Source organism: Aaosphaeria arxii, assembly GCF_010015735.1.
Source record: "Aaosphaeria arxii CBS 175.79 unplaced genomic scaffold BU24scaffold_3, whole genome shotgun sequence".
Classification (NCBI taxonomy): domain Eukaryota; kingdom Fungi; phylum Ascomycota; class Dothideomycetes; order Pleosporales; genus Aaosphaeria; species Aaosphaeria arxii.
In genome coordinates, this window is record NW_022983476.1 from 2,235,515 (window position 1) to 2,748,730 (window position 513,216).

Consider the following 513,216-nt stretch of genomic DNA (forward strand, 5'->3'; position numbering starts at 1 on the left):
AGCTTCCGTGCTGCCATCACGAATAAAATGAACGGATTAAATAACGCTCCTATCAAGAGGAGTGAAGTCCTAGAGTTTCTAGAGTTCTCAGACGACTCGGAATTCTTCGATGCATTCACCATTCCGGAAGAAAATGGTGAGATGACCAAAGTAGGGAAGGGTGGCAAACGTATTGATCGTTTGTATCTCCTTGAACGATGGTTAGATGGAAAAGGTGCTGGGATTTTCCGAGAACAAGCTGAGATTGATTTTCCTACAGTATGGAATGTTGACCGTCGAGAACGGCCTGCTCTCTGGGACAAGTGGGTGACAGACCTTGTACAGGACCAAGCATCGGACCTTGGTCATCTCATGGCACGATACAATAAGTGCTGCGAGAGAATTGACCAGTTGTATAACTCGAAAGACGGTGATATTTTGAGCACCAAGCGCATCATTGCCGCCACCACCACTGGGGCAGCAAAATACGCAGAAGCAATCCAAAAAGCATCACCGGGTGTCATACTGGTTGAAGAGGCTGGAGAGATCCTTGAGAGTCACATCCTAACGGCCATGACGATCAAGACCAAACAGCTCATCTTGATCGGCGACCACCAACAGCTACGACCGAAAGTCAACAATTATGCCTTGACGATAGAGAAAGGAGATGGGTTCAATCTGAATGTGTCCCTTTTCGAGCGGTTAGTTGTTGCGGGTTTTCCTCACACCACGCTCAAACAGCAACACAGAATGCGCCCAGAGATATCAACACTGATCAGAAAATTGACATATCCAGACTTGAAAGATGCATCAACAACACTTGGCAGACCTGATTTGAGGGGGTTTCAGGACAATATAATGTTTCTTTCTCACGATCATCTCGAGCTCAATGCTGAGCGCATTGCCGACCGTCGGGATGAAGGAGCAAAGACCAGCAAAGAAAATCAATATGAGGCCGAAATGGTCTTGAAGTGCGTTCGCTATATTGCTCAGCAAGGATACGGCACGGATGATATCGTGGTTCTTACCCCTTACTTGGGTCAACTTTACCTGCTTATGAAACTACTCTCCACGGATAACGATCCTGTATTGAACGATTTGGATTCATTTGAGCTTACCCGTGCTGGTCTACTCACTTCAGCCGCCGCTGGCGTACAGAAGAGGCGGCTTAAGATATCCACAATAGGTAAGAACGCTTATCTAGCTGGGTTCCACCAGCCCAATTATTAACAAGCACCAGACAACTATCAAGGCGAGGAAAGCGACATTGTTATAGTCTCTTTGACCAGGAGCAATAAAAATGGCGGCATTGGATTCATGTACTCACCTCAAAGAGTCAATGTTCTTCTATCCCGGGCGAGGAATGCATTGATTATGATTGGAAATGCAGAGACGTTTGTGAAGAGCCGTAAAGGCCAAGAAGTATGGGTGCCATTGCTCGACCAACTGCGGAAGAACGGGCATGTGTATGATGGTTTTCCGGTGAGATGCGAGCAGCATCCACAAAAAGAAGCGATGATAACCACAAAAGATGAATTCGATTCATTATGCCCGGATGGTGGATGCGCAGAACCTTGGTAGGTCACTCACAGACATATCATTGTGTTTTGCTAATAGTAGCCAGCGGAGTGCAATTGAATTGTAAAATGCACACGTGTCCACAGCGCTGCCATCAACTTCAAGATCATAGCAAAATGGCTTGTCGAGCTGTTGTTGTATCGCATTGTCCTCAGAAGCACAAGATAAAGCGACGATGTCATGACATAGCAGCTTTATCATGCAAAACTTGCGACGAGGAGGCCAAGGAGAAGCAGCGGAAGATTCAGCGTGACTTTCAGCTCGACGAAGAAAGAAAAACGAAGCAACTGGATTATGCCATCAAGCTCAAAAAAATCAAAGACGAGATGGAGCATCAGAAGCGCATTCTCCAGGACGAAGCAGATGAGCAAGATATGCAGAGAACACTCGCCCAAGAGGAAAAGGACCTGGAAGAATTCAAGAAGAGAGTTTCAACAAGAAAAGCACAGAATAAGGCTAAAGCAACAGAGGAAGGCACATCCCATGGCAAACAACACACAACACAGACTACTAACAGTCAGCCAAATCCGACCAAGTCCACGGATTCTACAACAGCATCTTCATCAACCTCGAACAAAGGGTCACAGAAGATAGATCAGAAGAGTCCAGCCCAAGACGATTGGGACCATCAGAAGAAGTTTGAAGGAGCCCAGAGTGAGGCATTGGATGCGCTGATGGCTATGATTGGTAACTGACTACTTTATGATTACATGATCGAAAGTCCTAATGTTCAACAGGCCTCGAATCCGTGAAACAGGAATTTCTCGCTATCAAAGCGAAAGTCGACACTGTCGTTCGTCAACAAATTTCTTTGAAGGATGAGCGCTTTGGCGCCTCCTTACTTGGCAACCCTGGAACAGGAAAGACGACAGTGGCGCGCCTGTATGTGAAGTTTCTCTTCGAAGTTGGTGCACTCCCGGGATGCCATTTCTTGGAGACCTCAGGATCATCATTAGCAAATGACGGCGTCTCAGCGTGTAAATCTCATATTGATACGATCTTGAAAGAGGGAGGCGGTGCCTTCTTCATCGACGAAGCGTATCAGCTCGTGGCTGGTCACAATCCTGGCGGGAAATCAGTTCTGGACTACCTCCTTGCCGAGATTGAGAACCTCACGGGTAAAATTGTTTTCGTCTTAGCCGGGTATCACAAAAACATGGAAGCATTCTTCGGCCACAATCCTGGAATTCCAAGTCGCATCCCAAAAACTTTTGTGTTCGACGATTACGATGACAAGGAATTGCAGCACATTCTAAGCCACTACTTGCACAAGAAGTACAATGGCTGCATGGAAGTTGAAGACGGGATGAGCGGCTTATATATACGTATTGCGGCACGTCGAATAGGACAAGGACGCGGTCGTGATGGATTTGGCAATGCTCGTGAGGTTCAGAATAAGATTTCTCAAATTACAGACCGCCAGGCAAGACGGCTGCACAAAGAAAGAAGGGAGGGCTTACGGCCAAACGACAATTTCCTCAGCAAGGTTGATCTGATTGGGCCGGAACCATCCTCTGTACTTCAGAATAACAAAGCATGGAACAGACTGAAGGAGATGATTGGGTTGAAGGCAGTCAAGGAAGCTATTCAAGTACTGCTGGATGGACTGCAGACCAACTACCATCGCGAACTAGAAGAAAAGCCTCTGGTTCAATATTCATTGAACAAATGTTTCATCGGTTCACCTGGAACAGGGAAAACGACGGTTGCCAAACTCTACGGACAAATACTGAAAGATATTGGCTTTCTATCGAATGGAGAAGGTAAGCTGCTTGTTGTAGAAATTTCCAACATTCTTTACTTGGCTAAACTCCTATAGTGGTAGTCAAGAACCCAGCGGATTTTGTCGGAAACGTTCTTGGGCAATCAGAAAGTAACACCAAAGGCATCCTGGCATCTACCATTGGTAAAGTCTTGATCATTGACGAGGCATACATGCTTGCCGGAGGAGGTACTGCTGATATATACAAGACGGCCGTAATTGACACTTTGGTGGCCGAGGTCCAAAGCACACCTGGCGAGGATCGATGCGTGCTCTTACTCGGATATAAAGATCAGATGGAAGAAATGTTGCGAGATGTGAACCCAGGGCTCGCTAGGCGATTTCCTCTTGATTCTGCGTTCGTGTTTGAGGATTTCACTGACTCCGAGCTTCGACGAGTTCTCGACCTTAAATTGAAAGACACTGGTTTCGAAGCAACTGATCAAGCTAAGTCAACAGCTATGGAAGTCCTCAAGCGAGCTCGAAATCAACCCAACTTTGGTAACGTAGGCGAGGTAGATATCATCCTCGACCGAGCCAAGGCATTGCATCAAAAACATCTCACCGGAGGCATGGTGTCGAGCAAAGACACATTTGATGCCATTGATTTTGATCCAAACTTTGATAGGACAGCACGGGCAGCTATCGATCTGCCATTGCTCTTCCGCGATGTGGTGGGATGTGAAGACCTCATCAAACAGCTTCAGGGCTATCAAACAACAGTTGCAAACATGAAAGCCCTTGGCTTGGATGCACGTGAGCAAATTCCATTCAACTTTTTGTTCAAAGGGCCGCCAGGTATGTTCTGTTACCCGAAATTTCCTACCATTGCTCATCTAATATGATGCAAAGGCACTGGCAAAACAACTACTGCCCAGAAGATGGGCAAAGTATTCTACGACATGGGCTTCCTAGCACAGGCAAAAGTGATCGAATGCTCTGCTACCGATATGATCGGCCAGTACGTCGGCCATACAGGACCTAAAGTTCAGAAACTACTTGAAAAGGCGATGGGTAAGGTACTCTTCATTGACGAGGCCTACCGCCTAGCAGAAGGCGGTTTCGCGAATGAGGCTATGGATGAGCTTGTCGACTGCTTAACAAAGCCGCGGTTTGCACAGAAGCTTGTCACTATACTGGCTGGATATGATGAAGACATGAACAGGCTCATGAGTATCAACCCTGGGCTCACGAGCAGATTCCCAGAATCAGTCATATTCCGGGCTTTAGAGCCGCCTACATGCCTGAAGCTTCTGATAAATGTCCTATCTGACTTACGCAAGCGAAAGCAGGTACCTTTGGATCTTGGAGTACTTTCGCCTCCTTCAGCGCAACTTTCCAAGAAAGTTATTGAGCACTTTCGACTTCTTGCGACTTCGAAATCATGGGGAAATGCTCGAGATGTCAAATCCTTGGCGAAGTCAATGTTTGGTAGCTTGATTTCTGCACCTGGTGAACTTCCTACCAAGCTTGTCCTGACAGAAGATATCATCCTCACGGTCATGGAGACTATGTTGAAAGAACGTTCCCATCGCAATGAAGCTGCGGGTACATCGCGCTTTCCGCTCATGCAGCGAGCCCAGCAACCGCAACAAAGCAATAGCCAGGACCGAGGCAATAACCAGCCTGATATCAAACTTGACACTTCTGTTTCCCCGGGCGAGCCGCCGACCAAGAAATCTGAAGTCGTAAAGGAGCTTGCCGAGGAGCAAGCGCGGCCGCAGCCTCAGAGTAACGATGGTCGCGATCCGAATGTATCGGATGAGGTGTGGCATCAATTGGAAGACGATAAACGCCTAGCACTTGAGCGTGAGAAAGAGCTCCAACACCTGCTCCATGAGAAGATCTTGGAGGAGAAAAAGATCGCTGAGCTCGGACGGACGGAGCAGGCTGCACTTGAAGCAGAAGAAAGACGCAAACTAGAGGAAGAGAAAATCCGACGTGAGGTAGAACGACAAAGGAGAGAGGAGGAGCAAAAGATTGCTGAGCTCAAACGGGAAGAGCAGGCTGCACTTGAAGCCGAAGAAAAACGTAAATTGGAGGAAGAAATCATTCGGCGAGAGATGGAGCGACGCAGGCGAGAAGAGGAGCAAAGGATTGCTGAGCTCAAGCGGGCAGAGCAAGCTGCACTTGAAGCAGAACAAAGACGCAAAATGGAGGGAGAAATGATGCGACGAGAGATGGAGCGGCGAAGAAGAGAGAAAGAGTTATTGGAAAGGGAGCGCGAAAGGAAAAGGGAGATGGAAGTACAGGAAAAGCTGAGGATGATGGGCGTGTGCTGTCAAGGCTTCATGTGGATTAAACAGTCTGGTGGATATCGATGTGCGGGTGGATCTCATTTTATGAGCAATTGGGCTCTGGGCCTCTGAGCTCTTTACTTTGCGAATTTAAGAACGTGTACAAACAATCATGATACACGTTTATATAGTTGAAGTGTATTTGTTGAGATCTCTTGTCGTTGGAACGATAATGGTCCCAGGCATGAGCTTTTGGTTTACGCGATTGAAGGCCAGAAACGACCCAGTATTCGAGTTCTTCAATTTCTAGGTTACGCCAATCAAAGCAAATAGATGAATTAAGCAGTTCTTCTGCTCAGGTAGATGCAGATCGAAGTCAATCGCAAAACTCATATTATTTCATGTGTGGAATGATTTTGCTTACTTGAAAACAGCTGCGAACATGCATTTTAGTGTCGAAGATTCATGTTTTATTATTCTATCGTATACGATAAATGAGCAACAAACCCGACAACAAACCAAACCAGCAGCGCAATGGAACTTCAGTACATTCATATTTTTGCATTTTTGTGAAATTTAGCGACACAATAATGTGAAATTAAATAAACATCAATGCCTAACTCTATTCATTCAAATTCCGACTTTTTGTTCGATGTATTGATCAATGGATAAATCGCTAATAATCAACCTAGTCGCAATGCCCACCCTTTAGGTGTCAATTTCAAGATGATATCACAAATAGCAGCAGAAATCGCGAAAAAGAAAATTACGAATAGAAACCAAGGACCTTATTCGCCCGATCCAAGACCTCTCGCTGGCCCGGCGTCAGACCCTCAGCATCACTATCCCACTCATGCAACCCCATCGCCCTGCACCCCTCCACGCCAACTAGACCCTCCATCTCCTCCACATTAACCCTACCAATGTGCTCGCTCTCGCCGATTCCGCCTCCGAAATCAGGACTCGGGGTGCCGTCGATGAAGGCGCGGCGCTGCTCGGCGAGGTTGATTGCGCTTTCCTCGGTGAGCGGACACGCGGGGATATACAAGACGCTTGAGTCCGAAGTTCCGGAGTGCACTTTGTCGACCGCGTGGATGGTGTCGCAGTGCCAGGCTACATAGTCTCCCGGGCGGACGGTGGGCACGTGGATCATGGACTGTTGGAGGTTGAGGTGCGGGTGGAGGAGGTGCGAGAGTTCCTGGCCGTGTCCTGGGGTGGCACCCTGGATCCAACTCGATGGCTTCGTGTCCATAGACCAGTTGTCCGACTGCAGGAACTCTTGTGAGTTGGTGAGGGCTTCCGAAGTTGTCTGGGCACAGGCTTCGACGCCGCGGCGCGGGGAAAAGAATGGTCGGAGGAGGTAGTAGGCTGTTGCTTTTGCCAGGAGGGGGTTCACGAGGAGTGTCCCTTGGAATGGTCCGGTATGCGAGAGCGAGAGCCAGCCCTGGAACATTCGGAACATAGAGCATGCGCCCACGCCCTGGTGGAGATCTGACTTCACGGGGAGCCTGCAGCTCGCCTCCCAGGGATCAAAGTTCTCCCATTGTCCTTTCCAGATATCGTCATATACTCCACCCAAGCCATATCCCCGTTCATCCCAGCGTTCGACACTGCCTCCGTCTACGTGTGGTCCGAGGGCGAATTTGGCGTCTCCAGGAAGCCTCATGCGCAAGCGGTCGGCGTAGCTGATCGGGTGTTGCGTTGAGACGGGGGCGTGCGAGTCTTTCGAGTGCCAATACGACATAAGCAGGCGTTGTGTCTTCAGCATATTGGGGTGCCCGCGCGCGAGCATTTGCGTCCGCGACCAGTACAGTTCGTAGACTTGGGGATTATCTTGAGGAAACGCTGGAAGCTATTAGAACCCATGTTGGACTATTCGAATTTACTAATGCTGTTCCATACCTTTTGTTTGGGGATTTTGTCTGATGTACTCCCGCAAATCCGCCTTCCATTGCAGAGCATCCTGTTCTGGCACCACGCCTCGCACAACAGCCACTCCCCTCTTCTTCAATTCCTGATTGAATCTCTCGGGCGCATTCTCGAAATCCTCGAAGTTGATCTCAGGTATGACCTTGGAGCCCAGCTCGACGATGAGCGGAATCTCTTCCCGCAGATCCCGCAAGAGGCGCTCCCATGATTCTCGAACCTCGGCTTCCCGACCTCTGATCAGGCGACTTTTGAGGTCTGCGTACTCCGGGGTGAGGGGCTTGAAGTCTTGCCCAGACAGTGAAGCGAAGGCATCAGAGATGTCGCCGGCCCGCTTCTGCGCATGCGCTTGGGTGGCGGCTGTGCGGAGCTGTAGGGATGCAATGACGCGCCTTGAGGCGGACATGCGGGCGCGCAACGACGACGATAGCATGCTGAAAATGTGTATAGAATGAGCTGGTGGGAAATAGTGTTTAGCTCGGGGTTGAATCGAATTTGTAAAATTCCACTGCCTCTTCCATTATATACCCTTTATGCTTCCGACAACAGCTGATGACATAGAGGCCGCTCCGACGACGAAATATCTGGAGAGAAATAATGTGGAGAGGCAGAATGATGTCGGAAATACTTGATATAGATTAGTTTCATACCCTGATCTAGTTAGTTGTAGCGGTGATTCCTAGTCGGGAATAACCCCGCATTCCTCTCTGACGTCTCCTCAAGCTCCTCCGCTTATCGAATTGGAATCGAGGAAAATCATGATGAACAATCTTCCTCGTCTTCGACCTCCTTTCTTGGTCTTCTTGAATGAGGACGCGGAAGAGCTAGCTATAAACAAAAGTCGGATCTAGCGCTAGCATCGACAAAGCCACCGGCAAGCTGTCAAAACGAAAGTGAACCCGTCAACCCGTCAACCCGTCAAGCTGCCCAAGCTCGCCTGATCTTGGTTGCAGCAATTGGACCCCGCGATCCCCCATTCCGCCTTTTTATATATTATCAGACTACTGAAAAGAATCCAATCACTCCACAGAGCGAAGGTCTCAGCCGTGCTTGTCCTTACTGTTTCCCTCGCGTCTGCCCCGCAGGATAAAGGGCAGAAAGAATCGACGGCCCGCCTCTCCACTGACCGCTTTCGTCACACATGATGGCGGGGCTGGCAGAATGCCGCTAACACTCCAGCTTCATCAGGTGCTCATAAGAATATCTCCATCGCTACCATGTTTACAGCGGGGCAGCTCTATAGCGGCTTCTTGGATGCGCGGAAAAACGGCCTTCGTGTCCTATGAGACCAATTGATGCTACTCCTACCGTTCATCCCTCAATACTACACGTGCATTAATCTCTTGTTGTACCGTGAGGTGAGATGGCTCCGGCGGGACGTCCTCCGGATCTTTCTGAGAAAGTTCGCGTATATGAATCTCTGTGAGCCCGCAATGTGCATCTTGTTTGCATCTCCTCAGACTCAGACAACTTCTTGTCTGCCTCTTAAAACACCTGTGTATTGCGTCCAACTCCTTTCAATCTCCGAGCCGCAATGCCCGACTCATACTTGCCCAAGGGCTTCCTATGGGGCTTTGCGACAGCAAGGTATGCTCAATGTTCCCTTTCCTGTCCCTGCGGACCTTATCTCCGGCACGGCACGCCCAATTGCCCGCTTGTGACGTCTTGCCCGCCCGCACGGTAACGTGTACTAAATGTGCCATCTCCAGCTACCAGATCGAGGGTGCTCCCCAGGAGGATGGAAGAGCTGACTCCATCTGGGACACTTTCTGCCGCATCCCCGGAAAGATCGCAGACGGATCGTCTGGTGACGTGGCATGCGATTCCTACCACCGCACCGCCGAGGACATTGAACTGCTGAAGCAGGTTGGAGCAAAATCATACCGCTTCTCGCTCTCATGGTCCAGGATCATCCCTCTCGGTGGTCGCAATGACCCCGTCAACGAGAAGGGTCTACAGCATTACGTGAAATTCGTAGATGACTTGCTTGCTGCTGGCATTGAGCCAATGATCACACTCTACCATTGGGATCTGCCAGAGGCTCTGCAACAGCGTTACAACGGCAAGCTCAACAAGGAAGAGTTCGTCGCCGACTACACAAACTACGCCAGGGTCTGCTTCAAGGCGTTCGGCTCGAAGGTGAAGTTCTGGATCACATTCAACGAGCCATGGTGCAGTTCCATCCTCGGATACAGCACTGGTCTCATGGCACCGGGCCGCTGCAGCGACCGGACCAAGAGCCCAGTCGGTGACAGCAGCACCGAGCCATGGATCGTTGGTCACAACACCTTGATTGCGCATGCTTCCGCCGTTAAGGTTTACAGAGAGGAGTTCAAGGAGAAGGATGGTGGCCAGATTGGTATCACCTTGAATGGTACGTACCCCACGAACTCATCGCTCGGGCGAAACTTTGTCCCTCTTGCCGCCTGTCAGGCGTTCATGCAGCCAGGCGGCACAGCAACATCGCTTCAGTCGAAACTGACCGAATAAACAGGCGATTGGGCCGAGCCTTGGGATCCCGAAGATCCTCGTGACGTCGAAGCCTGCGACCGTAAGATTGAGTTTGCCATCTCATGGTTCGGTGACCCCGTGTACTTCGGAAAGTACCCTGATTCCATGCGCAAGCAGTTGGGCAACAGACTGCCCGAGTTCACAGAGGAGGAGGCTGCTCTCGTCAAGGGCAGCAATGACTTCTATGGCATGAACCACTACTGCGCGAACTACATCAAGCACAAGGACACCGAGCCAGAACTCGACGACTTCTCAGGTAACCTCGAGATCGGCTTCCAGAACAAGGCCGGCGAATGGATCGGCCCAGAGACACAGTCGTTCTGGCTCAGGCCCATGCCGCTAGGCTTCAGGAAGCTCATCAAGTGGCTCAGTGATCGTTACGGTGGTCCGACGTTCTACATCACGGAGAACGGAACCAGTCTCAAGGGCGAGAACGACCTACCTCTCGAGGAGCTGTTGAACGACGACTTCCGCGTCGAGTACTTCAAGGGATACGTGGGGGCTTTGGCAGATGCCCATGCCATCGACGGTGTCGATGTTCGTGGATACTCAGCCTGGTCATTACTAGAGTACGTAAACTTCCATTTCCTTTTCCCTATCTTTTCCAAATTCTTCCTTTCCCCTTAGCCGATCGATACGATGCGGTGGCCGTCAAAACGTGTGAAGGCATGAATCCGGCACAGCTATTGCCGACGGCGCTCTGGCCGTATCGAGATTCGATTCCTAGCTTAGCCGATGGGTGCGGGTCGACCTCGTAATGGGCTGGTGTATTTTGTTTAGTTATCGCGTGGCAATTGAAGCAAACTAACGAATTGTTCCTGCAGTAACTTCGAATGGGCTGAGGGTTACGAAACACGCTTCGGTGTCACCTATGTGGACTACAACGGAGGCCAGAAGCGATATCCCAAGAAGAGCGCCAAAGAGCTCCGAGGCATCTTCGAGAACCTCATCAAAAAGGAGTAAATGGGACCGGGCTGTCGACGGTTGTGGCGTGTGGTTTTTGTAAGCTAAAGAGTCATTTGAACCGAGGTGGGAGTCGGAGTCTGCAGAGAACCTTCGACGCGACTTCTCCTTCTAGCATTCTTCTAGCGTGCAAGGCGGCACAGCAGGCGAGGAATTATGGGCTGCCTGTCTTCCTTTCGGAGGAATGTCACCGATTAGACAATACGGAATATGAAGAAAGAAAGAAAAATATCCACAATGTTCTCCTTCCAGAAATTTCAAATTGCACTTGCTCAGTCACCACTAGAAGGGGCGCGACAGTACTCGTTACGTAGAATTGGCCGCGAGAGCGGGTGCGCGCGTGGTTTGATAGACACGCTTCGGGTCGCTGCCGCTGGGCCGCATTGAATGCCATCCACTCGTTCCATCATCACCTCCCAAGGTGCTCCCGTCGTTGCTGCCGCCTAACGAACCTTGCCGTGTGATGTTTGATGACATCGATCCACCCTGTTGACCATGTGCGGTAGCATGGCCGATTGCTTGCAGGCTGTGAGCGGCAGGTATCTACAACGTATGACCGTATGCCGCACTGGAGGTCGTAAACAGGAATACTTGTAGGCTGCTCGGCACTTGCACTGATCAACGGCGAGACAATCCTGGAGAGGGCCAAGATGATCCTATCTTCTAGGCCACAAGCTAGAAGGATGGGGCGAATATTCGTGCCTTCCAACCTCCTTTCGAAAGCAGGGGGTCAAGTGAGTGTGCGTGTGAGAAAGGAAATACTTCTAGGTGCGAGGAGCGAGCCAGCGAGGGACGTCAGCGACACCCTTGTGGAGCGATGTGGGGATCATTTAAACTTTAATCGTTACGCAAGCGTGGCGCAATGGTCCAGGGCCCTGTGTGCATCAATAACGCTCATGTTTCAGGACTCTTGTCCTCGTGGTTGACTCTTGAGGAGCGTGGAGGCGGGGGGTTAGGAGATAGGTGGTGCTGTACTGTGCATGGCACGCTGTAAACATATGGATTGTCCCATTCTCTCGCTTAATACCGCCCAAAGTCGACGCCTAACCTTGATAACGAAGAACTGGAAGCGGAACGGACTGCGGTTTGGGTTAACTTTGCACGCCGGCTAAGTATACCATTGTCTAGTTGCTACACAACGGGACTGGTGCGGTACCCTAAGTGTGTATCTTTGAAGAAGAGGGTTAAACATCGGAGCGAGAAGCAAAGAGACACCGGATAGATGCTTACCCTCGTTTCGCATTACCTAGCTCTTTTGTGAGGAAGGCTGCATGCCTTTCTCTCGAGGAAGGTTGCTGAACAGAGGTGCAGAGATCATCCAGCGTGGCGCATTACTGCCTGGGTAGCGATGGCCGTTCAGGTAAGGAAGACCCATGTTTGTATCCGAGGTCACAGCGCTGCGAGGCTGCGAGGCATGAACAGTTGGGTTTCTTCGATCTGGCTGGCAGCGTGGGTGGAGTAAAGAAGTAGTGGAGTGGTTGGCCTCAAAAGCTGCAAGTGACTTCAGGGTCCCGCTTTGCGCAATAATTAGACAGACAACTGGGTTTTGACGAACGGATAACCGTGCTCTGGTTTTGCCCCCATAGTCCTACTATAAAATTGTGTTATACTTCGCTTTCTCGTATCCAGGAACTCAATCGAACATTGATGTCCAAAACGGTTCCACGTTGTCCAAATGTGGTCTCCGCATGAAATTGCAGCAAATTATGCAGCTAGCCGGGCCAGCGAAGGTAACACGAGCTCGGCAGTTCCTGGATCCTTCCTGCATCTGGTTTTCAGAGTACATTGCGGGCTGCCTTCTGGAAAAAGCTTGTTGCGTTACACAACACAGCGAACCTCCACGCTTGGGTAATGTAATAACTTAAGTTTGTTCCAACATGTTGGCTGGTTTCTATGAATAAACGCTTGGCAAGATCGATGCAACCGCAATCGTAGCAGCATTTGCGATCTTTGTATGAAGTCGACTTCGTGTATAATAGACTCTACAGAGCGCGCAGGAGCGTGTGCACATTGGATACTTGGATGGCAACTGATGACCACCAACGTCCGAAAATCATTCCCTATGCCTATGGCACCATGTGGAGTTCCGCAGTAAAATCCACTGTGGAAAAACCTGTGGTCAAGAAAGGACGGGGCCATTGGCGGATCTGATAACTTGCAATAATAGTGGGTGGTTGGTTCGCTTTCATTTCATTGTTGATGCGACCAACATGTGTACATACACATATGTCAGAAGGTACGCAGTACAGCGCGCAGTGCGGCTACCGTGGGGGCACCAAAACATGTCGATGCACCGACTAGACCCAAAGTTAGAGCGAAAATCCGTAGGTATGCGAAAATGGTCGAAGAATAGGCAGTAGTTATGAGCATGGACGGCGGAAGATGCGACCTAAACGTAAATACCGAACCATAAGTTCAAGGGGTTGTCTGAGCAGCGACGCTAGAAGGAGCTGAAAAGATTCCAAACCGTGGTCAATTGTTCTTCCCATGCTTCACTACTGCCCCGCGTGTACATAGGTACAGTCGCTTCTTTTGGTGCACAGCAACTCAGGCTTGAGGCAGGATTAAACTTTCGTGAGCACTGAGATCGACAAGTAGACGAAGTATTGGCGGTTTCAACCCTGCAGCAGCTCATGACGTCCATTGAGTGACTGGGAAGGTTTGGAGAAATTGTCACGCAACTTGAAGAGCACTCCACCACCTCCACCCATCATCGCGCCAACCTTGGTTGTTAATAGTTGTTATCAACCACCAGAGCAAGATCAAACCTTCCGCTGTATGTAGGTACAGCGGAGAAGCAATGGCGCGGCAGACGGGCAACATCCCTAGTGCATCTGACCCTTGTGCGCGAGCCATTCCCTGTCGCAGGCTCAGGATTCCAGGAACTCCCAATTTTTCCTCTCTGTTTCTCTATCGGGAGCCGACAGCCGATGGCCATGTCTCGCCAGGGCTACTTCAATCCAATGGCTCTGCCAAGAATTATTCCAATGGTCGCAGATTCGCAAGTGGCTGCACTGGTGAGAACCTCCGCCCAAGGCCAACGATACTTGTCTGCACTCTACAATAGAGCGGTGGATGCGGTGCCTACCGGCAGGTTATGGCTTCTTCCCATAGTCTTGCCTGTGCTGCATACTTACCAGTCTTGGGTGTCTGCCAAACTGTGGTGACTATGTAAAGAGTAGCTGCATGATCGACTGTGCCACCAGTGCCGACACCCTAGCCTACACGGTGCAGGGGGTAGGCGGTGTATATCATGTCTTGCGGTCACGACCATTTCGATGACAAGCTGATTGCAGGTAAAGCGAGTGTTTCCCAGACTTGAGAACAAGACCCATATTTCGCTAATTATAACCTGTATTTTGACTTCTCCAGTTGAAGTATGGATGTACGAGTATATAGTTGCTGATTGTATGCCCAAAGGCCTACTACTCGTATTCTTGAAGATGGGGCTGGTCACCGTGGGGAAGTGGCGCACACCCGAAGGCCGGAGAAACCCAGGTTGGATAGAGAAGACAGAGTCGCTAACAGGGCGTGGCGTTCTTCTACTAGAATAGGTACGAGAAGGTCGTAGCCCCTGTTCTAGAGTTGCGAACAAGCAGAACCCTGGAGACACACTAGAACTTCAGCGAGCGCATCACGGACGTTGACGGGGCACTGGCGTCCGAGAAACCAGGTTCCTTGCTTCAAACCCAAGCTGGGACGCTGGACACGCCGCGTTGCTCAGACAGCAGGTCTACCTGTGCAATGAGGTTTTACAGGGTTGGTCCAAGGCCTGTCATACCAGCTTGGGAATGGAAGCACAGCTGCGCATCTCACACGTACTTCGTATGTGCACTTGACCAATAGTGAGCTCAGGCTGCAAGCGTTCGTTGAAGGCCTGCAGGCTTCTGCAGCTCGTGCAGAGCAAGCACACGGTTGAAACAGCTGATTAGAACAAGCATGAACGACTATTGGCCTTGCACCTCTCGCATTTTGTGACTATCGATGAGGATCGGATAACTGTTGACGTCGGTTGCAAACCATCAATCTTTGCGGCCAGAGATAACCCTCACAACGGCTTTGGTACTGGGAGGCTGGCCAGCAGATACATAGTGGAAACGAGAACGGACAGGCGACCTCCCGCGGCGGATGCTCGGGAGATGGCATAATGATCATTTTAAACACATGGAATTCGAAATCATCGGGCGGTCAACCCACCACTCGGAGCGTCTCCCCGGTGGCAGGGCCATCAGAGGAGAGATGAGCCAAGCGGGCGACTGTACGTTTCGGGCACGCGTTTATGGAAGCCCCGCTGTAGCAACCCAATGATCTACGGACGGGTCCCTGGACTGGCCAGCCAGGATTGTAGCGATGCTAGGCAGGGCAGGAAGGGAGAAGTGGAGGGGGTACGAGTACGATGACAAAGATGACGAGATGCGGAGAGCCAGTGATTCTTGTGTGACTCCAATTGCTTATCTGTTGCCATAACCACATACCTATAGTATACGAGGTATATCACGTACGAGAAAGAGGCGTGCGTGAGTTTTGGGCTTGTTGTGGGACGCACAACCGTTTGTGGACTATCTCTGTACTGGAACGGGTTGAGCCATGGCCCATAAGTAGTGTCTATGAGTGATGTGCATACTCTAGAGTCTGGACACGCTCATAGTAATAAAGATGAGACGACTAGAAGGAGAAAGACAGGCGAGTCCCACAAATGATGATTCCCGATGGCCCTGTAGTATGTGTAGAAAAGTGACAGTAGGGAGGGTATGAGAGGTGAAGAACTGTCGGAATAACGCTTCCCAAGGTATGGGAGAAGGATTTCAGTGTAGAGGAGATGGGCGTGGCGTACACGAGCAACGCCGCAGGGAGGGTTTGACGTCTGCAATTGCTTGGCAATTTCACAGATATGGAGACACTAAGCGTATTGGGTATAGCATGGATTCAACTCCAGCTCCCTCCCTGTCCACCACGTGCGAAGTACTTTTAGCTCCCAGCGAGTTTTTTCTCCTCTTTTCCCGCTTATCCTCTTCCAATCCTGTAACCTGGACCTTGTTCACACTACACTCTTACTCCTCTCCTCCTAACTCCTTACTCATCCCATCCCATACTGGCCTATTACCTGCTGCCCACTGCCTACATTCACCCCTAGGTACACTCGTTGTATGCTACTATTCGTATGATATCCAGGTATCAATGTATCTACACAGTACCATACCTGACGTTTCTTCACATAGTCATGTCATTGCTAATTCGATTAATATATATCTCCTAACTGCCACTGCCTGGAAACAGCACAGCGTACCGAGTACACAGTATAGAAACAAATTTGACTCTTCTTAACCCCTTCTCAGTCCCTGGTCCTCTTCCGGCCCACCCCCGTGTGGTTATCAGAGACCGTTGTCGTCGCTGTCATTGTACAATAGCTGTCGTCATCAGCATCGTCGTACCTCCCTGTCACCCTCCCCCCTTCCCTTCTTTTTTCTTCTGCTCAAGCCGCGACATCCCGCGACAAAAATATGACAGATACGATACACATCCACTACACTTGCGCTGAGTCCTGACTCCTCAGGCATCCATTACGCTCTCTCCCGTGTCATCTTCGGCCATTTCTCTGGCGTCCCACTGCCCGCCGCCTCGTTCATAGTATGCCAAGCAATGTCTTCGCCAAAAGCAGGACAAGCGAAAGAGCGGCGCGATAAGCGTCGCCCTGATCTTCCTTCTCCTGTAGCCCGTCGTGCCCGTCTTGGAGGAGCACCGCACCGCGCCTCCGTGGTCGGCCATTTCGCATTCAGATAAAAGGCCCCGTTCCTGCCATCGACAGAATAGGAAGTGGGCCGAGCCATCGTCGCCCGTCTTCGACCACCACGAGGCACACGCTTCTGGCTCTTGCTAGGTGTAATCTAGGTAGTGCTGCCTGTGGCGGCCTGCCAAATGCTATGTGAACAAGCTCTTAATCCTCTAGCTGCTATACTTGTACCTAATTGTTGCCTCTCGGAATGCCCAAAAGCCATGAGGCACGGAGGGCTTCGGAGACACACCACCGGCACCACCACCACGATGGGCGTGGGAGGGTCACGTCAATAACGTAGGTATGGTGCTGCTATTGATGCCGCCACTGGCTCTACGAAACTACAACTATCATGCCCGATTCCAGTAAGGTGTCTGCCGAAGCTCGCACGCGGGGAGGCGAGGATGAGGTCGCCTATGCCGTCGCCCACATAGCCATGATCCTGCAGACTTCTAATCAACGGTTCCTCCAACCTGTTTCCAAGCCTCATGGCTCGCCTCCAAGGTTTGAACGTGAAACCTCTTCCCCGCAGACAGCCACACGTGTGCTTACCACCATCTTGGGATCAACTCGCAGCAGCATTAGCGCATGGTCCAGTGCCGGCCAGGGTCAGGGATGGGCACCCACTGCACCCACTGCATCCTGGTTTGGATAGACACAGACCCGTCTAGGGGTGTCCTGGATGCTAGAGGCGCTATCCTCACCTGATAGTACGTTATGGCCTCGTCCCTGCCATGACTTGGGAGGCCCAGTCCCCTGGCGAAAGCTCAAAGCGTCGACCACCTGCGCTGTGCTTTTCCATGCCGTGCTGGATCCTGTCTTGTGGTAATTTCTCTAGTCTCTATTTACACCATAAACCCTCCCAGGCCCATGGGCAAGCCATCCGTGCACATTTCATATTTACATTAAACCCACGAGCACTCCACCATCCAATAAATCTGTATTCCAGGGAAGCCGTCGTCATCGTTCACTGACCAGCATCTTGAGCAAAGCGTCTGTTTGGGCCCGCCGCTTACATAGCAATTCGACAACACCTTTTCTATTCACCGCTTCTCCCGTCGCGGATCCTCCATGACTTCCGTACTACACTATCGCGACCCCATTGCCTGCCGGAGCTACGAGCCTATGAGTACGGCCAACTACGTTCCTAACAAGATGGCTACTCTGAAGCAGAGTTCGCCCTACGATGGCCATTCCTCTGGCTCCGAATCAAAGAAACAGCACACTCCTGGAGCCAAACGACGACCATCGAGAGCTGGCACCCGAAGCGTATCGACCCTCACAGCCGCACAACTAGAGCGCAAGAGAGCAAACGATCGCGAGGCACAGAGAGCCATCCGCCAGCGGACCAAAGACCACATCGAAGGCCTAGAGCGACAAGTCCGCGACCTCACTGCGAGACTTGACAGCAACCCTTCGACCAAAATGGTTGAGCTTACGAGGAGGAACGAAGAGCTTGAACAGGAGAATGCAGTGCTCCGAAGGCGGCTGTCTCACGCACTCGCAGCTTTGGGGGTCTCTGAACAAAACGCAGGTATGTATTGTAACGACGTCTGTTCTGCCATCAGAGCACAGATCAGATGTTTCTCGCTTCAGCCATGCGTATGCTTTCTTTTCTTTTGTTGTACGGGCCGCCGCCGTTTTGGTGCAGCCGAGGTTTGCTTTTTTATCCACAGCATCTCTCTTTGAGCAGATGTTTCTTTTTCCTGGGCGGTTCTTTTTCTTCTTACTCCTTGTCTTTTGTCCCAATCCGGCGCGTTGCAGGCTATGAGACAAGCGATCGTACGCTCTTTGGAGGCAATATGAAACAGCTCGCTGACAGCTATCAATCAGACACTGTAGTCCCGGGTGCAGGAAATACTGGTCTCCTTTCAGCAACAGGAGGTGCCCCTTCACCCAGTGATCGCATCCAAATGCTCAGCCAGCCCCGACGATCATCCACTGGCACTTCCAGAAGTGTCCATTCAGTGCCCGAGATGGCAACGCCCGCTTCCCAACCTGGACACTGGCAACCGCCGCACGCGTATCCCCCGAACATTTCCTCTCCGCACATTGAAACTTCATCAGGTATTGGCGAAGTCTCTGGCCAGCAAGACGGCGTGCGATACGGCGCCCACCAGAATTCCCACCCGCAGCATCACGCAGGATCATTGCCTGTCCAAGACCCAGCCCTCCATGCCGTTGATAACAGCGGCATGCCATACCCTGGCCCTTACGGAATGGACAGCAACTCTCGATCCATGTCGTACCCATTGGAAAATGCACAACTTGTCACTTCACAGCCCATGCAGATGTCTGGCTATGGAACCCCAACCTCAAACCCTTCTCCCCATCCCTCAGACTACCAGCGCCACATGAGCGTTCCTATGAACGCTCCTCAGGCGCCACACGCCCAGCACCCTCATCCTCATTCGCATTCACACTTGCAGCCTCAGCAACAGGCCCACTATACCTCTTACCCCAACCCAGGCCCTCAGGGGTACGCGCCCCAAGTGACCCATCCTGGCGAGATGCACATGATGGCCCCAGCCCCTCAATCGCAGCCTCAGATGATGGGTGAACAGGGCAACATGATGTATCATATGCCTCCCAATATGAAGGTTGAGCAACATTGACAGCGATGAGCATGTTTCGTCAACTGGCCGAGCTTGTTGCGGCGAGGCGTACAGTAGTGGGCGAGCAACAGGCGGTGTGATGACAAGCGTAGCATGCGATCCCTTCCGACATCTCAATCGGCAATCTGGACGGCCCTGACGAATTGTGTCTACAAGACCTTGACTTGCAGTTTCACTGTAACCCGCAAACACAGCACCTGCTGATTCATCCTTGGGATCAGTAACGCGGCTCGTGGAAATGCATCCCCCCGATCCAACTCGCTCTAACTATAGAGTTCGCATGGCCCAGTCATTACTGTACCAGATTCCTCCCAGTAACTGAAACAGCTCGCCCAAAGCCATCCCGCGCGTGGTGACTGTTTTGGAGGCTATGGCACCCATGTCGAGGCTATAGGTTTAGGTTGGTACAAATAATGCGACCAGTGTCGTAGCCGGCAGTCGTCCGTCTGTGGTCAGGGGGTCCTAGGATCGTACCCTGGTTCTGCTCTAAGCTCCGACCAGCGAGCCGAGACCCGGCATATTCTGACGAGGACCAGGATCCATTGGGCATCCCTACCCAGCAACCATCACACTTATCGTTTGCAATAATACCATTACTGTTTCCACCATCTCTAATGGCGATATGCAAAAAGAAAAGGCAATGGTTGTCGCAACTGGATCTGCCCGGGCAACACGGAGCACTCTCAACCACAACACCATTTGGATGGAACACGCAAAAGCTCTTCCCTTGGATGGATTGCTTATCACGGAAGCATACAGCCAGCCAGACGCGAACAATCTGCATCGGATAGTACACCAGCGCAAGCGCGGAGATGGCACAATTGGGCCAAGCGATACGTAGGTCCACTCGTCCATGGATTGACAGCAGCGACACGGCCAAACGGGTAGAGAGAAAGGCCGAACGGCGGATGGCAAGCCTGACGGTTGCCTGTGCATCCTCGTGCACCCTCACCCTCGTGCACATACCTCCAGGGCACACTACAGCACCGCATTAATTGCAATTTTTGTTCATGGTTCATTCAAAAAGTATCCACTTGATGATTATCATCATTGTCAAATTATCTGCTTTTGACCTTCAATTATTGTCGACTACTGCTGGCGACTTGTCTTAGGGGGTCGGGTCGTTCATCCCGGTAGTGCCGCAACCAATGGCCGTCCAGCCACACCGCATATCCCTCACACTTTTTTGTCGCCTCACCCAATCCACCAGTCACCCACCACGATGCTGCTGCAGGGCAATTCTTCACCATCTCCTCTGTGCAGCATCCACTGCCAGCCTCTGTCGTTCAGAGAAGGTGTCGCGCGACTGGGTGTACATCATGCCTTAGCGGCTGCAGCTTGCTGTGCGCGGATCTGAGCGAGTAACTCCGGGTACTGCAGGAGTCGAGTCAATTATTAGAGCTCAACAAAACGTCAATAGCAGAGACTTACCCATCTCTCACCGACATCCGGATGGCTCTTGACCCTGTTCATCAAAGTTGCCTCCCCGAGGTGTCCCCATCGGCCTTTGACGAAGGTGAATTCGACCTCATCTCGCCTTGCTTTCCTCGCCTCGTCCCTGAGTTTCAGCACATCTGCAGGCACATCCATGGCCTCGAACTTGGCGTCGTAACTGACTCCCTGAAAGAATGGCACTGAGAATCGAGGGCCATCCCCCTTCCTCGGACTGAGCACACGATGCGTCGTCGATGCGCAAACGCCATCAGTCAAGGCCTCCATTCCCTGGCCAATTGCCACAACGAGGGTACCGTCAATGGGTTTGCAATCGACCCATTCGCCTCTGGCATTCTGGGCCTGCAGACCAGGCTGATCGCTCGCCTGCAGCAGATAGCTCGTCAACATGCTGTCTTTGTGCGGGCCAACGCCCTGTCTCTTGATCTCCCACTTCTTCCTATCGATCTCGCTTGCTCCTTCAGGCAGATCTGGAATGTCGACTTCGGGGTACTTGACAATCTTGAGCTTGTGCTGCTGATGCTCGTCGAAGAATTTGCTGAAAGCATCGGGGGCGAGGCCGATGGCTTCTGCGATGAGAGAAGTGAATAGCTCGGAGATGTCTGACATGCGACGCATGTATTCCTCATAGACCGGACGGAATCTTGGGAGATGCTGTGGCGAAGGCCATTGGTTGGGGGCTAGTAGATTATGGTAAAGTGGTGCCTCTGGACCTGGAACAGGGTGAGGCGTGGAGAGATCGAGTTGTTCGCGGTGGTCGGTGTTCAGAGCTGTGGTTTCATTATCGAGCTGCGGCAAGATACTTGTCAGTAACGGCCTTCATTATCAGACGAAACTAAGAGACGAAAACATTAAGACGAGACGAAAAGAGAAAAGAAAAGACCAGGAAGCACGACAGAAGTAATGGAACGGTGGAGGATAATAACGGTACGATATGGTATTTGGGAGAGGAGGATCGATCATGTGTCGCGATTCATCGAAAGCATTGTAATTTTTGGCCTGCCGCCGCTGCTGCTGTTGCTCCCGAGAGATACCCGATTTCCCTTCATCTTTTTGGTTTTTTTATTGGAGTTTTATCGAGCATCATCGTTTCGCTTTTTCTTGAAAGTTATGGCTCTTGCATCCGTGGTTGTTTTTTTGCTTTCCTTTTCCTTTGGTGGTTCATGTGTGCCATTTAATGTCGACTACGCGCTTTCTTGTATATCATTTGCCCCTCCTCTTTAGCATCGCATGATTCCCAACTTGCTCTTCACCATCTTGCATTAATACTCCTCTTTTTTTCCCTAATATCTCCTTTCCCTAATGAACGAAATACCAGTCTTATTGCATATCCAGAACGCCACCGTCCATCTCTTTAGCCCTTTGCACAGTGTAGTGTAGACACACGTACATATAAGATATACCCTTTTGTCTTTTCTTCAGATATGAGTCTTCCTCGTGCTTACCTTGTAGTGATCCCGTGTTTCCTTTTGGGCAGTACCGGCTTTCATACCATACCTTTTCCCCGCCGACATTCCCTGCGGTTTGCATGTCCCGTATCTCGAGCCTCACACGCTAACTCCACGCCACGACTATCAAACCTCCAAGTTCCCCAAAAGAAAAGGAAGAAAGAACATTCGAACCAACAAAACAAGAAACAAGAAAAGAAAAAAACATCACACTCACCCTACTCCACCCGAGAAAGCTCTTCTGATTCTTCATCTCGATCCTCTCCTTCTCTTCGTCCGGGAGGTTCTCGAAGAACCCCTTGCACTCCGCGATCACGTCCGCGATCAGCGTGTCCGGCAGCCCCGTGTCGGAGATGTAGAGGAAACCGACGTTGAGGAGCGCAGCGCGCAGGTCGTGCAGGAACTGGGGTTTTGTTGTTGGGGAGAGGGCGGCGGAGAGGGGGAGGTTGGGGAGGGTTGTGAATGTTGGGGGTGGGGTTTGGGGGGCCATTGTTGTTGAGGGGAGGGGAGGGGGAGGGTGTTGGAGGGGATGGATGGATGTGTGATGTGAGGTGTTTGAGGTGCTGAGGTGGTGGTGGTGATGTGTATGGGGATTCCCGATGTCGGGTGAGGTGAGGCAGGTCAAGATGTATACAAGTTGAGGTATGTATAGTAGAGTATAAGTATAGTAAGAGAAGAAAGGCAAAGTCAGGGTAGAGATGGAAGGTTTAGTATTGATATGAAATCGGCATGATCTTTTTTTATTCCTATTCCGAACGCCGTCAGGTAGATTGATGTAGATATACGAGTAGCAAGTGGTGGTGAGTTGGCGAGCGATGACGTGCTCGGCGCCGGTGCAATGGGAGTACCTCGTAGTTGTAGTGGTGGTGGAGGGACGAGTATGACTTTGGGGATGGCATGACCACACGGGTATAACCGCATGTACAAGTAGTGTGTAGTCAAGTAATAAGCATACATCCTCGGATCTCGTAAGAACCCAATACCCAACACTTGTAATTCGTCAAAGTCAACCTCCTAGCGATCCTTTCCCCGCCTCACTCAGTCGCTCGCTCGCTCGCTCGCTCGCTCGGGTCCCGTGACCCACAACTCGGTACTTGTTCATGTTCAACATCAAGATACTTTGTGTTGCTCGGGTGTGAACCTTAGTATCGAGCCATCCACTTGACGGTCAGAGCAAGCGCGGTCAGCTTGAGACCGCTGATGAGGAATACGGCGCAGGCTTCGAAGAACATGGTGGCGCTTGGTGGATATATGTCCCTTTTCGTACACGGTCGATCGATGTGACGGATCTTTCGTATGCAGCGGTGGATAAATCACCCCTTCGGACTCGAAGAACCTGTTAAGTCAAGTTCGGAGAGGATTAGGATGGCTATCCGCAAGCGGTAATCAGGATAGTATAAGAATGGTAAGGTAAAGTTTGTTAAGGCGGCTCTCGAATAGTGTAAACAGGCAGCTTTTCGTGATCCACAAAGATCGAAGACATGAACCTCTTGAATGCTTGATTGCCTGGTCGGTGGAAGAAAGAAGGGAGCAAACGATCAAATGGGCTTCACTTTCTGAATCCAGAAAAAACTTGGAATTCGAAGAACTGGGGCCCAACGCTCTTTATGAAAGAACGCCGAAAGGGTCCCGCTTCAAGCCGACAGGGACAAACCCACTCACCACGACCATTAGTTACCTGTACAATAATGACTGACCACACAAGCGAGCAGGAGTGGAACACGCGCAGCCCTCGTAGTGGCTCCTCTCAACTCGACAAGATCCACAAGGCATTAAGCTGAATGAGAGAACTCAGTCATTCATTAGCTGAGACAGGCCGTGAGGAAGGATGATGGCTGATGGCTGTGTGGATCACGCCTCACGCATCACGCTCAACATTCAAACATCGTCGACGTCCCCCCGAGTAACTATGAACTCCCATCCGGGTGGTGCCTGCTTCTGGGGCGTCATCTGACCAAGACCCTTTCTCCACGTTTCCCGCTTCCCCCACAAAGATTAGATCAATCAATCATTGTTAAAGTCCATCTTGTCCACTGGACAGTCACCACGATTCAATCAATCATCAATGCATTCGTTGATTCGCTTGCAAATGTCGCGTCCCGATTCCTGGGTGCTCCTCCGTGCGTGGGATGAGAAGAATAATATTGGATATGGGCCCTGAGTACCTACATACGCGAGTACGTACGTACGCAGGTGGTGACCATTCAGTTCGGTCCACGAGGGCGCGGCTAATGCGCCTCCCGCCCAAAGGAGCAAGCACTGAGCATAAAACAACCATCAGCATCAGCAACGAGCATAAATAGGTGCAACCTCATTATTCGCTGACGCCGCATCACAGTCTCGCAGCTAACTGCCGCTTCATGAAAATAACATTCTATGCAGGACTCTATTTATTCTGTTCCTCTTCATAAGTAGTCGTATAAATACTTTGAAGGTAGTGTATTATTAGCATAACAACCCTCTCTTTACACCCGCCCCGCGCGCACACCCCCATCCCCACCCCCCGGAGCCGAAATACAAACCCATAAGCATCGGCATCCAACACCGTTGCCGCTCGCTGTACGACATGCACTCCCCCTCGCCGCATCGGAGAATTAACAAAATCAAGCCACACAATATCACCCTCCCGCTTGGAAAAAAAAGAGAAACGATAAAACACAGGGTCCATGAATAATGCAAGGACCCGACGGGTTGGGTGAGTGGGAATCAGCATGACGGGAACGCTTAAACTCGGTGTATTCAGCCTGAGGTCTTGAGAGCTTCACTGGGTATACCGGGAGGTTGTATAGTCAGGGGCCCGGGTGTATGTGTATGTATGACAGTTGAGGAAGTGGGGTTATGTAAACTGTGCATAAATGTATCTGAGATTTCGTTGTGCTTGGTCGGCGGATGTCTTGTGTTTCGATTACGATAAGTGTGAAGGCGGTTTGTCTTTATGCGAGCTCGCTGGATGGGTACTGTATCGGTAATTTTTGTAGGTAGAACACTTGCTTTACGTCATTTGCACATTTTCATGTTGTGATACTTGATTCTATTCTTTTTGCTGTTGTGATAAGGCTTATGCCTCCCATGATACTTTTACCATAGCCATCGCTACCATTGTCGTGGTGGCATTCACCTCGTCACGTCGAAGGGGAGAGTATTTAAGAGCAGGAATTTTTAGGGGTTGTCATTGCTAACTAATGGTTACTTGATCTAGATTCCGACCTCACAGGATTAGAACACAGCAAAAGTATGATGATGCAAAGAAGAGACACATCATCCCACGTTACCTGGGGGTGCCTGCCTGCCTGCCTGCCCCGCTGTGATGCAAGAAATCCGAATCGAAAAGCAGAATACAAAACCACCGTAGAGGAAAGGGAAACATTGGAACTTAGACATTAAAATCCAATCCGATAAGAAAATGTAGAGGGGTTCGGAGTCGTCCTGCATACAAGCCCTTTTCCTACGACGACCACTCTCTCTGACACACCGTTGTCCTCCTTCGTTATTAAAAGGGTATCAAAACAAATCATTTCTCGTTAAATGAGTCCAACCATCGCAACCCTCCGGGAGCCACAATCATATCGTTTATCGCTTCTCTGGCGGGTAGTAGGCGGGCTGGCCTTGGATTGACTCTCCAACACCAGACTTATAGCTTGGGGGTGCGGCATTGCCATACCCAATCTGACCAGCAACGCCGGGAGTTTGATTCGACGGGACACCAGTGTTCGACTCGCCGTTCTTCTTGAACTCGGCGGGAATCTCGCCACCATCCCCTCCGCCAACGACGACTTGGCCTCCACCCTTGACTCTTCCGACGACCATGCCCTTAGCGACTGATTTGATGACAGCCCGCCTGGATACGCCGGTAACATCAATATAGACGAGTCCGACGTTCTTGACACCCCCTGCGAGGTCGCCAGCGATGCTACCAGCTTCGGATCCGTATCTGTGTCCAACAGCGGCAGACGCCGCGGCGCCGCCGTGCGTCAGTAGCGTCTTTCCCGAATGCGCGATGCCGTCCGCGACAGTCGAGAACGCTATCATCGACTTGTTCAGGAGACCAGGCTTGTACGTGGTATTGGGAGTGCCGTCCGGGTTCATACTCTTGGAATGCTTCGCTTTCTTCCCCGCCATGCCTGCGCCGATGTTTTGTGCGTACTTGGTCACCTGTCCGACCGTTTTGGCGGAGAACCCAGCGACGCCATAGGTGAAGTTGTTGATCTTGCGGACGCGCTCGTGGGTGGTCGCCTGGAACACCATGGGCTTCTCGTTCGGCTTGGTCTTATTCATGAAACCCTCTGCTCCAGAGACCATCAGGTTGCTGAGGTAGCTGGACCCGGTCACGATGAGTCGGGAGGCGGCCGCGGCATTCTGAACCAGGCCTGACTCCTTGTATGCAGGGTGGCGGGCCATTGACAGGTAGTCCTCGTCCATGGGCTTGATATCGATCCGCTTGCCGTCGGGGGATACGACAATCTCCACGGGATCTTGGCCTGCGTTAGTAAGAAAAGAAATCACACCAGAGAGCAAGTTTAACCAACCTTTCGAGCCGTGTTTGATCTTGGGGTCCTCGACAATCAAAGCTCCTTCTGCCAGTTCACCCACGACACTCCCGTTGTCCTCGTCGATCAATACAATCTCGCCTCCTCTGTCATTGCCAATGTAGCCCTCTCCTGGGGCATAATCGGCGGGGTTATATGCTTTGGGTGCGCCCTTGGACGGTACAGGTGCCTGTGCGCGTTCCAAGAACGCCGTGCACTGTGCGAGAATAGTCTCGAATGTGTCAACGTCCTCTTGGGTGACGGAACCAGAACCTTTGCCCAGCGGTGGGAACTCGATCCTTGTGAACGCTCCGCTCTCAGGACCGAGGTCCCATCTTGGAATTAAATAGCTTCGCGGAGGCTGGTGGTAGATCTGGGTGGTCGCGGGGAGAGGGAGGTCAAGCTCAGGAGGAAGATTCAAGTGTAGATAGAAGTCCTCTTCCGGAGCTTCATTCTGACCCTGTGCGTTGCTCAGGCCAGCGAAAGGCGAATTGGTAGGGACCATCAACAACGACAGTGTTTGTCCGCCAGATGGCGTGAGGGAGGATTCCTCGCCCTGCTGAATATGGTAGGCTCTGATGCCTCCGATCGAGTAGAGGAGACGGGGGTCGCTTTGGCTGCTCATGATGCAGACGGTTGCGTACTCAACAAGGGGTTGAAGTGCTGCGGGGCCGAGAGTCTCGTGTGTTTGGAGGTGTTGAGGACGGTGAAACAGAACTATCACGTAGGTAAGGTGATATAAGGAGGAGAGAAGAGGAGGGGACAGGAGAAGAGTAGGAAGAAAAGGGAATGGGAATGAAAATAGAACGGATATGAGGGGTGAAGATTTGGCTATTTTTGTATGCCCAGTGCTGCATGAGGACGGTTTTATGGGCACGCACTGCACGCAAAGCAGCAGCAGCCAAGCGTCTCGTCCTGATGTTTGAATCGCGGGCGCTTAATTGATACGTCATGCATGCCTTCCCAATCAGGTATAGCTGCACTCGCCACAATCTCATGTGTGGCGGTGCAGAAGGGTCTTCCACCTTCGAAAAACGTCTAGACTTGCTTCGATCTTTCGGCTTCTCTCCTCTGTGCTCTGCTTATTGACCGCACAAACTGATCAGCGGCGATCCCGACACAAGACCTGAGGTTTGAAAATTCCAAATGCCGTTCGTGTTTCCCTTGTTGACTTCCAGTAGCATAGCCACAGCCACAAACCGACCGTCACGAAGGCCAGCGAACCCAGTTCTTCCAAGGGAGACAGACCTTGGTTTAGTGTCGGAGATCTGCATGCACAAACGTCACCATCGAACTACGTTCTAAGAGGCCTACATCATTGCACGTGAAACTGGTATATACGTACCTACATAGTAGAGAAAAATATTTGCGGATACAACAAGTGAATGTACTTCAAAATCGCCTGCAGGGTGGTATCATCTACCCGTAGCATTGCGCCGTAATAAATCATAGCAGAGAAAATGCTCAGAATCGCGTCCCAAATGTGTTTTACCATGGTCAAAACTCCTCGAACCCCTTCAACGCCGTCATGATAAGGCAGGTAAAGCTATGCGGTCACAAAGCCTCGAATCTAGTGGTGCATGAGGAAGTCGACATATGCAGAACAGAAAGTAACAAACGATCCTCCCAAGTATGTTCGAGTCGCACTCTTCCGTCTGAAATTGCGCCAGGCGACCGCTAGGTCCTCCTCGTAGCGATGACGGAACTTTAGCTTGTTCTATTGTTACAAACATAAGTCCGAGTGAATGCATCTTCAGCTACTGTTCGTGCTGGTATGCATTGGCATTCCAGGGGTGTGATGGGTTCCACCACCACTGGAGTTAGTCTGCTTTTTCTTCTCCTTCTTCGCCCAGCGTACTATCATAGTCAGTATGATACAGTCGGAGATGTAGGGGAATACTCACATCCGCAAGCGTTGCATAATGTTTTAGGTCCGTTCGGACCCTTCCTCCACTCTGGTGAATCCAGGGTACCGCAATCTGTGCAGACATATTCATCGGCGATTTTCAGCTTCTTCTTCTTATCCGACGAACTTCTGCCGTCCCGGTCAAGAGATATCTGAATGCCAGCATCTCCGCGAATGAGCAATGGGCTGGCGTCGCCGGTACTGATACCCTGCGATCGCTCCCCATCCCGATATCGCAGACCAGTGAGCATTTCAATCGTCTCCAGATGTGTCGCCCCTTCGTAACGTGCCATCTTATCGTTAATACTATCTGGCTTGCTGGCCGCAAGTGCTTCGTCGAGATTTTGCCGGGTGAGAGCAGTATTGGAAATGACCGGCTTCGCTGGTGGCGGCATAGCAATGTATGCCGCAGACTGGTTATCGCTCTCTGTTTGGCCGTGCGATTCTGAAACTGTAATGGATGTTCCATCCGGCTTCCGCACCCACGAGCTGTCCTGTCCTTCTGTCTCCTCTTGTTCCTCACGTTTCAGCTCTGCTATCCGCTTCATGAGCCTCTCATTCTCGATCTTGTGTTCCAGGAAGGAATCCAACAGCGCGGCATTTTTTGTAGGATACGGTCGAGACATCATGAAAAATCCGCGACAGTTGTGACCGGGAGGAAGAAAGGGTTGCGTCGGTTCGTTATGGCTCAAGTGGGGATGTCCGTGAGATTCGAAAATGATCCAAGACTCGTCCATCTTACGGAAGCGGTAGAAAAAGCGTAGTGGGTGACCGGTCGCGATGGACTCGTTGAATTCCTTCACGAATATGCCGCTATCGTCAGGGTGTATGAATTCGCCAATGAAGCGGTTGATTAACTGTGACGGTTCGTATCCGGTCAGGGCCTTGCACGACGGCGAAACGTAGATAATCCTGCCATCCGGTGTCAATATGTGCAAGAAGTCCCGTAGTTCTTCCAGCACTCGCTGGGACCAATTCCTTCTCTTTGTGAACTCCGTGAGAGTGCTTCCTGAGGGGTTCAAGCTTGGTGCACCAAAGCCTGTGGGTAGCGGTCCTGCACCTGCTCCAGTCCCACTTGCGTCCTGTGTAAGAGCGAAGGCATCCCCGGACCCGTCCGCAGGAAGACCTTGTTGCATCGACTGTTGTTGAGATGCGAACTGGGCGAAGGAGGCTTGGGAGGCGGGGTTCTGAACGTCTGGATCCATTTGAGCGAGGTCTATCCCCATCATATCGACATCGAGACTAGGCACCAGTCCAGTGCCTTGGTCGGTAGTCAGGTTCGGAATAGGAGGAGGCGCAAGGCTTGCCATCTATGAGAAAGCCCTGGATCAGCATGGTTCGAATTTGAGGCACCCACAGAGGGACATGGAAGACGACTCACTTCAGCGGGGAGTGAACCGCCATTTTGGTACATGGCTAACTGCGACCATGGGAACACAGAATAGTGTTGTTTGGACGAAGTTTACTTAAGTGAGGTCGTGAAAATGAGGGTCTACTATCTGGCGTGGGAAGCGTGAGCGACGGGTGCATCGTTTCACTATGGCCAGTCTATCTTCGTCGACATCTCTAGTCGGTAGAGCCCTGGCGATCGGTGATCCTATGGCAATTCGTTACATCAGACATGCTTGGCGTCACGTGAGTCCGCGTAGTGGTATCGACTGGGGTTCTTTAGGTGGCGCGTCAAGGCAGCGACAGGACTTGGAACTTTAAAAGTCACGACCTACAACTACCTCTTCATGTACAACTCTCATCTTCGATTCAACCACAACTTCTGAGAGGGTTGCCATTGTGCGTAGTGATACTGTTCGTAGGCCTGCGCGAAGCAGTGCATAGCCGGCAGAATGTCTAAGATCGACAAAATGAGTATCCTGGGCATCCGCTCATTCAGCGACAAGAAGTCCCAGTCGATACACTTCACTGGGCCTCTTACTCTGATCGTAGGGTGGAACGGTTCTGGAAAGACAGTAAGATAGAGCAGAAAAGTTTCGTGCAATGTTTTATGGCCTAACTTCCCTTTACAGACTATCATTGAATGCCTCAAATATGCTACGACTGGCGAGCTGCCTCCCAACAGCAAAACCGGCGGAGCATTCATTCACGACCCGAAGGTAGGTATATCGAGATCGAGCTCAAGGCTCTAGCCCCACTAAACTATTTTACTAACTACGTGTCAGCTTGCCGGCGAGAAGGAGGTCATGGCAGAAGTCAAGATGTCATTTCGATCCACGTCAGGAGCTCGTATGGTGGTGTCCCGCCGTTTGCTACTAACGATGAAGAAGACCACACGAAGCCAAAAGGCGCTAGAAGGCTCCCTTATGATCCACAAGGACGGCGAAAAGACATCTGTCTCAACACGAGTAGCCGAGCTTGATCAGATGATTCCACAGTACCTTGGTGTTTCTAAAGCTGTTCTAGAGAATGTCATCTTCTGTCACCAAGACGAGAGCTTATGGCCTATGAGCGAACCTTCGGTGCTCAAGAAGAAGTTTGACGAGATCTTCGAAGCCCAGAAATACACCAAAGCGATTGAAAACATCAAGGTACTGCGGAAGAAGCAAAATGAAGAGCTGGGGAAAATGAAGATCATCGAGCAACACGCCAAAGAAGACAAGGACAAGGGCGATCGCTCAGAGAAGCGACAGGCTGATCTGTACGACCAGATCACCGAATTACATGACAAAGCAGAGACTGTAGAGCGACAGGCTGAAGAAGCCGAGATCCAAACCAAAGACTCATTCGCGCATGCCGCCAAGTTCGAGCAAGTAGTAGCACAGCTCAACGGCAAACGGATAACCCTGGAAGCCAATTTACAGAGCGTTAAATCGCTGGAACATAATCTGAAGCAAATGGCAGAAAGCGAAGAAGAACTTGAATCAATGCTTGAGAAGTACGAAGAGCGCGTGGGAGTATATGAGAAGCAACAGGAGACTCTGCGTGCGCAATATGCTAAAGTCAAGCATGACCAGGAAGATATTCGCAGATCATTGGGCCTGAAACAATCAGAAATCGGAAAATATGAGGCGCAGAAGGAAGAACATGAGCGGCAGATTGAGAAGAGGGAAACGCTCGTTCAACAAGGGTCAAAACGTCATGGCATTCGCGGATACGATTATGAAGTAACGGGAAAGCAGGCCCAGGAGTTCATTGAGATCCTGGATAAACTATCAAGAGATCAGAGTCGAGCACTTGAACGAGCTCGAACGGAGGCTCAGGAGGAATTGCGAAATGCCCAAAAGGCAGTCAACCAACTCAATGAACGCAAATCGGCCCTCGTTCAGAGTAAAGAAATTTCGCGTGCCCAAACCACGTCCAACGATGCCAAAATCTCGGGCTTTCAGCGGTCGCTAGATCAGATAAAGATCGATGAAGGTGGCGAGGCTACCCTGAACGAGAGAAAACAAGAGACCGAGAAGCGACTGAAAACCGCAATTGACGAGGCAGAGTCTAGCAGGTTCGATGCTCGTATTCAAGAAGCTGACGACATCGTGCGGAATCTCGACATCACAAAAGAACGTCTAGATGCCGAGCTCGTCGATGCTACTCGACTGGCACGAGATTCGGCGCAAATTGACTACGCGCAAGATGAGTTGAAAGGAGCAAAACACGGTCTAGCGACCATGACGAAAGTACATGGAGCAAAATTGTCGGAGCTTATCGATTCCAACTGGGATGAAGCCACTTTGCAAACGTCCTTCGACCAGGTGGTTGATGGAAAGGGCGAGAAGGTCAGGGAAGCCGAACAGCGACGCGATGTAGCCCAGACCAAGCTTGACAAGATTAACTTCAGAATGTCATCGTTAGAATCCGACCAGAAGAAGAAACGTTCAGATCTTCAAAAATACGAGAAAAGCGTTCGCGATGCCATTGGCCAGGACGAAATTTCTGAGTTCGACGAATATCTGGAGAACCTTGAAAGAGATTACGAAATGTCAACCACAGATCAGGCCAAATTCCAGGCACAGGTTGATTATATGCGGTCTTGCCTGAAGACAGCTCAGGATGACGATGTCTGTCGCCTTTGCAGAAGGTCATTACAAGACAACAAAGCCCAACATTTCTCGAGAGCAGGCTTCATTGCGAGTATCGAGGGCATCATTGACAAAGCCCAGAAGAACGCGCAGACCATAGATAATGTTGACGAATTGTTCGCTCAACTGGAAACGGTACGCAGTGCAAAACCGAGCTACGATCTGGCCGTCCGCTTGCGAGACCTCGAGCTTCCAGCTATTCAATCGGAATTAGGAGAGGTGACCTCGGAACGCAATTCTATCAATAGACAACTAGAAGAGCACGACGGAATTATCCACGAATTGCAGTCGGAGAAGCAGAACATTGAATCCTTGTCTAAAGATGTACGGTCAATCACGAGCTATTGGCAGCAGGAGCAGGAGCTCGTTAAAAAGATCCAGACTCTCACGGAAAAGCAAAAGGCAGCTGGCTTGTCACGGGGCATCGATGCGATTCAAGCAGAATTGAAGAAAATCAGTGAAGAAGCCAGGGCAGCAAAAACAACATTGAGCCAACACACGACGGAGCGGGAAAAGTCGCGGAACCTCATTCACAACCTCGAGGTCAAGATCAGGGATGTCAACGCAGAGTTGAGCAGCGCCCAAACTAAACTCAAGGAAAAGCGTGCTCTTGCAGATCGCATAGAGGAATTAAGAACGCACAACAACGATCAATGGGAGATAATTCGTAAGAATGACCAGGAAATCCAAAGTCTGACTCCTCAAATAGAGCAGGCGGAGATTGCATATGAGAGCGTCGAGCGCCGTACTTCAGAGCGGAACAACCGCTTGCAGGAGGAAGCCTCACGGTTATCGGACACTGTGCGTTTGTTGCGCGAAACTGACCAGATCATCAATGCATATATCGACCGGAAGGGGCCGCAACAACTTGCCAGAACGCAAGCGGAGATCCAGAGTCTCAATGATGATCTTGAGCGGATGGATGAGGAAATTCTTAGCGTTACTCGGCAAGTGAAAAAGATCGAAGACACCCTCCGCGATACTGATAATACCAAACGCTCTATCAGCGACAATCTTCATTATCGCAAGGCAAAAGCATCTCTGCAAGGACTCCGCAGTGAGATTCGAGAATTAGAATCTCAGAACGCTGAGAACGATAAGGAGCGATATGAGCGGGACGGAGAGCGATGGCGAAACGAATGGAACCGTCTGAGCACCGAGAAAGCAGCCATATACGCAACGCTCAAGACTAAAGACGATCAATTAGCCGAGCTAATTGAGGAGTGGAAGACTGAATACCAAGATGCTGCTCTCAAGTATCGCGAAGCTCATATCAAGGTTGAGACGACAAGGGCGGCAGTGGAGGATCTTGGACGGTATGGCGGCGCTTTGGACAAAGCGATCATGAAATATCACACGCTGAAAATGGAGGAGATCAACCGCATTGCGGAGGAGCTATGGAAGAATGCATACCAAGGAACCGATGTCGATACAATCAGAATTCGATCCGACAACGAAACTGCAAAAGGCAATCGTTCCTATAACTACCGCGTCGTCATGGTCAAACAGGAGACTGAAATGGATATGCGAGGCCGTTGCAGTGCGGGACAGAAGGTTCTTGCAAGTATCGTCATTAGACTTGCTTTGGCCGAATGTTTCGGCACCAATTGTGGTCTCATCGCCCTGGACGAACCAACCACAAACCTTGATCAGCAAAACATCCAAGGCCTTGCTCGTTCTTTATCTGAGATCATCAAGGTTCGCCGAAGACAAGCCAACTTCCAATTGATCGTTATTACCCACGACGAACAGTTCCTGAGGGAGATGAATTGTGGAGATTTTGCGGATATCTATTGGCGGGTGGATCGAAATGAGAACCAGACCTCCAAGATTGAGCAACAAAGCATTTCAGAGGTTGTATAAACGCGCTCTTCCTTCGTCAATATCACCCGGAGTATCGGCTATTTATTCTTCATGTTTTCCATGTGTCTTCAGCGGCATTCGGGGCGTTCCAGGTAGTCAGACGGAGGTTTGCTTTGTTTGCAGATCTGATTTTTCAGACACAGGCTTCTAGTATCAATTGCATCGTAGGGTGAAATATAACAGAGCTATACTATGAACGTAAGAGAGATCATGCGTGAAGCTTCATGACCGAGGCTATAGTTCGATCGCTATGTCTAGCAATATGACTCAATTACATCTTTGTCTTCTATAGGGCAGATGTTGTATATTGGCCCCTTTCGAGGCTTAAGATTCTGCAGCGTATGAACGTTCATGTACATCAATCCGTTTCTAGGGAATCATATCCATGATCGAATTGTGCTTATCTTTTTTGTTTTAACAAGAACGGTGAATTTTCGATGTCACACTATTGAAGACTTTGAAGAAAAGCAACGATTGGTTGTTGTTCCCCTCCACTGGCCAAGTTTGGACTGTGCTACAGGCACGGTTTGCAGAGTGATTTCGACCAACGCATCCACCCACATAGACACATCATAACACGTCTCGGGTGTTTGCAATTGAACAAGCACTTCACTCCCGTCTTCGAGGATGAGCAACATGGGTGACTGAGGTTCTCACATGTTCGTCTGGTGCTTAATTTGCTCTCACCTCTAAGAAGTGATAATATATCAAGTGCCAGTGCAACCCCAGCCGGAACAACCATCCGAAATCCCACATTCGTGGACCTCTCAGTCTGCCAAATCCAGACCATCTCGAGCAAATCCGCGAGTCAAAACACAATATTGGCCTTTTCCAGACGTAAGGGTAAGTTCAACCACCCAGCTACGTGGTTGACATCCGAAGCAAGGGAAAGCACGACCGAGCCAGAACGTTCACTTCATCCCTGCCTAACGTGTTCACCAGTGAACGTGGTCTATTTGTTTGTTTACTTCCACTAGCTATTTCACCTCACTCTTCATTCCTCTGGCCCCTTCACACACTTCATCATCACATCTTACTTTACTGTTCATCTTTGCTTTTTCCAATATACATACGACAGGGGAAATATGATACTACAAAAGGTTTTGTCGATCTTACTAGTTGTCGGTACAGGCCTGGCCGCACCTGCTGTGTAAGTTGATGATATTCGTGAAATGCTGTTGAGCTTGACTTGGGGATGATTGGTTCCTGTTAGCCTTATCGACATGTTCACTTCACGTTCAGTGATTGCCAGCAAGCACAGGCAACGGCGCAGCGTGGAAGACACAAGTGATAACTGATGGATTATACAGAAATACACGCGGTGTCGCGTTTAATTGGGGATCTGAGAAAATCAGAGGTGTAAATATTGGCGGATGGCTTGTTCTCGAACCGTAAGTCAAACTACGCACTGAATGAAGACGAACTCAATTGACCAAATATCGCAGCTGGATAACACCTTCACTATTCGAAGCTACCGGCCACGATGATATCGTTGACGAGTACACTATGGGCGAGAAATTAGGACCCGAACGCGCTCTTCAGCTTCTTCGACCTCATTGGGATTCATTCGCAACATGGCATGACTTCAACAAGATCGCGCAATCTGGGTTCAATCTAGTCCGCATACCGATTGGATTCTGGGCGTACGACACATTCGGTACACCATACGTTTCTGGCGCCGCACCATATCTGGATGCTGCTATCGACTGGTCAAGAAGCTTAGGTCTGAAGGTTCTGATCGATCTACATGGTGCACCTGGTTCTCAGAACGGATTTGACAATTCTGGTCAACGTACACCAGGACCCAGCTGGACGACGGCGAATACTGTACAGCAAACGCTTCAGGTGCTCAAGGCCATTACCGACAAGTACGCACAACCTGGATATCACGATGTGGTGGTTGGCATACAAGTGCTGAACGAGCCCATGGTCCCTAGATTGGACAAAGGCGTCGTTCAGCAGTTCTACAGGGATGCGTTCAACCAAGTCCGCACAGTCTCAAAGACACCTGTCATTATTCACGATGGATTCATACCTCCCAACAACTGGAATGGGTTCCTTACTCCCTCGGACAACGATGCACAGAATGTCGCGGTCGACCATCACGAGTACCAGGTGTTCAGACCGGACCTGGTAGCCATGCCACCATGGCAGCATCGTCAACTCGTCTGTAACAACGCCGAGTCTTACAATGGTGCTGACAAGTGGACGTTCGTCGGTGAGTGGAGTGGGGCAATGACAGACTGTGCTAAGTATCTCAACGGTCGAGGCGTAGGAGCCAGGTACGATGGGTCATTCGGCGGAGATAGTTTCTGGGTCGGAGACTGTGGCTGGGTCAACGATGTCAACCTCTGGCCCGAGAGTTACAAAGAAGACACCAGGGCCTTCATTGAGGCGCAAATGGCGGCGTTTGAGACAAAGACACAGGGCTGGATTTGGTGGAACTTCAAGACGGAGGGTGCGAGTGAATGGGACGCATTCCGACTCATCGATGCCGGAATATTCCCCCAGCCCCTGACAGATAGAAAGTTTGGCGCGATATGTACAAACTTTTGAGTGGTCCTGCCTGTCCCTTGATCCCCGGATATATCTCACAACAAATATCTCTTCGAAGTGGAGTGTTCATATTGCGGCTACAATCACTGTCATGGTATGCGAATCATGTCTCTGCGGGTGAGGCTTTTCTTCGGATTTTTTCCCTCCACGATGGGATATTTTGCGAGCCTATATCTATTTCGGGGGTATATAATTTCTTTCCAATCTTCTCCGTTTATGCGAACCTGCCATTTTCACATGTGATCAAGGGGTTTCCCCAATGAACGTGGGAAGAGTCTACAGTTTGTTGGACTTGTGTCATGACTTGGACATAATAGTTCGCTTTTAACGTTCCCTTATTCTTTGATGTGCGATCGATTGATCTCTTGAAACCCAGAAAGCCATTACACGATCAAGATGGAACACCCATACTACATGCCGTGCTCATCTCCAGACTCGATCGATATCAGGATACCCATAAATCTGAGGGCGCCACATGTCACTTCCGTGGCTTCTGGGCGAGACTTCTCTTCCCGCTCTGGCGTAGTTACCCGGCAAAATGCCTCTAACGCCGGCATGATACTATCTGACGTTCTCGCGTGCGATGTGCTCATAGACGGAGCTTTTGTTGGCCTACAGTGATTTCCCCGATTGCTGGGGCGATGTGGTGTGAAGCTATCGTTGATCGATCCGACGGAGTATTAGAATAATCCGCGCGCATTGAGTGTATGGGCGACGCTTTCTTCTACGAGTCTAATCTCGAGCGGGCGAGCCGTTGACGTTGTCGGTAGGGACGATCGTGATCTTCTCGGAGAGAATGTAGGGAGAAAGTATATGATACTGTGGCGGGGAGATTGCAGATACACGGCACATCATTGCTTTCCAAGTCTCCGAAAACGCCGTTTCCGCTTCACTTCTTCTCCCTCATCTCCCTGCCGCCCTCCTCGTACATCTGCCTGAGGCTCGGCATGACGTGCTCGACGTAGTGGGACATCATCTTGAGGACGTGGTTTGGGGTGCGGTGGTGGTGCAGCGGGCGCTTGGAGACGTCGCTGAGGCCCGGGTGGGGCACGACCTTTGCGAGGTCCTCCTGCGCCGTCGACTTGGTCGGCTCGAACTGCTTCCAGAACGGCTGCCGCTCCACGAAGTCCTGGTGGATCACGCGCGACCGGTCCACCGTCACTTGGAACCACTTCTTCGCTGTGGGCGGGCGCGTGGCGGGGGTTTCGAACGGGAGAGGGAGGGGTGACGACGACGAGGGCGATGGTGAGGCGGAGTTGTGGTTGTTTTGTTCCGATGCGGCGGCGGACGAGGAGGAGGAGGAGGAGGGGGATGACGATGCGTCTGTTTGGTTTCGCAGCGACGACTGGGTGAGTAATTGGCTCGGCCGCATCAATGTATCCATATCGTCTTCACTGTTTCCACTGCTGCTGTTGAGGCCGCTGCTGCCGCCGGGGGTGTACGGAGTCGGCGGTGCGATGGCCGTTTCATCGTCCAGATCCCCTCCGCTCGATTTGTGGCCGGAAAGTCCGACATCATCGACGACGACGCGCTCGAGTGCGAAACGGATGGGCGAGGCGTTCAAGGCCTGCTGCGCGCCGTGATCATCTTGGTAGATGGCGAGGGCGATGTTATCCGCCGGATTGTGGTACTCGTACTGTGCGTATTGCGACAACTGTCAGCAATTGTTTCCTGTTCACGGAGGTGTGTTTTGGGATGGGTGGATCTAGGGCAAATCTCGGAGAGAGCGAGAAGTTGGGAGCCCCATGCGCTTTTTTGTGACTGGTGGTCTTAACGTACCCGGAGATACTTGTAGGTGCTGATCTCTCCGAAGCGCTGTAGGACGCGCAAGATCTCGCGGCTTTCAGAGAGGTTGGCGGGCCGTGGTTGGATTCGCAGGTGGACGGATCGAGAGGCGAGTAGCTGGGTGGAGGCTCTCCGGGCGAGGACCGACATGACAGGGCAGTACTGAACTGCAGTATAGACAGGAGGATGAGGAGGGGGAGATAATAGGAGATAGGAGAGGGACGGGAGATGTTCAGGGGAGATTGATTGCTCGAAATGCTTGGGGTTGCTTGGGTTTGTTCGTCAGATCAGATCAGAGGGAAAAAGTTCCCCTTTGGTGGGTCATCGTCTTTCGTTAATCGATCCCGAGAGCCAGGATCTGGGGACCCAACATCACGTGGTTAGATACATGCAATACTCAAAACACTCAGAGCATTAATAGCACCACCTGCATTTTGATTATTTTTGGGTTGAATGGGATAAGCAATCTTGAGAAGGCTAGGTTGGGGGGAAAATGGTCATTTTCACGAGCGTACTTTACGGACAGAAACTTGTAGAGGGATAGTTGAAGACTTTGTATATATATTCGCGACTATGAAAGCTCGCGGAGCTGTATTTGCGACGGCGCAAAAGGCCTGTCGTTTTGCAATAACGCCAGACTCGACCGTGGAGGGAGCACTTCCTTTCCAAACGGTGTACGAGCCACTCAGCCAGAGTTATGTGATCCAATGTTCCGAGGACATCCAAAATGAAGCCTCCTATTTTCCCTTAACTGAATGTGCCCTGTTCCCTCCTTGTTTTGCGCGCTGTTATCCCTGCGGCATTCCCTTGGTATCAATGGTAAAAGAATAGACGCCGTAAACCCGATAAAAACCAAAACACCTTGACGATGCCCTTGTAAAGTTAAGTAAATAGAAATGCAACCAGCTATTTCGATGATCGCTTAGAGATGCGCGACTTCTTGCGCATGCGGATGTTCTTTGTGATGGAGGTGGTCCCAGGGAGACGATCGCTGGACCTTCGAAAGTGGAGCGCGTGGAGAGGAATGTGATCTTGCGAGTAATCCATGCCGATGGCCTCGTCCTCGGAACTCGATGTTGATGAGCTCCGGGAGGAGACTGGAGATAGCGACAACGACGACCTGGACGCGTCATAAACGCTGCATTGCTCTTCGTCTGCAACCATCTTTTCCACAAGCTTCGAGATGTCCTTGACATGGGAGGAGGAGCACTGTAGACGCATGTTGGACTGGCGCTGCATGCGTAGAACGGCAGTCGAGATGCGCGAGTACGGCTGGCAAGGTGGTGATGGCTGGAACGATTCGTTCGACATGGTGAGGTCGTCTGATGAGCCTGCGAGCAAGACCTCCGTTGGGGGCCAGGCACAGGACGGATCCTCCTCGACTTCGACGTGTAGGTTTTGGCTGAGCTTGGTAGTCAAATCCCCAATGGAACATGGCGGTGGTATTGTTGGTGACTGTAGTGGGTGTTGAGCGAGTATTGATGTGGGAGAGACGTTCATGGCAGCGCGGTCGGCTTCGTGGGAGAGCTGAGAGGCGGGTGTGCCGAAGGAGAAGTCTCGAAAGAGAGGCAAAGCCATGGTGGAGGAAGTTGAGGCGAGCACAAAGGCAATCCTCGATGGAGGGGATTCAGGTCGACTTGGTCGTGTACGGAGTAGAAGTAATCAGTCGAGATTGGGATTGATGAATGGGTTGAGATGGATATGATGTGGTGATATGTATGGGTATGGTGTGTGCACTTGTGGGAATGTGCTTGAGTCGGTGGATGTGCAGAAAGTGGGACTTTCTCCAGGTAATAAGGGCGAGGGTAGGGTTATTAGTGTATTGTAATGTTACGAGTAGCGTAGGCGTGGGAGTGTGAGTGGGCGTGGGCGTGGTGGGCGTAAGGTGTAATAGTTGTAGTCGTAAGTGTAGAGTGCAGTGCAGTGTAGTGTAGTGTATGGGTAGTGGAGGATCAAAGTGGAGAGAGTCGGACGGACTGATGGACTTGGACTTGCTAGGACTTGTTAGGGCAAAGTGACTAGGTAGACCAGCAGTGACCAGGTAGACCAGGTAGACCAGGTATTCGGCTGGTAACTTGGTAAAGCCATATGAGTGGAGGTTACACTCACTAGTTACACATTGGGCTTAGCCCGCCTCAATGCAAAATGAATCCTTACACTTCCATACGCACATACCATCCCATCATCACCATCTCTTCTTCATCCTTGCCCTTAGCTACGTCCACATATCCAAGTGGCAAAGACATGTCCATTCACATCCCATCGCTTCCCATCCTTCTTACCAGGAGAAAGGGTCACCTTGGGGGCGCATGAGCACGCCCCAGAACGGCGTGGCGGCGTTCTGGTCGTCGCGTCCAACCCATTCCTCACCATCGAACCCTTTTCCATCTCTCTCTTACTCTCTCCTGTCCTATCCTTTTCGTATCATATCTTACGGCTGTCTTATTCCCACAGCGCTAACTCGCAATCCCATCGCTCACTGGAGGAAGCCTGCTCCCTCACCACCTGGACCTGAACCTGAACCTGACTACTGGCGGATCCATAGAGGCTATAGTGCTGATCCTTTCTAGAATCAGCTTCTAGATCATGACCCGACCAAAACGACGGCCTACCGGAACCCAAGGTCTCCAGGGCCATGTTCAGGAACTGCTCCCAATCCAAAACCCCGATTCCCACTTCCCACTTTCCCACCTCACAGCCTGACTCAGCCCTCCGTTCTCCCAGGCTGGGGCCGCTGTCACACAACATGAAGCTCCCGGCAGCACAGGTCAGTCTGCGACTGCGTGCTGCGTGCCACTTTAAGCTTGTGCGATACAGCGCGCTGGCACCGTGCAATCTAATCTATCCTATTACAGTGGGTTATCCGTCTCTGAGGTCTGGGACGGGGGCTTGTGCTCTGTGCACATGGGAAATGCTACAAAGTATATCTCTCCCCCAACTTGTGCGAGTATTTGCCGGCAATAACCCGCTTCGATACGATGCCCAGCCGCTAGAAATAGGGACAGAAGGGCCGAAGAACGAAGCAATCACCATCGCTCTGTTGAATTGACACTTGGATCTGGGTTTTAGAAGCGGACCCTCTTCGTTCCATTCGCTTCAAGCACCGTTGTCTTGGCGTCGAGCGTTGCGTCGTCACTTTCAACCCACCTTTCCTCAGCGATCATCCACTTAGACAACACCTTTTCCTGTCCATCCAGCTCCCATTTCCACGATCGACACCCTCATCTCCATAATTACTATCGGCAGGGTCCACCATTGCTACCCATCTGCTTGCCTGTCCAATGCCTCCCCATATTTCACAAGGCAACTCGTGTCCCACACTGCCCCTATGGCCTACTGGAGTCTGAAGCCCTCAGCCCAGTTCAGCCTGGTCACAGCCAGACTTCACTGCCCCTCATGACCTAGCCGCGAGGTGGATGCTCTGCCAGCCAACCGCTTCATCTCGTTCTTTTCCACGAGGCAAATACACCGCATGATGGCCTCAGACACTTCGGTCCTGCCGGCAAACCTCAGCCATGCCCATACAATCCCAGAGCGGTGGAAATAACGATTGGTTCTGCACCCAAGCTCAACCAATCAGAACACACCTTCCATCCCTTACTATCATTCCTGGTATCCAGACTCTTCTGAACCATATGCTAATAACACCTGGACCTACGCGGTCCAGTTTATTTTCTCAAGTGTCAACAGGAAGAAGAGAATCTGCCCTTGTCGAATGATCGGTTGGTTCCACCTCTGTGATCATCAATGTGCATCAAACCATACCTCAGGAACTTGTCGCACCACGTTGGATCTATGCTGTGGCAATCAAGCCACCAGAACTTGCATATCGACAGTTCCCTGTACGGAATCTGCACAAACCCGTGATAGTTGCCTGATTGGCAGGTTGTCGTTTCAACTATCGACAGAGTTTAATCTGCCACTCTATCTAGTTGCCTAAGCCGTACTACTTGCAAGAGTTATCCTACGAGTGGAATGATTAAACCTTTTATCCAACACCTTCTTATGGCCAACATATGATATCACAACACATATAGGCGCCAAACAATACCTGCTGCACGTCGTTTCGTATGTACCGGCAAAATTATATGAGAACTCATGGAACACGATCTAATCTCGATTAGGGATTTGAACTGGTCGCCACGAACGCTGAAAGGCACTTGAGTGAGCCAGTCATCAAGATGACCACTGGATAACTCCGCCGGAGCAATATATTCTGACAATGATGTAGTATCTGGTGAAGTTCGGGCCCACCGAAGTGTGCACCGGAAATGGGGCCTTTTGTTCAGCTCAATGAAGCTTATGCACAACAACAGTTTGCTAGGCGTAGAATGGTACCCTATCAGTCCAGCCTGACGCTTTGTCTCCACCTAGAAGTAATACTGGATCTACAATTCCAGTTGCTTGCCTACTAAATCATTCTTACTACAGCTGAGCATTACTTCCGTCTGCATTGATGTCAGTTGGGTACAATTCACCAGGGTTCACGCATCATCATCACCCAACAGTATCATTACAAGGAGACGATTCAAGATTGCAATGTGACCCATCACCTCTGTACAGGCATGGCCTTTCTCAGCCAGTGCCAAAGAATAGTTCATGTGTTTGCTACATACACAATCAAACAACTCAAACTAATCGATAATCACAAGCTTATGGCTCCTCCTAGGTCCTTTTTGATAGTTGGCTTCACAGGCCTAGTTTTCTTTATGTCGATTGCGGTGCTCTGCAACTCTACGCCTTTGTTTGTCTTCTCTGGCGGATTCGTGCACTTCACTTCCAATCTGTTAAGGGAGAACAAAGACAAGCTCAAGCCACATTTATTAACAAAGATGATCCAGCTCCCCGTAAAATCTCTTCACTTCCACTTTCTTCTCTTGAAGTTCTATGCGAAAGCGATTGTATCAGATCGACACATCGACCACCGTCTCTCCACTTGAAGCAACCAAAGTACCACAAACATGCCGTTCAACTTTATCAAGTCAATTTTCCCCGCTCAACCCTCTCCTGGCAATGGACGATCCGTTCCTGAACAGCCACCCCAGAGAACCCGCAGATCTCCCAAAGAGTACGAGGCACGAGTGACGAAATCGAGACGAGCATCGGGTACTTCACAGAGCTCGCCATCAAGTTTAAGTGAAGAAGAGTCGCCAGAAGAGCCCCATTCCCTCCGCCGTCGACTATCTTCCTACAACCCCGACGAAGAGGAAGGCTGGGGTGTGGGCACCACAGTAGCAACAGTACTGGAGGAGCCTGCTCCACCTCGCGTGCGTGCTCCGAAAACTCCTCCCCGTACCGTGATAATGCAACCAAGTACTGTACCAACCGGAGGGAAGGGTGGGCAAACAGTCTCTCCAGAGGGACGACGGAAGATCAGAGAGCGTTGGGCGAAAAAGGTGGACGAAATAAAAGAGAACGCCGTGCGCAACGCCATTGTAGAGGCCGATAATCTGGGCGTATCTGCAGAGGATCGCGAGCAGGGTGTCCGCGAAATCAAGAGCTCTATTGAAGCGGCCAGTGGACAGAGTCAATACCAAAAGGGGCAACAACCTAAACCAATCACAAACCAAAGCAAGATGCCCCTTGGTAATCGCAAGCCCCGGCCCGCCCCGAGGCCACCAAAGGTCAAGAAGCGAGTCGTGAAGCCTGATGAAGAGAAGTCGGAATGGGAACTCCGCCCCCACGAGCTCGCCCAGAAGATGTTCAAAGAACATGCGGGCGATGCTAAACGTGTCGCGGAGGCAATCAAAGCAAGCCTAGCCGCAGACGGTATTGCTCATCCAGAATATGCCCTTCGAGACGTCGAGTTGCGCAATGCTCACTGGCAGCTTATCAATCTTGTCGAAGCATTCTCAGAGGAGTATTTCGACTTCCAGTTCGACGATACTGAATCTCTCACTGAGCGTCTGGCTGAATTCGCTCCCGAGACTGTAAGGATCATCGGATGTGTTGCTTCTGGCGGACCTGGAGGGCCGGGTGGATGGCACCAGATGTTTACCTACGCACCGAAGAGACGCGCACTCGTCTGTGCCATCATCGGAAATGTAATCTTCGAGCAAGTGTATCAACATCTCTTCTTCGGTGGCCATAGGAGTCAACTGGAAGAACTAGGTCGCGTTCAAAAGCAAATGGCAAACGCGGACGGTAAGTATTCAACGAACAACCCCCCTCACCTTCAAACCGTTCCCCAGACTGACCACCACAGGCTTCGATCGCAACCGCAAATACGCAGAAATCATATTCGGGGCACTTGAAGGCCGTGCCAACGGCGAAATCACGCTCCCGTACTATTTCCATGACCACGTCAACGAAATATTAATCGCGCTGCTAACCCACCTCGAGCCCATCATGACCCTCAGCCCGAAAGTCAAGTCCAACTCCACCAGACACTATAAAGCCATAGGCCGAGACCTCTACAACATCATAGTGAAAGCCGGCATCATCAGCCTCATCATGCGCTGCGACCCCCACACCATCTACCACTTCCCGCACAGCTTCAAAGAAACCGTCTTCGACGGCAGGACGATGGAGGTCGTCAACTTCGAGGACATGCAGGCCGAGGACCCGCGAAGCCGTAAGTCGTGGCCACAGGGCTACACTAAGGACGACAAGGACACCGCGCGGAACTACAGCCCCCTGACCCAGATCATCCTCATGGACGGCATCGAGGCGTACCGCCGCGGCGGGTGGGAGACCGCTGATTCAACCCGCTGGTCGCCCGAGTATGCCCAGGGAACGGAGAATGAGGGCTTCAGGGTCCGCAGGATCGTGCCTGCGTGGACGTATCTCAGGTGGGGAAAGCCTAGGAGGTTCGAGAGGGGAGTGGAGATTGCGAATGAGAAGATCCATGGGAAGGATTGGAACGGGGGGTTTGTGGAGTTCCAGGATGTGGAGGGAGTGCCGAAACCGAGACCAGTCGTTGAGAATGACGGAGACTCCTCCTAAGGGTTGTATGGCTTCACCAATGGTTTGATATAGATTTCCTTGTTCTTTCTCTACACTCTTGGATGGAAACTATACTTATTGTCTGAACTTTTACTCTGCTCTTAAGTGGTCATTTAGTATAGTATTCCCAAATGATACAATATTTCCTAAATGTAGATTGTCAGGACTTATTTCATGTAAAACCATGCCCTTTCTTCATGAAGTGCTGTCCTTTGTTATGCCATCACGATGTTACTGTGAGGTTAGAGAATACCGGCGCTAATGCTTAAAAGGGCAATTGGTCTTGGCATAACCGTTATCGATAACACCAAAATTTCTAGACTGTGCATCAACATGTTACACTTTTCACCCCAACCCCAACCTCTACTATCAAACCGCCCAACGAGCTCTCCGAATTGAGGGTTGCGGACCGCTTTCGCTACATATTAGCTATTTCATCACTTTCACGACAAGCGATCTAAACTTTCAAGATGTCTGGAAACCTGCGAAAGGTAAGAAACAAGCCAGTCCCAGACACCCCCAATTAAAACGACACAGCCAATTCAATGAAAACCCGAAGTCTAACAGAAACAACAGGACTTCCAACGCCGCAACCACCGCGAGCGCGCGCAGCCGGAAGAGCGACAAAAATGGGGACTCCTCGAGAAGCGCAAGGACTACAAGCTGCGGGCCGCGGACCACAAGACCAAGGTCAAGAAGCTCAAGCAGCTCAAGCAGAAGGCGCTGGAGAAGAACCCGGACGAGTTCAGCTTCAAGATGCTGAGCAGCTCGGTCGACTCGGCGGGCCGCAAGGTCGCGTCGAGGGGCAACACGGCGCTGTCGATGGACGTGGTGAAGCTGCTCAAGACGCAGGACGCAAATTACATCCGGACGATGCTGCAGATGGTGAAGAAGGAGAGGAGGGAGTTGGAGGAGAGGATTTTGCTGGGTGAGGAGGGCGTTGAGGCGGTTAGGGATGGGGAGGAGGGGGGGAGGAGCGGGAAGCATATGGTTTTTGTGGGGGAGAAGGAGGATCAGGATGCGTTTAGGGCGGATGAGTGGTTCGGGACTGAGGAGGAGTTTGTGGATAGGGCGTGGAATCGGCCGAGGAAGGCGAAGGATCTCGTCGTTGCGGATGCGGAGGACGATGAGGAAGAAGGACTTCAATCGAAGAAATTGTCGAAGAAGCAGCAGGAGGCCGAGGCACTGGCTGTGAAAGAGCAGAGGAGTCTGGCGAACAAGCGTGCGAAGACACATGAGAGGGCGCTTGCGCGGCTGGAGGCTGTCAAGGCGAAAGAGAGGGATTTGAGAATCGCAGAAGAGGAGCTAGAGAAGCAACGAGCGAAAATGAACAACACCATTGGCGGGACGAATAAGAACGGTGTCAAGTTCAAGGTCCGGGAACGAAAGCGATAATTGTCCAAGTCTCGAACGGAATGAATTGGTCGTTCTGATGACGCAAAAAAGCTATAGTACAATGATACCCCATGTCTCTCTCATACTACTATCTGTTCTCATATCGTTTTGAAAAGTGATTGGTATATGCTGCCAAACAAGACCAAACGCAATCATAGCCTCGCCGGCATCCTCATAGCACCATCCAACCGTATCACCGTACCATTCAACATGCCATTCTCGATGCTATCCCTAACCGTCCTCGCGAACTCCTCCGGCTGACCCGCCCTCTTGGGAAACTCCATCGCATTCTCCAAGCTCTGCTTAACCTTCTTACTCATCATCTTCGTCATATTCGAATCGAACAGCGCAGGCGCAATCGTAACAGCCCTGATACCATACTTCGACAGATCCCTGGCAAGCGGGAGCGTCAACGCCGCAACCGCGCCCTTCGACGCCGCATACGAAACCTGGCCCATCTGGCCATCAAACGCCGCCGACGAAGCAATCATGATGATGACGCCGCGCTCGCCGTCCGGGCCCTCGGGCGCCGCGGTCGTCATGTACGGCACTGCCTGGCGGATCAGGTCCAGCGTGCCGCGCAGGTTGATGTTCAGCACGAAGTCGATGCTCTCGATGGACAGCGGCTCGTTCTTCTTGTCGACGATGAGGCCGGGGAGGCCGACGCCTGCGCCTGCGACAACGCCGCCGATCGGCTTGCCGGTCGATTCGACCCATTCGAATGTGCCTTTGATTGCGGCAGCTATGGAGTCGGTGCTCGAGACGTCGGTTTCGAAGAACTTGGCCCGCGAGCCGAGTGAGGTTGCGATGGAGGCGCCTGAGTCGGCGTTCAGGTCGAGAAGGGAGACGTAGGCGCCGCGGGAGTGGAGGTCGCGAGCTGTCGCGAGGCCGAGGCCTGAGGCGCCGCCTGAGATGATGTATGTGCGGTCTGCGATCTTCATGGTGGATTTGTTGCTTGTGGGATGGCTGATGGATGCTTGCTGGTAGCAGGGAAGGTAAGCTACGGGGAATGCTGATATATGGCTTGTATTTCGATGTGGAGATAAACGGAGGATAAGATTGACAGTATATAGGTTGTCAAAAAGTTTAAATCAGTTTGAAGAGTGTAAGAAGCTAAAGTCAAGCTATCCCATGGAATTGTATAACATGTGCTCACCCTCAACTCTAGTGGGGACCAGCACATCCAAGTCCAACCTCGGCTCATCCAAAATCGAGGTCCCTCCATCAAGTCGGATCGGCATACACTCCAACCTCCGACATCCCGCTCCGTATCCTCATCATCGCCCGCTCCCGAATAATATCAATCTCGAACCACCGCAATCGAAAGTGGTGCTCTCCAGCTCCGCAAAGAAGCTATCTCATCGTACGCAAAGCAATCAATCAAACCCCCTCCTCACGACCCCTCCCCCCCTCTCAACTGGGGCCCTTCTCACACGCCCATTCCAAATACCTACCTCGCAGAGCCAATTGGTGCTCAGTTTTTCCTACCCATGGCAATGGCGCCTCCCGAAATCGACGACAGATCAGAGACCGGCATCGCTGGGAAGAAAATCCCATTTAACCCCACGCCGCTGTCCGCGCCCCAGGAACAACAGGTCCGAGACATATACTACGCAAACGTGCGTCTGAAGTGCGCGCCGGAGATTGAAGGTATTTATATATCCTTACCCTGCCTGTTCTACCCTTGAAGAAGTCATGGCATGATTGTGCTACGAGACTTCTCCAAATTGCACAATTCCTTTCTCCTCTTTTTAATTTTCACGATTCTGTTTAGACCTACATGCTAACGTGAATCCCCTCCAACAGCATTCGCGGCCTGCGCCCGTGGACGAACATTAACGATGGTGTGGGCGTGCCGGGACCAGAAGATTGCCATGAACAGCTGCATGCTGCAGTACCAAGGGCAGGAGGAGATGGACCGGGCGCGCAACGAGTGGTTTCGAAAGGCCGGCGAGCGGAAGCGGGCGAAGCAGGAGATGGAGAGGAAGGCCGACGAGGGGAGGAGAAAACACAGGGAGTGGTGGAACTTGGACGAGCAGGGGAAGCTGCAGGGGAAGAAGGCGGAGGTCAGTGATGCTGTGGTGGAGGGGAAGAGGTAGTGTGAAGGATTGCGGTTTGTGGGCTTCTTTTGCATTGGGGAATGAAATCCATCGCGATGGGGTGGTGGTGAGGGGATGATCGCATTGCATGGCGTTGTTGTCCTTTCTTTTCTCTTTTCGATCTTGGGGGATTCGTGGATGTCTGCCCACGAATGTCACGCATGTATAACACGGGACGCAAATGTATCATTAAGAATTTCTGAGAAGGTGCTAGACTATTGTATCATGTAGCACACCAAGCGGTCTGATACCCGGACAGACCTTGTGAATGTAATTGAAAAATTCAGCTCTGGTATACCCCCGTTACCTCCCAAAAAGAAAGACGCCTCTTTTCGTACCAATTGAGTGACTGGATCACTCTTGAACGCCGTAAAAATGCTGAGATTAAAAATGAACTGATTCGGTCCGTCAAAGCCCATCACCCGCTCCATCTGCGAGAAGATCGAAGCTTCCGAAGACAAAGGCGCCTCCTAAGGAAGAACCCTATCCATCCGTCATGTTGGTGTCGCCTTTGATGCCCATCACTTCTTCAAACTCGTCCTCTTCAACCTCCTCTTCCTCCATTCCTCCCATCACGGTATCTGTAGCAGCCGCACCTGCCCCCGAGCTGGCACCGATCCCGCCGACCGGCCCTCCAGAACCAGTCATATCCTCATCCACCTCGACCTCCTCCTCCCAGCTCTCCTTCACGTCCCATCCAACCCCCGTGAAGCAGTACCTCTCTGGCGGCAGCCTGACTCCAAACTCCCTATCCACCCTCGGCAGAGCGATCCTGTTCCTCTCGCTCGCGATATCCGTCATGAACTCCTTGGGCAGCGCAGGTGACAATTGGTACGCCGCGCGCGCGCTGATGGCCGTCTTCAGCGCATTGCTCGAGATGGTCTCCTCGTCTTTCGCGGCGGCCTTCTTGGAGGCAGCCGAGGCGTGTGCGGGCGGCTCGTACGAAATCGCATCGCTCAGGATGCCGGACGTGTAGCGGTAGGTGTAGTCGAGGAGCTGTAGGGGCACGCGTTCCGTGTACGCGTGCACGCCCATCTTCATGAGGAGGATGTGGATGAGGCGCGCGTCGCGCGGCCGCTTTCCCGCGCCGCTGTCTTGCAGCGATGTGAGTGGGTGCGATGGATTGATCGGTATCGAGGCTGGGCCGGTGCTTGAGGCCGGTGCTTGTGAGTTTTGGGAGGCTTGCGGTTGCGACTGGGTGTTCGGCTGCGTCGAGGATGCGGTTTGTGGACTGGGGTTTGGGGCGCCGTTGGCAGTGGTCGGAGGCGTCGAGATTCCATTTTGGAGCTCTGCGGGAGCTGGAGACGCCATGATGTGTGCGTACGTTGTAGATGGAGGTATGTATTGGGAGTCTTATGGGTCTGCGATCCCCAGGTTGAGAGTTGGGACAATGGTCTTGGCAAAGGTCATAGCGCAGGGCTGTTGAGGACTCCGTACGCTTGGGTAACTCACAAACTATATTTACGAGACAGCTAGCATGGGCATGGAATTCAATGTGAAAATGTCCGTTTAGCAAAGATGAAAAGATGGTAGACTGTAGTCAACGCAAAGTAAACATGTCATTTTAATCATATGTAATTAAATTATTTACTACTCTTGCAACATCCAATACGAGCGAAGCCAACTAAGCTTTGACAATGGTTTCTGGATCCTCATCATCCTCATCGCCAGTCGTCTCACTGGCAATGCTTTCGTGCAAGCTTGGTGTTTTCTCCCCTCTCTTGCTCATGCGCTTGAAAGAGCTCCAACCAAGAGAACTGCTCTTGTCCTTCGGGGTTCCGATAGCAGGGCTATGGGCCGGGCTGTCTACACTCCTTCCCATATACCCTGATCCATCTTCATCCATCTCGTCGGGTGTGATTGCATCGGTGGGTTTCTTTGAGAATAACGAGGTTTTGCCTTTTCCAAGTGAGAGGAATTGACTTGTGCTGCCCTTTCGTGACAACTTCTGGAGGAACGATTCTTTACTAATGCTGCCTTGAAGGGATTCCGAAGGGGTATGAGAAAGAGATCGGTCCAATGACTCCCGCGGAGAGGCTTCGGAAACATCCGCTGTAGAGATGGAACGATTGTCCTTCGAATATCGAATATCAAGAGGCGGGGTCCCGTCTTTGCCGTGGTCAGCCCCTGTGTTCTCAGCCGACAGCATCTTCTCTTTGCCTTTCGTCTTATCGGATTTATCGGCCTTGGCGGCTTTTCGCTCTTCCTTCTCGGCTTTCTTTGCCTCCTTCTCGGCTGCTTTCTCGGCTGCCTTCTTAGCCTTTTCAGCCTGGATCTCTGCCTTTTCTTCTTCAGATCTCTTTTCACGTGTAAAGATTCCTTTGAAGACAGGTGCAGCTGGATTCAATTGCTTGGGGGGCGTGGGAGGAACACCGATAGGCTGTGCCATGTGTGATGCTGATGACTGTGGCCGGGTACCAATAGGCGCTTGTGTTGGGGAGCGCGTATTTGCGAGTAATATATCGTCTTGTAGCATATCATCATTCACCAGAGAAACTGTCGAGCCATGCTGTAAAGAGGGTCGCCGGGAGGGCATTCTTGACCACGAACTGCCGTTATTCATGTTGCTCACACTCCAATCTACACCGAGCGGACTGCTGCGCGACCCAAAAGCATCTACTGACCAACCAAAACGCATCTGGCTTTCAGTGGAAGGTCGAGGTAGGACGTTGGCCTCACCGGACTTGGTCGAACCTTGACGGGGCGAAGACGGTCGCTCGCTTCCTAGTATTGAGGTTAGCCAGGGGTCACCCTTAGTACCAAACATGTTGAATCCCCGTTTCCGGGTTGCTACATGCTTGGGGCTAGTTGACGATTCATCGGGTTGGGGCTGGGGTTGGGGCTTGGATCCAAATTTTAGTGAATCATACCAAGCACCTCCAGAATGACTCCCTCGTCGTCGTTGGCTTCCAATGGGATCCAGGCTTCCATGTTCTTGTCGAGGCAGCGACTGACTTTGCGACGGTTTTAAAGAGCCCAGAGGTGGTCCGTCGGATAGTGTCTTTCCCCGCTGTCGATGTAGCCCAAAGAGACCACCAAAGCGAGTGGTCTGAGGATTGTTCATGAATGAGCTAGACGTGGACCGGATAGAACGTCTGTCGCTATCGAGGAGACTGTCATTCGGCGGGAAGTGCCCCAGATACCCAGCACTCTCTCGAGGACTTGCAAACAAGCTTGGAGAGCGGCTCTGCGGAGAGACGGGTGAGCTTGGACTCTGGATATCTTCAATGGTACCTGGAGCACCCAAGCCAGGTAGTACATTGCGCAAATTGGGCGAGGGATCCAAGATTGGCATTGGGGCGCCATGGCCGTCGTCGTCCGTATCTTCAACATCGGTGAGCCCGGTATCGTCAAGGAACAATCCAGATGGTAATAATGCACCAGCTGTAGGGCTCATGGGTGCGCCCCCCGTCAAGCTTTCAATCTCGGCAGCAGAGAAAGATGAGGCGTTGTTGCTCGGTGGAGGCAACGCCATACCGTTGTTAAAGTTGAAGTAAGGAGTTGCATTCTGGAAAGGTGGCGACACATTGTTTATGCTGGTGTTGAACGGGGCTGCGGAGCTTGGGATAAATCCTCCTGGGACAGACGGTAGCAACGGCTCACGCATACTCACGGGTCGCGATCGCTGGCTGTTCCTCCTCCGTGGGACCGGTTCCTGTGGGGCTATACCGGCAAAGAGGTGAGGCTGGCTCAAACGGCGCTGCTGGAGGAAATGCAGTCTGCTCATCGCTTCCTGACCAGCTCGCTCGGCTTCCGTGAATAGGGACCAGGCATGCGCATACCGCTGTTGCAACGACGTCAGTGTTGCAAACCATCTTCTATCCTCTTCCGCATCGGCTGTCTCTGAACCATCCTGTGCATCTCCAACCTCTTCGCCTTCTTCCAAATTCTTTCTCTCCTCTTCCAAGGCCTTGATTTGCGTACCCTTCTCTCGGATGACTTCTTCGAGGCTCTTGTTGACCTGTAGCCCCTCCGCGTAGCGATCTTTAAGCTCTTGAATACGTTCTTCTGCGGTGGATTCATATTCGGCACGTTCCTGTTCAATAGCTTCGGCAGCAGCCCGCAGCTCGCCAGTCTCCAATTCCCAGCGAGCGACATCCTCCTTGAGCTTCTTTCTTTCGTTTTCCTTCTGTTGCAATAGCTTCTCTTGTTGGGTACGGCGTGTCTGAGCCGACGCATTCGCACGCTCTAGTGTCGCAACCTCCTTCCTCAGATCACGGCTAGCATCTTCCTTCTCTTTCAAAGCGGTCTTCTTTTCGTTCCTTGTCTCCATCAAACATGCCTTGCTCGTTTGAAATTCTTCGTCTTCCTCTTGCATCTGTTTTTCGACATCGTCAATCTCGCGACGCAGGGCATCCAGCTTTTCAGTCAACTGTTTGATCGAATCCATGGAATCGGCTGATTCTTGAGCAGCACGGGCTTGCTCGGTAGTTTGGGAGGCCGGGGAGTTGCGTCGGCCGGGTTCCGATCGGCGAGCCCTGGAGATGCTGTTGCTGTGCTCGCGTGTCATGGCTGGTGCGACCAAGGGAGGAATGATTTCGGCCAGGTTCTTGTTCGGGCGGATTATTGGAGTTTGATTCCATTCATCATCTTCATTCCCATCCCCGGCTTCCTTGTGCGGGCCTGCATTGAAAAATTCTTGAGAGGAACTCGGAAGGGTCTTGAGACGGATGGGATCACTCGGGGCTTGAAAATTGGCGGAATTCAATGTCACAATACGAATAGTGTAATGGCTTTCGGGTTTGAGGTTCTCGATCGTCACCGAAGTCTCTTGAGGGGAGACATCGCCAACTGTGGGACGCGTAAATATGTGTCGCATGCAGCCATGGAGGTAAACTTACTATCGATACCGTTGATGCGAATGACATATTTTAAAACGGAGGCGCGCGAGTCTGGAGGTTTCCAATGGAGTAAAACACCATCGGCCTTTATACCGGCGAGGGAAAAAATGGGTGCGACGGGTACCTCGAGGCCGAGCAACAGAACCAAGTCTTCGATGGGTTTTGACAGGACCTGGTAACCACGGTAGGCGACCCTGTGCGGTGGTTAGCCAATATTTCATCCCAAGCATGGACATTGTTTCCATATGTGGTATTGAATGGGTGAGGTATACCAGAACAGCGCGGAGAGCACGCATGCCGTCCTTAACCAGCCGGAGGATAGAAAGACAAGGCTTTCCATACTGTAAGGGGCGACATCCGGTGGCCAGTAGAGGGCATTCTGTGGTTCGGAGAGCATAGCGACAGTGTGGACTTCAGGCGTCGCCACGGCCTGAACACTGGTAGCTGGATGGGAGGTGGGAGATTTGGTAGAAAAGTCCCGGTGGTTGCGGTGAACGTGGGTTGAAGTTGGGATGTCTTAAAGTTGTGTCGGGTAAGTAGTGGTCTGGAGGGTTGAGTAGTGAGTAGTAATGTTAGTTACAAGTGTGCCCGCCCGCCCACTTTCCTAGTCTTGGGGGGTCTTGGGGCTCTTGTGAGGCAAGCTTGTACTGTACCGTACATGTACTTGTCCGTATACGGATAGGCTTGTTATCTAATTAGTCCGTCCCGAGAGAAAGAGAGCTAAGCCTCAATAAGTAAAGACCGAACAGACATGTATCATTACTTAGGTAATACGTTAGTTATCATGTGTGCTAGCTAGGTACCTAGTATCTATGCCAGGCCAGTTTTCATGCTCGTGATGCTGCCGTTGCCGATTTTTCCTTCTTAACTCGAAAGCTTTTCTGCCTCGGAGCTACGAGGTGTACACCTTAGTGACTTGACTTGCTCGCCCTGCCCACATGCTAAAAACTCATTTGTTTCGTTCCTTTCGCCGAAACAAATGTCCCGCGTCGTGCCGCCCTCAACGTCCCATGACTGCGTCCGTGAGCTCTGAGCTACTTCCGCTGTGACGACCGCATTAATCGGCATACGTCTTACAGACCGCATTCCTACCACAATACTGTGTACATACATACAGTCCAGCTTCCTCCGTCCCCCTACATCCCATACCTGTTCGCTCTCTCCGCCTCGTCCGTCACGGTCAGGCAAGGTCTTTTCATTTCGTGATTGCTGATACCTAGTCGTCTTCTTCCATACCTTGTCTTGCTAAACATTCGTCTTTCAGCCGGTGTCCGACCTCACAAGCAAACCTTACAACCTGTCGCATTAAATTGCCCTTCAAGCTATCCCCTGTCCATACCCATACCAGACCTCCAGTCTCCCCTACAAAGCGCCTGGGAAGCGCATGAGCTACAACACCTAGGCGGAAATGCAGTACGTGCGGTCACTTACCGGCACTGTCTCGAAAGGCTGGAACTCTATAAACCCCGCCACGTTAAGCGGCGCAATCGATGTCATCGTAGTCGAACAGGAAGATGGTTTGGTCTGCCCCAAAACAGCAATTCGTGTTCTTAAGCTCACCCAACTATAGGATCCCTCGCTTGCTCGCCGTTCCACGTTCGCTTTGGCAAATTCCAGCTGTTGAGACCCTCTGACAAGAAGGCGAGTTTGCTCAACTCAGTTCACAACTGCAGAAACGGATAGTCTAACAATGGTGTAGGTCCAATTCACCGTGAACGATGTCAAACAAGACTACTCTATGAAGCTCGGCGAAGGGGGCGAGGCCTTCTTCGTCTTCGAAACCTCCGCCGCGATCCCCGAAGAGATGCAAACCTCGCCGCTCACATCGCCCGCGGCGAGTCCTGAACAAAGACCATTGGAGGGGCCAGCAAGTGACAACCTGCCCGACCCCGAGCCTCTAGAGCTAGACGGTAGCATGGACAGAAGGAGGGGCAGGCTGTCCATGTCTGTCCCGCCCAGCGACATGATGCCATCCAACTTTGGGCATAGCAGGCCAATGTCTGGGGATTGGTCCGGATATCAGATACCGCGATCGAACACAGATGACTTGGTACCAACGACGAAAAGTACATTGGTAGACTTGGACTCAAAGGAGAGCGGCCCTCTGTCGGTCAGCAAGGAACAGGCGACAGCTTGGAATTCCTCTTCCCGTCGATCTGCCAGCCCACCTCCATTAAGCCCCGAAGAAGCCATGGCTCGTGCGGTCAAGCTGTCAAAGCAGCTCCTAGTCTCGAACATACCCAACAAAGTCACCGAGCGCGGAGATCTGATGCTGGACATGACGGGCTACAAGAGCAGCGAGGAGGAGGCACTACGGGCCGAAGTCTTTGCACGTAAGCTTCTTGCCGATGAATTAGAGGGCAATTATGATATTGGCACTTTGATTGGCGCAGATGAACATGGAAATCTCTGGATCTACAGCAGCGAAGAAGCCAAGGCAGAAGCCAGTCGTAAACTTGGTTTTAGTCTATTAGGCGACGAGGGGCTACGCTCCACCGATGCTATCTCCGACCCGGGATATCACAGCGATGATGCGCAGAGCGATACCACAGCTGGATACTCCCCTCACATGCGAAGGGATTCTGATAGTGCTGTCGGACTACTAAGCCCTCCGCAAAGCCCGGATGCCACCACGGGTGGAACTAAAAGCTACGCGAAGACTCTAAGACTCACAAGTGAGCAACTCAAGGCCCTGGACCTCCGACCAGGTTCGAATACAATGAGCTTCACTGTCAACCGTTCCACGTGTCAAGCGTATATGTTTTATTGGAAACACGACACACCCATTGTTATCTCAGATATCGATGGCACAATCACCAAGTCCGATGCTCTTGGTCATGTGTTGAACATGATCGGCCGCGACTGGACTCATTTGGGAGTTGCAAAACTTTATACTGATATCGTGAATAATGGGTACAATATCTTCTACCTGACCAGTCGATCGGTAGGGCAGGCCGACACAACGAGAGCGTATTTGAATGGCGTCGTGCAAGATGAGGGGTATAGGCTACCCAAGGGCCCAGTTATCATGAGCCCGGACCGGACCATGGCCGCTCTTCGCCGAGAGATATACCTTCGAAAACCCGAGGTGTTCAAGATGGCCTGTTTGAGAGATATCATGAATCTTTTCAACAAGCCAGCGGGGCAGACTCCTTTCTACGCCGGTTTTGGAAATCGACTGACTGATGCATTGAGTTACCGTTCCGTCAACATTCCTTCTACTAGGATCTTTACCATCAATTCTAATGCCGAAGTCAGCTTAGATGTGCTTTCCTTGAACAGCTACAAGACCGGCTACGCCAGTATGCGCGAGATCGTGGATCATTTCTTCCCACCAGTTGGTCTGTTAGTACCAGCCGGGGGTGAACAATTCACTGATTTCAGTTACTGGCGCGAGAAACCGATGGATCTTGAAGACTTCACGGACAGCGAGGAGGATGAAGAAGATGATGATATCACAGAAGCAGCCAGTCTCCGTAGTGAGGATGAAGGCTCCGAGATTGGCGAGGATCTTGAGGCGAGCTACATGACGAATGAGTCTGTGGAGGATGCTGGACTTGAAGATTCCATTCTTGAAAGCGTGGAGGGTGACGACTATGCAGAAGATGAGGAAGAGGAATATCTCGAGGGCCAGGACGAGAATGGCTTGGAAGAGTACGATGCATCGGATGCAGAAGATGAAGAACTGGAAGAGGAAACGGGCACGCCTACGGACGAGGTGAAGCCTGGCGTTGAAGGGCTCACAGAAGAGGTCGATTCCTTGAGCCTCAGAGATGCTACACCGACGCCTCAGGCGAGCCCTCAGAAGGGACGAAAAAGCCCCCCGCCGATAGCTTCCTCTCCAAGAAGAGTAGGGAAGTAGCAATCATAGATTTTGCATGGACTATCTTCTCGGTGATCCGGCATAGCATGGCGTTCATGAGCGACGATTTTATTTTCCCGTTAAAGCATACAAGTCCTTTGATACGTCGTCTTTCTCTTTTCGGGCATGGAGCGGGTACCATAGATAGTAAGATAATCGCGGGTAATATCTGTTTCATATCTTCAAGTAGCATATTTTGGCGGCATCCGTCGATTGGTGCACGAAGGCCTTCTCAAACGCCTCCGCTACACAGACGCGAGGGGGGGTCCTGACAAGTTAAGGCCCCCGGATGATATGTATACACAGTACATTGATCGTAATCCTGTAGCACGCGCGCACAAATTGAGTGGTTCGGTGGCGCACCTAGATGGCGCTGAATACAATTGAATTGAGACCATTTACAGAGTAAGGCTGGCACATGCAGTAAGCTGTAGGGATGCATGCGCGTGTTGTGTGCATCCACCTCATGGCACTAGGGCCAATGGGAATGAGGAAAATAAATACTTACAATAGATGCTGAGAGACCGGGATTTACTGGCGAATGCTGAAAGCCCGAGTGTTTTGACATTGCAACGTGGGTTGATAATTGCGTAGTGTAGGCGACGAGCATAAGCAATTGCTGCATGGCTGGCATGCAGTTGAAGGGTACGAGGCTACGAGGTGACGAGGTATTATAGTGCCTGAGTTGGCCTGGCCTTTTTCTTTTTCGTTCTTTGGGCACAACAACTTGTCTGACTCTCTCTGGTTCCGCCCCTCCCATCGTCTACTCTACCTCATACATTTACCTAGTCACCTAGGTAGTTATTCTTACACACTACAGAGTCACACTACTCGTACTACTTCCACCCCTCGTCACTATTATTTTCTTTCTCCCCCAAAATAACCCAAACCCCAGATTCGCAAAAGCCCCCAAAAATCCTGCAATCCCCTTCCCCCAAACGTGACTCCCAGAGCACACACATACAGGCAGCTTTCTGGTCCTCTCGCAGTCTAGCGAGTGACACATCAAACAAGCTTCCTCGACAAGCAATCAAGCAACAGTCGTGACTCCGCGAATAGGCATGCCCCTAGATACAGAGCACTTCCTAGAGCGGTAACCACAAGAGGAGGCTAGACCATCATCATGGCCAATTCAAAGTAAGATATCCACACAAAGACTCGCAGCTTGCGAGACTCGAGCAGATGTTTGTCGAGGTGAAAAATAGCTATCGACTAACGTCTTCACAACGTTAGATATGAATATGTTCGGGACTTTGAGGAGACGGACAGACTACTGCCAGGGACATGGATAGTGGTGCGCATCGATGGTAGAGGGTTCACAAAGTACGTCTCAGCATCGCCCTTTCGTATCGTCTGCCTTTCCTATTCTTGTCTCCTGTCTTCCCAGCCTGGTCGCACGTCGATGTTTGCCTCCTATTTTTGAGGGACTGGGACGATCGCATGGCTGCATATAGGGTCTCGGTCTTGGGAATTTATCCATGCCACACCCCATGTTTCGAGAAGCGAACATGCGTTCTTTCCAAACTTTGCAGCATGTACTGATGCAAATGGCTCGTTGCACAGGTTCACCACCCGGTACCAATTCGAGAAGCCCAACGACCGAAGGGCGCTCGATCTCATGAATGCAGCCGCCGAGGCTGTCATGAAGGACTTGCCCGATATTGTCCTTGCTTATGGAGATAGCGATGAATTCAGGTATGTCTTAGCTCCTTCACATGCACAGCTGTTGCTGCATATCCAATACTGCCCTCTCCGACAATGCACCATGTATCATTTGATAAATGGCCATCATAATGCGGCAGATATAGGATGGAGCAGCTGTGAGCACGTGAAATTAAACAATGATTGGTATCGAGGAAACTGATCTGCGTTACACAGTTTTGTCTTTCATAAGAATTGTACCCTGTTCGAGCGGAGGGCGAGGTAAGCACACCTTTATTTCCATTTCCACGCCCCATTTGCCTGCTCGTTTGCCTCAGCTTTTGTCCGCCTTGTACGACTGTCCTCGAACACCTCGGGGTTGCGGGACCATGCTGACTCTACTTTTAGCAAGCTGATGACCACCATTGTGTCAACCTTCACAGCTAATTATACCTTCCTCTGGTCTACCTGTTTTCCAGATTCCCCACTCGCGCCGCCTCTACCATCGTTTGATGGACGCTGTGTATGCTATCCAAGTGACCAGTATTTGAGAGACTATATGAGTTGGCGTCAGGTGGATTGTAAGACAATTTTATAACCTTAGCAAACACCACGTCCGTGAGTATCGTGCTGACTAGAACTAGGTCACATCAACAACCTTTATAATACCACTTTCTGGGCTCTTGTGAATAAAGGTAATATGCAAGCAAGAGAAGCAGAAGAATTGCTCAAAGGCACCGTGTCATCGGATAAAAACGAGATTCTCTTCTCTCGCTTCGGTATCAATTACAACAACGAACCTGAGATATTCAGGAAAGGGAGCGTATTATATCGAGACGTAAGCTCGCCCAGATGTTTAATCGTATACGCCTGCTCACAAAGCTTAGTTCTTCGAAGCTCCAGCACAAGTACCTGCCCCGAGCGTAGCTGAAGAGAGTACTACATCACCACCACTTTCACATCCGCGTCCACAGAGAACTATAAGACGACCTATGTCCCAGCCAATTGAGCGTCCAGTCCCGGATCTTCGAGCATCACCATTGTCAGACTCTACCATACGAGGACCAACCTTCTTGTCGACATCAACAACACCGTCTCCTCCACCATCTCCACAGTCACTGTCTATTCCTGCATTCTCCAATCCTTTCGCGCCACCCACCACGGAGACAGCAACTATGCCTACCAACGGCGGTCATTCGCACTCAAACTCGACAGTGAAGTCACCACTCCCTCAATTGACACCTCTACCACTACCTCCTCCAACATTGAAGCCCAGCACCAAACCACCCCCTTTTCTGAACCCTCCCAACTCCGTGGCGCACACAAACACCAGCCCACAGCCCTCCCCACAGATACAAATCCCAGATGTCCTCTCAGAACGCTCGATATCCAACTCCTCCAAACCAATCGCAACCTCCTCGCGGCCAGTCCCATCTGCAGATCCTCCCAGGCTCAAACACCGCTCCCCAAGCCTCAGCATGATCGACTACACCGCCAAACCCCCCATCATCCCCCTCCGCATCTCCTCGATACCAATCGACAACCGAACCCGCAAGCTCTCCCTACCATCCTCCCAGAAATCTGCCCTCTTCAACCACCACCACCACGCACCATCATCCGAAAAGGACAAAAACCTCTCCACCATGAAAGAGCTTCCCATCCCCCCAAGCGGAGGAGACGACATAATCGACCTGCGCAACAAAGTCATGGCCGGCGAACTCCGCCTCGACAGCCTCACCCCTGCCAACCCAGCCAGCCGCCCGGGATCAAGACTCGGAGTGCAAGATACACCACCACCACCACCACCACCACCACCACCAGAGCAGACATCGACGGGCGCGAGACCAGACCTCCAGCAGCGCGCGAGGTCGCACCCGCGACTACGTTCGGCACCGCCCACAGCGACGACAACAACAGCCTCGACGTCAAGACTACCATCCCCTCCCGCATTATCGAACATCAAAACCAAGAAGTCCTTCAGCGCATCCCCTCCACCCCCCTCGCAGCCGCAACAACAGCCACCCCCATCCTCTTCATCACCCGCTGGGGCGAGCAAACCCAACAGCGGGAAAGCGAAAGCCAAGGCGAAAGCCAAGGCGAAAGTGCCGGAGGAAGAAGGCGGGTGGGCGGCCGCGACGAAAGAACCCAGCCGCACGCAGCGGGAGAAGGAGAGGAAGAAGAGGACGAAGGCGAGGATCGTGATTGAGCATGTTGATGTTATCAAGGATGAATTTTGGATTAGGAGGCCTTGGATATTGACGGGGAAGGCGGGGCTGTGAGAAGTAGGTTAAGGGGATAGGGTTGCATTGGAAGGGGTGATGGCGTTTTGTTTTCACATTTCTGGGTTCTTTCTTTTTTGAAGGGGATGAGACGTGATTAATGATAGATGATGGCGCGCTCTCCGGGATTGCAGTTTGGAAAATGTTGTGTTGTATTTCTAGGATGGGTATTGCAGAGACGATACCTCGTGGATCTAGCTATCTACCATGTGACGCTATGCTTGACAAAGAAAGAACGGAAATGCTTGAATGTGTCTCGTAGATTTGTGCAAACATGATGAGGAGAAATGTCTAGATAGCTGTCTCGCCGCTCAATGCTAGCTCCTGCAGCCACTTCTTGCGCTCGACATCCTTCCCCTTCGACTTCTTCTCTTTCGCCTCCGACGTGTCGCCGCGCTTGGACACTCGCTTCTCTACTGTGCTCTGTCGTTTCTCCTTGAACGATTGGTGCTTTGAATTTCCTGGTTGGAGTTTAGACAGGATGTTGGCGTCGCCCTCGAGGTCGGTGAAGAATAGAGCGCCGGTTTCGGGCTTTGCGGCGGGTTGGTCGGTACCTGAGCCTGCGCTTGAGGTCGAGCCTGAACGCTGCTCCTCTTTCTTCTGGATCCGACGGAGGACGTATTGCTCGAGTGTTTGGCCCTTCTTCGCAGCACGCTCTTCGTATTGCGCTCTTTCCTTCTCAGACAATTTGGCGATCTTGGCCGAGGCGGCGGTGTCGTCGCTTTTCTCCAACGTCTGGGTTTGCTTAGGACCGCTAGCTTTCTTGTCCTTGTTCTTCTTCCCCTTGTCCTTTAGTTTCCCAGCCTTCAGGATCAACTTGAGGTCCCGTTCGCAGCTTTTCAAGGCGTCCTCTCGCGATCTATACTTCTTGAGTGTCGGCAGGTCGCCCCTGAGCATAGCGTCCGCGATCATTTCTTTCTTCAGCAACTTCTGCGCTTCGCGCTTTCGTGTCTGCTGTTCCATCTTGACCTTCTTCGGCCTGCCTGATTTGGCGGACGGGACGTCCTCGAACTCGCCTGCTTTCGCCCGGGCCTTTATCTTCGCCTTCATCTCACGGTTGATGCGCTTGACTACGGCATGGATTTTTGTTCGTTGTCCTCCACTAGCGAAGCGTTCTACACCCGTCGCCTCCGTCGCCTCTACGTCGCCGCCATCCTTTGGCTTTTCTAATCTCTGCCTCTTCTCCACATCGTCGGACTCTTCCTTCTGCGCTCGCTTGCGCTTTTTGGAGCTCTTTACGGGGGGTTCCGGAGCGACGTCGCTCTCGCTGTCGGAGGATGACTCGGAGTCGGAGGAGCTGTCGCTGGCTGCTGCTGCTGCTGCTGCGGACTCGGAGGCGGAGGTAGCTGGTGTGCTTGCTCCGGACTGCGACGCAGATGAAGCAGATTGGGAGGATTCGGCAGCGGAATTCGGGTCCTCGATGGTGCCTGTCAAGCCTTCTCCCTTCACGAAGAAACTGTATAGTCCGCCTCGACTGATGCCCACTTTGCGCACTTGGTTTAGGGTGCTCTGGTAGTGATGTTAGATCCTGCTCAAGGGATCGAAGTAGAGGAATCCCATTGGAATAGAGGGCGATTGCATACCTCTTTGCCGGTGCCAATGTTCTGCAGACTCTCGTCAAATGCTCGCATCCACCACTGATCAGATACGCTGTGAGCGGCCTTCTGCTTCCCCAGACCCAACTGGTCCTGCTTGTGGGAGATCAATAAGGGTTTTGTGATGCCACGATCCGTGCGATCCAGAGAGTGCCCAGTGCCTCTCCAGCCGTATTTCTTCAGGTATGCGTCGGCGTTCATCGAAAATTGAGACTGATTCGGCAGCGAAGGTTTTCTTGTCAGAGAAACACTACACGGGCGGGACCTAGAAATTTTGGTGGGTATTTCACACTAATGTCCGAAATCTTGGCATCCTTCCCTGGTCTAGCCCAAATGAGAACGATATGGTCCAGTCTCTCAGTCTACTATTGTTACAATCACCACCTAAACACCTCTGTATCTAGTACAAAATAATATTATATTATTTAGTATACAAATATTATAGAAATCTTGCGAAGACTTAAGAAATATTTTTAATGTTTTGTTATTCTGCCCTCTATCATGTCCCTGTAGTCAGTCAAATAACCTTATGAGCCCTCCCCGGGCTATTTCCGGCTCCCCCTAGGCTGAGAGCCAGTAAGACAACAACACCATTGCATTCTGTTGAGCATCTCTCATACATCGCCAAACATCAACGCCATCCTCTGTACTCTAAGGTCCCATGTATGCGTAACACCCTGCTCGTCAGCGGCCTAATGGCTGCGATGAACCCTGATTGTCAATTGATGTACTCTATCGTATCTTGTAACAACCTACCTTACTTTAATTACTGCGCCTACAATAATCGTGTTCGTTCCTCCTAAACAAAAATGGCGTATGACCATCTGGCCAGTCGTCGTTTCCTTACGCCCTCTTCCACGTCGCTATATCATTCTGAACATGGCTCCATGTTTACTTTCGTTTTTCAATCTTTTCAAAAACTCTCTCTTCGCCGGCGCAGTTTTTTGATACTGTCTTTCCTACTCGGCACGTTTTTCACCATGGTAATGAAGCGAGAAAAACTGATATGGCTGTTGACGACAGCAGCTGGAGCATCCCCCATATTGGAATGGGGACAGGGGTCTCTGTTCGATTCACCAGGGCTCCGGTTCGGTCCGAACCAAAAGTTCAAAATCACGATATTTGAAGACCTGCATTTTGGAGAAGGTAAGTTATCCGTGATAGCGATTAGGATTCCTGTTTCCTTGAAAATGATTTATGCGTCTCGAGTCTGATCTGTTGATTCATGACCATTTCTCACATCACATGTTTACGAATAGGCCTATGTTTTCGAATGTGAAGGCGTTGTCACTAACTGATCACCAGAGGCATGGGGTGATCCTGCCCTGATGGAGAACGACCAGAAAACACTCACTGTCATGAACAATGTGCTTGACAAAGAACAGACCAATCTTGTCGTACTAAATGGTGATCTTCTCAGCGGCGAGGCTCTTACCAACAATAATTATACAGCCTACGTTGTGAGTAATCGCCCATCCAAATGGTCTTTCGCGAATTCTAATACTTAGTTCAACTTGAAGAATCGTATTGTGGAACCGTTCGTGAAGCGGAAGTTGCCGTGGGCATCAACATATGGCAATCATGACAGGACGAGGAACACATCGCCCCCTGAATTACTCAAGCAAGAAAAGATAGCAGGCAACATCGGCGAAGGGAAACAGCTTTCCTGGACGAGCGCCATGGTCCAGGGTCCTGACGAAGCGGTCGGCACATCCAACTATTTCATTCCCATCTATGCATCTTCTGGTGGAGGCAATCCCCAAATCTCTATGCTACTTTGGTTTTTCGACAGCCGGTCTGGAAACAAATTTCAGCAAGCCGGTCCAGACGGCAAAGACATAGGGATTGAAGACTTTGTTGACAGGAAGGTGGTGGATTGGTTTCGACTGGAGAAGGAGGCCTTCAGGAGGTTCAATCGAGTCATCCCCAGTCTCGCCTTCGTCCACATCCCCATTCAAACTGCGCGAAAATTGCAAGAACAGGGTGCAGGCGCTGGATCCACGCGCCCAGGACTTGACGAGGAAGCAATCGGACACCAGGCCAATGACTGCAAGCCCACTGGCGAGTGTACTTACAACGGCAAAGATTCGGCTTTCGTGGCAGAATTGGCGAAGACGGAGGGGCTGATGGCTGTGTTCTCGGGCCACGATCACGGCGTGGACTGGTGAGTACTATTTTGGAACAGATCATTCCTCGTCTAGACAGCGCTGACATCAAACATAGGTGCATGAAATGGAGACCTGAAGAAAGCGTCAACAAAGACGGCATCGATCTATGCTTCGGCCGCCACACAGGTTATGGAGGCTACGGCAAGCAGTGGGCCCGTGGCGCTCGCCAGATCGTCATCGACGAAACGCACCTTGCACAGAAGGCGTACGACGTAGATACCTGGATCCGGCTAGAAGACGGAAGCATCTCAGGGCACGTAATGCTCAATTCATCGTACGGTCAAGACGCGTATCCTCCAGCTGTCGCGAATAGCTTAGGAAATGAACCTCAACTCCCAGCGCCTGCCAACGTCTAGCAGACGTGTGGCATCAAACCATGGAACACCGTCACTGAATACGTAACAACCACAACCACTATGTCAGAGACTAAAACCCTGACTTCTTCCGTATCGCTACATGCAGAGATTTCCACTCACGGGTATTGACTGCGAGTAAGCTTCTCTTTTGGCAGTCCGTTGTAAGCATAGTTTTTCTTTCTAAATACCATTAGAGCAGAGACCTCTATTCGACGCATTGTAGGAATATTTAGCATCCATGAACGATAGAAAATCGAATTATAATCTGTCGAGCTTCGTTTTTACTCTTGTCAATTATACTTCCGCAAGAATACGAGAGAATGAAGAAGGACAACTGATTGGCACGTTTTGAAGTCTTCCAAAATCAATTAGGAATGTCGGGTTCTCACTGTATGGAGCTCTGATCTAGGATAACAATTCCGTATTCCTGGATGGTGTCAACACTCAACCAACCCACCTCCTCTTCTCCTCCTTCGGCCTGATCAGATAATTTAACCGTCGAATCTCAGTCCACCGAGAGAGTGCCCCCATTTCCAGAATATTCATCCTCCGTATTCGTCGAGGGGGGCTGCCGCTCATCACGTCCTCCCAACCATTGTGAGCCATAGTCGTGGTCTGCGAAAACGTAGTCTCGCTCTTCGCTTTGGACGTATGGCTCGAAATGACCCGGACATCTCTGAAGCGCCAGAGCACAGCTATGAGGAAGATAGTGAGGAGAAGGAGGATTCCTGCCATTATACCAGTGCAGAGTTGTGTACTAATACGTCGCGAAAGGATTCCACCGACTGCTGTCGCGACGGCGGCACCCACGAAGGCGAACGTTTGTGAGACAAATATCCCAGCCGTCACTCGAGGGAATGAGGAGTAGGCTGATTGCCGGTTGCCGTCTTGCGTAGTCGATGAGTGTGACTTCATCAGATGTGGTATTTGCATTCCTAGTGGAAGATCGCAAACGTCAAAGGTCTCCATGATAAGCCCATAACATTCTGCGACGGCCAGAACACTTGCGAAACCGATTGCTCCAGCAAACAAGATTGGAATCACAAATGGCGTTGTTGGTCCTCCGCAAGAAACACTGAATCCAAGACCCAAGATCGGAAGTAATGCAATGAAAAAAGCGCGGCGGACAGAATGTGAAGTCCACGTAACTTGGTTCCCTAGCAGTTTTCGACTGGTTAGGAGTAGACTTGCCCGCTTTCCGTTGAAGACGTTGGCTTTGGTAAGAGGTATCGCAAGCAATGCTCCAATAGCAACTGACATGACCCCGAATCCGATTTGGTGAGGTTTCCATTTATATTCGCGCGACAACAGCGCCCCAAGGAGCATAATGACAAGGATGATCTGGCCATATATCCAACCGAGGTAGATGGCGAGGATAAAGAACCCCTTCTGACAGCACATCATGAAGCTGAGTCTCATACCCGCATACAATTCGTCAATAAAATGCCTGGGACCTCGTGTACTTAGGTGAAGTCTAACCTCGCCACGTACCACGCACCGAGTCAAGATATTGTAACGTCTGTCGTACACTTCAACCACTGATCTTCGATTCTTCGAACGACGAGTTTCAGAGGCAAGGATATTCAGCACTAGAGCCAGGGCGTTTATGATTATAGTGACGTAGAAGCCCCGATCTGGTGTATGATTTTGGATTATACTGGCGCCGATTTGGAAACCAATGGCAAGTGTCCCGATCCAACACCATGACCAGATACCAAGCCAAAGGCCTAACCCACCACCGTGTTTTCGAAGATCGGCTGCATTCGGAACTTCCTGGTGAGGATGTTTAGATTGTAATGACGCCCCAAATAGGTCCAATAGCACAGTCACGAAGTTTGCATTTGCAAAGCCTAAGACAAGACCAGAAATCCCTCGGCTGAGGAGTAGGCTCGCGCGAAAGCCAGCGTACTTTGGTGAACGTTTCGTGCTGAGAACCATTGCTTGGGGAAATTGCAATGGCAATGCTAGAGCCATTGCTGTTAGAACATATGGTTTTCGCCCATGAAGGAGTGGCAATGGCCAAAATGTGAACGTAGATAAAGCCAAGCCTAGATACAGCCTGTAGAGATAAGTGATTGTTCGAGTCAATTAGAAAATCTGTCTTACGCGACGTTTCCAATAAGCGCATGATGAGCCTCATCAGCAAGAACGTACTGAATTCGTGGCACTTCGCCTGCCTAAACTTACGTCAACCTTGGGAGAAAAGTCAAATGCAAAATGCTTACATATATCCCAACTAGAATGCCAATTAGAGAAGTATTCATACATGCGATAGTAGCAGTAATTCTCTTCCGGCTAGGTTTCCAGTTCCTTGCAACCTGCTGAGGTACTCCATGAAGGCATATTCCTTTGTGACCTTGCACATGCTGTTCATACGGGACTTTTACGTAGCAATGATGAGCCGGAGTTAAAGTATCGGAGTTCCTACTAGCCCAAGCTCTGAAACACTTGCAATGACATTCGCAGAAGAGTGGTCCAGTCTTGTCTGGCCAGTGAAGATGCTTGCGCATTGTTGGACGTTCATTGGATCTCAGACGGTGAAGTATCCAACCACTAGGACGAATGCTTTTTTCATGATGAACAGAGTGCATATTAGGAGGTTTCGGTAGCAGCTCACTGTCCGTGCTGTGTGCAGATCCTCCACTGATGGACGAAGTCGAGGAAGAACAGAGGTAAGGCATCTCACCCTCTTTTATGTACGCCCAATCTATAGCTTGCGGCGGTGTTCCAATTGGATGAGGTTTTAATCCCGTGCCCTGAACATTGATTTCTTGCCGCTTATGCTTAATTTCAGCAATGCATTGCGGCGGGGTGGCATAAGTTGGAGATGTGCAAGAAGAGCAGTCGGAGCACTCGGGTGAGGTGGAGACCTCAAGAGGCGAACACGGCCGTACTGGTACAGCAGATGTACGACGAATGGCATCCAGGGCATCTTCTATGATGCAGTACATCCCCCCAATGTGTTCTTGATCCATTGTAGAGTCTGCGATGTTGACTGCATCCTGCCCATTCTTTTCCATTTGCTCAATTATAGTGCTCAGCTTCCTCCCTTTCCTTGTGTCTTGGATCTGATCACGTCGTGTACTCTCCTGGACCGACGAGCTGTGTTCGGACCGGACGACGGTGACATTCGTGGAAGTGGTGGTTGGCGGTCTCTTTTCTAGCCAAGGGAGCTTCTTGATGGGTCTTTCAGGTGATGCCTTAGCGGTCGCACCAGGCCCGACTCCTCCATTCTTCGGGCTACTGTCGACATGTCCGAATGATCTTTCCATTGATACGTCGGTACACTATTGGAGAAGACCAGTTCGAGAGTCTCATCGATACAGTACCCGTTACAGTTTTGGGGCGGCTATTACCCTTGCAGTTAATCGCTCGGTATCCTCTCGAGCGACGCGATTTGGCTACTGAGTAGAGTGGAGAAGCATCTAGGACATCCGACCGACTTTTGAAGGCTACGGAATTGCGACAGTAGTAAAGATCAGAGCCTATGGTAACCGTAAGAATAGGAGTAGGAACAAGAAGAAAAGACCAAAGTTAAGAGCAGCGCAAAGGTTCGAGGTCAGAGTGTGTTGCCCAAGACTAGGATGAGTGAATACAAGATCTATATAAGCGGTAGGGAAAAAGAGAGTTAAGAGCGATGCGGTTGCTTCATCTACCTCACGTCGCATAAACCTAGGCAACCATTGAAAACTGCGGAAGTTGCGACTCCAATGTCCATTGCGAATTATCTATATGAGCCCAGTAAGCTCAACAAACTATGGAATCCACCAATATTCAACAGGTATGCAATGACTGAATCTATGCCTACAATGCTGATTTGACAGTTGCAGAGTCGTTCCCATGTATCGCTTGCAGCACTGTTTTGGTCATTGCAAGAAGCTTTTCTTCTTCGAGTCGTCTAGCCACTAGCTGTAGGCTGACAGGCATGCCATGCACAAGGGCGGGTTGATCTAGAAAAAACCTCAGTTGCTTTCTCAACACATAAGTAGTATAATTCTTACAGTCTTGTCGTGTCTCTTTGTCCAAGTCGCTCAGTGGCTGATCTTGGACAGCGGATTGGTCCTTCTCTTGGTCGGCTGTTACATTGCAAGGGAAAGACACAGCGGAATAATCAACGACATTATAAACGCCAGTGTATCCCACGTACTTGAAGTCACCATGCTTCACAGTTGCATATGGCGTAGTAGGGCCTATGAAATGTAAGCACAAATGATTCATTAACTTTAGATTGGTACTTACATAGAATTGCGTCTAAAGCATCATATGACGTCCACTGCTCGAGATACTGCCTCTGCAAATCAGACCCTTTTTATGTTAGCAGAGGCCCCAAAGATAAGGCAATGCAACGTACGTTCTAGATGAAGCTTCCACATCCCGAAGGTGCCCAGCTCTTCTGCTGTTTCATACATAGCCATTTCGGGTCGGATTGGCTCACCAGTTGGAGCAAGCAGCGCCTTCACGCTCTTGCCACCGTCCGCAATGAACATACGTTTCTACAGCACTCATTAGAAAAACCAGTTGATGGCGCGGGTGGACATACTAAAAGATCCAATGCCTTGGGATGAAGATTAGGTTGCCACTCCACGATCTCATGACCTGCTTGTTTTAATTTGTCTACCGTTTCCCGAAGCGCACGGGCTACAGGAGGAGTAGGCGCGACGATTCCATCGTGCCATAATACAGCAATCTTGAGTTTTGGTTTCGGTTCAACGGTTCGCCATGGGATAGGCAGGCATTTTGGATCCACGAGCCAGGGTTGGGCGTCAACTACAGTCTTAGCGAAGAGAATCATGTCGTCCAATGTTCTTGCCATAGGTCCATTAACACTATTGACAGCCTCTTGTCCAGCAAGGCCAGATGTGCAGCGTTGTGTTGTGAATCGGCCAAAGCTAGGACGTAGAGTAAAGATTCCGGTGCATGCCGCGGGGATTCTCAAGCTTCCTCCAATATCGGTACCCACTCCTAGGGGGCTGCCCTTGAACGCGATCAATGCAGATTCACCGCCAGAGGAGCCACCAGAGGTAAGGTTTCGATTTTGAGGGTTCACTGTTCTGCCAAAAGTATTGTTCACGGATTCGGCGATCATCATGGCAGTTGGTACGTTTGTCTTGCAGTACCTCACAGCACCAGCCTTTTCTAACAAATCCACCAATGTGGAATTGTAAGGTAATGGTTTGTTGACCAAGGAGGTAAATCCGACCGTACTATCATGTCCGGCGACGTTGAAGTTGTCTTTGAGAGATATCGGGAGGCCGTGAAGAGGCCCCGTAACCTGACCCGTCTTTGAATAGTGTTCATCGAGGGACTTTGCTGCCCTGATGGCATCAGTGAAGAATATTTCGGTCAAACAGTTGGTCTATTATCTCATTGATCAGTAAACTCAGTCCATTTCGCATACACTTGAGAGCATTGTAAGGGTATAACTAGACTCGACGTACCAATTGATGCGCAGCAGCAGCACGCTTGCAAAAGGCCCGAGTGACAGCTTCGGCCGACCATGACTTGCTCTTAATGTTGGCAAGAATAGACGTGGCATCAGATTCTGTAATATCCAATTCTTCCTGTGTGAACCAGCCCGACTCACGGGGGAATGAAGTGACGTCGAGATGTGAGTCTTGTGGTTTGAGATTGTTGGGGATGATCCATTCCGAAGGGATTGCGGAAATGGTCCGCTCTTGTTTCGATTGGGCAATTTCCTGCCAGGTCATGTTGAGTGATGTTATGATAATTATACGGTGCGATACTATACTATCCGAAAACGATATTATAGGTACGTGTTTGTGAATAAATGTGTACAGATGATAGTGAACAGATAAAGAGGATCACAGCAAAGGAATTGGTGGTCATATGTCATTTGATGTTCGGCTTACTGCCTCCCCGACACCGCACACGCGGTACTCCGACACTACCACCACATTGATACGGTATCTACTGGTAAACAACTATAGAAACATGTATTTATATAGCTCCTGTATAGGTATATAGTATATCCACAGGTTCAGCCGACTGATTTGTGAATCCACCACACTATTGACATGTTCCATTCTTACGAATGCGCATACAATGCTGTTGCCGTTGACTGTTTGGGCAAAATGTTTCCCCTCCAGCTCCTCGGCTCGACACTCAACTGACCCCACTTCAAGGAGGCCTAATACGGTAATCATACACGCAATTCGCCATAATCCGTTTCGTCCCTGCTCGTATCACCAGCGAGTCATGTTCATCGTCATGTTTGTATCCTTACATCGATATGGCAAGAGATCATCCGCTCGCCTGTTTTCTCTTCGTATGAGACACTGGGCACCTGAACAGCGCATAGCGACTCAGACAACATGATATATTTTTCATAGGTATTAGTCGACACTAATACGGTTCAGAAGCTGTCGAACTTGCTTCTCGCAGAGTGTTTCAGTCTGCTTGTTACTCATGCAAACGACTGATGCACAATTATACCTCATGGCTGGTTGAGAAAAAGCAAATGCAAATATTGACGAACTGTAGAAATTTCGATGCTGTATCCAATTTCCCACTCATGTGGCCAATACTAAACTGCCGCGCAATCACAACTCGACTATCACCTAGATTCGGTGGTTTCAGAGGCTAAAGGGACCCAACGGTCTTGTGAAGCTGTCAACAACGGCGTCTAAAGAATGGAACCAGGAACACGGGTTTTTCCTCTCCCATGCTTGCCCAAAAAGGACCATCCCCATTGTAATGAAAAGAGACCCTTACTAGGAGAGTGTCTTCTCCAATAATGACATCACTAGCCTATTTTTAAGGGCCAGATCCAGATGTTTGACTTTTCTTTTTGGTGTTATCATCAGTCGAAACCCCTAAAATGGTTCGACGTGGTCTCCACTTTTGAGCGCCTCGTCTATCTCAGCAGGGGAGATGCCTTTTACACGACCGGGATATTCACTCTTCGTGGCGAGCCATCCACCAATACTTACCCTGACTAAGCGACCCTCAGACCATCTTCATCTTCTAGTAACGATATATCTACATGGCTCCACCTTGTAGATCTGGAGAACAACTTCCAAGGCCGCAAGATTCTTACATTGGGGGCGTTCAATCCGTAATGCATGCCCCCTCCCACCGACCTGTCTCCAGCAGTGACAACTTGGATCTCCATGACAGCCGTCCAGGCATCTCCATGCTACAACGTGAATTCTTTCCCAATTCCCTGGCCCAACCTCCCCCTTCAACGTCATTCTGAATCTCGGATTCGTGCTCGATCGCCAGCACCTTGGTCGAGACTCCACTTGAGGCCTCGATCAACGAATTGACGAGGTTGGAGGTTACGAACGTGCCGTACGTTGTAGGAAAAGATGCATTGTGAAGGCTGAAGTCAATCCAGGGGGCTGGCCGACTACCATGGTCATTCAGGGCTGTATAGACATACCATTGCTTTTGCTCATGTTCTATAAAATCGGTCTATCCACAAACCTGGTTGACCAAGAAATCAACTTCTCCAGTTCACTATATCTGTGTGACTTCGACTCGAAAAGTACTATACTATTCGTTACTTGTGCATAACGATATTCTTTCTAATATCTTCATCCCTGACATTACACAATATCACGACTACATTTCTACCTTCACTCAGTCCATAGTTTCTATGGCCACCGCCTCACAAGACCCAGCCGATGGCTCCCTACCCGTCTTCTACGGCCAACAAATGCAAAATGATACGGTAGTCAAACGCCCGTCCAACCAGAGTAGCCGCGATGCACTCCTCCGTCTCCCTATCCAGCAACCCAGCGACGCACGCACTCCCACCCGCAGTCAGATGAACGCGGAAGGTGGATCAAGTCCAACGATGCCAGGTGATGCATTAGGTATAAACTCTGGCACCCCAAATCGTGCTATTCACGGGGTACATTCGAATAACACCGGTCGTTCATCCAACGCCAACCGCATCAGCAATGATACAGTTCGCTACATGAACTACCCCCACGATGGTGAGAGGGATATCGAAGAGCCAACCCAAATCTATGCTAGTCCTAGCCAACACCGAAGCCGTAGCAAGTACTCTCCTGGACACTACGGTGGCTTTGCTGAAGACTATGTTGAAGAAGAAGACGAACCCCGTCCATATCGTCGACCAAGCCGTCGCTACACAGCAAGACCGCCACCCGCTCATCAGAACTATCACAACAGAGACCCCTGGACCCGTGGACAACCCCGACTCAGTCATGATGGTGCCACTCTCTACGATAACGACTACGAGCCGGACACACCTTCCAAGCCGCGTGTGCACTACCACTATGGCAGTGAGGAGGAGGAAATGCGACGAACTGGCTATTATCCTTCCACTCGAGGTGCAGGACGTGGTCCACCTACAAGACCTTCCTCTGACGAGGTGCTTCGACTCCCTTGGCTGATGTGGATGAACTCTAATGCAAAGAATCACTTTGTGGCTTTCGTGGGTGAGTTTGTTGGAACCACCATGTTCTTGTTCTTTGCCTTCAGTGGCACCCAGGTCGCCAACATCGGCTCTGGGGCCTCTGACAGCAAGACGACAACTGGTGCCGACACGGGTTTCTCGCCTCAGGTACTATTGTACATCGCTCTGGTCTTCGCCTTTTCCCTCATGGTCAACGTATGGATATTCTTTAGGATATCTGGTGGTCTTTTCAACCCGGCTGTGACCCTCGCTATGCTTCTCACGCGTGTTCTAAGCCCTGTTCGATGCTCAATGCTCCTAGTCGCCCAGGTTGCCGGCGGCATCTTTAGTAGTTTCCTGGTTTCCGTCCTCTTTCCCACTTCCTTCAACGTCAGGACTACCTTGAGTGCGGATACTAGTCTAGTCAGGGGAGTGTTTATCGAGGCTGTCCTGACCGCCGAGCTCGTCTTCACGATCTTCATGTTAGCTAAGGAGAAACACAAAGGTACGCGACTGATTTCAAACAGACCCCCCGAGAGAAAGTCAACTGACAATTGGTAGCAACATTCATTGCGCCCGTGGGTATTGGTCTTGCACTTTTCATCGCAGAATTGGTCGGCGTCTACTACACTGGCGGAAGCTTGAACCCTGCCCGTTCCTTCGGACCATGCGTCATCACCGGAGTCTTCGATCAAGAACACTGGATCTACTGTAAGTATCTCGCATGCACCTCCTCGCTTTTGACCAGTATGCTAATGTTTCTAAAATAGGGGTTGGACCAGGCTTTGGCGCTGTGCTCGCCGTCGTCTTCTACAAGTTCATTAAGATCCTCGAATACGAAGTAGCAAATCCTGGCCAGGACGCCGAAGTCGACGAGTCGGAGCGGGAGAAGGGACAAGTGTGAGAAGGGTCTGGATATATATGCATGCATCACGAATTTCCTTGGTGTGACGAGATTGCCTTCAGGGATGATGGCTTCGTGCCCCTAATGTGCAGAGACGAAACGAACATGATGAAGCCAAGTTCGGAAAGACTTAATGAACTAGAAAGAACCATCTTACAGGTGGGAGCGACGATTCTCTGCTCTAATTTACTTATGTGTGTAACTACTACTGGCGCTTATCGTTTGGTTTTGCAATTACACTGTTCAGAGCGTCGGAAATTATAAGAGGGAAGGCAGACTAATTCGACGCATAAGATTGGGCGCTAGGTTTGATCTCTTTCAAATGCTTTTATGATTATGGTATCTTTACAATATACATTTGTGATGCTATGCTTGATCGTCGCCGAATCCGTCAAACTCGCTTTCACTGCCAGCCGCGGCGGGCTCAATCTGCTGAAGCTGTTCTCGCCGTTTACTTGCTTCTTTTGCACCCCTAAGGTTGTTGATTGCGCGTCTTTCGTAGCCGCTCTTGGTACTGATCCTCATCGACCCTCTGCCCTTGCTGTCTTTGACCGCACGTCTTGCCTCGATACCGCGTTTCTTCAACTGCTGCTTGTCCCGTTTGCTAGGCGTGGGCAGCGCATCCAGAAGCCACTGCTGAATAGTCGCTTCACCTTCGCCCTTTCCTCGCAGCGCCTCGCTCGCTCGGATGACATTCGCAACATTTTTCACGTAGGGAATGTCTTCCTGGGTGTAGTATGTAACAGCGATGCCGCCTTCACGGCCAGCACGGCCAGTTCGTCCTACACGGTGAACGTACGCGGCGGCGGAGTTGGGCACATCGTAGTTCACGACGCCGTTGAGGCCACGGAAGTCGACACCTCGGGCAAGAAGATCCGTCGTGATGAGTACCCAGACTTCACCACGTCGAAAGCGCGTCATGATGCTCTCGCGCGCCGAAGAGGATAAATCTGCATGCAGTACGGCAATCCGAGAGCTACCGCCTGCTTCTGGGGGAATATCGTAGCGTAATTCGGAGTGTAGGGCGATTGCTCTGGGGATAGTCTGCGTGAAGACAAGGAAAGGCGGACGAAGAGATGATCCGGCTTCTGTAGAGGGTGTCGCGGTAGGATGCAGTAGCTGCCGTAGACCAAGAAGTTTACCTTGCTCGGTCGCAGCATATACAAGTTTGTGGGTGATGTTCGGTATAGCTGTGTCTTTGAGGCCGACGACAAGTCGAATTAGTGGACTCCGAGGGTGTTGGGGGTGCTTGGTGATGATGTTCTTCCAACGTTTGTTGAGGGTCTCAACAACAAGTGACTCGATGTTAGAGCCCATGGTCGCAGACCAAAGGCCTACCCTCAAGGATGGGTGGCTACACGCGTTCCAGATGGCTAGAACTTGTTCACGGAACAAGGGATCAAGAAGTACATCAGCCTCATCGAGGACCAAGGTGCGGACATTGAGCAACTCCGCGGTACTGCCATCTTGCTGTTTCAGAGCATTGAGTAGGGCCAGGGGCGTCGCGACGAGAATGGCAGCCTTTACTCTTTCTGCTCGCCTCGTCTTGGCTTTCGGTTGCGTTACAACGGCCTCTGCTTTCTCAACATCGGATTCGCTCTCCGCCCCTTCCTCATCGGACCCTTCTGACAAATCTGCAGTCTCTTTCGGATTATTAATGGGCCTTTCCACCACCTCAACACCCTTCTTCATCAGCGTAGCCTTGACGCGGGTTCCCTTCGATAGCTTGCGTGCTTCGTTGACGATTTGAGATGCGAGTTCCTTCGTCGGCGCAAGCACCAAGGCGCGGGGCCCATCGCTTGGTTCATGTTCCGTCTCTCCCTGAGACAACAGAGAGTTGATAATGGGTATCAGGAACGCAATTGTCTTCCCACTGCCTGTTGGAGCGACTGTCAAAAGATCTATTCCCTTGGTGACATCCAACGGCCGTGTCCGGCCTTGCTCGCTTTCTTGTTCTGTGCTGGTATTTTTGTCATTTAACAGCAGTGGTAAAGCCCCCAATTGCACCTCAGTAGGTAGCTTGTATCCTTGCTCAGCGATGTTCTCTGCCAGCCGTCTTGCTATCGTATATCGACTCCTCAACTGAGAGAAAGAGGTCAAAGGTTGCGGATAAAATTGTGTTTTACCAGTCTTCTGGGGCTTCTGTGGCTTCTCTTTATTCTTTTTCCGCTTCTTGGATTTCGAGCTTTCTTTGCCATGCTCTTCCTCAATTGGAGGCGCAAAATCCTCTAGGACCGCGATCTTCAATTTGTGAGATCGAAGAATACGCTTGGATTCATCCTCATTGTATATGTCCTCCTCTTGCTGCCCCAAGTTCTCCTTAGAGGGCTCATCCACCGACCTGCTGTCGCTCAGCTTTTGCAAAGTTGCCGTATCCTCACTCGGTTTGCCGGCCCCACCACTGAATGCGCCGCCGAAGAAGTCCACATCTGCCGTGAGAGAGATATCGACGGGGGTCTCGCTGTTATGTAGGCGCTTGCGTTTTCGGCTTTTCTTCGATTGTTGCTGAGTTGTGCGTGGTTCAGTGTGCCCAAAAAGTTGTGGATTTGCGACAGCGCCAGAGGACGGAAGCTTCTGCGTTGCGCTAGGTTGCGTGGCCTTAGACGATCGTGAAAGGATTTTGAAGATGTCCATGGCGCGAAATGGTCATCACAAGTGATCCTCACTCTGTCGAAACTCAGTGTGTTGCAACAAGCAGTTGGCGAAAATGTTCAGTAGGTAGGAAAGATTATCTTGAAGCTCCAAAAAAATTATGGGAACATCTCGGAGAAACTAGCTCCGATCCACCGACCGGTACCTGAGAAAGTACCAACCCAATATCACGAATAGGTATTCATAAGTTAAAACCATTCAGAATGCGTGAGAATGCAATGCATTTGACAATAGTGGCACAGGCAAAATAAGAAATCTAAGTCAAAGTATGTGCAATAGTACAGTGTCGGGTCCATTCGACGGCACGCATATCCGGCCCTTCCCCTATCGTCTTCCCTCCTCTATCCTAAGACGCTTTGGCACATGCTGTCCTCATTTCAGTCAGTACTCTTAAGCCGATAGCTTCCATTTGCCTGTTTCCCATTATCATCCGGCCAAGAACTCCAATAGAAGTGTTTAGTGATGAGCGGGAGCGCTCGATCGGTATCCGACAATCTTAAAACGTCCAATCATCTCACCAACAGAAAAGAAACCGATGACCTCTGCGGCTACAACACCGACGGAGGCCCATTGTGCCGTGCTCATGTTCCTTGCTTGGTTAAGGAGGTTGGCGGGCTGGCTGGCGATGTTGGATGGGTTGCGAAGGCTGGTAAGGACCGACTGGAAAGACTTTTGGAAGGTTTCAACGCTTCTGAGACGAGTATAAGCTTGAGTTTTTGCTAGAACACTCGGGATGTGCAGTCTGAACTTACGGTGGGCTCATGTTCCTCTCCTTTGCGACAAGTTTGCCTACTTCAAGAGCGAGTCTCGAGTAGTGAGTGGCAGTAGGGATGAGAGCTTTTGAGAAATCGAGTTAGCAAATCTTTCTAGCTGTATAGGTTACGAAGATACGGTTGAAGCCGATGGAATTGGAAGCCAATTGACCAGAATAGAGCATGTGGAACATCACGCGATTGCTTGTTTCACATCAAAAGATGGAAAAACACGGCAACAGTGATGTCCATAACCCTTACTACGCCCAATTGTAATTCCAGTCTTCCGTATGATGCCAATTGACCCCGTGTCGGGTGTGAAAGAGGATAGTACTGACATTGGATGCGTCCAATCAATCGTCCAGTTCGGCCACCAACGCCTCCCAGTGCGGTGCCAGCTTGAGAGAGGGCAGCTCCCGCACCTGAAGCCACTCGGGAAAGACCCTCGGATGCCTTTGATGCCTGTTCCCTCGCAATGTTGGCGGCTTTGGACGCATGCTCCTTTGCTGCGTTGGCGGCCGACTCGGTGCTTGAGGAGGCATTGCGGATGCCAGCGCGTCGGACAGCGAAGGTTGAGCGGCGCAGCACAGCGCGCGATGCTGCGAAAGACATGGTGACGCGAATTGGTGAGTTGTTGGGGAGATGGATGTCGATGGCTACTCCTCGGTCATGTTGGGAGGTTGGAGCTGTCAGATAGATTTTCGATTTTCATACTAGCTTCAATAGGATTAGCTCGGCATTTGTCCGAAGCACCATGAATGCATTTCTTTGATAAATACAACTTTCTACCATTCCTATACACAAGCAATAAACCTTCAGAGTGTATATCAGTAGCTCGCGAGGTCCTTCATTTGAACAGCAAGAAGCCTAGGCATTCAGATGTAAGCCGGCTGGTTCAATTACCTCAGTGACGATGGCTAAGACGTTGCAGATATGAAGCGTCACGGATAGAATTAACATTTTATGTACAACCATGTTAGAAGAACTCATGATTGAGTCCATAACCAATGTACATTCGAGAGCTCGACCTTGCGGTTTTGCCTCGTTGTGGATGCAAAATATTAAATCTCGCCTTTTAGTCTACTTGAAACTGAGTTCAATCGAAACCATATAACATGGAGAAGTTGGTATAGGCATGGTAATGACATTGTGCTTCTAACTCTACAAATCAGACTATTGATCGGCTTACTTATGCTGAGTACTGCCTGCTCTTGCAATTGTACCTACATAGGAAGGTATCAGTGAATATTCACAGATTTTCATGGAAAACAAAGATCCCACATACGACAATTCATCCGTACCAATGAATAGCAGCAGGCGACAAATACCTTCCATGCTTTTGTTGAAACAACATCATCTTTCATTCGCTTCTAAAATACCGCACATATGCACTTCAGTGTCTATGTAGGATAGCTGCGAGTTTGTGTCTTATGTTTTATCCCTACAGCCACTTCCATTAGCAATCCATATTCCATGTAACAGTGTCCCTGCAGCAGGGTTTACACCCAATGATGGGGTTTGCCTCATGCATTGAGGCATTCTTGGCCATTTTGAACTTGGCCTAGGCTCACATGTGCGTTGATAGTGCCACTCTGTTCAGACAATTTCAAGCATTTTCCTGATTATGAAATCGCATGATTCCTTCCCGACACCCCACGATCCCACATGTAATTGTGGGGGCTCATCCACAAGTCTATAAAAGCTCACCTTGGGGAATTTACCATACCACATCCGGCCTTTCATGTCGCCCATGCACCCTTGCCGGCGGGGGGCAATGGGTGTGGAGGATTGTTGGAGATTTAATGGAAGGTTGACCAAATGGTGTGAACAGGGGAGAGGGAGGGCTGTGGTAGAACCACATAGTCGGGAGAGCGACATGCCACAGGCGTGGAGCCTTCAAGCAAAAAATGATATATCACTTTTAGGACGCCATATCCAGAGCGCAGTAGGAGCATAGCTGAAAAATAAGTCCTAGCAACCCTGTACCTGTATGTCATGATCTCGTGGATTCAGCAGCCTCGAGCATTTCACATCAGAAGATACAGCACTGAGCCATATTTGGTGAGCATGTGGCTTCGAATATTCCCGGAAGCAGTCATATCAGCTCACTAGTCATCCGATTATCGTGAAATCATAAGAAGGTATCTGAAGATGCTCGGTGGTACAATGGGCGAGGCCGCGAGTGGCAATAGATCACAAGAACGTCGAGACGGTTTGCTACTCACGACCCATGGATGACCCAGTATCCTCGCAATGACGGATGGGAATAATCGACGATGCTCGGTGTAAGCATAGTTATAGAGCATACCCTTTGAGAAGTGGCTTTTGTCAATACCTGGTCGAGCTGCAGTTGCATCACATTTGGCCATGAGGGCTTGCTGCATACTTGCAATTGTTTCTTAGGGGTCCGATCCCGGTGGATGTAGTACAGATCCAATCGATTCAGAGTTACAACCGTTCAGCATACGCTCCGAGTTGTCAGGCTAATTCAGCCCGCTTATACAATAAGAATACTGTCGTTCGACGGTAACGCAAGATGAACTTATCATACCACCGATGGTGCGGACATGGTCATAGCCGATTGTAAAACTGCTCTTTGTAGGACAAATTTCTTGGACACATTGTCTTTGGATATTACTGCTGGCTATTGGTTTGATGCGGATAAATCGTGGAATGGAAACGAGGGAGGGGGGCTAGAGCGCTAGTCATGCTACTCCATACAAGGGGAAACATTAATGGCATGCATGAGATGACGCACTCGGATCGGTAGATTCGGTGAGAAGCCAAATAGAGCCTTCGTAGATTTTTTGTGCAGTCCTTGTCATCAATCACTACTGTAATTGTTAATTGGAGCCGAGGACCGTATACCGTTCTTGCGCGATTGCCCTGGGCTTAACCAAAGCCACCAAAATTTATGTCCTGTGTGTCAAGGTTAGTTGAACAGATATTAATTGCAATGGATTACTGCACACTTTCTTGTCGAAAGGGATTGGAGGAGTACAACTATGACGAAACGCAGTGTTTGGGACAGACTAGAAAGCCAATAGACTTCATTTGCGCGAACAGGAGGCTTAAATTGCTTCTCTTAAACAATGAATAACAGACTGTCGTTCCTTCTCTTACCGAAAAATCAAAGGTCAATCTTCAATATGCTGCAGCTGAATCCTAGAACGTATCTAGCATTTATTTCACGGTAGCAGTCGGTTTGTTGCTGGAGAAGGAGATGTAGACCTTCAACAAGGGACTGGAGAGTCGAACAGTCGAACCCTGGTCCCTGATTTCCTCAACAAGACGCAGCCACTTTAAGGCAAGAGGAGACGGAATGCTCGCCAACAAGACCTCACATAAAGCCGGGATCAAATATATACTTTTCCAACAGACAAATCTGGACCAAAACCGGTAAGCGATAGGCGAGATTTGGCAACGAAGTTAGCTAGGCCGACGAAAGCACCACGTCATAAGAGCCTGTCGACATCACTACCATCACCCGAAAGGCACTTTCTTGTAGTCATATAATCGCCCAATTACACAAAGTGATCACGGTAGTCACAGAAATTTCTGTGCGATGACTGTTGCGTGCTGCTCGACTTGTGGAGGGGCGCTCGCATCCTGAATGAGTGCTGGTTCGCTCGAGCAATTCCCCAAGCCGGATTACAGTGCAACATCGACTGCATATCATGCAAAACCCTGAGCTTGCATGACCGATCACAAGCATGGAATCCTCAGCAGTCACCTGCAGCAATGGGATTGAAGGATGACCAGACTTCCCGTCTGCTCGACCGCATACAAGCCTCACCGTTCAGTTGGAGAAGACATGGATTTGGGTGGGCCTAGCGGTAGGCATGAGAAAGAGCTTTCTCATTTAGAGCTCGAATGCCCGTGTATGCAGGCTGTGCGAAATGGCAGCGACTATGGCCGGATTCAAACGCGGGATTTCGGGAGTTTACCCCCCTTCTCCGTCTAAGTGGCTTGTCCAGGTAGGGATCGCTATGTTGTGAGGCATGACAAATGCACGAGAGACCAATTCGATGAGATCCTGCAGTCGGCACCATCATATCAGTGCAACAGGAACTTCTCTAACTGGCGAGAGAAGTCGAGAGCAGCTTTCGGGATGAAAATGCTTCAGCTCGATGTGGGCCATCGCCGAATCGGTATGTCACACAATCGTAGTGTAAAGCTGTCATATATGGCACATGCCACGGCTGGACACCCCAGAGAGCTTGGCAGATGATGCTTTTGCGCTTGCGGGGGAGGCCCTGACCAGGCGTTCGTTTTCCCATTTTCCCCCGAATCAAGCCATCCATCCATGTGCAGGACCAAGATGTGTTCTTCGACCCAGAAGATCGGGACTACGACACTACGACCCCCGGCCCTCGCGAGCTTAGGGCGGTTCGGATGAGAGTGCGATTGAGTCAAAGGTGGGCGAATGCAAGCCCTCGTGTTAGCCAGCCCGCCTGGACTTATGGAGTTGGAATAATGCTGGTGACATCGAGACCGTGGCCGTGGCTGTGGCTAGCGTGTGTAGGTGAGTGAGCTCATCATGGCCATGTCGGTGCCATCTTCTCCCGATCCCTAGATAGGCCTCGTACCTACTCGTATCTAGGTACTTCCTTTGAATCCCCCCTGGACCGGCGTATGAAAGTTTCCTCATTCAGTACGCTCAAGCATATTGCTTCCTTCAAATGACGGAAGACCGAAGTGTACAGTAGGAACCTCTCCATACGCTAGACTTGTTAGGTGGTAGGAGGTTGTTAAGCGTTGGCGGCGTCGGCCGAAGAGGAAGGAATCTAACGTGGGGCTCTAGTCACCCTCCATCTTGTCAACAACACAACCTCTCCATCCATTCCATTCTCAACCAACTTTGCCGCACTATTCGAAAGGACAGGTCAATGCCACAACTAGCACCTGATATCGCCCTGGGGTTCAGGTTGGTTGGTGATATGTGCGTAGTAGGACACTAAGTCATAGGTTCTGACGCGATGTACCCTCTGGGCCATGTCTTTCTGGGGCCAAAATGACTACGGCCAGTCCTATATGCTTCTGTCGGCACAGTGAAGATTCTGAGCAGGTTCCACAGAGCCAGCAGACTCTGTATAGCTTTCTCTGAGCGCTCTTGGTAGGACAACAGCGAGGCTCTCGTTGACAGTCACAGCGCAGCGCAGCGCAGCGGGCGGCATCCGTTCTACTGTTACGCAGAAAAACGCTGAGCTCACACCTGACAGGACATCAGACGAATTGTTCTTTGTATCGATGAAGACCATCCGATGTGATTCCACTTTCAAACCTCCTTGGGTCCAAATTGCGTTGGAAGCCGTATGTCATCTATTTATTGCCATGGATTCTCACGATGTTTCGACAGATCGTCTTGCGTGTCTCGCGGCAACCCTCGTCATCCGTCGAGCCCTAGATGAAGGTCATCAGTCATAAGCATTCTCATCAGTTGCTCTGAAACGAAGCCTACTCAACTCCCTCGCGAATATAGGTCAAGATCAGAACAATGCACCCTACCTCCGTGAACATTCACCGGGGCTTTCGAGTTGGCGGCATCAGACCTGGTACAGAGTTAGTACTACAGCAGACAGAGGCGTCTTCCTTTACAGAGACGTTGTGTTAAACCCCCGACACTTGTGTTCCCAGAGCTGCATGCTTTCAGCCTCACGTGTGGTGTGTCTCCCCGGTTAGCCTGGCCAAGGCGATGACGCCTTGAAAGCATACATAGCACATGAAACCACATGCTATGAACGACTATGCTCGCCGAACATGAGCGATGTATTGCTGGGGTGGGAGACCGAGAGTATCCCTTTCTGCTCGATGTTCTGTAGTATGTCACTCGTGCCATTGACGGACGACTGCGTCACGCGTGTGGAGTTAGCCATCACCTCTTCTCCCGTCGACTGGGCTACAGATAACGACGTGCTCTTTGTCGAAACGCTTCTGTGTTCAACCTGACCAATGTCGGACCGGTTAATCAGGGTGGCATCATCATAGCGGCGACTTGCTTCAAGTTCACAGGCATATGGTCGAAAATCTCCCGGTCCGGTTCAACAACGGTCTTACGATGGGTATTCTCCTGTGTAGTTCTTAACTGTGCGACCCCTGTGCCTTGCGTGTACGCCACCGAGTTCCCAACTGGTACGATCGGCTGGAGCCGAGCGCACTGTTACATTTATCGTCCGTTCAGGAGACCAACAATATTGATTGATGATGTTCATTAGGCCACGGGTCACTTTGTGCAAAACCCTTGATATGTATGTACAGGCCATGTAGACGGTGAAGATGGTGGCGAACATGGCGAGAGCATGTTTAATTTATTCCACATCGTCACCACGCATCATTGAAAGAAGCAAGAAGGCACGCACGTTCACCGTCGTAGAGACCTCGCAGCTGCAGATAGATACATGGAGTAATTGTCATATAACTGTACCCCTGTATGAGAGGCTCAACCACCAGGTCAGTATTCCCGAACGACAGAAGATCCTACGAGAATGTGGGGGTATGTCATTACAACAAGCGTGTCTCGTCGACGCCGCCGTCGTCGTTCTCGGTACGGGGAAGCGGTTAGAATCTTGAGGCGAGACGCAAAACGGACATTGCGCATGGCCTCCTGCATATTCATCTTGGATAATGACGCATCTCTACATGTTTTCGTTCCAGGCGGACCGTCTGCACAAAAACTTTGCAAACCTTAATGCGGATAGCACGTCTTCTTGGAGCATGTGCTCTCTAGGGAGTCCAAAAATCTACTGTAATACCTCGTAGCTTGTACCCGTCGTCTATCCCAAACGGGTATAGGGTTTTAAGCGCGGGGTTTGTTATCAAACACGACAACAATGTCTCTGATAGATGCAACGTGATCCTGCAGATCCACCACCATATTGCATGTAAGAACAGACAAAAAAGGACAGAAGAACTCGGAGCGGCAGAGTTATTCCTGCTCAATCACGACATCATTGCATATCAGAAAAGAAAAAAATTCCAAAGATGTAGACAGAAGGCAGAAAAGGCAGAGAAAAAAACAACCATGCCGTGCAGCTAGCACCCTGATGCAAGAAAGATACATTGCGGGTTGGCAGCACCCATCTGCACAACCCACAATGCAACTTTCTTTTTTCTTCTCCTTCCCACGCACAAGCCAAACGAACAAGCATCCCGACCAGGTTGCATCCTGAGCGATTGGCTGCGCGGAAGTGGAAGACGGGCCGGTGCCTTCTGATCTGCAAGAGCAAGGTATCCCCACCCCCCAGCAGGTGCAGACAACAGTACATACATACATATTGCTAGCAGACGCAGACCGATGTCCTTCTTCAGCCGAACGACGCCAGGTACTGTACTGGCATGTACTGTGTATGTAACTACTGTACGGAGCATGTATGTACGTATGTACATCGCCAGCCAGAGAAAGTCCGTCCGTTCTTCTCCTTGTTGGATCCCCCATCCAGTCGTCGGCTCCATAGCATATTGATTATTACCGTCAATCTTTGAAAAAAAAAAAGAGAGGTCGGATGGCTCAAGAAGGGTAGGGGGACACGCCGGAGCATGCTTTTGCCGCTGCAAGTGGCAATGCCGCCGAGAGCGAACGGAGCAGGCTGTCGTTTGTTGGACCAGAGGATGCCCAGAGCCCGGAGGTCGGACACATGAGGTTTCGCCTGCGTTATGTACGGAGCATACTGCAGCAATTGTACCGGCACTGTATGTACGGAGTACTGTGTCTATGGGCTGGTTGGTTCTGTGCTTTTCTGCAGTATGGGAAAAAACATTCACTTTGTGGAGTGGGTTGGTGGTGGTGGTGAGGGTGATGGGTGGTGGGTGGCATGGCATGGCATGCCCGATCCGAAGTCCCACCCACCATGGCCTGGGTCGCAGGCCCGCAGCAAGCACACATGGCATTATCTCATGGTGGTTGCGCAACCAAACGGACATGTTGGTCATCTACATAGGCGCACCGGATCGTGGAAAAAGATCCCGTTGGCCAGTGGGTCGGACATAAAGAAGATGTATAGAAGAGGAAAGGGTAAGAAATAATAACAAGACCCCCAGGGAGAATTTAAGACGGAAGAGGGATAAATCAATGGAAAGAATATTGCATGTGAGTGGGAATTAGGGGATTGGATATGATGAAGGAAACAATTATTTTGGAATTAGCCGACGGGACGGCAGTGCGCCAGGTGCAAGGTGGATGATAGCAACAGTCCAGTAGCAGAGACTGTAGAGGCCAGCACAAAAAATGAATAGATAGCGAACATGAACAAGCCCAGCAACGAGTGGAAAAAGTCGACTGAGCGATAGATGGATGGGGTATGCCGTAGATGGATGTATCGATAGATAGGATAGACAGATAATAGATAAATTAGATGGATCATGGATGGATGATGGGGGAAGACGGAGTCGCCAGCCCTGCCGCCGCGGGTGTACGGTGAGCGGGCGCATGAGGGTGCGCACGAGCGCCAGAGCGCCTATCGGCCTCGGCCACCAGGACTCGAGAAGATGCTCGAGCACGCCTGCAGCGGCTAGTACGAGTACGCAATTCTAGAGCCATGATCTCAGATGCAGATTGACGCGCCATCCATGCCAAGGGAGGATGGGAGGGGGTGGGAACCGGGGGTGGATGAGTGGATTGGATGAGTATGTACAAGACAGGAGTGGTTTAGATGGGTTGGACGGGGTGTGGATGGATCATGGATGGATGAATGAAGCAATGAATCAATGAATCAATTGAATCGAATATGAACGAAAGGGAGGGATTGTATGTAGGGAGCGTAGAGGGGCAGCAGCAATAGTGGATGGATGGATGGATGGATGGATGGAATGCTTAGGGGTACTGTACGAGGTAGGGGAGGGGAGGGTAGGGTTGTACATATTGGAACTGCGATCATCAGCCGCATTATTGCGAGGCCGGCCGGTGGCAGCTCGTACCCCCCCAGTCAATCCAACAGACGTCCAATTTTGAATCTCTGCCGTAGGTCGGGCAAGGACTAGGCTGGGCTAGGTCTTGAGAGAGAAGGACAAGTCTTGCAGTAATCTACTCATAGGCAGGAAGAAGATGGATAAGATGTACACTGTACGGAGTAGAGTAGAGTGAGTAGATGGAGTCTTGATAATTAGTTACTGCACGAATGAAAGATCAAAGTACAAGACAGAAAAGGCAGGGCAGGCCGAAGAGAGCCGCTGGATAATGGTACTAGCCATTGTGAGCAAAGTACGAAGCAGTGGATCCATAAGATGTACACACGATCTGGATGATGTGATACGGCTGTAAGTACGGTAGCTTGCTTGTTTTCGTGTGTGGGTGGGTGGGTTGAGGGCAAAAAAGGTGGAGGTGGGATGAGAGAAGCCGAGAGGATGAGCAAGACCATGAGCATCGGCATCAGCACGAGCACCAGCATCAGCACCAGCATGAGCATGAGCATGAGCATGAGCATGCAACATGGTGGGTTGTGTTGTGTTAGTTGAATGCTTGAACCTGCTTTCGTTCTTTTGCATAACCAGCACCCACCCGGTGCCACCCCGAAGTAGAACCCAAGGGACGCTGGTGGACATGCTGGATAAGAAGAGTCCAGCAATTAGCATTCGAGAGAGCAGAAGAAGAAGATAGTAAAAGTACAGTAGTGGAGAATGGATAATGATGCTAGTGTGGAATTGGATAGAATGGATCATGGTGGGCGGCAGTAATTATCTTTAGTGGGCAATATGGGAAGACTATGCCCATGCCACCACCAAAGGCGAGGCGAGGCGAGGCAAGGTTAAGGTAAGGTAAGGCAAGGCAAGGCAAGGTAAGGCAAGGCAAAGCAGAAGTAGGTTAGGGCAAGGTATATATCTTTCTCTCTTTTGTTTTTTTCGTAGCCGGAGGAGGCGTAAAATAAAGAAGAACAAGAAAAGAAGGAGAAAAAAAGAGTTCAATTAAAACCATGATGATAATTTATAGAATGGAGGAAGATGGAGGGGGGGTTGATGGGATGGGATGGGTAGCGAGAGACGAGGTGGGTGTGGGTGTGTCTGATGCGGATTATTGGGGTGCGCGGGTGGGAATAACAGCTGCTGCTGCACACTAACTACCTACCTAAGTAACTAACGACTACACCACTGCTTCAATTCACAGTAGAGAAAGAGATACAGACATAGACACAGACAGACACACACACACGCAGAAGCAAGTAAAGGGTTCCTGGATATGTTTAGTTCAATCTCTCCATCCACCTGCAACTTCGTCCATTCCTCTGTGTCTCTCCACGGAGCACACGACGTTGTATTACTATCCGGATGTCTGTCTGGTGGCCCTTTTTCTGTCTTCGTCTCTGTCTCGTGCCTAGGTAGAGACGCCCACAAAACGGCTGGGCGACTAACCAGACCAACTATTATTGCACTTCGCGCTGCGCCCTCCTCGATGCAGACTGGCTGGCACAGAATTGCATTCTGGCATGGAGGCTTCTGTCTCCCCACTGGCTTACGCCTGGCCCATGGCTTGCCAGGCCTGTCAAGCTTGACAGACCTGCAGCGACCTAGTGGACGACGAACCTACAAGGGCCTTTTTGCAAGGACTCGAACAAGAAGACCTCGCAAGGACTCTCGCAAGGACTCGCAAGGACTCGCAGGACGACCGACCACCTCCACTACCACCTCCACCATCCACTACTAACTACTCTAACCACCACACACTACCCTCACACACCCTCGCACCCTCGACAGGCTTGCAGACGATCCCTGAGCGCTAAATATGCGAGTAACGGCCTGCCGGGATCCAAAGCAATGACGCCTGTCCTTCCCATCTAGCCAAAATCGGATTTTTCTACCATGTACCTCACGCTCCCGCCATCGTTAACACTAATACCCCAAACTCCTGCAGCTTAAACAGCGCCGGGAAGCGAAACATCATCTCGCCGGGGCCCGCAAACATGTGGCTTGGTTGAATATTTAGTCCCTCCCGCGCCCGCCGGGGAACGCGGATTCTTCTGCCCATCAATGTGATCTTCGTCTTCGTTTCTAACGTAGTTCCCATTTCCTATCACGTTCGTTGCTCGTCGTCCGTCGTCCGTTGCCTCTTGCCATGTTTCCCTTTTCCTTGTGGATGCTTCCCAATTGGAGTTGGTTCTGGGTCTTTGTCGGTCTATTGTGGGTTTCCTTCCATTCCCTCTGTCTCTGAACCCATCTGGCCTCGTCGTCCTCTCTGCAATCCCATCTCAAATGGTTTCACCCTCCAGCCTTACCCGTGCAATGTGTGTCATGTTCTTTGTGTCCAATATCATGTGGAACATGGAACATGGGAAACATACAGCGGAGCGTCGAGGTTGGGGACGCCAAAGATGGTGGACGGTTGATCTGGGAACATGTCCCTTTCCGTATCATATGCTTTTGAATACAAGACTAATACCAGCCATAGTTTGTTCCGAAATGTCAGATTATGGGTCAACCTGGCTGCGAATTGGCTGTACACACCCATACAGCCAGTCGAGGAACCTACCGTCACAGCCCAAGATATGACTGTCATAATCCCGACTGTTGCCGAGGATATCCAGCAATTGAAGGAGACTGTTCAGACTGCATACCGACTGGAGCCGTACGAGCTGCTTTTGGTCACGCCCGACTCTCGTGTCAAACGTCTATATCAGATGGTGGAAGAGATGGGTAGTCCTAAGCGGATCCAGATCCTTTCCATAAGCCAGGCCAACAAGCGCCGTCAGCTGTCACGCGCCATCCCCGAGGTGCAAACGAAGATCACGCTCCTACTTGACGATGATGTCTGGTTGCCCGAGAAGTTCACCAAATGGATCTTGGCTCCCTTCGAGGATCCCCGAGTGGGTGGTGTTGGCACTAACCAGCAGCTCCGCCGCAACGACCGATCCAACCTTTGGGAGTTTCTCGGCGCATTGTACCTTGTCCGCAGGAACTTCGACTGCACCGCATGCAACTGGATGGATGGAGGTCTGCCTTGCCTGTCCGGACGAGCGGTGGCATACCGCTCTGAAATCCTCCAAGACCCCAACTTTACATATGGCTTCACCCACGAAACCTGGGGAAGCGACCACTTCCTCAATGCCGATGACGATAACTTCATCACCCGTTGGCTCTTTTCCCACGACTGGAAGATTCAGATCCAAAACCACCGCGAGTGTGAGGTGGAGACCACCCTGGAGAACGACTCCAAGTACCTTCGACAGTGCCTTAGATGGGTGCGTAGCAATTGGCGCAGCAATTTGACGAGCCTGAGTGAATTGCACATGTGGGTGTAAGTTGCCGAGTCCCTCCATTCTCTCATTCTACTATTTTTGGTTTATTGGACCATCTCCCTATCCTCCAAGTCCCTCTTTCGCCTCCTTCAGTTGAGGAACCTGTTTTGTTTGAATTTGGATGGTCCACTGTATTTGGTCTCCCTGGCCATGTTCTCGTGTCGTCGTCGCCTGCCAAGGCCAATGACTTCCCCTCCCTATACTCTTCCCCCCCCCTGTCCTGGTCTGTCCTCATCCCACCACCACTGTGCCACCCACTACCCGACCTCGACTGCCACCACCATCTACTACCTGAATCATCATCACCTGCCCTCCCAATCGGAATAATAATTTTGATTGGAGCATCTTTGAACCTCATGCTGACCATAACTCTCTCCGCAATAGTAACTATCCATGGTCTCTCTACGCAGTGTTCCAAACCACCATCACCCAATGGGCCTTCCTGTACGACTGTGCACTATTTGCGACATTCTACCTTGCCCTTTTAGAGGCGGGCTACTATCAGGACTCCCACTCAGAGAGCAATAGCCATCTGCCGCTGCTCTGGACCTTCTTCCTTGGACACTACGCCTTCACCAAGACGATCAAGCTTATTCCTCATTTGTTAAGAAACCCGGGCGACGTACGCTTCGTTCCCGTGTCTGTCCTATTTGGTTATTTCCACAATGCCATTAAGCTCTACGGCTGCATCACTGTCACAGAGGTATGTTAGCCCCGCACGCGCTCTAGCGCTCTCTATTTAGCTATTGCTCGCTTTCGACATGTTTGACTGGTCAATCCGCTAACCGCTCCGACTATCAGACGACATGGGGTACCCGTGAGGGCGCTGACGCCGACGATAACATTCGAATGATTCCAATTCCACCCATGGCAACCATCACGCCGCCCTTGACTCCCTCACCCCAGGTGCAGGGACGCATGCTCCGCGAACGCGGAGGGATTGTGTCAGATGTCGTCAGCTGAATTGCGCAACGGCAGATCTGTAAACAAGCAACAGTAAGAGCAGTTAACGGCGCGGGCTGAAAGCAAGAGAAAGAGAGGGAAACGGAAGCGAAAGCGGAGGTGGAGACTGAGAGGGGAGCGCGGACAAGGACGAGCACAAAGCACAAAGCACGAGCGCGAGCACGAGCACAAGCACAAGCACGAACGAACGCGAGAACGAAGTCGAGAATGGATATTCCCGCTTCGTTGAGCGACCCTGGTCGATTGCGGCGCCACTTGGCGCGCCCTAAAGAGGGCAGTAATTTAGACGTTCGACGATCCGCACAAACTCGGCCCATCCATTTCTAAAGAGGATCGATAGAGTCTGAGGGCCGCGGTGATTTTCCTTTACGTTACTTCTTGTCACAGTAAATAGGGATTCCCGAAGAGACTGTGCTCTCTCTGGGGGGGTTGGGGCGCTAAAAATGGACGGGTCGGATATACGGCGTTCAAAGGTTGATGGGCATTGTATTTTTTTTCTCTTTCACTTTCTCTCTCTTTCTTCAAAATTGCAGCGTTCCAAGGTTCGCAAGGGGAGCTCGGTAAGCTCAAAGGTCTCATCCATGTAGTCTATGCAAAAGTCATCATTGCTACTGTGCACAGCACAAATAATCAGAATCTGGCATCTTCGGCATGGCCGTCAATCAATCAACCGTCCTCCGCTGCTCTTGATGATCATCCCCGTTAGACTACCCCAAGGGCGTGTGCACCAATGTGAATCCTGATGTTCAAACAGACCAGGGTTCTCTCGGTTGCATTCAATGGCATTGCCTGATATCACGCCTGTTCCGTTTGGAGATACTGATACATGGCAGGTATATTCGTCTACGAGCACTTAACAGACATGTGATGATGTATATGCAGGGAGGCAAACTGTCCGTTACCATTCGGATTGACCTGACGATGTACCGGCGCATGTATGTAAATGTACGTACAGGCGCCGGCACAGGATGCGGCATGCCTGGCGTGTTCAGCGTCTGTCTAACGGTTCCACGATAGGGTAGGTCTTGGATTCGAGGTGGCACAAAGTGAACCCTGAGTTCCTGCCCTGCACGTAAGATGGGATGGCACACGGGAAGAAACTCAAAATCGACCTCAGCCGGCACGTCAGCCTCCATTGCGTCCCGTTATTGCGTGCATCTTGTACACAGGTACATGCACCAGCTCCCCTCTCCCAATGTCACTCCATGAAGCAACACGATCTATGTATCAACAACAGAACTCGTCGTCATTCCAGTTGCCCTACCTCTTACTAGCTTTTGAATGAGTCGTCCAATCTGTCTGACCGGCCCGCGAAGGGTCTGATCGTGAAGCGCCCGCAAAGCTCCCGAAGTGGTGCTTGCCGTCCCCTACCGTGGGTAGTACCATTCAAGTAGCGTATCACGTACGGGTCAAGTCGTACTACCGCTCAAACAGTAAAGTTTGGCCAGTCCGTGTCAATTGCATTCCCCTCCAGAGCGTCTAGTGGAAAAGTCTAGTTGGGGTATAAATCCCTCCACTGTCCGAGGGGCGCCATGGCTCCTTAGTGTTGACCTCAGCAGGGAGTGCACGTGCCTCCTCATGTACAAGTACATGTAGTCAATATGATAGTGCGAACCATTCACGCCATCTTCCGCGCGAGGGACCATCCGGGCCCTTCGCTCACTTTGTGGCCTGAGTGTGCGGAGTAGCCAATTTAGTTTGCCAAAGCCACCTAACCCTTACAAGAAAACACAAGGGACATGGAGGAAAAACGATAAACGAGGAAAACAGGAAAACAAGAAAACAGATGATGGGGTGGAGTTTTGGCAAGCCAACCTGCCCAGTCAGTAAAATAAACGATATTTGTTGGCTTGGACTCGCCTAGACCTGCACTGGGAAACCTATCAGCACTTCTCCACTTTATCATATAAATCGTCAACTGGTCCGGCCAGGGCGGCGGCGGCTATCTGACTGTCGTGCTACTTGTAACGTACGGAGTACTCGCCAGTACATTCACTAGTAGCCAACTATTATGCATTCGAGTTGGGGGCTGCGTTTTCCTCTCAGGCAGGGTGCAGAGAGTATGGACATACATACATGTACAGTACAGTACTACTGTAGCAATATCACACTTCCAGATCCGTGCACGTAAAATGTGCGGGTATCTGTAGAGAAAGGGAATAAGTAAACTAACTAATAAACTACCTCGTCCAGGTTACAGTACATACATACATGTACAAGTAGTTCGATCGGCGCTCAACAGTCTCAAATATGTACCTTATGCACGTACGCAAACGCACGGAAGATCTTCTCTCCAGCTTTTCGAACAGGAACAGTCCACCTCATGTCCCCCTCCGAATGAGTCCCTGCTGTATTGTCACAAGTATACAAGTGCCCAATCGCGTAGGGGCGATATAAGCACGTCCCCAGCTTAGGTCACGGATTTTGTTCTACAAACAGGTACATACCTAGGTGCTTACATGGTACGCGGTACATATTTCCGAAGCCTCTTTCATCTGTACACAGTACTCCGTACGAGTGTCTTCTTATCTTCTAAGGATGATAATGGAGGGAATTGAGTTTGAAGCTATATCAATTCCGTGCCATTGTTTGTCATCATGTACTCCGTATCTAAGTAGGTATGTTATAATGTACTCCGTACACTGCAAAAGGTCTACGGTATAGGTGGACAATACAACTTACTCCGTATTCGCAGTGTCTACGCCGCATGGGCGCATATACGTTATTGCGCGTTTCTGCACGGATTCAAACGTGCGGTTCACTCCCGAGCTCGCCGAGCGACCGCCACCATCCCATCCCATCCCATCCCCAATCCCAATCCCATCTCCCACCCCATCTCCATACCCCCACTGTGTTATTATTTACCCCCGTACTGTGTTCAGTCTTGCTGCTTGCACCCTGCCAAATTGCCTACTCCATCCACAGTACGCGTACTGCTCTCCCCTACACGGTAGGTACTTAACGAATAGTGTGTAATTAGCTAACTTTTGCGTGCCCGCAGTGACAGGACAGGACAGGTATGTGCTGTGATATCGGACTAGCATCCCCCAGCCAAATATTCGACACCTTCCCTTGATAGTGGCCCCGGTCAGGACTCAGGACTGCAACAGAGCGAGAAAGGGACAGAAGTCGGTTCCTCTCCATATTGGCTCCCATCTCGGGTCTGGCTCGCGTTCGTTTGCTGAAGCGTCGTCCCTCTAGCGGGTCAAGCGTCCTGGTATCCCAGCCGTGCGAACGCTACAATAGGCCAGGCCGTCTAGCCTCTCGATGGCGTACTATCATCGTACTACGGCTGTAGTGGTCATATGTAGTCCTGAGCGGGAACCAAATATGGTAAACTATGGCAACCCATGCGGGCGATGGGTGGACGATAGCGTTAAACTTGTCGTCGAGGGGCGGCCAAAGGCTTGAAGCTAATTGCCATGGAGTTTGCTTGCTCCCTCGACATGCATCCATGCAACCCTCTTCTGTTCTCCAACAAACAATTCTCTCACAATTGCAAGGTGCGCACGCGCGATTGGCAAGCGCTGCAGCTTGCATGCGGGTTTGCGAATTTCGTGTCTCGGCGCTCTCTCTAGTGGGGCTGATGTACACAGCCAAACATGCCGCCCCAGCATCGAGCGTCTGCTCTCGCATCGCCATTCATCATTGCGCATCAGGTTCTGCACCAGAATACCGATCAGTGTCGTCATTCCAACAGTCCCGCATCGCCACGGCCAGCGACCATTTTCTCAATGCGAACATAACGTAGTTGCAAGGGAACCAACTACTCGTACTCCCCTCTAGTCATCCGGTCGGAGTGCGAAAGAAGCGTGCAAGGTGCCCCAAGTGCTCCAGCCACCGCAAGCTCAGAGCAGTAGCACAAAGGGTCTACCTGTGTCCAAAGTTTATGCTCGTCATCTCCCGCTCCCGCATTCTGCCAGTGACGACTTACGCCCACATTGCTCGTGCGCCGGCCTGGAGGCGGAGCGCCGCACACCTCAACCCTCAGGTCACAGCAAATCCCTTCTGCAAGTGAAGAACTTCAGTCATTGATGCCTGTCTATAGTCGGAGGCAAACGACGATGCTTTTCTCGCATCATGTCTCCACATTGACAGCGTCATGCACTGTCACTTCAGGTGGAGCATACGTGTCGAAAATGCGCAAAATCATACCTTTCGGCTTGCGTTCGATGCGTCCGACCACGAGCAGCTCTCGGGACAGCATCAAGAAACAAAGTATTCTATTACTACTGCTACTGCGTGATGCTCTGAGCAGCATTCCTAGATTTGCACTAGCCATAGTTCTTCGTGGTGAGTAGACAAACATGCATTCGCTCTTTACCAACGATGCACGCCATGCTCGTGCTATTCACTCGCTTTGCCATAAGTTCGGTAGACGAGCGAATGACTTTCTAGAAGTTAGACAAGAACCATCATGCTGGCGATCACTTTCATTACACAAGAACTATCGAAGTTCTCACCCAATACACCCAGCGAACATTCATTAACGGAATATATTTCCATCGACTTCCGTCTTAAGCTCCAGGGTGAGACATGCCGTCCATAGCCGCCTACATCTCGTTGCTGTACGATGATAACCGCCCAGGTGTGGCACGTAGCCACCGGACAACAACTTTGTGTTACTATAAAAAGGCCATGTGAGTGATGTTACCTCACTTCCGAGATGTGGAGTAACAAACACCCATGAACTACACTGACTTCATTGCCACTGGTGATACAACGTCTTACCACAATTCCAATGAACTTGGAACCTTGCACTAACGGTCGACATATTATCAAGCACTAGAATCTTGTCAGAAGACTCCTTCTGTTGCCCAGTGTTGGCTGAGACATCGCACTAGTTCGTAAAGATGATGTGTATCGTATCTTCATCAGGAACTCTGCCTGTTGCCATTGCGTTGCGGCACCGACCCACGCCCCATAAACTCCATCTCCGACTCGTACGTAACTTTCCGACTCTCTTAATGCAAACGAGTGGTTCGGCTCTGTTTTCCGATTTGTTGTTGCAAAAAATGTGCCTAGGACAAGTCTGCTGAAGAGACTTCAACGAGCAAAGTTGGGATTCCTTGACAATGATCCGGAAGTGTGCGCTACCTAATGCATCGCATCTTGACGTTTTGTGCGCGTATCTCAGCTTCACGATGAACTATGCTCGAAATAGCTACTTGGAAAGATAGCGCCCCGCATAAAATCAGGCAACGTACACATCAAGTGGGCTCCGATCGGTTTGTCGCTATACTTCGTGCAAGGCCGGCTCCAACATTGGCACAGTGCCACAAACGCCTCGACCACACCTCTATCCTATAACAGAAGTCACGGTGGAATAGCGTGGGATCACTATGGGTCTTTGGCGTATGCCGAACTTGATCGGATATGCTTAACTCGAAGAATCATCAACAAACAATCTTGAAAGATAAGCGTAGCCGGATGGTACAATTGCTACAATATCTTTGCTTCACGATGCGAGGCACCTCTACCTAGATAATGAGAAGACCTCCTGCTCAAAATGGGTCGTGCTGAAGACTCGTATTGCAAATGGGCAAAGTCGCCAATACACATAGCGATTCCTTGCTTGCCGATGATTTGAGGTTAGTGCCGCTCCCCATATGTCTCAGTTGGTTCGACGCGCATCGTGAACCCGTCAGCAGATCTTGCGAGCATGATCAACTATCCAGCCAAGACAATATCAGCCTCAACAATGACAGCTGATGTGTGGCAAGTGGTAAAGTTTAGTTCGTCTAAAAGCACCAGATCAATGGCAAAAAAAGCTGTTCAAACCTGGTTGAGAATTCAGCACGGCTGGAAGTGGTTGTTACACGCCCACTACGCGCGGACGGGCATCCGATCCTCTCCGATGCTCATGCAACGGACCATCAGTACGAACAACATTTTCAGCCTTCCCATGCAGGATAAGGGATCAGATCTCGAGAGCCATTTAACTACAGATGTTAGTTAGTTACTTTGTCTTCGCACAGTGTCGTCAGCCTATGGATGCTTGATGACCCGAACGAAGTAGTTCGGGGGTTTGAAGAAGATGCGGGCGAATCATCCAATCTGGCAGCTGTCATAGCAACCTCGTCACCCCAGACTACATTGGGTGGTCTGACATGCACCTCTGGACCTCTTTCCCATGCCCGTAAGTTTGCAACCATTCATGCCTCTTTTCAAGGAAAGCCATTAGCAAATGCACCATCCGTTAGGCACATCTCGGCGTCCGATAACTGCATAGCGCATGAACATTTGGTCCCTCAAGGGTCAAGGGTCCCTCAAACGGGATCCACCGTGCATCGACACCTACACCTATTGTCGATTCTTGTTTTCTCCACATGGTCGCTAGCCTGGAGGTCCGGATATATACTGGCAATGACTTGCATAGTCCTAGCACGGCGGAGATTATCGAAGTCACACGATCGTGCAGTCTGACGACGAGCTGCGAACTACTGCCTCTGCGTATTCTTGCCGTGTCCTTGATACGCCCAACTAGGAGATCGGAAGGGAGGGTGCATCCAACTGTGGGTGGTGGGTGGACTTTTTTGATTTGGCTCATACGCGGGCAAGTGGGTTCTCATGCAGAACAGATTTTTTAGTTGATATGGGATGCGAAGTTTCAACAGGCACCGCCAGCTGCAGTCTCTCACTTAGTCATAGTCTGTCGTTCCTCAAGTACGACTGCGCATCCATCGCACGCGCTAAAAGTCAAGCAAGTCGAGAAGAAGCCGAATCCGGATCCGAGCTTGCCTCCAAGCCGTTTGTTCATTCGTTTGTCTCTCGTTTTCCCCTTCCCAACTCTCTCTGTCTCTCGTCTCTCACTCCGTTCTCCACGGCTTACTTGCAACAATAACAACGGGGTAGGGGAAGGGGTCGCTCCTTGCAGACAAGAAAGTGCTCCACCGGGGCGTAGATAGTACATGCACATACGAGCATCTTGCGTGTTCTGCCTGTTGCAGACTTTTCTCTCTCTCTCAACGAGAGCAATGCCCGGCACTCGGCTGACGATCCAACTTCGAAGTCGCGTGCACAGCGTGGTCGTCCTTCACCATCACAGTGTAATACGGTATCTTGCCAAGCGATACGGCATGTCCCAAACTTTGTATTCGTGATTTCGTGTGATTCATCATATTTTCCCTTTTCGGCCGTCCGACCATGGATGATCACGTGAAGGACCCCTCGGTGTGAAATAACCCGGCCTGCCCCTCATTCCCCCAACTCATACTGCCTTCTTCCAGACAACGAAGAGCATATTTATGCAAAACGCAGTCGAGTTACCCCGCCTATTACAGTAATGTGTTGGACATGTATGGTGCTGTGGTGGATCAACACCTAACCACAGCTATTCAGACTTTGTTCCCAGCTGGAATACAAACAATCGAACTAAACTTGTATCATCAAAGGAACTACAATTATATCTAATCTTTTACAATTCTGTTTACCTCTGGTTCCCTTGACGTCACTTGCGACCTTTCTGTCCTGTAATCTCACAATAACCTCCAGAATTCCATAATCAAGCTCCGCCGCACGACTTGCAAGAGCTCACAAGAACGAAGTCTCGCAGAACGATCAGTTAAACATCACATTCACGACGACGCCCGTCATTGATACATACGCTCATTCAATCTTAAACCCTCAACTCCAATCTACCACCCTCCACCCCTAGGTCCTAGGAAGACAACCATCACTCAAACGACCTACTCCACAATGTCCAAAATCCTCGACACACACATCCACCTCTGGCCCTCGACCGCCACAACCTCCAAGAACCACGGCTGGATGCAACCAGGCCACTTCCTCTCCAAACGCCACGGCATATCAGACTACCTCTCCACCACACACTCCACCTCTCCCCCCGAACTCCAACCCTCTGGTTTCATATACGTAGAAACAGACCGCTACCTCCCGAGCTCCGCCCCAGACGTGCCCACCGAAGCCCCGGAGTCCGAGCTGAGAAACGCGCTGGTCGCTTGGGCGAAGGAACCCCTGGCTGAGCTCGAGTTCCTGAGACGGATAGTCGAGGGTTCTCCAGACGAGGGCGATGGCTTCGAAGCCGCGGATGCGGAACGCATGAAGGGTTGCGTCATTTGGGCGCCTTTCCACCTCGAATCGCGGCTGTTCGATTTGTATATCCGGGTTGCGGAGGAGGTAGCGGGCCCGAGGTTGTGGGCGAAGGTTGTGGGGTTCCGATACCTGCTGCAGGGCATCAACGACGAGGGGGAGATGAGGGCGTTGGTGGGGAGTCAGCGGTGGGTTACGAATTTGCTCTCGCTACGGCGAGGGAGAGGAGGAAGGGGGTGGGCGTTTGACGTTGGGGTTGATACGCATGGAGGGGGAATATGGCAACTTGATGTGGCAGCGGGTATGATTGATAAAATTCGAGGGATCGAGGCAAATGATGGGGCGGGGAATGTTGCTTTTGTTTTGAGTGAGTTGTTTCTTCATCTCTGCTGCCAGTTTCGAAAAAGAGAACAGTTGATAACTAATTGGATGGAATATCAACAGATCATCTCTGCAAACCAGATCTATCCTCCACCCCCAGCTCCGCATGGCCAGACTTCCGACTGTGGAAATCCCTACTCACCCACTCCGCTACACAGCCCGCGGTGTACATGAAATTCTCAGGGGCTTTCAACGAGTTCGCGCCGTCACCTACACCGTCGTCTGTCTCCGCTCTAAAAGAAAGTCTCGGGCCGTTCATAGCACATATCGTCGATCAGTTCGGCACCGGAAAGGTCATGTTCGGATCCGATTGGCCAGTGTGCAATGTAGGAGGGCCGAACGGGGAAGAGAATTGGGGGTTGTGGAGGGAGCTTGTGGCTGCGTTCGTGGAGGAGGCAGGCGATGATATTTGGTGGCGGGCGGGTTGTGAGGCGTACGGTATTATGATATGATTTCCAGTATCAATTCGAAAAAAACAATTCGAGTCGTGTACGAAGACATGTTGAAGCATAAGAAGCATTCCATGACTTTAAGCGCAAGATTTGCTTCCAGGCCGAAATATTATGAACATATTTTTATTATAAAATTCGCTTGCAAAACTTTAGATTTCTCATTTTTTTTGTTTACTTATTGCAGATTGACGAACAATCCACCATCAACCAACAGCTGTGCACCAGTGACGTATTCACTCAACTCGCTCCCCAAGAACACCGCCGGCCCCGCCAAATCCTTCGTCACGCCCGTCCTCCCCAACGGTATCCTTCCCTCCATGTATTTCCTCTTCTCATCGTCGTCCAGATCCTTCTCGTTCAACTGCGTCTTGATCGTTCCGGGGAGGAGCGCGTTACACCTGATGTTGTACTGTCCCAACGCACACGCGCACGACTGGATGAGCGACAAGACTCCCGCTTTCGTGGGCGTGTAGTGGGCTTGCTGCGAGCCGCCGACGAGCGCGGAGATGGAGGATATGCCGATGATGGAGCCGCCCGGGGGGCTCTGGGCGGACATCTGCGTGGCGGCGGCGTGGATCGTGTTAAATGCTCCTGTGAGGTTGGTGTTTACGGTTGAGGACCAGAGCTGAGGAGTGATACTATAGCACGAGTCGAACTGTTAGCAAAAATGCGGTTTCGTGTCCAGGTGGAATGAATGTATCAAGGCGTACTCTAAGAAATCCTTAAACTCGCAGATCCCCGCATTGCTAACGAAAACATCCAGCTTCCCCCATCGCGATACCGCGCCCTGGACGAGCTTCTTGCCGGTCTCTGGGTCGGAAACGTCTCCTGGGACCTCGAGAAGTCTCGCCGCAGCTTCGTCCTTGCTTCCGATGTCTTTTCCGGCCTCTGCAAGTAGGGCCTGATATTGCTCGCTTGACCTTGGGTCTCCCAGGTGATTCACGGCGACGTTGGCTCCGTGGGAAATGTATCCCAGTACGATCGCTTTGCCAATGCCAGTGACGCCGCCTGTTATGGCCATGATCTTGCCTTGTAGGAGCTTTGGGGAAGCCATGGTGCGGAATGGGTCCGTTGGTGTGGAGGGAGAACAAAGGAACGTAGGACAGATAGATTCAGACGGGCAAGGGATGGAGCCCGCGTTTAGGCAGACGGTCACTTATATGATGAAATTTTTGTAGCGACACGGGGCCACTCTGTCAACGGCATATTGTCTATATACGCGTCTGCCGGCGGGGCATTCGGAGGTGCAATGGAGCGATGAAAGACGGACCCTGACGTGGGTTAGGGTCTAGGCCTCGGGTCAACACACACCGACAGGCTATCCCACATGTCGGACCGTATCCGCCGTATTAATATTGCTGTTCTCGAAGGACTTCACATAATTCTGCGATTGCAGTTCGAGCTACAATCATTCATTTGGGATACAGGATGGTATAGGATTCTTTAAGTTGCGTTCCCTATCATACAGGTACCAGGAGGTACTGGATATTTCTACATCTCACACGTAACCCGTCTGTCCCATCCCAAGGAGTACCACAAATGTAGCTTTACCACCAGCGACGTGTTGCAGATACGCAATCAGCTCATCATCGTCATCTATCGTGATCAAGGTCTCTCTATCAGCTTGCCCAGGTGCTTTGTGCACGATCAGTCCTTCGATCTTCATCACAACGGTGCCTGGATGCTCTCGCATGGCGAGCGTCCGAATCTCCGGCACAGTTGCAGCCTGCAAGATTCCTAGCCAGATCATCTTCCCAGGCATGCTAGTAGTCGAATGCGGATGTAGTCGAAAGTAGATTGGCAAAGGTACACCGCCATAGAACTGTGAGGAGAGCAAGTACTGATTTTGATTTGGAGGAGCATTGGTCGGGTTTGATGCATCGGCGTTGGCCATTAGCGAGGGATTGCTAGCAGCAAGTAAGAGGGAGGGATCGATCTGAAGTGCAGATGCATCGGACAATGTAGACAATCCAGCATCGGCTTGATCATTATTGTCGGCGGTTTCAGTCGGACGGAAACGTCTTGAGGATAAGGGTGGGACCATCGAAGGTTTTGCAGGACCAGGGCCGGGGCCTGAGGGTAACTGGCTCTTCAGTGAAGGATCTTTCCTTTGTTTGAAATCACGGAAGCGCTTCATCACATCCCTTGCTAAGACCTCCACTGCTTTGACCTTTTCGGCATGCTTTGCGTCGGCTGGTCCTGGACTGAGTGTATCTCTTAAAATGGGAGAGTCTTGGACCCAAGCTTGCTTCAGGTCTTCCCAGTGCTGCTCACCAGCTTCGAACTTGTTGGTGAAGTGGTCATTTCTCAACTTGTCTTGGAATGCTTTCCTGATCTGTCGAGTCTCCTCGGGATTGAGGCCGAGGATGGTTTTGGCCTCTGGAATCCCCATTCTAGAGTCGAACGTCCGCATACGTTTTGTAACATCCATGCAGATAACATCGAGAGACAAGGCCTTGAAGTTGCTCGTACCCTGAATCGAGACATCTTGCTGTCTGCTTCCGGCGTCGTTGTGAAAGGTGCTGGCCAAATGAGCATTCTCTCGAATCAAGCGATCCTTAACACGACCCCATTTCTCAGGCCCGGCGACGGTTTTCTTATAGATGCCCTCTTCCATACACAATGCCTGGAACTGGTCTCTAATCTGGCGATACAAATCATTAGTCAGCCCAAGGTAGGCTTTGCTTTCATCGATGGTCGTTTCTGAGGGGAACCTCGGAGGTTCGCCTGGAGCATCTGCTGGTAGATTGGCCCATCCTCTCGTTCGCCGGCGTCGTTTGCGATTCGACCATTTCTCGGCGCTTTCGATTTGAAGCTGCTGTCGTCTTGCTTGCCTGCGCAGGGCTTCTTCAGGATCCAGTGGTGCGGGTTCTGATTCAGCGATGGTGCTTTGCAATGCGCCTTCTGTTGGTACTTCATTAGAATCCTGACCATGAACAGGATCCTCCTGTCCCGCTTTAGGGGTTGAATCTGCATCAGAATGCCTCGCATCGTCGCCATTTTCGGCGCTTCCGATCCCAGCATTCGCATGGTTCTGGTCGGCCGATGCACCCTTCTGTTTGCTTTTGAGAATCCGCGAGGTGTTGTCTCGAAGCATCCAACCGTATTTTAGCCTCAGCCTGGTAAGCTCACGGTCATTGATGGTAAACCCCTCATTCTGCATCGTGCTCAGCATTTCTTTCTGCGTGGTGTTGGCCTCCCATAGATCCTTGACTCGGTCGATCAGGGCCGAGTTCTTCAGCGCAAGGTTCTGTTTGCTTGGGAAGTTCCATCGCTGTAATGCATGTTTAGTTTAACGATTCTTTCGTCGTGGACGACCAGGCCGGTGGACTCACTTTGAACTGAGTCTGAAAGGCTCGTTTGCTTTGGTTACGGTGTTAGCATTGATCGTACCATACTATGCAATCCATTCTGGAGAGCATCTGGGGGCTACACATGCGATAGGCTGGAGCGCGCATAATTTCTACGGTGCTCCGTACACCCCGCTTGTGCAGAAGCAACTCACCTTGGCGTGAAATTCCGTTGTTCCCAGAACTCAATCACCTCGTCCATGCTCTTCTTCTCCTCGACGTACAACCTAAAGCAGTCGGCTTCTTTGCCATCCCAATTATACACCATGTTCGGGCCCAGTTGTGCGGTGCAATGAGAGCTGCGACGTGATGCTTTCGTGAAAGTGCGCAAGTGGCGCGTCTGGGAAGCTCAGGACGCCTTCCGAAGTCATTTTTCGTCTAGCCTGTTTGGGAATAGTGATTTGTTCCCAGAGGTAGGTGAACATACGGAATTTCGTTGGATTGTTCGACTGTGATGTGACATAGAAAACTTGTTGTTTCTGTGCCAATGGTTTAATTTTTCCAGGGCGTTAAATGAATGCGGAATCAGTGTCTATACACTGCAATGCCATATAAATTCAACCATCGGTTCTGATTTCTCCCCAACCTTCTATACCCATATTGTCTTTAAAGAAAGTATGAGCATGCTGCTTCATCGATTTGATGAGGTACCATCGTTTTATATGGACTCAATTCCAATATTTGGGGGCGCAAAAAAAACAATAGAATGTCGGTTTCTGAGATATGCCACAATGAAGCCTGGAAGCAGCTTCAAAGCCTTTTTTTTGTGATATTGATATTTACAACTTCTGTCTGGAATCCTTGCAAGAAACCATGAGAAACCAACTAAACCACGAAATCGCAACCAGTGATCTATCTACTTCGCACTTCCATAGCTTCTCGGCTTGGGCGCCGCCGTCGCAGCGGCAGTGTACGTCCCATCGATACCCTGAGTGGGCGTCTGTCCGTTCCTGATGCACCTGCTCTTGTCGGTGAGCTGCTTGGGGCAGGTAACCTCCTCGAAGCTGACGTCCGGGTTGTCGGAGTTTGCGAAGAAATCGAAGCGCCAGTAGCAGCCGGCCTTGAGCTTCTGGGGGAATGCGTCGCACTCGGAGCGCGAGGAGATGCCGCCGTACTGCTTGCCCCAGCCGTTGGGGGGAGCGCCGTACTGGTTCGTGCAGGCGTTGAAGAGGCCGACGCCGCCGCCTGGCATCGCGAGGTCGAAGTGGTTGTTGCCGAGGTCGCCACCGGTGTTCGTGGCTTGCACGATGTGCGTCTTGCCCTTTGCGGGTCCGGATGTGAAGGTCAATCTGGGAGGCGTTAGAACTGGTTCTTGGGTGATTTATAGTTGGATGAGGAGGGGAATTTACTTGTAACAGGCACAGCACCAGGTGCCCTCGTTGCCGCCAGCCAACTTCACTGCTGCAAAACCATACGACGTATCTGCCGATACGGCCCATGGGCTCTGGTTCGAGCACATGTACGCAGTGCCACCGTTCTCACAGCCGTTCCTGGCGGCCATGTCGGCCAATGGGTTGTCCGACTTGTCGCAGCTCTGGATGGGCTGGTTGACTGAAGCTTTGCCACTCCATCCGCACGAACCCTTGCAGCAGTCCCAGTATCGAGTCGTCTTTCCGGTCTTCTGAGCTTCGACTGAAGCGTAGCCAGTAACCAAGGCCAGAAGAGCAATCTGCTTGAGTGACACGAGCATGTTTGCGACTATGTGATAATACCGTAATTACAATGTTGTGAGATAGCGACAACAGACAGGTAGTTGAGGAGAAAACACTTCATGTTATATCGTTCTTTGGGCATCGATGCAAATACTAACTTCATTTCCCCACAAAATTTCATATAGGGTGGTGCGACATCGTACGCCAGTCGCAATTTATTCGATTTTCCAAGAGACCTGGATACCCGGTACATGGCAACTCACTAGCCCCTGCGTGAGAACCTCGCCATCTCCAACGGTATACAGTAATACTCGTCACGCAGTTCTATTGGTGGGCGTATCATTGTCATGAGGCCTCCGTGGAACCAAAACACTTGTCTCGGCATTAGTGTAGTGAAATATGGCGCAGTGTATCAATGCTTGTTACTTTAGGAGATGATGAGAGGGGTTTTCAAATTTCGTTTCATATGAAGTTATAGGAAAGTCGGCTCGCGAGTCCCGTAAATTGCCGGTCACTTGTCATAACAGACGTTGATATAGCAAAACAATATGGATGAGGCTGTTAATGACGAAACGTACGCGAGGTCAGGCTAGCGGCAGCGGGGTGCATGTACCAGGGTAGGACTTTGAGATTGGATCCAGGTTGTATGGCTCCGGGAAAAGTCACTCGCCGTCAATAATTCAAAGTGTGGGGTTCTCATTTTCGGAACTCTACAGCGATCTTCAAAAGAACGCAATAGAAGAAACATTCTTCAATGTACCTAAATGTGCTATGCCAATTCGGTGTCTACATCTATGAAAAAGTGTCCCGGTGTTGTACGTGACATGTAGTTGTAGAGTGCGTGTACGCCAACGGTGGAGGCTTAGCTGATAAAGCTCTAGGTTGTTCATCGTGAGTTTCTGAAAGTTTCCGTAAAGACGTTGTCTGAAGAAGCTGAAAGAAGTCGACGCTGCGCAAGCATCAATCCACTTTTATAGCCCTGGGTGCTGCTGTGTCAGCTGCTTCTATACGAAGGCGAATGTTTGGAAATCATGTTCGAACACTTACGCGTACATGTTCTGTACAAATACATATGCAGCCAGAAAGCCCACAGTTCCAGTGAGCAATCCATAGACAGCGCAGGCGAGAAATCCGTAACAAAAGAAGAGAAGACTGGACACAAAGCCTGTGATGTGTAATTTCGCGAAGTAGTACCATGCCAGGTACGTAAATATCCATAGAGAGCTACTGCCGCCAACCATGAATGAATGCCACCACCATTGATGATTCTAGAAATATAGTAAGTGGTGATGTACATACACGAGTTCGGATGCAGTCTTACCTCGGAGCAAAGCCGCACATAAGTTGCGACAATTGCTACCTCGATGACCGTAACAAGTAGGATGATTGATATGAGGCTAAGAAAGCCGAAAACATAGTAGTAGCCGCTCTTGTCCTGCCATAAATTCTTGAATACGAACATCAGTTCGATGAATATCACCGCGAATGGTATGAATCCTCCGAGAAGAATAGCCTGCATGTTCCTAATAAACCAAGGCTGGGGAGGGATCTGTCGGGGAATCGAATTGGTTTTGATGGGGTGAGTCCATGTACCGGCGACCGTGTACCCGTACCAGCCTCCTACATACACAAGTGGAACCTGTATGAAAAGCCATAAACAGACGAGCAAAATAAGGGTGGTAAACGGTATGGCGTTACTTGAGGCTTGGACCCACACAAAGAGGTTCAAGCAGAATGTGGTTGCAAAGAGTAATCCCGGAACAAGAGAGGCAGTCACAAAAACGTTTTTCTGCCATATTTGTCCCCCAAAAGTCTTGTAAACTCTAGCAGAGACGTAACCAGAAACGAGACCAGCAGCAACGAAGAGGCCTATGCCTACGCTCCCATATCCACCGCGGAAGCTGGGATTGAGCAAGCCAAGAGCGCTGAGTATGAGAAGACCGAGAGCCACGAGGACGAGTTGGATTCCTGAACCCACCAAGGGAGCGAGCAGGCCGCCATGGGGTGGAGGGCGAAACACATCGCCGTGAAGCAGCTTCCAACCAGAGGCGTCATCAACTACTACATCGTCGGATGATGCATCTCCGATGATTTCAGCATCGCTGAGTTGCTCGAGAAGCCCACCCTTTTCAAGACCGGGCGATTTGACCCTTTGATCAACGTTGCTTCTCGGTTTATCGCCATCTGCTCCAGCCTTGATATTTTTATGCAGAGTTTGGGCCACGATAACTGCAACCACTGTAGTCAAAAGTCCGGCGATGACGAGCGAGTTGATAATTGCAAGCCAATGGATGTTGGAACTGTCATCCTGGGCGACAAAGTACATACTCCACCTATTTTGCCATTCTAACCTATCCTCTTCTCGAAAGTAGACCGAATAAGTGAAGGGGATATTCAGCGTCACATTATCGGAACCCTCGTCGTGAAATTGACTGCTAAGACTCATTCCTTGGGCGACATTTGAGATGTCTTCAGGAAGTCCATTAGCTTTTCGGTGGCCTGCCTCAATGCTCTTCGGAAACACCTCGAACCCCACGATGACTTTCTTCCCATGTCGACCGTCCCGGCCAGGTGCGCGATGAAAGCGAATGACGAGCGTGACGTGATTATTCAGGAAGTACTGAGGATCCTGACCCTCCTTCGAAGCCACCTCCTCGCCGAGCTTGAATCCTGCAGCGTAGTATTTACGAGTCTTATCTGTTGTTTGATAACTGGTAGCACCGGGTAGGTTGTCCACAATCCACTCTGCCAAGTAGCCATCCCGGATCAATTCTTTGGTTTTCCTGATGCCCGCAGCATCCATAGTATGGCTGCAAAGGAAAAGTGCCTCCTCGTCGTTGCCCATGACTAGCTCATAATCTGATACCGTTATCCGATCACCACGGAGGACCTCTCCCAAGTTTAACGATATACTGGCACCGCTAGTAAAACGTCCGGTGTGAACTCGACCGGTGGGGGGACAAACGAAAGGTAGATCAGCATATCTATACTGGAGTTCGCTACGATCGGAGTACACTTTGTTGACAAATAGTGGTATTGTCTCGCCATCGTGGTAGCTTTTAATTGAGAACCCTTCAAGGTTGATGAGTATTTCTAACTGGAGAAAAGTCAAGATAATGCAGGCTTCGTACCAGGTATGTAGAAAGCGTGCGTGAGCACCAATAGAAAGTTGATAGCGAAGAACCTGCGCATGTGTGTATACATTCTGTATGAGAGGACTGCTGAAAGGTAATGTGACAGACAAAGTCAATTGTCCCAAAGATGCCAGGTTATGACAGCGAAATGAAGATGGTGTGCTATCCGAAAGTTTGCTTCAGGTTGGGGTTGAATAGTAAATGCCGGCTGAGAGGAAGAGGCAGAACTACGACGTGTTGCGTGTCGCGTGCGACCGGAAGAGGTCGCGACTGCATTCAGAGGGCAGATGGGCAAGAGCGTAGAGATCAATCAACAATGCGAGGGCAAGAGGATGCAGAAGTTGATGTTGATGATCTCAGTGAGGGAATTTTGCAATTCGAGCTGGACCATTAGTGGCCTTCAATATTGACGAATAGAGTGATTAAAGGTGAATTACGAGTTTCTCAGTTCGGAGGAGACGGAAAAGTTGTGTGGACAGATTTACATGTTGGAATGTGAAGTGAACGAGTAGGGGACGCGCCAAGAGAGATGTATAATAACTATTGGGTCACACGTGGAGAAACGCGCGTTACGGTGGAATTGTTATTGGGGTGAGCCGGCATACAACCAAAATGCTCATGATGGCAAATACATGACGTCTTCAAAGGTAATGATACGTGCCTATCTAGGTAGACTGTGACGGGACGAGATGAGGCGGAAGGGGACGGGTCGCCCTCGCTAGGAACAACCTGTGTTGATGGTGGCTAATTGACAATCCCGATCCACCCCTTGCAGTGACCAACACGGCTGATAATAGACAAATTAGATAGTAAGAACAACATCATGAGTATTCAATTAGGTTGTACAGTTTCAAACACTTGTTTGTGCAATACGAGCTGGTTGTGTTTTGCGCTCCTCCCTGCAGCCTTCAAGAGGTCTTATTCTACTTTCCCAATCCCCAGGCAGCCTCAAGAATCACAAATGCCTTTGAGTATGGCATGTGACAGAAGCCAGATAAAGAAAGAGCGAAATAAAGAAAAGAAAAGATGAAGAGGGAACAGAAAAATGACTTGCTATGGCAATGCCGCGCCGACCTATGAATATGCCTTCGGCCTGGTCTCCCGTCGGACTTTTTTTCCCAAACAAACGCCAGGACTAGCAGCGAGCCCTTGTCCTGAAAAAGTACAGAAATAGGAAAAGATATTGTTTTTCAACCCCGCCCAGCGCCATGCTTTGAGTACGTACATGTGACAAATGAAACATCAAATAAGACAGGAGAATGAACCATAGTACCAAGAATGAGAAGTTCCGTTCCAATCGGAGGCCATTATAAGATCGTAAGCGGTGCCGACCACCATGTACAGGTCAGCTTCAATTAGGGGGTGACGAGAGTGAAAATTAACGAGGAATATATCGGGTATCGAAAGCAGGTGGAAAGGAAGAACTGCAACCGGGTGGCGTGGTGCAGTGGCTGAGCTGGCGAGAGAGGGAGAGATGCTTCTTATGACTCTGGTCGTGTGAGTGGAGACACAGCAGGTGTCTCATCGCCATCCCTGGTTGCAGTAACTATGGTGACTGGTGCTGTAGTGGCGTTAGTCACCCCTGAAGGCGAAGACTGTGCGATGCTGCCGTTCGGTCGCGATGTAGGGTTTTCAAGAGGTGGTGTTGTCTCTCCGTCTTCTTCGGGTATTGGTGGACAATACGTTTTCAAAACATGTTTCAGAGCCGGGCGTCTGATAGGCTTTGATAGGAAGAAGTCCATTCCGGAGTCAAGGCATTCCTGCGACATGTGAGAAAATGTAAACGAACAGCAAAGAGAATGGAGCACTCGTACCTTTACATTGCTTTCTTCCGCATACTACAGAAGACATGTTAGCATAACCCATTCGTGATGTCAATGTGTATGTTATCTAGAAGATGATACTTACGGCAGTTAGGGCAACAATTGGCGCGGAGAATCCGGATTGTCGGATGAGTCGAGTAGACTGCAAGCCATCGAGATTTGGCATCTGAACATCCATGAAGATGAGGTTGTAGGGTGTCTGGCGCTCCATGCTTTCCTTGACTTTATCTAACGCCTCTTGTCCATCTTTTGCCACTGTGACATCGTAAACGTCCTCTAGCTTTAGCATGCGGAGAACAACTTCTTGATTTGTCTTTGTCTTGTCAGTGATACTCTACACGTATCGGAACATGCATTGCTTACCTTGTTGTCTTCCGCAACGAGAACTCTCACTTTGTCTCCTCGTTTCGTCGCCTCGGCCTCTACTCGTTGCATTGCTGCAGTTTGAGAATTGGGAGATTCCAAGGGGGGATTTGAGGCAAAGAATGGGGTGCTGAGACCCACAAGTCGCGGCTTCGAGTCGTTCTCGAATGCAACGGGACCAGAGGAAGAGCCAGCGATGGGGTCGCTGCGAGCAGATTGCACTGACCTCCCCGAAAGAGCATCATCGTTGGCTGGTCGATAGCCTGGTTCATCCATCGACGTAGTCTGTCTAGCACCTGGGTCACGGTCACCCAGATTGATGTTACTGGAGCTGGCTGTGCTGTCAGCACGGCTGGCTAAGTGTTTCAGGGGGATGGCCATGGTGAAGACACTGCCATGGCCAACTTCGCTCTTCAACTGGATTGTGCCCTTCATTAAACCGGCCAATTGCGAGCAGATACTCAGGCCAAGACCGGTTCCACCATATTTCTTGCTTAAGCCAAGGTCGCCTTGTACAAAGGGTTCGAAGATCTTATCATGTAGATTTTCGGGTATACCTGGCCCAGTGTCCTCGACTTCGAACTCATAAGCTAACCAGCGACCGGGTGGTGGCGTAGTAGGCCTTTCCTGGGCCATGATGTGCGAGTACGGGTTCTTTTGATCGAAAGCGTTGATTACGTTCGCAGTCTCGTATTGGTTGGGGGTCGAAATTGACACAGATCCAACTTCAGAGCTCGAGGCACGGACACGGTTCTTTGAGTTCCTCATCGAGCTCTGTCTGGATTGTACAGATGTCTTCCTGCTACCGGACGTCGTTGCTTCTCCCAAACAGCGGATGGTGATGACCACTGCCCCTCCTTGCGGGGTGAATTTCAAGCTGTTCGATACCAAGTTGATGACAACCTGTAGTATGCGGTGCTGATCGCCATAAAGAATCATATCTTTCAGTCGACCGAGTCCAAAGGGTCCTAAATCGCCATGTTCATTTGCCCGTCCGTTTTCGTCGACGTTGGCATCATAAGGTCCTTCAAATTTTACCCGTAAATCGATCTTGCCCTCCTTCGCCTGACGCTCAAAGATGGCCAGAACTTGAGAGCTGATGTCTCGTAAACGGAATTCCTTTTCATCTAGACTCAAAGATTGGCCGACCTGATTTTTGCTGAACGTTAATAGATCTGTGAGAAGGTTGAGCAGAAGATCTCCGCTTTTGTAGATAATGCCGAGGGACCGTCGCAACTTAACGGGATCATCTTCTGACATGCAAACTGCGCACATGCCTAATATTCCGTTGAGAGGGGTTTTGAGCTCGTGAGAGATGTTGGCGATGAAGAGTGTCTTGCTCTCGTTTGCGGCTTCTGCAGCCTTTTTGCTCAGCTCCAATTCAGCTGTCCTCTGTTGAACTCGTTCTTCCAGTCTTTCATACTGCATCATCAACTCATCCGTCATCTCATTGAACGTCTTTGTGAGGTCTGTAAGTTCGTCGTGAATGAAATGTTTTCGATCCTTGACCTTGCTAGGGATGCGGAACTGTCGTCGTCTTTCCGCCTCCTTCCTCTCTGCTTTGCTAGCTTTCTGGTTACGACGGAAATGCTTGACCTTGCCCATCCAACCTTCCTTCCGGGCGAGGGCATCCTGGTGGTCGTCACCGTTGGCACCGTCGCGCTGGGAGCTCAAGCTGTCTTCATCGATGACCTGGGGGGAAACGGATTTCTTAGTGGCATCCCGTAATCGTCGGATCGGCCGGCTCGAATAATGGGCAACTGGAAAAGTCAATACCAGCATAGCTCCCATCGTGCCGAAGACGCAGGCGAGAATGATATTCCGAAGTCGGTTGATGGGAGCCCAAACTTCACCATGCGATTGCTCAACGATTACCATCCAATCCACCATTGCCGAGTTTGCAACCGCATATCCCACAGCTACATCTTGTCCTTCTTCATTTCTTGTCGAAACTTTGCTTCCAGCATTGTTCGCGATTTTACTTAGTTGGGTGAAGCCTTTCTTAATGACGGGGAAGTCGGCCCAATCGAAGGAAGAGTTGCTCGTGGCCGAGCCCTTCGAAACGTGTCGATTCACAAGGTCGGTCCTGGCCGTAGGAGGTAATAGGAATCGGACTTGCTCGTTGTCGGGGACAACTTGGTTGGGGGAGTTATATAGCACATTGGCTGGAAACTTGTTGGTCACATTGTTCGGTCCGACAAGTAAGACCAAACCAGTTCTGTCCAATCCTTCCAACCCCTCTACAACATCCATTATCAAATGCGCATCTAGTACTGCAGTCAACCACCCTAATGTCTCGATGTGTGATGTGTTGTTGATGATCGGCATGGTGATGGAAACAAGATTAAGGTTGTCATCCACACGGTAAGGTCCACTGAGGAGGTAGCTGGTCTGGTTGATCTCTCTTCCTTCGTAGAAGGCAACAGTTCGATTGAACGTCGAATTATAAGGGATAGGGGTGGGCTCGAATTTGGGGTATAGCTCCGGGATGTAGCCATATACTGGGTCTCCTAATGTCGCGTTTGATCCATCCGGTTTTTTGTATGGCAACGACAGACCTACCATGGTATCAGCCGTACCATTGAGGACAGAGTATGCAGAGTTGTTGGCAGCATAGAGCTGTGCCTGTATGGCGAGACGGCTATCGCCATCAGCCTGGAAAATGGCTTGTAGATCCTCTCGAGCTCTTGCCCAGCTTGCCTCAGTGTTATTTCCTCGGTTGTAACGTTGGAGGGCCAATTGAATGATGATACGCGTAGCAGATTGTTTGACTGTGGTCTGCATGATGAGAAGATTCGAAGCCAACTGAGCGGACTTGAGTGAGGCAGTCAACGACAACCGAGTAGAGCGAATGTCCAACACAAAGTTATGGTTGGTAATCTGCTAAGAATTAGTGTTGTGTGCCTTCAAGAAGGGTTTGGGGCAATGTTACCCATGTTGCAATCGCGATGACCGCCAATCCGATCAGAGAAGCCAGCAAAACCAGGCAGCCCAGCTGTTCCCGTATGGGAATGCGCATCTTGACCATTGCAGTAGTGCCCAGCAGATGTGTGATCCGACTAAAGATTGGGGTCTGCCCAGGTCGCTGCGCGAGGGTCCACGGAAAGGGCGAGGGGAAAAGGTACCGGCGAGACGGCTGAAGAAGGGCTCGGTCGCCCACGTCCCATTCCTATAACGCGACGGTAGAATTCTGTCTTAACGGAGGAGAGCGCGATGAGGGATTGTCGGGTAGTGAGTCGAAATGCGAAGGTTGATGTGGTAGTCGAGTTAGCTCGTGAGCTGGGGCAGTAGGGCCAGTCACGGCACGGCAGACAACGGGCGGGCGGGTTGGAGATGCGCGCTCTCACGTTCAGAGGTGGATAGGAGGAGAGGAAACGGCGAGTGACAGGCTCTACAACATCGAGGAAGATATCCTAGGATGGAGATGGCCTTGAGGGAGGGACTGAGGGTTCGGGATCGAGCGAGGGCGCGGTCGCGAGTGGTAGAAGCGTGAAAGAAACAGCCGAGAAAGGTAGGAAACGAATAATACGGGATGGGCGAATCGGGCGATGGACAGACCCAAGACAAGCACCAAAATGGGGTACAGCGGACAGACATGCAGCCAACACAGGCGCACTACCTATTCTACTTCTCGTACAGGGGGAGACACAGAGAAGTTGAGCCGAGGGAAGTCCCAGTTACAGGAGAGGGATTATTATTATAATTATCGTCAATATCATTACCATTCTTATCCTTGATTATTCTTAATGTTCCTTGAGAGAAGAAAATATGTACATACAAAACCCCTAGCGATCGTGGTGACCGAACTCAGAAAGGAAAAGAGAGTAGAAAGAGCCCGTGATGCCGCGGCCTTCCGCGCAAGGGCCTAGCTGCCAATGATGCTGGGGATCGTACGGCGCGCAGAAGACGATTACTCGCCCTGGACTTTGGCATTTCACAACTAGTACTCGTACCAGAGTACGGTGCAAGATGTCTACATAAGCACTTGTCTGCACCGTATCAATTATTCGGGTTGGTAGGGGAGCTACAAGTAATAGTAGTGGTCATCAGTGAGGGAGACTTTCCTTGCCAACCGGTCAGATCTCTGCGACATAATGAGCGATTGAAACAGTCTCTTTGCTAAGGGCATTTCAAAGTGCCATGCAACCGCCAACCGCCAACCACAGACGCCCCCCGGGGACCACGGGTGGGACAATGCCATTCCAAAGAATGGCATCTGCATGGCCTGGTTCGTTTCGCAATCCAACGGCACACCCGGCCGCCATCCAATCTGACTGAGGCACAGGATAGTATTTTCGAATGATGGATTGACGGATGAATGCACATCAGTCGTATGCTTGCCATCAAACAGTACGAGTACTGGTAGAAAGTCGAAAACCAAAGGGACGATAAAGTACTCCGTAGTGAGTAGGTTTCGATGCATACCTATGTACTTGTAGGCCCCGGCCGCTGTTCATTTCCGCATCTTCTCGATGGTGGCAGCGATTCCCAGCACATCAGCAGATGGGGCGTTCCTCTGAGGGCGGATCGGCAGATGGGTTGTTTTTGTTGGAGGGCACGGAGGGTAAGCTGAGGTTCTCGACCGGCCTGTACCTCTACTTGGCCCGAGTACGTATTCGCTTCGCTTAAGAAGTCAGTTGGGGTTGGGGCCACGACAAATACGTCCCTAGCAAGGTGCTAGGGAGTGGGGATGGTGCGAGGGAAATTTGGGGGGGCAATTATGGTAGGCTTGTGAATCGTGATTTGCAAAGGCCAACCGTGAGAGAGAAGAGTGTGCGTGGGTAACCCCAGATCAACAACAGATTATGGAGTGGTGCATGAGTGTGAAGAGAGAGAAAAAGCAAGGTATGATAAGTGGTTATTCGTGAATTATGTATGCCTTGTCCTGGTCATGGTCGTCGTGTCATCATCGTTGCTCGTAGGTTTCTGTTTACTGTGTGTGTTTGTTTTTCTGGAAGGGGGAAAGGAGATGGTGGTGGTTGGACCTGGTGGTGGTGGTGATGGATCATGGATGATTGCTCATATTTGCTGGTGTTACTGTCACATCCCCGCCAAGCCAGGCTAGATCACGGACTAATCTCAATACGGATCGGCCTAGAATACGTTAGGTAAGCCATCAGAGCAATCTTAATTTGTCCCACTATACTCTTTATAGGTCTTCGCTAGCTACTTACGTACACAGTAATTATTGTTATGTACATGTACATGTACAGAGTGCACACTACCAAAACCACCACAACTATGTAATACATTCAAAGTGTTCTCAACATTGATAACTACCTATCTGGGTAACTGACTACAATCACCGCAATTATTCCAACCTGTACCAAACTTCATATATCTGGTGGTTTTCATCTGGTCATTATCATGGCCACAAGCCCAACTACTATCCACCTATATTGTTTCCCTTTCTTGTCAACAACTACAAATCTCTAACCACCACAATCCGTACTATATACGGATACATAACTATGTCACAAACTTGTTCCACCGCATTCTCCAAGTGTCAGACGTCTCCCTTTCGCATTGCGGGCCGTCGTCCCAGCTTCGACACAAACTAATAATGAGCTCAGATGCGTCCCAAAAGGCTGAAAACACCCGAGACACATGCCAGGCGTGGTTGACACAGCTGCAACAGAACTAATCACACCTTCTCTTCGTTCCTACTTCCGCGGTAGAAAAAGAGAAGCTCTGGCTCCACTTTCGTCCAAGTCCGTCTGGGTGTAACATGGAGTCGTTCGCAAGAATGACTTTTCGAATCCGCGTGGAATACAACCCTAGTCGCCTCTTCACTGTCCATAACCGGCAATCCTTGGTACTATCGGAGGCAGACGCGCTATCGTCCAGGAGTTCCTTCTCGTCGCTTCGTCGTTACGATAGTGCTTTCCCATTTTCCTGAAATGCGCTATCGGTACCAGCAGGCTACATATGATCCTCTCGACCCCTTCGAGATTCACCGAGAGCCCGTCTGGGAATATTGTGAGGTCTCCGATTTCTGCACCACACGCCGCGTCGATTCCGCACGCCGAGTAAGTAAAACGTGCAATGATAAGTGCAGCAGAGATCTCTTTCAAGACCAGAGACATCGGCCGAGACTCAAGTTGCCATAAGAAGGTAAGTCCTTCTATGCAAACAGTCCAATCAGAAAAATTGAGGGATTCCATCGGGAATGTAGTCGTGCCAACTGAGCTCATGTGTGAGAAACGGGCCCGTGGCCGCCAGGGATATGGTCCACTGTTCACGAAGGCGATCGAGCAAATGCTGGCCTGCGAAGTGCCCGTAACTTCAATCTCTGGCTTCTTGTTAAAGAGAGATTGTAGGTTACTGCGCGTTGAAACTTGATACGCCGGCCCTGACCCCAACCCGCATGGCTCGAACACTTGGGTGCGGCGATCCAGTTGGCGTAGGAAGTACGTATAGAGAGGGCTCTCGTAGTCCGCCCCATCGTACTCTGGTGCCGTCGCAGGTTCGTAGTCGGGTAGTTGCTCATCATAGGGCTCCGCATCTTCCAGTTGCAACGGGTCGAAGCGGGCTGAGAGAGACATGGTTGCTAGATTCGTGGTATTTTCGTCCTGCAGAGGTAGCGTGGCAGATGCCTTTTATAGTCAACCCACATCTCGCGCAGAAAAAATTGAGAAAGCTGCAGATTTGAGATGGTGTAATCAGGCGTTGAGAAAGTGTCAGGCTTTCCTTTGCTCAAGATACGAGTACTCGACGTGACATCACATGATAGTCCATTATACTCGTGTAATGGACGAAAGAGGCAAACGATCGGCCACTTCTACTACAACTTCTCCGCACGAAAGTCTAGTTCCTAGTTTTGATCTCTTACTCTCTCGTGTAGTAGCTTCCTATCACTGGTAGACATCTAGAGCTCACTAGACGGACACTAACAGTACCCAGACGTGCCAGATACATAGTCCCTACTGCATCACGATACCCGCCTTCTACTCTCTCGTGACATTTTTCAGCAGATAAACACAACACATCGCCTGAAAAATCCACACCAATTTTACTGCATTGCACTTAATATCTTTGTCACTGCGTAAAAGCCATCCACAGTGCACATAGATTGCGTAGTCACTAGCAGCAGGCTTTTGCCTGACTGCCAAGCCCTGAATCCAACGGGCCGTGCGAACCTGATGCATCTCGTCCATATCGCGATCATTCTCTAATAATAACCTCGTTATCCCCACTTCCATCTCCAACTTTGGGCAATGCCTGGCATCCAACGCTCGAAAGCTTCGTAATAAATTATCGCTCTACCCAGCGCATAGTGTCGACACATGCGGCTTCGCAGCATCCTCAACCATGTCAATGTCTCCGGAAACTTACGTTTTCTATTAGGCAAAGGCCGTTACAGATATACAGTTTTACCTAGTCCGACATCAATTCGGCTGCTAGAGCTTCTCCCAGCCTCGAAGAATGATGCTGACGATCTCACGTGCCGCTTGAAGTCCTTCGAACTTCATGATGCGCCACCCTTTCATGCTCTGTCTTACACATGGGGTAGTCCTCTGGTCCAAGTTTCGAAGTCGCTGGTGGGCACGAAGACCCAACGATACTCTACAGTTCTACTAGAGGCAAAGAGCGGTGATTCCTACAGTACATCTTGTGGACCCCAGGTAACCCGCAGTTTCCGTCGACATCCAATTATATGCGATGGGCAGATCATCAAAGTAACGTCCAATTTGCGCGACGCCTTGAACATGCTTGCCAGTAGGGTCGCTACACCAGACCCACTGAACGGACCAATGTATTATTGGATAGATGCTTTGTGTATCAATCAGTCAAATGTAGAGGAAAGAAATGCTCAAGTCACCATGATGGGGAAAATATTCGCAGCTGCCGAAAGCGTTATCGTATGGCTAGGGAAGAAGGATGATTTTACGTTAGATGCAGTCACAACAGTAAAGAGGGTGGCCGCCATCCCAGAGGAAGAGTGGGGGGATATATCGTACACATCCTTTTACGATTCTACAACAGATTTTGGTCAACGTCGTCCCGATCTATCCTACTACAACTGGTTGGGTTTCGTTGCTTTCATAAACAGAGCATGGTTCAAAAGAGCATGGGTGCGTGTGTTCTACGCACGAATAGTTCAATCCTGACCGAAGCATGCAGATTGTGCAGGAGATTGCCCTGGCGAAGAAAGCAACTATCGTTTGCGGCAACAAGGTATTGTCGTGGGACGAGTTGTCACACACAATGTCATTTCTCAGAGCGACCAAATGGTATCATCACCTGCGTACAGAAAAGCTGAAACACGTGAAGGTTTTGCAGAAGAGCCCTGGAATCTACAAACGTATCTTGCAGGCAAAGTTGGAAATTGGCGTTGGTCCTATCTATGTCAATGCAGTGCGGCTGAGAGTTGCTGCTGCCATGATATCTGGCCACCTAGAAAGCAACAAACTGCTTTCACTCAGGATATTACTCGAGATACACCGATTCTCTCAGTCCACTGACCCACGGGATAAGATCTATGCATTCCTCGGCCTGGCGGACAAATCCATTGAGCCTTTTCAGACACAATCCAAATCACTTATTCCGAACTACAACCGATCCGTACAACAGGTATATTCAGATGTAGCGCGAGCTTTACTGATCTCGAACGGAACTCTATCAACCTTAGAGCAGGTCCAGGATCCATCGCGCACTAAGATTCCTGATCTCCCTAGCTGGGTTCCAGATTACTCGATACAACTCAAGCCATACCCGCTACGTCTCCGCGGACCTACCGTCTGGACAGCGAGCGACAAGCGGACGTGGCGGCCAAATATACTCACCTTGGAGAATGGCCTACTGGACGTCCAGGGTTTCAGGCTCGACTGTGTTCATCGGACGGCGCTTGTACTTGATGAGTCAAAGGACCCTTCTGCTATGTGGGCGAGCTATGTCAAGCTCGCACTTTCCCTGACTTTGCCCTATCCCAATCCTACTAGAAAGAGCCACGAGCCCTCACGCGTGGAGCTATTGTGGCGGACATTATGCACCGACACCTACAATAAGGTATCGCCAGCACCTCCAGATACAGGGACTCTCTTCATCGACTACGTTCTCAATCTCCAAATTCGTCACCGATTAATGCCGTGGTCTCGCAACGAAGAATTCCAACCACATTTCTCACCATTGTCAGAATCCATCTACCCCGAGTGGGGTAGCCTGTTCGCCCTCGAGCCCGACAGTACCAAGTATAGCCTCAAGTCCTACAAAGATCGCCTAATGACAGTTATCGAAAACACGTTCAATGGCACCTATAGTCCAGTTGAGCTGTCACAGCTGCAACACGATTTCGACCAAGGCGGTGGCAAACAGCGACGCCTATTTTCCACTCAGTCAAACTTCTTAGGCACTGGTCCTCGTTCCTTGAAAGTCGGTGATGAAGTTTGGATCTTGAATGGCGGTCCAGTGCCATATATCTTACGACCACAGTCTAATGGCAACTATCGCCTGATCGGAGAAGCATTCGTCTATGGCGTGATGCATGGGGAAGCTCTCACCATGCGTCTTCAAGAGCAACAGATCTCAATTGAATAGTACCCCTTTATGCATTTATCAGGCTATGGGTACTAACTTTGGCTTCGGCAATACATCACTGATAGACCTTAATTTTCTCACCGTCCGGATCTGGTGTACCGGATCTTCAGTCTTACGGTACATGTACATACTAAGATGTCCATATTGATGTACTCTGGGCATACATTGAGCATAATTCCAACCTGACACTGATTGTGCTCTTGTACTTCTTCGCAACCTAAAGCCCAAACCATGCTTCTGATTGATCCAGATGAGACGGAACGCTGTGCCCGACTCCTTGTGCCCAGATGCCTTGTAGGTTTGGCCCGAAGTCATCTGTGCGATAATTCTTCTCCGGCGTGTCCGGCTTGGAGCTCGTCGGTGTTTCGCTGACACCAAACACATTCGTCCACTGTTTGATAGTCTCTTGATAGTTGTTAGGTGAGAGCGTGCTGTCGGTCGACCCGTGCCACACTTGCATCCTCGGGCGAGTGCCGTTGTAGTTGGGGTACATGCCTCGCACTACGTTGCCCCATTGCTGGCCGCTCGCGCGAGACTGGCCTCCCGAGCAAGTGTTGTTCCAGGCAGCGGCTTGCCCGCTGGAAGAGACAAAGCATCCAGCCGGAACACCAGAGTACAGAGAGACGGCCGTGATGATCTCAGGATAGGTCGCGGCAAGTACATTGGACATCATAGCTGCCGTTTGTTAGCTGGATGCCACCAACTTTTACATTTACCCAATCGCTCACCTCCGGACGATCCACCTGTAACGAAAACCTTCGCGGGATCAATCTTGTACGTCTCGATAGCATACTTAATCATGTTGGCAATTGCGTTCGAATCACCACCTCCATCGTGGGTCAAAGATGCCTTGCTCGACACGTCCCAGCACTCTGTAGTCGAGCTAGGCCATACTGTAACGTAACCCTTCCTGTCTGAGCCCTGCTTCCATGGTATCTTGTTGTTCTGGAAGTACTTTTGTGCCGACGACTGACAAGAATGAATTGCGACCACGAGTGCATCAGTCTTCACACTATCGGGCTTGTACACCCACCTAGATCTAGGTCAGTTCCATTGAGTACAAAAATGCGGAAATTGGTCGAGTCAAAGTACATCTGAGGTTTGGCTTTGGCACTGCCCCCGTAATTGGAAACCTGCGTCAATTGCGCTGCCCACACCGCAGAAACACTGCTTAGCGCCGTAACAAGAACGTTCAACTTCATTTTTGCCTTACAAAGAAATACCCTTCTTGTTGGTCAGAAGCAAAGGAAATCCTCACTCTTTATTTCCCTCCACATACCCATCAATCGCGCCGCCGATCGTCCCATACAAGAATCTCCAACGCCATTCGTGGGATTCTGAATCTCCATAGCTCCTCCCATGGATAGCACTCTAAAGAGTCCGAACCAATGTTCGAGTGCTTTTGTCAATTGCTACGACATATTTTGGTTCAGGCTAAAAGACAAGGGTTGTCGAAATCAAGCTTTCTATCAAGCATTTCGTGGCAATTTAGCCAAACTACCGAGCCAGATTAACCTCATATTCGTCTGTCTATCCGCTCGGATCGATAGGCACAGCCCATCACATGGCAGGAGGCCCCACAAGACGATTCTTCTAGACGATCCGTAAACGACGGTGCCACCTTTTGATTCATTTGCGTTGTTGTGCTCGAGGTAGGAAGTAGATCGGAATCCTAGCAGATCGACGCCTCATGCGGACGTATACGCGTGATTGCTTCATTAAGGATTGCCTGCGTGTGGCGCGCAACCAGCAATCTATCCCCGGATTGGTGTTAATGAGTGTGTTTCCAGAAATTCTTGTATTCGGTCAAAAGGTTCAGGGTTTTAGAGTAGTGACACGTGGAGACGAGCTTGAGGGGGGAAAGTGCATCAGTACAAGATGTTCCCACTCATATCGTGAGCGTTTGGTGCAGCGATGTTGTAAAGTCCTTGGAGCATATTGTCGGCGAGACTCGTGTAATGTTGACGTAAGTGGTTCAGATTAACAAGAATAAATCAAGCAAGGCTGTTCAGAGCTTCGAGATCGCTGGTCTCTTCTTGGATTGCTTGGTACCCTTCCGTGGTGTTAGTCTTCTCTCTCTCTCTCTTTGATGCTCAAGTTGTGGCCCCTGAAGACGATGTATTGACCTGCTCGAACAGAGCTAAAGTTAAACTACCTGGCCGCGATGTTGCAACTATACTTCACAGCGGTGGCATATCTCGCACAGCTAGCCGCAGCACACGGTGGCGCCCTTAACTACACCGTCGGCGATACCTGGTACGCAGGGTAAGTCGTCTTCTCCACCAACTTAGCCTCCGATTCACCGCTAAACCAACCCCAAGCTACGATCCCTTCGGCCCCAAGGACCAAGACGATGCCCCCTACATCGTGCAACGAAAATGGATCACCAACGAGCCCATCTTCGAGACCACGAACGCCAGCCTAGCCTGCAACTTCCCCGGTAACCCCGCCCGAGCCTACATCCCCATCAACGCGGGAGAAAACATAACCGCCGTCTACAACACCTGGGTCCATACCGTAGGCCCGATGATAGCGTGGCTCACGCCGTGCGCGAATAATGACTGCTCGACATTCGATCCGGCGGGCGCGGAGTGGTTCAAGATAGGCCAGCAGGGGCTTCTCTGGGGCACCATCGAGGGCGGCGGGTGGTTTCAGAAGGAGTTTTCGAGATGGGACGGCTCGCCGAGCTTGTGGAGTGAGAGGATTCCTGAGACGTTGAGGGCGGGGAAGTATCTTGTTAGGCATGAGATTATCAGTCTGCATTCGGCGCACAAACCACAGTTTTACCCTGAGTGTGCGCACTTGGATGTGAAGGGGTCGGGAACGGGGTTTCCGACGAAGGAGTTCATGGCGAAGATACCGGGTGTTTACTCGATGGATCGTAAGTTTGCTGTCGCGGATGAATGGCCTAATGGGAACTCATTGTTTGCAGAGCCAGAGATCAATATAGATGTGTATGATCCGGAGATATCGACGAAGACAGTAAGTAATGTTACTTTGCTAGGTGGCCATCTTGCTAAGATCATGCAGGAATACAAGATCCCAGGACCTCTAGTTTGGACAGGTTGAGCATCGCCGCTCCTGGCACATCCTTAGCATCATCTAAGTAGTGGTCGAAGAATTAAAGCAACCCAAAATTAGCCATCGTAGCCAAAGCGTATATTGTGATCACGGGTAGAGTTCAATGATTGAGCGTCAAGCTATCCACAAAAGGTCGATCTAATAAAAGGCACGGATGATTCACGGCACTGAACGAGTCTGATACTGGCGTTGAAACTGTGTAGGTGGTATGAAGTTCAGATTTCAGAAATGATAAGTCTTACGTACAGGGCGAGGCCTTAATGACTATCTCTTTCACTCATCTGTGCCGCTGGCCTTCCCCAAGAGTTGATCTACCTTCTTCTCGAGGTCAGCGCTGATAGCACGTTCAAGAACCTGAACAAACGCTCTATTCTCTGCCCTATCTTCCTCTTTGTTCGGAGCGTCTAGTGCGTCCCAATTGTCCTTTATCAAGTCTCTTAAATCCTCCGCCTTCACCGGCAGTCCCAACTTGCCAAGAGCTTCGCTGGTCCGCTTGTCAATGAATGGAAAAACCTCATGCCAAAGCCACTGGACCCGTCGATAAAAGATGTCTAACCCCGTCGGACCAAGCCCCTTGATACTGGATCGAAGCATCTCCCGCTCTTTCTTGACATTCTTCTTGGCGTCTTCGCGAAGATTCTTTAAGTCGTTGTCCCACTCATTGGTCGAGATGGCATCCGCGACCAAAGCTATCTCTTCCGCAGTCTTGCCTTTGTGCTGCGTTCGGGCATCTTCGAGAGCTTCGTGGATCTTTTCCGCGCCTGCCTCGCGAATTGAATCTGCGTCCTTGAAGGAATATGGCGGATTGAGGATGGTGCGTATAGTCCTGAGACCCAATCGATGGGAAATCGGACGCGAGAGTATGACCGCGCATATGAGTTCCTCGAAAGGAGACAGGAGGTCGGTATAAGTAATAAGATCCTTGTCTTGCTCTTCGAGGAAGCGGCATTCGTCCTCTGGTCTGCAGAAGTCTGCGGATGCTTCTGAGAGCAAGAACTTAACGATCTGGACCTGAGAAGGACGTGGCTTTGTCTTGGAGGCTTTATTGGGACCATCATCTACATCGTTCCTCTTCCTCTTGCGTGAGTTCCTAGAGTCGTTTGATTCGTCTGACTCTACTTCCTTCTGGTCCGTCACCTTTGACTCTTTCGGGTTCGCCTCCGACTCTCGTTCGTCACCTTCTTGTCCTTTCCGAGTCGAGTTCTTCGGTGGCATAGTTCAATATTATTCAAATACGATGTGAAGCAATTGACAAAAGGCCGGCGAGGTCAAGGTAGAAATACATGAATGCGAAGTCTATGACGTTGGGTGGACCCTGAAAGTACCCCTAACCGAATGGTCGGGTTGAGTATATAGACCATGACCATTAGTACTGCAATAGATTCTTGTGAAAGCAACAACGACGTTAGTGAGCTTCAATACCAATGACAGCTACGAGGACGTTCAAACATTCACCAGGAATACGATCTGCTATACAGGGCGGTTACTGCACGTGATCCAAGCCAAGTGCGGGCTACCCAATGTAGCAATGCGCTCTTCTTTATGGAAGCATGGCGCTCGTTACCCACGCATGGTAGGCGTCCGTGTTTGGAGAAGAAGGGGAGGATTGGATATGGCGGTAGTTACCGTAAGCCTCGGAGTGATGAGGAAGGTTTGGATGCATAATCTATTCATGAAGCCTGCTCCGAGCAAATTCTTCTCTCCGAGATGCCTTGGCTGTCCTTTGGCGAAGCTCTGGGCGCAACAGCTGCATATTGAAGAGCATTGGAAGGCATGGGAGGTCTTGCATGTGTTGCGGCCTTTTAAGCATCTCTCCAGCGACATCGGCTAGGTAGCTTGTATGCATTTGAACGGGACGGCTCGTTTCTACGAAGATATATGGCGTAGATGGCGTAAATGGTAGCTTTACACTACAAGTACGAGGTAGGGATAGGTACTGTAGGTCGGAGCATGCAAGTGAGCATTTTGTGCGGTGGAGAAAACCCTGGGTTGGTTGAGGTGACACATTTTTTCCGGGGGGTTGCGTATCTTCATAGCCACATTTACTCTAAGTATGTAGCGAAAGCGACCGGTGCATGCCCTTCAAATCATACCGAGTACTGCGTAGCCCCGAAGAGGAACGACACGATTTAGAAGACGATGGTGCGGGATGGGATGATGGAATATAGACGGGAGGGTCGCCCTAGGCGGGAGGTGACATCAGCCGAGGCCAGGATTTGAGTGCAATACAGCCCACATGGCGCAAAGAAGAGTCTCTCCGGTTCGCTCGTTCGCTGAATTCTCTCGGGCGCATCTCCTTTAGCTGCTTGGGACGGGAGACCTTGGAGGGAAAAAAAGCCACGGGCTTGCCAATTGCCTCGTTCATTCCGGACCCCTCACCCCACTTGGTGGGGAATCTTATCAGATGCGAACAATCAAAATCTTATCAGATTACGAGACGCATACGGGATTTGAAGCTTTCATTGGACATTCTCACCACCTATGGAGCAACATACTCTAGACTGGTCAAGGGTGAGCGTTCAATCCGACTGCGGACTGCGGACTGCGGGGGATATCGTCATCACGGAGGAAAAATTCTGATCTACCCACCCTACCTTGGTGGGAGCGCCATGAGGGGTACTTAAATCTTGTCGATCTCCGCGAAGAGGCCATGTTCAGCGCTGCTTTTCCTTTCTGGCCGACGTAGTCTTCCGGTCTCCTTAAGCTCCATTATCTACGCAAGTATCACAGGGTCAAGATCATAGCTGTGGTGGAAACCAAAATGGCTGAGACTCAAGAGAAACTCACCATTGCCAGCCTTACGGCCAAGGTCAATGAGCTCACAACAGAGATCAACAAGTACATCGAGGAGAAGAAGCTACCAACGCCTACTCTCAGCGCAGATAGTGAACAATTCTTCCCAGAGCTGTCGCCTGACCTTTTCTTCAAGCGACAAGTGCTTCTGGATGCATTGCAGGACCTGACCATGCTGGTCCAGGGGCCGAGCGAGAGCATCTTCAACTGGGTTGCCCAGGTTAGTAGCTGCTGCTATAGAAAAGTTACCAAACGCCTGTAGGCTAACCACCAGAGTTACAGGCTCCCTCCGACCTCTCATCCCTCAACGTCCTAAACCACTTCAACTTCTGGGACGCGGTGCCTCTCGACGGCGACGCATCCTACGCCGAGATCGCGGAGCGCGTCAAGCTCCCAGTAGACGTCGTAACGCGCATTCTGCTCCACTCCACCAACGTCAACCTGTTCGCAGAGACCAACCCAGGCAAAGCCAACACTCGAATCAAGCACACAGCGCGTACTGCCGCGCTGGCGAGGAGCGAGGGTCTCCAGAGCCTCGTCCACTCCGCGCTCGACGAGCAGACGCCCCCAACTTTGGTCCTGAAGGACGCACTGGAGAGATACAATGTCGGCAAGAAGCAATTGGCGACAAAGCAGGAGGAGACCGCCTTCGCGTTGCTGCACTCTGGAAAGCTCTACGAGGGCCACTCGTCGCCCTGGGAGTTCCTCGAGAGCGGTACGGGATGGCGAAGCAAGAAGTACACTGGTTTCATGAGGTATCTTAAGGATATCTTCAAGCTAGACAATGTCATTCTTGATCTCTGTGACTGGAAGGCCGCAGGCGCAGCACACGTGGTCGACGTAAGTAGCATTCCACCTCCACCTATTTCCTCCCTACTGACATTTCGCAGGTTGGTGGCTCCGCCGGCCACGACGCCGTTGTCCTTGCGAAGACATACCCCGACCTGAAGGTCACCGTCCAGGATCTCCCCAACGTGGAGTCCGAATTCGACAAGTACGTGCCCGACGAGTACAAGTCGCGCGTCACGTACTCGGCGCACAGCTTCTTCAACGAGCAGCCCGTCAAGGACGCCGACATCTATGTCTTCAAGATGATCTTCCACGACTACACCGAGGACAACATCGTGCACATCCTGAGACAGCTCACGCCTGCCTTGAAGCCGGGCTCCCGCGTCATCTTGCTTGAGTACATTGGCAACAGGGGCGAGTCGGAGATCGTGCTGCCCAAGTCGATAAGATCGTGGGGATCGGGCCCGGATCTGAGGTTGATGGCGCTCTTTAACTCCACGGAGAAGGCTGAGGGAGACTGGAGGAAGTATGTCGAGGCTGCGGATAAGCGCTTCGAGGTCCAGCCTTTGAAGACAGATGCTCAGAAGAACTTCTACATCATCGAGGCTGTTTGGAGAGGTTAGATTATTGATCACTTTCTATAATGAACCACGACACCAATAGGGATGATAGTATAATGTTTGAAATATTTATTTGTTTGTTATTTCCAATCTAATTTTCTTTAAATATCTATTATTGAGATTAGGTCATTAAGTATTTATAGAAAGATGCAGAGGCCGTTTGGTTTCTCGTTATAAACCGCCCGCAGAGAACCATGATTAAATCCAAAACCGACTAAACAATCCCGTTGGTATAAGGTAATAACAATTTCCTGGCGTTATTTACACGTAAAAAGGAAAAGCGAGTGAAAATGAAAATGCAAATGTTTTTAGCTTTTGCGCTACCAAGGTGTCGATGGTTTCTCCTTGAACCAACGAATACTGGAAGCCCTGGAGGAAGGAGCTGAGCTCCACCTCTCGGGTGCCAACCTTGGGGTTCTTGGTGGTGTGGACATGGCGTCCACAGTGGCACCGAAGGTCATCTTCTCCTTTCCGAACCAGAAGCTGGAACTGTTGGAAGGCAAGATGTTGCTGTTGCGAGCGCGGTAGACGGGGCTGCGGTACTTGCCAATCCAGAGCATCTGTTCATGCTCGCGGAGGTAACGATCGGCAGAGAAGTTGTTCAAGACGTTGTCACGTCCCATCATACCGAGCTTACGACGATGCTCCTTCTTCTCGTACATGCGGTCAGAGATCTGCTTGACCTCCTCGGGGGATGGGTTGGGATAGGAGAGGATAGGAGCCTCAACACCTGGGGCGTCCTCGGCGTGTACTGCCCAGCGACCAAGAAGAGCCAAAATGTTGATTTGAGCACGAGCGAGCGACTCGGAATCGTTGGGGGGAACGACTTCACTGAACTGGTCGCCAGTCTTGCCATCAGTAACAACGCAGAAAGAGGCACCGACATCGGTACAGACGACCGGCACACCCGTCAAGGCGGCTTCACCCATAGCCAAAGGAAGACCCTCAGAGATGGAGGAGTTGAGGAAGACCCAGGCATCTTGCAAGACAAGAGAAGCATTTCCAAGACCCTTGAGAATGCAGTGATCTTGGAGACCCTTGGAAGCGATCAATTCTTGACATTCAGTTGAGTGACCGGCAGCGCGCTCCATGTCTCCGTAAATGTGTAGCTGGTAGTCGCTGAAGCCCCACTTGTTGACAATGAGATCCGTAGCCATGATAGCGTTCTTGATGTCCTTGACGAATTGAATATGGGACAACATGACCACGGTAGGAGTGTCAGTCTTGATCTTCTTGATAGGCTCGAATTTCTCCATGTTGCAGATACCGTTGACGACAGGGTCGATCTTGCGGGCGAAGGTCTTGCGATGCTCGAGAGCACCCTCAGCAGTACCGAGTTCGACTTCCCAGCCAGGATTGAAGTAAGCAGCGCAAGGAAGGACAACGTCTGCGTGATGCTCGAGAAGGACACAGGAGAGATGACCCAAAGACATGAGGGAACTGTTGACGAAAGGCATGTCGAAGGAGACGGCAGAGGACATGAAAGTGGTGAACTCTCGGAAACTGATGCAGTGATCCCAGACGTGGAGAGTGACATTGCGCTTGACTTTGCAGAGAATACCGTAGGTGGCACCAGTGAAATGGTGAGATGCTTGGAAAACGTCGGGAATCTTCTCGGGGACGGGAATGGAGAAAATGAAGAGATAACGATGCCACATGTTCAAGGCTTGATCGAGTTGTTGCATGGTTGGCTTCTCGTAATCCCACCACTCAGAAACCTTGAGGGTGTCCTCCTGGTCCTCAGTGAGCCAAAGTTCGCGCCACACAGACTTGACGATGTCGCTGTTCCAAACCACGTTGTAGTTACGGGGACCCTCGAAGTAAGTGTTCAGGTCGACCAATGCTTTGGTGGCCTCTTCGATGATTTCGCGGGTAGGGTGGAGAGCGCGAGCGCAAGTAACCAAGCTTGTAAGAATGGGAATGAAGTTCTTCTTGATATCCTCAATGCTGGTATCGTGGGTCCTTTCAACGATTTCCGAGTCCAAAGTGTTGCGAAGGACACCATGGGTAGGGTTCAAGAAATCCAAACCCCAGAGAGGCAGAACCGTGAGAGACTTGACATTGCGCTCAATCTGGAAACGTGGTACACCGTAGTCATTGGCAGTTTCAGCGACAACAGACCATTTGATAGTCTTGAGATCGTTGACCATATCACGACGACAAGCAGAGACACCGCCAGGTTCGTTGGGCCAAGTGGAAGTGTCCATAGCGAGAATGTGGAGTTCGTCATCGCTATCCTGCATTTGTCCGCTGAGTGTCCTGGTATTGATGGTAGAGTCACCACCCTGTCCGAAGCTGTAGTAATCGGCAATCTTGTATGCGATATGTAGCCAAGCAGAGATCTCGGGATCGACATCAGTTCGTGCCATGATGGTATCGGAATGGGCGTCAAGGTAGGCCTTTGCGCGAGAGAGAAGACCAAGATCGCGGTTTCGCCAGTACGACTTCAAGATGCTGTCAGATCGCACGAGATCCTCGTCAATCCACCTAGCAGTGATAGCATCGAGGTCTCGTCCATTCTTCCAGAGCTTCCACAGTTGGGTGCGAGCGTGAGAAGTGGAAATTGGGTAGCGCTTGACGTTGAGACGGAGAAGACGGGTGAAGAAGTTGGACTTGACGGAGGAGAAGGCAAGGACAGGGTTGTCGCTAACGAAGGAGCACCTTTCAGGCTTCTGCAAGACATGGAACCAATCATCCTTGATCATAGGGGGAGTGTCGATGGTGTTACCGTTGAGGGTTGTCGTGATCTCTGGGTGGAACTTGTGCTCGTAAGCCCATGAAGCGTGGTAGACGTCGGGACCCTGGATGAATGTAGCTTCAGTGACCTTGGTGAATGGAACCCAATCATCCAATCGCTCTGGATGATCCCGAGGAGGCATACTCCACATGATTCGAATGGTCATGTGGGGAAGGACGTACTCGCCGCGAAGCAATTCATCATCGAACTTAGCACTCCTGCGGTACCAGTAGGTGAATTGAACGGGATCAGAGCTGCGGAAAGTGGAACCGGTGGTGATGTAACCTCTCTCATCGTACTGGACAATCTGGCCGTGAAGGTCACCCTTGACGCATTGACGCTGGATAGGAAGCTTGGAGCGTTTGTTGTTCTCGGGATACTCATAGGTGAACATGTTGATAAGCTTCTCACCGCGGTACTCCTCGCGTTGGCGAAGGCGGAACCTCTCTGCATAAGTGTTGACTGCAACGAGCTGCTTGGACTCGGCTGGTTCGCTGTCGTGTCGTCCATTGTACTGAGCCAGGCGGATGCTGCCGTCAGACTGAGCAGTCCAGAAGCAAGTGGAAGGACCCTTGAGGGACTCAATGATGACACGATTGCTCTTGAGAATGGTCTTCATTCCCTTCATGTTACTCTGAAGCTGCGCAACATTCTTGCGCCTGTGGAAGAGGACGGTGGGGATGATGATACCTTGAAGGAACTTGCAGAACGACCAAATGCCATTGAGGAAGAAGGTAATGGGCCAATGAATGATCCAGGCCTGATCGCGAAGCATGTAGTCCAATTCACGTTGGTACTCTGGATCCGCAACAAGCGCAAGAATCAAGAACTTGATGCATGCATTGAAGATCTGGCGAGAGCGTTGAATGAATCGTTTTGTGGCGGGTGTATCAGGCGTAGTGGGGGTGATGAGCCTCTGGTAGTCAGAGTTGATACTTTGAGCGTCAACTTCCTCTTCGTAGGGACCATTGGGAAGGCCAAATGCCTTGGCGTATGCATCTACAGAAGCAGCCAATGTGGCTCCAAGGTTGAAGCGAGCAACGAATTCGTCAGCACCAATGCGATCCTTTGGAGAAACCCTGGATTGGATCCATTGCTCCTCGTCGGGGCCAAGGGGTTGATATTGTCCTGCGCAGCGTTTGAGCAAGAAGGCCCTGATTGTGCTTGGCAGATCGTCCCATTCACGTTCGCAATCAACACCGAGGAGAAGATACTTGAGCATTGTCACGTTGCCGTTGCTGACAACCCGGAGTCGCTCAGGTGCAGACGACTCGATCTGGCGCTTGATTCCCTCAGGGAGGTTGAAAGTCTCGAATTCTGCCTCTTCAACAACGAGAAGACTAGAGAGCATTGCGTGATCGTGCGAGAGACCAAAGTGATGTTCGCAGGAGGCTTGAATGAGCGCTTCAGCGATGATCTTAGCGTTTCGCTGGATGTTCATTGTCCATGCATCGTTGACCAAATCCTTTCCGAGAGCAACGTAGATGTGGAGGCGGTTGCCCTTCATCTGGGTAATGGTTCCAAGCTTCTGATCAAGTTGGGGGAAGTGTCGGGCTCCAACGAGTTCCACCACGGTTTGTCCGTTGTTCCAAAGCTCAATCGTCTTTTGGATCAATTGCGATGCGGTTGGGAAAGCGGCCTCAATTAGGTAAGACTTTGCGGATCGGCTTTGGGGCACGAGGTGATCGACAACCCTAGCGCCGGGGTGCTTAGAGGGATTCAACGTAAAGCGCTGTTCAGCATCAAGATCGCCGAGATTTTCGAAGGCCTTAGCCAAGGTAGCTTGGGAAAGCTGAGGATAAGGCTCAAGCGCACTGCAAGAGTAGGAGGTAGCGACCTTGGTGTCCTTTTCTGTGCTCTCAGAAACGTCAACCGATCGAGACTTCCAGAAAATTGGAAGACCGATGTCGGAAAGGAACATTGAGTGGATGGCGGCGACCCAGGTACCGAAAGACAAAGCGACGACTCCACTGTATGTCCACATAGGAAGAGTCTTGTGGAGAGCAATTCCTACGGGAAGACCAAGGATGGAAGCCCAAGCAAGACACTGGGCACCCTTCATGCCGCAATAAATCTTGTTGTACTGGTACCATAGCAAACCGGTGTAAGCGCCGAGGTATGCAAGGTACAAGATTGTAGCATTCTTGGAAGTGTTGAAAGTCCACATGAGCGCACTCGTGATCGCAATACCCCAGATGTGCAAGAAGAAGAACTTGGCGAGATTGGTCCAGTAGAGGATGCGGCGAGCCTTCCGGTCATTCTTAGTAGCTTGTCGGAGGAACTTGACTGATGTGATGGGCTGAATTGTGTTCTCGTTGGCAGCCGTCCAGAGGGGCTGGGAGACTGCATCCAGGGAAACTGCACCAATGAGATAGTAGCAGAGACCGAAACCGACAGCCAAGCGGAACTCTTCAGAGCCGGCTGCAGACAATCCAACGAGAGCTCCACCAGAGACAAGGGCGGCCCATTTGTCAAGAAGAGCGACAACGAAGTAGAGGATTCCAGACCACACATCAGCACCGGTATGGCGCCAATGGAGGAAAGCACTGTGCAACTTCAAACCCTTTTGCATGTTGGTGATGTTCTCGAGACCTGCCTTGAGGGTCAAGTTCCAGGTGGGGCTGTAGGCCAAAGGCATTGCGGTTCGCCTGTGACGGCAGTACCAGGACATGAGGAACTTGGTTGACTCGTAACCTCCAGAAAGTCTGCTGACGAGAGGATCTTTCGAGGCTCGGGTCCAGAAAGCACGGTTGGCGTCCTTGACAACGGCAGCATGTAGCTCCTTTCGTGGAAGGCCAGTGGCGCCGAGTCCCTTCAAACCATCGCCAGACTCGGAGATTCCGCGCTGCTTTGCGTACCAGCTGACAACTTCGGCGTCGGTGACAACGGGAATGTTGAGGTACCAAGTTGCCCATTGAGACATGATCTTACGAGCACCGAAGAGGAGAGAAGCCAAGAATGTTGTCAAGACGCAGACGTAGACAGCAATATCATGCTGCACCCAGATCGTGAGCACCGGTGAGATGAACAGAATGGGAATGCAGGCCATGATGACGGAACGACCAGACTGGAAGCTTGAGCCAGGGACCTGGTAGATAGAGAGCGCAGAAAGCGTCAGGAGGTAGGTCGAGAGCATGGCAAAGTAGAAGACGAAGACCAAAGCATTGAGAATGCCCTGGGTGATACCAGCAACAAGAAGCGAGAGCGAGCCTCCGAGAAGGATGAGGGCAACACCAGCGACGAAACGGGTGAGCACAAACATGTTCATCGCGGGGAAGGCACTGGCGTAGATGTAGTAGCAACCTCCGGAAGAAATCCAGGAACCAACAGCACCGCAGACGAGCAAGGCCAACATCAAAGCGGTAGTGGCCATGGTCTTTTGCATGGATGTCATGAATGTAGTCAGGTAAAGTCCGCGTCCGATCGTTGTAAGCAACATGATATCGATGAGGGCAGGCACAGCGAAGATACCCAAGAAAGTGACCTTGTAAACGGAGGACACCTCTTCGGTACCGTACTCGGGATCAGAGTCAATTTGCATGGCAGCGTAGGCAGTCGGTAGCTCAGTGTATCCATCCTCACGCGATGGAGGCTGGTACTTCATGTAGTATGCTCGGTAACGGTCAGAAATGATCTTTCCGAGGACTCTAGGCGTAATATCGAAGAAGGAATCGCAACGCGAGCCGACGGCGAAATTCTCAGCGAAACAAGCTGCCTGATCGGTGGCGTGGTTGGGGAAGGCATTGCGGTCCATGACCTCTAGGTAGATCTCATCGAGAGCAAGCTTGCGGAAGGCACAGAAGACGGCAAGGGCGAAGAGATCAGCACCGGCATCAATGTGTTCGGCCTGGCAGATGGCTTGCAGGGTGGTTCCAAGCTGCTCGTAGGTCTCGCTCTCTCCGTTCATGAGGATCTCATGGAGACGGGAATCGACCTCACGGAAGAGTTGAGTAGCGACAGCGGGGTTAGGGTGCCAGAAGCCCTTCTCGTGGAGCCAAGTCAAGCGGGACTCGACAAGGTCCTCGGGTGACAAATCACCGCGGAGATAGGCTGTGGAGTTGAGGGCACGCAATTGAGCAAGGGAAGGAACGTCGATCAGCTGGTACTCGCAGCAATCGCGAATGCGAGTGAGGAGGAAAGAGTCATCGTCAGACTTGACAGTGAGGCGTCGGCGCAGGAGAATGGCCTCCGTTGGTGACAATTTCTGAAGATCGTTGACAATGCGTTCGGGCAGAAGCCACTTCTTTGAAGCGGTACCACTCTGCTCAGCCAAAGCGACCTCACCCATGAAACACTCGGTGCGGGTGCATCCACGGCTGGACAAGAATGTGTGCAAAATGGCGCTTGCGCGGTCAGAGGCAAAACCAGAGAGGTAGATGTTCAAACCACCAGAGCTGGCATCTACATCGTAGAGACCCCAGAACTGAACATCGGAGCCGGTCTGGAATCCGGAGTGAAGTCCAATGAAGACTTGTAGACGTGGACCATAGGTTTCATCTTCGGCGGAGAGGAGGTTCAGGAGCTCGTGAACAGCTGAGTTTGCGCTGGGGGAGAGGGCCCTGGAGCTTTGTCCCTCGACGAGAACTTCGAGCTTTTGGCGGATTTCTTGCAGTTCCTCGGGCTTGACAGGGTTGAGGAGGTCGAGATCCCTCAAGTTGCGCTGAGCCTGGAGTAGCTCGGCGAAAGCGTCGGCAGTAACATCGATTCCAAGTTGGAAGCAGCCAAGTCCGGTGAAATCGTCTCCCTGGGCGGAGGTCGACAAGGGGTTGGTCTGAGTGTCCTTGAGAGCCTGGGAGTAGCGAGGAGGTTGGTCGGCTTTGGCCTTTCCAGTGCTGGACCTGTTGGCGGATCCGGGCAAAAATCGGAGCTTGGAGTTGAGGTCGGGGATGAAAGAGTGAAGCGAGTCGAAAAGATGAGCGTTCTCACCAGTGCTGGCGGTAATGACATCGTTCTCACGCCAGATGTTGTGGGCCTTCATGTTCTTGTCTCCCTTCAGCCACATGAGGGCACCAAGCGGTTGTTCCGTAACGGTCTGAGCAGCGGCAATATCAGCATCGACGAGAGCGGAGGTGGTACCAATCCAGGGGAGTGCGCTGTTGAATCGTGCCCAGTTGAAGCTTCGCTGAGTAACAGCGTACTGATGCTCAACACCATCGTCGATAGTCTCCCAGGTCATGACGGGTGGGCCGTGTGGGACTCTTTGCGCTGCAACAGCGCGCTGGACGGTACGCATGGCCTCCATCTGATGGAAGTTCTGGCGGTCGCCATCGGATCGTGTGGTAGCATTGCGGTAGACAATACCCTGAATGGACTTCATGTTGATATCCAAAGCTTGACGCTCGGTGAGGTATACAGGTGGCGACATCTCGAGCCAGACTCCAAGGCCAAGGGCAGAGATGTACCTGACCAACTCGTTCAAAATGGGACCCTGGAAGTGCTCCGAGAAGTTGGCGAGGAGAACACCAGTGAAAGGCGAGTAAGCATCCTGAGAGCTCTTGAAATGTTTGGTGATGGCGTCGACCACGAGACCAAGAGAGCGAATGATTTCATCGCTGCTGGTGCTGGATTCGGACTCTGCAAGCGAACGAACGTTTAGTCGACCAAGAGTATGTACAGAGGTAGACTTATGCGAGTTGAGGACGTTGACGACTCCTTGCTCGAGAGGGTTCAAGACGACGACGTCCCATTGTGTGAGGAGACGAGCCTGAGCGGGGGTGGGAGGGCTGGAGAAGTTTCCAAGATAAACACCAAAGGACTTCAGTTCAGAAGTGGACTCCTTCTGAATAGACAGAGGCCTGACAGAGCTTCGCAGACGATTAAGGTAACGAGCAACTGCAGCAGGAACTGTGACTTGTTGTTTCCTCGACTGATGGAGGGTCGTGTTAGCAATGAGTTGAGGGAATGGCACAAGACTGGGATACATACCAGCCAATATCTCTTGACTGAGAGGAATGATCTGTAGAGCAGGTATAGTGAACCTAGGACAACACTTGCAAGTAAAAATGATGCAATGACCTTGAAGCAATGTTAGCATCATCATTTCCATCCCAAGTGTCGTGGTCGTGTGGACGCACCTTGTTCCACCAAGAGCCCATCATCCTCTCCCAGCCGATGGCTGAGAGACCCAAGTAGGATTCCTTCATGGTTGAAGGACAATAAACAGAACAACTAACAAAAGAAAAGGAAAAGGTAACAAGAGTAACGAAAGGATGGAGAAGCTCTCCAAGATACAGATATAGTTGTAGAAGCGAGTGTGGTAATCGGAAAGAACGAAACCGATCTTCAGCTCATGTCTGTCTAGACCAGATGCCCCAGGTCAGAGCTCAAGGCAAGAATCTTTTGGACCTTTTGGACCTTTTTGGCTGGATCTGCAGCGGTACTTTACAGAGGGCCGAGAATATGATCGGAAACCCCTAAAGCCAAATCAGTATGTGACAGCTAGCTCGGCGTTTGGGCGAGGCGCCACAGGCTATGGTGCCACTGATCGAGGCCCCTGGCTAGGTACAAGCGCGACGACACTAGCGCAAACTTTCAGCCGTCCGTGATAAAGAGTGGGCTTAGGTCAAGCGAAACTTCGTATTGGTGTTATTATTAGGTTAGTGAGATCTGTTGACCATAGTGAGCATGCCCTCGACGGTCAGCAGCGTTGCTTTTTCATGATTTCGATTTCAGTTGAATAGAGAAACCCACACCTCGCCGGCTCGCTGTCACCCTTCGTTGCAGCAACAATGGCAGGCGATTCTGATATTCCAAAGCATTTCCAGGACTGGAATACCTCTGAGGCACCGAAAATGATGCCGTCGAGGAGGACGACGAATTCCAAACCGTTCTACAAACGACCTTTGGGCATCGCGATCATCGCAGGAGTGACAATTGCGATTCTGATCGCGATCATCGTTCCTCTCGCCGTCATTCTACCCAAACGAGGACGAAAACACGATGCGACGGTCATTCTTCCCCTCTACATCTACCCGGACGAGACGAGCACCTGGAACCCGCTCTACGATTCGTATGTGCAACAATTGGAACTCCTCTAAAAAGCGCAGCTACTGATCTACAGTATACAGGTTGAAAGCAAACCCGCAGTTGCAATTTTTGGTGATTGTGAACCCAGCCAGTGGACCCGGCTCTTCGCAGTATCCCGACGAAAAGTACCAAGTTGAGATTGAGAAACTCAACGGCTACCCGAATGTGGAGACTGTGGGATATGTTCGCACAGGTTACGCTTCGAGGAACTTGACCGACGTACTGACGGAGGTTTCCACCTATGCAGGGTGGCTCTCCAAGAGCAATCTGACTGCGATGCATGGAATTTTCTTCGACGAATCACCCCATCAGTACTCCGCGGAAGCGGTCGACTTCATGCTCCAGGCAACCAAGGCAGTCAAGGAGAGTGGATTGTTGGGAAAGAAGACAGTAAGCGCATGGCACCTTTTCCTTCGACCCCCACCCAAATCTCGGCGAATACTGCAGCTTAGCAGTAGCGGGCGCCGGAAGGCAATCGAATCGCTATGACCCCACTTGCTAACCACTTTTCGTACGACACAGGTAATTCGCAACCCGGGCGTTATACCTGATTCACGCTTCAATGACACGAACACCGACATCTCCGTCGTTTTCGAGCAGTCGTTGGAGGAGTATAAGACCAAGGAGCAAGCTTTGGCAGAGCTCCCCAGCCACAGGTCTCAATACTCCTACATGGTACACTCAGTACCTCTCGAGGACAAGAGCACGATGCGTAAGTTCGTTGACGAATTGAGCAAGAAGGCCCAGTACCTTTTCGTCACATCCAATGCCGAGCAATACTACGAAAGCTTCGGAAGCGATTGGGCACAATTCACTGAGGTGGTGCCTCGATGAGGAGCAGCACTGCTATTGACGAGGCAAGGAAGGTGATTTGCGGATGTGATACAGGGGTGCAGAGACTGCTCTTGAGTCTTGCCACATGGGTTTGAGTCTATCAGCGTCCGGGCGTTTGTGTAAGGTTTAGCTTGTGCCGTAGAAGTAATAGTCCTGAAATACTAATCAGGATGTGCTGCAGGGGGTGTTTTCTAAGAGTAGTAAAGGCTGCAGGGGTGCGATAAGAACAAAAGTGTGGATTCGAGGCAGTCGATTAATGCTGAAAGGGTTTCGGTTTGGGTAGACTCATCGTAAGATAGTAAGGCCGGGGTCAGCCACAGATTGTTTTGTTCATTGTATCATTTTTACTTCTTCATTATTCTTCCCTTTCGATCTTTTTCCTCAAAGTTCTTACTCGGGCCGTTGATGGTGCGACCATTGTCAGTGTTGGGCCTAGATATGGGCAATGTTGGTTGAACTTGACACGTTATCCCCTGGCAAGTGTGGGCTGATGCTGTGTGCTTGGACTGCTTGGAGTGCTTGGATTGCTTGGACTTCTGCAGCCAGTAGAAAGGTTGAGTGGATGACGGCACTGAAGGGTGGGTGATGCAACCGACGTGCCAGGTAGGAGCCTGGAGGGGAGGGGAGAGGTAGGGGCATGCCACAGGCGTTTCGCTGAGCAGGATCTGGAATCACAGCAGAAAGGGGAAAAGCAAGCGGAAGGAAGCGATTCATGGCGATCTAGAGAGTGGGATGGGAGGCCGCCACGGTGGGTAGGTCAACAAGGCGAACAAGGGGGGAGGCGTGGTTGAGGGCTGCTGTGGGAGCTGTGCAAAGGAAGCGATTGATGTCGCGATAAGCTACGAGCCTCCTTATTTTTTTCCTTCCAAGGGGCCTTATGTCATCAAAGGGACCGGCGTATGTGGCGCCGCATGATCGCTGGGCCGGTCGGTCCGTCTATACCCCATCAGGGCGAGGCTTTACCGTTTTCCGCCACAGACTACCCGTTCTAGTGACAGCCATCAGCCATCAATTTTTATCCTCGCAGATCCGCGAATCATCTCCCTGGTGGTTGTCGGAGCAAAGAATTGAAATCAGCAGCCACTAACGGTTTTAGGGACACCTTGGACCAGGTACCAGGTAAGACCGGGTTAGGCGCCCGACTTTTGCTTCCAATGGCCTGTTACCACACACTCGCTAACCGGATCCAAGGCCATCCCGCGGCCCCGATTAGTGGAATCAGTGATAGAATCATTGAAACGTGTATCACGATGGACCCCTGCATGTACCCCTGGCCATCGACTGGGGTATCCCCGTCACTACAGCTCTGGAACCTTTTTTTGGCTCATCGCTCGCCTTTCTACTTTTTTTGTTTTCGCTCCACTCGCATTGCTTCTGGTCTCCTCTTTAGTACCACAAAGGAAATTGCTGGGACTGAGAGCCTTGGAAGCACGCGGTGAGCGTAAGACAAAGGTAAGTGCTGACACCGTGGTATTAATGCTCTCTCCATGTGCCGGCACTGCCATCACTATTAATAATAACGCTGCCATGAGGTTCACACCGTTCCATACCACCATGCCTACGTGCGTACGCTGTCAGTACCGGTGAGTGTCCACGCACCAAGACACGAGGGATCCTCCGCCTTGGCGTCTAATTCGCTTGAGTCACTCGTGTTTCGCGCTTGAAGGCCACCACAGGCCATTGTTGTGCCGGAGCCCGTCCGCACATCCAGAGAACTGCTGCGGTGCGGCCGACAGGACAAAGTCACAACAACGCAGCAGAGCGCATCCAGGCGCTCAGGCATTTCACGGCACCGTGAGTGCCACAGCGACGCTGGGCGCTTCCAGCCTCGCGATGGACCCTGTAGTAGTCCGTACCGACTCAACAGAGTATTCGGTTCGATTACGCGACAGCCAACACCCGTAATGCAGCATCTTTGAGGCGAAGACCGAGACCGGTTTGGGTCTTGGCTTGCCTGGCTGAGCTGATAGGAGCTGAGGTGGTCCTTCAATCGCCCAAGCAGGAAACGATAGCGTCATGCAAGCCTTGCAAATTTTCCCTTTACGGCGACGACGGACAGCGAGGCTGCTCCTTAGATCCCGATCCAGAAAGGTGTCGTCAACGACACGTCAAAGTTCGAGATGGAACGAGATGGAACCCGCATCGCCAAAGTGCTCATCACGAAGCAAATCTCTACCTAGATCCATTTGCTGCTCTGCTTCTGGCCAGCAGCCAGCCTCGTGCTCTGTGTCTTCTCGTCTTTGCTCTGCCGGAGCTCGTTCCCATGCACAGCACTGTCCCACCACGTGGGCCCAGAATCTCATCACTGGCCTTAGTCTCTCTTTTGCGCTTTTGCATCCTCAACTTCCCTGTGATCCTCCCATTTACGGTTCACGCTTCATGTTCCGGGCACCTTGTGCAGTTCGCGCTTGTCCCAGTAGCTCTCGCTGTCGCGCCCCGACTACCCTTCCGGCCCTTCCAACACACCCGAGGCATCAACAAAGACTGACAAGTCTCATGTCGCTCGTCGACCCCGACTGCCGTCGGATGATGATGGCTGGCTGGCCATGAGCAGATTTCCATCATGTATGTGCATACTATCGAAAACGCTTCGATAGCCTCTTCATAATTCAACCCTCGCCGATTGACATCTCGCTCTCGCCGATGGCCAGCCCTTTACCGCCCTCAGCACCAGCTCTTCTATCCCATCATTCTAAGCATATCATCATCATTTCGTGCGAATAGTGTATCAAGTACGTTCACCCGTGCAGCATGACTGTGTTGTTCTCCAAGCAGAAATAAATGAACCTCACATATACCCCGTTCGCCAAGCGAACAACATGATGCCATCGCTGACCGACGTGCTGCAATTAATGGTCCTGGACCCCAATGCCTAATTCCTTCGACCCAAAAAGTCCCCCTGCCCATTACCCGCATCTGCCACGGTGAAATGCCTGTACATAGAATTTTGGCGAGCACACCACACTTGCATACAACAATGGGTACTCCGCTTATGCCAGGCAAGGCATTCATATGTATCTATTCCATTAATATGTTACTATAGTGAAATTCTATGGTTCATTCCGAACATGCTACAATTGCTTGCTGATCTCAGAGCCACATTTGGTTCCGGCTTCCGATGCCCAGAATTGATGACCATGAAGCTGGGTACAGGTTGCGCGTCTTCTGCTGCTGCTGCTGTGCTGCTGCTGCCGTCGATGCTGCCAATTATTGCCACCTAGGTGCATGCATGCATGTTGCTACTCTGCGTCGGGTTCCATTGCGGCAATGAAGTCGTTCCAGCTCTCCCCAAAGCTCTCGTAGAAGTCGTCGACCAGATCTGTGGCAAACACCCAGCGACCCCGCTTGCGTAGGTCGCGGACCGCCGTCTGGATCTCGTCCTTTGGCACGGCAGAGATCATGAATGCAGATCTAGCATGCTCGTAAGGATACTCTCTGAGTCGTTTCTGGACCTCATCGCCTCGGTACCGTTCGTATGGTTCTTCAGAGGTGAAGATCACGTCCGGGCCAGGATCTGCCAGCCCAGCGTCGGGGGGTGTACCTGGGTTGTGGAGAATCTGACGAGAATATAGGGTTAGCGCCGTTGACGTATCCTCTAGGCAATCGCCCAACAGGGCCAACGCAGGCAAGAAGCGGAAGGACGACCAGCGTCTGCCTCTTGGTATTCTGTGCGCGCAGAAGGCGAGACTCACCAATTGCTTCTCCAAGATACCCGGCGTGGCCCGAATGTGCTTATGGACAGCTTCCAAATAGAGGGCCCGGCCGGCCGAATAGTGGTTGGGAGTCTCGTCCACGAAGATGCCCTTCACACCCAGACCCCTCTGGTCGAAGTCTTCAGCCCAGCCAGCATACCGATCAATCTCTTCGCAGACATCGTGCAGCGGCTTGCGACAATAGTCGATGCGGATGTAGCCCACTGTGTACACATTGGGCAGAGCATTCAGCTTAGGAACTTCCCGTTCGTAGTCGTGGCCTGGTAAGGGCTTGTCACCGGGCCCACTGTTTGGATTCACTACCACAAGAAAGTCGACGGCCGGGTGGGCCGTGATCCTATAGCCCGGACGAGAATGGTTAGAACTTGGATGGAGGCTGATGGTAATTTGGATGAAGATGATGATGAAGAGATGATGCGATGCGAGGCAAGACAAGGCAAGACAAGGCAAGACAAGGCAAGACAAGACAAGCACCCCGCCCCGCCTGGGACCGGACCTCTGGTACAGTTCAAAAAATAAACAATGGACGATGAAACAATAAGCAGTGAAACAATAGACACTGCAGCATCGACGGGGAAAGGCAGTGATACGTACGAATCATACAGGGGTCGCCACGTCTCATCGCTCAAAGGATAAATGTAAAGAGGCATGACTACTGTAGCGCGAGGCTCCGTAGTCTGTATTTGGTCGGACTCCATTCCTTGTCCTTCGCTCTGCGACATGTTGCGACAGCAAAACCAACAAGGGATCTGGCGGTGATCGGATGGTTGTCAGTCAGGTCAGAGGTGGGCTGCAAACCAGCGGAGGCGATTGTGCGGATCTGGAAAGGCGGGGAGCGATCGATGAATGGTGTTTGCCGATGTTGGATGCAAAGGAAATTGCAATTTGCAGATTTCACGGATTACAGATTTATGGTTTTGTTGGTTCAGTTGCGATTGCTTGTGTTCCTCTGGCCTCCGGAATATTTGGCCGACAAGGGGGTTGAAGAGAGTTAGGTTGGGTGTTTGGGGGAAGAAGAGACTAGTATAGGAGTAAATACTAACTACCAAGTGTAGCGCCAGAACCAGGGGAACGCCCACAACCAAAAAAATTATATTTTATCAATTGTAAAGGGGACACTGCAATGCTTGGAGAAAAGGTTATCTAGAGTTGAAACTACCAACTATACTATAACGATAGTTCCAATATTGCAAAATTCCTTAGATAGTTACCTGGGTAGGTTTGCTTTTTTATCGGTCGATTATGCCTAGTGCTCCCGTGATTCTAGAAGGGATTGGTGGCAGCTGTTGGCCCGGGACAATCTAACTAGGGCGAAGAACAAGGGGCCGACTTTTAGAAAGAGAGAGAGCGCGCGAGAGAGGGAAGAAGAAGAAGGGAGTGGGGAGGCAACAAGGACAAACGATTCGTTAGTTGGGTATCAAACGCAGACTTCAAAGATGTGATGAGAGGTACGGAGTACCTTTCTTTACCTAGTTAAGTGACTTGCTACATACTCCGTACATTCACACAGTACGGAGCACATACCGACTGTGTTGGCACTCTTTGTAGACGCCGTCTTTCCCTCCAAACCCACACACGTATCCCCCCACGCAAGGAGAGGTTCTAGGACCATTGCTGTAGCCACAATACGGATTGATAGGTACGGAGTAGTCTGATAGTCGTCAGTCTACTGGCGTAGCCGCGTAGGTGATTACTTTGTTCCCCCCTCGCTCGCACTTGTACCTATTGTAGATGTGGTACATTGAATCTCGCGTGTGGTGGCTTTGCTTGGTAGACGAGGGTGGCGTCACACCAGACCCTGTTCGGGTGCGGGCGCTCGTCCACCACCGCCTACGAGACTACGACTCTAACCATGTCTACGGTCTAACCGTCTATTCCCTTACCATGGCCTTCCCTGTCACATTCACTTTCCACACCAAAGATCCAGCTCTCCACCATCAACAAACCCTTTTTTGCCCTCCCTTTCACCAGGGGGGGGTGCTCCGTCTACCAGCTTCTGAGCTCACCAGCTTACCAGCTTACCATCTCGCCATGCTGCATTGGGCGCGTACACACCATGTCCCGTCCAAATAGTCCAAAAGTCTCGTCCCATGGAAATCCCTAGCTTTGTCTAAATCGGGCTACATTCACCCCAATATCGTACAGCACAATACCAGCAGCTCCAGCACCAGGTCCAGCACCAGCACCAGCACAACACAGCTCGCTCCAGCACGCACACGAAATTGCACAAACCGTTAGACCTGGTGAAGCCACGCCGGCGCATACGTCCGCAGGTCCTCCCAACGCGGCCCACTACTCTTCTGATATTGCGGTTCTTGGGTCCCCCAATATAGGATAGCTGCTCCGTGGGCCTAGACGTTCCTTTTCACCAGGAACCCTGAGGCGGTCGCTAGAAGCCACAGCACCAGCTGGTACATGGTACACGCAGTCTGCAGTGCTGCACGCTTTCCGAACTCAATCTCTCACGAACGAAAGACTACACACCCGCGAGTTTCGAACTGGGAAAGCCACAGGCACTATTCCATAGCTGTCAGAGGTTTGTGAATCAGTGTCCGCGTCCATCTCAACAGAGCTAAAGCTAAGGCTGCTCGAAACGCACCTTGAGCTCAAAGAGGCTGCCTTCAGGTTCCACTTTCGAGAACGTCCTGGTTCGGGAATTGCGTCTAGGCCCTTCACTCGTTTCTTCCTCTCATCGTCTCGGGGCGATAGATATCTACAAGTATCCTCCGATATTTGATCGGTGTCGACGATCATTTTAATAGCTTCGTATTCATCCCCAGTGAATATCGCATGGTTCAGTGTCCTTACACACATCATTCCAATCTTCTACCATCGCTCTCCCGGTCTTGCACCGGCCTCGCCGCCATGAACTCAATCAATTCCTCCGAGGACAACACGCCTGCTTCTTCTCCACGTACCTCTCGCTCGTCCACACCCGGCACTGAGAAAGACGACCTCTTCGATTCCCTCCCCGCGGCGAACAATGGCAAGTATGTGTTGGTAACAGGTGGCCTCGGATTCATTGGTAGCCATACCGTCCTGGAGCTCCTCAAAGCTGGCCACAACGTCGCCATCGTGGACGATCTGAGCAACAGCTACAGCGATGTCTTCAGTCGCATCATCAAGGCCGCCAACCGTCACTTCGACACTCACGGCGGCATATGTCCCAAGGCCGAGTTCCATAACACCGACTATCGCAACAAAGTTGCCATGAGCAGCCTCCTCGACTCCCACGCTACCGGTCCCAATGGCTCTTCCAATATCTCCGGTGTCATTCACTTCGCCGCATACAAGGCCGTGGAGGAGAGCATACGTCAGCCATTGAAGTACTATCTGAACAACATCAATGGCCTTGTCGACTTCATTGTCCTGCTAGAGGAGTACAACATCAAGACATTCATCTTCTCGTCTTCGGCAGCAGTCTATGGTAACTTAGCGGACGGCAGCCAGGACCTCCGGGAAGAGCACTGCGTCCATGAGGAGGAGACATACCTTCACCACGATGGCACCGACCGAAGATCCCAACCTGGTTATACCGGTATCACCAGCCCTTACGGCCGCACAAAGTTCTTTGGCGAAGCCATATTGTCGGACATTGCAAAGTCGGACCCGTCGTGGACCATCATTGGGCTGAGGTACTTTAATCCTGTTGGCTGCGACGTATCGGGTCTTCTTGGCGAAGATCCCCGCGGCGTACCCTCCAATCTGCTGCCCGTCGTCGTCAAAGTCGTCACTGGTCAGATTCCTGAAATCTGCGTCTATGGAAACGATTGGGACACGACCGATGGCACCGCCATCCGCGATTTCATTCACGTCACTGATCTTGCGAGGGGTCACAATGCTGCACTTTTCGCCGCATTGAACGGCCGCATCTGCCACGGCTTCCGCACTTTCAACCTTGGCGGCGGAACGGGCTATTCTGTGCTCGAGGTCATCAGCACTATGGAGGCAGTAACTCAAAGACCTGTCCCCACCAAGATTGTGGGCAGGAGGGATGGTGATGTGCAGTCATCGGTTGCCGCAGCTGATCGTGCAAACATCGAGCTGGGCTGGTCCACAAAAGAAACTTTATTCGATGCTTGTCAAGATACCTGGAACTATCTAAAACTCAAGGGCTACTAGAAGTGCGTTTCTAGTAATATAATGGTAATGGTCACGGTTTGGTGGTAGGCTTTAATGCGGCGTCTATGAATGGTTATTTCTTGCCTAGATCTTCTATGCTGTTCTACTCTATTATACCTCGGGGGTTTCTCTTTTCAATTGTCAGTACCGTACATAGCATGCGCATTCAAGTACATTCAAAATCACTGTAACGCAACATTCAAAGTCGGAAATCACATGTAAAGCATCGAGACGTTCTATGAGTAGCTTCTTCCCTGTCAGTTGTTCTTGGTCGCAGCAATTGCATTCGAAACAACAGTTAATATTTTTGTAATGTTTAGTCCATAATAAGTTTATAATTAAAAATAGTCCCCGCCCGCACTGCATCTAAATATATTGAAACATGCTACGGAGTATTTCCTTCCAAAGTATGTGCATCTAAACTATTGTTATGAACCTTGCCAACATTAGGTACCTTCCAGCAAGAGCTCAAGCGCGACTGTGACCTGCACAGGCGGAGTGACTATGAAACTCAACAGACAAAAACAATAACGAATCCTCATCGAGCGCTGATGGTCCGACGCTCATGGCATCACTACCAAGATCTTGTGCAGATCATTGTCACCCTTCCCTGCATGCGCTCTTCATCGCGATTGCAACTCCATCGATCAATTGCATCAACTCTTCTATGCAATATTGCGCGCAGCAGGCGATGTCCTTCTAACCGGATACAGCAACCTGCCCGCTCGGGATGCCCCATGTGTGCAATAATGAAAACATTTATGCATCATGAAGATGTCAAGTACACACAAGATTCTAACCACTTGGCTCCGGCAAGTCTATCCTTTGGTCGCCTAGCCACGATCCGCATCTATGGTTGCCTTCGGTGAGCGATCCCACATAAAGTCCACATTGAGTCCACATACGTTAGTTACCTAGATGGATAGTAGGTACATGTAGATATCTGTGTGTCGCAGATCGCAATCTCTCTTCCCACAAGGCTACATTCCCGCTCCGCCCTACTAACAGATGCCATGCGAGAAATCTACCCTATCTAAAACACACAGCGGAACCCAACACCACACGGAGCACTTAAGGAACCCCGGGCTTTAGATCTTCCCACCCAACTAAGGGTACTGGCTCCCTTCGGGTATGTCACAACCCGTCGACCAACTCGCCGATTGTGACGTGCAAATACGAGACGAGACGAGAGCACTACTACGCGATCGATCGATTCTCCGGTCAGGAAAAAGCGGCACAACCGCGCGAAAGTGGTGTTATTTGGCCCGAGGAGAATCGAGGACAATTGCATCCGATAACAAAAAGCATTGGCATTCTGACAATTTGCATGGCATGCACGCACAACCAGGCAAACCAATATTTACGTGAAACGAGTCCACACACATAGACACGGTACACGGTACGGTTGCGGAGCGGAGGGCTCTATGTGGATACAGCGAGGCCTCCCCTTTCCCATCCCAACCCCCGCCGCTCTACTGTACTGTGTCCTCTCCCGGCTTTCTGCTTCTATTCCCCGTCATAAAATGCTCTTGGCGATGGAAAAAATCATCCCAGCAATTCCCGGCGGGTTGCAGGCTGCGCCGCTGCAACTACAGCAGTGCAACAGCTGCTGCAGACAGCTGCATGGACCATGGAAAACCCGGGATTGTCATCCAATATGCACGGGCCATCGGCGCGGTCACAGCCTCTGCATGGTTGGTCCCTTCGTCCTACGCCGTGGTGATGTGTCGTTACCTAGCATTTGTACGGTTGTACGATAACTATGGACAATTGTGCTGCTCGGGATCGCGACCAGCAGATCTGTGCCGTTTCTGACCAAAATCTATATATTGATTGCTCTGCGGTCAAAATAGTCGGGATGGTCACTTCGTGATGTTGCAAGAAGGCAAAAAATAATCGTCACCGCAAACCCGTCAGCAGTGATGCAGTCATATACACACTATTCAGCACTAAACCATTAGACGCATATTGTGATTTTTCAATTGCGTCTCAACAAAGCTATAATTAAGTACACTCGGTTTATTTGTAGTAAGTGCAATGGGACAATATGCTCAATTTCTGAGCAAAGTTATTACGGGCCTTCTTCTGTGATGCAATACGGAATGTTTTCGGCGTGTCTAATTCAGACCCTCCCATAGGTGGCTACGAAGCCTACTGCTATGTGATTCTATGGTGCCATTCAGCTTTTCATACTTGATTCTAATTGGGATGTAGAGTCTCATTCATAGTAGAAAGCTTTGGACATTTGCGTTTTGCTGTTTATGTGATGGAAGTGTCACTGCCTCTGAGGATATAATGTATGTGGTATGCTTGTCGAGTGTAAAATCACATGTGCTGAAGCCAGGCCACTCAACATTTTGCTATAATATCAATAATGCGAAAATTCACCTTCTTCCTTCGGGCTCATCTTTGATACTCTGTTGTCTCCAATAAATTTGAGACGTTTCGTATGTTGTGGTGTAGCATAACTTGAACTGCAGCATCGACGACACTTTGATTCAACCTCATAGTGAAAATATCGAGAAGATACAGTGATACATACAAGCAATTGTATTCTCGATGGAGAGGATACCTTGTTATTGAGTTTGGTCCAGCTAATGGCACATATATCATTTCTGCCGATTTTTTAAGTTTTTACTTGTAACATGAAATATAATTAATAAAAATCAATAACACAAACAACATGAACACCTCAAGTAGGAGAACAGATTATTTCTATTACACCCACATCAATATAAAATTAGTTCTAGTATGTTAGATTAAAAAATAAGGGAGTTATGGCTCCTTGATATTGTTTGCGTGCTTTGCTCAAAGCATTAAGTACTATCCTAAATGAATGACTTCGCCGGTTCAACCCATCGCAACCATTTCGGCTATTCCGACTCTTCAAATGTTCTCCAATAAATAGAGAAGCGATTGTGATTTCTAAGAGTGGGTCGTGGCATAGCTATTCGCGAGTTGCAAACACTCTTGGGTTCATATATGCCCTAACACTTTTACATGTGTAGATAGCAACAGATGTGACAACCATAGCCATACGCGAACAATCATTGTATATGGAACTTATAGACAACATAGTACAGTGTAATTGCCAAGGCATTCAATCCGCTAGTTTTCTCTTGAATCATTCTTCGAAGAATTTGCGGTGTTTGAGATTTCAATGAAATTCCTAATTCACAACCGCTCTTGAACCAAGAGAGAAGGGAAAACTCACATTATGTCTAGATACTCATTTCGAATATCAAATATACGTCAACACAGTCTAGGACTGAGACAAGGAGCAGACAAGCACCACACATCGAGCCCACAACGGACAGAAAAGCCGTATGTATGTGGGCGTACAAAGACGAACTGAACAATACGCATAGCGGAGGTCCCGAGTTGAATCCAGACACCTCATATATTGGATGAGGATCGAAATAAGTGCTGTAAATAGTAGCTGAAAGGCCATCCATTTATTGAGGAACCAGAAGAATCATGATGGGAACGGAAGCGGTGAGAACAAAGCATATATTCTATTCGAAAACAAGACCAACAATTTCGGTTAAGTTCATCTTATATATGTTTCATTTAAATGATTTACTTTTGTATTTTACATTAGCTTACCTTGTTACGTATAATTTTTGAAATGGTTAGGTAATGTATACGTAGGTACACATTTGTTACCGAAGTCTTATTCGCAGGAAATTCTTCACATTTACGCTACAACTTACCGTCGCCATTTTAGATCGCATGTTTTATTCGTGGTTTATTCTACATCGATTTTCTAGGACATCGGAATTACACTGTCTCATGACGTCTTGTATCCAAAGTTCGTTTGAGCAACTCTCTGACCGAACCGCATCCTTACGCACACGGGCGTACCTGGGCCACGTCAGGTTTCCCATTTCTACGCCGTGGGTAATTTTATCACCCTTCAGGTAGCGTAATAACTCGAACAAGCAGATAGATGGAATGTAATTCTAAGTGTTACGTCCCTTAAACAGTAAAATAGTTCTCATGCATAATTAGTTAACGGCCGGGTTTGGCTTAGTACGCAAACCGGTGAGCATGTAGGCAGATTAATGGAGCAGTGCGCTATATAGCTTGAGCAATAGGAACGTAGAGTCACTATAAGACAAGGCTGCCTCGAAAATCATCGCCTTCATGGATCGCCTCTGCTTCGATCGTCCAGGTTCGGATGATTGCCTGAATGGTTGTCGAATGATGTCGGGCTACGCAAAGTACGCACAGCCCCAACTTCGCCGCTGGATTGTCTTGGGGGCAACTCGCAACGCCAGGCTGAAGAAATTTACAAATAACATCAACGTCTTTCTTGTATGATATCCTTTTTACTTGGAACCTTTGCTAATAGTCTGCTCGACCGGACAACTCTGCCGTTACAAGAACTTGACCTATACAAGGGAATAGGCAACATCCACCTGATCGTTTCCGGTTACCTAAGCCGCCAAGCATTTTGAATCCTTCGCAATTTAAACATCTCTCTCGACAGAAATACTGGAATCGAGTATACTCATTATTGTAGCAATTGCAATATACGCAAAAATGCCATCATCAACCATGCGGACGGCCGTTCTACAGGCCACCGTGGTTTGTACCATATCAATGATCATCTCCCACCACACGACTGGAAGCGTGTTTGACGAGGTATGGGAGAACGAAGGATTTCGAAACTTTACAGACACGATGGACCAGGCAGATCCAAGTATCGCGGGCCGGCCTGGTCGATTAAAACTGGGTGCTTCGAATTCGACCAATGCAGTCAATAACGGGACTATGGCGGACGAACCACTGGAAGCATTCTATACCGTCGTGTTTCCACGAGACGTCATTCTCAACACTATCATTTTGATGCTACAGTATTACTGGTACACCTGGTTGGAGAGAATGTTGCCTGCCAGGCCCCGGCGGATTGAAGCTTACTACGGGCGTACTGAAAAGATTGAAGAGAGTGATGATCGGGAAGAGGAAGTCGTGAAGAAATGGATTGCGCAAGGCAGGGTCAAACGAGCATCTCTAAACTGGTGTAACACTTTCCTTAAATGGATCATAGAATTGACGATTGGGCGGTTGTGGTTGTATACTGTTTCGCATTTTCTGGGAGGGCTATTAAGGATGGAATCCCCCCGTAAAATACTGGAAACATTCACAACCGTAAGTTCTACGAAACGACCGAAACGACCGAAACGATCAAGTTCAAGTTACTTTCCACTAACTTCGCTCAGCGTATTTTCTTCGATTTCATCGCCTCTTTCATCTCTACTGGTCCTCTTTGCGACCTCATTGCCTTTATCATCATTCCAGCACCCAAGCAGATCGTTTTCATGGCAAGCTGGACTCTTGTGACCTCTATTTTCATAACATTCATTATTCGAACCGTTGCCAGCTGGGCTGTGAAAACAGACCTTGCCCAGTCCTTTATGAAGAACGCCACAGATGAAAGGGTGCGGCAAGGATTTGGGGCGCGTCCTGAGATCCAGCGGATAGGAGACGAATTGTGAATCGAGATGTACATAGGGAAGATTGGGATGAAACCTGGCATTTTGAAGGAACATGATATCTCTGGCAGGCGCTGAATATTCATAATGCTTCTTCTTTATCATGTAGAGAGTAAATACTGGTCATCGGAACTTAGTCACCATGTACTTATGTCTAAGCATTTCGAGTACCTATATTGTAACCCAGACCAGAAGGAATGCTTACCATCATAAGGAGGTGCTAGCGCGAATCAGAGTCATTCATCCGCATTGATTTGGTCCCCATCAACTCAAGGCAATCGATAACGAAATCTACCCAGCAAAACGGCGAACACATCTTGGTACCTTACTACTGACCAACAGCACCATACCACGCAAGGCCCAGAACGGCACCAAAGACAATCGCCATCGCTGGTGGGATCTTGAACCAAGCGGTCTCCGCGTAGGTGAGTGCAGCGACAGCAACCCACCACGGTTCTTGCCCAAGGCTCTTTCCGTTGTTGCTCTCCGGTGTCAGGTATCCGATCTCCCAGAGGCGGTACACTGCCGTGAAAACGAGTCCAACAGCCGTAGCGTTGATGCCTCTGAGCAGGCTCACGACCCATGCCTTTGCCCTCATGGCCTGCCATATCGACTGCACACCGACCGCGAGAATGATGCCTGGGAAGAATATACCTAGATATCCAAGTAACGCGCCGACAACTGTAGGAGTGCCAGTATTCGCAAGGGCCAGCGCTCCCAAAAAGACAGCAAAATTGAAGTTCGGGCCGGGAAAAGCTTGAATGATGGCAAGGCCAAGAAGGAAGTCTCGCGGCGACACCCATCCTGGTTCAACCACGTACGAGCGGAGAAGAGGAATCACAACTGGTCCACCGCCAAATATGATGGTGCCGGCGAGGTACATGTTGGAGAAGAGATCAAAAGCGCGGGGTCTTCTGTCAAGAACACCTCTAAGGACCATGAATAGTACAAACGATACTGTATGATATTAGAACAAGCGAGAAGTGTAGGAACGAAAAAGTACCTAGAAATCCTACAATTAGCGTCAAGCCCACTTTGACAGAGATGTTGTGCGTTTTTGTATCCGTGACAGGGGCAGACTCGACAGTGTCTGGCCCTTCACGCCCGCTGGAATTTGCCGTGGAGTCTGGTTCAGTGGTAGTCTGCCCTTGTGAGCTCTCAACCTGCTGCTTTCGTCGAGCAAGATTTGCTGTGTGTGCTTGCGTATTCTCCTCCAAGGGAACACTTGGAGCTACATCTAGTCTTTCAGCATCCGGCGCATTTCTACGCTGTCGCTTCGCTTCCCGTTTTGCTCGCATTTTGCCAACTACCCGGTGCAACCAGACATCCCAAATAGCAGTGGCAATTCCCCCAATTAGAATAAGTACTGGAAAGTACCAGAGTGCGTTATAGCACAAGCCCGCGCAAGCGCCTAAAACGACCAAGATCCTAGTAAGAGGGTCTTGGATGGCTTTCTCAGCCAACTAGATGTCATCAATTAAAATCCATCAAATATGCATGAGTGAACTCACTTGCACGGCAGCCAAAGCAACGATACCTACAGTGCTGGCGTTCAGTCCACTCAGCAAGGCATATACAACGGGCGGCAGCTGGTCAGGCATTCGCTGAACGCCCAGTGACAGACCGTACATTCCGATCGCGCCGGGCAAGCTCCAGACGAGGAACGTGAAGATGGCTCCAACAATACCTGCGCGAATCATTGCTATACAAAAAATCATCTTTGTCGAACCCGGACCTGGGAGGGCTTGGCAAATCCCAAATAGCTCTTGATACTGTGGTCTAGTGAGTGCATGCACCAGTTGAAAACTCATCGTAGCGTTGCTGGGACAAGCAATCGCATACTCACGGTTTGTTCGTCAATCCATTTGCTTCCACCGCCGAAGCCAACACCTTGCACAAATCTGCGATGTAGGATCTGAAAGTGCACGGGCGGTCCGCCGAAAGCTGTAAACCCTAGATCCCATGTCCTCATAAACACCTCCGCGAGGCACCATTGTAACTTTTCTGTGTTGGCCTGCAAGGAGCTGTTGCGTTGGCTGCGAATATGGGTGCGTAGAGAGCTAATGGCCGAGGACAGCGACATTCTCAATTGGGTATTTGAACTGATCGCCTTTGAAGGTACAAAATGAACCTTGACTTCGAGTTGGGTTCGATGCCATGAAAGAGGTCTGAATGTCGACATTATATAAGTTTGAGACTCGTCCAATCACAGTTGGATAGTGACATTCGCTTGTGCATGGGTAGCACTTGGTTAGCGATTGGCTGAGAATAATAAGTAACCTTACTCGTAGAGCGCAGCTATACTTCCCAAGAAAATTAATTTTATTTCCCTACTCTGTTAGTAGAGCATCTTAATCCTAGTGCTATTAAATTATAATGTTACAATATCTAAAACAATTTTGACCATTGCCATGGAAGTCTGACAATCTAGTATTGTAGTACATTACACAATCTCATCTCCATGCCATTTCTGCTGATCTTCTCCATCCGTTCCAGTATTGTCTGGTGACGACGCGCCAGCCGATTGTCTTGAAACAGTAGATGGATGAGCTGATGAGGAGTCTCCAAAGGCCTCGTGCTGCCTGTGCGACTGATCCCGCGCCTGGCGAGTGCTTTCCACATCATGACCCAGAAAGGTGCCAGGTTCATTAGAGGTAAAAATCACCGACTTCCAATGATTAGACAGGTGGGCAGTCAACCCGATGAAGATGGCTCCGCCAACAAGGTTGCCCAAAACAGCAGCGGACTGGTTGTACCAGAGGCGACCAATTGTCGATGGCGCACCGTACATCAATCCCACGGAAAGGAACAACACTAAAGTTTTGCGTCAGCCCAAAGGTTTTACAAGGGAGTATATAAAGGTGTCCTACTATTGGCGATGCAATGCTCATATCCACTGAGTACAAACATGACTACTGGGAACCAGAGAGCTATCATCTTTCCACTCGCGCTGCGTGCTGCAATGCTTAGCATGATGGCCATGCAGACCATGATGTTGGCTGGTATGGCCCGAAGAAAGATCTCGCCCCAGTCTTCACAAAAAGTTAGCAAATGGATATACAGAAGCCAGACTACTCAGTAGATAGATCACAAAGAAGGGAAAACTAACTTGGTCCTTCCAGTTTGCTAACAACAAGCTCATCCAAGAACGAGCGATATTGCACAGCGACGAAAAGCTTCGTAAGGTATCCGATGAAGTAGGCCACCAGAAGCGTACCGCTCCAATTACCAATATACACAATGAAGGTGTGTATCAGCAGTGGCCACAAGGAAACTTCCCGATTGAACCATCCTGGTCCAAGGCAGTTAGTGAACTGCCCCATAGGGTAGTGGAACAGAACTCGGTGGACGTACCGATCGCCAGGATCATTAGATTACCCGTGAATAGCTCGCCACCAAACATGACTATGAAATGAAGTGCTTTGTGGGGTTAGAGACGTGTCGCAAGTCGGGTACAGAAGACGATGCATTACATACCAAAGGCAAAGAAAGAGCCGATCAGAAATCGTGGCAGCGAAACCCACTGGAGTCGTACAGAGTCAGGAACGCCTCCTGCTGCACTGATGCCAGCTATTCCACCAATACCAACCCAGATACCGCCCATGAGAGCGAGGAAAAACGTCTTGTCGGGAGGGTTTGCTATCTTCTTTGTTGCATTGAAAAGTATGGCGTTCTCTAACGTCAGACCCGATAACATATCCGACGGCGCGGCCAGGGGAATTTCATGCACATGTTGTCTTCTGGGCTTTTCGGACTGATTTTTTCGATGGAAAAGATTAAAGGTATCGCTACCACTGAGATTGATTGGCTTCATATTTTTTTTAAGAGGTTGCCGAGGACTAACTGTAGTTTATTGATAGAGATGAAGACTATGAACAGCAAAACGACAGTCAAAATGGAAGTAAAACGAGCTTCTCTTGGTTTTTCTACTTATTTATACGAATACGACTGAGCAGCAACAGTTGGAAAGTTGTCAATGTAAAAAATATAGAGGCCGTGAGGTCACATCAAAGATACGACATGTCGTGACTTCATCTTCGGTAAGCAATACGGTTTGTATTTTGAGATGATGGTCGTGGCCTCGAACACTGCTTATCAAGTCCCGTCTGCTACCGGAAGATCGTGATGTTCCATCATGCTGAAGCAATCAAGCCACGACGACTTAATGCGAAAACAACAAATGATGTCGGTGCGGGACGTGCAGCCCTAGGCTAGGGTTGGTGCTAAGGATCCGCGGGATTCCACCAGATACGACCATCCTCAAACCTCCCTAGGAGACTGACTGATCCAAGCTGGAGGAAAATCAGAGCAGATAATCTCTACGGACCGAGAGGTATGCGATATCTTTGTCCGACCCGAGCATCCCGCAATCACTATTCCCGCAGAGGCGAATGAGTGATCTGGTACGACTGTCGGACGGCGCGCGTTGTGTTTGTTTGGCAATGACGCAACATCGTATACGAGTACCTGAAGAGGACTCAGGAGCGTTTTATTTTGTCGTTCAGAACGAATGTTGACTTTAAATATGAGAAGCTGGCGCAAGTCTGGGACGGATATCCCATCATTGAGCAGCACAACATTTATTATATTATTATTTTATCAACAAATAAAACCAGCTATTCATCCACATATTCATAAGCCTATTTCAATAATACCAGAACCCATCTGATAAAACCCAAGACCAACGCACACTTCCAACAATGGCGAAAGACACGGTCGACATCCTGATCGATTCATTGAAGGCAGCCGGAGTCAAATATGTATTCGGAGTCCCAGGAGCGAAGATCGACTCCGTCTTCAATGCCCTGATCGACCACCCAGACATAAAGCTCGTCGTCTGTAGGCACGAGCAGAATGCCGCATTCATAGCAGCCGCGATGGGAAAAGTCACTGGCATTCCAGGTGTCTGTATAGCTACTTCGGGACCAGGCACTAGCAATCTCGTCACTGGCCTAGTCACTGCGACGGATGAGGGAGCACCAGTTGTTGCAATCGTAGGAAGCGTCAGGCGAGCTCAATCGCTCCAAAGAACCCATCAGAGCTTGCGTGGCGTCGACCTCCTCGCTCCTGTTACGAAGAAGGCGGTTTCTGCGGTGGTGGAGGATCAGATTGCTGAAATCATGCTGGACGCTTTCAGAGTCGCAGCGACTTCCCCTCGAGGCGCCACAGCCATAAGTCTCCCCATCGACCTGATGACTCCGGTGAAGAGCACATCAGAGGTCATGGCGTTCCCAAAAGCGTCTTTTATCCCACCGACATATGGAAAATCCCCCGAAGCAACACTCCAAGCAGCCGCGGATCTGATATCTGCAGCCAAAGCCCCAGTATTGTTTCTCGGCATGCGAGTTTCAGAATCAGACGACACCATCAACGCGATCCACAGCTTCTTGAAGAAACACCCCGTGCCCGTCGTCGAGACCTTCCAGGCTGCCGGTGCCATCTCAAAGGATCTCGTTCACCTCTTCTACGGTCGAATCGGTCTGTTCCGCAACCAACCAGGCGACAAGCTGCTGCAACACGCCGATCTTGTCATCGCCGTTGGCCTGGACCAAGCAGAGTATGACGCAAATCTGTGGAACGCGCGCAATACGACTATTTTGCATATGGATGTCGCATCGGCGGACTTCGTTGGAAATTACGTGCCCAAGGTTGAACTCATCGGATCGATAGCCGACAACATCGCAGAACTCAATGGCAGACTGGACACAGTGGCTCGTCTCCAGCTCACCGAGGCCGGAGAGGCCATTCAGACGAGCATGCTGGAATGGGTGAAGAGCCCCGAAGCAGTTGGAAGACCTACCGGACCGATACATCCTCTGCACTTTATTCGACTATTCCAGAATATGATCAAGCCATCAACAACAGTCATATCCGACGTGGGAAGCGTCTACATTTGGCTCTGCCGGTATTTCTATTCCTACAAACCCAGGACTTTCCTGATGTCGAACGTACAGCAAACTTTGGGAGTAGCGTTGCCGTGGGCTATCGGTGTGTCGCTCAGTCAGACACCGCCTTCCTCTGAGAAGGTGATCAGCATTAGCGGCGATGGAGGTTTCATGTTCAGCAGTCAGGAGCTGGTTACTGCTGTACAGCAGGGCTGCAACATCACGCATTTCGTGTGGAACGACGGAAAATACAACATGGTCGAGTTCCAAGAAGTGGACAAGTACGGTCGCAGCTCCGGCGTCGAACTCGGTGGAGTAGACTTCGTCAAGCTTGCAGATGCAATGGGCGCCAAGGGGCTGCGTGTGACCAGTTCGGGCGATTTGGAGGCTGTCATGAAGGAGGCATTGGAGTACGTTGGCGTCTGCATTGTGGAGATCGAGATTGACTACAGTCAAAACCACAACCTGATGCTGAATCTAGTCACGTCGGATGTGATGTGATCGGTACGGGTGGAGTTTAGCAGATAATGGCAAGGCGACCTGTATTAGTATAATTTTTAATACCGTTCATAGTTTGTATATATACCATTTACGTTTAGATCGTACATGATACTGGCAAGCAGTTAGCTCGCATGGCTGCTGCATGCTAGTGAAACGCCCTTGACTGATAATGTGAAAAGAACCATTAAATGTTAAGAGCATCATCTTGTCATGCTCATCTTCGGTGTTCCCAATCCATCGAGAGAGGCCATGTAGCTTGTCAATTTCTGAATAGTAGATACACAAGCCCAGTAGGTGGCCAGGTTTGCGTGATAACCCATTTAGACACACCCTGCATCATCCAGTGGCCAAACTGTGCTCCGAATGAGCCGATATTCAGTGGAGGCATTCATACGTCATTGAAGGGTTTGCTCCAGGAGGCGGGATATGGCGGTACAAACATATATATTGGAGCATGCGTCGCCATATTGATACTGCAAGTCATTCAACCTTTAACCACAATCCCCTCGGCATAGTCCAACCCACCTACACATCTCCTTCCTACACAACAACACAAATCGCCAACCATGCCATCAAACAACTTATACCAATACTCCGTCCTCTCCGCCCTCATGAGCGGCGCCGCATCCTCCGGCGCTCCCCTATCCCACATCCTATCTCACGGCACCCACGGCCTCGGCACCTTCCAGAGCCTACAAGGCGAGCTGATCATCCTCGACGGCTCAGCATACCAGATCAAGTCTGACGGGTCCGTGACCCCCGACCTCGAAAAAGACGACCCAGATCGGATAATCCCCTTTGCCATGGTGACGCCCTTCGAACCCACGACCACATCGACTGTCTCGTTCGGAAGCAAGCAGGAACTGTCTGAGAAGATATCGGCACTGCTCCCGAGGACAGCGAACCACTTCCTAGCATTTAGGGTTGATGGGGTGTTTGAGGGGGTTAGTGTAAGGACGGTTGGCGGCCAGATATCAAGGCACGAGGGGCTCGTCAACGTTGGAAAGCGCCAGACGACAAAGACGTTTCCGTCTATACGAGGCACGATTGTAGGGTTTAGGTCGCCGGCGTGGTTCCAAGGTATCAGCGTCGCGGGGGATCATATGCATTTGATTTCTGAGGATAGGAAGGTTGGGGGACATTTACAGGATCTTCGGGCGGGAATGGAGGGGGTGAGGCTCAGTGCGGCGACGATTCATCGCTTCGATTTGGAGTTGCCGGAGGAGGATGATGATTTTAGAGATGCGCAGCTTGGTGTGGATGATGAGGGGATTCGGGCGGTTGAGGGATAGTTGTGCTTGTTAGACTCTTTTCGAATGGGGTTAAGATGGTTTCTTTTGATAGAGGGAGAAGGCGATGGTGTTGTTATACCTTACTGCTATATTAGTGATATCCTCTTGTACCGATCCATTTCTGTTTACTACATATATATCACTACTTCCAGACGAAAAATAATAGATCGAAAACAAGACGTTATAGCTGTAGCGGCGTAAAAATCACATCCTCACTGAAAAGAAAGCAGGAAAGTAAAGATGAAGACAATATAGACCTCCAGTGGCGCCATCCAACTATATCCCCGACCAGCCCTTGAGGTTGGGCCGAATATCAAGTCCAACTTAAGTTGAAAGCACTGTATGGATCGGAATGTGTATGTGTTTGGCTCAATGCTCGAAAACAACAAACATCCGAAGGAATAATCATCACAATGCCTCGATAACCTAAAGCCATCATCTCGAGAGGGTAATTGTCTGCTCACCTTGTATCAGTACCACCTCGCGAGAGAATCTACGTCCAAACGCAGTTCCAGTACCAGTCCTAGTCCCAGTATACCAAACACCCAAGTATCAAGGAAAACACACCAGGACATCCTTCTCTGAGATACACCGCCGACCATACGAACATTCGCACAAGAGCCCACATACCCTTCACTCGTCTGCAATCACACCTCACCCTGACACCTACCTAGCCAGCACCAAGCATTCGCCCTCTTACGCCTCAAAACCCCAACTCCGCATCACTTTCAGCCGCAGCAGGCACAGTTCCAAGCAATAACAACATAAATTAAAAAGCCGCTGCGCGTCAGATACCCCAACACCAACACGACGACCACCACTGCGTACGCCGCCCACGCCGCCCAGCTGTCTGTACATACAATACCCTCTGCACCTTACCCCCTCCCCTCGATAAATGTGGCTGCCGAGCCGCACTCATACATCCCCTCCCCCTCCCTCTCACCGGACGGACCAGCCATTGCCGTCGGGGAGGTAGGGTAGGTAGGGTAACTAGGGTAGGTCGTCGGTAAAAACAGAGTGATGACGCGCAGCGGGCGCGGCGTCGAGCTATTCATCCAGCGAATGCATGCGAGCGGCATGATGTCGAATCAAAGGCTTGGCGTGGGAGGGGACCCAGGGGATTGGTTGGAGCATGTAAGGTAAGCTTGCATGCGGGCGTGGCGAATGGACGAATGGGGAGGGGTAGTGTGTAGGGTGGTCGGGAACACCGAGGTGGGAAGGTGAGGTAAGGGAAGGGGATCAGGGCCAGAAAACGAACGATGAACGAACGCAGTGCTGCCTGTTTGGGATGTTAGGGGGTGGGGAGGGGGGGGGGGGGGGGGGGGGGGGGGGGGGGGGGGTTTGTGGTTGTGTCACGGGGGTTTGCACTTGGGAATGGGACATGGCATGGCATCAATGTTGGGTTAAGAAGATGGAAGAGAGAGATAGTATGTAGTTCATGATTTGATAGCTTCAACTTTTAAGTAAAACTATACGTCCATGCATTTCGTGACTCAATAACCTCCACATAAACGTCTCGTTAAATTAGATAGTATACCTGAAGCCACGCTGTTGGTCCTCCTGGAAATAGAATTAGCACAACGGTCTGTAAGGGTTGTGTAGAAAATACTTACATCAGTGTGCTCCAACTCAACCTCACCACGATCTGCTCGCGCATTCTGGCGCTTGAAGACAAAGCTGGTTATGATGACCAACACAATGGAAAGCAAGCAGCATGCGATACACGCGTACAAGCCAGGGCGATAGTGGGGAGCGTCCTGGACGCGGAAGACGAGACCACCTGCGATACCGCCGACGCCACCGAAGCCGACGAGGGTGGCGCTGCAGAATGCTCGCTTCCACTGTCCGCGGATGTTGTTGGCCTGGTAGGCCATGGCGGCTGGGACGTTGGAGTTGGCGCCTGCGGTGGTCAAGAAGACGCCGAAGTATCGGACAGCGGGGCTTTTGGCGAAACCCATGATGGGGAGTCCGATGAGGCACAGGACCATGTTGAAGATGATGATGGGGCCGCGGATCTTGTACTTGTCTCCCAGGTAGCCGGTAGTGTACATGACGATGGCAGCGAGGGCGTATGGAGGGGCGACTGCTCTTATCAGTATCGTGTATTACGGCTGTGAACATGCTTTGACTCACCTAAACATTGAGATGTACCAACATCAAAGCCCATGTTCCTTGTGAGAATGATGGGGAGGAAGTAGGCAAGGGCGTAAGTGACGGTTGTGGTGTTGAAAAAGATCTACTCGAGTTAGGAGATGATGGGAGGAATAGGAGGAGAAACTTGCCATTGCATAAACCCAGATCTTTGGGTCTGTACCAGCGCGGAAGAACTTGGCAGAGGAGAACGGCTCGGGTTTCGCATCGCCACGATCCCTATCAACACGTTCGATGATGAACCTGGCTTCGCGCTCGGACAAGAACTTCCAGGATTTATGAGCCTTATCAGGGAAATCGACCAAGAGCCAGTAGCCAGCAATTCCGAGAGCGCAAGTCAATGCTCCCTCGATGGCGAAGATCCAACGCCAGCCTGCCATGCCCTGAAGGCCATGCATCTGCATCAACTTGAAGAGTGTTAGCGAAGGTCCAGGTGTATCATTCCCGTAGCTCACTTACGCCATAAGCCAAAATTCCAGCACAAGCCGATGCCAAACTGCCAAGAATGTAGAAAACCGAGTATCTCTTTCCCACGTCGTAACGAGTGTACCATGTGCTAAGCAGATATACACAGCTTGGGAAGAATCCAGCCTCGAGTATGCCCAAAACAATGCGAAGGGCGGCCAGAGATTGCCAATCGTGAACGAAGCCCATGCCAATCATGACAGCACCCCATGCAACCACAATGGCGGATAGGAAGTTCCTGGGACCGAGTTTGCGAACTAAGATGGTGGCGGGGGGTTGGAAGACGATGTAGGTGGTGAAGAAAACCAATGTGACGACCGAATAGCGGGAGACGGTGCCCATCAAGACTTCGAGTTTCAATTCCTTGGTCATTCTGGTCTCCGGTTAGCAGATGCTCCGTGTGGTGTAGAATTGATCATGTGTATGTGTGTCACGGTGGTACGGACCCTGCAATTGCGGCGGCGGAAAGATTGGTTCGGTCCATCAGACTGATACAGTAGAGAACGCCGACGGTGACGACAAGACGTCGATCAATGCGATGAATGATGGCGCGCTGCTCTTTGGGTGTGAATTCGCTCTCGAAGCCAGTGTCATGGGAAATGTTGGTGGGCGAGCGCTCCACATCTTCGGTCATGCCAACAGCCTCCTTCTCAACTGGCCCGCCATGGGCGTTGTGTATCGCCATGGTTGATTATGGCTATGGGACGAAAGAGGGGGTGTGGGAAGGTATCAATATGGCGTGGGGAGGGTGTATATGCGCGTGAAGAGGAATGGCGGTGAGGAGAGGAAAGAGGAAAAAGTAAGGAAGAAAGAAGGAGTTATAGAAGGGAAGGAGGAGGGAGAGAGGGAGGGAGATTGGAGTATGGCGATGTAACGAAAGCGGAGTGGAGTGGACGTGACGATAGACTTATATTTATGGTTGGATCAATAATGAAAGATGGAATTGGGATCGGGCATTATTGTTAGCTGAGTTGAGACGAGTTACGCTGTCCCAGTCCGGTCAAGGCGATATGAAATGGATGGATGGCTGGATGACAAGTCTTTCTTCTTTTTTCTTGTTCCCCTCCTCACCCTGTCGTTACACTGAATTGGATGCCAAGGGTGCAGGCATTGGGTGCACGCGCGTGTGTGTGGTCATTATGGGCTGTGGTGTGTGAGGCAAGGGTGTGTAGGTGAGCGCCTGTGAAAGGCTGACGAAGGAGGAGTAGGCGGAGAGGAATGATGGGCAGGGGCTACGACAGCTGGGGAACCATCATCAATCTCCCCAATAGGCGAGCGCCATTGGAAGACAGCGCCACGCCACGAGTGCTGGATAGTGGATCGTGGAGGTTTGGAAGCGATGGAAGAGATGGAAAATTGGAAAGATACCGAGGCAGGTTGAGGTCGATTGTTGGATCTCTCCACAAAATGCGGAGGAAGGATCGGAGGGGGGAACCACATAGTCGCGGAGGATTGACCCAAAGTCGATTAGAGGGAGGCGGCGAAGAGCGAAGGCGTTGGGGTTAATGTTGGAAAGGGAGCGAGACCTGGGGTAGCGGGACTCGGGAACGGCAAGGGTATGACATGATAATGATGGGGACGGATACGGGCATACACAAAGGAACAACGGACCAAAAACCTGGGGGAGGAGTCGTGAGACTACGAGGTATTTCCAAGATAATCACAAGACGAGAGCAGAGTAGATAGGAGTCTGGAGTTTGTGGTATTACTCGTGGTCTGATTTAAGTTCAGAGGAATTCAGATTGGGGACGTGGATGACAATGGGAACATGGGTGACATGGACGAAAACGTGGATGAGAAGGGGGACAATACGATAACCAATTATAATGTTTCTTTTGATCATTATCAGAACCATCATTATTATATCAACTACACTTTTGATTATGGTGAGATTCTGATAGACTTTTCTGTTCAGTTCAATCCAGTACTTGGAGATACAATGATGCTGATATGGGTATTGTATGGTACAGTATGTCTATACTCGTAATGTGGTATGGGCCGTATGGTATGGTATGTTATGACTGTATGAGGGAGATACGGAAGACCTCCGCTACTCGTAATGGTGGATGATGGGCTCTTAGTGGACGCGGGGCCCCGTGCCAAGACAAAGCCACGGGATGACTAGCCACCCACTAGTATCCTATCAGTAACATACTAGTAAGATACGGGTTAGATAACCCTTGAACAGTAAATACTACACACATGGCCTGAGCAATCGTCCCCCATATTCCCCGCCCTTTCAATTCTCCCTTTTCCCTTACACTTTCACTTTCATCATTCACACAGTGAGACACAATCTCTCCACTACACAGTATGACTCTCTCTCTCCGCACTCTCTCCACACTCTCGGAGCACACTCTATCCTCATCCGTTCCCCGTAACTATCCATAGCTCATCACTCTTCCCCATATCCGTCCCGTATCTATCCGTCCAATACTCCACTGATCCTCGCCCCTACGATTACCAAGTATCCACCCATCTACTCGTATGTACTATTGTACGAGGCCCGAGCCCGAGTACGAAGTGACAACTACACCTTAATTTACACTAACCTTTACGAAGTACATCATATTCAATATCAGTGTGATTATCATCATGGCTCCAGACGCCTTTGCAACATCATTTTACCATATGATAGAAGTAACAGACAAACCTACTTACATTCTCAATGTTTAGGCCACGCAAAATACTCAGCCATCTTCTCGGAGCAAACCCTCCTTATTGAATAGTACATATCACTCATGCACTCACTGTCTCCACTCTTATACGCTCCATTTCATACATCATACACCGCACCCTGCATACTACTCGTAGCACACTCAAGGTTCCAGACTTGGGCTCTGACATCGCCTTCATCAGCAGCAACTATCTTAGGTGTTGTTTCTACACCTACACCTACACCTACATCTAGTTGTATCAGCGGACCGCATGACCAGATACCAATCCGGTAACCTTCGCCGTGCCTCGGTGTCGGGAGCTGCACCATCACCGCATCATACACGCTTTGCCGCCCCTCAGTCGCCGTTTCGTCAATGCCCCTCCTCGACCATCCCTCATTTCCCATTTCATTTCTATCTCGCTACTCTTTGACTCCTCCGAACTAGTGGTCGCTGGAACAATGGCACTTGCATTTTGTAGAATCAGTAGGTGCGATAGGCCATGACCATGCCAGATCAGCGATAATAATGCAAGTGGTGGGAAAATAATCGTGATCCAGACCCAGACGCAACCGAACCAAACAAACAAACCAAAATCACATCCTAACGTGTCCAGTGCACTATCTCATTTCCGCACTCGTGGAACTGGCCTTGGGTACGGCCGATCCTAGGAGGATTGGCTCCCCTGGAGATCTCGAGATCCAAGCCCTTGTCAGATCTGCTGTGCTGTGCCTCACACCGAGGTGCCTCCTCACCACTGTGGTAATGGTAACGACATATCAGTATGCACCCCACACTCTCATCACGCAGGGATCCAGGCAGAGACATCACCTCACATGTAGGGCTCAACATCCCAGCCTCCCAACGACAACATATCATCAGGAACCAACAATAAACAACGAATCTGCAATCAATAAATCTGCCCCTTATCGTGCCCGCAGGAAGCTTATCCCTGCCCAAGAGGCTCGTTGATGCCATCTCAAGACTTTCTTCTGCATGGCCGATTTCGTCCTATGAGAATGCTCCTTTCCAAAAGCATACCGAGGCTCATCCTACTTAAACCAACCAGCCTCACCCTCTCGGTCCAAACCTACTGCTGCCATCCGCCATCATGCAATCGCTTGCACCCGTATCTATTGTTGGAGAACACAACATTTCCCATCATCTAGATCTCGCCCGGCTCAACAACAACACCACCACTTCCTTCTAACCCAATTTCCCCCGAGCCGAGGCAGAACAATCGTCTAGGCATCCTCTATCTGACACAGCTCGATAATGAAACGGAACCGTGAGTGAGAACTCGCATCGAAAAGAGAAAATGAGAAACAGTACGGCACAGCACATCCGCCTTTGTGACGAAAACAATCATTCTCTCCCCACGAATACACTCGAAGCCCCCGTACGTGGCAACCTCGAGAATGCGACCCACAGCGCCAAAGCAACGCTAGTGAAAACGATGATTGCATACACAAACACTCCAATGCCCCATCCCTGGACGCAGGCGCCGATGGCGAACGGGAGCAGCGCGCCGCCGACCTGGCCCAGCGACGCTACGAACGATACGGCGGCGACGTGCAGGTCCCTCGGCAGCAGTCGAGCCAGCACCACGATGCCAGAGGGGAACATGGGGCCCATGAAGAAGCCGAGCAGGGCGACCAGCACGTTGGATGCTCCTGCCGGCTTCCGTACGACGGCGAACAGCAACTCTAGCATAATAGCAATAAGGAGGTAGCCAGTGGTTGCGCGCCTCACGCCGATCCTGTCCGTCACCGTTCCTAATGCCAGACGGCCTATTGCCATGCCCACCCAGAATCCGGAGGCCGAGAGGCTTGCAAACGAGGGCGAGACGTGACGGTCCCGCGTCATGTATGACACGAGCCAGCCAGATATTGCCGTCTCGGTGCCAACGTAGGCTAGAAAGTAGAGTGATGACACCCACGTTGCTGCGTAGTTGAACATCGCCCTGGTGTTACGGCTGCCCGTGAGCGATGAGGAAGCGTTCTTGGACTCATGATATTTCGCCGCATTCTGTCTCCGGAAGGCGAGCGGGAGGACAATGAGTTCTGTGATTGAGATCACTGCCTGCGTAATTGGTTAATTTGTTGTTCGATTGATCCATTGATGCAGTGATGCCGATATCCTAGTCCTCGGGTGATGCCTTCCTTCCAACAACCTAACGTTTCCAGACCAGACCTATCCTAACCATTTCATCTATGTACTCACTTACCAAAGCAGAATACCATTGATACCAAGGCCTCCCCCCCGTCGTCATGAGTAAATCACAGAAATACGGCCCCGCCGACGCCCCGACCGAGTACGACCCATGCAGCAACCCAGACACCGTATTCGCATTCCTCACGCTGCCCGCCCACGCACACCATGACCCATCAAGCAAGCCCGTACCCACAGCAATCAACGCATACGCGACGAGCACGACGCCGAAGTGCGGATGGCACGCGATGGCAAGCGCCGCGAGGACGTGGAACGCGGGGCCGATGACCGCGATGCCACGCTGGCCGAAGTGCGAGTGGATGAGCGAGTTGCACTGCGCAGCCAGCGTGTAGCCGACGGGTCCCACGAGGAATATGCAGGATACCTGGATGTCGCTGAGGCCGTAGTGCTTGGAGATGGGCTGCAGGATCACGCCGATGGTCGAGTTGAAGAGCCCCAGGACGATGAAGGAGAACATGGCGCCGCTTATCTGGAAGAGGAGGGTCGATTGGGTTTCTTCTTCAACCCATTCTGGCGGAGAGGTGGAGAGTGGAGTGTCGGATTCATATTCAGGCTGTTGTTGTTCGGATGGAGCTGTTTGGTCGCGACGGAGTAGTGGTGACGTCTCTTCTATCGAAGTCGACATCTTGGGCGTAGACGAGATGACAAGGTCGCAGATGACAGCTCAAGATAACTCTTTACTCTTCTCATACAGACAAGACACCGTTCTACATACATCAATGTACTTCCTCACAATAGCATACACAACATCGCAGAGTTACACGATCATCGACGAAACGTCGTGGATGTTAACTACAGTATGCGTGTGCCGTCGGGTCGATGATCGTCCTCTCGCGCCGACTTCCCACCAATCACGCGTGCTGCCTTAACCCCAGAGTAATGTCCCTGGGCCGAGCTGGGGCTGGGGGCCGCGGGGCCACGAGAGCTTTCCACCGGATCGGGTCTGGTAACCGCATTTGGGGATCGTACATCGGCTTTCCTCTGTCTGCGGGGTGGGAGGTTGATTGTTACAGGAAATAGCATAGCTCAAGTGACCGTGGGTTGGGCTCATGGTTTTTTTGGAGTTTAGGTGGAACGATGAGGAGGGGGAGTTAAGGTACATGCTATTGAGTAATTTATGAGTAGGTATGTACGGCGATTTGCGACGATGTCCTCTGTTTAATGGTTGGTTTATGATGGTACTTTGTGCCATGTTATAGAATGCATATCTATATCGGGAAAATCATATTCAAAATCTTTTTGACCCATATCAACCACACAATCATAAAGCCTGAACACACGCGAAGTTTCATCTAATATATTACTCGTACTTCTATTTCCTTAAGTCCAAGCGTAACCTTTTCTTGCTCTACCTCTTCTACTCCTCAAACCTTCCCCCCTTACTAACATCCGGATAAACATCGAACCTTCTCTGCGTCACGACTGGAATCCCCTTCCTGACCTCCTCGATCCTGCCCGCCTTCAACTCGCTCACCACAATCCCCTCCTTATCATCCAACTGCTCCAGCACCTCTGCATTCGGATCCACCACCAAGCTATGGCCCCAAGCATTATAATCCGCACCCATATCCCTCGCGGGACTACACAACCCCACATACACCTGATTATCGATCGCCCTTCCGCGCGCAAGTAGCTCCCAGTGCAGCGCCCCCGTCGTGAGGTTGAACGCGCCCGGGTAGAGCAGGAGGAAGGCGCCTTTCCGCGCCGCGATGGTCGCGAGCTCGGGGAACCGGATGTCGTAGCATATCGCGATGGCGATCTTGCCGTACTCGGGGAGGTCGACGATTGTGATTTTGTTGCCCGGGGTCAGCACCTCGGATTCTTTGAAGGTGATCTTGCCGGGTATGTCGATGTCGAAGAGGTGCACTTTGCGGTGCGTGGCGAGGAGTTCGCCCGTGGGGCTGAAGGTCAGGCTGGTGTTGTAGAGGGTCTCATCTGAGGGTTTTCCGCTCCCGCTGGAAGAGGGGGAGGCGACGCGCTCTGGTATGCTGCCGCCGACGAGGTAGACGCCGGCTTCCTTTGCGAGCGCGGAGAGCGCGTGGAAGCTTGGTGATTGCTCTTTGGTGGGTGGGGACGGGAGGAGCGTCTCGGCGTACTGCGAGAAGTATTTGGTGCCGTAGGGCGAGTTGAAGCACTCTGGGAGCACGACGATGTTGGCGCCTTGCTTGGTGGCTTCGAGGACTTTGGTGCGCGCGTGCGACAGGTTATGTGCCTTGTCAGATGTGCTGGCCAATTGCACGAGCGCGAGCTTTACGGACTTCTTGAGGAGCTGCGACATGTTATCTGATGTCGGGGTCTAGGGCGGGGTGTAGTGGTGGAGAGGGCAGACTGCAGGATTAAGTACCTGGAAAGGCCTGAAGGTGGACGCCATCGCGACGGCATATAAGTGCGATGATGCTATGAGGGAACGGTCTCTGGCTCCGACGACGGCGACGCCTATCGATCGGCATTTGTTAAGCCGATGGCCGCCGCACGATTACAACATTCTAGCTGATCCATGTGCCATCTAACCGTTTCCAGAGACTTGTCAACCCCACCATATAAAAACCGACATATTTGACAGTATGAGAGTTCGCTGGTGTTTAAGGAATCGCATACCACCATACCGATTTATGCTAGAGGTCAATTGGGAACCACATGCTTTGTTTGAATGAGCCCATGATATCAAATTTCATAGTTGTATTGCTTGCTAGCTAAAGACTTAGGCATGTGTGCATTGGAATCCCTTCAATCTCATCTCGGGTATTTGTGGCCTCCCAAACCTATTCCAGTAGAATTACAAAAAAAGAGAAACCATCTCATTAAATCCATCGAATTCCAATGACTATTGAGTCCTGCCATCAAACCGGATGCAGGAAAGAATTTTGTAGGCTACCACTCCAGCATACTGTCATGTTGCCAAATCGCGATATTGCACCGCAGAACTCCAAGAAAGAGCCGAAGGTCACCGTCTGAACGGTAACCGAAATGAATTTGCTCGGCATGCCATGTTGTTTCCAGTAGTAAACATCCACCGATCTCATTTCCTCAACGTGAGGAAGCATCCAGCAAAGAGGCCGCCAAGCCTATTCTTTAAAGAGATCCGTTCAGATGCATGTAGGTAATGGGCACGATGATAGCGATGACAATGCCAACATTGACGATGATACCGGCGTAAGTGGCGACCTGTTTCGGGCGTGGAGCGCAAGAGCCGAATCGCCCCTTGGTAAGCTCAGTGATGACCAAGTCTCCGAGCCAGCGGTACAAGATGATCGCAGGTGGGAACAGGCAGAACAGAGCAAAGATACCCCATGACAAGTTCCAGCGAGTCACCTCGTCGGCAGGATTGCAAGCACGCTCAGGGCAAAGGAGATGAGGGGATTCCTTGCTCGCGACAGGCCCATTTCGAAGTACACTCAAGCTGTAGTGGGTAGGGAGTCCTCGAAGCGGCGTGTGGGTATTGCTAGACGATGGTCGTTCACTTCCACCCCTACTATGGAAATTCGAAAATTGGTCGCTTCGGCACGTAGAGATCGTTCTTGCATCGGACGCTAATACCATTTCCCGGAGTTTGGTCTGTCCAGCAACAGCAGAGCGATTGCGTCCAGCAGCGGAGTGCATTGAACGAGAAACCGATGGACGTTTACCAGATCTTCCTAACAAAGTCCTCATGCGGTGATGAGAGGGGAACAACGTTTCCTGCGATGGTGATCTCTCGTGTTCTTCAGGTGTCCATCTGGGCTGCCCTGCACCATGTATGGGAGTGAAACTGGAAGTACAATCTGACTCAATGTAGAATTCGGAACCAGAACGCGGGCTTCGACGAACTGGCTCGGTTTGCCATGTTGCCCCGGGGCTACTGGTATTAGCAATGCTACTGCCGACCGCGTGCATTCCTGTTCCGCCAGGCGATCCAGTCAAGTTCACCTTGGAGCCAAGTACCGTGAACTTTTCGAAGGAATTTGCAAATTCACCTCCCCGACTAGCACGACCAGTACCACGTCCGTCGAAGGGTGAGGACGATAGATCTCCAGTACGAGAATATCCCTCTACATCATCGTAAAGGATGTCATCATTCGGCCCCGAGATCAGCAATTCTCGAGTTTCTTTCTCACTCAATGTATAAGGGCTTGTCGTGGGCCAAGGAAACTGCCTCAATCCAGAGGTTGTGTAGTCTTCCACCCTGTTGAGGCCGGACCCTCGGGCCAGTGGAGAATTAGAAAAATGTGGTGGACTCGACGGCAGCAACAAAGACCGCGACTGTCTGGGAGTTCCAATATGATTAGTTTCGTCACTTAGGACCGGAGGACTGGAGCTGAAAGGGTTGTCGTGGGTAGCTATTGGGCTTGGGTGCCGATACAAGGATGAGTCCTTTCGGAGCCCATAAGCTTCCTCGGGGAAGGGGAGCGAGCCTTTGGGCGACATCTGGCATACCGATCGAGAGCCCTCAGAGCTACTGTAATCCGCAATGCTGGAGCCGTCAGACACATGGGATCTGCGGCTGCTAGCTTCAATAGTCTCCCATTCATCTTTTCCATCTCCGGGGGCGGCCGATTCCTCCTGCAACATGAGGTCGTCTGTGCCACGTTTGAACCATGCTGATGGCGTTACGTTGTAGCGTCCCTCGAGAGCTGCTTCTTCAAAGATCTGCTCAGCTTGTATAAGTGCCTCTTCCGGGGTTCTGGAATTGCTCGGATCATCGCCTTGAGAATAGGAAGAAGAAGCTGCAAGGGTGTTGAGCGTCATCATCTTCTGAGAATCCCCCATATTGTCTTTGGTAATGTTTCGTGGTGTCTGAAGTAGAGCACGAGTGTCGCCATAGGACGATGCTGACATCATGTCCGAATTAGTCGCTTGGGCGAATGCTGTCTGAGCTGCGTGACGCTGCGGAGAAAGCAGCTGTGGAGCAGAATCCAGTGGAGGAGGACCTGGCCCTCTAGTGGTATCTACGACCTCGGGATGATTGGTAAGGTATTGCATATCATAGATACCACTGCTGCTTGCAGGTTGCGCCCTTGCAGCAGGAGAATCTGCAGTGGCCTTCGATGCGGGAAGAGGGTCATCAAATGGGGAATTACCATTGCCCATCCCGAGATCCTGTCTATACTCTGCAATGAGCCTGCTGATTGTGTCGGTCTTCTCTTCACTCGTGCGAACTTCTGACGCAATGGAACCGAAATTTTGTACGTCCTTCCTTGGTGTTGCATTGCCAATGGGGGAGTATAGGCTTGGGCCATCATTTACATTTCGGATGGCCAGTGGCTCACTAAGTCGGCTGATCCTTCTGCTGGCTCTTTGGGAAAGCAAGCCAGATAAGCCATACTCGGAATCCTGGTCATAGACGGATGAGCTGGGGTAGATGGAGACCTCGTCATAATATGGACGGTGATCGGGATCCGTCATGGCTGTGGAGAGTCGGTCACCATTTGCGCGTCCCATCTGGCTAGAGGGTTCGTCTGGAATCATTGAAGTAAGAGGCAGAGAATAAGAATCTTCAAAGGGTCCGGAATCATCATCGGCAGCAACCAAGGAAGGATCTCGGATCGTGTAGGCACTGCCGATAAGAGGTTGATCGGACGCTTCCGTAATGTCGCTAGTGTGCTGCGAACGTGCAAACCCTCCATGGGTATTCGAGGTTGCTACCGAGTTCTGGGAAATTCGTGGCTGTCTCAATTCATATAGTTCCTGTTCCTCAACTGCGCCTCCATGCTCCATTTTCCTGGTGAAGGTCCGTGTAAGCTGCTTCAAGGGAGCCAACTGTTTCAGCGAGAAACGAGATTCCGGGGAGCGCTTGCCGAAGTCGTGAATTGAGGCAAGCGATCTGGCATGATGGTCGACTGGGGAAAGACTATCACGGCCCGATCCCAGAGGAAGCCGTGCAGCTGGAGGACTGCAGATGTCCGGATCGGTAACTTCATTTTCTTTTTTGGCTATCGAATTGAAAGCAGATGAAAAGTCCTCGAAGAGGCGGCCACGCGCAGTCATGTCCTAGTAGAACATCAGAAACGGTCAGAAAACCATGATTAGAAAATACTATACGTTATGATCGAGATGAAATCGATCCGCAGACACGCTCAATGGAAGATATTCGGTCGAGTCGAAACCGCGTGACGGTGTTTCAATATCATGAAGAAGCAGCGAATCGTGTGGATTGATCAAGTCGAACGAGGTGCCACGATAATGAATGACGGCAGGAGTAGCTGGCGGGGTCACTGGAGCAGTGGATGCAAAGCTTCTCTCGTGTTGTTGCGGCCGGTCAAAATTATCGTCTGGAGGCGAAAGCGGCGCGTGGATCAAATGCGGAGGGCGAGGAAACAGTGACAAAGAAACGTTTGAAGACTCTGTACGTGCACCGCACGATAGCAGATTGTCGGTCGAAGAAGGTGACGAAGGTGTGAGAGAAGAATGTTGCTCAAAAGGCAATTTGTAGACGGGGAGGGTGGGAGAGGTTGGCAGAGGGGGTTTCAAGGGCTTTGGTAACCTTTTTATCGGCTTCCAATTGCCTACCTTTGACTCGACGAGATTCGAGCGATGAGAGAAAGTGTCTGGCTTGTTTCTCCAAGCAGCAGTGCCGAATGGCTCGGCTGATTGTGATCTGAATGGACTATCGAGCAAACCAGTGGATGCTGATGCCTTCGGAGACGACTCGTTGGTGTCGTAAAGTGAGGTTAGTGGAACAGCGGAGCGAGATGGTTGGAGCCTCTGAGAAGGAGGGAGGTAATTCTGCGGTGGGATCCGGCGAGCCAAAGGTGCGTACTCAAGCTCATTGAGAGCGGGAGCTGCAGCCTTTCTTCGAAGCCTTCTTCCAGGAGGAGGATTGGCGGGCACTGCAGTGTCGTGTTGTTGTTTGCGATACTCGTGGAGGGTGAGGGGAGTGGTGGTTCGAGATGGAGCAGTACTGCCAAGTGAAGGGCGAGGTGAGTGAAGGAGAGGTGTTGGATCCACGTCTCCTATGGAGTGGCGAGAAACGCGCGATTGCGACACCTTCACCGCCATCTTGACGACTTTTGTTCTCACTGGGACTTGCGAGCTTTACTTCCAGATGGCCTGTGAAACCTATGTGCCTGGGGTTTGGCTGACTGACTCTTTACTAGATAGCTTCGATGTCCAAGACGAAACCCACGTACAATTCGGACAATCACCATATCGTGTGCATTTTGATCAAGGCGAGGCGAGACGTGCACGAGCGAGATGCATTATGACATTGTCTTCCGGACGCGCAAAAAGGCCCAAGGGGAAGTACGCCGTGTGCGGAAAAGACCGTTATGGATGTCGATAAGTGCCCAGGATGATGTTCTGAATGAATGAAGCGGGTGTCGTGATCCACACAATTCGTTCGAGTTTTCACAGCAGGAGAGTTGATATTAAGGATTAAACTTGGACTTGGGATACGGTGGAAGATATCAGGATGAGAGAGAGTGGCCTGTTTCTATATCTTTCTGGTAGTTCTTTCCGGCTGTGTTTGTATGGCCCGGTACGTTCCGTTTGAGGAAGGAAGTTGCACTTTGACGTATCGAATGGAACACAAGGAGTGACGAGGAGGTCAATTAAGAAAGGAATATGGAATATGAGCGAAGGCAAGAACAAGGAGAAGATTTGAATGAACTTTGGGAATGGCCACGGCGAGAAAGAGAAGAAAAGAAAAGGGTGTGGAGAATGGAAGAACGAGAGAAGACACAAATAGAGAGGATTCAAGACACATGACGAGTACTACTACAACTACTTCAAGTACTCCACCCCTACCTCCTTCTTCCTTCCTTCTCCCTACTACCTCTATTTACGATGAGGGTGGCCCATGGACTGGGTCATTGCTAGCTCACAAGGACCGCTATTCGTATTGTGTCAGCAGCAAGTAACATTTGGATATGCGAATCAGGTTGCCGTTTCTATGGTATAATCAAGATTCCACCCAGTAGTAGTCCGCTAGAGGCCCCGAGCTGTCATCGGAGTTGTCCCGAGCTCTAATCTCTGGGACCGGGAAGGGCGAATGGGTGGATTGGCGATGGGAGAGAGAAATGGAAGAAATGGGAGGAAAATGGGAGAGAAAGTCGGATGGAAGGTTTTGTGTGGTTGATGTTGTTGATGCTGTCAGGTTAGTGGCAGGTAGGGTTCGTTCCTTCTGACCAATCACGTCCCACCAACGCGCCCAGCTGAGAGACCCGGAAATGGGACCTCATGGACTCGTCTGTCTGTGGCGACGACCCTCTGCCAGTCGTTCACTTGCCGCAACCTCCGCTGACACCACACTACACCTTGGCCTGTACCTGTTTCTTTAATCCCTACGAGTGCTTGCACTTCTTCCCACATGAACCTGAACCGTTGAAAGACACATGTAAAGTAAATAAGCGTTATGATCCATCTGCCTGTCGTGTACGTCGGTCGTGTCAACCCTCGTCATGTGTCTTTAATACCGTTGATATTAGAAACGTATACACGGTTCTACGTACCGTGAATGATGATAGGTACTTTATTTAGTATCATTATCGTTAGGATATCGAATATATACTCTACGAAAGATAAAGGACGAGGTTATTTTATACGGCTCTATACCAAGCAAGACACTTCTGGCTCACACTTCCCTCGTCTTTAAACATCCCTCTGATAACCTTTCTGACCTCTCGTTACGTTGACTTGCTCAGTTTTAATTCTTACCAACAGGCATCTAATCGAAGTTATCGCTCACTCAATGGATTGCGCCCAATATCTACCGCCCGAAACCCACGAACTTCGTCCTTCAACTCATATCGTCTTTGTCTTCGACGTAAGGTACCATTTCTCGCATCACCCTCGTTAGGTATAGGACTCAAATGCCGATCTATTCGCGTCCATGCCGCGAAAGGGGGATTCTCATACACCACTCGCACATTGGCTGCTTCTGGTATCACAATTTGACTGTTCGCGTTGGTATAATGCATGCAATCCCTTCGGCAGCCTCTATTGTGGCCGTCTGGCCACCGAATTGGATCCCGAGCTCTATCTGGAGGATCGTGACCCGGCCAAAGCTCGTCTAAAGGGTCGGGATCCCGGGTGCCTGGTCTGTTCGGACTCGAGATTGCCTAAGGTTCAACGTGTCAGTCATTTAGTGTACGGCATACCGTGAAACTGCTGCCCACTTACATTAGTCGGATAGGTGGTCCCTGGCATAGCAACATACTCTTCCAGCGGGCGTGGCAGATCTGCAAAGTTGAAGCCTCGACGCGAATGAATCGGAGAAAACTTTTGGCCAATATCGGTCCTGAAACTTATCGCACGGTCCTGGGTGGGCATGAATTTGGGTAGGTTCTGGTACCACTGAGGGAAATCGCCAAACCACCCTTCGATCTTCGGGTCCACATCCACGGAGAGATATACGTCTCTCACTGAGCTTGGTTTATGAACGAGAAGCACAAAGTCGAATTCACGAGGCAATCCAGATCGCTGGAGGAGGTTCTCTTCTAAAGTCCACACTGCCATTGCATCCTCGACATCAAAATCGGGGCCTAGTGGGCTTTGCAACGATCGGAGTGAACCCTGGATGCTCATCATATCATAGATCTTGTAATTACTCTGCAAACCACCGGATGGATTCAAGGTTGCTGCTATGGGTGCTTGGGAGATGCCTAGTGAACTGGACAGGCTGAAGTTCCATTGCAGATCTTCTGGAGATATGGCTCCATACATGAGCTCAGGTGCGTGACCCAGGATCCTTGGATGGTTTGAAGCTGGCCTAGAGCTATGACGGGGGATTCCAGTTTTGCCAACATCTGTGTCCGGATTGGCATGGACGCCAACGCGGATGACCGCAGAACGGATGCGATGAGATCGATGGTCGTGAGCGTGGAAGACGAAATGAACGGAGACGAAGTAGACGTCATCCAGTGCGGGCTCGTGAAGCAAGTCACTCCGATAGTAGCCACGTTGTAGGCGATTCACGTGTGCCGAAATGAACGCATTCCCCGGAAGGGTACGCTCATATAGGCATTTCTGATGAAGGCGAAGCCGGCGCAAGGGCGCATTTGCGTCTCGTTCATATCCACGAGAAGCGCGTTCTTGAGTAGAGTTGCTTCGTCCGACTGGTCTCTCCGGTGCACCTGTATCAACCGGCCTTTTCCCGCGTTCGGTCCGTGAAGTCATCGGGGGAGGAAGACGGATGATAGTCAGTACTCTATAACGATGAATGTTGAAATGGTTATATCCGTGGTAGAAGATGCGTGGGTTATTGAGTGGCAGTCATGACACAAGCCGACACTACGGTGAGTTGTTAATGAGTCTCTGTCTTCTGAAAACACTAGGCATCATAGCAATTCGGTGGACAGTCACGTCGGTGGCCATGCACCTTGGTGTGGCTCACGCGCCCGTACATGACCGCCAATGTCTCACAAGGCAAGTGGGATGGGTGTCAGCATTTGAGATGCCGGATTCTGTCTACTCTGGCAGATGATCCTTTTCTAGAACGTTTTGGTGGTTGATTTGTGTAGGACGAAGAAGACATGATACGGATTCGGGCGTCATATATGGCCAAAGGGTATCCAACTATATCGATGGTCTGCTGTTCTTGGAAGGTCGTGTCTTATGGGTGGAGGACGGATGAGGTGGGGGAGTGAATAGCACTAGGGCCTGAAGGGGAAGGGCGGGTAGTACTTGTTATAATTCTTCTTACGCCATTAATTGGTGGCTGCCTCTGGTTGCTCTTATCAGCAGCCTTAGGCCTTAGGCATCTCTTATCGCACACATGAAGAGACAGTATGAGGGTTTAACAGTCCAGCCTAAAGCAAAGATGCTCATGGCCGTTAAATGCCACACAACGCCCTTACTGTGATTAGTCCAGGCTAGCTAGGAAACGGCGGGAGGGGTCTTCGTTCTCATAGCTCTACTTTAGACCTACCCGTATCTACTCACCTACCTACTTCCATCTCTCTGTCAACTCAATTCCTCGTTGCCTTGTTTTGGGAACCAGACTTGTCCATCTCATCCTTGAGCCTCTTCTGCCAAGTCTGCAGGGAGTCGAGACGAATTCCCAAAGTTGCCTAGCGTATATCTCACAACATCAGACGAGAGGGACGTACAGACGTCCGACAGTCTGTACCATGCAATTGTGCCCCAAGGAGGTGGGTACCACCATCATTCGGTGTTAATCTTCAATTCAATGTCAACTTTCTTACCGCCACAATCATGACTGCGATCATGGGCGTCTTTGTGGCTTTCTGACCTTCTTTGAATTGTCCTTCGACTCGTTCTACCAGTCATTCGCACGCGACCCACTACCCCGCTAACGTTTCGTCATCCCTGTCCCAGCTCGACAAGCTCGTCATATCGCAACTCGGAGTCCTTGCACAACGTCGTCTTGCTCGAGGCGTCAAGTTGAACCACGCAGAAGCTACAGTCAGTCCTTCACGGCCTTACATGTTACTGTAGATTACTCATTGCACCACAGGCCCTGATTGCAAACAATCTCCAAGAAGTATGAGCTTCTCTATCTCCGTCAATGCCCTCCCCGAAATCATCCTACTGAACTTTTCCAGCTCGTCCGTGATGGCAACCATACAGTCGCAGATCTCATGGCCATTGGCAAGACCATGCTCGGTCGCCGCCATGTCCTTCCATCCGTCGTCACGTCGCTGTCTGAACTCATGATTGAGGGCACTTTTCCCTCTGGCACATATCTTGTCACAGTCCACCATCCCATCAGTAGCGATGATGGCGATCTCGAAAGGGCTCTCTATGGATCTTTCCTCCCCGTACCCTCCAACGACCTGTTCCCCCTACCGGAAGCGGCTCTGTACGAGAGTACGAAACAGCCTGGCGCCGTCATCGCCGTGAAAGGCGAGGCGGGTGTGATCAGATTGAACGAGGGGCGCAACAGGATCAAACTTAGGGTGAAAAGCACTGGGGATAGACCCATCCAGGTACGCGTCTGCTTCTACGATGGCGGTCAAAGAATGGAGCTTACAATTGCGTCACTTTAGGTCGGCTCCCATTACCATTTCGTGGAAACGAACCCCCAGCTATCCTTTGACCGCGTCCGAGCCCATGGTTATCGCCTAGATATACCCGCTGGCACTTCCGTCCGATTCGAGCCTGGAGATACCAAGACTGTGACACTGGTACAGATTGCGGGAAAGCAAATCATAAAAGGAGGAAACGGTTTGGCCTCGGGCCACATTGGAGATGTGGAGGTCATTCAGGGATTGGAAGAGCGCATCAAGGCCGCAGGATTCTTGCACGAACCCGAACCGGTTGGAGACCAAGCGCACATCGACATTTGCACCATGGAACGCCAGGCATACCTCAGCATGTTCGGACCTACGACAGGCGACCTCGTCAGACTCGGCGCAACCGACCTGTGGGTAAAGGTGGAGAAAGATATGACAACCTACGGCGACGAGTGCTCCTTCGGTGGTGGCAAGGTGCTGCGAGAAGGGATGGGTCAGGCTGGTGGCCGGTCTGACGCTGATACTCTGGATACTGTCATCACGAACGCGCTAATTATCGACTGGACGGGCATCTACAAAGCTGATATTGGCATTAAAGACGGAATCATTGTTGGAATTGGCAAGGCTGGCAACCCAGATGTGATGGACGGCGTGCACGCGAACCTCATCGTCGGCGCCTGTACAGATGTCATTGCTGCGGAGAAGAGCATAGTGACGGCAGGCGGAATCGATACGCATATCCACTTCATCTGCCCTCAACAGGCTGAAGAAGCAATTGCTTCTGGTATCACGACCATGCTGGGAGGTGGCACAGGACCAAGGTATGTTACTTCATCCATAAGATCGCGAGAACCATACTAACATTTTATCAAGTACCGGCACAAATGCGACCACCTGCACGCCTGGAAAAACGCACATCAGACAGATGCTCCAGGCGATCGACGAGCTACCTCTCAACTACGGCATCACGGGCAAAGGAAACGATGCAGAGCTACTACCTCTCCGCCAGCAGGCCGAAGCCGGCGTCTGTGGCCTCAAGCTCCACGAAGATTGGGGCAGCACGCCCGCCGCCATCGACGCCTGCCTGACAGTCTGCGACGAATACGACATCCAGACGCTCATCCACACCGACACGCTCAACGAGTCCGGCTTCGTCGAGCAAACCATCCAAGCATTCAAGAACCGCACAATCCACACATACCACACCGAAGGCGCGGGTGGAGGCCACGCCCCAGACATCATCAGCGTCGTGGAGCACGACAACGTGCTGCCCTCGTCGACGAACCCCACGCGTCCCTACACGCGCAACACGCTGGATGAGCACCTCGACATGCTGATGGTGTGCCACCACCTCTCCCGCAACATCCCCGAGGACGTCGCGTTCGCGGAGTCGCGCATCCGGGCGGAGACCATCGCGGCGGAGGACGTGCTGCACGACCTGGGCGCGATATCGATGATGTCGTCGGACTCGCAGGCCATGGGCCGCTGCGGAGAAGTCATCCTGCGCACCTGGAACACGGCGCACAAGAACAAAGTGCAGAGGGGCACGCTGCCCGAGGACCAAGGCACCGGCGCAGACAACTTCCGCGTCAAGCGGTACATCAGCAAGTACACGGTCAACCCGGCCATCGCGCAGGGCATGGGACACCTAATCGGCAGCGTCGAGGTCGGCAAGGTGGCTGACCTCGTGGTTTGGAGTCCGCAGAACTTTGGCGTCAAGCCGAAGCTGGTCGTCAAGAGCGGGTTCTGCTCGTACGCGCAGATGGTGAGTATCTCCCCCCTCTTCAAGCATCACAGAAAAAAAACCATATGTACTAACTTTTCGAAAGGGCGATCCCAACGCCTCGATCCCAACCGTCGAGCCCATTCTCATGCGCCCCATGTTCGCGCCCCTCGTGCCCCAAAGCAGCATAACCTTCGTGTCCGCCGCGTCCATAGCCAGCGGCGCGATCGCTACCTACGGCCTGCGCAAGCGCGTGGAGGCGGTCCGGAACTGCAGGAACATCGGCAAGCGGGACATGAAGTTCAACGACGCGAGGCCGAGGATGAGGGTGGATGCCGAGAGGTACACGGTGGAGGCGGACGGGGTGGTGTGCGAGGCGGAGCCGTCGGAGACGTTGCCGTTGACGCAGGGGTATTTTGTGTACTGAGGAGTTGGATGTGGTTGGGGCTGTTGGGTAGGCAGTTGTTGGGATTGGAGATGTTGGTGTTGATGTGCTATGCTGTTTTACACGCTACGTTGGAGTATATCAAGCGCCATACTACGTATCTAGGTAGAGATTGGATGGAAAAGAAAAAGAAAGGAAAAACAATCAAGCGCGTTCCTCAAGTACTGTGTTATACTGCTAACTACCTAGAAGTACCTTTATACACCGTAATATAAACCACGAGGATGAGCAGAAGTAATATCATTGAGCAGCTCCTTAAGCACGTGTATATATACCTGTATGTGCACATGTGAGAGCAAGAGAGAGGGGGACACTAGGGCAGCAGTAGTGACAATCCCAAGGGGGTGAGATGGGGATACGGGTAAGGATGAACAGGCGGGGGAACGGGAATGGTAATGATGGTGATGAGATCAGGGTCTCGAAAGGAGGGTTCAGAGAGGGTTCGCTGGGAGAGTAGGGAGGGGGAGGGGAAGTGGGTGACGGAGCGGGAAGTAGAATGGGCAAAGACGGATGAAGGACTGGGACGTGGTCCTGTCTGGCACAGGAGGGTAAGTACGAGCAGTGTGTGTATAACACTGAGGGTGTGCTGTTGGCGATGGCGACGGCGCTGGAATAAGGGTGCGGTGTTGCGTGATTCCTCAGGGGATGATTGAAGTGCGAATAGTGTTATGTCGACATAGGCATAGACACAGGCAGAGGGTGCAGGTGGAGCAGAATTGTTGGAGTGCAATATACCATGTAGTTGCTATAATGCGACACGGTGAATACCGACTAGTAGGAGGAGGAGTAGCAGAGGAGGCCGCTGCCCTAAGGTAGGGGAGAGGGGATAACAACGTAGGTAGACACAGGCATAAAGACGACTATAGACACAAACACATACAGAGAGAGACACGAGATCCAAGTCCCTTGTCTTAGGCTTAGGGGCGAAGACAGAGAGGCTCTGTGGCTCTACACAGTAATGAGAGCAGAAAGTGGAAGGGCGGTTGAGCCAGTGTGGTTGAAAGCAGTTGGTGAGGGCCTTCAAGGGGACAGAAGAGGGGAGGGGAAGGGCAGTCAACCAACCTGTGTGCTCCTACGGCAGATGACCACGACCGCCCAAGCAAAATGCTGTGTCCATGGTATTAGGGGAAGGATGGATCCAACTTCAAAACGTCAAGCGTCAGAGTGTGTAGGTGGGAGGGAAGGTTTGCTACTGTGTGTCCACTACTCTTCACTGTGTAGTCTGAGGACGAAGAGGGAAATTCTCTCCTTGCCCGATCGCTGGCTCACCCACACTCACACTCACACCCACCAAAGTGACCGAACCACGACCACATGCAACCAACTCGGCCTACCAACCAACCGAGCCAGGCCCAGCCCAACCCAACCATCTCTCTACCGTCTACCCTACCGTCGACCTCGACGCGGGTACCCAATGATCTACCGCCTAAACCCAACTCACTCACCAAAACAGTAGGACGCGACTGCTGAGGAAAACAATACTGACTGACAGACAGACAGGCAGACCAAAACAATAACACAACGAGGCCACGCGCACGCGCACAACCTGACCTGATCTGATCTGCCTCGCCCGGCCTGCCCTGCCCTGCCCTGCCCTGCCCTGCCCTGCCCTGCCTGCCCTCCTTCCCTCCCTCCCCTGGCATAACCGCCGACAGCCCGCCGCCGCCCACTTACGTACTCACCCACTTTGGCTCGCTGCCTCTCCTCTGCCTCTCCCTCCTCCCCGTCTCCCCCTCGTCCCTCCAGTCGAATTTTTCTCTTCCTTTCTCCGTCCCCCCTCTGGTTTTGTTGTTGCTCGCACGTCGTCCTCGCCTACGCCGGCGCCTAGCACCTGTTCTACCACCTGCCACCCACCCACCCACCCACCCACCCCGCCCACAATATCGCCAGTCGCTTACCTTGCAACCTTCCCTTACCCTTCCCTTCCCCCCCAACTGCGACCGCCTTTCCTTCGCCCTCTCCTCCCTCCTCCCTCCTCCCTCTCCTCCTCAACACCCCAACTTCAACCTCCTCCTACAACCCCCCATCTCAACCCCATCACCATCCCTCCTTCTATTGTTCATCCCCATCCCCAATCTCCCTCGCCAAACAAATCATGGCAAAGAAGACCCAGAATCACGACAGGGCAGAGGTCCTCGTCTCTATTGAACAGTTCAATCGCACCAGAGACTCGGTAAGTTCATTCTGCTCAACTCTACTCTTGGATACCTTCAGAGCTTCTCTGTTGTTTTCATACCATCACGCGCCCGCCTTTTGGCCTCATCACGCGTTTTCATCTTCCCACAACATCGTACCCCATCCCATGCTATCACATCTCAACAACAATGAGTCGCGTCGCACCGCGCAAAACATCCCCTCTGGATGTCCGTTGCGACCGATCCTCACCGCCACCAACCACCCTTTCTCTATATCCTCACTACTGCGCGGAGAATGCGCGACTTCACATTCGATGTCGCTTCACTGTGCGCATCGTTTAGCGCGCAACCTCGTCGTTCTGCCGTCACATGCGACTCGCATGATACCTCCATGACGCGCATCGCGAAAGCAAACTGCAATCGTCCAGACACAGATACACTAACACGATTCTACAGGTCATCCATGCCCTCACCACTCTGCAGCAGAACCTCACCCATGTCCAGGAGGGTCTCTCCATCCTGCTGCGCGCGTACATGAACCACAGCGCATCGCTTCTTGCACGAGAGGATGGCGCAACCATTGAGAGCCTCCAGCTCCCAGCAAGCCTCATTGCCAATGCCAACGCTGCCGCCGAAGCTGCACAGAATGCAAGCTCGCATGCCGCGCAGGCTGTTGCGTCCACCCCAGCTGCCGGCGCATCCGCCACGGAGGCCTCCAAGAAGAAGCGCAAGCGGGAGAAGAAGGAGCGCGACCCCAATGCGCCCAAGCGACCCTTGACCGCCGCATTCCTCTTCGCGCAGAGCGCCCGACCCATCGTCAAGGCCGACCTCGAGCGCGAGTTGGAAGCCGGCGCGAAGCTCGAGCCCAATGCCGTCAATCTCGAGGTGACGAAGCGCTGGAACGAGATGGATGAAGAGGACAAGGAGGTAAGTTGGACGTGACGGGAAGGAGATGTGCGTCTTCTTTTGCGCATCTCTTTCCTCCCCTTGTATATGTGTGGCAGAGCAATTTTACTAACGACACGACAGAAATGGAAGCAATCCTACCGCGATTCCATGGTTCAGTTCAACATCGATATGGAGGCCTACAAAGCCAAGACGGGCGTTGCCGTTGAGGATCTCGAGGAGGACGAGGTGGAGGTGGGAGCCCTCGAGACGGAGCTATCTGAATCCGAGGACGAGGCCGGCGCTGCTGCCAAAGAAGCTACCCCGCCAGCTCCAGCCAACAAGACCCCCCGCCCCAACAAGCGCCAGAAGACCGCCGCCGCCAGCTCCGCCCTCAACGGTGCCAACCACGTCGCCATTGCTCCAGCTGCCGCCCGCTCTCCGGTTCCCCTCCCCGCCGGTGGCAAGCAGACTGGCACTCCCATCCTCCCTCCCGCCGCTGAGACGGCCACTCCCGCCAAGAAGGACAGGAAGAAGAAGGAGAAGGCCGCCGACAAGGCCGCTCCCCAGGCCATTGCGCCCGCACCTGCCGCTGCCGCCGAGCCCGCCGCCGAGGAGAGCAAGAAGAAGGGAAAGAGCCGCAGCACCCGCAACGCCGCTGAGCCAGAGGCCACCACCGAGACCCCTGCCGCTGATCCCAAGCCCGCACCTAAGAAGCGCGACCGCAGCAAGCGCAAGAGCGAGGTCGCTGCTGCTTGAGCGTGAGGAGACAGAATATGCTCCTATCATTTCATGTCTTAATATACGCGCGCCTCTCCCCTTATCCGCACAATTTGTTGCTGGAATCTGCCCGGCATCACGAGCTACATACGCCCACGTCGAACATGAAGGGCCCTCATTGGTGACCAGGGGGCTGCTTTGCTCGACTTGACTTGGATTCGGCGTAAAAGGAAACGGACGGGTAGTTTTTTGTTGCTTTTCTTTTCCCTCTCTCCAGCCAAATGAAATCGGAAAAGTCATTTCCTTTCTTTCGTATGCTTTCCTCTCGCGCCTCTCGCCTGTCTTGCATTGTGTCGTCGTCTTCGGTGGTGCTCGTACGGAATACCTCTCTCCAACTCGTTTGATTGCCATGTCGCTGCCTGTCTGCCTGCTTCTTCGGATTGTGTCTTCCACTTCGTCGTCGTTCATCAAGGCCACACTCCAGGGTTCAGTTCGGATGTGGGAGATACGGAGAACCACAAATCGATTATTTGTATTAGCTCCATTGTTCAAATGTTCAAACGCCCAATCTTCCCATCCATCATGGCACGAGGAACGAATTGGACAGGAACGTATGGGGTACCGTGTGAATCTTTCGTTTCCTTATTTTAGTTTCGTGTTTCCCTTGGGATGGGATGAGATGGGATGTGTATGTAACTCTTGCAATGGGATTGAACTGCAACTGCAACTGAAACGGAACAAGAAGTAACGTGATGAAGCATTTGAGAAAAATGATTTTGATATTCGTAGAAGGCCTTCTTCTACTTGGTTACCTGGTGTCCATATGTGGTGCCATGCCATGCCATGCTATTTCATGCCGTACCGTTCCTTTCATCATATGCCTATACCATGCTAAATCCCAATGCCATGCCATGATATGCTCATATCCCCACGCTATGAAACCAAAAAAAGAATCGCCATCCATGATATAACCTCACCCACTCCCCCCTTAAACCCCCTCAACCGCATCCTCAAACTCCTCCTCACTGTCGCTAAACCCCATCTCCCTCCTCAACTGCGCCATAACATCCCTCTCATCATCCCTCTCCCCCTCCCTCTGCGCCTCCACCTCCTTCACCGCCCTCCCCGCATCCCCCGTCCTCTCGTCCCGCACGCGCGAAAGATACTCCACAACCCCCCTCGCACACTCCTCCTTCGCCTTCCTCCTCCCAAACACATGTCTCACCTCTCCAATCGGCCCCGCATGCTCGCCCCCGTTGTTGAAAAAGCACGCCACAGTGTGGAAGCCCGACAGCGCTGCTTCCACGGCGGACGGGGTCGAGGTGTCGAAGCGGTACTCCGGGGCGCCGAGGCCGAGCGAGAGGGCGAGCTGCGTGGCAAGGTGTACTTGGCTGGCGGGGCTGCTGGTGCTGGGTTGGTCGGAGGGTGATGGCGGGGAGGTGGGGTTTGGGTTTGATTTCCGGGGTTTCTTGCGGATGCCTCCCGCGGCATCGTCGGCGAGGGAGGAGGGCCAGAGGCCGAGGGTCTTGATGTGTTGGATTGCGAGGCCGGCGGCGGATTGGCGGGCGGATTTCTTGGAGGGGAAGAGCTGGGTTTGGGAGCCGAAGGTTTGGGTTGTTGTGGTGGTGCTGGTGGGGTTGGTGATGAGGTCGATGGCGACGACGCAGGAGAAGCGGGTGCCGAGGGAGAAGTCGTGGTATGTGGCCTGTGGTGCTCCCTGCGCGTGCTGGTATTCTGTGGGGTTTCGATGTTAGAATGATTGGATGGGTGGATGTATGGTTGGAGTTGGGGTTGGGGTTTAAGTCAAGTATGTCTTGTATCTTTTTCTTACCAAGTAGTAGCCCGATGTTATTAGGACCAGGGACTTCCTTCTGCGGCGGACTCTGGGACCCAGCATCACCCTTTCCCGGCGTCTTCTTCTGCTTCGTCGGCTTCGTCAATTTCCCCCTCGCCTCAAGGTCGGTGATGAAGGCGAGGACCAGCCCGCTCACGGCCTCCTTGGCCTCCGCTTTGCTGCCGTACGACGTCTCCTCTTCGAACACCGTGTCGAGGAAGTCTACGACTCGCATCTTCCAGGTCTGGCCGTCCGAGGGGATGGTTTCGAAGCGCGGCAGAGGGAGCGCGAGACTTTGGCATTTCTCGTGGAGTTGGATGGTGTTGCGGGAGCTGCGGGCGCCGATGGGCGTGGGGACCGGCGATGCGGAGTCTGGGGAGCCTGCCTTGGAGCCTTTGGGGGAGAGGGGAGAGCGTGAGGATGCTGGTGCAGGTGATGGGTCGATTGAGTCATGGCCGTTGAGGAATTCGTCCACGGTGAAGATGTTGGGTGAGGCTCTGGGTCCGATGTTGGCGGGTGCCTGGGCGGCGGATGAGGGGCTTAGGACGTCCACCATCCTTGCTTCTCTTTCTTTGGGGTTGAAGTGAGAGTTGAGTGCCAGGTGAGTGGAGAGAGTTGTTGGCCAGGTAGAGACTGAGCGGTGAGTGAGTGTAGGATATATAGTTTGTTTGTCGATGTGGTCGTTGGTGGTCGTTGATTTAAGCTTGAGAGGAAGTTGTTGTGAAGGTGAAGAAGTGATATGTCCTAGGTAGGTCATAGGTGCATAGGCGCGTACGAACATGAACGCTGGATTCTTATTTGTCGGCCGCCGTCTCTTACCCGCCGTCCTGGCTGATGGTCAATGTATGGTTTTATAGGTACATGGATGACTCTGTAGGGGGGTCTGTCCTATGATCATATTGTAGACCCCCCTGTGGTTCCTATCTCTCGCAAGGCGCCCAAACTCGCTAGGCATATTTACTGTGTACAGTCTTGCCATTCCCCATCTTCTTCTCTCTCTGTATCAGCAGGTACAAGCGTGGAGGCAAGATCCTGGACTAGGTACGAGGTATGTTTATTTTGAACTCTGCCATCAACTTGTATCGATAATGTGTAGGGTGATGCCTTGGTTATACTTAGCTCCCGCTGCTGCTGCACACCGCAAGCTACCTTGGTTCTTTCAGCCTGATGCACGCATGGCTGTCGTACCATCATCCTGCATTATGTGTCCTCTGCCATTATTGCGTCCTGAATGTGTCCAGTCTTTTTTTCCTTTCCCTCTCATCTCCCATCATATCTACTCGCCGTGTTGTGCGTGTATACATGCATACCAACTGGCGTGATTAACATAGCTAACCTCGCGTTTGTGTTGTTTGTGTCTCTCTTCCTGTTTCAAACACACCCAAGAACCCCCCCGTTTGCTCCCCTTCCCACAGACGCGATCCAGATCAATACTAACAATTAATCCAAAAATCCTCTCGCGTCCATACCACTGGTTGGCTAGCTAGCCAGTTCGTTGGCTGATCCAAAACAATGCTTGGTGTGTACATGTAAAATCTTCCTCTGTCCCAGACCAAACACCCCAAACAAAGCCACACATACATTGCGTATGAGACAAAACAAATGCCTATCAGGCGCACACTCACGCTAGGCTCACGTTTGGGCGCCCCCTTTGTCCGTATGCCACGCTTCGGTGGCTTTGGCTCCTGCGCTGAGTCAAACGGTCGCGGTAAGGCGTTGAGACAATGGCTGGCAACGCATCCACCGCCAGGCGTGAGACATGGTGAGGGTAGGTGCTACAAGTAGTGTACAATGTGTTGGGGAAGTGTTTGCACACGCTGCGCTGCTCGCTGCCTTGCTCGTATGGTGGCGACGCGGAAGAATGTACGGTTGGTTGGTGCTCCAGCTACTGCGACAAATGGGTATCTATTTCTCTGATCTGTCATTGATCGTCATTACTGTTTTATGATAGAGTAGGTACCTAGGTAGCCAAACATTATACTGCTTCGTGATTCATTAAAGTCATTCATTACCAGCCGCCAGCACCGTCACCCTCAGGCCATTATGTCCTCCATGTCGCCGTGTATGTGTCTAGAGATATCTAGAACCGTCTCTGCCGCGCTCCCTCTCGAGGAACTCCATGATACCAGAGCCCGCGCCCGTATCTGCAGCGCTGTCTTTCCTCCCGTCTGCGACCCCCGCTCCCACCCCCGTGTCCTCTCCAAAGCCGCTTTGCAGCTTCCAGAGCCCATGACTTAGCTCTCCGCCGTGCAACACATTGTGCCCTACCAGTCCGTTGTTCTGTGCGCAATTGCCCTGGTCCAGCACTGGAATCCCATTGACTTGCTCGGCCGCCCCTTCGAGCCGCGAGATGAGGTCGTTGTAGTGCCACGGCTTGTTGGGGTAGCAGCCCGTCAGGCCGACTCCCAGCCCGCTGAGATCCCCGAACCCGGCGTCGGCGTGCTGGTCGAGTCCTGGGATTGCGCTCAGCGGTGGGGCGAGCGATTGCGCGGGCGTGTACGTCTCGTACGTCCCGAAGTTGATGGCTGGCTCGAGGAAGCGGAGGTTGATTTGGCCCCCGTGGAAGTCGATGTCGTTGGATTCGTTGAAGTCTTGATGCTGGGGGTGGGTGGCATTCGTGTCTTGGGAATGCGTGAGGCTTGCTAGTGATTGTGTGTGAGAGAAGTCGGTGGAAAGGCTGTGTGTTGTAGCGGAGTTGGGATTCGAAAAGTCATTAATGTTGTCCAACGCAATGTTGGAAAGGCTGTCGAGGTCGAGATGAGAAGGCTGGTGGGCAAAGGCTTGGTGGGGAAGTTCCAGAGGCAGGGCGGGATATGCTTGCGTTGGAGACGTTGCGCTCGTATTGTTCAGGATCAATCTCAACTCCTTGCTGTTGTCCAACTCCTCCCCTTTTCCCCATAGCTGTTGACTGGGCGGCGGCGGTGGAGGCGCGAAATTTACCACTCGCCAGCTCATCCTACCTGGCTCGTTCGTTGGCCGTGTCTGCTGGAAGCGCCATAGTATCGTGAGGAAGCATTGCGGTTGTCCTGTCTCCTTGTTGAGGCCGTAGATATCTTGCACGGCCGTCATGTATTGCAGTGTCCGGCGAACACTCTCCTCTTCCTTCGCCCTCTGTCTGGAATCTTCATTCATGCGTGCGTTACATAACTTCCTGCTCAGATGCCCAGTCCTCCAAGCCCAGAAGCCAGATCCGAAATGGATCTGGAAACACGAACGCCGATCAGGTACATGATTGACATCACGACGAGTTTCTGTGAAGCCCTGTTTGCTTTCGTCGAACTTATCTGCGAGTTGGCCGTTGTCATAGAACCTCGTTTCACAGTGCAGGGGATCCGTTTGGGACATGTCAGTCTGGCTTTGGAGATAGAAGTGTACGGAAAGGTCGTGTCGAACGCCCGATCGCTGCTTCTCGGCCATGATCTTGATGGACGCATCGCAGACCAATACCTGACGTTTCTTCCATTCATCCGTCTGGTGGAACCTGAACTCGGCGTACTGCTGATGCCACGAAGTTATGTCTGTAACATTAAGGTCTGGGAGTCGTGAGTTGCTTGCTAGCTGCGTGAATCGATGTATTGGTTCGTCATCATGATGTAGAAGAATGGAGAAGTCTGCAACGGCAAAGGGAGGTTGTACGACCGAGCCATGGTTGCCTTGTGACTTCGTGAGCAAGTTTGAGGGGCCTAGTGACCCATAGCCTCCTGAATAGTAGTTCGCCCCTGCTTGGGTATGGTAGTTATACTTCGATGCATTGGACGCAGCCTGATGACGGCTTCGCAGCTGGCCAAAGTGAGCGCCGCCGTGACGCTTTCTGGTCCCCAAGTCCTCCGTGGACATGTACACAAGGACTACTCACGTTCAGCGATGCGATGGAACGATGGCAATACACTCACTTTGAGGTTGGTCAGATAGAATATTCTTGAGCACCTGGATGTGACTAGAAACCTGCTTTCTTGTCCGTGGTTCGCCAGTGTCTTTCTGAATGGAGTCGGCGACGAGTTCGTTACGGCCACGGAGCTGTCCATCCAGCATATGCTTACGGCGGCCCATCGGCGGCCATCGTACCAGACCTGACATGGTGAGCGTTGATACTACCAGATGACTGAGGGATGAGGCTCTACCTCGAAAGAAGGCCTCCTCGAGATGGTCGGGCCATTTCTGCTCCTTCTCCTTCTGCGTCTGTGGTTGTCGGTCACGATATTTCTGATACTTGTCACACCGTATCAACAGTCGCAGCAGTCTCTTCGTCTCGTGCTCGATCTGTTCTTCTGACCTCTCACTGTTAAGCTGTGCCGTCAGGTTGCCTGTGAAGTAACCTCCTCCGAGATTCTGCGAGTACAAATTCTCTACTGGGGTGGAAGGCGAGCGCTTCCAAGAACCTGAGCCGTCAGCATAAACATGCCTCCTATTGCCCGAGCGTTCCTGGAGGACTCGACTGGGTATGGACGAGCCATGCTCCGCAAAGGCCGGAGCGTTGGAGGGCAGCACGCATGAGCGGTGATGTTCCATTGGTCATGGGAATGCTCGCTGCCGAAAAGAATGAAAAACTAAGAATGTCTGGGGGAAGGAACGTAGAGAGTTGGAGCAAAAGAATGACTGCGGAAGAGAATGTAGGTGGCAAGCAAGAAATGTAAGAGAGGACAGCATCATGATATAGCGAGACTAGACAGCCAGTCAGGAGGACAGGATTTGCCTCTCGAGGGCAGGGCAGGTTACCATCGACTTGGAGCAGTAACTACGGTGACATACAGTCGCCTTTAGATTAAGCTAACACACTACAGACCTCAACCAACTCGGACACTATCTCGCTTCACGGCCATGTAATTTCTATCCACGAGTACTCTCATTCCTCGATTGTTAATATTGCTTTATCGGTCATGGTTAGCAAGGCGAGCAAGGGCTTGGGCAACTGCCGACTATACTGATGTCATCTGATTGGAGAAAGGCCTCTCACGTATCTTGTGCTAGGGAGACGAGGCACGGGAATGCTCTACAGTTGAAGAATGTCAGCGGGCGTAAACAACTAAGGCGTTACAAGCGTCTTGTGTCCTTGGTAGACGAGCGTGTTAGATCGACAAATGTTTTTCGCGTCTCAGACATTGCGAGCAAGGCATCCTACGCGCGCCATTGCGGCCATGCGCCTTGAATCAGGCCTGTGTAGGCAGTTCAATCTCCTGTCGCGGATAGCGGAGATTTCAGCAGCGTGTGCCAAGGGGCGTGACGGTGATGTCTTAAGTATAGCGAGTCCAGGGCAGCCTCGCGTCCTTAGTCAGAAAGCAAGGGGTGGCACCAGGGACTCTGGGTGGTGTCGCGCTGCAAATTTCATCAGGACACACGCCTGGTCCTTCAAACTTCATCTAGATCATCATTGCCAGCAACGTTGAACTTCTTACGCCCACCTCCAGTGAGACGTTGAAGCGCGACCTTGTTGGCCTGTGCCCCAACCTTCTGCTGCATTTTCTCCAGCTCAAGCTCTGGATCATCGGCTTCGGCTTCGGCAAAGCTTAGCACGAGGCGACGGCCGAGCAAGTGTGTGTTACGGAGAGCTTCCATTGCATTGGATGCATCCCTTGTTGTAGAGAAATCGGCAAACGCACTACCTTTTGTTAGCTTTGCGCTTTCGCTAGGAAATGACTGATCAGATGACTTACAATCCTCTAGACGAGTTGTTGAACTTCTTAGGGACCTAGAATGATGTCAACGATTGGTGCAAAGCTGAAGAACGATGAGTTGACTTACCCTAACAGATCGAAGAGATCCATAGGGAGCGAAGAGAGCCCTGACGTCCTTTTTCTATTGAAATAATTAGCAAATGACCCAGTAATTACCAAACGGTTGAATCTTACGCTAGCTTCAAACGGCAGATTCTTGATAAGTATCTTTGTGCCCGCTTCTTTCTTTGCCTGGTCTTCCTTGCGACGTTCTTCTGCAGCATCGACACCCTTGTGCGAGGCCCTGATTTGGAGTCGATGTCCATCAAGGTTGTAACCATCCATGGTCTGAATCGCGACCGATGCTGCTTCTGGGTTGCTAAATTCGACAAAGCCAAAGCCCATGGAGAGGACGCCCCGCTTGGGGTCTACCTTGGTCTTCACCCTGGCACTTCGGAAACCCTCCAAAGAAGAGAATGTGTCGCTCAATTTGTTTGTCGTCGTTTCGAAGTTCAGGTTCCTGACGTAGAGAGTGGCAGTGGTCGTCGCCTCAGAGGTAGGAGTCTCTTGGAGCAGGTCAGAGGCGGAAGGTTTCGCGGCTTCTTTAGCAACCGGGACGATAGTCGGTGCAGACGGAACGAAGGCTCCTTCCTTGAACAAGTTCTTCGGTGCCCACTCCAGGTACAGAAGAGAATCCTTGAATTTCCTGTACGAAAGACCGGCAAATGCCGATTTCGCCTCGGCAGAATTCGAGAATTCAGCAATGGCAGTCAATCCAGAGGGAGGCATCAGGAATTTCGTAACCGTGCCGAATTCTTCCATCAACTTTCGAACTTCATCCGGGCGAACATCATGCGGTAGATTCTTTACCAGAACAGCAATGTTGCCCTTGGAGCTTCGTGAAAAAGACTCCAAATCGACTCCGTGGGAACTGAAGTAGGCTTTGAGCTCGGAAATAACATGAGTCTCTGCTTGCGCTTGTTTGACAGCGGCATCAGCTGACGTCGGGTCGAGGACGTCCGCCTTGCTAACGCCGAGACGACTAGCGACAGCAGACATGACCGCATCAGCGTTGAGGTAAAGAGAATTCCAATTGAAGGTGGAGCCAGCAGCGTCGGCTTTTCTCCTGATCTCCTTCTGTTTCTTGAGTGGCAACTTGGACAAGGCATATTCGTCCAGCTTGTTATCCCTCTTTCCTTCAGCAGCCAAGATATGGAGCAAACGTCCTCGAAAGATGGTGCCATCCTTCTGAGTGAATGCCTGAACAGCGTCTTCCGGATTTTGAAATGAGACAAAAGCAAACCCCTTCGACTTGCCAGTCTTCTTGTCGATCGAAACATGTACCTGAAGATTGTCAGCGAACCGTACCAGCTAAGTTGATATGTGCTACAAAGTTTAAAGAGTTCTCGACTTTTTCAGATAAGAGAGACATCTACTAAAATACTCTCCCAAAGGACATCATTCGCCGAAGCATCAGCTGTCCCTATCTTGGAAATTCATCATTCGAGATAATGTGGTTTTTTGAAGAAAGATCATGATACTTACTTCTTCCAATGGTCCACTTGGGGAAAAGAATTCGCGAAGGTGTTCATCTTGAACGTCCCAGCTTAGATTGCGGAGGTATAAACGCCCGGATTGAAGTATCTTGTCTTCCTCAGATTGTGGACGAGACTCGCCAGCGTCCTCTGGTTCTGAGGCGCCAGTCTGATTTTGTTCTGTTTGTTCATCACTGGGTTCTTGTTGATGCTGTGGGGCTTCCGTGGGTACCGGTACCGCAGATCTCTCAGACGGCACCGTGTCATCGTCCACGATATCTAGAATCCGGTTCGTCCGCGACCTCAACCAGTCGGCATCTGAAACAGGACCAGCAGATGATTCGGTCGTTGCCTCTGGCAATTGTGCAGTGTGAAGATTTGTGTCGGCGTCAGTATGTTCTGTGACCTCCATCTCATCGGCGCCGGTGGTTTCTAGGGGCTCGACTGCAGGGATGGTAGGCTTTTCAACCTCGACAACCGGCTTGGGCTTGCGAACTTCTTGGTATTCATCGTCGCTTTCATCGGCAGGGACAATGACCTCTCCAACAGGTTCGCTTGAGGTGTTCTCCTGTGCCAACAAAGGCCCTTCCTCATTTGCCCACATCTTCTTCTTTGACGGCGGCTGCATGACTTCAAGGAACTCTTGGAGTTTAGGGTCTTGAGTATCCTCTACCGTCCGCTTCCGTTTCATAGCATTGTCCTGTGCGACAGGGGCGACATGTTCAGTCGCCTTTTTGGCAACATGCTGTTCCCGTTGCTGCCGTCGTGACTTGGGTAGGTCCTTATCAGCTATCTACAATTGTTAGTCTTGACATCTCAAGTATCAGAAGATCAATAACCTACGGGACGGGCAATCTCAACATGGATTTTGCTCATGCGGATGAAAGAGCGATTGAAGTACTTGACAGATTTCTCTGCATCTTCGGGGGTGTTGTAGCCGATGTAGCCCATGCGGCGGTGTGGGAAGAACTTGACATCGGTGGTGGGATAGATGGAAAAGTGTTTGCGGACGTCATCTTCAGAGAGTTTTGACGGCAAGCCGCGCACAAAGATGCGCGACGATTGGGCTGCTGCCATGACCTACAGAGCTACTGAGGTAAAGGCTGACCAGAACCTTTTCCAAAGCATGTAGATGTTAAGGAAGAGGAAGAAGAAAGAAAACAAGAAAAGACGTGAAGAAAGTTGTCTGCAGGACTAATGTAGGCGCGTCGCCCGAATTTTTTCTAAAACCGCTGTGCACGGTCCTCAATGCGCTAGACCCAATGTGTTCCACCTCCTCCTTCATTGTCCAAGAGCCGCCTCCCGCCCTGACAAACCGACAGACCGACCAGACGTACATACTCGTGTTGACGAATTGACTTACTTTGACGAACTGCCAGCCAGACAGTCAAGCACAAGAGGAGCACCAGTCAGATTAAATACGTCAAAACAACAACAGCGTCTCCTTGGGTACTCATAAAGTGCGCTCTCCGCTCATATTTTGGAACGACAAACCATCAACAACCTCCATTGTTGAACTCACTTGTCTGATCCTCTCAACTTACAAGCTATCACCCACTTCGACTCATTCTCTCTTCTCACCATGGCAAGCGAGAAGTCTGATACGCTTCCTAACAAGCAAGATGGTATGGCGCGCATACACGACGATTGAGTCTCAAACATGTGACATACAGGCTAATTCGATGCGCAGCTCAAATCAAATCCGCGGATATGGTAATTGCGCTTTGCAAAGTCCTATGATATTAGCCCTCGGTGTACTAACTCTTCACTTCTAGAGCGAGGAGATGCAACAGGAGGCCATTGAAGTTGGTAAGTACGCCCCAGTTGTGTTCAACTCTCGCGGTAGCATTTGTAGGTTTCGCAGCGCTAACACATTCCATAGCACAGCAAGCCATGGAGCAGTTCAGCATCGAGAAGGTGAGTGAAATCTGTTTTGAATGGCTTTATCAGGTCTTGAACCATAGAGCCATTCCCCACTACGATACTATAACAGTTGACTAACTTACATTTCAGGACATTGCCCAGTACATCAAGAAGGAGGTAATGCCAGCATAGCCATTGAACCACCTCTATATCTCTCTTACTAATTACATGTATACAGTTCGACAGCCGCAAGGGTGCAACATGGCATTGCATCGTCGGACGCAATTTCGGCAGCTTCGTCACGCATGGTGGGATCTCCCGTTTCCAAATCGACTTCCCGGACTCTTAGCTAATTCTTTTTCTAGAAACCAAGCACTTCATCTACTTCTACCTTGGACACTGCGCTATTCTCCTGTTCAAGACTCAGTAGGACTTGACAGCTAGGAAATAGCCGGGGGAGTCACAGCCGAGTGCTTTCCAAGCTCAAGGGCCTGACTTCCGTATGTCAATGACTGCAACGAAAAGCCGCATCCCTTGTCTCGGGCGTTTATCGTAGTCGATCTGTAACAAACAAATACTTCTTCAACAAAATATAGAAACGTACTCCTAAATAGTTGATGCCATGAACTTGCCGTGACTACTTACAGAATTCACTAGGCGGGGATCTTTTGCATGAATATACGAGAGGATCTGTATTCATCGTAATCTCTGCTAGAATTGAACAAATAAGATACAGTAGATCTTGCCTAGTCATCCAAAGGCATTATAAGTTCAATTGGTCCCATAGTAGATTACCTAGCGGAATGAACTTGGTATGACCAGTTCGCCAAATGTCCGTGATGTCCTATGACGAAGAAGTAAGCAATCATCTCCAAACCCCAGGATCTAGAACAAACCTCAATCTCACCCAATGTCAACTCCACAAATTATGCTCAACCCCGATCTCGCACCCAAGGCTCTCCCACACCCACTCCCGAGGTTCAAGCAGCAGCAGCAGTGTTTGCATTGGCCACAGGGCCACCCCAATCGAGCCAAGTGTGGCTGAGTCCTCATGACGAAACCCTTCACTTGGCACGACCAACCCTCCCTCACATGTCGCGTCGCATCAACCATGTCATGTCGTTGACGACGACGATAAAACCACGACACCCAGGCGGGAAAAATATACGAGTGCCACCTCATCCGGGACGTACCTAGCGCAAACCTCGAGTGTCCTCATACATACACACGAATTTCCTCTCTAGCTCCGATGCGACCGTACCAAGCTCGACGACATCAGTAACCATCGACCGCCCTTTCAACACACCTTCATACCACAATTACAACCGCAACACATAAACCCACGCTACACCTCAAACCAAACCATACCACCATCCTCCCAAATCAACTAATCCCCCAACACCACACTCCGTGAGGACAAACCAAACCACCCAAAATGTTCTTCTTCTTCACCTGCGGAACCCACACCTTCTCCTCCCGCCTCTCGGGCCACGAGAACCTCACCGTCCAGTGCCAGAACTGCGGAAACTTCTCGGGCCACTTGTATAAACGCTGGTATGTTCCCCCTCTCCTCCCTCTCCCCTCCCTCTCCCCTCCCCTCCAAACCATCCTCCTTCCCTTTCCCTCTCTCCTAAAATCCAATCCGAGGTGTTGTACGTATGCTAACGCAAAAGTGTTGCGTAGGGAGTGGTTCACATTCTGCTTCATACCCATCGTGCCCTTCTCGCTAAAGCCGTACCGCGACGTCGGGTGCCACATTTGCAACTTCTACCAGGACATCAAGTACAGGCCGGATGTGCAGGCGCAAATGGGCGGAGGGGGACAGCAGCAGCAGGGTTATGCGATGGGGCCGCCGCAGGGTCAGCAGGGACAGCAGGGCTATGGGGGACATTATCAGGGACAAGGGGGACCGCCGCCGCATGGAGGTGTGCCGCAGTATAAGTGATTTGAGTGAGAAGAGAGGAATGGGAGTTGGTGTGAGGTTGAAAAATTGATTGCGGATTGCGCGCTGCTTGGGCGGCCGTGGGATGGAGAGCCCCCTCGAGAACCTCTGGGAAAATATTGCGTCTACAGAGAAGGGAGGTCGTTGATGGGATGCCTTCTGATGGCGAAGCCGGACTCGGGATGCTATTCGAGCCAGCGTGTTTGGCGTTTTGGGTTACAGAGAATACCAAGATGATGATTTCATCATTTAGTTCAAATGTTTATTTTATTTTTCAAACGCGAGTATGAATGACAGAGCCCCAGACTTCGATTCTAATGCTAATAGCCAATTAATTTATAATAGCGTGCCTCTAATCTTTGTAACTCGATTTCCACAATCCCATGTATTTTATACTTCTGTTGCTCGCTGATGCAGCAAGGCCTGTCCTCCATGTTATGCATCTGTCTAATTGACTGTGGAAGGAGACTTCCCTCGTATTCTCTCAGCGACCTCCCATATCGTCTAACCTCGAAGATGCGGTCCTTGACTATGACGGTTCGACTGGCCATATTGTAAGACCTTTAAGGTTGGGCTATTTTCTTCTTCCTTGGAAGGTGATGTGAATCTCTCACAGCCTAGTTTGTCTCGTGGCTGGTTTTCAATATCATCAATCCCGTATGCAATGCGGTTCCTGTTGGCTGGAAGTAGGTTGAGTTCATGGCCCATCACTTCTCCAAGGGCAGTAAACAATCTTGTCTCGACGCTCTCTGTACCATTGGGGCTGTCAATGTGGGCAGGGCTACGGTGGCCGTCGACGGCTGAAGTGGTATCCACATCCAGAGCACTAATTCCATCCGTTGTCTTTGACATCGATGACATGTGTGAATTGTCTCTATGCTGGCCAATCTCCCCGGCACCAGAGGGTAGCACAGCATTTTGGCCTTCCGGACCAGAACCAAGAGGATTGTTCCCATGATGCCTATATCCGGTAGTACTGTCAAACGGAATTATCTCTGGCGTGTGTGCACTCATTAGTGCTTGGGCAACGTCATCCTTGTTGCTGCGTATAGAACCGTTGCAATCGGAGATGGTTTGCTGCCGGGCGACATTTACAGCTTGTTTCTTCTGTCCTGTGTTCTGATTCTGGGAAATATCTTTCTTTCGTTTTCCTATGCGATCTGGCTGAGCAATTGACTGGATAGGGCTGGGGAGGCTCCGGGCAGCCGTGAAGGGTTTCGTTAATGTGGAAAGGTTATACCGTGGCGCCGACCAAGTTCCTACGCTAGGTCCTTTTGCAATATGCCCTTGTGGTAGTATACGCGTAACGCGTCCTAAACCCTTCTCCAGAAGAAGATCACCAATTACCGAGTTACTTTGATGTCCTCCATGTCGTGCTGCATATTTCGCATGATCATCAGGCCCGGGTAGCAAAATCGAAGGCAGACACATAGTCGAGGTTGGTATTTGTGACGAAGGTCTGCCAGTCGTGACAACACTGGAGTCCTGACGAGGACTCCCGGGAGCAGAGTACAGTGGATTGCGTATTGGGTATGCAATGCCGGCACGCTCAAGCACGTCTGTACAGCTCTTAGTTTCATAATCAAAGATCGATCATGTATCTACGCACCCCTTGGAGCATGTTGAAATGAGAAGCAGACTAGTTCATTCGCAGATCTCAGTTTCCTAGTGCCGAGACTGCTGGTTCCGTCTACTGGCTGTTCTAAGATGAGAACCTTGATCCGACCGCGGTCATTGGCGGGATCCCAGGAAGTCTGCGTGAGTATGTCTGATTGAAAAGAGGGAAATCGGAGGCCGTGACTGATCTGGCGTGAATGTATGGATGGTGTGAGAGGGAGGCCTCCCACTCCTGGTCAAATCCTTAGTCTTGGACATGATATCAGGAAGGACCTAAAAACACACCTATTTCCACAGGCCATCGCGAGGTAGGCTCGTGAAGACTCTGACTAAACTTAGTCAGTATTGTGCAGACATCTGGCTTGACGTTGACCTACGATACTTCGATCCCATCGATAATGACCCGGATTTCATAGAGCGTCTGATGTTGCCGCTTTCTCTTGGAACCGGTGATGTCGGAAGGCTTGGGCTGCCTTGCCCATGAGTGTAAAGAGATACGAAACGGGCTCGAAGGGAGCAGTGACGCAATATAGCAAGTCACAATATGAAGGTGGTGGTTTGCTGTTGGAAGCTCGATTAGCTGGAGAATCCCATGTACGTTATCAGCAACATACAGCTACTATTGGTGATGAAGCTGGCAGTGTTGAATTCCTGGATGGGAATATGGGAGTCCTGTGGAAAGAGAATGATATCCCAGTCTTCGAAACGCATGACGGGCGCAAGATTGAACGCAACTCAAATGCTTGAAGGCAGTAGTTACAACAGGTGCATTCAGTTGATCAAAAAGACAGGGTCGGCGGTGGTGTGAGGTGTTTTGATAATGGACAAGGAAGCCAACCCCTCGAGACGTCGCACTTTCCTTGGGTTTTGATGCGGCGACACCCCGTCTAGCATGCCGACTGGCCGTTTGATATCGGTAGATACGGAACCGCCGTAATCTGGAAAATTCATGTATGATCACAACAAAACGGTCATCATTGCTGTGGTCTGCGTTATTCTATAGGTAGTTTTTGATATCGTGTATCGAATTAGAGGATCTAAGCGGATGTTGTGGGTGCGCCGAACTGAATGCGCCAAAGTACGCAACGTCAGAATTGCTTTTGGGTATCCCTTTTTCCTACCAGACGCCGTGCTAATGAGACAGAGAACCTGTCTGAAAGGAAAACGCGATGTTATACGATGCTAGCACAATCATTCGCACTTTGACGCACGCTATGCCTCATCAACTACGCAAGATCATTGATTGAAGCCTCCACCTGGGCCATGTCCTTCCCCATCATTGAGCCCGTTCAACCCACCCTGTGTAAGGCCGCCCTCGGGTACGCCTGGACCCATAGGAGGCGGGGAGGTGAAAGACGACGAGTGTGGACTCTGCACGTGTGCCGCATAGGGACTGTGTCAGTGTCAGTATGGCCAGGCCAGAGCACAAGCGGTAGAATGTCAAGAAAGCCCCCGAAACCCGGAATACAGTTGCCTCAGATGGTACAGCGAATGAAATGAATCAGACAGCAAGAGTAGAGAGCAGTAGTAGCGAACAGCACCAAATGGCAGCGGCGACCATGAGAACAACAAAATAGAGCTGCTTAGATAAAGGCAAGGCAAGCGGTCAAGCACACAAACATCGGGAAATTTCTGTCGAATTAAGCCAGCCAAATCATTGCACACTCGTAAAAAGAAAGCAAAATCCGACCGCATGACTGGAAAACTAGCTACACCGAGTCCCTCCGAAAAAGCCAGTCGCACACCGGCAATAGCTGTTATACAAATTCCCTCTGATGCCATTCCAACCGGTAAGATCGGCATGAGGTCAGATCGCAACTTTTATGGTACCGCCCAGTGCTGAAAGAAGACCAATTGAAAGTCATGATTATCGATGGTGCAGTCGTGATAAGAAAATCATGAAGCTGGATAGCCGTGACAATGATAAGGAAGAAAGTCAAAGAACGTGCTTACTGCAACTGATTAGTACTTAGTAAGGGCCATCGGGCTGTCCTGGGTTGTCACCCACCTTCATGGGAGCGAAATTGCCGTAAGGGTGAGACGGCGGCATGCCCATCTGAGGGTAGATGGGTGGTGGTGGGGTGGGTCGGTAAGGGGTGCCAGCGGGTCCAGAGTTATTCTGGCTGCGGCCCCAGGAAAGACGAACGCGAGAGTTGCCGATGGGGTAGCCCTGCATCTGGTTGATCGCCATCTCGGCAGCATGGCGCTGCACGAACTGGACGAAACCGCATCCCTTGCCCGGGGGAATCTTGACATAAGTGATCTCGCCGAAGCCCTGGAAGAAAGAGCGGAGCTCGTCTTCGGTGACGTAACCGGAGAGCCCACCGACGAAGACGGTGGTGTTGTTCGGGTCGGTGAATTGGTTCATGGGTTGCGGTGCACCGTAGAAGCCCATAGGGGGAGCGCCCATGGAGTACATTCCCATTGGGCCTTGGCCGCCAGGTTGCATGCCCCCCATAGCAGGTCCACCAGGTCCGCCGCTCTTGTTCTTGGGAGTAGCAGTGGAGATGCGCATGGGCCTGTTACCACAGTACACACCTTGCATCTCGCGGAGTGCACTCTGCTGCTGCTCCTCGTCGGCGAAGCGTACGAAGCCGTAACCGCGGGAGATGCCGCTGATGGGGTCGGTCATGATCTTGGCAGACTTGCAAGAGCTGTACTTGTTCTGGAACAGTTGAACAAGGACAAACTCGTTGACCTCGGGGCCAAGGTCTCCGACGAAGATGGAGTACTCGGGCCCACGGTCATCGCGGCTACAATTGAAATGTGAGCAAATGGAATCCATGCATAGGGTTTGGTGATGCGCTACTAACCTGCGATCAGCGAGGCCGCCTCCCGATGCCCAGTTGAGCTTGAAGGGGCGATTTGAGTTGGGAATGAGCGTTCCATTGAGGTTGAGAGCCTTGGCGGCTGCGGCTGGGGTTGAGAAATCGACGAAGCAGTATCCGGCATTGCTGCTGTTCGTTGTCAGTGGTGGCCGAAAAAAGGCGTCTTGTGATTCGTCCGCTTACCCAGAGAACTTGTCGCGAATCATCTTGACATTGACTTGTTCGCCCATGTTGAACCAAATGCTGCGGACGAAGTTCTCATCGATCCAAGGCTCCAATTCGCCCATCCTGCATACCAAATTAGTATCCGAACAAAAGGTGCAAGCGATATGGTAGAAAATGCATATTGATGAGGAAACCATCTGTCCGAGTGCTCTTGCGCGTGCGTTACACAGAGTGACAGACAACAGCTCCGTCATCGGATTCGGAAGCAGAATGCGCTTACCAGAGAGTAGTCTTTCCCTCGCCACCTTGCTGTTGTTCAATGCCAGCGCTTCCTGGGGGTCCGATGTTACCAGACGGGAAGCCGCCAGCACCATTGTCGAGGGACTGTCCAAGATCGCCCTGCTGCGCCGGAGCACCTGCACCTGCGGGCGCGCCGGCCTGTTCGCCACCGGGTTGGCCCTGGAAGGGTTCGTAGTTTTGGAAACTCATGTTTGTTTATGAATGTGAGAACGAGAAAGGAATCGTAACTCGGAGGGCGGGGGTGGAAGGAAATAAGTGTGTTGAGCTAAATTTATGCCGAAGAATTGAAGCGTGATGATTTTAGTCGGGCTGCGCGGGAGTTTTAAACGTTAGCGTCGGTGAAACAGCGCGTTTGCTCTGCAAGGCGTGGCAGGCATCGAAGTCGCGATCGCAGTTCTGGGCTGCACTTACCTTGGCAAGAATTACTTTTCGAAGTCGCGACTGTCGAGATATTCGAGTGAAGTTGTGAGCGTCGAGGGTGACCGGAAAGTTGATGATGGGCGCAGTACCGAATTTGTTGGTGGGGCGAAGGATATGACGCGTGAAGGAGGGCCGGATCTATAGTCGAATGCAAAGGCGGCACTAAAGAGGCTGAAAGAGAAGACCCAGTAAAGCTGAGAGGTAAACTCCAGGCGCGCTTCGTAGTAGAGGGAGCGGTACGGATGGGGCGAGACAGTGAACGAAAGGCTGCCGAGCGAGAGCGCAAGAACCTTGGAACGAATTGCTCACGAATCTGTGCCGAGCGGTAAGTAACTAAGAAAGTTGGTCGCACCAGCGAGTCACATGCGTGGCATCGACAGGCGGTAGTACGAGAGTGGAGAAGTGTGAAATGCTAAAATGTGAAATGTAATGATGTAAAGGTAGGCCTGCTTTTCTTCTGTTCGCTCACGAGTGTACGACGAGAGGAGAAGAAGAAGAGAAGAGGAAGGGAAAGGAAATAGGTAGAGTAGAATAGAGGGGAAACGGCGGGAGAGGTTGTATGCGACTGCGCTCGACGAGTGACGGGATGCGGAAGGGAGTCTGGTGCCAAAGGCCATGCGCCGTGGAGAGCGGAGTTGCCATCTCGAGAGTCCCTGGCATGCTGCCATATGAGGGTGGTGAGCTCTGCACGGGAGCTTTCGCGTTTGAACAGCAAGCGCTGAGGTCAGCTGGCATGCCCGTCTACGATCCTTGGGCTGCCGCGCAGACGCGACGACATGCCGCAGGCGCTCGTGGTGGGTAGTCGCGGGCGAGTTTAGAGATGTCTTCAGTCGCAGTAGAAGGCAATTGCGCCAGCCGGTAAATGTGGTGATGGTGGTGGTAGTGGTGGTAGTAGGTGGGGATGGGTACCGGCCAATACGCACAACCCGCAACGGCGCGCGAACGTAACTTTTCCGACACCCATCTCGAGACAGACCGGATGTTTTTTGCGATGCGGAAGCGAGTGCAGTCGCCAGAGATATCGAGGGGTCGAGGACGAGAGGGAGGGGCTTGGGAGCAGTAGGGATGATGATGGTGATGACGATGACGATGGCCGAAGGTGGTGGGCGCAACAGCTGCGATACTGATGCCAAGGCGGTGGGAGGGAAAATTGTGAGGGGGAGGGGATTGGAAGGTGCGAAAATGGCGGACGTGATTTGCAGAGATGAAATGAGAGAAAGTGTGTATACGTACCGAAGAGGGCCAGCAGACTCCCGAGAGAGAAGAGACACAGACACAGACGAAGTCCCGAAGCCAGAAAGGAGAACACCCGCAACGCAAAGGAGAAACAGCGATCAACTCCGAGACGAAAAGGGATTGTTGATGATGATGGGGGTAGAGAAGGGGAAGGGAAGGGAAGAAGAAGAAGAGAAGAAGAAGAGGCAATGAGGTGGGTAGAAGAGGAAGAATGAGAGTTAGGTAGGGTAGGGCAGAGCAGGGTAGGGTAGGGTAAGGCAAGGTAGGCGAAAGGGTAAGTAAGTAGTGCGCGAGGACGAGTGCAGGTGGGTGTGCGTGCGTGTGTGAGTGAGCTGGTAAAGCAAAACTGGTAGCTCAGGTTAGGTTGAATAGGGCGTAGAGTTGGGTTGGTAGTCAGTTAGTGGGTAATGGGTAATGGATAGGATAATGGGTATTGTAGGTAGTGGTAGTGGTAGTGGTAGTGGTAGTGGTAGTGGTAGTGTAGTGTAGTGTAGGGTTCCTAGGGTTCCTAGAATTCCTAGGGTAGTTAGGCGGGTTAGGCTGTAACTATTCCAGGTACTTTGTTAAGGGTACGAGGTAATGGTCTAGGGTACGAGGTAAAGTAAAGCTTGTAAAGAGGTACGAGTAAGATGGATAAGGTAAGGTAACGCAGGGCGCAAAGCAAAGTGCAAGGCAGGAAGCGCAAGGCAAAGTGCAAAGGCAAAAGCAAAGGCAGAGAGAGAGAGAGATATACGAGTAGTAATGGAGTAGAGCAAAAGGTAAAAGGTGAAGAGGTAGAAGAGCAGCAAAGGCGGGGGATGAGCCAGCAAATGAACCCCCCGGCCTGTTTCTTGAGAGCAGCCGAACAGAAAAATGGGTAAAGAAACGTGAAGAAACTGGCGGGCGTATTGTACAGTAACACAGTACGGAGTAGGTCAAGACGAAGGCGAGCGACTATCAAACGTGCTAACAAAGTAATTAACTTATTAACTAACGACTAGATGGTTAGCTCTCTTAGCTCTCTTAGCTTTTGCCAGCTTTGCCAGCTTGCCGGCGAATCCGCTACTCTCCTGCTGTCCTACCATTACCGCTACCGGTCACCTGGCTGCTGAATCAAACCACCGAAAGAGTATCAGAGAAGACTCCGTAGTGAGTACTGAATACCTAGTGAGGACAATACTGAGCAAGGACTAGGTGGCCACTTTGTTCATAGTACGGCACGACCAGGGGGGAGGCTCACTCAGGACCCAAAGGACGAGTGATGAGGAGGACGAACAATACAACGGTTCATTTTCTCTTTACTCATACCGTCTTCTCTCATCTTCCTTTACTTGCTATTGGACTGTTCAAGTCCATACATTAATGGTGGAATCATGATAACTATAGCGATGATTGGGTGTTGGGAGTATCTGATTTCCTATTCGCGATACCTCTTCCAGCCGGATCCCTTGTTGTTGCCTTCCTTTCTCTTATTCCTTTTCCCTTTCGAGAGACTTCGCCCCGGTTGACGAATCCAACGCCGAAGGACCAGAATTGCGCGGGTCGGGGATTGGGCATGCCATACGCGAGACAGGACAAGGGAGGCGGCAGGGTAATAATGGCCGATTATAGATGGACATGGACAAGGAGGGGTAGTTACTTACCCAAGTAGCTATGGGAGGGGCAGGCTATGCCATCATGGTGGGATGGATCATGGACGGAACTGTTTGATAAATGGATAGAGTGATGGATCGATGTGTAAGAACACGCCAGCTTGAGTCCATGATACGGAGGACAATAGCAATGAATATAGTACATACATGCATACTCCAAACAGTACAAAATACCCAGTAAATAGTCGAATAATACTTGAGCAACTCCTTACCCATTTCGTGATATGCGAAACGGCCATCCGATCCACTCGTTAGTGCGAAGGTACCAATTCTTTATTCCGATATTGGTGGTCTTCATCCTCAGCCAATCCACTTCACTCCAGGCCAGCCCACTATTGTTATTATTTTACCCTCAAGTACGGATTCGTTATTACGGCGTGTGGCAAGCGGTATTACAATACAATACAATTACAAAGGTACAAGCTCTTCCAGCAGATCTTTTCTCTCCACGATACTTATCGGTAGAACGGAGCCTCAGCTATCAAGAACGCCAGAGTAGAGTATCAAAACCATCACCAGCTTCCGGACCCATTCATTATCATTTCCCTTCCCCCAATGATAGAACATCGTAACCCCTCTTCTCCCCTCTCATCGCATCCCGTCCCCCTCCCCTCTTCTTCTTCTCCCCACCTCATCAAGTGCATGGCGTGATACGCGGTTCGCGATTTGCGGTTCGCGGTTCGCGTTTGACGGCTCACGGTTCGTCCTACGCTCGCCTCCGCTTCTGGACATGACAGGACCAGGCTGCCACGTTCGAGATCGATGAAATCTCTCTCTGCATCTGCACACCCACCAGATCGTCCCTACAGTTTCTGCCCGTCATTGGCCCCCTTCCCTTGCCCATATCCACCCCCAGTCCAGCCCGGTCGGCATTCAACACCCACGTCATTAATGGCGGGTGACAAACGCAAAATTACTGCTACGAGTATAATTCTGTGTAGACAGAGTCCTCTACATATTCATCCTATCTCTCTCTTGCCATTTTACTGGATTTAGGCTGCGGATCGGTGGATGGTATCGCCATTACTACAAAAGCTTTCTCAAACACAATAAAACGCCGTCCATAAACGGTCTCGGGCATCCAATGCTACTATTCTTCATGAGACTGCGCAGACAACCCCTCCTCCCGCGAATCCCGGCACCCCATTCGCCGCATGCAGCTTCTCTGTCATCACCACCATCCCTCTACTGCGTTTCCACCATCCATGATTTTGTGCAGAACAGGACTGAGTCTCTCAATTGGATATGAAAGAAAACAGATTACCCCTCCATTGTATTGTCCCTCCTCCTCCTCCTCCTCCCCCCCACTATCTGTAACTGGAACCTCCTGAAAAGGTTTACGATACATCCGTTTTCGTACACTAGGGGAAACTCGTGAGCCGTCAACGGTCGGATCCGTAGCCTCAACCCTCGGTAGAGGTTAACCCTGCATCAATATCTGAACCGACTCGATCGCGATAGAAGTCCCCTCCATGGACGTTGACTGGCTGGCTCTCTCCGACTAGACTTGACGGCGCTCAACCGGCGTGTCCTGCCCAGCTCTCATCAGCTAGATCTATATCCGTAGCGGCCTACCTATTCAACAATAGCTGCGTTGCATCCACGGTACGCCTCTGAATAGCATCAGCTAGACGGAGATCTCTGCATCGAATCAAGGTCACCATATCCATACCTTACGAATCAAACGTCGCCAAGTTTTGCCCATCAATTTTGCCTCTGCCAGTGCTTATTATTCACATGCACTAGAGAAGAATAGTGAGGGCAAGAGCAAGCGGCGAGAAGCATCAACAAGAATTGTCTTGATGTTCATCGTGACTTGCCTCTTTTCAGTCACATGATTGCATACGAGCATCTTGTGTGAAACACTGATCAAATTGGAATTCGCTCTCCTAGACTTACTGAAGGCGTCTTCACTAATATCTGAAGCCTATCGACTTTCGCTTCACCCTGCATCATGGAATCTTCAAGAAAAACGCTCACGTGACCAAAGAAGCAAAACCACCTCGTCATGCCCATGCAATCGTTGGATTTGCATGAATTCGTCATCCTCTTCCTCATAATGATTGAGGAATACCACTGGCCTGCTTCGCCTCACCGAAGGAGTCGCGTCCCTCTGAGAAAACCTGGTCGAAGTCGTACTCGAACCATCGGATATCCGGGCACAGTCCAGCGAACTTCCAAACCCCATCAATCTTCTTGTACCAGTGGAGGTTGAAGCTATGGGCATGTCCCTTGACGGCAACCTTTTTCATGGTCTCGTCGGTATACCTCTGGTGAGGCACACGGAGTTGGTGGTATCCAAGCATCTCGTCCTCCGAGACCTTCTCCCATCGCGTGCCGCCAATGAAGTGCTGGGTCTTGAGCAACGGATTTCCCAAAACAGATGGATCCGATGCCATGAGCACGAATTCCTCAGCCGGCATCGCTTCCCACTCCTTGTCGAGGAATGAGCGGTAATCGATCTTAAGAGTTGGAGCAATGCATTTCCTGAGGCGGTCCCAGTCCTGTTCGTAAGTATGATCAGCAATGGCTCCCTCTCTTTCGGTAAACAATAGTTGTATATATTGCCTCGATAGGGCTGCATCATACCTTGCTATCATAGCTATCCGCCCATTCATAGCAAGCCGATTGGCACCCCATCACATCTGGAAAATCGAATGAGCTCGTGGGTCCAATAACAAAGTTCTACGGTTTAGTAGTTGATATTCTGTATCACGTACCATCAAAGGTGGGCTTGAACTGCTGGTTGGCCATGTCTGCGATTTGGTCTGATTATCTTCTGGGATGTGTTCAAGAGAGCTTGTGTGCGTAATTAATTGTTTTCCTTTCGATTTTACAAAAAGAGAATGAAAGACTGCCTTCAATCACATATATATTCCATTGTCTTGCCCCATGTTGTTCTGAAATGCTCAATGTGATGCTTCGGGTCTCCACCTTCCATTCCGGAATGCAGGAAACAGCCGACTGTGAACGGGAAGGGGCCGACCAACGAAACAACAACCTTGCGACTGCTGGAATTCCACACGAATGCGTGCGAGCGCCTCTTCGACTTATTTTCTTCGTGCGACACCCAAAACATCATCTAGGTACCAGCATCTTGCCCTTCCTCTTCTTCCCCGCCATGAGATGTCCGTATATGCCGCTTGGACCATCCGCAACCTATCATAGAAGCCTATTGTCATCAATCATTTACCGGAGGTCGGAGGAGAATACCATCTCTACGTTATTACTTCCGAATCAGTGAAACTTCACCTCCCCAATTTGTTTATTTGCCGGATTGCTAACATGGACACTTTTGTTCCTTCTATACGAGCCGGAAGTGGGGACAAGACCGAACCCACAGGCCCCTGTTGCATTCAGGCCTAATTGCATACCTTGAACACCAATGTCCTCTACCAACGATTCTGGGCCATTTCCTACCTCTGAGTGCCTCTCCTGCCTGGAAGTCAGCTTGCTATATTGTCCCCGGCCATTAAACGCATAATGATGCCTGTCATCTCTGCTAGACATTCGTCGTCTGATAATAGGTGAGGGCTTCGGATCGACGACTGGGGATACTTCGCCAAAATGCCCACATGCGTCTTCTTGTGATACAGTGCAGGCACTGCCTCGTCTGACAGCCATGCTCTCGACGTTCTGCATTCATCAAAATCTCTTATGAAGCGTTACGCAACCCTCCATGTTTCTGTGCATCGGCCTCGCTTTGTTAGTACGTAGAGGTGCTGCTTTGGATACAGTGGCATGGTCTTCCGCACCGAACGTGCGGGGAACATGGGACCTGATAGCCAGCTGTGTTCTCACATTGACGATCTGTGTCTGGTCAGCCCTGCATCTGAATGTGCCAACTGAGAAATCAACTCTGACCGAACGCAACCTACGGCGTACACGATGGATTCTTCTGGGCGTCTTTGCACCAGAGCTGGTGGTTTCTTCAGCATTCGCACAGTACCTGACTGCGAGGTGGCTACGCCGCGAACTGCTGTCAGACCTGAACTACAGCAAGGCTGAGGGGCATCATGTATGCTTTGATATGAGCAACGAGCTCAAACCGGTCATTTAAAGCTGATTAATTTAGGTCCAAGAGTCGGCGGAGGTCGATAGGGACACGAAGCTTCGAGGCTGGACCATCACACAGTGTTACTTCGCCGTTATGGGCGGTATCACAGTGCAAGCAGAGCCAGTTTTCGGCAGCCCTGAGAGATACAGCTTGACGCCCGATGGTGTTCGGTTACTGTCCTTCTTGGGACATCTACCTGATATCCAGGAGACCCAAGTGCGAGATAAAAGCAAGGCCGATGGTCTTGCGAAGACACTGGTGTGTCTACAAGCTGGGTGGATGATCCTCCAAATGATCGCTCGCCTTCACCAGAGACTACCCGTCACGCTTCTCGAGATCAACACCATCGGTCACGTCCTGTGTGCTCTCGTGTTATACCTATTGTGGTGGTCTAAGCCGCTCGAGGTCAAAGACCCTGTACTTCTTCCATATGAGAACTGGATGGACCCATACCTGTCCCTGATGTGGATGTGTAGCCCTATCAGCGGCTCTAGTGAGGACGAAATCACCGAGATGAGATGCATGACTTACATCCCATCGGAGCGAAGAAGCACACTGCCATCTATGGACATACCAACAATCGCCATCGAGCACTCGACTTGCGACTCACCCACCGACGCCAGACCAGCAGCCCATGAGACGCACTTCTCTGTCGGATCTACTGCCGCGAGAAATCCAAGGAAGTTCATTGGACCCCTTGGAGATTTTCGCGTTGGATCCGGATCGCGTAGCCCATCACCAGCGCCATTTGACCATCATGTGAGCTACATGATAGCAAAGACAGCCATGAAACCCGCGCCAGAGCATGAAGTCTTCTTCCAACTTCAAGAACCCCATCATGGGCTTCAGCATAGTGCCAGTTACTGTCGACGTGGTTTTGACGATTGCAAAGATCATAGTGATCTCTCGCCCATTGCGATTCGACGATGGCAGCATGCATGCACACTGATTGATACTCTATGGAATGAATGCGAGAAACGTCCCAGCTATATCAACAACTACTTCACCATAAGTACATTGGGCACGTTCGTTGGAGAGATCGGCTATATTGACACACACGCGCCGAATATCTTGGGACTCTCCTATCTCGGCGGCGTGAACATCCACAAAGATCGCATGAAGTCGGTGCTGGCCTTTGCCGGCGCAGCATACGGCGCCATCCACATAGCAGCGTGGAACGATTTCTTCCCGACACAAGTGGAACGCTACCTGTGGATCACAAGCTCTGTAGCCATCGGTGCATCTGGAATATTCCTGTGGATATTCTTCCTGATCAAAGAAAGAGTCGAGAAGATCGATAGAGCAGCATCAAGAGCCGGCCGTACTAAGGTGTTCTCGCTCATTGCAAGGTTTGTGATAGTCCCGCTGTTCATCATTGCTCGTGTGTATCTGGTCGTCGAGGCTTTCGTCAGTCTTCGGCGAGTCCCAAAGGAGGTATATGAGACGCCTGAGTGGACTAGGTACCTGCCACATCTTTGACGATGGTCACTGGGGAGTATTCATTTCATCTTTGAGGACATGGGATGGGACAGTGGTAATTGTAACGAGACGAATCAACGAATTATGACCTTGGAATTACTGGACACGATGAGAGCGATAACACGACACATAGACTTCAACGCCTTCTTATGAGCATCATTTTTGTAGTATTCGAAGCGAGCGAGCAGTGCTCTACATCGAGACTGCTTCTACATGAATCTAATATTTTACTGGGGACTTTGCCTATTCGTAACTCCAACTCTTTTGGAAAAGTACATATCTTGCAAGCAGCAGTGACGTTGAAGACGTAGCCGCCCTAGTGAGTTCGTGTGCATCAATCGTTAGGTTCATCCATCCTTCCCTGGCTCCGATGAGAGCGCTCGCTGAGTGACATTGACCTACCCCTAGTAAACGGCAATGGAACGTTGTCTGTACGGCGTCGCGATATGACAACCACACGACAACAACAGCTTATCAAGCATATCACGTCGCCATACCATGTTCGCCCCATCCCATCGATGCCACACTGTGCTATTCTAGGCACGATCCCCGTTCCCTTGGGTCGTCAATCCCCGCGAATCTTCTTTCGTTCTACAGTACGTTTTCAGGCGTAGGCATTCGATTCAACCTCCTCAGATCAAATCCTCATCGTCGTCGTCGAAGCCGTCCTCCTCGTCCTCGGGCACCATCACCTTCTCGATGAGCTTCAGCGTGTTCCGCAGCGGCAGCCCGACCACGTTGTCGTAGGAGCCGTTGATCCTCTCGATCAGTATACTGCCCGCGGTCTGGATGCCATACCCGCCCGCCTTGTCCGCGCCGTCGCGGGTGCGGACGTACGCGAGGATGAGGTCGTCGGTGACTACACGCACACACATCAATCCATTAGTATCACTGAACCCACCCCCTTTAACATTATGACAATGACGAAAGAAAAGGGACAAACCCACCAGTAGAATCAAACTTGACCTCCGTCTCCTCGACATGCGTCTCCATCCTGTAACCCGGCTCCAACGCACTCTCCAACGGCGCCATGACCGCCACGGCAGTCGTAACCTTGTGCGTGCCCTCGTCCCTGAGCATCTGCAGCATATTCACGTGGTCAACCTCACTCCGCGGCTTCTCGAGGATCATGCCCCCGTGGCTCACGATGATGGTGTCCGCCGCGATGATGAGTGCGGGCTCCCCCTTCGCCGCGTTGTCGATCTCCCGCTTGTAGACGTCTTGTGCTTTCGCGGACGCGGTCTGGAGGACGTATTCGAGTGGGGATAGCGACTTGGGGAGGTCCTCGGCGAAGTTGGAGGGGACGACGTCGAGGTTTACGAGGCCGAGTTGCGCGAGGAGTTGGCGGCGGCGTGGGGACTGCGAGGCGAGGATTATGCGTTTGCCTTTCAGGGCGGCGAGGGCGGGGAGGTTGAGGGGGAGGGGGAGGCGTGGTTGGGGGGGCCCGCGGGGTCGGGGTGCGGTTGATGAGGATGTTGTTGGGGTTGGGGGAGGGCGCTGGGCGTCCTCGTAGGAGGGTGGAGGGTCGGCTGGTGTTGTTGATGCCATTGGGGGAGGAGGATTGGGGACGTGGTGGGTGCAATTGGAAGTTATCACAGCGGGCGTTTGAATATCTTTGCGGTGACCAGGTAGTGCGTTGCAGGTGGTGGTAATTGAAGCGGTGGTTCGGTTGTGGGTATATTGCAGGATGTAGGTTAGTTGTAAGTATTGAAGAAGTGAGGTTTAGCCCTTTCGTCATATTCTCCCTCCCGCCCTATTTCTTTTTTGGTGGGGCACAACGTTTGAAGAGGGACGGCCCGAGCTGCGGATTGACTTGTTTACTATTAAGAGGCACAGCATCCTTTTCTTCACCACCAGCATGATTGTCCTGGATCTTGGAGATTGAAATATGAACAATGTTATACTCTTGCATTTACGATCTATGAATCTTGTCTGTATTCATGCAAATCAAAGTACAATTGCATGGGACGTAATTTTCCCATCACAAAACCAGCTCACCACGCCGTTGGTGCGATGGCAAGCAACATCAGTACAGCTTTGCCAAAGCTTGACCTTGGAAACAACAAGCCTCAACCTCATTCTAATGTTTCGTTCGTCCGATAAAAGATCCCTTCGAGACCTTTAAAAGGAGCTACACTTTCGTCCGTGGCAGATATACGGGTGCTAGGAACATGGTCTCTGAAGACTCGTAGCCTCGTACGACGGACTCGGGACAACTATTGTTGCTCGTCTGATAGATACCTTATCCAACCACAGATCGTACCGTATGTTTGTAGCAATACCAGCCTGCACCTCCAAGGATCTCATACTGAAGTGAGCATCTTTCGACTCGTATTGACGAAATCAATGCTTGCCTTGATTGCACCTTCGAATTGTGGGTGTCCGAAATCAAGCCATCGGCGCAGCTGCGATATGTACTATTTTGAGGAATCCTTGAGTCGGACATGATCAAAACTGGTAAACGAGAGGATACAACAGACTTCGCTTAGCGGTTTCAGGCATGCCAGCTCGCTTCGGAGTCTCGAGATGCAGCTCTCGGATGAGGTATTTCATGATAGCTGGGGGCGTACGACCACGCTGCCAATTTCGAGGAATTGCACATCTCTCTTGCCTAAGAATGTAATATGCAATTCCACGACATGCTTAGCTCACCGGAGCATTCTTCTCTTAACGATTAGATTCTGCTCCGAAAAAGATCTGTCGTTGGGAGTCCGCATTTAGTAATGCATAACCTTTGATCGATCAAACAACCGAGGCATGGCATGTCCAGAACGGGCGCCATGTCCCTTTTAAGGAATTGAGCCGTCACGTCTCCACTGCCTCATCGAAGCCACGAAGAAATTTCCATTCGTCTGGCTCTCCAAATCGACACTCTATTTTTCCCTGGCCCAACTAATCAATCCACTCGCCCTTCCCAGACCGAGGCATGTCTCAGTTACGACTACGGTCAGCTAACGATCAGGGTCGTACGCCGTCGTGGCCGTTTCCGTTGGCCGACCTCCGCCCGGGTGCGAGAGCAAGCTTGCGACAGCTACTATGATGATGCAATCTTTGTTATATTTCTAATCTGTTCTCGCTCGTAGCGACAGCTAATTATAAAAGCAATCGCCTGGACTGACTCGTCTGAATGAATATATCTGTCTGATTTGACTTCAAAAACCACACATCTTCTCTCAATCCTCCTCCATCAACCCTTCCGCAACATTCCTTCCACTAAGTGACGTAGCCATATCATATACCCCACCTCGAGCTCTCACAAACATATCAACGACGACACAATGGTTCAGAACAAGGGAATCATCTTCAAGCAGGTGCCCACCGGATGGCCCGTCCCAGGCCAGGATCTCACAGTCGAGGACCGCGGCTTCGACATCGACCAGACACCTCCCGAGGGCGGAGTGACCGTGAGGAACCACTATGCGTCCTTCGACCCATACCAGCGAGGCCGCATGCGCGCGCCTGAGACCAAATCGTACAGCCCGCCCTTCGAGCTCGGCAAGCCCATCACCAACCGCACGATCATGAAGGTCATCAAGTCGAACTCCCCCAAGTTCCAGCCCGGCGACGTCATCATCTCCGCGCTGCCCACCCCGATCGAGGAGTACTCCGTCCTCAGCCAGCCCTACACCGACAAGGCATGGAAGCTCGAGAACCCGTACAACCTGGACCCCAAGATCTTCCTCGGCGCGCTGGGGATGCCCGGCCTGACGGCCTACTCCTCCTTCTACGACATCGGACAGCCCAAGAAGGGCGAGACCATCTTCATCTCCGCAGCGTCCGGCGCCGTCGGCCAGATCGTCGGCCAGCTGGCCAAGCACGAGGGGCTCAAGGTCATCGGCAGCGTCGGCGACGACAAGAAGCTCGACTTCATCGTCAACGAGCTCAAGTTCGACGCCGGCTTCAACTACAAGAAGGAGAAGCCCGCGGACGCGCTCGCCCGCCTCGCCCCCAACGGCATCGACATCTACTACGAGAACGTCGGCGGCGAGCAGCTCGAGGCCGCCCTCGACGCCATCACTAACCACGGAAGAATCAGTAAGTCGTCCTCCTTAACAGCCAAACTTCCCCCTTTCCCCACAACAGCAACAACGAACTCATGCTAACGAATCCCCAGTCGCATGCGGCATGATCTCTCAATACAACGTCGTCCCCGCGGACCGCTACCCGATCAAGAACCTCATGCACGTCGTCGCCAAGCGCCTCACGATGCGCGGCTTCATCGTCGGCGACGACAACATGGGGCCCCGCTACGCCAAGGACCACCAGGAGAAGCTGCAGAAGTGGATCGCGGATGGCGAGTTCAAGACCAAGATGAGCATCACCGAGGGCATCGACGCGGGCGTCGACGGCTTCCTCGGCATGCTCAAGGGCGAGAACTTTGGAAAGGCCGTGCTGGAGATTGCGAAGCTGGAGTAGGATGCTTTGATATCACGGGTGGAGTGACTGGGATCGGGAAGAGAGGGACCAGCATTGCTGCTGAAATGAAAAGAAAGTAAAGAATAACAAGTAAAATAAAATAAAACTAATAAAGAAGTCAATAAAATTCTTCCAAGTACAATTTTATATATACGTCGTCAGTGTACCTTTGGATTTTATGTAGTATCCAGGTACGTATTTGTGTGGAACTTACATCACAAGAAGAATTACATATATATGCTCGAAGATTTTTGTTGGAAAGCCATATAAGAAAATCACACATGGTAGATCTGCAATTCGCTTCCATGACATTCGTAGATTTTGATATCATATCATCGTCCGTGCACTAAATTCCTATGTACACGGTATACGAAAAGGGACCATTCTCGCTATTTCCCCACAGGAGATATGTAAGCCCAAAAAAATACATAACAGGGGTATAATATCAAACGCCATGAACCCAATCCAGGAACGCCAATCATGCCATGTCAAACATGGGTATTGAGATCGGTAAGGAAAAATGTCGAAGGTAAATGACATGCTGTCGTAGAGAAGAAGAAAATGAATAAGAGAGTTGACCCGACGCGCGATCGGGGTCGAGTATAAGACTAGTCGCTGATGTCAATGATGTCAATGATGTCTATATCGGCCGAAGGCAGGCGTGAGGCTTCAGTGCGGGCCGGTCCAACGCTACTGTTCCTGTCTTCGGCAGCGGTCGAATGGTCCTGTACGCTGTCCTCTCGAGGAACCGCTTTAGGTACCCATTCACCATCCTGGTTAACGACAATTTCGCGCACCCCTTTCAAGCCATCTCTGTCGAGTTCTGCGTAGACGGATTGGAGGAAGGCATCGACGACGAGATGCTGGGGGCGTGCGTCGGCCGTGCAGATTGGACACCTCCATTTGTCGGTCACCGAACAGTCGCCATGCCTGTCTCGCGTTTTCAAGAAGGTTTCTAGGTCGAAACACTCATTGTGAAGGCACGCCCTGCCGCGTGCGGGAATGTCGCACATTTTGGACGCGCTGAACGGGTCGAGCAAGCCGATCGTGAGGTTGTTCTGGATGATTGCGATTTCTTCGTCGTCCAAGGAGCTCCCAGATAATCTTTGAATAATGGCCTCTTTAACCTGCGGCGCAGAAAGACAATTCTCTTCCACGCATTTATTTACGATTGTATCATGCCTTGCCGTCGTGACGATTTCTATTGCCAAGAGATAAGTTTGATAGGACTCATCACCGCTGGGCCGCACTATTCCTATCTTCAATACATTTTCCCCAGGCTTGATCATTGGTGTGAGGTCTACGGGTAAGCTCTTGCCATAATGTATCTTCTTCCGCATCTCCAGAGGTTGATTGTTGAAGGTAAAGTATGCAGAGGGACACCAAGAGGTAGGGGCAGTAGCCCATTCATGTTCACTGGGAGGTTGTGATTTATTCCACGTGATGCATCGAAGACGGAATAATTGGCTGTCTTGACTAATTACTCTGGCCGAGGGAGCACCTGCGATGTTGTTGAAAAGATTTGTTGGGATTGACCTCATCTGCTCATCAGAAATGGACACTTTCCACTCCGCAATTCTACCGCCAAGTGCTACTAGGCGTGTGGGCTTCACAGCAAAGGCGTCCACGTATTGATAAAGAATTGTTTCTTCTTGTCGTGCCTTCAGGGTCGGGCTTCTCAGGTGTGCTTGATGAAGCGCGAACCGAGCGGGAACTGGTTGTCGCTGTTGCGGTAGTCTGAATGGTGCGGCAGGAAGCAATGGCGATCCGGGCTTACGCATATCGAGTGCCCGTCCGGGATCGTGGGAAACTGACATTGGCAGCCTGGGTCGATCGGTGGCATGAGGACCTTGTTGTGACGGCGGGGCTGCGTTGATGGATTGTGCTCCAAAGTGCTGTGCATTATCTATTGGAGCTTGCGGCCTGCTGTTATACAGAGCATTATAATTTGGAACCAAAACAGTGGGTGGCTGAACGGGCTGGTTTCTTTGCGATCCTATATGGCCCTGCTGTTGTTGTGACGAGGGTGGATTGGGCACGGCGCGGTGCTTGCACATCTGGAGAAATCGAGCGCTCCAACGTCCATGTTCCTGGGCCCGAGCCGCGGGTTCGTACGGATCCCCAGGCCGTGCCTTGACGCTATTAGCGAAGGCCATATAGTTTTGACGAAAAATATCCAAAGCGCGTTCCTCGAGATGTTGTGCTCTTGGGGTGTGGCCAAGCTTCATGATATGTCGAAAAGCGGCTGTGAACAGGAGTTTCTGAAGAGTGAAAGAGCCGATACCGACGTCATGGAACAGTTCGCCTGCAAATGGCGGGAAGTTGCGTTGCCGGCACATGGAATGTAAGTTGTTGATATTTGTAGCCTGCGCGGCGAATTGAATGAACACATCACAGTGCTGCTGTAGCACTAGCGGCCAAAGGGAAGTGTACACTGACATAGGATGCGGCATATTGATGAAAAACAGGCGAAGCTCGGGGGACAGCAGCGCATTCGAGTCTAAGACATGGTTCAGGAGATCTTGGGCATTCCCCACGCCTGGATGTTGCAGTATCTGTGGGGGCAGCTGTTCCGGAGCATCTTCAAGTAGGCAATAAATTTGGTGTATGATCAAGTAATCCCAGTCATTGACCTCGAGAGCGTTGCAGAGAACCTGCAATCGTGGCCTATCTCTTGGATACTGCGGGGTTGGAGGGTGCAAATCCACAAACTCATGTACAGCTAGCAGATACTCTCGTGTAGGCCTGCTATAAGTGGGAGCTTCTCGAGCCATCTGGGGAGAGCCTATAGCATTAGCCATGAGGTTGCTTTGTGGTTGAGCTTCAGTTCGAGGATGGTCCTGATTTGGTGCACGTTGTTGCGCGGATTGCAATGCCAATTCCATCGGCGGCTGATCTAGTGTTCCACTCGGAAGCAACGGGCTAGCAACTACAGTCTGCGATGCTGGAAAACTATCTCGTGGCACTTGCGCATGATGTGTGGGTGGACGATGCGATTGCTGCTGTGTATTAGTCAAGGAAGGGCGTGAAAACGAACGTGAACTAGTGTGTTCTTGTGGTGAGCGCACGGCCGACTGTACTTGTCGATGCACTGGGCCCGTTGATGCGCCCGGACGAGTAGTGCCTGAGGTCCCTTCAGGCAAGGACTGTCTCAAGGTGTGAGGCGACCCATTTGGGGATAGTATATGGGTGTTTGCATTACTTGGGGAGCCTGCCGATGTAGCGAACGGCTGTATCCAAGGTTGCCCGGAAGGGATACCAGGGTTTGATTTCTCGACGGGACTAGGAGCTGGACGAGATGGTTGTGTCTGTAATGGTTCTGTGTTCACCCTCCCGTTGACCCCATGGCCAGAGACTGGCGCAGAGCTCGAGGACTCTGCGAATTGGGGTCGGTCTGATTCTTGACGAGAGGGCAGCCGGGGCCGTCCACGCTTGCGTTTGGGAGGTTGTGTCGGTTGTGCAGGTATGTTGGTAGCCTGGGGAAGGGAACCAGGTGGTACCATCCAGGCCTTCTGCCTGCCTCCCAGGTTTCCCAAAATAGTGTGCAAGGTATTATTTGCACTTTGTATTTCTCGACCAGAGGGCGCTTGCTGGCCAGAGGGGCGGTGACCGTTTGTCATGACTGACTATGTGGACACGGCTGTATCGAAGTCGCGAAATCTCCTAAGTGAGGATTTGTTCTGGATGTATGCTGCTTAATCGGCAACGATACATCTGGGCACTGTGTAGGCAGGGAGACCATTCTCGACGAGAAAAGGGAAGCGGCAGAGTCAAGTATGTATGGAGGGGACTATGCGCTCATAGTACGGATCGATTGGAGCTTTTACGGTGAGTATGAGGTGGAATTGTATTGGCTCGAGCGGCGGAAGGAAGGGTCGGGTCGAAGGTGAAAGGGAAGGAGATGGCGACGGAGGCGGATAGGAGGAAGTTGAAAGAGTCACGCTTGGTAAGTAGGAACAGAGGTAGGTGGCGATGGTTGAAGGGTGTGCGATAGTTCTACGAGTAGTCGGTGATGATAGGGATTAGAACGAAGAAGGTCTACCTAGGTAGAGTTGTTTAGACAGAGATGGTAAGTAGTAGAAGGTACTAGCAGGTGTAGGATCTGTGGGAGCAACAGTAGGTAGTGGAGTGGTGGGGTAGTACGAGGAGTAGGGCGGTGGAGGGTTGGATGTTAGTGTGTTTGTGTTTGTGTTTGTGTGTGTTCTCGTGTGTTGATTGTTGAGGGTGAATTGGTGGTGGAGGTTGTGGTGGTGATGGTGTCGGAGTTGAAACCTGACTAGCGCGCCACGCGAGTCTCCGGGCGCCCACCATCCAGAACATTGATAGACCCGTCATCTCTGGATGGCTCTGCCTCTGGCTATGGCTCTTGGATGGAAACCGATCCTACTGTCGAATTTAGTAAAACAATACTATATAATATTGGTATATGAGGGGATCGAAATGTATAGGGTCTCTTTGTTGTACACAGGTGAGGTCTAGGTGATACAGTCGTCTTGTCTTGTCTTGTCGCGTCTGGGGTGGGATGGGAATAACATTTGTACGGAGTAGTACGGGGTACATGGCCAACTTGTGAGCTCTCCTAGTTTATCTCATGCGTGTGGACAGCATGTAGACCATGTACTGGGTATGTACGTACGAATCCAGAAGATCTTGCCTTGGGAGGGTGCAATATCAAGTATTCGATCTAGTTAACAAGGATGGTCTTTGTCGAGCATAAATTAAGTGCATGGCGCAACCTATCTGTTCGTTGCTACGGCTATTGTGCGAATTGATAGGCTGTTATACAAAGTACGTACTCAGAACATTCGTATACATACGTGGGCTAGGTCATGGGAGAATCCACGGTGTAAATGATGGATAAATTTTGGTCAATCCATACAATGACCTAGGTACTCGCAGTCGGAAGTGATCATGATGAGGTCAATGATTTGATTCGTACCTGGACTATGATTATTATTGCTATTATTATCATCGTTATTGCACATCCAGCTAGGTACCTGGGACTCCTTGCTAGGTAGAATGTACATGTACTTGTAGTTAGTTAAAGTGAGAGAGAGTCCATAACAGACTGGCCACGATAGCCGCTGGCTGGGCCCAATAACTCCAGTCTAGGTCTACCTACCACTACTGTACGGAGTAACTAAGTACCAACTGGGCCATGACATGACATCCCTGCCACTGCCCACTGCCCACTGCCCACTACCCACGCCCACCTTCTCGCCTTGGAGACTTAAACATCCACTCACCACCACTTAGTTACCTCCACCACTCATCAGGTCCACCACCACCACTTACGACCCGACCACGACCACGGCCACCGCACCGCATCATTATTACCACCGCCGCCATTACAGCCTCAACATCCACCACCACCACCGTCACCAACATCTATCTAGTCTCATCTCATCTCACTTCATCTCGTCTTTCTCTTTCCGTCCTGTGTCCCACCGCCTGTTCAACCCAACTCACTCTCACTTAATTCATCACTACATATCGCCTTGGCCTTCACCACCACCTTCACTTAATAACAATAACAACAACACACCTCTATCGTATCACCACCCTTCACCTTCACCTTCACCCTCTCTCTATCAATTTACCATACACGCCCAAACTTACCTCAGCCTTCCACGCCTACCCACTCCCTAGTCTCGCGCTTCCGCCAACTGCCCGACTCGTACCGTACCGATTGTCCCATCTCCATTTGGTACCGACCGTTCCACTCCACCTTCGTTCCGACTGCCCGCTTGCGAATCCTGCCCTCTTTCAACCTCTACCCTTCAACCTCAACAACCTCCACAACCTCTCACCCATTCCCTAAAGCTTTCAACCCTCCGCAGCGCCACGCCTGCTTGCTGCCATTACGACGATATATTTCCCGCTTGCATTATGAACATTTCCTTCCAACGCAGTTGGTAATCGCCAGCACCATCCCATCCACCGCGTTGGCTTCGCCTGAATCTCCTTAACTCCCTCCCTCCACTCCGCAATCCGCTCGCTCCAACATGGCCTCCCGAAGCCAGACAGAGTTTGCCAGACCCGGTGACATTCTGCTCGTAGTGCGTAAGTAAACCTCATCCCAAGCGGATCGCAAACCCGTGTCCAATGGTTCGCATCTGTCCCCGCGACATGTCTCCGATCTAACACACCTTTACCAGACGAGTTCCAGGCTCGAAGTCCCGACGAACTGAGCCTGGCCCGAGGCGATCGCATCGAATTGATTGAGCGCGACGACGACTTTGGCGATGGATGGTTCCTGGGTAAAAACACGGAAAACAGCGAGACCGGCTTGTTCCCGGAGGGTATGTCTTGTTCTGCTCCTCCCAACATCGTCACGACAGCACTTGTTTACACGTCGGGCGTGTTGGGTCTGTGTTGCACCGTTTCCGGCTAACCCTGACTCAAGTCTACACCCGACCTGCACCAAAGCCAACGATAAATGTTCCCGTTCACCAACGCAATCCCTCGCAGCCTATGGCTGAGCTTCGCCCTCTGCAGCATGCGACACCGCCCGGTACTGCCGTCTCCGAGCCTGCAACGATCCACACGTTCCCTTCCCCGGAGCCATCTCCCGTTACTCAACAGTCGCTTGAATCCCCTCCTCCGCATCCCGAACAACAAACATCCCCTCTCCAGCTATCGAATCCCATCCCGACCCCTCCGCCAGCTACTACCCCGAGTCGAACCTCCATATCCACTACGCCTCAGAGAAGTATCAGCATGACGTTGAGCGGGGATATCCCCAGGGAGGACGACACCATTGGCAGTCCTGTTATGCACGAGACGTTGAGCGTCATTGACGAACACATTACGGACATGAGCACGCCGCGCCACAGTATCGTTGCGAAAGACTTGCGAGGCAATGATTCCGGGAGCGAATACAGCAGCCATCACCGACTGTCATACATCAATGGTCACGAAACGGAGGACGAGGAGCAAACTCTACATACAGAGGCAGAGGTCATGGGCTGGAGTCCGGAAAGGGTCGCAGAGTATCTCGAGGACGTGGGTGTCGAGAAGAAGCATTGTGACATTTTCCGCGAGCAAGAGATCAATGGGGAGGTCCTCCTAGGGATGGATCAAGCAACGATATTTCTGAAAGAGTTTGAGCTGGGACCCGTTGGCCCCCGCCTGCGGACGTGGCTTAAGGTCAAGGCTCTGCAACAGGAAGTCAAGACAGTACACGAAGCGCGCAAAAATGTCACATCGTTCGATGGTGTCTCCGAGGAATCTCAACCAGATCCGATCCGCAACCGGGCCACTTCCATGGGCGCAGTCCTTCCTAGAATCCCAAGTTTAAAAGACGGCCAAAGCCCGAAGCCCCCGCCAAAATCGCTTCCTCGTGCGAACTCTACTGCAGGACATTCACCCGTTCCCATTGTCGAGGCAACATCACCGTTGGTACATGCAACTCCATCGTCACCTGGCCCAGTATCACGTCCTTCCGCCGCGTCTGTTCGCAGCATGAACCACAGTCGCCGGCATTCCTCAATCGACTACAACATCAACCCACAAGCTCCCCCGAAGGTGCAACCCAATATATCTACGCCGCACAAGAAGACCCCTTCGTTCGATCGCAATTGGTCCATGGGTTCGCCTCAGAAAGCGTCTCATGAGCTGAATAGGCCTTCCTCTTCTAATCACATGCATTCGTCAGTCATTGGCGGGATGGAATATGACCCCGCGGGCGTTGGTCCTGCTCTCAGTCCGCTGAACACAGCCGAGTTGGATCGCGGCTACTTCTCTGGTAATGAAGTAGATAACCGTAAAGCTCGGAATGTGCTACGCAAGAAAGACAGCCCCAGCCATTCACGAAACCCAAGCTACAGTACAGAAACAGGTCGGCGCTCGACATTCAGTCGTCGTCACAGCAGACTGGGCAGCTCAGATTCCGCAGCCGGTTCCACCAGTCCTATTTCCCCTGCTGCAAAGGCATACTACGGTTCGAGCATCAAGAGCCACCGAAGTTCCAGTAATTTCGAATTCATTCGTCCCTCCAAAGCCACGACCGAGGTGACGCCTACAGTGACAAGACTTGAGTACGACAGTCCCAGCATCGACGCGATAGCGAAATCACCCCACGTTCCAGGCAGTGAGACATCCTCTCAAGGGCGCGCATCACCTTCCCCAGCGACCCACTCATTCTTTAGCAAAAAGCCTCGCGGTTCCGGTCTTCGGGCTATTTCGGATGCAATCACTGGAACTGAAAGGGCCAGCGCTGGAGATATGACCGGTTCGCCCCTCAAAGAATCTCCCATGCAGTCACCAACAAGGACCGGTTCGAGCACTCCTTCCGGAGCTTCCATGTCGAGGAGCTTTGATTTTGAGAATCCAGATTTGAACAAGCGGCTCACGGCAGCCTCGACGGGCTCGAAACAGCGAAAGGCGAAGAAGCATGGGACTAGCGCATATCTTCGAGGTCGTGAAACTATCACTCCCCAGGAAGCTATGATGGCATGTGATTACAGCGGTTGGATGAAGAAGAAATCCTCGAGCCTCATGACAACTTGGAAAACGCGTCTATTCGTCCTACGCGGCCGCCGCCTCTCTTACTTCTACACCGAGAACGACACGGAAGAGAAGGGTCTGATAGACATTTCGTCCCATCGAGTGCTCCCAGCCAACAACGAGCGTATGACGGGCTTACATGCAAGCTTGACACGAGCTTCTTCCTCGCCTACGTCACCACAGAACGCCACAATTCCTACGAACGCATCAACGGATGTCGCCAACGGCATTGAAGAGGACATGTCCGGGATGTTCATCTTCAAACTTGTTCCTCCTCGTGCTGGATTGCAAAAGGGCGTACAGTTCACGAAGCCAATCGTCCACTACTTCGCAGTGGACAGCATCCAGATCGGACGCCTTTGGATGGCTGCACTGATGAAGGCTACCATTGATCGGGACGAAACTCTGAACATAACCACTACATATCAACAGAAAACGATATCACTCGAGAAGGCTCGCGCGATGCGACAGCGACCCCCGGCTTTGATGGACGAAGAAGAGGACGAGGCTGCTTCGTCGGGCAAGAGGTCCAAAGAAAGCGTTCTGGACGAGGTCATCCAAGAGGAGGACGAGAAGCACGGCCTAGCAATATCCGGACTTGACGACGCGAAAGCACTTCTCGACTTTGCTGAGAATGGACCTGGAACTCCGCCCGCCATTCCTCCCAAGAGGAAAGAAAGTGTGAGCGGCGCCCTGAGTCCAGGGCTTGTCTCTCCCATTGGATAAACGTCGTGTCGTTGCACCTCTCCGCTCTTTACCTATTTTCTTTTGCAAATATTCTATTTCGACTTTTCCCACTCGCGACTTTTGTCACATTTTTGAGAGCAGCTTATTCTATTCGTTGGAAAGCGAAAAGGCTCCTGGCGTTGGGTACGCGATTTATTTTTTCCATTCAGTGCAATATCCACGGCACATTACACGATGACGGCCATTTACACACCTAATCGAATCACACACATCGATTCATTTGCGCAAACCTGATGATGAAATCCACGGTGGATGGGGGAAGGAAATAAAAAGCAGCTATAGAGAGCCGAAACTTTCCCACTCTTGTCTCGCTCCCAGATCTTCTTTTTGTATCCGGAGATTGGAAGTAAATACCTTTTGTTTTGATACTCGGCCCGACTCCCCGTTTTCATATTATCTCAGACAAATTCAACATATCTCCAAACTGCTGTCATCTTCTGCTTCCGCGTGTTACTGATGCAAATATGTCGGGTGTGCTCCTCTCAGTATTTGTCAGTGAACCAAAGTCCAAAGCACAACTTCGTACCCCGTATTGCCTTGTTCAACGAACCCAACCCCCTCAGTCGCACACAAACCAAACCCGCCCGGCTCTCCATGATTTGGAATCGACGAGCGGAACACGACTGGCGCACAGCGTGTCGCCGTAACCCTCCCTCCCCCCAACCCGCGTTCCCACATTTCCAGTAACAAAGCGTGCACAAAACACACACGGACGATTGTGTAACATTCGACGAAGACGGGGACGAGGACGATGCAGTTGCACATGCTGCTGCGTTACACGCTGTCCGAATGAGGAACTTGGTGGTTACTGGTTCTGTCGAGTATGTCGCTATCTTTGAGCAGTAGATTGAATGAGGGGTGGACATCCCATCGGCTCTGAGGTGCAAGATATCGGAAATGCATTGTTTTTTCGTTTTTTCCCTTGCCTTGCCTTGCTTTACTTTTCCTCGCCCTTGGAGACGTAGCACGGGTAGAATTAACCACACTCATAAAACTACAGCCGGAACAGGACAACCCCTACCTAGAAATAAACGCAGACACTGCGGCTCTGCAACAGCTTACCTCACTGCCATCATAGACAATTATACCTCTAAAATGACATTCACAAAGGGATTACCATCGCTTCCGGTGCGCTTTTCCCTCGTCTCCCAAAGAGTAGATTTCAATAAAATGATCATTATTGTCATCATCCCTTTCTCCCCCCTCCCTTGCGGGCGACACCTCGCGTTCTGCCATGCGTCCCGCATCCCTTTTCCAGCCTTGGGATAATGAACGTCGCCACGGGGTCGTGGGTGGGCATATACATGCTGTCGTTAGGCCTTTTACATTCTCCTCTCTCGAAGGGAACGGCCATTTCTTTCCTATCGCTCTCTTTTCGTCCTTTCAATCGTGCGAACTGATCGAGTAATCACCACGAAGATTGCCTCGTAATGAGACTTTGAGGTATTACTTACCACAACAACTTCGAGATAGGACGTCCGCTCAGCCTGGCCCGGAGAGTTGAAGCCTTTGCCTGCAACGGGAAGATACAGAAACACCAGACAGTGGAACTTACGAGCGCCTTTGGAGAAGTGACCTTGGTTCTCAGAGACACCTCACCAAACACCCGCTGTCTTCAAACCAACCCACTCACCACCTACCTCCCCCCAATCCATCCTTCACAACAATAATGGCGCCAATCTCCCCACCCCCCAGCCCATCCGCCCGCCAACACCACCACCACCACATCATCCCCCCCTCCCGTCTCCGCAAGCGCGACCGCCTGCGTCCCGCCGTCATCCTCCTCGCCGTGCTCTCGATCCTCTGGACGGGAAACCGCCTGCGCACCGCGGCTGCTGCAGGGGAGGGAGGCATGTACGCGTATCCGCTGCGGGGCGGGGGGGAGGTGAATTCGTTTGTTGGAGGCGGGGCGGTGCTTCCACATGTTGCTTCTGGGGCGGGACTTGGGGATGAGTTGGTCGAGGGGAAGGGAGGGGATGAGGAGGGGGAGAAGAAGAAGGTGGGGGAGAGTGTTTGGGGGACTCATGGGGTTGTTGGGGGGTGGTTGTTTAAGCCTAAGGAGAAGGATACGGGGACTGGGAAGACGACGACGACGAACGAGACGGGTGGGGAGGGGAAGAAGGGTGGTGTGTTGGGGAGTCTTTGGCGGGAGCATGTCGCTGTGAAGGAGGATAAAGATGACGGTGGGACGCTGGGATCTATAGCTGCTGTCGAGCCGGCGACGCCAGATGCGAAGGATGGTGGTTCCAGTGGGGAGAAGACGGAGTACATATCTCCCTCGCTGGCGGAACAGTTTGCGCAGGAGAAGGAAATGTATATGGACGCCAGTCGGGTCTCGCATGACGGCGGCGACGGTCGTACTCCTCCGCTGCCAGTGCCCGTACAAGCAGGTCTCGCCGTGCCAGCAGCAGACCAAGATACGACGGCTTCATTGCCAGCACCTGAGCATAAACAGGCTTTGCAAGACGACTACGACAACGACGCAGTTGCCCTCTTACCTCAAAAAATCCCAGAAACAGCTCTAAAGCCACCCGTCGAATCTGGCCTTGAACCTCTCCCGCTGCCACTACCAACGCCATCCAGGAACGACCAACTCACAACCCCGGCAGCGGGACTCGAACCTTCGACGAATCCCGCGGCCGCAGACCAACACGCAACGTGGGAGGAGGGCGTTGGCCAGGAGGCGGATGCGAATGCAGATGCAGATGCGGATGCAAACGCTGCTGCACGGGTGTCGGATTCGAAACAACAGCACCATGGGGGCGCAATGTTGGGTGCCATGAACATGGGCAGCATGGGCCTGAGTGGCGGGTTTAGAAGGTCGTAAAGAAGGGAAGAGTTTGTGGCTGTATCTGTAATCGTATTTGATATATTGCTTTTTTTGTATGTATGATAACCGTTCGCGCAATGATGATTTTTACTTGGAAGTTCGAAAGATACCTAGTTAACATTGATGTATGTTGGTAGGTTTTTGTGGGGGAAGGGACAGGTTGTGGTAAGGAAAGGTGTGGATAAGCTTTTTGGTGCAGATCACCGGATGGTACGCAGGTATAAATGTAGTGTGAAAACATGGTTTGTGGGACACTACTCGGGAATTACTTTGTTTATTGTCGAAGATGTTGTTAATGAGATTAATTGTATATTTGTTTGTTTCAATGAGGCTGACTCTGATTCCAATGGAATGAGTTCATGTCCTATGACTATTATGTCTAGCGAGTGTTGCGCATCAAGCGCGTTCTACTTGTCGTAGCTGGGGTATCTTTTCGCAATATACGCCGTGGTTGATGGCATGTAACCAAGAGAGAAGAAAGAAAAGAAAAAGAACGCTCAAAATATGACCCAGTGTCAAACAGACACGAAAGAACGCCGAACCTTGCCAACCACCCAAGCGCCATTTGTTTTCACCCAGAAGTATTGTCTACCTCCTGGCTGGTCTATCTGCGCCTTTTGACGGCAGAGCCCTCATTGGGGCCAAACCAATCCCTCACTCCGCATTTGCTCTCCAGCTCCTGGAAGATGCTGTCGATTCTGTCGGGCATCCACCCGGACGCGATCTTCCTCTTCGGCTTCGCATAGCCCAGACGGAACGCGAACGATATCGAGCAGCTGCCCGAGTCGAAGGAGAACTGGACGCACTCTTTCTTGCTCTCGCAGAGGGCGAAGCAGTGGTCGAACGATTTCCACGAATTCCGTTCGAGGGGGTTGGCTGAGCTGCCATGATCGTGGGCGTTGAACTCCTTGTCGGCAGACATATTGTCCCATTCCGGGATGGAGGCTCGGATCTGGGGCCGCACGTGCTCCATGAATATATCCCGGTGTCGAAGCAATACATCGTGCTATTATCGTCAGCGATTTAGATTAATATCACATAGGGAGATCTCGAACGACATACCTTCTTGAACCAGTTCTGTTCGAATTCCCACAACTCTTCGATCTCGGCAGGCGAGACGTGGTGGTAGGTCACTACTGGATAGCACCACGCGTTGCGGCCGATTTTGTCCGTAGCCGGATCCAGTGTCGCCGGCGAGTCGCCCTGGAGGTGGGGAAACGCTTTGTGGAGAGGGATCTTGATGTCCTCGAAAACCTTGCCCAGCGCGCAGTCTCCGACCCAGTGCGTGGAAGTGAAGTCCTCGTAGTCGCGGATGCGCACCGACCGGTGTTCGGACACCTTGCGCATGGCCGGGTTAGAGAGAACGAATCCCGCACCGCCGTACCCAAACTCAATGTCGTTAATGTACAGGTGCTTGCCAATGTAGTACGGCTTGCTCGCGTCGAAGTTGCTCAGGTATTCCAAGAGGTTGTTCCAGACGAGGTAGGTGTCGCTCTCGATGAAGACGAACCACTTCGCATTTGGCATATGCTGGTACGCTTCGTCAATCATGGGCAGGAATTTCCACTTGTCGAGCTTCCAGCCTTCATTTTCTGTGTTCAAGTAATCGCCTTTGGAGGATCCGGACTGCGCTGTGATTACTTGTTGGTCTCCAAGCCCCCTCTTGCCCTGCTTTTGCAGTCTTCGGTACAATTTGAAGTCTTCGCTGCTCTGCTTGGTTTGTTCGCTGACCCCTCCCAGAACGTCATGCACAGCATGACCATCGATCTCTTCATCAAGATCGGATACGACGAGGAAGTTGGGTACACATCTTAGTGTGGTCTTGAAATGAACGGGGAGTTTCGCATGGGATTCGGTGGCACCAGTGCGTAGGACGACAAGAACGTCGCCGGCAATCTCGGATTGCGAACAGAATATGTCGTCTTGGAGGCGAGCTTCTGGTTTGAAGTATCGAAGGAAGAATGAAGGAGAACTGGCCTTGGTGAAGACGTTGATGATGGAGACACTAAAGACTGCACAGAAAATGAGCCGACAGAGGAAAGTGCGTTGAGGCATGCTGTGTATATGGTTGTAGTAGTAACAGTAGGAGAAGGCCAGCTGATCAATGCAATGGATATAGAATGAAAATAGTTATATGGTCGTAAAGGCCGAATGAGAGGGTAGGTTATGTTCTCTAGAACAAGCCCAGAATGGTGAACGCTAGCAAGAATAGCGAGCAAACAGATGTGAATATGAATTCGGGGCCATGGAAGATGGCTGTGGTGGGTTTGAGTCGCAGCAGCGACGACGATAGCAAAGGAGAGTATCCAGAGTAATGGAAGAGAGAAGGGAAAAAGAAGAAGAACGAAAGGATCGTAGGGTTGGAGGTGGCGATAGCAGATGGGTTGGTTAGTGTACAAGTCAGTCGAGTGTAGTGTGGTGTAGGGTGTCCAACTAGAGTATATAGTGCTACCGGCGGAGAGGTGGCACGCTGTGTGTGGGTGTGGGGTGGGGACAGTGGACACAAGGGCATTAAGAGTGCACAAGAGCACAAGTCTAAGTCTAAGTAAGAGGAGCAGAAGAACAAAAGGGTAGGTTGGGCGCTCGCAGGCACGGCAGGGTTTAGAAAGGAAAAGACACTCGGGGTTCGACGATCCTCATCTCTGGTCAGACACGTCGTCCTAAAACCCGAAAGTATGGGCGATCAATGCCATGACGAACGAAGGCGAGGGCGGTGTATCACTCGCCGCACGCTGGCCCGTTACAACTCCTCCTCCGAGTAGAAACAAAATGCAGAAATCCATATGTACAATGTTAAAAGATCCTCTTCAACAATTATCGCGGTCAATGAACAAAAATACTCGGCGCAAGGACGACTCTTCGTATCAATTGAGGTCGGTTGTACAGTCTGTCTAAGTAGTAGAGCATTCTGCGACAACGGCGTCATGTCCTAGATTCCTAAAACCCTCAAGCGTACCGACAAGAGCGGTGATGCTAACAAGAGCAGGCCTAGCGACATAGTCTAAATCAGTCCTCGCGAACGACAATTGGCTCAATCAATTCACTCTTGACCACAGTCCCTAAGCGTTTGGTTTAAGCGTACATAAGCGTAAGCGCAGACGGTAGATGTGTACTCCAGGCCGGTGGGATCACTAGGATGTACGCTCTACGATATGAAGAAGGTAAGGGTATCGTTAATATGTAGACGAGCCGTTGGTTGGTTAAATGGAAGTTCTCTTCCCTCCGTACTCCCTCCGTAGTCCGTAGAGGCCGGTTCGCTTCGACGTTCGCACTCTGTACGAGCAACTTAGTTGTGATACCGTTGTACAAAGTATGAACGCCCTATCCATTGCTTTGCTGCGCTAATAAAGAAGAAATAGGGCCGTACCGGCTATGCTTCTTTAACTGGATTGAGCATCTCACAGATTGATCTTCTTCATTAACTAGTTATAACTTAGGGTCTGATATTACTCCTAATTGCAAGGACACTAGTAAAGTCTTCCGAGGTCCCTCTGAATTGTCCTGTGATTGACATATCAACCTATCGCAAGAGGCGGACTGTCCAATTGTCCATCTGCCCTGTCATCTGGTGCACCTATCCAAAACAACCAGTCACCAAACCCACGTACAAAGTAGGAAGGATGCTCCAGGATGAGGACGATCATGCAATGGAAGAGGAACAACCAAAATAACCGAAGAAGAAAAGCATCCTGTGCTTGGACCAATGATGTCAACATTTTCAGGGGGATCGCTTCGTCCAAATAAAGAAGAGGGACGGTGGTGGGGTTTGGTTACTTCGTCTTGTGCTGTGTGTATGGCCTGAGAAAGACTTCGCTTATGGCAGTTCATTGCCTCTTTCTGCCATTGACCCATCCCAGATCTACATCTATCTTGCTCCATCCTCTCCTTCAAGAATTCATTTCATCCGCCCGCCCGCAGAAACATCCAATCCGAACCTCACACAGACACTCCACTTGACTCTTGAGGACGCGCATTCACAACAAACCATGTCCGCACATAACATGTACCGGCGTGCCGAGGAATGCTCTACGCAATCTGCATGAAACTGTTTTGCCTAAGCGGACTTTGAGCGAATGGAATCATCACAGTCAGCCTCGCCCGAGGATCCCGTCATCATTCTTGCTACATTTCGCGTGTGTGCCCTTCCTGGGAAAATGCCCGGCACAGCAGCGTTTCAGATACCCGAAGGACCCAAGAATTCTCCTTTGCGCGCCCGGTAGGACTGCAGGCGTACAAACACTCCCCCTGATCGACAAAATTCAGACCCTGCTCCACAAGCCGCACTGCACCCCACAACAGGAGCACACTGGCAATGCGCGAGCGCGAGACAATGACCTCATAAGGTAGAATTATCGCAGTGTCGGAATGGCAATCCTCCGGCGATTCATAAAACGGCTGTCCATATCGTGCAAAGCTTTCGCATTCCTCTCGGAGAAATGAGAGTGGATGCCAAGTTGTGAAAAGACAGGATTCCACTTCGTGAATCGCACCGAAACTGTGCCAGGATCTCGTTCTCTGCAGCACGACGTTGCCGCGTTGCTGAGAATCAACACGTTCACTTCGCCGTACGACGACATACTGGGGCCAGACTCCCAAAGTTATGGCTGGCTCACGATGCTTGTTTGTACGATCCAGCAGAGAGAATTGTCCGACTCGGATCCTGTCGAGGATTCCGGTGCACCGATCCTGACGCGTACGCATCGTCTGTAGTGACTTCACCATCAAGCTCCATGGTGAGCAGACATAGCGTGAGTAGTTGCCCGAGTGTAGATTCTACTTCACTTGGCTCTGTCGTGGCTTGAACGATGAGGAACATCTTCGAACGTGGTTCGAATTGATGCTTCGCCTTTGCGCTGATTCCTCTGCGCTAGCTGCGTAGCTTAGCATAGATGGATCATGGGATCGAGTCTTGGGGCACTTGGGTGCGTATGCTTTTTCTTCGCTTGGTGACACTGACAACTCGAAGTTGGGCGTTAAGTCGACTATAGAAACATCGTCTAGACGAGCCTCGCACTAGTTCGTTGCAATTCTTGATTTGACGCAGACCACCATTTTCTGCATCACACAGCGTCAAACTCACTCATTGTGGTGTGTATGCATACTGAAATCTGTAAACAAATCCCCGCGTGAGATCTCAATATTGCTCAAGTCGTGACATCCGTACCATCTCTTCCAAATCCCTCGTCAAAGTGTTATCAATTCAAATGCCATAAGCGCATCTACACCCCAGCGCCCATCCAACCCCCCAATTGGCACAAGAGACCGGCCGCAGTAGCGGTAGTTTCAGTCGGAATATTTTTATACATCTGACGGTGGGGTTTGGTCTGGTTGGGCCAAATCCAACGTTTCGTCAGCGGCATGCAGGAGTCGCTTACGGGGTGCACATCCAGCTTATGTAGCCTGAACTACTGGGGATATATGTGCGCTTACACAACGAGTGAGCTGCTTTATCAGAGGGGTTGACGGGTTGGAAAAGCTGAGTGCTGGGGTTTGTGTATATGTGTTGGTCTCAAGAAGCGTTGAGGTCGTGTATGTAGTCAGATGCCTGCATACTGCAGAAATGACCACTGGGGATATAACAAGTAGTCACACCTGCTGGGTAGTGATTTGTCATTGAGCAACCATCACTAATTATACTCATACCCCCTTGACCTTGAGCGTTTCTTCAATGTCGCCTTCGATATTCGACTCACCGTGTTCCTTGATGTTGTTCACACAATGAATCCCTTTAGAGCATTCTCAAATTCGGTGATAACAGGGAGCGATGACAGCATCACTCTTGAGAAAACACATCGTCCTAGGATCAACGATAGCAACGCTCACCCACCGATATATTGTCATCATGTGCGAAAACATAGCCATAATTACAAACCAGCGATAGCCTGGTCAATACCAAATTCGACCGTTAACTTGAACAGCACTGACTCTTGTGATCATGGGCACAACAGATCTCAAAGCAGATGATATGCAATTCTCTTCCGGTTAGACATTAAACGATTGTAGCTAGATAACCACAAGAACGTCACACATCGCCGGCTTTCGGAAGGTAGAAGCTTTTACCCACTCAACAATGTGAAAGATTCGGTGGTTGACCAAACGCTGCGGTGACGAAATCACGAAGAAGAAACATATCTTCATTTTCTTTCTTCTTCGTTTTTGTTAACTTGTCTATGGTTTTCTTTCATTGCACGATTGCTACTCGTAATTTCGCAAGGAACAGAAGTAAATAGTCATTGTGTCGAATTCAATACATCGTGCGGGATGTGAGCCCAAGATATCACAGACATTCATTGATGAGACAGCCTGCCATCTTTTCCTTGATGACGCCTTGCAGATATGAAACGCATATGGTAAGGCAATCTTGATCCCAGTAGTGAGTGACCTAGACGCATCTTCCAATTCGTGGCTATCCCCTAATGCAAGGCTTCAGGATAACAAACAACAGGCGGGGAGGCAGTACAATTTGCCAGACTATCTTCAATTACAGTATTTGGTGGCTTCGACGTCAACATAAGCCATGTTATTACTAAACGAGAAGAAGTGAGTCCGGGGGTTAGAAGTATGCCAATTTACTCTGGTCTGGACCAATGTGCGCATAGAAAAGAAATTGATTAGAAATTCGAACGTACTTAGCACCTAAAGTATAAGCGATTTCATGTGAAAGTATTGATGTCTTGTCGTTGCAATATATTGATCCCATAAGCGTGTATCATCTTCTGAATTAGCATTACAAAAAGGTCCCTATGGTCTGATTCATTCGAAGACGAGCCCTTCCCTTCCAACAGCAGATAAAACAAACATAGCGTTTGAGAGAGAAATTCAGTAATCATGCAGATCCGCAGCATTGTTCTTGTCTTCGCTTTTCCGATTTTGAGTTTCTTCTGATCTTGGTCGCACCACTGAAGTTTCACATCAACCCGCGATCGATCATCATTCAGATCAGGAATTAGACATGTATCAATGAGCTTGGAATTTGGTGCTTCAGCAGCTTGTTTTCCAAAGTAAATCCCTCCCATTCTAATGAACTCGTAGCTTCAAAGCCGAAACTTGATATCTTACAGGCATAGAGACGTGATGCTATCCTAGACAACTATAAACAGCTAGTGCTATAATCAACTCACCTCTCCTCCCAACCCCCCTGCTATTCACAATGGCATCCTGTCATTTCTTCATGAAAAGCAGTGCACAAGCGCATATAGTCCATCTCTCCTAGTGTTCGACCTCAGTCCTTGCTTTTCGTGCCAAACATGCAGACACTTTATTGGTATACAATATCTATGCTTCCCTTGAGCAAGCCACTACCACTGTTCTAGCCGCCTCAAGAAGACAAGTCTGACATGAAGCTCCTCAAGATGAGGGGCGGGGGAGGTGGTATCTATGGTTTTGGATTGGAGGGTGTGGCGGTTCTATCGGGGGTGGGTAATTGTATTGTAATGCACAATGAACTGAGGAAGAAGGAAAATGTGTTCCAAGAATTTTCTCAATAAAGCGTCCAGACTATAATTTTTCTCTTCACTCCCAAGGTATATTCAGGGACAAATTGTTAAAGCAGATATTAAATTCATCGGTTCCTTATTTTTCATGTTCGGATTTGGATGTACATACAGCTTCTGGAACAGAAACGAAGAACCAAACATTGGAAGCAATCTAATTTGATCAAAATTCTTTGAATTAATGTGTGTTCTGAGATTCACTGTAAACGAAAGTTGCGCGCTTCTATAAGTACGAAAGTTTTGTTCTCCATAAGTTCAAGTTCGCGGAAGATACGCATCAAGACCCTATACCATCATAGACCGAGGTGAAAGTGAAGATCTAAAAGATTACACATTATGGAAATTCATATGAGGCAATTTTGAACAAGACACCATTGCGACCTACCTTACAATGAACAATTGTTTGATCTCAACGATGTGGCGTAGTTAGCAATGACGCCGAGGCGTTCTGGAACACGCAAGAAACGCGCGCTCACGTGGGGCGGCAGGCTTCCACCTGCATCAGATTAATGCACCTCTTCGCCACTTACACAGCTCAAATGAACTTAACGACTTTGCCTTCCCTTACATTTGTAGCGTTTTTCCTGCATCATCAGAGCGTTTTCCCTTGTGTCTTTTGTGTTGAAGAGTTTGGACTCCGCGATGCCTCGGACACGCTCCTCCAAAGCCGCTGAACCCGCCCAACCCGCAGCTGAACAGCTCTCCGACTCTCCCACCACCACACCAAGCACACCCTCATTCAAAGCCCACCTCGCAAAATTCCAATATGGCTCCCCATCACCATCCACCAACCCCTCCTCTCCAACCTCAGCCCGCCTCTCACGCACCATGAAACGCTCCATCTCATCCACCGACATCACCACAACCTCAACCACAACCCCAACCCGCAACCCCCGCCCGAGCAAGAAGAAGCGCAAACCCTCCAGCAAATACGCCCCCCCCTCACTCTACTCCCACCTCACCCCCCTCACCGACATCCTCGCCCCAGACCTCATCTGCATCTGCGTCGGCACAAACCCGGGCGTGCAAACCGCCACCGCGGGGCACGCGTACGCGCACCCGTCAAACCACTTCTGGAAGCTGCTCCACGCTTCCGGTATGACGCCGGACCGGCGGCTGCGGCCGGAGGAAGACAGGACGTTGCCGGCGCGGTACGGGATCGGGAACACGAATATCGTGGATAGGCCGTCGCGGGACGCGGGGGAGCTTTCGAGGGAGGAGATGGTGGAGGGGGCGGGCGTGCTGGATGAGAAGGTGGGGGTTTGGAGGCCAGAGGCGGTGTTGATTGTGGGCAAGGGGATTTGGGAGGCGGTTTGGAGGTGGAGGGTTGGGAGGGGGATGAGGAGGGGGGAGTTTAGGTATGGGTGGCAGGATGTGAGGTTTAATATGGGGAGGGGGAAGGTGGAGGGTGGTGGTGAGGAGGAGGTTGGAGGCGATGGGAAAGGATGGGATGGGGCGAGGGTGTATGTTACGACGTCTACGAGTGGGCTGGCGGCGAATCTGAAGCCTGCTGAGAAGGAGGCCATTTGGAAGCCATTTGGAGACTGGGTGCAGCAGAGACGGGCAGACCGAGGGTTCAAACCTAGAGAAGTAGAAGATGAAGCCGAGGTACCGCCTGTGGAAAGGTGATGATAGTTGTTATGCTGGGGAAATAATGAGCTTCATGTGATATGTTCCTCCTACCTGTCGAATTGATAGATGATAATGTCCAATGATGCTTGTCGAAGCTTGTCAATATGAAAATGCTACGAATTGCTAATTATAACAAGAGCCTCTCATCCACCAGCACGCATTGTATCTCCAGACGATCAAACCGCATGCGCCACAACCTTGCGTACACTGTCTGGAATCAAAAAAGTTTCAAGATCCGTCAATCAATCAAGCACCACCAAGTATGTCGTTACTCATCATTACCACCATCGACCAGTTGGTAGTGCAGTGCTGTGTTGCTCCTGCGGCCCGGCCGGCGCCCATCCAAATCGGCTAGCCTAACCATCAGCCTCACTCCGCGCGCGAGCAACGTGGGACCCCTTCGGATTAAGCTATCCTGTGTGGCGTCGGGCACAAACTCTAAACGATGCTCGCTCGACGACCGAAAGTGACCCCCCCGGGTACACACATACGGCAGTGATGAATGAGTAATAGCCGGTAATTCGCGGGAGTGAGTGTCTCTGCGACTGAGGTAATTACGGTGTCTTTCTGAATATGGTCGTTGGTAGCGCTCGCGCGAAAGACTTGCTGTTGTTAACACACGTTCATGGGTGGATGGTGGTGGTCGAATTGAGCGCAGGAAATCAAAGCGCTCGCGATTCCTTCCCCCTCTCTGCATCTGAGACGTGAGGAGGACAGCAAAAGCGCCGTAATTAGCCCATTCCATTGAAACAATTCCCTCTTCAGCTGTCAAAAAGGTATCGTGAGCGATTATTCCCATCCTTACCGTTACTGTGTACTTGTAGATGCCACACCGTGCAGCAGGCCACACCCCCGACGAACGGCTAAGCCACAATTGAAGGTCGACGATGGTCGCGTTTAGACATGCCGCTTGTTGATTGGTACCAAGGCCCCATCTCCCCTTGGCATCTCGGAAGTACGGCACCTAATTCAACCTCACCTCTTCAGAGCAAAGATTGCTGTATCGCTTCGTATCTGCGGCAATTGTCTATCCTTCGTTTTCTCTGGATAGAACCTGGAGAGGGAGAGAGAGGAAGCCTCAGAGAGACGGGAACGAAAAAAAAGGAGAGAAATAACGTTTGGGATGGAAACGAAAACGAGCAAGTATGGGAGACTACCGGGTGTCAGAAGAGCCAACGGCCCGTAACGCAAGTGGATACAAATCGACCATTATGCGTTGCGCCTCAGCAGTCATTATCCCCCAAGCACACACACAGTAGGGGGTTACGCGTCCACGCAGGACACCCAAGCCACTATCGTTTGCCAGCAGCAAGACGACCCTTGTGGCGCGAGGGCAAGGTTAGGGAAAAGAGACACCGACCCCAACCAACCAACCGATCAGCAATAATACCACCGACATGTATGTGTGTGTGTGCATGGTCACACTCACGCCTGGATGATCGGCTTCTCTCCTGTACCGCAAGTAGAATGAATTGTGGTTCGTGCCCTGGCCACCTTGTCAGATTCGTGCAGAGCAATGGGCATTTCGGATGCGCTTTCGCGGCTGAGTCGGACACCAACTTCGTTGCCCTCTGCTCACCTTGCTCGACTTTTCTTCAGTCTCTCACTTCTTCTTGAGTAATTAGTAGGCGCTGGGCTGGGTGTGTCCGTTAGTTGAGTTAGTTAGTTACCTCGTAACTAGTTAGTTAATTAGATGCCCGTTCTTAAACCCTCCGTGTGGCAAGGATTGACTGACTTATTTCCATTTCCCTTTCCCTTGGAGTTTAAAATAAAGTGAAACGGCGCCCGCTGTCGTATCCTTACAACCTTACCTAGCCACACCTCCTCACCTTAACCTCCAGTCGCTCTCCCTCCCTCTGTCGAAATAAGAGAGATACACCATCGTTGCGACCAATTCACATACACCTTACCTCAACAACGCAAACCAAAGTAAACAATGTCGCAGCCCTACCCTCAGCAGCAAGGCTACTACGGCCCACCTCCGCCTAACCAGCAATATGGTCAATACCCTCCTCCTCAGCAACCGGTATGATCCCCATCTAGACCCACACGAAGATTTGGAGTCTCCCATAGTGATCCCAAACAATAACTGACGTCAATTGAAAATAGATGTACTACCAGCAGGCTCCTCCGCCACCACAGGAGGAGAAGAAGGACCGCGGTTGCTTGGTGACTTGGTGAGTACTTCCTGATTTGTTGCGCTCGACGGGCGAACCAATCCACCTCACGATGGAAGATCGAAGTGACGGTAACTAATTCATGATTGCTTAGCTTGGCCACCCTCTGCTGTTGTTGGCTCTGCGGTGAAACCTGCGAGTGCTGCTTAGACTGCCTCGACTGCTGCTGCTAAGCGCATCACCTAAAACACGACAAAGATACGGTACATTACATTAATCGGCGGACAAGGATACGTTAGAGAGTCAAGCTTACCACCACCATGAATGGGTATTTCACAATCAAGCGAGCACTGCTTTTTTCTTTGTCTTCTTTCTTTGCTGGTCTTTTGGGGAGTTTGGATCGTCCGATCACACGCGGTCCTATGCGGGTCACAAGGTTGTATGGTTTCCTCTTTCGGAAGAAAATACTGTCCGGAATTCTGGAACCAGTGTGAATGGTATCGTTTTCATTCAATTGGTCTTTCCTACTTTGCAATTCGAACAGAGTTCAAAAAACATTACTCAAAATACAAAAAAAAAGATGGAATCCTTCCGAGGTCAATCTCATGCCTAGGAAATTCAAGAAAAGTTCCCGGGTTCGCTGTGCTGTACTACTAATCAAGACGAGAATCAGATGTTCGGCCGTTACGATAGAACCCCCTCGACGAAACGAACGGGCCTGAGAGGCGAGGTCCCGATCTCGAAATCCGAAAAATCGAAACGGGACCGCTAGTCTCAGTCGTCGTATGCCTCTTCGAGCTCTTCTTGATACTCTTCTTGGGCCTCGATCAGCTCCTGGCGCCTCTCCTCGAGTGATTCGCGGTCACTACTTGAAATGGAGTCGCCATCGGCATCATGTGTAGGGACGGGCGGTGGTTCCTGGAAAGCAGCAGGCTCCGCTGGAGGTGCCGCGGGCGGTGGATAACCAGCAGCAGGAGGGTAGGCGGCAGGAGCCGCTGCCGCTGCCTTACTCTCGTCATCAGAGTTCTCAGCTATTGCATCGTCAGTAGGTTATCAACAGGCTGGTGAATTGACAACGGGGAACGAAAATTGAGGAAGTGACATACTGAGTTCGTGCCCAATCCAAGCACCGGCGGCTACACCTCCAATTCCAGCTGCTGCGAGCATGGCAGTGGAGTGGCCCTTGTCTTTGTCTTTCTTCTCTTTCTTGTCCCCGCTGTACGGATCTCCTTGACCGTATGGGGCTCCATGACCTGGTGGAGGAGCGCCGAATAGAGCGCGCTCCTGCTCATGGCCCTGAGCTTGGCCATAGGGACCACCGTAGCCCTGGCCACCCGGTGGCGGCGGGGGAGCATATGGGCCTGCTGGTGGTGGTGAATGCATGGGTGGATCCCATTGTGTGCGTCCAGTAGCTTGTTCAAGATAGTACCAACGTTGGCTGTTCTGATCCCATTGAGCGACCCAGCCTGGTGGCATTGGTGGAGGGGCGCCGTATGGCGCGGGAGGACCCTGAGGCGGCGCTGGCGAACCACCGTAAGGTGCGGGCGAACCCGCGTGTGGGGGTTGCTGGTTATAGTAACCCTGCTGTGCATAGTATCCCCCCGGACCTTGCTGCTGCTGCTGCTGCTGAGGGGGATATTGCTGTTGAGGGGGGTATTGTTGCTGAGGAGGATAACCACCCTGATTGGGATCTCCAAAAGATCGTTCTCCTGGAGCAGCAGAATGTTCTAATCGAGATGTTAGATACACTCAGCAAATGTGCCGAGGAGGAGCTTTGGCGTACCTTCAGGTTTTGATTCCTTGTTTTCCTTGCCCTCCTTGTTCTCCTTGTCCTTGGGTTTGTCATCATCGTCCAACAGTTCCTTCATCTTCTTCTTGAGGAAGTCCATGATGGTTTATTGAATGACTCCAGTGATGAGTGCACGATGATCAAAGTGGGATATGGGAGAGTGACTGCGTACAGGCCGAGACAATGAGAGAAGCTTGACACGTTGGTAAATTGTCTGAAGAAGGCTCATGAGGGGTTTTTAAAGCCCGGCGACCAGGGACGCTATTCCACCCGCTCCAACTCCTTCACGGTGCCCCGGAGAGACATTTTCCGCACCTCAGCTGAGCAGGGACCCCTCATATTGCGTGCAGCTAATGAGATCGGGTGTCAATGAACGCCAGGGAGGGGGACAGCAGGGAGTGTTTGAAGGACAGTTATGTGGGAAAAGTGGGGTGAGGAGGGGCCTGGGTCTACTGGCGGTTAGAATGATGAGCTCCACGAGACGTCGAGAGTGATTAGTGAGACTTGGCGTGTAGGACAGTTGCTATGAAGAGAATAAACGGTTTCTGTATCAGGGTGCATGAACGAGATGTGGATTGGCCATGGTGATCATACTGGTAATTGACGCATGTATCGGGAGAGAGAGACTGAGACTGGATTGGGAAAGAATGAGAATCTTTACGGAGCTGGTCAGGCCTGAGGTGGGGTTGATTATGGAGATTTGGTATAGAATTACCTGAATATGCTGTTTTGGATGCGGATTGTGATAGTATAATTCGTGATAGTCGTAGATAGCAAAGTGGCTATGGCACACGAGGCGGTGCGAATCTTGGCAGGAATGGCGCATATGTACGACAAGCTCGATTGCAGAAAATGGTTTCGTTTAGCCAACGACGTGTATGGCGAGCCGCTGTCCTCGGAGATTGGCCTGGCGATCGCTTTTCGGTGAGCAGGAGGTCCCGCTCTGTAGAAGATTCTGGTCCTATCTGATGGATATTGAAGTTCACTATTTGCTATGGAACTGATGCACAACCATGGCTTCTCTTTCTGTCTTGATGATGATGGATGATGATGATGCTGCATATGCTTGGATAGCGAGGTTGTGCGGCACGAAAAACGGGAATCAACAGGCTTAGGAGGCGTACAGAAGTGAGATACGAGTCAAATCAAGGATCTTTATGTGAACATCGATAAAGCCCATGAATCAACTGTGTGTGTATTCGTGTGGTGGATGACCTTTAGTGAAGAGCAGGTGGGGGCTCTCGGGAGAATATTGCGGGACATGCGGGACATGCTCGGGAAGGCGCGCGAAGTGCTGGCAGGGAAGGAGCAACGAAAACGAAGAGGAATTAGGTGCCTAGGAAGTATCTATGGAGCAGACGGTAACATGTGCAAAGGGATGGGATGCTGTGCAACAATTTCATTACAACCAGCCCCAAAGTATTGCTGGAGGATGAACCGCCCTGACAGAAATGGTTGAAAACGGCAATGTCTCGCGACGAGGGGCATCAGGGTGAGGGGGTGTTTGGCAGGGAACGTAAGATTGGGTCTAGGTTGCTTTGAGGTTAAGGTTTAACGTTTTGTAGGCATAAATCATGGTACCTAGGGCGTGATGGATGGGAGATGGTTTCTTGAAGAGAGACAGGTAATGTAAGAATTCGGACGCATGGGGAGAGTCAGGAGCGTGTCTATTGTGAGTAGTCAAGTACTACGAGTAGGGTCGAAAGGAAGGACTCTACTCTACCCACTTACACAGTACATGTACCTACCTAGGTACCTAGGCTAGGTTATTATGATATTGAAAGACTTCACAGGTATTCATCACTTGACTGGCGAATAACAGTACTGATTATTGCCGCTTACTATGTGGGATTATGTACCCCAGTGGCAGTACGGAGAATGCATACGGATGACCACGTGAGGAAGTGCTTGCCTGCGAACGAGGACGCTATCCTACTACACAGTACATGTACCTACCTAGGTCGGCACCTGGGCACTTATTGAATATACAAGTGCCTGCTCAACATTGAGCTAAAGTCAGACAGAGGGCTGCGTGCTATAGCAGTAATTACTCGCAATTATGCTCGGTACATAGTAGTTGCGTTTATACATATACATTCAATAGTTACATGTTTTTATGAGTACACACGTCTAGTATTAGTACTCGTAGTAGATAATTGATAATACTATTCCTGCTTTGACCGTCAACTGTACTGCATGTATCAAAAGTGCCGGAAGATCCAATACGAAATAGGCTTAGCTCAACTGAGGGCCAGCCAATGTATGGAGCAATAATAGCCTTGAATTATGTAGCAGAAGCGATGATTCTTTCATCATTTCCATCATCTATCATATATCATCCATGATATGAGGTATAGGTATAGGTAGGTGACTACTCGCATGTATGTACATACGAAGCAGTAATTGACACGATTACAGAAAAGTACAAAAAGTACACGATACACACACAAAGCAGGTACGACACGGGCTTCACACGAAACGAAACAACACCTCACTCGCCCGCCTCACCTCACCTCATCCGAATCGTCTGTCCTTCCGCCGTCCTCCGTCACCATCTCTCTCTCTCCCTCTCTCTCTTCTTCTTTTTCTCTCTCCTCTTCTACTCCGCACACCGTTCAGTTACTATTATTATAGCCTTCACGATCGATCACAGGTACTTGTATAGTACAGCGTAGGCACGCACTTCCACATTTTGACGCACGCGCATACCCACCCACGTCACCTAAGCCCCAAGCTTTAGTAGCGCCTCTACCACCTCTCTTTCTCTCCAACTTACTTGTTCTTCTTCTTTTCCATCGTCGCCATCATTGAATAACCTTCCTTGCGACCTGTATTTGTACCCTCCTTGTAATTCATACATGTATTAACCATATAGTCTGTCCGGGTTCGGATGCAGTTTCCAACTTCTGTTTCTGTTCCTGTTCCTGGACTTGTCGAAAGGGTGTTCCTGACCTGGACCTGGATCTTTCGCACCCTTGTCCCCTTGGTCAATGGCTCCCGAAGCCTCTCACTCTCGCTCGTAAATCCATTCCAATAGCGATCCAATACCCACCGTTCCAAACCCCCAACTGGGCTAGTCGAGTCGAATATCAGTTGAATCCAGAGATTCCAGACCACCTTGGCCCCTTCGTCACTATTGTCGCTATTCTACTCGTAGGGTAGCCTGGCGTCCTTCTGGCGTATTTTCTGTTCCTCGATCCTCGATCTCGATCCACACCTTTCCCATCTCTTCCCAGCCAGGACAAGTCTCATCCTGCCATCGCTTCGCCAGTCTCTCCACCGCTGCCAGCTCTCAGTCTTTTCTCACCACTACTTACTACTTTGCTCTGCCTGCCTGTCTGTCTGCTGTCCGTCTATGTCTGTGTGCATCGTCATTGTTCCTACCTCTTAAAGCCGCCTGCTTCACGGCCGTGCAGAACACCCAGTTGGGAGCTGGCGATCTACTTCCGCCACATCGTTGTTGCTCCCACCGCTGCGCCGTCTCCGCTTCCCCCCTCCCCCTACGCATCTTCTGTGGGGCTCTAGCGACCACCGCGCGCCAGCGACTGACGTAACTTGGAACTCACCCGCCTCTCTATGCAACCGCCCAGGTCAATATTCACAGGTCACAGCACGGAGCCCTTTGACGCTTCTTCTACACAACAACATAGCGGAAGACGCTCGAGCTTCTCGGTGTACCACGATCCTTTCAACGCCCCATCCGAGCCCTTCTTCGACCCTCACCTCCCCTCGCCTTCCTCCTCCTCGGCCACCGCCGCCGCAGACAGGCCACCACCGCTGTTGTCACCCTCACTACCACCACTACCCGCTGCGTCCAACTCCCTATTCACATCCACGCAGACCCCATGGACACCACACCGGCCCTCTGACCCAAACATCCATCGACGGCGGTCCGTATCCGCCTCTCACAGTGGTGTAGGGCCCTGGAGATCAATTGAACCCGTGCAAAGCCCCCCATCGCTCGCAGGCAAGAAGCGCTCCACGCGACCGCACGCAACACCAACTGTCGACGCATCTTCTCCCGTCTCGTCGAGCGAGCCCTTGCACAAGCGACGACGGATCCCCAACCTCGCGAGGCACACGCTCGACCAGTTCAGCTTTCGAAAGGCTTCAAACTTAAAGGATAATCTTCAGCCCCCGTCACCGCTCTTCTTCTCCAACTCCCGCCGCGCTCGGCCGCCACTTCCAGCCAGGTTCTCGAGCTCCGAAGCGGCGGCAAGGATGCTGAGTAAAGCGCGCGGAGAGGAGACCGGCATCAAGACCGTTACCCTTGCGCGCGGAACATACAGTGGATTAAGCCCTCCAGGCCTATCGAGCGTACCAAGTAGTCGGAATTCGGAGCGATCAAGCCTTCCACGCACATCATCACCGGACGCAAGAGAGAGGAGCGATCCGTTGAGACTTATTGGGTCGATTGGTATCGTGGAGCTTCTTGAGCAGGATGCGCGACCAACCTTCATCGTTGATGTTGAGAACGCCTCGAATTTCACACCAGGATCGACGTCTCTCCAGATTCTATTCGCAAATTCTGCTCTGCGATCTAGCGCTTCGACGTGGGAATTAGTTGCTGGCAAACCAGATGCTGACTTTGAGCCACATATAGATGATCCTCCTTCGCATGCTTCTATTCAGTTCAGAGGGTGGCTGCTGAGCGCCGGAGCTTCAGGTGAAGCCGTCGACGCGGATCCGGCACCAATCAAACATGGAGGCATCATCTGGTCTTGTTCAACCTTGAGAAAACGACTTCGTGTAGTCTCGGGCACAACACCATCAACCATTTCGCCAGATGTACCCTCCACCAGTGCCACTATCGATTTTCCAATCCCTTCAGCGTCCTCGATTCCGCTCTCCACAAGTAATGGCGTAGACAAATCATCCGCTGCAGGGGCGCATCTAGAAGCACAGGACTATTTTGGCAATTCTTTACCAACGCAAATGGAGATATCTTCCGATGACCCAAAGTTGGCACCCTCCCCACCCCACAGCGAACCTGGCCTCGTGACAGTTGGTACAACTGATGCTCAGGGCCGAACCTGGCCGCGACCGGACAGAATTGAGATGCCAGCACTCGGCGCCTTGCCGTCGTTTACGAATGAGTGCGTCCTCCGAGCACATTGCGCCGGTGATGTTGACGCTTTCCATAGGAATCCCAGCCCTCCTGCAGAACGCGATGTGGGGTTCTTCGACTGGACACGACTATCGCTCTCGTCTTCTCTTCCTCAACACATAGAATTTGCACGTTCCGTAGATTGGGCGGCAACTCCACTGGGTCCTATAGAGTATTGGTCGAACGATCTCAGAGCCATGTGTAATCTGATCATGTTAGCCATCCCCAACTAATGTTGCGATTATTTGTCGAGTGCCGAACTAATCCTAGCCAGGGCGAGTCCTCACCCAGCAGCCATGTACTGGGGCGATGAGCTTGTCGCTATCTATAACGAGGCCTACATAGGTATGATACGGGTCAGTTTGCCACTATAATATCGGTTCTGACATTTGCACAGGCCTCGCTGGACAGAAGCATCCCAAACTCATGGGCCAAAGCTACAAGATAGCATGGGCTGAGATCTGGGATGATGTGAAAGAAGTATTCGCGAATGCTCGGCTGACTGGTCAAGCCACCATGAAGGTACGCTTAAATGTCGATATTCTATCGGCGAGGGCTAACTCGACAACCAGGATGACGACTGCTTATTCATGAAGAGGAATGGGTTTCTGGAAGAAACATATTTTTCTTGGTCAATCATTCCAATGGTTGGTGAAGACGGAAGTGTCATGGGACTGTATAATCCAGCGTTCGAGAAGACACGCCGCAAGATTGCCGAACGACGGATGCTAACGCTACGCGAGGTCGGTGAGCGGACCGCTACAGCAAGAGATGTCAAAGGTTTCTGGGAGCAAGTTCTGGCCGCACTGATGGAGAACGAACACGACACGCCTTTCGCAATGTTATACTCGGTGTCTGAGGACAACGGCAGCGACGCTTCCTCTCTTCACTCCAGTAGTCTTCTGGGCTCCAAGCAGTGTTATCTGGAGGGAACTCTCGGCATTCCAAGCAATCATCAGGTAGCCCCTGACCAGATCGATTTGAAGGAGGGCAATGAGGGATTTGGGCCCGTATTCCGCGAGGTGATGAAGACGGACAAACCCCTTGTACTCAGCATCGGTTCTGGCGATCTTCCTCAGGAGATGCTGGATGGTCTTGAGTGGCGAGGATTCGGAGACCCTTGTCGGGACGTTGTCGTGTGCCCTATTCATCCTACGACGGGAGATAGTATCCTCGGATTCCTCATCGTTGGCGTAAACCCCCGTAGGCCCTATGATGATGACTACAATCTTTTCATCCAGCTTCTCAGCAGACAGTTGGGCACTTCGCTCGCATCTGTAGTACTCTTCGAAGAGGAAATTCGAAGAGGTCAAAAGGCTGCGAAACTTGCAGCAGAAGACCGAATCATCTTATCAGAGCAGTTGGCTGCTCGGACACAAGAGGCTAGGGACAGTGAGACTCGATTCACAAGGATGGCGGAATATTCACCGGCAGGACTCTTCATTGCTGACCACGACGGGCGCATCACCTATTGTAACGATACTTGGTACGTCATCTCACGAGTACCAAAGGATCCCCAACAAACGGATAGCTGGGTCAATTACGTGCTGGAGGAAGATCAGAGTCTCATACGGCATCACTGGAAAAAGCTTGTTCAGCACGGAACTGCCATCAACATTGAATTTAGGTTCAAGACTCCTTGGGAAGACCGTAATGGCAACAAAGGTGACACCTGGGTTCTCTTTAGCGCTTTCCCAGAGAAGCATGACGGCGTCCTGAAAAGTATATTCGGAAACATCACGAACATCAGCTCCCAGAAATGGGCGGAAGGCTTCCAGAAACGAAAGATGGAGGAGGCGGTCGAGCTCAAACGACAGCAGGAGAATTTCATCGACATCACTAGTCATGAAATGCGGAATCCTCTCAGCGCAATACTGCAGTGTGCCGACGAGATTTCGACAACATTGACCGAATTCCGTGCTTCAGGTGCCTCGGACATTTCCCCGAATACTGTGACAGACAGTATCGACGCAGCACAAACCATAGCATTGTGTGCGCAGCACCAGAAGCGTATTGTTGATGATGTGCTCACACTTTCGAAACTTGATAGTGCAATGCTCATGGTAAGCAAACATTCCTGACTTCGGTTGCAATGTACTAATATAGAGAATGTAGGTCACACCAGTCGACGCCCAACCTTTGCAGGTGGTGCAACGGGCATTGAAGATGTTTGAGGGTGAGGTTCAAACCGCACGCATCAACATGGACTTTGTTGTGGACCGTTCCTACAACGACTTGGATATTGACTGGGTCAAGCTGGATCCTTCGCGTGTTCTTCAGGTACTCATAAATCTGACAACCAACGCCATCAAGTTCACAACCACCGAGTCTAGCCGTACTATCAAGGTGATTCTCTCGGCATCTCGAAAGCGCCCGTCCCAAAAGCAGAATCCTACAGTCGACTTCTTCCCATTCAAATCGAAACGAGTCGACCAGACACTTGGCGCTGATTGGGGTGATGGGGAAGAACTGTATTTGGAATTTGCTGTCCAGGATACGGGCCGCGGCCTTACCGAAGAGGAAAAGAAATTGCTCTTTCAGCGGTTCTCCCAAGCTAGTCCCCGAACACACGTACAATATGGTGGTTCTGGCCTAGGTCTTTTCATTTCTCGCGAACTTACTGAACTGCAAGGAGGTGAGATTGGTGTTTCGTCCGAATCCGGAAAAGGCAGTACATTTGCGTTCTACGTAAAGTGTCGCAGGAGCCATGAGCCACAGGATCCAGTTGAATCGCTCCCGTCGACGATCATCACCAGACAATTGTCAAATGCCAGAGAAAGACCCCAGATAGAGCCACCAAAAGTCAAAGACTTTGCCCAGGCTCCAGAGCAGACCGTTATCGAAAGCCTCAAATCACAGAACGCTCATTTGAAGGTGCTAATTGTTGAAGATAATATAGGTGAGTTTCTTCGGCGTTACGCTCCATCAATCAAGTTTCTAAGCCACTTCAGTCAATCAAAAAGTCCTCCGCCGCCAATTGGAGAACAAAGGAGTGCAGACCACTGTGGCTAATCACGGAGGTGAAGCTCTTGAGCACCTTCGTGAGTCACGCTATTGGAAGGAGAACGGACCAGATGCCGCTGATCTAGGTGTCATATTAATGGACAAGGAGATGCCGTAAGTTTAACGATAGAGCGGTCCTGGCCATCGACTAATGTGTCAATATAGCGTAATGGATGGTTTGCAGTGCACAAGTACCATCCGGGAATGGGAAAAGAAAGGCTTCCTCAAGGGCCACGTACCAATCATTGCAGTCACTGCAAATGCTCGCAGCGAGCAAATCGCTACACTTCTTGACGCGGGAATGGTAAGGCCCCAATCCAGAACGTACGTTTTGCAGCCAACTAACTGATTGGAACAGGATGATGTTGTCTCTAAACCCTTCCGCATTGCGGAACTGATACCCAAGATAGAGGAGCTCATGTCTCGATATCCCAAACAGACGTTAGACGATCCCCTAGGGCTTGTTGTCCCAAGTCGTGCACAAGCTAACCTCGGCGCTTCTTCATGAACGCAACAACGCTAGCGATGTTTCGTTGCGACAGCTTGCATTTTATCTTCACGAACATAGACGTTTCGAAGTGCATTATCAAGGTTCTCCGCGGTTTTGGTCAGCCAAACATGGGTCGACCACAATGGTGTTTTCGGTGTCTAGAGAGTTTTCTTTGAAAAAGTATAAACATCGACCCTGGTAGGGTTGTCATGGATCTTTTTTTGGCGTTTGGGTAATTAGGGCCGTCCCATCTGGTCATTTACACGACTACGATACGATTGCCCGGGTTTTGGTGGGCTTGGGATCACTGCTGCATACCCCCTTTATAGTCGCATGTGCACTGGACATACTCGATTAGCGACTGTCTTTGTTTGGGCAACTTAGGAGTTCTATACTACACCACTACATAAGGGAGGGAAAGGGAAAAGGTCATCAACGATACTAGATGCAGATAACGAATTTTTTGATCTTCCAGCATTTGCAATACGATATACCTCTGGCCTCTTTGGGCCGGGTCGGACGAAGGAAATATCATGTTGGTCAATCCTCCGATGGACTCGATTATACTGGGATGATATTGGTCGCTCGGATGTATGCTGGCGAGCTTCAATCTAGATACAAAGACACGAAATATACGTCAGGCTTTCAAAACCGCCTGAATCATCGCATGTTTACATGAATCCTATTCAAGCCAAAAGAAAAAAGGAACAATAACGTTCATACATACACTAGACATCGACATGATCTCCACCTAGACTGCAATTCGTAGGCCCATTCCCATTGCGTAAACGCGTCCCCCCCCCCCCCCCCACTCCGGTCCCCGCGGACGCCGCCCGTGCCGAGCGAGCGAGTCGAGAGCGGAAAAGGGCTTGATGATGCTTGACTCGACGACGTCGCAATCCACGCAATCCACTTTCCTGTCCTTTTTTTTCCCTTTTTCGACCTACATCATCGACTTCCTGTTCGATTCGCGGTTTTTGCATTGCATCAAAAGACCGAAACGATGGCGCGCTTGTCGCTGTAGCACTTGAACAAGAAAATAAAGAAACAAATTACTGCTTTTGGTAATTTATAGGGCTCTCTGTACCACCACCACCACCTTCGATCAGATAAGGGGGGGGTGGTCGCTTGATTGGACGACGAAAGAGTTAGGGTGTGTGCGACAATGAAGTCGAAATGGATCGCATCGCTCACGCAGCACGGCGACACGCCGCCTTGGGGACTCAAGTTCAGGAGCTCGGATGGGTTTATCATTGGGACGGTAGCGTTGGCGGTTTTTACTGTATGTTCACCGACCGTATGCTGGGGGATTTCCCTTTTTTTCTCTTTGGAAATTGAGGAGTTGAGTGTGATGAGATGTGATGTTAGAGTATGGATTGGGGGTTGAATGTATTTGCTAATGATTGTGGATACAGGATATGTTTCTCTACGGCGTCATCGTGCCTGTGATTCCATTCGCTTTGCAGAGTCGAAGTCACATCGACGAGGACCGAGGTAAGTACTTCTACATATGCAACCCTTCCTATCCACACCCCAACTACCTCACCATGACACACACACATTTACATACCAACAACTAACTTCCCACACAGTACAATACTGGGTCTCCGTCCTCATCGCCATCTACGGCGCCGCGCTCCTAGCATTCAGCCCTATCTGCGGCTGGCTCGCGGACCGCACGTCGTCGCGCCGGTCGCCGCTGCTGCTCGGACTGCTGGCGCTGCTGGGCTCGACTGTGCTGCTGAATGTCGGGAGTCGGATTGAGATTTGGATTGTTGCGAGGATTCTGCAGGGGGCGAGTGCTGCGGTCGTGTAAGTGTCGTTCCCCTTCTCTTCGTCTCTCGGTCAGATATCGTCCTGATCGATTTCTCCTTTCCCTGAATTTGAATACTAATAGCTACACAGATGGGTCGTCGGCCTCGCCCTCCTCGCAGACACAGTGCCCCAGGAGCGTCTTGCGCAGGCCATGGGGTACGTCAGTCTGGGCATGTCGCTGGGCCTGCTGATCGCGCCCATGCTGGGCGGCGTCGTGTTCGACCACGCGGGCTACGATGCCGTGTTCGGCATGTGCTATGCGCTCATCGGCTTGGATATCCTGCTCCGGCTCCTGCTCGTCGAGAAGAAGGTGGCTGCTAGGTGGGATCCTGATGCCGCTGGGAGGGTACGGGTGACGACGTCGACGACGACGACGACAATGGCCGATGGAGAAGTGTCGAAGAGTGATGAAGAAGCCGCACCATCAACCACCCACCCTGACGCTGGAAAAACACCACCACCAAGTGACCCAGAAAAAGGCACAACGACAACCTCAACCACTCCCACTCCCACCCCCAACACACCTCACCCTCATCCCCGCACAAGAGACCGCCTCCCACCCCTCCTCTCCCTCCTCTACTCCCGCCGCCTCCTCGCCGCCCTCTTCAGCTCCATAATCCAAGCCTCCCTCTTCACAGCCTTCGACTCCGTCCTCACCATCCGCGCGGCCTCCATCTTCTCCTGGACCTCCACCGGCGCCTCCCTCCTCTTCCTGCCCCTCGTAATCCCCACCTTCCTCGCCCCAATATACGGCTGGCTCGCCGACCGCATCGGCGGCCGGTGGCCCGCATCCCTCGGCTTCCTGCTCGCGACACCCCCCCTCATATGCCTCCGCTTTGTCCGCTCAAACACCCTCCACGACAAAGTGCTCCTATGCGCCCTGCTCGCCCTAACAGGCCTCACCCTCTCCTCCACCTTCCCGCCCATCATGGCAGAAATCTCCTCCGTCGTCGAAGCGAAAGAAGCCTCGATGGTCGCCCGCGGGGCGAAGGGGTACGGTGGGCCGGGGGGAGCGTATGCGCAGGCGTACGCGCTGTTTAACGTCGCGTTTGCGGGCGGGTGCGTCGTGGGACCTTTGCTTGCCGGGTTCGTGGCGGAGGAGCAGGGGTGGGAGGATATGGCGTTGGTGTTGGGGCTGCTGAGTGCGGTTACGGCTGTGCCGGCGTTTTTGTGGTTGGGGGGTTGGGTGTTTGGGAAGAAGGGGGGGAGGGAGGGTGATGGGAATGGGGATGGGGAGAGAGAAGGGGGAACGTAGGTGAGATGGTGTGCTTTTTGGTTGTTGATAAAAGTTTCTCTAGTCATACCCTTTCCTGTGTATATGAGCAGGTGTACAAATATATATTCAGCTTCGTAAATATCAATCAAGATCAATTAGATCCTGGGATGCGTGCTCGGTCGTTCAACATCGTGATACTGGCTATCTATCGGTTCGGAGAACTTTAGTTTTGACACTGACAGTGGTCAGTGATCAGAGCAGGGTCCCTTCCATCTTCACAAGTGGAGAAGAAATAACACGATCACCGAAAACGACACCGTGATTCCATCATTGAGAGACATATCCATTCTATTGATAACGAACCCATCAGGTCAAAGGAAAGAGTCGGCCGTTGCTAGGAGGGCCTAGGAGAACCACCAAGGTGCTCAGCAGTGTACATACTATGTGGGGAAAATCAAGAATTCGATCTTGATACCCACTTAACCATACCTCCTCCCGCCATACTCATCGTTACCGCCACCGCTGTAGCCTCCTCCACCGTAGCCTCCGCCGTACTCTTGACGTCTGCCGTATTCATCCTCGTCCCTGCGGCCGTATTCGCCCTCGTCCCGGCGTCCACCTCCATATCCGCCACCAGAGCCGTAGGAATCACCGCCGTAGCCAGAGCTCTCCTGACGTCCGCCATAGCTCGATTCCTGCTGCTGGTGTCCGCCTCCGTAGCCTCCACCGTACTCTTGACGTCCACCGTAGCTAGACTCCTGCTGCTGGTATCCGCCTCCGTACTCCTGGCGTTGGCTATGGCCTCCTCCATATCCGGAGGACTCATTCTGATAACCGCCGCCATAGCTGGAGGTCTCCTGGCGTCCGCCGTAGCTCGATTCTTGCTCTCCATATCGCCTCTCCTGGCCGTAGCCCGACTCCTGCTCTCCGTATCTTCTTTCCTGGCCATACTCCTGGTGGCTGCTGGAGTGGTGGGATTGGCGTTTGTGCTCATCGGATGATCGTCGCTTGTACTTGTCTTCGTCGGAGTCGCCATCGTTATCACGCCTCTCGCGCCTCTTCTTCTCTTCCTTCTCCCGTTTCTTCTGCTCCTTCTTGCGACGCTTCTCGTAGTCATCTTCTCCGGAGTCTCCTCCCGATTCATCCTCAGAGTTACGGCTGTATTTGTCTTTCTTGCCATGCTTCCTGTTCACTTGTTAGCTATCACTACACAGGGATTTGGACGTGAGATGGTATACTCCTTCTTGTGAGAATAGTACTGGCCACTGTCATCGACGCCTTCTCGGCGGTCCTCTTCCTGCCATCGATTGCCGCTTTCAACGCGACGCTCTTCGTGGCGCTCGTAACTGCCGGATCCGCCATAGCTGGTTGTCTCGACCTTCTGCTGGTAGCCATACTTGCCACCGCGCTCGTCCTGTTCGTAGCGAGAGAACTCCTCACGGCGTCCACCACCAGGGTATTGCGTCTGGGTGTACTCTGCTTGGCCATATCGTTCGGAGTCATCGCGGGACTTCTTCTTGTGGTGGCCTTTTTCGGAGTAAGATTGCGAGTACGAGCCATCATCGCCGTAGCTCTCGCTCTTCTTGCTCTTCTTCTCGTCTTCACCGAAGGCTCCACCGAGGAGACTTCCTCCAATGCCGCCAACGAGACCGCCAACGATGCCACCGAGAGCACCACCTCCGACCGCCTCACTGGCAAGCTTTCCTGCATGTCCACCGATCTCCTGGAAGGCCTGGTCGCCACCCTTCTTGCTTCCGCCAGACGAACCGCCGAAGTCGTTGGCCATGCCGATGGGCTTTCCGCAGCCGTGGCCCTTGTCGTGCACTCCGGGCTTGTGGTTACGGCCCTGTTGGACTCCGCTGCGGCTAAGCTTCTCACGCAATTCACTCTGGCCACGCGAGCCCTGTTCGCGCCACCAGTTCTCAACGGTGCGGAACATAAGGGCACGGCCATCGGCAGCGCCATCGTCGCCATATCTGTACAATGCCGGGTGGTGGAACACACCCTGCACGATACGCTGAATGGTACGCTCAGCATCGACTCGGTCGTCGTCCCAGCACTGCACGATCTGTGGCACGACCCACTTCAAGACCTCAGAAGCGATGCGGCCAGCGGGCTCGTTTAGGACGTTGCTGAAATGATCCTTGGACAACATGCTGTGAGTAGGGTCGGTGGAGTAATCGTCGTTGAAAACAACGTGCTGCTTGTCGCGAGAGCTGGAGATGACCTCGGAAGAACCGGTCTCGAGCTCCGCCTTGACTTGATCGATGATGGGCAAGATGTATGGAGCCAAAAGACTGAAGACGAATACGGTAACCTGCTCCTGGACCTGCTCAATAAGCTCGGGGAGGATGGGGATCTTCTCGATGAATGCGGAGATGGACTGCATGATATCGTCGTGGAATTCCATGATGGGGTAGATCTGCTTGACGAGCTCTTGCATCTGCTGGGTAAAGGCCTCTGGCTCCTTAGGAGATATGTGCATATTGCCCATGGCTGCAGCGTTGGCGTTGTTCTCCAATTCGTCGGCCTTGCCTGCTTGGTCCTTGCCACCAAAGATTCCGTCGGGAAGCTGGCTGAGCAAGTCCTTGATCTTGCTCTTGTTCTTCTTCCTATCGGCATCCGAGATGGCACCCTCCAGTTCCTGAAGCTCAGACTGGGTGGCCTTGTCGTTGAATTCACCCATGACACTGTGAAGGAAGTCGACTCCTCCAAAGGTTCCAGTGACAATTGGGTAGACGGAATCCCTGGCACCCTGGACTCGAAATTGGGCGCTGCGGCCGACGTGAGGGAACACGTCGCGCTCACCGAGTTCGATCAAAGCAAGCTCGACATAATTGGAGTGGGCAGAGTAATCCTCAAGACAATGGCAGGCGGTTCCGAGAAGTCGAAGTGCTTCGTAGAAGTCTCTTCCGCGTCCCTGGGATCGGCGTCCAAGGTCTATGCAACGGCGGAACAAATCTCGGACCATGCTTGCCGAGGTCATGATACCCAAGTCCTCGGACGCGATATAGTTCTTCAGGCCGGTTCGCTCATCAACACTGAGTTCGCGCCTCTCGTCGATGGGGCCACGGAGACGACGGTCGTACTGACGTGCGTCGATATTATCGGCATAGTCCTTTCCTAATCAGCCTGTGTCCATTTCTTCATGCCCTATATCAATCTCACCTTGGGGTTATCGATATGTTCCTCGGGCCTGTAGCAGCCAAGCCTCTCTGTGGTGACCTCGAACTCGCCAGTTCCGTATCCGAAGCTGAGGAATCCAAGAATCCAGATGAGGATGCGGATAGCCTCAGCAGATACCATCTTCACGGTACCGACCTATTGCATCATGGTCAGCATTTGGATTCTCATTGTAGCGGAGCTCTATGATCAAGAGCTGACATTGAATTCTAACGTACATCGACAGCTTGCGAATAGTCACCTATCCGGGATTGTCAGCATTCATCTCCTCAAGTGAAGCACCGAGCGTAGATGTATAACTTACGAAGCCAATTGCCAAAGTAAACACGCTTGACGTCCATCTTGCTGAACTTCTTGTTGGAGCGGACGGACATGAGCAGGTTGAGCAGGGTATCCTCGATATCTCCATGGCGCCAGTTCTGGCCCTCAATCTTCGACAGCGAGGCGATGTTGCCGGCACCGAAGGCGGCGGTCGGGCGTGCCCAGAAGATCAGGAGCACCAGACATGGTAAGAGAATGGAGCTGATAGGGAGCTTGGGAGGAGGCATAATGGTTGCTGCACACTATCCAAGAGTAGAAGTGAATGTGTACGAGTGAGTGTAGGTTGGTTGGTTGTGATGGAGGTGAGATGAAGCAATACAGCACTGGTGAAAGGGTGCAAGTAAGCCGTAAGGAAGCTGTTGTTGGAAGAGAGGTTGTTGACTTTTCAGGGTGCAGCCATAGACCGGTTTCAAGTTGCTTTCGCGTCCCCACAGCTGAGGGGCAGCAACGTGACCTTGCCAAGATAATGACATAGTGAGGGGTCACTGGTTGTGGCGCTGGAGGTGGCTGACGACGAGAGAAGCGAGCGAGGGTGATCGACCGAGAATCATTGCTTGACTTGACGCCAGAAATCGATGAGCACTGTTATCGTACGCCAATGTCTACTATAGATCACGAAGGGGACTGACACGAACAATAACAATAAGCATTGTCTATTAGCCGCTTTGTTTGGGGCGTTGGTTCTAGAACTAGCGCATCTCTCTCAATGATCAGTGACTACTCGGACACAAATTGTGGTCACGTGCAACATAGTGAAGCCTCTCTGCAAGCAATCTTGCATCCGTTCAAGGGCTCGATAGAAGACCATCCGTATCTACGGTCCACTAGACGCCCATTTCCTTATCGTACGAGGCCTAGTGGTGGGATTGTCTTTTCGATTAAAAGGCACAATATCCAGGTAGACGCACTGTTAGATGCAAGATAGATAGGAACCGCCTCGCCAAGTGGTATCCATGATTTATAACCCCCAGGCCCTATATGTGATAATAAAGGAACGGCCATTAGACTAGATAGCCGTCCAAAATAGCCTTGAAGATTGAAGAGGGGCGGTCCCTCCCCAAGATTGAGCAAGTTCTTGCACCCTTTTTGTCTATTTTAGTTATTTTTGCCTGGTGATTTATGAAACCCCCCCTCGTCTGATGGATAGACCATTTTTGGGCATTCCCCAACGAAATCAATTTTTTTCATTTCGATGCACCCGCAATCAATATCCGATGCCGCTCGCCGAGGAGGCAAGAGAGCCCATCTGCAGCCTCACGAAAGGAGTCGCAGCGTTACATGGCCTGTTGCGAGTGGCCTTCTCGGGCAGCCTGTGATAATGCAGTCCCGCTTGTCTGGTATAAGAGAGGTGTCAGTACGCCGTCTTGTGTCCTGCGAGGGAGCTGTCCTGAGCCGGCAGTAAGGGAGGCCGCAACCCGCAGAACCACAAAGATGGGAAATGGGGGATCGCGGGATCGACCGGGCAGGACGCGTCATGACCGAAAAGAGAAAGTTTGAAGGGAAAGGCTGCAGCGCATGATACCATCCAAACGATGATCAAGCAATGCACATTAGGTGAGGAGCACAACCGATGAGTCGAAATTGTGAGCCGCCCTGTCAACGCATCCTATATTTCGTCCACTTAATGGCGACATGGGAAAATTTCGCGGTCGCGGTCGTACGGGGACAGGCCTAGATAATGGCCGCATCGGTTGTGTACGTGAACAGAGTGCGCAGACATGGCCTGATCCCGCTGTCAGTAACAGTGATGGTAACAGACAACCCTAACTATAGACCTGTCAAAAACCTTGTCACTCTTCGTTTCTGCACGCGGCCGCGGCTGGAATAGAGAGCGCCAGTCCACGTTTCGTGTACAACTGTTGTATGGATAGGGGAGAACTTGCCGCAATGAGAATCAGCTGTCGTGGCACGCCCGCGCTGCGCTGCAACGTGACTCCAGTAAGAGAGTGGAGAAATTCGACGTTGTACGACTTTTCAAAAGAGCAACGACAGTGCCAAGCAGATCCACGCCTACTTGCATCTGACAGAGGTGTACACGCTCTAGTGCGGGTACAAATTTTTTTGACATCTGCAAGCTGCCCAAGTGCATTTCCTATTTCCTTCTCTTGCAGCTTTGTGCGACTCCGCCAGCTTCAATCATGACACAGCGAGTCTACAGGTGACGGGTGTCGTGGAAACTCTTGCTAGCAACACGACAGGCCGCTTAAGAGGGAAACTTTATCGTTCTTCGTCAACGATGGCATACGCAGTTGATGGCGACCACTTCAAACAAGGAACGTCCAGAAACTAGGGTATACAAATTCCTCCTCAAAAATGCGCCTGACTTGTTCCAAAATAAACGACTCGACCTTGCCCACATTCTTGAGTACTTGCTTCCCACTTCCCTTCTCACCGATCTCGCTTTCCACCTTGATGTTCTCTAGGAGTCCACCAATACGTAGTCGGCGCCCAGCTTGATTGTCCTGTAACTTCGCGTCCGACTGGAGCGACTCTAGGCTAGTGTCACCGCCGACTAGTGCATCTGCATCCTCGGGGGATAGGAAACAGAAATGAGCACGCTTCTTGATGTAGGCCAGGATCGCAACTCCATCAAAGGTTAGGCCGGTGATGTTGAGCTTCAGAGGAATGCCCACGAAACTTGGCATGGGATAGTCGAGAAGTATTTCAGCGGTAAGCGAGATTTTGACGTCTCCAGAATACTGCACATGTGCCACAACCTGAATGTCCTCGGGACTCTTCTCGCGCATGCGGGGCGGAGACGCAGATGTCGTACGGTCGTATCCTGCCTCTGAGGGAGCGCGTACAGAATCGGAGATAGGATTACTGGTTCCGGCATCAAGCTCATGTTGAGACGATGGGCGAGTGCTGGGATCAGGATTCGACTGTGGTGTCAGTGTCAAGGAGCCGAAAGAGGCAGCATTTCGTAGGCGCATCTCCGTTGGGGTCGTTGGTCGGCCATACGGATAATCAGGCCAGCCCTGAAGCTGTGCTCCAGCCACGGCAGCGAGCGGCGTCGTGGCACCAGAGAGTCCCGCTCCCAAGGGAAGATGAAAGTAATTGATGTTCGAAGTGCCTCCAGGAATGCCAGGTGTAGAGGCCCGGGCCAGGAATGGGCTGCCGAGGGGATCTGTTGGTGCCAACGTAGTTCGGAGTCCAGGTACTCTGGCATTTCCGTATGGTGGTGCCAAGCGTGATTGACTTGACGAGTTGATATCTACATTGGACGGGTGTTTTTCGGCCTCTCTGGCACGGCGCTCTTTTGCTGTGCGTGAGGCGGGGTCTGTAGGGTCGGGTTGGTCGGCAGAGGTCTCGCTGCCGCCTTCATGCTCATCTGGATAATCTTCATCCTCCTCGTAAAAATCTGGCAGCGGGTCGCAGATATCCTTGATCTCTATTTCTGGCGGCACGCTCCCAAAGTCGAACGAATGGACGCGCACAGAACGGATGAAACGCGGCAGCGTCACCTGTTGAAATCTGTCGTGGATAAAGGCGCGAATGGACTCTGCACGGGCGATCCCATCTGCGCCGCCGACAAGCGTGTCCCAGCTGATATCGATAGACATCGTTATTAAGACACGGCGTGTACAGAGTAGCGGGGTGGTTAAAACGGAGGGTACGTTATGGAGGAATATAGAGCTCTTCACGTAACCAATGTGATGTGCTCAGGCCCTGCCAGCCCTAGCACATCGTCCAGCCCTAAACTTGATTAGGGCCAGGCAAGCCACCCGTCACCACCCATCACTCGTCACCTCAACCCTGCCACGCCTACCAAATCGCCAACATCACCATAACCACAATCACTCTGGCGAACCGAATGTTGAGTCGTAGTAAAAAGACGCCTCGAATGTCCGACCAGTAGTGGGCGTCATTACACGACCATCACCACACCATGGTAATTGTGATCATCTCAACATAGCACGCTCAACCCGCGAACCCTAGCCTGTTGTTACACCTTCCTTCCGTACCTTAAACAGCCTTGCCAACCAACCCTGCCCTCTTTCCTATCTCCTGGCCTTTTTTCCACTTCACTAACTGCAGATAGAGAATGCCAGACATCTAGGCAGGACTGACCAACGGAAGACGCAAGCACTTCAAGACGGTGTGAGCTCCGGATGGCTTTCCCCTCTTCTTATCAAAGCTTGCATATCTATGAGCAAGTTCCTAGGTGTGGATATATGTGCAGAATCTCGAGAAAGCTATATAGAGTGTAACCGGTGCAGAGCCGCATAGCAACGCAGCACATGCTCGGCTGTCGATGCACGCGCATGCCGTCCGACATCTTTGCTGGCTCAGTGGTCGCAAGGCGGATTGCGTGACGGACAAAGTGGTCCAGGGAAGGAGAGTATCAGGCGAGTGAGAGACGTGGGCGCAGTCGCAATGACTAGTAGGCGGCAACGGCGATGAACGCAAGCTGCATGGTCTGTAGGGAAAGTAGATTAATCGACCAGCGGGCCAACGGCCGGGCATACAAGACGTAGCGTAGAGCAAGGGCTCCCATGAGCATTGATATCTCGGCCTGGAGCAAACTCCGCTCCTGGTACATACGCCGCATGAAAGAGCGGCGCAGAACTTCAGGCTACGGTGCCTGCGATATTGTTCCTGTAGAGCTCACCGTTCTCTTCATTCAACCCCGCGTTGGCCGGGTGGAGGTGCTTCTGGAAGACGACGGCTGGGCAATTCCCATGTCCGAACGAGGCACCTTGGGTATATCAAGTCAAATATAACATATTCGGGTCGGCTATATGAAGATCACGCCTACAGCATATACTCGTAGAGGCTTAACTCGCCGCATCACTGTCACATGAGGTTCCGGGAGTGTTGCCTAGCCAGTGTTGATGGATCGCAGCTCGTTGTCCCATTCAACTCATGCATCTCGCTGTCCTCATAATCCCGTCGGCAAGAGATGTCTGGCCGGGCGCGATTTCTGCGTGGTCAACGGGCCGACCCCTAGCAGAGCGGGAGGATCGCTGGGGGTTGATGCTCGCCCGTCTGACTGTATTGCTCGTCGTTCCCGGGTTGAGAGAAGAAAAGGCTGTGGACCTTGCTGCGCGATTCTGCATGACAGCAAGTACTATGATCCGACTGCACTTATCACACCCTATCACATCTGGCCTCTTGACACCAATCTGGTCCACGACCGCACCTCCCTGGACCCAAGTACGACGCATGCAATAATGGGGGATTGTGGGCAATATCGAGGGAGAAGGACGCTGCTGGGGCGAGCAGGTGACTTGCAGGGTTGCCTTCGAAGTGTTTCGTCTCTCCGCATCGAGTGAAGCTCCGTGTACCATTTATTCCAGCTGTTTTCTCTTTCGCCGGACGCAATTGGCGTCTCGACACGATTGGCGAAAAACGGTGTTGCAGCTGCGGCTTTAATTCGTCGCTCTCGGCAGATCACCGGCTGATGATTGGCCCACAGGCTGTTTGAATGGGATCCCGCGTTCGCACAATGGTTAGAGAAGGCTGGTGGTGGTAGAAAAGATATGCCAATACAGAACAAACACGTCCCTTCTGGACGCTGTCTGAGGCGCTCATGCATTAATTGAATTCGCTTTTCTGTCTGACTGCGCTTCCTCCCCGCTCCCCCGCCTTGGCGCGCCACGGACATCCTAGGAATAGATATCGCGAAAGAGAGGAAACCGGAAATAGATATGAAAGTAATGAGAAACAAATCATGAGTAACACCTATTTCGCCCGCACCATGTGCTGTTTGCATGAGCGGCGCGATGGCGCGACCACGGGAAAGGAAAAACCCCCGATTAGAAAGAGACGAGTAATAGAAAGCCGCACTGAATACAAGTTGAAGAAGGGCAATGCAAGACCAGCCTGGGTTCAAACGCCACACTCACAATGATCCTTGTGGAGTTCCCAATGCCCCTGTTCAACGCCTATTGCTTTTCATCCGTGACGCCGTGAAAAAAATGCATCCTTGGGTGGGAGATAAAATGATCGATCTGTTGCGACGGTCGCTCCCGTTACCGCACGATTAGAATGTTTTGGAGGCTGTGGAAATGTGGGTTTCCTTGCCGGCGAAACCGCTGGCGGCGAAAGCGCCTCCGGATCCGAGGGTTGACACCCGCGTATATGTGCCACCGGCCATCATTAAGTGTCGTCCGGGTAAAGTATGTGGTGACACGCTGTGATGGGGTTTGTCAGACCTTGTACTGTGTATGTGTGACGGGCACGTAGTAGGCGCGTGAGGCAGTGGAGGGGGAGCGGGTACCTGTCAAGGATCACAATGATCACACTTCTCGTCGTGCTTCACGTTTTTGACTTTGTCATCGTTGCAATGGGAATTTCTCGAGCGGGCGCATGGTGCCTTCTCTGTGACCTGATGGCCGCAGCTGTAGGAGTGTACCACTCTTGTGCACATGTTGTACGATTGAAGCGAAGAGGTATGGAGGATTCGACCGTTGAGAGATCAAGTAGAGGAAGATGGAGCCTTCGTTTCCTTTTGAGAAAAGGGAAACGGCGAAACGGAGAGACTTTTGGGTTTGGCGGGTGCGGGAGAGGCGGGGTGTGGATTGGGGGAGCTGATTGGATGAGCGGCGGAGCTTGGGTGGTGGGATAGCTTTGTTTGCCCTTTGGCTTGGACCTGAGGGATGTGTGGGAGCTTCGAGACCTTCCCAGCGTTTGCGACTTGCGACTCGTGACTTCCAAGGTTGCGACCAGAGACTTGTGACTGGCGACTTGTGACCTTCGGGACCTGGGACCCTTTTTCTACTTTTTGCCTGATAATTGATGGAACTCGATGAAGCACCGGCCGGAGTACGGAAATTATGCGGTCTGGGCTCGGTGGTCCAAAATAGGTGGTTTTTTTTCCCTGGAGGGAGGGGGAAAGTAACTCCGATATATCTTCTCTCAAAGTCAAGAAGATGAAATGAGGCTCAAGGGCGATGGATACGAGTTCGAGGACGTGCACGAGCAGAAGTAGGAGCACGAGCAGGAGCACGAGCCTGTGAATGAGCAGACGGAGGTGGATGCGGAGGTTAGAGAGTATTTGGAAAAGTGGCGCGCCGGGGAGCTATGGCGGAACTGTCGGTGGTTTGATGGTGGAAGGGTGACACAGAGACCGAAGCAGAGTGATTTCGTTCAGGAGAGTGCAATTGAACTCCACCAGGTACTCGACTTATATGTGTGTGGTGGTGGTAATGTCGTAGCTTAGGACAGGGTTATCTGTGGTGGTGGTGGTCGTCGTCTGGCAGCAGTGAGGTATGGAGCCAGGAGGGGATATGCAGCAGCGGTGCTGGCAGCAGTAACAACAACAAAGAAGAAGACGATGGCAACAGCAGCAATGCTACATGTACATGTGCCAGTGTAGCAGAGGAATGGCGTAGAGTGGGCCGTCGTCAAGTGGGCAGATGATGGAGGGCGGATAGATGATAGAGTAAGTACTCAGGTAGGTACTGTACAGTACAGTAGAAGAAATATGACAGAAGGTCAGGGAGTCAGGGAGTCAATCCGAAAGGGAGCAAGAGCCGTGGGGGGGAGGGCGTTTTTATACAAGCATGGCAGCACAATTAGAAGAGGATGGAGTACGGAGTACAGAATATAGAGGAAGGAAAGAAAGAGGAGAGAGAGGAGAAGAAGAAGATTAGAGGAGAGGAGAAAAGAAGACCCAGGGCCAGAGTCGAGCCAGAGCCAGAGTAGAGGGTAGAGGGTAGAGAGTACCAGTAGTTAGTAGCACTGTATGACTATGTAGTAGGGCAAGGGCACCAAGTTGACGGGAGCTGTGCGTCTGAAGTTGTTTAGATTACTGCCGGCGTTTGTAACGTTGATGTGCGACGAGACTTGCACAAGACAGGACAGCCTACAAGGAAAGGGACAGGAAGGAAAAAGAGAGGACAGAGACAGGACAGGATAGGACAGGATAGGAAGAAAGGACAGGGCAAGGTCAGTACAGCCGTTTGGCTCCGGTGCGGGAGAGCAGTCGAGCAAGGACATGTACTGTAACAACTCTAACTATTACCTAGGCTAGGTACCTGCCCTATCCTATCCCATCCTATCTACGCACCTAAACTACTGTTGCTACTGGACTAATACTGTAACTACTGGAACTGTACTGGGACTGGAGCTGGAACTGCAACTGGAAACTGTACAATTTGGCCCATTCGCGGCCGTCCCAGGGTCCCCTTGTAACAACGAACGACTTTCTTGCAAGGCACATCAAAGGACAAGGGCACAGGGGGCACAAGACAAGGGCACACACACACACAAACACATACACATACACATACACCACACATCCAGTGAGTACATGAGTCGCCCGGGGTGGCCCCGTCTGCATCGTGCAGCAGTACCTAGGCAGTAGACCTGCAGCCAGCACAACGATGCAGACGAGACGCAAGACGCAAGACGCAAGACGCAGACGCAGCGCAGACGCAGAAGCAGACGACGCCAGCTCCAGCACCTAGTTCTAGCACCAACACCACCATCAGCTCCATCACCCACCAGCAGCGGCGGCGGCGGCGGCGGCAGCACCGCAGTGGGCGGGTAGCGAGCTGCGTGTTGGGTCAAGTTGCGTTTGTTCCATCCCCTCCTGTCCTAGGGACGAGACGGACGCCTATGTCTAATCGAATGAAAGGATGGATGGATGAATGTGATGATGAATGTGATGAATGTGATGGCAGGATTGATTGACTGTGATGGGGTTGGCCAATAATTCCATCCCATTCCCGTCCCAATTTGGGCTCATACACCTTCTACCGCAGGCGGATGTAGGCATTATTGGCCCTACCCTGACCAACTACCTACCTAGATACTCCGTACCTTGGTACCTACTCCTACTCCTACTGCCACTTAAGATCACATTTAGATGTTCCTTCCTTCTTTCATCCTTCCATCTGTTCCTTGCGAACTATATCAAGCGTGTAGTATAGGAGGTATAATATAGTGTATACGGAGTATCTCATACTCAATGCCTTAAAATATAACCCTACTAACCATGACCTTCTACCCCCCCTGAAGTATCTATCTATTTACTCCGTACCTACCTAGGTATACTGTATTCCGTAGACCTCCTTCGTACTCCATACACCTAGCAACAGTTGGGAGTAGAAACAAGGTGGGTGACTACTATGAGAGGTACCTAGGTATATGTATAGGTATAGGTATAGGTATACTGTATAGGTACCTAAGGTACCAAAGTAACCTAACTATCTAGTATCAAGCATCATACAGTTCATACCCCCCTCCAAATAGACGACCATTACTGTTGTGTACTGTGCATTAAAGCATCCTCGTCCTGTGATCCTGTTCATCTTCTTCCCTCCCCGTTCGCCACACGCCCACACATACGCACACTACACGCCATACATCACTCAACACAATCTCCGTCTCTATCCTCGCCTCACCTCGCCGCTGTGGAATATTCATACTCCACCTACCACGGATTTCTTACTGCAATAATAACACACTCCGCAGTCTGTATGTGCTCTTCCGCATCCCATTCATTCATTCATTCACCCATCCTTACTAGTACTACCTCGTAATATCTGCTGTCCTCGGGCGCAAACACGTATTATGTACGTAGGCGTGGACGTTATTGTGTGCCACCACCCACCACCCGCCTACAGGCTACGGGAGCACACCTAGGTAGGTAGCACCTTAGCACATACCCTACCGTGCCTACCCACCCCCACCCCGGCTCCCATCACCTTCCCTCCCCTCCCCTTCCCTTTCCTTTCCTTTCCTTTTCCCTACCTTTCCAAGTTCCCAACACACAGTGCACACACACACACACCCATACGCGGAACAAGTCTTACTGTGTAGAATCCAGATATCGATACAAAGTAACTACCTCGTACGCGGAGAGAGTACTCCGTACTTACTCCGTATAGCTAACTCGTCAACTACCTATACCTAGGTACCTTCCGACTTCCAACCTACGAGTACGGAGTACGTACATCCTCTCTAACTACATACTCACCTTGGACTACCCAGGATAGTCATCCGGAATATCCCATTCATCTCCTCTCGCTCCACACTTCTCTGCTCTACTTTGTACGTACGGAGTATGTGCGTACATATGTACATACGTACTCTGCGAGTCTGCTCTCCATCTAAATCCCTCGCCTCGCTCTTCGCCCCTCCTTAGCCTCGAACATCACTGCCATCTGTCCACTAAATCAACGACCTACTGCTCGTCCCACCGTTGACCCTAGTGCCGCATGAAGCACTGCAGATTCAACCCGCTGCCCCCCGCGAGAAACCTCCGCCGCTCGCTCGCTCCTGTCGATTCATCGCGCAATGATAGTCAAGCCCCGACCACTAAGCCACTAGCTGTGCACCTTGAGCCTGGGGCCTTAGTCAAGCTCGGAAATCGGTCCTCACGAAATCTCTAATTAACCCTCACACCATGTATCAAATGGCTCGCATTCTAGGACGTCTCACATGTCACCAGTCTCCGTTATGCCCAAGTGGGAAGGGTTCAACAGAGCTTCCCCGTATTACAATCTATTTCAACCCTCAACTACCTGGGTACCTAGGTACCTAGGTACTCCGTACACATTGTTATTGCATTGTTTGTACGGAGTACTAGTCACAGTACAGTACAGTGCACTGCTAGTTCAAGGGAAAGCTGGTTAATTATTGGACGGCACGCACAGAATGCTGTGTGGATCCAGCGGAACTGAACCCACCCAATGGCATGAGTGGTCCCGTCGTGATCTCAAAATGGCCAGCGCCCGGTCTGCACCACATGAATCCTCAAGGCTCGCTTCAAAGAAATGGCATCAGCCCTGTGGCCTGACTCTCCCGCTCCCCGTCCAGCGATCGTTTCTCTCTCTGCGGCTTGCCTACCTATAGGCTATGATTGCTCAACGGCGGCGATGCCCTGCAACGGCTTGGACTCAAGCCACGGGCTGCGCTGCGCTATTCATTCCATTTCCTGCGCACACGGCGTCCATCTTTAATGCTGAGTTGCCCACCATTCGCTGTGTCCCCTCCACCTTTGTTCACGCAAGCTCGATTGCCTCTCTTTCAGTAAACAAAACCCCAGCAGTTCTTCCAACCGAGCTCTGCAATCTGAATCACGAGGACGAATCCCACGCTCGCCTGAATGCGCAGTTCCGAGAAACGAGAAAAGAGTAAGAAAAGCATGCCCATAGCGGTAAAATGATTGTCAAGTACTGTACATATCATGGTCAGAGCGTCGTCCAACGCTGCAGTCCCTGCACCCCGACCAACGATTCTAACGCCTTCGCACATGGCACCCATGTCTTTCGTCTGCGACCTCTTTTCGAGCCTGAGTTGGGTTGGTATGGTTGACCGTCTGCGGATGCCTTTTCCTGTGTCGCATCTCTCCCCAGCATGCACCACCTTGTCAATAGCGACGGGTACGACCACAGGCAGCCGCGCCCCCTTGCGTTGCCAATAAGGAAACATACATACACAGACTCACGTACGATGCTAGCCCACACACGAACTGGAGATACTCTCTGGTGGAGGAGCGGGAAGGCTGATGCGGCGAGGCGAGGCGGCTAAGCCAAAATGGCCCAAACGGCCAAGCTGCCCCGGTCATCTACAGACTGAACAGACTTCTGAGTTCATTTGCGCATCCCGGCCCCAGGAACTCATTATCAAGTTAGGACTGTTCTTTGTAGGTGCATCGGCCGCGACTCAGTCTTGTATGTCATGCCTCGCGATTTCACGAATGGAAAGATCCACGAAAGAAAGGGCCAAACGTGACGAGGGTCGAGCGGGCTCACGCTCATACTACTGTGCCCATCACATCCGTCCAGGACACTAACGTCCAAAACCTGCATGCGATGTTGCAAATGCCGGGCGTGGATTCGTGTGACAGCCGCCCGAGACCAACCAGCGCCATCACGGTGCTGGTCCTGGGAGCAAAGAATACTCCGATGCACAAGAAGAAATCTGCAGTCCACGTCAAGACAATATGCCCCGTGCGGATGCATGGGACTTGCCGTACCACAATATCCAGTTCGACGCGTGACGAATCACGATAGCTCCAGCTGTATTTTCGATCATTCGTTTGCTTTTCGAGGCAGAAAAGAAAAGAATGGATCCTCAACGTCGAACAGTGGAAGCCTTGAAGTTAGCGTTCGGCCCGCCCGCCGATCTTTGAGAACAGACCACATTGCTCGGCAAGCGAAGTGAGGAACGCCTGAGCGTGTGGCTTCGTCCGTTATTTCTTCATCAGGGTGAAACCATTGTTTCATATTTGTTTGCTCCTCTCGAACAATCTTCTCTAATCTTCCTACACTTGACTGACTACCTACTATTAACTAACTACAATTTAGGCATGACTGCCCCAACCTCCAAATGGAGCTGGGCATAGGACCCGTGGGATCGCGGAATAGTATTCCATTCAAAAAGCAACGTTCGCCTCACAGGTTTCTTTTGTTTCTTCCCAGTCTGCGACTTATCACCGTCTCGTCCGGTCACCAACCGAGACGCCATCACCGTCCAGCGGCGTTTATCTGCCTACGTGGACCGGCTACGCTCGGCTATACGGGGTTTCCATCGTGTTTGTGGACTTCAAAATCGAAAACGGCTTGATCACCGAGTACCCCCACCGGATCTGCCTTCTCGAAGTAGAATGCGGGGTGCCGAGTAAAAGCAAAGGCGCTGTAGGCATGGATGGCAAAATCAAACCCTGTAGCAAGTCCACACATTCACCAAGAAACACCAGTCGCGTTTCAGCCCGAAATCAGAAGATTCGAGGGCGAGATGTAATCAAATGCCACTGCTTCCGAGGCACATGGAGCACATTGGAGAACAGCCAATACGTAGTTCTTCGTGCAATACCACGTAACCTCCTTCCCTGTGAAAAGCCACGAATTCATGCAAAACAAGTTGAGTCTCATGGAAACCTCAGCGATGATTCATTGCATTCTTTCAAGAGATATGCCAACATGAGCTTGGTGACTCCGACGCTTGTATACCTCCCGCATGTCATATATGCTCAATCCAGGGCCACAGTCAGCCATAGCTTTTTCTCCTTTCATTCTCGCTCTTTCCTCGTCTCAGCATTGTAGATGCACAACGAGGTACATATCTCGGCATACTGCTAAGAGCTCGATCTACCAGGGTAGTAGAAGCTTCCTGGCCTGGAAGTTGTTTGCCATACGCCTTGTCCACTTTAGTGGACGTCGGAGACAAGACATATCTAGGATTTCTCACAGCACCATACGGAGAGATCGCGATGCCAGTGTAGATCATCTCTTTGTTCATAACGATGATCTGTTCGACCATATAAATCCCGTGTCACAAACACAGCACATGACCATTAACAAAGGTCATCCACGCGTAGAGACAGGGTCAAACCTCAGAAACCGTGTCCTGGAATATATTGATCGATTGTACCTGAAACATGGCAAGTAAAACATGATTGCTTGTTCTTCTCGCGCCAACGGAAGTCGCAATCGCGTATGTCACCGGGAGTGTGTGATGTTGCTACCGCTGGACATGCGATTGGTAGTTCATATTTCTATTCACACCAAGTTCGTAAGTACTAGTTGACAATGCGCGAAAATAAGAGAATTTAATCCTTGTCTATCTTTGGGCACCAACACCAGCCGTTAAAAGGTAAAAAACAACGAATAGAATTAGGAGGAATCTCGGAATCGACCGGTGTGGAGGAATTAGTGCCTAAACATGGGTCGCAATCCTCGGTCTATCATTATTATTGTTTTTTCTTCTTTCTGTTCTCGACACCATCCAATGGCAGCCTCGGAGGAATTGACCAGAATCACAATATGCCGACAACAACGGAAACAACATCAATCCAACGAGTATGAATGATTCCCACGTTTTTCATATCTTTCTCGATGTTCTCTCGTACAACGAAGTTGGAAATATCCCCCACGTAAAGAGCCTCGGACTTGAACGTATCATAGAATCAAGTCCATAAGCTTCGTCCATACCGCCCCGCCACTCCTCCATGGGCTGAGAACACACCAGTAAGCGGATGGCTGCCGGGGCTTCAGCTGCTACCGCGGCGGGCGTTGCGTTCGTCACAAGTCTTTAGCTCGCATTCGTCCTGCTGTGCCAAGTTATCAAAAGGGCAAGCTCATGCCTAGGGAGCGGCTGGGGGAGAGAAACGCACAAATCGCGGCAGTATCACACGTAATCTGTAGGAGTCAGCGGATTGATACGACGGACGCTGTTAGGCCGAGCAGAATAATGCTGTTATTGTATGTGTGTACTCGTAACAACACTCCACTGGCGTTGCAGGTTTCCGAATAGGGACCGCCTCGTTTTTTAGACTCTAACCGCGCCGTTTGCCGTATCCCGCTTCCGAGGCGGGAAGTTTCTTGTTTCAATAGCTCCAGCAAATTACAACCACAAACTTCGCCCGAAAGTTTAAAAAAAAACGGAAGCGGGCAGACGATGACGGGCCGTTTATTTCGAATTTCTGGTGTGGATGTACCTCTTCTTCCAACATTTCGCGCCAAATATGGCGAACGAGTAACGGATCGCAAATTTAATCAAAGTTTCGCTTCACTCCAACGGTGCGTATTGGCATTAAGCTCCTTCTGGTATTTATGCTTCCCCCTTCTGGGGTACGATAAGCTCCGAGGCAAAAAGAAAATTGTGAATCCTGCTAGGACGGCAATTTCGAGACAAAGTCGTGCGGTAGCGAAACGTTTATCAAATCTCCAATGACAGATCGCGGGTCGCTTCCGAGCATATTCGCAACTCGCTCCCCTTTTTTCCAAGGAGGGCAAAGCACTATTTATTTTACTACCCGATCTAAGAGATTTTAAAAGAAGCTACAATCTAGTAATAAAAAGTACTTTGAAACGTAATATTGATGTTCAAACATTTTAAATTATAAGAGACATTAGAGTAACTATAAGGGTTTAAGCAGGGGAGTAGCTCATTATGAAAGGAATTACGGAGTACCTTTAGATACTTTTACTATCAGCCCATGCTAAATAGTGAGCCCGAAAAACCTCCTCCAGCGGACGGTATGCAACGCCTAACTCATTGACGCTCCTACTGTGATCGACTTTGTATCCAATGCCGATGTTGCCTGACACCCACTTCATCGACACGCCAATGAATGGACCTGCAGCATACACCATCAGCTTAGGCAAATTCCGTGTAGGCAAGAGTTTCGGCTGCCTATGCACCGGCCGAACATAGTTTGCCATATCCAACAAGCTGAGGCTCTGCTCGCTCGCAACGATGTATCTACCCTTCGCATCGACGTTCTCTCCCGCCTTGACATGCGCCTCAGCAACATCACGAACATCCGCGACGGGATAGTGAAGCTCCGGCGCGCCCATCTTGTTATCGCCTTGATACATGGCCTCGAGCATGTACAGGGACCCGGAGGCCGATCCGGGCGACAGCGAAGGGCCCACGACGAGGCCCGGGTTGATGACGACGAGGTCCCATCGCGTCTGGGCGTCGCACATCTTCCATGCTTGACGTTCTGCGACTACTTTGGAGTAGCTGTAGGGGTTGTTGGTGGCGGAGCTCGTCTGGTTCCAGTGTGTCTCTGAGAGAGTGCTGTTTTCCATCTTGAGGATGTCGACGCTGTCGCCATACATGGCGGCGACTAGACTGGGTATTAGCTACATGCGAAGACTACTTCTAAAAGGAAGGGGAAGGACGCACTAGATGATGTCAAAACGACGCGCGTGACGCTGCTTGTCTCGTCGACGGACTGGAGCACATTCCGAGTTCCACTCAAGGCTGGCTCCACACACTCCCTCAATCCGTCCTTGATCTGCTGGGGAACCAGGAAAGGGGAGGCAACATGGTACACGATGTCGCAGCCCTTCATTGCATCGAGGAAGGAGCCATCCTTCATGAGGTCCGCCTCGAACAATACAAGTTTGTCTGGGTAGACTGACTGGAGAGATAGCAGTGGTTTGCACTTGTTGGGATCCTTCAGGCTGCGCACCGTGGCGTGCACTTTATGGCCATGCTCCAGGAGCAGTTTGACCACGTGCATGCCAATGAAGCCTGAGCCGCCGGTGACAAGTGCCGTTGACATGGTGATCTTGGGATGTAGACAATTGAAGAGCTGTTAGGTGTGTCTTGCGAAGTTGATTGTCGCAATAGCTAAAGGGCAAGAGAATGTCGAGCAAGATGCGAACCCAACAATACAGACTTTCTTCATCTTTTCTGCTCCATCGTCACCGCCCTCCCGGTAGGAATTGATACCTTCTAAATCGGGCATATCTCCAACCATTGCGCTCACGAGACTCCTCCCATCGGGCAAACTCCTGTGCGAGCGTGTGCGTAAATTGGTATGGACTCGCGAATCGTGGATTAGTGAACATAGGAAGGATTTCCCATCCTCGGCAACAGCTATGGCGCAGAACGCGAATCGATCGGTGTGACCTTGACTCCGGGGGAAGTTTTATCACGTTGGTGGAAGGTGTGGTGTGAAACGCGAATCGATCGGCTTAACCTTGACTCCGAGCGAGATATTGTCACGTCGGCGGGAGCTGTTGATTGCGCACGCAACATGCGTGGGCTGAGTGGGCAAGGCGAAGGCTGGGAGAAGAAAGGTACAGCTAGATTGCGATATTTGAAAATATATATGATCTATGTCGTAGCAGGAACAACTTGTTTTCTTGACCACATGGGCAAGCACCTGTGTTGTCCAGGGTCTATAGTCATGTCTGAGTGCGTACAAGAGCGAACTTCAAATTTCATATTATCGAGCACATTACTTCAATAAAGCAATCAGTAGGATTATTGTGAGATCGTTTACTAGTTGACCCCTTGGTTGCAATTTTAATCTTTCAGTGATACCTACTTATAATACCAGAGACTTATACAAGGTTCATAGTCAACCGTGAGTAAGTATGTAGCTATACACAAATTTCCACGCAGATTTTACAATGCCCAAGGAATTGATTCTCGTACGCCACCACCCAGTCTGACCAAGAGACATTCAACAATTGATTCAAAGCTAACGCTTTACTAGATTACCGGCGTGTCTTGACATGTCGGATTCCGCACTCTTGTAGAAGCTTTCTCTCGAAATCATCGTGTTCGTGCTATCGTTCGCAGGATAGAGCAAGCAGAGCAGATACATAACGCTGAACCTACAAAATCTTTCCCAGCAAATTTGGAGGTTGTGGTCATCAATGAATTACTTCAGGACGGCGCATTTGACGCTGTTCTGGGTGATGTTGGTGGAATAGTCCATGTGGCAGCTCCACTTGCGATCACATCGAGATTGCAAGCCCAAATTAAAGAAGCTTACCCAGTTAGAAGAGGAGGCAACAGTCAGCTATGCAATCTACACTTGATATACCTTGTACATTTTCCCCTACTATACTCGTAGCATAGGTTCGAAATCCAGAGAGAATGGACATGGGATTCGCGTGGATGATGGCATGGATGTCCGATAGCTAACAGTGCGACCGTTGAAACTAGCTTCTTTGGGAAGCTAATGGATGGCCCACAAATGCCGAATGTCCAGCCAACCACATAGGCATCACGGTTTTATTTATTTGTCGTCATGGAATAGGTCATGGAAATCACAACCTAGAAACAACCCAGTAGCACTCGCAGAATTGCTAAGCACTGCTATCTAGATTCTCATTCTCGATCATCGATCGATGGAATTCTGGCATGGGAAAGTCGATTTGGCATGCCGAACCCTAGTACCGCCACGCCGACGCGGTCCAAAATGCCGTTCACTATGACCCGTCAAAAACATCATCAGCACTCCAATTGGTGGGAACTACGCCCGAGCCCCTGTAGCCTCCGTGGAGATGTTACAAATAATGTATGCGGATGAAGGACCCAATTGAGCAGCGCGTGGGTTTTTCTTTGCTATGGTGTTCGCGCCTGTGGTTGCACCACACTGATGTGGGTGGTGTCGTGATGCTTCAATGACGTCTCAATGAAAGCAATGGAGAATTGACATGATAATATATACTGCCATCCTATGCCACTTGTTTCTTCTGAAGCTGCTATTCTGGTCCTCTCTAAGTCTACAATTACTTTGTCTGACTATCTTGATTGATTACTGATGGCATCGCAAATCATCTCCAGCATATCAGAAAAAGCCAAAGAAACAATGTCTTCTGGCCAATCTGCTAAGGTCGCCGACCTCTCCAAGGTTACGAAAGATGTTTTCGACAAGAACAACAGAATCACAAGCGACTTCGGTGTCAAACAGACAAACACCGACGATTGGTTGAAGGTGGCGAGTGAGGACAAGACTGGTCCCATGCTCCTCGAAGACCCATTCGCTCGCGAGAAGGTCAGAAAATCAGCTTCTGTTAACTTTCCCACGCATCTGACACAGTTTCTAGATTCATCGCTTTGACCATGAACGCATTCCAGAACGTGTCGTCCACGCACGCGGTTCTGGTGCCTTTGGAAAGTTCACTCTCTTCGAGTCCGCTGCCGATGTCACGTCCGCGGGGGTGCTCACTGACACCTCCCGCGAGACGCCGGTTTTCTTGCGATTCTCCACTGTCCTTGGTAGCCGTGGGTCGGCTGATACCGTTCGCGATGTCCGTGGATTCGCTGTCAAGTTTTACACTGAGGAAGGAAATTGGGGTAAGTAGTTCGAGTAAAAAGCTGGAGAAACGGCGATGTTGACAAGATGTGTAGATATTGTTGGCAACAACATTCCTGTCTTCTTCATCCAGGATGCTATGAAGTTCCCTGATGTTATTCATGCTGGAAAGCCTGAGCCTCATAATGAAATTCCACAAGTAAGTGGCACTAAATTGGTCCGAGAAGATTTGAACTGATCATACGTACAGGCACAATCTGCCCACAACAACTTCTGGGATTTCCAGTACATGCACACTGAGGCCACTCACATGTTCATGTGGGCAATGAGTGACCGGACTATCCCCCGATCGTACCGTATGATGCAAGGATTTGGAGTGAACACGTACACCCTCACCAACGACAAGGGCGAGAGGCATTTCGTTAAGTTCATCTTCACCCCTGAGCTCGGCGTGCACAGTTTTGTCTGGGACGAAGCTTTGAAGATTGCAGGACAGGACCCTGATTTCCATCGCAAGGATCTCTGGACAGCAATTGAGAGCGGGGCCTTCCCCAAGTGGAAGTTTGGTATTCAGGTGCTGCCCGAATCTCGGGAGCACGACTTTGACTTTGATATTCTCGATGCCACTAAGGTCTGGCCAGAGGATGAAATACCCATCCGCTACATTGGTCAACTTGAATTGAACAGGAACCCTGACGAGTTCTTTACGCAGACCGAGCAAGTCGCTTTCTGCACTGGTCATGTCGTCCCTGGCATTGGCTTCTCAGATGACCCATTGCTGCAGGGCAGGAACTTCTCGTACTCTGATACTCAGCTGTCTCGTCTCGGTATCAATTGGCAAGAACTCCCTATCAATAAGCCAGTCTGCCCGGTTATGAACTTTAACCGTGACGGCGCAATGCGTCACACCATCACTAAGGGAACCGTCAATTACTGGCCTAACCGCTACGAGACCCAACCTCCCGCAACCAAAGAAGAGGGCGGGTACCTCGACTACCCAGAGAAGATCGCCGGTATCAAGGCCCGTATGCGAAGCAAGAAGTTCAGGGAGCACTACAACCAGGCAGAGCTTTTCTACAACTCATTATCATCACATGAGCAGTCCCACGTTCTCAACGCTCTTGGCTTTGAACTCGACCACTGCGATGACCCTCTTGTATACACGCGCTTGACCGAGCGTCTCTCCTTCATCGACCTCAAGCTTGCACAAGACGTAGCGGAGATGGTCGGCGGTGACATCCCACAAGAACAGAAGCGTCCGAAGCACAACAAGAAGGCGAAGGGCTTATCACAAACCGAGTTCCCTCCCTTCGAACCTACTATCGCCACGCGCCAGATTGCCATCATCATTGCCGATGGCTACGATGCCGTTGCATACAACGCTATCAAGGCTGCTCTCTCTGCCGCGGGTGCCCTCCCATTCACCATCGCCCCTCGGAGGAACAAGATCTACGCCGAAGGCAAGGACAAGAGTACGGGCAAGGGCGTCGTTCCCGACCACCATCTTGAAGGCATGCGATCCACCCTATTCGACAGTGTCATCGTACCCGGTGGCGCCAAGTCCGTAGAGACACTGCGAAAGAACGGCCGCGCCGTGCACTGGATCCGCGAGGCGTTCGGCCACTTGAAGGCCATCGGTGCTGTCGGCGACGCCGTCCAGTTCGTCCGCGACGCCGTCGACCTGCCCGGCATGGCGTTTTCGGAGTCTGCCGACGTCGTTGACTCCTACGGCGTTGTCACTGCCTCGCAAGTGCATCCCCAGAGCTTCAAGGAGACGCTCCAGATCGCAAAGGGGGCGAAGGAGTTCATGGACGCGTATGCGTTTGCCATCTCGCAGCACAAGAACTATGAGAGGGAGGAGAAGGGCTTCTCGACTATGGTCGCATACTGAGACTGGATTTCTCACCTTTTAATCACGTAATGATGACGACCCTTTTCGTTTCTTCTTCTATAGTTCCAAATAGTTAGGTAGTATATTTATGACCTCAAGTTCCATGCAAAGTTAATGTCAAGAAAATTCACACTGAATTACATCATTCGAGAGCATGTCGCTTTGACTTCGTGGATTGTGATGTATTTAAAGGTTCATAGTGGCTGCATTTTGAAAGATACAAGGACATCAGTAGCTCGATGTTCAACTCATTAGTAAATTAATTCTTCTTAAAGCCAAGCGAAATTGAATTTTATAGAAATAGGTAGACACCTTTTGTGGGATAATATCTTTCCTTTTTTACACACGAAACGGCCTGGCGCGTATTTAGGATATTGTATAGTGTATCGCCAGGCTATAATTTTGCTGTTGCTAACTACGACTAATTCTATACACTATGCATCTATCCTACATTACCAAAAGAATACGTACGATTTTGTTTGTAAGGGTTCAATTGGTTTAATTGTAAACCTGCCCCCTCCAAAAGAAACACTCTCTATTTTGATTTATATCACTAGCTCTGAAATTGATGGCATTCTGACTCCCGCCTTATGCTTCAATTCTTGCCCTGAACGAAAGCCGTCGCGAGTTCCTTCGCGATGCCTAGCCTCAGCACCCTAATGACATCGCTCCCCTGAGAGTCCTTTCCGAAGCCTTTGCGCCAATCCCATGCCCTCTTGGCTGTGTCCTTTTCTGCATGTTGCGATACCGACCCTGGGGCGGTTCCTCGGACGAGGACGGCGCTGCTGTCAGTAGACCTGTCCGTCGCGGAGCCGAATTCTGTGCTGCCGATCAGAGAGTACTGGCTGGACGCGGTTGTGAGGTTGCTTGTTGATTTCTGGAGGAGGGATGTTGGTGAGGGGACCTTGGCGGCATCGCCGTGGGCGGCGGCGAGGGTCGTTGATAACACTTCCTCGCACTGTGCGCGGATCATGCTGGGGGCTGTGTCGAGGTCTTCTACCGCGGCGAGGAGGGTGTATAGGTGGGGGAGGGTGAGTGTTCGCTTGGGTTGGTTCACGAAGATGAGGGCTTCGCCGAGGAGGCAAAGGAGTACGTCGACTTGGACTACGGTTTCCACCTCAGGATCGTAGAGACCGCCGCGCACGCTGGATGCTGCACTTTGGATGATGACGACCAGCGCATTAGCCGCTGCGCGTTTCCTTGCCATTGGACGATGTGAGGGCTTCTCGTTGGCCTGGAGCAGGATTTCCTCATCCCGTAGGTCGTAGAATCTGCGAATTGTCGCATAACCAGCGAGATAATTCGATAGAAGCTGTGCTCCCTCAGGGTCATACGTTGCAAGTTCTGTTAGTGTAGCTTTCGGTGAAGCGATTAGAGTTGACAACGAACGATCAAGCTCGGCCAGGGGAGGATAGGCGACGGATTTGACAAGACAATGGGCCACTAGCACGCGCAGAACCTCTTGGATCTTCTGTGCATTGTGGGCGCGCGCATAGTAAAGCAGAGTGTCACCGTAGTTCTGCGTGCTACTGCGAAGGTGATCGGCATATTTCTGGATATAAGTTAGGAAATCATTAATAACCAAGTGATACTAGATATAACGTACCAATGCAATGCTTCGCGCGTGGTCAGGAATGCCCATATCGTAGCATAGACGAGTGATCTTGTCCACCCGATCTGTTGAATTGAGACTGAGGTTGTTCAGTATGTCTTGAATCTTCTCGTTAGATGTGATGAGGTCGTCTAGTCGGCCGAGTACTTGGACCGCGAGCTCCCAGCCTTCTCGAGAAGTCTTGCCATCCTGGCTAGTAAGATTTGGCTGAGTCGCGAGGTAATCCGAGTAAGCTACGAGTAGATCGTCTTTGGATACTCCCCTTCTTTGATTTTCGTTGTAGCTTAGAACCATAAGATCGCTCTGATCGAACTGATCAAGCAGACCATCTGCTCGACGAAACCAGTCACCAGCACTAGCTACCTCAGCGACAGCTGCGGCGCAAGGAAGTGACCAGCCTCGTAGAATCTGCAGGACACCTTCGATATTGTCGTCCACGATGCAGGCCAACCCAACCTCGTATCGGTCTGTCGTATTTATGCTCAGATCCTCCTCGTTGCTTTCAATGACAGTGTTAAGTGCCGCACTCAAGCGTCGGCAATACGCCTTGACGGGAGTGACATCGACATCTCGTACTCTATGAGAACGAGCTAACGAGCGACGACTGGCAGCTAGGCTTCCACCGAGAGGCTCCTCATCCTCTCCGTTCCACCACACGGTGAGACAAATGACAGCCTCTATCCAGTCCATGGACATTGACATTATCTCCTCTTCGCTACCGAGAAGCTGGTTGTAGAGTTTCCGTAGATTGTCGTAAACTGTCCAGGGAACTGTGCTTTCGGCCTTTCGACTTGCTTGACTCAAGCCGAAGCTATTCTGAGACTGCGATATTCCAAAATGAGAGGCCTGGAACGATTGTGAAGCATCATAACTATTCTGGCTGTCCCCCTCGGCAAATTCCTGCAAGCTGATGGCGGAGCGTTGAGCGATTTGCCGGAATACGGACCATTCCTGTCCTTTGATGTCCCAATCATCAGAAGCGACCACCGGGCAGCGTTCAAGGGTTTCGATCATTGCTCGCACCACTATATTCGTGTTGTGTAAATGTCTTCCAGTGTAGCCATATTCACCAAGACCATCTTGACTGGCTGTTTCTGCCACGGCAAAGTTGGCACCCTTGAGTAGTTTCAAGGTATCGAGGAAGTTGCCACGAAGGACTGAAGCTTGGACAGCATCCCAGAATCTCTCACTGGCGGAATAGCCCTGAGTCTCTCGTAAAACGAATGGTACTTCAGAAGCTGTATTATGGTAAGTGTTTAACCAGGTCATGAGGGCCAGCGGTATAGGAGTGAAATGGCGAGCTTCAGGACGAGAAGGCACCAACGAGAAGAGTGATCCGCGTAGCTTCTCGGCGATATGGCCAGGATGATGGAGGTTGAGAAGTAGATTTGCTATTTTGTTCACACTTGCAAGTGCTGGTGCATCTGATTTTCGACCAGAGGAAGAGGTCCCCTTCGAGGTTTGTGAAGACGACTTCCATACGGCCAAAAGCTCCTGTGCGACCTCCTCAATGACGTGGGCTCTCTTTTCCGGTGTATCAGCGGTTACCGAGTCATGTAATCTAGAGAGGAGGCGCTCTGTTTCGAGTATCACATCGCCAGATTCACGAAGTGCGGTCGTACGGTCCAGGTTTGGAGTAAGTCCTTTCGCTATACTGAGCAAGTCGTATTGTGTTTGCCGCGCTCCTGGTTGTACGATAGGCGTGTTGCCCAACACCGATGCGCCATCTTGTGAGGTGACGGATTGGGAAAACCTAGTGTTCCGATTGCGGCTCTGGGCGAAAGTGTCATCGCGCTCGTCGTCGTATTCTTCCTCATCCTCCTCATCCTCTTCATCGTCCATATCTTCATCTGACCCACTGGCATCCTCTTCCTCGTCCATTTCCTCATCATATTCTTCCGAACCCTCTGCATCTATGTCACTGTCTTCGTCTCCGTGTTGAGGGGAGCTGCTTGGTACGCGAAAGCCCGGTCGCCCGCGTTGCGATCCAGGTCGAGCTGAAGTAGGGACGCCGAAAAGTCCACTTCCAACGCCAGAAAACTCATTCTTGGGCGGCGAACTGTTCAATGCGGACCTATTGAAACCAAAAGTCCCAGGCTGTGACATGTTGAAGTGAGAGTTGCTGAAAAGATCGTTGGGGGGTGGGCCTGCAGGTGTCGAGGAAGTGATGAAAGATCGGCCGGGGGGTGGTCCAGCTGGGGTTGTGGAAGGCGCATCGTTGGTTGAATAGCGATAACCAGGAGTCGAGGGCGGAGAGGAGGAGGACGGGACGCGAAACATGGTTACTGGCTGAGGCAGGTTTGTTATTAGGTGATGTTATACGTGCAGAAGCGCGAAGGCGTGAAGCTTTGGAAGGAGCACTCGAGACAATGAAAGCGAGGTAGTCGAATGTCAATGGCCACCATGGACGTTCGCCGAAGAAGCGCAACCTCGTACGCGTGCGGGAAGTGTGGCAACCTTTGGGGTTGAGGTCGAAGGATGGGTTGAAACGTTTTAGCAATCTGCAAACATGAGATTCACCAGAGCTCCCATACTCGTACCTACAGAAACAACGCGCCGAATAGCTCGATTAGTCTTGGCAAGCATCGAAAACCCGGATTATAAGTTTGGCCGATTCTCCGATTGTCTAAGTCCACTTGTCCATATTAGTACTAGTGGCTGTATGAGTGGCGGAAAGGGTCTGGCATCATGGAGAGAACTGGTTCCTACATGAAATAGATTAATCGCTGCAGGTCGGAGTTGGACTCAGTAAATTACATACATACCCGAGCGTGAAATGTATCGGACATTTTAAGATTAATATCGAAAACATACATGGTGCTCCTAGTACCATTCTCTGGTCAACTACAGAGTACGGACTACAGTCCACCCAACATGGTACATTCAATAATGTGTGTATGTATGTACATACTCCGGAGTACATGGGCCTCATTTCCCATATTCTCGCCCTCACATCACATCTCCGAGATGCATGTGCTCAATTAGCAAAGTAAGCCTTTTCAGTGATTTGGTACCACGTGCGGACATCAGCCAGCCAGACCTGCCAGAAATGTGCTGTTCTCTGCTGCTTCTGTCGCCGGACTGTACACGCGGACAAATCAGGCATTACGCCTCTTACCGTAATCCTTCCACACCTTTCCAACTCATATACTCATCGTCATCATCATGTATGAGTGAGTTGTACTATATGCTTTTTTTCGACCCGAGTCTTCGTACGAGTAGTCTAGACAATCTGTAATCCCTCCACTCGAACGCAAGGCCCTGCTCCTTGGTGTGTGTGTGCCCTTTTAAGGGTGTCTACAGGATGTCCATATCGCATCATGTAGACAACGTAATGTGATAGAAGGGTTCGCACATGTTGCAACAATAATCGTACTGGACTGAGTCGTTGCAGGGGCCGGCTGGGAAATTCAGGAACAGTGGACCCAGCCTAGGATGCACCGGCTCCTCGCCAGGCTCGCCTACTGATCCTACTGCTGATGATGATGACTGACCCAGTCCTCGGTGACGGCTTCGGGGGCTGGCAGAAAACGGCGTCCTTGCCGCTGCCTACCGGGCGCGGCCATGAAGAATGACATGACCCAGCTGCGCCTATAGAGACTTGCGTCGTCGTCAATTCCCTCGTCGTCGCTTTCACCTTCTTATGTCGTGCGACTGCATACAGTTTGTACTTCATATACTTGCAAACAGCCGCATTCATCTCTGATGACTATGTCTAATTTCCTTCCCACTTTCAGCGTTCATCTTTGAGGTTCCCGGTTCCCCCGCTACCTCCGCACCCCGACCATTCTCACTTCCGTGAGACTGTCTCTCACGCTCTGCGCACAACAACATGGTGCAAACCCAGGGGATGTGGACGAAGACGAAGACCGGCTCGAAGGCTGGCTTCGACAAAGTCTACGGATGGGTTGACAAACTCGGTGCACCCATCAACAGACTATCAAACAAACTAGGTGCTGAAGCCTTTTGGCCTACAACTCTCGATAAAGAGAGCGACAAGGCCGCGCGCATCCTCAAAAGCTTTTGCAGTACGTCACCTTGCGCACGCATTGCTTGTTCATTGCTGATTCGCTACAGAGGATGGCTTCTACCAGGAGGAAGAACGCCCGACAGCTGAAGGGCCTAAGGCGAAGCAAAGGGTTCTGAAGAAAATACCGGCAGAGGTTCGTCGCAGCGAATTCCTTCCAATTCCCACTTACGATCGCACGCGAATGCCGTGAGAGGCCAATTGCGCATTACCATGCATGGTGGGCGTATTTGGCCTCGCATGCCATCCACAGCGTCTTAATCTAATACTCTCACGTATAGCACGGCTGACACATTCACAGGTAATCCAAAATGCTAAAGGCATTGCTATCTTCACCGTCATGCGCACCGGCCTCTGGATCTCTGGCGCTGGAGGAAGCGGGATACTCGTCGGCCGAAAAGAAGATGGATCGTGGTCGCCTCCGTCCGGTATCATGTTGCACACAGCTGGCCTGGGCTTCCTCGTAGGAGCAGACATCTACGATTGCGTTGTGGTGATAAACACTCAGGAAGCTTTGGACGCCTTTTCCAAGGTCCGCTGCACTCTAGGTGGAGAAGTCAGTGCGGTGGCTGGGCCCCTGGGCGTTGGTGGAGTGCTTGAGTCGGAAGTACATAAAAGACAGGCGCCCATCTTCACATACCTCAAGTCAAGAGGTTTCTACGCCGGAGTCCAAATCGACGGGACCATCGTAATTGAGCGCACCGACGAAAACGAGCGATTCTATGGAGAAAGGATCGGCGTAGTCGATATATTGGCTGGAAAAGCGAGGCACTTGCCTATTGAGACGCAACGCCTCATGGCGACCTTGAAAGCCGCTCAAGGCGACACAGATGTGGATCAATCATTATTACCGAGCGAGCCACCGCCAGCCGATTATGAAATTGTCAAAGACGAAAAAACCTTTGGCGTTCCTGACGAGGAGGATCCGGACCCATACGGAGTGTTGGCCCTGGAGACCGCCGGTCTAGTCATTAGGGAAGCCGGCACACGAAAACGACCAACCAGTGAACAATTCGAGTTCAAGCCATCACCAACAAGCCCTGTCTACAATACATTCCGCAAGAGTTTTGACCAACGTTCGAGTATCGATGGACGAAGCATGAGCCGGAGATCCAGTTGGAGAACAAGCACAATGAGCAACATTACGGAATCCCGCAACAGCAAAATGGTAGACATGTGTACGCAAACTGATTTCGAAGAGCCTCCTGCCCTAAAAGTTCCACCCGCATTGCCCCCAAGAAACCCCCCAATCAACAACCCCATCACCAGTCCAGTCTTGGCCGAAATTCCAGAATCAAACAGCATAGATGAGTTCAATGTTCAATCAAAGAAGGAAACAACCGAGAAGGATGCCGACAGCCAACGAGAGATTGATAATGATGTCAAGAACGATAAAGACGAGAAAACCCAGACCGCGGACAACGCAGATAAGAAGCACGACAAGACAGAGACTAAAAATGAAGACTCAGATTCATTCAAAGACGTCAAGCTGGAAGACAACGACTCGTCGTCGGAAGAAGAATCTGACGAAGAAGAAGAAGAAGAGGAGCCGGTTATCCAGGAAATCCATCAGGCTGCTGCACCTCAAGTAATTTCTCGTGCTCGCGTCGTTACTGTAGCCAAGCCAATCCCCCCAAGGATTCCCATTAGGAACCCCGATCGCCGTGGTCGATTCTCAGCACACTCCGATATGGCTGCCTCCAACATGAGCCCACCATCGACGCCATCGCTCAGGCACGACGCCTCCTCCACCTCTGATCAGGAAAGCATCTCCTCTTCCGAAGGCTTCGAGCACATCAGCCAACAGCTTCGACCAAAATTCTCCAACGAGGCCGAGAAGAAGGAGGACAAGGACGAGTTCCAATCCGCGCCTGCATCACCCACCAAGACTGTTCCCGGAGGGTTTGTTGAGCATTAGATTAGGCGACTCTTGACTTCGCTGCAGCAGCAGTGACACGAATTACGACAAATTCAGCCCATAGTTACTCGGGATATTTAATTGGAGAGCGGCATTCTGAAGCTAATAATCAGTTTTTCCATTCTTTTGTAAATGTAATGCATTAAGGTTCATCGAGGCCAATTTGTTAATTCATGTCACGACGCTACGCAATTCCTTCGTTTATGGTGGACTAAGTTATATGTATGTCTTTTTGTAGGATTGATAAAACATGTTGTCCCACACGAGCTATCCCCATCTTAATCTGAACTTCATACTCACCATCACTACTCTTCTTCTGCTAGTTTGGACAGTTATTTCGTTCATCGTGTTTGATGGTATACTGGTAGCATCGACGTCCACGTGCAGTGAGGTGCCAAGACAACCGTGCCACCCCTACCAAAATTTCTCCAATCTTCAAGCAGCCATCCCACATCGCATTGTTCGACAGGTACTCGAACAAATTCGTAGTCTCAAAATGCCTTCGTCAGGGATACCCAGCAAGGCGAAAGCCATACCAACCGCAGTCTCCGACTTCACGGTCCTCCCCATAACGCTCCCGGAAGCCAAACTCCCAGCCCAATTCGCATCTGTGCAACACTACCTCTATATCAAACCGCACGAACCGAGCAACCCAACACCATCCTCCGACCGGAGCCTTTTCATATCAAACGTGCCGATCGATGCAGGCGAAAGCAACATTCGATCGCTCTTTGCGGAGCAACTAGGCGGCTCGCGAGTCGAGAGCGTGGAGTTCGACAGCGCCATTCCCGCAGAGCCGTCGCACAAGAAATTTAAAGTTGACAGAAGCGATTCCGGTGATGCGAGAGGCAAAAAGAGGAAGAGGGACGAGGATATCGTGGCTGAGGGCGTCGTAGAAGACGAGTACAGCGCGCTTCCTAAGATCTGGACTTCGGAGCTGCGGCGGAGTGGCGGTTGCGCAGTTGTGGTTTTCGTGGATCGCGCAAGCATGAAAGGAGCGTTTAAGGAAGTCCAGAGGGCGGTTAAGACTGGGAAGGAAATCAAGTGGATACAAGGGGAGGGATTGGGTATCGAACGTAAGTGTTGCGCTCATTTAAGATTACAATCCGAGGAAATGCTAACATGGGATGTCTAGGTTATAAATCCCACCATGCTCTGCGATATCCTTCGAAAGCGGTTCTACAAGCTTCAGTCAATGCTTACCTCTCTCAATTCACCCGCACCGAGACTGCCCGTAATCGTCTGCGCGCTAAGCAACGCTCCGTACCGGATGAGGATGGGTTCATCACTGTCACACGTGGTGGCCGCACCGGTCCCGCGCGCCTTGAGCAAGCCGAGGCCAAGCAGAAGGAGCTCGAAGAGAGGAAGAAGGCTAATGGGCCGAAGGGCGACTTCTACAGGTTCCAGACCAGAGAGAAGAGGAAAGAGGCAGAAGGTGAATTGCGACGGAAGTTCGAATTGGACAAGAAGAGGGTTGAGGAGATGAAAGCGAGGAGAGGAAAGATTAGGCCTGAGAGTTAAGGCGAGTCTATACCGTACGAATGTAGTTAGATGTACATACGACAAGAATGCATGATACCCTATGAATCGAGCACAACACTTCAGATCTGGAAACTAGCCGTGAAGCCTCTTCATATGATCCAATTAATCTACCCATAACTCTAGATCTTGGGCTTCGAGGTGGGATCTACTTTTGCCCTTCCCACAGTATCAATTGGCATCCACCATGGATAAGCACTAACTGATGTGGTATCCATTGTCCCCGTGAACTTCGCCGGTCTCTTCTCCATGAAACTCTGAACGCCCTCCTTATTATCCGCAGAAGTAAACAGTTCAAACAATATCCTAGAGTCTAGCAAATGCTGACCCTCCGCACTGCCCTTATCCCTATACATCAACTCCTTCATGAGGTAAGTACTAACCACACTCGTATTATTAGCAACCTCCTCAGCGACCTCCAAAGCCTTCGGCAAGACACCCTCTGGCGTGTCGACCGTATGGGTGAAGAGCCCATTCCAAATCTTGTCTTCCGCGAGGTATGTTGAGCCCGTGGTGACGGCCGCCATAGCTTGGGAGTGGCCGATCAGCCGGGGCAGGAAGAACGAGCTGCAGGCTTCCATGACGAGGCCGCGGCGGGCGAAGACGAAGCCGATCTTTGCTTTTGAGTACGCGATTCGGATGTTCATGGGGAGGGTCATGGTGATGCCGACGCCGACGGCTGAGCCCTGGAGAGCGCCGATGGTGGGTTTGCGGCAGTTGTGGATGGCGAGGACGACTCGGCCGCCTCTGTTGTGAAGGTTAGTATCTATCAACATTGTTGTGCTGTTTCTCGAAATGCATGGTTGAAGTCACTACGGGGCGGTTATACATACCCATCTCTGTGCTCGTTGATGGGCTCGAAGCCACCCTTGAATCCCATATCAAGGTCGGCGCCGGCGCAGAATATCTTTCCTGTTCCAGTGACAACGATAACCTTCACACGATCATCTACGTCGAACATGCCGTACACCTGTTCCAGCTCGAGCATCATGGTGTTGGTAAAGGCATTGTAGTTCTTGGGGCGCCAGAGCGTGAGGATGATAATGCTGGGGTCTTTCTCATAATGTGCTGTCTTTATGTGCTCGAATTTGAGATCATTGTAGGATTTTGGGAGGGAGATGGTAGGGCGTGGGGTAGCCATGATGTCGTTCGAGGTCTGTGAATGCGATAGTACTGGCAACGGGAGGTTGGGGGATCTAGAGGAGCTGAGGACTTTGGATAAGTAGGATTGTTAGCAGAGTGATAAATAACTGTTGTATATCAATTGAGAGCTACTCGGTATTCCCGAGCGCTTCTATGAAGCATACGCCTCACTGAGCGAACGAGCTTGTTTGCAATGCGGAGAGATGGTGGTCAACCTCGGTCAAGCTGGGGTTGGAGGATTTCCGACTTGGCAGGTTCATTGACCAATGAGTGCTATGAGTCGAGGTCCACGAGTCAAAAGTGACGGCGAACCCTTTTCGCCCATGATGGTTAATAGATGCCAGAAATTACCGATTGGCTTGTAATTGGATTTGTCTTTTCAGACAACTAGTGCTTGTTGATAAAATAGTCTATCAGCCTTATAGAGTTGTGCCAAATCCATGCTAACTGACGGCGAAAATTGATCGACTGCATCTACACAACACGCATTATTAGGCGATCTTCTTCCAAATGTTCAACCCACACAATGCAAGACATGGCCTCTAGAACAGCAGATGGTTGGTACGGTTAACATTTTCATTTCGTCTAAGAACTCTCATCATGATCGTGCAAGCAAAGCACGACCCTTTATGTTAATTGGCCCGAAGATGCGAAGTCGCGACATAATGGAGTTTCAGGTCTTTTGATTCATTCCTAATGTACTGCATTTTTTTATAGCCATGCAGAAAAGCCCCCGAAAGCCAAATCAACCCGGCCCGTCCGATCCACACTCCACACAAGAAAACGCTTAGTAGAAAGTTGATGGTCGGCTGGCGGCGAAGATCTTCTTGCTGCCCTTCTTGTTGACACGGTGGGGGAGAGGGAACTTGAGGCCCTTCTCGACGAGCTGCTTGAGGTATGGGCGGCGGATGTCGGCGATCTTCTCAACCTCGACGACCTTGAGGATCTGCACGGAATGTAAGTATAGGCATATCGTGATAACATGTTGAGCACACATACGTGGATCGACCGGAAACGAGCGCGGTGACGGGCGGCCATATCCTGGTAGAGGGCCTCGACGGCGTCGGTCCTCGACAACTCACGGTACTCCTTGTACATGTTGTGGGTACCGGAGCGGGAGTCGTAACGGATCCAGATACCGAAGTTCTTGACCTTCTCGGGGCGCTTCTCGGAGATCTATTCCAATGTCAATCACTTGTTCGTAAAAGACCTTGTAATTGATGGCATTTGGCCTTCAAACATTTATATATACATACCTGGTTCAGGGAAACGATCTCGCCGTTCGCCTTCTTGATCTTTCGGAGCTTGCCGAGGAAGTACCAGAACCTTGACTTGGCGACAACATCGTTGGGAGCGAAGATGCGCATGCGGTAGAGCTTGGGGGTGGGGTTTGCCTCTGAGGGCAGATGACGCCCGACGACCTGGTACTCCTGAAGACGACCTAAAATTACCCAGTCAGCAACATGAACCGATGATTCCATGCATCCCTTCTTTCAGCATTTGCAACTCGTGAATATCGATCGTTGTGTCCGGTTGGTTTGCAGTTCGTTCGTAGTATGTGCGCAATATTGAAAAATTTCGAAATTCGTCCATGGTGCATCTTGAAGTCGAAGCGAACCCTCGTTCTCGTAGTCGCCTCGGGCTCAACGTGATTGATACTCCTGACTGCGTTTCTCCTTCTCATATCGAATAGATGCTGAAGTCGTCTGTGAAACGTCGTTCGAGTTTGTCGCGACAGCAATCGATCTCCGGAGTTGCAAATGCTGGGAAGGACATTGGAGGGAGGTTCTTACCCATCTGTAGATACTGTTAGCAACTATTCAATGTCAAAAGAAGACAATTTCACGTACCTTTCCTGCTGATGTTGTTAGTAGGGCGGTTGTTGTCGATAGGTTTCTGGGTGTAGTGTGGTTTTCGTAAACGAATTTCGCTGTGTGTGCGCACTGACGCTGATGCTGAAAAGGGTAAAGTGGGCAAAATTAGAGATCACGTGATCAATACGACCAACCAGCCAATCGCTTACCGAAAGGTGACGGCAGCAACTTTTGAAGCAGCCAAAACCAAAAGCACCGATCGCCGACCGCTAACTTCCGCTTTCATTCAAGCCCCACGTACCTATACTTCGCGATTGAGCTTCCTTGTCAACAACAACATGTACAAGCTTTGAGATAGGCTTCGTAGCAGCACCTAGTGCTTTCAATTTATTTACAAATTTCAAGTCGTATCCGAGCTTCTTTCCCATTCAGCAAACATGCAGGCCGCCCTAGAACCTTTCCTCCAGGCTCATGCCGACGAAGTTTCCTGGGTCGTTGTCGCCCAGTTAAGCCCTTTTGCGCCTCCAGAGAACCCAGGCCGTCTGTATGACTTCTACCGAGCATCGAACGAACACCAGATCGAGAATGAGGTCAGATCCGCCCTGAAGTACAACAGGAATAGTAGGCTCTCGAACAAGGAAGCTGGTGCATGGATGGAGATCTTTGTTGCATACTGGCGAGCGGTTGGATTCATATTGAGGGCTGAAGAAGCGAGGAATCAGGGTCGCATTGAAGATCGTCAATTTGTCGACATTTACGATGCGTGGAAGACAATGACGGATTTGATCGTCAGGCACATCTCCAATGGTTCACTCCCAAACTGGACCATCGTCTGCATGTACGTTACGGCCAACCACTTGAGGCGCTTTGCTATCAGGGCGGACGAGCAACTTGCGCAAAGCAAAAGCAATGTCACCTTTAGTCCAGGATTTGGAGACGACATCGTAAGCACAGTAGCGCGTAATGAAAAGCTTGAAGAAGCTGCACGAGTGTTCAACAAAATGTTCGCATTGTGTCTTGGAGATAGGTGTGTTTGCTATTCTGACAAGAGTGTTCATAAGGAGTACTAAGATAACCCAGAAATCCTGATATGCGAGAATCGCGAAAATGGGGAACCTACTATGTGGCCAATCTACTGTTCAAAACGTACTTCAAGGTAGGCCTTCCCGTGCACGAATTTCGCTCATGTCATATTGACTCTTGTGCAGCTCAAGAACGTCAGCCTATCTAAGAACGTTGTAAGGTCTATTGAGGCACAAAACGACCTCCCAGACTTCAAAGTATACCCAGCAGCTCATCGTACGACGTACAAATACTATGTAGGCGTATTGGCTTTCCTGCAGGAAGATTACACAAAGGTACACTTCATGAATTTTCTCATCTTTCTAATGCCACAGCTAATCTCTGCAGGCCGAATCATGTCTCACGGATGCATGGAATATGTGCCTGCCTGACTCCATGAAAAATCAAGAGTAAGAGGCCCTTATTATGCCGGTTGTGTGCAACCCTAATATGTTTCTAGGCTCATCCTCACATACCTCATACCATGTCGTCTGATTACAAAACACAACATCCCGACGCAAACACTTCTAGCCTCATACCCAGGATTAAAGAGAATATTCGGTCCGTTGGTTTCGTGCATCAAAAGTGGTGATCTCGCAGGGTTTGATGCCGCCTTGCTGGCGGGAGAAGATACCTTTGTCAAGCGCAGGATCTACCTGACCTTGGAGCGAGGCCGAGATATTGCCTTGCGGAATTTGTTACGCAAGACCTTCCTTGCAGAGGGCTTTGAGGACCTCAAAGAAGGTCAAAGCGAATTGGACCGTATTAGGAAGACAAGAATACCATTGTCGCATTTTGTAGTCGCACTGCGTCTACGAAGTAGCGGCCAAGCACTTGAAGACGACGAAGTCGAATGCCTGCTGGCCAACATGATCTACAAGGTATGTTTTCATTCTATATTCACTACGCAACAGCCACCCCTTGACTTCCTTCACTGCTACTGTGCGTTCCGTCGGCAACTTGCGTACGAAATGAGGGATACCTGCTAGATCAGACGTACGGTACACCAAACTCATCACGTATCTGACCATATGCGCAGGGCCTCATGAAAGGATACATCTCTAGAGAGCACTCAATGGTTGTCCTGAACAAGAAAGGAGCATTTCCAGGAACAGGAGTGTGATGAATTCCATCGCTATTACCCCATCTTTGAGCCAAAAGAGTGGTATCTGATGCAGGTGGAGGAATCATGCATCATGTCAGTTTCCTGCGAGCAACCCATGGGTTTATTCAAAAGCTCCCGAGTTGTCGATGGAGGATTATCCTTGGTGGAAGCGCCTATGTCTCTAGCTTCTGAGCGCTTTACTGTAACAGAAAAAAAAATCAATATACCCGCCGTTGAACGGCACTTTGCACTCCTTCACTATGTACACATTCTTGCAATGCAGCTCTCCTCGTCACGCTGTCTTGATACCTGAACGTCACATTGTGCACGCTTTACCTCTCTTTCTTGACTGTAACATCAGAAAGCTCTCCAGAAAGCCATATTTTACCATAGATTGTACCCTTGTCTGTATGAAAACTATCCTTAAACTCCCTCTATTGTCGACATTCAAACTCACAAGTTGAGTCCGTACCAAAGCCAGACCAAAGAGTTCTGGGCACAACAGCGCGGTCATATACTCGTGTGGGTTGGAACATTGACGTCTCCGTGCCACCTGTTTTAAAATTGAAAAGCGCGAATACTCTTCTCCTGGGGAACTTGATGGGTAATGTAAGTGGGCAGTATTTGGTTGGAAACAGAGCTGCTGGTTGTATATGTGAAAAGACCTTGATTGTGAATACCATCATGTCCTCGCTGGACACTTGTAGTGTTTCGAATCTTCAATCAAATTCAATAGTAGAATGATCCGCTTTCTACACCAATTTGGAATCCCTAAAAAACAGCCGTAGCTATCAGGGTTGTCATCCACTCTCACTGTTAGAGTAAATCGCTGCTTATAGGATGTCTACTACTTTTCATGCGCAGTGGCAATGAGTTATGGCTTTATCAAAATTTTCAGCAGGGACATGTTTAGGGTGAAAATAAGGACCAGGAGGGTCCATTTAGTTCTATTCTGCGTGAGAGTACCTGGGTATCTCTAGTCGCAACAAGCCAATGAAAGGCCAACAAGTAAGTCCTCAGTGAGACCTTTTCTACCACGGAACACTCGAAACGAGATTCATGACCGAAAAGGCAATGAACATTTGTATCAAAGTGTTGCGGAGAGATCGTTGTGGAACAATTGAATCACAGGAAAAATCGACCAACAAGGAAGGAGTACATAGTTACGGGCGGTCGTCTTGGCAGAAACCAGAGCATACATTAAGAACAAATCTTCGAATCATTCTTTTGGGTATAAAGCGAGGAGTAAGAACGACAAAGCAAGCCCCCATTACTCAAGCACCATGGATCCTTGCCCTCGTATTGACCCGCGTGCGCCCAAATTCCAGTCTCAGCGAATCGCGACAATCAATTAGGCCCCCTGTCGCAGCCGTCGCCACGTATTCGCCCTATCATGTGATATCGCGTTCGGTTCCGACACTTTATCTTTTCCAAGGCTGCAATTTACCCCACTCCACCGACAATAATGTTTCACGCCCTGTGTTCGTTCCCACTTGAGTACGCCGGAGAGACGCATTCCGCTAACTTAGTCCTGCCGTGCTTGCATTGTGGTATCCTTGTCCTGAGATGGGCCCTGGTCGCCGTGGTACGCCCTGGTGCTGTCTCGTCTGAATTGTCTGCGAGATTGGGCGTACCCTGCAGCTTGCAGTATTGCTGTAACAGAGCTGATAGGTGCAGTGACTCACAGAGAGCAGCCTTGTTCAATGGCTACCAAGGATGATCGAGGTTGGCTCGTTCGATTTGTGTCCTACTGTTTCGATAGGTTTTACCATCGTCGCTCGTACCTCGAGAACGAACTAGGCCTTGCTGACGGAGACGGTACGCGTTGGCTATCGGTTAATTGATTGTACTTGCCCAACACTCAGCCCCGAAGTAAGACAACCATCCCGTCGATGTGGTATACCCTTGCTACTGTGGTATTATCCTTGTCGCTGAGGGGAAATGTGGATGATAACTCGAACGCTTTCAGCCGTAGCTCAACGACGAGCTAGATAGTTCCAGCGACCCAAAATGTCGTCGAGTCGCATCCCCTGGATCGTTTGATTATAGCATATCATTTCTCTGGGAGGTCCTGAAAGCAAGCATGTACGCAGTACTATCTTGCCACTTTTTCTGCGCATCCAATAGATGATAATGGAAGAGCAAGATTGTTCTGGTCGATCGGTCGGTCTGTTTCCACATTCCTAGTTCAGAGCCTGTGTCATGGCCATTGCAGCCCTCCTCAACACCTCGCCTGCTTTGAGCATATACTGTCCCGCGCTCTTTTTCTTTTTCTTTCCATTCTTTGGGCCCTTGCGTTTCGGTTTGTGGCCGCCCGCTCGTTTGGCCCGGATGTTTTGAACTGAATGTCGAGGTGGTTTCTCCATTTTGTGTAATTCGTTTTTCGTGATAAGTGGTCGTTTTCTAGGTTACGCTACATGTGCATTGCGAGTTACAGATATATATTCATCACTGTGGAGGATGCGTAGAGAGGATTGCCGAGTTCCGTGGCGATGAAGTAGGCCAAGCCGCCGCCTGAGACCCACTTTTGGTGGGAACTTGAGGCTGTACAGGAAGAGTGCTCGGCTTGGCGATGTTGTATTTCTGCAGCCCTATGATGCTTTTCTATGCATTAGGTGCTTCAAATCATAGTGATGATGGTCCAGATTTATCGAAGAGGTGTGTGTGTGTATGTGGGTGAATTACTGAAGAAATGAATTTGGTGCGATGCTTGGACGCCTTGAAACTGATGTCACGAAATGAAGCAGGAACATCACAATATCATCAACATGAAGCTAGTCGTCGAATACTGAGTCCAACTGGTTATTTCTTCGCATCGAATAATAGAATAGTCTCGTACACAATTTAGTCCGATTTCTCACAATCTGGCAAATCTAGCAATTTGATCAAGCCGTCGCTACCTCGATAACCTGTCCAGCAGAAACAAATTCAAAGAGAGAAGATGAAGGAAAAGAATCATTATCATTTCTTGAGTTCGAAAACTTTGAGAACAGCGTCTTGCCCTTGATCGCTGCCGTAGCATAGCCACGTGTGGTAATAAGAAAGAGATTTTTTTGGATCGTTCTTTGAATAAAGTAGAAACGAAACAGATGACAGCAACTTCAAAATTAAGTGTTCGTGAAGTCTGCTGTGGTCTGGATGATAAAACACACCATGGATGGAAAAAGGATAAGAGATATAGAGTACAAATTGATGGCAAGAAATGAGTGCCAGAAGGTTATGGTATCTTGAGAACCGAGAACGCCGTACGAGTAAGATACTAGAAGAACAAATACCAAGTGCCACCACTCTGAGGGGCACTTTGGTGGCGCACCGAGGTAAGTATAGTACAGGAAGAATAGGGTTCACGTTGCTCGAGCATCCGACATCCATATCGGACGATGCGACTGAGACGTGATTGAAAGAAGCAGCGACAACGTTTGAGGAGATTCATAATAAGGAAAAGAAACGGACAGAATCTGAAAGATGACTGCCGAACTGAGCGCATTCGTGTATGAAGGGCGAAGGAGTTGCGATGTTATAGCCCCGTTAAGGGTTGGCAACCAAGGTTGATATTAATGCGGGGACTTCTGGCCGAGGTCATCCATGTGGTTGACCATAGCGACGAAGAGGTCGAAGAACAGTTTTCCACCGTTCTCCATTTCCTGCTGCATCGTGCCGCTTCGCTTGAACGTGTGGCGGGCGCGGATGATGAGAGCAAGATAGTGTGCACGCAGCTTCGAGTCGTTGTCCGGAGTGTTGGCGTATGCAAAGCGAGCCGACGAAAGAATGGTGCTGCATTGAATGCCAGACTGGAGGCCTTGCTTCCTCAGGGAAAGCTTCTTCAGCTCCTGAAGACCATACCTCTCGGCAGCGCAGTAGATGATCGTGTCTTTGAGGATCGGACCGACGTGGGTGTTGATGACGGCTTCACCTACGCCGTTGCCATTGCCACCATCCTCAAGGCTCCAGCTGTTGCGTCGCTTATCGTACTCAAGACGAGGATAGTAGTCGCCTTTGTAGAGGTATTCAAGAATGGAAGAGAACACTTCTGGCTCGTCATCAGGAAGCTCGATACGTTTGTTGGTCGTTTGAAAGTATTGGTCTCGGCAAGCCGACTGGAAGAACGGCGAATGGCAAAGAACATCTTCGTGAGCTGCGAAGAGTCGTTGCTCTCGTCCAACGGAAAGCGTGATGATCGGACTACTGGAAAGTCATTAGTTCTCAGTGCTCGTCGGAAGCGTCAAACAAATGTCAAATTCACTCACCTTCCAAGAGTTGGAGAAGTCTGAGACTGAGGAGAGGCAGCTTGGGCTTGCTGTGCGAGCTTTTCAATCTTCCTTGGAGAATCCCTGAACGAGGGGTTTTTCTTGTGTGACTTCGATTTGCTGGCTCGGTGTTTTGAGAAGCTTTCGCCTCGATATTTCGATGGATTAGATGAGAACATGATGAATGATGGACTGAAAGGTCTGCTGTGATGAGATCAAATCGGGATAGGCGGGGATTCCTGTTTTATAGTGTTTGGGGGATAGGCAGCAAGCATACGAATGCAAGTACGCAATCAGAACGATCGAAGGGAAACCTCAGGCAACAACTTTGAAAGACTGAGAGCAAACGATAAAGGGCCCCTTTGGAGAGGGCGATAGGCCTCAATATATATGGCCTGGGAGGCCTCCTATCAACCGGCGACTGGGGACGACGGGGGAGTGAATGGAACGCGATTGGACGTGTAAATTGTGCAACACGCTGCTAACGCGATATCACATGCAACGCTAGACCGTAAATGGGAAGATAATTAAGAGTCAGGGCGGAGGGCGACGCTCAGGTCTTACAAGGGCTACCTGGACATGGCGCAAGGGATGTAACACGAGGACGTGGGACAAAGGAAGGCAAACGAGGTGGTGGCGCGGACGGTCGTTGATGGGGCCTGTTAGGCTTCCTACACCATAGAATAATTAATGGAGAGCGATCGGGAACAAGGAGAAAAGACGACGGAGCAGAGCATCGCAAGTAAAACGCAATTCAGACAGACTTTGTTTGATCAATCAATGCGACCGTAAGTAATAGAATGTTCCATGAGGCCAAGAATTGTGCGATTCACAACAAGTGACTCCTCACATTCCCAGATGCATCCTCCGTCTTGGGATGAGGAAGCTTGGGCCACAATGGGCGAAGAAAAGCAAGGCTTTGTCGTTGCGCAAAAGCCAGAGGCCGTTCATCGCACCTATATCCATGTATCGGCCGGCATTAATTTCTTTTGTCAACAGTCTGCGAACATTCGTCTAGTTTACCCCCCAGTGCCCCCCTGAACTGGGGCGAAAGCCGTGGCGAAGGACCGATTATGATGGAAGTGGAAGCTCTCCGAGTTCCCCGCCGCGATAGCTCACACCCTCAGCAGGACTTTGACAAAGCGCGGAAGCCAGACTTTTGATGCCGTACAAGCCATGGCGCATTGCACCTCAGAATTGTGATGGAAAGGCGCTGATCGCCGAGTGTAATTGGATGGGGGCTGTGGACCTGCATGCCTGGGTACTCGTAGTTATTGAGGTGTGAAGTTATCTCTCAGCGTTCGTCAGAGCTGGCGGGCTTAAGGACTCTCTGGTCAAACACGGAACACGCGCGCCATCAGCTGATCTCGCCCATCCCAATATCGGTTCAATTATCCATCTACTTTGGGCATAGTCTTGCGACACCCATCCCGTCACACCTCGTACCTTCATCGGTACCTCGCATGGAGTGTTCATTCACATAATGTACAAATACACCAATGCAGAAGATTTACGCCGTACTCGATCTTTTCTTTTTTTCTTCTGCTAGCTTGGCACGAGGAGCAGCCAGAAACCATGCTTCATCCCATCCTCTATGCAAATTCACCACTTATGTTGTGCTATGTTCATGTCGATGATGTGACATCGTTCTTCTTACACTCCCACACCAACTCAAACACCCCCTCATCGATCGATGTTGAATGTTCGATCACACGTCTCGTCCACGCCGTCCACTCGTCCTTCGCCATCCCCTTCACATCAATTCCTTCCTTGAATTCGTGAATAGCAAGATGTTTCGGCGCTTTCTCCGCATCGGGGTCGTTCTTGCTCTGGACTTTGAAAATCAATTCGTATCTCTTACTTCTCCTCCAGCCTGGCAATTGTGATATCTGCTCAAGATGTTCTTGCCTGTACCACCGATCTAGTTCTCCTCCCATACCCGCTTCTGGCTGAATCGCTGTTGATTTTATCACCTTACCCATTTCTCCACTTCCGTCCTCAATCCCGCTCACCTCAGGCTTGGTGAACACTTGCACTTGCTGATAAAATCTAGTGTCGAAATTGATGTAGTCTTGTGATGGGCCACTCTCTGGCAAAAGCTCAGAGTGCTGACTTATCGATTTGAACTCTGCGCTTTCGATAAACGACATGTCGGGGACATTGTATATCGCAAGGTGGGGGCGCTTTCTTGAGTTGTCGCTGCTCCTGAAGCGCCATGCAGCCGTGCATCCAGGTGAGTTGGATGGCGTTGCTGCAATGATATCTGGTATGTGTACTGTTTGATACCATTGGTTGAAAACAGCCTCATCAAGTTGCGATCTCGGTGCAGAGTTCACCCACATTATCCCAGGGCCTGATAGTGGGGGTCCATTGTATGAGGTGCGATTTGGATTGGACATCGTGGTTCCAGCCAGGTGCTTGAAGCAAGACTTGGTTTGTAAGAATGATCTTAGCAGGAATTGAACGTTAGATTCTGCTATGCAGTCAAGATTATGGTGGTATGTTTCCAATATCAAAGGTTGCTATTCCTTGTTGTTGCTGTCATCTTTTCTTAAGGGGTCTACTATTCTCTTCCCTTTCGGCCTGCAACGCTAATTAACCGGGAAAACAGATCCGGACTATTCACAACCTCCTATCAGCCTCATAGTCTGCCCACGACCAGACTGATTTTGCACCCTCTTAACCTTATTCTGGGATCTATCTGCTTTGTAATACCCGGAAAGCTCTAAAAAGGGCCCATCACTCCTGTATTACCTGGGTCTATAGTTACACACTATCGTAACAGAGTAGTAGGATCCAAAGCCGCCTAACTACTGGTAAAGCAATGTGGCATGTGTATGACCGCGATGAGATTTTCCAAGGCCATTCGCCCATACAAAAGCTTGATATCTGATTGTCTGTAGTCCAAACGTGGCATGGTAGAACAGAATAGAGCTCTTATATTGTAATGCCATAATCTACAGTCAACACAAAAGTAGGCAGTCACTCTCCGCATTGTGGTTTCCGTCTTCACATCCATACCATGGTTCCGGTGTTTACGTTTCAGTCTCGGGTGCCGTAACCATAGCCCTTGGACTCCACCTCTCTACATCACATTTCAGCTCGACAATTATCGCTAGACTTGCCTAGCGAATACACCTCTGCTTCTATAAGCAGATCTTCACTCATCGAGATGTTTCGCTTGAGTGTTATTACCAAAAGAGGCAGATTACATCCTCGTGACGATGAGATCCAGGATTTCTCGTGCGGTTGTCCTTGCGATCCTAACACAACAGCCATCGACCTCCAAGACCAACGCTGCCCAATATTAGGATATATGATAATTGGACGATTGTTGGGCACCACCACTTCCACAACAAGGTATAACCCCGGCCTGCCTACAGTGCTCTATATCTCTGAACCGAATTGCCCAAACAGGACATCGCTATATTCTACCAAGAGAGAAGGCGGAATTGTAGGGCGTATTTCATCACAGGTCAAAGTCAACAATCTTTACAAGAACGTTAGTTGATACTTTGATACTCGGGAACTGCGCAAAAGGTTTTCGATAGTTGTACATACACCACGCGCCAAGATCCGGGGTGCATGACTTGAGCCAAGATACGCTTTCTAAAGTAAGATTGACCCTACTTGAACTTCCTGTTCTTCTGGTCCATCAAGGATTCCGCTTCCTATAGCAGCCGGTGGAAGGGGAGTATCCTGTCACTCAAGCCGGGCCTTCATCTCTATCAAAGTAGTACACAATTGCTGACCACTAAAGATCTTAGATTTGGGAAGATTCCATTGGACGGTTGCGGCGTGACGTCGTTGATCGCACCCAAAATCGACAGCTTGTTTACGCTGCACGAAATTGTGTGGCAGCGACATTGGCCAGTTTCTGCAAGGTTGGATATATACCTGGCACGTTGCCAATCAAACGTCGGCTAAGCACAACTACCGAGCAGCACCAACGTACCGTGCAATATGCATTTTTTGAAACAAGTGGTAGCAGGCGGAGACTTAACGGCAGAAATCGCTGATTTATGCTTCATCAAGCTTTTTCGAAAGTATCCCTCATTATCCCCTCCAGAGTGGCGAATCTCCAAGTGAGGTTGACGACACTCCAGTGCCCTGGTCCTTCACCAGCTTGCATTGAGCCTTCCGAAGACCCAAAGTGAGTCTGCAATACTCTCCCCGGACTTTGGTCTTCGGAAATCTCTTGCGATCTGGTTGTAGCTTATCATTCGTCGCAGCGTATAGGTGCAGTATTTGATCAAGAGTTATCCAAGCTGATGCCCCTGGTCAACAACTATCAACCCTGACATGAACGACTCAATTACAAACACATTAACCTTCCATCTAGGGCGTTATTGTAGGTACCCTCGTGGCCAACTTGAGGATTATGGTCAGCCGCTGGTCTTGGTTAGACCTAGCCTACAGTCAACGAATCAATATTATAGGACCTGTTCATGCCACGATACTTACTAATTTCAGTGAGAACCGGTACGGGCTACCGTCTACAATGCAGCAGTTATTTAAAATATACTATATTGTGCCACTCAGCCGAGCCTTCGCACAGCGTCGGATAGCGGACTGTGAAATCGGCAGTGCGCCATGTCCTAGGAACCTATAAAGGAGGCAGGATATGTCCACCAGTCGAGGTTTCAGTGTACTTAGCTAGGGACGACATTGACATCGTCTTACAATTATGGCTGGCGTTGCTGTTGTGAACGCCCTCGTGGCATCGTTGTGTCTGTTCTCAGGCGCTTCGGCATGGCCATTTGGAAAGAGACAGACCTTGTCCATCGAGGACATTCAAAAGCAGGCGCTCGCCAATGCGTACAAGGTCCTCGATGGGACTATCTCCGATGGCATGACCCGCTCCGGATGCACGAAAGCCAATGTTGCCGTAAGGAAGGAATAGTACGTTTGGACCCGCGTCCCATTTGAAGAATCGATCGCTAACCAAGTCTTCTAGTGGTGATTTGACCAAGGATGAGCGAACTGAATATATTCGAGCGGTGAAATGTATTCTGCAGAAACCAAGCAAGCTTCCTGCTGGAAAATACCCCGGAGCAAAGTCTCGATATGATGACTTTGTGGTTGTCCACATGAATATGACACCATCAGTCCACTCCACTGCGAACTTCATGCACTGGCATCGCTACTACATCTGGTAAGTCCTCAGGATATGCTGTCCTTGCCCATCACTAATTACTACAGGGCGTACGAGACTGCGCTGCGCACGGAATGTGACTACAAGGGATACCAACCATACTGGAACTGGGGAAAGTACGCCGACCTTACCACATCACCGATTTTCAATGGTGACGAATGGAGTCTGGGCGGTAATGGCAAGTCTGTACCCCACAAAGGAGGCTTCATCGGTCGTCAAGTTCCTGCTGGACCAGGAGGCGGCTGTGTGGAGACGGGTCCTTTCGCAAAGTATGTGTCACCATAAATGGACAGCATCAGAAACACCACTAACGTTCACTGAAGTTTGACAATCCACCTCGGCCCCCTATCACCCACCATGGACCCGGCCCTCAAGATCCCAAGCAACCCGCAACGTGACGGCTACGGCGACAATCCGCGCTGCCTCAGGCGCGATGTCAACAACTACTTCGTCGGCAACTCGCTCAAGCCAGCCAACCTCGCCTCGCACATCACGTCCAACTCAGCCATCGGCAAGTTCCAGGACACCCTGCAGAATGATACTCCACAGATGTCAGCCATCCACTCCTCTGGCCACTTCTCCATCTGGGGAGACCCCGGAGGTGACGTCTACGTCAGCCCTGCCGAGCCTGGGTTCTGGCTGCATCACGGACAGCTCGACAGGCACTGGTGGATGTGGGCAAATTACCTGGAGAAGGACCTCAAGACTAGGGCTAGTCAATATGAAGGTAAGTTCTTTGCTATTCAACCATATAGTGGTATTCTTTTACTCTATATATGCGCCGAAATAACTAACAAATGATTCCAGGTGGAACAAACTGGATGAACCCCAACAGCGCAAAAGGAAAGCCCACAGACGCACAATGGCTCGACGTCGTGGCGCCCACAGGCAAGAACGGCATAGCCAGCAACCAAATGTTCTCCACCACAGCTGGTCCGTTCTGCTACGTCTACGAGTAGAGGTATTGGTCTCTTTTATGCATCACCTATGAGCACAGGTGCATCCATCGTATTCTATCAACATACCCAAGAAGCTGGGTATTCGAAACCTGCTTCACAAACGAAAATTGGAACTTTATATTTACATATTCACCTAGACGTGCTTACCGCGTTGCTATATATTTGCATCTATGTACTCCACCTTCCCCTCCTCCCCGTTGCGAAATAGACAAAAGTGCCGTCACAAACGACGACGACTACTCATCCTCATTCACTGAACAGTTAAAACAGAATAGACATTGGTCATTCAAACCATCTGCCGTGAAACCCTCGAACTCTTCCTTCCCAACCTCCCCCCTGCTCCTCGCTTCCCTCCCTCAATCTATCGATCTATCTATCTTACATGCACGCGCGCACGCAACACAACGCACCCCATCTAACCTAAGCCACCATCCCGACCGGATCTGCCGAATGGCCTTGATACTTCTCTATTCTTCACCGCCGTGTGAATCGACACACCATATTGCAAGGTGCGGGGAAGAATCTGTATGCGCCCCAAAAAAAAACAACGGGGGTATTATTTTTGTCTCCTTCGCTTACGGCTTTCTCCAACTAAAATGAATTCTGGGAAAATTGTCGTTGGATAAAGTGAGTATATTACCCCAAATTTCCCTTCCCCTCACCGCACGACCCCAGGGGACATGGGGGTTAAGCACACGTGATTGATCTAGGGTTTTCGGGGCTGTGGAAGATGGTGGTGCTGTCTTCTTCTTCTTTGCGCAAGTGTATGCTGATTTATGGTATTAAAACTTTATGTAGTGACTTTCATGCATGTCTATCACAACATGTGCAACGAATCTCCCCCTAGTGAATTGATGTATCATCCATCGCTCACGTCTGCCGTTGCTGCCTCCAATGGCGCGGGATTGTACCTGGTTTCTCGTGGCTACAGCGACAATGGCTTACTTGAATTCTACCATCTTCTTATGTGCAATACACGTCTGTCGTCTTTGGCGATCCTGATAGGAATGGAAGGAATCATAGTTTCGACCCCGGCTCCAACGTCTTCTGCACCAAACCCGCGACATGTTCCGCAACACCCCTATCAATAGTTAGCATTAAAGTCCCATAACCCCATACAGACTCCACTCCGCTCTTCTCTTCCAAACATGATCAAAAACAAAGCAGAGGACGTAAAAAGGAAAAGAATAGAGAAAACTCACCACGAAGCCTGATACCCCGCCCCAGCGTGTCCATAACAATGCACGACGCTCACCCCCTCCCCCCACTCCTCCCTCCTCCTCTCGACCTCCATCCTCGGTCCCCCCTTCCTGCCAGGCCTCAGTCCAACATTATGACTAATAACCTGCAGATCCTCCGGCCGTCCCAACTCGGGGCACAACGCGCAGCACCTCTTCACGATGTCCGCCGCGAGTTCCGGGTCGACGTCGGCGCTCCAGTTCCCGTCCTGCCGGCACCCGCCGAGCACGACGCCGCCGCCGTGCGGGCGCGGGAACACGTAGGTCGTCGAGGGGTCGATGCGGGCTGGAGAGCGGAGATACATGCGGGGGATTGGGGTGGCGGGCTCGGCGACGAGGACGGTTTGGCCCCGCGTCGGATACAGGTTTAGATCGCGGACGTCGGTCAGGGAGTAAGAGCCTAGGGCTGTGCAGTTTAGGAGGATGGTGGTGCTGGGGAAGGAGGAAAGGAGGGAGGCGAGGGAGGGGAGGTGTCGGCGGACTGTGCGGATGGATTTGCTGAGGGCTTGGTTTTGTAGCCTGGATTTGTCGTTGTCAGTCAAACTGTTACATTTGGAGAAGGGGGATATCATACCATCCAAGGTAGGTTTGCGTGTTGATGTGGAATGTTTGAGGGAAGTCGACGGCGAATGTTGCTCCAGACGGTAGCTCTTCTTTCTTGACGTGCTGTAAGCCTCCAACCAGTTCATCATACCACACTTTTCCCGTCTCTTCAGTGATGATGCCCGTCTGCTCGATTGGCCTGATTTCATGAAGTCAGCTAGCTGTTATCAAGTACGATAATTCCCTCTTTCCCAAAATCACGGGACCAACCAACTCCAAAGTAGGTCATATAAAACCTTGAGTGGAAAGAGAATTGGAGAGCAACATACGCATCAAAAACCGCCCGCAACCCCATCTCCGCGACCCCCGTCTCGTACGTCAACCCCTTCTCCACGAACCCCTTGAACCTCTCAAATGAAATCCTATCGCACTGCTCTAGGAGCCCGTTGTCGTGCGCCATCGAGCACCAATTGGCGCCCGCCCACGGCGAGGTGTACTCGATGGACCGGTCGCCGGGGAAGTGTTTTGCAACGATGGTGATCGGGGCTGTTGGGTACTTCTCGCGTAGGACGAGCGCATTGGTCAGGCCTATCACGCCGGCGCCTATGATGAGGATATTTGGTTGTGATGGTGACATGGTTGGTTATGGGATGATAGATGTATGTTTCAATCTTCTAGGTAGGTAGGGATTGGGGATGCGAATTGATGATGATGGGGAATTGAAGTTCTTTCCAGCGAATATAGAAGTGTTCCAGAATCGGACTTCGTTGAATGGAACTGTAAAATATGGCTCAATTTCCAACTTTCAACAGTCGATCAGAATCAGTCGGCCCGCAATGTTGATGGATTATCACGCTTGATTGATGTCCAGAAGGCTGTGGCAACCGAATGTGTAACCCTTGGCATATGCTCTATCCAATGGTAGAGACCGTCGGAGTAACTGAAGTCCACTGAAAAACACGCACCTGCAGATTTCGGAGCTGGGAAGTTGAGTTGAGAACAGGATCGATTAATGAGAGGTTGAGATGAGAAGATCCGAACGGGGTAGTGGAAATATGGGGAAAGGTGGCGGCCGTTCGCAATTCAATTTGGGCCTAGCGTCTTCAGTGGCGTGGAATGATCGGATAAGGGACGAAATGATGATATGATAGTCTGAATGTGCACTGAGCGTAGGATTTGGAGCGGTATATAAATATTTGCATCACTGAGTCGGGCTTGATTTATGTGCTGATTGTCCTTATGTGAACCTCGAGACGCGGCGTAGCACTGTAAAGTCACAAGCAATGTTTGATGAACGATAGAAAAGCGCGTTGTAGCTATCAAGTGTAGAGATATGTACGCAATTTACAAATGAAAATAAATCTCCCCAGATGTCGTAGTTACAGTAGATACTATGACCACGACAATGATACAAATGCGGTCGCTATTGGAACACGCCGTTGTTGGTGCCAACTGGCACATGGTCGTCCCTCTTGTCGACATTCAATTCCGAGCCTGTGGCATCTATGTTTGAAGTAGTAGTTGATCTTGACATCCTCTGATGGTACGATGAACGGTGAGGCTCGTTGCGAGACGTCACCATGTCCAAATGCTCACAATTCTGAAATGATGAAGATATGTGAGCATCCGGAAATGACGAAGATGTGTCTGCAACGGCACACATCGTAATAGTATGGTCCTGCACGGGTTTGTCCTGAAGGGCAATGGGAATCTGTGATGCAACGGCATCAGCGATGTCATTCCCTTCTTTCTTGAGCCACATGCAGTCCCGCAGAAGACGACATTGTTGGGGTGTTGTGCTTGACCCAGATATCTTTGTCGTTTTTGTCGTGCTGTTCGTCTTCGTTCCAGGTATTGTTGCCATTCTCATATGCGCTTTCTCCCAAAGAAGCGACGGCAAACCGTGAGGGAATGTTTCACTGGCCTTGAGATTGTTGCACTCCCAGTAAACTTGTTCACCGGCAAGGCGAAGGAGTCTGCGGCTAAGAAGGCGCTCTTGCAACGACCAGGCACGTGTATCCCAAGCAAATCCTTGTTTCTGCCAATCGACGATGTCGTCGGAGTCAGCAGTATCCACGTTGGCCGTGGACAATCGCTTGTGATTGGGTCCAGTATGAGCGTTGACATCGTCGACGACGATCGTCAATGCTGCATTCCGGTACGTCGCAGCCATGGCAGCACATTCGCGGTGTTTATCTTCTTCTGAATCTTGGACAATGCAGAGAGAGTCGGCCCATATGTAACGGTAGCCCACCCGCTCGGCTGTAGCAACAGCCTCCTTGAGTGCATCGGACAGGCTCTCAACAGAGAGCTGCGTCTGGGCTTGGTGGATGTTGTCCTTGGACAGTGTGAGGTCCGATGGACTCCACATGTGACTGACAACAACGTAATCGATTCGATCAGAACCGGACGCAATGTCAGCACTGTTTACCACTCGTAATGATGAAAGCCCATCGGCCTGCTTAGCATTGATGTCAACAAGGCGTGTGGGAAGTGTAGTTCCATCGACATCATTCCATGCACAGGCTTCGTGATCGTGGACACATTCTTCGACCCATCCCTTCACACGAGCGTCGACGTCTTGCTGTGCGTTACTTCTGTGCTTACAACTGGTAAAGCCACAACTGAAAACGTGACGTTGGGCGAGAGAGGAATGATCCTGTTGGACGAGTGCTTCCACAGATGCCAACTCTTGCTGAGGCCCAGGGAAGCTAGCTTCGTCGTTCGCCCACTGAAGACAGCAAAGAGCGGGAGTGAAGACCATTGTCAGCATTGCTGCACTGGGCCGTTGAGAGGGTTCGGGGTCAACCATCGTCTTGATGGTACGGACAGCATTTGCTTCCACTGGACTGGCAGTTTGCTCCAGCAAGCTTGAGAGTCTCTGGTGGAGGCGGGGAACTTCTTGCCAGTAGAGCTTACCATGGCTTCCAGTGAATTGCTCCAGAAGATCAAGCCATTGCCTGTTGCTCGTGCATAAAGCAGCAGCGGTCATCTCTATGAAGACACAGCCGAGACTCCAGATGTCAGTTGCGCTCTCGCGTGTCTTTCCAGAAAAGACTTCAGGAGCAGAGTATTGGCGTGTAAGGGCCTTTGAGGTGGTTTGTGACGCCGAAGACGTCGAGGAGCTGATACCAAAGTCACTCAATATGACCCGTGGTTCCTCACCATCAGCGAGCGTGACAAGAATGTTCTGCGGCTTGATATCAAGATGGTTGATGATAGGCCGTTGCTCATGAAGGTATCGCAGTGTTGAAGCAAGGCATCCGAACATCTTGAATATCGTGTCTTGCAAGCCAACAGGTCTTTCGCGCATACTTTGCTTGAGCCACAAAGCTAGTGTAGTTTCAGCAACAGGTGAGCAGAGTATTGATACCTTATCGCCCTTGGCGTAAGCTCCGAGGAAGCGAACAATGTGAGGGTGACGCAGCTTTTTGAGCACGTTCACCTCGTTCTTGAGTTCATCCATGGCAGATTGCTCACGATTCTTGAGTGTCTTGCGACTCATCCTGAGTTTTGTTTCTTGATGGATGACTTCGTCCACCGTACTGAACCCGCCCGTACCAAGCAGCTTCACGCTGAGGAAGGATTGGTGGTCAACAAAGTTATCGACAGAGAGCGAGCCGATTTCGCGCCATTGCAGATCGGCTGCGGCCTGATCGGAGGTCTTCTTCACGACTGAGTCGTCTTGGTCTGGCGCACGCTTGGGGTAATCGGGTATCGGTGGCGGCAGTGGTGGCGTAGGGGAGTGAGACGGAAGAGTGCCGACGGCCACAGAATCCTTCTGGGTCTGGAGTTGGACTTCTGAGACCTTGGCCTGGAATTGGGGCCGTTCTTTTGTCTCCAACGCATGCTGGAGATTGTCATTGCGAGATGTTCTCTCACAGACCCCTTCAACGCCCCGAGGTATCTCTTGTAGGGTTGAACTTTGATTGACCGAAGATCGGGTTTGTTGATCTGGACTGTGTTGACCTGCATGTGTTTGAGTCAACCCTTGTGTACTATCCAGGTAGGAGTCCGTTATGCAAAATTGGTCTTGGCTTGGATGTGTCCTTCCGATTACATCGGTGACAGCATTTCCGGCCACAGTAGCTGCGTCATCGCGCGTTGTGCTACTGCGCCCGGGGAGTGTATCCTGCTGGGCCTTTCTTATGTGAGCAAGCGTAGAATACGATTCAGTTGCAAGACGGCCGGCAGTTTCACTATACGGTCCAGAGCCTAATGAATGGTTTCCGGCAACGTCGCTTCCATTAAACTGTTGAAGAGAATCCGTGATGGTTGACTGGACTGAACAGGTGTTGTCTTGTGATGTTGATAGCTGGAAGTGGCCGAACCCGCTAAAAGAGGACTGGCCATTGCCGGAACCGCCGTCGTTGTTGTCGCCCTGCTTCGAGCCTCGGCCTTGTGATCCAGATCGTGATCCATTGGAGCCGTTGCTGTCGCTGGAATGGTTGTTCTTATTGTTGTTGTCGGGCTTGTCGTCATCGTCATCATCGTCTGTGTTATCGGGGCTGTTGTCTTCTTCGTAGTCGACCCAGTCAATCATGCCCTTTCCTTTCTTGAAATGATCTAATCCAATCTTTAGCATATGATCAAGGAGTGGAGTTGGGAAACACTGGGACATACCTGCGATGTGATCGATGCGATCCTGTCTCGAGGCGAAGCGGTGGGGACAAAATCCGCATCGTCGTGGGAACTCTGTGTCAGAGAGCACTAAGCTGGAGGCCTCATAGTCATTGCTATCTAGATTGGGATGGAGGTTTCGGAAGTGCTGGACTGCATTAGCATGGACTTGCAACTCCGGAATTGCACGGAAGAATGAACATACCTGAGAGAAGTGGTATCGCCTGAAGCAGGGCTTCAACTTGTCATTGGTACCCTGGCTGACACACAGGCTACATAGCCAAGATTTCGAAGGGTACCACTCCTCCTCATTTCTCTTCCAGTCACACTTTCTTGTGTATCGCTTCCCACACTTCCTCGTGCACTGGTAGATTTTAATTGGGTCGTGCCGCAACAAGTCTGCATCCTGAGTGGGTGTGCATCCTTTCTTGCCCCCTCGTGCCGTTGGTGGGCTGGCTGTGGTCGTATTTGACTCCTGGTTAGATGGAGCTTCTGGCACTGTGTAGCTCTGAGTGGAATTCCTGAAGGGTTGCTCCTGCTGTGTGAAGCTTGTTTGTGACCTGTAGGCTGAGTCGGCATGGCCAGCCATGCCCTGCTTTAGTAACCGACCGAACCACTGTCGGATGGCTGAAGCGGGTTCCCCTGTGAGCTGGCTCAATGAGTCGATGTGTCGGTCACTGCGTACTGTTAGCAACGGGACTTCACTCTGGCGATGCCATGTCTGGGTCGGATAGGGATGCTTACCTTGGCAAGACAGCGTACTTGCTGAACCACAGAGCGCACACGTCGGCAGCCTCATCACTCAGACCGGTCACATCGACAGAGCTCGCCGGGGTAGCTTGTGTCTCGATCCAACTGGAGCCTGCCATGGATGCTGATGATGAAGGGATGAAAGGGGAGAAGGAAGCAGAGGCATGGCTCTCGTGCCTCTTCGACTGTGGGAAGTCGTTGACGTCAAGTTCAAGTGGGCGCTTACCCATCTCGTTGACGGATTGGAATTGGTTTATTGATCCAAATGACTGAACAGGTGTCATAGGGAAGCTGTCCATGCCGGAGACGAGCTGGTTGTTCCATGTTGCAGAAGATCCCAAGGTGTTATCCAAGGCCTGCAGAGAGGTCAAATTGGTTTCTAATAATGGTACATGGGGGAGACACGATATGGAGAAGGGAAGCATGATGGTTGATTTGACTTGAGAGATGACAAGATTTGATATATCCAAAAGACTTTGAATGTGAAGATGCTACGGAGTGACGAGCCAGCGGCTAATTAACTTACGAGGTTCTGGGGCATGGAAAAGCTTGTGTCGGCAGTAGACATGGAGAATAGTGGATCGAGGAAACTGCTAGTAGTGGTATCGATGCCTTCGTCGTCAGCGAAGAGGAAGTCGGCAGAGGTGTTACCCTCAGCGACCTTGGCGAAGGATGGATCGGCCGCCTGCTCGAAACCGAAAGCCATGTTCATGTCACCGGATCCGAAGTTCATGGCGATGGGGTTGTTGGAGTTGGAGTTAGTGTTGTATCCGAAGCCTGCCATGAGCGACTATTCGCATTCAGCTTGGATATTGTGATCAGTAGGATGATGGTGATGGAATGTAATGGATGAAGTCGAAGAGGTTGCGAAAGGGCGCGAAAGAGTAGGCGTAGGGCAGCCGTATAGTCAATCGATCGCAAGCTTTTGTCAGCAACAATCGCTTTCCGGAGGGAGGATGAGTCGAAATGGCTCACGATGGAAAAGAGATTGAGGATGTAGAGAAGTAAGTTGAGTCAAGTGCCTCAGGCGGGAGGGATGGGATTCTTTTAGGAAGGGCAACGACGATGAATGAAAGGTGGGATAGGGCAGAAAAGGGTAAGGACTCGTAGGGATAAGGTAGTACCACCAATTGTCCGGTGAGCATTTGGTGGGAAGTGGGATGGGGAAAGGATGACTCGAACGGTCTAACCTGGTAGGCGCAGCCCTTCCGTTAGGCGAGAAGGGCGGCGGACGGGCATTGATTGGCACCCTGGGCGTACCATTCCATCACTACTACGGAGTACCACAGTAAGTAAATCGCTACTCCGTAGTAATAATGTGTAGTATATATTCGATAAATTAACACGGAGACCAATATATACATAGGTACGTATGCTAATTCCTTATTGCTCTTGACTTGATCATTACCATGAGATCTTCTTTGTTATTAAAATGAAGCATGAAATTACACAATCATCGGTTGTGGATTGATCAAGCCAAACCTACAAACTGCTTACCCACGTGACACACACACACAGTACGCGCAAATACCGTCCAGACTCTTCACTACAACTAGATGATTAAAGTACCACCAACACCCTCTTTACCATGAGCGTGCTTTCACGCTGCAGATCCAACTGCTGCAGCACAACGTCTGACGTCCCGTTAGAAGCAAAAGAGGCAAGAGGATCGGGAACTGCAGCTGTGGTTGATCTGTAAGATTCGTATGACTCCCAACCTACCTGCCCAGCCAATCAGATCAAGCCGGGAAGGGCTACGGCGCTGCTAAAACGGCGGAAGGGCGCAATGGGCGGCAGTGCATTTTCCCCGAATTGTGGCTGGGTTTGCACTTGCGGCTGAGACCTCGAGTCCACACCGCAGTTAGTCTCCTAGGTATGTGTGTCTCGCTCTCGTGTCAGGGCACGCAGGGGTATGTCATTCCTCCACATTTTTGCACCAGCTTGCTACCAATATGGCGATACCTAGGAAATTACCTGTGAAAATGAAAACACATCGTCACTGAATATTCTCTTCCGTTGCTCTATCTCGTCGCTTCCTTGTCAAGCGATTTCCAAGAACCTCAACATCGGATATTCGAACACGAATGGAATAGATGTACAGGCACATACTGGCCGAACCGATGAAACATATCCCATTAAAGTCATTATGGAACCGAACCGAACACATAAATTTTTAGAAGTTCTTTGTAGATTCCATTGTTCCCTTGGAATGGTCTTTACAACTCGACGATGGAGCCAACTGAAGTATTCGGATATTCTTTGATGGCAATACCGCTCCTTGTCCGAATGCTTACATCCTCTTCAAACTGTTTCGCGCAATTCCACTCTGTCGGTGGTGGACTTCGAAGCTTCTCCAAGTTCTGGTCTCCCATTGCCGGTTGTATCGCAATCCTGGACTGTTGCTTCGAGGTTCAACGCGCGCCGTACAAGGACGACTGTAATAATGGACAAGATAGCAGCCCAGGCCCAAGGCACCGTAAAAGCTTTCGAACACACCACGATCGTCAGTCCAACATTCGCTCACCAAAGTCAAAAAGGTGATGTGCGAGATAACTTACACAATGCATACCCAATCTCCGGATTCTCTGCGCCAAATATGACCGCAAGCAGTGTGCCAGCGACCAGAAGTCCAGAAACCCCCCACATCCAATCCAACTGACGAGACACGTTCTCAAGCGCAGGGCTAGAAGCAATACGACGTACAAGTGCAGACCGAAATTGTCTACCGCAAGCACCATCAACAGCACAAATATCTTCCGCAATGACGATAACTCCAGGAGGAAAGCGAGATCCAGCTTCGAATGATGACAATGGGAACGGAATGGCGAGTTTCGCAATGAACAGAACTTCGGTCAACACCAACTGAGTACAAGTCTGTAGGATAGAGAGGGGAATCATAAGAGCGACGAGCCGGACGTTTGCACTGGTACTGCCTAGAACAAGCACTATGGTGATGTATACCACGCCGACAGTGAAGTTCCATTGGAAAAAATCAAATGCCCATCGACTCCTCGACGTAGTAGGTCTGGCATCTTCATTCCGATAAAGTCTGAGGAACCGCTTAAACAAGGTTGCCAAGGCAGGTAATCCAATAATGGGTAGAATTATAGATAAAATCAATTCCGTGTGCAATGAAGTATGTTTTTTAAGGGAGAAATAGAGGGCGATTGGTAAGATACAGTTCGCAATAAGGATGATGGTCCAGTGAATTGTGATGCTTCTCTTGTGACTCCAAAGATCAAGGGGGATGGCTGGAAGAGTGACATCCGATCTTTGGCTCATAATGTGGTCTAGATGCTTTGCGAAAGGACGTGATGTGCTAAAGAAAGAAGTTCATGCTCTGGTCTCAAATCATTTTCGAATTATTCATATTCAAGCAATATATACCTGAAGGTACAAGCGAGCACAACTTTTACTATTCACCGAGCCCCTTCCAACGCCTGCCACATGCAAAAAGATCAAGCAAATTTGATTGCAAGGTTTTACAATCATTGGCTTCGCCCACCAGTGGGATCGGAACATTATTGAGGAGACAGAACGGACACGCGAGAATATTGCGGGGGATCGTCATTCCAAGACCCCAGGTTAGTGTGTAGGTTTCCTAATCTGGCTTCTGTCAGTCGGCCAATTCGGCGAAGCCTACATCAAAGTAAACCCACATGATTCCGAGGTACAATAAGTAGCTGAGGTATTACAGTAGGTATCACGCTTTAGGAAAGATGTCTCCGAGTATGTCTATGTTGGGTGTAGATACGAAATTAAATTAAATTAAATTCAACATTGTGGAAGCTCTTTATATCAAAAAGCAAGCTCAAGATATTCTTCTTCCTTGATCATTGTTGATCTGACATCTGCTATAGATGTCTTCACAGGGGTTTCGATTGCTTGCTTTCCTCGGATTTGCAACATGCGAGATTAGCTGGCAAGTAGCCTCCATCATACTTCGTCACTACCTAGGCTTGGGAACCACTCTCCCAACCTGGCCGCTGCAAAGAATCATCAGATTGCAGATCACAAAGTCAATCCTCAGATCCATCTCTACCACCCGACTCGCAACACCTCTATCACTCGATCCCGGGACGGAAGGTGACCGCTTCTGCTTGTTACCTGCGGCCAGCAGACAATTATATAAAGGACCCCTGAGAAACGACGACATACGGCCCCAGACGATAGGCGCAACCTGGACCCCAGAGCGCCTCGACCCTAGCCCAGGACGTCCACCAGTCGTTGTGGCTCTTCACTTCCATGGCGGCGCGTATGTCTTGGGTAACGGACGAGATGCCGACACTGGCTTCTTAGCCCAAAACTACCTAAAATGGACTGGATGCACACACGTTCTCACCCCTCAGTACCGGCTTGCAACGACACCGAAGGGGCGTTTCCCAGCAGCCGCTCAGGATGCTCTGTCCGCTTACATGTACCTTATTCACAACCTCGGCATACCCTCCGAGCAGATCATTGTGGCAGGGGATTCAGCCGGGGGTAACCTTGTCATGGCCTTGTTACGCTACATCTCCGAATATGGCACTGAACTGGGGATCCCGTGGCCTGCAGCTGCCCTGCTCTGGTCCCCATGGACTTCGCTTGCATCTTCTAGAGATCCCACCAGTATTCGGAAGTCTCCCAACTATGCGACTGATTACATCCATGAAAGCTTCCCGATTTGGGGCGTCGAAGGACTCACTGGTCATGGAGGTGTGTCATTCGATGACCCGTATCTGTCGCCAGGACTTGAACAAAGCTTCACAAGTCTGACGCCGTTGTGGGTGCATTCGGGAAAGCTGGAGCTCCTTTATGAAGACAATCGAGACTTTGTGACAAAGTTTCGTGCAAATGGTACTCAGGTGGAGTGGGATGTCGATGAAGGTTGTCCACATGACATCGCGTTGATGGGAGAAAAACTTGGGTTTGAGAAAGAAGCTGTGCAGGCGTCACGCCGGGCAGGGGATTTCTTGTCGAATGTCTTGAGCAAGGACAAGGTTACGTAGTTGCAAAATTGATTCCGGCACTCGCTGAATGCTTAACTTGAAAGGAACGATATGCATTCTACCTGTACTTAGGACATAATGAAATTAGAAAACGTAGGATGTACTCCTGTTATAGAAATCATGAATATGCTTGATCCATAAAATCCCATAGTGGCTGATACCCCGTTGCTCCGGTTGTTGAACTTGTCAAACAACATTAGCTGTGAGTATTGAGCAGAATGGCATCCTTTCCCATTGTATCTTGAGGAATGTAAATACAACTGTCTTCTGCAAAGAACTATCTAGTCTTATAGATGATTCCTGAAACATAACATTAACGCTATTGAGGTACGTAAGGAGAATGATGAGCAGAGCTTCTATTCAATTTACAATGCTACTCCATAATGTAAGTCCGCACTCACTTCAAGGTCAACCCTGACACTATATCGCCCCAACTCGATTGCCATGCGTCTACAATGTGATTCTTCTTCTGTGCCCATTGCCCAATGCCTCCTTTGGGGAATATGCTTGCTGAGCCTTTGACGTAGGTCGACGAAAGATTAAACAGAGGTACTTGGGTCATCTTCTCTGGTTGTTGTAGTGTTGGTAAAGCTACATTTGCGCCACGGGCCCGCATCCGCCATAAAAGTCGTACAAGAAGCGTGGCAGTCGTCTCTGCACTCAGAGTCCACGACGCATTGACGTAGCCTATGACAAAGAAAAGGTTTGGTACGTCCTGGAGCATGCAGCCTTTCCAGGCGAATTTCGACGAGGGATTGATGGCTTGTTCATCAATGGATATCTTGATCCCTCCGGCAAATTGAAGTTGCAGCCCAGTAGCTGCTACGATAATGTCTGGCTGTAGCTTCTGGCCTGACTTTAGCACAATTGAATGGCTAGTGACTTCTTCAATAACATCAGTGACGACATCAGCCTTTCCAGATCTCAGTGCTGCATAGAAATCTCCGTCAGGGCAGACGCAGAGTCTCTGTTCCCAGGGATTGTACCGCGGAGAGTGATTTGGTCGAACAGGTGCCCCTGGGAGAAGCTGCAAGGCACTTCCTCTCTCGAGGAGGTCACGAGCCTGTTTTGGATACCACATGCAAAAATAATAGAACATGTAGCCCATCAGGAGGCGCCGGACCCGATTCCACCTGCGCACAACGACCTTTGGTAGAATTGCCCCAAGGACCTTTGAAACAATCCCGCCTGACATTGGCAATGTCGCGATATATGTTGGGCTACGTTGCAGCATCGTGACGTGTTTTGCGTCCTCTGCTAGAGATGGTAACAAGGTGACTGCAGTGGCTCCGCTCCCAATTACCACGATCTTCTTGTTCATGTAGTCAAGCTTCTCGGGCCAGAATTGGGGTTTGATGACGCGACCAGAAAACTGATCTAGACCCGGTATGGTTGTTTTCAGAGGCTCATCATAGTTGTAATATCCAGTTCCAAGTACCATAAAGCGACAGATAAAGTCTACTCGTTCACCATCGGACTTCGTCGCAGTGACCGTCCATCGAGAGGCAGCAGAGGACCAGTTAGCAGATAAGACTTGATGTTGAAACCGAGTATGTTGATCTGCGCCAACCTTCGCCGCGGAGCTGGAGAGATATGTGGCTATTTCAGGTCCTGTCGCGAGAGGTTTGTCCAAATGCCATGGGTTCCATGAATAGCCAAATGTAGACATGTCTGAATCGGATCGAATGCCTGGGTATTTGAAAAGATCCCAAGTTCCTCCCCAGTGACTGCGTCTATCTAGTATGACGTAGGATGTCCCTCGCGGGGCATCGCTTTCGAGGTATCTAGCGGTATTGATTCCAGAAACTCCAGCTCCGACGATGACCACGTCGAAAGATTCTTTGGGTTGCGAAGGAGAGATGTTTTCTGGCTTCACGTCCGCCGGAGTATTGGCCCCCTTCCTTGGGGACTGATGTGATTTAGCCATGGAGCTGAAAGATGCAAAGATGCTTGGAATACTAGGCTTCAACGATAGCTCTGGTCAGAGCATTTTCGAGGGTGCGGATGAAGTATATATGACTAGGTAAAGGTGCGTCCATGTGGACAGGTCAAGTTGTGGAGACCGAGGCAGTCATACCCATGAGGCCCGGTTCACTCATCATACCAATTGCTTTGACGGGAATTGATGTGTAGCGACATGATGGACACGACCCTCCGACGATGTCCAGATGTGGAAAGAAGTCACCGGTAGGGATCGTGATAGGCCGCATTATTACACTATACCGAATACGACTAAAAGTCACCGAACGGTCGCGCTAGCTCAGGGCCAACTCCTCATACAACATCGAGGAATGGGCCGTTACTTGTAACAGCCGAGGCATGCTTTTAGGAATCAGAACTGATCAGATCAAGTGTAGCTTGTTAGTCGTTGTTGACCACGTGCCACAAGACGTCGAACATAAGAGTGACCTTGGGCTACTGATGACGACCACCTGGCTGAATAAAAGGCTGCTCAAAAGCACAGCTGAAATGCAAGAGCTGCATTCCTTCTCTTGTCCAGTGGCATATTATTCTCTACCCTGTCTCCATTCATAGTACGTTATATGAATGGCTGCTGTCGTTCAACCACTTGTGCGGGCCATTGGCATAGCGAGCAATGGAGCTCTCAATCCCGTGCTTTCTGGCTCCGCTCTTGCGTTCATCACTTACGGGCCTCCGCATCTTGTATCCAAGATAACCGACCTTGATTTCATCAGACGTTGGGTCGATATCGTGGGTTTGAAGACGGTCTTGAAGATATTGCTCACTATTGGAGTCGGCAAGTTTCTGAACCGGTTCCAAAACCGTCGCGCGACAAATGGCTGGAAGTTCTTTGGCAGTGGAAAATGGGATTGGCCACAGGAAATTGCAGTAGTGACCGGAGGCTGCAATGGAATCGGCAAAGCCATTGTGCTAGGCCTCGTCCGCAAGGGCATACGGGTCGCTATTCTCGACGTTGCGGATCAAGATCCAGAGCTCCAGCGTATCGGCACCGTCTCCTACTGGAAATGTGACATCTGTTCACCATCTGCCGTTGCCGAAGCAGCAGACAGCATTCGAAAAACCATTGGCCATCCCACCATTTTGATCAACAATGCTGGCATCGCTAATTCGAGCCCGATCATCCATCTATCTTCCGAAAAGCTGTCGAAAATCTTCGGAGTGAATTTACTCTCACTCTGGTATACAGCAAGAGAGTTCTTACCCAATATGATCCTCAAGGACAAAGGGCACATTGTGACAATCGCGAGCATGGCCTCTTATATCTCGTTGACAACCGCCGTGGACTACTCTGCATCGAAAGCAGGCGCTTTGGCTTTCTACGAGGGCCTTAGCTCTGAGCTCAAACACATTTATAAGGCGCCGGGCGTTATGAACACGGTAGCTCATCCTATGTGGGTTGAGACAAACATGACAAAGAGTCACCAAGAATCCATTGAGCGCTCGAATGGAGGCCGGATGATGAAGCCGGAAGATGTCGCCAATGTAGTAGTAAACCAAATACTCTCCCGTCGTGGCGCGCAGCTCATCATTCCTCCGACCTTCAGTTGGCTCTCGGGCGTTCGAGGCTTTCCAAATTGGTTTCAGGAAATGATCAGGGATGGTATCGGAAAGTCAGTGTAGTATCCATTGGGGAAAGGGAACCTATTCGAATGATAGTATCTTTTAAGGGCAAGTCTGAACGCCTGTAGTAATGTCTCCGATCCGTGAAAGGCGATGAGTGTCACATCGTCGTCCTATTTCGTATGAACATCTGTAGTCTCGCGGGCATTGCTCTTGACTGTTGACGTTGTTATGGGTAGGGTCGGGATGAGCGGTAAAGTCCATTAGACTACCTTGCGGCGCTGAAATGAACATTGAGAAGGGAAAAAATTCATGCTACCCCAAATCTGTTGCTATGTAACCACAATCAATGATCAACGCAGCTGGTTATTCTCCACAATTGTCCGTGTCTCTCTGCACTATCACCATGTGAACTAACTTCCCCGCACTTTGATCAACCCCGAATCTTGCTATTCCTAATAATGAAGAACCGAGGCTTATATGATATGCCTTTGAGTTGATTGAATCCCATTTTGGCTTAGCGCATTGTGCGTCTCTTCCAAACGCTGCGCAATCTGATGTCGTTACTCAACGATGAACCGTACACTACCCACTCTTTACCCCAGACCAAACATACTAGAAAGGCGCGCATGATATTTCGTTGAGTGCTGCACAGTTTAGGATCCCATCGGAAGCCATAAATTCATAATAGGGGGGATCATTGGCTTTCCGGTGCAATGCCTCAATTCGCATGTGACCAATGCCATCGTAGGAAAGAGCGCTGTTCCTTTGATGCCGACGAACGGAGCTGCCGCCAATGCAAGGTCCAATCCGTAAAATGTTCTTTCTTGCGCCGTAGTCGACGGATGGGTCGGCCGCCCGCCGCTCGAAAGCTACCATATGGGTCTTGCAAAATCCTCAGCTTCGACAAGAATCAGCAGCCTAGCAGGCGACCAATATCAAATGGACTTATCGTCTTGGATAGTTCTGTCGGGGCGATGGTTGATGGGCGTATCGACGGGAATCATAGCAGCCACGGCTCTAGGAGCAATGAGACTCACCAAATCAGCGAGTCGCCCATCAACGCCTCCGGTGCGACTCAGACTCTCACTGGTGGCGGGACTTGTCATGAAATAAATGAGACGAACTATATCAACAAAAGCAACGAGAGCGTCAAAAGTCTTCAGACTAATTCTAGTAACACCAATTCTGAGACGAATACTGGTCTCAAATCGCAGGAAACTGATTCCACCAACGAGGCAGATGAGATCACCAATACCAGTGATATCGACGAGATCAATGAGATCAATAATATTAGCGAGATGCTTGCTATCGAACCAGCGCCTAACGAAGTCGGGTTTTTGGACTCCTTCAACTTGAATGCCATTGATATAATTCGGCCATGGCAATGTCCAGGTTTGGACACAACAAGTCAGCAATCACTACTGGTGGAAAACTGGCTACCGCCGGTTTCTACTTATCACAACATTCTCTCAAATTCGGGCTTGTTCTACCTGTTTCATCGACATTTTATGATTGGCCCCAGCTTCTGCGACGACTTTGTGAATGCCATCAAATCCGTGTTTACTGGTTCGGATGGATTTTTTCTAGAAGCATACAATGCTACATTGGCACTATGGGATGTCAGAAATAATCGACCCAGGATCATAACTGCTTCCGACATCAAGAACGCCTCACATTTTCTGAGACAGTTACAGAAGGCAGCTATTCAAGGCCCCTTTGACGCTGCAGCTATAGTCTTCCTTGGCCAGATACTGTTGGTTCACCACGTTGTCGCCTTCGGTACATCCGCTCACGCTATCGTTCGTCGGTCATTGCTGTCAGTCCGCGAATGGTATGCTTCGCTGCTGCTTGAATCATCAATGAACCCTATCACCATCACCCCAATAGTCGTCGACACAGTCGAGTCACTCGTGAGGAGAGACATTCCTGTCGTACAAATTCCAAGATACAAATCAACAACCGTGGACCGGACAGCGGGCCTCTGCGTAGAACTTCTGCATTTCCAATACGATATTTGTAAGATAAGCTATGCAGCTAAGATTACAGGTCGAAGAAGTATTGTATCGGCTGGAGCCACAACGCCCAGCCTTCGTTCCAGTCCAGACAGCAGTTCATTAGATGCCCTCGAAGAGAAGGTGCGTCAATGGGAGCCTTCTCCGCCCTTGACCTTTTTCACCGAATACACGCCATCTGAAGTGTCGGCGATGTTATTACAAGCACGCGTATATCGTTTAGCTACACTTCTCATCATTCATCGGCTGAAATATCCGCTCGGAGTTGAGGACGAATATGCGTCCCGCCTAGCACTCCTGATCATGGTCGAGCTTGAGTGCTTCACTCAACAGGTCACAGATACTACCGATGGCTTGGCTATTGGACTCCCTCTCCTAGTAAGTGCTTTGGAGACTGGCTACTTGAATGATCGGATAGTGTCCTATGTTGCACCTGTGTCTGCCAATCCAGACTACGCACAAAAGCTTCAAGATTTCGTAAGCCTTGTCAGAGCAGCACGGGACCACGGTTACCTCGGGCTTTGGTTTGACCTAGTCGAAGGGGGCTTGCATGTACCAATATTACCATGAACAAGTTCAACAGGATTTGCAATCACGTGTACAGCCTAGACCCTTAAAATCTCACATATCCTCCGTTCTCAGATGGAAACGATGCAAGTTCAATAGTTTTCTCGAGATTACTAGATTTTCATCTTATCATCCAGAAGCCTCGTTTCGTCCAACTTCAGTCGTTCTAAAACAACCTACTGTGTTGATTTGCAACCGGAGTCATTATGGCAGCACCGAATATCAATTACGCTGGAACTTGGACACTGGTAAGTGACACCATCTTCCGCATACGACCCCAATAATCCCTCCCTAAAATAATCTACAGAACAGACAAGACTCCGACAGCCCCGAGCCCCTCCTATCACTTCAAGGGATCGGTTACTTCATTCGCAAAAGCATCGCCCTAGCGACCATTCGACTCCAAATCACACAGCACGAAGACCCTCCCCTCCCTCCAAACTCCTCAAAGGAAAAGGTGCAGCACATCGTATGCTCACAGACTGCCTCCGGGCTGAAAGGAACTTCGGAGTACCACTGCGCGGACAACCAATTCAGAGACCACTCGGATTGGCTTTTCGGTGCTGTTAGAGGAAAGGCGGAATGGCTGGAATTAGAGGAACTTGATGAACCGTTCTTGAAGAAGGGATGGGATAGTGGAGCGCAGCATCATGCATTTATCTTCATTACTGTGGAGAGTTGAGATGATAGTTGGGTTGTGAGGCAGGTTTGGGGTCTTGTTGAAGCAGACGGGCTTCGACGACTTGTCCGCCGGGTTATCATTACTAAGGAGAAGAAGAGAATTGAGGCACGCTTCGTCTATGACTGTACAATGTAGTTCTAGAAGCTTCACCCTTGGTTTTAACTTCTATGAAATCAGTATATGAGACTTGCCTCGTATAGCTATGCTGTTAAATCTTCTCCCAAACTCTCTTGAGCCACTGGTATACCAGGCACTTTGTCCCTACTCAACATTGAGTGAATACCAGAACAGTACGTATAGCCATGTGAAACGCCGCAAGCCGAGGTATTTAGTCCTTGTCCAAGCTGTGCAATGTCGTGGTAGTATTTTCCCGCCCAGATCATCATCAGTGACGGCGACTTCTTTCCGGATTCAGCCAGAGAAGCAGGATGAGCATTGGACATCACGGCTACTGGTTGTGTCTCAGCTAGACCACCAATCCAATTTGGTGCCTACAATGCACGCTATTTGCACGTTTCATCAGTAAATCTCTGTGCATTTGTAAACTACTGTGCAGTGCGAAAACATCATAGTGGATAACCAAGCATGTTCTGATAGCTTGAACTGATAGTATTGTGTTCTTTTTTGTACTAGCATGGTCGAGCTGCAGATCACCGAGGATACTGGCATCAATGATCGAAACGGGGTATCTATAAGAATATAGAGAAGAAGGAAAAGGAAGGCGCAGGGAAGTCAACAAAGACGGTCAGGATACGGTAGTCTCGAAGACAAGCACCTCACTTTAGGAAGGGTTCTTCATGAACCAATCCGAACTTGCGTCGACCATGTAGTTGGTGATGTTGAACTCGTTGCCAGGCACGCCGTCTTGCAACTGTACCGTTCCATCCGCAGTACTATTGCCATAAGACGCGCCTCCATCTAAAGAGACAGGTAGCGCGGGCATGTTGAAAAACCCGAACACGTCAAGATACTCCAGCTCGTTTGGCCCCGGCGTCCTGGCCGGCGTCACAGAGGCAGTCCGCGTAGTTGAGTTCGGCTTCGGCTGTCTCGATATGAGGAAGTCGAGGTCGAATGCACACCGACGCATGTCTGCCAGAATCTTCACCGTTGATGGCGTGACACGCTCACCATTGACTCCCGCAGGCGTCCGCTGCGATTCTTGATACTCTTGTAGAACTCGGGCTAGGAGACTTGCATATCGTGCAGCAACCTCCCAGTACTGACCCAACTCTTGCAGTGTGCTAACAAGAAGGTTGATAGATTGATCTACTCGGTGGTCAATAGTGGACCCGTGGACGAGAAGTACACGCGCAGCAACCCAGAGAGAGAACGCGAATGGCGGTCCGAGCTTCGTCAAAAGTCCGTTCTCTTGGATGCATGCGCACAATGCTGTGATGCTCTCCACGGCGTTGAGGCACCTTTGACTAGCGCTAAAGGAGGGCGTGAAGATCGGTGATCGGTGAGTCGGGTATGCCGCGGATGAATGCAAGCGGATCACAGTACTTGAATTATTATTAGCAACCACTGTGGGTAAATGGTCGAAAAGCCGACAACTTACGTGTGGAAAGAAGCATGTAACATCACCAGACCACTGTTGAGATTCTTTACCCCGGGGCCCGAGAAGATACGGGCAGAATTCCCGTATTCAGTTGGCAGGTTGTATTTCCACTGCTCAAGCGCATTGTCCAGTTCGCGATATTCGCCCTGCCATTTTTCCACGTCCGACAATGAGGTAATATCGACAGGCTTCTTGAGAAACTTGTGAATGCGCGAAAGTATTCCAAGTATCTCGACATAGTAGGAGAATGAGCCGAGGTTCTCCGGTCTGTTCATGGAATAGTCCGATCGACCGGACGTATGGAACCACCTAGTTTCAACAGGCACATTGCGTGTGAAGAGGTCGTCGCGGCAAGGCAGTCGGCGGTCAATCTCCTTCTCGTGAAGGGCGAACTCGAAGGCCGTCGCGACTGTGGCATAGCGATCGAGAACGTAGATCATCCAGAACAAGCGACGCCTACTTTCCTCCTCGATCCAATCCTTGGGTTCGGGAAGGACGATGGCGCGCAGGGTATAGATCGATGCGAACTGCGGTGCCACCATAGGTGAATAGGTTTCCATTGAAAGTCCCAGTTGAACGACTGATCGCGTGATGAGCGCGAGCAGGTTCCATCCGGGGGGCCCATTGGAGCACCCTACGACATCCAGCGAAAGGATGACAAGAGCTTGTAGGGACTTCACCGAGCTGTTCTCGATGCCGTACAGAAGTACTTTCTCCTTGGACCTCTGATGATATACGGCCCTCTTCTCATTTGTCAGGCGCTGGTCGGTCGAGAACTTCAGGGTGGTTGCTACGATCGCGTGTAGGATGATTTTGTCTGCTTCGTCTAGTGTTGAATCGCCGAATAGAGAATTTAGAGTGGATTGCCGATGCAGAATGGGACACCATGGATAGACGTGTTTGAAGAACAAATCTACCAATCCATAAAGTAGATCATATGGTGGGAAGTCGGTGTCAGGCTGCGCAATGGGTACTTGGGCGAGGGAAGAAGAGATTGGCGCATTGAATCGATCGTTGTTGAAAGCATTCGACACGGACGAACCGTAGGGCTCTCGTGGAATTTGGCCAATTGAAGATTGAACATCTTCTGAAGGTGCATGGTACCCATTTTGACCTGACTGCAAAGGGGCAGACTGTCTGGCATCCTGTATTCCGCCGACGAAGCTAGGCGTAAGGGAAGTTTGAGAGGAGAAGCTCGCGGGTTTCTGGATAAAGAGCGCAGTCTCTGGTCGCGGAATGTGCGGGATGATGGGTGGTGTCCGGAAGGGACCACTATCCTGCGGCGATGTATTGGAAGGTGCGACCTGGTTGTTAGACAACTGGTTGATCTGGTTCTGCTGAGAGCGAATGAGGGTTTCAAGTGTATCTGAGCGTTCTTGTTAGCGATCGTCTTCCCCACAATCCGCAATACGACGCGATTCATGGGACCGAAACAAACTGTCTGAAGCTCTGAACGAATTTTTTTCACGCGTCAACCTAGAAGTATGCTCGTCTGATGTCGAAGAGTTGCATGACACGTATGTAAAACATGCTCATCCGTCGCAGCCATCGGAAGGGAATTTTTTGACTCACCCAGTCGAGCCTCCAGCTCACGCCCATAGCCTGCGCGCAAACCAGGCTTCTTTCGTGGCAGGTAAGTACATGTCGAATGGTTTTTCAGACACCATCCACAGCTGGGATGACCGCGATCGCATTTGACCTTGCGCTGCTTGCACGTCTCGCAAGACACGGACAGCGGACGTTTGCGCTTGGAGGCGCCGCTCTGGCTCCTATTCGCCTCATCGGCACTGGAAGCCTCGCCACCGCTCCAATTGTCATGATCCTCGTCGGCAGCAGGAGAATGTTGAGATAGCTTCGAATTGGAATCTGGACTGACATACGGCTGTACGCCGTTGCTGGACGTGGACAGATCCATGGTGACAAAAGAAAAGGGAAAGGGAGGGCGGCTGTCGAGCATTCAGTCGGGAGAGCATGACCCGAGGTGTATCCCCGCGCGTGCCCGCCGTCGGTGGGGCTGTTTAGGTGTAGCGTCTTTTTCCCCGGATCTTCTTGTATTGTGTTCCGAATGGGATGGATCGATTGGCTGAGGTTGCTTATGATCATCAATCAATACCCCCCGCGGAATGACAAACCTCCCTACAACTACCGGTCAAACTAAATTGTTCTTCCGATGCTCCAGCGGATCTATCACGAGCACTGTTCTATACGCAATACGGTCCAGTCTCCACTTCAGCGTTTCTTAGCTGGTCCAGCTCAATATGGCCTGTTGTTTCGGTAGAAGCATCGCAGCGAGATCTACCGAAGGTGTACGTCTAGTTTGCAACGGAACATTTACCGCGAGGAAACAAAAGAAATCCCACATGATGGCGACCTATATATTGGACATTCCGCGCTCTTAGGCCCTTCGTGTCTCAACCCCCCCAAATTTCTCATTACCCCTCTCATCCTTCTTCCCTTGCGAAGTGTCCCACGTCATGCCTGCCACAGAGAGTCCCAGCGCTGTACGCGGCTTTCCTACCATCAAGCATGTCCGCACCTTCATCACCCAGGGTGTCGGCTCAGGTGGAGACTACCACAATGTAGATGGAGGTCACTGGCTGGTGGATAGCAAGATTTCCACTCCTATGTCACAGTACGAGCAGTACAGGAAGTCGAGGCTGAGCTGGGGCATCAATGTCCTTGGCTCGTTCTGCGTTGAGTTGGAGGCTACAGATGGCACCAAGGGATTCGCTACTGGTTTCGGTGGACCACCAGCATGTTGGTTGGTAGCTGAGCATTTCGAGCGGTTCCTTATTGGCAAAGGTATGTGTTTTCGGTTTTTGTTGTTCATTGAAAATGACAATATTTTGTATTGGTGTACCCAATGAGCCACGTGCTAACAAAACCATAGACCCAAGAGACACAAATCACATGTTCGAGCAGATGTATCGAGCATCCATGTTCTACGGCCGCAAAGGTCTCCCAGTCGCTGTCATCTCCGTTATTGATCTTGCTATTTGGGATCTCCTAGGCAAGATCCGAAATGAACCAGTATACAAAATGATTGGAGGAGCCACACGTGAGAGGCTTAACTTCTACTGCACTGGCCCGGAGCCTGCAGCTGCAAAGGAGATGGGCTTTTTCGGCGCTAAGGTGCCGCTTCCATATGGACCTGGAGAGGGTGTAGAGGGCTTGAAGAAGAACGTCGAGTTCCTCACAAAGCACCGCGAAAGCGTCGGACCTGATTTCCCTCTTATGGTCGATTGTTACATGAGCTTGAACGTTCCGTATACAATTGAAGTGGTCAAGGCTACCGAACACCTCAACCTCAACTGGTGGGAGGAGTGCTTGTCCCCCGATGACACCGATGGCTTCGAGCTCCTCAAGCGAGCACACCCAAGAATGAAGTTCACCACAGGCGAGCACGAGTACTCGAGATATGGGTTCAGGAAATTGATCGAGGGCCGCAATTTGGATATCCTGCAGCCCGATGTCATGTGGGTTGGCGGTTTGACTGAGCTCCTCAAGGTCTCTGCCATGGCTGCAGCATACGACATACCCGTTGTCCCTCACGCCAGCGGCCCATACTCATACCATTTCGTGGTCAGCCAGGCCAACTCGCCGTTCCAAGAGTATCTCGCCAACTCTCCAGATGGCAAGTCGGTGCTGCCAGTGTTCGGTGACATGTTCTTGAACGAGCCCATTCCCGTTAAGGGCTATCTCGATGTATCTGATCTCGACAAGCCAGGCTTTGGTCTTGAGCTCAACCCCAATGCTCGTTTGATCGATGCCGCGAGAATTCTTAACCCAGCACCAGTCATGTCACTCAAAGCCCCCGAGCAGGAGCCTGCGGATGCACAGGTCAATGGGGCGAAAGTGAATGGACACGCATAGAGAGAATTTCACTGTTCCGTATTAGATTATCATTATAAGCGTTTTTACGACCACCAACTGCTGGGGTCAATTTTCTGCATTGATGGAGTGGCGGTTGTCGATAGTTTCTTCGCATCGCGTTCTCCGTTGGCTACCTGTGTCTTCTTCTGGCGTTCAGAACATTGAAGTACCTTCTGGGCCTTTCTACTTTAGATACATGCTCATAGTACATCGAAATGCAACAAGAACATTACACAGAACTCCGTATTGCCGCAGTCAAATGCCAATAATCTCTCCGACGCCTATTTTTAGGTGGGATTCGCCGCCGCTGACACCTTTGGGTGCACAGGCGGCAACCGTGCGTCATTGGATGAGCACGTTGAGGAGAACACGGTGGGGCAGCGTGTGGCTCTAATGGACTGGCCAACACAAGCACAGCCAGCAGAGCTGAGCTCCTGAACAAACTTCAAACATAGCTCAAAACTATATGAAGGGCTGAAATCTCTGTCTTTCCATTCACTCTCCGTCTTCATCGCATTTACTACGCTACGATTCCCTGTACCGAATTTCTGTGTTCCCACCTTACTTGATATCCACCTTACCCCGCGCCAACATGGAAGCCGTCAAAGATACCATCAACAGCGCTCTCGAGGCGTTGCACCTCACTGGCGGTGAGCAGGGTGCTCCCGCAAAGGAGCCCACCGAGGAACAGCTCAAGGAGCTCCGATCCAAATATGAGAAGGCCGGCCAGGAGCAGGTCTTTGCCTTTTACGATAAACTCTCCACCGCCGAGAAGGCCGGCATCTTCGAGCAGCTCTCCAAGTTCGACCCCGACTACATCAATGAGATCACTAACAAGGCGCTACACCCCCCTCAGACCGAGTCCACAGAGTCGAAAATCGAGCCCCTCCCTTCCAATGCCACCTCCTCCGTACTCGACTCAAAGGCCGAAGACCTCTCGAGCTGGTATGATAGCGGTTTGGAGCTGATTGCTGAGAACAAGGTGGCGGTGGTGCTTATGGCCGGTGGCCAGGGTACACGATTGGGCAGCTCCGCACCCAAGGGATGCTTTGACATTGGTCTACCAAGCAAGAAGTCATTGTTCCAGCTTCAGGGCGAGAGGATCGCCAGAGCGGAGCAGCTGGCAAAGAAGAAGCATGGAAAGGAGAGCGTCACTATCCCTTGGTACGTCATGACTAGCGGACCTACGCGCGGACCGACAGAACGGTTCTTCCAGGAGAACAACTTCTTCGGCTTGAACAAGGAGAACGTCACCGTCTTTGAGCAAGGCGTACTTCCATGCATCTCCAACGAGGGCAAGATCTTGCTTGAGAGCAAGGCCAAGGCAAGTTGACACCTACGATACTATGATAGCACACACTAACGATTACAGGTTGCTGTTGCTCCCGATGGTAATGGCGGTCTCTACCAAGCTCTCGTCCAGTCCGGCGTCGTCGAGAACATGCGCAAGCGTGGCATCGAGCACATCCACGCATACTGCGTCGACAACTGCCTCGTCAAGGTTGCCGACCCAGCTTTTATCGGATTTGCAGCATCTAAGAAGGTCGACATTGCCACCAAGGTTGTGCGAAAGCGAAACGCTAAGGAATCAGTTGGCCTCATCCTGCAGAAGAATGGACGCCCTGATGTCGTCGAATACTCTGAGATCAGCAGTGAAGACGCAGAGGCCAAGGACCCCAAGGACTCCGAACTCTTGAAATTCCGCGCTGCCAACATCGTCAACCATTATTACTCATTTGGCTTCCTAGAGAGCATCCCCGAATGGGCAAAGAAGCTCCCTCACCACGTTGCACGCAAGAAGATTCCTTACGTCAACACTGAGACTGGCGAAACCGTGAAGCCCGAGAAGCCTAACGGCATCAAGCTGGAGCAATTCGTTTTCGACTGCTTCCCATTCTTGGAGCTCGAGAAGTTTGCCTGCATGGAGGTCAAGCGTGAGGACGAGTTTTCTCCATTGAAGAACGCCCGTGGCACCGGCGAAGACGACCCGGACACCAGCAAGAAGGACATCATGACCCAGGGTGCCAAATGGGTGCAGGCAGCGGGCGCCGTCGTTGTCAGTGAGAACGACGAGGGTGTTGAAGTGTCACCATTGATTTCCTACGTAAGTTTCCCCGGTCTACACTTCGCGCATCACCAACTAACCACACTACAAACAGGGCGGAGAAGGTCTTGAATTCCTCAAGAACCGCACGATCAAGGCTCCGGCAGTCATTGAGAAGGAGGAGTAGGGCTCCGCATATTAATTGCAAAAAAGAAACGAGTTCCATGTCAAAAAGAATCCAAGTAGCATTGCCAAATAGAATGGCCAAATGAACATAGAGTTAACCCCGTGACCAGACATAGTCGGCTCCGACTCCATCCCGTGCATGTTGGGCCATTCATGATATCACCCGGTCATTGTCACACAATACTCGACCGGGAATTTAACGTCTTATTCTCATGCAGGAACCCAGCCGCTGCAGCACGTGCGTGCTGGTGCCGCAGTCACATCCAATACGGGCTGGACCATCCTTCACGCTCTGCCAAGCCAGGAATCGAAGCGCCGAACTCTTTTTCTCTAGATACGAGGATACTATCTGGGAGTCGGGTATGCGTGTGTTCGCCTTTGAAGTTTTCAAATGGCAAAATTGCCTACCTTGCAGGATGCGGATATGCTAACCGCCTACGGCTGCTGGCTTCGGCCAAGCGTGCAGGAGTAGACCTGTCCTGGCTTTCTTTGGCTGTGGATAAGCTCCACCTGACATGTCATGATTCCGGACATCGCAGACTTCTGGCGATGCAATCTCCAGCGTGTGTCGCTGGTAGCTTAGGGACCTTCCCAATGCTTCATTACTAACTCGTATTCTTGCAGTTATGATTGCCACCATTGGCATACAGTGTTCGGGACCGACAGCATCCACCAATGTGCCGTATGGATGTGAGCATGCATGAGGAGATGGAAAAGCAAACACACGGAGCGAGTATCACGGAAAGGATTTTGCGAGAATTTCAGAGTTCACAAAAGTACCTCGAATCCCCACACTGGCCGGGACTGGCCCGTGTCTCCTTATATTGGCATGGTTGAATCCCTCCAAGGAGATCACTACCCTGTGCGAAATTGTGTCATCACGCGGGGCACACCCCTATCCCATTGCATGCCTAGGAAGGTCGACTTTGTGTGTGTGTGTATGTGTATTGCTCGCGATTGGGGGTGGTTTGTGTGTGCGTGCGTGCGAGTGCGGGCGGTTCGGGCGGAGAGCGATAAAAGAGGCAACGCTCAGTCGTAGAGATTGTCCTCCTCAGCCAAACAGACCACGGAGATAACACGAGGGGCATAGGAAAACATAGCAGATAGGAAAGGATCAGTATTGCTGTCGAACAAACCTCGTCGTAGGACATACTTGGATAGTAGGGGAAGACATAGGAGATCTCCTATGATATAGCCATTATCGTCCAACGTGGCAAGACTTTGAATACACACAGTAGACCCGGGACTCTCTACCTATGATTTGCGTGTATTTTGGTTAATTATTGTTATTCGACCTCTAGGCCTGGTCGACCTCGGGCCATAAAAGCCCCCAGTGCCAAATTTGCGCGTCACTACTGCTGGTAACTAACCTGAGTTTGTAACTAGCGAAGCGTTTCTCTGCCGAAGGAGGGCACTGGTGACAGAGGGCACAGGCCTCTTCGCCAAACCTATCGAGTCCGAGTTCCCTACCTGCGCCTACCTAATACATACTGTGCCCAACGCCTGCGCAACTTCGTTTGCTTCTACTTCTACTACAACCCCCCATAATCTTCTCGTCAACCCCAACTTTCGAAGGAGGAAGGTCGCTGCTGTGTCGCTGAGGGAAGGATTGGAGTCTTTGAAAGTAGGTCAGACATATCTTCACCTCATATTGCCACCCTTTCCCGCCACGCCATTGCTTCGTTGCGCTCGTCGCATTCTCTTTTCTTCTGTTCTAGCGCATCATCCGTTCTTCAAAGCGGACTCGAAAACCTCGATCGACCTCTTCGACCAACCGGCACCCTCACACTCAGGAAGAGAAGACGCCAGGAGAAAGAAGCTGCTACAGCGCCTCATTCATTTCCAACGAGCTTCCTACTCATCTTCCATTCCCCCGACCGAGTAGGCGATATACCTACTGCCCCGCTTTCGAGCGCATTCACGGAGCGCACTTCCCCGCTGGATCGATCCAAACGCCTTCAATTTTTCTTCTCGCGCATTACTAACCATTCGTAACTGTAGATCTACGCGGAGGAATCATACAATATGTCTTCTCTTTCTCGCCGTGCTTGCTTCAAGTGCGGAAACGTCGGCCACTACGCTGGTGAGTGCCTTCGCATCCTATAAATGGGGATACCATTAGGTGACATGGGACTTACACTTTATTCCCAGAGGTGTGCTCGTCTTCCGAGAGGCTTTGCTACAACTGTAAGTCTAAACCACTCTTCCGTGAAATGCACGATTGCTAATAGTACGTAGGCAAGCAGCCAGGCCACGAGTCGAACGGATGCCCTCACCCGCGTACTACCGAGAGTATGTCCTCATATTTTTCTCTTCCTTCTGATACGTTCGGACCTCGTCACGAATAGGATTCTGCCGTCTCGAACCTATATCGGCTCACAACATTGGGGAAACATGTCACTGACCAACGGATAGCCAAGCAGTGCTATCACTGCCAGGGTCTCGGCCATGTCCAGGCTGACTGCCCAACTCTTCGCCTTAGCGGCGCTGGAACCAGCGGTCGCTGCTACAGTTGCGGCCTGACTGGCCATTTGGCTCGCAACTGCCCCAACCCCGGTGCTCCAGGAATGGGCCGTGGTGCTCCTCGTGGAGGATACGGAGGCTTCAGGGGTGGCTTTGCTGGTGGACCCCGTCCTGCCACTTGCTACAAGTGCGGTGGACCAAACCACTTTGCTAGGGATTGCCAGGCTCAGGCCATGAAGTGCTACGCCTGTGGCAAGCTGGGTACGTTGTATGAATGAATTATTGTAGGAGAGAAAACTAATCAGATATTAGGACACATCTCCCGGGATTGCACTGCTCCCAATGGAGGACCCCTCAACACTGCAGGCAAGACCTGCTACCGATGCGGAGAGACAGGTCACATCTCTCGTGACTGCACCCAGACTGAGGTCAACGGAGACAATGCTGCTGCCGCTGCTCCTGCGGCCGCTGCTGCTGCTCCCGTTCCCGCCGCTGTTCAGGCTCCCGCCCCTACTACGGCCGTCGCATAGTTTTGAATAGCGAACTAAGTCTGTCACATCCATTCGAATCGCTTCGTTGTGACGACCAGGTGGATATACCCACTACTGTTCTGGATTTCCTGTTTTTTGCTTTGGATGCTTTCCCCCACGATCGTTAATCTGGCGCCCTCTGCCAGTTATGCTGCCCATTCTCGACACCGGCAAACTTACGCAATGACGAGTTACTAGCTTTTAAAAAGTATTCACGAATCCTACGCTGATACCCAACTTTTATATCCCTTACAGCACACCATCAATCAATCATGACTTTTGAGACGGCTTGGCGGAAAAGATTCTTCATATTGAACTTGACAACGTCCTTTATTCTACTTCGTGTATCTAGATTGGTCCTCTTTGCGCGAGAGATCGGTCTGAATAGGTCTACTTAAGGAAGGAGAAGGGCTTTGGCGTGCTTCAATGGACACGGAAGGCGGCTGTGGTTCGGTGGTCGGTGGAACGGTTGAACTTGGAGGGATTGGGATGAGGGGCTTTTGGAGAGGAGAAGTGGACTTCATGTGGTCAAGGAAGATGCTGTGTGCGTCTGTTTGTCGGCACTGAGTATGCATGGCATCTGCGTGGCTTTTGCCCTCTTGCTTTTGTGTGTTCTTATTTATCAACTTTGTCTTGCAACCCTGCATTTCCTTACTCTATACTTAGCATGGCTATGGTGTCTAATACACTTGTGATCCTATTGGAGCATGGTATTACTTCATGATCTCAAATCAGTGCATTGAATATTGACGGGCTGAATATTCGTTCTCTCGGCATGCCAAAGCCGTTCATTCGAGGTGGTCGTGCTGGTGGACGATGCTCGTCTTATGAGGTGGTCATCCACAGCGCGTTCCTTCCTATCCTGCCGACTCACAGCATCGAAGGGTCCGCCCTTTCCTACCTCAGAACCACCACTATCCTGCACGCGCACACATCTTCTCTTTAATTTATTTTCAATCTTACACTCTCACCCAATACTCAATCACTTTGGTTCCTACTTCGAGCCTCCAATTGCGCCCTCTTTGATCGTGCGTATTCAGACATGGCACCATCTTCCGTCGCCAGTGACGCCTCAGGCAACGATGTATGGATCACATCCGCCCAGATCATCTCGTGTATACGCTGACAATGAATAGGACAGCTTCATCGTCGACATTGACACCATTCAGGCCCACGGCTCGTATCAGTGTTCCTTCGCCACCGCCTTCTAGCTAACGATCTACTCACAGGCATCGGTGCCGTCGATATCGCGAAGCTCAAGGCCAATGGCTACTACACGATCGCCGTGAGTGATCCAAAAAATGTGAATGATGGACAAGTCGAAGTGCCAACTGATACCGAACTAGGCTGTGCACTCCGCGACGAGGAGGACTCTTCTGAAAATCAAGGGCTTCAGCGAGATCAAGGTTGACAAGGTCAAGGATGCAATTGCAAAGTGTCAGGTATATTCCCGAAAAGACTACCTCCAATAGAACTTCCGGCTGATGCTCGTTTCCTAGCCCTCCGGTGGGGGATTTCAGACTGCCCACGAGCTTGGTCAACAGCGGAAGAGGGTGACGAAGATATCTACAGGGAGCAAACAGTTCGATGCCATTCTGGGCGGGTACGTGTATATGCTTGGTGTTGCTGGACACAGCTAATCCTACGAAGAGGCTTCCAGACCATGAGCATCAGCGAGGTCTTCGGGGAGTTTCGTTGCGGCAAGACGCAGTTGTCCCATACGATGTCGGTCATAGCCCAGTTGCCTAAGGATCTTGGAGGTGCTGAAGGGAAGGTAGCCTACATTGGTTCGTCGGATTTCCGTCGTCCGTGGTGAAACTACTGATACTTTTTTCAGATACCGAAGGCACTTTCAGACCAGAAAGGATTGCGCAGATTGCCGAGCGTTTTGGTGTGGATCCAGAGACAGGTACGATCTATGACCACATTCACCACGAATACATTGCTGAGTCGTTCCAGCCCAGGACAACATCACTTATGCTCGCGCCGTCAACTCAGAGCATCAACTAGAGCTGCTCAACAAGGTCGCCGAGTTTTTCATCAACAACGAATATAGACTTTTGATCATTGACAGCATCATGGCCTTGTTCCGTGTCGACTATGTTGGCCGGGGAGAACTAAATGAGCGCCAGCAAAAGTTGAACCAATTTCTTTCCAAATTGACTCATGTTGCTGAAGGTAAGATTTCGTATCAGTTGACACCAATTGAACAGGCTGACATTTCATGACAGAGTTCAATATTGCCGTACTCATGACCAACCAGGTCCAGAGCGATCCCGGCGCCAGTGCGCTCTTTGCTGGAGCAGATGGCCGAAAGCCAGTTGGTGGTCACATCCTCGCGCATGCTTCGGCCACGCGCATTCTGCTGCGAAAGGGCCGAGGTGAGGAACGGGTTGCAAAGATCCAGGATTCACCAGGTATGTGATCTAGGAACTGTGTAGACGACAAAACCTAATGCTGTTTTGTAGACATGCCAGAAAAGGAGGCGACCTACATCATCACTAACGGCGGTATCAACGACGCTGACAAGGTGTGATTGATCACATCACGAAGACATAACCTCTATCGATGCAAGATGAAGATGTGGACAAATAAAAGAATGTAACAAGGCTTGTAGTGATCTACTATGTAGAAGCTCCAGAGGGAGATAAGTGGGGGACATTAGCATAAAATAGGGATAAACACTATCCAAAATACACGTGCTTTCTCGTTCATCCTCGTTCGTCTTCGTTTATCGTATTAGTATCGGCGATATCGAGAATGTGCAATAATGACGGTTGGTGGTATGACACCTTACGCCACCATCATCCACCTAGAACTTCGTACCCCGCATCCATGACCCTTTCCATTGATTCACCTAGAGGAACTTCACACTGTAGGCTCATCTTAGGCTATCACAAATCTACGGTGTTCACTATCCAGAGTAATGATAGTTCGATTGCGAACTACTTGAGGTATGACTTGCGATATCATAGTCTGTTCAATGTTGTACTATGTGTGGCGGTGAAAGCTGGGGCGGCCACAGCCTCAAGTCGGCACGGTGTTATGCGAAGCCCCGAAGTCTGAGCAGTCGTCGCACCTGAATTGCGTAAGACGCGCGGTTCATCGACGTCCATTGGTAAGTTGCTCTCAGGCAGCCATCAATACTGCATGCAACGTGACGGTCGTCTCCCGGTGGGCTGGAGCTACCTAGAGCTATGGCATCTGGTTGACTGAATATATCTATGGGCGTTTGTACGGTCTGACGTCGCACTATTCGTGCCATCTAGGTATACTACCTTGATAATCGTACATCAGTTATTTCGCTCAGATATTAATTGATAACTTCCAACCTTTCTTATTTATGTTTCGTTGTTTCCAGTAGCAAAATCTACGAACATCATACCATCACTAACCTCCCTGTCAACACCACTATCTGCCCAAAATGGCGAATAGAGCCAGCAATCCCAACCTCACCGTGCAACCTCCGCCAGGCTCCTCAAATGCGAGCGCCAACAGTTCGCGCCCCTTCACACCACGCTCTACGACTTTCCCAGATGGCGCTGATTCTGATCCCGAGTTCGACGAGTTTGAGCCAACACCCATACACAGTCCCGGAGGCCCACAGTACGACGACTTGCCACCGTCTTATGACGAGGCGCAACAGGAGGCGCTTCGAGATGCACGAGCTGGTATCCCTCCTGTAGATCCAAACAACTTGGAAGTCCATCGCATGGTCATCGGCGATGACCGGAATACGCAGCAGCAACCTAGCATATCGCCACATCGATCGCATTCATCCATCCTGCAGGAACCAAATGCGTATGAGTTTGAGCCAGAGAACAGGAGAAATGGTGATGGCCTTGGAATGTCGATACCGGTTCAGCAAGTTGTGAGCGACAACAGTCAGATTCCAGTGGGTAGAGTACAGTCCAGCACCAATCCTACTACACCACCGCCTTTCATTCCTGGTGCTGCACCAGCTCCAACAGATCCGACTTCTGCTCTACTTATGAGAGCACTGGAATTCACGAAACACGAACCAGCTGCAGATGCTCAATACGCTCCACGACTCACTCGCTGCGTCGCTATTCCACATGTCAACGGCATCCCCACCACCTCTCGATCTACCGAATGCCAGAATTCAGGAAAAGCCGCTCGTCGTGCCCGACGTGAAGAGCGAAGAAACAGCCGGTCAAATCGTTGTCGACGCCAGAGCTCCCATCAAATCCCTGGACAATGGCCAGAAGCCAGATCCACAGAAGCCATCAACTCTGCAAACGATAGTAGCAGCAGCAGCAGCACCTCGGAGCCCATCCAATTCCTTCGCGCATACTCGAAAGCATTGCACTCCCACGACATTCGTCCATCCGAATTTGCAGAGTTCCTCGACGGACTGAACGCACTCTGCCTCGCTTCAGGCAGCACACTACAGCAACTGATAGACTCGCCGCTCGTGGCACTAGATCAGGACGAACGAGGATCATCATCCATCGTACACGACTACATCCAAGCGGCAAATGAAGCCTTCTTCGCCCCGAGAGGTCTCCGCGTATCCCTTAGATCGCTATCATCGCTCGTCTCTACGCTCAATGTCCCCGAGGATAGGGGCCAACGAGCGGCAGTCATTGCGAGTGCAAATGATAGCAGCACTGCTGTACCCCTACGCGCCGGAGCTTTGTATCCGTACGTTGAAGCTATAGAGACCAATGTGCCGGAACCTAGCACACAGGCCGTTTATCTGAGGGAGATGGGCCTAAATCTACGGAATCGGGAGCGCTCTTCATATTCCAGTTCTCAATCCGTACCCCAGTACCACGACGCGAACATTGACAACGCCAACGAGAAAGTCAGGTCCGCCGAGCACCACGAAGAGCCCTCAGATCCACCACATTCCCTTCCCCCAGAGCAACAACCTCATCCGCAATCTCAACGAATTCCAGGTGCCTTTCCATTTGTCCCCCCCGTTCCTCCCGTCCCAGGTGTCCCACAACCACCGCCGCCACCACCGCCATTTGGAAGCTGGCATCGCGGCGGTAGGGGTGGCTGGCAAGGGCCTCCAGGCGGATTCTGGGGTCCCCGACATCACCACCCTCACCATGGTCCACACCACGGACCAGGCTGGCCCCCCGTACCCTTCCCACCGCATCGTCAGCATCATGGCCCACCCTGGACACCAGGCTGGGCACCAGGACCGTCTTCCTCAGCGAACAACGACATGGCGGCCTGGGGCGCCAGCATCGGAAAATGGGGCGAAGAGTTCGGCAAGAGGATGGGCGGCTGGGGAGAGCAGTTCGGCAAGAGGGCCGAGGCATGGGGCGCGGATGTCGAGAGGCAGGCGCAGGCATTTACCAGGAACATGAGTGTCGGCGTCGAGCCGTCAACATCGAGGGTGTCCGTCAGTACTGGGAATGGGGCGAATGCTACGACGACCACGACGGTCGTGAATCAAACTGGAGGCGTCGAGACGAACGTTACTGGTGGTGGTCGACAGGAAAATGGCGTCCATCGCATCGTCCAGACAGCGAACGTGGGGTCTACCACTCCCGCCAGCAGGACAGTCACAGAGGAAAAGACGCCCATTATCGGAGACAAGAACAACGATACATTGCCAACAACCGACAAATCTAAGACAAGCCTCGAATTTGACAACGACTCCGACTCAGATTCGGACACTTCCTCACTCTCCTCCCTGTCCTCGGACGACTCCGACTCGGAAGACGATTCCGACGACGAACTCCCGTCCAGAGCTTCCGCCACTGACGCCGAGCGCCGTTCATACGCCGTGAAGAAGGACCGCCGCGCCAAGTTGAAGGAACTCAGGAAGCAGTCCAAATCTGCGAAGAAGAAGTACCGCAGCGTCAAGAAGGAGATCCGAGATCAGGCTCTGAAGTCAAAGGAGAAGAAAGTGGACGCTAAGGCGGCGAAGAGGGAGGCATGGGGGGCGTATAAGGCACAGAAGAAGGAGATCAAGAAGAAGAGGAGGGAGGTGAAGAGGGAGCTTAAGGCCATGGAGAAGAAGAGGAAGGGGAAGGGGAAGGGGAAGGGGAAGGAGAGAGAGGGGGAGAGGGATTGTGGCGAGGGGGTTTGGATCGTCGTTGAGAATTTGGTGTGATCAATCGGCTTCATAGCTATGATTGATGGTCACGGGTCTCTTTTTGGGTAAAGGTTGAAATGTATGTAGCAGTGATTGTTTTGTATTATTTTGCTGTTAGTTATGTAAAAGATACGAAGTCAATGGACACGATAGGATAGGTGTTAAAATGGTTTTTATCATACATGTTTCCCGTTGATATGTACAACTTATGTATGTATGTATAAATGGGGGGTATCAGGCTGATGAAAATTCCTTTGATATCGAAAATGAAATGCAAGACATGACCAGAAACCAAGTTACGAAAACGGACTTTGAACAAGAACATGTCGTGAAAGAAATCCTTCCAAAGTGACGAACGTCGAGAACAATTTTGTATACTAGGAAAAAACCAAAAGAAACAAACCCGCGGACAGAACATCCCAGCAATAACCTTTTGTAGCGTCCGAAGCGTAAAAGAAGAGGGTATCAAAACAGAAAACCGCCTAAGCATCAGACACTCACTCACGCCACAACCATAGCCCTCGCCCCAAACCCACTCGCAAACTCCCCATACTGCGGCGGCAAATCCTCGCCCACATCAGTCGTAGCGACACTGTTCGTCCTTGTTGTCTGCATCGACGGGGGCGCCACCCTCCTCGGCACAAACATATGATCCACGTCCCTCGCCGACGCATCCTCGACGCTCCTGGCCATCGCATTCGCATTCCCGGTATCGCTCCCCTCGGCCGCGACCTGTATCGGCACCTTGAGGTGCAGGGCCGACGCATTGGAGGCGGATATGTGCAGCGAGAGCGCGTAGACGCGGGAGATGATGCAGCCGTGGAAAGTCGGGAGTAGGTTTTTGTTGTCTGGGCACGTGAGGGGCACGATGATGGTTGCGGTGTAGAAGGAGCCGCCGCGGTAGGATTTGCTGGGTTGTGGGATGTCGGACACCTTGTTATGAGAAGAGGTGCTGCTGAGGGCCGAGCAGTCGGAGATCCCTGAGTCGTCGGAGTCGCGGCGGTCAAGAGCGTTGGCGGGGGACGGCGGGTTGGCGGATGGAGATTGCTTTTTCCATTGTGCGGAGCCGATGCAGAGGGTAGAAAGGGGGACATTGGCAACGTAAACGCCTTGCGTGAGGTCGAAGCCGATGGTGTCGCGTGACGGGAAAGTGCGTCGCGGCGCGGAGGCGTAGTACGTCTGGACCTTGAGCTTCGAAGTGACGGATCCAAGGCGAGGGGGTGCTGCTGTTGCGTCTTCGTCGGCTGGGTCAAATCGCAGGTGCAGCTTCGCGACAGTGCTGATGGGCTTCTCGCACACGGTTCGGGCCCCTGGGATGACGAGGGCTCGTGGTTGTGCGCATTCGGCGACGAGAGTGCCGAGTTTGCCTTTGAAGAGGCCTTTCTTGATCTTCTTCTCCTCGCGCAGGCGGTACTGGGAGTCGGAGCTGTGGATATTGAGGGGAGGCTGCTCTTCGTAGACGGGCTTGACGCGGACCTTTTTCATCTTGGAGACGAGGGTCGAGATGGTGTTGTCTGCTTCTCGGAGGTGGGTGAGGCGCGCCTTGACGGAATAGGTGACTCTCGCCATGTCAGGGGCAAGGTCATCGAGCAGTGAGCCGCCGAAACCAGCGAGATCTGGATCTCCCATGCTAGGTGGGAGCATCAAGTGGCTGGCGCGGACATGGTCGTTGGATACTTGATGTTCGCATGCTCGAGGAAGAAGATGCTGTGGAACAGTGAAGGCGAATGGGAACTCGTATGTCTTTCCGGCAATCAGTTTGCGTGGACATGGTAGATCTGCTTCGTCGATGGGCTGCTTGAGGGTCAGGAAGCGGTGGGTTGCTTCAGTGCGACCGGTCACGGAGGGTGTTGCTGTCAGTCTGTCGACGAATGCTGTGCTGTGGCCTGGAAAGGTGTTAGTGGATGTTACCTATGCATATGCAAGGATGCAAACAAGTAGTTCATCGGTATATGCCAACTTACCTATGAAAGATATCTCGAGCTCCTCAAAACGGGTATCCTTATCGGCCTTGATGGAGACGGTCCCCTCAATGGTGTCCATGGTCGAGTAGCTCGTGACATACTCGCCGTGGGTGCCATGGCTGTTATTCAGGATGATATCAACACTAGGTTTGCCATAGTTGCTGACGGTAGCGAGCTTGTGACTGATCTGGGTACCAAACACCTGCATGGAATTGTAGTGCGAGGACATGGACGCGCTAGAAGGTGAGGGCATGATGACAGCGGATTGCGCCTTTAACGCTGGCGAAGCTGAGGGTAGAGTAGGGGACAAAGAGAGCTTGTGTTATGATAACAACAGTTGGGTGGCGAGGTGATGAATGAATGCGGAGAAAGGAGAGACCCGTCAGTCTGGAGAGACGAAGTATGGATCAGGGCCCAGGTGTTGTCTAAAGTAGGTCTGAGATGTAGAATAAAGGGTGCCTGGAATGTGGGGAGTAGATTAGCTATATAGACAAGAAACAGATGGCCGGGAGCAGATGATGCAAAATATGGATTTGAGTCATCCCCTCCATGAAGGAGATCCTAGTCTCAGTAGTTGGTGGTGGAGGGCGGCATGAGAGGAGGTGCAGGAGGTGCAGGACTGCATAACTACAGCCTACAACAGAGCTACAGGAGCTACAGGAGGTGCATGTGGACGACGAATGCACGTCGTAAGTTTGGGTGTGTGAATGCTAGTTCCCGCCTGTGGAGGAGGGTAGGCCATTGTTGATCCATCCCATACCGATCGAGGTGGGATGGGGACTATGCTTGAATGGGGGTGTCTAAACAGTTAACGGAGTACTTGGACTGGATGGTGAATACCCAGGGGCCTGTCATTCCATAGTACAGTGTATGCCACTCATGCCAATGCCAATGCCATAACCCCACTCGGTCGGGAAATGACAAGACTGATGCTGAGCGCAGGGCGTGAGATGTCAGAATGTACCGCCCATATACTCCCTCATCTGGCCAATCATGAAGACGGCTTCCTTCACCGCTAAACCAAAAGCTGTTCCCAACTTCGCTTTGTTCTGCCATTTCGTCGCTGAGAAATCAGAATAACTAACAAGTGAACTAACTTCCATGACTCCTACCTGAACAATATTGACGGGTGAATGACAGGTACATACGTTCAGCTGTGCCTCAGTACAGTACTCACTCGCATAGTTACCTCGATTCGAACCGAGAGAATCTAAGGTTCCCGGAGAACGACGAGAAAGGAATACGCCATTGTCTCATCGTAGCCTGCATCCTCTTTGCTTAGTTCAATTGTCCGCGCGAACCTGTTTTCTTGCCTTCTATTTTCCCAATTGCCGCAGAACCCTTATGGTAAGTTGAGGCTCAATCGGACCCGCTATATTCCAAGGGGGCACGTTTTCGACAGTGTACGTTAAGAATACACGGCGACGCGCCCTGCGTGTCTCAACGTGCCCACATCTCGGCGATCTAGACATTCCAGAGCCATCACACGATTTCGCGTCCGTCTTGGCGGTCCCAAGCTAATCTTGACCTCAATCGTGTATGGTAAGTCGAGGATGAATGAGTACCTGTACGTTAAGTATACACGCTCTCCCACGCCGCCATGTGGATTCCTAATGTCACCATTTGTTTCTGAAATTTTCTCCTCCATCTCGCTATGCCGTGTAAGTTGAATATTTCCTTTCCAATATCGAGGCGCACTTGAAAGTGGATCTTCGATAGACGGCAGAGCAGACATCCGCTCCAAGCTCATCTCGAATGTCCTGTGAATGGTGTTGCGATGTTGGTTCTGAATCTTCGACGTCTCCAGACGGACCCCAGTGGGAAAATTTTGTAGCTGGGGTTCCACCTACATGGGTGTGGGTACCATAGTTCATCATTGCCCTTGACCACGTTTCGCTCGGGATGAAAATAGATGGAATCATTGTTCTCGAAATTGCCTATCAAAAAGGGTGCCAATAGGCGAAGCTGTGACGAATGCAGCCATCCACCACATAGCCTATGGTTAGGTACGCGCTGCTGCGTTGTGCTGCGATATCGCTTCGCTCAGCGCCCAAAAGGATTGCTGACTGTTCGCATGTGATTTCCTTTCGTGTGTACTCGTACTTTTTGGTAGGGCGCAAGGCTACCTGCGTCAAGTTTGCGAAGGGCGTGGTCCAGTTGGGTTTTTTTAGGGATGGACCCAATGTCAAGGCGTCGGTTGTATTAGTCCGGCGCCTTTTCCGGCGTAGAACTGACTGCGATTGTGATTCCCTATTTGCGAATGCTGCTCCGATGGCTGGGTTTCTCCAGGCTTGTACTCCGCAGAAATGCTTGATACTCCGTAGAGTACTCCGAATGGTGATATTGACAGTATAATTCCACGTATGCTCTCTTTCTTATTGTCTATGAGGGTGTCAAACCCCGGAAACATTTCCCCCAGACAAAAGTAAGACTTATTGCGCCGAAGAGATTCCCTCCACATCGCATAGAATTGCAGATCAGGTCAAATACGAGCGCTCAAATCTTACCAAATTCAATATAATGTCTGCACGACCATAATTGTCGTCAGAAACATCCCCAATAAACATATCCACACACACATCGCGTTTCCCACCTGCTGTCGTTATGCGTTCTCCGTCGGGGAACTCGAACAGCCAATCAGAGCCGTTCTATCATCTGCCAAAACTTCATAGTGACTGACTCTTAACGTTATTGCCGAAAGGCGACGGAGAAAGGCGACTTTGTATGGAAATTGCAATTGCAAATGTTATACTAGTCTGACAGGTTAGTGAGATAAGTGACTTCTGTTGGTAAGTGATATGACAACGAGTTTGCCGTTATCATGGCTTTCATAGTTAGGATGCAACTATGCTTCACTTGACTGTATTCGGGGCCACGAGTCATCATGTTTTCGGTACCACAAAGTTAGCTTCAAAAAATCGCATAATGACTCCCCAAGCCCGAAGGACCGAATGAACAATGCCCCGGCGAATGTGATAGTCTGCAGGAATGTTGTTGTGAAGCAATTGTGCCTAGGCTGACAGAACGGTTATGCGTTGGAGAAGTTTCGTCGCCGACAGTATCTCCGGCTGAGGCCAGTGGACTAAGTTTTCAATTTCTCAATTGCAACCATTCCTTTCGTTGTCATGTTTTCGGTACTACCGATTTGGCTTTGCAGTGTTATGACTCCTCAAGCCCAAAGGACGAAGTGAACTTATGAAATGTCAGTGACCTGTTCCCAGGCTGTCAGAGCATAGGCCGTGAAAGTTTCGTCATCTGCAGTGTCTCTGGTCGAAACTCATGGAGCCACTTTCACATTTGCAGCAATATCTGTTGGCCTGGACTTAGGAGCGGATTCCTTCTGTTCAACAATTTGGTTCTCTATTATACATTTTCCTCTTCTGAATGATCCTCCCCCTGCATCAATCAGGATATCGACTATCAAATGCTGTCCTTTTTACAGTACCATGTACCTCCCTGCTATAACCATCACAATCATTCTCTTCTCCAATTGACTTTCCACCAGCATATAGCTCATTAGGAACAATGCTATTCACTCCTTCCGACGACAGACCCGCATGTCGAAACTGCGTTCCCATCCCCAAATCTCCCCACATGATCCCATTCGAAGGGAAGTCGTTCAACTCGGTTGTCGCTGCACAAAGCGTCCTGATACTCCCAAACATCTGCGGAATGAATCCCTCCCTCTTATATGTAAAGGTCCACCAACATACTCCCGTCATCAGAATTATCAGTGCTGTCGCACACCACAAAGGGTACGCAGCAAACATGATGCTATATCTTGAGCTTAAAACGTTGGGGCCTTTACTGTCTTCCAACCAGATCGTTTCCTGCGCCTGTAGCGCCTCTCCCAGCATCCAGTGCGTCAAAACACTGTAGGCCATGACGGGAAAGAGGATCTTCTTGGGGAGTTGAAGGAGGTAGTTTTGCGAAAAGCCCTCACCTTTGACGATGGTGCAGCGGATGCGGTGGCGGAAATGTTCGAGTTGGCCCCAATCACGCTCTTGGTAGACGAGCGTGATGTTGTATATCATCATGAGGTGCAGTAGGGAGTAGATGAATTGCGCGCCGTTGGATCTCAATGTTATCAGTGTGCAATATAGTGGACTTGATGGTGCGGTCGACGACTCACATGCAGAATGAGATAAGCTCATTGGTCAGTCCATTGGGTGGTAACGCAAATATCTCCATTGACTTGTTGAATCCTCCAAAACCGCCTGACAACTTGGAGAAATGATCCACTCCGGACAACTCGCAATCGGTCCGCAAGGGATCTGTCGCACACATGAATTGGTTGGACTGGTATTGTGACCTGAAATGCACTGCAGTAATGATACTTGCGGTGACAAGCACAAGACTGCAGAACATAAGTAGCAACATCTGAATAAGAGCAGTATTGCCGAGATTCGAGATGAGGGCTTTCTTGAGCTTGGTGGCGACGGTTGGTTGGATTTGGTTCGAGAAGTTGTTGACAGAGTTCCATTTCTTGCATCTCTGACAGTGCTTCAGTTCGTCTCCTGTCTTCGACTCTTCTTTATCAGTACAGTGTTTGTGGCAGGCATGTGAGACCGAGCGTCGAAAACTGTCATTGGAATTGACCATACATTCTCTGTCGGACATTAGCATGCATACGTGTTACAAAGCACCTTTATCCTCAACATTGGGGCCACTACACACCCTTGAATGCGCAACTCTGGATCAGAAGCTGAAGCCACAATTACATCTCCGTAAGTCAACAGCTGCCGCTTCACACTTCCCCTCGCAATCAAATTGACAGCGATCATGTAGATGGCCTTCGAGGTCAAGCAACCCAGAAGCACGAACGCTGCATTCATTCGGACATTCAGGCGGCACGCTATCGGTTTCGGCTCGTGGACAGAGCAATAGACCGCTGCTGACATATTACACTCAGGGTTAAACTCAACACCGTATCGGAGAAATGAATAGTCGTTGTAATGCTCAACTTCCTCCAGCGCGTCTACATCAACCGCGGTTCCTATAAAGCCTGTGCACACATCTTTCTGGTAATTTATAATGAACTTGCCGTATGTCTGATAGAACCATTAGGACTTCTACTAACATAATAGGCATCGATATCTTCAATACATACCATGCCCTCGCGAATGTGGGTAGCTACAGAAAAAACGTCACCAGGCGTATCAAGGTTCATGACCTTCTTCCCGAAATGAGCAGTGCCTGTCCGGAACGCGCTCCAGCACAAGAAAGAATCCGAGTAGATCAAATCCTCTCGCCTGGGCATGCTCGCATTCATTGTCATTTCGTTCAATTGAACATTACTAGGCGGTTGCATGACGATTGACGGACCGATCAGAGAGTTGGCGAGGAAGTGGACGGGCAGTGAAGTCACAATCAAGAATGTCCAAGCCACCCACGACCGCTTCTTCCCCTGAACCTTGTGATTGATGTTTAAAGGGGAATTTGTTCCTACACGCGAGTCGCCGAATTTCTGCAGCATATGCTCTAGGTCGTCGATCTTCAGGGAAGTGATGAGCTGCTGATAGGTGTTAGACATTCCAAGGATCATGGTCGCGGCGACGTTGATAAGGAACAAAAGCGCTGTGTTCATACGCGCGATATGCTTGCAATTCTTACTATTGCTGCCTATCGAAGACGAGTATCGATTCACGCGCTGTTGGAACGCCTTCATGTTCACGCCCACGATAATGAGCATCACAATCGCGAAGAGCGTCATGAGAGCAGCCATTGTTCGCAGGGAGCGGTCAACGAGCAATTGATCGTACCATATGCCCCGGCCTATCCGCGCTGGTTTGATCTCTGCGACCGGATGCTTCCGTATCGAGCTCGGGTATCCTGGTACCGATTTTCTTCTTACTCTACACCAGCCGGACTTAATCTTTTCGATTTTGGAGGTTTTGGGAGACGTGGCGGGTTCCATGTCGATGATGAATGCGTCATCCTGATCACCATGATCATGTCGACGGACAGAAGAATGTCCATGTAAGGGAGTTGTACTTGTCGGATGTTGATGCATGTTTCTCGATACATCTTGATCGTTGCTGGGGGCACTACACATGGTGAGTATCTATTGAATCCAACCGACTCCTTACCAAATACAATATGAGGGTTTCATCCTACTTAGCTGTATCTTGAGGTTCTTGTATGGAGGGTAGTCGGGCTTCGGCCTGATTGTCATTGTCGGCCATTATTAGTATCTTTGACACCTCGGCACGGGCGTTGTTACGATGGCTCTAAGCTCCTTCCCTACGTCCTGAGATAGTTCCGCAAGCCTTCGCACAAATGTGCTGGCGTATAGAATCCGGATCTGTGTATGGACCCTACGAGACTCGAGGAAAAGGCAGTGAACAGCTTCGCAAATGACCGTAAAGTACATATACAGAGTTAGTACGGAGTAGAGAATGAGTAGAGAGAAAGGAAACGAAGAATTTCCAAAAGGTGAAGGTTCGTGATTTTAATGTCATTTTCAAAAGAGGCAACGCATGTATCTCAAAAAGGCATATCACTCCTTTACCCGGGTGGCTCAGTATCTCTCGAGGAACCCATTCCGTCGAAACAGTTTCGGAAATAGAAATAAAACGCTGTCTCGTTGCGCGTATGCTGTACTACCATCCTTCTGATTCCCACAGCTACCAATAATCTGGAACACAATGAACTCATTGTACTTGCAAAGACCCGCGCAGCCTTGGCAAAGTACTATAAAACATTGGCAACTACTGTGTAGATGTCGCTTGGTGACGGCCTCTCCACCCCCACGATAAGGAATGGGGGACGACGGTGTTGGTGATCATCCCCTGACATGGGTGATGTGATATATGATTGCAGCCTATCTGAACAGTCGTACCTGTCGATGACACTTGGCGTTGAACTTTCGGACTGGCGACCACCAACTATAGCACTGTGCAGTTCTACTGTAGAATGTCGGCTAATTACGTATTTGGGGTGATGATCAAGTCAGCTTTAATTCTGTCTGCCTGTCCCGTAATGTATGCGTATCGGAAGAGGGCGCCCATAGTTTCGGTTTGGCGGCACTCCGAAGGTAAGATGTCGATTCTTGCGACGATAAGATCTATTTGCCTTGTCCTTCAAATTTTGGACTATTTGACTGATTGACTGACAGTATGTACAGCGATTAAAACGCGTGGCTTGATGCAATGCCTGGAGTAAACGATACTTGGCTGTTTCGTTCTACATTCGAATGATATGTCGTTTCTGTCGTTTCTGTCGTTTCTGTCGTACTGATTTTCATCATTCCTGGTAGACTTTTTGGTAGGTCTGGAAACTGGAACAGATATCGAGGTATACACCGGATACCTGCAGCTGCTATTATACTGGAAAAGTATCGAACACGACCTCACGCAGATCGGTAGTATCGAGCTTCCATCGTAGAAGCGTGTATTCAGGTTCTGTATTCTATTTTCGAGAGTAGTCCGTCTATCGGCCGTTGTAAGAAGAGTTCAATAAGCGAAGCGAATTCATTCAGTCTGTACTTTAGTTTTCAGGATAGTTGTAACTAATTGTAGTGCTAAGTATCAATCTTCCGGGTGTATGAAAAGCACGTTTAGGGGAGAATGATGGAATCTTGAAGCGAAGTTGTGTACAGTCTATAAAACATAGGTTACAAAAAGGGTAATTATCCATCCACTACAACGCAAGCAAATACCCAGCAACAACCACCGCCCAAGCCAACGACGAAGCCCCAACGACCCCAGCGCCATTCTGGCCTCCGCTTCCATGTCCAGGCCGCGCCGTTCCCTCCGGATTCTTCGGGTCCTCTTCGACGGGCGTTCCGGGCACGCGAGACCCCTGTGTGAAGTTGTTATTGATCCAGCACGATGCCGTGCTCGCTACAGTGTACCCGGCCGAGTAATTCACGGCACCGCCGTCTGTCACGTTGGGGACTTGGTAGAAAGTCTCAAGGAAGAAGTACGCTTCCTTGGCCATGGCGTCGTAGTTTTCGAAACGCCGCTTGCTGTCGTCGGCGGGGCGGGTGAGGCTGACGAAAGTGGAGCGGGACCCCGAGGTGTTACTGTCTGTGTGGCAGGATGATGTGTCTGCGTCTTTTGTGTGGTTGTTTGTTGCTACTCGTCATGTCAGTGCGAATTCCTTTTCTGAATTTCTTTCGTTTAAAATAGGTGAATGGCTCCAGATGAAAGGCTTACAGATGATTTCAAATTTGGCATTCTTCAGACTCGGACACGCATTTGGAATCTCGACGTCTTTATAGAACTCGGAACATGGTGCCCTTCCCTCCCCCTTCCACTCCTTCGGGGGGTTCGACATGGACCGAAGCGCTGCTAGACACCCGGACGGCGCGAGAGTCGTGAGGCATTCGAATTCCTGCTCTTCCAACTTCTCATACCACTCCTCGTTCAGGTCGTAGAACATCAAAAAACATCCATCGGTACCCTCGAGGTCGGTGGAAAAGAGGTCCTTGTCGGACGTGTCGACCCAGAAGGACTGCGTCACGGCGCCCTTGTCACCATCGGCAGATAGTCCCGTGTGGATATAGGTACTGGTCTCTATACCGAGCTGGAAGCTGTTGCTTAAAGCTCGGGTTGTAGAGTTGAGAGCGGCTGGTTGAAGGCCTTTACAGCTTGACTTGTCGATGATGAGGTTGTCGTCTGCGGAGGTACCATATGATAGTGCAGCGCACACAGAGAGGACGGCTATAGGTGATCTGAAACGTGTCATTCTTTTTGTTACTTCTTAGAGGATGCTCAAATTGAAGAAGAGTCTAGAGGTTTTATTAACGTAGGAAGCAATTGATTCGCAATTGAATGGAAAGAGGACTCAATGCAAGTACTTCGTCACCGCACATCGTTCGTAGCTACCACTTAAATAAGAGACACAAATCGGATCTAAAAACAATCCGTATGACTTTCGCACGATGTTTTGTGCCCTGCGCCCGCAACGGCTGTTGCATGCCTGACCAGAATATTACTGTAGCAGGGCTGAGAAGGGGGGCCTTTACTGGATCTGCGCCTCTCTTTACACCCCATGCGCCACTGGTTTCAAGGCTGCGATTCGTCGCGAAGTTACAGAATGGTAGTTCTGTCCATTACGGCTGATTTTAAATGTATGACCTCGCCCGGAGTAGGGCGATTGCTGAGCTTGATCATGTGGTGTACTTGTAGTAACTACCTAGGTAGGTAGGTACCAAAATCGAAAAGGTTACTTAATTCAGCAAGGCGGTCGATGAAACCTCTGCTGCCAACTAATCTTCACAGCGCAATAACATTTATCGGAGTTAAGGGTCCATCTGATTTGAGAGATGTTGATGAGGCTCAAATGCAATCGCACATCTGGGATGTAGATCGTCGGATTAGGCAAAGTCCATTCTCCAACAATGACATGGAAAGAGGTGACATGTGACATTTTCTTCCCCACGGGCGGGGACGTCATCCATTGGCGGCAGTGGCGCGGCTTAACGATTCCTACACCTCGGCTTAAACACAAGGACTAATGAATGCTACCGCTACGAGGGACTACACCCAGCATTGATTCCGGCTGCAGCAGCTTTTGAATAAAATTCTTGGGGCACACATCTTTACTTTTCTTTGCTCTCTTTCCAATTCTTCCCCACACTGTAGTACTTCGCGTCTGTCACGGAATCCTACCACCAGCCATGTCGTCCTTCTCAAGAGCTATTCGACCTATTGTGCGTGCAGCAGCCGCTACCTCCGCTCGACCTCTACGACCAGCAGTCTCACGCGTAGCCCCGCAGTACGTTTTTCTTCTTCCATAATAGGACTTTGAACGGAGAACGAACACTGACAATCCGGTTCCTCTTCCAGAATCCGATGCCTCTCCGCCACCGTCCCTCGACGGGACAGCGAGATCCTCGACATCTCCGAGATCCCCCCAACCCCAATCACGCACCTCTCTGAGACGGAGACCCTCATGGCCGATTCAGTCTCCAAGTTCGCCAGCGACGTCATTCTCCCCAAGGCACGAGAGATGGACGAGGCGGAGACCATGGACCCCGCGGTAGTGGAGCAATTGTTCGAGCAGGGTCTCATGGGTATCGAGATCCCCGAAGAGTACGGCGGATCGGGAATGAACTTCACGGCGGCTATTATTGCCATTGAGGAGCTTGCGAGGGTGGACCCCAGCGTCAGTGTCATGTGCGATGTGCATAACACGCTGTGCAATACTGCGTTCCTGAAGTATGGATCCGAGAAGCTGAAGAAGGAATGGTTGCCCAAGCTCGCTACCAACACGGTCGGTATGTAGCAAGATGTCACTATTATCAACATGAGCAGTAGATTGACGGTGGTGTTAGGTTCGTTCTGTCTGTCTGAACCGGTATCCGGATCCGATGCCTTCGCCATGGCGACCAAGGCCACCAAGACCGAGAACGGATACAAGATCAACGGCTCTAAGATGTGGATAACAAACAGCATGGAGGCCGAGTGCTTCATCGTCTTCGCCAACCTCGACCCTAGCAAGAAGTACAAGGGCATCACCGCATTCGTGGTCCCCAAGGACACGCCCGGATTCTCGATCGCGAAGAAGGAGAAGAAGCTTGGTATCAAGGCTAGCAGCACGTGCGTCCTCAACTTTGACGACGTCGAGATCCCCGCAGACAACTTGCTGGGCAAGGAGTTTGAGGGCTACAAGTATGCCATTGGGCTTTTGAACGAGGGCCGCATTGGCATTGCTGCGCAGATGACTGGTCTGGCACTCGGTGCCTGGGAGAACGCTGCAGGGTAAGAAGCCCTGAATCCGATTCCCCCGTCATCTCTGACACGCATGGATATAATCACTGACACGGGAACACTAGATACGCATGGAACGACCGCAAGCAGTTCGGACAGCTCATCGGAGAATTCCAGGGCATGCAGCACCAGCTCGCGCAGGCGTGGGTAGAGATCCAAGCCGCACGCGCCCTGGTCTACAACGCGGCCCGCAAGAAGGAGGCCGGCGAGGATTTCGTGCTCGACGCCGCCATGGCCAAGCTGAAGGCATCGCAGGTCGCCGGCACGGTCTCGTCGCAGGCGGTGGAGTGGATGGGAGGCATGGGATTCGTCAGGGAGGGTCTCGCTGAGAAGTACTTCCGCGACAGCAAGATCGGCGCCATCTACGAGGGCACGAGCAACATCCAGTTGACGACCATTGCGAAGCAGCTGCAGAAGACGTACACAAAGTAAGCAGGCAGGCAGGCTGGAGGGCAGACAAATTTGATGTGGCGTGAGGAGGTTGGATCAGTTGTTATCGCGAGTCAGTGTCGCTGGTTATTGCTTGCGTGGTAGATCATGTTCGCATGTCGCTCGGGACATGTATCGGTAACTCTACGAGTACCAAAATCTGGAGACGAAATCATGAATGGAAACGATAGAAAACTAAAAATAATAAACTAATAAAATAAACAATCCCTTTCACGATTCCGAGTTTTCCCTAAATCGGGCGGATCCTACCGCGTAGTAAAACGGAGATCACGCGAGTTTATGACTTGGAAGGATTCTCAAGAGTGTTTTCCGGAAGACAGGACAAGGGCAGGAAATGAAGCTCTCATGAGCGCATCCCAGTTTCCCAATTGATTGACTGGGCATACGTTCAGCGGGTACGTACTCGTAATCGTGGTGTAGTCGTCAATTGATGGGTTGGGTCGGTACCGGGTGGAGGGACTCGGGAGGACGTGGCCGTGGGAGGATGTCAGATCAGGGTCTCAGCGTCATCCAGATTCAGGGTGGAAAAAGACTTGAGCACAGATCGAAACCCCAGCCACTCCAGTTACCACGATTCATGAGTAGTTAGTAGTTAGTAGATACCAAATACTTTGGTACCTCGTAGGAGGTATTAGTACTCGTAGTGATCTGTAGTCTAGGAAGAGGTGGAATACCTCTCTACCTGGTAGGCACAAAAGAGGACCAGTAACCAGATAGGAGTGATTTCTGTGGTTGGCTAGAAGGAGACTAGTGCTAACGGCGGCAGAGCGAGGTCCGCTCCGCGAGTACTGTGTAGAGAGGCCATCCAGCAAACCAGGGCAGCTGGAAAATCCTCCTCCCCCTCGATCATGACGATGGCGTACCATCAAAACATTAGGAAAACAAAATGTCAAGATCATCACTACGGTATCATCATTGTTATTGTTTACTCCCGATGATGGATCTATCGTCGGATGTCGAAATTTGATATGGCCATCGCCCCCTATTCCCTTCCCTTCCCCTTCGCTCGCGCCCGCCCGTTCGCATGTGAGGATGGCGAGATGTCCCTCCACCAGTTTGCCTTGCTCTGCCATGCTCGTGCTTACTCGTACACAGCACAGTCCTGAGGGGAGCAATGGGAAATGCGGGCGGCGGGCGCAGAAACTTCTTCCCCTCGCTTCTTCTCTCTTCCTTGATCTCCCGAGGGAAGGAAAAACAGGAAGAGTGGAGACTGTCTGTGTGCGAAGAGGAAGAAGACCCCACAGATATCACGCATGGTCGGGCGACCATGAGCAGAGTTTGCCTTTCAACTGGTTGGAATGGCTGAGACTGTCATGCATGGCCCACTTGTGGGCATGGAAGTCGAGTAGGTTAGAGTTGAAACTAAACAGCCCGTTAACGCAAAAGCACGCAAAAAAGACCGCAGAAGATGTGGAGCACAGAGCGCACAGCAGACAGTACACGTTGGTCCATCACCAACTGCAAGACAGGCAAATAAGCAGAAGCAGCAACATCCGTTTGAACACTATCAAGAAATAAGATCAAGTACGAACTCGTCGAAGGCTGGCCCATAAACTGGCCTTGGAAATGGTATGATTGGCATGACTGGCCTGACTGGCCTGACTTGGGCCTATCCAGTGGCCTAATACCTCCTCGTAGACTGTAGTTCCGTAGTTATCTCTTCATCATTATTCACAGGTTAAACAAGTCGTGTCTCCCCCCTCCCCCCCAATCCCAATATCCCCTTCCCTCTCCGATAGCCAACTCTCAAGTGCAGCGCCAATGTCTGGGGGGCCAGCCGTGCCAGCCATGCCAGCCATGTCATGATTGATTACCGGTCCCGGTAACTCCATACATACACACTTTTCACACCTAGCCAATTGCCCATTTGCCCATACCTATCGCTATTACTGTGCTCGGCCCAATGACCAGCCACCCAGGTTGATCTGATCCGATCTGTTCAGCCCGCCATACCAGTACCCAGACCAGACCAGACAAGAAAAACCTCGATCACCCTCCTCGCACGTCCGCCCACCCGACCCCCCATATTCATCATCATCATCATCATCATCACCATAATCATCATTTTCAGCTTCCTCGTCGCATCGCCATTACCACGTTAACGCGATATCTACATTGTTCGTACACAATTCCCACGACGACAAAAGCGCTCCATTATCGAATGGCATCAAGAGTTCCTATCCGAACCACGCATTAGTAACTGAGAGCGGAATCTCGTCCAAATACAGGTTTTCCTTTCAAAGCACCAATCCTTGGAGAGGGATTTCTCTTATCAAGTACTCTGTACTTACTGCAGCGGACATTCGCTGCCCTGTTTCCGTTGACCACTTTGTTGTTTCGAATTTTCCCCTCGCGTGCGTTGAACCGTCCCCTCAACGCCGTACACGTCTCTCCACTACCATCATCACCACCACCACCACCAACTAAACAGCCTTACGAGCACCATCAACTCCCTACACCACCTTACTGCGTGGCATGTTGACACCGTCTACTTGCACTCTCGATTCTTTTCAAAACCCATGCCAAATTCGGCCTGTCAATGGAAAGATAACACAGCCTACCATGGCTCTCGATAGCACCACAGATAACATTTCACAACAAGACGAACCTCCACCACCTCCCCCACCACCACAACGACCAAAAATGTCCAAAATGGACAGCATACTACCTGCCACCATGAGAAACGAACGTCGACTGCCGGCCACGCCCAAGATGGAGCGGTCCATGACCGGCAGCTTCATGATGGAATCCACCATCAGCACAGCACGTGCTCAAACCCCCGCCACGGAACTCGAAGAATCACAGTCCATGGACCTCGTCGCGAAGAAGAAGGAGGAGGAACCCCTCCAACCCATCTCGAACTGGGCCCATCTATCCTTCATGAAGAATCAGCGGACCGCGCTGCGCTCCGAGCTCAGGGCCTCGCAGGTCGCGGGCGCGGAAGCACGACAGTCGGTCGCTGCCCTGCGCCGTCTGGCCCTTCGCCTTGCGGTTAATATTTCTGTCAAGGAGAAGCAGATTGCAGATACGGCCCGGAGCCTTGCCACGAGCCGGAAGAATGACTACATTGCAACTCGAAATGCTGAGAAACGTATCGAACAACTGCAGAAGAGTCTTAAACAGGAGGAACAGAGGAATATGGAAATCCTCCAGATGCTTGAAAAGGCATCTATGCTCACACTAGAATGTATGCATGCATGTTCGAATGGGTATTTCAAAGGCTTTGGACTAACGCGTTGATAGATTCCGCCCCTACTCCTCCCCGAAAATCTAAACTACGACCACAGCTCGGCCCGCTGTCACCACCACCCTCACCCCCAACCCGCCTAGACGACTTCAGCTTCCAAGGCCCATCGTCGCCCAAGACACCCACCCGCTCCCGTGGTTCATCCAGCGAATGGGTCGACCTCGGTGCAGATCTCGCACCTACCCCCGACGGCTTCGCTCAGATCAGGACATCAGACCACCGCTTGATCCAGGCTAAGCGAGAGTCTGAGAACGCCTTACGCGCGTGCCGCAACAGGATCGAGGAGCTACAATCGGAATGTCTTCGGAGCAGAGAGAGCGAAAGATGCCTCCAGGCCAACCAGCAGGCTCTCGACTCGGAGATTCGCGACCACCAGTATCGCATCTCCGCCCTCGAGAAATCGCGCAAGGCCGTCGACGAGTCGCTCCGGATCGTTCAGTCCCAACTCACCACCTCGAAACGGTCTGAGTCAGAGCTCCGTGCCGAACTCGAACTCAAGAACCAGGAGATCGAGCAACTGGAAACTCTCAGCAGGCAGCGTCTCGACAAGTTGGAGGCTTTGGAGAAATCTAAGCTCCAACTCGAGGATGAGATCTCAACCCTGCAGAGCCGCGTCCAGAAACTCGAGACTTACGCCGCCGGCCTTGAAGAGCAGACTCACACCTTGCAGAGCCGGATCGACGACCAGGAGAAGCGAGAGTCTGACCTCCAGCGGGAAATCTCAGATCATGAACGCCGACACGCGGAACTGGAATCCCAGACACAGAAGAGCCAGGCCAATATTGGAGTCCTTGAGCAATCCGTCTCGTTCTTCGAGGAGCAAGTCAAGGGGTACGAAGAGAAGATCAAGGTCCTTGGCGACGAGGTTTCCTTCCTCCAAGATGGCTTGAAGTCGTCACAGTCGTTGAAGGAGGGTGCAGAGAGCGGCCTCACTGCTGCCAAAGCATCCCTCGACGATCTCGAGGCCAAGTTGCGATCCATGGCCGAGGACAATACCCTACTCCAGAAGGATCTTGGAACCACCCGGACGACCAAGGCGGGGCTCGAGAAGGAACTCCAGAACACGCAAGTCAAGCTTAGCGAAGGAGAGGAGCTACGCGTCGAACTTGAGAGCGAGCTCAGCAGCCTACGCAACTCGGAGAGCACACTTCAGAAGGACATGGAGGCCGCCAAGGCACGCATTGCCACCTTTGAGAAGCACCATCCGGCCATGCAAGAGGAGCTGAAGGGTTTGAAAGAGTCCAAGGTGTCCCTCGAGGAGAAGCTTGCCGATGTCGAAAAGCTCAATGCACAGCTAAACGAGAAGGTAGCCTCGCAGCAAGAGATCGTCGCTTCGATGCAGGCTTCCGCCGATCAGATGGCCATCGAGCTGAAGAAGTCGGAAGAAGCGAAACAGCAGCTCGAGGAAGAGCTCTTCAGCACCAAGGAATCATATTCCCAACTTGAAACTGAAGTCCAAAGCTACAAGGAGAAGCTCGCCGCTGTCGGGTCGTCGATGGCAGAATTGCAAACTAAGTTGCAGGACTCCGAGGCGTCTAGGGCAGATTTGAAAGAGGAGCTCCGCCAAACACAGCAAGCCAAGAACGGCTTCCAGAACGAGATCGTCCTCTTGCATTCTTCAATTGCCGCCCTTCAAAAGGAATTGAAAGCCTCCGAAGAATCGGATGTCGGTCTTCAGGAGCTCATCAACGATGAGCAGCGTGCCAAGGCCGAGTTGAAGAACGAGCTTTCTGAGCGCGAAACAACCCTCGCGCAACTGCATAGCGATCTCGCCGCTTCTAACGACTCCAACTCGGAGCTTGAGGGGAAGATTCGCGACGCTGAATCGTCCGTCATCGAGCTCAGCAACAAGCTTGCTGCGGTGGAGACATCCATCACAGAATTGCAGGAGGAGCTGAAGCAGTCTCAAGAGTCGAATGCCGAACTTCGCCAGGAGATTCTAGAGTCGCAGCAGGCGAGAGTCGACCTCGCTGAGAAGATCTCTACGCTGGAGACATCCCTGTCCGATATGCAATTGGACCTCGATGAGTACAAGAAATCGAGCAGCGAGCTGTCGCAACAGCTCAAGATCGCTGAGAAGCGTAGAGTTGAGCTTGAGCAGCAGCTCGAAGCCTCCAAGCAGTCCAAAGCAGAAGTCTCTTCCAAGCTTGAGGCTGAGATTCAGTCCAGCCAGACCCAGGTTGCTTCGTTGGGAGCTTCCATCACCAAACTCGAAGCCGAGCTCAAGAAGTCTGAAGATTCCAGGTCCTGGCTCGAGGAGGAGATGGATAAACTTCGCCAGTCGAAATTCCAGGCCTTGGAGGATTTGGGCAGTATGGTCAGGTCCAAAGGTGCCGTGTCCGCCGAGTTGCAGGAGACAATCCATGCTAAGGAAGAAGAGTTGGCTTCGAAGGAGGCCTCCATCGCAAAGCTTCAGGATCAGATCAAGGAGTCTGACGATTCCATCGCCAATCTGCAAAGTGAGCTGAGGAGCACTAAGTCGTCACGTTCCCAATCCGAGAAACGTCTCGAGGAAGCGCTCAAGTCGAAGGCTGACCTTGAGGAGAAACTGGAGGCCGCCAAATCGAAACTACAGCAAGCTGAAGCCGAGAGCAGTGGACTGAAATCCAAGCTTTCCACCGCTGATCAGGAGATCGAAACCCTCCAACGCAGGACAGCCAAATTCGAAGCCTCCGAGCGTGAACTATTCAGTCGCCTTGCCGATGCCGAGAAGGAGCTCCATGATGTGAAGAAGACCAACGAGCACCTCGAAGCCTTCCTCGAGAAGGTTGAAGAGGACATGCAGATAGCCGAGGCAGCCATCGAGGAGAGTGAATCCCGTGTTAGCGAGTTCATATCCACGTCGGACCAGAAGCTTGCCCAGACGCAAGTGTCGAAGTTAAAGTACAAGCGCCGCTTCAACACCAAGGTCAAGGAACTGGAGCTACTTCGCGATGAGAACTGGCAGCTCCGCCGTGAGATCAATCTCCGCGAGCAGGATATCGAGATGCTCAAGTCGACTGAGAGCCGTCTTCAAGCTGAGGTCAAGCAGCGCGACACCATCATTGACGATCTCCGTGAGAGCCAGGGCGAGTTCGTCGCTCAACTCCGCGAGATCGAGCAAGACCTCAAGCACCTCAGAGAAGACAAGAACACCTTACAGGAGGTCGTCAAGGCTCTTAAGGTTAAGCTCCGACATCTCGAAGTCCTCTCCGAGTGGGATCAAGAAGCGTCGTCAATTCACGAGGCTGAAGGCAGTGCATCGGGCGCGAAAAGCGTTACGAGCCAGGCAGAGGGCGCTCGCACCCTCAGCCCGGCACCAACGCTCGAGAGAAACCGTCGCCAGAGCAACTCCACGGTTGGCTCGCGAGACGAGGACCTCGACGCCTGGGCACGCGAAGTCGAACGCGTACGCATGCTCCGTAACGAAACGGCAATCCAACTCAGAGGCCTCGACAAGAAGAAGGATGACCTCAAGAAGGCACTTAAGGCCAGCGAAGCGCAGCTCCACGCCATGGAGAAACGACAGGGTATTTCACACAAGCGTCGCACTCTTACCAAACGCCACTCGGTCGCTCCTCACCATTCCTTCTCCGTCTTCCCCCACGACTCTCCAACCCGTCCTTCCACCGCTATGCCTGGTGGTAGCTCCTCCCCTCGATCACCAACACCAGGGTCCCCACATCATAACAACAACACTCACCAACGTGTCGACTCCGCAAACTCTGACTACCCACCCTCATCTCCCACCCGCTTCTTCTCTTCATCCCCTCGTCCCGGTTCCCGCCCCGGCACCGCAGGCAGCTGGAAGAAGCTCATGCACAAGCGTCCCGCGACCCGTGCATCGGACGTCGTCATGCGTGCCAGCGAGTCTCCCGAACCTACTTCTCCCACTACTGGTGACGAAGCCGAGAGACCTAAACTCAGACCGAGGGGAAGCAGGATTAGTTCCGGCTTGAGGAGACTGTTCCACCACTAATTCGACCCCCTCTTCTCTTTCCTCGTCAGAAGAGTGAACGAATTTCATTGTACCATTTCTTCAAAACCCATCCATCCCGGCTCCTGGACTTTATATTACTTTCGCCACCCACAACATGAAAACAACATCATCTTTGTACACATTAGCCGTGTTCCGGCAACCCATTAACTCTTCATTCCTGGCATTTTGGCGTTTTTTTACTCTCGGACAGTGGGTGAGAGGGGAGAGAAGATCATTTCTCCCCCTCCCCCCCTGGTTAGATTTCTTGGTCTTGTGTTCCACTTTCTTTTTCCTTTTGGACGCATCACCCACCAGTATCGTGCGTACACACGCACATACAAATCATCTTCTTTTCCTCCTCTCGCGTAGCGTAGCGTGTGTTGTCTGTCTGTCTGTCCTGCCCTCGGGTTCAGTAAAAGCAAAGCGAGCATACAGCGTTTTAGCATCAGCATCAGCATCGTTCGACGAACGTTTCAGCGTATCGTTTACAGCAAGTTGCGCTTATTTAAACTTTCTTCTACGCATGTATCATTCTTCATTTTTCTGTTTTCGATACACATAGTAGGGTAGGATATGGAAACCGGAAATACACCCCGGAGCAACGAAGCTGTACAATCAGCTTTAAAGGCATCCGGTGTATGGCGGAACACGGTGGATTGCAAGGAAGGAAGAAGGAACAGGAAGGACAAGGAGGTTTTTCGGTACGATATCTTGGTTGGAAATGTTGGTTTTCTCTGCATACAAAACATACATTACTTCGGGAAGAAAACATTTCTGAGGTATGAAAACAACAACACTTATTAACGACGTACTGCAATTTTACGATGCGTAACGAAATGTACTTTTTTGAAAGCAATAGAAAAGTTTCTTGCTTGGCTATATCTCTTCGTATCAGGATTGAAATGTGTGATGTCGTTGTTGATGTGGGATTGTGATGCATCTCGTGAATGTGGTAGGTGGATAGGTACTGCACTCAATGTGTATCTGGGTAGAAGTTGTGTTCTACCACCTTCTCTGGACCAACATGCGCATAGGTAAAATTGCTGTAGCATTTTATGTATGGAAATATCTCCCTATATATATATTTCACGATGTACTAAAATTTGTTCACTACTGTCTGTATGTATGAGATGTATAACAACCAGGCGGTGCGCTATCTCTACCCTTGTCTTCATATCCTCTCTTCCTCAGCAGTTATGCATATCTTTCTAGTTTCCTTTCTTTATTATCTCATAATTGAAGTATATATCGTACCGTCCAACAAATCTTTCCTTATCGATACCTATCCTCTAGCTATTCATTCTCGGTCGGAAAAAAGTGAGGAGGAAGCTCGGTGCAGCCCATGTGATAGCTTATCCCAGACGCATACTGACTTGCCTCGGCATCTCAGGTACCATGATTACTATCATTATTTTCATTCAAACATATCTCCAATGACGATGTCATTTACTAGCCTAAACCTCAAACCCAACCCAATTACATTAAACTAATAAAGCACATCACCTTTCAATTGCACAATATCAAAAACGATGTTCACCATCCCCATCTCCCCCACCGGCACCATAACCTGCACCTCCCCCTCCCCCAGCGTCTTCGTCCTCGACTTCTCCCACGGCAAGCAGAACCGCGTCACGACCCCCTTCCTGGAAGCGTTCTCGGAGGCGCTCGACAGGCTGGAGCGGGAGGAGAAGACAGGAGTGGTTGTGTTCACGAGTACCGCAAACCAGAAATTTTTCAGCAATGGGTTCGATCTAGAGCACGTGGGGGAGAACCCGGATATCGTGGAGAGGGCGGTGCTGCCGTTGTTGCGGAGGTTGATGGTGTAAGATTAACAAATTTCCTCTTTACTTTTATGCTCAGAATCTTCATCTTGTGTTTTCCTATTTTCTTTCTTTTTGGTTGTTTGACGACTGACCATTTCCCCCAGCTATCCCATGCCCACTATCGCCCTCCTAAACGGCCACGCCTTCGGCGCCGGTGTCTTCATCGCCATGGCCGCCGACTACCGCGTGCAAAACCCCTCTCGCGGCTTCTTCTGCCTCCCCGAGGTCGACATAGGCCTCCGCATCCCGCCGCCCATTGCCACCATGATCCGGCGCAAGATGGCGCATCCGCACGCGTACCGCACCGCCGCGCTGGAGGGGAAGCGTCTCGGTGGGAAAGAGGCGCTCGATTTGGGGATCGTGGATGTGTTGGGTGGGATGGAGGAGTGTGTGGGGTTGATTGAGGAGAGGGGGTTGGTGGCGAAGTCTGAGGGGGGCGTTTATGGGGTGCTGAAGAGGGATGCGTATAGTGATGTTCTGGAGGGGTTTGAGGTGGGGAAGGAGGGCGAGAAGGCGAAGTTGTAGGGGGATGGATGTTGTGTGTTGCTGAAGTGCATCGTTGCTATGCTAGTGCTCTAATTGAGCAGTGGTCATCTGTGAAGCGTCGTGTGCACGAAGAAAGCATTCAGCCTGAGGCGAGACCGTACGAGTACATCGCGGTACCAGTTGTAGATACCCAATTGTTCATATTTTGAGATGAGAAGGTAGGAGATCATGTATGTATCGTATATGACTTAAATGACATTTAACAAAAGGTCTTGCCAGGAGAGCTCAAACGCAGTGTGTAGATTTGATAAGAAGTGTGAAGACGATCTGTCGTTGCTTTTATCTGAGCATTTCGCGAGTAGGACTTCGGGATGTGTAAATAATTCTTTGCTTTGAGATTCAATTTAAGGATAAACAGCAACAATATATTGTATGTGTGTGTATGTATGCTACACTACATACAAATGCCCATCTCCATGGATGGCAGAAACAACTGGGGGTATCAAATCCACTCCTTCCTGTCTCCTCTCTCTCACTCTCTCTCCTCCAACATTATATCTCTCTTCCTCCTACTCAATCAATCATTGCTTCTCCCACCTCTCGATCTCCGCCTCCCGACACAGCACGGTACCCTCCTTACAGCTTACATACTCCTGCACCCAACTGGCTCTCCTCCTCTCATCCATCACATCCTCCCGCCTCTCTGCCATATCCTCGTCCTCCATGTAGGCGTAGGTCGGGGAAGAGAATTGTGTTGTATTTGGTGCGAGGAGGGACAGAAGGAGGGTCTGCACTGCAAGCAGGAGGACAGGCGGTTTTGGGATATGGACGTGCGGGATGTTGAGGCGGAGATTGTTGTGGGAGAAGGGGTTTTGCAGGAGCGGGGAGGCAGTGTTTGCGGAGAGGATGTTGGGGTATAGTGACATTGTGTTTTTGGTGGTGATGGTTGGTGGGTTATGGTCGTGATGTCGGATGTTTCGTGTGTCGTGTGGCTGTTGGATGGTGGTTATGGTTGTAAGGCCCCAGGTTTTGGGAGCTTTTGGGTCGATTGTTTGGGATTTTTATGTTGGTAAATCGATATGATATTCAAGTTCTGCCGGTGTTCGAGTGGCTTGAATTCGTGTGGATAGTAATGGTAAATTGTTTGAGGTTTGCTTGCTTAATGGCTTTTGATGTATAGCATCTAGATACAATCTGTGGCTTGCCCACCGCATATGTATACACATTTCCAAGATCAATAGACATACAGATCTAACCCAATTGCAACGTCATGGCCACAGGATCACCTCAATATTGTATCTCCGTCAACTGACACGGATGCCTCTACATGGTGATTGTGGTCGTGGAGTGGTGTGATGTCGCTGTAGATCATTGATCCATTTCGGGAGCAGCCGCCGCCCGCTCGCGCTCACTCGCTTGCAGGAACCACCAGTTTCGTGCAGCCACGAGAGCCGCAAAACGCCCACCATCAGCAAGACATCATAGTCCCTGCGATATTCAAACACTCACAGATTCCACTCGATAGAGACTATGTATGATCTTTGAACTGCAGTTTTACCTCCAACTCGTCGCAGGCACAGAAAACCTGATGCGATTCATGGAATTCCGTCCCCACTGTGTGCACTTCAACCCACCGCGCTGCGTTGGATCATTGCGTGGTGTGACATACTCACCACCCACGCCCACCCATCCCCGAAACGAAACGTTTCCCATCCCATTCCACACACATGACCTCAACTGACTCCAGCAAAACACTTGATCGTAACCTGTCTTCCCCTTCCCAGACCAGTGAATCCCCACGCATGTTGAACCCCAATGAACGAGACAGCACTCGCCAGACCCAGCCTCGCCCCCAATCACGCAGGCTTGTACGATTCCTGTGTCTGGCTGTCTGTCTTCCATGATGTGAACTCACCGTTTTGATGATATCACTGCATACACACATACACGTAGTACCCTCTCCCTACCCAACATATCTCTACATAAACCTGCATTCAATACGACACATGCAATACTCCCCCACCACCAAACGCCAACAAATAGCGAGAAAGAAAAGCTATCATTCGCTGGTCCGTTCTCTTCAAACACGGACTCCATGATTCCTTGTTTTATGCGTTCTTTTCGTCTATATCTTGACGTGTGCATTTCATATATGCATGAGGATTATTGATTACATCGTCTATATGTCTGGGTGTATAAATATCATCCGCGAGAAAGCAGGCTGGTGGTCGACCTTTTCCTCTTCATTTTCCACCTGTCCCTCCTCTACCATTGTATGAGGTCCGTTTCCTGTGGAACTAGTTGAGTATTCGACGGCCACGAACACCATGAAGCGTGGGGGAGAAGAATCTTGGATCTGTGAAGTCTGGAATATGGAGTACAGTACGTATATCATTCACCCAACTCTTTTCCCTTCCTTTGAGTTGCTGTCGTTGGAAGAATATTACTGGTGTTGTACAATCAAGTGCGTAGGCAGAGAAAACGTTGGACAGGCACAAGAAATGAAGTAAGGACGTATGCATTTTCTGTCATTCGGCCCACCCATGTTCGAGCTGGTACATATGTGTATACTTTGACTGACTGATTGATATTCATGACATCTATAGGTAGACGAAACATATATCCTTTTTCATACCAAAAGAAAAGAGCCCGAAGCGATCAGAGCATGCCGCGAGAATACGTCTCGATGTTGTAACGCCTTGAATTACCGCGTGTAGCGGAGACCGCGAAAAAGAAAACGCCTGTTAAAAGATTTCCTTGAATGAACCCAATGTCCCGTGGGATATGGTTGATTCCCTTTGAACCATCAACGCCGTTGTAACCCAGCCCAAATGAACAACATGATAACATGAAAGCGATGGATATTGGAAGTAAGGTAATATGAAGGTAAGTCGATTATGGCCCCCTGCTCTCGCTCGAGGCGAGAAAAGGGGGATGATGGAGAGAGATGGGAAGATAGGCGGTTTGTCGTTCACTCCATTCGTCCAGAACGTGCATATAAGCCATGAGAGGAATCTTATGGTGAGACAAGACTTTTGGTGGCAAAATGTCCATTGTCTCACTGGACGATTTCATCTGAGAGAGGATACCGAAATATCGGGAGGATTCTTTTTTGACCGATAACGCCAGACAAAATGCTCAGGAGTGATGACCGGTGATGCAAAGAACAACGTGAAAGAATCGATCCGTAGCGATGATGAGGAAAGAAGAAGGCGTGCGTTCGTGTATGCGTCTCTATTGGCGAGCAGGGTTGATCTTTAGGTCCACAACGTACTGCATGAGACTGCAGTCCTCGCACTTGACGAGCGCCTGTAGAGCCTTCATTCGTGTCCTTAGAGCGGCGTTCTCCTCGGCGAGAGACTTCTTGTCCTTCTCCATCTGCTTGATGTAGGCGGTTGCCGATGCGAGGATGACGGCTTTGCTGGGCTTGGAGGGGGCTGGTAAGTCCTCGATGTCTGCACCATCGCAACCCCGCTGGTTCTGCTGTAGGGCGGGGACTACACGGCGGAGCGACTCTAGCTGCGTGTTCAGTGACTCGCGATATTTCCGCTCCACTTGGTTGTGAGGCAACCGGCGTCGGGACTTTGGCTTCGCGTCGTCCAGATTGCCTACTGTGTCTGGTGATTCTTCCTGCTCTTCCTTGGGAAGTGTCTGCTCTGGGGTGGTCGAGCTGGGAAAGCGCCGGCCGGCCGGCTCGCAAGACGAACTGCTCTCACTTCGCTTCTTGGGCCGGGGCTGGATCTCTACGATACCGTCCTCAGCAATGATTTCTTGCGGTTGGGGGAGAAGCGAGTTGATGGTTGAAGTTGGAAGATTGTCATCGTTAGCGAATAGGAAAGGGGCACATCCGCCACCACAATTCGATGGGTTTGGTGGAGGTCCATCTTGACCGTGGTTTGGGCAGAGTGGTGACGTCCAGCATGCGGAGATAATATCGGGTTTGTTCCTGTTGCGCTTCGCAGTCGTACCGGTCGAGGCACTGTTGCTGTGAGTGTGATCATGCGTGGTCTTGTCGATGGCATGTGACGAAGATGCTGCCCCGTTGGGTCCATCTGGAAAGGTAAGGTCTTCGACGAAGCCAGAGTCCATGTTGTTCGGGAACATAGATTCATAGGAGGGGTTGGGGAAAGTTTGTGCGCGGTGCACAGAAGGCCTCCGGTTCATCGACATGTCCAAGGGGGATTGATTCGGGTCCGTAGGGATAGATGCTGGTGTTTGTGATGCGGAAGAGATGTCGTGACTTGCAGTAAAGGGACCAGTCAAGGCGATTCCTGAGGTTGGCTCGGGCGAGGATTCAGTAGTGGATTCACCGCCGGCCAGAGGGTCGTTGAAGGGCTGAAGGATCTCGAAGTCGCTAAGGAAATAGTCGTTGGCAGTGAAGAGAGGGTCGTCGAAGCTGGAACCGTTGAGGATAGAGTTGAACACAGAGAGATCTCCAGGATCGGACCCTGAGGTGGCAGTTGATTTTGGCATGGCAGATAGAGGGTGATTGTTGGTGGTGGTGGAGGGATGGGTGGTGCTTCCTGTGGTGGTCTGCGGGATATCGGACCACTGATCGTATGGTAAAGTAAGACCTTCATCAGTGAGGAAGGGAGCCCAGTTGGCAGACATGACGGGCAGTAAGCGGAGAGTTTGGGTTGGTGTTTGAAAGATGTCAGGTTATGATCAGGAGATACTCTGAGGAAAAGGTCTCGCGTGGTGGTGCCAAGCTTGGACGTGAGCGGCTAATGGGGGATGCGGGAGTTCGAGAATGCGCACTCTCGAACCGGATGGAGCAAGGGGAGGAGAGGGCCTTTTTTTTTAAAATGGGGCTGCAAGGGTTGGTAAGGTCAACAGGTGGCGAGCATCCCATTCGGGGTAGAGGATGCGTGTATTGTACGTTTAGATATAGATAGGCCCAGTATCTTCCTTTCACATCTGTTTGATGGTTGATGGATTGTTGATTGTAGACGTTGCAGGAGTGAGGGTTTAGCTCGAGGGGGCAAGGGAAGTGGAGCAGTTAAAAGGGAATGGAACAGATGGGGGAAAGGAGCACTATGTAATTACTAGAAGACACAGAGAGTAAGTGGGCGGAGAGGAGGAGGAGGGTATGGGAACCGTGGAAAAAGCAGTAACCGGAAGTGGCCGAAGTTTTGCTTATGACAGAGTGTGTAAAAAAGCAACTAAGGTATATACCTAGAACATGCCTCTGCGCGGATCTTTTCTCCTCTCCGCCCCTCTCACAACAGTCTAATTAACTTGTCTTTTTGCTGGGAACGGAGAGCGGCAAAGGCAAAGGCAATGTTTGGGTGCCTAGGTGGTACAATGGCGACCATGCACGAGTAGTGGCACTCGTAGTATAGTTCCATGGCAGAGGGCCAAGGGTCAAGGGCTTCCGACTGGCCCAAGGCGGTGACTACAATACAGTCATGGGAATGTACTCTATCTACTCCGTACTGTACGGGACCGGGGAGATCACAATTAACTATCGGGCATGCAAGCGAAAAGACGAGAATTGAAGTCTACTGGGCGGAAGTAGGGCATTCGGTTGACTCGGGAGTCGGTAGTGGTTAGTTGGTCGGTGGTTAGTGCTATGGCATTCTTGTACTGGACGTATAGCTCTAAGCTGCATTACTACATGGAATACCAGTAAGATACTGGGGGGGTATGACGAGAAAGCACGTAACAACAATGCAGAAAAAGTAAGAGATTTCGTTTGAGTTCGGAATTCAGGTCTAGAGTCTAGTTCCAGGTTTCGTCTGTTGGGCCCTGGGGTGAAAGGAAAGGAAGGACTTGGGAAAATGTCAGACCACATTTTGGGTGGCGTGACATTTTTCCCAGGCCCACCACCACCACCGCCATCCCGACTCTGGCCAACTCCACATCCAAGTCCACGTCCACATCCACCTCCACCAATAATTAATGATTACAGTACGCTTTCGCGAAGAACCTACGAGGTACGACGTCCTCGCTTTGAATCTAAGTGGAGCTGCTGAAAACAAAAATCAAACAAAAATCAAACATTATCGTTCCCATCATCGCCCATCCAGTAGTTGGAATACTCCGTACTGTGTAGGTTACGACCACCCAAAAGGTTGGTCAACAGCGGGCACTAAATTTGGAAGCGCGCTGCTCTCCACGGGCTAGGCCGGCCTCGTCGCACAGTAAGCCTTACTTGCCGTACGAATGCTGTATGTATGTACCATGTACTGTCTTGCACTGCACTGTATGTACAGTGTACGGTGTACAAGTACATACATACGATTACGGAGTACTGTACGAAGCACATCTTCTGGCTCCAACTTTCTAGAAGCCTGAGCATCCGTATACCGATCAACCTTCCTCCGCACCCTCGATCCTTGACAGATATCCCAACCACAACAACAGGCTCGGAAAGCAAGGAATTAAGGGACGTATTCCATGATTCCTTTTACCTGTCCCGATGAACCCATCACGTCACCACCGACCGACGTCGAAGATCTGCGACTCTGCCCACAAGTGCCGAAACGTTGCGGAAGAGCATCCACCCCTACAGCGACTCGTGAATAGAGGCCATAGATAGATTGCGCGACTCGTGACCGCTAGGCTGTCGGCAACGAGCAGTGCCCATACCATACGAAGGAGAGATGCACCCCACCTAGCTACTTGTAGTTGTACACAGTGCGCAGTGTATGATTGTTCGGAGTACTGATGTGGTGCAGCGTTTGCTGTGCTCAATCAACCCAACCTCTGCACTGGTACCCGAGTCGTTGTTCGATAAAAACGGTACCCATATGTTACGAACACGTAGACTGGCTTGAAAACTGCGAACGCTGATATCACAGCCTCTTCCGTCTTTGCCATTCCTTGTGTTCGAACAGCCTCGCCCGAGCTTCTCCCCCTCGCAACTCGCAAAGCTCAGCTCTTCTATCATTGATCGTCCGGTTAGACTTGTGCCGAATGGGGTAAGGACACGCGAGTCCGTTGCCAAGGAGCCAGAACCTCACAGCCTTGTTAGCCGTTCTAGGCTTAGCATTGACCCGACCACGGCAAGTGGGGTCGCCTGGAATAGCTCTTCCCCTCTTTCCTGTTTAGTGACAGTGGAACACGTGCTTCTCTCACACTCGGAACTTTCATCTCGTCCTATCAAAGACGAGATCAAAACACACTTGAGCAGAGGAATTCCCCGTTGTAGACCGCAGTACATAATGGGAAACATGAACGTGAGTTACAATGCCCAGCACTGGTTCCAGGCGGTAGGAATGTGGGTAGGACTTGTCGAAATCACACGAGAAAAGCAACAGGCGGTGGCTCTTCCAGTCTTCTTCTTTTCGGCCTGGTCCCTTCTACAATCGGTCTCTGACAGAGCGGACAGTACTCATTGCACCTCGCAAACCAATCATCTAAACATTCCTGATGGAATACGTGTAGACAATCGAGTCCGCGGATCTGCGCCGCATCTTCAATCTCGTCAAGGCATATAACACTATTGATTCGATCAAGTCAGCAACAGCGACCTTGTCATAACCTTCACGTCGCTATCATCTTCCAAGTATAGAACACCTACCATATAGGCTTCACAGTAATGCAGTATTCCGGATGCTCCACCTTCTTCTTCGCTGCCCAGTCTACGAAGAACTGTGCCTTGACACTGTTGTCCAATCTTTCAAGTCTCTTCTTCTTGATCTCATCTCGGGAATTTGTTGCGTTTCGTCTGCTTAGCCGGGGGAATATGAATGCTCTGCGTGTCCAAATCAATCAGTGACATGCTATCTGAAGCGTGGGAGTGACAAGCCGATAGGGAATCCGGTGCGTGAGAGACCGAAGGGAAAGCATGCATCAACACTTACACAGCGACTACCATCGCCAGAATCACCGCGAATATGCATGGAAGCACGATGGCGATAGCGACACTGCTGTCTTTCTTCAGGGCCGTCGACTCGGAGGTTGAAGTACTCGACGACATGGTCTGGTAGCTGACTACACTTGTCTCGTGCGGTCTCGTATCGAGGGAGAAACCCGTCGCCTCAATGGAAAAGAGCCAGACAATGTATGCCTCCGCAATGGACTTTGTTCTCCTTGTACCACATGTGAATAATAAACGGAGCTTCAGAAGTCAACGATGAAGCTAGGTAGAGTAAGGCAGGGCGAAGGTTCACACCAGCCGTCTTCCCAAGCTATAGCTCTACTCTTCAAAAATGCGAGCATGCGACCTTATCCACCCTTCCAAGAAATATATACTAGCCTTGAGAAGACCCTTTATCATATTCTCCGCGCACCTACTGCTTTGCTATGCTCTTGGCTTCTCCTTGCTGTCCCCTGCAGCCCCAGCGCTGCGCTGCGTGATCATACGTCGATCGAATCACACCCACACATCCCCGTGCATACATTGTACATGTATCTACATGCACTACTTCCCCAAACAAGCGTACGAAGAGTGCGGGGGTGGAGGTGTGACGAGGCGGAGAGTGGGGTAAAATGAAGGCCCGGTAAGGATGATACACTACACAGCACCTGTCGTCCATTGCTTTCTGCAGCGATCTGCTTGGATGGGATTAAATATTCCAAATTGGATGGACTCAATATCCGTATCTGTCGCTTTTCAATTTTACCTGCTCGCCCGCTTTACTCTTCGGATGACGTGCGTTTCGCACTGTGTGTGCAAGATTGACTACTAACAACACCGCAAGGCCAAATTCTCCAAGTTGAGGACGCGCGATACACAAGAATGAGGCCGAGAGTGGGCGTACATGCATGTGATTGCGATATTGACTACCTCAGCTGGACTTGAACGGCGACCGCCTCTTGTCTTTTGTCCCATCAACCCTAGATGATAGCGATCGCGATTGTCACAGTAGTCTCGCCGTATATACACCGAAGCCCAACTGTATCACGCTGTACTCCGTATGTAGTTTTGAACTACCTTCCAAGCCTACGAGAAAATTATCAACCAGAATTTTGGTCAGTCTATCTAGCACTTTCCCTTGGCAATTCTGGTCGCGATTGTCTAGATCAAGTGAACTTTTGAGGTGCGCCAGCCAACAAACCAGCCACTGCGGGGCAGGCAAAGATGGGGGACGTCTCGGCGCTGTACAACAACACAAAGAGGCGGCGAATCAAAATCGACACAATATCCTTTGATTTGAAAAACCTGCTTTGGGGCGAGGTACAAAGACGACCTTTTGTGCAACATGTCACATGTCCATGTCGTATGTTCTGGTAGTGTCTTATCTACCTCCTAGCATGCCTTTGGATGGCAGGGTGGGAAGGATGCGTGGTATCTGAGTTACGCAGTGTACCTGTAAAGGTTCCCTGGCATTGTACTATCTGCTTCCTCGGCCTGATTAGTGAACTTTGCAGTAATGATGAGCAATATTAGCCTTTTCACAATATCTACGTCGAAGTGACTGATGACTGAACATAATGTAGTTATGCAAATCTGCTATGCCACACATATTTTACCCAGCCTCTACGAAACAAACAGGCAAATAAAGAGAAAGCGTCTCCATTGAGTGGCGTATCTTGATTATAGGGTATCTATTGCGATGTCTCCTTCGGCTCGGACATTGCATTGCAGTGCAGTGCGATCCTGTGTGCCACGGTACACAGACGCGATCCAGCAAGCAAGTGCAAGCAACGGTAACCGTACATGTACATAGAACTGTGCGTTGTAACTAAGTATGGTATGCTACGTAGGGACAGTGTGTTATTCTTGGGTAACGGCCTGATGTTTGATATCGACTTGTTGGGCGGATGGATGCTTGTGGTTCCGCGGGAAGCGTGGATCGAGATGACGGTTTGGGATTTGTATGATGTGGAATTTCGGTGTGAAATGTACTACAGAGCACCGCATGGTGCGCATGGTGGGGAATTGGAGAGACGTACGTGTTCTACGGTGCGATGCAATCGTACGGACTCACGTCTGAATGTGGTTGTCAATGGCAGTATGCAGATTGCCACTGTTTGATCAGATTTCCAGTCTCCTACTCCGGAGACTGATATTGTACTACAGACATGAGGAAACTTTTCTTGATCGAGTAGAACGCTTAGAGCACGCACCCACATATCCAGATATGTGCGAAATCCGAACGTTTGTCAATCATCATTTTTGTCACCAGACTTCTGCCCGTACATAGCAATTCAACACAAATGTGCTCGATAATTCAAGAGAATCAATCATAGTACAATTTGTACAGCATTTCCGGTATTTCTCATCAAAACAAATCTCATATATGATTATGCACAATTCAATCGGACCACTCTCTGGTGACCAGATTAGGAACGACATCTCACGTCGTTACTGAATCCGTCATTGATCATAAATCATGAATGCCTGCTCGCATATCATTGCCTCTAACAATTAGCAGGCATATGAGGTTAGGTTTTTGACTAAGCCCGCAATGCCAATACTTTGTAAACAGCTAATGTACATATCCATCTAATAACCCCCTTTGGCGCAGAAGAGGCTGGTAATTGGAATCTCTCTCAGGATGGGGAATAAAATGACCGTAGGTATTGACCCATCCAATTGATGCATACGTAAACCTTCTACGACAATTCGTGGTCCTAATTTACGATAGGTCAGTGTAGGTAGTGATCCAGACCAGATGCACATATAAATCCTCAGCTTTCCGATTCTCCATAAACAAAATACCAAGGACTGCTTTCCCATTGATGGCGTGCAGTGATCCAGATGCCCGTCATTAGTTGATTTCGCGAGCTCGACTTGCATAATGATGAACTCACTGGCGTTTCAACCCACTTGATGGTTCGCGAGTTTCTATGATTCTTGTCGATTGTCTCCCGCACCGATTTTTTCCCTTTGTTGTTTCTTGGTGGCACTGAATTTCTACCCGTGTGTTTTTTCTGAACCTTAGCTGACTGAACATGACAATTTATTTTCGCTCACATTCGATTTCTTGTGGGGATTGCTCTTCGTGCACGTAATTTGGATTGCCTACAACATGCAAACTGGGCATCATGTAGCTGTAATGTGCCATCAACATGCTTGAAACTTGCTTACCCACGTATATATTTTGAGTTGAATGTACTTATACACTTCGTAGGTACAAATCAGTCGATGCCTGAAAATGGATTTGACTTGCTCGGATTGGCAGGTGGATCAGGCAAGACGGGCTGGTGTTGACGTCTCGTTCTTATCGGGCAAGTAAGAATTATTTACCAAGGCAACGTTGACAGGAGCAACGTGAGGGTGATAAGACTTCGACGATCTACCACATTGTTTCCTCTAACCTTCAAATCAAACATATTTTAATTTCCCAATTTATAAACACCATCACTTCTTGTCCTCGTTTCCAGTCTGATTCGCTGTGTACTCGGTCATTTTACATATGAGAATCCTGAACCCTACTCGTCACCAATACGAGACAATTGAAGGTGAGTCTGAAAATCATGCGAAGATGAAGCTTGCAACGATCATGTACTGATTCTACAGAGAAACATATCGGTACTATTCTCCACGCAAACCCGCGAACAATCCTACCACTTCCGCTTCCAACAGCAGTATGAAATCACGCATGAAAAACTTAGCCACTTCAATGTCGAACACCAATCTGAAAATCAAAGCCCAAACCAGTGGACGAGGTTCATATCTGGCGAATCTCGCGGACATGATATACACAAGGCTGCCTCGAAAATTGAGAGTTGAGATATATCATTAGTTGTGGCAGTCTCTGGCCGAGGAGGGTATCGTGCAATTTATGTCAGATATAGATATGGATTGGAACGGTGTCCATTGTTACACCGGATTGAGTTTTGAGTGGCCGCTCTCGATGTTCAAATCCGGGACAACGTTCAACGACAGCGTTACCTTCAATCGTGACGAACTGCTCCATATCCGGCCATCGCTTGACTACATCAAACCTTCTCGCGTTGGATTCAAATTCGCGAGAGAGGTCATGATGGTCTTCTATAATCACGTCGAGTTGTGGTCTGTACCCATTCATCTCGTGAAGCCATTCCTATTTACCGATCCTGCGGGCCTGGGCTTGATTCCGCTACAACGCATGCAAAGGCTCAACATCATCGTCGACGCAAATGATTCTCCGCAAATTGATACAAATAGTGTAACCAAAGCACTGTCTCCGCTGGGTACATACTATGTCATCGGGAAACTTGCAGCGATACTGGAGTACCCTCAACGACGGGCATCGCAATTCAACATCTTTCTTGGATATGGATGCCAATCAAGATCAACAGAACATCTACTGGAAGCGTTTCGACCGCTCTACAAACGGTCACAGGACCGTGGAGTCCACATCGACATCTGGGGTTGTTTCAAAGAGGGTTGTGTATTTTCTCTCACGGACTTCTATGATATTGACTTTTCAGAACGGCCCCCAGGGGGTGGGAGCATGTCGGGCATTCATGGGTGGCGCCACAGGATGGGACTCAGGGGCAAGGCATACAGGCAGTACATGGAAGATGTTCAGCACTATGGTAAGCAATGGTTATGGAGTCCCGAACGCATGCAAGACGCGGAGACATTACGGTCTGAATGCGCTGCCCCCATGATTTCGTGACTGATAGGATAGTCCTGGACTTTACGATTCAATCCATTACATTCTTGTCTGTTCTCGTACAACTATATCCAAGTCGGACGAAGTCCTTGTAGTGAATTTTATGTGTAGCACCAATATTCCACAGAAGGCATGATTTCTACTATCAACACTTCAGTGAACATGCAAACACAATGATCTTCGGAGTGATCCGAGTTTTCGAAGGTGCTGGCAGACCCGTAGGGAGAAAAAAAATCCCCGACCACCCAAACCAGGCTAAAAGTCTGTGAAGAAGCAGCAGTGACATCCTCGCCGCACATGATTGGTCGGAACTAGACCCTGACCTCGCCTTCCAAACGGCAATCAACTTCATAAGTACCTCTAAGTAATTGAGCCGCAAAGAATGAAGAGTGGAAGCTAATTAATACATCATCTTAATCACTTATCATTTCCCTCATAGTATTGGGCGGTTACTTGTTTGTTTGTTCGTTTGTACGGTACAGAGTATGTGAATCACCCCATTCGATATTCGGTTTGACTTTCGTCTATTATTACCTCTCCTAACCAAAGCATAGGACATCAAAAAGATGAACACAACAGAGCATTCCGCGGTGCGGAAAAGTAGTGATGAAGAAGCGCAATCATACAGCCGCGACGACACTACGAACGAAAAGGGACTCAATGGATCTGCAGCGAGCAATGCAGTCGACGACGTCGGTAGGTTCCCTTGCTTGAATCTACTTGCATTCATCATATACGTTCACACGTATTAAATTGATCGACAAAGAGAATATATGTCTGACTATACACATACTTACATATGCAAACAGAAGCACATCAAAACGAAGCCAACACGCCGGCGGCGGTTCCACCACTGCGAGGACTATCGTTCCTCGATCGCTATCTCGTCGTTTGGATCGTGCTGGCGATGGCGCTGGGGATCATCCTCGCCAATTTGGTGCCTTCAACAGGGCCTACGCTTCAGAAGGGGGAGTTGGTTGGGGTTAGTTTGCCTATTGGTACGTATGATTTCTGCTTTGATCTATTCTTTCTCTTGATGTTTCTTCGGGGACTTGATGCACTGAGAAGAGCGTGGGACAAAAAGGGGAGCGTCTTGCGTCGTGCTCTGCGGTAGTGTTGTTCGTTTCTTCCGCACATTGACGTCTTTCATTCTGTTCCGGTGGAGATGGGATTTTCGTTGACCATGATATCAAACCCGGCGGGAGGCTCTTCCTCATCTGGTCACCACACCCGTCGACCGTATCATTTAAGAAAGAGAAGTTCAAGCATGCTAACGAACCTAATTCTATAGCGATCGGCCTACTCGTAATGATGTACCCCATCCTCTGCAAAGTGCGCTTCGAAACCCTCCACCTGCTCCTCGCGTCACCCGCGCTGTGGAAGCAAATCCTGCTCTCCTTCGTTTTGAACTGGATCGTGGCGCCACTGTTCATGGTCGCGCTGGCATGGGCCTTCCTGCCAGACCGCCAGGACCTACGCGAGGGCTTGATCTTCGTTGGGATCGCGCGCTGCATCGCCATGGTGCTCATATGGACGGACCTCGCGGGCGGGGACGGCGACTACTGCGCCGTGCTCGTGGCGTTCAATTCGCTGCTGCAGATCGTGCTGTTTGCGCCGCTGGCGGTGTTCTATGTCGAGGTGGTCAGCCGGGGAGACAGCGCGGATGTGTCGTATAGTAAGGTCGCGCAGAGTGTGGGAGTCTTCCTCGGGATTCCGCTGGGCGCGGCGGTGGCCACGCGGTTGGTGCTGTTGCGGTTGCTGGGTGAGGATAGGTATCAGCGGAGGTTTATACGGTATATTGCGCCGTTCTCGCTGATCGGACTGCTGTATACCATCATCGTGCTATTCGGGAGTCAGGGTAAGCACGTCGTGCAGCAGATCACCGACGTGCTGAGGGTTGCTGCGCCGTTGCTGGTGTACTTCAGTGTCATCTTCACGGCTACTGTTTTCTTCTGCTGGAAGATGGGATACGAGTATAAAGTCAGTTGTACGCAGAGTTTCACGGCGGCAAGCAACAACTTCGAACTCGCTATCGCGGTCGTCGTGGCGGTCTACGGCGCTGGAAGTGGTCAGGCGCTGGCAAGCACGGTTGGTCCCCTAATTGAGGTTCCAGTCCTCGTAGCGTTAGTCTACGTGTTGCGATGGGTACAGAAGAGATGGCAGTGGAAGTGAGTGACAGTCTCAACGATCTACCCGTTGTACGATAGGATCGACGAAACATCCACTGGGGTAGACCGCGATATCCGGATACGCGAATATGGGGAGAGGTCAAACTCTGTTTGGTGGAGTTTGCATCTCGCATTCTTGGTCGATTACTAGATCATGTATTCGCCATTTTCCTTCTACGGTGGAAGATTGGAAAGGGCCTGGAACTTCTTTCTAGTCGATCTGGGAATTATTGGGACGTGGGATGTGAGTGCCGTGTCCACTTGCTAATGGATGGTATATAGATTGGCTGAACTATGACAAAGTGTGGCGTTAGATAATGCTAGGACTCTCCACACTGAAGGAATCAATGACAAAGTAGTGTGAGGCTCAAAAGGCGCCCGAAAAATCACGGAGAAGCTTTGTTGCTGATCTAACAGCAATAGAGCCGAGAGGGTGTCTTCTGTAGAAGTAATCTCGTGACAATGTGAGATTTTGTGGATGGATATTGATGATAAGTCTTACTTGCATTAGTCGAACTCTAACTTGCGTCTGTTTGAAAGCCAGGTACGATTTACGAGTTCCGGTAAAGGGTGTGCCCAGTCTAAAACCACGTGGAATATTCCACCAACTCCATTGCATCATCTGCATATACGGAATAGGCCACAATGGCAGGCCGATGATAAGTTTCTGTGACGATACTTCTTGTTTGACCCTACCTATTTGAGCCGTGAAGAATGAAGCTGCCACTGGTCTCGACGAGCCGAATTGTATAGCAGTATGCGTCGTACTTTATATTAATCCAAAGACGACAACTTGTCAAATAAACGCTCTTTCCAATTCCGCGATCGCGGAATTGCAGCATTCATCCGTGGAAGGAAGCAGACGCCCAAACGCCACTCGCCGTGGCTCAAGTGCGAAGGTAGCCACCGACTTGCATTAGACTCGAAAGTCAAAACCCTTTGCTCGGTGCTTCTCCCGGGCCCTATCTCTTTGGCTGCCTGTAGTTTATTTCGAAGTCGTGTTGGTTCCGGTGAAGGCATGGAGTACTGTGGTCCGGCATCGTCTGGCGTCGTGCAGTAGGTCTGCCTTCTTGGCAGGCCCCTAAAAGGGCCATCCTTGTTCATTTGGTCGTTCGTTCGTTCCTATAGAGGCTCGACTTGAGCGATAAGGCGATCCATCCTTAGGCCTTTCCAAGTCTGAAATGTTTCCATTGATACTTTTGGTCCTCTGTATACAGACACATGTCGAGGACCACAAGTGTCTGAAAAGGTGAATTCGATGGTGTGATATCAATTGCTGCTGTTTCTAGTGCTTGCTTGCTTGCTTGCTAGCCAGCTTGCTCCTGGCGACTGGTCGTGATCCATGATTGGGAAATAAAATCCATAGAGCAAGCCAACAAAGACTATCTCCGGCAGCAAGAATTGATGGTTACGCGATCGGAGTGCTTTGGGCGGCAACATCACTCATGCAGGATGGATGGCAGCATGGCAGCGGCAAGCAACGCACGCAGTTGACCGGCATCCGGCATATGCTCCTTCGGCCCTTTCTCCAACACATCCTTCTCGGATGGGGATCAACCGCAAGGATGATCGTGCTTATTCCCGCTGTGTTTCGTGCTTCGTGGTAGCGGATGGTCTGATGTTGACGATGATTACATGGTGTATTCGGCCCTGTACAATCAGAGATGTGCGGCGGCGACAGTAATAGCGGGCGTGTGACTACAAAACTTATGGATTGACACTTCTCGAATGGTTGAGGACTGTCTGGTCTCAACAATGCATGATGATGGAATTGTAACGAGTCATTTACAACGAAACAACAGGATCAAGGCATGCCCTGCTCTAACGAGATTTCCATGTCAAAGCCATACTGACGCCTTCGGTCTCAATATAAGCTTGGTCTCCTCAAACGTCGGCGGAACCCGGTGACGACTATGACCTCCCTTTTCTACCACTGGGCATGAAGGGCAACCAGTCTGTCGGTACGCGGGATGCTGCTCAGACGGAAGGGTGGCTAGCTAGCGTGGGGGACATGGGCAATGGCGCTTCCGTAGAGCTCCGGTGTAGCAATTGCTCTCGTATTCTTAAGAGATGTTGCATTCTCCAGCAGATTCTAGCATTGAGGCACGGTGTTTTATCGTTGTGTTGGGGGAGTTTTGAGCAGCGTGCCGCGGCTGCTGAGAATTTACTTAAAGCGTGATAGCATGGGCGGGAATGCTCGATAGTCCCCCAGGACATAACTAAACCCTCACCGCCTATCTGGCAACTCTCAGCGCCTTTTCAAGTAGCGGCGTGCCCCTTCACTTTGGTAGGTCAAGTTCCTTGCATTGGTACCTGCAGGCTCTCGTTAGCAAGCACTTGCCTGGAACGAATGTTTCGCCTCACTATTGAATTAGATGAAGTAGACATCCTCGATGAGACAAGCATGCTGACGCTACGGCACGGCTTACCTGCCTACATAAAATTTCACATTTCCAGAAGAGTGAATCCCGCATGGCAAAAGCAACGTCGCGTCCTACAGAGACCTGCAGAGAAATCTTCCGATTCGATGTGCACATGATAACACACTGTGGACAACGGCGAATGAGCTTCCATCGGGAATTTCGGCCGAAGCGGTTCACCTTCTCGGAACAAGTGAGCCAGCGAGCAAAGTGCCGGGTCAAACGAAGATCGTGAACGTACAACATTATCTTTCCTTTTGCACGAGGCTGACGCAGAGTATGGTTGCACAGTCCGGCATAAGTCTAGCGGCAGCTCCACCGTCTGCGTTGTTTCGTCCAAATTAATTCACATTGTCTCATTATCGGTGAAAAGTGAGAGTACCGGGTTCGATTTGTGACGGTCTTACTGACTGGTTGTGAGATCACGCATGCGAGGCTTAGCGGTCAGTGGTTATAGACAGGGAACCGGAAGAAACTTTCGCTCCTCTTACGCGTCTCGTTTCCACTTCTCCTGCGAGGCCCATCACAAACATGATCCAGAAGGAACCTGGCCCGTCACATCGATCGCTTAGACACCCAATAGTCCTAGGTGCTTCATCTTGCAAATCCATATCGTTTCCTCGATTCTCTCCTTGATAGGCAGCAGGGGTTTCCCAGTACATTGGGGTAAATCGTGTTGTAGATACTTGTAAGGCAACATTATTGGCACTGAACCATAATCTTCGTTGAGGCGGCTAAGCGGACCCCTCAGTGCTGAATGCTCATTGCTGAGATTAGCTACCCCTTGCTAACGAACGAAACCTTGCAACGTCAGTTTTTCGAAGCCAGGAAACCCTCGCGGCGCAAGAGACTTATTGTGGTGTTCGTGGGCCGCGTGTGGAGTCGACGAGGGAACCGGGGCGGCACCAAAGTCGCGCTTTAGCCAACGGGCCGACTCATTTATTCCAATCCGGTGGATCTAAGGAATTCACAAAATCCGAGGAGCTGGGTCGGCCGGAGAATGGCCTTGTTTAGCGAGGGTTAGGTGCATGTTTCACATCAAATTGACCATGGGCTGCCCGTGGCTGCTCGCCCACTCTTCCTTGCAAGCCACTGCTGTCCCCGCACTTTTTTCATTCTAGCCATGAAATGAGAGAACACAAATTGTTGCCCATGGCTCAATTGCCCATGGCCATTCATTGCCCATCGCCCATCGCTCATTAGCCATTGGATAGCCATAGTGCTTGCTTGAGGCCTCGCTTGCACGCCTCTGTAACCTTCTTTTGCTGCAGTGCGCCGTGCTGTCGTGAGGGCGGTCAGTATTCGCCCATTCTGGTCGCGCACCTCCTTGTGTGATATTATGGCTGGATCGGGATGCTCCAGCTCATTCGATAGAGTCAATAACTGCAATAATTGTCGGGTTTATAGCGACGGAGATGGTGCCATTGCAGTCGAAGCGCGACCTGGGGGCTTGAATTACTTGTCTTTTCATCCTCTCTTCAAAACCGGACTTAGGCCCGCGCACGTCGAGTTCACCGCGAGTTCCAGGGCGCCTCAAACAGAACCAATGTGCCTTTGTGCCGAATAGGGTCATCGTCTACGGAGCACCCCGTACACGCATCCTGTCATCGGTGCGCTCCATCGCATCGCAAACACATACCTGCTTCGTAGCCATGGTTCGATTTGCTCTACATAATAGAAGAAAGCGTGGCCGTGGCCTCATTGGCACGGGTGGATACGCATCTATTCCAATGTATCATTAGCGGAGCAACTAATGTTTCTCTTCATGGTCCCCAAATGCCCGTAGAAGTGTTTCCCGGAAATCTGGTTGAATGCATTATTGAGCCTGTGCACCGCAATGGCGCGCAAGACATTTATTGTACGGGCTTGCAGCTTGCTTCGCCCAGAACGTCCAATGTTGGCAACCCCATCCCTCTCAAAGCAAGCACAAGTGCCGGCGAAGACCTCTATTGGAGAAGTGACCGGCTCATGATCATCAGGGCATGGGTGAGCAGCCTTGGGCACAGTCCAGTTCCTCGAACCTAGGATGCAAATACTCCTTACCGAAGCCGTATGCGGATTGGAGGCACGGCAACTAGAGAGCATGGGCAGCTGCGTGATCCTAGGCGGCTAGCAGTACCAAACCACTGGGAATCCTCATGGCCTGCGATCGTTCATTGTCCATCTTTTTGTGCACAGCATCGCTCGCATCGCATCGCTCCCGCCGACCCGCACGCGCAGTCCACCTCGCCTCGGCCGTTCGCAGAAGTTCCAAGGTTTCTCCTTCGCTTGTTTATCCACGGTCGGTTCGCCCATTACCAAAAGGTGTATGTTCTTCTGTTCTTGGAGAATGCGCCAACATCCATCATCCCTACCTGGCGCGGCAGCCTTGCCCCAATTATGGGGAGAGGGAAGGAGAGTTGTTTTGTTGCGTGGGCTTGCAGGCCTCGTGCCACCAAAGTGGTTGTGATTTGCGCAACACATCCGAATCCTGCGTCCGCATGTAAGCGATGACAAGAGGCTGGCTCTGCCAGCTGGGCGAGTGCGTGATCTAGCCAATTACACGGCTCGAAGGGATGGTCGGCCGTGGGCGAGTCTCTGCCATGTACGAGGTTTCATGCCGCGGGATCTAACAAATCGATTACTCAGTCGGCTCTCACGAAAGCCCATTTACCACTCTGCTGGAAAAGCACGCCCATTCTTCGGCAGCGACATGAATTGGTGGCAGACACCTGAATGTTTGATTTAACAAGGACGCCGACTAACGGCCCAGCTGGACAGGCGTCCCCTACCTCACGGATGCTGACTGTCGGACGACAACACGTTTGACGGAACGGTGCGAGTCTGCTGTAATGCAAAACAACCTGGCAGCGCAGGATGCAGTAGTGAGGAGCGGCGCGCAACGGCAGTCACAGAAGGAATAGCTTCACGATCTATTCTAAAGCGCCAAGTGTTTGAGAAGCTAGTCGGTTCGTGTTTCGGTTCCCTCATCTCTGAGATCTGGTCGTGGGATTGGGAAGGGCATACATCGTATCACAGCCAAACACACATACAATACCTGAGGCAAGCCAACTTGCGAATCCGAATATGCGCTGCGCATAGCATGCCTGCAGGAGGCCAAAGCGGGCTGGCTTGCTAAAAAGGGCCCAAAACGCCTCGATGACACTGCTCTGGGACGACACGAGACTGGTCTAAGGCGGTGGCCTGTCAGGAAAGCCGCCGCCGCCGCCTCTTTCTGCGTGCGGTGCGCATGAATGTAGACGTACCATGGGGGTTCCCTTTGGCCATCGTGATAATGTTGGGAAGCTTGGAGATTGGGGAGTCACCGTATGGAACTGTATGTCAGAGCCGGGCCTCCTAGGAGATGGAATTGCAAGCGAAAGGGTTTTGTGGCGTTTTGCATTGCTTGACCGGCGGTGGGACTCCTCCCAATGCCATACCGAAAGGGGGAGATATCCACCACCAGGGAAGACATGGCATGACAGGGACTGGCCACAAAATGCAAGTGATCGTTGACAAGCGTGCTGAAAGTCGGAATCAAATCGAACATGCTTTTTTTGGGGTGCCATCGACGCCATTCGTTCTCTCTTCCGTCTAGCGTGTTGCATTGTAGGCATCGTATCGTACCGTACCATGCGAGGGCGCAGGAAATGGGCCAAGGAATGCAAGTCGAGACCACGAGGGTGGAATTTCGACAGGGCGTCTGCTGCAAGCTGCCGCGATGCACCATGTGCATAGGTCGGCCGCGTAGCTGGGTAACTATCGATGACGAAGGGATGTTGGTGGTGAATGGGGAATGCCGATGACGCTGCTGTCTCGAGACGGCTTGCGCCTAGGTGCTTTTGGGGTTCGCCCGCAACACCACCAAACGCAGAGGGGGACTCGGGGAGATGACCGGAAAGGGTCCAGTAGTAGGATGCAATTTACCTTGTTGATGGAGACGCGATAACTACGCAACAAAAGAAACCAAGCAGTTGGTTTGTGGGCTGGCGTTGTTTCGTTTGTTATTACTCCGTACTTACTTATTACACAGTCAGCTCTCTAGATAAAGCATGGCGTATGATGTATTCATAGGGTTAGAGGGTCGGAGGGAAAGGCTAGAAATCGGTGAATGATAATGGAGCGAGCGGCGGTTGATGATGGTGCTGATGATGACGGCGACGACGGCGACGACGACAACGACGGCGTCCAGTCATCCGCCGCTCCTAGGTTGTATCTTGATGTGCTGATGTTTGCATAGCTGCAGGTGGACATGACATGGTATAGTTGTAGCGCTACCGCTGCTATGGTTTGGAGTATGATATGTGAGTCTTGAGGTGCAGTAGTTGTGACAAGTCGGGGGTTGAAGGGAAGGAGGCAGGGAGGAAGGCTGTATCATTAGGTGTTATGCGGAAATGGCCTGCAACGTCTCGCTTCGAATGCACATGTCAGGCAGGGAAAGGAAGGAGGGGGTGAGGATGTCAGATCATACACAGTAGGTAGATGTAGTAGATGCATGATGGATGGTGTGAGTGAATGAGCAGACTGAGGCCATTATTAGAAAGATGCCCAGAGGAGAGTAAATCGTAAGAGGGAACGGATTACTCCGTAATGTATCTATTCATTGTGTCGGTACGTGTGCGTGTGGATATGAAGAGGGAAGGAATGGGTTGATAATAAATCAGTCGACCAATCATAACTACGGATGCAATAGCCAATGGTCAGTCAGGGGATCAATTGATTCGAGCGAACAGTAAGTGATTGATTTGAATAGATATGGTATGATATGGTATGAGATGGGAGGATATGACAATAATAGGGAGGGAAAGAAGAAGGGGAGAGAAGATAGAATAGAATAGGCATCAAGCATAAAGGGAAGGAAGGAACGATGGGAATGGATGGGAAGAGGAACAGAAGAAGAAAAGCTGGGGCGAAAAGGTAAAAACTTTGGGCTGGGATGGGGGGACCAGCCAGTCGGAGCATGGGCTGACCAATCAAGGGAGGCGCCCGTATGCTCTTTCCATGTCCACGCAGTCGGGTCGCCCGTGTACCTCTTGGTCTGTCCTAATCGGGTAAAGTGACAACAGAACTGGTAGTTGTTGGTCTATCCTGCCCACTCGTGCCTTCCAAGTTCCCTCCCACTCTGCCACCACCTACCACCACCTACCTCCTCTACCTCCTCTACCTCCTCTCCCTCCCCCCGATTCATTCTAACTCGCTCTAACTCTAATCCAGCATCATCTCCATCTCCCGCCCTCTTTCTGCTTCTTCCCTTTCCCCTCTCCACCCTTTTCTACCGGCCTCCCCCAAAGATACTCAGCTGTGTAATAGTCTATGGAGGGCCCTCTCGAGTCTCTGGCACCTTGCACGCTGCACAGTTTTTAAAATATCCTGTAGGCTGTACGAGGTATGCTATCCTACCCTACCCCATCTTATCCTAATCCCAATCCCAATCCCTATCCCTATCCTGCCCTGTCCATCTCTCAGCCATTCGACATCTCCTCCCTTCGTGCTATACCCCATCTAGTACTCCTCCGAGCACCGCTGGCCGAAAGAATTAATAGCCGTCGTCAGTTAATCCCCACCTACCATAGTCCATACATGCGCTCTGCAATACAGTACTCGCACAGTACGGAGAACTCGTACAAAGCTACCCTACCACCCTACCTATGCATGCGGGTGTGCAGCGTGTGCTATGCGTGGTTCCCAGCGCCGCGCCAGCCCGCTCGCCCTTGTGTGCCCCTTGGTACACTAACTTGTCACTCTACTCTATCTTCCGGTGCGCTGCGGGAGGCCCCAAGGCCCAGCGCCCAAATTCCATGCTCTGTCTTAACTCTATGCTAATCTATGGCCACCGTTCAAGGAGCCTGCCTGCTCGTCCTCGTCCCTCTTACCGCCCGCTCCATGATTGTTCTTTTGTTCCGTTGTTTCCATCGTCCCTGGTCCTCTTCTCTCTCCCCAGCCCCAAGCAGTGGTTCCTTTCCATCTCTTGAACCAGATCCGGAGATGACGGTACGCCATGTTCCTCCTAGAACCGCTGATCTTGCTCTCTCTTGTCTCCGGTATCCTGGGTAGGATGCACGCCGTAGATCGTAGTGCTGGAATTAGCTGCGGCGTTGGTTCTAGTGGTGGTGATGATGTTCAAACTAAAAGATGATGATGCTTACCTTACTCGTACCCAAAGAGGGTAGGGAGCAGAGGACGAGCGATGTGGCCGGCGGGAGAGCAGCGCTGAACCTCGCGCTCGTGCCCCGTCCGCGAAGCATTGCACTGCAGGGCTCGCCCTGACCAGAGTCCAGGATTCCATGCCATGAAATTTGCCATGCCATGGTATGGTACGGTATGGTATTATGGGATGGGGATGGGATGGGGATGGGTCCTGGGATGTGCAGCACTGTGAATAGTTTTTTATTTTATTCTTTTCTGGGCTGAACTGAACTGAACTGCACTGAACTGAACTGTCTTGTCTGGCCGCTCCCTGACCGTCTGCCACCACAGCCGTGGATCCCGGTCGCGAGGGTTAGCTTTCCAGCCCCAGCAAGCCCCAAAGTAAAAGTAGAGTACGGTACATACATAGGATAGGGAAGTAGGGGTTGCGTACATAGTGTGTAGCGTTGGGAGGGTTGTTTTTATGTGTAGTGTAGTGTATGGTGTGGTGTAGTGTAAGTGTAGTGTAGCCGCCCCCAACCAGCAGCACCTTGCACACCTTGCACACACACCGTAGTGACCACCCACCACCCACCACCCACCATAAACACAGACACACAGACATACATGCCTAGTAGTTACTACCTTGTCCACCTTGTCCACCTTGTCTACCTTGTCCCGGCGAACCTGGACGGCATACCTACCTACCCTACCAACTACCCTGCCCTACCTAATACCTACTTACTTACTGAACTGACTGAACTGACTTACTAGCTACTGTGAGCGCGTTAATAAAACCTCCTTCCCTCCCGCACCATGCCTCACTCCCGTTCTCGCCTTTCCGTCGGTTCTTCGTCGTTGTTTGTTGACGTTGACGTTGACGTCGCCTTTTAAACAATCTTCTTCTGTCTAGTTGACCACTTTCACACCTCAAAAGAGAAAAACAGAGCTCTATTCGGATTCGGAATACACGACCCAGTTCCCAATTCACCTCTTCTCTACCATCACATAGCATCATCGTCACCACCACCACCACCGCCGCCAAACAGTAATCACCACTACTACGGAGTACCGCCGCTACTACTGTCTCCTACCGCAACCGACATCAACGACACCAATCAACCCCTCCTTACACACTCGAATATACCAACCGACACACCTTCCTCGCATTCACCAATACTCTACTTCTACACCCACACCCACGGACAGCTGCACCTCCCACGAACCCCGCTGCTCACTTTGATTCTGCAGCTTGCCGCTTGTCGCCTTCGCCAATACCACCGTAGTCGGTCAGCATCATCGTTGTCGTCAACCTCACTCTCGCGCCCTGTTATTCGCTTCGCTCACGTCCACGAGCACCTACCGAACATCCACCTGCAGCTTGACGTCCCATGACCAACGCTTTTTAACAATAATAACCCATTGTCCAACCCCCGCCTTTGCTGTTTTAAGGAAGGGAAAGAGAGGGAAAGAGATCGAGTGAGATTTGTGTTTGTGCAAAGAGAGCGCCGAGAAAGAGAAAGAGAGATTTTTGTGAGAGAGTCGTGTTTGTGCGTTTGTGTATGTGTGTGAGAGAGAGCTGGGATTCGAGAGCGTGCGATCACACGAATTTGATTTGCTAGACCGCCTCCCCGCACTCACGTCCGTTGTGTTATTGTATGAGGAGCACGGCTGGCCCAATGGTTACGATGGCTTCGAATGGGTGAGTTGCCTGCGCTTTCCCTTTTCACTTTTTACTTTTCCTCCGCCCCCGCTCCGTGCAACCTCGTCTCTTTCCTTCCCTACGTCCCATGCTTGTTCGACTGCTCGGGCCCGTGTGTAGCTCCGCAGCAGCTACAGCCAGCCTACAGCTACAACCACCACCACTATTGCTACAGCCACACAGCGAGAGCAAGTTTTACTCTGACCAGAAACATTCCAACTGACCTGTACCCCTTTATTCAGATTGGCCGTTCCTGCTTCAAGCAATTATTTAGAGAATGGACGCTATTATCACGGGTTCCGGAGAGGCATGTACATGTATCCGTGCGACGAGGTAAGTCTCCTACTATTTCTCTTTGAAACCGCCCTGTCCACAAGAATTGCCTCATCCAATACTCCGTAATGTACTCCGTACCCCCCAATACTTCCCTCCCCCTCCCTTCGTTCCGTTCCAAGGACGGGCGGGTGGACGGACGCTAGCCGGGTGCTGGGGACGCGCAGAACATGCTAACTCGAGACGCGCCGTGCAGCCCGAAAAAGACCGCATGGATATCTACCACAAATTGTTCCTGGTGGCACGAAGGGAACAACTGCACCAGGCCCCGATGCCTCCAAATTGGGCACAGCCCCGCATCCTAGATTTGGGCTGTGGGACAGGAATCTGGGCTATTGACATGGCAGAGTAAGTCACATCGCCCCAATCTGCAAAGCGCCGCCCCCAATTCCAAATTCCAAATCCCAATCATCCCAATCCCAATCCCAATTCCAATTCTGAATGGTGCTGACCGTCTCGTGCGCAGTCGATATTTGCAGGCCGAAGTGCGTATTTTGCCAATTCCCTCGTGTGCCCCTTCCGATATTACTCTGGGCGCCATGAGCTGACTTCTGAAATTACAGGTTGTTGGTCTGGATCTGGTCAACATTCAACCCGAAAGGTATGCACCCGATCGCCCGCCCCTTGCTTCACTTGACCCGGACATTAACAAACCTGTGCGCAGGATTCCACCAAACCTTCGATTCCGTGTCCCACGCGACTATGAGAGCCCGTGGTCCCTGGGCGAGGATTCCTGGGATTTGATCCATGTCCGAATGGCCTGCGGGAGCGTTTCCAGCTGGCCCGAGCTGTACCAGAAAGTCTATTCGTACGCGCGCACCGCCCAATTCCAAACACAAACTGCAAGTTCCTGGCTAACATTGTGGAAACAAGGCATCTCAAGCCCGGCGCTGGTTGGATAGAGCACGTCGAGATCGACCTCGAGCCCCGTTGCGACGACAACACACTTCCCTCTGATAGCCCGCTGACGAACTGGTACCACTACCTCGAAGATGCCACTGCTCGTGTTTCACGGCCCATCGCATACAATCACCAGACGCGCCAAATGCTCCAAGCTGCTGGCTTCATCGACATTCAAGAAATTGTCATCCGCGCACCATACAACTCATGGCCCAACGACCCGCACCAGAAAGACATTGGTCGGTGGTACAACCTAGGCATAACCGAAGGCCTGGAGGCACTGAGCTTTGCTCCCCTTACCAGGGTGAACAAGTGGGATCTCGAGCAACACGTCAAGCCGCTCGTCGAGGCTGCACGGCAACAAATATGTAACCGCAAGATTCATGCGTACAACAACATGTAAGTTCTTTCCAATGTTGCGAGCTGTCGCACCGGCTTCCCAAGCGGGTATTATTGATGCTAATCCCTTGCAGACACATCTGGACTGCCCGAAGGCTACAACAATGAACGAGTTTTGGCTCTTCGGTCGATGGTGCGCCCTGCACTGGCTGAAAGCTCCCGGTTGCACTTGCACGAGTCTGAATCGCTAGTAGCATGGTCACAATTTTGCGTTCGTCCACCCTCGATGTCTCTTCCCCTACCGACATGGCAGGCCCTCAATGCGCCTGCCCCACCGTCCCGTTGTTAAACCACCACCCAAAGAAGCAGAACCCTAGCATGGAGCCATCCATTACGTCCATATGAGTCAGACTAGTCTCCGAGGAATTCACCTTGACGACAGCAGACAGGATCATCGTCTCAACGCGCGCGCGCACACACACATACACATAACCCCTTGTGGGCCAATTGCCAGCCCTACTTCTAGCTATACTTCATGAAGAGTTCCACAATGGACTCTACGTATGACCTTTTCATTATGTCTCGGAGGCGCATGCCCCTGCGGAATCAAAAACGGAGTTATCCTTTCCAGGTGATTGCACAATGCCAGGCGTTTGGCATATTTTGTTTCGGGCTAGCATTCTCGAGTATTGATACCTTGTCACGCTTTCTCTCTTATTTTCCCCTCGTCCTTAATTCCATGCCACAGTCGGGTTTGGAGCGTCTGGCGATCCCCTTTCTACATTCCTATCATGCACCACACCTTTTCTCCGACCTACTTTGTTCATTCCACATTCAGTCCGCCTGTCAGAACTGAAAGGTCTATCGATCATATTATTCTCTTTGGAGAGCACAGGCTGAGCAGCGTTGTACATGCGTCGTGCCTTGGATGGATTTCTTTCCCGGGAGTTTTATTCCACCGGCTATCTCGTTTCCTGCAGCCTTTGTGGCCAAGTGAGTGAAGGATGCATCTTAGGGCATCTCTTTTTGTTATTCGAGTGGTCACCATTGGCACACATATACACACACATTTAGGTTGCACGGCAGACCATGTCGCTGTCGATGTTTAAGAGATAGTACAGTGCAGAAAATTTCGGTGTCCGAAAATCAAATCTGCAGCTATATAACAAAGACGATGTATACCTGTTTCTATCAATCGCTGTTCGAACAATTCCGCAATCGTCGACCAACTCCTGCAGCAACTTCTAATTTCCTCCTGAACTGTGCGCTAGTACTTGCATAGCCTGCGTCAGTCCTGCATGGCATACGAATACGTTGCAACCGTCACCGCGCATTTTTTTTGGCCAGTTCGCCGAGCCTAGGAACCGAACACTCGGTATCACACACTTGCCTCACGCTTCAGCCTCAGATCTCACGTTTCACATCCCACATCCCACATCCCAATAGTTGCTTCATGTGCGCATGATGACCCTGTTCTTAGGCAAGCTCGCATCTGTTAGCTCTTCCTGGCGGTTTCCTCCATGAAGAGGGCAATGTGCAATTGCAAATGAGTACGATCCAGCAGAAGGAGAACTTCAGTGTTGTGCCCCTTGGCATGCTTCCAATTTTGCCAGTATGCGCACAGTTTCGGGGTAGCGTTACAGTGCCCACTGCATCCATCTCAAGGATGGTGGCAAAAAAGGATCCCCTTTCGCACTCACGTTCCCTTTTCCCAGATTGAAATTCTGCTGCACGACTTGAACAGATTATCCATTTCCTACTATGTGTGTGTAGTAATCATTCAGCGCCGAATCCCTCGCAAGCATTATTTTTCTTCTTTTCTTTTCCCAGGGTGCGTGCGTGGAACCAGTGGACTGGGGGGTATCGTAGCACAGTCGAGCACCTATGGTGTAACCTTCTTTCGCAACGATCCTCAACTCTACTTGTCGAGAACTTGGAATCGCCGGGCCGGGGTTCGCTTCTCTTTACCGATTTCTACCTGGGGTTGCGATACGATGACTACTCTTCCAACGGACAGACCGGGGCAAGGGTGCGCACGTCCAGTCCACAATGTCATCGATCGGTAAAGACCCGATTCTCCCGACCATATTCCTATTCTATCGAGAGGGAATTTGTTATCACGAAGGAGGATTTGATACACCTTCAAGGCTTGATCAACTACCTCTTACTTCTACGTCCTTGTCTCGCTGAAAGGCGGTCTGGGTTGTCATGTGGTTCATGTAGTCAGAGAGGCGAATTGGCAATACAATATCGCTCGAATGATTCGGTCCATCATGCATGCATTAATTATTGTCTGTGTATATTTTTGGTTGACCAGAAAAAAAACCCTCCGAGTAATAAAGGGGATGTGCCTTCGACCGAATTCGGATCTTGCGTCCAGGGATTCGGGTTGATCGGTTTATATTTGGAGGGGCAAAACAGGATTACGCTGCAAGATGCTGCTTGCTATATGCAGTCATGATGTGAGTGAGAGAAGGTGTGTGAATGTGTGTCTTTGTTGGCTCTGACGTTTTGATCATGCGCGCTGGGATAATGGAGAAGTATGAGGTAGATGCCTGGGTGCTTTCCTGGTAGTTACCTACACCTTTGTTGCATTTGTATGTTTGTATCTAGGAGGTACCTCATGCTTGACAGCTGGGCGAAACAGGTACACGAATGGAAGCAGTGGAGCCGCGCGGGCGAGTTCCGGTGCCGTTCCGCGCGCCTCTTTTCCCCGTCCTTCCTCCTTCTCATCACCAATTCACTCCTGCATCATCGTACACAATACACATCAACCGCAGTCTATTCCATCTGCAATTCAGTTATGCTCTCTGTCTATCTCACCTCCGGATACCTCTCAGTCCCACTGTTTCCTGCTCGCCACATCAATCTCGCATCAGCTCGAGCAGCATTCTCCTCCACTAGCTGATCACCCTCTTCGCACCACCGCTGTGGTCCCCTAACTCCTACTCAAGCCTCATCTCCGCAAGCTGTTCGACTAATCCACCCTGGCGCTGCTCATCTTCTCCTCTTTCATATCATACAAATACCGGCTCTAAAATAGGTGCACCACGCGGTGCGTCTGCGCCTCGCCTCGCCTGGCCATTGAATTCCTCGCTCACTCTTGGGTCACGACCTGGGCGGAGAGAAAACAGCATGGCACGAATTGATTCAGGTCCCAAGGAACTAATCCATGTCTTCATGCAGTAATAGTAGGTGACTGATCACTTACTTACAGTCGGTCCATTTCGGCGAGCAACAGTACAGATACTGGAATGAACACACCATGGTGTACTTACATACATGGATCATGGCTTCTATCGTCATTCTACGTCAACATAAACCACAAGCCTTATCTCTAGAGAACTGCACCTAGAAGGATCTTGTCTTCTAAACACCGGCTGTCCCCTGGACCACAACAGAGCAGCCTATCGGATACAATACGTGAACGCTCTTCACAAGCTCATGCATTCCAAAGGGCTACGGAGATCTGCACGACCCCGCCTTTCTTCTTAAACCTTCCGTTTCCCACGTTTCCTGCTTGGTGCGGAGATATTTCCTTGAACACACGTGCGCGGAGATCCATGTAAACGAATGCTCACCGTCTCTTTGGATCGCCATTTCACAAGCCGTCCAGTCGACATGTGAGGAACTGTCGTTTGGCGTTGATCACACCATACTTCGGGCACCTAACCTGCCAAACCTGCTTTCTGATTGCATAGATGCTGAACCAGCGACGGTATTTGTCAAAACTTTGTTTATCAAATACACGTCCCAAGGTTTAGGTGCCCGGGATTTGCGTTTATTCCCATCACCCAAAGTTACTAGGGAATGGTGGTGGGTGATCCCTTGATGCCATTGAAAGTGGGGTCTCGCATCAACAACTTGCCATTCATACTCGACCAGTTGCAAGTGCCACGCCAACAGGGCGATCGTACGCCACATTGTGAGCCTCTTTGCGAGTTAAAACGATACAATCAGTCAAATCGTGCATTGCAGATTGATCATTTCGGACATGTTCCCAATTGCGGAACCAGGCGTCCTCCCGGTGTGGAGTCTGGCTTCACACGCGAGCGAGAATTTAGCGGGACTACGCTTCTAAACATCTTCCAGGAAGGGAAAAAGGAGGAAAAGGAAGTTTTCTCAACGTTGGAACGAAAAGTCGGTCCTGCATCTACAGGCATATCTATGCCTTCTTTCAGCATTTAGCTCTGCCCTTTCAAAGTTCTGGATTGTCGTTCCATGTTCAGAGACTCGACGTCCTAGGATGATTCGTCGCGAACTTCGGCCGAAGATGTGCGTATGGTTCATACTATGCAACTTCAATCTTCTCGACCACCTAGTGCCGACTACCCACTGGCCGCTAACATGTTCTGGTTCCTGTTAGGTGAAGGTATGCTAAAGACGATCTTCACCCATAGATGTTCAACACATTCGGAGATACCTAGATGTAAGAAACCCTACATCTCATTGTCTCCCTCTCTACACTATCTCTTTTCTCATGATGACAACGCTGGGGCCATATGAGTCTCCTAACTACTCTACTCGCGGACTTCTTCTCGGAAATCCGCTCGCAGAAGAGTACGTTCCGAGCCAATGCATTCAGAACCAGCAATTGTTTTAACAATCTTCTCACTTTGTCTGAAATACTTGCAAACTTTCCTCGTCCATTGATCTTTGACTGTTTCTATTATGTTGGAGCAAGACGCTGACTTGAGAATAGTTGAATGTGCTTTGATCGAATCGAATGAATAGTTTCGATTACAGTGACTGTGTTGTCACTTGTTAACCAAGGTAACCCCTTCGACAATGTGGCGGCCTTCTGTATTACAGCTTCGCCATGCTGTTCCGAAGACTGATAACCACGTTCTCGTTGAACCTGCTTGACCTGCCTGTTCGAACAAACATGTTTCCCGCCATGTATAGTTTCCATAGCCAACATCATACATGTTGAGCTCAACATCGCCCTCACAAATGATTTTGCAGAACTAACGACCAGGGACATGTACAAAGCAGTTCTTCCACCACCTCAGAACATTGAGGAGCGGTGCTCAACGATATCGTAGACGGCTTCGTTGTGGAATGTGAAGCTGTCTACTTTGATCAACAATTGAACACTCGTAGTTAGTTCCAACTCATAACCAAGGCTTGAAATAGATAGATAGATAGGTAGATAGACATCCACAATGACATATCTAATCATCAAACTACCTAATCTACACGCGTGTACACACGTGCCATCATTCGTCGATACATCAATTGTTCCCATATCAACATCACCATGAATATAGACTTCCTATCAAAAGTGCTTCTGCAAACATGAAAAACCACAACATCACGACACGTATCTGCGTCGTCGTTTTGACATCGGATGCCACTAGGCACAACAACCAGGGTTTCTCCAAAGGGAACCAGTGGAATACTTCGTCACTTGTAGAACGGACAGGACCGATGAGTTCACGGAGGGAGCTCAATCACCCATTCATTCTCCATGAATCATTTTTCATAGATCACTCGCTTTAGGGAAGTTTCAAATGCACAGAGGAAGAGAACAAAGGATAAGAAACGGAAGGAACAACTGCTATCTGTGTAGACAATGACTATCTGTTCGAGTACTTTCCCATCTTGTCATGGAGCCCGTATCACTCGACGTCACTCAACGCTCGCGTCCGCATGCCTTTCGGAAACTGCAGTAGATTACACGTATGTATTTATTCAACCATACTTAAATCAGCTATATCCACTACCATACTCAACCATCCGCTACAAAAGCGCAAAACCAAAAAAAAAATGACAACGAAATATGCGTAGTTTGCGTAGTATGTATCCAATTGGTCCCCCCTCCCCCCCCCAAAAAAACAATACGACGACGGGGGATATTAGATCCAAAAGAGTAAACAAAAAAACAACAAGGCGCATGTGAAAAGAACAAACCGCTCATGCGCAATGCTGCTCTTAGATGGCGAGATATATGGCGAGGAAGAGAAAGAAAGATGTGTGTATACTTGTACGCCGAGTTTGCGCCTGAATAAAAACGCTTCATGGTAATGCAGGATGGGGACGAACGCTGGAGAACTCGTGCTGAAAGTGCGTGGTGTATTTCTTTGGGGGTTTTTGGTTTTTGGTTTTTGGTTTTTGGTTTTTGGTTTTTGGTTTTTGGTTTTTGGTTTTTGGTTTTTGGTTTTTGGTTGTTGGTTGTTGGGTTGGTTGTATTACCGGAAACCAGGGAAGATCTTGCGGAGACCTCGTTTCCAGCGAGGCTCGCAGCTTTCTTCTTCGTCTGCGGGGGCGACGTGGTGGGTCCCGAGGAGGGCGAGCGCGCGCTGTCGAGCCCATTCCCGCCGGTGGGGGTGTGCGGCGGTTGGGTTTGTAGGATCTGTGGTCGTTGTTTGCTGGTTAGGCGGCGTGGTTTCAGGGACAGGAGACAGTGCGGCTGCAGGCTGGTTGGAGCCCATTTCGATCTCGGAGGGACGATTCGAGGTTCTGTCGGGGGCGCTGAAGACCCTGCGGCTGCCGTTGAAGGCTCCGCCTATTCGACTCCCTATTGATCCGAATCCGCTCGAGGTGCGTCGAGGCGATAGTGGAGCTTGCGAGTCTGCGGTCTGGGGAGGTGCAGGGTGAGCTGTGTGTGCCCTGTCCGCTGCATTTCGATTCATGCGCGTTATCATGCGCTCTCTTCGCACCATGTTGTTGGTGATCTTTGTTGGACAATAGCCGCTCGGAAGGACGCTGGTCTTACACATGGGACACAGTGAAGAGTTGCTGAGTAAAAAGGTATCGATACAGTCAGGATGGAAAATGTGGCGACAAGGCAGTTCGCGGACCCGGCTCTCGTTGGCTACGAAGTCATCAAGGCAAATTGCACATGTAGGTTGTGATAACGCTGTCGAGGAGACCGGCTGGGGTAGGTCAGGGGCGGAGAGTCGTCGACCAGTTGGAGTGTTACTATGCGCCTGAGGCGGCTCTGTGGGAAGAGCTTTCTCGGGGTCCTCCATGGAAGACGTGTAGACATAGAGTGGGAGTTTATCCAGATATTCTTGAGGGACGGTCAACCGCTTCACCCCTAGAGCTTCCAAATCCACTTCGCCGTTGATGACCCTGCGCTGGAGGTCATTCCGTCGCCTCCTCTGCATAAGATGCATGAAGGATGATGTCCCTACGATGGCCAAGATCAAAAGTCCTAGGACGATCACTAAGAAGACCCATAGACTGGGAAGTTGGCTGCCGGATTCAGTGCCTATTGTAGCCCAGAGTCGAACGTAATCGGTATCCGCGAACATATCCACCAAGGTCTCGTTATAGGGCAGGTCAGTAATATTCCCAGAATATTCGCTGAGCCCTTTCATGATGAGTGCTCCCGTTGGAGGAACGATGGCGTATGTGGGGAATGTGTTCTGAGCCTTCCATGTGCCTCCGTCACCCATCAACCAAGACGAATCGCTGACGGGCGGCGGCATACCTGCAGCCGCTCCTGGTTGGTACACTAGAAATGCTTTCACAGGAGCATCCCTCGCAGCCTCGAAGTATTCGTTCATGCACTCAGCTGAATACCATGGCGCAACTGCCACGAGCGCATACTCAATGTGCTCAGGCAGATTGGCCCTCCGAGTAACGTTGTTCGCCACATACTGCTCTTCTTCCTTCTTGCATCCATCCGATGTGAGATCTGGAACGTAGAGTATGCCGTACGGGTCGCTTCCTTTCTGTACGTCCTTGTTCGATAAGGTCTGGATGTTCTCGGTTATGGGCAATTGGAAGGAGGCATTGGCCTGTACGCGATCAGAATCTAAATCATATCCGCGCAAATCATCCGAGCCAACATACCGGAAGAGTGATGAACTTGTCGTTGTGGTAGCTGATCTTGTAGGGATCGGGAAATTCGATAGTGTAGATCTCTATGCTCTGGGCGGCTGCGTGATGTTAGTTTCTGCGACTCATTGAGGCGATATCGAAGGAACAATGCGATGGCATCGTGTGACAACAAGAATCGCTCTGCTCATCCATAACCGCAACCACGCGCGCAACTCTCGACGCGCTCATAGTGGAATATCTGCATCTGAAAGCAATGGTAGAGCGGGATCTCGCGGCAACTGAACACTTGGAAAAAGCGACATACACATGTTGAGATGGTTCGACGTTCAAATAGCAGCGCTGATGGCTATGAATAGGGGTTCATGCTGGGTCTGATAGCCTTTGAGTGCAACGCTGCTGTATCGAAGGAGGGATAGGATATGATGAGCATCAGTGTACCGGTAGGAGGCGGTTCGTCAGGGTAGCGGCGGGTGTCGTCAGCGGGAGCAGTGGAGATGGCGAGGGAGAGGCGAGAGAGGCTGGAGGGGCATCCGGGATTGAACGAGTCCTGGACTGGGCATGTTCATGCAGAATGCATGGCGCGCCCGGTTCCTCCATGGTTTGAGAGGGAAAAGCTTAATTGTTTAGTCACAATGCTTAATTGTCTCGCCTACCTGCACCCGCATCCGATATCGATTCTCATCGGAAACAGGTGATGGGGCTCAACGTAGGAAAATGCATAATGTATCTGGATGTATATCGAAAGTGACATCTGCTCAAGCTTGAGCGAACCTTACAACCAAGGATGTGTGACGTGTGGAGAGAACGAGCATGAGGCTGGAGAGGTGCTGGGTGGTGGTTGGCTGGGAGCCTGGGACGGGCTGAGCCGGGTGTCGGGTCCTAAGCCCCGCGACAACATCGGTCTTTCTCATCGGCGCTTGTCTGGGCTCGCATGGCGCCTCCACGGTCCACCCACAGGTAGATCCCTCACGTCGACATTCGTTATTGCTTCAACATCAGATACGTCGAGAAAGTGCTTCTCGTCGCCATCGATCGTTGCTCCACATCCTCACTGTCCTAGAAAGCTTGGGCACCCACTCCACTAGCGATTGAGTCGACACAGCCCACATCGACACACGTCCTCGATCCTCCACGAATACCACCTGCAGGACACCCGCAGGACACCCACCTCAGCGCATTGGGATAACAGAACCACCGCCAACATGCCATCCGTCAGTAGCAAGGGCAAGGCTGCAAAGCCTAGCTCGAAGAACTCTGGACCACCGCGCAGCCGAAATACCACTCCCCTTCCACCCACCACCGCGCGGGCGTCTGTTGAACCCGCTTCGTCTTCCGCGTACTTTCGGTCCCCAATGACGTCTCTATCCAAGGAAATCGAATTGTCTCTCGAAGATCTAATGGATCGCGCTGGAAGCGCATCACAAATACCTTCTGGCTCAGCTCTCAACAATATGCGCGAATCGGTGCAAAAGAAGGTCATGGACCATATACGGGATCGGAACGCGCAGTCCGACAAGATTCTTAGGGAGCTATCCAAGATGCGGAGTCAGCGAACCACACATGATAGAGATACTCAAAGGGTCGCGGACAAGGACGGAGAAGAGCGCAAACATAAATTGAAGAAAGCGAAGAAGCGTGAACCCGACGATGAGAGACCTTTGGCTGTTGGTGCACATGGCGTGGCAAGACAGGATGGAGTGGATGTTCACAAAGGTGAGTTCACATTTCTCATATCAAAGTTGAGACTGAAAAATGCCCACTATGATTGAAAAGTGACCTATATTCACCTCAAAGCCTATCTTCACTTTAGACCCATCCCCACCCCCATCCTATCTCACCCCATCCATAATTTTTAAAGACTAGCTGCTGACTGACTGATGAGACAACTCATCTAATATGTCTTCACCGATATCTCAACCGCCACCCTCGGCCACTGGCACAGGTCCCGCGGATGCGCCATCTCCAAGTGAATCAGAGGCTTCCCACCAACCTCCACCAGCTCCTGCGGTCCCGCATTTCCAGACATTCGGACCGGACCCATCCAAATTCGACGATCCGACTATCTACCACATTCGAGAAGTCACTCCTGGAATGTCTGAGGAGGAGATCAAGGAGATTTATTGTGTCGCCGAGTATCCCCCTTCAGACTTGCATGACCTCACGCCAGGAACTCCGCCGGATAAGGATTTCTCAAATGCCAAGCCTGCCAATCAGGTCAACGCTTCGGTCTTCGCTAACTACGTCGAGCCCTACATTCGCCCACTGGTTGAAGAAGACGTTGCGTTCCTGAAGGAGCGAGGAGATAGACAATTGCCCTTCAGTATCCCTAGACCAGGGCTGAGACATTATAAAGATGCCTGGGCCGATGAAGATGGCGCCATGAACATCGATTCAAATGATAGCCGTTTGCCGGCGCATGAAGCACGGGGTTCCTATGACGACTTCGGCGACGACGTCCTGGGTGGTGAAAGTATCTCCGCCGGTCCATTACTCTCGCGCCTTCTGAGTGCTCTTCGTCCTGAAGGCCGAGGCATTCAGTCAAGTGACACTAACGGTATCAACATCGATGCCATGGATATCGACGAGGGAGCCGATGCGCCCACCGACAATGCGAACAACAACTCTGCTCCCGCCGCTACGCAGCTTTCGGAATTGGTGCAGCCCGGGTGGAAAGCGCCTCCTGCTCCCACTAAGACCGATTACGCTCATTTGGACGAGCGTGTCCTCATGGAAGTGAAGCATTACGGTCTGATTACCGACGGTGACGATAGCGTAGCTGACTATCCTGCTCATTTCGACGACGAAGTGTCTGCCCGCCTCCGACTTCTCCAGGCTGAATTACGAAAGCAGAGCGTAATCAATGGAGCAAGGAAGCAACGCCTTCTAGAGCTAACTGAGGAGCGTATGGCGCAACAGGAATACAACACGATCGCGGACGATCTCGATAACCAACTTAACTCTGCCTACCTGAAACGTAACAGGAATATCGGTAAGGGCAAGAAGCAGGCCAAACGACCTGGTGGTGCCGGTGGAGGCAATCAGGCAGCCGCGAATGCGGGCATTAGCCGACCTGGCGTAGGCGAACCGATTAGGATTCTCATGGAGAGGAAGAGTCAGTGGAATAGCACCATTGGACCAGTGGTCAACTATGGCAAGACCGGATTGCCCGAGGAGAGCATATTTCCTGAAGACAAGATGAAGATTCTGGAAGACAGAGAGGTGGAAATCTGGAACATCGAGCAAGAGGAATAGGAAAATCCTGGAAATGGGTATTGGGCGTCGATCAATGGCACGGAATCTAGGAAAGGCGTTTGCTTTTAATTATTACGTTAATGGCTAGAATCAACTGCCTCAGCATGGTGTTCCTGGGAGGGTTTAGTTATTCAATGCTGGTTGTTGGAACAGGCTCATTGACCACATTGGCAGGTCATGTTATAGGGTTTTGGTGATCACAGCCTTAAACAGAAGGTTCTTCTTCCATGAATAATATATTTTTCAAAACATCTTTTCTCCAATGTTGTGAATACTCCATCTTGCGAGACCTTACGAAGACGACAGAGTGAGTGGGACGGAGAAACGATCCGCCTAGCGTGGATTCAGCACATCGAGCTACAAAACCACACGGTCCCGCGTAGCTTCTAAACTTTTCCCTTCAACGACCCGCCTTGCCAAAGCCGTGTATCTCTGCTCACAAACGGACGCTGAGCTTCTCGCACGGTCGTCACTTTCTTGCAGATGAGAAATTCGGAGTAATCTTCACTTTCACTTGCCATCTCGCTCTGCGAGCTCTGGCATCGCTGCCCGTAAGGGCCTGGCGTGACTCACGTCTGCATCCGGCATCAGAAAGCTCAGGGCCCTTAAAGCAAAGGCATTGCTCCCTCGGGGGTGGTGTTGGCGCTGAAACGGTGTCTCTATGGGAGTCGGTGCGAAGAATGTGTGCTCTGCGGAGCGACACAGTAGTACAATACATGGCGTACTTTACCTCGATTAGCCTTTCCAGGCGAAAGAGGGTCGGTATAATTTGATTCCGATTACTCTGGCGAGGCGGGTCGTTCACTCATTCTTTTGATATTGTAAGTTATACGCACTCGAATGCAAATTGACAGGATACTACTAATTTTGTTATAAATACACAAGCAGGTATATATCTCGCACATTGAACGCTCCAACCTAGCATCTTTGGTGTCTAGTTTTGTGAGGACGTCAATGTTTATCCTCTTTTTTAAACATGATGTCCGTTCGCATGGTCAGCTTCGTGCCACTCACGACATCTTCGCCTGAGTGTAATAGGAAGCGGTGTTGGAATAATAGCACTCTACCGGCTTTTGGAACAACATCAATCTGTCGATCCATGCCGTACGAGTGGAACGTAGTAGCACCACCTTTGAGTGGCTTTTGATCAACCTTGCCCACGGGATCGTTCAGATAGAGATGCAGCGTGAAGTACGAGCGCTCTTTTCGATCAGGTGTTTCGTAGGTTCCGTCTTGATGTGCTGCCATCTGTTGGTAAGGGGACTACTCGACGTGATCACAATGACTCACCTTTGAAATATTCGCCGCCTGTGTACTTCAGAAACCTCATTCTCTCATTAAGTCTCGTCACCGTCCAGGTTTCGTGGCGCATAGATGGGCCATTGCCGGTGACATTTGGCCAGTTCTTCAATTGATGGATGTCCGGAACGGCATCTTGGATTCTTGTCCAAAGTTTGGCCACAATGTCACTGTCATCCCAAATTATTCGCCCACAGTTACGAGTTTCTTCATATAAAGCCTGCCTACCACCTCCAATATTGACCATGGCTCTCTCCCATTTTGAGTCGGTTTTGGCTTCTGCGGCAGCTACCATTTGATCACACTCTTCTTCCGTGAGCACACCGTCGAGTACTACTGCCCAATGGCGTTGGTACTCAGGCAGCCCACCTTTGACCCAATCAACATCGGTCCTCGTGAGTTCTGGCGCCGGCCCGGAGAGAAAGCCCTCCGGGAGCTTGAATGTGTTTGAAGCTGACATAGTGATATAACTTTGAAAGAATAAAGGGAACCGCCGAATCATGCAACTGGAACGAAGCATTCTGTCAATGTGGGCATTCAACCATGTTTTATATCGAGATCCGGGGAAGCCCAATTGCTGCTGCCTAAATATAGCAACCAGTCATGGTGAATGCTAAGAGCAAGAGCTGAAGGCCGAAGTGAGATGGCTCCATGAGCTTCGCCCCGTAGATGAAGGAGCCATTATAAAAAGTATTTAACTAGTTCATTGACTCTCAGATCAGCAACAATGAATATATACGTTTTTTTAAAAGAAAAATATATATCGCCTGCTTTCAAAATGTTGTAATTGTGAATGTTCTCGTAGCCCTAGACCGTTGCCGGGACATTGGATAGTCACGTGATGCGACATTCCTCCTTGTGTTTCAGGTTGTGATTGCCAAGTTGTGAGTTCCTTGGTCATCACCAGTTTCGTCGTCGATCTTACGACGCGGACATTTCCCCTCTCACTACTGACTCCAAAACTCAACGTGCCGTTCGTTATCGTTGACCAGCTCGAGTCTTCACGCTCTCACTGCGCCTGTCGCGCACCGTCTTGCGCCACCCGACACTCTTTTCCAACCGTCGCGCCAAGCCGACTTGAGCTACGTCTAATTTCCCGAGCTACCACGACGTTCCCTTTCGATTGGGCAACCTTCACCTCTCATCGAATCTCCCACCACTTCTTGCGCCGGTTTTTCGCAATCCACTCGCTCACAAACCTTCAATTCACCTTCCAACGGTCCTCCCGACACCTTTCGCCTCTGTCTCCGACGCGGGAGAAGGGGCGCGATACAACCTCGTCGCGCATCAAACCGGGCTCCATCGGACCATCACCATAGCATACTTGGGCCTCATCAACACCCAGTCCGACCTACACACATTCACTCAAATCCTACTGAAACCATGGCGGAATCACCGCTTCCTCTCGAGCTGCAGCATCGTAACCGATTTCCAACGTTGTTCGAGGTGCTAAGCCGCAAGACGGTGGCCCCACTCGACTTGTTCTCCTTCTACATATACATGCGCGACCAGCAACGTTCGGTAGACTACCTAGACTTTTGGTAAACATCCCGATCCCTCGTGCTAATTGTGATTGTATACTGATCTGTCTGCAGGCTTGATGTTTCCCAACATCTCCAGTTATGTCGTCTATACGTTCGCCGTCTGCACCGATCGGTGATTGGAGATACTCCAGATATGGAAAAGAACAGCAAGAGATCTTCGTACATCTTGGATAATGCAGGAGAAGGACCATCCGATGAAAAGGGAAACACCTCCGACCAACGATTATCTGCATTCCTTCGATCAGATCACGGTAGTCGACAGCATTCACCACAAAACAGCCAAGGAAGCAATCAGTCACATCCTTCGGTGCGTGAGCGCCCACCACGACCAAGCTTCATGACACTGGACACCAACTCACCTGGCGACTCGAGCTCCCCAGGTCAAGACTCCTCGGTCGACAATGTCCCAAGACGAGAGGATCTCCGTGCATCAGCAGAAAAGATACTCTACACCTATCTCCTCCCTGGCTCGGAGCGAGAGATCATTATCCCACAGAGTATCCTGAACGAGGTCCAAGAAGCAATTGAGGGTCAGGATCAGCGTAGTGATCCGGAGCTCTTCGACGCAGCGAAGGACTACGTTTTCCAGGCCATGGAGCGAGACGCCTTCCCTGGCTTCCTCCAAAGCAAAGGACTCGGCAACCTTGTTCCTCAGAGCATGATGATTCGTCTCATCATTGGATTGATCAGCTTTTTCGGAGCTGTCTGGACTTCCTTCATACTCATTTTCCTGGACAAGTCAAGAGCAACACGATGCTGGGTAAGTTTTGTTCTTCTATCATAAGAATACACGTACTGATATGAAACAGATAATCCTCCCATTCACGTTTGCCATCTACTTCATCTTTACTCACCAGTATATGCTGGATCCCATCCTTGCCCTCGTGGGTTTCAGCGAGTATACTCTAATGGACTTCAACCGTATGCGTGAGCCATTCGTCAAGAGGACTTTGAACAAGCGCTCGTTCACAATGCTCCTCATGGCTCTTCTCTTAGACGCAGCAGTCTGCTGTCTATTCATCTTCGTCCCGGGCAAGCGCCTATGATTTCTTTTGTCCCCATTCTAATACCCTTAGCTTTTTTTAATGTTTGGAGTCTTTTCCGGATCATGGGGTGAGAGGCAGTGATGCCTAGGCAATCAACTGGGAAGCAATATGGTGATCCAGCTTATACGTTAGCTACATAGTCGATATGTTTGGCTACAGGACACTACGGCATCAACTACATCTGCCACCGGTCTTGAGGTATTGGCGTATATTGATTTCACTTACCAACAACCTTCTTCCTTTTCTTTTAGCAGGGTGTTTGGGTATCCTATGAATTCTTGCCATTAGGTAGTCGCTTCAAAGCATTCTAATGCTTAAAGATTCAAAGTGCTTCATCTATTTCATTTTTATATTCTACACGTGATGATTGTACTACATCCACAGAACCGTGGTGAACCATTGGCCCAAGCTCCCTGGTGGGACGACGTATGACAGCATCGCGCTTGGAACAACTTGGAACTTGGACAATGGACCGATGATGAGCTTCTTCCGAATGATGCATTAATGAACATAGCTCAAGATAAGCTGCTAAACACTTACAAATCGATCATTGTGCATCTGAACATTCACGATGGTCTTGGAGTTGCTCAATATTGCCGCCATCCCAACAGCGATCGGCGCTGCAGAAGCCGTGCACCAACAGAATGTATTCGACGAGGAAGCAGAATCAGATGAACGACAAGCACCATTCTACCTAGATGTCTATTGCGATGCAGCATCGAAGAAACGCGACGAAGTCCATAATGCCATCGTCGTCCTAAAAGACGGCAAGGTGAGACCAACTCCCCAATGCCATCACGCACATATTCTTTCAATCAAGGGAATCACCCTGACAACATCATAGCTCCGCCTCTGGCCCAAAGATCCAGAAACAAATCTTCCAGAGGCACCAGATGATGACAATGATTCACCACCACCACACCCATTCCAAGGCTTCTACCTCCCATATCCGACTGAAGACCTCCCGGACCGACCCATCCCGGCGCCTAGGATCCTAGGTCTCGTGAGCACCATTCCACCCGATCCCTCTTCTTCATCTCCAAAGTCGAAATCCAAGGGCAAAGGAAAGCGCAGTTCAAGAGCAGCGAAACACAAACTCAACTGGATATATGCAGATAAGAATACGAGGGAGCTGAAGTATGGGCCCAGGGCAGTGGCGCGAGATCACTTCATTGGACCTTGGGATTGGACGGAGGACGACGAGCAAGGGCTTGTTTTGGATGGGGAGGAAAGTCTTGTAGCCGTTGAGGAAGAGAAGGGGGGTTATGGGTGGGCTGTTTATTGGGATAGGGAGGATGATCGGTTGAAGGGGTTCGAGGTTGGGAAAACGAAGAGGGTGTTGAGGTGTAGTCTTGAGCGAAGATTGATCGAAGAGGAGGATGATGGCATACATGTGGAATAATGTCCCAATGAATAAAATTTGATCAGTTCACGCAATGTGTCAACTACCTAATCGTGCTTTCTCGCCTTCTCGACCTCTTCCTCCTCCGTCTTATGGATCTTACGCAGCTCTTCTTCAGAATGATAGAATGCTTTCCCTTCACATCCCTTCTCCCCACAATCCGTTACATCATACAGCCACTTGTTATCCCTACACTCCTTCATACTCCCAAACCCCTCAACAACCCATCTCCCACCGACAACCCTACTCACCTCCAAACTATCATCCGCATTACACTCAATAACCCGCCTCAAGTAATCAAAGCAATGTGGCCAATACCCATGATGCTCCCCGACATCCTCCGTATCCGTCCCCCCATTCTGTAGCCCCTGCACCACAGCCCTAATCTTGGCCAGACAGTCCAACTGATGAAACATTGCCAGTCCCGCCCTCCTCACCTCCCCATCCGGCCGATTGATGCTCGTGTACACGGTGCCGTGGCTCTTACCCTGTAGCTCGCGCCACAGGTGGTCGTACGCATTGAACGTGTTCGAGTACTCGTAGTTCGCCTCGAATGTCGTCGTCTGCGTCTCGTAGCACGTGTAGTTCTTTCCGCGCTCTTTGAAGTGGAATCCCGCGTGGGGTAGGGGGTTGTCTTTTGGTTTCGGGTGCCGCGGGATGCCGTTGGGGGGTCCGTTGAAGACGAGGAAGAGGTTGAAGAGGATGGAGAGGAGAAGCAGGAGGAAGATTACCGCGGACCATCTGTCTGAGGGGGTCTCTTCGTAGTCGGACCAGTGGGGTTTGTGATGGGTGCGTTTCTTGGGTTTCTTGTTGGTTTTGTGGGAGGTGGGTGTTGTGGTGGATGAGGAAGAGTCGGAGTGATAGGTGCTGTTGTCTTTGTCTCCTTGGGTGAGTCCAGGGTTGTTTTCAATGTCGGTCTCGTTTTGTGTTAGTTTTGAGTAGAGTGTGCGATTGAAGAATGAGGTGATGGTTCGAGTGAGGTTTGTGAGCTTGGGGTGCTTGTCCACATTCTGTGCTGGTGTTGAAGAGGAAAGTATGGATGGGATCGTAGGATCGTTTCCTGCTGGGCCTGCAATGGTGGCGGGAGTGTCATCGTGATACGGTGATGGGAGATTGAGGAGTTCGCGTTGAGTGGGAGATATATCGATGCTGGCTGTTCCAATGCTTCGTACTTTTCGGTACTTCCTGGGGGAAGACTTGCCCTTGATTGGAGATGTAGGATCGATAGTTAAGTCGGACATGTTTGAGTGTTTAGTCAATCAATCTGTAGATGGATAGAGCCAGATTATAACGAATTCACTCGAAATGAAGTTATCAGTCAGGATCACAACCTTTAAATATTTTGAATCTCAGACATGCCTTTATATTGCTCTATTGAAGCCCACTTTGGGCTACATGGCTCTTAGCTGAAGTGATGGCTGGCTGCTCTTTGTTCCTCAAATTCAGTCTGCAAGGCAGATGTGGCCTTGACCAACCTCTCTAAAGCTGTTTGCTATTGAAAGTGAAAAATCATTTGTAAATGAAATGGAGAGGGAGCCAGATTATCGAAAATTGTTCTCAATGATCTACAGTGTGCAAATGTAGCATAGGCAATCCACCCTTCAGCATATATATGTCCATCAAAGTCGCGCCCGAACCGGTTGCAACGTTATGGCAACTATTGGCAGCAGATGATTAAATCTACAAGGGCATTCGTTTGAATAGATTGAGTTGTAAACGCTACAAAGATTTCTACCTAGGGAGTTGGTAATTAGCTTTTCTTTGGAAGACGTTGAAGATAGACGTTGAATAGTAAGAGGCACTGACCAATCATGGTGGTTGGCTTGTCCTCGCCGCGCGCCATGACGTTTGCCGATCCGGCCGTTTGAACATCCTCAAGTCCAATCTTCAAAGCTTCTCCACCACCGCATGCCTACACATTACTTTGTGCCATCGGTAGCCAGAGCATCGCTCTTTCATGCTCGCGCAATACTCACTAGCCAACATGAGTGCGATCACAGCTAAGAGTAAACGCGGCCCGACCGTGCTTGTAAGTTGAAGCTCTTTGTACCCTACACAGTCCCCCATTAATCGCATTGACAGATGACGGATTCTCGCGATGCCCGTCCACAAGCCCGCACTACAGCCACTCGACCTGGCGCAAAACTTATCTCCGTGGACAATATCCTCCAATATGCGTCCGATATCCCCTCCCAGCAACGTCGCGGACCGCCCGATGCTCGCCCGCGAATGCATACCAGGACCCCTTCTGGTCGCCATCCACTCGACCCTAAGCTTTCCGGCCGCCTGATTCCGGCGCATATGCCTATGCGATCCAGCAAGCTTAGTGAGAAGCTGGTGCTACTGCCCGAAGCAGATGCCGAGGACGATGATGAGAAGCTAGATTTTGACGAAGATGATTCTGCGCCGCCTAAAGATGATGACCTACGGAGGAGAACCGCAAAGGGAGGTCCCAAAGATAAAAGTTATGCAGAGCGTCTGCCTAAGGCAAAGCGGACGGAAAAGCTCTCCCGAGTCACAGCGTATTGTACAGCTTCTGCGTACAAGATGAAGAGCATGGCTGAATTCGTCAAGACCCAGCACCATGCAAGGACAAAGCTGTATGACGATTGCTTGTATACCGTATATCACCATCCTCTACTTGGAGGTAGTGATGGATACAGAGTCAGGAGTAGCCCGGCTTTGAAGAGCCCTGGTGGGAAGACGGTCCTTGACGAGGAAATCGAGAGGAATGAACAAAGGGAATATCACGAAGGTTATTTCGAGGATGCCGAACAGTACAGCTTCAGAGGGAGTGAGGAGAGTCCTGCAAATAGCCCGAGACGCGAAGCGGACCGCAGAGATTCGGATCATAGTAACGAGATGGAAAGCCGCGGTGGCCGTGTCCCACCAAATGCGTTGTCATTCGGCGAGATGTTCGTCTTTTCGTACGGTGTGGCCGTATTCTGGAACTTTACCGAGCGTCAGGAGAAAGACATCCTGGCAGATTTGACGTTCTCGACTTCTTCCACTGGTGTAGCTCTGGCGACCAGGCCGCTCGACGAAGCTGACTTCGAGACGGAAGAATTCCACTTTGAATACAACCCGGAGATCGCGAGACCTCGTGTCTATAACGACATGATATCGTTGAAGAGTGGAGACCATATGATCAAGCTATCCATCAGCCATGCTATTGCTCAGAGCACCAAGTTGAGTTTGTTTGAGGAACGCATGGCGCGGACCATGTTGGCTGCTCAATACGTACCAAAGCGTTTAGCTTTGACGGGCAAGCTGGGCATGGGCAGGACTGAGGTGGTGAGAATGATTGGACAGCTATTCACCAGTCGAGTCGATGTCAATTTATGTAAGTTATACCACGAGCACCATCGAGATCTCAACACGGCATGCTAACCTGGGGTAGCTTCCAACATGCTCGACACACCCAATTTCTTCTGGGACTCTGAACCGACACTTCACCCACTGTATACCGCGTACCGCGAATATCTCGAGATCAAGCCACGCATTCAAGTGCTTAACGAAAGATGCCAGGTCTTCCTAGACCTGGGCGAGATTCTCTCAGATTCGATATCCGACCGCAAGATGACGAGGATCACATGGATCATCATCATTCTCATTATATTCAGTATCTGCATCACGTGTCTGGAAGTACTACTTAGATTCTCGCTCCTGAATAGGAGAGCTAGAGCTGATTCCGTTGATGCATTATCAAAACCGGCGCTTGCTGGCCCAAGTCTTCTGCTTGGCAGAGCGTTGATCTGGTCGGGAAGAAGCATTAGCCGGCAGATTATGGGATAATTTCTGATCGATACTGATTTCGCATAGCGATGGCGTAACCGTGGTGTTAAAGGATGGTTTATGGACATGTACATATGGTGTAAATAGCAATTGGTTCAACTAGGCTTCAATGACAGCCGCCTTCATCAGGTTTTGGTTCTGGTAAACACGGGCGCATTTCATTTCTAACATGTCTTTGGGTATGTGGAAGATCGAACTATCTAAGAACCCAGCAGGTGGTATAGTACGCGGACCGTAATTCAGTTCTACCCGCCGTCATCGTGAAACGTTGGACAGGCCTGTCATTGCTTCAGCGGTAATGAGTATATTAGAGTACCGGGTCAAGGACTTAAGGTACAATAACAAGGGTCTACGGTAAGGTAGGACCCGGGCCCAGAACTTGACAACTTGAACATGGAATTTACCTGGTTCCCAATCATGGCACTCTGTAGCGGTGCCTGTGTCATAAGTCGCGAATCTGACACGAATCGATTGGCGACCTGGGGATGCCCTTTTGTGTAATGTATGGGTTGGGTAGAACGTGCAAAAGGCGTGCATGGGCCAATAGAAGCGCGTGGTTCAGGCGCGTTCCTATTGGGCGTTCTGGTTTCCCGGGAGTGATCTACGCTGCAGGGCAACCACAACAGTAAACACAACAGCACAGCTCACGCTAATAAATCATGTCCTGTAGTAACCATAGTGTATAGACACAAAAAACATTCGCATTTCAATAGCCAACTTCACCTCATAATCGATCACCTTCACTTTTCGCACCGCCCCCCATTGATCTTATTTACCCTTGGCTTTTACCCAACTTCACCTCGGCCTGCTTTGTTTGGTAGCTGTACGTAACCTTTACCACGGATACTCCTTCTCCTCGCCTTCTCTTCCTCTTCCACTTCAACCTCAACACCTACCACAACCTATCCCTGCTACTCTTGGCCGCAACCCTCGACTTCTCTGCTTTCCACTATTTATCTTCAATGGCAGGCGTCTGTTTTCATAAACAGTATATCCATACTAACAAGCTTGTGACAGAACCCACCTGTCCCCATCATCAATGGCTCTTTCTTCCAACGCCCGCCCCAACGGCGGTGCCACTGTAGCTGGTCGGTGAGTCTAGATACCCCGCGAACAACTTTTCAATTCACGCTCATAACACTCTACAGTCTTCAGAAGGAACTCATGGACATCATGACCAAGCCGACCCCCGGCGTCACCGCCTTCCCCGACGACGAGAACATGACCAAGTGGACTGCCACCATCTCCGGCCCGGATGACACTCCCTATGCCAACCTGGTCTTCAAGCTCTCTATGGAGTTTGCTAACAACTACCCCTACGTTCCCCCCGTCGTTCTCTTCAAGACCCCGATCTACCACCCCAACGTCGACTTCTCGGGCCGCATCTGCCTCGACATCCTCAAGGACAAGTGGAGCGCCATCTACAACATTGGAAGTGTGCTTCTGAGCCTCCAGAGTCTCTTGGGAGAGCCAAATAAGTGAGTGATTTTGGAAACCAAACCATGTACAAATAAAACAAGACGCTGACATTCGCAATTAGCTCGAGCCCTCTCAACGGCCAAGCAGCAGAGCTCTGGGATAAGGATCCCGCCGAGTTCCAGCGTCTCGTCCTCGCCCGTCACAAGACACCCGAGGAGCTCGATGCCAATGCCGTATAATGTGGTTGCTGGCCGCTCTACATTCTCAGGCTTCTCTCGATGCCCAATTATGACATTGCACGCGACATCATATCTTTCTGCAAGCACGTGCTGGCTTGGCGTTGGATACCCAGGCGTACCGGGAGTGGGGATTTGTTTTTTAATGCATGCCAGCGATCATGGATGGCGAATTTCATTTCAGGATCGGGTCTTGCAGGTCTGGCGGTCTGGCTGGTTGCCTGGAAACAATGGTGAAGGGTGTTTCGAAAGAACAACGCCTCTATGGATACACCACGTTACCGAATAGTCTCCAGACACATTGCATCACTAGGAATTCAAATGATACCTTCAATACCTCTCACCTCTGATCTCCGTGACTTTGCTCATAGTAAATGCAATGGGTTGGCCTGTTTCAAACACTAGGCCGGCCATTTGAAATCGGAAGGGAATGGAGTATATTTTTCCATATCCGCTCTTCATCAAACCCAACATGGATATCATGATCCAAACCAATGCACTGGCAAGACGTTCTTACAAGTGACTTTGTTTCTTTGTGATTTATTATCCACCATTACCAACTCGATAATCTTTCCCTCGAGTTTCGTACACTGACTGAGTCAGCATCTCCAATCACAGCATCAAACCCATCTCTCTTGTTGATGACCGCAATGTCCAACTTTCTACCTTGGAAATTCTAGACACAACATATCGAAGGACGATCTTACCAAGCACGCCTACCCCACGATCGAGCAATTTATCATCGATCATCAATCACATAAGGTATCCCACACAAGTACAAATACCTACGACGATGATCACAGACCGACAATACGCCGACATACGAGAAAGACACCAACAAACCCATTATCCATATCTTACTCATCCTCCCACATACCTTATTCCCACCCAATCTCACGAATCACAGCCTTGGGATGGAAGGGAATAATGTCCATGTCTCATTCGGATATGACGGATTCCTGTAGGAATCATACGATGATTTTCCATTTCGCATGTTCGAAATGCTTCTCCGTCATTTCCATGATGAATGTGTACATCCAACGTTTTGGTCTCCTCCCTGCAGCGATTGCTACACATGTATTTTATTCTTTCGTCCATCTCCGAGCATTATCAATCACTGACACTATTAATCAACATCGCCCGAGGTCGCGGCATAAATCTCAGCATCCAATGTGGTACCTAACGGACAAAAAACCACCCCAAACCAAACATCTTCGGGGAATAAAAATCCGGTTGGACACGGACCTCTCACAGGGAGGAGGTTGGGTTGGACAAAATGGCATGGGATATAAATAGAAAAAGAAATCCTTGCCTCCTCGTACGGATCCTCCCTTGGGGTATTACGGAGTAAGAATACTGTATGTTGATGATTCTTGGGAGGAATTAATGCGAGAGGCGGAAATTGGAGAGGGATGGTATGCGGGGAAAGTTAGTGGTATAGTTATGCGTGATTTGTATGTTAGATTAATACCCCAGGTCGTACAATCATGGGTTGCGTCTGCATGTCAGGAAGTGTGGTGTTGAGGACCGGATTCGAGTGTATGTGTTAGTGTTATTGGAGTACTCGAAGTTATAGTACGGAGTAGGAATGACAGCTATGGAGTCTAATGACTACAATTCCGTATGTATTTACGTTTCTCGATGCTAGTTTCGCGATACGGGTCCAGCGTTTCACGTAAGGTTGTTTCTTGCTGGGAGCTTGGGTCACGCAGTAGAGGATCACGCTGGAATCGATGGGAGTCGATCATGTCAGGGCACAACGTGCCTGCAGATTCGAAAAGCATCCCTTTCGAAAGGACATCGAATCTAGTACCACAAACCGTCTATCTACTCTACTCTCACCAACTTACCTATCTAAACCGATATATATTAACTACCCAACGGCATTCGTTCCCAAAGAGATACGGATGGGAATAATCAACCACGCACTCCACTTAAGCCCACCCATATAATATCCAAACCAATATAACTACGGCCAACCGCCTACAAGGCCCACGAGCCCAACCTCCCCGATCTCATAAAAACCACCCAATATCCTCATATTAAACCACGCATCGCACGCCTACGTAATCCCCTCCCCGCAATCTCCAAAAAACCCCCCTCACATGTAGTTATGGTTCGTAACTACCGCACGGCATGGGCGTTGCAGCCGTTGCGCTCCCCGTACCTCACAGTAGTATGCTTGCACTGCTTGCTCGATTGTTGGTTAGAATCAGCGGTTGATCAATTGTTTAATCAATCTACCCTGGGAATCCGATCGTCGGATGTCGGGTAAGGGTAACGCCACGCGGACCCTGGCTGTCTTGTGAGGGGGAGAACGGGTGTCGATATTGCTTTTCAAGGTACGGGATGGGATGTGCTGGGGCGGGCGGTGGTAGGGGGGGAGGATGCGATGCGATGCGATGCGACGTTGATGTTTGGTTTGATATTAACTGAGGATGAAGGTTTTGGAGGGGAGGGAGAGGGGGCGAATTGAAGTGATTGAATGAAGGATTGTTTCATTTGGATCGTTTGGGGCGCGATTTGTATGGGAGTGAGAGGGTGGAGAGAGAGGCGTTGGGGGCAAATGAATCATGATGTTTGAGGTGGAGATTTTCTTTGGGGGCGTCGCCGGGTGTTAATGATGTGCTACTACTCTACGACGGAGTATGAGTGTGAGTAGGAAGGCGTTCCATGCATTTGGATAGACGCTGAGTAAGTAATTCACGCATTGTGGATCTCTGTAGTTTTGTTGGCAGGTGGGTAAGCAGGTGGGTATAACTATCATGTGCGGGCATTGATGTACTCGTATGATGGAGGGAGTAGATATCTACAGCCTCGCCGAGAAAAAAGCAGCCGCCGGAAGCTGGAGTAAAATGGATGGATATATCATATGTGTACTCCGTACCTCGATACGAATATACGCACGCGGGTTATGCTGCATCTTTGCCGTAAGCCGTAGGTAGTGACAGACTGACAGTATTGTACTGCATTCTACTACTGCACTGGGGACATGTCGTTCCTGTACTGTGTAGGTGACAGGACTGCAGGGTAATCTATCGGCATGCTGGCTGTGCCGAAAGGAGTTGGAATTCCGGGGTCAGCGGCTGGATTGGCTGGCGCGGACGGGACATTAATTGGAGATTGGAGGCTTCAGGTTGGAGATTAGAGGAGGGGAAGTGCCATATAACATGATACGATTGGATTGTGATGTGATGTGTGACGAGGTCGACAGAGAGCGTGGTTGGAATACTGGGCAGAAGGCATTTGACATGTTGTTGCAGTGATCGTTCTACAGGAAGTATTTGCTCTCGTTTGTAGTCACGGAGAGGGAGAGAAAAGAGTACGCGATGGATGTCCTTTGCATGCCGATACGAGTAATACAAACCAATACAATAGTAACCACCAGTAACGACCTCCCGATTCCAATAGGATTGCCGATGCAATAATGCCAGCATGCCATGCAATGCCATGCCATCTCCTCCACTCATATTTCCCTCCACATGCATGCGACTTCCGGACAAGAATAGATATGAATAAAAGTACTCACTCAACTCGTAGGTTAGTATCTAGTTTAGTCATTCAAGCAGTCAGTCAGTCTCGGAGCACGGGTGGCTGATGATGTTGCTTTTTTCTTTTTCCCTGAATCTTTCCCACTCAGCTCGTTCCTCGTGATTCTACTTGAGCCCAGGCATCATCCACCCAACCATGATCGATCATCGATCAGATCACTATTGATTGTGTAAGGAGGGAAGGGTCGTCGTGGCTCGGCATAGTTTCCTGGGGGTCGGGTGACTTGAGCCTGTGGTACTTCATCTAGCCACACGTACCCCGCTGGGTCTTCCAGATTCTGCTCGACTGGGTAATAATATGATATTGCATTATTGTCGTTCTACTGCAAGTCTTTCCTCCCTCGGCTCGGTTAGACAGATGCGTGAGGAGGAGTTGAGTGGAAGGAGTTTGGGGGTCCGGGGTGGGGAGGGAAGGGTGAGGTACGGACTGTAATAGATTGAGGAAAAGACGGAAGAAACCTTCCAGAAGGCGCATGTTCCGCATGATTATTTGCTTGCTGGCTTGCTGGCATGCAGTGCATCACCTTTAGGCCCATGCTCATGCCATGTCCAGATCAACGTCCGAGGAAGCAGTCCAAAACGTTGTTACTTGGGCATTCAATTATTACCTTACGATACCGAAACTTACAGCGTTGTAACTTGTCTTGTATGTATGCATGTTCGGAGTATGTAGGGTCCTTCGCTTCAGAGTTCGTTCCTCCATCCTCCTCAGCCAGCCAGCCAGGCCAGCCCAACCCGGTCCGAAAACACTACATTCATCCATCCAGACATCCATACATGTAGTCAATCGATTACTGACTACTCTCCAGCTGCTGATGCTCCATTGCTGACGGCGCAGAGACATCACAGTCACAGCCAGGCAGACAAGCAAGCCATGTCCCCTTCAGGCTTTTCCAAGTGGTAACACAACCATCAACCACAATGGCTCCCTCCCTACCTCCCTTGCTCACATTAGTTACTCATTCACATTCTCACCCCTCAGCGCCTACGCTGCGCCCAGCACCACCATCTCAATAGACATCTGCAAACCCCTCTTTTTCCCGTCGGGATGTCCGTTCGTCCCCAAAGCATCCCTCTCCCCTCAATCACTCAGAGAATAAGGAAGGGAAAAAAGAGTAAAGTCATGCCTGGAAATGGGGTAGTCGACTCATTAGGGCCATGCAGCCTCGTATGCAAGTAAACGAACCGGCCGAACTGCGCTCGCTCGCTTCTGGGTTTTTCTTCTTCTGCTCTTGTCTATCTCTATCTCTCTATCTCTCTGTATTATACTCCGTACTTGTACTGTTTCTCTGCTCTCATCAGGTAGATAGTACTGTAGTTGCCGAACGACATCCTCATCCTCTTCCTCCAATCTAGGCACAACTGAACACCCAATCCCTCACACGCGAGATCACCAACCCAACCAATCACACCAAACCCCAAGCACTCAACCCACCCCCCAAAAACCCAAGAAAACAACAAGTGACTCTAACGCAAACCTAAAAAATCCCCCAACATTTTCCCCTCTCGCTACAAATCAGAAGCCGATGTCTGGGTAGGCTAAGCGAATGGTTGGGCCGGCCCCGGTTTAAAAACTTGGGGGGGAGAGGCGTGGGAGATTAGTTCTAGCGAGGAAGCCGTCGAGCGAGCGAGCGAGCGAGCCGGTGGTGGTGGAGCCGAGGGTGTGGGTGGGGGATGGGTGATGCCGTCCGTTGGGTTATGTGTTCGGGTGGGAATGGGGTTGAGGTAGATGTGTGTGTGTGTATGTGTGTGTGTATGGGAGGAATGGTGGTGAGTTGTATGGGGTTTATGTGTTGGTTGCTTGTATGTTGTATGATATGGTACGGCATGTTTGGTCGCATGAGAGATGTCGTGAATGGTACGGAGTATGGTCGCTGGTCTTGGCCAGATATCACATTTTATGTATGTACGTGCCTACTCATAACCTGCTACGGCTTTCACGCTCTGATACCAGTTGATATTTTCTTGCTTTCTCTGTCAGGACTTGACATATAATTTGAAGTGTTCTGTTATGGTCAAAAGTATTTCATTCAATTAACCCAAGTCAAGGCTGTCTCGGTTCCTTCTGATATCATGTTATATATCAATGATCAATCACTACATCGACCGTCTCTATGTAGAGGAGTCTACATTTCCTAGTCAAATATTGCTCATACTTGACAATGTGATTTAAAATTATAAACATAATATCAAGTGCAATCATCATTTTGTTTACTTCTACCTTGCGCTTTGCGTTGAGAGTGGGGAGAGGGGAGGAATGACGTCTATGTTTTGAGCTCTTTAATTATTATGAGTGTTGGAGTATTCAATGGTCTGCATGAATTGATTATTCCAAACCTTTGGTCGATACCATATACTAGGTTTCTTCGTTGATACAGACATCGTCAAACACATCGGAACGTTTGGTTTGGAGAGGGACGGCTGATGTAATACCACCGCGCGCAGGCATCATGTTTCACGGGGCTGCAATGGTACCTGATGAGGAAGAAGGCAAACTATCATACCCTCTCCTTCTCAAAAGAAACAATGCAGACAAACGAATTTATATCACATCACATAGACAGACTACTCCGTACAAACTACAGGCATGAGAGCAATCAAGACCCAACGCAACGCACCCATGCATCCTACCCACCAGCCACGAGCTCGCCCGTCGCGCCGCCTCCGCCGCCGTCGAGTTCAACCAGACCCAGACCCAGACCCAGTCACCAGTGCCAGCCAAACCCCACCCCCCTCCCTTGGGAATAGGTAGTTTTTTCTCCGTAAAACCGAGCAAAATAAAAGATGTATGTATGGACGGTAGTAAAACCTGTGCCTACTGCCGGAGACCCGCCATCTCGGATGACAGACACGGGAAGGGGAATGGAGGAGGCCGCTTTTCTGTGTTGTCTTGCTATGGGGCGAGGCGAGGGAGGACTCGCTGCCTTGGAGAGAAAAGAAAGGGTTCGGAGGTGGTGAGTCGTTGAGTGGTGCGTGCGTAGAGTCTTAAAGCGTCTTCTTACACGGTGGTTACACGGTACGGATTATCAGTCATCAAGGCCATTAACTAACTACCGCACGTCACAATCCAGCCCTGCGAGGGGACGTTGACTGTGAGAAAGTACATGGACTGAGGGAATATGTCATCTGTACTCTGTGAATCCTATGGTAAGTATGTGTGAGAGATGTGGGTTTGCGTGTGCGCGTGTGATGTGTGCCTATGTGCTGTTCTATTGTGTTGTGCTGTGTTGTGCTTAGCCCCGACTAGATACTCCCAACGTATGTTCCGGAGACGGAGAAGTAGTTACTCTGGTCTGGTCTGGCTGGCTCCTACGAGGCGGTACTTTGACACTGACACTTCATCCATTTGGTGTGCTGGCCTGTCCTTCCCGCCCTCTCTCGCGCGCACGCACGCACGCACGCTTGCTTGCTCGGTGCGATCGGGGACGGATGATTCATACGTGATTGGTGGGGCAAGACGAGGCAATGCGAATTCCGGGGCGAGGCAAAAAGATGAAATGCAAAGGGCGGTACCTGACCTGAAGGGCAGGCAGGCAGGCAAGCAAGCCCTGCAACGATTGAGGAATTGAATAAATTGGATGGGACGTTGTTATATGCGATGCGATGAAGTGGTATGGCGGGGCGGGTGATGCTCTCCGGCATCCATGAACCATGATCCATCGCAATCCCAAAACTTCCCAAATCTCTCTGCGGTTCTCGGCTCAAACAAAATCAACACAGGACAGGAACGATGCCCACTTTCGAAACAGGTACCCTAGCGGATCCGGCCAGAGTTGCCAGGGTCGGGAAGGGAAGGGAAGGACCCAGTTTGTGGTGTATTATTCCACTTCCCGTCCTGCCCCCTCCAAGTGCTACCGCCGTTGTTTTTTAAACGCGGAGCCATTCGCCAGAGGGGTTTCGTTTTGGTGAAGCCAGCGTTGGCGTTGGCGTTGGCGTCGCCGGCGTTCGTTGGCGTCTGCGTCTGCGTCTGCGTCTGTCGTCTTCCCTTGTGCATTTGCCACGAGCCAGAGCGCGGAGAGCCCTGAGCTTAGCACCGCCATAGCCCGGGATAGGTCAGGACTCAGGACTTTTTGGGGGGAGGAACTGGAAACTGGAACTGGAGCTGAAGCTGGATCTGGATCTGGATCTGGTAAATGGCACTCGTGCTGCGGTTCTGCGACGGGCGAAACGCTGGAATCCGGTGTACCGTGTGGGTAGGGCAAATCAATTACTGGTCAGTCATTCATTATTCAGTAATCCACTGAATTCGATTCAATTCAAGTCAATTCAAAGTCATTCGCTCCATTCATTCGTTCGCCCGCTCGTTGGCTCGGTTCCGAAAGTCCAGATCGAGTCAAAAGAGGGCCAATAATGTCCTACAAGTACCTACCCTGCCCTACCCTACCTTGCCCTACCAACTGCATTGTCGCAGCACGAGCGTCGGTCAGCGACCCCCGTCCCGTACCGCGAGGCAGTGGAGAGATGGCGTGTTGACCGCCAGAAAGGGATGAGCGGTGCCAGCAGCAAGCAAAAGGGCTGGGAATCTGAACATCTGGCGATGCAGTCATCCTGCTGCTGGGTAAGGATCGTTTGAGGGAGGATTGAGGATTGGGGGGATGTTTGAAGAGGAAGGGCAGTGATGAGATGGAGGGAGGAGGACAGTCAGCCCCGGCCAGCCAATGCCAAGCTGGCTAGCCGTCCATCCATCATTCATCCAATCAATCTATCAAAAGGTCGTGAAGAAGAAGAAAGAAAGAAAGAAAGAAAAGAATATAATTAAACAGGTCACTCGCCCACCTCTATCTCCATCTTGGTTAGTGGTGACAACAATCAAGTAACTCAATGATTGAAGATAATGGCAATAAGCATGATGATACGAGCAGAGAGGTGGGTAGTAGATAAGTACCCCAATGAGGAGATACCTAGGTACTCTGTAGGTATTACTGCACCTACTGTGTAGGTGGACAGGTCGTACGTCAAGTATTATTATCATTACATGTCGAACGCCCATCTGGGCATGGAATGTTCTGAATTGGGACCGGCACCGGTTACATGAACTGGATGGGATAGGATGAGATGGTATCGAAATGGCCTCGTCGTAGATTATTCAGGTAGCACGAGGCACATACTCGCAGTCCACAGTCCACAGTCACTACACCTTTTGGACGCGGCCCGTTGTTGCTAGCACTATGGACGAGTATTATTACTCGCTCGCTCAAAGGTATCTCTGCCTAGTTATCGCTGTTGCGCCGTGGAGTTGGAGTTGGACTCGGACTCGGACTTGGGACTTGAGGACTGACTACTGGGATTGGGAAGTTGTAGGTGTGACTCGGCCTCCTCCATCCCTCCCTCTCTCCCTCCCTCTCTCCCTCCCCCCAAGTCCAGAACGAGGCTTCGAGGCTCATCAGGTGCCAGGTTGGCGGTGATCCCGTTCTACCCTACCCTACCCTACACCCACTCTACTACACAGTACACCACACCACCTCTGCCTCTCCTCTGTTAAATTAATTTGCCCCAATTTTGAATGAGTCTGCTTGAGTGGTTCTGCTCTTCCCAATCTGGGGCGGTGACGACGGTGGTAATGGGTGGTGGTAGTAGTGGTGGTGGTGGTGGTGGTGGTGGTGGTGACGAAGATGATGATGATGACGATGGACATACGAGGAGGAGTTAATCAGGGTGTTTGCCTCGACCGCCCTACCCGGGCCGGGGGTCATCCAACCATCCACGCATCCACGCATCCACGCATCCATACCGCCCTTCGGAGGAAGTGGAGGAGTGTGTACTCAGTGTAGAGGGAGTGGGAATAGGTGGGAATAGTAAGTTACCCAGACGGTGTGTATACTTGTAGGTGTAGTAGGTCAGGTGTATGTCTTGGTGTGGGTGTGGTTGTAGTGGTGGTGTGCTGTGTGTACCGGTAGACGCTCGTAGTGTATTCCCAGTGACCGTACCTACACAGTAAGTAGTGACTGCGGTAGTGACTGTGGTAGCGTAGGGTGAATGGGTGTGAATGGGTAAAGAAAGAGAAAGGAAGAAGGGAAAGGGTATAGTATCGTATAATTAGTAACTCTTTAATAGTATGGTATGGTAATAGTAATGATACAAGGTATGCTGGGCTGGATGGCTGGCTGGCTTCTCCGGCCCAACATCCATTCACCTTCGATTCACTTCACCAATTCAATTCAATTCAGTTCAATTCAACAACAGCAACAAAGAAGGGTGGATGAATTGTTGTCAACCTCCTCATATTCTTTTTCTATTTCCATCGTCGTCATTGTCACTGCCATTGTCAATACAAACACGCCCTACCTCCGCCCCGGCGCATTGTTTGCGAAGAATGAACTGAGTCCTCATTCTTTTTCCCGTGACAGCCAATCGTTTCATGACGGTACCTTTCGACACCCGTGCACTCATTCACACTCATTCACTGTCACTTACTCACCCATTCACTCACCCACCCATTCACCCACTCTCCCACTCTCCCACTCCCTCATCCACATCCACATCCACATCCACATCCACCACTACACAGGTGTAATGACAGTCTGACCTTGGACCTTGTCTTTCTTCTTGTCCTTTTCTTGTCCTCTCCTATCCTTTCCTGTCCTGTCCTGTCCTGTCATGTCCTGTCCTGTCCTGAGCTGTCCCGTCCTGACTTGACCTGTCTTACGGTCTTCCGAGTCCCCAAAGCGAGAGAAGCGGCCAGCGTTAGTGGACGGACGACTCCCTGCAACTGGCACTGGCACTGGCACTGGCACCTGCACTACTACCACTCTACTATTACTAGCACACTACCCCGTCACCCCGTCCACCTCTTACCATACCGTACATACCTACTCTACTCTACCTAACCTACCCTACCCTATCCTACCACTCCTACCGACCTCTCTACCTCTCACCACCTCAACACCTCACCACCTCGATCCTCACTCATACTCTCATACTCTCATACACACTCTCTCTACCTCCCTCTACCTCAACTACCTCAACTACCTCATACTCACACTCAACAAGAGGCCTGCAGTGCACCTCTCCACCACTACCTCCTCCTCGAGTCACCCATCCCCCGATCCGTCTGCTGACCTCGACCGTCCCTGTGCCTGGGTGCGCTCTCCATGCATCGCTTCCCTTGACGACCGTCCTCTGGTGCGAGACTTGACACCGCACGCAATTCTCTCCCCTTTCTATCCTCCTATCCGACACAGGCCAGCCAGAGCCCGAATCATCACACTATATGGCGGCCGCTGCCATGCCTCCTCATGGCATTGCCCTTCATGGGGCTCCGGATGGCGACATCGGATCGAAAGATGCTAAGCACTCACCCGTCCAGGCCATGCAGCTCGAGATGACCCAAGACATGGTCGACGAGCTCCTGCAGAGCGTCAACTCGGGAAATACTCCTCAAATAATATTCGGACGAACTCCTGTAGGTCTTCTGCCGACTTGTTTTTGCTTAACCCCGAGTCTCTTCCGTCGGGTGCTCCTAAAGGGCGGTGGTTGAGCTCGAGGAATGAGGATGGCGTAGGACCTTGGCTAACCCGCACCCAGCAACTCAAGTACGGCGATAAAACCCACGTATTGAACTCCACCCCCGAGGCCTACCGCTACGAGTTATACCGTTCCGACGGCAGCGAGAACGATGACGACCTGGAATTCGCCGGACTCATCAACCACAGTCTCGCTGTGCAGAAGGCCGAGGATGTCATGGGAGGCGTCGACACCGCTCTGGAGCAGCTGAAGAACAGCATGGCGGCAATGGCCGAGCTCAAGGAAGCCAACAAGTATGCCTCACGCATCATCTTGTCCTTGTCTTTGGTGGGTATGGTGGACTAACAGTCGCTACTAGGACTATTGTTGGTGATGCTGCAACCTCACGCAACCCCGGCCATCGTCGTTTGCCCTCGAAGAGCCTCAACAAGTCGCAACTCCTCACACCCTCCTCCGCCGCTTCGCCCTTGCCCAAGGCACCGACCTCGCAGCCTTCCGGCAATCACCACCTCGTCCTGCGGGCACTTCGCACTCCTCTCATCCACCTTCTCGCCGTCCAACCCTCCAAAGATACCTACCTCGCCGAGACATGTCGGACTTCGGTCGCTAACATACGAGAGGTCCTGCCCAAGATTGCCAGGCCCATGCCGGATGACAAAGAGAGGTGGCAGCTCGTTGACAAGTCATTGTGCGAGCTGAATCCCTGGAAGTTCACCTACAGGAATTCCGACGACCGAGAGAAGGCCATTGAGTCCGCCATCAAGTCGTTCGACCGACTTCGTACACCAAAGGACGACAAGCTCTGGCAGATCTTGCTGCCCGTACAAGAACGGGGCCAGGGCAAGTGCCTGTCCCGACTTAACCTCAAAGCACCCGAGCAGAAGGATCGAAAGCCCTCCACTCCCGTGCACAAGATGACCAAGAACTCGGACAAGAAGACCAATGCGAAGAAGCCGGAAGACAAAGATGCAGAGAAGAAGGTGAAGGAGGGCAAGGATACTCCTGAAGTGAAGCCGAAGAAGGTGGTGAGGGAGAAGCCTGTTGCTGCCGCTCCTGCACCCGCAGTGAAGGTGAAGGCGAAAGAGAAGGTCAAGGAGCCGGTGAAAGAGAAAGAGACGGCCAAGGCTACAAAACCTTCTACAACCACCGCAGCAGCCTCCAAGACCGCGACACCCAAGACCGCTACACCTGCAAATCGCAACACACCCACCATGAACGCCACGAAGATTCGCACCAAGAAGCCTGCGCCTGCTGGCGAGGGCGCTTCGCCTCGCGTTCGACCTCAAGCTTCTGCCAGGGACCTTTCCCAACGGGAACGCAACTACAGGCCGCCGCCCAAGCCTGCCGTCAACACCAAGCCAAAGAACCCGTCGCCACTCTCGGCCTCTCCTCCCGTCAACGCCAGCGACTTCGAGGACAGCCATCCGGTCCACAAGAAACTCTCTGCCGCTCCCTCCCCTGCGAAGCCTTCCTCTGGCAATTCCGATCGTACCCTCAAGCGTAAGGCGAATGACATCGACAGCGACATTCACAACCACAATCTCTCCGTCAAGTCGGCCCGCACCGATCGCCCTACACCCTCCCAGACCCCGTCGAGCACCAGTGGCCGCCTGAGTGGCAATACACCCTCCTCCACCAGCTCACTCAAGCGCAAGAGCGACGATTCATCCACCTCGAACACGCCGACGAACAAGATCCGCAAGTTCACGAACATCGACACCGGCCTTGCTTCGCGGTACCAAGGGCACAACAGCCAAATCTCCCCTGGCGATTCGTCCTCGTCCGGCACCTCACCCACCCTTCCAAGCCTGAGCTTCCGACAGACCGTCGAGCTCAGCCAAAAGTTCCAAAAGTACTACAAGCGATATGAAGAGCTGTACTGGCAGCTAGCAGACGCCACTTCGCCTCCCACCGAGTCCCAGCGAAACGAACTGATGAGGATGCATAAGAAGCTGGAAGAGATGAAGCGCGAGATCAAGACCGGCGCTGGTCTCAGCCGGTGACTCTGAATGAAGAATGGACTGCTGACGACGTTGAAAAATATGACGGTGTGACCTTGATGGTCCAGAGGTTGGAGGTCCACAAAAACATCAGGCGCTGGAGGATTCCTACCTTTTCTTTCCCTTTTTGCTTTGACTGCAAGGCTTCGAGCCTGCTTCTATCCCTCTTCGTGAGGTGATTTGCTCTGTTTGCATCTCGGATCAGGTTCATTGATTCTTTCTTGCGTGTTTTTTCATTCGATCTTCTGCATAACAATATCGGGGAAACAAGGTTGCATCAAGGATTTGGAGTTTTTTCTTTCCCACCTACTATTCCCCCATATTCCCCCATATTCCCCCATGAATACATACAGCAGAGCTCTCGCTCGGAAGCGAAGAAGCTCTGCGAGTCTTGAGACGCAGGGCTAATTCTCCCCTGCTGTTCTCGACGAAAAAGACCCGACATGAAAGCATACCGATAAGGATAAATAAAATCAGGATTTTCTACTTTGACTCAATTGATCCATGCCATGTGACCGTATCGATGATTGCAAGGAACGAAGTTGGGATGACATAACTTTGACCGTGATACACGACCTACCAATATATTTACCAAACATACCAACAACAACCACTCACTCACTCATTCTTTCGACCATTCACTTCCCCTCCCCCTTCTTACCACCACCACCACCACCACCCTCCCCACCCGCAACAGCATCCCCATCCACAGCAAACCTCCTCAGATCCTCCAACCTCACCCCCTCCAACGCCCTCACATTCGTCCTCTCCAACCACACCCTCGGCACCACCCCTCCCTCCACCCCGCCCGCCTCCCCCCTCATCGCCGCATCAAACGCCTCCTTCCACCGCGCGACGCAGAGACACCACCGACACCCCGCCGTGACGCCCGCGGCCCTGAGGTCGTTGCCCCGGGCCGCCGAGAAGTCGAGGAAGCTGTCGGACAGCTCGGCCGCGACGCTGTGGTTGCCTGCGTCCGTCGCGGGGGGCGATTCGCAGTAGCCGGTTCGCAGGTACCCGGTTAGGGGGCGGGTGGAGTGGAGTTGGAGGGGGCGGTTGAGTACTACAGGGGAGGGTTTGTTAGATGGGTTGTTTAGAGGAAGAGAGATACATGGGAGTTGTGTGTTATGAGATGGTGAGGATTTGATGTGAACGAACGAACGAACGAACAAACAAGACTGGATATGCATGTGCATGCGTACGGAAACCGGGGCGCGGGGAGGGGGTTAGGGTTAGGTACTCACCATTTCGCTCCATGGTTTTGTATTCTGATAGTTCGCGCTCTCGCTCGAGCTGTTGGCGGTACTGTTCGTCTTGGTCTTCGACCTCGTCTGTCCTGAGACCGAAGTTGTTGTCGTTGTTGTTTTTATGTGGCGGTGCGGGGGATTGGACTTCGAGGAAGACGTCGTGGACTTGTGCGAATGGGCGGGGGCGGGTGTGACGGACAATGCTGTTGGTGATGGTGGTAGCGGTAGCGGTCTTCCTGGGTGAGAAGGAGAAGAGTAGAGTTCTCGGGATGCGGATTTGCATGAGTAGCGGAGAGAGCGCTGTCAAGGCGTTTTGTGGTGTGTGGAGATATTGTTTGTTTGTTTTTTTCCTGTTTGCTTTTTTGCACTTGGCTAATTGGCCCTGACTCTTTCTTTCCTTTTGTTTTTCTTTGGATTCGGATACGAAATCGAAATGGTGGGGTTTCTGATTGGTGATGTTGTTGGATATGGGTGTCGTTTTTGACGTGTACAAGTATAAAGGACGACGTCAAGACTCGAGGTTATCAATTACCAGTGGTTGGGAGGTGGGAGCTTCGTAGGGCTGAAATGGGGAGGGGTGCGCTGGGGCGGATGACGTTCATGCAGGGCTGGACTGGACTTCGACTGGGGGGAGGGAGGGGAGGGGAGGGAAACCAAATAATAACACCAATTGCACTTGACCAGTAATTAGCTACGCTTCCTACCTAGGTTAAACTACTGCAACTCGCTGATCTCTCTCGAAAAGAACATCGTGGGGCCGCACCTGCCCGCCGCCGCGCCGCCGACCGAGTGAGGAGGGCGAAAGTGACGATCTTTGTTGATTGGGGGCGCCAGTGCATCCGCTGGGTGGGCGGCGGCGGGCGGGCGGGCGGTGGTGGTGCCAATGCGCTTGCTGATCTTTTGCCTGATTGTTGTGGGGGAGTGGTGGGAATGGGAGCATAACTGTTTTGATGCTGTATATTCATATGGACGAGTATGTGCGTTTGGTTTTTGATGGGTTTTGGATAGTTAAGGGATTTTGGTACTCGTCTGGATTGAGCGTTGGATGGCTGTGGTATCGTTTTGGGTGAAAGTTTGTGGGAGGACTTGGAGGTATAAGGGCAGCTTGGGTTTGCTAGGAACTATAAATTGTTAGGCAGAGCAGAGAAATGTGTAGGGAATTTTTAATCGAGTAAGCTTCTATCTATTAAAAGATTGAAATCATGTGTCTTAAGATTCTATAAGCTGCAGTTAGAAACACACATGTATATACTTTGATTAAAGCTCGATTTCTCACCACTCTTTTGGAATTCCATTGCCAGCAGTTGTCTTAAAAGTACAGCCTGCAGATATAGTGTAAGACTTTGGCTCACTGTAGCCAGTCTCTATCTCTCAAGGTTGTATAAATCGAGTTGTCTGATTCTACGTGGTAGTCAGTCCAAATACTGATCTCCTATGGCTACCCTGCGGTAGACACCAAAGGACGTGAACTGCAAGCTATTATTTGAAAATGTCTCGATTTTGGAATGATCCCTGTCGCTAAACGACTCTTAAGGCAGCATTGATACTTGATCCTGGAGGTTGTATCTCCATCAAGTCACATATTCACATGTCGTTAAGACATAGCCATACTGGAATCTTAGTATGCAGTGACTTGCTTCCCTCGAAATTGCTCCACTTTCGTGATATACCAACCTGTAGATAATTTTATTTGGGCTGTATCAATGATTACACGAACATCTGACTGTTGTATGGAACATTGATTAGCAATTAACTTCTTGTAGATTTATTCAACTCCCTTATCAAAAGGTCTAGTGCTGGACACATTGAAGCTGTTGCAAAAGACGGTATTTATATCTGATTTGATTATAATTCTACTGTTCAAGTGGAAAGTTTTTAACTCATATGAATCAATGCAGGTCTCAAACAATTATTATTGCATTGTGTTGTGTACGGCGGCAAACAATGCTTGACCTTATGATAGCGATGCTCGTTCAATTTCCATTTCCGCATTGGGCGAGAGCGCGTTGCGTCACGAGGGAGCGGGCATTCACATGCCTCGGCTCGCAAATACCCCAGCTCCCCCGGATTGCACATGTCATCCACCATCCCCATACTTCACACGTACACAATCCCACACGCCCCAAGACATGCTGCCGCTCGTCAACGGGACTCTCATGGCTCAGAATGGCAGCACAATCGACATTACGAAAACCTGATGACCCTCTCCAAGCGCTCTACAACCACTATGCCGCGTCCCTGCGATCCCGCGTCTCCAATGCCTCCAAGCTCACGAAGCTACTATCCACAATAACACTCCTGTTCACCATAATCGGCACCGGCTATGGCGGGCAAAGGTGGTTCAAGAAACGGCGCGCTGAGAAGGAGACGGGAAAAAGACTTCTAAGGAGGAATTCGGGCCTCAGAGGGAAGGATGGCTCGCGGACGATATACGTGCCAAACCGGGACTCAACCTCAAAAGTCGTTATCCACCCTACCAAGCAGACGACTTTCGATGCGCATCGCCGTCTCTTTCTACAGCCGCCTCGCGCTGCCCGCATGGCCGATGCAGGCAACCCGCACGCTCCTCCGCCGCAGACAAAGCCCGGTCTGAATCTTGCGTTCCTCCACCAGTTCCTCAGTCTTCTCAATATCATGATACCGAGATGGAACAGCAAGGAGACGGGTCTCTTGCTCAGTCACAGTGTGTTTCTCATGCTGCGAACCTATCTTTCGTTAGTCGTCGCGCGACTAGATGGAGAGATCGTGAGGGATCTGGTGGCCGGTAATGGCAAGGCCTTCCTCTGGGGCATTGTGAAATGGCTAGGAGTCGGCACATTCTCATCATACACGAATGCTATGATCAAGTTCCTCCAGTCGAAGGTTTCGATAGCGTTCCGAACCCGCCTCACGCGGTACATCCACGATCTATACCTAAACGACCACCTCAACTACTACAAGTTGGCGAATCTCGATGGTGGAGTGGGACAGGGTGCGGATCAATTCATCACACAGGACTTGACGCTATTCTGTGCCTCGGCTGCTTCGCTATACTCCTCCTTAGGAAAACCTTTCGTCGATATTTGCGTGTTCAATTATCAGCTCGTTAAATCTCTGGGACCATTGGCTCTGACTGGCCTTCTTGGAAACTACTTCTTGACCGCGACCGTGCTTCGGAGACTATCGCCTCCGTTCGGAAAGTTGAAGGCTGTGGAAGGCAGAAGAGAAGGAGATTTCCGTGCGCTGCACTCTCGTCTCATTGCAAATGCGGAAGAAGTTGCATTCTACGGTGGTGATCAGATGGAGAAGCATTTCCTCGAACGAGGATTCAAGGATCTAAAGCATTGGATGGAAGGCATCTACAGTCTGAAGATTCGATACAACATGCTGGAAGACTTTGTCTTGAAGTACTCCTGGTCGGCCTTCGGCTATCTTATCACGTCGCTCCCAGTCTTTCTACCAGCATGGGGCGGACTACGTGCCGCACCAGAATTGCCTGGTGACGAACGTCATAATCGGGAGCGCAACCGCATGAAGGACTTCATCACCAACAAGCGTCTTATGCTGTCTCTTGCCGATGCCGGTGGCCGAATGATGTACTCCATCAAGGATCTTTCAGAACTCGCAGGCTACACCTCGCGCGTGTATACTCTCATCAGCACGCTGCACCGAGTCCACGCTGATGCCTATCACCCACCCCCAGGTACGCGCCCAGAACTGTACTCAGTATGTGATGTGCAGGGAACAGTACACAAAGGTTTCGATGGCGTACGTCTCGAGCACGTCCCAATCGTCGCGCCAGGCTTGTACCCTATGGGTGGTGACGAGCTCCTCGAGTCTCTCTCCTTCATTGTACATTCTGGAGAGCACCTCCTGATTACTGGTCCCAATGGCGTCGGCAAGTCTGCCGTCTCACGCGTCGTTGCTGGTCTCTGGCCAACATATCGTGGCCTTGTCAGTCGCCCACGCGCAGCAGGCACCGACGGAATCATGTTCCTCCCCCAACGCCCCTACCTTTCAACCGGAACCCTCCGTGACCAAGTTATCTACCCACACACCGAGATCGACATGAAGGACGCTGGACGGCGCGACATCGAGCTAAGCCAGGTCCTCGAAGAGGCCAAGCTGGGCTATCTCCCCGACCGAGAAGGCGGCTGGGACACGAAGAAAGTATGGAAAGATGTCTTCAGCGGAGGCGAGAAGCAGCGAATGGGTATAGCTAGACTTTTGTACCACGAGCCGCGATATGCTTTCATCGACGAGGGCACCAGTGCCGTGAGCAGCGATGTCGAAGGCCTTCTGTACGAACGCGCGAAGGCAAAGGGAATCAGTAAGTGTTGACCTTCAACAAAATTTCGACAAGATATCTAATTCATGCCCCGAACAGCACTCATAACAATCTCAACCCGTGCTTCTCTCAAGCGCTACCACACCTACACCCTCACCCTAGGCATGGGCGACAACGGCGACGAATGGGAAATCCAACGCATCGGCACCGAGAGCGAGAAATCCTCCGTGGAGAAAGAACTCCACGAGCTCCGCGAGCGCCTCTCCAAGGTCGAGGAATGGAAACAGCGAAGGCAGGAGATCGACGACGAGCTCAACAAAGTATGGGTCGAGCACGCAGATGGGGAAGCCGCAGAGGAACTCGCACCGCCGTCGTACGCTGCTGCCACCGAGCAAGATAACGACAGTGCAGTCGAGCAGAGCGTTTAACCGGATTGCATTGAACGTCGATCGTGCAGGTGAATGGCATGCACGCAATGTACGCATACTATGTGTTTTTATCTTTCTCCCCCCACATTGCGAAGGTTCCGTCTGTTGCACACTGCATTTCAGGGCCCAATTCCAACGGTGCAGCGAGCCAATCCAATATATACGATACTGAAAATAGAACCCGGGAACATAATCTCTTTTCCCCATGTATGTTTATTGTGGAGCTCTTCCGTAGTTCCCATCCCTGACCGCCCCTGCATTTGGTTTGATTGTTGAGTACAGCCTTCCGTTTCGGCGTACCTGGTTTGTGGGATTCTTGGTCGCGAATATAGGAGCAATATAAACATTTTATCACAACAATTTCACGTCCAACGTCGTGTCTTGTCTATCTGATAGCTGTCGAATTCAGTAATAGAATTTTCTCAAACGACAAGAATGGAGATGTGTAGCTTTTGTCAATTTTATCTCTGTGACATTGGAAATATCAAAAGCACAGTTGATATCACAAGGCCTCGGAATCATCCCGAGTCACAATCCGAAGCAGTCAATCAACCATGGACTTGAAATACAAAAGATCTAATTCTTCTTAAAAACACATTTTCTCCCCCCTCCCTTTTCCCTACGACGGAAAAAATACCCTATAAACACTGGCCACCAACCAATCGCTTTCCAACCAAACCGGGTATTGAACAGCAACAACAACCTACATACACCAATTCCCCCAAACCTTTTTCTTCCCACCAGCTTCAAGCGAAAATTATCTAGCACTGCCTCCACTTGATGTACAAAGAGTGCGTGAACCTGGAGCTCTCCTTAGTCGCGGCGAGGGTACCGGACGCGGAGCCCCCGAGCGGGGTGAGCGCGACCTCAGCGTTGACGTTGAGCAGCGCCTGGTTGCCGCACGGAGACCAGACGCTAAGGGGGATTTCGTCGTGCTTTGTGTAGCGGCCGGAGAAGGGGCCTTGGATGGTTGACGAGGTGGAGATCTGTTGCTACAACCGTTAGATGTCGTTTCATTCGTTTCTCGGGGTTGGATTCGATTTTTGGAGGGAATGTAAGGGAGGGGGAGAGGGGAGGGGAGGGAGGTGATTTCTTACCTGTGACTGCTCGCCGGAGAAGTAGTAAGTCGCCTTCACGAGGCCCTTGACGCCTGCGTCGAGGTCGCCCCAGCCGGCGTAGTCGGCGCTGTAGACGGCGTATTGGTAGCCTGAGCTGAAGCGGAGGTCGATGTTGATCTGGCAGTTCTTGCGGGACTGGTCGGGCTGGACGTAGGGGCCGACGGAGGCGGTGAATTCTTTGCTGAAGTCTGGGTTGGGGGTGGAGACGTCAGTTTTGAACGATGTTTGGGGAGTCGGGCAGGTAACTTACAGATGGGGAGAATCTGGCTGTTGGTCCAGTCAATGTCGATGGAGCCCTGGGGGCATCCTGATCCGCCGGAGACGACGTTGTTGATTCTGAAGGAGCCTGGTGCGACGGCAACGGCTTCTGGGACTGGGCTGGCGAGAGCAACGGCCGCGAGGACGATGGAAGAGAGTGTGTACTTCATCTTGATTGGAGTTTAGAGATATGGTTTCTGGGCGTTCGCTACCAAAGAACAATGATCAGAGTGGGTGGAGAAAATTTTATATGGATTATATGCTATCCGTGTGGTGGCAATGATATCTTGGAGATGAACGATGATAGTTATACAAGAAAGGAAGGGAGCGACGCCATTACTTTATACCTTGAAGCTCCTAATCACCCGCAGTCACAAACACCTGTGCAAAGATCCTAGGTCCTCGTACTTGTGTATAGTGGTTCACGACATCTTGAAATTCGCAAAAACTTACCAGGACGGTGCCCCGGCCCGTTTCGTATGACCAAACTATTGGTCGATTCGAGTATTCGGACAAAAAATAGCACATCTCTTTCATTTCTTCTCGGCAGCATTGTAGCCAAAAGGTTCGACTTGTGCTGGCACAAACATGCCGAAGTGGTGATGAACCCAGCACAGATCCTCAGAGGATATTCGAGACAGACACGGATGGAGACTAGAGGATCTGCCGTCGAAATTGCGGTGCATTGCAAACGCGGCGGCGCCGTGACGATATGGCAAGGTGGCGAGAGGACGTCTCCGCTCTAGAACGCTGTGGCTTCATCGCCAGGACGAAAACCTGGGGCAAGTCGTCAAGATGGAGAGATGATCGGCCCAAAAATAGCACATTGGCAATTGACGGCGTAGCGTGATGGTAAAGACGAGCGCTCGAATCTGGCGACAAATTGTATATAATAGATTGAAAGACCTGTCGAGGTCTTGGAGGCGCAACGGCCAGCGACCGGTTGATTGACGATGTGCGGAAAGCTTGTTGGTGCTTTAGCGAGGACGGACGGGTGATTAGAGCTCCCCAGTTAAAGATTCAGGCTTGCCCGTTGTGGCGATTGGGAGTTCCAGAGGTTCGTATCATTCATCAATGGATATATTAGGCTCGACGACCTTCACTAACTCTTTTCCCCCAGCTGCAGCGCGCAACAACTTCTCACTTGCCCGGTTCGTTCGATGTGCAATATACAAGCCATTAGGTGAATTTCCTTCCGAAGGTCCCGAAAGCCTGAAATCGAGCGCATGGGGACTATGTTTAAAGTTGGGTTGTTGGCTATTGTTAGCACGCCGTGCTGGATAATATACTTTAGCGATGTGACCAGGTGTTGTAGATGGAAGACCCGCGTGCCAAAGCCCGGGGGCGGCGGTCACATTCTCAGAGGCTAATCTCCCATCATAGCTTGACATTGTTCAACGAGAGAAGTTATGCTCTGGTAATTCGTCCTCGTAAGGTCAGCAGCTACATAGACATAAGTCGGAATACTCTGGCATGCTCGGTGCTAGTCAAAGTGAGCACAATCCTTTATGCCTGGCTGGGTGTATGGAATGACATCTGTTGAACAATTGCTCTCATTAGCAGCACAGGAGAACCGCGTACAAGAACAAGTTTTTCGAAAACGATTGTTGCTGACGAACCTGTATCCCGAGGTTAGATCTATTCATGTGTTTGAGTAATCATTTGGTTCTTGGGCTCTTGGACAAACACCGAGCAGAATTTCTGCTAACAAGGCAAGACCAGAATCTCCACACTGTCGAGCTTTTATTTTCGATTTCAGATGCTCTTATGAAGGTACTCGAAATTCAAGCACTTGGTTAAGTGTCAGTATCAATACCTTTTGGGGATTGTACTCTGATGAATCGTTGCGGAAGCTTCTTTGTTGTCGCCGGGAATAGGATGTATCCGACCCACGAAAATGCTTTGAGGGACTCCATAAACCGGAAACTAATTTAGTGATCTTTAGATGTGGCAAAGTACTCGTCAGCTGGCTTGGTCTAATGGAACTCTTGCAATAGAATCGATGGCTCCCTGAACCACGGTGTTTGCCATTCCTGGAGATGTTTAGTATTCCAAATATGAACCTGTCTGCAGGATTGCCCAGTATCAAAAAGTCTCCTTGATATTGGCTGCTGAAAACATAGACCGTCATCAAGCAGACATGAACGTCAGCACCACATCTACAATAGTAATGGACTGGCGATGTTAGTGATTATGATGATAATGATAGGCCGCCCTAAGGTTCATGAATATGCATGTATGGGCTAAGTCATGCATCATCGGCATATGTAATTGAAGTACCGCGAAATGTAGTCGAATTCCGTCTGGTTCTTACAACGATGTATATCAAGATCGATGAGTAGACATAGGCGGCAAGATTGGTTGTATGTTGGACATTGTAATTGGCATTCTACTCAGTAGTTAAACAGACTAGCCGTCTACCCTGGCCTTACAGGTGGATACTTTGCTTCGTTCAGGCGTTCCAGCTCCCGTCCCCTAGAGAGACCCTTTTTGCTAGTGTAGCACTTTTTTGTTGTTAGGAACGTGGCATCGAGCTCCCTTTGAGGTAGAGGTCCGATGCTCTTCGGACATGATCCCGGAAAGGGCCGAAAAGAAGTGGTGCTCGTTGTTTTTCAAACAACTTCACCGCTTCACATAATTGCAATGTTACATGGATGATCTTGAGGTCAGATGAGGCAAGTCTCAGGTATGTGGCCGAATCGTGCCGGACGAGTCAAAACAGCTTACCATTTCGGCCTGTGGCGGGTATGGATTGCGATAATGCCTATTACGGCATGTGAAGTGTATCAAGACGAAGCCCCCAGAGAGACAAGGGCTTATTCAGAGATGGATCTAGATCGGATATGCATTCAGATCGAGAAGTAATGATTGGTCTCTGGTCAGCAGGAAAGAATCAGCAAACGGCAGCAAGTCTTGTACGAGTATGAAATGTTGGAGGCGGGAGTTGGTGTCGGAAGAGTTGGCGACTACAGTGACGAATTGCCCCTCAGCGTCGCCAAAGGCCCCGCACTTCCCTTACATTTCTCCCATGTCCCCTCCCTAGCAACCCTGGGTGCCTGGCTCTAGCTCCATACACATCAGTACAGTACACTACACTACGACGAGCTACACCCACCCGTCACAGCCCCTTTGCCATCAACAGCCCCGCAAAGAGCCTCGAATCTTCCTTGGATTGCCTCCTGCTACATCTTGCACTTGTCGCCAATTCACCACTCAAGATTCATGACACTGCCGAGGATCCCACCGCTACAATCCGTCCTAAACCGAGTTTCGACTAACTTCTCTCCACCGGCCACCACCGACTATGGACGTGCGGGTATCACATTCCATGGGCTCCACCATAGCTCTTATGCTAGTTTGGCAATGTCCTTAAAAAGTGACAATGCCCGCTCATCCTGATCTTGAATCTCGATCTGAAAGTCTCTATCATTCCAATTCATTCAAAATCTTCTGCAATCATCATGTCTCCCATTCAGTTCGACAAGTTCTACAACATCGTCAACGCCGAGCAGCGTGGCAGCAAGGAGATCCACCGCAACGTTAACCCCGCTACTGGCGCGGAGAACTGGGAGGTTCCCATTGCCTCTGAGCAGGATCTCAACGACGCGGTCGCAGCAGCCAAGAAGGCCTTCCCATCATGGAGAGATACCCCTCTCGAGAAGAGGAGAGAGCTATTGGGCAAGTACATTGAGCTCTTCAGCCAGCACCAGGAGGACTTCATCAACCTCCTCTGCAAAGAGACCGGTAAACCAGTATGTGTCAATGTGGGCTCTCTTATATACCTATTTGGCTAATTCCGTTTTGTAGAGGAAATTCGCTGCCGTTGAGGTTGGAGGTGTCGTTCCCTTCATTGGATATCACTGTAAAGACCCAAACCATTCCCTGCTCACCTGAGCTACTCACTAATCAACAACAGCCCAGCTCAAAATCCCCGATGAGACGGTTGAGGATGAAGAGAAGACCATCTATACTGAGTACACTCCCCTTGGTGTCTGTGGAGGTACGTGTAAAATCCAATATCTTTTCGAACGGGACAAGACCTAACACCGGCCAGGTATCATCCCATGGAACTTCCCCTTGATCCTTTCCATTGGCAAGATCGCACCAGCATTGCTCACTGGTAACACCATGATCATCAAGCCCTCGTGAGTATCGCCTGTACCCCCGAACAAAAGCACTCTCCTGATTTCCATAGACCTTTCACCCCCTACACTGGTCTCAAGCTTGTCGAGCTGGCTCAACAGGTCTTCCCTCCAGGTGTTCTCCAGGCTGTTGGTGGAAACAACGAGCTCGGTGCTCTTTTGACCACCCACCCCGACGTTGCTAAGATTTCTTTCACCGGTTCCATTGCTACCGGAAAGAAGGTTATGGAGGCTAGCGCAAAGACTCTCAAGCGTGTCACCTTGGAGCTGTAAGTTAAACTTTTTTTTGTAGTCAAAGACTATGCCAATATTAACATCCATCCCAGTGGCGGTAACGATGCATCCATCATCCTCCCCGACGTCGATATCAAGAAGGTTGCCCCCGAGGTCGTCATGGGTGCCTTCCAGAACTCTGGCCAAGTCTGCGTAGCCACCAAGCGCATCTACATCCACGAGTCGATCTACAAGGAGTTCCTTGAGGAGATGGTCAATTTCACCAAGACGATCAAGGTCGGCAACCCAGACGACGGTGACAACCTCCTCGGACCCATCCAGAACAGCATGCAGTACGAGAAGGTTAAGGGTTTCTTCGCCGACAGCAAGGCCAAGGGCTACAAGTTTGCCGTTGGTGAGCCCGACGTTGCTGCCTCCAAGGGATTCTTCATCCAGCCTACCATCATCGATAACCCACCTAACGACTCCATGATCATCACCGAGGAGCCTTTCGGTCCCATCGTGCCTACCCAGCCATGGTCCGACATCGACGAGGTCATCGCCCGTGCCAACAACACCAACACCGGCCTTGGAGGCTGCGTTTGGGGCAAGGACGTCGAGGCCGCTAAGAAGGTCGCTAAGAGGATGGAGGCTGGATCCATCTTCGTTAACAGCTACGAGAAGCCTACTCCCCAAGCCATCTTCGGTGGCCACAAGGAGTCTGGTATTGGAGGTGAATGGGGCACCACTGGTCTCCTTGCCTTCATGAACGCACACGTCATCCACGTCTACAAGTCATAAGTGTCTTGAAAGTTAAGGTGTAGGATATGATGGAAATGAATTTACGAAAATAAAAGCATTGGCCGGAAATAGTAAAGCCTGCAAGGGAGTGTCCATTTACTTGGAAACAGTATAAATTAACAAAGTTCGATTTTACTGAAAGTTGTTCCATTGATATTATTGAAATGTTGTGTTCATATTCTTTGATATTTGAGACTCTCAACTGTGGACATATCATCCACGCTGCGCCGACTTTATGCATGCTCCAATCCATTTATATATGTTACGTCAACTCATGAACCTCAACCGCTCCTGACCCATAAACTTTTCAAAAGAAACACCTATCCCTGCAAATCATCTAATCTTCCAAGCTTTGAATCTGCACCTTGATAGCACCCGTCTTCGGGTCACTAGCCGTCTTGAACGCCTCAACCGCATCCTCCAACTTGAACCTATGTGTGACCAACTTCTTCAGATCGATAACTCCGCTCTTGACCAACCTGATCGCCTTGGGCCAAGTATTGCAGTACCTGTACTGGAACTGGAGATCCACCTCCCTGGTGCTCAATCGCATGAAGGGAATCTTGATCTCGTTCTTTCCGACACCAATGACGAACACCTTGCCGCCAAACTTGACAGCCTGGATGGCGCCCGCAATGCTGGACTCGACACCAGTGCACTCAAGCGCGACAGCGGGCTCGACACCCTCTGTCAGCTCGAGGACCTTGCTGCGGAAGTCCTCAGGGGAGTGGCTGAACTCGACCTTGTGGGTCAGGACACCCGGGACGAGCTCCTTCGCGAACTTCAAGCGGCCCTCATCGATATCGGTGATGACGATGGGAGCGGCGCCAGCAGCGCGGACGCAAAGCAGTGTGATGAGGCCGATGGGACCAGCGCCGCAGACGATAGCCGGGTCGCCGAGCTTGACGCCTGCGCGCTCGATACCGGCGAGCGCAACGGAGAGGGGTTCGAGGAGCGAGCCGTCTTCGTATGTGAGGTTATCGGGCAGCTTGTGGCACCACAGGGCCGGGTGCTTGAGGTAGCGGCGGAGGAGGCCGTGGACAGGAGGCGTGGAGAGGAACTCGACCGACTCGCAGCCGTTGTAGCGGCCCGTCAGGCAGGGCTCGCAGGCGAAGCACGGGATGTTGGGCTCGATGGCGACGCGGTCGCCCGCTTTGAGGTGCTTTACGGAGGGGTGCGTCGCGAGGACTATGCCGGCAGATTCGTGGCCCAGGATGTGGGTGTCTTCGACAATCATGGGACCAATGCAGCCCTGGGAATCTGAGTGTCAGCCTTCTCGTTCGTTCGGGAAAAACAGCTGTTGGTTATGGGGATAGGTCGTATCTCGAAGGACCGTCTTATGCTGGGAGAATAGGATGAACATACAGCATGCCAGAAGTGAATATCAGAACCGCAGATTCCAGTAGACTTGACATTGAGGAGAACTTCGCCCTCCTTGAGGTCGCCTCCCTTATTGACCTCCTCGAGTGATGGCTCGGCCTCCGCAACCCAAAGGTCGTGGGCTGGGTTTGTGTAGACGCCGATGTTTGCCTTGGAAGGCTTGACTTGTGTGGTAGTTGTTGCGCTCATGGTGTCGAGCTTCTTTAGTAAAAGAGAACTGTAAGGCTCGCTGTCTCAAATGACGGGAAAGATAGCTTTGAAAAAGAAGATGGGAGGTATGCTTCAGAGCTCCCACGTCTTGCGTATATTTGGGTATAAAAGGAGGAGGAAAAAAATTGAAATCAGAAGACGAAGAAGAAAAGTCCGTGGATCATATGCAATGGACCCCTCGAGGCCGTCCGCGGGGCATTAATACCTGGGAGAAATGTTACGATGGAGGGGCGAGGTTGGGGTACCCACAAACCACCGAGACCTCCACCACCCACCACACGAAACCCCTAGCTCTAGCTCTTTCTTTTTCCCCTCTCCACAAATGGATGCGCTGCAAAGCCGGGAATCCCGACCGCTGGGCTATTCGACGCCGAGCCGCCTTGGAGAAATGCTGCAGTAGCGTACAACTAAGCTCGTATGTAGCGTTAGAAACCGCATTATTACTCCGCCATGTGCATTGCACGCTCCGAAAAAGGGTTTTCACGATGCTGCAGGGAAACGTGGACCTTTGGTGTTGAGGTTTCAAGGGCGGATTACTGCATTCGACCTCGGGCCACAATGTACCATAGTCAGCTGAGGTCTGGTGGGTCTAGAATGGGCAATACACGTTCAATGTTCGAGGTCGTAATCTTTGGTCATCTGGCCGGAATCGAGACATAGTCCATCTAGGGTATGTGACGGCGCATGTAGCTGCCCGTATGCAATTTTTTCCCCTTTGCGTGATGCAGACATTTTGAAATGAAGATTGCATTTGGACTGTTTGCTCCAGCTTAGTGACTAATCTTCATTGAGCGAGCTAGATGTGGGGTTCAACGAATGAACATTACTCGAAATTCAATTGATCGGAAAAAAATATGGGTTAGAGGTTGGGATGACCTTTCCGGAGAAGATGAAAGCAGCGACATTGCGAAAGTTTCAAAAAATGTAGAACTACTCAATTGTTTAGTAACATCGATCAGGTATGGATATCTACTCATCATCTTCCTCCTCATCATCCAGTTCCATCTCTTCGTCGTCGTCCGCGTCTTCGTCATCCGAAGCATCGTCGAACTCCCCAGCCAGACCGTCAGCCTTTTCAGCGTCCTCGGCCTCCTTGCGCTTTTGATCCTCCACCTTCCTGGCCTCTTCGAGCATCTTGGCCTTTTGCTCCCTTGTCTTCCTTTGACCGGCCACATAGGCACCAAGAGGACTCTTCTCCCACTCGACATCCTTCAGGAAACCGTCAACGCTGGCACGATCATTGGGTGCAAAGTCTATCTTGGCCCGCTTCTCCTCGATCCACTTCGAGTTGGCTTCAAGCTTCTGAATGACCAATGCGATCAATGAGTTGATCTTCGCATTTCGATTGCCGGCACCCTTCTTAGACATAGTCTTTACCCATCTCTTTAGGATGACAATGACCGGCAATCCCAGTTCTGGGAACGCAATGCTCTTCGTCCACAAGACGAAGAACTCGGACAACAATTCTGCTATTTGCTCGCCGACTCCATCTTGATATACTCGCGTACCAATATATGCCTTGGTGGCTCTTATCGTCGTGTTGAAATCAAGAGCCTTCAAGGTGCTTGGCTTCGGTGGCTTCTTCATCTCGGCAGTGTTTAGAACCTCGACGATGGCTGGCGCGAGCGGAATGTAAGTGGATGTAGCGGATGAAATCCTCAGCAGCGCCCGAATAAGTTGAAATCGGAGCGGGAAGTACTGTGCAGTAGGAATTAATCGCATAGCTCCAAGAGTGACTTGAACAATGGGATATATCAGTGGGCGAAGAGCAGAAGGCTTTCCTGCCTCTGCTTCCCGGAGCGACTCGCAATGCGACGATACCACTCTCGACCAGAAGTCCAAGGAGTGGATGTACTGCCAGTTGTAGACAGTCTTGTACGAGTCCTTCGTCTTGTTTGTAATGCTCGAGCGCAAATGAATAGCAAGTTGTCGGATGAAAGTGAAACCTGTTGTGTAGCCAACATTGCCATCAATGCCCCAAAGCTCGGAAGCAGTGTTCTTCATCAAGTTGATGCCTTGGATATTGTGTATTGTGGTGTTTCGTGAGCTCTTGATAAGGCCTTGGTAGATCTCCTTTAGGGTGGCTTCTTTGATGCTCGAGTCGCTAATAACCACAAGACGTCGAAGGACTAGGAACGCAGAGATCCTGGTCACTTCGCTGTTCGAGTTGTCCGACCAGACCGAAGAGACAATTTTAGTGACTTCCTTGACAACTTTCTTGAAAGAGAGCATGTATGGGAGCAGAGCTAGCAGAGAGTCTAGTGTTTTACGTAGGGTAGAATCATCAGATAGGTTTTCCAGAAGATGGAGGACGGAGACACCATGCGATTTGAGGAGCGGCGTGAGTGTGCGGAACTTCTTGGAGTCGGTGGAAATACGACTGGAATGGTCAGTACGGTGATGTTGTGGGTTATATTGAGAATTGGGCTTACACTTTGCCGCCAGCAGATTCCTTGATAGGCAGATGATGCTGCAATACCCTTGGTACTAGGTCCAGAGTGGTGACGAGGAGCTCGTGGTACACTGTTGTACGTTAATATGTATGTAACGAACTGCTTGGACTCAACATACCATCAGGATCGGAGACCGAGTATTTGTATGCTTTGCTGCTCTCCTCGTTCAGATGAGCAGCAGCACGGAAAGCTAACACAACCTCTTTCATCGCCCGCAGAGAGTTTGCGCTCTCCATTGACGACGTCCATTTCCCAACCAGCTTTTTGGTGACTTCGTTCTGTCCCTCTTCGTCATCGCTATCGTCTTGAGATTTCTTGCCCGATTTTTGTTTTTTCCTTGGTGTTGTCTCGTCCTCACTCGCACTCAGAGCATCCACCTCAGCAAGATCGGCGTCTTCGGCAAAGTCAAGGAGTTCAGCGTCATTATCCTTAAGATATTTGTAGAATTCGGGGTCCTTCTCGGCAAGGCTAGCGAGTTGTTGCTTGTGTGCTTCTTCGTCATCGCCGGAGTCCTCGTCTGAATCTTGAGCGTCTGATTCGGGGGCTGCGTCGTCCGAATCCGCATCAGAACCTTCAACACCGTTCTCTTCGACGGGTGTGCGCTTTCGCTTTCCGGTCTTTGGCTTCGTTGCGCTTGGTGCTTTCATCTCGGGTACGTCAAAACCGCCCTGGAAAAATTGGTCCATGGACATATCTGCAAAGCCGTCGTCCTTGGCCCCATTGGTCTTAGGCTTTCGAGTTTCTTGTCCTTCCAAAGGCTCTGCAGGTGCATTATCTTGGGCTCGTTTCTCCCTCCTCTTGTCTCGCATGTGCACCCTCTGCTTGATCTTAGCGCTGTCTTTTCGCTTCTTCAGAACATCCTTCAGCTTGTTCTTCTCGAACTTTTTTGTGGCCTTTGATTGCGCCATCTTGAAAGTGTAACAGAACCCAATCGCCACTGAATTGAGGTTACTGTGGTTGTTGCTGTGAAATGAGACCAGAAATTTCTTGGTCCACTCGAAAAAGTTCATTTTGCGCCAAGCCAGGGTTTCGGTGGTCCAAGCGTCAGAGCTCCGATGCTTGATTGCGGAGCGGAGTAGTAGGCAGCAAGAAGTTACATAGTTTATACCATTTCCTGGCATCGAGTCTACAATTTTGTTTCGCGTATCTCTTCGTTGCTCATTGGTATTTCGGTAGAGAAATCGACATCATCGTACGCCCATTCCGAGTTACTCGGCATATACTGTGTACGTCGACGAAGCGTCGCGTCACCACCATCAGGACACCATGTATGGAAACAGACAATTGGCGTATGCGCCTACGCCATATGTCCCGCGGTCGGCTCTGTCTGCAACGATCAATCTTGATGAAGTATGCTTCATCTCTCGCGTCTGTGGCGGCTCGGGATTGCTAACCATAATACTACCAGGAAGTCAAGTTAGCCACCACCAGCTCTGAGCGCGATTTATACGATTCTCTAGCCGAAATATACAGCATAATCATCACTCTAGATGCTCTCGAGAAAGGATATCTCAAAGACTCGATCCCCGAAGGTGACTACACCGAGACCTGCAGTCGACTCTTGAAGCAATACAAGTCCAATCTGGCCGACGAGACAGTCGCGAAGGCATTTGGGGACCTAGAGTCCTTCAAGCGAGAGTGGGATATGGAATGCCCGCGAGCAACAGAGCGACTACGTATTGGTATACCGGCAACCGTGGAACAGGGACCGTCGCAGAAAGCAACACAACAGGGTGACTCTGCGGATGCCACCTTAGTAGTGAATGCGACTGAGAACTTCATTACACTACTCGATGCTATCAAGATTGGCCTGGTTGAGAAAGATACATTGCATCCCCTTCTTGTGGAAATTATCCAAGCTGTCAACAAAGTCACAGACAAGGATTTCGAGAGCAAAGGAAAGATTGTACAGTGGCTCATTACCCTGAACCAGATGAGAGCGGCCGATAAACTTAACGACGATCAAGCGCGCGAGTTCCAGTTCGATATGGAGCAGGCATATTATGGTTTCAAAGGCACATTGAAAAGAGATTGAACTCGTGGACATTGGAAAGGCACCCAATTGATTTCGTAGCCAATCGTTGCAAAGCACGGACCATCTTAGTTTTCGACATTTTGATCTTTTGCCAACTACGACATCGCATTTAATTAAGCCCAGCCAAAGATGACACTACTAGACGGTGAGTACCTCTGGCGTCAATTGAGATGTCTTCATGCGCTAATGACGTATCGTAGTACTTGATTTACCTCAACTCTATACCAAACCGTCCGCGGACGCCCTGCTCGAAACGCTTGCCCTACTCACTTCTACCCCACCGTCTTGGGAAACGAGCGACGTGCACGATCGGTGCAATGGTGATTCAGATAGTGCGCAGAGGAGGGAACAAAAATCTGCCGGCGTAAACATCAACCCTGAAGGAGTAACAAGATATTTAACTAGCATTGTGGCTAGCAGTTTGAAATGGATCCAGGATGAGCAGGTCAAGGAAGAGATATGGAATCAAGCAAGCCTTCGTTTGAGTGAGCGATCTGGACGTACAGCTATGGGCGCATTATCGCGCAACTTCACCATTCCCACATCCAATGGACCTTTTGAGTTGACTATCCATGAACCGGCCCTTACTGGAGACGATCTCGGCCTGAAAACTTGGGCGGCATCATATCTTCTTGCGAAACGCCTCCACACACTCAGCTTCATACCTCATAAAGATCCCTCGCATTTCAAGATCTTAGAATTGGGCTCGGGAACCGGCCTCGTTGGACTTGCGATGGCCGCATTAGGTACCAATGTCGTACTTACTGATCTTCCCAGTATCCACGCGAACCTTGCGCGCAATGTGAAAGACAACGCTGAAACTGTCAGTAGCGCAGGTGGTTCAGCGAAAAGTGGCGTGCTGGATTGGACGAAACCAGATTCTCTGCGACTGTTTCCTGATGAAGCTTCAATGGACGACGAAAGCATAACACATGATTCAAAATTTCCATTTATTTTGGCAGCAGACTCTCTTTACTCCCCAGAGCATCCTCGGTGGCTCGTTGATACAATCGCGACATGGCTATCAGATGACGAAGAAGCAAAGGTCATGGTGGAGTTTCCACTGCGCGATGCGTATCTTCCAGAAGTGGCAGATTTCCGTAATCGTATGGGTGGCATTGGATTGCATATTCTAGAAGAGGGAGAAGAGAGTGGTCTAGATGATTGGGGAAGCTCGAATGATGATGATCGAACATTCGTAACTTGTTGGTATGCGTTGTGGGGACGCACGGCAAAGAAATGATCTGATTTGCTGCCCCTCCGGCGCTCAGGATTCCTGCAAGGTCACCGCTCTTATCAAAGCCTCGACAGTCCCAAGGCCCATCTTTTGTATCACACGCCGCATTCAATATTGGCAGTTCTGACTTCCAGACCATGGTGTGCAGCCACAACAGTGGGTAGGTGGGCGCGTGGTGGGGCAATCTCCTTTCCCAGACCGCCGGCTCAAGACATTGACGGAAAAATTGGGAATTGGGGGTGTATGCTTGGAATCAGAGTCCGCGTATATACCAATTGCTGAGTCGCTTTAGTCATTTTGCATAGCGTTATACCCCTCCGGCGACATCGGCTTAGTACGAACCTCCTCAGGATGGTAGACCATAGATTCATAGTCAACAAGAATAGATAGAAAGCTCCGGATAATTTCAGCGGCTAAAGTGGAGCTCGCCCTCTTGATGCTACACTAGAAATAGGTTCTTTGCCCGAATCGGTTTCACGCGGGATAGCTCTCCACGAACTCAATCAAGCTATAATTCTTCGTCATCGTTCGTCCCGCTAGAGCTTTTAGTTCCGCGTGAGCTACAAATGTCCTCCTGCTTGTGCTTTCGAAACATTTTACCATCAAAAAAGGAGAAGAGTTCTGAATCCAACGGAGCAAATAATCAACAGCAGACAAAGCAACCTGAAGGTTCGCAGGAAACACCAGACAACATGACACAATCAGCTTCGGCCTCTTTGAAGGTGGGACTTCCCTTTTGAGCAACCCGCTCTTTTCTTTGACAATGACTACAATATCCCACGATTATTGTTTAAATCCAGCAATACGTGAATCAATTGCTCCGAAAATACATATTTTCGTTCAATAAATCACAATCTCATAGCAACGAAGTTCCATTTGCCCCCGCCTTTCAACCCCTCCAAAAGTTCCAGCAATTCAAGCTATCCGTACCCCGCGCATCCATACCTTAGACAGCACATTTGAAAGCGCAATCCACGATCTCCAAATGCTGATTCAAGATTGCAGAACCCATCCTTCGTCCTCCAATCCAAAGACCATGTATCCATCGAAGATAGGCCAGTCCCCGAACTGAAAAACCCCTACGACGTTCTCATCAAGCCTCGATGGACCGGTATCTGCGGCTCAGACGTGCACTACTGGGTAGAAGGCCGCATTGGCAGCTTCGTCGTTGAGAAGCCCATGGTCCTTGGCCATGAGTCCGCAGGTATCGTCTCTCAAGTTGGCTCCGCAGTCAAGACGCTCAAGGTCGGCGATCGAGTCGCTATGGAACCCGGTATTCCTTGCCGCCGTTGCGTGAGGTGCAAGGAGGGCCGATACAATCTCTGCCCGGACATGGCTTTCGCAGCCACACCCCCATACGATGGTACCCTGGCGAGATACTACGTCCTTCCCGAGGACCTCTGCGTCAAGTTGCCAGAGAACATGTCTCTGGAGGAGGGTGCCCTCATCGAGCCCACTGCCGTCGGTGTCCACATCACAAGAGCGGCTGGCGTCAAGCCCGGCGACAGTGTTGTTGTTTTCGGTGCCGGTCCAGTCGGTTTGCTTTGCTGCACCGTCGCAAAGGCATACGGAGCTTCAAAGATCGTCACGGTGGATATCAACGAGGACAGAATCAAATTCGCTCTCTCCTACGCAGCTACACATGCTTTCAGGAGCGCCAGGGTGAGCGCAGAGGAGAACGCAAAGAACTTGATTCGGGACTGTGAACTCGGACCTGGTGCGGATATCATCATTGATGCCAGTGGTGCGGAGCCTTGCATTCAGACTGCTATCCACGCTCTGCGAACAGGCGGAACATATATCCAGGTATGAAAGACCCGGGGATACATATCAGAGAAAACTTGAGCTAACAGAGCATAGGGTGGCATGGGAAAGCCTGACATTAACTTCCCCATCATGACAATGTGCGCAAAAGAACTCAACGTCAAGGGGTCTTTCCGCTACGGTCCCGATGATTACAAGACTGCCGTCGAACTCGTAGCTACAGGCCGAATCAGCGTGAAGGAGCTCATTACTGGCAAGGTGAAATTCGATGAGGCGGAGAACGCCTTCAAGGACGTAAAGGCGGCAAAAGGAATCAAGATCTTGATCGAGGGACCCGAAGAGTAGATCAGCTTCGATCAGACTGCTTTGTTCATGAAAAAAGTTTGGTGGCGGGAGGAGTTGCGGAGTGTGGGCATTGAGCAGAGTCCTATATGGAGGGGCTTTTCTGCTAGACGAGATCAACGAAATCTTTATTTTTCAAATTTCCTCTCAGATCTACTCGCGATTTTTTTACGAATGCTTTCGTATATACGATGGTACCTATGCTTACAACCTGGCGTACATACATATAAGTCTGAGTTAGGCTAGGAAAGAATACTACAATAGCAGCACTAAACTTGATGTCATGTATGGGAAGATCTGTCTAGTTTTAAGGCATGTTATAATTATGGTAAGTCTATCAAATGTAAGAGGCTCTTCCAACAAAACTAATCTTTATAGAGGTGACAACCAACGCTTTCGGCCCCCAAACGACAACGCGACATACAGTTTAACCTGCCCCTCACCCCCAATCAAATCTCCCAGTCACCAATCAGGCCCTTTCTTGTATTCTACAGCATGTAATATAAGATTTTATTGGTATAGTGCCCAGTGCGGACTCCTGAGCACATCGTATTTGTATGGTCTTGGCCTTCCTACAAAGGGTATTCAGTGTGTCCGGTTTGTGCGCTTACACTGTATTCAGGCAGACAGGCTGACAGGTCCAGTCCAGCCGCAGTCAATTCGGTTTGGCGCCAGTGGGAGGCATTGTCGAAGGATCTGACCTCGAACCTGTATTTTGGAATTGTTACGAGTCAGATCAGTAAAAACCGCTGGCTGCCCTGCTTGGTTGCCTACGTCTGTAGGCATACATACTTTGTGCTGGTGTTTTTGGCGTCATTGTCCTTATCCTCATCGCAGTTCTACGCTCTTCATTCTTTTGACGCAAGGGGGATATTCGGGACTAGACTAACGTGGGCGTCTAGACGCTTCTCTTATTTTGATTCCCGAAAGTTTGTGTAGCCGGAGTCTCGAGGAGCACACGAAACGGGGATCGTCGCCAAAGAGAGGGGAGGTCATCCTCACATTCTCGCGCGAGATTGCCTGCGATTCTGAGATCGATTTACTCTACTACTCCGTACATGTTTGTTGCCATTTCCTGCTGGCTTTCAACGAACGAACATACCGCGCCCGGGCGCACATTTCCCAACAATGAGAGTGTCAAGCTTCGGCCCCGCGGTGGTCGCGATGTTGGCGTTCTCGCGTCGTGCCATCGTTGCTGCGGACGAAGTCGTACCGGTCAATGTGGATGATTTAGACCCGTTGAAGGAGTGCAAGAGGAGAGATGTTGCGCGTAAGGGCTACTTTGGATGTACTCGCGTGATTGAGCATGGAGCTGATGGACCTCTGCAGTGTCTGTGAGTGAGAACAAGTTGTATATGTATGGTAAGCAGTGGAAACCGTATGATTGTATGTCGTTGAATGGGAGCTAATGGGTTGCAGGTGGCCAGTCTTGGGTTAGAAATGGATCTCAGGTATGTTCGCATTGCCAGAGTGATTTGGTTATGTGAATGCTAATTATTATCCTCCACAGCCGACCTTTCAAGTAATCAGTTAGTCCTACCGAGCGCGATCAGTTCCACATAGACAGAACCAGCTGACGCCAGCTTCAACTGCAGACCACTACCTACGCATTGCCGACTTCACGAAGGCGCGCGACCTCAGCGACACTAGCATCATGACAGCGAAAGACATTCCAGGAAATATAACTTTATTCCAACATGGCGCCTTCTGGGTCGACAAGCAGAGCGCATATGTAGTCGGCGGCGCTGTCAACGACGAAGCCTGGCTATCCCGCGACGGCCAGTTCCTACCATCTAATTTCTCCACCTACAAAGCCAGCACTGTGTTTCGGTACGATATACAATCAGACCGGTGGAGTTCTGAGACGGCGGTCCAGCCCAGTAGCGGGTCCGATGTGAGGGACAGTTTTGCGGCTGGCGCTTTTGCGTATAATCCGCTCGCAAGGAAAGCTTACTACTTCTCTGGTACCAATGGACCCGGAGCGAGGAAGATGTATCCAAATGATATAGCCGGATACGTAGGGCGCTCGAACGAGGAGGTGACGGGGAATGGAAATTTATTGACCTTTGAGACGGATAGCTTTAAGTGGTATGTCGAGGTGTTTGGAAGATTGGTCGAGACTGGAACTGTTTGCTGACTATAACCCCAAGGACCAATGTCACTACAGATACCCAGTTGACGACTACTGGGACTGAATACGGACAACTTGTTTTTCTACCTGGAACAATGAGTTCAACAGGAGGTGTCGCTATTGGTTTTGGTGGTAACAGAAGGGACACAGGGGATGTGAGTCCACCCACAGCTCTATTTTTTCGAACCCTAGCTCACCAAAGCCACAGATCGAAAGCATGAGACAGGTCCTCATCTACGATGCCTGGAGCGACAAATGGCACAGCCAAGCCACTTCAGTCGAGGGTGGAACATTTCCACCCGGTCGGCAGGGCTTCTGCGCCGTAGCCGCGAGTGCGCCAGACAATAGCAGCCATAACATCTATATGTATGCCGGTGAATCAACAGTATCCGTCCCGAACGCCTACTCGGATCTATGGGTTCTCTCCATCCCATCGTTCAAATGGATCCGTATCGACGGCAAACACCCGACTCGAAAGGCGCATAAGTGCGATGTCCTCGCTGATCGCTACATGGTCACTTATGGCGGTAATCAAGGTGGATGGGGAGATGAGGGTGATGGGGATGCTTGTGACGACTTAAATTACGGTTTACGATTATTCGACATGTCAAACCTAACCTGGACGACCAAATACGACGGCCCCGCCCAAGAAGCCAACGCGTATAAAGTACCAAAGGCTGTCTACGAAAAGATTGGCGGCGATGCATCGGGCAGTGCAACGCAGACAGCTCCAAGCGCAGGCTTCGAGACGGCAGACGTGAAAGAGCTTTTCCAGCAATCAAAGCAGGAAACTCCTCCCCCAACTACCTCAGCAGACCCCTCCAATGAAAAGACGACTAACGTTGGAGCAATCGCCGGCGGCGTCGTCGGCGGTGTCGTCGGCCTAGGCCTGATCATCGGCGCAGTGTTCTTCACTCTGAGGAGAAGAAAACGCGAGTCTGCGTATGCGTATGGTCAGCCCTCGGCCATGGCTAATCTCGTCGAGGCAGATGGTAACCACGGATATGCGACAGAACTCATGGATCACAACAATCCTGGTGGGAAACCGGTTCATGAGATATACACAAGCCACCGACAGAACCCGCAAGAGCTATATGCTGGCGATGTTGAGGAGTACACAGCGGCGCCCGCGGCATCTGGCTCGAAACCTGTGCATTGATGTCCCAACTGTATGAGAGGAGAGATGTGGTGATAGATTATAATGTATTCTTTGTATAGTAGGGATACCCTTTGAGCGAAAATTCATCGTCGGCACTAGCGATTTAATTGAGTTTGTAATGTTACTTGACGAGAGTGTGGTATGTCCTATCGTCCATTATGCTAGTATGAACATCATCTCCTCCATCTCTGTACCAAGAAAAGAAGACGCATTCTCCGGACAAACACACATCGTATGATCGTCTTCCCCCCGGAATGATAGCTTAATCTATGTTCTGCGCTCCGTCAGTTCCAACAAAGGAAATCCGGAAGTTCATTTATTTCAAGTTCCCAACCCCGTGAATCCCCAGTGCTCATACCATCTGCACTTTCAGTGAACATGCTTATAACTAATTCCGTAAACAACCGATTTCGAATTATGACCCGTCTTACATCGTTCCGGTGGTTGGGGGCTTCAATCATAGGCTCCGATAGTGTTGTATAAAATTGATGGGGCCGTCGAGGATTGCGTACCATGTTTGTCCGGTGAGTAGGATTGTATGGAGCGCAATGAATGACTGGCGGGTGTTAATTTTCGAAGACGCTGGTTATTGCACTCCTTCAACAATGGTTGAAAGTCACTCCAAAATTCTTTTCAGATAGTGAGATGTTACTTACTGTCAGCGGAGCTCGCCTCCTTTCTCGGCATCCCTATTCTCACAGCAATGATACATCCAACATACCCGCAATCTAATAATTGACAAAAGCAGACCAACACCCCTAAGTTATATCAGCAACCATTTCCTACCTCACAATCCATAATAACACAAGCAGATCTCCCATCCAATCACTTATCCCAACCTCGTCCCTCCTCAACTGTGCCGCATGCACGATTCAACCGAATGAGCCGTCTACGCCGCAACCATTCAACCCCTCCCTGTTCGTCTTCTTTACCAAAATCCCGAATATCCCAGGCCTGTAGAACAATACCCAACGCCACACCCACTCGTTCTATTCCAAGCCCTCGGTACTCTTACTTCGTCATCGAAGCCCTAGAGTCCGTACACATACATACGGTCCCTGTCCGTAGTGAACTCGGTTGAATGCATGCACTACGCCGCAATCGCTCCGCACCCACACGACAAAGACACACTCCATGCCTTCCCCTGGCCCCCTTCGTCCCTCGAAATAGGGTAAATGCTGTATGATCAACCGCTATTGAGGTAGTGGACGAGGGACGCCGCATCGACCCGAGCCTCCCTTCCCTTGCCTCCCCTTCCCTCCCGCAGTGCTTGCATTTGTGGCACGGAGACCGGGCCGTGGACTGGGAGTCTGCTGTTCTTGTACTGTGCTGTGCCGTATGGAGATTTGTAGTTCGTTCGCTAGGAGGCATCGTTCGTTTGTCCGTCTTATGGGCAAGGGCTGTGTGCGTGCTGTGGCTAGGTTACTATTTCGGGTTGTAGAGCTCGATCGAGAATGGACAAAGTGTAATGTTTACTACGATGCAGTAAATTTACGTAAAAATGTCAACTACACGATAATGTACTGTAAGCGCGAGACTGCGTTTATGTAGTCTGGGCGTGCTTTTGTTCATTTTCTTGAAGTTCAAGGAAATAAGACGAGTGTTTCTGGAGACGATATAAACATAATTCATAGAGTGATATCAATCCTACAACCAAGCAGAATAACCAACAATAAATCTCACGAAAGAGTCTTCCAACAGGTAAAAAATTGGAAAAGTTCCTCAGCACCAAAAAAGGGCTTCAGCACACTACAACACCACAGCGCATATCCTCCCTCCCTCCCTCCAACAACAACACACCGAAGACAGCCAGCCATGGCAACAAAAACAGCGAGCACGAATCGACCCATCATCACTCCACCAACACAAACAACCCATTTCAAACACACATCTCCCAAGCCTAAATCTCCGACCTTCTATTCTATCCCATCATTCTAAGGCATTTTCTCGGGTCACGTTCGGCAAGTTCTGTTCATGCGCCGTGCACGGGGGAGAACAGCAACGTAAAGGGTTCGGAAACGCCTCGTTCCGATGCCTGAGGGAAGCAGGACGAGGAACGCCAAGGGCGCGGCGCGTGTCTCAGGCATTTTCTTGTCTGTATTTCCGGGGCTTGTGCGGGTGATGGAATTGGCAATGGGAGGGACGTGGGTGGCGGACGGTGTGGGTGTGCACTGGTCTTTGTGAGGTGTTTGTGAGTGAGTGGGTGGGCACTTTGCAATAGAGATTGGTAGTGATAGACATGACTAGTTATTTCTTTTTGAAAAATTCGTGATTGTATAAGATACGCTATGGTATGGTTTGGTATATAAAAAGCCCGTGAAAAAAAACTAAAAACGGTTGACACTCTGCGTTGGACAGGGGGGAATTGGTAGTAGTGTAGTAGTAGTTGTTGTTGTAGTAGTATGTTTGTTATAGTATGTGCGGGAGAGGGGGGGAGAGGGGTTAGGGACCAAGAATTGACATTTTCCTTTCGCCGCAACACTCTTATCTCTCCTATATTTTGAATAAGTGGTTTAGAAATGCTCCTTCCAGAACTTGAAGTTGACCTCCTGGCACGTGGCCAATTTACACGCCTTCTTGATATCCCTGGCTGCGACGTTAGGACCGCAGAAGTACACTCCGACGTCCGTGCTGAGAGTGCCCTCCAAGCCGCTCATGTACGTCCTGTCGAGAATGCCGTCGCGCATGCCGCAGAGCAAGCGGCCGAAGTCTGGGCGGCCGAAGTTGGTGCGAGACTTGAGCTCGGTGAGGGGATCCTTGTCAGTTCCGACGGAGTTGAGGACGATGTTCTGCGCGGTGTTGACGTCGATCTTCTGGGTGAGGTAGGTGTGGATGCGGAGGAATTGGTCGCCGTTGGGGCCGCCAGGGGACTGGGCTTCCAGAGAGGAGAGGAGCGTTTGGAACCATTCGAAGGATGAGGTGTCTTTGCAAACCCAGATAAATTCAACGCGGCGGAGTCGCTTGGGAGGGTTGGGGGAGAGACGGAGGTGGTAGATGGACTTGAGGATTGAGGCCCAGGGGGTAACGCCGATACCAGTACCAATGAGGACAGCGACTTCGTTCTCGAAGACGTCTTCTGCGGGGGCTCCGTAGGGACCGTCAATCTTGATAGCGGGCATCTTCTGGCCGTGCTGGAGAGCGATCTCATACATGCCCATGGGGTCCAATTCATCGTAAAGCTTGGATTGCGACTGTCCTGCACCGAGAGCGTCGGCGAGCGCGCGGGTGAAGTCACCAACCTGGCGGACGTGGATGGAGATGTAGGGGTCGTTGGGGCAAGAGGTGATGGTAAAAGGATGCCATTGGTGGTAGCTGACGTCCGGGCAGTTTATGAAAAGCCATTGTCCGGGCTTGTACCTCATGCTGGGCTTGGTGAATTGAATTTCGACGGCATCTAAAGTAATCGTTAGATTTTGTATTGTGCACAGAAAACGGACTCGAACTTACCATATGGATGACGGACAACCTTGACAATCTGTGTCTGCCTGCGAGAACGGATTTCACGGTAGAAACGATCGATCAAGTAGAGACCTCCACCAACAAGCTCCCATCGCCAGCCCTCATAACCAATGCAATGATCCCAGAAGTCCTTTCCAGCAAATGGCGAGAAGGGCGCGGCAGTGTCACGCACGAAACAGCTAGTGGCGTGGGTGTACATTCCGAGCAAGAAGGGAACGAACAGATGATGCGTGTACCAGAAGGTCTCGAAGGACTGCTGGCGGATCCTGTAGTGCGCGGTGGTGTAGATCATCAACATCATGAGAAGCATGAGGTGACCAGTGATGCCTCCAGCTTCGGTGTAGTGAATCTGAAGAGCAATTTGAGGTCGTACTTGTGTCTTTTCAACGTTAAAGAAGCTGCATCTATTAGTCTTTGGTTTCCGCCTGGTGCTAGCCAATTCTACTTACTTGACATAATGCGCAGCGGTGTGAATGATGGTGAAGAACAGCATAGCATATGCGACTTGACGATGGAACCACATTGATTCGTCGAGTGGTAACCATCGAACCTTTGGCCGAATAGCTCGGAGAATGTTCCTGCACATGGGCATAACGATGACCATGGTGTCGACGGACAAGACAAGACCAGCACCACGAGAAAGCCAGACGGAGTATTGAAGACCGTTTAGAGGTGCAAGCCGCTCATCGCCAGCCTGTTTCCACCTGCAGGAGAGTTAGCACGACGATGCAATTAATTACTTCGCATCGGTTCTTCCATACCATCCATAAGCGAATATGGCCCAATGGGCACCCCAGAAGATGAAGTAGAAGAAGCATTTCTTCGGAGAGAATAGTCGTGACCACTGAAGGTTTCCGCCGTGTGCCATGTTGAAGATACCGAGGAATTATAGTACTCTTTTACAGCATGAACAGATCCCAAGATCGAAATAAGACGTTTGAGCGAGCCGGTCAACGGTGTCGACAATGATTAGGTCCACGATTAAAAAGAACGTAACGGGAAAATAATGCGAACGTTCGACCAGATATGGGGGAAATCAATCCAGTCCAAGTTCAACCCGGCCAGCCAGATACGAAGTGAAGGTAAAGAATGTCGGTGTCGGGGGACGGGAGGGGAGTGGCGTGGTGTTGAGGGAGCGGTGGTAGAGATGACGACCAAGGGTTTCCGCTGGGGACCAAGGTTTATTAGAGTGTAAGCAGTCCAGAGGTGTGGTGGCTTAAGTGTAGATCAGGTGGATCTCGTCTGAGCCGTGCGAGCCTGGGGATAGAGCGGCAGGCAATGATGAAACTGAAGAGCGTGCTAGGTACGGGCGTGGCTGTAACCGGTGCCCCGGTAGGTTGACAGTATAGAGGAGGGATTAAGATAATTAACAGTTTGCAAGTTACCGAATGCGCAAGATGGCAGGCAAAAGAGAACGTGAAGCAGCCGCCAGTCCTGAATGGGAGCGGGAGAATATCGAGGGGTGATACGGAGTCGCGGCTATGCGATGTACGCCAGATGTATGAGGAGCGTCTCAAACCTGAAGCGACAGGCACAGAACCATACCTGGGTTTTTAGGGGTTGCGGTCACCAGTGAGTTTTCTAAGGTTTTCTCTTTCCCGGTAGGCTCTACAATACAGGCCGCAATTGAATGAGTAATGCACAGTTATGCAGTGGCGATTCCGGTACGGATTTGTTGATTCGGGAAGGTTTATTTGCTTGCTCTAGTAGGTCCGGAGTGTGGTGGTTGTGGATTGAATTCCCGATGCTCGCGTCTTTCTATCTTTACTTTGATGGGCGCAGTAACTGCACGATAATACTATTTTCAGACGGCCGCCAGTATGTAGATTAAATCCAGTATTGAGTTCTGTTGATAGTTTCTTCTTTTTTTCTTCGTTGCAGTGTCGAATTTGGTTATTGTCTTCCTCAGAGGGTTCAGTGAGGAGCACAACGGAGAATGGCTAGAAAGGGTTATAGTAATGGGGATGTCTGACACCGCAGGGGGTTTCGCTGAGACAGTCCACGTTCGAAGGGTGACGTTAAGAGTAGGTCCGAGAGCGCGCGCGAAGAGTCGTCAATCTGCGCTGGACAGAATCGTAAAATGTGTTTCTTCGAATAAGGGGAGAAAAGTGAAATTTCTCATAAGCCAAATCGTGATCACGCAGTGGATGTTGTTCAAGAATAGGACGGCCGGGCAAATTGTATGGGATGTGTATGTAAGTAGTATCTATCTAAGACAGGACTGTCCACGAAGAGAATGCCACGGCCTGGGACCTGGGATCCTTGCGGACAGGCCCTAGGTCCACAGCGCATCATTCTGTATGTAGTGCACCTTCAGAAATCGAGTGCTGGCGAGAGCTCTCTGGATAGACGGATGAGCACGACGTGACTTCTGCAGCCGCCGGGGCTTGTAGAGTAGGGTCTGGTAGTCTGGTATTCCAGGGTCTCTTCGTCGAAGAGAAAGGGCATTCAGCGATGGTGAATGGGTAGAATAGTGAGAAGAGCCATTGGCAGCGAGGGACGGGTTGGTCTTGGGAGAGGTTGGCGTGGCGGGAGATGTACGAGGCCTACACCGGGCAGCCAATCCCCCATCGACTGTACGCGCTCAGGTCCCATTTCTGTAAACCCCATCAACAGCCATACAGCCATACAGATCCGTTCAGCCATACGGACAGTAACCTTGTACTGCCACCAGCTTAAGCTTCCGCCAGTCGGTGTGCGGTGCGGGCCAGATGCAGACGGTTCCTCGTCCAATCGCATCTCCCGTCTTCTCAGTCGTCTATTTTCAGACCATTCCTTCAACCATCTAGTTCTAGCATTCCCCCACAGGTCACGGCTCCATTACCCTTTGGATCTATTTGTTGTGAGGATGTGCTATGGCGTCCATTGCACGCATCCCACTAGCAGTAATCACTGTTATCGCCTTGCGTTAGGGTCGTGATGGTTGAAGCGAGCTGCAGGTTTTCTGAGCATATTTTGACGGAAATTCGGACAGTTAGAATGATAGCGTATGCTCCCGTTCTGGACTACACGATAGACCAAAGATGACTTATTCAACGATGGAGGCATGGTGGGGGTGAATGCGATGGGCTATTGTGCAAGGTCTGCCCCCATCTTGGCCTAATGCTGACTCTTCAATCCTTGATCCGTCCGACTAATTGACCATGAAGCATGTGCTGTACATCATTTGTCTAAGCAATCATTTAGTCTGGGTGCCTGGGCGCTTCTGCATCTTTGCAGGATAGCCAATGTATCAGCAGTAGCGCCGGACAGGTTTTGATAAAGACAATGAGCCGTGCACTCTGTTGCGCATACCAGTGGGTGGAGAATAACTAATGGAGATCGAATGAATAATTATAATCGGCTTCGATGTATCAGCCATGAGAAAGGAAATTCATCTTTCCGAGAATGCAGATCTCCAGAGATGATAGTGCGCGTCCGCGTGCGGCGTGCGTATACTCCGATCGACGTTGAGATCGATATGTGTTCATTTCTGTGCGAAGCGCTCACGACTTCCATAGAATTGCTCGAGCGGGTAAGCGCCTGCAGCTTTCTATTGAGAATTGCCGGGTCAACATGCGTTCAGTATTGCTTGCATGTAGCCTGTGGAGCCAGAGGAGGTTAACAATATGTACCTCGCCGCACACCAAAATACCAGAAATCTAGTGTTGCTGTTCTACCGAATGCACAATTCGGCGAATAATTGCCAGAGCATCGTAGACTTCCAAATCGGGCAGAGCCATCACATCTTCGATTTTGATAATCGACAAAACCTCCGCAAGCCCGTACTTTTGGTATCAGAACAACATCAGGCCATTGTTTTAGGATTTCCATTCCACGACATCTGTAAACCGCATGGAGGCTCCACCCGTTCCTTTGCTTGAACGCCTCCGGCACGTCCAAACCAGGTACTACAGCTACTGTCGCAAAACAACATCAGACCATATTGTTTTCAGCGAGGGATTAAGCTTAAAATTGCTCGCCGCCTTAGGCTCATAGGCTCATACAATCGGTCAAGCCTCGCTGCCTCAGATAGTGAACATCCGGGGGCATGCATGACAGAGTCTGAAGGAAACTTTGTCGTACGATGAAGTTTGGATCTTCGGGGATATGCAGGATGGGGTTTGTTGTGGGGGGTGACGTCGGTTCGATCCGACAGTCTGTAGCTCGAGAGGTTTGAGGCAGCTGAGGCACTGGCTTTTTGATGTTTTGGACTTCTGGATGAGTGATGGAGTGAAGATTACTACCGGATGCGGAGAGTTCCAGATGACCAGGGGCCAAAGTGTCGGGGGTAGAGGTCGGGACTGAGGCATCCGTGAGGCTGCTACAGATCAAAATTGCGCACGGATTCTGATGCGACCCGTAGTCATGTCCAGACGTTGAGAAATTGTGGTTGAACCAATACGCAGCCGAGGCCTTCCTCGGCTGAGGCGGGTTTACAATGATTGATTGATTGATGGTGAATCTTTTTGGGAGGATATTGCCCATTAGAGACCTACCCATACGGAGTTGGATATTCGCATTGAAAATAGGTGGCCTAACAAGATACGGCTGGCTAGCTTGCTCGGCTGACAATCATGAGAGATATCCATCGATATACGGAGTACTATTGAAGGCGAATACATCAAGGAATTAATCCAAGAGCACTATGTACACAGTAGTGGGGAAAATTCACCGTATCGAGAATGCCCACGTTCGGTAGATAATGGATTTGGCCGAATGTATGGTTCCGATTCGTCCCACCTGCGTGATAGAGGCTGTATACGTGCTGTGCTACGACTAGTTTTCTCGAAGCCACCTGACCGCCAAGCGAGGGTACAAGCCTGCAAGGTGTAACGGTGTAGGGAAGCAATGTATCGACAAGGCGAGCAAGGGAAATGGCAAAAAGGGCAAAGGAGGGCCAAAGGTGCGTGAACCTATGCGATAGGTCTGGGAGGGTCACGCTACTGTGCCACGACTGACCACCCGAGGGATAGGATTGAGTTGAGGCTTGGACTGGATGAGCTTAGAAGGAAGACAATACTTAGAAAAGAACCAAGAGAATAGATGCACAACTGGTCAAGGATGGACGGGAAGAGGTACAGGATGTTGCTGCACGAGAGGCTGGACCTGGCACATCGCACGCATCACAAGCATCAGGGGTTCCCAGTCACCTTAACCCTGATCCTCTCCCATCATAGACCAAGTCCGCCCAATCATCATCGCAAAATCGACTCTCAACCCCAGCACTTGGAGTTACTTGGAGTTTAGAGTCCATAGACAGCGGCTACAGTTGATCACCCATCCCTGCCCTTCTCTTCTCCTCATAGTCCAGGCGCATGAATCTCGTTCTCCATATACGGCTGTCCCGTCCGCCTTTGCCATATCGTCGTGACACGCTTCCGGTATCGAACCTCTTCAACCCTCCCACTTTGACGTCGCAAGAACCCACCCACGTACCCCTTTGCACGTCTCCTCACGACTCCTCACGTCTCCTCACTGCCTCAGACCGCAAATTCTCCCAGGAGCCTGCCTGAATCTTGAATCCGAATCGAGTTTCCAAAGTCTATGAACGCTTTGTGCCCTTGCGATCGACTGAGCCTGAGCCATCTCTCCATTAAGCGCTAGCCTCAAACCTCAGACCTGCGACGTGCCTCGACACCTAGTATAACAAAACCCAGTTCCCACGTCTGAACGACCTGATGCTCTCTCGTAGCTGCTGGTAGCTCGCTGCGCGATAGTTCCACGGTCGTTCCATTCTTCACACGCCTTTTTACGTTCTCTTCGCTTCGACTTTTGTACGCCGCCGGGTCGGTCCTTTATTCACGCAATTCACTTTCTTTTTAATCGAAACCCTTCTTTTCTTCTAAACCTACCGCAACAATGGGAAAATTAATCAAGAACCACTGGGCGAGACTCATCGTTCTCTCTGCAGCTGCCTGTACGTACCCATGCTATCCTGAGGCCTACTCCAACCAAAGGGAGAAATGAATGTATCATCAGAGTACTAACACAACCCTACAGACCAAGTCGCTGCTGGATTCGAAGGCATCTTCTACCCCAAGATCTTCTGGGACTTCCTGACCAAGAACCTGGACGCCGCCGTCAAACCCATCCCCGCTCTCCAAATCATCAACATCCTCCTCGGAATCTTCGGTATTGCTTGGGAATGGCCTCTGGGTGCCCTCGCAGGATCCGCAATCCACCGCTCCATCGAAGCTCGTCTCGTCTTCTACCCGCTCAGTGCACTTGCCGCATTACTGCTGTATCAAGCCACTAACGCCGGATTGTACTATCTCGTCGGTATGATTGCGTACTTCTGGGCATATAGCGAGGGAGAGGTACGTTTTATTCTACTACCCACCACCAGAAATGACCATTCTAACATGTTCTCTAGATTGTCTGCCCCGAGCCATGGACAGTACCAAAGCGCGGTTCAACAGCACGCAACCGCGTCTAAATACAACATCGACATATCTCGCCACATAGCACCCATTCTCTCTCCCCGTCTCTCTCATGTGGCCTGCCTTAAGAACCCGACTCGCACAAACCTAAATCTGGAGCACCATCGATACCCCAAACAATGATTCTTGTTCCCACCAATTTCCCCCATTGATATCCCATCCACAACTACTCCGTCTACACCTCACCATCAAAGATCGATCGACCCGACAATCATGCTCCTCCCCGACTATCTCCAGCGTTCAACGAAATAAAGAAAAAAGGCAAACCTCACTCTCGACTCCAACCCCGTTTAACACCATATTTCTCATACGAACCCATTAAGGAAAGAAAGAAAGAAAGCGTGGGGTGGTTAGGAAATCAAGCGAGATGCCATATAAATCCATTCGAAAACACATCTTTTCGAAAGGGCGTGAAATTATATATTGAGAAATGAAATCAATCTTATAAGCATCGCCGAATTCATCATCATAGTCATTATCATCATCATCATCATCATCATCATCATCATCACGTGTCATGCTTTTAGGTATTCTTGAATGAGTTTCGAAAAGGGAAGACTTTTATGTACTATAACTATACCATATCATATCATAGCATATCAATTTAAGAAAGAACACTCATGCATTCTTCCGTCCATCCCGTGATGATTGTGATCTTGACCTTTTAATTATAAGCTGTGAATTGTAATAAATCATACATTCGACATCAACGACGATCGATTCTTCTTCGATAAATCGCGATTTGATCAAAAATGGTGATGCTTCTTCGTCGTTACTGAAAGCAGTCGTATCCAAACAAAACAAATCTTTCAATACCATTTTCCCGACATTCGCAAACCTCTCTTTTCATCAACCTAGCACATTTGTCGTCATAGATTCATTCAGTTGATAAATACAACAAACGATTCTGTACACAGCCAACAACGCAACATCGTCATCATCATCCACCACCAGCGCATTCACAGCCCATCTCCCTCCCACCCAAAAAAAGATATACACACCTACCTCTCACTTTACACACCTTAGAACGCCCGCGCATCATACCCCCCAAAGTGGACCCGTCATACCCGTCGTCGCCGTGGTCGTCGTGACTCGCAACGGGGCCGGGGGGGAAGGAGGCGAGGGGCGCAAAGACGTTTGGGGTAGCCCGGCGGTGCTGGCTGGGGCTCTTTGCCTCACTCCGGGTTTCATGGGGGCGATGGGGGATTTACGCGAGGCGAGGAGGCGGCCGCCGGTTGCCGTTGTAGATTGTCCTACGTGATTTTTTATTCGCTTTTTAGGGGAAATTGACGGAATATTCTGATGTGAGGTGAATGAAGATAATGGTTTCTTGTTAGATTTTGAGATTTGCGAGCGTGCGTTTGTTGTGTGGTAAGTTTATCATTGTATCTGCTCTATTTTACCTGGGGCGGGTGGAGGCGTAACCGCAAATCACCACCGTTTCCCAAAATTCTCCGATCGAGCTCGACCCTCGACGTGACATGGAGATTGAATCAGGTACCAAGTACCAATAAGCCAACTACGTCCCAGGCGATTATTCAAACTGACGTCGCGGTAACAGGAATTCTGCCCGGCCCAAGCCTAATACAGGTTGAATGGGTGACATTGACGTTTATTACATGAACATTGGCAGAAAGCATCCATGTGGGTTCTCTAACGGTTGCGTCGCAGGATACCCCACTTTCCCCTGTAGCAGATGGACAGATGCAGACAGATAGAGAGAGGGACAGCGGCAGGGCATAGCGGTGAGAGAGTGACTCACGTCATGTATAAGGTGGGACATACAGGTCTGACAGCTAGGATGGTGGGCTTTCTGGCAGATTTCTAGAAGGTGTCAGGAGCGTAGGCATGGCGAGTCACCATTGGGGCATGGTTGGAATTTCATATGGTAATCATTATTGCTTACAAGGTCATGACTACCTAGCTTTTAACTGTCAGATTTAGTCAGTCTTCGAAATGGATGCGACGTTCCTCAACGTTCCGAACGGAAGAACGTCTGCGATCCTCTTCTTGTTGGCGAAGAGCATCACCAGTCGATCCAACCCGCAGCCCCAGCCTCCGGTCGGTGGCATGCCCCATTCCAGCGTCTCGAGATAGCTTTCATCAATCTTGCCGTCACCCTCTTGGTGGAAGTCTTGCTGCATAACGAACTTCCTTCGTTGCTCGAACGGTGAGTTCTCCTCCTCATATGCATTGACGTATTCGCGGCCGTTGATGAAGAGTTCCACCCGGGACGCCACCCGTTGGCCGGTGGCCTCATCAACGTAGGATTTTGACAAAGGAGAGAGCGCTTCGGGGTGTTGCGTTATGAACGTAGGATTCTGGCACAGAGGTTCAATGTATTTCTCGGCTAGGGCGTCGAGCAGCCGTGGAACGTTCGCATTGGGCGGCAGTGGAATGCTCAGACGGTGGAAGTAGTCCTGTAGTTCTTCTAAGGTATTGGGAGCGGCAAGGTCAGGGAGCATGCGGCCGCTCATCCTCTCGATTGTGGGGATGAAGGGTAATTGCGCGAAGGGGTAACTGAAGTCGATGCCCTCGGGTGGGGTGAGAGTGGGGAAGTAGCTGGAGCGAAGTGACTCGACGGTTACGTGGAGGTCGTGGATGAGCTTCTCTGTCCTCTCGATCAAAGCTGGGAGAGTGGCTCCGACTTCGTAGAATTCGCAGATACTGAACTCTGGGTTATGAGTGTTGTCGACGCCCTCGTTTCGGAAGACGCGACCAATCTCGAAGATCCTGTCCTGGCCACCAACAATCAGCCGCTTGAGACTGAGCTCTGGGGCAATTCTAAGCGTCAAGTGCATGTTGGACATTTCATTGGCAACGGTGTCAAAGGGTCGGGCAATGGCACCGCCGGCTTTCACTTCGAGTATGGGAGTCTCCACTTCGAGGAAACCGCTCTCCATTAGAGAGTTCCTGATATAGTCATACACCAAAGCACGGAGTCGTAGCACATCTGCAGGTTCTTCACTTGTGAGGGAGTGGATATGAGGGCGCCGTGCAAGAGTCTCGGGGTCTTCGATCTTGTCGGGGACATGATGTAGGCAAGGAGCGAGGACTTTGGGCACATCAAGTGCCGACAACGTGAGTTGCCCAGACGGGGTCCTTGTGGGATTTCCCTGGACGGCCACCCAGTCGCCGTTTCGGACGATCTTTTTGAAAGCTTTAAAGCCGTCTTCTAGGCTAGCGTCTTTGGCGACGAGCTTTTTCAGCTCGATCATAGCTTGCACGCGTTGGGTATCCCGTTCGATGTCAAGGAACATCAGCTTTGAGCCGGCGAGACGTACTGATCGTACCCTGCCTGTGGCTGTTAGATGGAATCACTTGTAGCATGTAAAGGTCGCCCACCAAATAGCGATACCAGGTCAGACTGCGTTTCCTGGATAGTATCATATTTGGAATTGAACTCTCTGATAGTCAATCTATCCAGCCCGGGAGCATGCGTCAAGCGGGGATGATATTGTTCCAAAGGCTTCACATTGCGCAATTGATCGAGGCGTTTCTGCTTCTCGACATCGTGCGGTCCAAGAAACGAATCAGAGGCAGAATGAGCTAGTCTCCATTGTACTGCGGTGTATACGCGGGCATGTTCAACCCTGAGGAGGGGCCTAAAGCTTCGGGAGAGGCATGGACGAAGGAATTGAAGCGAGGGTCTACTCATACTTTTGAGTCGTTAGTAGGTGGCACATAAGAGGAGTAACGACTTTGCAATGAAGAGAACAGTCATTCAGACATCGTGCTATGGTTGTGAAATCAATCGCCCGATTGGGCGTCATTCGCAACGGTTCTTGAATTGATCATCATATGAGGTGACACCACGCTGCTAGAGGCCAGCAAGACGCGGGTGTGTTGGGAAGGAAGGAATGAGAGATTGGGAAGAGCTTACCTGGGAAGCTGTCATGAGGGTCGGGACAACGTCAATGTACTGCTACTTGAGGAAGAGGGTATCCTTCTTGATTCTAAGGTAAGAAGGGACTACTGGTGGATGAGCAGGATGAGCACAGCTGAGCAGCGCTGAGCAGAGTGAAGCTTAAGGTCTCACGATGAGGAATTGAGAGACGAGAAATGAGGGATGAGAAATTTCGATGTAGCCAGAGACGCTAACTCCATTGGCTATGGACGGCAGACTATGTTGTTGCTGGTCTGTCCTGTCTGTCCTCACGATTCCATCGACCAGCAAAAGCTTCAAGTGTCGTTCCCACCTCGGAGTCCGTAAATGGCTTAGCCTAGCCACGTGCTGGAGCCTCAGAGAAGCGGTGACCATCACTAGCGCCAAATCACGTGATGGGGCCCAAGCTCCCTGGCAACTTTGCTTAAGTAGCTTCTTGCCCTCTTCCTCCTCTTTCTTCTCTTCATACTTGTTCGTACTCCCCCAACTCCCCCATACGTTTGACAATTTGCTAACTCTGTTCCAGACCTTGATGAGATCGCTGAGCTCAAAAATCCAGTTGATCAATCGGAATCGCCTGCATTGCACAGCGCGGAGCGGTTCTGGTTCGAATCTCCTTCGGGGGCTTCGGCGTCGCAATTTTTGCTTGCATAACAACCAATCTTTTTTTCTTTTCATTGCTGCTATTCCTTGTGGATAGCTTCGAGGAAGAGAATTCACATTCACGGCGAGAGGGTGTTGGACTGAGACCAAGGAACTTATCTAGTTCGATATGTGAAGGTGGAACTCTTGTTCGTATGGAGTAGCCTACTGTTGGTCAAGTGAGAGCTGGATTGGGGGCAGTGGAGGGTTGGATGCAGTCAGTTACACTTGTTCCATCAAATATTCGGAGTCGTTCATCACTTTAACGTGCTACATGGTGTGTGTGTATCCTTTTGAAGCTGAAGCTGAAGCTATGAGGCAGGAGTGTAAGAGATTAGTCACTATTGGCCTGCTCTCCAGCAAGCTCCCTGGACGGGAAAAGCCATCGACGCATCATCACGTAGCTGGTCTCCATCACGGTGCCCATTCAAGAAGCCTATATTAAGCTTCCATCACACTGCTTCACTTCCTCCAGCCAGCTGCCTACCTACGAGTTATGTGAGGTTTTCTTTTCCCCACGCGTTCTTTCCCTCCGAGCCTCACAAACGCGTTGTTTGTTTGGCTTAGTCAGCAATACCATCCTCATTTTCGAATTGCGTCAAAATGACAATGGCATTTATTCAATTCCGATGGCCACCACCACATATCCATTGTTCGATCAGATCTCACATCTCCGTTAGATGTCTCCGTATCGTTCTCCGCTCCATACCCTGTAATATTACAACTCGGTTATCTCTTCCACTAATCAACTTCGCGGCCTTCGTTCCCTTCTGATCTAGTCATGACGTACGTCCTACTCTACACGGCCGATGTGACAAGGGCGTGTCGCTGGACGAGCAAATACAGTGGAACGAAAATTCTCGGTACTTGACGGTAGTTCAACGGTACGCAAGTCATAATTGCATACCTAGCTATGTCATGATGCCCATATCATATCTGCTCTCTTTGTCTAGCAGTAGAAATAGATACATTTCCCGTTGCAATTGACCTCATTTCTTACCTACCGCAACCGTGATACCCCACAACATCTGAATTCTCATACGTTACCAAAGAATTAGCAACTTCTTAACCTACTCTTCGAAAAGACTTCCAAAATGGCGATGTCCCAAGCTGCCCTGAAGGTCGAGAAAGTGCTCGGCCACGGCGACAACGCCACCACCGCACAGGATATCACAAATCCCAGCAAAGACAATGCAGGCGATCCCAGCGATAAGATGAAGGCTCTGGCGTGGATGGGCAAAGGCAAGGTCGAAATCGTCGAGGCACTGAAGCCAAAGGTTATGGAGAACCGCGACGTCATCGTAAAAGTCACCGGATCAACAGTCTGCGGATCGGACCTACATCTTCTACATGGTGCGGTGGTCGAACTGGAGAAGGGAGATATTCTGGGCCATGAATTTTGTGGCATCGTGGATGAGGTTGGCTCGGAGGTCACGAACTTGAAGAAAGGGCATGTTTCTCCCCGTAAAGGTTACAGCTCGGAGTATGGGCTAATAATTTGTAATCTAGACAACGAGTCGTCGCCTCCTTCCAGATTGCTTGCGGAGATTGTTACTACTGCAAGCAGAAACTCTCGTCGCAATGCGAGAAGACCAACTCCAACACTCTCGAGAACGCAATGTACGGCGGTCGAACAGCAGGCATGTTCGGGTACAGTCACTTCACGGGCGGTTTCGCAGGCGGCCAGGCCGAATACACTCGGGTGCCCTACGGAGACGTCAACCTCCTCTCGCTTCCAGACAACGTCCCCGACGAGCAAGGTCTCTTCCTCTCCGACGTGCTCGCCACCAGCTGGCATGCCGTCGTTGACACCGGCGTGAAGAAGGGCGACGTCGTTGCCATCTGGGGTGCAGGACCAATTGGCCAAATGGCCGCCGACTTCTCCATCCTCAACGGCGCATCCCGCGTCATCATGGTCGATTCGAATTGGCGCCTTGATTATGTGAAGTCGAAGTACCCCAACATCGAAACCCTCGACTACAGCGCTCTCGGAAAAGGCGAGTCCGTCACCAGCAAGCTCAAGGAGCTCACCAACAACCGCGGACCCGATATTAGCATTGAGTGTGCCGCCGGAGAATACGCGAAGGGTTGGGCGCACTACTTTGAGATGCTGCTCGGCCTTGAGACCGATACCAGCGAGATCGTGAATGAGATGATTACCAGCACACGGAACTTTGGCAGCTGCGGCATCACTGGCGTCTACGTCGGCTTCGTAAGTTCCCCGTCTTCCACATACTCACCACTTCCCAAAAACCCATCTCGAAAGTCACACAGCTCTAACAACCCAAACAGACCAACCACTTCAACATCGGCTCCCTGATGGAACGCGGCATCCGCCTCATCGGCAACGGCCAAGCGCCCGTCCACAAGTACTGGGACTCCCTCCTCAAGATGATCCAGGACGGCCAGATCGAGCCGCTGAAGATGGTGTCCCACCGCGTGCGCCTCGAGGACCTCGACAAGGTGTACTACAAGTTCGAGAACAAGGAGGACGGCATGCAGAAGGTCTACGTCGAGACGAGGTTTTCGGCGCCCGCGGCGAAGGGGTCGCCGGGTTTGACGACTTATTAGTTAGGGGGGAGAGTGTGATTACTTAACGATTTGAAATGTTCGATGTGGCGTTGGGATCTAGGTTGAGTTGTGGGAAGTTCGCAGAATTATAGTGTAATGATTAAATCCTTCGATGAGAGAAATGTAGTCAAATTCATGTACAGAACTTGTCACTTTCACAGCCCCATACGCCCTTCTTTCCCCTCATCAAACAGATATACCTCACTCCGGAGCTTTATCGCCATCATCCTCCTTCTTCCCTATCTTCACTACCCATACATAATCTAAAACAAATACAACGTACTCACCACGTATCCAGCCCCCACAAACCTCACTCATTTCACCTCAAAGCCGCACCGTGACTCGACAAGATGGGTCGTTCGAAAGAGGGAGGGTTGAGGAGGGTTTGGTGGTTGTATGTGGTTATGTGGTAGTGTGTTTGATGTAGATATCGGTCTAGATACGGGGAAGTTGGGGTCTATGGTTGGAGTTGGCGGTGCTGGGAGAATGATAGTTTATGATAGTTGTTTGTCGTCATAGTTGTCGCAATGGGCTTTTAGAATAACTATCTAGGATGGTTGTTCCCAGGGGGCATAGTCTTATCGAACAAACACAAGTAATGAAGGAACATGTGCAGTGGTGGATAGAAACAGAGAAGCCGTAGATGTACGTTCCAGGACGTTATGAGTGGAATATTTGGAGAACGCGTGAATATTTTTATAGCCGATATCACTTCTACAGGTCAAATTAAGTCGATTCATGTGAAAATAATGTCTGTATCTGCGATTGTGGGCATTCTATTGACTATATGCCGCCAATGTCGGCTTCAAGATGATTACCTTACGGACGTCGACATCGCCAAGTAAAGAAATAGAAACAAGTTCCCTTTCAAGATTATTTCTCTTGATATTGCTAGGAGTTTATTCCCCAGAGCTCTTAAGTTGTACGTTGCAACTGCTATCTATTGGGAGTGGTTGACATGTATATCCTTCAACTTCAAGCCTTTGATTTCAGCTTGAGCATCCTGGACAATCGTATCTATCTCAGAGCCCAGCTTGCAAGGATGAAGCATGAACGCTTCAGAGCTGGAATAGTGATGGTGCGCCTGGCGACTTGTATGCCACCATTGTGGATTCTGGATTCTTCTGATCTTGTTGCAGACGTTGTAGAAGCGCATTCCTACAAAAGGAGCCTCTGGACGGGGTGTGAGATAACCCCAGCGTTTCATGTACTTCATCAGTGTCCCATACAGACAGGCTCCGCATTGGGGAGAATGGTGTTTGAATTTAGGGCAAGAGTACCCAATGTCGCTATAGCGCTCGGCCAACTGGTGCAACTTTGCAATGACCTGCTCAATGGCTTGACAACGAGCGCGATCGATTTCTGCTGAATTTATGTTAGTACGATCATGGCTCCTTAGAACCTTTTCAGGGGACATACATGTGATGCCCTCGTGAATCGGTAGACCCAAGTCTTGTATCCAACCCCAGCTAGCTTTGATCGCCACAGCTGTTGCTTGCTCAAACTGTTCCCTCAGGCAGAAAATTCGCGATATACAGATCCATAACACCAGATCGCGACAGTAAATTTTTGGGAAGTAAGAGTTGGCCCAAATATTTGCAGTCCAGTCCTTGACATTGCGGTCCAGTGCTTGTTCGTCTTCGAGCTCATAATAATCGGCAATGACGGCTATCTTTGCGAACATCTCCAGGCTTATTGAAGCTGGAACCTTACGCGTCCGAAGGTGGATGATGTTTAGGAGAATAAGCAGGGCTTCTTCGTCCCAATCGCTGGCGGAGTAATGATATCGGCCATCCAACGCACTTGGCTTGGATTCAGAAAACGTGTCCGATGTAAATCTACGCCTAAACCACGGCGAAACCAACATCAGATGGCGAGACGAAACGAAGTATTGAACCTCATTCCCCATTTCCCCTTCTACCGTGGATTCAGAATCCAGCACGGCACTGGATGCCGGGACTCCATTATCCGCAATGGGTGCGGCAGTGGCTTCAGACCCCCCGTCTGATGACCTGTTCGTGGGATCAGCATCAACATCTATGCGCTGACGGGAAGCATAGCGTTCTGAAGCTCTGGCTACGAACCTTATCGTGGACTCCTTCATTTCATATTCATATTCTAGAATTGAATGCTTTGTCATCATCTCGTTAACACTTGGAACGGCACTTTTTGTATCCTCCTCTACGTCAGATAGATCTTCATCATCGGCCAGACCGTCGAGGCTCTCTTTCCACAGAGCAAACGGTGCACCAGGGTTGTGGAGAGTAATGACTGTATCCGCAAGTGGATCGATCTCGTGCTTGATTATTGGCATATTGCTAATCTGAGTAGGTGTATCTTTGATTGTTGCGCCGGCCGAGTTGGATTTTGTTTCAAAAACTTTTAGGCTGGTGCCTAATTTACAAGGTAGACAGGTTACACAATGTGTGCTCGCGCCCCCCTCACTTCGATGTCCACGTCAGGCCATTGTTTGTTGCTGCTAGTATAGTAGACTTCCTGGTGGTGTGCTCTGCAAGTACATGTCAAGAAACGTGTAAGCAGAATCGTCTACAAGTGTGTATCAGGGAACATGTAAGCAGAGATATAAATTTGTGCAGCCTGGACAAGATCAGAAATATATTTAATTTGAGTTAATGTATAGTATAGCTTTGCTAAATGAAACTTACCTTGAAAGTACTGCTATTTTATATCAGTCCCTAGATGTAAGATTTCAATATCAAACCACTGCATTAAAACTGCCTGTTGAAAGCAAGACCAGATCTTAAGAGAGTGTAAGTAATAAACGCGTTACATAGGACTCGTGGGAAATCGTATCAATAGCAGTCAACTTTTGTACCGTGCAACTGTTAGTTGTGGAAAAATTGGATGTAACAGGCTGCTGTGTCTGGAGCCCATATGTAGACCATTGTTCATACACAGATCTATTTCTACCAGAGGCTTTAAGTTGGTAAATCTCTAAGAACTGTTCTGTTGATTTAGATGCGTGCACGTACTGTCCTTGCTTTCATTGTATAAATACTAAAGGTCACTTCTCTGTATCATCTATCTCTTCGAGACGTACATATTATATTAAATGATTAATATTCATGACAACAGATAATTTCGATACACTATCTCATTTTTTTACTTTTCATTGCCCTTGAATCGGATATTTTTTGGATCAGATATCTACAAACGAATAGAATATGCGAACATTAAGGAATATCAAGACACATCACTTGACCTCGCCCTTCTATTCACCTTGAAGCATGGTTACTTACTTGTTTCTTTACACCTATGGGCAATTTAGATAGCATCCATCCGTGTACGCCTTGGTTTCTCGCCCTCGAGAAAGATAACGCGGAGCACAACTGTAGCCAGACGACAAAAGTGTCTTTTTGCAAAGAGTGAGATGAAGCCTTAAGATTGTCTGCAACTCATTCCTACACCTATTCATCACATCCGTCCATACGTGCGGAGTTGATACTACTTATTGTGTCTCCTTCGTGCGAATATCTGATAAATACGAACGTTTTGCGTCATACCACACCTTTCTTTAGATATTACTTTATATATAAACGCACACTACCTTTACTATACAGAAAGACTGAAGAACTCCCTCCGTCTTACTTTACAATATGTTTTCCTTTCCTTCTCTCCTTTGCACTCTTCTGTGTCCAATATAACACACTTCGACACATCAATCGCAACAAGCTGTAACAGCTAACGATAACACATCATCACATCTCACAACACCCTACGCAACGGACATCTGAACACCATATGAATACACTTCTTCATTCCCGCATGCTAAACCTCACCCAACCCATCTCCATCATCTCATCTCCATCAACTCTTCCTGCCCATCTTGACCTCAAGTACGCCGTGCTCTTTCTCCCGAAGAGGAACTGAAAGCCATCATATTCCACCTTCAACTTCAATTTCCAACATTCACTAGAACAGAACAGTCGATGCGTGCCTGTCCAGACACAGTGCAATAACGACACATAGAGAAAAATACGCAGACGGCAGCACGCTGCAAGATCCCATGCTGGGTCGTACCGGGGCGTGCTTGAGCAAGTAGTCGAGAACCAACTCTCCAATGCACGATTGGATAGGGAATCAATCAAAGTATCAATCAATAGAGTTTCTGTCATGCATATGAACAACGGCTTAGGCATAAGACGCATACACACTTATCAGATGGGGATGAAGATCCAGATCGTCACGATGTGGAGACAAGAAGGGCTGATGATATTGTTTGATTGGGAACTACAACATTGTTTCGATTCCTTTTCCGACTATATATGATTTCGAGGCTACGAAATTCATTTACTATATACATCCATGCACCCATACTTATGAGTAAAGATGCAGTACGTCACACACATATGGTCCAATTGTAATAACTAACGATGGGGTATGATAGTCCGCTGATCGTCGCGGACCTTACTGTGTAGGAAAATACTTGCACGATAATGTCCGGTTACGGAGAATTTTACGTTGGTGCATTGTGTTTCGAGAGAAAGCCCAGTGCCAATCGATCAATTAGGTATGTTCTAGAGAAAAATCTCCTAGTGACTATTGTAGTTTATAGTGGGCTTTTCGCCTTATCAGCGCGGGTGGACGCGTAACAAATGTGGGTATAGGTAAAAGAAGCTGAATTCTTTCTGGGAGCCACCAAATTGCGAGTGGGTGCTTGGCAGCGGTAGGTGGGTGGTTGTGCGGGACAGAATCTCCACAGTAGCTTTTTGGAAAGTGGGAGGGGAGACGTCCAGCGCGGCCCTGCCTCGCCTGAAACAAAACGGTGTGCGGATCATCAGGGTCGCTCGATTCGGTCGCGCTTCCACTCCAACCATTACGCGTGCTTCTGCTGTAATTGGCACCGAACCCCTAAAGGGGGCACGCGGAAACAAGCGACAATGTCTTGCCCAGACCGACTTTGACCCTTAAAACGGCTTCAAGGATGATCGATGATCGGTATTAGATCTGCCCCTGTTGATCGCGCAATCAAGCATACGTCGCGCTTCTAACCCCAACGCCTTTGGGAATGCGACGTGCGTAGGTGCATTACGAGTCTACCTGACTACGAAGCGAATTTGTCGTGGGAAGATTTGACTTTCATGTCGAGGGCCGTCTCATGGAAGTTCCCCTCCCGCCGTGCGCGTTTCAGCTTCTTGACCTCGTCGTCTTCGAGTCGCCGACCGATGATCTCTTCCAGTTCCTTCCTGCTGATCTTTGCCTGTGCCTTTTCTTCTTTTGTGGCGCGAAGCTTGGGCTTGAAGCGCGCTTGCATGCGTATCCTGAACGTGCTGTTGAAGGTTATGGAGTCTGCGTCACCGCGAACCTCGGGGCCCTTGGTCGAAGACTCATCTATCGAGAGGTAGGTCTCGCGGAGAGTTTGTAAAGCGAATGTAGAAGGGTTATCTGGCGGGGGGATAAAGAGGATAGATTCGGTAGGGGAGATGGCAGTTGCGGTTGCGGTGAGGATACCGTACTTGTCGATACTCAGATACCTGCAGAATTGCTGTTAGCTGTGCCATTGTAGTTCGGGAACGGATAGAAGACTAACCGTCCATGATGGCCCTTCAGACTGTAATTATCTGTCCCCGCGACTTTGTTCGCAACCCAGACTTGTCTGACATCGTGCGGTTCTGCAGTCGCAGGGTCGCCGTCTACGAAGTTCTCCACCTCACTTGTGAAGACCTTGCCGTTCGCATCGCAGGCCAGGAACGTGGGGGTTTCTGTAGGCAGGACGATCAAGATGGGACCCGAGACATCGCTGGGGACGTCGGCAGTCACCCAGGAATCATCATCGTCGGCCGGCGCTGATGTAGATGCAGATGCCGCGGTAGTTGTTGCAACGGATTTGGAGTACTTTGCCTCGACTTCGGCGTCGTCGAGTTCGGGAACGCGCTTCCGCTTCTTAGGCTTCTTGTCGCCTTTGAAGTGGAGGGGTTTGACCATGATTATTTTCTCTCCGTCGATAGATGCTGGCTACTGTTGGTGGAAAGTCTGGAATAATCTGGAGCAAAGGTCGGGAGCGACCGAACGCTGAGGCGGAGAAGTGCGGCAGAAAGTTCACATTAGGCAGGTCGTTGCCTCTTACTCACGCGTTGTTTTCACATTTGCCATACTAGGAGGAATTCAATAAATTCCGCTGCGGGAGCGTTATTGCCGTAAAAGATTCCAAAAAGCAAGAAGAACCACGTCCAATCTCTCTCCTAGGGAAAAATACGATCTTGATCCGCGAATTTGTTGACATCATCATGGCAAATGCTGCAGCTGCAACGAACCAGGCTGCTGTCTCGGTTGGGTTAGAGGACCTGCGCAAAGGTACGTTTGTGCGCCGTTCGCATTCGGTAATTATGAGATGGGAGTATGGAATCAATGTCTAATCATTCATTTCACAATAGAGAATGTAGATTTCACCCTTCTAGAAGAGGCATTTGGGCCTTCTTCGTTGGGAATCATCGTCGTCAAAGACCTACCTGCAAGATTCCATGAGCTGAGACATAGGCTACTGTCGTACTCCTCAGCTCTTGGGAATTTGCCCGAAGAGGAACTTTGTAAGTGCATTGCTCCCGCAGCCACCTCTGCTGCCTTGTTATGCCTCTCTGTCAGATGCATAGATGATCAGCAGGGTTAGAAGACGGGATATCTAATCTGTGCAATCTAGCCAAGCTTGAATCGCCGGAATCGAAATGGCTGGTAGGATGGTCTTGCGGCAAGGAGACGCTCAAGGATGGACAATACGACACTCTGAAAGGATCATACTACGTGAACTGTGCATCTGGCTTTGAGGAGACGCAGGATTCCGTTGCAGCGAGATATCCATCCTTCTCGGAATACACGGCACCTAATGTCTGGCCGTCACAGGAGCTGCTCCCAGGCTTCGAAGCAACATTCCGAGAGCTGTGTAGCCTGATCATCGACATCGCCGGCTTGGTTGCCCGAGCCTGTGACAAGTACGCCGAAGCCAACATTGACGATTACAAGAAAGGCTATCTTGAACACGTGGTGAAGACGAGTGTGTCGACCAAGGCTCGGTTGCTCCACTACTTTCCCTCGCCGGGGACAGATACGAGCAGCAATGGTGGGGTGGCAGGCGAAGACGACTGGTGCGCTACGCATCTCGATCACGGGTGTCTCACAGGTTTGACGTCGGCCATGTTTGTGGATGAAGCCGCCCACCCGCCACAGATTGGCAGCTCGTTCGCCCCTCTCCAAGAGCTCGACAAGTCCCCAGACCCCAAGGCTGGCTTGTACATCCACTCGCGCACTGGCGCCGTGACAAAGGTCGCCATTCCTCGGGACTGCCTAGCATTCCAGACAGGTGAGGCGCTGGAGGTGATCACCAAGGGAAGGTTCAAAGCAGTGCCACATTTCGTCCGTGGGGCAGGATCTGGAATTGGTGGGAAAGTGGCGCGCAACACCTTGGCAGTGTTCACACAGCCGAACCTCTGGGAATTGGTCGATGAGAAGCGGGACTTTGCAACGTTCGCAAAGGAGATAGTCGAGAAGAACCACTAGTTCCAGTGCGGAGAGTAATAGTTAGTGGTAGTGGAGTGATATACAATAGTACTCCGCAGAGATGTACAAAATCAGGGAACAGGAATGAGTGATGGCTGAAAAAAATAAAGCGATTTGAGTGTTCTGTACTATGTTCATGAGCAATGACGTCGTTGTTTGTATGGGTCATTTCGATGAGAGTGCTTGCGGTTACCCGCAGCGGGATGAGTCTCCGCCGGCCCTTGTTGAGGCATTATCAACCAGTTGGGCATGTGCATCTGTGTATGCCATTCTCCAAATGCGATAGAGCCATCAGTGGTACTCCGTAACTAGGAGGAGGATATTGAATGGGGACCTAATGGCCGTAGAGTATACAATCACAACGCCACCTACGTGAGACATACCGAAATTGGATCAAGCGTGCCCAGGAGTCGATAATGATGCGAGAGGGCGAGTGGGACTGGGCGTTGAAAGAACACGATTTCGGGCCCAAGAGGCGAGCCAATGGCATGTACGACTCGAATCGCAGCGGGGCGTATGCCCAGGACACATGGGATGAGCGGGTAAGATATGTATCAAGACTCAAGAGACGAAATGGCATCGTGCCGTTCGAAGATTGAACAAGATATTAGGATTGCAGAAATAAATTAGCCACGCAATAGAACTGCTGTATGTGTAAAGATGTAACAGGATCTCCAGGCAAAACGGGACACTAAAGCCATGGCGTACTGCAGGACTCAGGGGACAGCGAATGAAAATCTGTATTGCCAGAATAAGGTCGGTAAGCAGACAGCGATTATTACTTTGTCTGTCGACGAAATAGGGATATAGGATAACTCTCCTACTACTAACGTTATGACAACCGCCCACTCGTGCGACATCCAGCATACCGGCAGAGCGCTGAGCACGACTGGAAATCTTTTCATTTCCATGTCTGGACGCTGATGTTGCTCCTGCAATTCGTTCTGTGCGTTGTACGAGTTGTATGGCGTCCCACTGCTAGGTCACGGTTGGATGGTATGTACGATTGGATGGTACGAGTAAGTATGTTCTCACGCGCCACACGTCGTCTCTAGCATAACAAATGACACCTTGGTATGTGTCGGGTTCCAGAGATCTGGCTCGGATTTTTCTTGGGTCGCGCCCAATGGCAATGCTGTGAATGGATGTTTCGTGTGGCATGTTGCCTCCCGGAAATACTATTTACTGCCAGCGTGCGTTGCCAAACCACATCTGTAGGTATGATCTGTTTCGCGTGAGGACGATATTGAATAGGTAAGTTACATGTAAGTCTACGTTATTGACTAAGCGATCGTTGCAGGGTCGTTGTGGGTTCTCCATTGACACGAGGATCTTGGCATATGCTCCTTGCTCGCTGACGCGAACTCACCTGGATGGGCAGTTCCGCAAGCTCGTACGAACCAGGTGAGTGGTGAAGATGATAAGAAGTAAGGCGGACGTAAGGCGGTGTAATAAAGAAGTGCTGTGAAATAGAGATGGATAACCAGTTGGACGGATGAATGGATTTGAACCATGTCCAAATCACAATTATCTGAAATCCTGATAGCCACAGGAGCAGCGTTGAGAACCATTCAAGGAAGACCATCAAAGAGGACAGCCGCGCGCAATGACGGCATATGCCTGGCCCCAAGGGTTGGAGTGTGCCGGCTTCCGAGCAGTCAAGCCTCAAAGTTCTTGGCAGGTAATGTAGGCTCCACTGATTGGGTGATTTGCGTTAAGGAGTTGTGAATAATGTGATTAAAATGGAGCAGGAGAGGCCGACTACGGTCACATCATGAATCCCGCGCCTCACCGATGTGTGGCTGTCCTTCTCGTCTCGGGTGGTTGATTGGATGACCAAGACGGTCTCAAGAGTCAAGACTGGGTCTCATGATGGATTCGCGCATTGGAATTGAACAAACAGGACGATGTAATAGAAACCTAAGGTAGGTACGACGGACTATGGGAGAAGATCGAGTAGGACATAGAAAGAGAAAGTACAGAGCACTCGGTAAGAGAGAGGACGAGGACGAGGACGAGGACGAAGAAAGAGATGTGCAACCTGATACAGTCCTGTGGCAGAGTCAACTGTGGCGAATCCAGCCGTTTCAAGAAGATTAGATCTTTGTTGAATACGGCGTACGGAGTTGTAGATACTGTGCGTAAGTGGTAGTAGTCAGGTATGTTTCCGTTGGGTGTTAGGCGAGCAGCAAGCTGCAGTGCAGTGCATTCTAGAAACAGCATGGTAATGATTGATTACTGAATGAATTGATTGAATACATAGTTAATGGATCGAATGGATGGATTGAATGGATTGAAAATGAATAGTGGGTGGGTACATGGATGATGATAGTCGAGGAGTAGGATATTGGGATGAAAAGGTCTAGGAGTCCCAAGACATTACGCGGCCAGTTTATCCTTTTCAGCCTTGGCATTCCAGTTCCCCCTTTTGGTTTAGTGCGTCTGCTCTCTCTTACTCGCTTTCTCTCTCTGTGTCTATTCTGGGTTCTCGTTCTCTCCTGGGGAATAATAACTCGTGTGTACGGAGTACTTGTACTGCGAATGTGTTCAAGCAGTGCGAGACAAACGGTATCCCATGCAATGCCACCACCACAATCCTTTGAAAATGCTAGTATTCTCTATTACTTTCTTCTCCCTTTCATTATTCGTGAATTGATCAAAGGGCATTTCCTCCATTGCCGCCCGTTCCAAGGGGTGCACCGCCAACCCGTGTGTACTCCAATCCAATCCCCACTTCCCTTCCCAAACCCGCTTACCTACCTAGACCTAAGTACAGTAGTTGTCGTACACCTAACTACCCTACCCTACCCATTACCCAACACCGTACGAGGAGGGGACCTACATACGCAAACATCAATAACACTCCGTACACATCTTTCCTCTCTAAAGCCACTTGAGGCGCCCTGGCTCTCCTGGCTGCCGATGCCAAGATCACACCCCCATGTCCATCAGCCAGGAGACCATGCTGGAGCGTCCGACTATCCGTCTTCGCACGGAGGCTTTTCTTGCTACCACCCTAGTCCCACAGCGAACGCGACCTGATTCCTGCAAATGGGACACTGGACAGTGGAGTGGAGGAGGGGGGGACGAGGCTCGGCGGAGGGTGGGTGTGTGGATGTGGTAGTCGTAGTGCTAGATAATGATGGCTGCTCGACGGTTGTGGACATTTCAACTGCGAATCTGCCAAAGCTTTTTAGAAACCATCACTTGCTCTTGTTTTCTTTTCTTTGCTTCTCTTGTTCATCGACTCCTTCTCCCTCATCTTCTTCTTCTTCTTCCTCATCCCTCCTCCTCATCCCATCCCGTATCCAATCCATCTCAACACTCCGGACCATACCCAGTCTCCTCCCCTACCTGGGTCTCCATTCCGCCTACCTACCTACGAAGCGACCCATCGATCAACTTGCCAACTAAACTTCCTCTCGTGACTGAGCGAACACGACGTAATCGACCATCCGGTTAACTACCGACCTGACCCGTTTCCCGTATCCTCCCTTGGTTTTCCTCCAGAAGTCGCATGTATGCCTTCCATTCCGCAACTCTCGCTTTTGCGTAGGTCGCTGTTGTCGTCGGTCGAGAGCGCCAGCTCTGGCGGCAACCGTAGGCAGAATGTCCAGTGGGTAGAGGTTAGTCCGAAGCATTTCCCAACTACACACCTATCCCCATGCCGCCACACACCTACTTTGCGCTCTGTTCTTTTAAGCATACCACGCACGCTATTCGTTTTTCGCCTCCCCCAATTTTCACAATGCTAACATTCTCTTTCAACTTGCATAGGGTGTTCGTGGTGTCGCCTCGTTCTTCGTCGTCGTCACCCATCTCTGCAGATCCTGGGACTACAGTCTCTGGTTTCCACGCGATAGCGAAACCGCAGATCCCCAACTCCTCCAATTGCCATTCCTGCGTTTGCCATGGCAGGGCCGTATCGGAGTCACAATGTTTGCCTTCCTAACAGGCTATGTTTGCGCCCTCAAACCTCTCCGCCAGCTTAAATCCGGAAACATGGCCGGTGCTATGACGACCCTCGGAAAATCCGCATTCCGACGTCCGCCGCGGTTTATCATGCCCGCAACCATCGCCATGTTTCTGGCTTGGTTCCTCGCTCAGATCGGCGGCTTCAAGGTCTCTCAGCGCTGCGACGCTCGCTGGCTGCGCTCTTCCAGTCCCTCCGATGTTGGTACCATCACGGAGGAGATTTATAGATTCTTCCAAGCCTTTCAGCAGCAATGGTCGAATGGACACAACCCTTACGATGATCACCAGTGGGCCCTTTTGCCCTTGCTTCAAGGCGCCTTCCTTATCTACGTCACCCTTTTCGCGACCCTCTTCATGAAGTTCCGCTACCGGATCTTCACCCTCACCGTCCTGCTTTGGTGGTTCTGGTCCGTCCCCAAGCCATTCAAGGGTAAGCATTCCTCTACTGTGCCAGACGTACCAACTTGCAAAACTAATCCGAATCGCAGAGACCTTCGAGTGCCAGTTCATCTACGGCATTTTGCTGTGCGATATCGGATCCGATACCAAATTCCGCGATGTCGTCAACAGCTGGGTCAAGACTCGCCGCTTCGTCCAAACCTTCTGCATCATCCTCGGATGGTACGTTGCCGGATACCCAGGAGAGCGTGGAGATTGGGCTGAGTGGTCCCGCCAATTGACGTACATTGGCGAGTATATCTTCCCACAGGGAATGAACGATCAGCCCAGGAGGTGGACTGCTGCGGGCTGGATGCTCATGGTTACTGGCATCTGGCTGTCCCCCACTCTTCAGGCCATTCTCTCCAACAAACTCTTCATGTGGATCGGACGCAACAGTTTCGCCGTTTACCTCACCCACGGAACCATCCTTCGAGTCGTCGCCGCACGCTTTGTATATGGCTTCTCCGGAGAGCCTTTCATTGTCGAGAAGAACGAGAAGGGCGAGGATGTCTTCCACTGGCTTCCCCGCGGCGGACCTCTCACCTTCACCATCGCCATCCCCGCCTTTTTCGTCGTCACCTACACAGTCGCACACCTCTGGACGACCTACGTGGACTCGATGTGTGCAAGGGCGACCGTGTGGTTGGAGAAGACCATGTTCGAGGACGAGGATGAGAAGCGCATGATGCAACTGCCATAATTCGGAGAAGAAAAACGGGATTTCACGACAGCATTTCCATCGTTTGCGACCACGTTGCATTGCCTGCGCTACATTGCTCTTTTGTTTTAAAATCTTTCCTTTTGTTCAAAGAAATGGGTCCGGCTGGAATCAGGATTGCCCAAACGACCTCAACAACCATTCTTATCACCTCGTCTCACTTTTTTCTTCACCAAAGTGTGGTACATATAATTGGCTTTCGCTCGGGATACCATTTGGCTTTTCATTATTACCCGCTTTGCTATTTTGCATTTGCATGGCGTCGACATATGCTTCTCCTTTTCGGATCTTTCCCGAAACATTTGGGTTCGGAAATCGCGCGGTCCTGACAGAGCCTTCTACGTTGTTTGCTTAGATTGGTAACATAGGCCTTGCGGATGACCCCTTCTCACGTGTGCAAGTGTAGGATTAATCTTGTCACATATGGGATGGGCACGTCATCTCGTTTTATTTCCTTTTCGTTTTCTGGTTAACAGGAATATTCGATGATTAAGAACATTCGAAATTTCAGGCCACAAATCATGTATAGAAAGATGAAATACACAAACGAATAATATATTCACAGTCACATTACATCTCCGTGTCTGAAACCCTGTGCTTCGCAAAGAATGTTATCTTTCTTCTTGCTTTGAGGACTTGCTATCCCATAACCATTCAGTTGTACCCTATTCATCCTGCCTACTTTTCCACTTATCATGATCACCGTAACCCATCGAGCCTTCAAACACATCAGACTAAAACACCATGCTATAACCCCACCAAACATAACACAACCAGCATAATCCTCAGATCCATTCCACCACACTCCCTCCACTTCCCCCATTACAATCCAAAACTAACAAACCAACTCACTTCCTCTCGAACCTATATCCACTCATCCTCCTACGACGTACCCTCACCCCCACTTACTCCCCAAGCACCCCCTCGCCGGATCTCACCTCTATCCTGCCTCCCACTTCCCCCCTCTGGAATGTATATTGAAGACACATCCCCGACAAGACGGGTGTACGTGCGAGTTTACGGGGATCGTGAGGTGCTTGTTTCTCGATTGCCGTACTTACGTGTATAACTGTGGTGCTTTTTGGTGTAATTTCATGGAGGGTAGGAACAAGGGGTTGAGTGGATGATGGGGAAGTAGAGGCTGTGAGGTCCTTGGGGGATAGATTTCGGGATGTGCGTGTTGCCATGACAGGACTGTGCAGTAGGAGAGGCATTCAAACATTCGGTGTCTTTGGTTCTTGGTACACTGTTTGGTTTGGTGGCCATGATTCTGTTGGTTGGCTTTGGCTTCGGCAGTTGATACAAGAAGGTCGTGATGAGTTTGGAAGGGTAACCGAGCGTCGAGCATGTAGATGAAGTCTTCAGAATGCCTTGTATATCTTTCTAAGCTATAAATCTAGGAAGCTCTCTCCTATGTAATATCCAACTCCGTCTATCCTCTTGATTCTAAGACCCTCCCTCCTCCCCTTAATCACTCACAGAGGCGCCATCCTCACCCCAATAGCCGCGATCACGCACCCACCCCCAACCGTCAAATACAGCCACACGAGCTTCGGATCGCTCGTCAACGGCGCCAACCCCATCGCCACCAACGCACCCACCGACACCATCGACAAATTCAACGCCATAACAATCGACTTCATCGATCTCGGCGCCTTCGCATACGCATACTCTATGCCCGCGACCGCGGCAAACGGCTCCGACAGCGCGCCTATCACATACGTCGGGATCTGCCAGAGGATCGATATCTGGTTCGGCACGTTGCCGCCGTGGCAGTCTTCCGCGCGTGGGTGGTCGAAGCACGGCGGGCTGGCGTAGATGCGGGACTGGAGGTAGCTTGTGTAGAGCATTGCGGTTGCGCAGCAGGCGAAGCCGACGACGATGCGGTCGACGTGGCCGATGGGGATGTGGAGGCGTCGGAGGAGCGGGAACACGACGCGGTCGAGGAGGGGGATGATGAAGAGCGAGGCGAGGGTGTTGATGTTGGGCATGATGTCGTTGGGGATTCCGTGCGTTTCCATGGTCGCGCCCTGCGAGACGATGTTTGTGAGGCCTTGGGATACGGCGGCCCAGTAGAGGGGGAAGAAGAGGAAGATGCGGCAGGCTTTTGCGGCGCGGGAGAGTTCGTCGACGAAGGTGTCGGTCCAGGGGTAGGCGGGTGAGGCGGTGTCGGTGAGGCGATGGGCCGATTTGGCGTGATGGATGTTTCCTTTGTTGCGGAGAACTATCCAGAGGACTCGAAAGGCGTTCAGGAGGATCGAATTGTCCGGTGGGGTTTCTACGTAGCGGCTTTTGGTCGCGTACATGATCAAGAATCCCACGACACAGACTGCGGTCGGGAGAGCAAATGCAGCGGTAAAGCCGTATTTTTGTTCGATTGTCGTTGTTGCTAGGACAGAAAACGATCCCAGGTTGATGATCATGAACAATAGCAGGAAGATTCTGTAGAGGTTGTTAGTTCGATGGATACTGAGTGAGTGGGAGTATATCCAGATACCTTTGGATCGTAAGCTCCTTGTCTACCACAACCTTTTCTCCGCTCTCGGTGACTTGAATTTCCTCGTCAGGCCCCGTATACTGCTCTGCAAGCAAGGTATTAACGTTCGCCTTGATTCCACCCGTCCCACCTCCAATGAGAAACAAGGCAAAGAGCAGTCCAACGAACGACAATCCTGCCTCATGGACAACATCCAGTGTCGACCCCACAAGAACAACGAGACCAGATATGTAGACAATCGAAGAATACACAATGGTCCTCACTCTCCCTAGATATTGGTCTGCAGCTACTGCTCCTATTATGGGCGATATGAAGCACCAAATCAGGAATGCTTGATTGACCATGGTGGCACGCGCCTGTCCAAATCCTATATCTGTATTAGACACATCTGCTCACTCAGTCATGAAGGAGTCTCCTCGTACCTAGGCCACCAGGGCGCAACGGATCACCTCTCTTATTCTGGACGTAGTTCTGCATGGGCGCAAGAATGCCAAAGAAACAGAATCTCTCGCATAGTTCGACGACCGCAATGGCCCACGCAGAATAGGGGAGCGAGCCTGCTACTCGTCTCAGGTTTTCATCCGGTAAGGCACCCGTCTCTTCTAAATCTTTTGAGGCATCTGTAGTGCTACCATAATACTGATTGTTTGATAGCAATGGCGTGCGACTGTCTGGGTTTACGGCGTCCAATGCCGAGTCATCATCGTGGGCCATGATGACGTTCATTCTTCAATCGACTTCCAACGGTAACCAGAATCGCGCGTGTGAAGTATATGTTGCATATGAGACAAAACAAATAGCAGAAATATGTTATGGATGAGAGGCAGAATATATAAACCAGTACTTCTTGATATCCATTGGCGGATGTAGTCGTGGAATGTAAGAAACTCCGTATGCGGCACTCAATCGTGTGGAGAACGCCCGTGCCCTGATGCCTTATCGTATTATGTCGGAATAGCTATTCCGAACGCCGACGCTGATTACTGTAAATAATGATACAAATTGAGTGACGACATTGGAATTGGAAGTAATTAGAAGAATTGCGTCAGAGTAGGTCTGATTCCCATCATTCGATGATGCATTTGCTGCAGTGTAGCTTGTTGACGCATGCTTGCAGCCGCGTACAGACTGAAGCATAAAGTGAGCTATGGAAGGAAAGTGCATGTGACGATGTTTACTGCATAATGAATGGAACTAAAAAGTGCCAGTAAGCCGTGACATGAATTGAAAAGTCTTCGAGTAGAAGTCTATGATGAAATGTCGGTCAAGGCCCAGCTTTACATAATAAGGTAGTGCTAGGAGCCAAAGTAATGGGGCCATTGATTGATACCCTGGGCTGGCCAGGCATGTCTATCATGAATAGGAAGTTGATCACCACTGATTGTTTCCTCGATTACAACAGGTTGAAACAGACACAGACATTATTCAACTAGGGTTCGGCGGGAAACCAGGTGAGCACGCATAAAGAGTCTACATGTTCTCTGGTCATAGTGTTCAAATCATATCAACCTCATATTCGAGATGTATATGAATACTATAAACTGCGTGAGCCTGCCTCAAAGATATGCTACAAACTCCTGGTTTAGATTGAGGCGAAACCTTGGAAGTGTTAATCTCACTTGATAGACAACTCGTAACAATTTCCTTTACGACACAACGTTGATATCTACTCAGTGACCATGAAGTGATGCAAAAAATGGATCTGGGAGCTTCAGATGATAAATGGAGTGTTTGATGGTGCTTTTAGCATTATGCTTGACAATCTCTGGGATGGCTTCAGTAAATCTTAGGAGGGTTTCGGCACCAAAATTTGGATCAGAAGTGACCACACACATCGTGACTGGGGTCAATCATTGATTAATATGAATGGTGCGAGATCAATACTGTACCTAGGAGTACATAGTGTCGATCTATCTATCTCTGTGCCTAATTTTAGATGGCGCAAACCATCATTGGCCCTGAAGACAATGTGTGATATGTTTCAGAAGTAGTGCTAAAGATCTGCGGCCTGCGTGGAAGCATAGGCAATCCGATAGGACACAATAGCAAACGAAAAATCAAGGATATATCGCGTAACACATGTTGTTCTCCGCAAGGCAAACTACCAAGTCCATTGCAGGAAGGCAGACTTACTGGCATGGTTTCGTTCCTTCAAGGACGCTGTTATCCATCGAACACTAAGCCCCGGATTACCGCAGAAAGTCCACCACCAAGTTCACCAGGAGCTGATTATATGGTGTGAACTCTACCATCTTGTAGGTTGCGACCGCGTAATGTGCTGAGTAAAGAACTAACCGAAGCGGCTCTGATCTGCGGAGATGCCGATCTATGTCCATAACCAAAAGCCTGCGCCCTATCGTCAAGGCATCAGCTTACATCGTAGATCCAATGGCGCTGACGTCGATCGCGACTTACTTCCCAGAATAATAAAACGTTTATAGATCAAGATATGGGAATCATGAAATACTGCAATCCCCCCGCGAAAAAGCCGCGGGAAGACCCTGCAGCTGGAAGAGGACCCTGAACTCCGAGATGTTTACTGTCAGCGCAGTAGGATAAGCTTTACCCTGAGATTGAGCCTGCATCCGCTCTGAGGTCAGAAAGCCACAGTCGTACAGCATATCTTGGAGTACCTGAGACTGCGTATGAGGGACGATGAGGGCGGTGAAGCTCACTGCTGAGCAGTAATACTGCGCAACAAGTAAAAGATCATGGACGATTCATAACGAAGGAAACCTCGGGAATAACAATACTTTGCTCTGCTTCGCCGCTTCGCAACAAGGTATGCTACTGTCCGATAATTTCTTCGGTGCCTTCAGGCCTTGATGTTGCGGGACCCAAAGAGCTGGAAGGACTCGCCGAAGTGGTACATATTCCTAAACAGTAACGGTCCGCCAAAGGGTCCTCGCACCACGCGTATTGTAACCTTCCGTTGTGAGACAGAAGTAAACATTGAAAAGTTTTGCATCCGCAAGCTGGGCGAGGACAATTCTGATCAAGTCAAATTTCCGCTGGTAAAGTGTTACGACCCTGGAAGTGGTTTTCGACTTGGATTTTTCCCACGACAAAGCTCAACGGTTATTCCGACCGTACGTATGGCTCGAGCACTCTAAAAATCGTGCAAGACTATCGAATTTCGAGCATTGGAATCCTTCTTTGGTATATAGGCACGTTTCATGCCAGGGCGCACGTCCTACCGAGGTTGGTAGCGACTGGGCTATCTGATTTTCTGTTGGTTCCATCATTTGGGAAGCAACACTACTATGTATGCAATACATAATTACATCATGGGCATATGTTGGTACCTAAACCCGATTCAGATGACTGTACTTGTACTTGTAAACAGGCAAAGAATTTTGACAGGGGCTCGGGCTTCGCCGAATCTCTTTAGCGAGCAGTCGTTTCATCTTATCTGCCTTTTGGTTCGGATCATAGTGCGCCATTTTCTTTGTAGATCTATGTATGTACCGAGCGAGCTTCTTGTAATCATTGCTTAACGGGCGTTTGTTATGATATGGTGTGCGATTGTCCGAAAAAGAAAATACAAAATCAATAGTGCCTAATTTTAAACCTTACAATCCCAATGTTACGGAAAGTTTAATGAGTACACCTTCAGCAGATTATACTTGCTCGCGTGTGATTCGAACAGGGCAAGCCAATATGCAAGACATTGAGGCTGGTGCATCTAAGGCGCGCCGTCACATTGATACCTAATCGCGACAATGCGAATTCAAGATTCGTCTGTAGAGAAGGAATTCGCACCATGACAGTCAATAGGTTTCCCTATTGGTTAAGCTCTCGCCTGCTTCGAAGACTCCCTTCAGAATTGAACAAACCTCGCCGTTCCCTGTCCTCACTTTCCCCGAACTAGCCCGCTAATCCATACCCCTTGATCAGTGCGCGGTGATTACTCAAAAGCTTGGTGGGTGCACGTGTCTACCTATTCATACTAGATCTGCTGTTTCAGGCTTGAAATCCTACAAGTGGTTTCAAGTTAGTGCAGACATACAGTGATCAAGATGTTCCTGTCAGTTTAGCGCAAGGGCATGGGTATCTTCAAGCCTCAGAGTCGGTCGACAGCGGCCCCACGATTTCGTCAACACGCGGGGCCGTGCTTTCGGTAATCATTCAGATCGAGATACACGTACCGTCACTTTGCTTTTGAGGCATGTACTCAAGCAAAAAGAAAAAGTTGAACAAGAAGGCAAACACATCCCTTATTGGTTATGGCTCGAGAGGTGTTGACAAGGCACTGTAAAGGTACGAAACACAATGTCGATCAGACACAGAAGAAGAAGTGAAGCCTATCCCGCGAATTTGCCTTCTTTAGATAGACAGCCTCTGTGAGTGAAGATAATTTGCTAAAATAGAATAATCACTGCGTCTCCTCACTAGATGCATGTAGAAAATCCTTTTCCTGATCCGCTTATGCCAACAGCTTGGGTATCCGAAGGACCATAACACCATTGGCAGGAAGGACGTAGAGGGACTAAACGTTTGGTGAAGTCCTAGATTGAGAATTTCCCATTTGATTGGTAAGACCGGCTTAGGCGGTAGGTGATATTGAAACAATCATCAGTGCTCCATCTGCCTCTCAGGTACCTCTAGCATATCTTCAGAAAGCTGCATGCAGATACGAGAGTTTCATTGACGCCTTAAATCATTGCCCCTTTTTAAGGCCAGTCTAGAAGTGACGACCAAGTAGCTATGGACTCTTGTCGTGCCGAAACGAGGCATCTCAAGCATTGCCTCGGACTACCTCGTCGATGGGGTACTTTCAAGCGTGAAAGCTACCTGCAGCCAAGGGGCACGTGGTGGGATGATACCTCGCTGGATGTATACTTTGAAAGCGGGCTTCGGGGAGTAACAGAGGAGCCATTGCAATGGTTCAACAGGCGGTAGAAGACGCTTAGAATGCTAAATGCTTCTAAGCTGGTTGTACGTACAGGTACGTACCGGACAGCTCGGCTAGTGGTATGGAACCATTACAAGGAGACTAACTGGAAGAGGCATCTAGCTATGGGAGGCATGTTAAGGGAGCCATCTTGATTGGTCAATAGATAAGGTAGATCGACACCACGAGGGCACCACCAGCCGATTTATTTTTACGTCCCACCACACATCACAACCACCACGACCGAACTTTTGGATAACGTATACTGTAGCTATCAACTGGACTCAACGCTAACGTCTCAGGTCATACAGCTTGGTAGCTGCAGTCACTAACAGAGACCGAGTCGTAGAGTCGTTGATTCAGATCTTTCTGGTGCATGTACGCCTTCCCAAGGCGTTTGGTGTACCCAATGATCTAAGGCTTCGCTCCCACCCGGGGACTAACACGGGAACCAAGAACACGCCATCCCTCACGACCTGTGGCAGACGCGCTTCTGTGCGCAAACATTTTGCGGGAGGGATCTAGCGTGAACCCCGAGATCGTCGTAGCAATTGGAGAGAAAGATGCACGTGTACATGGAGTGTACATACATGCCCATGGACATGCAGCAAACCCACACCAACAACTATCGCCGCCATCGCTCTCTTCTCGTCCCTGCAGAGGCAGATCGTAAAATCAGTCTTGCGCAAGCGCGCTGGCATAGCCCACTACCAGTAGAGTTATCTATGTTCGACATTTCTCCCTCTCTCTTCTTGCCTGTCTCAGCCGCAGATACAGCCTACGCTCAGGCGTGCCTTCGGCGAATTTACATCTGAAGCCTCCCCCATCATTCACAGCAACGCTTGCACTATAGTAAGGAATACACTCTCGTCTGCCAATGAAATAACAATTCGCACGAGTGTAAAGACTAAGCATTCGTCTAACGTGCAGCCTGATGGGGCTACTTACAACAAGGGTCCGCAATGTGGACGCAAAAGGCAGGGATCTGACGATGCTGACGGCATTATACCCACTGCCATACTCCCACTACTGCCAATTGGAGTAGGATCTTGTGCACAGATCCAACATCAGGGTGGCCCTGCTCGTGTCTACATGAAAACGAGCAGAACGTGGGCGCGGGGACTGAGGCCGTTTCGAGACAGGCATGCTACCAGCGTGGGCGTCGTATGAATTTGGCTTGGACTAACACGAGCAGTATGAAGCTGTGGGGTGCCAGCTAATGAGACCTGTGGCTGTCAAGCAGCAAGCATCCCAGTCAGTGGAGTCTAACCCGAGTGTGTACAGGGCTGACACCTAGTTGGTAACTGTGGATATCTCAACACTGGCAAGATACATAAAGACGATGGACCTCAGTTTGGGTCGTTCTGCATCTCACCACTCAAGGATAGATATCTAGGGCACACGACCTGAGAAGACAACTCGATATCTCATAACCCTCATTTCCGATCGACTCGCTCGAAGCTTCACTACTTACACGAAATCTTCGATCCTCGCTCGATATGTCTTTCACACCTCCTCCGTCAGAGTGGCACGCAGTCATGCCTCCCTTCCCCACCTCCGCACCCAAGCCGGTGCTGTCCCCAACATCGGCACCTCAACCCTCGAAAGCGGTACCTGAACGAAAGGCCAAACTCCGCGCTTCCTGCGACGCCTGTGCTGCTTCCAAGGTGAAGTGTAGCAAAGAGCACCCGATCTGCCAACGTTGCGCTTCCAATGGTTCACAATGCATCTATGGTATCTCCAGGAAACATGGCAAGCCTGGCCGTACAAGGAAGCGAAACCCAGACGGTACGCCCTTTGTGAAGGCTTCCAAGCAAAGGCCTTCTCCAGATGGCAGCGAGTTCGGCAAATTCAGAGTCAAGGCTGGATCGCCCATTCTACCTGAATTGCCTGACCTACCTTCCGAGACTGCTTCTTCAGTTGCAAGCTGGCCCTCTACACCCGAATGGCCGGCCACTCCTGAGTTCGAATACAGCGACTTCAACATGACTCCGCTCCTAGATCCCCTTTACACGGACGCCGATTTCGCCATGATGGATGAGCTTCTTCTTTCGTCCACACAATCACCGATGATCGATAGCATACCAAATTTTGAGTCGGAGCCCACATTCACAGACCCATTTGCAAAGAGGGACACCCAAGAGGTGGACTTCTCGATGCAAAACGACTTCCAGCCTCTTAAGAATTTCGTAGGCGGCGACTCAGTCAACCCAATGGACTACACTTTCAACGCATCGCCTCCCTTCATTCCTCCACAGCAAGCTATGCCCGAGATCACACCTCCTCAAAGCCCCAAGGGTTCCAACAACTCGCAAACATCTAAGGCCACAAACCCGGCTTTTAGCACACTGCGCACTAGCGTCGCCATGCCTGCTTCTCATTGCTGCTACAGCACTGCTTATTCGACTCTTGAGACTCTTACTATCCGTACGTCAGACAACGGAGCTACGATCGAGAAGACCCTTGACTCTGTCCTCTCGATCACCAAGGTTGCAGTCCAGCAAGTCATGCAGCTTCTCTCCTGCCCTTGCTCCTCGGATCCCCATCTTGCGATGCTATACTCTAGCATTGCTTCCAAGATCTTGACGTGGTACCAGATCGCAGCGGGCCTCAAGCCTGCCACTACTGGACCCCCTTCCCTACCTTCTACCTCCCCAACATGCTCATCATCATCCGACGTCTCCGACGCATTCCTTTCCCCAATCTCCCCTGCGAGCATGAACAGCTCTGCCTTCGCAATCGCTCCTCTTCCCCTCAAGTGTGGGCTCTTCGAGTTCGACGCCGCGGACCAGGAAGCGCTTCGCCGACAGGTTGTCCTTCGCGAGCTGAAGAAGTGCAGCGCATTGGTTGAGGCATTGGCGAACTGGCGCAGCAACAGCGAAGCTGAGCAGGCCGAGTTCCTCTACGACGTGCTGGGGGCCTGGTTGAAGAGCGAGCTCTACAAGACGATTCGCGAGGTTTCCGGCGAGGAGGAGTAGGCCGCACGCCTTCGACACTGTCCCTACATTGATATCTTCTTACGTGTATTAGCGATGGAGCATGATGATTGTGTTATTGATATCCCTGTTTATATTTTCTTTCGCCCTTTGTACATACTGGTTGGGCTTGCATTGTCGTTGCTGGTCGTGGATTTTGGGTTGCGACCGTGCTGTGGCTTCCTCGCGCGTCACGCCTTGCCTTGGCATTCTTCCGCGATGAAACTCTTTATCTCCATCATGTTCTTTCATGTTTATATTTAGCTAGCTGCTCATGATAGCCTCACTTTGTATATATGTATCATCACATTTTTATGTCAAACACCTTCGAATTCTTATCAAATTGTGATGAATGTGGGACGCGCATCAAAGCAATAAATTCTCTATGGAAATGGCAAGTCATTGACAGGATCGTGCCCATCGGCCAATGGCCCAGACTGTGCAATATATCCAGAGTACAATTGCCTTGTTGGGATCAAACTTGATGATCCAATATCAGTTCAAACAAAAAAAACATCAAGAGTCGCAAAAATATCAAGAATGGCCTCTGGCAGGCCTAGGAACCAAAACCGATTTCACCACATCTTTCCAAAGCTCCCCGAAGGCGGTATGAACGCCAAAGGCTCTGAAATGTGGTCTCCCGTCGGAAGATCTGTCAGTCGCAGATCTTTCTTTCTATCCTCTTGATCCTCGTATGCAAAACGCCGACCTGGTTCTGACTTGACCAAATCTTTCATGGCATCGGGATCTGCCAGAGCCGCATGCTAACCGCTATGGGAAAAATTCATCGAACACGTCGAAAAGTGACGTTGATCGCATGCTAGTACAGGTACGCAATACAAATACACCGTGCTCGAGCTGTGGCGTTGAACACCACGATCCAGTGTGGGGAACATAATAACCCGCTGCGTCCGTCTAGGGTCTGAGCACAACGTTGGATCCCCACAACAGTTGTGTCGATCTCGAAAATAAAGGGTACAATGCAATCGTCATCGGCGGGGCGAACCTAGTCCCGGACCTGTTCTGCGATCAAGAGGGTATTGTGGCACTGTGGCACGCGCCCATATCATGCCGATGCTGAATACGATGTCTGCGATGAAACCGTTTGATCGTTATGTCGATCATCAAACTCTCGCTCTTTCTTCCCATGCCATCATGGGTTGTTGTGGGCCCAGCTTAAGACCCTTTCGAAATGTAAACTCCCCGTTCTCTCGTATTATCAAAACAATTATTCGAACAATGACTGTACAGATTGGTTCGTTCGGCAGTGAGGCGTCGTCACACTCCGCTTATGCTGCTTTTTTGGCCATTCTGCTTAAAGCACAAGCTGCACCGAGGACTTGGAATTTTTCCAAAAGGTTATGGTCCTCTTCTTCCTCAGACTCCCACTGCTCATTACAAGCGGCTATGTTGTCGGGATGAACGCCATACCAGCTTGTGTCGAGCTTTGTGTATCCTTCTGGGGATTTCCATCTCCCTGCCCGGTAGTGGGCGGAGGCACGCCGGAATCTCTCGTATGGCATCATACGATTCGCTGGATCAGTCCTTGGACGATTGTTTTCGTTTTCGTTGTATCTAGATGATCTCCGGTGTCTTGCTAATTTTGGCAGTGTGGTGGGTTTTGGGACGGGCTTGTACACCTCTGGGAAGTGAAAGATCTGTTCCGATGGCTGGGACAGGACCGCCTTGTCAATTGGCAAATGATAGCAGACAAGAGATTCCGGGCAGATGATTGCGTTTTTTCTAATCCTGACCTTCTTTTGACGTGCACGAGGCAATTCTTCGTCTTCGTCGTCGCCACGCCTGCGCTTCAAGCAGGACTGAAGGGGGGGATCGGCTTTCTGGTCTTCCTTGCGCTTCAAGCAAGGTTTGATGGGGACTGTGGAATTGTCTGGCGCGGCAGATATGCCGTTAACTACCGTGAAGCGGATGCGTCTGCGCCTAGTAGTATGTCCAATACCTCTCTGTCTCTGCGCTCTGCGCAGCTCTTCCGTGTCAGTATCCGGTTCGGTGTCTGATCCTTCATCGTCACGCTCCCGCCTCCTGGGAATACGTCTGGGTATCTGCGTCCTGCGCAGCTCTTCCGTATCAGTGTCCGGCTCTGTGTCCGGCTCTGTGGAGTCGTCTCGATAGTTGTGCTCCATCGGCTGCCTTTCCGGCATTTTCTGCCAGCCTGAAAGGTGGCGTTCGCACCTCTCTGCTTCGGAAGCGTTTACGTTTTCTACGCTTTGGGGACCGAGCACTGGGTTGGTTACAGCTGGGCTCACAGATTCCTCAGCCGGTGTGGCATTATCGGAAGGTTTTGGCCATGAGCTTTCCTCCAAGTACTCTTTAAGTTGGGCGAACCTCACCCTTCTGCCTTCTTGTCGAAGGCCTGCCAGTTCTTCGACGTTGAGTAACTTCCCCAGGGCATATCCCGCGCCCTGGATGGTGAAGTTTAGTCCCTCCATATCAGCTGTGGCCTCAATGTTGATTCCAGGCAAAGCGGCGGCGCGTGCTTCGAAGTGCTGAAAGACCTCGAGAGCGTCCTCTACTAGAGATCTTTCTTCTCCGTCGCCGTCAACCCTGTCACGCTCCAGGAACGCTTTGAAGGCGTCGATAGCATTCGAGAGGAGTTTTCTATTCTCACGAAGTACGTCGGACTGCGACTTGTGGGTTTGCTTGTCGGCCGCTACTCTAAAGTTGTCATTCTCGTCAATATCAACGTGGCGGTGGGTATTGCTTCTGAAAGCGCCTCCACGAACGGCCATGCCAAGCTGTGATAGTATGATCGCGAAGAGCTTGCTGACAACTAGATGGATTGCGCACGTGGTGTGGGTCTCAATTGTCTTGATCTCGAAGCTTGGCAGAAGAGTTCTGCAGTTAGGGTATCCACAAGTTGTCATTGTTCGCGGCATTTTGTCGTGAGATGGGTTAGGTTGACTATTGTGTGTTCATAAAACTCCTGGATAAGTAGAGCACGGGACGTTATTGATTTGTAGTGAGGGGTGACCACAAGGCGCTGTAGTTGAGTCGATTATATATCGTGGATCGAATTGAGGCTTGTTCGATATACGGGTAGATGACTTGAGAGCGTAGCAGGTATCTCTGCTCTTGGGTATAGGTGATGTACGGTTGGAGTGAATGTGACTGAAAAGGAGTTAGTCACTCTTAATTCAAGGTGGGAGTCAACAGACTGGAGAAGTACTGACCTGTATGTGAGATGTTCTTTTGTTGTTGGAGGTAATAATCCCTGTTTTGGGGTATAGGTGAAGGAGAGTTGGAATGAAAGCGACTAAAAGGTTGTTGGAGGTAATAATCCCCGTCTTTGGGTATAGGTGAAGGAGAGTTGAAATGAAAACGACTAAAAGGGTGTTGGTTGGTGGTCTAGGTCAAGGTAGAAGTAAACAGACCGTAAAAGAAGTGAACCGTCGGTTTGGTATAGTTGACTGAATTGTGCAGTTGGTGGTTTGTTTACCAGAAGCAACAATCTCTATTCTTGGCTAGAAGTGAGGCAGAATTGAACTGATGTCACTAAACCGGATTTAGTTGTCTCGGTCAAGATAAAAGTAAACAGGCAGGGTAAGTACTCACCTACCTCTTCGATGTCCAAGTGATTGACCTACAAGTAGTGATCTCTATCCTTGTGTACAAAGGAGGCAGAGCTAGACGTATGCAACTGAAGGACAGCGAAAGGGTTTGGTCAGTCTCAGCCAAAGTGAATATAAAGAGGCTACGGACCTGTCTTGTCGATGTTGTTTACAGAACAATGAGGCAGTTGTTGTAGACTAAACAATGCAGTGCCTGCTTTGTTTGTTGAATGGAGAAAGTTGAAAGGTAGGAGGATCGCTCAAGTTTTGTGAGAATGAGAGGATGGAAAATGTGAAAATCAGGTAGAAGTGGTTGAGTGGAATGAAGAAATCCAAGAATTACCAAAGGCAGCGGGTGTTAGTCCCTGTGAGGAAAGTGGGTAACGAGTTTGACAAGTTGCTGGATTGGTGATAGAGGATGAGAAAACGAAGGAGCTGGCAAGACAGGTTCTTTTACTGTCAAGACCAAAAAAGTCAATGCTCAACTGGACCAAAAAGGTAATCTGTGTTCTGAAGTGAAGGAAAGTGATTGAAGAAGAATTTGGTGGAAAATGGGCGAAGATGGTTGGTTGGGGGTGGGGACCAAGTGAAGGTGGCAGACTGTTACTGTCTTGAGCAACAACACTTGCTAACAAGTGATTGTATACACCAAACGGATAGCTGAATCAGCGTCACAACATTGGGCTTCTAGTTTTCTAGTGATAGAGATACGTCAGGAATGCCTTGTACTTCCTTTGCAACGATATGCTGAAGTAGGTTCGTGCCATTATTATCGTGAGCTTTCTCGACATCTAATGTGAACAGATCTGTGTACAGTTAGTACTTTGTTTTTCAAATTAGAATAGGTGGATCTAATACCACTTGACCGCGCCTACAGTCTAGAACTCTGAAGTCACAAACATCACTTTCATGCTTGCACTTCAATCCTTCGGGGTCCTGCGTTTCCACTTCACCCTTGATCTGACTGAACATGACGAGCGTAGCATTCAGACTCACTTCGCCCTGCTCCAGTAAAACCGCCCTCTTCGCACCCGAGATGTTAAATTCGGAGAAAGTCGCATTGGTAACCTCGAATTCGGACCCTGGCACCGCATCAGGCGGTGCCTGGAAGGAGACGACATTCATACTGCCGACAGCAGCCAGACCCCGAACCAGTACGTTACGAATCCAGTTCCTATCCGACTGGGCCCCAAAATTGATGTTGATACCAGACGGTTCTGTGTTCAAGGGGCCATCTATGGAAATTGTGCAAGTGCTGTGCTCTACCTGCACGTTCTCAGTGTTTGGAAGAACCTTTATACATGCATCCGTAGCGTGGATGGTATTGTTCCACACATACACATGATTGGAATCTTCGATTACGACGCCTTCTCTGACTCCCGAAGTACTCTGACCGATATCGATATCATACAGGCGTACCGCACTCGCTTGACTACCTATGAAGAACGCAGTCCCCGGACTGTTTGTGATCTTGAGATCTCGGATATGGATTTGGTAGCTGCTGTCGGTGATGCTGAACAGTTTTGGAATGCGAGCTTGTGGAGGAGATCCACCTCCCCAACCAAAATTCCGTGCATCGATAATACCAGTGCTGTCTGGAGAGTCGACGACCATGGCTGAGGCATTGGAGATCAAGAAAACGGCAAATTGTTTCTCCCAGTAGTCCCAATCTGGAGAGACAGTGATCCGACCGTCGATCCTAATAGCACAAGCACGGCATGCGGAAAGGTCGACAGGCGATCGGAGTGTGAATGTTTGGTTTGCTGGGAAAACGACACTGCCCGACCCTCCGCACTTTTCCAGAGCATCAGTTATTGCGGGGCCATCATCTATGAGGGGGTCGTGGAAAGATTCGACGTTACATATGTCGCGCTTATGGAGGTGCGATGATGTTATCGAAAATAGCAGTAGGAATGCTGGAAAGACTTTCATGGTTGTTGTTTTGACTTAAAATTCTTACTTAGATATTGTGGGACATGAAGAAATTTGACTATGTAGATACAACTACCTAGGGATCTCATATATATAACACCAAGGCCAGGATTTATATATGACCAGGCAGTGATAACCGAGAGTGATTACAAGGATTTGTTCCTGAGTAACAAAGGCCGCCAGATCATTATGAACATTGAGTGTAGCAGCATTCACATGCACGCTTATACGAGCTGTACAGTTACTCTGTATTGAAGTTATATTGGGATGACTACCCCCACTTATTGCAATTGCCAAATCAGGCTAAAACTATCTTTCTTTGGCGACACGGTTAAGTATTCGGGCCCGAAGCATGATTGGTAGATTGCATGAATGATCGAAAATGGTATCCATTTCACATAGTAATCTATATCTAGGCGGCACATATCGTACAGGCCATCGAAATGTCTATAGGCCTTCTAAAACTTGTAAACTTGGTCCTTGCTGTAGCCAAGCTCCTTCAGGTAACCATCGAGCTCTCCCTGATCTTGTGGGCTCTTCTTGCCACCGCTGATGGCCTTGTAGAGACCTGGGGGACCGCACACGAAGATCTTGACCTTATCACCCTCCTTTGGCTCGGGGAGAACAGTCTTCAGAAGCTCCTTGGTGACGAAGCCCTTTCCGCCCTGCCACGACTCGGGAGGGTTATCCAAGACGTAGAAAGCCCTGAATCGCTGGGGGTAGGTGTTCTCAAGACGTTCCCATTCCTTCTTCAACAAGATGTCCTGCTCTGTGACATTTCCAAAGATCAAAGTCACTTTGGTCTTGTCCTCGGGGTTCTTGAAGATGGCGTTTGCGACTTGCCACATGGGAGTGATGCCAGTTCCACCTGCGATCATAGCGACATGTTCATGTTTATTCGCTGACCACTGATACTTAGGGATAGGGCCCTTGATATCAAGACGCTGGCCAGGCTCCAAGTCGTGAAGATGGCTCGACATCGGCCCATTGGGGTACTTCTTGACAATGAAGTCGACAGTGCCCTTCTGGTCTGTGCGGTATGAGAATTTGAAAATGGCTTTGAGGGACTCGTGGCTACAACATACCAACATCGCTGGTGGGGGTATAGGGTCGGATGACTGCCTTCTCCATATTCGGGCCCTTGTACTTGGTGATAACCGCAGCTACAGACGGGTTAACCAATGAATTTTAATGGTGGGGCACTTGAGGACGCACATGCGACAGACAGACCGCTCTCCATATCATCCTCAGGCAGCTTGAATGTCAGGAGCTTGGTATTGTGGTTGATGATCTCAGACTTCTCCAGGAGTAGCGAAACAAAGCCCTGGTCGCCGCCTGTGAATGCCTTCTTTGCTTCCGTAGCCTGGCCCAAGGCTTTCTTTGCGTCTTGTGCTGGGCTACCGTTTCCTCGAAGGTAGAAATATCCACCAGTAAGAGCAGCTCCACCGATTCCAGCATAGAGGACACCATTACCACCGCTGCTCTTTGGGGCTTCGGATGCGTAGCGACGGACGTGCTATGAGAAAGAGAATATTAGCTTTAGTTTTGCAGATGAGCACTTTCGCAACCCCTCGGACCAAATACCTGCTGCAGCGTCCTGGCCGGACGGAAAGCTTGTCGCGCAAACATGATGAAACGAATTGAGAAGATGAGATAAGGAATTGGCGTCGACGAACGGTGGTGGATGTGATTGAGAGAGGTCGGACGCTCGAAGTACCGCAGACGTGCCAAGCCTGTCTGTTAACGTCATCGTCAAGATTCACGCCATTTCCAATCAAACGCCCGAAATGCCGACGTCCGACTTCATCCGTTGTCAACACGCTCCATTGATGGAATCTCTATCGTGGTTTCGAGGTTTCAATTATTGTTCATATTTGAGCCAGAGTCAATGTTTATGGACGCGAAGAGTGTTGTCTTCTTTGTATGTTAGGACCCTTAATCCGGGTAACCAACTCACCTGACCCCTACTACCCTTTACTCCCAGCCAACGCATCAATCAAATGCTCCAGATCTCCAATGGTCAACCTAGTCTTTCGCTCAATGGATTTGCATTGCCATTGTTCCTCAGATATAAACACCTCTCATGCTGCCTCTCTCACGTATCGCTCCTCGTCCTGGAACTGACCGCATTATACTCCACTGCGCTGACGTCTGATTCTGCGACCCCAACCGCAAGAAGTAATACACCATAAATCACGATTGACGAAGCATTTCCAGTATCGCGACCATCTTGTCGAAAGGCTTGTGTGTGGCATTCCAGATATGCGCCCTCTTGTCTCTTTTGTCTTCCACGGCTCCTGCTCCACCTTTTTACTATCAGTCATCTACATTCATTTCTCCTTGCTTCTATATCGTTTCTATGCTCATCGAATTTCTCTTCCTATGCGACACTATTTCTCGTATGTTTTCGCTCCTCCAGCAGTTCCACTCTCGCGATAAACTATAGTCCTCAAGGGCGTCCGGCACGTTCTTGATGATGGTCCAGAGATGATCAGAAAATGATAAGAAAGGTCGCCAGTACAACCCCGATAGGAACAATGGGACGGAGCGTTGCTTCAGGAATTGGCGCCAGAATGACATGCGAAATCATCACGCCCATCTCTCTGTGTGGCGACTGGAGGCTAAGTAATAAACAGCAATTGAATGTGAATGATTGACAACAACAGGGCAGTCTTCATCACTCAGAATGGTTTTAGTTCGGCAGTCATCTTTCAAGTAACAACCCCAGGCACCATGCGATATCATATGTTCAACAAATGTGGCCGTTCAGTCTACAAAGCCTTTACCGAGTTCTCTACCGGCACTCAGAGAATATCCACACATCTCCCTCGGCTACTCATACATATATTGGTATAACATTGACTCTGAATTCGGAGTATTTACACAGCGAGCTGGTCACTTAGTACACCCATCCTAACATCGAGCTAATGGATATATCGAAGCCCGATCGGGTAAGGTGTTGAGCGTCAAAAATTTTCGATTCTTTGCCGAATGCTCCACAACCACGAACTCAACAACCACATATCCGAATAACTTCATTCTTTAAAGATATGTTTTTGTGGCTTCTATAGGACATACAATTTTTTATCTCTTCATCGAATAAGCACAGGTCAGATGGCCGAGCGGTTATGGCGCCAGGTTAAGGTTTCCTTAACGTCTTGATACGTTTGTATCTTCCTGGTCACGAAAGTGGCGTGGGTTCGAGTCCCACTCTGATCACCATTCATCCATTCTCTTGCATAAGAGGGTGTTGCGTTCTTTTTTGCAATTTTTTTGGTCTCGAAAAGACATGGAGAGACATGTGCCGATGTGGCGGGATGATCCGATTTGTAGAACCAAATTTTTCGTCAGATGCAGCTAGCAGTGATGTAATGCCCTTTTTTTAGAAGCATTCTGGCCTTGCATGGGCTAACGTCCCATTTCTTCCACCGAGGATTGGGACTACTGTAGCCTTTCTTAGCTGCATGTATACAATAGTTTTTGTCACCTCCAATCCTTCATGCCTGCATGCATGCATGGTTCTGTTCTGGCCTTGAAGTACAAAGGGAAGACAACTGAACCTGTCTCGGTTAAATTACTGTGTAAATGGTTAGTGTATCATCTAGTTAGAGGCATGCAATGCCACGTCTGGGTGTAGGTGGAGGACCGAAGTGCGGCCGTTGGCAAAGATGTTACCCAAGTCAACAGCAATCAATAATCAAATTGAGACAAATCATTGTTCCGCTTATGTCTCGAAGCTGTTCGGTTTCATTTGTTTTCTTTATTCACTTGGGTGAAAGATCGTGGAATATTATTTATAAATTTGAATTGGTAGATACTCTGAGCCTTTGCATATCTTATATCAAACAACAACCTATAGTTACCAAATCATGCAAAAAATATTATCAACACCCACAACATATCATTTACATACATTTTTTGATGCAATGATTGAATAGGATAATGCTGGATTACCTTTAAAAAATCTCAAAAGAAAATCTCAAAATTCCATCAAAGTGGCTTCGATTCAATTATATGAGTCGGGTGTTACTAGCGAAGGGACAATGAATGTAAGGACGGGTTTTCAACAGATGAGATAATTGATTGTGGTATCTAAAATAATAGATGAAATCTAATTTCCTAATCATAGCCTTTGTACATCTTTTCAAGGTGGAACAATGGGATTGTGACTGTACTGCTGAACATTGAACACCGCCCTTGAAACCATAGACATTGTGCACCACAGAGTCCACGAAAACAGAGTATATAGAACTACCTAGCTACCAACATACACACTCTTTCCACTCAGCCGTCTGCGACGACTTACTGCAACGCCATCCTCAACCACCCCAATCCGCATTCCATCAATCCACCCACACCATACATAGCAGGAACTATGGCCTCCCCACAACCCAGATCCCCAATCCACATCGCACGCCCTTCCAGCATGCCAGAACATCTACCCTCCAGTCCCAGGGGCCGATCTGCAGCCAGAACCCCCGAACTGCACCGCAGCAACACCAGCCAACATGGGCTGCGGAGGTGGATGACACGTTTCCTCGACGTTGAAGGGGAAACATATTCATTCGCGTTCGGACGAGCCGTCGAAGGCGAATCATATTCACTCGCGTTCGGACGAGCCATCGAGGACGACCTCGCCTATCTGATGGCCGATTCGGAACGGCCTTCGATGGTCTGCGAAGGCGCGAAGGTGAGGTTTCCAGATGATTGCGTGGAGAATACACGGGGCGTGCATGCAGAGGACGATGTGTATAGTGCTGCCCCGAAGTCTCATGAGCGCGGTGGTAGGGAATGCAGGAACTTCGATGCTGAGAAGGAGTGCGGGGATGGGTTTGGGAGTGCGACTGTGGTTAGGATGCGTGCTGAGGGTGTCGCGGAACAGTTTAAGAGGTTGAGGAGTCGGTCGCTGGAGTCGGATTCTGAGAATCTGTCGGACGACTGGGTCGTTGGTGGTTGGGATAGTGGTGCGAATGTTGGCGAGCGATCAGTGGAGTCCGGCTATGGGGTGGTTGAAGCTGATAATGATGATCTGGATCTCGAGTTCATCGCACTCTATCGAGACGACGAAGATGGTGAGTCCACGGTTCCTGAGTATGATGATGTTTACCTTGAAGCCGTGGCTGCCGAGTTGCTGCGTGACGACACCGTGAGCAGAGCTTCATCGTCCCTGTCAGGGAGTCAATCATTTGATGTAAGTGGATTCTATGGTTCAGATTGTGAGCCGTTAATTGTTAAACCGTTGGATGGCGAATGTGAGGGGTGCGAGACTGCGTCAGCATCATCATCACAATCAGACAATCAATCGGTGGTTGGGAGTCTGTTCTGCGGTTCGGACTGTGAGCCTCTTATCTCCAGTCTAACAGCCAAGTTCTGCCCACACTCTCCCCCTTGTATGCGAGGACTCTGCCCGTCACCTATAGACGGAGAATCTCACAGCATTGGGGGAAATGGATCTAATCATGGGTATAAGAACAACAGGAAGGCCAGGGTCCTAATGGAAATTCCAGTTCCAATCGATCTAGCACACAGGCTCGACGATCAGAACGATACAGCCGCTTTCGAAAATCTACTCGTCTCACTCCAACAGAAGAGTCGAGGAGACGTAGGACTCCGTATCATGACTGATGACCGCTGCCCGGCAGCAAATCCATCGACTGATAGTCTCGAGGGTACATCCACGGTTGATTTCTTCCTGAAAGACGATTTTATTCCTACAACGGTGTTGAATAATGACGATACGTTTTTAGGTCAGCCCAGGGATACTGCTGATGCAACTGTAGGTCCTGTTCAAGGTGGCGAGTCGCATCAATTGCGGCCTTTTATTGTTTTCGACCGAGACTCGCAATCCGAGTTCGAGTACACGGCACTGAGAGAAGCCTTGCGTGCGGATTCTCTCACATATGAGGGGCTTTGCACTGATACAGAAAGAGTGGAGATGTCTGCATTCGAATCTTGGGCATCCAGTGTGGATCTGAACGAGCTTTCCTGGTTAGATTTGAGCGATGATGAAGATGTGATAGACAGAGTTCCCGCGGAGCTTCCTTGGGCCAGGATGGGAGACGTTCAGCAAGAAGATGTTGATCTTAGTGAGTTTCATTCGAAGGACGTAATCGAGATGATCGAGGTGATCGGCACCAAGACCAGCAATTCATCACGGTAAAGTACGCGGTCGTTGACGCAGCCTTGGACCTAGTCTTAGTTTTCGTTCCTGGATGAACGGCTACGGGAACTAGATCACTGCTGTAATCCTTTCCGTTCATAGACGTGCTCATGGGAAATACAATGTCCATCCAGCTGGGGAACGATACACGAACAGGAATGACCACGAAATCCCTAGATGGGACGGCCACAGTAGATTCGTGCTTTCTCCTGGGTTCTACGAGCGATGGAAACTTGCGAGGATTCGAGGAAATCGAAATAACGTGGATGCTGTATGGCGTGAATAACAGAAAGAGAATCTACGATATTGCGAATTGAAGTATAATTAGTATAATGAAATTGAGCACAATTTTCACATACAACGAATAACAGTTCGTGCGCGGTGAGGACTAAAGGAGTAAATGGTTCATGTTGTCCAAACACAGGAGTCGTTTGATTTCCAGCGCGAAACATGAGCTGAAGCGCACACTCGCAACAGTCAAAGGGGAGCCAACAGGAGGCAGAGTGTCCGATGGGTTGGGCTCGATTCAATAATTGTGGTGGTGATGTCAGAAGCGTTTAGCAAAAAAAGCAACTCATTCGTGTGAGTCCACTCAGGACTGTAGGAGGGTCGGCACAACTAAGAGCAAGCCACCGAGTTCCAATATCCCTTTGCATCCATCGACTGATTTGTGGACACGCAGGAGGATTACTTCATGCTTCGGCACTTCATCGCTCCATGCACAATGCGAAAGGGCGCCATTTGAATTAGCAGAAAGATGATCGGAGGCAAGTGTGATTCCGTTGGGTAAGGCATCTCCGACCCGTCGCTTCAGAATCTCGTATTGGGAGGGCACTAAATTAGAGAAATGAGCATCACGGAAGAATTAGACTCTGGTGAGCTACTAGCCAATCGATTCCGCGGGAGATGAGCCACACAAAGCCCTCTGCTCGCGGAGGACTGGCCTCCCCAATAGAAAAGCGTATACGATGCTTTGAGATTGAAATTATTATTTAACGAAAGATGGGTGGTTCGTGGCTGTGGAAGGGGTAGAATTATCATAGATTACAGGCGGCGTAATATTGGAAGAGCATCTCGATGGAGAACCTCCTTGTACTGTGCAGAGGGTGGCGGATCAGTGCTCACGATACCTACGCTACGAACTACCTAGGTGAGTTCGCTGTTCTACCAGGTGGACCACTCTCCGCTATTCCACCTTAACAACAACTTATTATTGGAGTTAGCAGGCAAAGTCCAGATTGTGATGGGCTTGATGAGGTCACCCTCTGCGCGCCTCACGAATGGATTTTCCTGGTCGTGAGATTGATTATTCATTGCGAAAAATCTGATCTGAGCTGCACCTGGGTATTGTATTGTAGGCGTCCAGCTGCAGGTCATGTTCGCCTCCCAGCTGACAGGTGGTGGGATGAAATACCTGGAGGCTGGGAAGTACCTGTCGGCACACACGATCAAAGCAGAGATAAATATAACAACCGTATACACGGTAGTCTGCGCGGGGTCGTGCCGTGATGGTATTGTATACTTGTACAAATAGAAGGTTCACGAAGTAATCGTAGCACGCCGGGGGAAGAAGGCTAAAGCGAACAAGCACTTCGTTATCATACAAATCATCGCAGCTAGGTGAACATCAGGTATTGAAGCGGGCCTACACATGCGCAACTAGTCAATAGTGGATGTTCACGGTTATCACTTACTGCTTGAGGTAGAGCGTAGTTGTTGATGGGAGTACAATACCGTCCTTGATTTTTGTGACTTCGGTCAGGTCGAGGGCGCCCCCGATTCCCCACAACGACGGTGGGTGGGCGCATGAAGAGTGTACGAGACACTGTGGGTTTCTGGTGTCATGTCCCCAGGCCAGGACAGCAAGACAGCATGAGTTGTTGAACAACAGTTACGTTAGTGATTGATGGTAGCGACACGCGGGAAAAGGGACATGGCTGTCAGTGCGCCTGTCTCCCTCTGCCAACTGTGCCGTAAAATACGATGCCGAGGTCTCGTCCTCCTTATTGCTTGATCGTAAATTAATTAGTGCATGAAATTGACAAAGACGAATGGAGGTGCGAGTGGACCTCGAACAATATCGCTACGTTAATATTCCTATTCTCCTTTCTGTGCTTCCGACCTGACTACGACGACCGACCATCGAATTCAATAATTTCTGTTTGTCTGGAACAGGACGATCATGGTATGGACTTGTATATCGATAGAAGGTCTGGCCGGTGGCAGGCATCTCACGGTGTACATTGTATTCGTAACAATTGTCTCTCGTCTCGGTCCAAGCGTGAGGCTCAGTGGACCCTGGAAAAATAAAAATGGTGTAACCGTGAGTAACGGTCTTCCAACGTCCCATAACAGATTCTCAGCGAAACGACAAATCGCGATGATAGCGATTGGTAGCAGCACATGAAAGGCAGGTGTGTTCGCTTGTGGTTCCCCGTTAGTACAAGTGAGTGATTATTCTGTTGATGGCGATGTACAGGAGTAAGCAGGGGGGCAAAGGCTACGAGCATTAGGGGAGGCCAGAAGAGGTTGGAAGAAGGGGGGAGGGAGTCAGGATCAGACTAAAACAGGATAAGTAGGTGTAGGAGCTTGTTGAGATAACGGCAGAAGACACAACAGTGATCTTCAAAGGAAATAAAATTACAAGTATCGTATTTGCGCTCTATTGAAGGCGGATTAGGCATGGCACGCGTCGGGGGGGGGGAGGTCACAGAGAGTACCAGGTGGAAGCTTCTCTTCCCGAGCAAAAATAGCGATGGACAGCAGCGATGAGCAAAGGTCGGAGCCGAACAACGAATATTTGAGGGTGTATGACGTCTTTGGCTGGCATGACAGTTTATTGCCAGCTGGGATGATGCTGTTGCAGCGAGTGGTAGTGTTATGATTTGTGATGGATATTGGTGGAAAAGGTGTGGGTATGGTAATGGTATGAGATGGAATGGTAGGGTAAGGTAGGATAGGTGCTCCGTACACAGACACAGTAGGTACAGTAGGATAGGATCATTGGATAGGTGGGAAGGAGATACTGCAGTGGGAATGGAGAGGAAATGCGGCGCAGACCAAAAATAGGATCCCGCGTATCCGCAATGTCCCATCGCTCGACGCTTGCACGCTCGCTCGGTCAACTTCTCCTTTACAGCGTGGACGTCCAATGTCACTCCACTCCACCTTCTTCTAGACATTGCTATTCCTCATGTGTCCTCGTTCATACGCCACAGCCGCTCAAGAGCCAGGATTACAGCCAATGGGCCCGACCGGCTTAATGCGTCGCCTCCTGTTGTCCAGTGAACGTTGGGTCTAGTCAAAGGACCGTCTATGGTAGGGCTATGCTAACGTCCATCCCCTATTCACAGTCCACTTCGCGCTATCGACTCACCGTATTCTCCAGAACGTTGCTCTCGTATGCGCAACAACGCACTGAGCACACCCACCACGGGCAAGTGGGCAAGTGGACAACAGGCTCAGAGACGGTGACCAATTTGCCCATGCCCACCACCCCCCTACTCGAGGAGATGTGACCAACATGCTTACGCTAACCTGATCAGATCCATCCTAAGGAGAGAGGGAATGGCCTAAGAATCGAGTGGACATCGGGAGCGAAGGAGGGTATAAAGCAGCTCTTCGTCCTCTCCCCAGATCTTTTTTTCCTCACCACACTACCTCTAATAATCTAATCCCCAGTTACGATTTCCTTGCCCAGATCCTCGGATCTATTACATTCGCTTCCCTCCAGATACGATCAAGTCTCTCGCTCGACCGCAAATCTCCAGAGATCCCGATAGATTCTAATATTACCACTTAATACAAACAACTTCAAACCTCAACAACAACAATCAAGATGCGTTCCGGAGCTATTGCCTTTGCCGCCATTGTTGGCGCTGCCAACGCCGGCCCTGTCCGCCGTGACTACCCAGTCTACCCGGTTCAGTCCTCTTCTTCTGAGGTTCCCGTCAAGCCTGCCAGCAGCACTCCTGGCTACCCGGTTTACCCTGCCTCCAGCAGCACTCCGGTTTACCCTGCTTCCAGCAGCACTCCGGTCTACCCTGCCTCCAGCAGCACTCCGGTTTACCCTGCTTCCAGCAGCACTCCGGTTTACCCTGCCTCCAGCAGCACTCCGGTTTACCCTGCCTCTAGCAGCACTCCGGTTTACCCTGCTTCCAGCAGCACTCCGGTCTACCCGGCTTCCAGCTCGACTCCCGTCTACCCCGAGTCCAGCACCACTCCTTGCGAGTCCAGCTCTACTCCCGTCAAGCCCACCACGAGCTCTACTCCCGTCTACCCTGCCTCCAGCAGCACTCCCGTCTACCCTGCTTCCAGCAGCACTCCGGTTTACCCTGCCTCCAGCAGCACTCCGGTTTACCCTGCCTCCAGCAGCACCCCGGTGTACCCTGCCTCCAGCAGCACTCCCGTCTACCCGGCTTCCAGCTCGACTCCCGTCTACCCTGAGTCCAGCACCACCCCCTGCGAGTCTTCCACTCCCGTGAAGCCCACCACCAGCTCCACTCCTGGATACCCCTCCAGCAGCGTCCCCGTGAAGCCTACCACCAGCTCCACTCCTGGTTACCCTGCTTCCAGCAGCACCCCGGTCTACCCTGCTTCCAGCTCTACTCCTGGATACCCCGTGAAGCCTTCCAGCAGCAGCACTCCTGTGTACCCTGCTTCCAGCTCCACCCCCGGATACCCAGTGAAGCCCAGCTCCAGCAAGCCCGTTGTTCCTGCTTCCAGCACTCCGGTTTACCCTGAGTCCAGCTCTACTCCTTGCGAGTCCAGCTCCGTCCCCGTCAAGCCCACCACCAGCTCGACTCCTGGATACCCCGTCAAGCCATCCAGCACCCCCGTCTACCCTGCTTCCAGCAGCACTCCTGGATACCCCGTCAAGCCTTCCAGCACTCCCGTTTACCCTGCTTCCAGCAGCACTCCCGGCTACCCCGTCAAGCCCAGCTCCAGCAAGCCTGTCGTCCCCGCATCCAGCACCCCTGGATACCCCGTCAAGCCCAGCTCTAGCAAGCCTGTTGTTCCTGCTTCCAGCACCGGAACTGCTCCTGGCTACCCAGTCTACCCTCACTCCACCCCGGCTGTGCCCACCAAGCCAACCTACCCCACTCAGCCTGAGTCCTCTGGCTACGTGACCGTTCCCCACGAGTACACCACCTCCACCTACACCTGGGTTCCTGTCTCTACCTCTGTTGGACACAACGGCCCCGCGCCCATCTACTCCACCTACTTGACTCCTTCGTACTACCCCACCATTGTGTCTACCTACGTCGTTGTCAGGCCCACCCCCACTCCTGAGGCTCCTGTCTACCCAGTCTCGCCTGCTGAGCACAACTCTTGCCCGGCTCCCGTCACCGTCACCGTGACTGTCACTCCTGAGGGCTCTTACCCCACTGGACAGCCAATCACCAAGACCTTGACCATCGTCGAGTCCAGCACCACCACCATCACTCGCATCACTGAGTACCCCAGCCAGCCCACTCACCCCGCTCCTGAGTACCCTCACTCCAACCCTGCTCCTAAGCCCAGCTCCAGCAAGCCCGTTGTCCCTGCTCCTCACGGAACTGGATACCCCACTGGACCTGCTCCCGTCAGCTCTGTCCCTTACCCCACTGGACCTAAGCCTTCCTCCACCAGCAGCGTTGGATACCCCGTCAAGCCCACCTCCACCCCCGGATACCCCGTCAAGCCCTCTTCCAGCAAGCCCGTCTACCCTGCCTCCAGCAGCACCCCCGCTTACCCCGTCAAGCCCTCCAGCACCCCCGCTTACCCCGTGAAGCCCTCCAGCACTCCTGTTGCTCCCGTCTCCAGCAGCACTCCTGGATACCCCACTTACCCTGAGGCTTCCAGCACTCCCGTCTACCCTGCTGAGTCCAGCTCCACCCCCGTCTACCCCGCTGAGAGCTCCTCCACCCCTGCTTACCCCGTCTACCCCGAGGCCAGCAGCACCCCCGTCTACCCTGCCTCTAGCAGCACTCCCGTCTACCCTGCCGAGAGCTCCACTGCTCCTGGCTACCCCGTCTACACCCCCGCTCCCGGATACGGCTCTTACTAAGTTTGAGTCGTGATCCCGCTGGTGCAAGACCAAAACCACCGGCGAGATGGAGTGTAAGCCCGGCTTCAATTCGGCAGGCAATTGGAACAGGAACCACTTGAACGATCCGTTCACCACTTTCCTTCACATACAAATCCAGTGAAAATGGGACAATGTACCATTCCTTGACCCTGCATAGCTGTGGCGTTAACGAATTTGCTTTTGTCATTCTCCTACCCAGGAGACGTCTTCGACTGTTTTGGCTCTAATTTTCTTGGACATAGACATTATTTGTTTCATATTTCTCTTTACGATTGTATAGGATCGATTCCTTTATGGATAGCATTACAATAGTAACTAGTTATTTCTTAAAGTAAAAAGATCCAACTTCAAACACACTCCTTAACATTTTGCAATCCCTTTCCCCAATGTGATCATAGCAGTACTTCGGTTTTCACCTTCTGACTCTGGCAAATACTTGCTTTGAAGCTAATCTGAAATAGGGACCTGACCCGCCTTCAGTCTTAGAGTATTGATTTCTTCTGAAGGAGTCGAAGGAATCTATCACTAAGCTATGTGGCAACCGAAAGAGACTTAGCGCGTCACGCCACCTGGCCAGTGTCTCGTATTCTTCCTTGATTGCAACCGACCTCTCGTGTTCAGTTTTCTGCTCTTCTCCACTGGCCAAATTACCATCGTCATCATCGTTGCCACTTTGTTTTTGGCAACAGGGAGCCAACATGGATGGTGGGAGGTAGCAGAGGAGGGCTGTGAAGAGAAAGCGCTCACACCGTTACAGTAGTTCAGGGGTGCAGGTGTAAAGTCAGTCTAGCACCCGCCGGTTACCGATTAGGGGATGCTGAAGCGCGGCACGTTGTTGATTGGCTTAGGCCTCCCACCAACCTCTAAATGGCGAAAGAAGAGAGGAAAGAAAAAAGAACGTTTGTTCGCTCGCTCGCTGCACTGCCTCCCCGGAACAGCCGTGCGTGATTGGGAATCTGGGATGCTACGCTACATCATTTGCTCATACAGCCTACCGTACGCATATACGCAATACGTAGGTACACGCACAGTACAGTGCAGAGTGCTGTCAGTGCAGTACCCGACGGCGACCGTTGCCATTGGCTGGATCCTTCCCTCCCCCAGTGCGCACAGACGAAGCTTATTCTCACCTACTCCTGGCGTCCCCTTCTGAGCCTTCTCTGCCTGCGTACATTTCATCCCGGGCTGGACTCCGACCCCCTTTTAATTTCCTTTCCTTTCCAACGAACTTCGGCATAACTCATTCACCTCTTCTTCCCAATTCAGTCCATTCTCACTCATACCCGTAATTGCGATCAGCTTCGATAGTAGCAGTCTTCGTGCCGAATCCGTCGCAACAAACTCTACACTGTCTCGATCCGTCATGGCTCAACAGCGCACGCTAGACCTAACCCTCGATCGTGAAACACCAGCACGTGGGGACCCCATTCCCATTCACAACCGTCAATCGAAGCACGTGCCTATGCAATTGTTATGAACGACCGCCCCTTCATCGTTCTCTCTCTGTGCTCGCCGGGAGAAAGTTAGGTTCGGCGCAGGACAGTGCGTCGTCGTTGACTCGAACCCGTTCATACTATCTCCCTTTCCTCCTACCACCCCAAGAATCGCCAACCACTTGGAAAGCAAACGGTTCAGTATTGCCAGGACGGCTCAGCTCGAGTCGCCCTGTTGCCAGCCAGTCTTTCTTAAACGAGATTTGATTGATCTTCCCTTCAAGACACCAGCCTCGCCGGACGAGGCTTGTCGCCAATTCAATTAATTATTGATTTTCCATAGTTTGGCTGCTGGCTTACGGCGCCATTCTTTTTCTCAATTTCCCAATTTCCGTGGTGTTTGCGAATGAATCGAGACGTTCGTGAGAGAAGCGCTTACAGGGTGGTTGGATGTGGTGGTTGGAGGATGACGGGTTCATCTGCGAGGAACGAAGAGGCTGAGTCGTGATGGCCAATCGCTGCGTTGGTGGTTCAAAAGCTGTCTATTGTCGAGTTTGGTTGTCGGCTGGACATCTGATGCGTGTGACCCAAGCCAACCGCCGTAAAGCGAAATTATACCACCCTCCGATATTCTATCAGATGTCTTGACGTGATGTCGTTGTACACGATAGTGCACTTGGGTAATGTTTAATTAGGTACTATCTACTTTGGTACTCAGCCTTTATGAGATTACCTGGACGTGTGACACGGCCCATGGATGAACATGATATAATGTATTCGAGGGACCGAAGATATTACTATATTAACCAGATATATGAGAACAGATAATCAGAGTGGCGAATACCCCGCAGACTTGAGGCAGTAAGTACCAACAAGAACAACAACAACAATAACTGAGATGGTGAATAGCTCTCTCTACACCTTGATGCACGTGGGCTTGACCGGGCCCGACCTACCTCCGTTGCTCTTCGAACCATCAAGGAATACACTCCTTTAACTTCTTTGCGGTCTCTTTCTCACGTAAAATGATCGCGTCATCATTTTATCATTATGTTGTCTTGGGGAACTGCCTCTGGATGGCTCTCCAATGTGCTTGTCTGGATGCCATCAACAATACGACCTCGTCAGCGCCACTTGCGAGTGTCCACGAGGCCTCTGCCCTGCGTCAGCTACACGCGCAATATGAGACACATGTCGTAAATTCAGCGCGCGCACGCATATGATTTTCTTTGTTCATCTAAACATAGCAATCTAAGGGTCCTCGACTAAGTACGGGTGCGAACCAAACTATCGACGACTGGCATTGCCCCTCTCATCATTAGGACGTTCGTTTGGTACACCAACGTACTTTCTCTTACAGGCCAGGCATCGCGAAGAGTTGCATTCAGGACAACGAAAGAGGAACTGTCGGCACCGCACTTTGCAATTATCACATGTCCCTCTGCCTTGCTGTTTCAGCCATCCTAAGCCCACATGCTTACAATCAATAGCTTCCTCGTAACTGTTCGTCTTCTCATCGTCTGGGACGACTCTGAATTTCGCCCAATAACTCGCAATCACATCTTGCTTTTCCTGGCGCAAGATGGATTTCAGTCGTTCCTTAGCAGCAAGTTCCCGCTCACGCTCTGCCTTCCTGGCGACTTCGCTGGATCTTTCAGCAGCCTCTTGCTCCTTCTGTTCGCGCAGTCTCTCCCTGGCCATTTGCTCTTGTTGCTCTCTAGCTTTCCGAGCAACCTCCTGAGACCGCTTCATCGCAAGCTCCTCTTTCCATTGTCTCACTACTCTCTCCATCTCCGCTTTCTCCGCTGCGCGTTGTGCTTCTCTAGCCCTTCGCATGGCTTCTCTGTGTCGTGCTTCTCTCTTCTCTCGCTCCCGGTGTTCCCTTGCCAGGCGCTCCTTTTCTCTTCTCTGCCGAAGCTCTTCTGCCTTCGCAATTTGTTCTTGTCGAAGCTTTTCTGCCCTCGCAATCTGTTCCTGTCGAAACTGTTCTGCCTTCGCAATCTGTTCCCTTCGAAGCTCCTCCTGCTGGATTCGATAAGCCTCCCACCTGTGGTATTGGATCCATTCTTCTCGTATAGTGGGGTATATGGCGTTATATATCGACCGGTTCACTTCGTCTCGTAGATGCTCAAACGCCTCTCGGACCTGAAAATGTATTCCCGGAATCAGCAAAAGGATATTCAGCATCACTCCCACTCGGCATGTAGAAAGCAAACCAGGCATCCTCCAACGTCACAGACTCACCCTACGGAATTCATGAGCATCAGGACCCGCCCCTGACCCTTGCTTGTCGGGATGGTATTGCATCACGAGCTTGTGGTGCGCCCGCTTGATGTCCTGCGCACTCGCTGTTTGCGGGACTCCGAGGTCTGCATAGTAGTCCCTCAAATCGGGGGGCTGTACCTCTGGTGTCGTATATTCCATGTTGCTACACGCGAGGGTTCAGCGAACGACGTAGGGCTTGTTGCGTGTACGAGTGTGAAGACGTATTAGGCCATTCAGCTTCGATCAAATGAATGGGAAAGAGATGATCCGCGGTAGGTTTTGCAAGTGCAGCCAGGAGCTGGATCGTCCATCTCGACAAGGCATTGAGGCATTCTTTTCGAATTATCTTGTCTTCGATGTGTGTGTGTGCGTGTATGTTTGTTTGCTCTGCCGTGTAACCGCGCTTCCTCCTGATCAAGCTTTGCATGCCGGTCTTCGAATGATGGCGGGGGTTTTCTAGGGGAGACATGTTGCTGCCTGATCAAAATAACATCGGTCCTCGACAGATTCCTCTTCGCTGTGATGCCGGATAGACACTACGGAGTACATTTGCATGTCTTCTACGATGGTATGTCCATCGTTGGTAAGAGTACCTGTCTATTCTTTGCACAAGGATGTACTCCGTAAGTACAGCGTTCATAGCCTTATGGACAGCCTAGTTGGTGGGGCATAACTCGTTTTTCCACAGCCTTACGCGTGATTCCAGAACGTAACGCCCCTACTATGCATGCATAATCATCTGCTGTGATTCGAACTGAAACGACATCGCCACATCAGTCACATCTCCAGCTGCCGGTCACTTGGAAGTGTTCGTGGGTGATCTTCCGATCGTGCATTGCAGGAACGACGACACGTCACTTCTCGGCACCGAAACAATGACAGGTCACTTCTTCACGTAGAGAATTGCTGCAATGGAGAAACGAGTACTACATTGCCAATCTTTTGACTGCAAGGATATGTCTATCGTCGCTGGAACATTGTCTTTCCATCGCTTTATCTTGCCATCCAGCCTGATCATGACTGAAGTTTTTGACGATGCGAATGGCCATTGCTATCCGACCAAGCACCCTGTCTACCACCGAGTATTGAACGCTGCCACCATATTCCATGCCTCTTCTCCTCTCTCTTCCTTACATGCCATTTGCATCTGCTTTAGCAGTGTGGCGTGCACTACCCCCCCAATGCCTACCCTGGGATTTCATGCTTATCACCACTATGACGTCTGGCGTATCTGCAACACCATACCCGGGTCGAAACACATCGACTGTGCAAACCACGATCATCGTATCTCGACTGTTCGGAGCGTAGGACCATCAAAGGTGTTGCGTCTCGTTCATCTCGTACATCCCCGTCCGTCTCGACACCACCCGCCTCGTTCCTGCGTGCCACATCTTGCAACTCCGGCCACTCGGTACGGCTCCCCTTGTGGCGGCGATCGGAATATCCTTCATCATCTTCAACCTCAAGATGTTGCTTTATTACCACACTCTAGAAGGACGTCGTCGCTACGAAAGGTCGCACGAAACAGTGATTGCAGTTGTCCTGAGTGAATAGGGCGTCTTTCTATATGTGCTTTGCCGTTGCGTTGGGCTGATGGAATCTTTGATGGAGATGACAGCTGCGGTATCTTCTTCCTGATCTCCATCTATGCACCATGGCCGAATGGCCCGTTGTTCTTAATGCATCGCCGCAATTGCCTCAATGCATGCCCGTCGTTATCGAAAGCGTCTTGAAAAAACCTAATGCCTGTTTAGTCGGTCGCGAAGGTATGATCGTTCTTATCTACAGCATCTCATCTGCTAGATGGATAACTTGAAGTGGCTGGGCCGTCAGCACCTATCGTTCCCCAGTTCATGTCGAAGTACTTTCAGCGTCGTGACAAAGATGGCTATAGAGCACACACAGGGACGTCTTGAGTGTTGAAGAGTTGGATACTTTGGACGATGAGATGAGTGTGTCTCTGCAGGTTGGTCTAGACTTGAGACGCTACGGTGAATAGATGAACAACTGATGGTCGCTAGCATCGTCACCGTACTGATCTGAACGTCGCGGCTTTGAGCGTACAGTGATGGATTTCTTAATACGAGGGGTTGTCTCAATGTCACGACTACGAAGCCTCACTCTCTTCGCTTCATTCCTCTACCTATCGACTCACACATGCTCATACGCAGTGATCGCATACACTACACTCGAAGCTCGACGCTTTCTATATATCGTATACATCATACCCAACAAACACACTCATCACTTCCCATCCCTCACCGACGGCATTGGCAGCAAAAACCTTTCTCCGTTCGCATCAGGTCTGGATCACGTTCTACTCGAGGGAGCCGACTAATTATAGTCGGGCATCAGGGATTCCCCAGATTTCTCTGCCTCAAGGCTTTTCTAGCTCGCAGAGAGCGGGAATACAAAACGTCATCGTAAACGTGATCATCGTCACGATCGCTGGCATCACTAGTACGAAGAACGGTTGATGATATGATGTTACTTTCGTATATGTCCGACGAGAGCACTCATCGTAGGCATTTCGGCATTTCGGCATTACGGGAAGAAAGCAAGAATCTTCTCCGGGGGGATGAGACGTAGAAAGGCGCAAGGAAATTGTCGGGTCGCACGACCGATTACTTGGGTGTTTATAACATCGTGGTCTGGGACCAAATCCATCTTGTGTACCTCGCGCCTTCGCGGTGTTGGAAGTACCGAGACGCGAGGGCACGGCGTGCGGTGTTATGGTATAAGTCCGAGGCCGCGGTTTGTTGAAGCAATGAGTGGTGACGGTGACATAGATGCTCTTCTCGGGCTCTTGGTATATGTAAGGGGAATTTATTTGGCTGGCGCTGCGATAATGGGCCGGTCACAGCAGGGCGGTTGTGTGCTTGTTGAGATCACTCGGGTGGGAAGGATGGAGGAGAGGAAAAGATGGGGCATGCGGATCGGAAGTGCGGGGTGGGGGGCGGTATAAAGGGAGAGGATGTGGTATGTATAAAGAGGGGGTTGTCCGCGATGTATGAAGAGGGAATTTTTGTTCGAGACATCATACAGAACCTTGCCTTTTTGAATGTAAAATGAGTTCCAGATCGATCTTGCTGAAGAATGGTGTTGCGCTTCTTCGCGACGGCAATGGTCGCATTGTCCCCACGCGCACGTCTGTACTCGTTGAGAACGACAGAATCGCGAAGATTGCGAAGGACATTGACGTCGGACAAGATGCAGATATTATCGATTGTACCGACAAGATCATTTCGCCTGGTTTCGTAGACACGCATCACCACGCATGGCAGACACAGCTGAAGGGTCGGCATGCGAATGAACTGCTCCTCCAGTACATGATCTCTGGTACCACACCCCATGTTTGAAGTGAGGTTTTGAGTCAGTGGCACTAATTCAAGCGTTGTAGGAAATGCACAGTCTTTTCAGTACAACGAGAAAGACATCTTTTACGGTCAACTCGCTGGACTGCTCGAAGCGCTGGCGGCGGGCACCACAACGATCCTGGACCACGCACATCTTACCTATTCGCCCGCGCACGCTCGAAATGCCATCTCTGCGACAGTATCCTCCGGCATGCGATTAGTGTATGCCTACGTACCCATCACTCGGCTCAAATCATTCAACCCCCTTACTTACGTCGAGAATTCTCTCGAAGCTTGGGTCATGGACACCTTCGAGCAACTCGCTAGCGAGGGGCCCTGGGGAAACGGAAGAGTGACTTTGGGATTTGGTTTTGATTCTTGGTTTTTGCCAAGGGAAGTCATCGCGGACATCTTTGGTAAGGTGAAGAAGGCGGCTGTCAAGACTGTGACGGTGCACTGGGCCAGCTCTCCCCAGATCGGCGGCGGAGGGCCGGAAAGTATCGTCAAGATATTGAAGAAACACGATCTCCTCGACGAACGAGTAGTCCTGTCTCACGCGAATGGTTGCACGAAAGAAGATGCGGATCTGATTAGAGGCGCTGGTGCATATGTGAGCTCAACACCGAGTACTGAACTCCAAATGGCTATGGGGAGAGCAGTATGTTTCGACGGTGCTTTCGTGGACGGTGGGCTGGTCGGAGACGAGGTTGGCTTGCAAGATGTTGCGAGCCTGGGAATTGATTGCCATTCGAACAATGCTGGATCTATCATTTCCGAAGCTCGACTGGGGCTGCAGAGTTCGAGAAATTATTTCAATGATTACTACAGACGCCAGGGAAAGACACCACACAACCTGCCGGAGAATTTGTCCGTCGAAGCCGCCTTCAATCTTGCCACCGTAGAAGGAGCAAAGGCATTGCATTTGGAGAAAGAGATAGGCAGCATTGCGGAAGGTTACAAAGCTGACCTTGTCCTCTTCGACGCAATGAGCCCGAGCATGGTGGGAGCAGCGCAGCACGATCCGGTCGCTGCGATAATCCTACACTCCAGTCCAGCTGATATCGACACGGTAATTGTCGATGGTATTATCAGAAAGAGAGGAGGGAGGCTTCTAGATGTCGCTGTCGATGAATTTGCGCGTGGCACGGTCGGGCAGGAGAGTCTGACATGGAGCGAAGTGGCACACGAAGTCGTGAAAAGTCGCGCCAGGATTCAGAGCGAAATTGAGAAGATAGACTTTGATGAGGGACTGCGTAGTATGAAGGGTGTGTTCTATATCGACGAAAACGTATTCGTGGAATAACTGCACAAGATTCGACGGAGAATTAGGAACATTTCTGGCCGAGTAAGCACACATCAACCGCGCAATGAAGTTTTTCACTGATAGCGAATGGCGAATATGTCCCCTAATATGATGGAAGTTTCTTGGCCTCAGTAAACCAAGTCAATCTTTATCAGTTTATCACGGGTATGGTTCCTATTTAGAGTTCGTCAGCTCGAAGGATCCCAATCCCAGGGTCTCATCACTCAGATTTATACGAGGTACCAACAATACGAGACAGTCAACTCATTGCGGCTCTGAACCCCTAAATCGATGATGATAACCAAATAACTCAACAATGCAGTGTTCTATGTTTTAGATGTGCAGTCGGGAGCGTCGCCATGATGACGTAATGTTGTCATTGCTGAGGGCTCCTTCCGTGTTTGATGTTCATCGTGATAACCCTAGCAAGTCACCTCTAATCGGGGTCGCCACTTCACTGACATTACAATATGAATCGATGCAACCTCAGATCGTTTTCTTCTATTATGGATCTCGATGTTTAGAGCAAGAGAACTCTACGTCTACGCCGCTGACGCGACGCGTCTTGTCGTGATGTCGTGAGGGAAGATCTATCTGCAACTCCTGATAGTGTCGTGTAATACAGCAGACTAATGGCTTACAGACAGAAAGCTCCCAAATTCATCAAACAGTTGGTCGGTAATCATTATGCAATGACCTTCTTTGGCTGAATGGCGACATGACGATCATGTTTTGCTCATTCTGATCCCCTTATCCATCCGAGAGCCCCAAGGCAGCGCGGATGGGAAATGAAAAGTTTAGATCGAATGGAGAAACAATACTGACGATTTTTTCATGAGAGCCATGAGCCAACTTATTTCGAAGAAGACCCAGCCTCCTTGTGCCCACATGTTGTTTGAATTGCGTTGATTACAAGGCACTCCGGAAGACCTCCCGGAGGCTCGTCTGATTCCATGGACCAGGGCGGCCCAGAACAACCGAGATATGGAACCAGCTGAACAACGAAACCCTGAGAGAATTACCAGACTAAAGGATTATTGGAATGTCACTGGCTAATTTAGGCATATGAGCACGCGCAGATGCAGCTTGCCCGCTCGCTTGAGTCTGCACGATCGGTCCCAAGTTAGGGTTTCCCAGATCGCCGACTGTAGGGGTCCTACGTCTCTAACAGTATCAAAATTATTGCTCCAGACTCTATACGGCCTCTGATGGCTTTTTCTAAACAGCGAATGAGTGGCCTCGAGTTTCATTCTCCATACGAAAAGGGACACTGGCTCAGGCGTGGGAACATTCATGC

At 50.7% G+C, this 513,216-nt stretch overlaps 173 protein-coding genes and 1 non-coding gene across 174 annotated transcripts in view; 82 read left to right on the forward strand and 92 right to left on the reverse strand.

Moving 5' to 3' along the window:
- Positions 1-5,874, forward strand: part of BU24DRAFT_490767 (P-loop containing nucleoside triphosphate hydrolase protein) — a 7,713-nt gene extending 1,839 nt beyond the window's left edge. Inside the window, exons 2-7 of the mRNA XM_033533736.1 lie at positions 1-1,165; positions 1,220-1,556; positions 1,604-2,244; positions 2,295-3,320; positions 3,377-4,117; positions 4,172-5,874. The exon at positions 1-1,165 is cut by the window's left edge and continues 272 nt beyond it. Of these exons, the coding sequence (XP_033385978.1) occupies positions 1-1,165; positions 1,220-1,556; positions 1,604-2,244; positions 2,295-3,320; positions 3,377-4,117; positions 4,172-5,688 (5,427 nt within the window). The 3' untranslated portion in view covers positions 5,689-5,874. The remainder of the gene's footprint in view (positions 1,166-1,219; positions 1,557-1,603; positions 2,245-2,294; positions 3,321-3,376; positions 4,118-4,171) is intronic.
- A 448-nt stretch (positions 5,875-6,322) lies between these two features.
- On the reverse strand, positions 6,323-7,888 carry BU24DRAFT_345343 (DUF1479-domain-containing protein; the record flags this gene model as incomplete). Its single annotated transcript, XM_033523442.1, has 2 exons — positions 6,323-7,401; positions 7,459-7,888. The coding sequence occupies 2 exons, from the start codon at positions 7,886-7,888 to the stop codon at positions 6,323-6,325; spliced, it is 1,509 nt and encodes a 502-aa protein (XP_033385979.1).
- Positions 7,889-9,016: 1,128 nt separating this feature from the next.
- On the forward strand, positions 9,017-10,956 carry BU24DRAFT_344991 (glycoside hydrolase family 1 protein; the record flags this gene model as incomplete). Its single annotated transcript, XM_033523427.1, has 4 exons — positions 9,017-9,069; positions 9,192-9,856; positions 9,977-10,562; positions 10,818-10,956. The coding sequence occupies 4 exons, from the start codon at positions 9,017-9,019 to the stop codon at positions 10,954-10,956; spliced, it is 1,443 nt and encodes a 480-aa protein (XP_033385980.1).
- Positions 10,957-17,800: 6,844 nt separating this feature from the next.
- On the forward strand, positions 17,801-19,684 carry BU24DRAFT_389064 (uncharacterized protein; the record flags this gene model as incomplete). The annotated part of the gene is made up of 2 exons (XM_033525027.1): positions 17,801-18,263; positions 18,605-19,684. The coding sequence occupies 2 exons, from the start codon at positions 17,801-17,803 to the stop codon at positions 19,342-19,344; spliced, it is 1,203 nt and encodes a 400-aa protein (XP_033385981.1). The 3' UTR covers positions 19,345-19,684.
- On the reverse strand, positions 19,539-20,484 carry BU24DRAFT_154846 (uncharacterized protein). The gene has a single exon (XM_033521314.1). The coding sequence runs from the start codon at positions 20,306-20,308 to the stop codon at positions 19,733-19,735; it is 576 nt and encodes a 191-aa protein (XP_033385982.1). The 5' UTR covers positions 20,309-20,484; the 3' UTR covers positions 19,539-19,732.
- BU24DRAFT_154862 (Clavaminate synthase-like protein) lies at positions 20,485-22,832 on the reverse strand. The gene is made up of 3 exons (XM_033521315.1): positions 22,462-22,832; positions 20,776-21,585; positions 20,485-20,718 (listed from the first exon to the last, which is right to left on the reverse strand). The coding sequence occupies exons 1-3, from the start codon at positions 22,732-22,734 to the stop codon at positions 20,662-20,664; spliced, it is 1,140 nt and encodes a 379-aa protein (XP_033385983.1). The 5' UTR covers positions 22,735-22,832; the 3' UTR covers positions 20,485-20,661.
- A 2,982-nt stretch (positions 22,833-25,814) lies between these two features.
- BU24DRAFT_345703 (uncharacterized protein) lies at positions 25,815-27,395 on the reverse strand (the record flags this gene model as incomplete). The annotated part of the gene is made up of 2 exons (XM_033523454.1): positions 25,815-26,722; positions 26,771-27,395. The coding sequence occupies 2 exons, from the start codon at positions 27,393-27,395 to the stop codon at positions 25,815-25,817; spliced, it is 1,533 nt and encodes a 510-aa protein (XP_033385984.1).
- Positions 27,396-28,523: 1,128 nt separating this feature from the next.
- BU24DRAFT_343348 (uncharacterized protein) lies at positions 28,524-29,812 on the reverse strand (the record flags this gene model as incomplete). Its single annotated transcript, XM_033523365.1, has 2 exons — positions 28,524-28,627; positions 28,675-29,812. The coding sequence occupies 2 exons, from the start codon at positions 29,810-29,812 to the stop codon at positions 28,524-28,526; spliced, it is 1,242 nt and encodes a 413-aa protein (XP_033385985.1).
- Positions 29,813-30,395: 583 nt separating this feature from the next.
- BU24DRAFT_440542 (DNA repair protein rad50) lies at positions 30,396-34,567 on the forward strand (the record flags this gene model as incomplete). Its single annotated transcript, XM_033530375.1, has 9 exons — positions 30,396-30,640; positions 30,698-30,784; positions 30,851-30,922; positions 30,953-31,033; positions 31,064-31,147; positions 31,187-31,216; positions 31,259-32,923; positions 32,966-33,028; positions 33,059-34,567. Exons 1-9 carry the CDS (start codon positions 30,518-30,520, stop codon positions 34,565-34,567), a joined length of 3,714 nt encoding a protein of 1,237 aa, XP_033385986.1. The 5' UTR covers positions 30,396-30,517.
- Positions 34,568-35,652: 1,085 nt separating this feature from the next.
- BU24DRAFT_367675 (glycoside hydrolase family 5 protein) lies at positions 35,653-37,111 on the forward strand (the record flags this gene model as incomplete). The annotated part of the gene is made up of 3 exons (XM_033524350.1): positions 35,653-35,717; positions 35,878-35,958; positions 36,013-37,111. Coding segments are annotated over 3 exons (1,245 nt in total), but the record flags the coding sequence as incomplete, so codon positions are not given.
- A 901-nt stretch (positions 37,112-38,012) lies between these two features.
- BU24DRAFT_346093 (uncharacterized protein) lies at positions 38,013-39,058 on the reverse strand (the record flags this gene model as incomplete). The annotated part of the gene is made up of 2 exons (XM_033523471.1): positions 38,013-38,759; positions 38,903-39,058. The coding sequence occupies 2 exons, from the start codon at positions 39,056-39,058 to the stop codon at positions 38,013-38,015; spliced, it is 903 nt and encodes a 300-aa protein (XP_033385988.1).
- A 500-nt stretch (positions 39,059-39,558) lies between these two features.
- On the reverse strand, positions 39,559-40,825 carry BU24DRAFT_420691 (uncharacterized protein). The gene has a single exon (XM_033527539.1). It carries the CDS (start codon positions 40,484-40,486, stop codon positions 39,815-39,817), a length of 672 nt encoding a protein of 223 aa, XP_033385989.1. The 5' UTR covers positions 40,487-40,825; the 3' UTR covers positions 39,559-39,814.
- A 2,886-nt stretch (positions 40,826-43,711) lies between these two features.
- BU24DRAFT_154977 (uncharacterized protein) lies at positions 43,712-45,397 on the forward strand. The gene has a single exon (XM_033521317.1). It carries the CDS (start codon positions 43,870-43,872, stop codon positions 45,160-45,162), a length of 1,293 nt encoding a protein of 430 aa, XP_033385990.1. The 5' UTR covers positions 43,712-43,869; the 3' UTR covers positions 45,163-45,397.
- On the forward strand, positions 45,020-46,040 carry BU24DRAFT_420693 (uncharacterized protein). Its single transcript, XM_033527540.1, has one exon. The coding sequence runs from the start codon at positions 45,257-45,259 to the stop codon at positions 45,851-45,853; it is 597 nt and encodes a 198-aa protein (XP_033385991.1). The 5' UTR covers positions 45,020-45,256; the 3' UTR covers positions 45,854-46,040.
- A 154-nt stretch (positions 46,041-46,194) lies between these two features.
- On the forward strand, positions 46,195-47,248 carry BU24DRAFT_367683 (small-subunit processome; the record flags this gene model as incomplete). Its single annotated transcript, XM_033524351.1, has 2 exons — positions 46,195-46,344; positions 46,430-47,248. The coding sequence occupies exons 1-2, from the start codon at positions 46,324-46,326 to the stop codon at positions 47,246-47,248; spliced, it is 840 nt and encodes a 279-aa protein (XP_033385992.1). The 5' UTR covers positions 46,195-46,323.
- Positions 47,236-48,437, reverse strand: BU24DRAFT_420695 (NAD(P)-binding protein). The gene has a single exon (XM_033527541.1). It carries the CDS (start codon positions 48,187-48,189, stop codon positions 47,401-47,403), a length of 789 nt encoding a protein of 262 aa, XP_033385993.1. The 5' UTR covers positions 48,190-48,437; the 3' UTR covers positions 47,236-47,400.
- An 80-nt stretch (positions 48,438-48,517) lies between these two features.
- BU24DRAFT_420696 (uncharacterized protein) lies at positions 48,518-49,648 on the forward strand. The gene is made up of 2 exons (XM_033527542.1): positions 48,518-48,898; positions 49,055-49,648. The coding sequence occupies exons 1-2, from the start codon at positions 48,745-48,747 to the stop codon at positions 49,345-49,347; spliced, it is 447 nt and encodes a 148-aa protein (XP_033385994.1). The 5' UTR covers positions 48,518-48,744; the 3' UTR covers positions 49,348-49,648.
- BU24DRAFT_154999 (TFIID-31kDa-domain-containing protein) lies at positions 49,634-50,860 on the reverse strand. The gene is made up of 2 exons (XM_033521318.1): positions 50,800-50,860; positions 49,634-50,708 (listed from the first exon to the last, which is right to left on the reverse strand). The coding sequence occupies exon 2, from the start codon at positions 50,656-50,658 to the stop codon at positions 49,831-49,833; it is 828 nt and encodes a 275-aa protein (XP_033385995.1). The 5' UTR covers positions 50,659-50,708; positions 50,800-50,860; the 3' UTR covers positions 49,634-49,830.
- A 31-nt stretch (positions 50,861-50,891) lies between these two features.
- BU24DRAFT_490783 (uncharacterized protein) lies at positions 50,892-54,750 on the reverse strand. The gene is made up of 3 exons (XM_033533737.1): positions 54,461-54,750; positions 54,189-54,382; positions 50,892-54,138 (listed from the first exon to the last, which is right to left on the reverse strand). Exons 1-3 carry the CDS (start codon positions 54,583-54,585, stop codon positions 50,972-50,974), a joined length of 3,486 nt encoding a protein of 1,161 aa, XP_033385996.1. The 5' UTR covers positions 54,586-54,750; the 3' UTR covers positions 50,892-50,971.
- Positions 54,751-55,449: 699 nt separating this feature from the next.
- On the forward strand, positions 55,450-58,282 carry BU24DRAFT_155051 (LNS2-domain-containing protein). Its single transcript, XM_033521319.1, has 3 exons — positions 55,450-55,705; positions 55,759-55,829; positions 55,888-58,282. The coding sequence occupies exons 1-3, from the start codon at positions 55,597-55,599 to the stop codon at positions 58,048-58,050; spliced, it is 2,343 nt and encodes a 780-aa protein (XP_033385997.1). The 5' UTR covers positions 55,450-55,596; the 3' UTR covers positions 58,051-58,282.
- Positions 58,283-58,785: 503 nt separating this feature from the next.
- On the forward strand, positions 58,786-62,252 carry BU24DRAFT_420702 (Thg1-domain-containing protein). Its single transcript, XM_033527543.1, has 7 exons — positions 58,786-59,187; positions 59,284-59,373; positions 59,614-59,745; positions 59,929-59,973; positions 60,100-60,272; positions 60,336-60,529; positions 60,579-62,252. Exons 1-7 carry the CDS (start codon positions 59,174-59,176, stop codon positions 61,968-61,970), a joined length of 2,040 nt encoding a protein of 679 aa, XP_033385998.1. The 5' UTR covers positions 58,786-59,173; the 3' UTR covers positions 61,971-62,252.
- On the reverse strand, positions 62,113-63,807 carry BU24DRAFT_490786 (uncharacterized protein). Its single transcript, XM_033533738.1, has 2 exons — positions 63,554-63,807; positions 62,113-63,479 (listed from the first exon to the last, which is right to left on the reverse strand). The coding sequence occupies exons 1-2, from the start codon at positions 63,764-63,766 to the stop codon at positions 62,262-62,264; spliced, it is 1,431 nt and encodes a 476-aa protein (XP_033385999.1). The 5' UTR covers positions 63,767-63,807; the 3' UTR covers positions 62,113-62,261.
- Positions 63,808-64,551: 744 nt separating this feature from the next.
- Positions 64,552-66,089, forward strand: BU24DRAFT_344222 (Metallo-dependent phosphatase; the record flags this gene model as incomplete). Its single annotated transcript, XM_033523394.1, has 4 exons — positions 64,552-64,711; positions 64,871-65,025; positions 65,086-65,729; positions 65,789-66,089. 4 exons carry the CDS (start codon positions 64,552-64,554, stop codon positions 66,087-66,089), a joined length of 1,260 nt encoding a protein of 419 aa, XP_033386000.1.
- Positions 66,090-66,533: 444 nt separating this feature from the next.
- On the reverse strand, positions 66,534-68,599 carry BU24DRAFT_389105 (MFS general substrate transporter; the record flags this gene model as incomplete). Its single annotated transcript, XM_033525029.1, has 3 exons — positions 66,534-68,148; positions 68,196-68,266; positions 68,315-68,599. The coding sequence occupies 3 exons, from the start codon at positions 68,597-68,599 to the stop codon at positions 66,534-66,536; spliced, it is 1,971 nt and encodes a 656-aa protein (XP_033386001.1).
- Positions 68,600-69,661: 1,062 nt separating this feature from the next.
- On the reverse strand, positions 69,662-71,910 carry BU24DRAFT_389107 (acetamidase). Its single transcript, XM_033525030.1, has 6 exons — positions 71,528-71,910; positions 70,630-71,445; positions 70,441-70,582; positions 70,329-70,394; positions 70,091-70,279; positions 69,662-70,039 (listed from the first exon to the last, which is right to left on the reverse strand). The coding sequence occupies exons 1-6, from the start codon at positions 71,795-71,797 to the stop codon at positions 69,894-69,896; spliced, it is 1,629 nt and encodes a 542-aa protein (XP_033386002.1). The 5' UTR covers positions 71,798-71,910; the 3' UTR covers positions 69,662-69,893.
- Positions 71,911-74,091: 2,181 nt separating this feature from the next.
- On the forward strand, positions 74,092-75,392 carry BU24DRAFT_367707 (aquaporin-like protein). The gene is made up of 3 exons (XM_033524352.1): positions 74,092-74,980; positions 75,037-75,186; positions 75,246-75,392. The coding sequence occupies exons 1-3, from the start codon at positions 74,377-74,379 to the stop codon at positions 75,377-75,379; spliced, it is 888 nt and encodes a 295-aa protein (XP_033386003.1). The 5' UTR covers positions 74,092-74,376; the 3' UTR covers positions 75,380-75,392.
- Positions 75,393-75,685: 293 nt separating this feature from the next.
- Positions 75,686-78,087, reverse strand: BU24DRAFT_420707 (P-loop containing nucleoside triphosphate hydrolase protein). Its single transcript, XM_033527544.1, has one exon. It carries the CDS (start codon positions 78,011-78,013, stop codon positions 75,746-75,748), a length of 2,268 nt encoding a protein of 755 aa, XP_033386004.1. The 5' UTR covers positions 78,014-78,087; the 3' UTR covers positions 75,686-75,745.
- A 10-nt stretch (positions 78,088-78,097) lies between these two features.
- On the reverse strand, positions 78,098-79,395 carry BU24DRAFT_490792 (uncharacterized protein; the record flags this gene model as incomplete). Its single annotated transcript, XM_033533739.1, has 3 exons — positions 78,098-78,722; positions 78,784-78,868; positions 79,122-79,395. The coding sequence occupies 3 exons, from the start codon at positions 79,393-79,395 to the stop codon at positions 78,488-78,490; spliced, it is 594 nt and encodes a 197-aa protein (XP_033386005.1). The 3' UTR covers positions 78,098-78,487.
- Positions 79,396-85,679: 6,284 nt separating this feature from the next.
- BU24DRAFT_155513 (uncharacterized protein) lies at positions 85,680-86,817 on the reverse strand. Its single transcript, XM_033521320.1, has one exon. It carries the CDS (start codon positions 86,710-86,712, stop codon positions 85,816-85,818), a length of 897 nt encoding a protein of 298 aa, XP_033386006.1. The 5' UTR covers positions 86,713-86,817; the 3' UTR covers positions 85,680-85,815.
- A 3,007-nt stretch (positions 86,818-89,824) lies between these two features.
- On the forward strand, positions 89,825-91,967 carry BU24DRAFT_344691 (glycosyltransferase family 2 protein; the record flags this gene model as incomplete). The annotated part of the gene is made up of 4 exons (XM_033523412.1): positions 89,825-89,889; positions 90,158-91,003; positions 91,389-91,707; positions 91,806-91,967. The coding sequence occupies 4 exons, from the start codon at positions 89,825-89,827 to the stop codon at positions 91,965-91,967; spliced, it is 1,392 nt and encodes a 463-aa protein (XP_033386007.1).
- A 7,271-nt stretch (positions 91,968-99,238) lies between these two features.
- BU24DRAFT_155586 (uncharacterized protein) lies at positions 99,239-100,975 on the forward strand. The gene is made up of 2 exons (XM_033521321.1): positions 99,239-100,386; positions 100,464-100,975. The coding sequence occupies exons 1-2, from the start codon at positions 99,666-99,668 to the stop codon at positions 100,850-100,852; spliced, it is 1,110 nt and encodes a 369-aa protein (XP_033386008.1). The 5' UTR covers positions 99,239-99,665; the 3' UTR covers positions 100,853-100,975.
- A 34-nt stretch (positions 100,976-101,009) lies between these two features.
- On the reverse strand, positions 101,010-102,112 carry BU24DRAFT_420719 (short-chain dehydrogenase/reductase-like protein SDR). Its single transcript, XM_033527545.1, has 2 exons — positions 101,563-102,112; positions 101,010-101,490 (listed from the first exon to the last, which is right to left on the reverse strand). Exons 1-2 carry the CDS (start codon positions 101,904-101,906, stop codon positions 101,028-101,030), a joined length of 807 nt encoding a protein of 268 aa, XP_033386009.1. The 5' UTR covers positions 101,907-102,112; the 3' UTR covers positions 101,010-101,027.
- Positions 102,113-102,282: 170 nt separating this feature from the next.
- Positions 102,283-104,510, reverse strand: BU24DRAFT_449296 (uncharacterized protein). The gene is made up of 3 exons (XM_033530934.1): positions 104,358-104,510; positions 104,188-104,215; positions 102,283-104,126 (listed from the first exon to the last, which is right to left on the reverse strand). Exons 1-3 carry the CDS (start codon positions 104,468-104,470, stop codon positions 102,351-102,353), a joined length of 1,917 nt encoding a protein of 638 aa, XP_033386010.1. The 5' UTR covers positions 104,471-104,510; the 3' UTR covers positions 102,283-102,350.
- A 408-nt stretch (positions 104,511-104,918) lies between these two features.
- On the reverse strand, positions 104,919-105,973 carry BU24DRAFT_420721 (glycoside hydrolase family 45 protein; the record flags this gene model as incomplete). Its single annotated transcript, XM_033527546.1, has 2 exons — positions 105,552-105,973; positions 104,919-105,491 (listed from the first exon to the last, which is right to left on the reverse strand). Coding segments are annotated over exons 1-2 (765 nt in total), but the record flags the coding sequence as incomplete, so codon positions are not given.
- Positions 105,974-106,621: 648 nt separating this feature from the next.
- BU24DRAFT_420722 (uncharacterized protein) lies at positions 106,622-109,455 on the reverse strand. The gene is made up of 4 exons (XM_033527547.1): positions 108,986-109,455; positions 107,176-108,926; positions 106,902-107,122; positions 106,622-106,833 (listed from the first exon to the last, which is right to left on the reverse strand). Exons 1-4 carry the CDS (start codon positions 109,056-109,058, stop codon positions 106,815-106,817), a joined length of 2,064 nt encoding a protein of 687 aa, XP_033386012.1. The 5' UTR covers positions 109,059-109,455; the 3' UTR covers positions 106,622-106,814.
- A 788-nt stretch (positions 109,456-110,243) lies between these two features.
- Positions 110,244-114,336, reverse strand: BU24DRAFT_156113 (putative histidine kinase HHK5p). Its single transcript, XM_033521324.1, has 5 exons — positions 114,107-114,336; positions 111,175-114,054; positions 110,897-111,124; positions 110,803-110,826; positions 110,244-110,748 (listed from the first exon to the last, which is right to left on the reverse strand). The coding sequence occupies exons 1-5, from the start codon at positions 114,200-114,202 to the stop codon at positions 110,470-110,472; spliced, it is 3,507 nt and encodes a 1,168-aa protein (XP_033386013.1). The 5' UTR covers positions 114,203-114,336; the 3' UTR covers positions 110,244-110,469.
- Positions 114,337-114,815, reverse strand: BU24DRAFT_156112 (uncharacterized protein). Its single transcript, XM_033521323.1, has one exon. It carries the CDS (start codon positions 114,769-114,771, stop codon positions 114,472-114,474), a length of 300 nt encoding a protein of 99 aa, XP_033386014.1. The 5' UTR covers positions 114,772-114,815; the 3' UTR covers positions 114,337-114,471.
- A 1,890-nt stretch (positions 114,816-116,705) lies between these two features.
- BU24DRAFT_156139 (uncharacterized protein) lies at positions 116,706-117,948 on the reverse strand. Its single transcript, XM_033521325.1, has one exon. It carries the CDS (start codon positions 117,717-117,719, stop codon positions 116,964-116,966), a length of 756 nt encoding a protein of 251 aa, XP_033386015.1. The 5' UTR covers positions 117,720-117,948; the 3' UTR covers positions 116,706-116,963.
- Positions 117,949-117,980: 32 nt separating this feature from the next.
- On the forward strand, positions 117,981-120,711 carry BU24DRAFT_389138 (HET-domain-containing protein; the record flags this gene model as incomplete). The annotated part of the gene is made up of 3 exons (XM_033525031.1): positions 117,981-118,715; positions 118,758-119,249; positions 119,299-120,711. The coding sequence occupies exons 1-3, from the start codon at positions 118,461-118,463 to the stop codon at positions 120,709-120,711; spliced, it is 2,160 nt and encodes a 719-aa protein (XP_033386016.1). The 5' UTR covers positions 117,981-118,460.
- A 217-nt stretch (positions 120,712-120,928) lies between these two features.
- Positions 120,929-121,913, reverse strand: BU24DRAFT_345458 (carbohydrate esterase family 1 protein; the record flags this gene model as incomplete). Its single annotated transcript, XM_033523450.1, has 3 exons — positions 120,929-121,386; positions 121,440-121,744; positions 121,804-121,913. 3 exons carry the CDS (start codon positions 121,911-121,913, stop codon positions 120,929-120,931), a joined length of 873 nt encoding a protein of 290 aa, XP_033386017.1.
- Positions 121,914-122,858: 945 nt separating this feature from the next.
- On the forward strand, positions 122,859-123,797 carry BU24DRAFT_389143 (lytic polysaccharide monooxygenase). Its single transcript, XM_033525032.1, has 4 exons — positions 122,859-122,976; positions 123,033-123,592; positions 123,644-123,693; positions 123,742-123,797. The coding sequence occupies exons 1-4, from the start codon at positions 122,876-122,878 to the stop codon at positions 123,778-123,780; spliced, it is 750 nt and encodes a 249-aa protein (XP_033386018.1). The 5' UTR covers positions 122,859-122,875; the 3' UTR covers positions 123,781-123,797.
- A 283-nt stretch (positions 123,798-124,080) lies between these two features.
- On the reverse strand, positions 124,081-124,800 carry BU24DRAFT_333390 (uncharacterized protein; the record flags this gene model as incomplete). The annotated part of the gene is made up of 1 exon (XM_033523054.1): positions 124,081-124,800. A coding segment is annotated over one exon (720 nt), but the record flags the coding sequence as incomplete, so codon positions are not given.
- A 1,270-nt stretch (positions 124,801-126,070) lies between these two features.
- On the forward strand, positions 126,071-128,112 carry BU24DRAFT_440566 (sterigmatocystin 8-O-methyltransferase). The gene is made up of 3 exons (XM_033530376.1): positions 126,071-126,805; positions 126,868-127,425; positions 127,476-128,112. Exons 1-3 carry the CDS (start codon positions 126,554-126,556, stop codon positions 127,995-127,997), a joined length of 1,332 nt encoding a protein of 443 aa, XP_033386020.1. The 5' UTR covers positions 126,071-126,553; the 3' UTR covers positions 127,998-128,112.
- BU24DRAFT_449306 (glycosyltransferase family 4 protein) lies at positions 128,053-137,090 on the reverse strand. The gene is made up of 3 exons (XM_033530935.1): positions 136,806-137,090; positions 136,657-136,746; positions 128,053-136,597 (listed from the first exon to the last, which is right to left on the reverse strand). The coding sequence occupies exons 1-3, from the start codon at positions 136,872-136,874 to the stop codon at positions 128,315-128,317; spliced, it is 8,442 nt and encodes a 2,813-aa protein (XP_033386021.1). The 5' UTR covers positions 136,875-137,090; the 3' UTR covers positions 128,053-128,314.
- A 369-nt stretch (positions 137,091-137,459) lies between these two features.
- BU24DRAFT_460699 (spherulin 4-like cell surface protein) lies at positions 137,460-138,591 on the forward strand (the record flags this gene model as incomplete). Its single annotated transcript, XM_033531835.1, has 3 exons — positions 137,460-137,740; positions 137,799-138,147; positions 138,280-138,591. 3 exons carry the CDS (start codon positions 137,460-137,462, stop codon positions 138,589-138,591), a joined length of 942 nt encoding a protein of 313 aa, XP_033386022.1.
- A 1,527-nt stretch (positions 138,592-140,118) lies between these two features.
- BU24DRAFT_156234 (uncharacterized protein) lies at positions 140,119-140,490 on the reverse strand. Its single transcript, XM_033521326.1, has one exon. It carries the CDS (start codon positions 140,372-140,374, stop codon positions 140,150-140,152), a length of 225 nt encoding a protein of 74 aa, XP_033386023.1. The 5' UTR covers positions 140,375-140,490; the 3' UTR covers positions 140,119-140,149.
- Positions 140,491-140,816: 326 nt separating this feature from the next.
- On the forward strand, positions 140,817-141,096 carry BU24DRAFT_420732 (uncharacterized protein). The gene has a single exon (XM_033527548.1). The coding sequence runs from the start codon at positions 140,855-140,857 to the stop codon at positions 141,077-141,079; it is 225 nt and encodes a 74-aa protein (XP_033386024.1). The 5' UTR covers positions 140,817-140,854; the 3' UTR covers positions 141,080-141,096.
- A 709-nt stretch (positions 141,097-141,805) lies between these two features.
- BU24DRAFT_478809 (uncharacterized protein) lies at positions 141,806-143,026 on the reverse strand (the record flags this gene model as incomplete). The annotated part of the gene is made up of 3 exons (XM_033533047.1): positions 141,806-142,148; positions 142,284-142,800; positions 142,899-143,026. 3 exons carry the CDS (start codon positions 143,024-143,026, stop codon positions 141,831-141,833), a joined length of 963 nt encoding a protein of 320 aa, XP_033386025.1. The 3' UTR covers positions 141,806-141,830.
- A 2,143-nt stretch (positions 143,027-145,169) lies between these two features.
- On the forward strand, positions 145,170-146,426 carry BU24DRAFT_407681 (UDP-glucose 4-epimerase; the record flags this gene model as incomplete). The annotated part of the gene is made up of 1 exon (XM_033525815.1): positions 145,170-146,426. The coding sequence occupies one exon, from the start codon at positions 145,170-145,172 to the stop codon at positions 146,424-146,426; it is 1,257 nt and encodes a 418-aa protein (XP_033386026.1).
- Positions 146,427-149,172: 2,746 nt separating this feature from the next.
- Positions 149,173-149,943, reverse strand: BU24DRAFT_420738 (uncharacterized protein). Its single transcript, XM_033527549.1, has one exon. It carries the CDS (start codon positions 149,879-149,881, stop codon positions 149,648-149,650), a length of 234 nt encoding a protein of 77 aa, XP_033386027.1. The 5' UTR covers positions 149,882-149,943; the 3' UTR covers positions 149,173-149,647.
- A 638-nt stretch (positions 149,944-150,581) lies between these two features.
- On the forward strand, positions 150,582-152,197 carry BU24DRAFT_420739 (uncharacterized protein). Its single transcript, XM_033527550.1, has 2 exons — positions 150,582-151,580; positions 151,652-152,197. The coding sequence occupies exons 1-2, from the start codon at positions 150,972-150,974 to the stop codon at positions 151,925-151,927; spliced, it is 885 nt and encodes a 294-aa protein (XP_033386028.1). The 5' UTR covers positions 150,582-150,971; the 3' UTR covers positions 151,928-152,197.
- BU24DRAFT_156259 (chromate ion transporter-like protein) lies at positions 152,013-154,096 on the reverse strand. Its single transcript, XM_033521327.1, has 4 exons — positions 153,771-154,096; positions 153,436-153,696; positions 152,928-153,387; positions 152,013-152,881 (listed from the first exon to the last, which is right to left on the reverse strand). Exons 1-4 carry the CDS (start codon positions 154,005-154,007, stop codon positions 152,253-152,255), a joined length of 1,587 nt encoding a protein of 528 aa, XP_033386029.1. The 5' UTR covers positions 154,008-154,096; the 3' UTR covers positions 152,013-152,252.
- Positions 154,097-154,367: 271 nt separating this feature from the next.
- Positions 154,368-155,621, reverse strand: BU24DRAFT_478811 (Formate/nitrite transporter; the record flags this gene model as incomplete). The annotated part of the gene is made up of 6 exons (XM_033533048.1): positions 154,368-154,452; positions 154,516-154,738; positions 154,795-154,956; positions 155,034-155,216; positions 155,279-155,344; positions 155,402-155,621. 6 exons carry the CDS (start codon positions 155,619-155,621, stop codon positions 154,368-154,370), a joined length of 939 nt encoding a protein of 312 aa, XP_033386030.1.
- Positions 155,622-156,624: 1,003 nt separating this feature from the next.
- Positions 156,625-158,310, forward strand: BU24DRAFT_478818 (acetolactate synthase; the record flags this gene model as incomplete). The annotated part of the gene is made up of 1 exon (XM_033533049.1): positions 156,625-158,310. The coding sequence occupies one exon, from the start codon at positions 156,625-156,627 to the stop codon at positions 158,308-158,310; it is 1,686 nt and encodes a 561-aa protein (XP_033386031.1).
- A 498-nt stretch (positions 158,311-158,808) lies between these two features.
- BU24DRAFT_478819 (alpha-acetolactate decarboxylase) lies at positions 158,809-159,602 on the forward strand (the record flags this gene model as incomplete). Its single annotated transcript, XM_033533050.1, has 1 exon — positions 158,809-159,602. The coding sequence occupies exon 1, from the start codon at positions 158,877-158,879 to the stop codon at positions 159,600-159,602; it is 726 nt and encodes a 241-aa protein (XP_033386032.1). The 5' UTR covers positions 158,809-158,876.
- A 1,453-nt stretch (positions 159,603-161,055) lies between these two features.
- BU24DRAFT_440570 (major facilitator superfamily transporter) lies at positions 161,056-162,903 on the reverse strand (the record flags this gene model as incomplete). The annotated part of the gene is made up of 6 exons (XM_033530377.1): positions 161,056-161,162; positions 161,216-161,685; positions 161,736-161,838; positions 161,885-162,160; positions 162,213-162,591; positions 162,665-162,903. The coding sequence occupies 6 exons, from the start codon at positions 162,901-162,903 to the stop codon at positions 161,127-161,129; spliced, it is 1,503 nt and encodes a 500-aa protein (XP_033386033.1). The 3' UTR covers positions 161,056-161,126.
- Positions 162,904-166,240: 3,337 nt separating this feature from the next.
- On the reverse strand, positions 166,241-167,564 carry BU24DRAFT_344528 (MFS general substrate transporter; the record flags this gene model as incomplete). The annotated part of the gene is made up of 2 exons (XM_033523406.1): positions 166,241-166,957; positions 167,103-167,564. The coding sequence occupies 2 exons, from the start codon at positions 167,562-167,564 to the stop codon at positions 166,241-166,243; spliced, it is 1,179 nt and encodes a 392-aa protein (XP_033386034.1).
- A 747-nt stretch (positions 167,565-168,311) lies between these two features.
- Positions 168,312-169,472, reverse strand: BU24DRAFT_420744 (carbon-nitrogen hydrolase). The gene has a single exon (XM_033527551.1). It carries the CDS (start codon positions 169,383-169,385, stop codon positions 168,465-168,467), a length of 921 nt encoding a protein of 306 aa, XP_033386035.1. The 5' UTR covers positions 169,386-169,472; the 3' UTR covers positions 168,312-168,464.
- Positions 169,473-169,699: 227 nt separating this feature from the next.
- Positions 169,700-174,088, reverse strand: BU24DRAFT_449315 (uncharacterized protein). Its single transcript, XM_033530936.1, has 2 exons — positions 173,126-174,088; positions 169,700-173,074 (listed from the first exon to the last, which is right to left on the reverse strand). The coding sequence occupies exons 1-2, from the start codon at positions 174,080-174,082 to the stop codon at positions 170,180-170,182; spliced, it is 3,852 nt and encodes a 1,283-aa protein (XP_033386036.1). The 5' UTR covers positions 174,083-174,088; the 3' UTR covers positions 169,700-170,179.
- Positions 174,089-175,319: 1,231 nt separating this feature from the next.
- On the reverse strand, positions 175,320-177,640 carry BU24DRAFT_420746 (uncharacterized protein). The gene is made up of 2 exons (XM_033527552.1): positions 176,204-177,640; positions 175,320-176,142 (listed from the first exon to the last, which is right to left on the reverse strand). The coding sequence occupies exons 1-2, from the start codon at positions 177,197-177,199 to the stop codon at positions 175,759-175,761; spliced, it is 1,380 nt and encodes a 459-aa protein (XP_033386037.1). The 5' UTR covers positions 177,200-177,640; the 3' UTR covers positions 175,320-175,758.
- A 293-nt stretch (positions 177,641-177,933) lies between these two features.
- On the forward strand, positions 177,934-181,382 carry BU24DRAFT_420748 (urease). Its single transcript, XM_033527553.1, has 7 exons — positions 177,934-178,173; positions 178,361-178,447; positions 178,500-178,526; positions 178,588-178,971; positions 179,032-179,819; positions 179,872-180,763; positions 180,828-181,382. The coding sequence occupies exons 1-7, from the start codon at positions 178,153-178,155 to the stop codon at positions 181,146-181,148; spliced, it is 2,520 nt and encodes an 839-aa protein (XP_033386038.1). The 5' UTR covers positions 177,934-178,152; the 3' UTR covers positions 181,149-181,382.
- A 529-nt stretch (positions 181,383-181,911) lies between these two features.
- Positions 181,912-182,905, forward strand: BU24DRAFT_156446 (uncharacterized protein). The gene has a single exon (XM_033521328.1). The coding sequence runs from the start codon at positions 182,125-182,127 to the stop codon at positions 182,620-182,622; it is 498 nt and encodes a 165-aa protein (XP_033386039.1). The 5' UTR covers positions 181,912-182,124; the 3' UTR covers positions 182,623-182,905.
- A 356-nt stretch (positions 182,906-183,261) lies between these two features.
- BU24DRAFT_460713 (uncharacterized protein) lies at positions 183,262-184,945 on the forward strand (the record flags this gene model as incomplete). The annotated part of the gene is made up of 3 exons (XM_033531836.1): positions 183,262-183,339; positions 183,758-184,228; positions 184,331-184,945. 3 exons carry the CDS (start codon positions 183,262-183,264, stop codon positions 184,943-184,945), a joined length of 1,164 nt encoding a protein of 387 aa, XP_033386040.1.
- A 949-nt stretch (positions 184,946-185,894) lies between these two features.
- Positions 185,895-187,296, reverse strand: BU24DRAFT_460714 (uncharacterized protein; the record flags this gene model as incomplete). The annotated part of the gene is made up of 2 exons (XM_033531837.1): positions 185,895-186,640; positions 186,738-187,296. 2 exons carry the CDS (start codon positions 187,294-187,296, stop codon positions 185,895-185,897), a joined length of 1,305 nt encoding a protein of 434 aa, XP_033386041.1.
- A 1,514-nt stretch (positions 187,297-188,810) lies between these two features.
- On the reverse strand, positions 188,811-191,249 carry BU24DRAFT_490820 (uncharacterized protein; the record flags this gene model as incomplete). Its single annotated transcript, XM_033533740.1, has 3 exons — positions 188,811-190,588; positions 190,634-190,810; positions 190,862-191,249. The coding sequence occupies 3 exons, from the start codon at positions 191,247-191,249 to the stop codon at positions 188,811-188,813; spliced, it is 2,343 nt and encodes a 780-aa protein (XP_033386042.1).
- A 737-nt stretch (positions 191,250-191,986) lies between these two features.
- BU24DRAFT_156532 (RNA-binding domain-containing protein) lies at positions 191,987-195,108 on the reverse strand. The gene is made up of 6 exons (XM_033521329.1): positions 194,770-195,108; positions 193,937-194,719; positions 192,587-193,735; positions 192,480-192,533; positions 192,392-192,426; positions 191,987-192,336 (listed from the first exon to the last, which is right to left on the reverse strand). Exons 1-6 carry the CDS (start codon positions 195,001-195,003, stop codon positions 192,087-192,089), a joined length of 2,505 nt encoding a protein of 834 aa, XP_033386043.1. The 5' UTR covers positions 195,004-195,108; the 3' UTR covers positions 191,987-192,086.
- A 151-nt stretch (positions 195,109-195,259) lies between these two features.
- On the forward strand, positions 195,260-196,400 carry BU24DRAFT_420753 (uncharacterized protein). Its single transcript, XM_033527554.1, has 7 exons — positions 195,260-195,551; positions 195,617-195,639; positions 195,702-195,735; positions 195,809-195,843; positions 195,940-195,966; positions 196,028-196,097; positions 196,155-196,400. Exons 1-7 carry the CDS (start codon positions 195,509-195,511, stop codon positions 196,217-196,219), a joined length of 297 nt encoding a protein of 98 aa, XP_033386044.1. The 5' UTR covers positions 195,260-195,508; the 3' UTR covers positions 196,220-196,400.
- Positions 196,401-197,224: 824 nt separating this feature from the next.
- Positions 197,225-197,734, forward strand: BU24DRAFT_407697 (uncharacterized protein; the record flags this gene model as incomplete). Its single annotated transcript, XM_033525816.1, has 2 exons — positions 197,225-197,343; positions 197,473-197,734. 2 exons carry the CDS (start codon positions 197,225-197,227, stop codon positions 197,732-197,734), a joined length of 381 nt encoding a protein of 126 aa, XP_033386045.1.
- Positions 197,735-198,047: 313 nt separating this feature from the next.
- Positions 198,048-200,239, reverse strand: BU24DRAFT_156661 (uncharacterized protein). The gene is made up of 5 exons (XM_033521330.1): positions 199,963-200,239; positions 199,726-199,909; positions 199,634-199,677; positions 199,341-199,580; positions 198,048-199,290 (listed from the first exon to the last, which is right to left on the reverse strand). The coding sequence occupies exons 1-5, from the start codon at positions 200,057-200,059 to the stop codon at positions 198,236-198,238; spliced, it is 1,620 nt and encodes a 539-aa protein (XP_033386046.1). The 5' UTR covers positions 200,060-200,239; the 3' UTR covers positions 198,048-198,235.
- A 1,078-nt stretch (positions 200,240-201,317) lies between these two features.
- Positions 201,318-202,830, reverse strand: BU24DRAFT_407699 (putative mRNA binding post-transcriptional regulator; the record flags this gene model as incomplete). Its single annotated transcript, XM_033525817.1, has 4 exons — positions 201,318-202,101; positions 202,162-202,305; positions 202,360-202,464; positions 202,622-202,830. The coding sequence occupies 4 exons, from the start codon at positions 202,828-202,830 to the stop codon at positions 201,318-201,320; spliced, it is 1,242 nt and encodes a 413-aa protein (XP_033386047.1).
- Positions 202,831-207,982: 5,152 nt separating this feature from the next.
- Positions 207,983-208,682, reverse strand: BU24DRAFT_432353 (Scytalone dehydratase; the record flags this gene model as incomplete). Its single annotated transcript, XM_033529918.1, has 3 exons — positions 207,983-208,432; positions 208,518-208,573; positions 208,649-208,682. 3 exons carry the CDS (start codon positions 208,680-208,682, stop codon positions 207,983-207,985), a joined length of 540 nt encoding a protein of 179 aa, XP_033386048.1.
- A 649-nt stretch (positions 208,683-209,331) lies between these two features.
- On the forward strand, positions 209,332-211,651 carry BU24DRAFT_420757 (uncharacterized protein). Its single transcript, XM_033527555.1, has 2 exons — positions 209,332-209,946; positions 210,004-211,651. Exons 1-2 carry the CDS (start codon positions 209,608-209,610, stop codon positions 211,462-211,464), a joined length of 1,800 nt encoding a protein of 599 aa, XP_033386049.1. The 5' UTR covers positions 209,332-209,607; the 3' UTR covers positions 211,465-211,651.
- On the reverse strand, positions 211,606-213,169 carry BU24DRAFT_367776 (Maf-domain-containing protein). Its single transcript, XM_033524353.1, has 2 exons — positions 212,412-213,169; positions 211,606-212,323 (listed from the first exon to the last, which is right to left on the reverse strand). Exons 1-2 carry the CDS (start codon positions 213,010-213,012, stop codon positions 212,097-212,099), a joined length of 828 nt encoding a protein of 275 aa, XP_033386050.1. The 5' UTR covers positions 213,013-213,169; the 3' UTR covers positions 211,606-212,096.
- Positions 213,170-214,329: 1,160 nt separating this feature from the next.
- On the forward strand, positions 214,330-215,995 carry BU24DRAFT_490828 (NADP-dependent leukotriene B4 12-hydroxydehydrogenase). The gene is made up of 2 exons (XM_033533741.1): positions 214,330-215,499; positions 215,579-215,995. Exons 1-2 carry the CDS (start codon positions 214,743-214,745, stop codon positions 215,878-215,880), a joined length of 1,059 nt encoding a protein of 352 aa, XP_033386051.1. The 5' UTR covers positions 214,330-214,742; the 3' UTR covers positions 215,881-215,995.
- Positions 215,996-216,488: 493 nt separating this feature from the next.
- Positions 216,489-218,654, reverse strand: BU24DRAFT_344609 (uncharacterized protein; the record flags this gene model as incomplete). Its single annotated transcript, XM_033523408.1, has 1 exon — positions 216,489-218,654. The coding sequence occupies one exon, from the start codon at positions 218,652-218,654 to the stop codon at positions 216,489-216,491; it is 2,166 nt and encodes a 721-aa protein (XP_033386052.1).
- A 2,968-nt stretch (positions 218,655-221,622) lies between these two features.
- Positions 221,623-225,366, forward strand: BU24DRAFT_156859 (uncharacterized protein). The gene is made up of 3 exons (XM_033521331.1): positions 221,623-221,943; positions 222,039-222,182; positions 222,287-225,366. The coding sequence occupies exons 1-3, from the start codon at positions 221,886-221,888 to the stop codon at positions 225,112-225,114; spliced, it is 3,030 nt and encodes a 1,009-aa protein (XP_033386053.1). The 5' UTR covers positions 221,623-221,885; the 3' UTR covers positions 225,115-225,366.
- Positions 225,366-226,090, reverse strand: BU24DRAFT_156864 (uncharacterized protein). The gene has a single exon (XM_033521332.1). It carries the CDS (start codon positions 225,999-226,001, stop codon positions 225,618-225,620), a length of 384 nt encoding a protein of 127 aa, XP_033386054.1. The 5' UTR covers positions 226,002-226,090; the 3' UTR covers positions 225,366-225,617.
- A 714-nt stretch (positions 226,091-226,804) lies between these two features.
- BU24DRAFT_449330 (uncharacterized protein) lies at positions 226,805-227,962 on the forward strand (the record flags this gene model as incomplete). The annotated part of the gene is made up of 1 exon (XM_033530937.1): positions 226,805-227,962. One exon carries the CDS (start codon positions 226,805-226,807, stop codon positions 227,960-227,962), a length of 1,158 nt encoding a protein of 385 aa, XP_033386055.1.
- Positions 227,963-228,569: 607 nt separating this feature from the next.
- Positions 228,570-230,020, reverse strand: BU24DRAFT_343428 (glycosyltransferase family 31 protein; the record flags this gene model as incomplete). Its single annotated transcript, XM_033523367.1, has 2 exons — positions 228,570-228,971; positions 229,028-230,020. The coding sequence occupies 2 exons, from the start codon at positions 230,018-230,020 to the stop codon at positions 228,570-228,572; spliced, it is 1,395 nt and encodes a 464-aa protein (XP_033386056.1).
- A 1,745-nt stretch (positions 230,021-231,765) lies between these two features.
- BU24DRAFT_420764 (uncharacterized protein) lies at positions 231,766-233,051 on the reverse strand. Its single transcript, XM_033527556.1, has one exon. It carries the CDS (start codon positions 232,664-232,666, stop codon positions 232,088-232,090), a length of 579 nt encoding a protein of 192 aa, XP_033386057.1. The 5' UTR covers positions 232,667-233,051; the 3' UTR covers positions 231,766-232,087.
- Positions 233,052-236,184: 3,133 nt separating this feature from the next.
- On the forward strand, positions 236,185-237,045 carry BU24DRAFT_334740 (DNA glycosylase; the record flags this gene model as incomplete). The annotated part of the gene is made up of 1 exon (XM_033523059.1): positions 236,185-237,045. A coding segment is annotated over one exon (861 nt), but the record flags the coding sequence as incomplete, so codon positions are not given.
- A 170-nt stretch (positions 237,046-237,215) lies between these two features.
- On the reverse strand, positions 237,216-238,003 carry BU24DRAFT_420767 (uncharacterized protein; the record flags this gene model as incomplete). The annotated part of the gene is made up of 1 exon (XM_033527557.1): positions 237,216-238,003. A coding segment is annotated over exon 1 (527 nt), but the record flags the coding sequence as incomplete, so codon positions are not given.
- A 985-nt stretch (positions 238,004-238,988) lies between these two features.
- On the forward strand, positions 238,989-239,495 carry BU24DRAFT_420768 (uncharacterized protein). The gene is made up of 3 exons (XM_033527558.1): positions 238,989-239,116; positions 239,200-239,267; positions 239,362-239,495. The coding sequence occupies exons 1-3, from the start codon at positions 239,027-239,029 to the stop codon at positions 239,438-239,440; spliced, it is 237 nt and encodes a 78-aa protein (XP_033386060.1). The 5' UTR covers positions 238,989-239,026; the 3' UTR covers positions 239,441-239,495.
- Positions 239,496-239,922: 427 nt separating this feature from the next.
- On the reverse strand, positions 239,923-241,401 carry BU24DRAFT_156892 (uncharacterized protein). The gene is made up of 3 exons (XM_033521333.1): positions 240,991-241,401; positions 240,314-240,934; positions 239,923-240,238 (listed from the first exon to the last, which is right to left on the reverse strand). Exons 1-3 carry the CDS (start codon positions 241,094-241,096, stop codon positions 239,982-239,984), a joined length of 984 nt encoding a protein of 327 aa, XP_033386061.1. The 5' UTR covers positions 241,097-241,401; the 3' UTR covers positions 239,923-239,981.
- Positions 241,402-244,572: 3,171 nt separating this feature from the next.
- Positions 244,573-249,614, forward strand: BU24DRAFT_432348 (uncharacterized protein; the record flags this gene model as incomplete). Its single annotated transcript, XM_033529917.1, has 9 exons — positions 244,573-244,886; positions 244,926-246,317; positions 246,378-246,448; positions 246,501-246,625; positions 246,676-248,166; positions 248,219-249,002; positions 249,055-249,220; positions 249,272-249,410; positions 249,465-249,614. 9 exons carry the CDS (start codon positions 244,573-244,575, stop codon positions 249,612-249,614), a joined length of 4,632 nt encoding a protein of 1,543 aa, XP_033386062.1.
- An 889-nt stretch (positions 249,615-250,503) lies between these two features.
- Positions 250,504-252,666, forward strand: BU24DRAFT_440586 (MFS general substrate transporter; the record flags this gene model as incomplete). The annotated part of the gene is made up of 4 exons (XM_033530378.1): positions 250,504-250,878; positions 251,012-251,090; positions 251,189-251,408; positions 251,502-252,666. Exons 1-4 carry the CDS (start codon positions 250,762-250,764, stop codon positions 252,664-252,666), a joined length of 1,581 nt encoding a protein of 526 aa, XP_033386063.1. The 5' UTR covers positions 250,504-250,761.
- Positions 252,667-253,722: 1,056 nt separating this feature from the next.
- On the reverse strand, positions 253,723-256,567 carry BU24DRAFT_157107 (Het-C-domain-containing protein). The gene is made up of 4 exons (XM_033521334.1): positions 256,115-256,567; positions 256,029-256,051; positions 255,796-255,948; positions 253,723-255,745 (listed from the first exon to the last, which is right to left on the reverse strand). The coding sequence occupies exons 1-4, from the start codon at positions 256,356-256,358 to the stop codon at positions 253,817-253,819; spliced, it is 2,349 nt and encodes a 782-aa protein (XP_033386064.1). The 5' UTR covers positions 256,359-256,567; the 3' UTR covers positions 253,723-253,816.
- Positions 256,568-258,395: 1,828 nt separating this feature from the next.
- On the reverse strand, positions 258,396-259,694 carry BU24DRAFT_389204 (uncharacterized protein; the record flags this gene model as incomplete). Its single annotated transcript, XM_033525034.1, has 2 exons — positions 258,396-259,258; positions 259,382-259,694. The coding sequence occupies 2 exons, from the start codon at positions 259,692-259,694 to the stop codon at positions 258,396-258,398; spliced, it is 1,176 nt and encodes a 391-aa protein (XP_033386065.1).
- Positions 259,695-260,898: 1,204 nt separating this feature from the next.
- On the reverse strand, positions 260,899-262,108 carry BU24DRAFT_157242 (uncharacterized protein). Its single transcript, XM_033521335.1, has one exon. It carries the CDS (start codon positions 261,845-261,847, stop codon positions 261,233-261,235), a length of 615 nt encoding a protein of 204 aa, XP_033386066.1. The 5' UTR covers positions 261,848-262,108; the 3' UTR covers positions 260,899-261,232.
- An 8,775-nt stretch (positions 262,109-270,883) lies between these two features.
- BU24DRAFT_157336 (cinnamoyl-CoA reductase) lies at positions 270,884-272,342 on the reverse strand. Its single transcript, XM_033521336.1, has 2 exons — positions 271,723-272,342; positions 270,884-271,663 (listed from the first exon to the last, which is right to left on the reverse strand). The coding sequence occupies exons 1-2, from the start codon at positions 272,102-272,104 to the stop codon at positions 271,005-271,007; spliced, it is 1,041 nt and encodes a 346-aa protein (XP_033386067.1). The 5' UTR covers positions 272,105-272,342; the 3' UTR covers positions 270,884-271,004.
- Positions 272,343-273,984: 1,642 nt separating this feature from the next.
- Positions 273,985-276,615, forward strand: BU24DRAFT_420779 (catalase-domain-containing protein). Its single transcript, XM_033527559.1, has 4 exons — positions 273,985-274,336; positions 274,389-274,638; positions 274,693-274,796; positions 274,848-276,615. Exons 1-4 carry the CDS (start codon positions 274,151-274,153, stop codon positions 276,486-276,488), a joined length of 2,181 nt encoding a protein of 726 aa, XP_033386068.1. The 5' UTR covers positions 273,985-274,150; the 3' UTR covers positions 276,489-276,615.
- A 261-nt stretch (positions 276,616-276,876) lies between these two features.
- Positions 276,877-280,639, reverse strand: BU24DRAFT_389213 (uncharacterized protein). The gene is made up of 2 exons (XM_033525035.1): positions 278,095-280,639; positions 276,877-278,040 (listed from the first exon to the last, which is right to left on the reverse strand). The coding sequence occupies exons 1-2, from the start codon at positions 280,378-280,380 to the stop codon at positions 277,084-277,086; spliced, it is 3,243 nt and encodes a 1,080-aa protein (XP_033386069.1). The 5' UTR covers positions 280,381-280,639; the 3' UTR covers positions 276,877-277,083.
- A 999-nt stretch (positions 280,640-281,638) lies between these two features.
- BU24DRAFT_420781 (DUF500-domain-containing protein) lies at positions 281,639-284,340 on the forward strand. The gene is made up of 3 exons (XM_033527560.1): positions 281,639-282,128; positions 282,178-282,263; positions 282,429-284,340. Exons 1-3 carry the CDS (start codon positions 281,933-281,935, stop codon positions 284,043-284,045), a joined length of 1,899 nt encoding a protein of 632 aa, XP_033386070.1. The 5' UTR covers positions 281,639-281,932; the 3' UTR covers positions 284,046-284,340.
- A 157-nt stretch (positions 284,341-284,497) lies between these two features.
- Positions 284,498-285,638, forward strand: BU24DRAFT_420782 (uncharacterized protein). The gene is made up of 2 exons (XM_033527561.1): positions 284,498-285,121; positions 285,181-285,638. The coding sequence occupies exons 1-2, from the start codon at positions 284,542-284,544 to the stop codon at positions 285,564-285,566; spliced, it is 966 nt and encodes a 321-aa protein (XP_033386071.1). The 5' UTR covers positions 284,498-284,541; the 3' UTR covers positions 285,567-285,638.
- BU24DRAFT_440593 (enoyl-CoA hydratase/isomeras-like protein) lies at positions 285,630-286,914 on the reverse strand. The gene is made up of 2 exons (XM_033530379.1): positions 286,418-286,914; positions 285,630-286,331 (listed from the first exon to the last, which is right to left on the reverse strand). Exons 1-2 carry the CDS (start codon positions 286,723-286,725, stop codon positions 285,707-285,709), a joined length of 933 nt encoding a protein of 310 aa, XP_033386072.1. The 5' UTR covers positions 286,726-286,914; the 3' UTR covers positions 285,630-285,706.
- Positions 286,915-287,120: 206 nt separating this feature from the next.
- On the reverse strand, positions 287,121-288,618 carry BU24DRAFT_420784 (60S ribosomal protein L20). Its single transcript, XM_033527562.1, has 4 exons — positions 288,578-288,618; positions 287,984-288,524; positions 287,727-287,903; positions 287,121-287,673 (listed from the first exon to the last, which is right to left on the reverse strand). Exons 2-4 carry the CDS (start codon positions 288,206-288,208, stop codon positions 287,515-287,517), a joined length of 561 nt encoding a protein of 186 aa, XP_033386073.1. The 5' UTR covers positions 288,209-288,524; positions 288,578-288,618; the 3' UTR covers positions 287,121-287,514.
- A 178-nt stretch (positions 288,619-288,796) lies between these two features.
- Positions 288,797-290,964, forward strand: BU24DRAFT_420785 (uncharacterized protein). The gene is made up of 6 exons (XM_033527563.1): positions 288,797-289,568; positions 289,622-289,697; positions 289,750-289,899; positions 289,952-290,013; positions 290,064-290,484; positions 290,643-290,964. The coding sequence occupies exons 1-6, from the start codon at positions 288,979-288,981 to the stop codon at positions 290,724-290,726; spliced, it is 1,383 nt and encodes a 460-aa protein (XP_033386074.1). The 5' UTR covers positions 288,797-288,978; the 3' UTR covers positions 290,727-290,964.
- Positions 290,965-293,612: 2,648 nt separating this feature from the next.
- BU24DRAFT_157475 (uncharacterized protein) lies at positions 293,613-294,171 on the reverse strand. Its single transcript, XM_033521337.1, has one exon. It carries the CDS (start codon positions 294,078-294,080, stop codon positions 293,670-293,672), a length of 411 nt encoding a protein of 136 aa, XP_033386075.1. The 5' UTR covers positions 294,081-294,171; the 3' UTR covers positions 293,613-293,669.
- Positions 294,172-294,262: 91 nt separating this feature from the next.
- BU24DRAFT_344378 (uncharacterized protein) lies at positions 294,263-295,134 on the reverse strand (the record flags this gene model as incomplete). The annotated part of the gene is made up of 2 exons (XM_033523399.1): positions 294,263-294,890; positions 294,956-295,134. 2 exons carry the CDS (start codon positions 295,132-295,134, stop codon positions 294,263-294,265), a joined length of 807 nt encoding a protein of 268 aa, XP_033386076.1.
- A 1,315-nt stretch (positions 295,135-296,449) lies between these two features.
- On the reverse strand, positions 296,450-297,354 carry BU24DRAFT_449347 (uncharacterized protein; the record flags this gene model as incomplete). Its single annotated transcript, XM_033530938.1, has 1 exon — positions 296,450-297,354. The coding sequence occupies one exon, from the start codon at positions 297,352-297,354 to the stop codon at positions 296,581-296,583; it is 774 nt and encodes a 257-aa protein (XP_033386077.1). The 3' UTR covers positions 296,450-296,580.
- Positions 297,355-299,611: 2,257 nt separating this feature from the next.
- On the forward strand, positions 299,612-301,561 carry BU24DRAFT_478876 (Di-copper centre-containing protein). The gene is made up of 5 exons (XM_033533051.1): positions 299,612-299,857; positions 299,913-300,110; positions 300,158-300,379; positions 300,434-300,837; positions 300,918-301,561. Exons 1-5 carry the CDS (start codon positions 299,643-299,645, stop codon positions 301,067-301,069), a joined length of 1,191 nt encoding a protein of 396 aa, XP_033386078.1. The 5' UTR covers positions 299,612-299,642; the 3' UTR covers positions 301,070-301,561.
- A 265-nt stretch (positions 301,562-301,826) lies between these two features.
- On the reverse strand, positions 301,827-303,973 carry BU24DRAFT_367827 (uncharacterized protein). The gene is made up of 4 exons (XM_033524354.1): positions 303,180-303,973; positions 302,882-303,049; positions 302,272-302,826; positions 301,827-302,150 (listed from the first exon to the last, which is right to left on the reverse strand). Exons 1-4 carry the CDS (start codon positions 303,485-303,487, stop codon positions 302,087-302,089), a joined length of 1,095 nt encoding a protein of 364 aa, XP_033386079.1. The 5' UTR covers positions 303,488-303,973; the 3' UTR covers positions 301,827-302,086.
- Positions 303,974-304,090: 117 nt separating this feature from the next.
- BU24DRAFT_420789 (uncharacterized protein) lies at positions 304,091-309,473 on the reverse strand. Its single transcript, XM_033527564.1, has 5 exons — positions 308,747-309,473; positions 308,215-308,576; positions 307,676-308,147; positions 307,474-307,618; positions 304,091-307,416 (listed from the first exon to the last, which is right to left on the reverse strand). Exons 1-5 carry the CDS (start codon positions 309,002-309,004, stop codon positions 304,274-304,276), a joined length of 4,380 nt encoding a protein of 1,459 aa, XP_033386080.1. The 5' UTR covers positions 309,005-309,473; the 3' UTR covers positions 304,091-304,273.
- Positions 309,474-310,568: 1,095 nt separating this feature from the next.
- BU24DRAFT_157572 (uncharacterized protein) lies at positions 310,569-311,706 on the reverse strand. The gene has a single exon (XM_033521338.1). It carries the CDS (start codon positions 311,500-311,502, stop codon positions 310,750-310,752), a length of 753 nt encoding a protein of 250 aa, XP_033386081.1. The 5' UTR covers positions 311,503-311,706; the 3' UTR covers positions 310,569-310,749.
- A 336-nt stretch (positions 311,707-312,042) lies between these two features.
- Positions 312,043-313,251, forward strand: BU24DRAFT_157606 (esterase). The gene has a single exon (XM_033521339.1). It carries the CDS (start codon positions 312,081-312,083, stop codon positions 313,206-313,208), a length of 1,128 nt encoding a protein of 375 aa, XP_033386082.1. The 5' UTR covers positions 312,043-312,080; the 3' UTR covers positions 313,209-313,251.
- Positions 313,252-313,509: 258 nt separating this feature from the next.
- BU24DRAFT_478905 (FAD/NAD(P)-binding domain-containing protein) lies at positions 313,510-315,135 on the reverse strand (the record flags this gene model as incomplete). Its single annotated transcript, XM_033533052.1, has 1 exon — positions 313,510-315,135. The coding sequence occupies one exon, from the start codon at positions 315,133-315,135 to the stop codon at positions 313,606-313,608; it is 1,530 nt and encodes a 509-aa protein (XP_033386083.1). The 3' UTR covers positions 313,510-313,605.
- A 391-nt stretch (positions 315,136-315,526) lies between these two features.
- On the forward strand, positions 315,527-316,966 carry BU24DRAFT_420790 (NAD(P)-binding protein). The gene has a single exon (XM_033527565.1). It carries the CDS (start codon positions 315,756-315,758, stop codon positions 316,809-316,811), a length of 1,056 nt encoding a protein of 351 aa, XP_033386084.1. The 5' UTR covers positions 315,527-315,755; the 3' UTR covers positions 316,812-316,966.
- A 364-nt stretch (positions 316,967-317,330) lies between these two features.
- Positions 317,331-319,438, forward strand: BU24DRAFT_157614 (uncharacterized protein). The gene has a single exon (XM_033521340.1). It carries the CDS (start codon positions 317,468-317,470, stop codon positions 319,334-319,336), a length of 1,869 nt encoding a protein of 622 aa, XP_033386085.1. The 5' UTR covers positions 317,331-317,467; the 3' UTR covers positions 319,337-319,438.
- Positions 319,439-319,539: 101 nt separating this feature from the next.
- Positions 319,540-320,015, forward strand: BU24DRAFT_460754 (uncharacterized protein; the record flags this gene model as incomplete). Its single annotated transcript, XM_033531838.1, has 2 exons — positions 319,540-319,581; positions 319,641-320,015. The coding sequence occupies 2 exons, from the start codon at positions 319,540-319,542 to the stop codon at positions 320,013-320,015; spliced, it is 417 nt and encodes a 138-aa protein (XP_033386086.1).
- Positions 320,016-320,588: 573 nt separating this feature from the next.
- Positions 320,589-323,513, reverse strand: BU24DRAFT_449354 (uncharacterized protein). The gene is made up of 3 exons (XM_033530939.1): positions 323,146-323,513; positions 321,574-322,939; positions 320,589-321,517 (listed from the first exon to the last, which is right to left on the reverse strand). The coding sequence occupies exons 1-3, from the start codon at positions 323,486-323,488 to the stop codon at positions 320,797-320,799; spliced, it is 2,430 nt and encodes an 809-aa protein (XP_033386087.1). The 5' UTR covers positions 323,489-323,513; the 3' UTR covers positions 320,589-320,796.
- Positions 323,514-324,047: 534 nt separating this feature from the next.
- BU24DRAFT_432370 (nucleotide-diphospho-sugar transferase) lies at positions 324,048-327,677 on the forward strand (the record flags this gene model as incomplete). The annotated part of the gene is made up of 6 exons (XM_033529919.1): positions 324,048-324,375; positions 324,464-325,428; position 325,828; positions 326,046-326,770; positions 326,819-327,550; positions 327,606-327,677. 6 exons carry the CDS (start codon positions 324,048-324,050, stop codon positions 327,675-327,677), a joined length of 2,823 nt encoding a protein of 940 aa, XP_033386088.1.
- Positions 327,678-330,853: 3,176 nt separating this feature from the next.
- On the reverse strand, positions 330,854-331,396 carry BU24DRAFT_157658 (uncharacterized protein). The gene has a single exon (XM_033521341.1). The coding sequence runs from the start codon at positions 331,314-331,316 to the stop codon at positions 331,005-331,007; it is 312 nt and encodes a 103-aa protein (XP_033386089.1). The 5' UTR covers positions 331,317-331,396; the 3' UTR covers positions 330,854-331,004.
- A 1-nt stretch (position 331,397) lies between these two features.
- Positions 331,398-332,191, forward strand: BU24DRAFT_157744 (uncharacterized protein). The gene is made up of 4 exons (XM_033521342.1): positions 331,398-331,753; positions 331,806-331,845; positions 331,899-331,954; positions 332,016-332,191. The coding sequence occupies exons 1-4, from the start codon at positions 331,497-331,499 to the stop codon at positions 332,047-332,049; spliced, it is 387 nt and encodes a 128-aa protein (XP_033386090.1). The 5' UTR covers positions 331,398-331,496; the 3' UTR covers positions 332,050-332,191.
- Positions 332,192-333,923: 1,732 nt separating this feature from the next.
- BU24DRAFT_420797 (uncharacterized protein) lies at positions 333,924-337,001 on the forward strand. The gene has a single exon (XM_033527566.1). It carries the CDS (start codon positions 334,094-334,096, stop codon positions 336,761-336,763), a length of 2,670 nt encoding a protein of 889 aa, XP_033386091.1. The 5' UTR covers positions 333,924-334,093; the 3' UTR covers positions 336,764-337,001.
- Positions 337,002-337,246: 245 nt separating this feature from the next.
- BU24DRAFT_460761 (arrestin) lies at positions 337,247-338,962 on the reverse strand (the record flags this gene model as incomplete). Its single annotated transcript, XM_033531839.1, has 2 exons — positions 337,247-338,631; positions 338,710-338,962. The coding sequence occupies 2 exons, from the start codon at positions 338,960-338,962 to the stop codon at positions 337,247-337,249; spliced, it is 1,638 nt and encodes a 545-aa protein (XP_033386092.1).
- A 3,137-nt stretch (positions 338,963-342,099) lies between these two features.
- Positions 342,100-343,493, reverse strand: BU24DRAFT_478909 (uncharacterized protein; the record flags this gene model as incomplete). Its single annotated transcript, XM_033533053.1, has 3 exons — positions 342,100-342,786; positions 342,842-343,318; positions 343,387-343,493. 3 exons carry the CDS (start codon positions 343,491-343,493, stop codon positions 342,111-342,113), a joined length of 1,260 nt encoding a protein of 419 aa, XP_033386093.1. The 3' UTR covers positions 342,100-342,110.
- Positions 343,494-344,680, reverse strand: BU24DRAFT_334331 (uncharacterized protein; the record flags this gene model as incomplete). The annotated part of the gene is made up of 2 exons (XM_033523057.1): positions 343,494-343,760; positions 343,820-344,680. Coding segments are annotated over 2 exons (1,128 nt in total), but the record flags the coding sequence as incomplete, so codon positions are not given.
- A 1,670-nt stretch (positions 344,681-346,350) lies between these two features.
- BU24DRAFT_407741 (uncharacterized protein) lies at positions 346,351-347,400 on the reverse strand (the record flags this gene model as incomplete). Its single annotated transcript, XM_033525818.1, has 2 exons — positions 346,351-346,787; positions 346,869-347,400. 2 exons carry the CDS (start codon positions 347,398-347,400, stop codon positions 346,351-346,353), a joined length of 969 nt encoding a protein of 322 aa, XP_033386095.1.
- Positions 347,401-348,143: 743 nt separating this feature from the next.
- BU24DRAFT_389259 (acyl-CoA dehydrogenase NM domain-like protein) lies at positions 348,144-350,038 on the forward strand. The gene is made up of 4 exons (XM_033525036.1): positions 348,144-348,432; positions 348,504-348,934; positions 348,992-349,418; positions 349,493-350,038. Exons 1-4 carry the CDS (start codon positions 348,335-348,337, stop codon positions 349,857-349,859), a joined length of 1,323 nt encoding a protein of 440 aa, XP_033386096.1. The 5' UTR covers positions 348,144-348,334; the 3' UTR covers positions 349,860-350,038.
- Positions 350,039-350,160: 122 nt separating this feature from the next.
- Positions 350,161-351,271, reverse strand: BU24DRAFT_157845 (uncharacterized protein). The gene is made up of 3 exons (XM_033521343.1): positions 351,100-351,271; positions 350,552-350,957; positions 350,161-350,495 (listed from the first exon to the last, which is right to left on the reverse strand). The coding sequence occupies exons 1-3, from the start codon at positions 351,144-351,146 to the stop codon at positions 350,463-350,465; spliced, it is 486 nt and encodes a 161-aa protein (XP_033386097.1). The 5' UTR covers positions 351,147-351,271; the 3' UTR covers positions 350,161-350,462.
- A 7,373-nt stretch (positions 351,272-358,644) lies between these two features.
- BU24DRAFT_420802 (uncharacterized protein) lies at positions 358,645-359,508 on the forward strand. Its single transcript, XM_033527567.1, has one exon. The coding sequence runs from the start codon at positions 359,017-359,019 to the stop codon at positions 359,428-359,430; it is 414 nt and encodes a 137-aa protein (XP_033386098.1). The 5' UTR covers positions 358,645-359,016; the 3' UTR covers positions 359,431-359,508.
- Positions 359,509-359,634: 126 nt separating this feature from the next.
- BU24DRAFT_158176 (uncharacterized protein) lies at positions 359,635-360,628 on the forward strand. Its single transcript, XM_033521347.1, has one exon. It carries the CDS (start codon positions 359,838-359,840, stop codon positions 360,309-360,311), a length of 474 nt encoding a protein of 157 aa, XP_033386099.1. The 5' UTR covers positions 359,635-359,837; the 3' UTR covers positions 360,312-360,628.
- A 1,641-nt stretch (positions 360,629-362,269) lies between these two features.
- On the reverse strand, positions 362,270-364,428 carry BU24DRAFT_157890 (uncharacterized protein). The gene has a single exon (XM_033521344.1). It carries the CDS (start codon positions 364,000-364,002, stop codon positions 362,626-362,628), a length of 1,377 nt encoding a protein of 458 aa, XP_033386100.1. The 5' UTR covers positions 364,003-364,428; the 3' UTR covers positions 362,270-362,625.
- A 785-nt stretch (positions 364,429-365,213) lies between these two features.
- On the forward strand, positions 365,214-366,084 carry BU24DRAFT_158072 (uncharacterized protein). The gene is made up of 2 exons (XM_033521346.1): positions 365,214-365,442; positions 365,496-366,084. The coding sequence occupies exons 1-2, from the start codon at positions 365,293-365,295 to the stop codon at positions 365,814-365,816; spliced, it is 471 nt and encodes a 156-aa protein (XP_033386101.1). The 5' UTR covers positions 365,214-365,292; the 3' UTR covers positions 365,817-366,084.
- Positions 366,085-366,633: 549 nt separating this feature from the next.
- Positions 366,634-367,315, reverse strand: BU24DRAFT_407747 (uncharacterized protein; the record flags this gene model as incomplete). The annotated part of the gene is made up of 3 exons (XM_033525819.1): positions 366,634-366,835; positions 366,917-367,090; positions 367,200-367,315. 3 exons carry the CDS (start codon positions 367,313-367,315, stop codon positions 366,634-366,636), a joined length of 492 nt encoding a protein of 163 aa, XP_033386102.1.
- A 3,769-nt stretch (positions 367,316-371,084) lies between these two features.
- On the forward strand, positions 371,085-372,011 carry BU24DRAFT_490869 (uncharacterized protein; the record flags this gene model as incomplete). Its single annotated transcript, XM_033533743.1, has 1 exon — positions 371,085-372,011. The coding sequence occupies one exon, from the start codon at positions 371,085-371,087 to the stop codon at positions 371,889-371,891; it is 807 nt and encodes a 268-aa protein (XP_033386103.1). The 3' UTR covers positions 371,892-372,011.
- A 282-nt stretch (positions 372,012-372,293) lies between these two features.
- On the forward strand, positions 372,294-374,402 carry BU24DRAFT_420809 (arsenical-resistance protein ACR3). Its single transcript, XM_033527568.1, has 4 exons — positions 372,294-372,371; positions 372,443-372,584; positions 372,698-372,886; positions 373,180-374,402. The coding sequence occupies exons 2-4, from the start codon at positions 372,455-372,457 to the stop codon at positions 374,058-374,060; spliced, it is 1,200 nt and encodes a 399-aa protein (XP_033386104.1). The 5' UTR covers positions 372,294-372,371; positions 372,443-372,454; the 3' UTR covers positions 374,061-374,402.
- Positions 374,403-383,919: 9,517 nt separating this feature from the next.
- BU24DRAFT_158338 (methyltransferase LaeA) lies at positions 383,920-386,207 on the forward strand. Its single transcript, XM_033521348.1, has 8 exons — positions 383,920-384,283; positions 384,526-384,616; positions 384,813-384,964; positions 385,083-385,101; positions 385,180-385,217; positions 385,281-385,424; positions 385,490-385,915; positions 385,990-386,207. Exons 1-8 carry the CDS (start codon positions 384,240-384,242, stop codon positions 386,021-386,023), a joined length of 948 nt encoding a protein of 315 aa, XP_033386105.1. The 5' UTR covers positions 383,920-384,239; the 3' UTR covers positions 386,024-386,207.
- Positions 386,208-391,407: 5,200 nt separating this feature from the next.
- BU24DRAFT_158448 (uncharacterized protein) lies at positions 391,408-391,962 on the reverse strand. Its single transcript, XM_033521349.1, has one exon. The coding sequence runs from the start codon at positions 391,875-391,877 to the stop codon at positions 391,587-391,589; it is 291 nt and encodes a 96-aa protein (XP_033386106.1). The 5' UTR covers positions 391,878-391,962; the 3' UTR covers positions 391,408-391,586.
- An 84-nt stretch (positions 391,963-392,046) lies between these two features.
- Positions 392,047-393,805, reverse strand: BU24DRAFT_460773 (uncharacterized protein; the record flags this gene model as incomplete). The annotated part of the gene is made up of 3 exons (XM_033531840.1): positions 392,047-393,603; positions 393,659-393,744; positions 393,793-393,805. 3 exons carry the CDS (start codon positions 393,803-393,805, stop codon positions 392,047-392,049), a joined length of 1,656 nt encoding a protein of 551 aa, XP_033386107.1.
- Positions 393,806-394,586: 781 nt separating this feature from the next.
- On the forward strand, positions 394,587-397,125 carry BU24DRAFT_389273 (uncharacterized protein). The gene is made up of 2 exons (XM_033525037.1): positions 394,587-395,359; positions 395,529-397,125. Exons 1-2 carry the CDS (start codon positions 394,849-394,851, stop codon positions 396,896-396,898), a joined length of 1,881 nt encoding a protein of 626 aa, XP_033386108.1. The 5' UTR covers positions 394,587-394,848; the 3' UTR covers positions 396,899-397,125.
- Positions 397,126-397,705: 580 nt separating this feature from the next.
- Positions 397,706-398,953, reverse strand: BU24DRAFT_420818 (oxidoreductase domain-containing protein). Its single transcript, XM_033527569.1, has 2 exons — positions 398,189-398,953; positions 397,706-398,139 (listed from the first exon to the last, which is right to left on the reverse strand). Exons 1-2 carry the CDS (start codon positions 398,655-398,657, stop codon positions 397,850-397,852), a joined length of 759 nt encoding a protein of 252 aa, XP_033386109.1. The 5' UTR covers positions 398,658-398,953; the 3' UTR covers positions 397,706-397,849.
- Positions 398,954-399,098: 145 nt separating this feature from the next.
- BU24DRAFT_440612 (regulator of G protein signaling superfamily) lies at positions 399,099-401,121 on the forward strand. Its single transcript, XM_033530380.1, has 3 exons — positions 399,099-399,738; positions 399,793-400,501; positions 400,551-401,121. Exons 1-3 carry the CDS (start codon positions 399,581-399,583, stop codon positions 400,785-400,787), a joined length of 1,104 nt encoding a protein of 367 aa, XP_033386110.1. The 5' UTR covers positions 399,099-399,580; the 3' UTR covers positions 400,788-401,121.
- A 108-nt stretch (positions 401,122-401,229) lies between these two features.
- On the forward strand, positions 401,230-402,263 carry BU24DRAFT_420821 (uncharacterized protein). The gene is made up of 2 exons (XM_033527570.1): positions 401,230-401,559; positions 401,632-402,263. The coding sequence occupies exons 1-2, from the start codon at positions 401,359-401,361 to the stop codon at positions 402,187-402,189; spliced, it is 759 nt and encodes a 252-aa protein (XP_033386111.1). The 5' UTR covers positions 401,230-401,358; the 3' UTR covers positions 402,190-402,263.
- On the reverse strand, positions 401,764-403,430 carry BU24DRAFT_478936 (uncharacterized protein; the record flags this gene model as incomplete). Its single annotated transcript, XM_033533054.1, has 1 exon — positions 401,764-403,430. One exon carries the CDS (start codon positions 403,428-403,430, stop codon positions 402,237-402,239), a length of 1,194 nt encoding a protein of 397 aa, XP_033386112.1. The 3' UTR covers positions 401,764-402,236.
- A 644-nt stretch (positions 403,431-404,074) lies between these two features.
- Positions 404,075-406,294, forward strand: BU24DRAFT_420822 (sporulation protein RMD8). The gene is made up of 3 exons (XM_033527571.1): positions 404,075-404,218; positions 404,272-405,532; positions 405,590-406,294. Exons 1-3 carry the CDS (start codon positions 404,174-404,176, stop codon positions 405,982-405,984), a joined length of 1,701 nt encoding a protein of 566 aa, XP_033386113.1. The 5' UTR covers positions 404,075-404,173; the 3' UTR covers positions 405,985-406,294.
- Positions 406,295-406,722: 428 nt separating this feature from the next.
- Positions 406,723-407,965, forward strand: BU24DRAFT_420824 (ubiquitin-conjugating enzyme). Its single transcript, XM_033527572.1, has 3 exons — positions 406,723-407,076; positions 407,133-407,462; positions 407,525-407,965. Exons 1-3 carry the CDS (start codon positions 407,024-407,026, stop codon positions 407,640-407,642), a joined length of 501 nt encoding a protein of 166 aa, XP_033386114.1. The 5' UTR covers positions 406,723-407,023; the 3' UTR covers positions 407,643-407,965.
- Positions 407,966-415,041: 7,076 nt separating this feature from the next.
- Positions 415,042-415,737, reverse strand: BU24DRAFT_460780 (uncharacterized protein; the record flags this gene model as incomplete). Its single annotated transcript, XM_033531841.1, has 2 exons — positions 415,042-415,400; positions 415,635-415,737. The coding sequence occupies 2 exons, from the start codon at positions 415,735-415,737 to the stop codon at positions 415,042-415,044; spliced, it is 462 nt and encodes a 153-aa protein (XP_033386115.1).
- A 2,663-nt stretch (positions 415,738-418,400) lies between these two features.
- BU24DRAFT_344488 (uncharacterized protein) lies at positions 418,401-420,657 on the forward strand (the record flags this gene model as incomplete). Its single annotated transcript, XM_033523403.1, has 4 exons — positions 418,401-418,592; positions 418,715-418,947; positions 419,013-419,694; positions 419,818-420,657. The coding sequence occupies 4 exons, from the start codon at positions 418,401-418,403 to the stop codon at positions 420,655-420,657; spliced, it is 1,947 nt and encodes a 648-aa protein (XP_033386116.1).
- Positions 420,658-421,196: 539 nt separating this feature from the next.
- Positions 421,197-421,976, reverse strand: BU24DRAFT_158776 (uncharacterized protein). The gene has a single exon (XM_033521352.1). It carries the CDS (start codon positions 421,848-421,850, stop codon positions 421,293-421,295), a length of 558 nt encoding a protein of 185 aa, XP_033386117.1. The 5' UTR covers positions 421,851-421,976; the 3' UTR covers positions 421,197-421,292.
- Positions 421,977-422,564: 588 nt separating this feature from the next.
- On the reverse strand, positions 422,565-423,164 carry BU24DRAFT_420832 (uncharacterized protein; the record flags this gene model as incomplete). Its single annotated transcript, XM_033527573.1, has 1 exon — positions 422,565-423,164. A coding segment is annotated over exon 1 (256 nt), but the record flags the coding sequence as incomplete, so codon positions are not given.
- An 808-nt stretch (positions 423,165-423,972) lies between these two features.
- On the forward strand, positions 423,973-426,951 carry BU24DRAFT_389295 (uncharacterized protein). Its single transcript, XM_033525038.1, has 2 exons — positions 423,973-426,210; positions 426,268-426,951. Exons 1-2 carry the CDS (start codon positions 424,068-424,070, stop codon positions 426,594-426,596), a joined length of 2,472 nt encoding a protein of 823 aa, XP_033386119.1. The 5' UTR covers positions 423,973-424,067; the 3' UTR covers positions 426,597-426,951.
- Positions 426,952-427,357: 406 nt separating this feature from the next.
- BU24DRAFT_432390 (uncharacterized protein) lies at positions 427,358-428,142 on the reverse strand (the record flags this gene model as incomplete). The annotated part of the gene is made up of 3 exons (XM_033529920.1): positions 427,358-427,582; positions 427,694-427,902; positions 427,965-428,142. 3 exons carry the CDS (start codon positions 428,140-428,142, stop codon positions 427,358-427,360), a joined length of 612 nt encoding a protein of 203 aa, XP_033386120.1.
- A 2,916-nt stretch (positions 428,143-431,058) lies between these two features.
- Positions 431,059-433,241, forward strand: BU24DRAFT_389299 (aldehyde dehydrogenase). The gene is made up of 6 exons (XM_033525039.1): positions 431,059-431,724; positions 431,780-431,834; positions 431,889-431,972; positions 432,027-432,117; positions 432,168-432,383; positions 432,441-433,241. Exons 1-6 carry the CDS (start codon positions 431,434-431,436, stop codon positions 433,126-433,128), a joined length of 1,425 nt encoding a protein of 474 aa, XP_033386121.1. The 5' UTR covers positions 431,059-431,433; the 3' UTR covers positions 433,129-433,241.
- A 194-nt stretch (positions 433,242-433,435) lies between these two features.
- BU24DRAFT_158836 (GroES-like protein) lies at positions 433,436-434,789 on the reverse strand. The gene is made up of 2 exons (XM_033521353.1): positions 434,494-434,789; positions 433,436-434,380 (listed from the first exon to the last, which is right to left on the reverse strand). The coding sequence occupies exons 1-2, from the start codon at positions 434,695-434,697 to the stop codon at positions 433,466-433,468; spliced, it is 1,119 nt and encodes a 372-aa protein (XP_033386122.1). The 5' UTR covers positions 434,698-434,789; the 3' UTR covers positions 433,436-433,465.
- A 774-nt stretch (positions 434,790-435,563) lies between these two features.
- On the reverse strand, positions 435,564-438,130 carry BU24DRAFT_367900 (Noc2-domain-containing protein). The gene is made up of 3 exons (XM_033524355.1): positions 437,290-438,130; positions 437,151-437,241; positions 435,564-437,098 (listed from the first exon to the last, which is right to left on the reverse strand). Exons 1-3 carry the CDS (start codon positions 438,077-438,079, stop codon positions 435,688-435,690), a joined length of 2,292 nt encoding a protein of 763 aa, XP_033386123.1. The 5' UTR covers positions 438,080-438,130; the 3' UTR covers positions 435,564-435,687.
- A 307-nt stretch (positions 438,131-438,437) lies between these two features.
- On the forward strand, positions 438,438-439,206 carry BU24DRAFT_343656 (vacuolar protein sorting-associated protein-like protein Vps28; the record flags this gene model as incomplete). Its single annotated transcript, XM_033523378.1, has 2 exons — positions 438,438-438,521; positions 438,580-439,206. 2 exons carry the CDS (start codon positions 438,438-438,440, stop codon positions 439,204-439,206), a joined length of 711 nt encoding a protein of 236 aa, XP_033386124.1.
- Positions 439,207-439,213: 7 nt separating this feature from the next.
- BU24DRAFT_158843 (uncharacterized protein) lies at positions 439,214-440,729 on the forward strand. The gene is made up of 2 exons (XM_033521354.1): positions 439,214-439,351; positions 439,407-440,729. Exons 1-2 carry the CDS (start codon positions 439,336-439,338, stop codon positions 440,447-440,449), a joined length of 1,059 nt encoding a protein of 352 aa, XP_033386125.1. The 5' UTR covers positions 439,214-439,335; the 3' UTR covers positions 440,450-440,729.
- A 214-nt stretch (positions 440,730-440,943) lies between these two features.
- BU24DRAFT_420839 (GroES-like protein) lies at positions 440,944-442,792 on the forward strand. The gene is made up of 3 exons (XM_033527574.1): positions 440,944-441,165; positions 441,449-442,249; positions 442,304-442,792. The coding sequence occupies exons 1-3, from the start codon at positions 441,136-441,138 to the stop codon at positions 442,550-442,552; spliced, it is 1,080 nt and encodes a 359-aa protein (XP_033386126.1). The 5' UTR covers positions 440,944-441,135; the 3' UTR covers positions 442,553-442,792.
- Positions 442,793-444,147: 1,355 nt separating this feature from the next.
- BU24DRAFT_420844 (uncharacterized protein) lies at positions 444,148-446,121 on the forward strand. The gene is made up of 3 exons (XM_033527575.1): positions 444,148-444,637; positions 444,700-444,835; positions 444,889-446,121. The coding sequence occupies exons 1-3, from the start codon at positions 444,204-444,206 to the stop codon at positions 445,837-445,839; spliced, it is 1,521 nt and encodes a 506-aa protein (XP_033386127.1). The 5' UTR covers positions 444,148-444,203; the 3' UTR covers positions 445,840-446,121.
- A 2,231-nt stretch (positions 446,122-448,352) lies between these two features.
- Positions 448,353-450,166, reverse strand: BU24DRAFT_343912 (NADPH oxidase A; the record flags this gene model as incomplete). Its single annotated transcript, XM_033523385.1, has 4 exons — positions 448,353-449,233; positions 449,287-449,696; positions 449,748-450,002; positions 450,060-450,166. 4 exons carry the CDS (start codon positions 450,164-450,166, stop codon positions 448,353-448,355), a joined length of 1,653 nt encoding a protein of 550 aa, XP_033386128.1.
- A 138-nt stretch (positions 450,167-450,304) lies between these two features.
- BU24DRAFT_407771 (uncharacterized protein) lies at positions 450,305-450,855 on the forward strand (the record flags this gene model as incomplete). The annotated part of the gene is made up of 3 exons (XM_033525820.1): positions 450,305-450,489; positions 450,530-450,630; positions 450,680-450,855. The coding sequence occupies 3 exons, from the start codon at positions 450,305-450,307 to the stop codon at positions 450,853-450,855; spliced, it is 462 nt and encodes a 153-aa protein (XP_033386129.1).
- An 813-nt stretch (positions 450,856-451,668) lies between these two features.
- BU24DRAFT_159044 (uncharacterized protein) lies at positions 451,669-452,455 on the forward strand. The gene is made up of 2 exons (XM_033521356.1): positions 451,669-452,379; positions 452,448-452,455. Exon 1 carries the CDS (start codon positions 451,760-451,762, stop codon positions 452,216-452,218), a length of 459 nt encoding a protein of 152 aa, XP_033386130.1. The 5' UTR covers positions 451,669-451,759; the 3' UTR covers positions 452,219-452,379; positions 452,448-452,455.
- A 631-nt stretch (positions 452,456-453,086) lies between these two features.
- BU24DRAFT_158926 (uncharacterized protein) lies at positions 453,087-453,870 on the reverse strand. Its single transcript, XM_033521355.1, has one exon. The coding sequence runs from the start codon at positions 453,778-453,780 to the stop codon at positions 453,271-453,273; it is 510 nt and encodes a 169-aa protein (XP_033386131.1). The 5' UTR covers positions 453,781-453,870; the 3' UTR covers positions 453,087-453,270.
- A 963-nt stretch (positions 453,871-454,833) lies between these two features.
- On the forward strand, positions 454,834-455,877 carry BU24DRAFT_159056 (uncharacterized protein). Its single transcript, XM_033521357.1, has 3 exons — positions 454,834-455,197; positions 455,281-455,597; positions 455,654-455,877. The coding sequence occupies exons 1-3, from the start codon at positions 455,140-455,142 to the stop codon at positions 455,714-455,716; spliced, it is 438 nt and encodes a 145-aa protein (XP_033386132.1). The 5' UTR covers positions 454,834-455,139; the 3' UTR covers positions 455,717-455,877.
- A 1,783-nt stretch (positions 455,878-457,660) lies between these two features.
- BU24DRAFT_478996 (class II aaRS and biotin synthetase) lies at positions 457,661-460,568 on the reverse strand (the record flags this gene model as incomplete). Its single annotated transcript, XM_033533056.1, has 4 exons — positions 459,760-460,568; positions 459,604-459,611; positions 459,066-459,379; positions 457,661-459,024 (listed from the first exon to the last, which is right to left on the reverse strand). Exons 1-4 carry the CDS (start codon positions 460,282-460,284, stop codon positions 457,661-457,663), a joined length of 2,211 nt encoding a protein of 736 aa, XP_033386133.1. The 5' UTR covers positions 460,285-460,568.
- A 614-nt stretch (positions 460,569-461,182) lies between these two features.
- BU24DRAFT_159102 (S-glutathione dehydrogenase) lies at positions 461,183-462,848 on the forward strand. Its single transcript, XM_033521358.1, has 3 exons — positions 461,183-461,698; positions 461,758-462,460; positions 462,541-462,848. The coding sequence occupies exons 1-3, from the start codon at positions 461,343-461,345 to the stop codon at positions 462,817-462,819; spliced, it is 1,338 nt and encodes a 445-aa protein (XP_033386134.1). The 5' UTR covers positions 461,183-461,342; the 3' UTR covers positions 462,820-462,848.
- Positions 462,849-463,641: 793 nt separating this feature from the next.
- On the reverse strand, positions 463,642-465,135 carry BU24DRAFT_449394 (uncharacterized protein; the record flags this gene model as incomplete). The annotated part of the gene is made up of 3 exons (XM_033530940.1): positions 463,642-464,184; positions 464,239-464,831; positions 464,904-465,135. Coding segments are annotated over 3 exons (1,250 nt in total), but the record flags the coding sequence as incomplete, so codon positions are not given.
- A 2,749-nt stretch (positions 465,136-467,884) lies between these two features.
- BU24DRAFT_460796 (actin-crosslinking protein) lies at positions 467,885-468,765 on the reverse strand (the record flags this gene model as incomplete). Its single annotated transcript, XM_033531842.1, has 2 exons — positions 467,885-468,314; positions 468,371-468,765. 2 exons carry the CDS (start codon positions 468,763-468,765, stop codon positions 467,885-467,887), a joined length of 825 nt encoding a protein of 274 aa, XP_033386136.1.
- A 151-nt stretch (positions 468,766-468,916) lies between these two features.
- Positions 468,917-470,498, forward strand: BU24DRAFT_159109 (Clavaminate synthase-like protein). Its single transcript, XM_033521359.1, has 3 exons — positions 468,917-469,134; positions 469,215-469,367; positions 469,478-470,498. The coding sequence occupies exons 1-3, from the start codon at positions 469,068-469,070 to the stop codon at positions 470,329-470,331; spliced, it is 1,074 nt and encodes a 357-aa protein (XP_033386137.1). The 5' UTR covers positions 468,917-469,067; the 3' UTR covers positions 470,332-470,498.
- Positions 470,499-473,286: 2,788 nt separating this feature from the next.
- Positions 473,287-474,166, forward strand: BU24DRAFT_159169 (uncharacterized protein). Its single transcript, XM_033521360.1, has 2 exons — positions 473,287-473,850; positions 474,109-474,166. Exon 1 carries the CDS (start codon positions 473,471-473,473, stop codon positions 473,792-473,794), a length of 324 nt encoding a protein of 107 aa, XP_033386138.1. The 5' UTR covers positions 473,287-473,470; the 3' UTR covers positions 473,795-473,850; positions 474,109-474,166.
- Positions 473,853-475,447, forward strand: BU24DRAFT_460798 (uncharacterized protein; the record flags this gene model as incomplete). Its single annotated transcript, XM_033531843.1, has 3 exons — positions 473,853-473,957; positions 474,109-474,736; positions 474,795-475,447. The coding sequence occupies 3 exons, from the start codon at positions 473,853-473,855 to the stop codon at positions 475,445-475,447; spliced, it is 1,386 nt and encodes a 461-aa protein (XP_033386139.1).
- A 971-nt stretch (positions 475,448-476,418) lies between these two features.
- Positions 476,419-476,782, reverse strand: BU24DRAFT_420856 (uncharacterized protein). Its single transcript, XM_033527576.1, has one exon. It carries the CDS (start codon positions 476,729-476,731, stop codon positions 476,558-476,560), a length of 174 nt encoding a protein of 57 aa, XP_033386140.1. The 5' UTR covers positions 476,732-476,782; the 3' UTR covers positions 476,419-476,557.
- A 53-nt stretch (positions 476,783-476,835) lies between these two features.
- Positions 476,836-478,846, reverse strand: BU24DRAFT_420857 (oligopeptide transporter). The gene is made up of 3 exons (XM_033527577.1): positions 478,385-478,846; positions 477,963-478,329; positions 476,836-477,907 (listed from the first exon to the last, which is right to left on the reverse strand). The coding sequence occupies exons 1-3, from the start codon at positions 478,674-478,676 to the stop codon at positions 476,941-476,943; spliced, it is 1,626 nt and encodes a 541-aa protein (XP_033386141.1). The 5' UTR covers positions 478,677-478,846; the 3' UTR covers positions 476,836-476,940.
- A 5,294-nt stretch (positions 478,847-484,140) lies between these two features.
- On the forward strand, positions 484,141-485,970 carry BU24DRAFT_420859 (uncharacterized protein). Its single transcript, XM_033527578.1, has one exon. It carries the CDS (start codon positions 484,356-484,358, stop codon positions 485,832-485,834), a length of 1,479 nt encoding a protein of 492 aa, XP_033386142.1. The 5' UTR covers positions 484,141-484,355; the 3' UTR covers positions 485,835-485,970.
- Positions 485,971-486,539: 569 nt separating this feature from the next.
- BU24DRAFT_420860 (uncharacterized protein) lies at positions 486,540-487,301 on the forward strand. The gene has a single exon (XM_033527579.1). The coding sequence runs from the start codon at positions 486,918-486,920 to the stop codon at positions 487,251-487,253; it is 336 nt and encodes a 111-aa protein (XP_033386143.1). The 5' UTR covers positions 486,540-486,917; the 3' UTR covers positions 487,254-487,301.
- Positions 487,302-490,087: 2,786 nt separating this feature from the next.
- Positions 490,088-491,332, reverse strand: BU24DRAFT_460802 (glycoside hydrolase family 28 protein; the record flags this gene model as incomplete). Its single annotated transcript, XM_033531844.1, has 2 exons — positions 490,088-490,206; positions 490,276-491,332. The coding sequence occupies 2 exons, from the start codon at positions 491,330-491,332 to the stop codon at positions 490,088-490,090; spliced, it is 1,176 nt and encodes a 391-aa protein (XP_033386144.1).
- A 458-nt stretch (positions 491,333-491,790) lies between these two features.
- BU24DRAFT_345237 (ferredoxin reductase-like protein) lies at positions 491,791-492,961 on the reverse strand (the record flags this gene model as incomplete). The annotated part of the gene is made up of 4 exons (XM_033523439.1): positions 491,791-492,362; positions 492,418-492,495; positions 492,548-492,848; positions 492,917-492,961. 4 exons carry the CDS (start codon positions 492,959-492,961, stop codon positions 491,791-491,793), a joined length of 996 nt encoding a protein of 331 aa, XP_033386145.1.
- Positions 492,962-494,440: 1,479 nt separating this feature from the next.
- BU24DRAFT_t22 lies at positions 494,441-494,551 on the forward strand. Its single transcript has one exon. It is a non-coding gene; the product is annotated as a tRNA-Leu (tRNA).
- Positions 494,552-495,424: 873 nt separating this feature from the next.
- Positions 495,425-497,778, forward strand: BU24DRAFT_449402 (uncharacterized protein; the record flags this gene model as incomplete). Its single annotated transcript, XM_033530941.1, has 4 exons — positions 495,425-496,668; positions 496,753-497,079; positions 497,113-497,488; positions 497,595-497,778. Exons 1-4 carry the CDS (start codon positions 495,708-495,710, stop codon positions 497,776-497,778), a joined length of 1,848 nt encoding a protein of 615 aa, XP_033386146.1. The 5' UTR covers positions 495,425-495,707.
- A 3,392-nt stretch (positions 497,779-501,170) lies between these two features.
- On the forward strand, positions 501,171-503,959 carry BU24DRAFT_159512 (uncharacterized protein). The gene has a single exon (XM_033521361.1). The coding sequence runs from the start codon at positions 501,331-501,333 to the stop codon at positions 503,539-503,541; it is 2,211 nt and encodes a 736-aa protein (XP_033386147.1). The 5' UTR covers positions 501,171-501,330; the 3' UTR covers positions 503,542-503,959.
- A 1,471-nt stretch (positions 503,960-505,430) lies between these two features.
- On the reverse strand, positions 505,431-507,419 carry BU24DRAFT_460806 (DnaJ-domain-containing protein; the record flags this gene model as incomplete). The annotated part of the gene is made up of 3 exons (XM_033531845.1): positions 505,431-505,513; positions 506,477-507,140; positions 507,240-507,419. 3 exons carry the CDS (start codon positions 507,417-507,419, stop codon positions 505,431-505,433), a joined length of 927 nt encoding a protein of 308 aa, XP_033386148.1.
- A 571-nt stretch (positions 507,420-507,990) lies between these two features.
- Positions 507,991-509,114, forward strand: BU24DRAFT_159621 (uncharacterized protein). The gene has a single exon (XM_033521362.1). It carries the CDS (start codon positions 508,172-508,174, stop codon positions 508,808-508,810), a length of 639 nt encoding a protein of 212 aa, XP_033386149.1. The 5' UTR covers positions 507,991-508,171; the 3' UTR covers positions 508,811-509,114.
- Positions 509,115-510,291: 1,177 nt separating this feature from the next.
- BU24DRAFT_490906 (Metallo-dependent hydrolase) lies at positions 510,292-512,201 on the forward strand. The gene is made up of 2 exons (XM_033533744.1): positions 510,292-510,599; positions 510,661-512,201. Exons 1-2 carry the CDS (start codon positions 510,329-510,331, stop codon positions 511,917-511,919), a joined length of 1,530 nt encoding a protein of 509 aa, XP_033386150.1. The 5' UTR covers positions 510,292-510,328; the 3' UTR covers positions 511,920-512,201.
- Positions 512,202-513,216: the final 1,015 nt, after the last annotated feature.

Excerpts from the sequence above, each read along its gene's own strand:
- BU24DRAFT_159044 (XM_033521356.1), top strand. The coding sequence starts at position 451,760 with ATGGGTAGAATAGTGAGAAGAGCCATTGGCAGCGAGGGACGGGTTGGT.
- BU24DRAFT_156139 (XM_033521325.1), bottom strand. The coding sequence starts at position 117,719 with ATGTCTCTCTCAGCCCGCTTCGACCCGTTGCAACTGGAAGATGCGGAG.
- BU24DRAFT_490783 (XM_033533737.1), bottom strand. The coding sequence starts at position 54,585 with ATGCTCTCCGAACCACAGAATGCCCTCTACTGGCCACCGGATGTCGCC. Across the intron at positions 54,383-54,460 it reads GTGCTCTCCGCGCTGTTCTG|GGTCGCCTACCGTGGTTACC; the intron begins GTATACCTCACC and ends ACCACCGCACAG. Across the intron at positions 54,139-54,188 it reads TCGCATCAACGGTATCGATA|TTGGCGATGTCTCCCCTCAA; the intron begins GTAAGTTTACCT and ends CGCGTCCCACAG.
- BU24DRAFT_156112 (XM_033521323.1), bottom strand. The coding sequence starts at position 114,771 with ATGTCTGTCCGCTGTACCCCATTTTGGTGCTTGTCTTGGGTCTGTCCA.
- BU24DRAFT_154977 (XM_033521317.1), top strand. The coding sequence starts at position 43,870 with ATGCCGTTCAACTTTATCAAGTCAATTTTCCCCGCTCAACCCTCTCCT.
- BU24DRAFT_389213 (XM_033525035.1), bottom strand. The coding sequence starts at position 280,380 with ATGTTTCGCGTCCCGTCCTCCTCCTCTCCGCCCTCGACTCCTGGTTAT. Across the intron at positions 278,041-278,094 it reads ACGCGCGAAGCATTGCATTG|AAATATGCCGATCACCTTCG; the intron begins GTACGTTATATC and ends ACTTATATCCAG.
- BU24DRAFT_420695 (XM_033527541.1), bottom strand. The coding sequence starts at position 48,189 with ATGAAGATCGCAGACCGCACATACATCATCTCAGGCGGCGCCTCAGGC.
- BU24DRAFT_420696 (XM_033527542.1), top strand. The coding sequence starts at position 48,745 with ATGGCGCCTCCCGAAATCGACGACAGATCAGAGACCGGCATCGCTGGG. Across the intron at positions 48,899-49,054 it reads GTGCGCGCCGGAGATTGAAG|CATTCGCGGCCTGCGCCCGT; the intron begins GTATTTATATAT and ends CCCCTCCAACAG.
- BU24DRAFT_420821 (XM_033527570.1), top strand. The coding sequence starts at position 401,359 with ATGGTCTTGGAGTTGCTCAATATTGCCGCCATCCCAACAGCGATCGGC. Across the intron at positions 401,560-401,631 it reads TCGTCCTAAAAGACGGCAAG|CTCCGCCTCTGGCCCAAAGA; the intron begins GTGAGACCAACT and ends ACAACATCATAG.
- BU24DRAFT_367827 (XM_033524354.1), bottom strand. The coding sequence starts at position 303,487 with ATGTCACCATCACAACCAAATATCCTCATCATAGGCGCCGGCGTGATA. Across the intron at positions 302,827-302,881 it reads ACGCAAACCTACCTTGGATG|GCTACAAAACCAAGCCCTCA; the intron begins GTATGATATCCC and ends CGACAAATCCAG. Across the intron at positions 302,151-302,271 it reads GCGGGGTATCAGGCTTCGTG|GGGTGTTGCGGAACATGTCG; the intron begins GTGAGTTTTCTC and ends AACTATTGATAG.
- BU24DRAFT_420789 (XM_033527564.1), bottom strand. The coding sequence starts at position 309,004 with ATGGCAGGCTTCGGATACAACACTAACTCCAACTCCAACAACCCCATC. Across the intron at positions 308,148-308,214 it reads AAGTACGCTGTCTTGCCAAG|TGACCGACACATCGACTCAT; the intron begins GTAAGCATCCCT and ends AACAGTACGCAG. Across the intron at positions 307,417-307,473 it reads TCGCATCGATCACATCGCAG|ATCATTTCAAGAAAGGAAAG; the intron begins GTATGTCCCAGT and ends AGATTGGATTAG.
- BU24DRAFT_420722 (XM_033527547.1), bottom strand. The coding sequence starts at position 109,058 with ATGTATACACACATGCGCAGGTTCTTCGCTATCAACTTTCTATTGGTG. Across the intron at positions 108,927-108,985 it reads GCACGCTTTCTACATACCTG|GGTTCTCAATTAAAAGCTAC; the intron begins GTACGAAGCCTG and ends TCAACCTTGAAG. Across the intron at positions 107,123-107,175 it reads ATGTGCGGCTTTGCTCCGAG|AATCATCAATGGTGGTGGCA; the intron begins GTAAGACTGCAT and ends CTATATTTCTAG.
- BU24DRAFT_158926 (XM_033521355.1), bottom strand. The coding sequence starts at position 453,780 with ATGGGTAGGTCTCTAATGGGCAATATCCTCCCAAAAAGATTCACCATC.
- BU24DRAFT_420797 (XM_033527566.1), top strand. The coding sequence starts at position 334,094 with ATGGCGAATAGAGCCAGCAATCCCAACCTCACCGTGCAACCTCCGCCA.
- BU24DRAFT_157744 (XM_033521342.1), top strand. The coding sequence starts at position 331,497 with ATGAGGTGGTCATCCACAGCGCGTTCCTTCCTATCCTGCCGACTCACA. Across the intron at positions 331,846-331,898 it reads TGACACCATTCAGGCCCACG|GCATCGGTGCCGTCGATATC; the intron begins GCTCGTATCAGT and ends ATCTACTCACAG. Across the intron at positions 331,955-332,015 it reads ATGGCTACTACACGATCGCC|GCTGTGCACTCCGCGACGAG; the intron begins GTGAGTGATCCA and ends ATACCGAACTAG.
- BU24DRAFT_156859 (XM_033521331.1), top strand. The coding sequence starts at position 221,886 with ATGGCCTCCCGAAGCCAGACAGAGTTTGCCAGACCCGGTGACATTCTG. Across the intron at positions 221,944-222,038 it reads TGACATTCTGCTCGTAGTGC|ACGAGTTCCAGGCTCGAAGT; the intron begins GTAAGTAAACCT and ends CACCTTTACCAG. Across the intron at positions 222,183-222,286 it reads GACCGGCTTGTTCCCGGAGG|TCTACACCCGACCTGCACCA; the intron begins GTATGTCTTGTT and ends CCCTGACTCAAG.
- BU24DRAFT_156259 (XM_033521327.1), bottom strand. The coding sequence starts at position 154,007 with ATGTCGCTGTCCTCGGCCATTAGCTCTCTACGCACCCATATTCGCAGC. Across the intron at positions 153,697-153,770 it reads AATGGATTGACGAACAAACC|TATCAAGAGCTATTTGGGAT; the intron begins GTGAGTATGCGA and ends ACTAGACCACAG. Across the intron at positions 152,882-152,927 it reads GCTAATTGTAGGATTTCTAG|TATCGTTTGTACTATTCATG; the intron begins GTACTTTTTCGT and ends AATATCATACAG.
- BU24DRAFT_156661 (XM_033521330.1), bottom strand. The coding sequence starts at position 200,059 with ATGCGTTTCGAAGACTGGGATATCATTCTCTTTCCACAGGACTCCCAT. Across the intron at positions 199,910-199,962 it reads CTTCATCACCAATAGTAGCT|CAAACCACCACCTTCATATT; the intron begins GTATGTTGCTGA and ends AGCTTCCAACAG. Across the intron at positions 199,291-199,340 it reads ATTTCAACATGCTCCAAGGG|ACGTGCTTGAGCGTGCCGGC; the intron begins GTGCGTAGATAC and ends AGAGCTGTACAG.
- BU24DRAFT_449315 (XM_033530936.1), bottom strand. The coding sequence starts at position 174,082 with ATGGCGGTGAAGGTGTCGCAATCGCGCGTTTCTCGCCACTCCATAGGA. Across the intron at positions 173,075-173,125 it reads GATTTCATCTCGATCATAAC|GACATGACTGCGCGTGGCCG; the intron begins GTATAGTATTTT and ends ATGTTCTACTAG.
- BU24DRAFT_420781 (XM_033527560.1), top strand. The coding sequence starts at position 281,933 with ATGGTGCAAACCCAGGGGATGTGGACGAAGACGAAGACCGGCTCGAAG. Across the intron at positions 282,129-282,177 it reads CATCCTCAAAAGCTTTTGCA|AGGATGGCTTCTACCAGGAG; the intron begins GTACGTCACCTT and ends GATTCGCTACAG. Across the intron at positions 282,264-282,428 it reads TGAAGAAAATACCGGCAGAG|GTAATCCAAAATGCTAAAGG; the intron begins GTTCGTCGCAGC and ends ACACATTCACAG.
- BU24DRAFT_154862 (XM_033521315.1), bottom strand. The coding sequence starts at position 22,734 with ATGGCCCCCCAAACCCCACCCCCAACATTCACAACCCTCCCCAACCTC. Across the intron at positions 21,586-22,461 it reads GCTTTCTCGGGTGGAGTAGG|CTCGATAATGAAACCACAGC; the intron begins GTGAGTGTGATG and ends ATCTTGCCGCAG. Across the intron at positions 20,719-20,775 it reads CGGATGTCGGTGAGAGATGG|TACCCGGAGTTACTCGCTCA; the intron begins GTAAGTCTCTGC and ends CGACTCCTGCAG.
- BU24DRAFT_157242 (XM_033521335.1), bottom strand. The coding sequence starts at position 261,847 with ATGCAAACAGCACATGGTGCGGGCGAAATAGGTGTTACTCATGATTTG.
- BU24DRAFT_155051 (XM_033521319.1), top strand. The coding sequence starts at position 55,597 with ATGCAGTACGTGCGGTCACTTACCGGCACTGTCTCGAAAGGCTGGAAC. Across the intron at positions 55,706-55,758 it reads CGTAGTCGAACAGGAAGATG|GATCCCTCGCTTGCTCGCCG; the intron begins GTTTGGTCTGCC and ends ACCCAACTATAG. Across the intron at positions 55,830-55,887 it reads TGAGACCCTCTGACAAGAAG|GTCCAATTCACCGTGAACGA; the intron begins GCGAGTTTGCTC and ends ACAATGGTGTAG.
- BU24DRAFT_156446 (XM_033521328.1), top strand. The coding sequence starts at position 182,125 with ATGAGAGCAGAAAGTGGAAGGGCGGTTGAGCCAGTGTGGTTGAAAGCA.
- BU24DRAFT_420764 (XM_033527556.1), bottom strand. The coding sequence starts at position 232,666 with ATGCGTACGCGTCAGGATCGGTGCACCGGAATCCTCGACAGGATCCGA.
- BU24DRAFT_440566 (XM_033530376.1), top strand. The coding sequence starts at position 126,554 with ATGGCTGAGACTCAAGAGAAACTCACCATTGCCAGCCTTACGGCCAAG. Across the intron at positions 126,806-126,867 it reads TCTTCAACTGGGTTGCCCAG|GCTCCCTCCGACCTCTCATC; the intron begins GTTAGTAGCTGC and ends CCAGAGTTACAG. Across the intron at positions 127,426-127,475 it reads GCGCAGCACACGTGGTCGAC|GTTGGTGGCTCCGCCGGCCA; the intron begins GTAAGTAGCATT and ends GACATTTCGCAG.
- BU24DRAFT_440593 (XM_033530379.1), bottom strand. The coding sequence starts at position 286,725 with ATGGCTACCCCACGCCCTACCATCTCCCTCCCAAAATCCTACAATGAT. Across the intron at positions 286,332-286,417 it reads ATCAACGAGCACAGAGATGG|AGGCGGCCGAGTCGTCCTCG; the intron begins GTATGTATAACC and ends CCTTCACAACAG.
- BU24DRAFT_367707 (XM_033524352.1), top strand. The coding sequence starts at position 74,377 with ATGCGACGAACTGGCTATTATCCTTCCACTCGAGGTGCAGGACGTGGT. Across the intron at positions 74,981-75,036 it reads AGCTAAGGAGAAACACAAAG|CAACATTCATTGCGCCCGTG; the intron begins GTACGCGACTGA and ends GACAATTGGTAG. Across the intron at positions 75,187-75,245 it reads TCAAGAACACTGGATCTACT|GGGTTGGACCAGGCTTTGGC; the intron begins GTAAGTATCTCG and ends TTTCTAAAATAG.
- BU24DRAFT_420693 (XM_033527540.1), top strand. The coding sequence starts at position 45,257 with ATGACCCTCAGCCCGAAAGTCAAGTCCAACTCCACCAGACACTATAAA.
- BU24DRAFT_159512 (XM_033521361.1), top strand. The coding sequence starts at position 501,331 with ATGCGTTCCGGAGCTATTGCCTTTGCCGCCATTGTTGGCGCTGCCAAC.
- BU24DRAFT_420839 (XM_033527574.1), top strand. The coding sequence starts at position 441,136 with ATGACACAATCAGCTTCGGCCTCTTTGAAG. Across the intron at positions 441,166-441,448 it reads CAGCTTCGGCCTCTTTGAAG|AACCCATCCTTCGTCCTCCA; the intron begins GTGGGACTTCCC and ends TCAAGATTGCAG. Across the intron at positions 442,250-442,303 it reads CAGGCGGAACATATATCCAG|GGTGGCATGGGAAAGCCTGA; the intron begins GTATGAAAGACC and ends AACAGAGCATAG.
- BU24DRAFT_420860 (XM_033527579.1), top strand. The coding sequence starts at position 486,918 with ATGTCTGCGATGAAACCGTTTGATCGTTATGTCGATCATCAAACTCTC.
- BU24DRAFT_157606 (XM_033521339.1), top strand. The coding sequence starts at position 312,081 with ATGTCTTCACAGGGGTTTCGATTGCTTGCTTTCCTCGGATTTGCAACA.
- BU24DRAFT_158176 (XM_033521347.1), top strand. The coding sequence starts at position 359,838 with ATGCTACACTACATACAAATGCCCATCTCCATGGATGGCAGAAACAAC.
- BU24DRAFT_440612 (XM_033530380.1), top strand. The coding sequence starts at position 399,581 with ATGGCGGAATCACCGCTTCCTCTCGAGCTGCAGCATCGTAACCGATTT. Across the intron at positions 399,739-399,792 it reads GTAGACTACCTAGACTTTTG|GCTTGATGTTTCCCAACATC; the intron begins GTAAACATCCCG and ends ATCTGTCTGCAG. Across the intron at positions 400,502-400,550 it reads CAAGAGCAACACGATGCTGG|ATAATCCTCCCATTCACGTT; the intron begins GTAAGTTTTGTT and ends GATATGAAACAG.
- BU24DRAFT_420748 (XM_033527553.1), top strand. The coding sequence starts at position 178,153 with ATGCAATTGTGCCCCAAGGAG. Across the intron at positions 178,174-178,360 it reads TGCAATTGTGCCCCAAGGAG|CTCGACAAGCTCGTCATATC; the intron begins GTGGGTACCACC and ends TCCCTGTCCCAG. Across the intron at positions 178,972-179,031 it reads CTGGGGATAGACCCATCCAG|GTCGGCTCCCATTACCATTT; the intron begins GTACGCGTCTGC and ends GCGTCACTTTAG.
- BU24DRAFT_420744 (XM_033527551.1), bottom strand. The coding sequence starts at position 169,385 with ATGTCGCAGCTCCTCAAGAAGTCCGTAAAGCTCGCGCTCGTGCAATTG.
- BU24DRAFT_420753 (XM_033527554.1), top strand. The coding sequence starts at position 195,509 with ATGGCAAGCGAGAAGTCTGATACGCTTCCTAACAAGCAAGATG. Across the intron at positions 195,552-195,616 it reads GCTTCCTAACAAGCAAGATG|CTCAAATCAAATCCGCGGAT; the intron begins GTATGGCGCGCA and ends TTCGATGCGCAG. Across the intron at positions 195,640-195,701 it reads AAATCAAATCCGCGGATATG|AGCGAGGAGATGCAACAGGA; the intron begins GTAATTGCGCTT and ends CTTCACTTCTAG.
- BU24DRAFT_420719 (XM_033527545.1), bottom strand. The coding sequence starts at position 101,906 with ATGGCTTCCCCAAAGCTCCTACAAGGCAAGATCATGGCCATAACAGGC. Across the intron at positions 101,491-101,562 it reads GAGTTTAAGGATTTCTTAGA|TATCACTCCTCAGCTCTGGT; the intron begins GTACGCCTTGAT and ends CTCGTGCTATAG.
- BU24DRAFT_420779 (XM_033527559.1), top strand. The coding sequence starts at position 274,151 with ATGTCTTCTGGCCAATCTGCTAAGGTCGCCGACCTCTCCAAGGTTACG. Across the intron at positions 274,337-274,388 it reads ACCCATTCGCTCGCGAGAAG|ATTCATCGCTTTGACCATGA; the intron begins GTCAGAAAATCA and ends CACAGTTTCTAG. Across the intron at positions 274,639-274,692 it reads CACTGAGGAAGGAAATTGGG|ATATTGTTGGCAACAACATT; the intron begins GTAAGTAGTTCG and ends CAAGATGTGTAG.
- BU24DRAFT_157614 (XM_033521340.1), top strand. The coding sequence starts at position 317,468 with ATGCCTCAATTCGCATGTGACCAATGCCATCGTAGGAAAGAGCGCTGT.
- BU24DRAFT_157572 (XM_033521338.1), bottom strand. The coding sequence starts at position 311,502 with ATGAGCCAAAGATCGGATGTCACTCTTCCAGCCATCCCCCTTGATCTT.
- BU24DRAFT_157845 (XM_033521343.1), bottom strand. The coding sequence starts at position 351,146 with ATGGTCGCCCGACCATGCGTGATATCTGTGGGGTCTTCTTCCTCTTC. Across the intron at positions 350,958-351,099 it reads GTGGGGTCTTCTTCCTCTTC|CACGAGCATGGCAGAGCAAG; the intron begins GCACACAGACAG and ends TGTACGAGTAAG. Across the intron at positions 350,496-350,551 it reads TGTGCCTACCAGGTAGAGAG|GTACCAAAGTATTTGGTATC; the intron begins GTATTCCACCTC and ends ACCTCCTACGAG.
- BU24DRAFT_420859 (XM_033527578.1), top strand. The coding sequence starts at position 484,356 with ATGTCTTTCACACCTCCTCCGTCAGAGTGGCACGCAGTCATGCCTCCC.
- BU24DRAFT_156892 (XM_033521333.1), bottom strand. The coding sequence starts at position 241,096 with ATGGACTTCCTCAAGAAGAAGATGAAGGAACTGTTGGACGATGATGAC. Across the intron at positions 240,935-240,990 it reads CAAGGAATCAAAACCTGAAG|AACATTCTGCTGCTCCAGGA; the intron begins GTACGCCAAAGC and ends CATCTCGATTAG. Across the intron at positions 240,239-240,313 it reads TTGGATTGGGCACGAACTCA|CTGAGAACTCTGATGACGAG; the intron begins GTATGTCACTTC and ends ACGATGCAATAG.
- BU24DRAFT_159109 (XM_033521359.1), top strand. The coding sequence starts at position 469,068 with ATGGCAAATGCTGCAGCTGCAACGAACCAGGCTGCTGTCTCGGTTGGG. Across the intron at positions 469,135-469,214 it reads GTTAGAGGACCTGCGCAAAG|AGAATGTAGATTTCACCCTT; the intron begins GTACGTTTGTGC and ends ATTTCACAATAG. Across the intron at positions 469,368-469,477 it reads TTTGCCCGAAGAGGAACTTT|CCAAGCTTGAATCGCCGGAA; the intron begins GTAAGTGCATTG and ends TGTGCAATCTAG.
- BU24DRAFT_420802 (XM_033527567.1), top strand. The coding sequence starts at position 359,017 with ATGCCCACTATCGCCCTCCTAAACGGCCACGCCTTCGGCGCCGGTGTC.
- BU24DRAFT_156864 (XM_033521332.1), bottom strand. The coding sequence starts at position 226,001 with ATGTCCACCCCTCATTCAATCTACTGCTCAAAGATAGCGACATACTCG.
- BU24DRAFT_159169 (XM_033521360.1), top strand. The coding sequence starts at position 473,471 with ATGATGGCTGCTCGACGGTTGTGGACATTTCAACTGCGAATCTGCCAA.
- BU24DRAFT_156532 (XM_033521329.1), bottom strand. The coding sequence starts at position 195,003 with ATGGCAGCAGCCCAATCGTCGCGCATCTTTGTGCGCGGCTTGCCGTCA. Across the intron at positions 194,720-194,769 it reads ATGTTGAGATTGCCCGTCCC|ATAGCTGATAAGGACCTACC; the intron begins GTAGGTTATTGA and ends TAACAATTGTAG. Across the intron at positions 192,337-192,391 it reads AACAACTCGTCTAGAGGATT|TGCGTTTGCCGATTTCTCTA; the intron begins GTAAGTCATCTG and ends AACAAAAGGTAG.
- BU24DRAFT_420732 (XM_033527548.1), top strand. The coding sequence starts at position 140,855 with ATGCACAGCACTGTCCCACCACGTGGGCCCAGAATCTCATCACTGGCC.
- BU24DRAFT_156234 (XM_033521326.1), bottom strand. The coding sequence starts at position 140,374 with ATGCCTGAGCGCCTGGATGCGCTCTGCTGCGTTGTTGTGACTTTGTCC.
- BU24DRAFT_420739 (XM_033527550.1), top strand. The coding sequence starts at position 150,972 with ATGCCATCATCAACCATGCGGACGGCCGTTCTACAGGCCACCGTGGTT. Across the intron at positions 151,581-151,651 it reads TACTGGAAACATTCACAACC|CGTATTTTCTTCGATTTCAT; the intron begins GTAAGTTCTACG and ends AACTTCGCTCAG.
- BU24DRAFT_158776 (XM_033521352.1), bottom strand. The coding sequence starts at position 421,850 with ATGCACATGCATATCCAGTCTTGTTTGTTCGTTCGTTCGTTCGTTCAC.
- BU24DRAFT_389259 (XM_033525036.1), top strand. The coding sequence starts at position 348,335 with ATGTCGTCCTTCTCAAGAGCTATTCGACCTATTGTGCGTGCAGCAGCC. Across the intron at positions 348,935-348,991 it reads GCTCGCTACCAACACGGTCG|GTTCGTTCTGTCTGTCTGAA; the intron begins GTATGTAGCAAG and ends CGGTGGTGTTAG. Across the intron at positions 349,419-349,492 it reads GCCTGGGAGAACGCTGCAGG|ATACGCATGGAACGACCGCA; the intron begins GTAAGAAGCCCT and ends CGGGAACACTAG.
- BU24DRAFT_157336 (XM_033521336.1), bottom strand. The coding sequence starts at position 272,104 with ATGTCAACGGCACTTGTCACCGGCGGCTCAGGCTTCATTGGCATGCAC. Across the intron at positions 271,664-271,722 it reads CGTCGTTTTGACATCATCTA|TCGCCGCCATGTATGGCGAC; the intron begins GTGCGTCCTTCC and ends TACCCAGTCTAG.
- BU24DRAFT_420738 (XM_033527549.1), bottom strand. The coding sequence starts at position 149,881 with ATGGATGGCCTTTCAGCTACTATTTACAGCACTTATTTCGATCCTCAT.
- BU24DRAFT_420824 (XM_033527572.1), top strand. The coding sequence starts at position 407,024 with ATGGCTCTTTCTTCCAACGCCCGCCCCAACGGCGGTGCCACTGTAGCT. Across the intron at positions 407,077-407,132 it reads GGTGCCACTGTAGCTGGTCG|TCTTCAGAAGGAACTCATGG; the intron begins GTGAGTCTAGAT and ends AACACTCTACAG. Across the intron at positions 407,463-407,524 it reads CTCTTGGGAGAGCCAAATAA|CTCGAGCCCTCTCAACGGCC; the intron begins GTGAGTGATTTT and ends ATTCGCAATTAG.
- BU24DRAFT_420785 (XM_033527563.1), top strand. The coding sequence starts at position 288,979 with ATGCAGGCCGCCCTAGAACCTTTCCTCCAGGCTCATGCCGACGAAGTT. Across the intron at positions 289,900-289,951 it reads TGCAGGAAGATTACACAAAG|GCCGAATCATGTCTCACGGA; the intron begins GTACACTTCATG and ends TAATCTCTGCAG. Across the intron at positions 290,485-290,642 it reads TGGCCAACATGATCTACAAG|GGCCTCATGAAAGGATACAT; the intron begins GTATGTTTTCAT and ends CCATATGCGCAG.
- BU24DRAFT_449306 (XM_033530935.1), bottom strand. The coding sequence starts at position 136,874 with ATGAAGGAATCCTACTTGGGTCTCTCAGCCATCGGCTGGGAGAGGATG. Across the intron at positions 136,747-136,805 it reads TGGGCTCTTGGTGGAACAAG|GTCATTGCATCATTTTTACT; the intron begins GTGCGTCCACAC and ends CATTGCTTCAAG. Across the intron at positions 136,598-136,656 it reads CAGTCAAGAGATATTGGCTG|TCGAGGAAACAACAAGTCAC; the intron begins GTATGTATCCCA and ends ACCCTCCATCAG.
- BU24DRAFT_367776 (XM_033524353.1), bottom strand. The coding sequence starts at position 213,012 with ATGGCATCAACAACACCAGCCGACCCTCCACCCTCCTACGAGGACGCC. Across the intron at positions 212,324-212,411 it reads GGTCAAGTTTGATTCTACTG|TCACCGACGACCTCATCCTC; the intron begins GTGGGTTTGTCC and ends GTGTGCGTGTAG.
- BU24DRAFT_158072 (XM_033521346.1), top strand. The coding sequence starts at position 365,293 with ATGATTACAGTACGCTTTCGCGAAGAACCTACGAGGTACGACGTCCTC. Across the intron at positions 365,443-365,495 it reads GTTGGAATACTCCGTACTGT|CGCGCTGCTCTCCACGGGCT; the intron begins GTAGGTTACGAC and ends TAAATTTGGAAG.
- BU24DRAFT_490906 (XM_033533744.1), top strand. The coding sequence starts at position 510,329 with ATGAGTTCCAGATCGATCTTGCTGAAGAATGGTGTTGCGCTTCTTCGC. Across the intron at positions 510,600-510,660 it reads CCTCCAGTACATGATCTCTG|GAAATGCACAGTCTTTTCAG; the intron begins GTACCACACCCC and ends CAAGCGTTGTAG.
- BU24DRAFT_420702 (XM_033527543.1), top strand. Across the intron at positions 59,974-60,099 it reads CTGTTCGAGCGGAGGGCGAG|CAAGCTGATGACCACCATTG; the intron begins GTAAGCACACCT and ends CTCTACTTTTAG. Across the intron at positions 60,530-60,578 it reads GGAGCGTATTATATCGAGAC|TTCTTCGAAGCTCCAGCACA; the intron begins GTAAGCTCGCCC and ends CACAAAGCTTAG.
- BU24DRAFT_389143 (XM_033525032.1), top strand. The coding sequence starts at position 122,876 with ATGTTGCAACTATACTTCACAGCGGTGGCATATCTCGCACAGCTAGCC. Across the intron at positions 122,977-123,032 it reads GGCGATACCTGGTACGCAGG|CTACGATCCCTTCGGCCCCA; the intron begins GTAAGTCGTCTT and ends ACCAACCCCAAG. Across the intron at positions 123,694-123,741 it reads CGGAGATATCGACGAAGACA|GAATACAAGATCCCAGGACC; the intron begins GTAAGTAATGTT and ends AAGATCATGCAG.
- BU24DRAFT_389107 (XM_033525030.1), bottom strand. The coding sequence starts at position 71,797 with ATGACCTGGCAGGAAATTGCCCAATCGAAACAAGAGCGGACCATTTCC. Across the intron at positions 71,446-71,527 it reads CTGCTGCTGCGCATCAATTG|ACCAACTGTTTGACCGAAAT; the intron begins GTACGTCGAGTC and ends ATGAGATAATAG. Across the intron at positions 70,040-70,090 it reads CAAAGAGACACGACAAGACT|ATCAACCCGCCCTTGTGCAT; the intron begins GTAAGAATTATA and ends GGTTTTTTCTAG.
- BU24DRAFT_158338 (XM_033521348.1), top strand. The coding sequence starts at position 384,240 with ATGAGGAGCACGGCTGGCCCAATGGTTACGATGGCTTCGAATGG. Across the intron at positions 384,284-384,525 it reads GTTACGATGGCTTCGAATGG|ATTGGCCGTTCCTGCTTCAA; the intron begins GTGAGTTGCCTG and ends CCCTTTATTCAG. Across the intron at positions 384,617-384,812 it reads ACATGTATCCGTGCGACGAG|CCCGAAAAAGACCGCATGGA; the intron begins GTAAGTCTCCTA and ends CGCGCCGTGCAG.
- BU24DRAFT_155586 (XM_033521321.1), top strand. The coding sequence starts at position 99,666 with ATGTCCAAAATCCTCGACACACACATCCACCTCTGGCCCTCGACCGCC. Across the intron at positions 100,387-100,463 it reads GAATGTTGCTTTTGTTTTGA|ATCATCTCTGCAAACCAGAT; the intron begins GTGAGTTGTTTC and ends GAATATCAACAG.
- BU24DRAFT_157658 (XM_033521341.1), bottom strand. The coding sequence starts at position 331,316 with ATGCAGGGTTGCAAGACAAAGTTGATAAATAAGAACACACAAAAGCAA.
- BU24DRAFT_155513 (XM_033521320.1), bottom strand. The coding sequence starts at position 86,712 with ATGACCAACATGTCCGTTTGGTTGCGCAACCACCATGAGATAATGCCA.
- BU24DRAFT_449354 (XM_033530939.1), bottom strand. The coding sequence starts at position 323,488 with ATGGATCTGTCCACGTCCAGCAACGGCGTACAGCCGTATGTCAGTCCA. Across the intron at positions 322,940-323,145 it reads TGAGCTGGAGGCTCGACTGG|ATACACTTGAAACCCTCATT; the intron begins GTGAGTCAAAAA and ends AAGAACGCTCAG. Across the intron at positions 321,518-321,573 it reads TTACATGCTTCTTTCCACAC|TACTGTGATCCGCTTGCATT; the intron begins GTAAGTTGTCGG and ends TAATAATTCAAG.
- BU24DRAFT_490786 (XM_033533738.1), bottom strand. The coding sequence starts at position 63,766 with ATGAACGCCGACGCATACCTGAAGAAATACGGCTGGAGAGGCACTGGG. Across the intron at positions 63,480-63,553 it reads ACATTGGCACCGGCAAAGAG|AGCACCCTAAACCAAGTGCG; the intron begins GTATGCAATCGC and ends CATCACTACCAG.
- BU24DRAFT_156113 (XM_033521324.1), bottom strand. The coding sequence starts at position 114,202 with ATGGTCAAGATGCGCATTCCCATACGGGAACAGCTGGGCTGCCTGGTT. Across the intron at positions 114,055-114,106 it reads TCATCGCGATTGCAACATGG|ATTACCAACCATAACTTTGT; the intron begins GTAACATTGCCC and ends AATTCTTAGCAG. Across the intron at positions 110,749-110,802 it reads CGGAAGAAAGCAATGTAAAG|GAATGCCTTGACTCCGGAAT; the intron begins GTACGAGTGCTC and ends CACATGTCGCAG.
- BU24DRAFT_420809 (XM_033527568.1), top strand. The coding sequence starts at position 372,455 with ATGAACACAACAGAGCATTCCGCGGTGCGGAAAAGTAGTGATGAAGAA. Across the intron at positions 372,585-372,697 it reads CAATGCAGTCGACGACGTCG|AAGCACATCAAAACGAAGCC; the intron begins GTAGGTTCCCTT and ends ATATGCAAACAG. Across the intron at positions 372,887-373,179 it reads TGGGGTTAGTTTGCCTATTG|CGATCGGCCTACTCGTAATG; the intron begins GTACGTATGATT and ends CTAATTCTATAG.
- BU24DRAFT_159056 (XM_033521357.1), top strand. The coding sequence starts at position 455,140 with ATGGGAAAATTAATCAAGAACCACTGGGCGAGACTCATCGTTCTCTCT. Across the intron at positions 455,198-455,280 it reads CGTTCTCTCTGCAGCTGCCT|ACCAAGTCGCTGCTGGATTC; the intron begins GTACGTACCCAT and ends ACAACCCTACAG. Across the intron at positions 455,598-455,653 it reads GGGCATATAGCGAGGGAGAG|ATTGTCTGCCCCGAGCCATG; the intron begins GTACGTTTTATT and ends CATGTTCTCTAG.
- BU24DRAFT_420707 (XM_033527544.1), bottom strand. The coding sequence starts at position 78,013 with ATGGACATCTTCAAAATCCTTTCACGATCGTCTAAGGCCACGCAACCT.
- BU24DRAFT_449296 (XM_033530934.1), bottom strand. The coding sequence starts at position 104,470 with ATGGTGTATAATTGGGATGGCAAAGAAGCCGACTGCTTTAGGTTGTAC. Across the intron at positions 104,216-104,357 it reads CAACGGAATTTCACGCCAAG|CAAACGAGCCTTTCAGACTC; the intron begins GTGAGTTGCTTC and ends CCGTAACCAAAG. Across the intron at positions 104,127-104,187 it reads CCTTTCAGACTCAGTTCAAA|CGATGGAACTTCCCAAGCAA; the intron begins GTGAGTCCACCG and ends CATGCATTACAG.
- BU24DRAFT_420768 (XM_033527558.1), top strand. The coding sequence starts at position 239,027 with ATGTCGCAGCCCTACCCTCAGCAGCAAGGCTACTACGGCCCACCTCCG. Across the intron at positions 239,117-239,199 it reads ACCCTCCTCCTCAGCAACCG|ATGTACTACCAGCAGGCTCC; the intron begins GTATGATCCCCA and ends AATTGAAAATAG. Across the intron at positions 239,268-239,361 it reads CGCGGTTGCTTGGTGACTTG|CTTGGCCACCCTCTGCTGTT; the intron begins GTGAGTACTTCC and ends ATGATTGCTTAG.
- BU24DRAFT_420757 (XM_033527555.1), top strand. The coding sequence starts at position 209,608 with ATGTTTCTGTGCATCGGCCTCGCTTTGTTAGTACGTAGAGGTGCTGCT. Across the intron at positions 209,947-210,003 it reads GCAAGGCTGAGGGGCATCAT|GTCCAAGAGTCGGCGGAGGT; the intron begins GTATGCTTTGAT and ends TGATTAATTTAG.
- BU24DRAFT_389273 (XM_033525037.1), top strand. The coding sequence starts at position 394,849 with ATGCCATCCGTCAGTAGCAAGGGCAAGGCTGCAAAGCCTAGCTCGAAG. Across the intron at positions 395,360-395,528 it reads TGGAGTGGATGTTCACAAAG|ACAACTCATCTAATATGTCT; the intron begins GTGAGTTCACAT and ends CTGACTGATGAG.
- BU24DRAFT_158836 (XM_033521353.1), bottom strand. The coding sequence starts at position 434,697 with ATGAGCGCAACAACTACCACACAAGTCAAGCCTTCCAAGGCAAACATC. Across the intron at positions 434,381-434,493 it reads ATATTCACTTCTGGCATGCT|GGCTGCATTGGTCCCATGAT; the intron begins GTATGTTCATCC and ends TCAGATTCCCAG.
- BU24DRAFT_490828 (XM_033533741.1), top strand. The coding sequence starts at position 214,743 with ATGGTTCAGAACAAGGGAATCATCTTCAAGCAGGTGCCCACCGGATGG. Across the intron at positions 215,500-215,578 it reads CACTAACCACGGAAGAATCA|TCGCATGCGGCATGATCTCT; the intron begins GTAAGTCGTCCT and ends ACGAATCCCCAG.
- BU24DRAFT_157107 (XM_033521334.1), bottom strand. The coding sequence starts at position 256,358 with ATGCCTCCTCCCAAGCTCCCTATCAGCTCCATTCTCTTACCATGTCTG. Across the intron at positions 255,949-256,028 it reads ACTATTCGCAAGCTGTCGAT|GTCGGTACCGTGAAGATGGT; the intron begins GTACGTTAGAAT and ends ATGATGCAATAG. Across the intron at positions 255,746-255,795 it reads AACATATCGATAACCCCAAG|GACTATGCCGATAATATCGA; the intron begins GTGAGATTGATA and ends TGATTAGGAAAG.
- BU24DRAFT_420822 (XM_033527571.1), top strand. The coding sequence starts at position 404,174 with ATGAGTGCGATCACAGCTAAGAGTAAACGCGGCCCGACCGTGCTT. Across the intron at positions 404,219-404,271 it reads AACGCGGCCCGACCGTGCTT|ATGACGGATTCTCGCGATGC; the intron begins GTAAGTTGAAGC and ends TCGCATTGACAG. Across the intron at positions 405,533-405,589 it reads TCGAGTCGATGTCAATTTAT|CTTCCAACATGCTCGACACA; the intron begins GTAAGTTATACC and ends AACCTGGGGTAG.
- BU24DRAFT_420856 (XM_033527576.1), bottom strand. The coding sequence starts at position 476,731 with ATGGCCACCAAACCAAACAGTGTACCAAGAACCAAAGACACCGAATGT.
- BU24DRAFT_420844 (XM_033527575.1), top strand. The coding sequence starts at position 444,204 with ATGACAGCGAAAGACATTCCAGGAAATATAACTTTATTCCAACATGGC. Across the intron at positions 444,638-444,699 it reads GAGACGGATAGCTTTAAGTG|GACCAATGTCACTACAGATA; the intron begins GTATGTCGAGGT and ends TATAACCCCAAG. Across the intron at positions 444,836-444,888 it reads ACAGAAGGGACACAGGGGAT|ATCGAAAGCATGAGACAGGT; the intron begins GTGAGTCCACCC and ends CCAAAGCCACAG.
- BU24DRAFT_420782 (XM_033527561.1), top strand. The coding sequence starts at position 284,542 with ATGCCTTCGTCAGGGATACCCAGCAAGGCGAAAGCCATACCAACCGCA. Across the intron at positions 285,122-285,180 it reads GGAGGGATTGGGTATCGAAC|GTTATAAATCCCACCATGCT; the intron begins GTAAGTGTTGCG and ends TGGGATGTCTAG.
- BU24DRAFT_420784 (XM_033527562.1), bottom strand. The coding sequence starts at position 288,208 with ATGGAATCATCGGTTCATGTTGCTGACTGGGTAATTTTAGGTCGTCTT. Across the intron at positions 287,904-287,983 it reads AGATCGTTTCCCTGAACCAG|ATCTCCGAGAAGCGCCCCGA; the intron begins GTATGTATATAT and ends ACATTGGAATAG. Across the intron at positions 287,674-287,726 it reads CTCGTTTCCGGTCGATCCAC|ATCCTCAAGGTCGTCGAGGT; the intron begins GTATGTGTGCTC and ends CATTCCGTGCAG.
- BU24DRAFT_478876 (XM_033533051.1), top strand. The coding sequence starts at position 299,643 with ATGGCTGGCGTTGCTGTTGTGAACGCCCTCGTGGCATCGTTGTGTCTG. Across the intron at positions 300,111-300,157 it reads TGGCATCGCTACTACATCTG|GGCGTACGAGACTGCGCTGC; the intron begins GTAAGTCCTCAG and ends TAATTACTACAG. Across the intron at positions 300,380-300,433 it reads GAGACGGGTCCTTTCGCAAA|TTTGACAATCCACCTCGGCC; the intron begins GTATGTGTCACC and ends CGTTCACTGAAG.
- BU24DRAFT_420746 (XM_033527552.1), bottom strand. The coding sequence starts at position 177,199 with ATGACTTCACGGACCGAACGCGGGAAAAGGCCGGTTGATACAGGTGCA. Across the intron at positions 176,143-176,203 it reads GGACCACCTATCCGACTAAT|GCAATCTCGAGTCCGAACAG; the intron begins GTAAGTGGGCAG and ends GTTGAACCTTAG.
- BU24DRAFT_420691 (XM_033527539.1), bottom strand. The coding sequence starts at position 40,486 with ATGGCTTTGCCTCTCTTTCGAGACTTCTCCTTCGGCACACCCGCCTCT.
- BU24DRAFT_158448 (XM_033521349.1), bottom strand. The coding sequence starts at position 391,877 with ATGAAGCGTTTTTATTCAGGCGCAAACTCGGCGTACAAGTATACACAC.
- BU24DRAFT_389299 (XM_033525039.1), top strand. The coding sequence starts at position 431,434 with ATGTCTCCCATTCAGTTCGACAAGTTCTACAACATCGTCAACGCCGAG. Across the intron at positions 431,725-431,779 it reads GCAAAGAGACCGGTAAACCA|AGGAAATTCGCTGCCGTTGA; the intron begins GTATGTGTCAAT and ends TCCGTTTTGTAG. Across the intron at positions 431,835-431,888 it reads TCCCTTCATTGGATATCACT|CCCAGCTCAAAATCCCCGAT; the intron begins GTAAAGACCCAA and ends AATCAACAACAG.
- BU24DRAFT_154999 (XM_033521318.1), bottom strand. The coding sequence starts at position 50,658 with ATGGCGTCTCCAGCTCCCGCAGAGCTCCAAAATGGAATCTCGACGCCT.
- BU24DRAFT_367900 (XM_033524355.1), bottom strand. The coding sequence starts at position 438,079 with ATGGCGCAATCAAAGGCCACAAAAAAGTTCGAGAAGAACAAGCTGAAG. Across the intron at positions 437,242-437,289 it reads CTCGGTCTCCGATCCTGATG|TGTACCACGAGCTCCTCGTC; the intron begins GTATGTTGAGTC and ends AACGTACAACAG. Across the intron at positions 437,099-437,150 it reads GAATCTGCTGGCGGCAAAGT|TCGTATTTCCACCGACTCCA; the intron begins GTAAGCCCAATT and ends TGACCATTCCAG.
- BU24DRAFT_157890 (XM_033521344.1), bottom strand. The coding sequence starts at position 364,002 with ATGTCTGCCAACTGGGCTCCCTTCCTCACTGATGAAGGTCTTACTTTA.
- BU24DRAFT_159621 (XM_033521362.1), top strand. The coding sequence starts at position 508,172 with ATGGAGAAACGAGTACTACATTGCCAATCTTTTGACTGCAAGGATATG.
- BU24DRAFT_389295 (XM_033525038.1), top strand. The coding sequence starts at position 424,068 with ATGGCAGCACAATCGACATTACGAAAACCTGATGACCCTCTCCAAGCG. Across the intron at positions 426,211-426,267 it reads CGCGAAGGCAAAGGGAATCA|CACTCATAACAATCTCAACC; the intron begins GTAAGTGTTGAC and ends TGCCCCGAACAG.
- BU24DRAFT_420857 (XM_033527577.1), bottom strand. The coding sequence starts at position 478,676 with ATGGCCCACGATGATGACTCGGCATTGGACGCCGTAAACCCAGACAGT. Across the intron at positions 478,330-478,384 it reads GTTGCGCCCTGGTGGCCTAG|GATTTGGACAGGCGCGTGCC; the intron begins GTACGAGGAGAC and ends ATACAGATATAG. Across the intron at positions 477,908-477,962 it reads AAGGAGCTTACGATCCAAAG|AATCTTCCTGCTATTGTTCA; the intron begins GTATCTGGATAT and ends CAACCTCTACAG.
- BU24DRAFT_420790 (XM_033527565.1), top strand. The coding sequence starts at position 315,756 with ATGGCTGCTGTCGTTCAACCACTTGTGCGGGCCATTGGCATAGCGAGC.
- BU24DRAFT_159102 (XM_033521358.1), top strand. The coding sequence starts at position 461,343 with ATGGCGATGTCCCAAGCTGCCCTGAAGGTCGAGAAAGTGCTCGGCCAC. Across the intron at positions 461,699-461,757 it reads GTCACGAACTTGAAGAAAGG|ACAACGAGTCGTCGCCTCCT; the intron begins GCATGTTTCTCC and ends TTTGTAATCTAG. Across the intron at positions 462,461-462,540 it reads CTGGCGTCTACGTCGGCTTC|ACCAACCACTTCAACATCGG; the intron begins GTAAGTTCCCCG and ends CAACCCAAACAG.
- BU24DRAFT_154846 (XM_033521314.1), bottom strand. The coding sequence starts at position 20,308 with ATGTGCACGAGGGTGAGGGTGCACGAGGATGCACAGGCAACCGTCAGG.
- BU24DRAFT_157475 (XM_033521337.1), bottom strand. The coding sequence starts at position 294,080 with ATGGATGTCGGATGCTCGAGCAACGTGAACCCTATTCTTCCTGTACTA.
- BU24DRAFT_420818 (XM_033527569.1), bottom strand. The coding sequence starts at position 398,657 with ATGTCAGCTTCAAACACATTCAAGCTCCCGGAGGGCTTTCTCTCCGGG. Across the intron at positions 398,140-398,188 it reads AGGCGGCGAATATTTCAAAG|CACATCAAGACGGAACCTAC; the intron begins GTGAGTCATTGT and ends AACAGATGGCAG.